Source organism: Grus americana, chromosome 5 (genome assembly GCF_028858705.1).
Source record: "Grus americana isolate bGruAme1 chromosome 5, bGruAme1.mat, whole genome shotgun sequence".
Classification (NCBI taxonomy): domain Eukaryota; kingdom Metazoa; phylum Chordata; class Aves; order Gruiformes; family Gruidae; genus Grus; species Grus americana.
In genome coordinates, this window is record NC_072856.1 from 52848823 (window position 1) to 53321669 (window position 472847).

General features: G+C 40.9%; 8 protein-coding genes and 1 long non-coding RNA gene across 16 annotated transcripts; 4 read left to right on the forward strand and 5 right to left on the reverse strand.

The window, feature by feature from the left end:
* Window positions 1-15326: 15326 nt before the first annotated feature.
* Window positions 15327-64590, reverse strand: FBLN5 (fibulin 5). Of its 3 annotated transcripts, none has more exons than XM_054827270.1 (11): window positions 64102-64590; window positions 61910-61964; window positions 59441-59492; window positions 58030-58272; window positions 29432-29554; window positions 25957-26073; window positions 24874-24993; window positions 21927-22049; window positions 21259-21385; window positions 18233-18428; window positions 15327-16177 (listed from the first exon to the last, which is right to left on the reverse strand). In XM_054827270.1, the coding sequence occupies exons 1-11, from the start codon at window positions 64116-64118 to the stop codon at window positions 16016-16018; spliced, it is 1335 nt and encodes a 444-aa protein (XP_054683245.1). In that variant the 5' UTR covers window positions 64119-64590; the 3' UTR covers window positions 15327-16015. The 3 variants fall into 3 exon arrangements, with proteins under 3 accessions (XP_054683245.1, XP_054683247.1, XP_054683246.1); XM_054827272.1 differs by having other exon boundaries at window positions 64095-64589; XM_054827271.1 differs by lacking the exon at window positions 24874-24993.
* A 12744-nt stretch (window positions 64591-77334) lies between these two features.
* On the reverse strand, window positions 77335-110037 carry TRIP11 (thyroid hormone receptor interactor 11). Of its 3 annotated transcripts, XM_054827204.1 has the most exons (20): window positions 109607-110037; window positions 106889-106965; window positions 105674-105784; window positions 104307-104582; window positions 103389-103457; window positions 102528-102693; window positions 100515-100880; window positions 99812-99852; window positions 98589-98795; window positions 94817-97840; window positions 91806-91946; window positions 91396-91589; window positions 90637-90800; window positions 90198-90301; window positions 89943-90042; window positions 84439-84520; window positions 83497-83611; window positions 82814-82936; window positions 81417-81564; window positions 77335-79270 (listed from the first exon to the last, which is right to left on the reverse strand). In XM_054827204.1, exons 1-20 carry the CDS (start codon window positions 109743-109745, stop codon window positions 79062-79064), a joined length of 5856 nt encoding a protein of 1951 aa, XP_054683179.1. In that variant the 5' UTR covers window positions 109746-110037; the 3' UTR covers window positions 77335-79061. The 3 variants fall into 3 exon arrangements, 1 of the variants encoding a protein (XP_054683179.1); XR_008577335.1 differs by lacking the exons at window positions 77335-79270; window positions 81417-81564; window positions 82814-82936 and adding an exon at window positions 88697-88742 and having other exon boundaries at window positions 83559-83611; window positions 109607-110027; XR_008577336.1 differs by lacking the exons at window positions 77335-79270; window positions 81417-81564; window positions 82814-82936; ... (2 more) ...; window positions 89943-90042; window positions 90198-90301 and adding an exon at window positions 90886-91008 and having other exon boundaries at window positions 109607-110027.
* Window positions 110038-112217: 2180 nt separating this feature from the next.
* ATXN3 (ataxin 3) lies at window positions 112218-128398 on the reverse strand. Its single transcript, XM_054827208.1, has 11 exons — window positions 127987-128398; window positions 125788-125952; window positions 125202-125246; window positions 123739-123824; window positions 123246-123312; window positions 120804-120891; window positions 120422-120554; window positions 119178-119353; window positions 118630-118753; window positions 117806-117885; window positions 112218-117147 (listed from the first exon to the last, which is right to left on the reverse strand). Exons 1-11 carry the CDS (start codon window positions 128008-128010, stop codon window positions 117053-117055), a joined length of 1083 nt encoding a protein of 360 aa, XP_054683183.1. The 5' UTR covers window positions 128011-128398; the 3' UTR covers window positions 112218-117052.
* Window positions 116492-118634, forward strand: LOC129206973 (uncharacterized). The gene is made up of 3 exons (XR_008577337.1): window positions 116492-116573; window positions 116906-117166; window positions 118459-118634. It is a non-coding gene; the product is annotated as an uncharacterized LOC129206973 (long non-coding RNA).
* A 285-nt stretch (window positions 128399-128683) lies between the features above and the next one.
* On the reverse strand, window positions 128684-132779 carry NDUFB1 (NADH:ubiquinone oxidoreductase subunit B1). 3 transcript variants are annotated; one of them, XM_054827211.1, is made up of 3 exons: window positions 132622-132779; window positions 131012-131156; window positions 128684-129023 (listed from the first exon to the last, which is right to left on the reverse strand). In XM_054827211.1, exons 2-3 carry the CDS (start codon window positions 131149-131151, stop codon window positions 128987-128989), a joined length of 177 nt encoding a protein of 58 aa, XP_054683186.1. In that variant the 5' UTR covers window positions 131152-131156; window positions 132622-132779; the 3' UTR covers window positions 128684-128986. The 3 variants fall into 3 exon arrangements, with proteins under 3 accessions (XP_054683186.1, XP_054683184.1, XP_054683185.1); XM_054827209.1 differs by lacking the exon at window positions 132622-132779 and adding an exon at window positions 132185-132325; XM_054827210.1 differs by lacking the exon at window positions 132622-132779 and adding an exon at window positions 132185-132321 and having other exon boundaries at window positions 131012-131153.
* CPSF2 (cleavage and polyadenylation specific factor 2) lies at window positions 132344-150688 on the forward strand. Of its 2 annotated transcripts, none has more exons than XM_054827205.1 (15): window positions 132344-132468; window positions 133154-133339; window positions 134802-134961; window positions 135053-135158; window positions 136710-136839; window positions 137170-137285; window positions 137862-138049; window positions 138447-138737; window positions 139852-139952; window positions 140287-140487; window positions 141107-141259; window positions 141855-142080; window positions 143969-144268; window positions 145244-145378; window positions 145479-150688. In XM_054827205.1, exons 2-15 carry the CDS (start codon window positions 133191-133193, stop codon window positions 145569-145571), a joined length of 2349 nt encoding a protein of 782 aa, XP_054683180.1. In that variant the 5' UTR covers window positions 132344-132468; window positions 133154-133190; the 3' UTR covers window positions 145572-150688. The 2 variants fall into 2 exon arrangements, with proteins under 2 accessions (XP_054683180.1, XP_054683182.1); XM_054827207.1 differs by having other exon boundaries at window positions 132357-132464.
* Window positions 150689-217111: 66423 nt separating this feature from the next.
* LOC129206774 (ras and Rab interactor 3-like) lies at window positions 217112-389863 on the forward strand. Its single transcript, XM_054826614.1, has 27 exons — window positions 217112-217842; window positions 220275-220385; window positions 276271-276347; window positions 277560-277634; window positions 279673-279757; window positions 281198-281301; window positions 282019-282093; window positions 283104-283129; window positions 283827-283880; window positions 285661-285803; window positions 290604-290773; window positions 292773-292917; window positions 303073-303239; window positions 305464-305578; window positions 307685-307797; window positions 308428-308493; window positions 310295-310443; window positions 340213-340458; window positions 340911-341097; window positions 344197-344311; window positions 362328-362400; window positions 365435-365526; window positions 370047-371525; window positions 373991-374299; window positions 382982-383113; window positions 386473-386636; window positions 388568-389863. The coding sequence occupies exons 1-27, from the start codon at window positions 217686-217688 to the stop codon at window positions 388874-388876; spliced, it is 4938 nt and encodes a 1645-aa protein (XP_054682589.1). The 5' UTR covers window positions 217112-217685; the 3' UTR covers window positions 388877-389863.
* A 7086-nt stretch (window positions 389864-396949) lies between these two features.
* LGMN (legumain) lies at window positions 396950-425728 on the reverse strand. Its single transcript, XM_054829048.1, has 14 exons — window positions 425588-425728; window positions 419060-419248; window positions 409590-409687; window positions 408673-408754; window positions 408051-408136; window positions 405346-405421; window positions 404799-404861; window positions 403832-403898; window positions 402048-402166; window positions 401281-401370; window positions 400388-400585; window positions 399648-399818; window positions 398540-398607; window positions 396950-397718 (listed from the first exon to the last, which is right to left on the reverse strand). The coding sequence occupies exons 2-14, from the start codon at window positions 419195-419197 to the stop codon at window positions 397679-397681; spliced, it is 1296 nt and encodes a 431-aa protein (XP_054685023.1). The 5' UTR covers window positions 419198-419248; window positions 425588-425728; the 3' UTR covers window positions 396950-397678.
* A 13895-nt stretch (window positions 425729-439623) lies between these two features.
* Window positions 439624-458685, forward strand: GOLGA5 (golgin A5). The gene is made up of 13 exons (XM_054829046.1): window positions 439624-439782; window positions 440543-441158; window positions 443963-444184; window positions 445260-445479; window positions 446051-446174; window positions 446993-447196; window positions 448357-448527; window positions 449175-449303; window positions 451139-451237; window positions 452857-453082; window positions 454276-454381; window positions 455652-455715; window positions 457340-458685. The coding sequence occupies exons 2-13, from the start codon at window positions 440594-440596 to the stop codon at window positions 457418-457420; spliced, it is 2211 nt and encodes a 736-aa protein (XP_054685021.1). The 5' UTR covers window positions 439624-439782; window positions 440543-440593; the 3' UTR covers window positions 457421-458685.
* The last annotated feature ends 14162 nt before the right edge of the window (window positions 458686-472847 follow it).

Sequence of the window (472847 nt, forward strand, 5' to 3'; positions counted from 1 at the left end):
CAAACAAATCTAGTCTGAAGATCAGCAGTGAAACCAATTTACCTTAGTTCTTTGCTCCCTAGACCTCTCTGTCAGCTGCAAATATGATCTTCCTTTTCTGGCAGCATAGAGAGTGCCCCATGCTCTGCCCTAGCACTTGCTAATCCTTCTGTAAGTAAACCTCACTTGAGAAACCTGGTGGTGTTCCCATGCCTCACTGACGCCTGCTCTCGGCCCCTCTCTCCTCCATGTCCATCCCAGACCATCATTGCAATCACTCATCCTCACTAGCTCCTGGTGTTCTGCAGCTGCTCTTGCCCCCACCCAGGGCACCCCTCGGTACTAAGAGCAAGCTAATAAACTGGGCCAGTTTTGGCTGCCTGTGCCAAACCACGGCGCTCTCAGTTCCAGAAATGCAAGGCTGAGACGCTTGAGCAGACCTGTGCAGAGCCAACAGAGGAGAATTTATTAGTCTGGGCTACGCTTCACCTCTCATATCCCCCAGCGAGGCCTGTCTCATCTGTTTTGAACCTCTGCACAGCACTTTTTCACTTGTTGCTGAGGCTGTTTATGCTATTGGATTACAACTTCCCTGTGTTTTTCTCTGTGAAAGAGGAGTAGCGAGAAGAGAAGGCCGTAGAAAGTAGCTACAAGCAGAAGTGCATATTATCTATGGTGTTTGGGCGTCGTACCTTTAGGAAGTAGACCCAAAACAGTAAACCCCCTGTGTATAAATACTGACACAAATGTTCTTGAGTAATTCTTTATACCTGCAAAAGCTTTCTGGCTGAGACCCTTTTCCTTCACTTTGTGCAAATACTCCAGTGAACAAGGTTTTAAGCAGGAATGCTGATGGAGGCTACAGCTTTGCATAAATCAAGCCTAAATTCTCTCTTGATCCTTTGCATCAGAAACCTGATCCCACCACTTGTGCACACTTAGTGAATCATGCCAACTTCCATGTTAAAAATCAAGCAGTTCAGAGGTTGAATCATGTTTACACAGATCACACTGAAATCTTTAAAGCAAAAAAGCAGAAAACATCATTGCTTAGTAGTTCTTGCCTAGTTTGCAAAAGATTAAATGCAATTAAGCAGTTGATGATTGCTTCCCCAGCTCTGCTGAGACTCCTTCAGAGCAAGCGTCTAACACTACTGCTTGTGAAATATTTTAGTTTCAGAAACTACATGAAGTGATGCACTTGTGATCAGAGTTAAAATCCAGTGTATACTGCAATAGCCAAGTGATGAACTCAGCTGTCGGGACCTAAAAGCAGGGCGTTATCAGGATAAGTCCAGCACACAGCATATAACGTCTCACAGCCAAACTCCATGTGTAGCCACTAAATTAAGTTTTCTGACACAGAGGCTTTCTGAGAGAGAAAAAAGGATTTTGTAAGTTAGATTTCAGTGGAATAGCAGAGTCCTTTTCAGCTGAAGTCTCTAAGTGGTTAATACACCTTTGTTATAAACAACTTCTGCAGCCAGAGGCTTTTACTACCACTAAAGTTTTTGCAGCAGTAATCTTTATCCCCTGAGGTTTTGCTGGGAGAAACATGAAACTGTTTCCTCATCCTCCCTGTCCTACTCTCAGCTGGAGCCTGGCTTTTTCCATTCCCATCATAACCTTTGGGTTTAGCAGACACCTTCCCTCCTCTGCCACAGATGCTGGGTGGGGTCCACACTCTTCATTATAGAAAGCTGCTATAATTCAGCCTGTGACTATTATTTTTTTGTTTTCTCCTTTTTTCAAATGCACATTTAACATCATGCTTTCCTGACATAACCCGTTGTAATTCTGTCCACCATCTGAGACTGCAGCCAGTTGCCTCCTCCCACAGCGCTGCAGAAGAACAGCTTTATTGCACAGTGTCCAGCATCTTTTGAAAATGTTGCTAGTATGCCTACAGGAGCAATTGCATGGAGATACTTTGTTGTTCAAATTAGACCCTCTCTTTATCTCATTTAGATTTGATGTACTGTGAATTTGATAAGAGATTTACTGGCTTGTTATGTCTTGCCTTATGCTGTAAGGCAGATTTTCTTTGTATGCACACACATCATTAATACATTCAGATAATAAATCCAAGGAGGACTCATCCTTCAGGCACCAGAACACTTTGGTCTCTCCAAAGCCAGTCCAACATCTGTGCGGGCTGCAGCAGTTGCTTCTGAGCTACAAAGCAGTCTTCAACCTTGTAAATGGTTGCCAGCCCCAAACTAGCCCAAGGCAAGGAGAGGTTCCTGGGTGGAAACCCACTGCGGTGCAGGGGTGCTGTGCTGGGTCTGGGCTGGAGTTTTCAGGCCATTGGTTTCAGCCTGGAGTGACAAACAGCAGTGACTGTTGGTACACATTTATGCAGGAGCAAAAGATTCAGTTTCCTCTTCAGGAGGCATTTCTTGCTGTTGCTACTGTCTAGGAATCCAAGATGATGGATCCAGTAAACTCAGGAGGCATTATAAACCTTCATGCACAGTTGACAAAAGGATGAAGCAGAGCCAAGGCACACTCCTTCCAGTGTTTTCCAATTGCATCCTTTTCTTACCTGGCTTCATTAAGAGCCAGCTGCTCTTAATCCCAGTACAGGTTTGTGAGGACATTGTCACACCTGCTGAAAAAAGATAAGAGGATTGAATGTTATTAGCATATTGACACCTTCAGATATTTTCTAGAGCTCTCATACCTGCAAGCTTGTGGGTAGTCGGTGCTACCTCAGCTTTAAAATGAGCATGCTACATGGAAAAATCATTTGGCGTATCAAATCCGTCGTTTGGATCCAAACAATTCCAGTAGTTTGCTGTTTGATTCGGTGCTTTAAGCCAATATATTTAGTGTTTGTCTGGGTCCATACAGTCTGCTGTTTGAAAACTGCTTTTTCAGGGTAAAGTATAAAAGAGAAAGGAAGAACCTTGTCTACTGATTATTTTAGAAAAGATTTGAAATCTGAGATATCTTTGAGTTCGTGTCTACTTTTCAGTGCAGTAGCTGGACTCAGTTCAATAACAGGGTTTCAAATTGTTCCCAAACTTTTATTGTTAGGGGAAAAAACAAACAAAACAAAAAAAAACCAGGAAAGACCTGTTTCAGGAAGGGCCGTTGTATCACTGAAAAAGGCCCCATGGAGCACCTGACTCTGTAATACCCTTATTTATTATAAATAATTTCCATGGCGTCACATTAACAAACATAAAAGGTCATGAACTCCTGTATTTGAAGCAAATGTGTTTGACATCTGGGGTCTGGCAGAAGTTCCTCCTGTGGGATAGATTGTTTGCGCAGAGCTTTATTGAAGAATAATATTAAGAATGAGTTACGGAATATTAGTGTAACCTAGTAAGAAATCAGTGTGTTTTACAAGCCAGAGACATAACAGATCTCACACAACTATTTTAGTTCATCTGATTCAAAAGCATGTTGAGGAATGATAGCTGTGACCAGCTAGCAGTGAAAATCTGTAGGTTTTAAGCACTGCAGTTAGAAATGGGCTGGAAAAAGAGGTCCAAATGTATGTAATCGCTTAAATGCACGTCTGTATTTTTGTTATGTCCCTGCTTTATGAAGGAAGCAAGGAGGGAATTGGCAGGGAGCCTTGGTAGCTCAGGAAGCTGGGGGCTGAGGGGGCCCAGCCACCCCTACGCACACCCAGCCAGGGAGCAGGGCAGCCGGGCAGCTCCAGCCCCAGGCATCAGGCACCTCCATGCGGCCGAGGCCGGTACGGAGATGGGCAGGACATCAGGGCTGTGGGGAGCTGGACACCGTCACAGTTTTTCTCTCTCCTCTCTTGCCCAGGCCAGTGAAAACCTCATAGGAGCAGCCCTTTCCCAATACCTGGGGGATGCTCCATGTGAAGCCCAGCCACCCCAGGAGGCACTCTCCCACGAGGCTGCGATGGTGCCACCTCCTGGGGTCTCTCTGGGGTGTCTCCCCAAACACTGCTCCAGTCCCACTTGCCTGTGACACTCCCTAGAAATGCCTCTTTCAATATGGAAGAGGTGATGAGAGGCAGCTCTCCAGGTCCTCCCAGTCTCCTGGGGGCCTGGGTACCTGCCTGCCCGAGCAAAGGGCAGAGCAAGCAGCTGACCCAGGGATGGGAGATGTCCAAACATCTGCCCGGCCCCCTTTCTCCCATTTTTTGGGACCTCAGGGCCAGGTGCTGCTGCCCTGCCCTGTGTTTTCACACCATTGTCTCTCTGGGGTCCGCTCAGGGCCTCAGAGCTGGCTTCTCTCCCAAAAAGAGACACAGGCCTGCCCGAGGATGAGCAGATGTTTTTCTCCCCAGGATGCAGGGGCCAGCCAGGTGTCACCCACGCACAGAGCCAGGGCAACACACAAAAGGGCTTTCCTGAAAGGGACTGAGTCAAGAAACAGGCCCCTTGTAAAGCACAAAAATAATTTGTTTACAGTTGTAAAATTCTCTTCCCCCCCCCCTTCTATTTTCAGGTCAAACCAAACTTCATTTACTTTGCTTAAAGGAAGTGAGGGAAAAAAGCTGTCCCAGAAATCACAACACTTTAAAGCCTGCCAGCCCCATGGAAATGAGGGAGCTGGGAAGAACATCCATGGCAGCCAGTGACCGGTTGCCTACAGAAGCTGGAATGCTGTTCCTCCATCTAAAATTGCTCGGTTCAAAATGAGAGCACACGCTGACCTTCTAGCTAAAGTTTTGGGCTCATCCCTCAGCGAAAGGCAAGGAGGCAGACACAGGCCAGTCTGGCTTGGCACTTAAAACCAGTGAAGAAATAGCATAATGAGAAACAGAGGTTACCAGCCCACTCTGCCCTAATTTTAACAGTTTAACCCATTTGCAGGGTGTTTGGCCATGTTCCCAGACAAACAGACCGATATCTAGCCAACCTGCTGCCCACCCTCCTGGCCTTCACTTTGCAGGCTCGCCAGTAGCATTGGCTGCTCCTCACCAGTGCTCTCAGCATCACTGGGAAGCAAACATGCTGCAGCCACAACCCTTGCTGATATAACTAGAGATTTTAGGGCAGAAAAAAGGATGCACTCTCACCCCAAGGCAAGGGATTATGCATATTTAACTCATGTTTGGTTATATGCATGAATATCCAGAGAGGGGAGAACATGCAGCTCTTCAGAGACCTGTGTTTTGACAGAAAGTTTAACAGCTGTGAACTGCAGGATGTTTATTCTCAGTGGTATTTTCTTGACAGATTATTTTCAAGAATCCTGAGTCAGCAGGATAACTGTACAGTAATAACTGTAGGTACATATATTTGTTTGCAAGACACAGTAGCTTAACCATGTTATTTACCTATACTCCCCAAGCCAAAAAGTTCATATGTGTATGACTAAGGCTGGCCTTCCATGGTGAGCAAATAGCCACTCGCCTCAAGTATTATATTCAGCTGTCAGTATTGCTTTAACTTTTAGCTCCATAAGAACTAGATCATATGGTAGCAAGGAATTCAAGGGTGAAGGGTTAATCATTTCACTGCACCTTGGGGATTAACTTCACATTAAAAACACGTGCATTTGTATCCAAGTGACATAATGAAAAATGTGGTGGGAGATGGAAGGTGCACTCATTCAAGCAAGCAAGGATTTATTGAACTAGTTCTTCAAGATCCTAGGAAACCTAACTGAACATTTCTCATCCAAGGCACCGGCTGCTCCCTTGGTTAAACTGATGTGGTAATCCCATGACTGACAAGGGTTTTCATTAGCAGGCAGATGGAGGCTGTATTTTGGTACTGGATTTTAGGGGGCGTTGGCAATCATTCTATAACAGTATGGTGACTAAACTGTGCAAGAGCCCAGGAGAGGAAAAATAACACAGGTGAGAAAGAGAAAAAATGGAAATGCAAACATGACATTAAAGATCAGCAATCAGCTGCCATTTGGGACAGTCCTTACGAACAGTGGCACAAAATATGAGCCCTTGCATCAGTGTGAATGAGCTGAGTTCACACATGCTGTCCTAATGAGTTACTGGTGTGAGAAAATGTTCACCTGTATGAGATGGGGAGCTGCCATCCGGCTTCCTGGAAAAACCATGTAGAGCTCATTTTTTCCATCACCAATGTGGCTCTGTGCAGGCTGACAGAGAGGACAGTTTGACAGCATTCAGCAGCACTTGTGGGCCCAAGGAGTAACCAGTGCCACTAAAAACAGAGAGGGGAGGAGAAGGCAGGACTTCTGGTACACAGAGTACAGCCCGTGGGACCTCTCAAGGAAATACAATTCATAGCTCACCCTTAAGGAAGTGCAGCAGGAGGTTAAATCCCTGCAGGATATCAGTTTTACAGCCCAGCCAAACCCCATCTCTCCAACAACACAGTGTCCTTTACCAGCTGGCTGGACAGCACTGACAGAAGAGAAAGTACAACCTCTTTCTCCTGTCTATGTTTGTGAGTCAGCTCCGGAGATATCGTTGCCTCATCCACAGAGCTCTGGCTGAACAGAGACCCTTGGCTGGGAGAGTACTGTCAGAGCAGATTGGTCTAGCACTGTGAAAAAAGCAGCGGAGGGGATCACACTATTGAATCCCGCGTGAAACCCTGTCTAAAACAAACATGACCGCATGTGTAATAAGAACAACCTGAAAAGCAGGCTGTAAGCAGCTGAAGAAGGATGGCTCAGGTCTGGAAACCTCAGAGTAGGCTATTTGAGCTGTATGACAAGAGCTAAATCTGAGCAACTTTGTTTCCTAAAGTGTCCATCTCCACCAAATTGAGGAGAAAGTCCAGCTGTTCGGTGGCTTCACTAGTCAGGCCACTCTACCAAAGTACGCCGGAGGGGACTGAAGAACCAGAAGTCTTCGATCCTGGGTCACAGACCTACTTTTTCATTTTCTTTGAGCAGTTCTAGAGAGTCATCTGCTTCTCCTGAAATTTTACAGTCCAGCGTTCCAGCACTTGGCCTCTCCTCTTTCACTTCGCATGTGTGCCTCTTTCAGTGTAATTTTTCTTGAGCATGTGATTCAGAATTAATGCATTTGCAGGCTAGTGTAGGGAACTGACGTGTCCTTGTGATACTGTAAATGAGCACCAGCAGTTCCTTTGAGTTCAGAACAGCTATAAAGATCTTTATCAGCTTTCTGAGTGGCTTGCAAATCATCACAAGCCCGGTGAATGGCGTATTACCTACCTCACTTCTGCAATGAGTTATTCGAGAGATGAGAATGTGAGAGAGCAACTGTATGACGTAAGTTCATTCATTTCCCACAAAGCAAACCAGAGCCAGGCTTGGCTGCCCTTGCAATTTACTGAAATAAGAACATTCCACCTGCAAAACACAAATCCAGTCAAGAAACAGCCAAACCCCATCAGGCATGGGTCATTGAGTATGGTGTGGATGGAAAAGCCTTTCTTGTGCTAAAGTCACAAGCTATGCAGTGCAGGTGAGACTGAGAACTAGTTGCTAACTAATATTTATGTATGAGGAAAGCAGTTCAGTCTAAATTATATTAACACTACTTTTTAAGGAGACAAGTTTATTCTGCAGAGCTAAGCCAAATTCTGCCCATAGCCTCATGTACACAAACCCCTGCCTTCACCAGTCCACGCTGTGCCTGCCAGACCCAGGGCAACTGGGAGAGGAGAGTAGCACTGCATCAGGCTGGGAGGAGAGCTCATCTCCTGGCATCCTCCAGGAACACCTCCAAGGCTGCACTATGCAGCCTGTACACCTCCCATACACCCTCCGAACACGTGCTGGGCAAAGCATGGCTGGTGCTTGGGGGAACCGGGCAAGGGACCTATCCCCACCATCAGAAGCAATGACCTGCTGCAACCTTCAGTGGAGTTGCGGGGGAAAGAAATACCTCAGGTACATCATGCTCCTGGTACAGATAAAGTAGTATTACACAAACTGTTAATTTGAGCCTTATCATGCATAAACCCAGTAGGAAATGAAGATAAAATACACACATGTACCTCCAAGTATGGGCAAGTTTACAATGTAAAAGCTGTGAAAGAAAATTAGCCTCTTGAGAATTAATTTGTGTTTCGTATTTGAAGTTTTCTCTGCTACTATATAGATGGTACTGGCATTTATGACCAATAAGTGTACCGGTATGAATGATCCTCATTCAGCTTGCTTTCCAGAGGGATTAAATGATTCTGACATGAATGCTTGCAATGATCTTATATGATCACCACTAATGCAGGCAATGATCAAAATAAACTATAATTCACTTATATTTTTTGTTAGCAATATATTTTTTATTTTAAAAAAGCTTTAAAATAATCCCTACTGGCATATTCAATGTAAATTTCTCACAAGTTGTAAAACAATACAAGAATTAAAAGCTCATTTCTGCTGCAAATGAAGTAATGGTTGTAGGTTAAAGGGGCAGGATGAGGGACATTGAAACCATCCATTTTAAAGTACAGTATTCCTCTTCTGAAAAGAATGAAGACTATAAAATTGAATATGTTTATTAATCTGGACAGCCTGCAAGTAAGAGTTAGGGAAATGACTGTTTAAGCAGAAGCAGAAGTTCTGTGGATCATCCGTTGAGGCCGGGCAGCGAGTCCTTCTCCCTGCACCTGTACTGGTTGCAGGAGAAAATGCTGGTATAAGGTGATTTTTTTGAAAACTGATGCTGCATTCGAACACATGAATGCTGATCTCCTATTCTTATTAAACTGACTGTTAGCACTTTTCTGTCTTTCAAAGGCTCAAGCAAAGCTAAAACGCTTCATACAACAAGAGGCTTGTCTCAGAGATCCTGCAGACTGAGAGCGTTCCTTTTACATTATCTCGGTTTGTCTTTCCCTTGCCTCTGGCCATGCCTGCCTCTTCCTTGGCTCATCCACCAGCCAGCCATTGTGTCTGTATCCTGGTAAGGATCAACTGTGCTTAATCCTGCTGCTGGGAGACAAGCATGCTGGAGGTCAAGGAGTGAATTCTTCCTTTTCCAGATGTTGTGTGGGATGTCTTCATTCCAGAGCTATTTATAGGCTACATGGGCACGTATCTTTCTAAGGAGATAATCTCCTTTTTAATATTTTCAGTTTCTGGTTGATTATTTTTGTCCATTGCAATGACATCATAACCAAAGCACTGAAGGTTAACTAATGAGCAAGCTCTTTTTTATTAACTTTCTGGTTCAGTTGTAATTTTATCCGTCAATAATTCTCTTTTTTCATCTATGGGAATGACTTTACACTGGTGTGAACCAAATGCTATCACTCACACCAGATCAGACTGGGTAACTCTGTGTAAGTGAGCACAGTCCTGGGGAATGGCAGAGAGATATGCTAGAGCTTGCTGCAGGTAGGATGCACGTAGTAGGCAACAGCTTGGTCCTGTCAATTTAAATATTCCATAGATGTATAAACACAGTGAGAAATTTTACACACATGAACTAAATCTCCACTTGACATCATTAAGAAGTCGATGAAGATATCTCTCCTCCAGCTGAGGACATGCCTCTGTGAGTTTTGTGCCTTCCTCACTGACCTGAGGTGCAGACTTGGGCTGATAGGTCTTTCTGATCACTGTAGGACCCCCAGGATCTCTGCAGAGCAGTCACTGTTGTTTTGGAAGGAGCCAGTTTTTCTGTCCCCCTTCCCTACCTGAATGGCATCAGATATCAGAGTCCAAAGGCATATTTTTAAATGATGAACTAGATTCAGGTTTTCTTTGGGATACAGATTTGAATAACAAGTCTGTGTAATCTTGGCAGGCCTTCTGCCTCTTTGTTTGCATTTCACATAATCTACAAAATGAGTGTAGTGACCAAAATATTTCTTAAAAAACTGCAATTTCTGGTGAATACTGGAGAACTCTGATGCTGCACTTTTGAATTATGTTTCCATTGTGTGTAGGCAGGCAGGAAACAGCATATGTTTTGAGGATTTTGTCAAAACTAACCTCTGTAGCTATGATTGCCCATGTTGAGTACAGAATATTTGCAGCAAGTTGCTGATGAACAATCTCCAGACTAAGGTCCCAGTCTTGAAAAACACATGCATGTGCATTACTTTGAACATTGCAGAATCTCAAGCAAGTCAACATAATCCCATATAGGTTACAGAGAGAAATGATTTCTACGAACGATGCATGAGCCATGACTCTGTAAAGGCTTGGGTGTAGCTTGAAGTTTTAAAAATATGTAGAGTCAAGTGCCTGAGTTGGCCTTTGAAGAATAGGGGCGAGGAATTATTCATGGAAACACATCAATGAATGGCTTGAAATACCAGAGGAAATTTTGAAGTGTCAAAGGATATCTCAGGAAATCTTAAAGTACCCAAATATAGTTCCCACAGAGAAAGAGATACTGCAATCATACTACTGTTTATTTACTGGAAACAATCTTTCAACTCTACTTTAAAAATAATACATATCTGTTTACATTTATACCACTGACACTGAGATTCAAGACTTAAAATAAAACTGGGCTAAATCCAGACCTGATGTAAGGTGGTTAGCGATCACTGACTTCAGCATAGTGATGATCACATTGCACTCTCTCTGACTGCGCCAAATACTCTGCAAACTGGGAAAACCTCACCCCAGGTGTGAAAAGCCTAAGGATGTATTGCATAAGCATGTCCTTATCAGGGTTCTTAAAAAGCCTTGAGACTATCAAGCCAGCATGACATAGACACAATTTCAGGAGAAAAGTGATTCATCAGGATCTAAAAGAGCATCTGTCGCCTTCAAAACTGCGCGGTTGTGGCTTTTTTTTAAATCCTCTTCGTGAAGCCAGCCTCTGCTAGCAGGCTGGGCAATCCCTTAGAATCCGAATTGTTTAGGTTGGAAAAGACCTTTAAGATCATCAAGTCCAACCTTCAGCCATTCAGACCTAATACTTTGCTGTAAGGGTGCCTACCGACTTTGCAGGGGGGGCGTTTACAAAAGTAGCAGATGAGCCAATAGCAGTGCCTTCATTTCCAGTGAAACACATGAAGAGCTTGTTGTGCAGGTGATGGGTGCAGAGGAAGCTGGCAGGGAAATAATGGGTCTGCCTTGGCTATGAGAGAAGCAACTGAGGTCAGTCAGAGCCTAGAAGAGACACATAGCCTACAATTGATCTCCAAAAAGCAAAGTGAAAAATGTTAGGTAGTGCCAGAGGAGAAGTGGAGCTCACTCAGCTTGTGCTTGCAGTGCATGACCATAATAAGATCACTTGTCCAGGACAAACTCAAAAGGGAGAATGAGTGAATTCTGGGATACAGGGGGGAATTGAAGGAGAGAATTTCAGGAATTTCAGGTTGTGGAAGTGTTTTCTAAAGATCCCTTTGCCTCCCAGCTACTTTCCTGAATTCTTACATCAAGGTTATTGCATCATTATTCACTTTTTGGTGTAAAAGCACAGGTCACCTTTCTGGGCAAGCTTTCTGCAGAATCCCCCAAAGTCTAGTTATGACCGGCAGCCTCAGTCTTCATGTACGGCACTTGCTTTGGGGTTCAGCTATTCAGAATTGATTCAAAGACTTAACAAAATGTGATGGGTGTAAATCACTTGTCTGCACTCATGTCAGATTAGGAAACACAACTTGCTTGTGCTGTGTTATCTTAGAACTCTTTGACTTCCAAATGCAGAGCCACACTACCACAACTAGTTTTAGTTTCTGTAAATTCTCCTTGCATACAGGTACACGCACAGTGCTTTATACACATACAGGGAGGATCCTAAGGATACCTTTTATCTTTCTGTTAAAGAGCAGCAGAGTCATGCAAATTAACACCAGCTGAGGGTTTTGTCCATCCAGGATAGAGAGTTATTTTAACAATAGTGCCTGTCAGGCTTGAATAATGTTAGGGCATACTTTTATTACTTTTTTTTTTTTTTAAACATCTTTGTGCTATTAAATTTTCATTGGGTTCTAGTACAGCTACATGCTACGGAAGATATTCAGTAGCATAGTCTGTGAATAAACCAGACTGGAGAACTTGAATGACCACAAACTGTACTGATTCTATTGCTCTGCTTGTTCTAGACAGAGAAAAATGAATATGTAAGTTCTGCTGATGCTGATACCATGTTTATGAGACAATAAAGGTCAACTCATCTAAAAACTGAGCCAAAAAAAGGTAAATATGAGTACAGGCCCCCAACTGGAAAAGGAGAAAGCTCTATGTGAATGGCCCTGGACATTACATTCGGTGATGGTGGGTGACCAGGTACTCAAAGAAGCTTAGCTATTCTCAACAAAGTTATTGTTATCAGAGAAGCACAAGTTGAAAAGTGATTCTGTGGGATCCAGCAAACTCAGGTGAAATAACATTTTGTTGTCTGTGTCAAAAAAAGGCAATCTCCTAAAAATATCTCAAAAGTCAAATAAGCCAGATGATAGGACCTGCTCAGCTGTACAGCACTGGACCATTCATCTCTTGCCATTCTTCTCCCTTTGGCACCTAACACAACTAGCATGAATCACTTGGTTCATTTATCAGATTACATTTTCCTTCCCAATCACTGTGATCTGTATCAAAAATTACTGCCATTTCTGCTTTTGTCTACTTTTATTCCAATTATTACACTGGCAATGGGTGCTGTACAAACACATAGTGAGAGGCAATCTTTCTCCAGAGGACCTTCCTTTAAACAGACATGACAGCTAACAGGCGGGAGAGGCAAAGAGCTGTCCCTCCCCAGCTCAGCCAGTGATCGTCTCTTCCACCCCGAGTGAGGACCAGGTCAGAGCAGAGCTGGAGAGAAGCCACCCAGACCCAGACCAGGGTCAGTGCCCTCATCTGGTGCTGGCCAGAATATTGTCTATTAACCATATGGTAAAACTCTTTCTGTTAGAAAATCCTCTGCAATAGGTTAGAATAAAGAATCATTTTCTGAGCAGACCTGGAATTCTGTCTGCTTTTAGGGAGGCCCAGCCTCAAAGGAGAACATGAATATGTATACAGGAGTTGCAAGTTTGCATTTTTAGCTTTCATGCTGTAAAAACCTGAGATGCATAGTCCTTTTTTTATTTGGTGAGAATTGCTGTAATATACGAGCCTGCGATGGTCTATTGGAAACAGACCCCTGACTAGGAAATGGAGAGTTCAGATGTTATAAACTGCTAGTAATTTATTATTTTGAGATTGGCATATATTTTGGCAAAGTTAAAGTTGGCTGGAGTGATAGTGAGTGATGAAAGATGTTATGGCAGTTGAGAAGAGGCTGAATTCCTTTGTTTCCAGACTTTTCACTTTTTTTTTAAGGCGCGGAATGTTTATATAGAAAGTGTAATATTGTTTTATGAGTATTTGCTGGACACTGCTAAAACCAAGTATTCAAGCTTTACTCTTTTAACAAAGTGTTTTGTTATGGAATTCCTCTGGGTTTTGATGTTTCTAAATTAGGGTTAAATCAGGTTGGTATGTGGGGGCCATGGGAGAACAGCCCAGAAGTGAGAAACTGTCTGATGTCTAACGGTGCACTTCCTCTCCAGAAGGTGATGTGATGGCAGGAAGAGAGAGGACTCCTCAACTGGACATGAAGAAGCCATAACACAGGGGCACAAAAGGGGGGAAAAGGGGCTTTTAAGCACTGAGAAAACTTGCAGCATGTGAAGAGTTTAATGTGTTTTATGCAAGACCCTGCCTGTCCCTTATCTGCTCCCTGGGCCACCAGAGCCTGCTTGTTTCCCACATCTCACTTCTATCATCTGGGACGTATAAGCACGTTTAGCCCCATGGTTATAAACCAGCATTCCTCCTTCCTGGTCATCTCTATTTTTCCCTCCAAGACTGTGGTATACAATAAGCCGTGATACACTCAGGAAACACATTCTTGTTTCTGATATTTCTCTGTACATTTCCTCTACAGTTATCTCCTCCAAGTCGGCTACTCAAAAAACTCATTGGCTTCCTGCCCTCAGCTTGGCCCACTAAACCCTGGAGTCAGGCTCCAGCCTTTTTGTTTTTACAATAAAGGACAGCCTGTGTACAGAGCTCTGAGCCACAGGATCCCAGGACATTGTAGCAGCATGAACAAAACTTTAAACCATTAAGAAATGGAAGCTGCTAAAGCACACTCAACTCAGCATTTCGTTGCTGTGAGCCATTGCATCAGAGCTTCCTTTAAGCTGAGTACAAGTAAAAAGAGAAGAGTCTCTACTAAAGCTTAGGAAAAACAACTCCAGACTAACTCACAAAGCTTACTGGGAACAAGAGAGTCAATTTTCTGATTATGTCATGCAGTCTGTGTTGTGATAACTTTCTGAGCCTGTATTCTCCCATTTAATACTCCACTTTAATGAAGACCTCACATAATACTTCTACTCTGCTCCAGCCTGCTCACATTATAAGCTTCATAAACTCCTTTTCCCAAGTAGCATTAAGCACTTCCAGTCCTCAGAAAGATGAAGCAAAGGTTATCTTTCCTGCCCTAGAGATGCTGGAGAGCAAATGAGCCAATAGGGAAAAAGCAGTGGGAAGAAGCAAAAGAGCTTGCTTCGGAGAAATTTAAGAACAAGACATATGAATCCTCATCCCTACTAAAATAAAAGACCAAACTGCCAGTGGCTTCAACAAGGTAAGCATTATACCTCCAAACTATACAATCTTTTTTTTTTTTTCAAACTCCTAAACATATATATATAGATTTAGCCTAGCACTGTGAGGCCTCAGCTGGAATTCTTTTCACAGTTTTGGGCACTGCACTTCAAGAAAGATGTGAACCAACTGGAGAGAATCCAGATGAGAGCAACAAGAATGATCAAAGGTCCAGAAAATGTGATGTATGAGGAAAGACCAAAAGAATTGGGTTTGTTTAGACTAGAGAGGAACAGTCTGAGGGGAGACATGACAACAGTCTTCAGACATGTTAAAGACTGCTGTAAAGGGAAGATAAACTGTTCTCTGTTTCTACTAGAAGTAGGCAAAAAAGCAATGGATTTAAATTACAACAGCGGAGATTCAGATTAGACCTCAGGAGAAACTTTCTATTGGTTACAGCAGTTATACCTGAGAAGACATTGCCTATGGAACCTGTGCAATCCCATTGTTTGAGGTCTGGGTACTGGTATAGTGGGGTCTGCTTTGTGGCAGAGACATGAACAATAAGACTGGTCCAAGTCCTCTTCAGCTTATTTTCTCCAACGTTAGGAATGTAGGAGAGAGACTGGGCGTGAACAGAACAATTCATTTTTTCTGGAGGAATTTGGACGGGTCTCAGCTGAGTGGTCCTTGAACAGGAGATTAGTTGCAGCCTTAACTACAGTTAGTATGACTACCTTACAACCATTACAAACTGTTTGCAACTACCGTACTCAGGGAAACAGGGAAAAGTAAAGTTCTGATTCTCATCTGCTCTAAAGTCTGACACTATTCTGGCAGTGGAGGCCTGTGTCAAAGAGGCTGGGTGTAAATAAACTTAAGACCCTAAACATTGTAAAACATACCAACCAGTCATAGATTTCTATGAACTCTGTTATATAGAAAGATTTAATACAGGAAGGAACCCAAACATGTGACACTTTGTTAGAAAGAAGATTACATAATACAACGTGTATTTTGGAATGAATTTACAATTGATTTTAACTATAAAATAGAATCAAAGAAAAAACAGGTGAAACTAGGACAAATGCAGGGTGAATTGAGACAAAGTGCCTGCCTGATAATTCCAGAGATAATTGGGAATGTAAGTCAGCACTTCTGAGATCCCTTGTTTCAATAGGTCGCTTTTTGTTTCTGTTTCTGCTGGTTTGTCTGCTTTCCATTTGTAATGAAAAAAAAAAAGAAAGGCAAGATTGCAAAAGCCAGCTTTTTCCTCAGTTTCTTTGGTGGTTTTTGCTAAGCAGCCTTGGAGCTACAAAGGTTCACAGTCTTTCATAGACTCATACCCTAGAAGTGTTTACAATGGAAAGGAGAGTCCTTAAAATATATGACCACATAGAGAATCATACGGGATCTGCTGACGATTCATCTTCAGATGTCTGCATCCTGGTAGGGACTGTGCATGAAGAGGCCTCCCTCCTCAGGTAGGCGTAGGTCACCGGGTCTGTGGAAATACTGGTTTGGTTTAGAGCTGCTATACGTACTGGCTTCTGAGGAGAGAGTTCTGCAGAGGAGGAACCGTCTCTTTTGTTTTAGTGTTTCCAGGGCACAAACTCAAGGTTTAGAAGGAGTACTGTGATACGTATATCCTCAGCCGGATGACAGAGCTTCCTCTGAAGTTGATGACAGTGTTAACAGTGATCATTTCCAAGTCCAACTGAATAGTACGGGGCCCCTTCACGGGGCGGGTCATCACCAGAGTAGCACTGATCGGTCCCGTTTGCTGTGCACAAACCAAGAGGAAACAGGTTAGATTTTAAAAAAACAGCTCTTGAAAACTATCATCACAGGTGAGACCACGTTATGGCCATGGTCTCTGAGCAGCCAAAATAACACTATTTTCTCCTTCATTGTTGGAAGCTACTGCAATTCATGGGGGAGAGAGAGCTTCATTTCAGCATTTGGCTCCGTTTCAGTATTTCGTATGAACTACCACCTTCTACAGTTTGTAAAGCCTTTGGGAACCCTGCACATAAAAGGAGTTATTGAACATAGAAATTTGCTATTGTCCAAATGGAAAAAGATGAAAACACGGATTTAGGGCATGCCCAAGCAGTAACACCTTTTTTGTGTGTGTGAGAGAGATTATTTTGTTTAATGTAAAGAGCGCTGTTACTTTGAAGCAGAGAACACCAAGAAGAGGTTATGTTAACAGAGCTTGGAGAACAGATGTTCCTACGTGAACAGGATCAGGGTTTGTTGTATAATTGCATATGTTAACATTGCAAAACCTTACCCTCTGAAGAGAGCTTTAAATATGTGAAGGCACTTTAGAAAAATATGTCTTTTAGTAAGTGGAAGCAGACCTTTGAAATATCTGGCCAGAACAGTGGGTTATGATCACTTGAAAATCAGAGCTTCTGACGTTAAAACCAAGTGCAATTTATTTTCCAGCAGAAACACAAAGCGGGACCAGTTTTACCACGAAATAGAGCGTTATCTCTGATCAGAGAAGCCCGACAAAGCCATGCGGAGGAGCTGGGCTGTGGACCCTGCCGCCCCAGCCCCCGGGGAACAGTGTCCCGGGGCCCGGACCTGCCCTGGCAGCCCTTCCCTGCCCTTCCCTGCTCTTCCCTTCCCTGCCCTTCCCTCCCGTTCCCCACCACCCTCTTCCTCTTCCCAAAGCAACGACTGGGCACCACCTGCTGGCTACCAACCTGAGAATGGGGGAACAGTGCTGCTGCCAGGGAGAGAACAGGACAGCTTGGGCAAACGGAGTGGGTTAGGTGACAAATGGATGGGTTTGTGACAAATAAATCAAGGAGAACTAGCAGACTCGAGCAACAACGCTGGTCGCTGGAGCCTTAGCGTCTAGCGGATGGACCAGGATGAGGGGAAAAGGTCGGTGGGATCAGCAATGACTTTGCAACAGGAAAGATCTTGTGAGATGGAAATGATAATTCTTGGACCGCTTGGCACTTTGGAATTTTGAAACATTTTCTTTTTTAACAGTGAGAATCTGAGGCTCTTGGGAGAAATGTGTATTGGAATCTACCAAAATCCGTCACCAGTTTCTGTGAGGTGTGGGAACCAGCAATAGCCACTGAACATCACTCAGTGTGAATATCAAAGCCAAGTTTTACCTAAGGTTAAAAATCAACCTTCTGAACGCCACCATCCGTGGTGGCTGTGCCTCCTTCTGTGCAGACACTTCCCATCACCCCTGTGTGTCAGAGGTGCAGTGAAGGTGACTGGGGAACAGAGATGTCTTCTGAGGAAAATTCAGATTAAAAACCCCCCAAAAGTAGTTGTGTTTTCTCTAAAAGTGTCTACATAGAATGTGTGTTCTTAGTGAAAAAAATACATAGCAAATAAAAGCAAAGAACCCAGAAAGTCAATTCTTGGGATAAGGGGTGGGGGCGGCTTGCTTACTTTTTTTGTTTTCAGGTTTTTCATTTTCCAGTGAAGAGTTTAATAAAACAAATGAGAAACATTGCCTCTTCCAGTGACAAGTACTGATCGTCCATCAAATAAAATAAGGTTTGGCACGACAATTCCTCCTGAGCATGGGAGATGTGAGCTATTCTTAGACATGGCTACAGCCCTGGACTTTCCTGAAACTAATGTCTTATAAAACAAGCGTGTTTGCTTCAGGTAGGTTACCTTCCTGAAAGAGCCAGCAGCCCCTGCAGATCAGCACATCACTCTGCCTGGCTGCATGTAAAAATGCCTCATACTGAAGGTTTAAATGATATTAAAAACTGAGTTCTGCTACTGGAAGAATATTCAGCTAACAATAATATACTCTGGGTTTTCTCTCAACAAGCACCAGACTTACCCGCATGTAAAATTCCCTGCCCTCGTTCCCTGATTTGATTTGGAAGATATAATAGGCTCCAGGGTAACGAGTTGTTGCTTGCATCTGAAAGATGTCAGAAGGTACAGACCGCCCGGACACCATATCCATCACTCTGTACAAGATGGTGAATGGCTGATCTCTGCAACCGGCGTTTTCAGCTGGACACATGCAGCGGCTAATTGTCAGAGAGAAGATTGTCATCAGGGGTTACAAATTGCTGTAATATTTGTTTCTTTATATGCAAATACAGCTAAATAAATAAACAAATAATGTGGTTGACCAGCTAAAAGAATCAATGAAACTTGTAATGACTTTGCTCACTTTTTAGTATTCTCTGTGCTGCTATTCTGGCCTACCTATATCCTTGCCTTCTTTTTCTTGTCTTCTAGGCCAAAATATCTTGGCATCCTTTGTCTCCTCGAAAATCTGTACTTTCTTTAAAGCAGTTCTGCAGGCGTAGGATACCCTGTACATGTTTGTTCTGGTAGTAATTTAAACTGAACTGTCCCCAAAATAATGTTAATTGTTGGATCATTTCACTGATGCTACATAAATGTTGTATTCTTTGTTTGACACTCTTTTATGTACTACATGAAAACATACAGCGAGACATCCTGGATCAAACCAAAGCTCTAGCATCAAATGCAGAGCCCCAAGGAAGAGCGGGATAGCAAGCCAAGCGTTTGACACTGCCACCAACAGCCTCCAATCATTTGTGACTCAGGAAGTTCTTGAAACAAAGATGTCTTCTGTATATTCATCAGCCCCTAATGCATTCCTTATCCATTAGCTTGTCCAGCTTCCCCTTACACCCACATGTGGAGCCAGGAGCTCCACAGCCCCCTTTACCTCTCCCTGCACTGCCCCTTGCTGACTTGTCTGATGCTCACCACTCTTCTGTTGAAAGAGAGCGACCAGGCAAGCCCTGCTCATCCTCCTCACAGAACGCAGGGTTTCATATTTGACCCTCTTCATGGCTCAAGAGTCCTCACGTAGTTGTCTCTCACAAGGAAGCTATTCCATACTTTTAATCATCCTCACTGCTCTTTATGAACCTTTGTCCAGTTATATTTCTTTTGAGAGGAGGGGAAGGAACCGCACAGTCTTGAAAATATGGGAACACAATGGCACGTGCTGTAAGGATATTCTCTACCTATTAACACCTCAAATTCAGATTGCTTTTCTGACCTCTAGTGAGTACTGAAGAGCATGGAACTATCTATAACAACTCTCACATCTCAGTTTGGGCGGATTATGATCAGATCAGCGCTCTTTATTTAATTTGTGAATTTTGGATTGTCTTTTTACTTTACATTCATCTGCACTGAATTTCACCTGCCATTTTTATTGCACAGTCATCGAGGCTCCTTCTGCAATTCTTTTCTGCTCACCCTTTTCTCTACTGTCCTCAGATACTGTTGTAGACTGTGCCCATCTCATGGTTTATCCTTTTTCCCAGGTTGCTACAAATATGTTGACAAAGTAGGTCCAGCTCAGACCTCTGCAGAACTTCACTGTGAAAGCTGGCAATTTAATACCATACTGTATTTATTTTTTATCTTTCAACCTCCTATTCTTCTGTGCCAGAGACTTCTCTCTTACTTATGGCTGCTTAATTTCCATAATAACCTTATGTGAGGATCCTTCCAGAATCCTTTGGAAACCCAGACTGCATTAGCCCATGTGCCCTAGCCACATGCTGCTGATTTCTTCAGAGAACTCTAATAAAGTTGTGAGGCAGGACGTCCCTTTATAAAAGTCATGTTGGGGAATTTACTGGAAAAGACTTGGGTCTTTTTGCCTGTTTTTTCTATAACCTCCACTACTGACACCAATTTCAGACAGTTCATCTGGCATGTCCCCCATAATAAGGCTCCTGGCATTACAAACATCCAATTCCTTCCACAGAAAACACAGATGTGAGGAATTCACTTGGCTTTTATACTGACCACTTCTAGACATATGCCACAAATTAAATGCAGTCACATCTAGACACAAGCCAAAGCCACCAAATACAAAGCTCAGAGATCAATGGTTCTGGTGCAAGATGATCTGCGAGGACTCTATAGTTGAGCTCTGGGGTATTTAGATACAAAGGCTTCAGATATTTCAGCTTCCAGTTTAAGACCCTACCACCTCTGCAGATAGATAAACCCAGAACTGGAAGAAGAGAACGTGTCCACTCCTCAGCTGCCCTAGTTCAGAAAGCAATGTAAAGACATATAATGGAAAGAAGCTGATTCTTCATCTCTTGCCTTTCTATAAAATACTACCAAGCAATCTCAAGTAATTGGGTTTAGTGCAAACACTATGGGTGAAATACTATGGGCTGCAATATATAGAGATCTGTCTGGAGCTGAAATATTTTGAACCCCAGGCAAGTACCTACATAAAAGAAACAGGCACTTTTTAGAAATGTGGGATTTTTTTTATTTTTTTGCTTGCTCAGATAACTCCAAATTTAGACAGTAACCGTGCTAACAGCCCCATTCAGACATACCCAATTTCCAGACAAGGCAAATCAGTCTGTGGACTTTTCAGCACTTTTAACCTTTAAGCAGTAGAAAACTACTTGTATCCTGCTATAACTATCTAATGTTTTAAAGTACTTCCCAGACATAAGCTAGTTAATATTTACAGGAAATACTCATACTAATAAACAGACTGCATTTGAGCATATATGAAGTCAGTTAGCAATGTAAGTAAATGTCTCTTATTACATTGCAAACCTTGCTGTTTTCTGTACTCCCTGATAAGTGTTTTTCCAGTCTAACTTCCCACACATCTGAGTATCATATCATATCATATCCCACCTGGTGACCTGGTAAGGAATTGCAATTTATTATGTTTATAAAGCTTACCAATGGTAAATGCAGCAACAGCATGTATGTATAGCTCTCTAGACACACTTCATGGCTGTGTTGTAAAAATGCAGCTTATTTGGTTCACTCTAGATACGCTTCACAGATAGAATTTGCTTCTGTGGCTGTGGGTATGTTACTCACTTCTCATTAATCTGGATATAAGGCTCCTCACATCTTACTGGGTCTAAGCATTTATATTCTCCTGGGATATTGAAACACGTTTGCTGTGGATTGCAGGTGAAATTTCTGTTTTCACATTCATTGATATCTAAAACACGAAAAACAAGAGAAAGGCTAAAGCAGGAAAAAATGTGCAAGACACCACTCTTACAAACCAGTTTCCATCTTAAGGAATTGCCCCAAAATTCATAACACTCTTGCATTATGCACAGTGGCCTTTGGATAACTGACCCCTCTTTTAAGATCAGTTTTCATTCCATTCATTTCTGCTTATTGGAGTGCTCCCATATGCTAAGTGCTGCAAAAATAGAAAAGAAATTGGCCGCTCAAGCTGTCTGACTTTAGAGAATGGGAAAACTAGAGAGAGATGTGCAGCAGAGCCGAGAGCATCTGAGGGCTTTCCTGTGTAGCTGTTTCCTAGTCAGTAAAGTCTTACACCAACACACCAGTTGACCTCAGTGGGACTATTGACGTGATGACATTCTTACCAGAATTACATAATTGGCCCCTATGAGTATTTCACTGTGCAATGCCAAGACCAAGCATCTCAGTTCTTGAAAACCTCTTTCCAGACACAGGGCCTATTTTCTGGTCTCTGTGGGCTTTAATCAGTGCAGGAATGTTCTTACCTTGGCAGCTTCTGCTATCGTCAAGCAAGTTGTAGCCCGAAGGACAGATACAGTAGTAAGAACCAGGCGCATTCACACATTCGTGCTGGCAGAGGAACTCTGAGAAGCTGCATTCGTCCATGTCTGCAGTGGTAAAACAAAGTTTAGTGTCTTTGGCTTTACAGTCAAAAGAGCAGTCCCACAGGCAGGTGGCCATACAGACTACGTGCCCATCACTCCAGCTGGAGGCTGGCACCCTCCAGCTCCCTGGAGCTCCACAGCAACCTGGCAAAATGCTATAGAGGTTCTCAGTTAAACATTTTTCTCCTAAGGAAACCAAAGCTGCTGCTGAATACAGTGCATGGCTTTTATTTATTTATTTTTCTTTTTGAATACCTGTCACCAGTTGGCCATGTTTTCAGTTCTGTTTTACGTCAGAGATAGAGCTACTCCAACAACAAAGCTGCAACTGTAATTTGAAAGGAGAGACTTGGCGGTGGTTTTCTTTTCTTTTTTTTTTTTTTATTTTTTCTGGAGAGCAAACTTCCCCTTCCCAGGGCCACATGGGTCCCAGCAGAACTCTTGCAGCCAGCCCCGGCTGTTTTATGTTTTTTAGCCTCTAGCCAGTTAGTTCCAAGGCATTCCAGCAAGACTACAGAGCTCATCCCAGCTTGGGTCAGACCTACTGGAAGGCCCAGCCATCTCCCAGATGTTACCCAGGAAGCTAAGCAGTCTGTCAAATCTCTGACTGAAAGCAGAAATTGTGCTCTTTTCCCCTTGCACTCATGAATTGACCAGGCATTGTATTCTGCAGAACTGTGCTCAAGTGAGAAGGATGAACTTCAGAGCTGCACATGGAGGCATGGCTGACTGAGGGGAAAACACATGCAAAGGCGCTAGACAGAGGGAGCCTGCAGTTAATCATTTCCTCATTTCCCTGGTCAGGGGAAGAGCGAAACAAAGGCCAGAGCCCCAGCCAGGAACTCCCAAGTTCTTATTCCCAGCTCTGACATGTTGACTCTCCCAGGCAAATCACTTTTACTCTTCAGACTGAATTTCCCTTTCTTCTAAATTGGGCTCAGTCCATTTATTCATTTTTGGTGTTTTGTGCAGATGGACTGAAAAGTATTTGAAGTCCAAATATGTTAAAGTGGCTTTATGGCTGCAACCACATTATCAAAAGGGAGATAAAAGGAACTCTACACCTACATAGTGCTGTTACTGGCTGACTTGCCCCAGTGAGTTCATTGAAAAAAAACACCTTCCTGACAAAACATGGACCAAGGGCCAACTCCATAAAGGGACGGAGATATCACCCACCCCCTTGAGGTGTCCTAGCCCAGTGCTCCAGCACATCGGATTCATATAACCTGTGCTCAGCTGCTGTCAAGTGCTGGAGGGACTTAAAGCCCTGAGAGTCCTACATTGCTGCTGAGCCCACACAGGACAGACACATCTTCGCAGTTCCTAAACAGTTCTGTCGTCCTGCTGACTAACCGCAGGGGACAAGACGGTAGGAATTTCAGAGTGCATCTAATGCACATGCAAAACCTTCGTGATTAGAAAATAATGCCAATGTTGGGAAAGCCAGGTTGAAACCTCTGCCTGTATCCTTGAATTGGGGCAAGGATGCCTCCCATCTTCAAGCTAAGCTGGCTGCTAGGCCATGGACTAATCCAGCGGCTGTTGAAGTACATCTGGATCCTGGGCGTCTCATAGGAGTGTCCTCCTTAACCAGGCATTCCCTTTGAGAGCCTCAGCAATGTCTAGTGATTGCTCGTGAAGTGAAAAAAAGCTCATTCAGAGAAATGTGACCTGCTTTGACAAGTATTTTCTTGCACAGAATTATCAAGAATAGATTTTCTGCTCTAAATCTGTGTCATGGAAAGTCCCCTTTGCTGGCTTAACTCTCAGACCTGAATGAGGCTCAAGAACCACCTCTTCTGTTGCCACTTTGTACTGGCAATGTTTATGTGGCATTGCACTGAACTTAACTTGTTCAGGCCCCCAACTAGCTGAGGAGCACGTAAAAAGGTGCGGGAGTCTAACTTAGAAGCAGAAACTTCATTGGAAAGCAGAAAACTTAAGTTAGGTGCTGCAGCTCTAAATGTTAAATGCGTAAGACCCTTTAGAGATTGAAGTCTTTCTTCTTTCCCTTATAATAAGGAGCTTTGCAGGGAAGAGCAGCTTTGGATACACTAATCTATACACATACTGCATATCACATGCCTTCTGTCTCTGAAACAGCATGTTACATCTGTTTACTGTAAATTAAAAACAAGTATTTTCCAGTGTTTTTTTCCTTCCAAGAAATATTGGCTGGATTCTCTAATTTTATCAGGCTGTGGGAACATTAAGCACAGAAATAAGTTTTGTCTTCAATTAAAATAAAACAATAAAATAAAAAAATAACCAAGAGAGGAAAAAGTACAGTGACATAAGCACAGTTTCTTCTGCTATGTGCTGAACAAATTAGCAATAGCTGTACTAAGAAACCATATATTGTTTCTGAAGTGTAGCCAGAGCCATACAGGGGAAACTGGGGAAGGTTTCAGGCAGAAGTGTGGAGTTGTAAGAGCAAGAGGAATACATGCATGCAACAGACAACTGGAAAAGTGCTTTATATATAGTATTTCTTTAATCATGGAAGAATGTTCTAGGACAGTCCTTGTTTTATTTGCTCTAATAAAGCTTCCTGTTCAGCATTTAGAATGTGTTGTCTTATGTTTTGTTGTAATATTTAGCTTATTTCTTTAAAACCATTTGCAGCCCTCCTCCATTGTGCTTTTCTGGATATTTGCTATATGCTTTAACTGGAAAGGAGATCATATGAGTTGCAGCTATCCTGCTGCTAACCATGGACCAAGGCAAAAAACTTTTTAAAAAGCATGTACAAAACAATACATTGGAAGAAGAAAACTTAATATAATTAAAGAAACCAAAACAACAAATGACTAAAGACAGTTACCACTGCAGTTAACTCCATCAGCTTCCAGTTCGTAGCCAGGTTCACAGCGGCAGAGAAAAGAGCCGTAGGTATTGACGCAGGTCTGAGTGCAAGGATTTTCATTTGTGCATTCGTTCACATCTATGGGAAACCAATGCCCAATGCATCAGTGACTTCTCCCCAAACTCTGTTTTCAATTCATTACTGTAAAGCATTTTGAAGAGATTAGCTGTACAGTCAGAATGATTTGTTCTGAAAAAATATAACCAAGTCAGTATTGTTTATTGGGATTCAGGCTGATGCATGGAAATAGCATGTTGGAAATGCAACATGCGTGGAAATGAAGCATTTTGGGAATGTCTTCAATCAAAAAATAACATGGAAGATGGGGATTAAATGTTTATTACAAATTCTTCTGTTTTTATCCTGCAATTTTAAAAACATTGAACTGATTTTGTCATAACAGACCTGAGACAAAATGCAGCAGGATGTACCTGAGGAAGATAATGCAATGAGGAACGGTCCTTATGGAAACCTAGGGCTATGACAAAACCTTTTTTTTCTCCTTTTTAGAACATTAGCAGCTTCTGGAAAGTCCTCACATCATTAGCACACACCATTTCCTGCAGCATGTGGGAAGATGCTCCCTGCTTAGCCAGGGAAAGGCTTCATGAAGAGCTTGTGTTGACTTTGATTCAGGTAGCACATCACAGCAGAAGGTGGTCTAATGCTCAGGACCCGAGTCTGGAGCTTGGGAGACTCAGACATAATTTGCTGATCTGACAGAGTTTTTCTGTTTCAGATGGATCACACAGCCTCAGATTTTAAAAGTAACTTCAGTAACTAAACTGTCTGTAGTTTAAATGAATTGAGTAAATCTCTATTATAGGGGGCTTGGGCCTCTGTGCATATTTCTCCTGATACTCTGGTCATATTGCCCCTGTACCCCTCCAAGGTACTGTGAAGCTACAGAATTATCTCTGGCTGACAAGCTTATGAACACTTTCAAAAGCAATGCTGGGAAAGTTACTTGTGTTCTAAAAACGAAGCAAATTTTAGGGGTTGGGACCAAAGATTTCAGTCATGGTTTACCATACACAGTACCTTGGCATGATCTTCCGTCGTCGTTAAGGGTAAAGCCTGGGTTGCAGGTGCAGGAGTAGGAACCGGGCACATTGGCACACAGCTGCTGGCAGTAGCCGTAGCGACATTCATCTATATCTACAGGTGGGGAAGATGGAACGTAGAGTGGTCTGCATTTTCACGTACAGATACAAAGCAGCAAACACACTGAGTCAACGGTACCACTAACAGCATCCTGGTTACAGAGCTAACAACCACACTTTCAGGTGTTCAGACCCAGAGTTACAGTTAAATTACATCTCTACCCAAAAGAACGCAGTAATGTATTTTTATCCAGCTGACATTTATCAGTATGTCCTATGAACTGATTGTCCTTGCTGTGATGTTAAACTTCATGCGATGCCATGAGGAAGCCCAGAGTCAGTCCCTTTCAGCAGTTACTTCGAAGCATACCTCATAGCTGGCACAGCCCGTCATCACAAGCACAGCCAACATCGTAGCAAAGTTTTGTCAGAATCAAGATAGAAAACTTTGACCTCCACATATACCAAAGCTACTCACTAGAAAAGCGAGAAGTATTTGTTACTAGATGCTTCTTTTTTAGAGAGGATATTCTTTAAGGACTTTTTTCCAAATAGTCACATTCACATTTTATATGAAATTTTGTCTGACAAGTTATAGACTCTAAAATGTAAACAGTAAATTTACTGCCAAAATAGCAGTTTGGGCTGAATTGCAGCATTAGCGATACATGCAACTGACAGTTATAAGCACAAGAAAATGCTGTAAGGTATGCATGCTGCTAAGTGCTAGAAGAATTTTGCCCCTGGACTAAGAACTGGAATGAAACGCCGGGGATAGTTGTCCTTTCCAAGGCTTTACATTTCTTTTGGTATCAACTGGCTTTTGATTTATGAAGACTTTTTTTAATGGCTACTTTTAAAGCTTTGAAGTTAAGTTTCTGCAGTAGAAAACCAAGTGTATTACCTCCAGTCAGTTTGCCAGAACAAGCAAAGCAGTAAGGCACAAGCTTTGGTGAAATGACCCCCACCGTAGGTTCCAACGCATGTGAAAATCAAAATGACAGTATTCTTCCCATGGTTCACATGTCTATATACATATCTGCATGAATTCCAGCAGTTCATTATTTGTTAGCTGAATTGGTTGCTTCCTGTTTTAGTGTTAAATATTAAGAATGTTTTGGGAAACTGAATTCTTGAACAACTTGAACATTTACATGATGTGGTAATACCATAAAAACAACAATGTTGTGAATCTGTTGTATAAGTAGCTACATCCTGCAATTCAAGTTTATGTTCTTGGCCTCACTGGGGTAGTTTTGCCATAGAAAGTCTCAGGAAACCATTCTGAAAATGTCAAAAGTCTTGGAAATACTCTCTCTGTGTAAAAAAGCAAGGACACTGACACTCAGTTTTACACTTACTAGCTTTTATTTCCCACTGCATTCTAAATAGCAAAATAACCCAAAGGCCAGGGTCAGCTATGGTATTTACACCAGTGATAGGCTCGGCCTAAATCGTGCAAAGATTGACGTGAGTTTTAAGTAAATTTGGGCAACCTAGTCGAGCGGAGGGTGTCCCTGCCCATGGCAGGGGGGTTGGAACTAGATGATCTTTAAGGTCCCTTCCAACCCAAACCATTCTGTGATTCTATGATTCTAAATGAATATCCCATTTCACTGACACAATGCATTGCTTTAAATACAGGCTTTGGCTTTTGCAGGACTGTTATCTGAAGAGTGTGTCATGTTGCGGATAAGGAGTTTTACAGAGCTTCTTGTGGGTGGGTCGTGCGGACACTGCTGTACTGGCTCCTCCTCTATAAACTTTACTGAGATAATTACAATAGATAGAAGTGTAGCTTTTTGTAACTGTCATTTACTAACAGTGCACCATAAAAGCCTGTCTCTAAAAACCCAACCCAGCCCTCTGATTACATTAAATAGTCTTCTACTGCTTTACGCCAGCAAAAATCACTTCTCCAAGGCCATGGACTATGGAAAACTGAGACATTTTTGACACTTAGGGAAAAATATAGTGACTCTAAATGCAATTTGCTTTTAGCTCTTTGCATTGCCTTGTAATAATGCACCCCACAATAACTTAAAGTGGGCAACACTGGGATGTTATTGCTTATTTTAAATGGCATAAACAGATACTCAAATCAGTTCAGCAAAGCAGCCACTTCAGTTCTCTGGTATATCCATCATGTAGTAAAGCACTTTAGATCCATGTCCAAAGCCTGAACGCTGCATACAACCCTGAAATTTGGGCTGTAACTGGAAGAAGTAAATGGGTAACACAAAAGGCTGTGTAGAGCAGAATCCCGCTCCCTGCCCTTCCTCAACCCCACCCCACCACGTATGTCTGCACAGTCCCCAGCACAAGCTTTTTTTTTCTCCAAGAGAAGAATTATCAGAGATTAAGGAGCAGGGGGCTTGGAGACTTCATATTGCAGGGGAACTACGAGAGAGTGACTCCCCAAAGCAGCTGTGGCTGTGCAGACCCCACTTGGACGAGGCTCAGCTCTGTCCCTGCCAGGTGAGTTACACAGCAGCTGTTTGCAGTAGTTAGGAAAGCAGCCGTGAGTCAGTCCTTCACTGGAACTGGTACTTGGGAGGAGAAAGTTGGAAAATAACTGGAGAGGCTCCAGGGATGAATGGGCAGGGAAAGCCCGTTCTCCTTCCAGCGGAGGTGTTGTGACAGGACGGTCCAGCTCCACAGAGCTGGCAGGCAAACAGCCTGCACCGAGGGGGGGAAAAAAAAGAGCAAACTTTAAAAAAAATCCAGTTGTATCCTATCTCCTAGGTCCTATCTGTGTACCTAAAATTAATGTCTACTTTGTCATCCCATGGGCATGTCAAGCGAGGGGAATGGCCTGGGGGAGAGGGGAGCTGGAAGGTTTTCCCGTGCTGTTTGTTGAGGGATGTTTTTTCAACAGGGCTGAGCTCAAAGGATGAACAGGACATTGCTGCAAGGAACTCGATAAAATCAAAATAAAACTGCTTGGAAGCTACTGAAATGGCACCTAGTTCAGAGGTAATTTTCTTCTCCACCCCCAAGCAAAAGGGTTGGTTGAACAGGGATTTACTGGCCTGTTTCTCGGTGTCAAATGCTGATCCCTTCAGGTCCAGACTGTCACGGTGTGGAAAGGACAGATCTGTTTGGGAACAGATCTTTTTGTATACATGCCTCTGATTGATCTTATATGAAAGGGAACCCTTCAGATTGGGAATATCAAAATCCCACGTGTAACATGGATGCTGGTCATATGGCATTTACATCTACATTTTTGTTCCATGAGGGAGCCTCTCTGCCAAGCATACTGTTGGCACTTACAAATATGAAAGACATCGGTTTCCACGCAGCCGAAGGTTTAACCGTGTACTTGACAAAGAAGCCCAGTGACATTATTTCAGCTATTCAGGGGTACACATACACAGATACACAAATCTCACATCACACAGGGTTTTTACCTAAACACTGGCCTTCTAACAGCCAGTAGCCTTCAGTGCAGGAACAGGTATAGCCCCCCTCAGTATTTATGCAGATCTGGGTGGGGTTACACTGGTGAGAATCTGACGCGCATTCATCCACATCTGCAACACAGAAATACAGCAAGAAAATATTAGAAATGGCAACAAAAGGTTGTTCACACTGTACAGGGACTTGCACTCGCAAGGTGTACACTGGGTCCGTGCGAGGAACCAAAGTGTGGTGGAGAAGAGAGAATGACCATAACCTGAAGTAAAAGTCATAAGAATAAATCTCTGAGGGCAGTGAGAACTGAGGGTGCTCATCAAATCTCTCCCTTTTGCAGATGACCCAGTGTTTCTCAGCGCTCCTCAAGAGAGGGATTGCATTACCTTGAGTTTTTTATTACTTCCACATTTGCTTTGTCACTGAACTGCAATTTCCATGCCACAGGGCAGTGTTCAGCCCTAGGGAAGGGCTGCTGAAAGGGCTATATATCCCCACAGCAGAGTAAGTGATGAATGGGAGTTCTAGACACGTACAAACACAACTCAGACATATATAAAAAAAATTACTTCCTACCCCCACCAATGCAGATTATCCCACTGTAATTTTTCTGACAGAAGGTTCAACCAAAATCAACCTTTACCTGAGAAAAAAAATGTATACTTCCCTGGAATCAATTTCCTGACAATAAAACTCTTTTCTTTTCTTTCTTTTTTTTTTTACCATCCTTATTGTTTTTAATGTATTTGACTTTTTATTACAACCCCTTAGGGTGTTTTTGCTGTGGGCTACTTTTATTTTTCTTACAAAGGAGGTGAATAGCATTCCTACATTCATATAAGCCAGGACACTGGAACCTAACTGATTAAAAATGCCTTTCAGAGTCATAAGTTCAATTTGAATCCCTCCTTGCTCAATCTCTTCCCTGATGTTTCTGGCATCAGGTTTGCCTCTAGATGTCAGAAATGGAAATATCAAAAGATAAATGGTGTAATTTTTTCAGCCAATTCAGATTTCTATGTTTTATTTATTGATACCTAAACTATTTTTTATTCCAGCATACTGTGCACTGGCCTTTGCTGAAGTACTATGTCATCTGAGCAATGCTGCTCCCTTGATCCCTCCCTGATTCTTATTAACCCAGACTTTGTTGGGTCATGACTGAAAGTATCTCACAAACGCACTGGGCTGGAGCAGGCGGCAGAGGACAGGAATTATGTCTCAGTATCTGCCTCTGAGGCACCCAGCACAGTCACTCGGCTGTAAAATCCCAGTAGTCATGAAATAACTGATCCAATCTACCACAGCAGCATATCTAACGTGTTTGGATATATAAATAAATACATACATATTATATATATGGAGAAAGTCTAGAGTTCTTATCTTGCCAACGTCTGTACCAGAGCAATTTATGGTGAGTCAAAGCTGGTAAGATAACAAGAGTGGCACAATTAGAGGTAATTAGCTCCGTCAGAAATCAGTTCCCACATATTTACGGGCCAGAGGAAAGGTTGGCAGAGTGGTGGGGGAAGTGGGAAAGGGGTAAGATAACAAGTCTAGACTATATAGGTACATAGATGTGTTGTGCAGCTTATCTATTGCTTCTGTGATTGGGCTAAAAATTCTGGATCCTCCCTTTATACAGGGTATCACACATAATTGGCAGTATTGGAACACAGATTTTATCTAACCATAAATTTAATAAGGATGACATTAATATTTTCTAAATGAAAAAGCTTTTTATTTGTCATGTTTGCTTACTGTTTTAGGAGTGGGACCTTCGGGACTTGCCAACCCTGCTGTTTCTAGCCTACTCCAAACTTAAAACGGAGATTTTCATTTTCCATGCTACCTGCTTTCAGTAATATTAATAGGTGAAGACCAGTAGAGACAAAATGAGGGACAGGGTCTTGCCACCACGCATGGTAGCAATGCTCTTTGAAGACTACAGATGCTGTGGTGCATCTTTCTTGCAAGGGTACGACATGCACCCTTCACCGAAAGCAATGGGTGGCTGCAGGATCAGTTTTATCCCTGAGTCATCTTTGTAGCAGTTGCATGAGCAGCAGTGCAATCACTCGGGAAAAGTAAGGCATCACTCCTCTTTCCTTTGCTGTCTACCAAGCAGATTTCTTTGCTTACTCCCAATTTTTGCCTTTTCTGGTGGTATTGGAGACATATTTGCATCTGAACGCAAAATTTTTTAGAATAGAGGCTACCTGTAGATTTTCTGCTGCACCTAGAAAACCTGATCAATCTGAAGTTATCTATGCAGAATACCTTGACTCCCCATGTTTTACACTGAATCATACTCCACTGACTTAATGAATGAAGTTTTATGTAGTATAAACAGCATTACTGATAGCATAAAATCTTTCTGCTTGGGCCTGAGTGCACACACCCAGTTCTACATTACATGTCTCTGGCTTCCTCTAGGATTGCCCCTTACCATGATGCGCCATTAAACTCTGACAGGCCCAGCCAATGCAATCAAATCAATTATTTTTGGCAAGCAACCTTCTCAGTACAAACAGATAGTGTAATCCCAGCCTGTCTGCCAGGGGTTATTTGCGTTTCATGGGCACACTAAGTGAAAGCTGGTATTTGCACACTGAATAAAATGTTGGTGCAACAATTGGCTAACCATTAGGTATCCTCCTGAAGAATATCAGAGGTGGGAGGGCAGAGGGTGCCTCGCCCAGCCCATTTTCATGGTGCAGCATACAGTGAGAATTGGCATGATTGATAAAGTCAAAACTAGACATTTGGCAGGGAAAGAAAAAAAAAACCAACCCTTATTTCCACTGAGGAGCAAACTATCCATAAAACTTTGGGAGATTGCATATAATGGATTCACTAGACTTAAGTGCCGCATAGGAACTATATCAAAACACTCCCAGGGCATTTTTGGTTGAGTGGAAAATTGAAAGTGGAAACAATCTAACAGCTAGTCAATAATGTGTAAATAATTTCTTATTCTGGTTGCACAGATTATTATTTCTGTCCCATTCAAACATAAATTCTAAGTGTGTTCATGCCCTGGGAATATCACTTCAAAGCTCATTTGTATCACTCACTCCAGTAAAACTGTGATGCTAAATGTACGTGATACTAAATTGTCAATAGTTTTGTAGGTTCAAAGCAGATAAGACAAATTCCTAGAATAAAAAATTGTAAGGACTACTCAATACAAGGACAGCACATGTGGCTAAAAAGTCCCTGAGATGCAGTTCTCTGGATCCTGGAAGAGTACTTCTGACCCAGCATAACTTGCATTGCAGTCTTCACCATGGAAAGAAATCCCACAATGACTGTCTGAGCCCCAAAGTAAAGTCTAATCAGCTGGAGAGCAGAAGAGTTACTACAGCGAAGCAAGCTAGCAAGAAACCCTAGAAACCCCACTGCCCCCCATCCAAGGTGTTAACAGATTGTGATATTTGATGATTTGGACATCAGTACCGTGAAATCATCACATGGTGTCACCCATCACGGATATCCAAGGACGGTTTTCGTAATACTGAACCTACTTTTCATACCTTTCTTTGTCAAGATCCTTACAAAACATGACCTGCATCCCAAGAGCAAGTCTAGGCTTTACTAATAGCTACTTTTATTGGAGACCTCTTCTGTGATTTTGGCTAAATTACTCAGTATATGGCTACAAGAGGAATTGCCATGAGGTGATCTGGGAAGCAAATATAAATTAGATCTGTCCTCAGTGAAAACAGATTAAGGTACCTGGTGGTTACTGTGCATGACAAGGAACTGGCACAGTGGCAGTGACCACACTGTAGCTCATGAGCTGAGGATTTACCCTCACTCATCCTTGCTCTTCATCCTCAATGCCCTGCTTCCTATCTGAAAAATGGGGATAACAAAATCTCTGTCATAGTCCAGCTTCCCTCACTGTTTAGCATCTAAAACTATTCAGGGCAGGGCCTGTCCTCTCATACATAGAGTCAGTTCACAATTAGCCCATTTTTATTTGAAGTGTTCCAATCCTAATTCAAATAAAACTATACAATGAAACCCTGTAATGTCCCACTTGGTGATAAATACCAGTGGCCCTGAATTTTAACTGGGAAATTCAGGACTAAGAAATTGAAGGACTAGCCTGTGACCACGCACAAGGTAGAAGCAAGAACAGGTCACAGACATTTCCAACTTGTAGTCCTTCATGTAGCTCAATACAACCTGCCCCTATTATATGAACACTTAAAGATGTGACTTTTTCAGAAATTTCGTGCAGTCTCTATATTGGCTAATGAGATCTAAAGTAAAAGAATTCTGAAAGCCTTATGTTCTACTTGGAGACCTGAGAGGCATTAAAGGCTCTTTCAGCTAACCTTGTTTCTTCTATGCTACTCACAATGTTACTGTCCTACCCTAATGATGCATTGAACCTCAAAGCTTCCAGTAGTTACTGAAACAGGGAGAGAACCATTGACAGTCAGTGGCAAATTGAAAGAGTTATCTAGCTATCTGTCCTGGTTTCAGCTTTCTAGTAGCTGGTGTAGTGCTGTATTTTAGATTTAGTATGCAAATAATGTTGATAACACACTGATGTTTTTAGTTGTTGCTAGGTAGTTGTAGTGTCTACACTAAGTCAAAGACTTTTCAGCTTCCCACGCCCTGCCAGGTGCACAAGAAGCTGGGAGAGCACAGCCAGGACAGCTGGCCCAGACTGGCCAAAGGGATATTCCCTGCCATATAACGTCATACTCCGGATATAACTGGGGAAGCGAGCCGGGAGGCAGGATCGCTGCTCGGAAACAGACTGGGCATTGGGTTGATTTTTTTTTTCCTCCAGTATGTGCTGAGCAATTGCATTTGTGCATTTCTTGGTTTTTTTATTATTACTGTCGCTATTGCTATTACTATTATTATTCTCTTCCTTTGTTATCCTATTAAACTGTCTTTACCTCAACCCACGAGGGTTTTTTTTTTCATTCTCCTCCCCATCCCCTTGGGGAAGGGAGGGGTGAGTGAGCAGCTGCGTGGTGCTTAGTTACTGGCTGGGGTTAAATCATGACAGTACCACAGCTTTTCTTACCCTTACAGACAAGACTAGAACTGTTGCTGTGAAGCTACATTTCTAAACAAGACAACATTAAAGATCGTTAGAAGACCTAATCATTTTGAATAAGCCTGAATTTTCCCAAGTAACTAGTGACTCTGGGTGACTCCTTAAAGGTTCCCGATTTTGAGACAGCAACTGTTCAGCACTTAAAACCACACTAAGGAACCTAGGCAGGGCAGGATGGATCCCTGGTCAAAACTTCTCTTGCCTAGCAGTGCTTGGCCGACACCGGCTCCGGATGTCTTGGCTCTTGATTATACTGCTGTTTGCTGTCAAATTAGCAGTCATCTATATTCTCCCATCCATCCTTCCAGTTGTTGTGTTCACATTACTGCTCCCACAGCTAGTTCCAAGGGCATAAGTTCAGGCAGAAGTCCAGACTGAAATTAAAATTTGTCCTGAAGTGGGAATGATTCACTTTGTTACTTCCCAACTGAATACTGAGAGCACGGCCCATCCAGACCACTGCTCTCCGCCTCCTAACAAATACCACCTAGAATGAACACAGAGCCTCATGGCTCAAAGCCGTGAGTTTTAAAGATCTTTGGTTTACTGACTGAATGATAGAATAGGTAGGAGGCATCTCCATATACATTTGTCAGGAAGCCCTTGCTGCACGACCGTGAGCCCGAATACTCCAAAATTAACCACAACCCTCCCTCTCAGCTCGGTGTGTCTGCATTAAAAATTTCTGGCTGTGGTGGTTTGGTCTAGCAACCCTGGGGTGTGATGTTCTGTTTACTTGACATTTTGACAGAGGTGAGGTGGCTGGGGCAATGGGGTTTCATTTGGGGACTGGAAGGGTGGAGAAAGTGTTTTTTTTATATTTCTGGCTGACTGACTGCGTTTTGTGGGATATGATGTGCTGATGCTTTGTTTTTATTGGTACAGATTGTATTTTTAATGGATGGCAGGATGCCTGGTGACTGGATAGATATCATTTACAATGTTAAAATAAATAAATGAACTAATTGTGTTTAGCATGCAAATTACTGACTTTGTGTATTATTATCTGTAAAAGCTAGCAGTAATCTTCATGGATTCTTTAGAATTTAGCCACATCATAGAACGATGAATGATTTTTTTTTTTAAATTCATTGTCCATAAATTAAAAAAATAAAAATTCAAAAGCCATACGTAAAAAAAAAAAGTTGGGGCAGCATATTAATATAGTCAGAAAGAGAACCTAGATGTCAAACTGCAGCACAACACCACATCTCACCAGGGAGGCTAATTCTTATCAGAAGATATAGCGATCTTTTATACTGACTCATGTCCACAAAGAATGCAAGACTGAGGCCATTCATTTGTATCAATAATATCGCAAGAAATCACAGCATAAAAAGAAAAGAAATACTCTAATCTATTGAATTAAGACCAGACATATTCAATACTTCGCAAATGAAAGAGGCTAAAAGTAGGAGACCAGAAATCTCAAGAGAGAGTCTTAAATGTGGAATCACACTGTGAGTGTCTACAGGATCCTGAGGATCTGGTTTTGTTCCACTGTTATCCACATTTGGGATAAAATGCAGAGGATCATAAGCTGGTGGAGTTAAGAACTAAAAAGCGAAAAAAACTCATATAAAGGTGATTTGCTAGGCATAGTGGGCACATTTGAAAGTGCATTTCAAGACAGACAAATGCAAGGTCATATATCAAGAGTAAAAAATGTTGGTCATGAAAATAACCCTGGGGACATTAAAGATAATCACTTGAACATGAACTTTTCTTGACACAGCGTTGCTGAAAGAGCAAGCATAAACATGAGAACACTGAGTAGACACAGGAAATTGTTCTTACCACTGTATATTGCATTAGTAAAATAATGACTGAAATACATTTCTGGTGTCAGCACTTCAAAAAGCGATATTGCAAAGAGATCAGGAAATCTCCAAAGAGTAATTTCAATTCACGAAAACTTGTCTCAGAGCAAGATAATTCCACATTTATTGATCTATTTGAGAAAAGGTTCAAGGCATATTTGCCTGGGATCTATAAACATCTTCAAGGAAACAAAGTTTTTAGCTGGAGATGGTCACTAAACCTAGCAAAAGACAATGGGATGAAATTTAGTGTTTAGAAGATAAAGTCAAAATAAAAATAAGGCACAAATTTTAGCAGTACGACTGATTAACCATCTGAAAAACATAATAAAGCATGTGGTAGATGTTCCATTACATTAGGGCCTTCTACCTGAACAGTATTTCTTTGAAATATGCTGTAGCAAAAATTGTCTGCTTGAAACACCAACTGGTGGATAAGGTTCTATGGCCTGAGTCACAAAAAAAAGACAGATTATGTGGTCAAAGTGGTGTCTTATGGTCTTCATAGAATGATTTAACATTGTTTAGTTATTTTTATCTGTATTCATAACCATCACACCTGAGACTTTCTGCTTGCCTTACATCTTTTTTATTTCCTAGGCCATTAGGAGATCTATCTTGGCACTGAAACTCTGAAAATGGGGATAGGAGTTTGTAAAGTTCTTCCAAGTGATTTCTCCTTTGCAAAGCTTTAAATGTATGTATGTGCAATTTTTCAGTTTTTGTTTGTACTTTTATCAATAAATTTGATTTTTAGTAGGATATGTTTATAATAACTGCATAAAAAGTATGTAAAACTTAGAGAATGTTGACAGCATTCTTATTCTAGAAGATGTTGAGTCGTCAGCCTAAAGATGTTGGGCATGCCAACCACCTTCCTCTCAGGACATGTAGAATGATTGCATCTTTATGAAGCATGAAGCAAGATAAACAGGAAGAATCCAAGTTATTACCACAGACAATCTGTTGAATCAAAGAGCCCAGAGAGGACTAAACTGCAGTTCAGGGGAAGTGGACATGCTGGAAGTAGGAGATTGTTTGGCAAGTTAAGTGACTTTAGGAGGTGAAAAGCCAGGGGAGAAAGCCAGCAGACAAGAGGAGAACAAGAAGAGGTGCTTAGGAACTCAAACACCTGCCTACTGGAAGGTGGCATTCAAACCCTGTAAGCAAAGACATTGTTTGCCTTTCTTCTGCTCAGAAAAGCAGGACTTTGTGCATAAACAGGACTTTATGCATTAAAGAATACAGAAGAAAACGAAGTCCTTGAGATCAGCTTATCAGTTTAGGGGCAATCTCAGAGTCCTTCAGGAAAAGACTTTCTTGACAAAAAGCTACATTTAAAAGAAAAAAAAAATTAAATAAATATATTGATGAGTTTCATTTCGGTATTTATGAGTGTGTGCTCACATACCACACCACAGAGAAAATGCATGCGGAGAGCTTACCCAAAAAGTTCCATCCCAAGGAGATGATTTGCACCTGCCACTACAGGAACAAGGGAGACTACTACCTTGTTAAGTCCATCCACCGGTGTTGAAAGTGGTGGGATCCGTGACTACACTTATCCCTCCACAAGCGAGGTCCATGCTCAGCGTGCTGTGACCATTCCACTCCCTCCATGACAACCCCTTTCCCTGCTGGGTGGCAAGGTGATAACGCCCCTAGCAGAGCGCTATCATGGAAGAACGTGGACTTACAATCTCTGAGCTAGAACCACATTCTTGGAGACTTTGGTGATTAGAAGAGAAACTTTGCTTGGACTCTGTATTCAAGAGGGAAGCCAATGTGGACAGCAGATTTCCAAGACGATATGCTTTTGGCAATGTGCGCTGTTTCGCAGATGGACTGTTACATTTTGTTCTATTTGGAACATATTTAGCATGCATGACTTCCTTTCTTAAGTAATGAATTCTTATAATCATGCCACAAATTTCTGTGGGTCACAGTAGTAGCTACGGCTGTGTTTCATTCTTTTGACCAACCATTGACAAAAGTGGATATGTTTTTGCCATCATGATTATTTGAGAACCATTAGCACCATGGGGTTCAACACAGTAGGGCTGAAGATTAATTTGACAGTTATGAGAGCACAGGTCTTGCAGAGCAAAAAAAGTTTGCCATGAAAAGTCTTCTTCCCCCTTCTACTAGGAGGTATGGGTTATTTGGGGGTCCAACTTCTTTATTTTATTCTGTCTGTATTTCAGTCCCACTGTTACACCAACACAACCCCAGGAGATCACCCTGCTCTTGAGATGAAAAGTTCTTGCAGAGAGGCTCTGCAAGTTGTGAGCTTGTTCCAGAATCTCTGTCTGCTCAAACACTGAAGCTCATTCAGTCATTTATAACCCTCAGGGCTCCATTTTAAAATAATACAAAGATTGGATGTCTATTTTTTTATAGGAATAATTGCAGGCCAGGACTAAACATTCGAGCTCAGTAACATGGGTATCAGTTCCAAGATTACTTGGAACAGAGCACTTTCCCCAAACTTCTCCCCCACTCCTTATTTGGACACTGAGAAATAATTTCCTCAGTAGTAGATTTTTACTTAGTGAAATCACATGTTTTCTCAAAACTTTTTTTTCTCAAGATAATTACATTTGATAAGAAAAGGGGAGAAATAACAGTGCCACATTCCTAAAGTGCAGACTGAAGCCAAATTCAAACTGCTGCTGTGTGGGGTCAGTGTTTTTTTCCAAGGACGACTGACCCTGCTGAGCTTGGACACAACCCAAGATCAACTCCCTAAACACCTGTTTAATTGCATATTTCAGTGTCTGAGGACTTGCCATTGATTGCCGAATTCATTTTCTATCTGCACATATGCGTTATGTTATTGGTTGATTGCTAAACAAGGATTAAAGTGTTTTTTCACATAGATGGTCAGCCTGGAAGTGGATACTAAGTAGTGTGAGGCATGAATCTGTAATGCTGCTCCTTTTGCCTGGTATGAAAATTGCTCAACATGTGTCACAGGTTCTAGATCTCCTGCCAGCTATCTGAGCCCTTCCTTAGCTAGCACACTTTTAACTTTACTCAGAGATGATAAACAACAGCTAAACTGTGAAAGGACTTTGGTTTCTGAGCATAGTTCTGGTCTTGCTTTTGTGACTGAGGTTTATAGGACAGCCATGCAGATAAGTGCCTAGCAAGGGGACAACAGGGGCACCAGCCACACACTTGGCACCACCTGCATGACTCCCACCAGTTCCCAGGGCTCCCTGTTGGTACAAGATCACACCCGGTTCCGTGGAGTATTACCAGCGTCCCATGAGAGCCTTTGCACAAATGCACAGCCTGCATGTTAATTCCAGGATTAGAAATGAGACAAACTACTGATTTCAGTTAAGGACTTTGTAGAAACTCCATGGACTGGAGCATAACTGTACTCTCTGGATTCATGATCTCCTGATGCAGATTCTGCACAACTTACAAAATCCATTGTCAGTGCATGGGATTTGGAAATTTCAGCTATTTCCTTGCTGCACTTAATGCTTATTCCAAGTAGCTGTGGTACAGCAGAACAAGAGGGAGACGAATACCCTACAGGAGCAGAGTAAAGATGTGTTTATCATCCCACTGATTACATTGAACCTGCTGAATCAGAAGGTACCAAGCAGTTGCTGCTCTACATCAATGGTTTCGTCTTCATCAGCAGGAAACATATTTTTCAGTTGAGTAAATGGAGCGCTACTGTTGTACTACCCGTTTCTCAAAATGACCTACTTCATATGATCATATACTCCACTGAGATCTACTGGTAGGGTGGTGAGAGGATCCCATGAGCACTTACCGAGAATACTCCCAGTTGCTGAGAGGTTATGTAAGTGACACTTTCTATTGCAATGGAAGCAAAAAAGATGTGCAATCAGAACCAGGAAATGCACACTAAGAAATTAAAACACTTCTAGCAAAAGGTCCTTACATTCCTCCTTTTGCTGCATGATATGAAATAGTCTCATGCAACAACCTCTAGAGAAGGCTTATAAAATTTCACAGAAGTGGAACCATTAACACTGAAGAAGTGAATTTTCTATGGCTGAACTGTATATTTTCTCTGCAATTCTATGGGATAGTTTCAAAAGACCCTGTAAGAAGGAATATATTAAAAATATAGGAGTTTAAAGCACTATTTATAAAGCTTTTAAACATGTCTGTGAAATCCTATTGGCTTCTCCTCCAATGAATTCTTTCAAAGACTTTTCTGTTAGGGTACAGAGCATGAGAGAACTAAAAGAAGAGAACTGCTATTCCCACTTTCATTCCCCAGGGAGCTTTAAGAAATCACTAGCACAAATAGTCCAGCCAGCTGGTTTAGCCAATTGGTGGTCAGTTTACATTTCCTCTAATAAGTGAACTTCTTGACCGTACATTTTAACTGAGTCATTAAGAGCTCCTTTTCCAAGTGTTTTGGCAGGCTGAAGAGGTCTGAGACTGTGAATAGACCACAATAACTAGTAAAGAGGAGAACAGCCCTACATTTAATACAGCAAAAGAAATTGATCTAAATGCATCCAGAACTTAAAGCCACAATGAAAACAAAGGGATGCAAATATCCACCTGCAGGGTATAACATTCAGTCGTGCGGCCACTTCTGATGTGCGACACGACAAAAGCTTTAACCATTGCTCAAGCATGTCATGCAAACAACTGTGGGAGTGAAGTATTGGATACCTGAAAATACAAGACAGATCCTAGATGTGCAGTATGTACATACCCCTAGAGAGAATTCCAGTATGGATGCTCTAGTCACTCTCACAGGATGTCTTGAAATCTTTAATATATATGAAAAAAGAGGACCCCATGCATGTATATAAACAAGGGATCTCTGTTATGGGGAACTGGAATAGTAATAGAAGATTCATCCCTAACTGATCTCTCACAAAGCTTCAGCAATCATCACCAGCGTCTCATTCAGGAATGGACTGGATTCAAAGCTGCTTGGCTTGAGCATACAAGGAGACTGTAGATGGAGGTAGCATGCCTGTAGATTATCTCATATCACTCAAACTGCGTTAGTCAAGCACACATGCAATGCAGACTACAGTGCTTTGTCTTCCTCTAGGAATCTAAGACCTTATTCCCTGAACCTACCTGATAAAATCAGGGAAAAGAGCCTGGCCACACCAATGGTGCTTGCAGAACTTGTGTGTGGACAGTGAGGCAGTTTTAAATTTGCTATAGAGTCTCTGTAGAGCTGACGAGCTATACATGACTCACTCACATCAGTTGTCTGCCCCAGCACAGCCACAAGCTTTGCAGGCAGTGGGAGTTAGAAGACCTTATTGGGAAGGCAGACCTTCAGATCTCTGCCCATGGAAGCAACCCTTGCCAGCTGCTCTAGGAGCTGTCATGATTGACTACAAAGAGAGTGTTATGCTTGGCACTAAGGGCATTGAGGAGCTTATCAGGGGAGAAAATTGTTTTTCATATTTCATCTGAATTTCAAATCTGTCCATGTGTCAGCATGCTTTATAATAATCTCAAAAGTGCCACAAAGCCAAGGTAATTCTTGTATAAATGTTAGGGCCTTTGGGGCTCTTTTGTAAGCAAAGAATGGGTAGTGGACAAAAGCCAGTGGAGAAGAAAAATCCTTGAGAATTATCCTCTGTAAATACTGGCTTCCAGGCTCAGACAGCTGTGTCCTCATTACTGTTAATAGCAAAGAGCTATGCATGTTGGGCAACATTCCCCTTTGAGTGTATACATAGCAAGCCATCTATTTATTTATTTCTGTGGTGGTGATCATTGGAAAATGCCTATAATCCCTGCTCAAATAACTGGCTTTAACTCAGATTTGGCATTCACTGTTTTGTAATGATTGAGCCACATTTGCTTGCAATGTTCCAAAAATTGCTGCCAGCCAACTGGGTTGCAAACCTTCTTGGATAAATGAAAACTGTGGATATGGGAGGTTTACTTTGTGCCAATTAGTGTGTGATGTGTATGTCTACTGGCAATTCTCCTCCTTTCCTTACTCTCAGTTCATGGCTCCCTCGCAGAAGAGGTGTTTCATCTCAAAGGGCTTTTTCCCTTTCTCTCTCTCTCTTTTAAAACTCATTCAGTTACCTTTAATGCATAAAATAAGATGGAAATTTTCAAGATTTGTGAAATCCTGAGATAACAAGCCCTCAAAGCAGATGTGCTGAGCCTTTAGAGGCAGAGTTGAGTTTTGTTCAGCGCCAAGAACTGCCAGTTTTGAGCAGGACCACAACAGGTTCTGGCTGGTTGTGAAACTCCCAGGCAGGACAAGATGTGAGGCTGAAACTGCAGCAAAAAAAAAAAAAAAAAAAGTCTAATAAAAGTTACCTAACACTTGCAGGAGTCCTGGCCCCTGCCTTTCAATCAATAAATAATCGAGATAAGGACAGATCTTCTTCCCCTGTCCTGATTCTGCCATAAAACAGATGTGTTGATCTGGATGTGCTGATTTGGAGAATCTTGAAACTGAAGATTCACTTTACAGAGAAGCTAAGAACAAAATCCTTCACTTCTGATTATTGCTTCTACTTTGCTATATTGGCTTCCATCCAAAGATCTTACAGCACTTTAAAAATCCATGCTAAAACACAAAGTCTAAGTGACAAAGACAATATCACTTTCATTTTATGAAGTCTTACATAAATTAAAGGCTAGAACCAGTACCAGGCACAAGCTCCTGAACTTCAGGTACTGCAGTCTCAGAACTGTTGCACAAGGCACGTTGGAGGTGACCTCCAGAAGCCATCTGGTCCAAGCCTCCACTCAAAGTAGGGGCAATTCAGTCAGGTTGCTCAGGGCCTTCTCCAGCTGAGTTTTGAATTTCTCCAAGGATACAACTTTTAGCCACAAACTTTACGTGCCTCTGTTCCAGTGTTTGACCACCTTCACAGGGATAACGCTTCTCCTTATATCTAATAAGAATCTCCCATGTTGCAACTTTTGCCCATTCCTGTCCATGTGCACCTCTGAGATGAATCTGGCTTCATCTTCTCTACACACTCACATTAGGTAGCTGAAGACAGCAAGGAATATGATCACCTCACCAGCCTCATCTTCCCAAGGCAGAGCAAACCCACTTCTCTCAACCTCTCCTTGTATGTTATGCACTCCCACCCCCTAACCACCACAGTGGTCCTTTGCTGGATACCCTTCAGTATGCCCATGTCTGTCTTATACCAGGGAGCCAGTATGATTGGGAGAACATGGTGCCTGTGAAGGCAACAGGAATCCACCGCACACTGAACTCTCTCCTGGAGGTAGCTAAGAGAAAATACTTAGAATGCTTGCTTACACTGTCCCGCATGACATTCTTGTCTCTAAATTGGAGAGACATGGATTCAATGGATGGACCACTCAGTAGTTAAGGAATTGGCTGGATGGTCACACTCAAAGAGTTGTGGTCAACGGCTCAATGTCCAAGTGGAGAATGGTGATGAGTGGTGTTCCTCAGGGGTTGGTACTGGGACTGGCACTGTTCAACATCTTTGTAGGTGACATGGGCAGTGGGATTGAGTGCACCCTCAGCAAGTTTGCTGACGACACCAAGCTGTGTGGCGTGGTCGACACGCTGGAGGGAAGGGATGCCATCCAGAGGGACCTTGACAGGCTGGAGAGGTGGGCCCGTGCGAACTCCATGAAGTTCAACAAGGCCAAGTGCAAGGTCCTGCACGTGGTTTGGCGCAATCCCAAGCACAACTATAGGCTGGGCGAGGAATGGATTGAAAGCAGCCCTGAGGAGAAGGACTTGGGGGTATTGATTGATAAGAAGCTCAACATGAGCTGGCAGTGTGCGCTTGCAGCCCAGAAAGCCAACCGTGTCCCAGGCTGCATCAAAAGAGGCGTGACCAGCAGGTCGAGGGAGGTGATCCTGCCCCTCTACTCCGCTCTTGTGAGACCCCACCTGGAATACTGCGTCCAGCTCTGGGGGCCCCAGTACAGGAGAGACATGGAGCTGTTGGAGCGAGTCCAGAGGAGGGCCACAAAGCTGATCAGAGGGATGGAGCACCTCTCCTATGAGGACAGGCTGAGAGAGTTGAGGTTGTTCAGCCTGGAGAAGAGAAGGCTCCGGGGAGATCTAATTGCAGCTTACCAGTACCTGAAGGGGCCTACAGGAAAGATGGAGAGGGACTGTTTATCAGGGAGTGTAGTGACAGGACAAGGGGTAATGGGTTTAAGCTGAAGGAGGGTCGATTTAGATTAGATGTTAGAAAGAAATTCTTTACTGTTAGAGTGGTGAGGCACTGGAAGAGGTTGCCCAGAGAGGTTGTGGAGGCCCCATCCCTGGAAGTGTTTAAGACCAGGTCGGATGAGGCTTTGGGCAACGTGGTCTAGTGGAGGGTGTCCCTGCCTGCAGCAGGGGGGTTGGAACTAGATGATCTTTAAGGTCCCTTCCAACCCTAACCATTCTATGATTCTATGATTCATATACAGGTTAGTTGTGAACCTTGTCATCAGTATGGTTCATCACAGTGGCAATATTTTGTGAATCTTTGCTTAATTTACTAGAAACTGTCTAGGTGGGAGAACTATTTCATTGGATGGTGTACAAACACAGCTAGAACCAGGACTGTCCTGTTCACGCATACAGATCTGCACATTTTTCTCCCCAAAGCATCAAGGTCAGTCTACCTTCTTTGCACCAGAATTCAGAAATTGCTGACTAGCGCTAAAGGCTGAACACGTGGCCAGTCATTGTACCAATGATGTCACGGGCAATCCCACCAGCTCTCACAGAACCCATGAAAGCTCAGAAAGACACGTTCACATTGAGCATTCCCAAGCCAAATGGTTCAATTCCAAGTAGCCTGTCCTGAAAAAATATGTTCTGTTTAGGTAATTAAAAAAACCACAACCAAAACCCAAGTAAATAAATAAACAAAAAAGGCAATTTTCCCAATCAGTGGGAACATTTAATGTCTGTGGTTATTCCTGGAGCAAACTCCTGCTCTTACTCTCCACAAGGCACATACCAGTGAATTTGCCATTATGTGGGCCTGCTCTGGTGAAAAGCTAAATTACATTTTTTCCTTTATCATACTACTTTCCTTTATTAGCCTGTTATTACCACAAGGTCTCTGGTCATACTCAGTCATGCAAGAAAGCAGGCACATTTTAGAAGGCACAGTCTCTACAATCTCCAGCATAGAAGCATGCCTAGCAAATCCTTAGCATGATTAGTATTTTACCATTTGTAGTCTTTCTAATCATCTCCAATCACATACTGTAGACAGTGTTTAATTTGGTGTTTCCTGTCCCTCCCCAGGTCAGAAGGAAAGGAATGAACCAGGGATGGATCATGTATTTCTGAAATGGTTTCATGTCCCAAGCTTCTAGATGTCAGCTTGAGGTTTTGGTGGAGCAGAGCATGATGGTATTTTGTATCTGGTGACGATATACATCCCTTATCAGCTTCAGAATGCACATGACCTGCTGAGCCATTAATGACTATACTGCAAATTGTCAGCTGCTAATTACATTTAGAGGTATACTTCAGTCTGTGCAGGACATGTCAATGCCATAGCTCACTGGGCTCAAACCTACAGTCACGTTTTCAAAATTGCCTGGTAATATGGAGATAAAATTTTCACTTTTTTCAATTAAATTATAATCATAGGCAGAGTTGGGTGTCTTATGTGTAACCCTGTAAAAGTTTATCATTCTCTTATGCCACTTTTCATCTATGTCTAGTTAAACTTCTTGAAAATGTCAATAAGCCAAATTGTCATGTTGCAAGCTGGAAAAAAAAGTGTAAAAAATCACTGATTTCACTGAGAATTTTGCCCCAAAATGCAATGTACTAGCTGCATAACATAATACAAGTTTTACAAAACCACATCTTCAAATAGCACTGATTTAGTGGGGAAGAACACCTCCTTCCTAAAGCTGGCATGCTACAGTCTTTTGGGACGACTGTGTGAAAGCAACCTATAGCTGTCAATACACAGTCCTGGGCTATTCCATCACAAAGTCAGTCCTGCTTTTAATTAAAATAATTTCAATCTGCTTCTGAATTAAACTCCAGATGCAATGCTTAGTGATTTGCTGGCAACAAGTGTTGTATATATCACTGCAGCCTGCCTTTGAATTAAATGAGCGTGATCCAAGGCTGCTCCAGCCTATGCCTGGTTTGGGATTCCCCACAGGAGTTGCGATAGCAGGAAATCAGCAGCTCGCCATAGCTTTTGGACCACACCTCCTCTCCCTGGCCTGGTGCCTGCTCTGGGAGTGAGGAGTGGCAGTCTGGCAAACTGACTCTGCACTGCTCCAAGATTCCTCCTTCGGAAAGGGGATGTCAGGCTACCCATTTAAGCTATCTCGGCTTTGCGTTGCTCCACCATAGTGACAATAACTGTTATTTAATGGGTGGAGGCTCTTACCCATGATATGAAATTTTCTCTGCAGCATTAGATAAAGCAAACAGTTTTGTGCCTCTGAGCACACTGGAAGCTGGAAATACATCAAAGGACTCAAAAGTACAGCAATTTAAAGATACCTGATAACATCTATCCCACCCTCAACTTGTGCAAGACTCTTTCTTGCTAACAATTGTTCCAGGCAGTTTTTAAATGCTTCTGCTGATACATTTTGTACTATTCCTCCACTACAACACACCTAGTGTATTCTTGTATAACCTGGTACACCACGCTGTCATAAAGGGCTTTACTATGTTCAGTCTAAAAGTAATTTTCCTTCAGTTCAGCAAAGTATATCCTATTCAGGAATAATCATTCTTTTGTACCACCCACCATACACAACTTCTGCTTCTCTGACATTTACAGTTCCAATTGCTGTCATCTTACCCTAAGTTTTACAATATACTTAACTTTTTTAGTCAAAGTCAGCCTCAGTAATGCCCCCAATTTACTGTTGCGCTATACTGAGATTACCATAAACATATCTGGTAGTAAAGTACTTTTAAACTTAATGTCAGTATGTTGGATCCATTCTCAGCAGATCATATCGAAGGACTATTCCCTCTCTGTTCTGGGATGACAAGTCTCACTACCACTGCCAGAAACTGCCCCATGCTACACTGCTCTTGACATCACTGCCTTCTACTGTTCATCTTCCATCAGATGGCCATGTGTTAGCTTATCTTTTCATTTACTGCTGGGTTTCCAGTCCCTTAATTTCCTGACCACAACTGTAGCGTTTCTAGACTTCTGTGCATTACTATTTGTACAATCTTCCCATTCAGTGTCACCTACAGATATGTTGGGGTTGTACCACAAAACCAGTTAATGCCTTTGATCCAACCACCAATTTACTGGCTCATCAGCTAATGTTTCATTTACTCAGGGGGCTGGCTGGAAAGCAAGAATTTTACTTCAAAAAAAAAAAATATTAGAAAATGGAAACAAGCTTAAAATATCAGAACAAAGCAGACATTAAAACTATTTCTTTTTGTGGAAAAACAAGGCAAAAAACCAACCCCAAACCAAACAACACAGTTAGTGTCAGACCAAGCAGTAGATCATGGATTTATTCAGACCCTGCAAGTTTGTGATGCACTCCTCTCCCCCTCCTCCTAGGCTCTCCCTGTTTAGCTGAAGCACTTCTTGTGTTTTAGTATCTGAATGCCTCATGAACGCAGATTTATTCTCACTGTAGTGGCATCTTATTGATGTAGAGCAGAGCCATAGAAAAGCTAAGGAAATTTTCCAGAAGGACTTTTGAGTTTGTATATACACACTTGCAGGTGCCTCAGTGAAGACACCGTTCACACCCTGACTTTCAGAAAGTGCTGAATGCCTCTGCCTGAAAACCTAGACCTCTCTAGGATTTCCAGCTGGTTGCTCAGATATTGTGATTCCTCGGATAAGTAGTCAATTCTGAAAATGATACTGAGCAAAGAGGTCTGAGGTCGTGCTGGCAGCCTGTGGCAAAGACTGCAGGTCAGATGAAGGGGCACATACATGCTAAGCTTCCACCGAGGATGAGGGTCAGTGACAGCAAGGGACCTAACCAAGCTCTGGGGACCTGGGCCTCTATCTCAGCTGTCGTGTCACCTATACTACTGCCCTATCATCTGGACCATCCTTCTCCTCACACTGCAGCGTAGCCTAATACCACAGGGCGTTTGCAGCTATGAGTTATGGTTGAAAAGAACTAAAAGCAGAGATAGTTTTGCTGGTGTTAAAACTGCAGATGGACTTCAGTGTGTCTTGTCATTCCCCAATGGGCAGCATAACCCAGCCAAGAGGCAGAACAGTGAAACTACTCCCCTGAACTGGGCTGGTGGTGTGTGGTTCCCATTCATCTCCTGGTAGCTTTATTTGCTTTGAAAAATTCTCTCATCTCATTGAAGTACTAAAATGGGAAGCCAGTCAACTGGCAGACAAAGGGGTCAGAGCATGTTAAACTCCACACAACATCAGGCAGCTCTTATATTTCTGCACGGCAGCTGTGTCATGGGTCCAGTGTCCTATGGACAAGACAAAGGAGCAATGCCAGCATATTACCTCTGCCTATAGAGTCTGGCAAAATGTATGGTCCATCTGGCTGATTTATATTGGTAAAGGAGCCAGTTCATATTTTCTATATATTTTGGCTTAATATCTTGATTGTGACATATAACCATGGCCAATTTCAGGCTGGAACCAAGCAAAAAGAAACAAATCTGACCCAAAACATATAAGGGAGAGGCCAAGAAAAATGGTGACTTTAAAGTCATTGAGAACACTGCCACCTCTAGGCACTGTGGGTCCTGCAAACACAAGCAAAGTTTAACATAGGCCTGAGTAGAGTGCTGGTGCTATTAAGGGCACTGAAAATAAATAAGCCTTGCAGATAAAAAAAGACGCTCTACCACATACTGAACTCTGCACATTATGCCACAGGGAGGTAAAGAAGGCATCAGTCATGCAACCAAAGTCCCTGAGGGTCCCAGCAAAAAGCGAGGCATCCACAGCCGAAACAGACACCATTAGGAAAATGAGGGAAGAACAAGCCGCAGAGCCAATGGATTGAGGAAGGGTACTTGTGAAGTCTGTCAATCTTCCAGCACTGTTAAGTGACTTCATTTTCTTTTAAGCCCTCTTATTGTTTTGTTGGCGGGACTGCCTTGCATGACAGCTATCCCACAAAGGAAAGCTCATGAAATCTGCTCCAGAGCAGACAGAGCTAATCAGTACATAGTGACTTTAACTGATCTGGCACTGCTGAAATCCCTGGAAGTAAGACATAATAAAGGCAAGGCGGCCACAAACCCCCATGTATCCAACTGCTGTTAGCAGCGAGTCTAAGGAATCATTCAGAGATTAACAGCCAGGGTGAGAGCCCTGCCCAGGCCAGCACATGCCTGAGGATATGGCAGGCTGGCACCATTACTGCTTCTCTCAAGTGAGTCAGATATAACCTCCTGCCAACTAGCTCTTGGTGACAACTGCAGTCTATGTATTATCTGGCTCAGAGCCCAGTGACCAGTAACCCCCGTTTCAGAGACCAAGCTTAACCAAGGCCATTAAACCAACCAAAACCGAGAGTATCAGTTAAACCTCATTCCCTTGCAGACCCTTTCCCTTTGCGGTCTCCAAAGTGCAAGGGAGGCAGGATTCCTGGGTTCTTGCCACCTTGTATACCAAAGTATCATACAACTCCAGGAAAGAGGGAAAACTGAAATGCATCATGAAGTAGAGAGGTCACAGCCTAGAGAGATTTTAACCTTCCTGTGTCTGGACTGTGGCCTGCACATCTAACGAGACATGGACATTGTCCCTTCTGTGCTTATGTCCCTTCTCTGCATACAAACCAGCTATGGTTTGTAACGTGACACATTCTCATTCAGCTGTCCCTCTCTGTATGCCACTGTGCTTCCCTCCTGGCTACCAGCCTCAGGACAGAAGAAACCGGAAAACTTTTAGTCATCTCTAATAAGGAAGTGATGACACTTGCACAGACAGAATCGGTTTAGTTCAAGGTAAAGTTGAAAGCAAATTCAAACACTCTTGGTGGCCACAGTTTTTAGTCACAAGGTACTCTTCTGACCAGCTGTCTGTTCTTCCCCCACAATGTTGAAGAAATTCTTATCATGGTATTAGGAGTCTAGCAGGAGGAAAATATTGTACCAAACTCCCTGACCAGAAGCCACTTATGGTCAGTGACTTAGGCTCAAGACAGATTAATTTAAACCTAATAAATTCACTGCAAAACTTCTGCTCCAAGATCCTAAAATCTTCACCAAAGTCAATGGGGATCATAATCACAGGTCTAAGAGGAGTTTTTGGTCTCATCCAGCTATCTATCCAGTATGACTGTAGTTCAGGGAAGTTTGGTTGTGGCTGTACTGTAGTTGTGTTTATTTTATTTTCCCTTCTCACATCATCACATGTAAATACAGTTGGTCAGTGATGCTTGAAAGGCACTGACATGCAGAATGATGGACTTGCACTTACAGGTACACTTTGCCATACCCAGGAGCTGGCTATTTTTCATTACAGTACACAGAGATGCCAGTTTTCTTAATAACATGCCAGCCTTCTTGGCTTGCATGTTATATTTCTTGGTTCAATTTTACTCATTTTTTGTGAGTAGTAGAAGCTTCACAAATAAATGAAGCACTCGCCTGTGCTTTAACCACCAGACCGTACTCCTCCGACACTGCACTTAGCAAGGAATGAAAGAAGGAATAATCCAAGCCACAGAAGGCTCAGTTTACCCCACTACAGACAGATACGTACAACAACCTTTTCTATCAAGCCAACTCCTCAACCATGAATGGATTCACTTGAGCAAAAAGCAGCATTTCCACCCTCATTCCCCTTGGTAAATTCTGCTGGGGGAGGATACATTTATTGGTGGTCAAATTTCTGTAGGAATGACCCCACTGATGGACCCTACTGTAGGGATTAGCTGAATCTTGTCTTTCCTCAGCCCCGGCCCATCCTCTGTGCTGGTGCAATGGTTTTCTGAGGGAGAAAGAAGCTCTGAGTGTTTTCAGATGTACCTTGTTACCTATGAATGTTTTATGGTCAACTCGTGATTACCTTCAGGAAGATTGTTGAGGTTGTGAATAGATCAGATCATCAGATCAGAAGCACTGAGGGTGGACCCAGAAGAATTATAGTTATGTTTGTATGGAGCTGTACAATGTAGATTTATCTGATGGGACAGGGTTATGTTAAGTATGTCTGTAGTCTATGACGTTAATGATCCTTCTTCCATTAGTCCCCTGGCATATGGTCTTCTGTCTTAATGTATATAGTTTGTATATTTTCCACATCTTTATTTTACCTGGCTTGTCTAGTCTCATTACATTAGATAATCAAGTGTCAACCATCTTGAATTATGCTAAAACAGGACATGAGCACAGCAGAAGTAGATGGTGACTGAAAAATTCCAGGATAAAATAACCATTGAAAGCTTTTGTAGCACAGGTATTCCTGAAGTAAATGGGAGATACTGATAAAGTTCTGGGACTTGCCCCTTCCTCTGATCTATGCAGAAACATAGACAAAAGTGCCCAGTGATTTCCAACCAGTTTAGTGCACTAGGAAAGTAAATCAGTTCCTCACGTCTCACTCTGAGCTTCACTGTTGCAGGATTATTAAACTGGGCCTTTTTTCTCCTGTTTACATAATTTTACATGATACTTGTCAAGGAATTATCTCAGCACCTATCATCTACTTATGCAATTATCCTTGGTACAATCCTGAAAATGAATTATTATTTCAATTTACACAGAATGACCTGAAGCCCCAAAATACCCAGCATGTTTGCAATAGCAAAGTCAGGAACTGAATGCAAAATCCTCCAACCCCAGCCTTAGCCACGACTGCCGCAAGACCTGGGCACCTCATCTCAGTTCCCTGTATCTTCATTTCCCTCCCCTCTCCCCAGACACACACATCTGGTTCCTTTATTTTGCTTGAAAACTCATCTAGGCCTAGGCTGTTCTTAATGAGGTCGCACAGAGGGCAGGTCAGTACGATTGCAGGCTTGGATGTGGGGTTTAGGTATGCTTGCAATATTAATGATAATGATCTAAACCCCATCTGTGCAAAGGTAATGTTATGAAGGAAGGAGTTTCACTCCACAAATGTAGGACCTGTAGGTGGGGAATGTAGGACGTCCTGGAAGTCTTTGAGAAATGAGGAAAGGTGAAGCAATGGCTACTCCACAGATGAGGCCTTGAAGAACAATTTTAGCTTTTGTTTTAGAAAGAAAGATGATGTGGTTTTTTGGGGGAGGTTGGGGGGGCTTTTTGGGTTGGGTTTTTTTTGTTTGTTTGTTTTTATTGTATTGGGTTTGCGTGCCAATGTTTTAGTAGCAGACGGGCTACAGGGGTGGCTTCTGTGAGAAGCTGCTAGAAGCTTCCCCTGTGTCCAACAGAGCCAATGCCAGCTGGCTCCAAGATGGACCTGCTGCTGGCCAAGGCTGAGCCCATCAGACACTGTGGTAGCACCTCTGGGATAACATAGTTAAGAAGGGGGGAAAAAACCTGCCAGAACAGTAACCAGAGAGAGGAGGGAGAACATGTGAGAGGAACAACTCTGCAGACACCCAGGTCAGTGAAGAAGGAGGGGAAGAAGGTGCTCCAGGTGCTGGAGCAGAGATTCCCCTGCAGCCTGTGGAGAAGACCATGGTGAGGCAGGCTGTCCCCCTGCAGCCCATGGAGGTTAACGGTGGAGCAGATATCCACCTGCAGCCTGTGGAGGACCCCATGCCGGAGCAGGTGGAGACACCCAAAGGAGTCTGTGACCCTGTGGGAAGCCCACGCTGGAGCAGGCTTGTGGCAGGACCTGTGGCCCTGTGGAGAGAGGAGCCCACGCTGGAGCAGGTTTGCTGTCAGGACTTGTGACCCCATGGGGGACCCACACTGGAGCAGTCTGTTCCTGAAGGTCTGCACCCTGTGGAAGGGACCCACGCTGGAGCATTCGTGAAGAACTGCAGCCAGTGGGAAGGACTCAAGTTGGAGAAGTTCATGGAGGACTGTCTCCTGTGGGAGGGACCCCACGCTGGAGGAGGGGAAGAGTGTGAGGAGTCCTCCCCATGAGGAGGAAGGAGCGGCAGAGGCAATGTGTGATGCACTGACCACACAAGATTTGGGTTTATTTCTTGTTATCCTACTCTGATTTGATTGGTAATAAATTAAACTAATTTCCCTGAGTTGTGTCTGTTTTACCTGTGATGGTAATTGGCAAGTGATCTCCCCCTGTCCTGATCTCGACCCATGACCCTTTCATTATATTTTCTTTCCCCTGTGCATCTGAGGAGGGGAGTGACAGAGCGGCTTTGGGGGGCACCTGGCCTCCAGCCTGGGTCAACCCATCACGTTTATTAACTCTTCTGGCCTCCTCCCTTCTTTCTGTCTCTAGGTCATACTCATCTTGCCTTACACCTACACCTGTCCTAACATCTACTTCTCCATCTTTGCGGTCTGCTTTCTCTGATCCCTCCATTCAAGCCTCTTAGATGCCTCCCCACCCCCACCATCTCCTCACATTGTGCATGTGCATTAATAAGAGAGAAAGCAAAAATAAGAGCCCACCCATTACAGTTCTTTCCACAATGCCCAGAAGGATCTGTGTTTGAGGCATGCTTTAAAGATCATTGTAAATCAGGAAACAGCAAGGTGGAATGAAGGGAAATTGGAAAGAGCTCTCAGCTTACAAATGTATAATGTAAGAACATGGGCCCTCGCTCCAGTTTAATCTTGCCAACAGTTACTAGACCAAGTTCCTTGAACAAAAAGTCATTATTATGACTAACCATTCTGTATTTATAGAGCAGTAGCGTTAGAAGACAAACAGTTCAAGCAGCAGTCTTGCGTTAGATGTTCTTTGCTTTTTCCTGTATGTGGTGTTTTATTCCAGTGTTAATTGTGGCTATAAATCATTCCTAACCTGCTTTGGAATGAGTTTATACAGTCTTCATGCTGTTGAAAACACATTACATTTATACATAAAAGATATAAAGCATTCAGCAACTCCAAAGTTAAAATACCATATATCAGGAATCAAACCCACAGAAGATATAAAAAGTAATTGTCACTAAAATATTTCTCTGCCTGTTGCCACAAATGGCTACAGCTACTTCTGCACCACGCAGAGGACACTGGAGTGGGAAAAGTGGTCACCAGCGGGTGCCTTTGGGAGGCACTCATGCCAGGAAGGGTTTTGTTTTCGCAAAGGAGGAGATCTGGAGATAAAAGAGTCTTGTTAAGATTGAGTGGTGAACAGGATGAGGAAGGAGCATGGACACCTAACCCCTGTCTATGACCATCTAGGTCAGAACAGATGAGGCCAAAAAAACTCGAAAGGGAGAAGAATGGCTTATATTTCTTTTTTTGCTGTGCTGGAATATATCAGCCCCCATGAGGGGGAATGTTATTTGAACCACCCGGGGTGCACATTCCTCTGAGAGCCAGGGAAAGTGGAGCCTTGGCAGGCACGCCAGATACTGGGCTGGGACAGAGCGACCCTCTTGCAGCCTTCCTACGTTTCTGTCAGCTCTAGCAAAGGGGGGGGATAATCAAAAAAAAAAAAAAAAAAAAAAAGAGCTTGTTAAGTCTCATACAGCTTTCAGATCAAATTTTTATCCTATTTCACTTTTGAAGTCTCTTGAACAAGCTCAGTGCTTCAAAGCTGAGGCTGCAAATCTCCCAGGGAAGGTTCCTGTGTTTAATAAGCTGTTTTGACTGGAATTCAAAGAGAAAGTAAAGATTTCTGTTGGCCTAGCTATAGAAAATGTGGCCCAGACCTGTAACCCCATATGTGACCAGACAAAAATGTGTACTCTGTTAAAAACTGGAGATTTCTCAGAAACATTGGCATTAGAATAGCTCTGGTTCCCCTGAAGTCAATAGCAAAAAGTCTCATCATCTCTAATGGAAATACCTGTGACTAATTTTATTTGGAAGGAAGGCGCTGGAAGGCAGTGCCAGAACACCAACATAACAAACCTGTAAGCTATATAGTGGCTCAGCTACTGGGCAAAATAGCTTCTAGTTTACTCTTTTCACCCATTCCACCACAAAATTAACCCCTGAAGGGCTTTGTATCCTAAGGGCATGCTGAATGCTGACAAGCAGGGAAGCACAGAGCAACTGAAATACTATTAACATGATGCAATGCTTATGATCAACTTATAATAAGACGGAGCCATGACTTATGTGATTCAGACTTTCTTGAATGACCTAAGTGAAATCTTGGTGGTTTCTGAGGACCCTGTCAAGGTTCTCCGGCACCTCATCTCCAAGGCCTTCAAGCACGAGTCTGCACATCACCCCTGTTAACTGTACCAGAAGTCCTGGAAACAGGGGATCAGTCCTTCCTACCACCACTGCAGTGAGACATGTACTCATACCACTTCCCTTGGTGCTCACACTTTCCATCCTAGGGCACACAGATACAAAAATAAATACTGCATCAAGACAGTGAATGTCTCCAGAGGATTTCACTAAATGAAAAATGAAATCTAACCCAAGCAGAGACCCCTTTGCTCTGACAGGTCTTGTTTTCTTTAAGTTTTGCTTTTCTTCCTCTCACACAAATATGATCCATCATCTGCCCAAATTCCAACCTGATGTAGACTTTCAAAAACTGCTTCCAGCTAACTGTGGTACTCAAATGGCAGTCGGTTCTTTCCCATCTATTCTTGTTAATGTCTCTGTTCACCAGATTTTCCCTCACAATTAAATTCCCATATTTGAAAGTTAAAGTGACAGAAGTGAACAGCCCTGACTGAAGAAAGCATCAGTCCTCAAAGCTCTGCCAGCGTGGATAAGAACATATATGCCCTTTGCAGGCTGGAAGACCCACTGTAAAAGTTTCCAAAATCCACCTGTTTTGATTAGTATGGTCTGCATGAAGCAGGCCAGAGAGAGTAAAATATAGGGCTTTCATTTCCCCTTTGATTTCAGCACTTCTGTTCCACTAACTGCCCCATTTCCTGATTCATCTACATCAAAGTTAGCAAAATGAAAACACTCCTGGAAGCCTACAAATCAGTAGATAAAATAACCGAGGCTGATCAATTTGCTAAGATCAGAAGGACTAGTTGCAATTTTCAAAGAACTGGGTAGTACACATGCTTATTTTTACAGCAAATGCATCAGTTATCCCAGGATTTCAAAACTCATTGAAAAACCCAGGTTTTTTAGTTTTCCAGTAGGTGTTACTATGAGCGCTAGTTAGAAAATACGTTTTTCCCACCTTGGAACATAATGATGGCAATGATTCAAATACAGAAAAATGTGCCCCAAAGTAGCCGAATTTAAATCTAAACTCTCACAGCTCCCATGAAGCATCACGGTCTCCTCATTAGGGAAGCAAACAAAGTACATCATCTGAAACCAAGTCCTGCCAGAAATTTCAGACAATAGGGCAGAATCAGCCCAAAAGACAAGTCAGTTTTAGCTCTTGTGTTGTTCTGCAGCAGCATTCAAAAAAGAAATGTTCTGAGTTAAATACAGTTCCTTAGTCTACAGACATGAAAAATTCTCTATTGAAAGCTCATATCTTCTGTAGTTTGGGCTTTTTTTCTTCTCAAAGACCAGTCCTATTTCAAAAAAGATTTTGACAAAAATCTCGAGACTATTAGCTACATGTAATAACTGATAAAAACTTCACTTTACCATTAGGACAACTGAGACACAGAAATAAGTAGTAGTAGTAGTAGTAGTGGTGGTGGTAGTAGTAGTTATAGATTAACTTCGTGGTAGACCTGTGGGCTACATCTCCAGAATTTATCCAAAGCAGCTGCCAATGATCAGTTTGATCCTGGTCTCTTGATTCCAAGTTTGCCATGAAAATAAATGTTTTGGCCAGTGGAATTTACTTCAATGTAGTTCAGAATTTTTCTCTCCATTCCTTCATAACATGACATTATCAAAAGCAAGCAAACCAAAGGGGTATAATCTAAATCTCCCTTAAATTTGAGTAACACAGGAGCAGCTTATATCCAAGTTAAACACAGTATAAAATTCAGTAAGTGGAATCAGAATCTATCAAAAGATGTGAAAGTAGAACAACTACCAACACAAGAAATTTTTCATAGCGTTATTTGGTTTTTGTATTGGAGATTGGGGAATATCAAAGTGCTAAGGCAATGTCAATGCTCTGCTGGGGCAGGAATTCTTTCCCCGTGTGTTTGTGCAGTGCCTTGAATAAGGGAGTTCCAGTCTCAGCTGAAGTCTATAGTCATTAAAGCAAGGGTAATGCTAACAGTTGTGTACCACCCTCTCGATAAGCAATGTATGACTCCAAAGGGCTCACAGTTTAAGTGAAGAACACAAAGCATGGAAGGAAACAACTCTTATTTATACCATTTAAAGGAGGAAGTCTGAGGTCCAGAAATCTGAACAAGGTCGCATACTGCCAAGAACAGTATCAAGGTTTCCTCAGTCCCCATCTAATACTTCAAATGGAGGGCCATCTATCTTCTCTCTCAAGGACAGAATCATAAGCATAGAAGGCATGCCCTGACAAATCCCCTGCCATCAGATGGTTGTTTATCTCAAAAACATTACTTCTCTCATAAAAGTGGGTTTACTGATTAAATAATAGGAATAAATCATATCTTAGCTTGCACTGAATAATGACCATATGAAATGTAGAGCTCACATCCTTTAAAAAAAGTAGCTGAACTTCAAAAGACTGGGCTTGAGTCATACAGTAACAAGGATAATTGCAGGACAATTTTTTCTCCAATGTCGGACAAGCTTTAATATAAATAAAAATGTAGAATAAAGTTTTCTACTACTTACCAGCACACTGATTGTTTTCATCCAACTGATAACCAAATCGACAGATCAGAGGTCTTGTAACAGTAGGGTAGTTAGGAACGGGGCCTGGTGCTGGGGGTGGTGGATAAATATTTGAATAAGGATTCAGATATGGTGACCGATACACTGGGTTTGTTCGGGGTACGCATAAATAGCCACCATTCTGGTTGACACACACCATATCTCCTCTGCAGGCCTCAGGAATAGTCCGACATTCATCAATATCTGGAAGGAAATCGCAAACGTTAAATGAGTGATTGCTTCTTAGTGGGACTTGACTTACTTACCCAAAAAACAGTTAACATGTTTTTCTCAAGACTTTGCTAAAAAATTTGATACTCTCTTTGAACGGAAAAGCTAATCCTTCCTTGTGGAGCCTCACTTTGAAGTTAGATCATACTAAACCAGGAAACATCCCATATATTCAACATATCCTGTGTTCTACTTGTCTTACTTCACTATTAGAGGGTAGAGGGAGAGGGGAAAGCCTGCTTTGTTATTCTATAAATGTTTGGTTTAAACACTGATTTACACATGGCTACAGCATACTACCGCCTGTTCCTGCTAGAGGGTCTGTCCAAACCACAACATGCAGATCAGGATTTCAAACACTGGTGGTTTGGTTTGCCCAGCTGTGAAACTTGGATCCTGATTTGGAACTCCCGATCTCCCTCCCACAGAAAAAGTTAGGGATGTTCAGATGTGGGGACGTGGTTCGGACCTCTTTCTTGCTCTGATTGAGGTAGTTGCTGATTTAAATTTAGAAAGATATAAATGGTTTAGCCAAACCGAGCATTCGCTTGGTTCTCGGAGCACAAAGCAGTAGGCTGCTATGACAGGGCAAGCAATCTGTCGCTGGTTTTTCCCTTACTGTTTGAGTGATTTAACGCACGCAGAAGATGCTGCCCTGGAGACTGAATGCCATTGATAAAAAGATGCTATAGGGCAAAGTGCGTGTTTCCCTATATTACCTCAACAATTTACTTGGAGTTTCAACCCTGAGCAGTGGCAGACTATCTGAGCCTCCAGGTGGAGGCTGCCAACAAAGATAGTAAATAGTCTGGAGGAGAAAGAGGAACGTAAACAACCCTTGTCATTTGGCAACTAGACTGAGCTCCCAAACTCAATGCATCTCAGCTATTTGAGAGGCAATGATGGCCAGTTAGTATCTCAGCAATGTCAAAGATCAGTATATACTTGTGCTATGTAAACACACGCACATATTTATATACACACATATATGTTTTTGTATATACATGTACACAAACACACATATTTGTCATACAGCAAGAACTTTTCAACTGAAACATACTAAGAGCAGCACAATGTTACCTCTATCAAGTCAGGATTTCTGAATCTCAATTTAAATGTATTGATTTAATGAAAGTCCTACCTAAGCATTGCCCAGAGGCACGGTCCAGGTCAAACCCATTAGTGCATTGTTGCTAAAATGAGAAAACAAAGGACACTCAGTGACTGTGAAATGAGAGGGTTGCAGAGTCAAATGCTCATCTGGATTATTACGCTTAGTACAGTTGTTCAGCACGATACAGCACACCAAAATAAAGTCCCTTCCCCAAAGGACAGTCAGCAAGGCATGAACCCAGACCTCAGCTCAGATGCCAGCCCCTTAACTCGGGGGTAGTTCCCTCAGGTGTTGACGGTGTCAGGCTGTTCATCTCCCCAGGGGTAACCAACACACAGTGAGCAATGGGCTCCAGACCAGCTGTTAACACAGGAGTACATTCTTCTATTTTGGGGTCTTGTTTTTGCCAGAAGAGGGGGGTTCAGTTAAAAGGTACTAGCTAACTTCTCTAACGGGCTCTAAAACGTCACATACAGGCACTTCAGTACATGTATCTCGAGATGTTAGCCATCTGACTGAATGGAAGCCATAGTTAAAACATAACAAGATTAACAAAAGTAAAGCTTTTACTTTGCACCAAACCTTTTGATTTTTAGAGGATAACTCTTTACATGACACATGTTTTAGGCTTGAAAGTTTACTTGTTCCTTGCTATTCTCTGGTGCTGGTCTTTATCAGGGCTGCAACCTGGAGTCTTCAGCACCTCATCGGTGACCCTCAGCAGTTCTAAAACATTGGCAGTTCTGGTCATGATTGTGCCAAAGCCCACTAAAACGATTCCCTGCCCTCCCTAGTTTTTGACTGGGCCTCCAGCTGTTTAGCAACAGGCCAAGCAGTTTTCACAAGCACAGGATCCTGCCAGTTAATAGGTTATACTAAGGAATCTAAGCAAGAGAAACCCAGAAAACAGGAACCATTGAAATAATCAGAGGGCAGAATGATGGAGCGTGTTCAAGATTCTTCCTTTTTTGTTGTTATTAAATGATAAAGACACTTATTTTTGGACTTTGTGGAAGAAATCAGTGGAAGATTAAAGTACTTGGTTCATGTTTGGAAAAGTGGTAAGTTGTAGATGGGAGACAAGGGGGGAAGATGGATAAGCCAGTGGAAGCAGGTACTAGGGAGGGGACATGAAGCGAAACACGTGGCACTATTTGGACTGCACCTGCCACACACATGAATACACAAAACCACTACTAGAAGCGTCAAGGAATTCTGCCATCATTTATTTTGGCATTCCGAGATGCTTTGGTATCATGCAGTGGAAAGCCAAGATATTCTGATGGGAGAAAGTATAATCAGCCTCATGTTTTAAAGAATGTATGCACTCTACTTTTTGTTCTCTTTTCTGTGCTGTGGCATATACACTATGCCTAGGTTAGCAGGAAAAGTTAAGATAGGTTTTAATAAAATTATTTTCTTTTGCATAGTAAACTCTGATTCAGAAAGACTGAAACTACAGTAGAACTGGCTTCAACAACTTTCTAGAACTTTGTTCTAGAAAAGATTCCAATATTGTTGAAATGACCGGTTTCAACGTCTTCAGAGAGAATTTGTTGCTATCATCTTGTTTTCAAGTTGCTTTTTGCTTAGACTTCAAAATCAAGTTACGGTACAAGATGTTTTTATAAAAATAGCAATGGAAACAATAGTTTTTAAATTATAAAAACAAACCCTTAAAGACATCTCAAAAATTCTCCAGGGGCATGAAAATCATTTCCCATACAGATCCAATGTTCACAAAAAATATCAATAAGCATGCCATGTGCAGGAAATTTTCAATGTAATAAAAAAAAAACCAACTACAGTTCAGAGCCTTTTGGCAAAGGTATTTAGAAACACAGCTCTGGACACTGAGTATATCTGGATTATCAACTAGGAATTGAAACTTAACATGCCTTTGGGAACTGTTTTTCCTAATTTAAAGTCCACTTGGAGCCCAAGAACACAAAGAACTAATGCTTCTGCTATTTCAAGAACTGGACTGCTTTACTTCCATCCACCCTCAAAAGCTCTGCTTCTTGAACAAAAATGGTTTCGGGCATAAATTAAAATGAAAACTAGGAGGCAGTCATTCAGGATCCCAGTCCAAAATTAAACAGTCTTAAGACAAGATCCTGCTATACACAGAAAATACCAATTTATTTGAATAAGTTTTCCAAATGTGGATGTCCCTGCTCTCGTGGGATGGCTTTTCTTATTTCCTTTTCCAGAAGTGCTCAGTTCAGAGGCAGAATCAGGTTTTCAGCAAGGTCCAGGTTTCTACAGGGATATTTTGCTGAGCTGGCAAGGATGAGTCAATAAGCTCAGTCCATGTTCAACTCCAGAATCCCGCTGGCTCCAAGTTCTCCCCTCTAAACCCTTAGACCACACAGCTTCCTCTTCATGTAAACCCCAGACCACAGAGCTTCCTATTCACCTGCTAGCCAGTTAAGTCTCATGCCAGATAGCGCTTCAGTACAAAACAGTACATAGATCTCTGTGTGCACCTCTCACCTGTGCTTTTCCAGGGCTTGAAAGGCAGACGGCCAGTGTGAAAGCAGTCAGTATCCTGTAACGTGCATAGAAAATAGGCTGAAAACCTTCCGATATCCAGGCTCATTATAATAGAATTAAATACACATGGACAAATTAATTTCTAGTGACACTTCAGTGTATTCCACAGAGATTTGCTCACATGAATTTGGCCTCTGGAGAGGGAGTAATAAAATTGTGGGCCAGATTCAGATCTCAGAGTCATTAATTTTACTATGGTTTTATGATCAGAATCAGACTAAATGTGTCTATTAACTAATCGATTTTTTATGATACGCCATGCATCAGCTGCTTAATGAACAAGTGCGTAATATTCAATGAAGTATTTTTGCCCCTCTCTGACACCTTTCTTTTAAGCATATCGAAGTTTTTCTTGCACATTATGCACATTTTACAGATGGGTAAACCAGAGCACAGGCCCTGCCTAAGCTCATAGTGTGACGCATTGGCAGGGCTGCAGACATGTCATGCAGGAGGTCCTGAATCCAAGCCAGTTGCTCTAACCGCTAAACCGCATTTCATCCCCAGGAGACTATATTTGAGATTAATCCATTTTCTTAGGGCCAGATTCTGTCCCTTTACTCAGTCTTGAGTAATACGTTGTTCTGCAAGTAGACACACTGTGCCAGGTCATCAGCTACTAGAAGCTGCTATCTTCAATGGAGCCTTCCCCAGTTATATCATCTCAGCATCTAGTGGGACATAGTGGGTCTCTTCACTGCAACTGAAAGAGGAGGATCCCTTGCTAACAGAGCTCTATGGCTGTATTTGGAACTCCTTACCTGGAGCATGAAAATTCTGGGCAACTAAACTTCCACCTCCAAGTATTTACTGACAGAAAACCAGGAAAGGGCAGTAGAAAATTATGTTTTTTCTATGTACTATGGATTTCAGTGCTTTGTCGCTGCCTTATATAAAATTTCTTCTCAATACAATTAGACCCACGTCTTGCTTATCTTGGATCCTAGTTCTGAATGGCAATTGTATACAATACATTCCCACAAAAGCAGTACAGGAAGCAAAGGGATATTTTAGGTAGCCTTAGTTCTGCTACCCAAGCGAGCTGCCAACTTTCTCTCTGAGTGCTGTCTCTGATTTCCAGTGCAAACTGAGCTGCTGAACAAGACCTACAGATGCATCAGACAAAACCACACACAGTGACCAACACATTTGAACAAACTTGTTTTAAATGAGGAGGCAGGCACGAGCTCTGAAAAGTAAACATAAACCCTAAAATGGTTGTTCATAGTGCTGTGGAGACAGATCGTGCTTGTTGGCAGCTTTTGAGTGACAAGGAAAGGCAAATTCTGCACAGACTTTTCCTTAGAGTCAGATGCAAAGCACTCAAAATACAACGTTATTCGTTTAGGTTTGCACTTCATTTATTGATTCCTCAAATCTTTTTGAAGAGATTTTAAAGCACACGCTGGTATAAAGACTGCATATAGCATATAGCAAGAACAGCACTGGAAGGAAATACAACAGGTTATAGCTGAACGTTAACATACCTAGCAACTGGGCTACGCTTTACATTATTGCAGCGCAATGCAGGCTAACAAAATCCCCTATAAAACTGGTCAGACAAAACTCATACGTTTCTAGACGGTCTTTCGTTTCCGTTGTTACAAGATGATATATTCTTTCCTCTTGGTGGGGGGGGTGACCTTACTGCCTCGTACGTGTTCTGCCTGCAACCACCATCGCAATTTGCTCGTTACTTTAGATCTCAAATCCCCCCAAGAATTATTAACAGACATGCAGCACAACCTATCAACACTATATTCAGCTGGCCACAGTAGCTTGCCCAGCAGGCAAAATATTTTAAACTAGTAATTAACTTCTGCAATAGTAACTAATTAGCTTCAAATCAATCACTGGAGCCAGTGGGATCGTTCGCTGTCGCAATTCAGCACTCCCGCGGATGCCGGGGTTCCTAAAGCACAGAGCATAAGCACAGATCAAGAAGGAACTCGTCAGAGACAGCACAGCTTTAATAACAGGCAGATCATCTTTCCCCACCACTGACCATTGAGATCCCGTCTCTCTGCAAATGGCTTTAGCAAGTGGATTGGCATATCAAATCCCTGCCGCAGATATTTTTCACACGTAGGTTTCCCTTCAGTAAGTAAAGAAGTTTCGTACATACCACTTACCTTTTTAATCCTTGCATGTCCAAAACCGTTGGGTAAAGGTGGAAAAAAACCGGAGTCTGTGCTGATGAATAACTAGAAAGTTTTTCCAAACATTACCCTCTGCTAGCACTTCAGTTCCTCAGTCATTTATAGTCCAAAGAATGAAATAGCAAGTAATGGAGAAGATCGGGAGCCGTCTGTACCTCCTCAGACACTGGAGAGAATACAGAGAAAGCACCTGGTTTTGCTTAGTTCTCTTCTGTAATTCAGCATTAAACCAATTGGAGGAGGAATGTTAAAAATGAACACTTCATTTTCTAAGTATGTTAAACAATGCAAATGGGGGCCTCAGCCTGGGACAGCTGGTTTAGATTACAAAGCTCACCAACTGGCTAGACTCCTCACAACAACCTCGAGGAGCCTGCCAGGATAAAACACTAACAGCTTGAAGGAAAGCCTCTCCCGCTGCAAACTTCACAGTTAAATGTGCCTCAGAGCAGAGAGCACCGTTATTGGACAGAAACCCTTATCAAGGGACTAGAGAAGGGAAGGGATTGTTTTCCTTGCTCTGAGAACAAAAAAAAAAAAAAAAAAAAAAAAAAGTCAGGCTTTTTGGAGGCCCTCTAGCCGGTGTCTCGGTCGATGAATATGCAACACTCGCTGCTTCGTGCCAATGGCATACTGATGAAAGGTCTGACCCTCTGGGAGGTGAATAACTTGAATTCATGACGATCGCAGCTACAGGAACTATATTGCTTGGGGATTATTTGGAAACAGGAATAAACAAATTAAATGCTCAAAGGAAAACAAATGGCTTGTCTACAAACACTGGCCCTTTTTAAACTGACCCCACGGTTAAGGGAGCGGTTTGTGAAATGAAATATTTTTCAGGAAAGACATATCTTTCGGATCTCCAGTTATGATTGAAGAGGAAGGAAAGAAAGTACTTTTTCAGGTGTTTTGCAACTTTGCCACAGGCAGAGCTTTAGTAGGTCAAGCAGAACATTTACGAGATGTGAGAGGTAAGCAATCAGATGCTGCAAAGATTACGCTAGATCCAAAGATGAACACTGACATTAAATACAGACATAGACATTAAATGAATACTTTGAATTTCTGTTGAGTCTTCCATTTGAGGAAACCCTTTATTCCTAAGGAACATGAAATGTCCAACAAGATAATAATCTATCATACATCTCTCCGTAACAGACTGAGAAACAGAGAAACAGCGTTGTTATCACAGATATTCAGAAAACCGGCCTCTAAGCATGGATACCCAGCTTGAGATACAAAGACTGAGCTGCTTCAGGGTTGCTGAGCACCCACAAGTCACATCGGTGCCAACGGGAAGTGCAAGAGCTCTGTACCTCACTAACTGGCTGGAATTGTCCAAATTATTTCTTCAAAAATGACAGCTCAGTGCCATTTCTGACAGTTTGCCTCTCAGCGACTTGCTTACATCACTTGCATTGCCTTAAACATGCTCCTAGAATTATTCCAACAGCGTCAACTCATTTGCAGATAAACAAGAACCAAATAACTTATTTTAAATAGACATCCCAAAAGCTTAACAAAAACTCACAGAAGGAACTTCTGAAGAAGCTCGCTGGGCATGTTGTGAGAGGAAAGTTTTGTCATGGGTCAGAAAACAGGCAAGAGATAGGAAGCAAAGATTGGGCAAATTTTCATTGTGGCAAAAGGTTAACAGTGAGTATTCTCATCACTCCATAAGACCAGTGTTTCTCAATACACTCAATCATCTGGAGAGCTAGGAAGTCTAAAAGTAGCAGTGCTTACTGTATGTTAGGTGTGTGAAGGTCTACTGAAACTCTGAGAAACAGCTCTACAGCAAAGCAGATGCTCTGAGCATGTGGATGAAGCGCTTGCTTCGTATACTTGTTGACACTTCACTTGCCGATCCACTGAATTTTTCTCACCATCACACGGTAAAATCGTTGTACGTGTGCCAGAATCACCGTCCGAGTGCAGCACCAATCTGCTCCCAAAGAATTGCCTCAGAGTAAAGAGTTCTGATTCATCAGCCAACTGGCAGAGGTGCTCCAGCGCTGGAGGCAGGAGGTGAATCCAGACCTGACCACCTAAGGAGCTCCCTTAAGAAGGAACACTGTACAAATGTTTTGATTTTTCCTGTCTCCATCTGACAGCTGGAGTGGATAAAAACCAAAGGATAAAAAGTGTACCAAACCACAACTTGGGCTAGTTTACAGCATGGTGACTTGTTTCTTCCTAAATAAAAGGATTTGATGTTATGTCTAAGTGGAATTTCTGCAGCACCTTTCTGTAACTACCATCGGCCACAAAACAATGAGATGCAGCCACACCCTTCTCACCACTCTCTTTGATATGAAGAGTTGCATAAAAGAAGATGTTTGTGGTACATAAAAAAATCTTTTGTTCACCCTATGAAAACACGGACAATTCAACATATCTTTCAACGCCATCTGCTGACACCTTCACTATTTATGCTTAGGACGGTGGCTAAACTTCAGGTCCAGCAGCACTCTCACGTCAGTGGTCTCAACTATCCCCCCATGTTATAAAATCCACTAGTTTATTCAGATTACCCTGATGTTTTCTTTGTCTTCATGAGGAGGTGCAGAACAGTCCACAGTACAAAACGGGGGTCTGTTAAGAAGCTATGTTCTTACAAGTTTGCTTTGTGCATAGTTAGGGTTGAAACTATAGCCCTAATTACATTTGAGCCTTGGATTTCGAAAATTGGGTAATATATAATCATAAGGGAACAAGCTATGTCGTGTAACCTTAACTCTACCCTCCTTAGATGAAATGATCGAATGTATTACTGAATTACGACTGAATAACGCCATGCTCCTGCAGATAACGCACAACACTCGGTTAGCAGCAGCCCTCAGCACTGGGGAACATAATCTAACGGCTCCTGAATGCTGAGACAAAAGCTGTGTTTAGGTCAGGGAAGTCAGTAAGAGTTAACTACACTCAGCACTCCTGAACAAAAAGCCTGCTTCACAAAAACAAGTCCTCATCTACTAACTTTTACAACACTTCATCTCCTTTTTTAGTTCTATCTGAAACTATACTTCTGCAGAACTGTATCTGCCAAACACCGTTCTTAGATGTTCTTGTCATGTTTTTAAAGTTCACTCTATGAACATTCTCGAGGACATCGTCAAACTGTGGGAGCAGAGTCAAAGCACACGGATCTGTATGGCGAGAGGTGTGCGAGCCCAGAGTCATAGAAAGAGACACGTCTTAGACATCTTTTACAGCCGTACAGACCTGAGTTCACTAAAGGACTTTGCCAATAGCTGACACTTCAAGGGCCTATGTCCAAGCTTTAGATGCTTAAAACATCCATTTTGCTCCTACCAAACCCTATGGAACCAAATTTTCTACCAGCAAAACTGGTAAAATGCTTAGAACACGACTGCTGGGCATTTGCAGGAACCATTGCATTTTGATAGCATCTAACCTAAGCTCCATGAGATTCACAAGTTGGGCTTTTGCCTGACTATGGAGGTTGATCTAAGTGTTCTTGGAGACTGCCAAATAAGAAAGCTTTTGATATTGTCACACGTTGATATAGCAGACGACAGGCAGCGATTTGAACTACACACATCTCACCCTACTGCCGCGTGAATAGCACTGACCACATGGGAAACTTGGTCTCAAACCCTAATTCTGCCTGAAAAAGAGTAGGGCTTGCTTCGTCCACCTCCCAGGACAGAATCCCAATTGCAAACTCTAGGTATTTGAGGACAGTCCCCTCTCCTTTTTCAAAGGCGGACTACCCTACGCTATCAGCTGAGGTCTGCTTCATTTAGTGTCTGAATTGTAATTGCCATCTCATAACATGAATGATGCAATAACCTGTTCCAGATGGCTCTGGCCAGAAGCTCAAAAGCATAGTCCCACACATATTTTCCTTCTCTAGCCAAACATAACAGTGAAAATTAACATAACATGTAATTTTAAAAACATTGCTAGTGCTAACTAAAATGTACTGCGAACACAGAGAGTCTGAGATGTCTTGTCATGTTGTGTCGATTTGCAGGTCACACTTGTTAGGAAGGAGAAAGTGTCACAGTTCCTGTTGTGCTGCTGTCTCTTGGGGCTCAGCTGTCTCCATATGGTCCAGTTACCACCTGTGTGAGAGATCCGTGGAAAAAAGAGCCAATGCAGCATCCCTTCCTCCCCTCCTGCATGGGGATGTCACCCATCTGTCTGAAGCATGCATTCCTTTGGGATGACAATACCGCTGACAATATCACTGCTTCCCAAGAACAATAAGCACAGTGCCCCTTTAATGTTGTAGCAGATGTTCTCAGAGTACGGACCACATAATTTAAAGTTTTTGTTTTATCTTATCTAAGTCTGTATCTTATAGCTGTAACTATCTTTACAGGTCTGTGGTCGCTCTGGTTTCTAACAGCACATTTTCTTTTAGGAAAAAAGTAATCAGTGGAAAATCCAGGCACCACTGGATCCATTCTGAAATGTAACAACGCTAAACATAGGCTGGTATCTGACTCCACTTTATTGCTTTGAAAGCACATTAATCATCCCAATAAATGAGGAATAATAGGAGCTAGCAGGTACGTACTGAAACCCAAACAGCTTAAACCTATGCCCAGTGAACTGCATCTGCTGTAAGACAAAACTGGTCCAGGTATAATTCCTTTAGTGAGACCAAGTTTGATGTTCGTGATCACCTGTTTGGCTGTAGGGTTTTCTAAAAAGGTCTAGGAAGGCCACCTGAGGCAAAGAAGAGTAATATTTCTGGAAGAATGCTTCAGTATGGTTCAGGTTTGTTTGTTTCTTTTTCCCCAACAAAAGTAAGGTAAGCAAACAAACTGAAAACTTTTTATAACTTTCCCAGGAAAAATACAGGCTTTCACAGCATTTTTGGTGCATGTGACAACTCTCAGCAGGTCCCTTCCTATTACTATTCATTTGCAAGAGTATACAACATTCTTCTTGATTTATCAATCCTTAAATGACCAACATTTATACTTTTAAAACTATTCTCCTGTAAAAAGCATATAGAACATCATCCTGTAACAAGAGAAAAGATCTCCTTGAGAACACACAGCTCCCCCTTGAGTTGTCGCGAGTACCCGAGAACATGATGCCCCAGCCACTGTTAATAGTTTTACTTTTTATTCTGTTGAATCTCAACCTTGAGCATAGCTCTGGTAACTGCAATTCACATTTTGCCTGAAACTAGACAGACACTTTAGTTTGGTTTTGTTTATTTTACAAGATTGACATGTACATAAGCTCGGCTGCAGTCTTTTCTCTTCTGCATTTTTGTCAAATGGTCGAGGCAGTGTGGTTGAAAACAATACTCTTTAATCTTGTGACAAGATGTTTACCAGCCCCCTTTAATAACAAGCGTAAATCCTTTATGGATGGTTTCAGCTAAGAATGACCTTCCATAAATAAAGATCTAAAACTCTAAATACTTCTGGACCAAGACTAAAGTCTGTTTCAGTACTTGAGCAAGCCAACATTCAGTCTCTGCAAGTGCCTGGGATACATAAACCATCGGTCTCCAATTATGACCAGACAGTTAGAAGTATGTACTAAAACCTACCTTAGAAATATTCAGGACCAATTTCTTTTATGCTTAAACGCCTCAAGACCGCAGGGTCTTTTGCAGTTTCTCAAGCTCTTTACTAACTTGTGCTCCATGCTGTGCGCGCTGGGCGCATCTGGCACAACAGCGTCAGGCTGCAGGTTAGAGCAGGTGACCGGAGACCGTAGTTCCTCCTTCCACGTCAGCCTGGCAGGGATCCCTGTCTGCTGGGCCATGTGTGCTAGCAAACATCAGCTTCACCTGTGCTTCCCCCTTTCCCAGGTACTTCATTACCATTTAAATTTTGGGTGGGTTTCCCCCCCCCCCGATTTAGTTAAGCATTTTTTATTCTTCTTTATACTTCTTTCAGTCTGCTTAGGCAATTCACTTTGTTTTTATCCAGAGAAAAAGATTACTCTCCGTAGCACCAAGCACATTCTGCATTTTCCATTAAAATGCTTCAGGTTCTGAACAAACCCAAACAAGTCTGTGGAAATGCCATCTCTCAACGGGGATGGTTGAATGTTCACAAGTATGTGCACTATTTTTGTAAGGGCACCTGCCAGAACCCTGCTGATGAACCCGGAGTAGAAAAATATTTGACGTCAGTCCTCTCTTCCAGAGCTTCTCTTTTTCCAAGTGGTAGAAAATATTCCTTTTTTAAACATGTTTCACTCTTATAGGTGCACATATAAGCAAACACTTCTGGACTTCTGGTTTCTTTTTCCAATAAAACACATTTTTTAGTTTCTTCCTTATCATTTCTAGGGTTACATGTTAGACAAATATAGGAGTGGCAGAAAGTTTTTGTGTGAGGAGAAGGATAATTTTGACTGTTTTGTACTTACTCAACTGCTTTCCTAACCCCAGAGGACGTTTTATAAGCTTTTCTTCCATTTAAAAACTACTACACTTAATTTGCTTATTCCCATAGCAGGGATTACACCATTTCGCAATTTACCTGTTTACTTTTGGGGTTTTGTAAGTTAACCGTGCTGTTTGGAAATAAATTGGCTATGAAACCAGGTGATAAAAATGATGTGCGTTGTCTATTTGTTTTCAGAGTCATTATTCACTGCACTGCAAGTGCAAGGAAGCGATGGGGAATGCTATAGATAGCAACTCCCCTGAGCAGGTATGCACTCCTGTTTCTAGTTCTGCTGTACACTGCAGTGCTTACAAAGTCTTGCCAAAGGATGCAGTTTACAGCACAGACTGTTTCTCTCTTTTTTTTTTAATCTGCCGGCCTTTGCTTTGACCTGCGCTGGCTGTCACGGCCCAAGGAGCAGAGCAGTACCGGGAGCTCCCCTGGAGAAGCAGCCTGGCTGGTCCCAGGGGCTCTGGTCCATTTGGGTGCTGCAGGGGACCAGAACCTCAAGCAGCCACGTGAAAAGTCGATGGCACGGGACCTTTCTCCCAAGAGAGGCACTTGCACTGCTAATGGAGCCCATAGCTGGAGCCTGATAAAGCAATCAGTCCCCCTTTTGCCCACTGTTTCAGAGCAAAATTCAAGAAGCTGAAGTTGTGCCAGATGAAGAGAGTAGAAAGGAACAAAAACTCTGACAGGTTAAATGTAAAAAACAGAAAAGCAGGCCAAGAAAGTTTGAGAAACAAATCATAAGAGGCATAAAAGCTAATAATAATTTCTTTTTCAGACACACCAAGAGTGGGAAAACTGCCAAACAGTCTGCAAAGCCAACAGCTGAACAAAGTATAAAAATAGTGCTCAGAAAAGATAAAATCACAGTAGAAAGTTAAGTGATTCTTCTTCAGCTGCATTTTGCTAGAGAAACTTCAAGAGGTTCTCTTAGTGAAATTAAAAAAAAAGAAGTAGTAAAAAACAAAATAGATCATACTTGGGAAGATTTGCCAGCAGAAGAGGTTGTAGAACAAATCAAGAAAATGAAGAGTAACAATTCATCGGAACTCATTTGACATTTAGAAATTAACTGTTGTAACTGAATTAAATGTGAAGTTATGATAAATAATTCAGCTGTTACATAAGTGGAACCTCTCACAAGATTGCCTTAGTACCAGAAGAACGGAAGGTACCAAATAAGAGACTGTATTTAATAGGTTTCCATATAACACTTAATAAAGTACAGAGCAGTAAGCCCACTATATCAGGCAATTCGGTATCACAGCACAGGAGACTTTGTGTTGAACCTTGGGGATTATCCTTAACAGCTACACGTCTCAGAAAACTAGCTGTGATCCGTGGTACGTAGATTTTGTACATTTACTCTGTCGCTCCATGCAACTGAAGCTGGCACCAGCCAGCTCCTCACTGGCACCCGTAAATCGCAAACAGGAAATTTTCCCAGCAAAAACTTGGGAATTTGGGTATAATGGTTGCCATTTCTAAGTCTAGGATTTCATCTACAGCCTCTGTAGCCACCTTTGGCAGCCCAAGAAAAGGGACCATGGAACGGGCACTGAGGCCAAGTTAGGTGTGGCCAGGACTCCCAAGGCTCTTAGCACTGGAACATGCCATTAGGAGGCCTGCTGAGATACCTTCAGAAGACCAGGGAGAGGGGAAAGAGGGAAGGACCCAAGAAGGTAAAGCCAACTGCTTTTTGAAGTGGAACTTCTCAGCACCATGCACCCCTCCTCCCCTCTGCACTATTTTTAGTAGCAGTCATAGATGCCTTGGTACCACGGGCAACTGTGGGGCTCAGCGCCAAGCACAAAGCCAAGACCACGTCACCATGACAGAGTACACGTAACCTCCTTCCTGTGAGTTACAGCCTCGATTCAGCCTCAGTTGGGCCTCTTACCAGGGTTTTGGTTATGCCCCCAGAACTGGAAGGTTGGCCCTTCAGGTTTTGATCAATTCCCATTTTAGTTTCTAATGGAAATAGTTTCTTTTGTGTAACTAGCTTTGCTAGTTGCAGTGCAGCCTTCAGGTTGCCTGCAAAGCATCTGACTACTAAAAGTGCGAGTACAAGGAAGCTGGAGCCACTGATTGAGTTCAGGAGAACAACATCACAGCCAGGGTGCCGAGGGCTCCCTGAACCCCCAGTCCAAGCAGGCAGGCTCTGGGCAGCACATCACAGTCCTTGGTCTGTCAATACTCCTGTAACGACAGAGGAACCATCTACAAGACCTTTGCCTACAGGTGGCACTTGGTAGGTCCTTGATCCTGAGTACTCTGCAGACAGTGTGCTATTCAGAGTCTGGGTTTGGGTCCAGACAGATCTGGCAAGGCTAGTTATGACTCATTCGTTTTCTTTAGAATCCTGCACTCCTCAAAATTTTTGTAGTTTCATAATAAGCCTCCTCTAAGTAAGCTGAAAACCGTTAAACACATCTGTTCCTGCTCCTATTGTCAAAAATAAGGCAGTATTCTGTTTGCCTTCATTTTTATTGGCACCCACTACTTGAGCAAACAGAGCAAAGTGCAGTCTAAATATTTTCCAATTCTATTTCCAGAAAAAGTTTCAGTTTTGATGACTATTTTTCATTGCTCCAGTCTACCATTCAAGCCACTTTCTTTACCATATTTTTGCTCCTGGTACATTTTAGTCTTGGATCCACGTAAACCAAAACATATGGATGAATCGGAAATCAACTCAGTGATTTGCCTGTAATTCTGAAAACACCCTTTTATTACAAACAAAAGCTTCACTCAAGTACTTTAATACCTTATAAAAATAGACAAAACTGCAGGAGACAGGAAAACATTTTTACAGAAAGGTTAATTTTACATCGAACATGTCGCGTGGTTGGCTCTCCCCATGACTAGCTAAATCCTTTATTTCCCTTCCTATATGCAGTTTCTCAGACAACTGCACCTGAAAATGTTCAGGATCACTCTCATAGTTGTTAGTAATTCTTCTGAGAAATAGTGTTGACAGCTCTCATCTTTTATACGTGTTCACATTTAGGAACAAATATTTTTATCCAACTGGCCTTATTTGTTCAGAACTGCTACTACCTCTTGCTGTTGGCATCCAGTTGCCACTATGTTGCTTAAGCTAAATACACTTTTATTGATAATAATATACTTACTGTTCAGGAACCACATGGATTCAGGGTACCTAAGTTGTATAAATCAGGGTACCTTTATTGAGTCATATAAATCCAGTTGCCTCTGCCATACTTAACATGGGTTTCTGTAGCACTGCTCCTCCAGACTGTCTCTCTGGGCAGCATCTACAGGTCAAATTCTGAAAACCTTAGCTCCCTACTCCCTGATTTACAAAAGTTTAGATGTAAACCATTAGACCTCTTGGCTTCCTGTTCTCAGAGGGTTGTGTTTAGCAGAGCTTCCTATTCTAGGGAGTCAGGAGCTATCACCGGTCTGCTTTTACTAGGTCAAGATCAATCATCCAGCTTTGCTCGCCCAGTGGAATAGCCTTCACAGAAAGCTCCAAATGATAAAATACACACCAGTTTGCATTTGTTATGTGCTTCTTTTCCCTGACACCTTGGACTATGCATTATTCCATCAACAAACATTGGATACAAAAATGGCTGGACAGCTAATAGTTATTATTTTGTAATGACAGAAAAGAAATACTTCCTAGCTGCCTTAAATCTGTAAAACCTCTTTGGTCTGTGCCCCACACCCAGCCATGCTGCAATTCAATCCATCTTGCGTGACCATCCTGAAACTCACTGGGGCCAACGTCTGGTGTTGCAAATGAAAACCTTAGGGTTAACCACAGAGAAGCACTGCCAGATTCCCCTTACCTTGATGATACCGGTTGATATTCACACTGTAACCAGCCAGAGTTAGGTTTCCTTTACACTAAGGGAGACAGAACATTCCAGGTTGTTGGTGCAGCAAGGGTCAGACTTGCTGGCTTTGTTAATCAACACAACATGGCATTGATTAGCTGTCCTGGTTTCAGCTGACAGGGTTAATTTTCTTTCTAGTAGCTAGTATGGGCCTACGTTTTGGATTTATGCTGGAAACAGTGTTGATAATATAGAGATGTTTTTGTTCTATGGACCTATTGTTGAGCAGTGCTTACACAGGGCCAAGGCCTTTTCTGCTTCTCGCACTGCCCTGCCAGCAGAATGGCTGGGAGTGCACAAGAAGTTGGGAGGAGACACAGACAGGTGACCCAAACTGACCAAAGGGATATTCCACACCATATGACAGCGTGCTGACTTTATAAGAGGCTTAGGGAAGAGGACGGTCTGTGGGGGCGGCGGCGCTGGGAGTGATGGTGTTTGTCTTCCCAAGTAACCGTTACACGTGACAGAGCCCTGCTCTTCCTGGGGATGGCTGAACACCTGCCTGCCCATGGGGAGTGGGGAATGAATTCCTTGCTTTGCTTTGCTTGTGCACACAGCTTTTGCTTTACCTATTAAACTGTTTTTATCTCAACCCATGAGTTTTCTCACTTTAACTTTTCCAATTCTCTCCCCCATCCCCATGGCGGGGGAGTGAAAGAGCGGCTGCATGGTGCTCAGCTGCCGGCTGGGGTAAAACCACATTAGCTCAGTAATCTGTAGCCTGTCAGTGCTTCTTGACGTGCACAGGTGACAGGGCTTCTAAATTCTGTTCTGTCAGTCATTGACAAAACCCTCTAATAATAGTTGACTCAAACATTATCATCTTTTTCCACTTAGACTAATACTTTAAAAATGTTTCTCTCATTAAATCAAATGGTTAATTGCAAGCATTGAAAATGAGACTGAGCCATGGGCAAGTATGATTTCTGGTCTATTCCCTGTCAAACACTGCATACAGTTTCTTTCATTGCAATTCCCACCTGGTGTGCGTACAAAACTCTGCTGCTGACAAGTTCACCAGCCACGTCAAGTACCGAGACTAAACTGCAACATTACTTTCTTGGTAACAAGAACGGTCTTCTCGAAGCCTGAGGCATCTTGTCAGGGCTCTTAAAAAAACAAGCGTTCAGTCTCTCGCTGTACTTCTCTAGGGATGAGCAGAAGACCACAGCCTGTCTCACACAGGTGAGCAGGATCAAGTGTACTGACAAAAGTGAAGCTGAGGTTTTGATAAAAAAACATGCAAGAAATCCCCCTTTTGGGGGGGGGGGGGATATTAATTTTTCTCACTGCTGCAGGAAGCTGAAAGAAGCCAACTCTCACATTGCACACACTGGATGGCATTAGTTATTTGTGGTTTTGTCAGGGTACTCACAAATGGCAAGGTATGTCCAGAAAGACATTTTCTAGTCTTGGCGGTGAAAAACACCCTTTTCTTTGGAAAAAATTCACCTTCACATTTTCTGCTGTCAGATGCACATTTTAGTCTTCAGGAAAGGACAGTGGATGCTAGCAAACGCATTTCATCTTCTTGTCCAGTTGCAGGAAGTGCACATAATCTCCCTTTTTTCAGCAGGCTAGGTTAAAGTTTAGCCTACGCAATAAGCATACAGGCTCTAAATAAGTAATTGATCTACACAAATACACACCCCAAATGAACATTATAGTTATATTTCACTATTGTGCATTAACTTGTTTAATACAGAAAAGTTTAATTTAAAAAGGCCATTCTTTTACAGTAACAATTAGAAAGACCAACCAGTTATTTCCTTCTTTTTGCATAGAATGCAGGATGAGCAAAGAACAGCAAAAAATAAGTCTAAAGAGAACAGAAAATCCTAGCCCTTATTCTTCCTCCCTTATGAGGTTTGCAAAATTAATTCCTTACTAGAATTCTGCTACCTTACCCCTAAAGATAACCGACAGCTCGTTAGACCAAAACTAGGAAGACCATATTCTTTTCTCCTTGCAAAAAGCAAGGTGAAAGACAACAATTAAGTTAAATGAAAAACAAAAATTTTCAACTGCTGCACCTACTCATAAATTCCATAGAGAATCCCCCCCACACACACACTGCTGTGTGAAAGACCCACACAATTAAGAGGATAGACAACATGAGTCACATGCTTCCATGTGGGAAACTATTAAGGTAAATATATACCAAACAGTTATTAAGCACAAAGTAAACAGAGAAGAAAAATTAGAGGAAAAAATGTATCTGCTAATCTTTCAATAAAAAACAAATCTTGAAGGTTTATAATAGTCTGTGGAACAGTAAGAAAGAAGAGAGAAACAAGGCAATGAAGTTGCCCTGCACTTTTCATTGGGAAAGTACTGCCAGGAACACAGAGCACTTTTGATTTCTAACAAAGCAACAAATCCCACCAATGGAGTTGTGGAATAAGCCCTAGAACAGAAACCTCTAAGCCACGGGAATTTTCTCCACAGTTCAACAGTCTCCCAGGACTTAAGGACTGAAGCCTCTTATATCTCTCCTACAGAGGACTTTCTTCTCTCCAAAGCAGCTTAATGAGGAACTCTGAAGTTCTTCAATAATTTTGCTTGGGTTTAGATTTCCCTCCTCAAACCCAGAGCTTACTGTATAAACGGAGCTGATTTACAGCACACAGAAACAAATGGTCTTACCATGTTTTACTTATTAGCATTTATAAAGCTTCTTGGAAGAGAAAAATGTACATATTAAGTTCTCCACAATTAAGAGAAAAAATTTGCACAAAAGATTGGCTCAGTATATTCAGGGATAGCGAGCAACATGAGTCCATTTGTAATTTATAATACGTAAGCCACAATTTTAAAAAACTAAACATTTCCTTCTGCTTTGGCTCACCAAAAGGCAATTTTATTCTGAAGCAACTATATAACCTTAAATAGACATGACTACAAGAAGAAGAGAGACTGCACAGAAGCCATCTGATTTCAGTTTTCTTTATATTTGTTATAGAACTATTCCAGTCCAGTTTAAATGAAGACATACATTTGAAGTACCAAACTGAAATGTTCCCAGCAGATGTAATTTCAAATTCTCATTACATTTATTACATAATACAGAATTTACTTTGGTATAATATGTGTGGATGCTATCCTTTCAGAAACCAAACTGCCAAATTAATTACCTTGTCTATAATGGAGTAAAAAGTTTTAAATAAAAATTCAATATGGTCGATCCACTTCCAAATTTGCCTAAGTCTTCCATGAAATATTAACATACTGGAGAAAAGGGACTCGAGCAGTTCTTAAAAAAGCTTTGCTAGATTTCAAGGCAACAAAACAATTTCCCTATTTGACCTACATAAATAAATGCAAAAATTTCTTGCATTATTGTGGTTGATTCTGTACAAGTTTCAGTAATTCATTTTATTTAAATATAACTCTTACAACAATTTAATCCAGTATCTTAATGAAAATGAGAAGTAAAGGTTGACAGTTCTAATATAGAACTTGCACAACAGTTATCATAACACTGACTAAACAAAGAATGGCATATAAAAAGGTTTAGAAATTCCACATTTTAAAGTGAAGATGTTTTATCTCAGATTCACTATGAAGATGACTTTTGCAACATGACTTTTATCCTTCAGTATGCAACTTCGTTCTTTACCTGCCAATCAAAGTGTACAAGTTATCACAGCAAAATTTACAGAATAATTGACTTCGGCTTTGGTCTTACAAAGACTTATTTACACATTTGAGATAAGTAAGCATCTTCTTCCCTTTAAATTCTATACATGTGTTCAAGCTTTAAGCCTATATTTAGAATTACAAAATCCTGCAAGATAAAAAGCCTCTCAAATATACATCTTAGACCATTAGAGTACAATGTCTTATATATGTGAACCTATCTTTTGCTAAATTACCCACTCTTCATCACATGGACACCTCTAGAAAATGAAGCACTCACTTCCACAGTTAACTCCTTGGTGCTGATGTGTTTGACTGCTGAAAGCAGCTGTTAGGCTGAGGAAAAAAAATAAAATCAAATCACTACGCAAAAGGAGATTAACATGCCTCAAACTGCCTCCAAATGCAACCAATCCTGTACATAAAAGATACACATCCTAATGTACATTAAATGTATGTCATAAATTATGCGTGGGAACACTGCAGCTGCTCAATAATCACACTCCCATATGCTCACTGTCTTACTATTTGGAGTTTGTTTATTGAACACCTCAAAGATGATCAATTTTGGCTGGAGAGGAGTTGTGTGGGTTTGTTTTTCAATTCTGGTTCTTGAAGGCCCGCTGCCAATGGTGGATCATTTTAATGGAAAACCAGATCTCAGCACCAAAGAGTTAATGATGTCTATGCATAACTGAAACAACTCCGAGTATAACTAAGGTTTAAAAAATCCTTCAATTTGTCTTGTTACAATCTAGCAAGATAGATTTTTTTTTTTCACCTCAGTTTAAGATTTAACCCACGGCCAAAATGAATGCCTGCTATAAAGGCAGCAGTTATTCATGCCACCATTAGAATTTCCAAAGCACTGGTTAGTTCGTAATTAAAAGAAAAGCAAGGTACAATTGCAAACAAGTACATGACTTTTTACAGAAGGCCTCATTGTGGTAAATTATATACAGTATAGTGTTCTCATTTTCCTTAAAGTGCTACTATCATCATATTGATTCAAGATCATCTATTGTTTTAGGAGGTCTTTTAGTACAGCACCAGCACTAGCATCAGGGGACACCGGCAGTGGTGTAAAAGTAGGCAACGCATCAGAAATAGGTTTCATAAGCAGATGTCCAGAACTACTAGCAGGTGTTATGAGAGGCACTGCTGCAGATCGAGGTGCTAAAAATGGATTTGTAGCTGGTCTTCTGCCCATTCCTGAAGCTGCAGAATCTGAAATGCAAAAACCAAAACAAACCCACAATGAACCAAAAGGAACAACAAAACCACTTTGTTAGAAAGCATTCCTAAGTCTACCCAATTTTAGAGTATTTGTTCACAAACAAGTTCTACAATTGCCTATTACTTTTGCAACATGAAAATCCTATCTTCTTGCCGTGGACTGTAGATGCTCTCAGAGACTTTCATTCTATCTTCTCTCATCTTGGATCTCATCTGCCACTGCTGCTTTTGCTGAACAATTCCTATTTTCACGCTTCAGGCCACCAGTTACAAGACTGACTTAAAGATCAGGGCAGTCCCAGGACCTGCCAAACATATTGTGCTTGTTGACAGCAGAAATTCAGTAACAGCTCAGGCTACCCTCAAAAAAAAAAAAAAATCTATACATTTCTGTGACAGGTAATATGAACACCCTTTGCCAAGGTTCAGTTCACATATGCCACGTCAGACATGAAGTATCTGTCACATTGACTCCAGCACTATGCAAAGGCATAAGGGCCCTTGTGCGTGCACTGCAATGCAGCACACAGGTAGGTTTCCCACCCCACGGTGTATTGGCACAGCTTCCCCAGGGTCGGTCCCAAGAAAACCTCTGTAAATAAACATTACAGGCAGTGAGTCACAATTTAGTCTTGAGACAAAACTTAATATTTGGTCATTAGTCAAATTCTAACAAAATTTCAGTTTTAATAAAGAAAAGAATTAATAAACTATTTTTTTAAAAACTAACAGTCGACCTGCCCCTCCTCACCTTTCCCCACCAAATCTTCACTCAGCTCCAGATGTAACCTGTTCCCAAGGTTCCTACACCAGATGTAGAGCAGAAACTAAACTGACATTCCCATATCATACTAATTGTTTGGCTAGGTGATTTTATTCAGATTTTTGTTTTAAAATAAGTCTTTCATCATATAAACATTCTAATTCTCATAAATGCATTTCTGTGTGGATATTATACTGACATCTGTGTCCAGCACTTAAAAACTGCTACCATATGGTTTATTTCTAGGAACAGAAAACTTAAAGCACCCAAACAATCATAGTTTTACAAGCCAGCAATTTAGCTCCTGAATGGATAAAAGGATCCAAGAATTTAGTTTTTCCACACAAAGAAATTGGTTTTTTGCCATGTAAAATAGATACTTTACCTATTATATTACTGTTGTACTATGAGGAAGATGAGTAAAAAGAAAATAAAACTTAATTCAGGTGTATTAAAAAATAAATAAATACTGCTTTTGGAGATAAATTGGTACTTCACAGTAGACATTTATGCTTTCTGTAACATTCAACATTAGGTGAATTGAAAGAGGGTTTTTTAGCATATATCTCTCTCTAGATCTATACAATACATAAGGTTTTGGGGATGGGGTTTTTTTTGAGCTTACACTTAAAAGTTGCAATCAAAACAAGCTTCTGCAAATCAGCAGGAATGTATTAAGGTGAAGTCTTAAATGCATGTAAAAAAAATTAAGTACAAGCTGGATCAGTTAAACTGAAGATTTGGATCTTACATTACTTAGAAGTGCAGAGCTCCTTACAGAATCAGGAGTAAAAAAAATAAAAATAATTAATTTCAACATGCATAATATAAACATAATTGTTCTCTGCGTTAGAAAAATCAAAGTTAAAACTCATGCAGAGCTTAGAGATTTCAAATCAGGCCATATACTTAACTGATTTTATTTCAGTCCTCTCTGAGCAAGCAAGTTCCACATACCAGAGAGGCACTACAAGGTTGGCATTACTTGCATTCTTCACTCAGTGAGACCCAAGCTGATCAACAGGGATGCTGAAAATCAGAACTGGGTTCACTGATATACCATATGGAGTTGGCTGTACAGCATCTGATTGGCTCTAACAGGTGCTGTTAAAGCCTTTCCACATCAAAGGGAATTTGCTGCCTCTAATCTTCTGTATTGAGATTTCTGGAAGCAGGGTATGGAAGCAGTGGGAAATGGGAGTGGAGGAAAAAAAAAAAAAAGAGAAAATAAAGTAGGAAATTGGGGTATGGGGAAAGAAATCAAATTCATAGTTCACAAGTGAGGAAGCACAGATTCATTGAAATACCCTTGAGAATTCTACCTTTAGTTGTTTATGTTCTGTGTAAAGATTAAAATTTTCTTTCAAATGTTACCTTGCATTTGACTGTTGGATGGAGTACTGCTCGTTTTACCAGTTCCTGCTGCTCCTAAAGGCTTCATATCATGAACAGAGAGCTTGGGTGGAGGAAGGCTTGGGCAAGATTCTGTTTCGAGGAATTTCACAAACAGTTCTGAAAAAGACTACAAGAGGCTACTAGTTATTACATTTTACTGATGCTCTGTTGAAAAGTATGAAAGTTAAAAATACATACACAAACCAAAAAGTTGTCCACAGCCTCCAAAAATTTGTACTGGTACTTAGTACCAAGTACTTAGTGCTTGGTACTAAGTAGTCCTTAGTGAATGACAATGGAATTTATTTTCAAAATATAGGTTTTTGTGTCTCAGTAAGTGGTATTTAAGTGAAATTGATAAACTCTAAAGACAACACATACTTCCATTATTGATTTAAGCCAATTGTTTCAAGAATCCCACGCTGCTGCTGACAACACAGTATTTCCTGTGTCCATGCTCAAGCAAATCACTCCTCCAGAAACACATAAAACTTAAAGAAAGCAAGTTTTAAGAGAAATGTTTATTTGACAAAAAGTCTTGAATAAAGGAAGCATGGAATGATTAAGGCGTTCAGTAGCATCACAAGATAAAATTTTGCTTAGTAAAACCCATACTATCCATGCAAAAGCATTCATTTTCCTCTTTTATGTCCATAGTTAAATCAGATCACAATCCTCGGTGGCCTAAGTGCCTGCATTATTTTAGTGGGCAAAAACCAATCCCCACACTTCAAGATATTCTACAGGAATCAATTCTCAACATGCTTTTCTAGCTCAATAAGCAAATAACCAAAGTTAATCCAAAAAGCCCAATCCCTCAGTGCTCTATCCTTGTGTGCATTATTTACTGGTCTGCAAAATGGGAAGTTCTATAGATTAACTGCTCCCATGGACCATGCTATGAGAACTGCATATATGCTGTACATAAGAGAAACTAGTTGCAGCAGCTGAGAAAGCTTTTCAAATTAAATTTAAAGGACATATGGGAACACAGTCATCAAAACGTCATGGTGTTCTATACTGTTGAGTATTGTGGAATTCCAGACTCCCACATGTATTTAACCTCCAGCACTGTAAGTTTGCAAGATAAAGTCCACACTGTAAGAAGTCAGTAATCCCAGGAAACAGTGGAAATGTAATTGGATTTCCGTATTAGCCCAACAGTTAGTACCGTATAATTTTCATCAATGCCTATATATTTATTTAGTGCAGAAAAACCCTTATGCCAAAGCAGTTGCACAAACCAAATAAATAATGGAAGATACAGTAGCACCAGTAAATGGAGCTCAATATAATGATGAACCAGATATCAGCATTAATATGCAACTACCTCATTTTTTCTACTTAAACATATAGAATGCACGATTAATTCTTACACTATTAAAAATGTTCTGATAAGTTGGCCTCAAAGGGGTATTAGGAACACTTTTTGAACCAGCTCCTCCACCAAGCCAGCCAGTCACCCATCTCGTAACTCCTCTTTGGTCTTCAGATAACAACTAGAAAATATTAAAAAACAAAAAAAAGTTAGGAAACAAAAAATAAAGCAGCAGGTAAAAAACACTGCAACATTGTGCTCATTGTATTTATTCACAATAACTATGTGGGAATCCTACAGATAAATAAAAGCTTTAATTGCTATCAAAACCTTATTTTCTGCCTCCCAAAGACTGTCAAGTCTAAAAACCTGGCTCTTTATTTAAAAATATAAGTCCCACATTCTTCACAATGCCTAGCGGTACATACAAAACTGGCTTAATTTTCTGTAACCAACGTATTACAGCTATTAGACACAACAGCACAAAGTGAAATCCCTCCCTTTCTGCATTATCATTCCTCAGCAAAATGAGATCCATTCCATTAAAACAATGTTATTGAAAGATTCCATTAAGATCAGCATGTACCATATAAAAAGTGAATATAGATGAGAGAACAAACCCCATACTTTCCCCACAAGAAGTGCAGGGACAGTCACATTTAATGTAGCAACAAGTCTTTCTATTTTCACGTAAGCATACCACAATTAAAAAAAGAAGTCTAGTTTTCTGCAAAGTATTACCTGATCGAGTTCTTCCTTTTTTATTCCCAAGATACTTCCCATTAACCTTAACACTTCCGGGCGTTTATTTTTTGGAGTATGAAAATGTCCAACAAAGAGATTTCTCATCAGGAGCCTGCAGAACAAAGGAAGCTTGTTATATAATCTATTACATTAACTGTTGATACTGTAACATTGATGCATTTATTCCTCGTACTCTTGCCTAATTTACAAAATCCAAATAAATCTAATACCATGAACTAAAAAGATACCTCGCTGATTACCTTCCCCTAGAAATTATAACATTTCTTATACAGTAAGTGTCAGTTTGGACAGTATTAGAAATATTGTATGCACTAAGGTGAAACTGAATTGTACATGAACAAGTTTTGATTTAAGTACTACTATCAGGGACTAACTTTATTCCAAGATCTTGACTCAGGAAATTGTTTAAACAGATACTTATGCACAGTCCCAAATCAAGTCATAAGGAAGGGGACAGAGAAGCCCATTTGTCTAGCCCCGTTTTGGTTCTAACAGGTAAACAGACAAAAAAAAAAAAAGAGACCAAGGAAGAGATTTACACAACATCCAGTTGATGCTAGCTACATGAAAGGGCTTGCTGTTCACACCTTAGCCATTTTAACAGATACTCATTAAGAACTTTTATCTCCATTTGCACAGCTCACACTATTGAAGTGCAATTCTACTTAAACACTTCAGTAATCCAAATTTATATACGCATTGGCATCATTAATGAAAATTACTATTTACAACCACCAAGCAAATGAAAAATGTCGAAATAATCAAAGTATAATTAAGTTACAAAAGTATAATTAAGTTACAAGATCACATACAGAAGCCCAGTTCTGCAATACTCTTGCAACTGTGTTAGCAACATATCTGTACAGTGTGAGGAATAACATCCCAAAATGTATACCAAGTCTTTCATTAAAGACTTACTTGTCCACTTTTCCTTCTGTGCTGTTCATAAGATTCATTAGTTTATTTTGTACATCTTCTAACATTTCTCTTCTGATCTCACCTATAAAATATTACATCACAGCAAATAAACAAAAATGGAAACTTTGAAGCTTTGTTGCAAAACTTATCAATAATACACACTTACATTTTAAAATAAAATATGCTAATATTGTCAGTAGTGCTTTTTTTAAACAAAATCAGCTTGATTTTTTTTTATTAGTAAGCTAAAATTTCTACAGTGATACTCAATGCTAAAGTACAGCAATACACAGAAAATAAATCAACTGCAGAAGGTCTGATGAACTGCTCTGTTCCACCTAGAACAGGAAAGAAACTCTTGATCAAGGTCCTGTAGTGGTAATCTTTTCCATACTCTGACCGAACTGCATGTTGGCATCAGGTCTTTTGATCTCAGTATTTAACCTCAAATACTTCCTAAACCCAGCTATTCTGCATACTCTACTGTCAGGTTGCTGAAGACTTGAAGTCTTGAAGTTCTAACTTCAAGAACTAAGGAGTTCTCCAGTCTCCCAGGAGAATTACCAGCAAGCAGAGCAACATCAATAACTTGTTGTGGGTCTGTCTCTTCTTTTAGGACCTTTCCCACCCTTGTTAGCCAATGCAAGCTCTTGAAACAGAACGCTGGGACACGCTAATGCATCCTAGAACCAATGCTGTGCTTCCTCATTCAGTATACTGGCAAGAAAGGCTCTGCAAAGATTTATGCAAGATTCCCCATACTTTTGGGAATAAAAACATTCAGTTAAAAGTGGCAGAGATGAAATGCCACAGCTACCATGAACCAGAGACAAAGCCGAGAGGAAAATGGCAAACACTTTTAGCCCAGCATCATGGCCTGCAAATTAAGTGAATAGGCCAATATTATAAATTAATTAATATAAGCTTGTCTAAGAATGTGCTAGGAGTCAGTACGCATATTTTCTGCCTTTTTTTTGCATGCTGACTCCAAGTTCTGATGCTGCTCTGTAGTCGCCACAATGAAATCGGTTCATCTAGGATATCACAACACTGATCATTACATTCTTGGCCTACACAAAGGACCCTATTTTTCCTCTCCACAAACCCAAAACAGAACCTGTTAGAAGAGAGGAGTTTAGATTCTGCATTAACTAGTGCTGTAACTTTTCAGCTTTATGAAATTCCTGACCTTAATCAATGATTTGTCTACTATCTACACATCAAGCCTCATGACATCAGAGTGTTTAATGAAGGAGATACAAACATAGTAGCCCATTTCATTAAAAGGAGCCATGGCATCATATTGTTATATTTGCTCCTGTCCAATAATTTCACAGCACCAACTTCTCCACAATTCTAAAATTCCACTAACACAAATTACTTGTTAGCTCAAATACAGAATACACCCAATTACCCCAATCATTCTGTGTCAGAAACTCAGGCTTCCTTTGACCTCCCACAAAACTCATAAAAATAAAGCTCATAATAAAGAAAAAAATTCTCCTAGAAGTTTTACTTGCCATAAATATTTTACAACATTCTGATTGTAAGGAAACAAGGCACAAAGTTTTCTCTTTATAAAAACTCAGATATACTAGAAACTGGATAAAAGTATCTGATGCTCAGGTCTACACAAGTTTGTAGAAAAATCAGAGTAAAAAGTGCTAGAAAAACTCGCATAAATGCCCAAACATAGGATTTTAGAACACTGGCAGTAAAACATTCTCAGACAAGAAAACAAATAATTACAAGATACAAAGAATTCTTAGAAGATGATAAACTACAAATGGCTTCACATCAAGAAAGCAGAATCTAATTCTTCACCAAACTGGGGTTCTGCAAGATACTACCTTTAAAGTTACTTTTTTCCTAATAAAAGTGTAAGTCTGTCTTAATCACACACAAAAGTTTTACAAATATAACATGGAGTATCCATGTGAAGACCAACTCTACCCTACAGTTATTTAAGTAGAAATTATGAGTTTTTTCTCCTCTCCCTCTATAAGGTTGAATGCTTATCTTCAAATCCCATGGGAAAACTGCCAATCAACTTCATTTCCCTACTATTTTAACACTTCTTGGGCTTGAGCTAATTAGAAGTGCTTCATTAAAAAAAAAAAAACCAACAAAAAACACAGAAGAAAACCCACAAAAGATACACTTTTCTTGTATCTATCTTGGAGTTAATTTCTAAAAAGCCTCAACATCTTTGTAAGAAAAGTGACTTTTATAAATTTTTATAACCTTCAAATCATCAGGGATGCATGAAAAACATTCCACTCTAGCTTCCATGTGACTTTTAACCTTTAATAAATGCATGCCACAACTACGTTGACACAACATGGTTCTCAATTAACACCAGTAACTCCATGAGAACCCACAGAGTTTTCATATATATACACATCAAAGAGCTAGGCTGTGAAATGGATACAATCTAATATGTCCTGTGCAAATATTCCACATCTTTATATAAACATTTTACTTCACAAATATCAATTTCAGAGAGTACAGAGTACAACAAATTAATTAGTGTCATGCTGGGAAAGTTCTTATTCGAGGAACATAAGGATTAAGCTCCTTATTCAAAACAAGTTAAAAACCAAACAGAATTATACATATTATACAACAATATATCTTGTAAAAACTACATCCACATGCACAGAAATCCATTCCAATAATGTGACTGCTCTTCAGCACTCCTCTCTCAAAACACCAGGCTGAGGCACAGGAGAATTAATCCCTGGCTTCATGGTTTAAAATTAAAGTTATACTATTTTGTAAAGGCGGTTAAATAGGACCCCAATACTTGAAGGAAAACATTTGCAATATAATTATGGAATGATAACAGTTGTAGGAGTGCACATGGAAGCTGAGTTGTTACTGGGGTATCCACAGAGTAAAAGGGAATTAAAAAAGTTAAACTACTAATGCCACAAAAAGATAAACAGCATCTGAAAACAAGTTTCAAGTAAATTTCATTGTGTTGCTATTGCTGTACAAAGCAAGACAATCGTGAGCTTCCTTTTCAATTTTTAGTCACATGATGAATTTTAAAACAAATGTATTAATAATTTAAATTGTTACTGTTGTTTTCTAGTTTTTTGTGGCAAATGATTTTATATCAAAGAGGACCAACTTTTAAGGACAGCTACACAGCTATATTCCATCCACAGTGAACTACGCAACTCCATCATTAAACATATTTTTTAAATGGAATACTTCCTTCTAAAATAATAGAATTTAGCATTGAAAAGGATTTAAACATGTACTTTGTGTGTATGAAACGACTGAATAACAAAAGAGACCTGAGCCAAAATTCAGCATGGACTGCTGTAAACCAGACATTTACAACAGTCTCCAATAATTTGTTAACCATTTATGGCAATCCAGAAAACTGCATCTGGTACATCTTATACTTTTCCATTAAAATCACTTCTTCTGCCAAAAAAAATCCATAAAGAAATCCTTCAAAAGATTTGGCCAACAAAACTGTGTCTGGGAATGTATTTGGCCCATTTTCAGTAAGACATTATATGTTTTCTTGTGTAAATAGAGAAAATGGAGTGGTCTCTTTTTTTCCGCCCCATAAAAATTATGATTTATTCTACAACAACATTAAAGTGCTGTTTCTTTATGCAACAATCCCTTCTCAATTTTTTTAACAAGTAAATCGCTTGCCAGTACAACATAGCTTGATAAAATACTGAGATTCAGTTTTCTCTCAAAGTTCAAACCCTTCCTGCTTTCATACGCAAAGGTTTGCCATCACAATTAACCAGTAACGCAGAGCTCCCCATTTGAGAGTGCTGTATTTGCCTACGCCAAAGTTAATTTCAACCCACGGTGTCTGAAAGTTTTCGCTGTGAATGTCTGTAGTGAGACAGAAATATACAGATAAGGCAATTCAAGACTAAATCAGTATTTAGTTGTACATTCATGTAGCAGCTTGAAATTTAATTTAACTTGTAAAATTCATATGAGAACTCAGGGAGCACTCCTATGATGCCCACTTGGATGCCAAATTGCACTTAGACACAATAAATTTACGTAAGTCCACATTCAATTATGCAGTAAAGTTGTAATTTTTTTGTAGCGTTCTTGCTGAAATTATGAAGACTTTCAAATGAGTTTCCACAGCAACTACCTGATCATAAGCAGGTATGCTTTAAGAAAATATTATTTATTTCAAGAGTAAGACCAATTATAATTTAAAAATGAATAGCAATAATTAGTTGTGTACGTTCAGAGCAAGAGTTACCACTGCATCCAGCAGAGATGATGTTCCAGGTCTTCCCCCAGCAAGCCTTAATTAAAGACATTCACCCAAAAATTATGTTACTCATAGCTATTCTGTCACCCCCAAGCGAGTCTCTTAGCTTATAAATCTTACTGATGTTTGATATTCAGATACATTGTATAGAAATTACCCTTCATTTCTTTTCATATGATTAGGCTAAATAGTCTAAGGCCATAAAACAGAAATACATTGAAGTGATATCAGTATTTAGTAAAAAGTTATTCTGCCTTCTTACATTTTCCTACGGTTTTAATGCTAAATATGTTTATGAAATAGAAGGCTATGCACCTCTTACAGAATTCATGTTTCAGTGATGTCAGAAAGAGGAAAAAACCCCAAAACCACACCCTAACACATTCACAGCATCACAAAATCAAAGAAATATTTATGTTGGAAGGGACCTCCAGATTATCTAGTCCAACCCCTCTGCTCAAGCAGGGTCATCTACAGCAGGCTGTCCTGCACCATGGCCAGTTGGGTTTTGAATATCTCCGTGGATGGACACTCCACATCTCTGGGCAACCTACTCCAATGTTTGACCACCCTCACTGTAAATATTCTTCCTTTTCAAAACTGTTTCTGCTGGCAAATCCCTCTACCATCTGGCCAAGTTTTGTCTTCAAATCCAAAGTAATGACATTCATATAATATTTGAGTACTTAATCTGAGAACAACATGAAAGGCATCTTCCTAAATATGAACAATCAGGAAGCTTATTTGAAATGAGATCTAAAAATACAATCTAAAGATGTGTTCAAGACCTTCCACATAATCTCTTCAGACAGTCTCACATCTGTGCAAGAACTGCTCCCTCTATATCTCTTACCAACAGCACATCCTTTCTCTCTACCTCACTGTATTCCTTTGTCTATGTCAAATATGGTAGTTAGTTATTTTGTAAAATCTGACAACATTTGGTATTTCACAAACTTTTTAAAAAGACACAGAGCTAAATCAAGGCCTTTGGTATTTACAGGGAAAACCCAACCAACTACAGGGCTTTCTTTTGAGAAAGATCCCTAACAGAACGTAAATATACTTTTTCACATTGGCTTTATAAACAAGGAAGTCCTCAAAAGGTGGCACACAATTACTCTTTTCCTCATAGGAAATGAATTTTGGTAAGTTTCTAGGAATACTACATTGTTTCCTCAGCTGCTTGGATGTTTTAAGCACAGAATAATAAAAGAAAGAAAAATGTAGTCACCTTCTTTCTTAAGCTCTTCAATCTGCTCCTCTTTGACGTCAAGCTGCTCAGTAAGCCTTGATGCTGCATCCAGGGCAGCATTTGCCTCTCCTAAACTTTCCTGAATAGATGGCAGGAAAGGGAGAAAAAAAGAGAAGCAAGGGAGTTCACTATCATGTATTCTTAGACAGTAACACTTAACACAGCAGTTAACAAACAATTCAGTCGAGAATTAGCATTCAGTTTCATAGGGTTCAATTTCCTTATTCAGCCCACCTGCAATGATACAACTTTTTCTTCTAAGTTTTCTGCTTTTCTTCTCCATTCTGCAGTCTGCTTTTGTTGTTTTTCCAGCTCTGCTGAATACATAGCTTTTTCTTCTAAAGGGTTAAACATGCAAAATAAAACCAACAAAAAAAACACCTTGATTCACAACACGTAACTTTTTGATACGCAATTGCAAAATCTCAGCTTATCATATCTGGTCTTCATGAGGTAGGGGTGGAATTCAAATTTCATAAATGGGATACTGGGCATCAGTTTTCATGGGGCCAGAATTGTTTTTATAAGTTTTTTAAAAGACAATAGATTCTGAAATTCAAGCTATCAAAAAGGAAACCAGGAAGCTAAATATTTAAAAAGCACAAAAATATGGCAACTATCCAGGTCAAAAAAATGTGTGTTGCAATCTTTGCTGTTTCTTGACAAAACTTACCCTGTTGGAATTGCTCTAGTACCATCTGCAGGTTGGCCAGTGACAATGCATACTGCTTCACTTGGTCCTGTGAGATGGTGAGCTGTAGCACAGTTTCATCTCTCTGCTTGGAAACCAGGTTTAATTGCTCTTGCAAAGATTCAACTTGCAGACTAGCTTGATGACTTAATGAAAATAAAATACATTATTTATGAAAGCAGTAACAGAAGTCATCACAGAGAAAAGTATATCCCAGCAAAAATAGCCTACCTTTAATCTTTCAGCTCGATTTATAAAAGTGAAGGCAATTTTTTTTCCTGATTCCTGGTATCGGGTATAAAGTAAGGAAGTGTACTTGTCTCGAAAGCAATTCACAAAGCATGACAGTCACATCTGTGCATTGAAGTGTATAAAATAAGACTGTTTCAAATTGAATGAAGCCCTGACTGAAAAGTAAGTTAACTCCATTTTTTTTTTATTTGACAGACAACTAAATTGATGGGTTGAGGGATTTTTGCTGTTTCTAGTTCTAAGCACTGTCAAAGATGTGAGATTTCAATAGCTGCTACTAAAAGGACAAATACTTCGCTACTGTTGAGAACTTAAGTATATTTCAAATCACATTCCTGATTTAGAGTAACAAAAGTTCATATCTTTTTGTTTTCTCAAGTGCTTAGCATGTTATAGAACAGTTATTCAGTACAATAAAGCCATCAGTACCAGTCTAGCTAACTGTGCTATTTACAGCCAATGCCACTGCTGTATAAATTAAAAGACTACCTGGCATTCTCCACTGCAGTAGATGAGGACACGAGTTTTTCTTCCAAAACCAAAACTTTCTTTCTTAGCTTGACCTCTCTGTCTTCTGCAGCTAAAGCTTCTCGTGTGTAGGAGTCTTCCATTTCTAAAAGGTGATTACGTAACCTCTCCAGTTCCTGATTTAGGCGTTGTTCTTTTTCACGTAAATGCTGTATCTGTGTAGAACATATCTTAAGTTGCTCGTACTATCACCTTTCATAAAAATAATCTAAGCAAATAAACATGTCCATTAAAGCACATTCCGTGTGCATCAATTTTAAATGCTTTTTACAAGTGATTGCTACCAAAAATAATCCAGGAAATATTACAGATGCAATGTCTTATTCTTTTTTCTTTTATTTCTTGCAACTGTGAATTATTTGGTGGTGTACCTCACTCTGCAGGGCAGTGCTCTCCATTTGCTTCTGTTTCAGTGCTACCATGACTTGGTCTCTCTCTTGCTGAAAAGTAACAGCCTTTTCCTGCATTGATTTTACTTCATTTAATAGTTGATTCAATTCTCCTGTCTTGCCCTGTTGAAGACACAAACAAGCATTGTAAACATGGCAAATAGTTTTACCAAAGGAGACATAGTCTCTGCTCAGAAAAGTGTAAAGACAATACTGATCCTAACAAGGAAAAGGGCAGGACACCCATGGCCCTACGGCACAGAAAAATGTTCAGGGAAAATATTATTTTGAAGTAATTTCACTCACATGTTGCAAGAAAGTAAAAGTTACTGTGAAAAGATACTATAGAGATGCATTGTCTTAACTGACTACTGTGAACAATCAGATACCTACCTATCTTTAGGTAAGTATTATGTACAGAAACATCTTGGACACCTGTACACTTGAAAATTTCACTTTCCCCTCAGTGTTTGGAATCTATTCTCTGTGATACCAGTTTATGAGGCCATGCACATGTAAAGCATCAGCCTAGGTAGGTCAATTTGTCTGAACTTAAGACGACTAAACACATGAAGAAATCTTTAAAAACAAACCATAAGGTGACCTCACCCCCAAAGATTAACACTCAATGAATCACAACAATGTTCACCGCATTTTCAGATGTCAAATTTCAATGAATAATGTTCCTACTCACATACAATTTACTACAACTTTACATTAGCATATAAAGAAGTGCATGTCAGTTACACAGAATTCACCTGTACACCTGAATGCATTTTTAGTTATTTGAAACTTTTCAGCATGCTCTTTACCTTTTGTCTCATACATTGACAGGAGTTACTTTTATTGAATAAGTTGGATAAAAGTAAACCAATCTTTTGTTTTATCACTAATACTTATGAGCTTCAATTATTTGTTTTTATTAATCAAACTGAATACAGTAAAATACTTTTCGCAGTAGAACCACAAGCCTGCAGGCAAACCTTCTCTTTATATGTTGTGATATATTCTGACACACGCAAAATACAAAACTGTCTGAATACTATTTTTCCCTAGTTCTCCATGGCAAACACAAAGTGTGTAACAGGAACTTCTCCAATTTGTGCAAGAAAAATGTCCAGACAAGCATTCCATGCTTGTGAAACTGAAAGCCTAAGCCACCAGTGAGTGAAAGTCTGCAGGCCAAAGACATAAAACAGAGAGAACCCAGCCAGACAATGCAGATTCCCACAAGTTAGAATAAAACAAACCCAAAATAGTAAGAGTGTGAATTTGTAAAGTATTAGTGTATTTTATATGGGCAAGACTGATGAACATAAAAAGTCCCAATGGCAATTCAAACCTATTTTTCACAATGTAATTGTACCTTGAGACAATAAAACTTCTTATTGTAATTCTACAGTACTTCTTTAGAACAGGATAGGGAAACATCTACTATGAGCAAACAGAGCTAAACATCTGTCTTAAGTCAAACTCCTCCAAAAAAAATAATCCTAGTTTTTCACATATATTATGTCCAAGTTGAGACTTCCAAATGATAAATTTAAACAGACACATTGTATAAATTGCACAACTGTAATTCATATTATGCTTTTCCAAATATGTTACATTGCAGATTTAGTTGGTAGTTTGAAAAAGCTTCAGAGATATGAGGGTGGTGAGGCACTGGAACAGGTTGCCCAGAGAAGCTGTGGATGCCCCCTCTCTGGAAGTGTTCAAGGCCAGGCTGGATGGGGCTTTGGGCAATGTGGTCTAGTGGAGGGTGTCCCTGCCCATGGCAAGGGGTTGGAACTGGATGATCTTTGAGGTCTCTTCCAACCTAAACCATTCTATGATTCTATGGAAATTTTTATTATACTTATAGCAAGGGGCAAAAAAATAACGCCAAGTTACTTCGCAATGGTTTCCATAAATACCACTCTCTGATAATGGGCAATGCTCCTAACTTTGAAAAATGGAAAGGGATGCTAAAGGCAACAGGGAAGATAAAAGAGTATGCATGGAGTGGGACAACTGTAAGAGAAAATTGAAGAATGGCAACCAGAACCACCAAGACGAAGAGAATGGGGACCTGAACAGTACAGAGAAAAGAAAGAAAATCATCTGTTTGGAATTAATTACCAGAAAAGACTGCCCACTAGGACATATTAACCTTCAGAGCCTACAAAGCAAACCAAAAATATCTACATCCTGGAGTTCTGCTGTCAAATGTTGTCAAAACTATAGGAAGACTTTTGCACTGTACTTAACACCTATTTCTCAAAGAAAAAAGGCAATTCACACATTACTTCCTTAACTCCAGCAGCAACAGTTCATACAACATGCTGTTGACTTGTGTATCAGTGATGTCACATAATTCTTTGCTCTTTTAAAAAAAGATTCTTCCTCAAATTAGATATGTAATAGTTAATAAGCCACTGCAACTTTTCTCTGAAAAAAATATCAATTTTTCCATATGTCAAACTGTAGAGAAGAAAACGTTAATTTAGCTTGTCCAATGTTTTTTTGTGGGTTTTTTTTTTGCAGTGGAGTTTCTCCAGCTATAAAAGCAAGATACATAAACTCATTAATCTCACAGGGATGCTGTGAAGCAATGACATTGGAATGACAAGTGCAAAAGGAAAGCACATTGGAAAATTAGTCCTGCTAGCCAGCTCTGCAGAAGCTTGAGCACTATACAGTAAAAATAATATAAGGCACTTAATGAACAACAGGGACAAAGCAAAATATTAAGCAGCTGTTCAGTAAGTGAGTAATTTCCAAATAAATAAAAAGTGTAGTTTATGGCTGCACAATTAAGAAGTAACATTGTAAATGACTCACCTGCTGAATTTTAATTTCTTAACTTTGCGGGGGAGGATTTTTGTTGGAGTATAATGCAGTAAAGGAGTCACAAACGGATTTCAGGCAAACACTTGATGGCTACATATACACAAAAATGCATTACCATGTGACTAATTTTAAAAGATATTCCTAAATACAAACGTACATACCTGTTCTTTTTCTTTCAACAGCTTCTCAAAAGCAAGAGCTTTTTCCTTCATTGAGTTAGACTCAAACTCCTTCTCTTTCAGCATCATTGAAAATTGCATATTAGTCTCCTGAAGTGCTCGGAATTCTGTTTCTTTTTCCCTACAACTTGCAACAATTTTTTCATTTTCTTCTTTCAGTTTTCGAATATCCATTTCTAAAATTAAATTTCTTTCTTTAAGATTAGTCACAGCTTGCTTCAAAAGCTCATTTTCATTTTCTTTGTTACTAAGATTTTCACTCACAGAAAGTAACTGATCACTTTTAGATTTAATTAATATGTCTTTTTCCCTAAGTGATTTCTGTAAGGCATCATGTTTTTCTTTGATCTGCCTTACTTCTGACTCAGTCCCTTCTTGACTCTTTCTTTCAATCTCTGATGCTGTAGCCACAGAATCAGATAATTGTTGATTGTTTTCCTGAAGAGTCCTAATAGTTGAATCTTTTTCCTCCAACTTCTTTTCCAGTTGTTCCAACTCCTTTTGAAGGAGTTTAGACTCATCACTGAGTACTTCAGGAGCACTGTACTGAATGCCTGAAAGCTGTGAAATGAAGGAAGCTGTTGCCACAGATGGTGTAACCAAATCAAGTTTACTCAGAAGAAGATCCTTGGTGTTATGAAGCTGTCCTATGCTGTGTTGAACTTGTGCTAATTCCTGACTAAAACTTTTCAGCTTTTTCTCATTCTGTTCGTAACTCTGAATCAAGCCATTATAATCTACCTGCAACTTTGAATTACTATCACTTTCAACTGAAATTTGTGCTTGAAGCTTGTGTAACTCTTCTTGGAGGTGAGCTGACTCGTGCTGCATGTTCTGAACCGTGGTTATTACTTGTTGCTTCCACTCTTCCATCTTCTTTACTTGCTGTTTCAGTTTATCACGCTCCTGTAGAAGCTCCTCAAACTGGTTACTGTTAACACCTCCTGACGTGTTCTCAGTACCTGTACTGGATGTCTGCAAGACAGTCAATAAGGTTTGGCATTTTTGACTTAGGGCATCTATTTCAATATCTTTTTCTCGAATGATACGGGATAAATTCTGTATAGTTTCTCTAGACATATCTTGACTGCTGTTTTCTGATCTATTAGATAACTTTTGATTCTCCTCTTGCAGCCTTACCAAAGCCGCTTCTTTAGCGGCGACCATATCCATGATATTACGATACTCTGTTTTTAACTGACTGTTTTCTCTTGTCTTTTCACTTAGAACTGCTAGTACTTGTTCTCTTTCCATAACATAAGCTTGCAGCTGCTGCTGAAGACAAAGAACATCCTGCCTATAGGAAGCTGAGGAAACTCTAGCATTAAGAGCTTGTATTTCTAAATCCTTCTCTTGAATGATCCGAGTAAGTTTGCCAACTTCATCCTTAGACAACTGATCAATTTGCTGACTTAGAGAAACATTCTTTTCATTTAGAAGCTTGATCTCCATCTCCCTTTCTTTGATACCTTTTACCAGTCTCTCAATTTCAGCTTTAGATAAGTCATGTTTTTCATTTCCATTTTCTCCATTAAGAGTCTGAACTTTGGTTTCCTGAAAAAGATCAGAAGAATCAGTCTGAATAATCTGTCTCTCTTTGTGCAACTGAGTTTTAATCTGTTCAATTGTTTTCTGCAAATTTTTAATTTCCTCATCTTTCTCTAAAGAAAGTCTTTCATGTGTGACATTCATCTGCTCACACTGAAATTTAGACTCATCTATTTCCTTTCTTTGCTCCTGTAAAGACTGCTGAAGTTGCACTGTTGTTAGATTCAGATCTTCTATTGTTTTTTTGTGGACTTCTATTTCTTCTTCAAGATTATTCTTTATCACTTTTAACTGTGTTACCTCACTTTCAAGTTCAATAATAATATCTAGAGTTTTAGGCTCAACCACAGGCGTAGATCTATTTTGCTGATCCTTAAGGCGTTCAATTTCTTCTTTCAAATGATTATTTTCTTCCTTCATGACTGCAAGACTTCTGTCTTTTTCCTCCAAGTTCTGTTTTAAGACATCCTGCTTTTTTGAAACTTTCATATATTCTTCAAGTTCCTGCTTCACCTGTAAGGCTTGATTTTTAAATTTTTCAATAAATACCTCTTTTTCTTTTATGAGTTCTGTCAACTGCTTTTGTCCTCCTAAACTAGTAGTCAACATCTCTTTTGTTTCTTGATGGTCATTTTCCATCTGCTCAATGTTCCTTTTAAGTTCATCAATCTTGAAGTCTTTCTCTTGATTGAGTTTAACTAGGCGCTCATGTTCAAGCTGCAACGCAGTTGTGTCCATACTACGTGCATTTGATAATTCCTCAATAGTTTGCTTATACTTATGTGCTTGTTCCATAAGCCTCTCTTCTGTCTGGTTTAATTCGCTCTCTAACTGTCTTTTTTCCATTTTCAAAGCCTCTACAACAGTGTCTTTTTCCAAGCAAACCTTATTTTTCTCAGAAATGGCATCACTTAACTCCTGTTTTAGTTCTTCAATGGCTGCTATTAGCTTTCCATTTTCTGTTCTGAGATCAGACAGGGATTTCTCTAAGTCTTCCTTTAGTTGTTTATTTTCTGAAATGTCATTCTGTAGTTTGGCAATTTCTACTTCTCTTTCTTTCAGATCTTGACAAGTATAGTTAGGTTCCTGATTACTTTTTTCTGTTAACTTGCCCAAGGATACAGAAAGTTCCTCCTCTCTTTCTTTTAGTTTCTGTTGCAATTCTCCCATTTCTTTTTTATTATGCAAATTACAATCCTGGGCTTTCCTTAATTGTTCCTGAAGATCTTTAATATTATCTTGAAGCTGCCGCTTACTTATATGCAAATCATTAAGTGCATATGAACATTGGCTTAGTTTTTCTTTCTGACTATCTAACTCCTTAATAGCTTCCATCTTCTCATTTTCTAATTCTGATACTTTCTTTCTTTCAAAATCTATGTCAAATTTCAGCTGCTTAATGACACTATCAGTTTCTGTGTGTTGTTTTGACAGCTGCTGTTTCAGTGTAATCATATGCTGAAACGAACACAAACAAGAATTCATTAGAAGAGAACCAGCCAAACTATGCATTTCATTCATTTTTATCCTCTGAACAAAAAAGACCAAAAAAAATTGAGTGGAAACAAAAATGTTTCCCAGTTGCCAATGTATTTTTAAACACAATGGCTGGGATTAATTTCATAGGAAAACACTTTAAATGTTCAATTCCATAAAGTAAACCAATATTGAAAACACATGTCTTGCAATTATATGGTTACAGGTCAAATACATCAGAGCAGTGACCAAAAGGTATCACTCCAGTTTGATTACATATAAATGTTGACCTTTTTTGCTCCACAAATGCTCATATTATGAAGAACTTGTAATAAAGTAACTTAATTATTCATCATAATTAAAAATAACAGAAGGAAAAGAAAAAAGTTTTAAAAAATCATTCATGTTATGCATACTGTCATAAGACAGAGGTCAAAGGAAAAATCAAGTAGTATTTAACTGGATGTGGGAAATTAACATCCCTTATGAATAGCTGACATGCCATATTATTTCTTTGTCCATAAGAAGTGGGTTTCTTGCACTTCAGAATTTCACACTGAGATAGATGATATGGAGAAACACTGGTCCCAATATTCTTTTTAAGTTCCTGAGGATAACTTTTATTTCCCTGCTATCTATGTTCAAAGATCAGCTTAAAAGATAAAAGTTCAGATTTGTGTGCATGTGTGTTTATTTCAACAGTTCAATAATTAGTTGCAACATTTATTACCTGAGTAGCTTCTTGATTCTGCTTGTCTAGTTCTTCCAACTCTGCTATTAATGTTTCTCTTTCAGCAATACTTTCATTTAATTCACGTTCTTTCCTTTCCAAATCTTGTCTTAACTGACTTAATTCTGAATTCTGATCCTCAGTATACGCAGAAAGAACATTCTCATTTTCATGTTGTGCACTGGTCAATTCCTTCTCGAGTCTCTCCTTAAGTTAAAAAAAGAATTCTAAATATTAGATTTTATCTTGCTTAAATTTATAAACTGTTTAGATTTGAAATGGTTTCTTTCCTCCCCCTCAATTAAAAGCAAAGCATGCATTTTTATGTTAGAACCTCTAAGCCTACATGAATATTATCTCAGTTAAAAATTCTTCACTGTGAAGTATTTGTCTCTGCCATTCATACACAGACATTTATTTTCTTATCACTAAGTTCAGGAGTGCAATTTACAAACTTCTGCACAAAAAGCCATAGTCTGACAAGCAGTTATACCCACCTCTGACATATTGATCCACAGCTAGAATAAACTATTGTATCTCCAAAGGATACCCTAAACATGCAGTATGCTACATGGTGAGACAGCAGGTTTTATTCAAGGATACCTGAATAACGTCCTTATGAAAAGTGACATGGGAACCCTTGAATGTGCACAACACAGAAGACCGAAGTTGGAAAATAATACTGGATACAAAGTAAAGTAAGCCAAATCTCTCAAGCTTGAGTTTATAAAGGACTAAGTCAACCTTGCCAAAAACTAAAGGTGCATTCCAGAGCAAGTGTATGTTCCATGGCTTAACTTCATCAATAAGATAGAATGTAGTATTATTAGAGTACTATATGGAAGGGAGATATTTTACAACTGCTAACAGTGTCAAAGCTGAAACATACCAAAGTAGAAGAGGTGAAAAATGACAAATTTTATAGAATGTTCTATTAATACTTTAAAAATTTAAGTTACAGCAGCCTAAGTAGCAATGGGATAGGTGGAACTCTAGTAGTTTTCTTCAACAGAGTATACTGCGGAGTTTCACAAGTTAAAATGTATCTTTTCTATCAATTCCACATGTAATTATAGAATTAATCTACAATTATTTCCTTGATTACAAGGTTATTTATGTAGAAGTGTGAAAGCTCAAAAAAATATGTACAGCACCACAACGTGTTTTCCATCAGTTACTATTTTATGCACTTCCTTGTTGGCTTAATTTTAAAATTGCTTTACCTGATTTAAACTTGAAAGTCTTGCTATTTCATTTTCTGCTTCTATAAGGAAAACAAAATAATAATTTTACTACTTTCCAAACAACAACAATAAAAACAAATCATTCCCCCACCTTGCCCCAACAGAACTCTGCTACTCAGAAGAGAATAGTTTCACGCTATTTTGTGATAAGCATCAGCTGTGAAAGATTCAAATGCACCATCAATCACCACAACAAAATACAGCACTATTTTTACAACTGAGCCCACATTAGGACTTCGGTACTACAGTGTATCAGTTATGCAATATTAAAAGATTTTCTACATACAGATGTACTTCTTAAACAGATGTTTCAGTGTTTCTTTAAGGAGAAGACATTAGCCACAGACTGCTTTTAGACACAAAAAAGTGTACTTTTAGAATTTAAAACAAACAGCTTCTATTGAGGCTTACCTCTGAAGAAAGAAAAACCGTCAAACAGTTGGCAGACATCATTACTTACCTAATCAGAAACCCCTATAGTAATCACGCTAGTCCTAATTATGTCTCTTATTCTGCTTAGCCTTACCTCAACGGACAGCCCTTTTCTAAAGCAGCAACTTTTAAAAGATACATATGCTTATATTCAGTTCCAAATTCTTAAAATAAGTTATCAGCATTAGAAGTGAAAACCTGTGAAGATACACTAAAAAGAAAAAAAACAATAAAATCATCATCTTTGTACCTAACAGTGCTTGCTGTAGTCTGACAACATCTTCTAGTAGCGGTGTCTTTGACTGGAGCTTCTTCTCCTGTTCTTTCAGGAGAGCATCTTGCTCTGCAACAGAACTTTGAAGCATACTTAAGTCAGATTTAAGATTTTCATATTCTTGCGTTATTTGGATTTTTTCTACCTTTGCCAACTCTTGCTCTTTCAGAAGAATTTTGTTTTCTTCTTTGGCAGAAGACAATTTGTGATTTAATTTTCTTATTTCATCCTCTAGGTCCTTTACAACCTGCAGTTCTTCTACTTTTCCTCCTTCTAGACTCGGAGCTTTTTTTCTCTGTTCACTAGATTTAGAGTCATTCATGGCATCAGCACCAACACCATCTAAAAAGCAAAGATGATTGTTTGCAATATTAACCAAAAAGTCAGCACTGCAGACCTTTTACTTAGAAGTCCTTTCTTCCACGCTTTCTCCTGACAGAGGGAGATAGTCTAAACCAAAGACATGATTGTCATCAACAGAAAGCTCACTTAAATAGAATTAACATTTGAAGCAGTGCTATACATAATACTGGTTTGATAAGCAGCATTTCCAATACTTACACATCCCTGGCTTTAAATAATTTTAAAAGGTAAGTGTTGCAAGACATACGTTGTTCACAATTTAATTAAAATATACTTGACCCTCATCTCCCGTGGTGGGAAGATGACAGAATCTAATTTATCAGGATTTGGAATCCCTCAATTTTCTAAGAATAATTTATCAAACCCCATCTAATTCAGCCTGATGCAGAATCCCTGTTTATAATTTAATTAGTTACACTTCAAAGGTTTGCTGAATGGTTGTAGCAAATTGTTCTCTATAACAAATTGGTACATCATTTGCTAAATGATGCACAAAGTTTTTCACCTAAAGATCTCATTCTGCAGAACTGATGTTTTTAGAGATCCACCATACTATTATGACATTCATAGTTCTGTACAATCCTCACAATGTAATTTCCAGGTAAGTTACAGAGTATAAAAAGGTGTAATCAAAAATGTACAGGAAAAAAGTTAAATGAATGCACACTGAAATGCATTCACAAGCAGTGTAAGCTCAAACACTTCCCCCTGCCCCACTCTGTATTATGTTGTCAAACAGAACCAACAAAATAAAAATATAAAATACTCTAATTCTTCCGAAGCTGTGAGCAGTATTTATTTTACAGATAACTTGTAATGCAAAAGATATGGAATTCCTGCCTTCAACTTCATTAAATTAGTCCTGCTGGCATACGTAGGTGCAGTTTATATAAGTACAGTAAAAGACATATTACATTTTAACAGGCATCTGATTTTAAGAACTAATTCCCTATCACTACTACCTTAGAAATTAAGAGGCTGTGAAAATATTTCCCTTCTTTCTAAGAAGAAAATGGATCTCTCTTTCCAAAAGGAGAGTATGTACTCTTTAAAAGTCCAGGTTTTAACAGATAATAAAATAGAGGCAAATCTGAGGTATTTGTACATAGAAGCCCCTATAGAAAACCTAACTGACTTGACTGCTTTTATGGAATGTGAAACAACAAAAAGCTCCTTGTGAGAGCTACTGAGCTTCTCCTACAATCTAGTTACGCCACAGACTAAGGTGTGGGCCTTACGGCAATCTTTGGGCTTTTGTCAAGTAACCCAACTGGCACATAGTACTTCTCACCAAAATTATTTTTGTGCTGAGATTTTCTTATCTTCAACTTAGTATGGCTCATCCACACCTATGTTCAGTTGAAGTTAAAAACACAGGAGGCGGAGAATTTAAAGCACAACATTTGATATGTGTAGACTGATATACATCAGAAGATGAAATGCTGTCATTCTGGTGTTCAAGCCAACCACATACTAGGACACGCATGTGTTAAACATAAAGCTGAACTAAAGTTGAAATTCAAATTCCTAAACATCATGTATTTAGTACCCATTACACTGTTACATAGATATGTGATGCCTTAGCCAAAATTCACTGTACATTTAATAAAAAAGAAACCATAAGACCTTGCTGTAACTGATTCTCAAGTTCTTCAATTCGCTCTTCGTATTCACTCAGCTCTTCTCGGTGTCGACGACTTATCTCTACTAGTTTTTGTCTGTGTGCATCCTGCAATACTGAAAGTTCATGTTGATGTTCATCTATTCCTTGACTTAAATTCTGTTTGAGCTCCTAAAAGTATGATTAGAGAAACAGAATGTTAAAATACAATATAGAAGCTTAAGAAAGAAAAAAACAAAAAAAAGTTTTCCCTAGTAAAACTAAAGAATTTCTCACAGGAGAGGTCAAGTTTCTCAGCTTTTGTTGGTTTAGGGTTTTTTTTTTTAAAAAAAACATGTTAAAAGACATTCCTTTTAAAAGTATGTTTACATAAATAGTATGCTCTACACAACAGCAAACATTAAACCAATGCAGAAAGATTACAACTCTCACAGGAAGTTCATACAGTAGGACATATTTCTGGTAACTTTCAAGGATGACATGCATATCCATATTTTGCACCTTCAACGAAAAAATGGCAAGATGTTTCTGAGAAGGGAGAAGTTATTTTGTGTATCTAAAATTCAGTCTCATAAGTCATCAACAGCTTCTGAAAGTGATTTGCCCTCATAAATACTGTCATTCTTTTAAGCTTACGTATCACAGCATACAAATACCTTTCTCAGAATAACTGATTGTTTTTAAATATAGCACAGCAACATTTCAGTCAGCAGTACAATTACATGCCCACATGCATTTTTAATAGAGAAAAATGTAAGTGCTAGTGTTGTAAGTATTTAACTACATTCACAAGTCATATGACCATATGCAAAACCATCAAGAATAAAGCATAAGAGAAGACTAGCTTGTCAAAGTTGTCGTCTTACCTTAACAATATTTTGCAGTTTGCATATTTCACTTTGTTCAGCATCGTTTGTCCCTTGCACTTTGGAAGACTGAGAAAAGAAAAAATCACACATCCATGTGAAAATTGTGATAAATATGTGTATTTCTCATGTAAGTGCTTCCTCTACTGACACTCAAAAGTAGAAAACAACAAAGTTAACATGAAGCAAAATTCACATCAACAGTGATTTTGATTTAAAAGGCATTTTAATGGAAACATTTTAATTTTTTATTTTTATTTTTTTATTATAACATGCAAACGTGTAGAAGCTTGGGGTGGTGGGTGGTGTTGCACCTAATAAGACAACAAAGTTACTTAATTTTACTTGAGTATTTCCACATGAGAAAAGGATACCTCTGAAATAAGGCTATAGCTTGAAAAATTATGACTCACATCAACAACAGCTTGAAATACTATATTTTTTCTTGTCTCAACAGAAAATGAATTACAACTGACATATCAAGGACTGAGAGAAGAGTAAGTAAAAACAGCATGCCAAGTATCCAGCTATCACTTTGAACAGTATTGTGCTGCCAATAAATAATTAGTATCACAGCCAGGAAGATGAAAAGTATTTTTTCAAAGGCTGCATAAAAATGAAACCCTGACATAGTATTCTAGGCAAATGTTTATGAAATCCTTTTCCTAACTTGACAAATCATGCATAGAAGTATCACGAAAAAGCATTTGGAAGTTAGTCACTGAGTGTGTCTTTAGTCACGTGACGGCAAGAAAATGACTGAAATATCACTAGGTTTCAGCTTTTCCATCAAATCACGTCGCTTCTAGAAACTGCACAGCATGAACTTTCAAAAGACCCACTCCATAAACACCAAATGCAATGAAAACACAAGTTTGGAGGGGAGACGGGAGGGTAAGATAGAGAGGAACCACTCACCAGTGCAATCTGCTTCCAGTGGTCTACCTCAGATTCAAGCCTAGAAACTTCATTGGACAACCTGTTTATTTCTTGTTGTGACCAGATTATATCTCCAAAATCCATGTCATCTCCTTCAAAACCTGAGGAATGTCTGACAACCGGAACATAGGAGGCTGATGTAGCGGCTGGTGGCACACCACCAGCTCCTAACTGTGCTGACTGAGCAGCTGTCTGTACTTTCTGCAGTTGTTCCTGTAGTGCATTCTGTCTAGCTTTTAGATGGCTTATTTCCACCTGAATATACAGAATAAAATGCATTTTTGAGTAAGAATATCAAAATACACTCTACTTTACCCCTTATGGCCTTATGAAATGTGAACCAACCACCCAACTCCCTCCCAGCACAAATTACTGATCACTTTCACTAAAAAAAAAAGAAAAAGAAAAACCCCCAAACACTCTTCTAATAGGGGAAAGTAGTCTTAGCTGATGTTTTACAAAGTATCTCACAGAAGGACACATATTAAAAGTTTTAATAGTTTTCAGTTAAGTAAAACTTCAGTAAAAGCATTTGCTGACTTTTTTCAGCAGCTAACGTACCTAATTACTGTGGTGATATTACAATATATGATGCTCCTCCAGTTATATTACATTTGATTTCTTTTATGCTTAACAATTCAATGTATTGAAAATGTACTTACTTATAATAAAGTGAAATTAGCTGCATGCAATTGTCTCATAATTCTGTTACTGTATTTATTAAGTGGAATTCTATAAATTTCAAAATTTTGCTTCCTCTAGTTCCCACATGCATATACAAATAAAGCAAAAATAAAACTCCTTTTGTGTAATTCTAGGCATACTGGCAACTTTCTTCATTTAAAAGGCCATGAAATCACGTTACACAATACGTTATATAAAGCTGATGTTTCCATCGCAGAGGGACGCTTCTCAAATTATGAAAGCTAGTTCTGTTCCCTTTAATTGCATATGTTAAGATAAATAATTACAATATCTACATATAATATAACTGCTTCAAGTGAGAATTTGCTCCTGTTGCTTTCTTTAAAGATAAACTGCTTTGTATTTCTGAAGCGTCCTTTCTCAAAGTGATTCCAGAAACAACAGAAATTCCGATATATGCATGGCATTCCTCCCAGAGTTTTCTCTTGCCTCAGTTATCTCCTGGCAGCTCTGCTTATATGACATGATTCAATGAAATATACGTCTTAGTCTCTTAGTGTCTACATTAACAAACCAAGAAACCATAACTGCAACTGATACTTCCACTGAAAGAGCACAGATACTATAACAAAGAGATTAAACAGCACAATACGTAGGTTTATTGGACATACGTACTCAAATATTTTTATTCTGTATCCTACCTCTTTCTGCTGAAGTTGATTTCGGTACTCTATAGATAACTGCTTTATCTGAAGCTCTGCTGCTTCATGCTTTTCTTCTAAATCACCACAAACTTTTTTCAGTCTCTCATTCTAGCAAAAAAGAGAAATTAATGTTTGTAACTTTGGAACAGTTCTTATAGAATTAGAAAAGCATAAGTCTGCTGAACAGTAATCAAAGCAATTGTACAGATTTCTCATGCTATTTCACTCAAAACACACAGTAACTTCCAAGTGTGGGCCCAAAAATCACGTTCACATCCAAGCTGTCCATTTTTATATGGCATGGACTCTAGTTCACTTTCAGAAAAAGGTCTGTGGTGACCAGAGGTAAATGCCAAGAAATAAAATTCAGGGCTAAATTATATCTTAGCATGATCCACAGGTAGAATTTAAGAACAGCTACAGAGCATAAATTGGAGCTAATATCTATACAGTCCAGTACTCCCGCTCTGATGCCAAGAGTCTAAAAAAAAGGACAAGCAGGAACAGTTACTTCCCCAAAACACTATCTTAACTTCTCAATGCTCTTGAGGGCTGAAGACATACATGACAGTTGGTTTACAGCCATATGTAAAGTCACAAGACCAACAAGCCCTTTGTAAAAGTACAGTCACTTTCCATAAGGGCACATCAGATTTGTAAGCAGTTTTGGAAGAGCATGAGCATCTATATCTATGTCAAAATGACCATACAGTGGGGCAACACAGACAGAGAACTGCATCAGGGAACGCGCGTACTCTATACTTTGAAGCTTGCTGCAAAGGACATGCTGTCCTGCATAACTGGGTATTCTAGATCTGCTTTTATTTGTGGTCATACACAGAACACTATAAAACAACTTTAAATCTTTGCCAGCTAAAAATTATGAAAACTTGAAAGATTTTTGCATTTGCCAGCTTTTCAGAGCCAAGTCTATTGCTGCAGTCCAAGTCCACATGATAGGTAGAAAGTTGCAGGATGCAGCAGTTAGCAGAAGATGAAAACCTGCACCACAAGCATACTCCAATAAACAAATGTGTCCCCCTAACTGTGATGGCAGTTTGTCACCAAAAGAGAGAGCCCCGTTCTAACACCACTGTCACCCTTGTTTCTAGATTTCCCAGGGACAAGTGACTTCAGTACAATATTTCACCTTTATGAGAAACAAATGTTATTTGTTGCTTTTAATTACAGTAATGTTGCAAAATTTCTTACTTCAAACTTTTGTGCTGCATTAATACTTTCTATTTCTCTCAGTCTAGAATTGGACACATGGAGTTCTGTTGCTGCATCTGAAAGAAAGTGAGAATTTTCATTTTTATTAAACTACTTTTAATCTGTTCAGTAAACATCGGTTAAGACCACAGTTATGAATAAGTATCTTTCTTTAGACTGCTTCAATGTTCATTCCTAGGTAAACATCAAAAGCTGCTTTTATAAGAACACTGTCAGAATTATTTTTCAGACCCGAGTGTCTTTCTGAACCTAATTTAGCGCTCTCTTATCTAGGCTTTAAGTCAGACCACAAAACTAACAGAAAAGTATTGATTCAAGGTTTAAAATAAAGGAAATGAAAAGTTTTTACTTGACTATTTCATGTCACTGAATGTTTTTCATTTAAGACTTTGCCCCTGACATGACAGTTGTGTGTTTCTCAGCAATCTCATGTGAAGTTTCGAAACAAGAATTAGTTCCATAAAATACACACAACAGTGACTATATTTTCAAGGGAGAAAAAAAAAACCAAACAAACCACCAAAACCCAAACAAAAAACCCCACAACAACAACAAAACCCACAAAATAACCCACACGACATAACACCAACCATGCCTCCCACATAAAGGTGCAAAAACCTTGTAAAACTCATTTTCATTTACAAAGGTGACACAATCTACCATACCAGTTTACCTAATACAAACCCCACATTATTCTGTCCCTCGATACTCTTCCTTTAATGATCAACCTTCCTCGAACAGGCTGTGTTTACTTCTCCCATGTCCCACTTTTAATCGGTAGAAATACCACATTTCCCTTCATTCATGAGAAATCATCCTAAATTGACTATAAAGCAACCTCGACAATTTTTCAAAATTTGAAATAAATGTAATTTTCAAGTAAATACTGTATTTCATCATTTCCTACGTGCTGTTTAAAACTGATGCAGCTCAAGTACTTCAGAGGCAACATTCTACCCGTGAAAACTGTTAAACTGGAGATGTTAAAGTCTATAACCCACAAACACCATCTTCAGTTCAGATGGCAGTCAAAGCAGTGAATGTAAGGGATAATATTAAAAATTAGGAAACATTAGAAAATTAAAAAAAGGAATGTAAGGAACTCCTTGAAAAGTGTTCTTTAGGCCTTATAGTAATTAAAAGTCTGTACAGAAGAGTACTTAGATACCACTAGATTTTGACATCCCCAAGGCTAGTAACCCATAAAAGTGTACTAGTCTGAAATTTTTAGGGAACAGTAGTTCACAGTAGTATCTAGCAGTCAAGTATACCTGAAAGTAACTATTGAACATCAGTACATCTCTCTTGCACAAACTAAAGCACAAATGTGTGAACCAGAACCTCAATTTATCTTTTAAAAAGGCCAAACAAATGTATGAGATGACTACACAGTTTAGCAGCATAAAATAAGTTTCCAAACTAAACTAACATGGATTTTGGAATTTAAAACAATTCTAAGCAAGTCTTTCAGAAAAGTGAAGAAAAGATAACTTTGCAGTTATCAGAAAAAATTTCTCTCTTCCAAGCATTTTGCCTGTATACCAAAAACCCACCCATCCATATGGGATTAGTAGTATCAGCTTACCAACAAGATTTACACGATACTTTCCCAATGCTTCATAGTTGTGAAGTTGCAAACGAAGTAGACTTATTTAATTTCACATTTAAGATGAGTATTTAGAAGTCTTAGCTGTTCTTTGTGGTTGCTATTCTTAACAGGGTTTTGAGAATGTTCATTTTTTTTCAAGAACTTATAGTTTCAAGATGGTAAACAATACTAGTGGTATTAACCTACTGATATTTATTACTATATTATACAATTGCTTTACTAGAAAAAAGTTGGGTTTTTTTCCAAAAACTCATAACAAAAAGGCATTATTAAAAAGATAAAGACTACAGTACAGAATAAGTTTACTATTACTGTACTGAACACCTTACTCTGAGGTCTCAGCTTTTTTGTTTCAACAATATATATTTTGTTTTAAATATAAGTCATCCTGGCTTCTAATCCCTATAAAACAAGGGCCATGTTCTCCTATTTGGCTGTAAGGGAATGGTAGAACTCGACAGGTTTCTCTGGGCCCAAGACAAATATAAACAACAAAACTATCAGAAACACTGGCCCTTTGCCTGTGTGACACGTCAGACTTAGATCACACCAACAAAAAACCCCCGGCAATACTACTACTCCTCAGTTTTATGAAATCACTCTAAAAGCAGCTCATCACACGGGCTTTTAGATAAAGTAAGCAAACAGAATGGAAGAAGAGCGTTGTTTGTGTGCTTCCATTACTGACCAATGCAATGCTTCACGCAATTCAGAAACTTCCCAACAATAAACCTACAACAAGTTTACCTCTGCTATTATAGCCTGGGAGTATGTTTGTTTATTCTCCGGATCCTGAGGTCACAGGGCCGGAATAAAACCGAAAACACCACCAGCAAAGCCAGCAGCTCTCCCGAAAGGCACCAAGCCGCGGTTCAGTGGGGCCGCCCAACTCCGTCGCGGCCAGCCAGCCCAGGCCCCCACCGCTGCCGATCCCTGAGGAAACCGGGGGCCGGAGGAAGAGCTCCCTCACAAACCAGGCCTATTGCTAGCAGCTACGCACTGACCGGCAGCAGCCCCGACAAGCATTCCCCCGCACCCCGCCCCACATGCCGCTCGCCCGCCCGGCCCGGCGCCTCAGCCCCTCTTACCGCCCACTTCCTCCGCGCCCTCCAGCAGTATGTCCTTGGTGAAGCTGGAGATCTGGCCGGTGAGCGAAGACAGGCTGCCCCCCACCTGCCCCAGGGACTGACCCAGCCCCGAGCCCAGACCGCCCAACCACGACGCCATCGCCGCCGCTCAGAGGGCTCCGAGCCTCACTCAGCCCCGCGCCGGGCGGCCCCCGCAGCTGGCAGCCGGCTCCCGCGGCCGAAGGGACAGCTGCTGCCTCCCTTCTCCTCGCTGAGGAGAGTCAAGGCTCGTGCTACGGACTCAGCAGACCGGTCTCAGCGACCCCTCCGACAGCGGCATCCCCCTGACACAACCCGGCTCAGCGGCTCCTCCCGGCGGCTCCAGCCTCTGCCACCTCAACGGTCGCCATACCACCCCCTCCCAAAACACCATCGTCAGCGGCCGGTATGACGTGTACGGGGCAGCGGAGGATGCCGGGATAGTGTCGGAGGGCCGGGCCGGGCGGTTGATGGCGGCTGGCGGCTGCTGGTTGCGGTGAGGTGGCGCACGGAGGCCGAGGCAGCGTCCCTGGGAGCTGACAGGCTTTACCCCCCGGCAGCCAGGGCCGCGGGGACGTGTGGTTTTGCAGTGCGCTTTCTCTCAGAGGAACAAACCCAAAACCCCGTGGTTGAGTTTGAGCTTCCGCCGCTGGGCCCACGTTGTCAGCGGGCACGGCCGGTGCGTCTCCTCGTGCGCGGAATGAATCTTAGTCTGTATAAAAGCGAAGCTGCGGCAGGAAGCGGTGCCGGTACCGAGCGTGGAGCTGGGCAGTAATGCTCTGTGATCAACACGGACCCCAGCCTTGTTACATACACACACTTGTGCCGTGCATCGGTACAAACCAGCGTCCAACTGCTACAAGAACAGAGGCATTTTGTAGCCGAGTGTTTTTACAAAATAGTCAAGTTCCTGAAGCGTTAGGCCCCTTGTGCTTTGGATGTAGAAGCGATGGGCGCGTGGTTGGATTTCCAGCCACAGCCCTGGCACCCGTCTGGTTCAAAGTTCTTTCTGGTTTTGATAAAATGAGGCATTTAAAATTATTAGGGACTATAAGGAGTTACAGAAAATGCAGTATTGAAACAGTAAGAACAATCAATACTGATAGAAAAAAATGCCAATACTGGAAATAAAATACAGGGCAGCTAGCCCATTCCTAGTTTCAAACTAACACCTACATAAAAATGGATAATTAAAGCACCACATCAATAGGAAAATGAAGCTGAGAAGAAAGAGCATTGTACAGGTGAAATCTTAACATTTTTAGAGAGGAGCTGAGAAGGCAGCAGGCACAAACACGTGCTCTGCAGTTACAAGCTTTACCAGGTGGCCATGGAAAAACCTGCTTGTTGCTTCCCAAAGCGTATCTCTCAGAGCCTTGCTGAAGGGTTCGTAGCTGGCCTGCAATACTGGGTTGCCTTTTTGTTTTACTGTCTGCTGTCACTCATAGCCAACTTTGAGATTCCGCATAGTATGTGGTTGAGGAGTTTATAATTTAGAAGTAACAGAAATAGCTGTCAGGTTCAACAGTTTTCTAATGAAGAGTGCTTCCCTTCCTCTTCATGAACAATTTTTCCATCAGATTTATCTATTACCAAATTTTAAATTTAATAGCACATTTACCACTCTTACAATTATCCATAATAAAAATAATCATACACCACTTCAAATCTATTTCTAGTTTAAAAAAAAAAACTACCAAGAAAACAGGCACCACAATTGTAGGAAGTACTAGTGCTGTGATATAGCATGAAACATAAACATGTATCTTAATTGGTTTTGTTAATTTTAAACACTGGGTTTAATGGAGATTAAATGTTTACAATGCTCAAAACACATCATACCATAGTTTAACCAAAAACATATGGGTCCACAGGCGATAAAAGATGTCATCTTTTCCAATGGTGTTTGGTTAATTCATTTTTATGGGAAACTGTCTTAATGTTTTTCAAATAAGATCAGGGATGTCCTCCAGAATTTAAAAAATATTTAGAGATTATTAAAAATGTCTCCTATTGTGGTTCATTTTATAATGCCAAGGCAGGCAAGAAGTCAATAAAGTGGCACAGAGGGCTTTTTTCCCCACGTTTTAAAATTATTACTCTTGAAAAACTAGAAACTGACTATTTAGCATCGCAATTCATTTTCTAGCTGAGTGGCTTCGTCTACTGTTGCTAAATGTATGCAGAAATAATCCAGTATACTCTGTGGATTTACTAAGCTACAAAAACAGTGCAACGTGCCACAAAAAGAATGTGTATTCTGGTAGCAAAACAGCAAACATTAGCTTATTTTAAAATCAGAAAGCATACAATTTTTAAAGATGTGGCCTAACTATAACCAGCACCAACTTTATTCCTAAAAGGATTGTCTTTACATACGTTTTGGAGTATCAACAGATGAAAAGGCATCAGAGATGATGCAATGTCAATTATGAGCAACAGAAAATTAACCCACTGCTAATGTATACATACAACATCTGGTGCAAAGCCCATTTGTATCAAAGAGAAGATTTTAATGTTGGATAATGCTGTGCCCAATCCAATGCATGTGAGAGAAAGCATATATGCAAATACTCAGGTCAAGAGAGAAGCATTAGAAGCTATAATCATATTTATTTAAAAAAGTGATATCAAATACAACCATGTATATTCGTGCCTATTAGGAGAGCATTTTCAAAGTATCAAACAGCACTGCCATTTTCCAGTGAAAACAATGACAAAGCATTTCAGCTTTCCTTTTCTTAATCTTTTCAGTATTATATGCTTTATGGACACAAAAGAGACAAAAATTGTATAGGAATCCAGAGCCAAAGACATGATACTGAAAGCCAGAATCTCAACACGAAAAATCTGTTACTGAAAATGTTTTCTAAAATACACAACTATTAGGCAAGGGATGAAAAAAAAATATTGCCTTACAAAATGTTAACTCTACACTGTTTTGTACGCATGGGGTTTCATGTAGGAAAAAATAAAATTTTATCAGTGCTTGCATGCTTTAAAGACAACATCAAGGTTTTTCCTCCTTTTTTTTTGTGCAGTGCCATTTAAATATTGCATCCCTTTCCATTCAAACCCTTTTATAAGTTTTCCTTCCTGAATTCACACAGTGGCTATACTGGGGTAGGTGGGTGCGTTAAAAAAAAATAAATCTAAATGTAGTAACAATAATTTGCTTTCTTAACAGAGAAAATAAAAACATTTTGATTTGGTAAAAGCAGTTGAAGAGTCCCATGTACTTTAACACTCTGAAGAACTGTAATCAGGGAAGGAGGGGACTATGGCAGGTTAAATACTAAAGCATTCCCTCCATGTCTGAAATGCAAATAAGACAAAAATGTGTATACAGATTAAAAAAAAAGTTTATTGCAAAACAGCTCATGCTTTGAAGATGCAAACTGTGATACAAAACACAAACAAGCTACTAATTTGAAACTAAAGAATTGAATATTTGGACTAGGCCAGTTCAAATGTATAAAGTATTGCTCTTACTTGAAAAACTGATGATGTGTATGCAGGGAAGGGGTATATACGTATCACCTGTTAGATCTTTCTCCCTTTTAAATAATTAGTAACTATGAAGATTTCCCAGGGGTTGTTTGTAATGGCTTACCAAGTGAGCAATGTAATTTTATATTTGAGCCCTTAAAAAGTTTCCACTTCACTTTTTCTTTTTCTCAGATTCTTTTTTCAATTCCTTTACAAGTATGTGCTTGTAACATGAATTGTACAATAATACTTCTTTGTAAGTCTGAGTTCTAGAGTTTTCCAATCCCATTCCTCGTAATATTTCTCAGTAAAAAGGAGACCATTCGTACATTCTCATCATGTTTGAAACAATAACTGAATTCTAGAAAATTCCACAGACTTTTCAGAACTCTAATACTTTTTAAAAGCCTAAGTGTCAGTTTTGTAATAAAACAGCTTGCAAATCACAGTATTTGGCTAAGATACAGAAATTGAATTGTTTACTAGACATGTGCAGAAGCTATTTAAACTCCCCAGCATTTCATAGATTTGTAATAGAAGCAATAGTCCAACATTAAAACACATTGGAGATTTTACTTTGTATTGGTTAAGTAGTGTGCAAAGTAATTTAGTATGAAAAATAAGAGTACATTAGCTGAAAATTACATTTAAACTTGCTCAAGTTGTCTGAAGGGCACAAGGAGCCCAAATGTTGGTAAGCCAGTACTGTATCAGATTAGTTTCAAGCTCAGAGAAATGTGAGCATTTAAATAGCTCATATTTATACCTCCTGTGCCTAACCAGAATTGCATTCAAGCATGACTGCATTACAACACTTTTTCCTCCTGCCCTCATTACAAGACCATGAAAGCAGTTTACAGAATTATACTTACAGAACTAACTTTGGAAGATACTTGAGTATCACTCATTCCCCCTACCCCTTTGATTTCTGTAGGCAGAAAAACACCAATTACATCACATGGACTGTTCACTGTAAAAATCTGTTGGATGAATGAAGTCTGAAATTCCCTCCAACATCATACTGCAATAAAAAACCCCCAATAAATCAATTTCTGCTCCTTTACAATGGACTTTGGCCTAAAGCTGTAACATGTGAAAAACCCCTTCAGCTTGACAGAACAGGTAACACTAGGAATAGGCTCTCCATTAGCAAACGCCTTATGAGCATAGTTCAGCCACGTTGAGAACTGTTTATCACAAAGAATGCACACCAAAAAATGAGATCAGCTTTTTATTGACAGCTTCTTGGCAGGTGCACACATTTTGAACTTTAGGTCTGGGTTATAAAATGTGCTGTCAGCAATTAGTATTAGTCTCTTCCTTTGGTGCAATTAACATACATAGTTTAAATTGCTACCTCTTAACTGCTTGACTAGGCAGATACACCTACTTCATTAACCTTGACATTCCTCTGAAAAACAAATTCACAGATGTAGAGTGATGATGTTTCTACAAAGAAAGGAATATGGTTAGCCCTGTAATGACTGACACATTTGTGCTTTTCAGGCACTGATACTTTATATTCCTTACATATTAAAACACTAGAGTGATGTACTGACTTAAAAAGTGACATGAAAGTTCAAATGCAAACCTCCATGCTTTAGTGATTATGAAAACATGTAGTTGTCATGGGTTACAGTTAATGCAATTCAAGGGGCTTAGATTTTCTTTTTTTTTTAATATAGGGCTGCTACGCTATACAGCTAGAGAAATAATACATTTTTATTATATTCTTATAGAATAAAAGGTCCAAGTTCCAAGTACTGGTATCAAATTGCCAGTCTATACCTATTTATGAAAAGGAAAGTCTTATTTCACAATCATTTTATGGCACAACCAAAGAAGGGAAATTAAAGCTGTGGATAATTTAGAGACAAGTAAAGAAAGAAATAATTCAGTGCTTTACAGATTCCTGTTTTCAGTTTCATATAAATTTTAAACTGAAAGCAGAAATTTGCATCCTGAAAAAGTAACAGCATTTCAAAATGGCATATGCACATATGGACTTTTAAAGCCATTGATTAGCTGTATTAGAGACATTACAGATATTCATTATACTGTGCATGACAGTATTATTTAAAAAAGACAAAATTTAAAATCAGTTTTTAAAAAGTAGCACTGTCTCGTGAAAATCCATACTGTCTTACACAAACCAGTGGTTCTGGTGACGTTGGCGGAAATTCAGCACACAGGTAAGGAAAACAGAATTTAGCCCAATTATGTATAATATAATAATATCCTAAGCTATCAAGAAACCATTGCTGTAAACAAATCTTTACTGAGAGGTAAAAGCCCTTTCATATACAGTACTACTTGATGCTGAATGTTTATTTCCACCTAGCTACCATTCATTCATACTAGTTTTAATTGTTACCTTTGTGCAATGATAAAACTTTAGAATATTTTGATAAAGAAATTTGGGGTTATCTTCAAAAGATTTTTAGAATGCCTGTGCTAACTGTTAATGCATTAAGTGGACTACAATTTATATACTCTATCTACAACATATTTCCATATAATTAATATGTAAACAGAATTTATTTCAAGCACCATTTAGGAAAATGAAACATATCTCAATTGTTGCACTGAAGTTGAGAGTCAGGTTTGGTCACCCTGTTACACATTCATCCTGGATATCAAATCAAATGTCTTACAACCAATAGAATAAGCTACCTCACATACTTTGCTCCCCAATTTTTCTCAGGATCAGAAACAGCATGATAAAAAATTGTAAGGTGCATGAATAAAGGCCATTCCTGAAAAAGCTGCAACATTCTGACAGACACTCATAAAAAGCATTTCAGAAAGAACATACACACACACACATAAATATTCATTCTTAAAAAAGCTATTTGCACAGGGGTCATTTCAAACTGCAGGAATGCACCTTATGTGTGTGGCACTGACTTTATGGCACCAAAATCCCCTCCTCCTTCCTCCCAGACTCAGTTACAGCTCTTTTCATATTGAAGGGCCAGAATGAAGGGTTGAGCTTGAAGAGGAAAAAAAGACTTCAGAAGAGGGGTTAAAACAGATTTTCTTTTCTACAACTGATTATATGCTACTTTTATAGTAAAGACAGTGGCATAATTAGAAAGAGATAAGAAAACAAAAACAAATTGAAAGAAAAACAAACCAAAACCCAACAAACCAAAGGCAGCAAGTTATCTGCCAGAAGACAATAGGGCAAGGCAAAAATCCTACTTTAAACATAGATCTGAACATTTTAATTCAAACTGAAAGTAAAATCAGGAAGTATTAGAAGGTCAGAAGTCACTGAAAAATTCAGGAGTAACATCATAATCAACAATCACTGAAGATTTTATCTTTAATTGCAAAGTATGAAATTTATGGATTCATGTTTCTCCTGCAGAATGGGTCATTTCAAAAGTGGACAGCAGGATCGAAAAGTTGACATGAACTCATGCAGAATAAATGATCACAAAATAAATTATCTAAGGTAAACAAAGTTTAATCCTTTTTCCCATTTTAAGTGATTTCTTATAAATAACTTGGTCATTTATGAGCACAACTTACTACTTGTATCTATTTTTCCAGTAGTACTGAAGGAAATCAGTTGATGCTGGTTTTCAGCACTGTTTGTATTTTCTATAGAATTCTTCAAAACAATTTAAACTTGCTTTTTAAATGCAAGTTACAGCCACTACACATGTCTAACTTTGTTCATGTAATGTTTAAGTAATTTTAATAGAGCTATTCTTGTGAACAGATGTTGTGTGGTAGGAGTGCTACAGTTTTCTAAATTAGTGCAATCTTTTTTTGTATTTGCAGATTCCCTCTAAACCCTGACCTCCAGCCCCCCTTTCATTCCTGCTTCCAGACCTCTGAAGTGAACCCTGCTTGTGCAACATCCACACAGTAAAATTATAATGGAGACTTAGTGTTTTGACAGTAAGAGGGGAAAAAAAAAAAGTTATGTCATTTGTCCTCTTCTGTATTCAAGTGGTTTCTAACAGATTCCAGAGACATATTCATGGCTGCCTGAAGCATGTCTTCTTCACTCATATCACCTCCTACAGAAAAGAAATGCATGTAAGTTGTAATAAATGCACAAAGCTAGTTCTCAACTGTAGTTAAATGCTTTCTTTGTTCCTTTTGTCCACACCCACCTGTTTCCACCCCACTCCCAAAACTGGGTTTTTGTTTCTTAAAATCATTCAACATTTTGTACTTAGCTTTCCATCCACAATGTTTGTAACAAGTAGTACACATTCATTTTTGATCACTAATACTTCATACTGGTAAGGCCTACATACTTATGTTCTACTGAAAACTGGTTCCAGTAGTTTTGTCAGATACTACTCCAAGTTTATTACATTGACATACAACTTTAAAAGTCATTTAGAAAACAAGTTGTTGGCACAAATCCCAAAGATTAAAATTTGTAATGGTGAAGCCAAACAAAACAACAAAAAGCAAAGCCAGAACTCAAATGATCCAATAGTAACGCTCTTCACTTTGAAACAGAATATTGACATTCTTGAAAAACCTGTTCTGCTTTGAAAGTGATCCTTTGCTTCACTGCCAAAAACAGTAATGGCTGTGAGATAGTCTGTATGGCTGCTGGAGTGAGGAAGCAGGCAGACAACGGAAGTTAGGAGACAGAGCACAATACAAAGATGAAAAAGACATAAATATCTCAGTGTTGGAAACAAGTTTAAAAAACAATACCTGGGTCAGCCTCCGGAGTACTTGAGCTTAGACTTGGCTTATCATGTAGGTTCAGGGTCCGATCTTGCTGCTGTTGCTGCCTGGAAGTGTTACAAATTTATAAGACAATAAGATTAACATGAGACCTTTATTCAAGTCTATTTTATTGTAAGGAAGGCCAAGAGTGGGAAGTAGAACCTGTTTGGTATAATAAGACCCCTGCACCTAAAAATCTCTTTGATCGTTTCACCCTTCTAACTTTCAGACCCCTATCTTCCCAACATGTCATTTGAAGCCACATTACTGTTTTCCCAGAATCCGGGTGTTCTGCATTCTCATCCTCTCATGCAAAGTCCAACTCCTCCAATCATTTCTCCCCAGTTTTTCTCTCCTCCAACACCAGGAGACAGAGATAAGGAAAAGCTACCACAATACCCCAACTATGGATTAAGGTACTCCAAAACAGCAACATAAAAGATCACCTAGAACAGTTTCATGTGATGCAAATTAGAGGCATCGTTACCAGAAGCAAAGTCTTAGAGAAAGAGTACTTTTCTTCAGAAAGAAAATTACAGAAATTTACAGGATTTCATTTAAAATACTTCTATAACATGTATGTTTCTTTCTTCACAAGACTGATGTTGCATTACTAACAGATCCCCTCTTATTTACAGGTTTCTTTTCTTCATAGGAACCACCTGGGAATAACAAAATTCAGGTACTGTTAGGAAAACATGTTAAGAGATTAAAGTTAAGCTGGACCTCAGTCAGAAACCCATCCACACCCCCAAAAGCACTGAAAAATACATGTACTTCCACATACAGTTTTCTATCAACTACTTTACTTTTCAAAATATGCTTGTCTTCTCCTTCGCAGTTCTTCTGAAGAAAGGGAGTCTGTCTGACTGGTGTGAGGTGACTGAGGAACATTCTGTGGTAATGAGTCCAAGAACTCACTTCGACGACTACCTAAAACCAGAACATGCCACATCCTACTAATTACAGTAAAATGAAGTTAGCAAATGAAAGACAGATTAAGAAAGTGTCCTCAAACTTGAGAGGAAGAAAGACTTGGAGAAATAAGCACCTAGGCTAACTTCACTCGATACTATCTCTCCTCCTCATCTTGGGACTGCTTCCCTTCCCTCCTGCCACCCTTTGCCAATTTGTTCTGGCTTCCTCATGATCAATGCTAATACGAAAGTTGCAACTTTTGAAAAAGCAGAAAGGAGATAGCTACAGGAAATTCTGGATTGTTCTTCCATGCCTCAAAGACAGTCTTTTCAGACAGCTTGATGCATGTTGGAAAAAGTAGCTGACAAACTGATTTCAGTAGCTGCCTAATGCATAGGCAACATGAACACTGTAAGAGAAATTTAGATGAGCACTGCACCTTGCATGCTGAGTTGAATGGCTCTGCGAAGATCAGCTTCTTCATCTTCCATATCAATTTCCTGCCTACTTAGTGCCAGGGCTCTCTGAAAATTCTCTTCATCTTCATCTAACATGCCTGTTCCATCAAAAGGATGGTTAACTTCTATTGCTTGGTCCACATCACTTCTGGGTAGCCTGTGAAATTGATACATTTATGGCAGAATTCAGACAGAAATTACATTAACTTTTAAAAAAAATAAAATAGTTACATTAAATCTCACAGTAACTTTGGAAAAAAACTTTTCTGTTGTGAAAATCTGTTATATAAACAAATGTTTTCATTTCTACATAAAGCACAAAAGAGCTGCAAGCAGAGCTTGCAGGTGTAAAAATGAAAATACTACGACTCTAAATCCATGTACATGTTGACAACGATAGGAAATTGGGAAAACTTCAAAAATGAGAATGCTACAAAACTCAATAATACGTATTATTCAAACCTATTGCTACTTAAAACAGTTACACCAGCAGAAAATAGTGCATGTGGTCTCCTTCTTAGGAAGCTTTGATGACCACGCTAGAGCAACAGATCTTCTGTAAACAATACATGCTTTCCAAGTTACTGCTAAGTAGTTTGGTTTTATTCCATCAATTTACAACACCAGTTTACTTTTCCAAAGTGGAAGAAATAATAAGTTAGTTCCTCTGAATTGCCTTTTTATCAGTATGCAATTTATTCACTATGGAAATTATTGCAGAAGTAGTACTTCACATGCTTTCAAAGATGTTTTATATTAGCAGTTTGCATCACCACAACCTTTACAGTGAAATTATTCCAAAAGGGAACGCTGTATGATTTATATGGTGTAGAATTCAAGTATGGGTTTCTTGTTCTTTTCTACTTATGACAGAATGCACAAGTCAGGCTGAATTATAGATTGATTACTATTAACCATAGTTTGCTAAGAATTGCTAACCAATTTTACTATAATTGGAAAAGTATCATAATCATGAAGTTAAAAATCCACACTATACAACACTTATGCACATGGAAAGATTGAATCCTTATTAAGGTAGTTTTTGCGCACTGAGAAATACACCATTTGTATTCTACAACTTGCTTTTACTGTGTGCAACAGTAGTAAGTATATTGTACCAAGGTTACTTCTAATTATGTCTTAAGAGGGTTGTCTCCATGTAGGCATTAATCATGGAAGTCAATCACACTCAACATTATTAAAATGAAATCTGTATTTACCTTACCTCTGATCTCTTGACTGTGCTGTCTCTTCTCCAATTAGTTTCGGTCGCTGCATCTGCTGCACCCGAATCATTTGCAATAGCTGATCAGCCTCACAGTCTGGCAAGTCACCTTTTACTACAAATATGGAATAACCTGAGAAAAAAAACTCATAAGTCTACAGCATTAAGGTGCATGCATAAACACTCTAAAATGCACACTATATGGAACACGATGTGCAATTTATTACAATGTAAGGCTCTACCTTTCATTATAACGACTTGGGTTATTTCACTATTTCAATCATAAAACTAAGGGTAGTTAATTGAATACGTAAGTTCTAATAAATAATGATTATTACCTACTTTTAATTAATGAGATTTAATATCTGCAAGTTACTATTACCTTCCTGTTGTAATTGAGCCAAGAAAAGTGCAAGATATGTATCTGATATTAGTTCTGGACCCATCAAGAGAGAGTTCAAGTTAAACCACTGTAATTAAGAAAAAAAGGTTTGAGAGAACAAATTAGCATAAAGACTACTTGGTAATCCATTTCTGTACATTGTGGTCATTTTCTATGATGGAATATCCAAATAAATCTAGTAAAATAAATTATTAAATTAAAAGTCTTTTGAAGCACAATACCTAAACTGCTAAAGGTTACCCTTCAAATACTCTTCAGCTAACAGGAGATCTGAAGCAGTACAATTACTGCATGCTCTCTCCCATTTCTGAACACTGGTACCAGGCAAACAGATTAAAACAGATAAATCAAAATAGAATGGTAGAATTATTTCAGACATCATTCTAAAATTGTTCTTAATCCTAGTTTTAAATCTGTTCAGAAACTAATGAAGGAAGAAACCATTCATAAGTTAATGCTGTATCTTAAGAAATTAATAGATACACTAAACAGAAGTTGAACTCTTTCCATGAAATACTTTAATTAAACATGCTGCCTTTAATAGCTGGTGTTACTGAAAGCTATTGTTTAAGATAATTTTAAAATTTAAACATTAAGAAAAATGAACACAAATTTAATATGCTGATAGTACAGCGTAATATTACAATAGGGGACACTTGAGATACATATACACAGATCATTTCTAGTTCCCTGAAGAAGACAACTAGTCATTTATAACAATTCTTCCAGAGGGAAAATATATTCAACATGGACAACGAAGTATTCTACCTTTAAAACCCCATATATATATTGCAATCAATCTGAAAAACCTTTTTTATACCATACTTGTTCAATATTATCAAATTTTAACCAGGAAGCACCATTTCAGATAGTAGAATGAGAATTCTATCTCCATTCCCACAAAAATGCATTTATCTCCCCAAGCTTCCATATATGCAGTCATACACTTGCAGTCAGGCCCATACTATAATTCACCTGGAATACAGGTAAGGGACTATCTACCATTCTCTCTTTCAGTCACTTAATTTGTCAAAAACACCCTTTGCCACTAGGAAAGGGTAAGACAACCAACAGTGTAGGAGTGGGTAATAAAACATTATGTAAACAAATACAATGGACAGATTACAGACAAACTTTTAAATGAGAATATGGAGGAGGAAGGTTTGGTAAACTAATTTTGCTTTAACTGTAACAGAAGAGAAGCAACTCAAATCTACATCAACCTATTTTGTCTATCTTTTCTCATATCTCTCTAGATAACAGACATTGTTTTCACGTGGCTACAAGCCACATGTACAAGCAAAAGACATCCCCCCTTGAACTCGAAACATTTTGGGCTAGAACACTTTCTCACAAAATTCCATGCAACATGGTTATACATATCATATAGAACATTCCCATACTTTTAAGAGACCATTCAGCCTTTTTGATATGGCTCGTAAACATTAGCCATACTTTTAAACTAAAGCAGAACAGCAGAGTTTAGTTTGTTTACTCACAGGTGATATTTTTTAATTATTATTTTGTTTTGGTTTTTTTTTTTAACCTGGATGACAACATAGGTAGTCACCACTTGCACAATGAACCAAATGGGTAGAGACTCCTGTCCACTACTGTAGAATCTAAAAGCTTATTTCATCAACATTTTCTATGACAAAAAAAACAAACACCAAACCAGCTTATGTTGTATAAAAGTTTATGCAGTATGATCCAAAACAATGATTGGCTACTGAAATAAAACACTGCATTGCTGTTACAAGGGACATGGATGTGCCTTGAGTTATTATATATGTACCATATACTTATATGGCCATCCCTTACCTTTAATAACTATTTCCTGCTTATAAATACAACTGTTTCAATAAGTTTTCTAAAATAGTACAAAGTTGTGATTCTACTTTCCCCAACCTTATCCTGATGGATACTCTTAAATATGAGCAATCAAATATTAATACATTTGAAATTTGAACTTTTTGTTTTACCTGCTGTCCATTTAAACAAGCAAAATTATTTTTACAATGTCAATAATTTAGTACATTAAAACAAGTCTGCATTCTATAGGGATCCTAATCCTTGTCTAGGGCTCCCTCCTCCACTGCCCATAAAATTTTTCTGCTATTTTTCATGCAGAAAAGAAAGAAAACAGCTGAAGTCACACAGACTCTACCAGAGCTGCAGCTCCCTAGAAGACAGGTTCACTGGGGAATTGATCCTGTGGTCTTTCCCCAGGCTAACATTCATAAAAAGTTGCCCAGCATTTTTGTGATATAACAAACACTTACTATTCTTTTTTTTTAATATGGGATAGCATTAAAGCAAATTGCAGCAAAAGCTTGCAAAAGGCCAACACATGGTCTACTCGCAACCACTTTTCCACCCCCATTTTGAAGTCAATTTTTAAATAAAAAAAGACAATGTCACCTGTTTTCCTAACTTTCGAACTGTAAACCAGTGTTCCTTATAATTACAAATAAATGATTTTTCATTTCTGTAAAAAGAAAAACAAAAGGTATAGATAAAATTAAATACTCTAATATTGGATTGTGTATTAATGTCTAAGTTCTGTTTTGCCACTAATTTAAACTTATATAATAAAATTTCAGTAATAAAATTGTTGATGTTACAGAGTAATCATATGGCTATTATAACATTTAGGAAGTTGTCAACGTTACTGAAATCTCCATACACCTGTGATGCCACAGATACTGAGAGAGCATGAAGGCACAGAGGACAGATGCTCATATACACCCCCAAAAGAAAAAAAAAAAAAGAGACAGGCTAATAAAAATATCAGAAATCAACAGAGCTTCTTGAAATAGTCATTTTAAAGAAAGATTTAAGTCATAGATTAAGAGTATTATTTTTCTGTAAAATCAAGGCAGGGTGCTAAGAAAAAAAAAAAAAAACATCTTACATAGGATCGATCCCAAGCCTCTGATACTCTGGGCTGTTGAAGAGGATTAGTTCTAAACCCCAAACTTTCAAGGCATTGCTTATAACCTGTCAAAAAAATAGCACTTTTCATGAGTCAAACAAGTCAAATAGAAATTTAAGCAATGCAACCATCTTAACTGCTACATATTTTATATATATATATATATATATAAAAAAATCTATATATATTATACCTTCTCCATAAAACCTAGATTTCAAAACATTGCTAGGACACATTATTCAAAACACAACTGTCACAAATCTACATGCAAACATAACATGCATACCATATCCAAGGGGCAGGAACAAAACTAGGATTTAACTGAGGTGTGTTAATAAGCTGGCTCCCCCAGACAAAGCCGTAACTTCACCTCCCACAGACACTTCTTAAGTTGTCATCTCTGCTCTCCTCCCCCGAAATACAGTGTCATCCCTCCCCACAGTAACTATTGAAAATTTTGCACCACTGGATTGTGACAGGATCAGTCAGGTACATTAGTACAAACTCTTTTACAATAATGCTTTAAAGCTATCTGAAATAATGCTGTAAGAAATTTGAAATTAACAACTCGTCTTCCTTTCAGCAAGCAAACTATGTAGCAAGTGAGCAAAGCAATGACAGGACAAAAAAAGTAGAATATGAAGAAGCATTTTTTTTCAGCTTCAATATTGAAGCAGCACAATCAAGAATACAAAAAATGCCAAACTGTTAATGGTTTTTCACTGAATAGAAAAACAGCCCTGTCCTGCCATAAGAAAGAGAGGCTCTGGAGGGATTCTGGAACATTGACAAGCACCTCTGAAAGCTCAGGAGGCAGCCAAAGGTACAAAGCATTGCCTACAGCTCTAGTCTAGACACAAGCCTCAATTTGGTGTTCAATACCTTTTTTTTTTTGTTGTTGTTCTGGTTTAAGTATTTCTTATTAATTACTTTTCCATTACGGTCCTTAAAAAAAGAAAAAAAGAAAAAACCCAGCTCTAAAGCATCTGGAGCATGTTATAAAAACTGGAATGTAGATATTGCAGCAGCTTTTTCCATTCTGCAGATCACTGTGATAACCCTGTAACCATTGCCAAGGGCTTTGCTTTCTCAAATTATAGACTGTAATCTCAAGTCTGCTTTTTCACCTGTAGTCTATGGGAGCTAAGGTCTACACGTGAAGTGCCCAGAAGAAGCAACTTAGAAATCAAGCTTATTGCCAGCAGGTGTCATTTCACAGTTCAGGAGTCCATGCTTCTACTATGTGTTTAAGGGCCCATGAACTGAAGAACTGCAAGTCACTGCTCTTAATGGAAAACATTCTGAAGATTTAGAAGTCCAGCGCTTAATCCGATTAAGCCTATAAACTGGAAACTAGATGAAAAAGCTCAATGCCGTTTAAATTATATGAGAGAACATATTGCATAAACAAAAAATTCTTGTCAGTATAGAGCTGTGCTTACTTGAATTGAGAAGAATCCACTATCATCCATGTTTACTGAAGGCTGCTGCTCAGTGTGAGGTTGGGAGGGAAAAAGGGGAAAAATGGTGTAAGCATAAAAGGTCAGAAACAATCCACTTTTGAAAATAAATATAACTTTACATACATAAAGCAACAATCAAATATGTCCTAGTCTGTAAGGCTGATTACAATGCCTAAATAAGCTTATTAATTAAAAACTCAAACCTTTAAATTAAAAATGCTCAGTGCTTATAGGACAGACAGGCATGGGAACTTCTGTTCCTATCTCTGCCACTGACTTACAAAAACAAAAGGCAAATCGCTGATGCTCCTCCTCACCATGCCTGACCTTCCTACCTGTAAGATGAAGATAATGTAGCTTTTTGTAGAATTACTGTAAAGCCATACCAGTAACATTTGAAAAATGCCAGATTTAAGATGCACGAATGAAAAGGCCTATAAATTTAGGGCTTTTTTTTAGCACTAGGAAATTAATCTTCTCTAACTATAAAGAATAGCAGGCCTGTGGTACACAACATTAGATTTCACACAAATATCAAGCGACCTCAAATTAAGGAGATTTTTACCTGTAAAAAAGTCCTATATTCTTCACTAGACACTCCTCCCTCTGCCATTCTCATTCTTTCTTCCTCATCCAACTGCTGTGCAATAGAGGATAACTCAACAGGACTAAAATATTCCCCTTGTAGCAAATTATTCAGACAGTGCTGAGCACACAATGAGCCTTCTTGCTAACATTGGAAGAGAAAAAAATACCAAAGAAAACAACAACAAAAAAATCACATTCATGTTTTACTCTGTAAAATGACTCAAGCATTTCATTCTGGCAGACTTCCCACCCTCCCCACTCACCCAGAATGCCATATGTTCTTCTGATGTATTACACTGCAAGCTATAACATACAACCCTCCCATCAATTTGATGGGGGAAAAACCCCAACACACATACTACTTTATTTCCTGAAAGGAAATAAATTTCATGTAAAAATGTTATTTTTTAAAACACTGTAAAAAATTGCCAATGGCCTGACCAAATCACACCATCAGGACAACGGATCCATCCTCTTCCAAATCACGACCACATGAGAACAAAACAGTTTAGATCTCTACTTCCCAGTAACAAATGTTTTCTGCAACAGATGCTCTCATTCTTTTTTAACTTTTCTTCCCTGCCAGGTGTGGCTATCAGCAATCTGCTTTCCACATGTGGCTAAAAAAACCACAGACCTTTAGGACTTTGGAGAGATTTTAAACTATACATCTACAGAATTAATTTCCTTTGTTTCAGGTTACAACCAATTTGTTTATTGCCAAGAAAGTGATTAGGAGCTGGAGGAACAGTAAAGCTCATTTCCCACATGAAATTTATGTATAGGAACTAGGTAAAAGAAGCTAATACTACTGGTTCTAAAATCTTGATGACAATGAGGTGACAAGAAAAAAAAATTAAATCCAGCATATTAAACAGTGAAAATATTTTTGTTGATAAACCATTTAAATGGAAAACACTTCAGATACTTTGTTACACATCTAGCACACTGGAAATAATAGAAATGTAGTATAACTTTGAACATATTATGCTCTGTCACTTCAATTTCAACAAAGTTTTGTTATTAAACTACACAGCAACTTAGTCATTAAAAAGTTACAACTTCATTATGTGATAGGCTAGGCCAGGTAAGAGAAAGGTACACTTGTTTTGAAGTAATTTTCGAATCTAGACTAGAAGTCAGGGCCACTGTAGCAGAGGCTGTAATAGCTGAAATCCAACACTCATCTTCTGAACAGCAGCTGTTTAACAACACAGTGCTTGCCAAGCACTGATACTCAAACCTAGTTTGAGGGAACATTCCTCAGGTTCTACGCATTTCAGAACTGTATTTTTTTTAGTAAGTTATACAGCTATCTTGCTTTATTTGCAGAGTAAACCAACCATTATGCACAAGAACAGCATATAAAATCTAGTGTTAACCTTAACATAATAAAGGTGCAGAGACATTGGCAACGTATTATAGTTGAATAACATTAAAGCATAATTAGCTCATTTTTGGGAACCTGGATAAATCAGGTTCAGCAGTTCACAGAAACATTTGTACTCCAAACCAGGAAACACTGCTCAGCACACAGAAGCACAGCACATGAATTAGGATTTCCTCAACAGCTCTCCCTTCCCCTGCCTGTTACACAACCCCAGCCAAACCAGACTGGGTGAAGAGATGTATGAGAGCACAGAAACAGCCCTGCCTGCCGCTGCTCATCTTCATACTTATTTCTCGGTCACGCTCTCTCTCAAGAAACAGAAGCGGCTGCAGCCTGTAACTCCCCATACTCAAGGCCTATTTCTAAAGGCCCATGAAGAGCAGTCACCGTGCGAGAGGAAACGCTCAGACTCGGCCCTGACCCCCTTTGATCTCCAGTACATTTCCTTTCCCCGCAGAGCCGAGCTAGGCCGGCCCACAGGCACCGGCATCGCCTCGCGGGAGGGCCCCAGTTCTCCCCGGAGACAGAGGAAACCGAGCCGCTGCCTCATCCGGCCACCGGAAAGATGCCGGGGAGGGGCAGCATGGCCCGGCCGGGCACAAGCCAAGCGTACCCCGTGGGGACCGGGGGCTACCCCAAAGCCAGCACAGGGACGGCAGACCCTGACACCGCCCCGCAGACCTCCTCAGAGAAAGCTCTCCTGGCCCAGACGGCCAACCGACAGCACAACCTCATGTACAGCAGCCACAGACCCGACACCCCACCCTCCCCCAACCCCTCACTCACCCGCTCATGGAAGATTGACTCCATGTTTATTGTCAACGGCCAGCAGCCTCCGCCTCACGTGACCTCCCCAGCCAATCAAACCTTCCCTTGCTCGCCGACCGACTGCAGCCAATCCCCGCAGACCTCCTGCTGGGCTAGGGCTTCCGGCTGAGGCCGGCGCGAGGGCTGACGTTCGGGGCGGCGCCCCCTGTCGAGAAGGAGGCCGCCGGGCTGCTCGGCCGCCAGCTCCCGCCCGCCGGGAGCGCCCCCGCGCTGCGGCCTCACTGCGGGGCAGCGGGAGGCCGGGCCCTCCCTCGGGTTACCCAGCACGAAGTACCTGCTCTTCACCGGGTATTAGCACGGATTCCAGAACACCCTGAATTTCCTGTTCCCTCGGAAAGGTCGGGTTTCCCTGTGTCACCGAATTCAGCCAACGCCCCGCAGGGCCAGTTCCCTTCTTGTTCCCGCCAGCTGCCCGGCCCTTCCGCCCTCCCGGTCTCACCCACGCTCAGTCACCAAGCCCTAGTCCCCTGCCTGCGGCTCTTCCAAACCAGTCTACCGAGGAAATCGGAAGAGAAACTTGTTCAGATACAATTAAAAAACCCAAACAACTACCGACCCCATTCTGGGTCTATGTTAAGTATTCCTCTGAAGGCTAGTTCATAAATTAGCTATAAATACATGAATTCCACAACGTGCATATCAGTAACAACATAAATTATTTTTGCATAGTTTTTCTTTATTACATAATTCTTCCTCCCCGCTCCCGAGTATCACCTCTGGGGACAAAAGTTTCTCAACTCTTATGGACTAATGGGATTTCTGGACACATATTAGTCATGTAATTAAATCATCTTCCAAAAAGTAAGATTGGAAATTAAACTCGCACTGATGAATCGCAGGTGTCCATGACATATGTAGCTTTACATATTCTCTCAAGATAAAAACCACAATCCTATTCTTTCAACGTGAGACAAGATGATAAATCAAATGAAAATATTTTCCATTTTATCAGCAGCCTTTATTTCCATGTAGTTTCTTCACCAGGCTTCAAGTCTCTGTGTGGAAAGAAAGAGAGGAAAGAGACTAAAATTAGGATAATTTTTGTAGAATAATTACTAATAAATGTAATTAATTATTCTACAATAACTTAATTGTGACAGTTAAGTGTAAATTTAACTTTTCTTGCAATCCTTATCAGTTAAAAATCTTTCAGTACCGATAAGCTTCCTCTTTTCTTCCCAAAGCTGCAACGGAATGGAGCACAAACCGCTGACCTCTAATGAGTTAACAGACTTTTTACATAATGGGATCCAAAAGGAAAAATTCTATTTCTTTTCAATACAAAAATTCATTACTTTAGTGGGAAGAGAACTAAGTGTGAAAGCAGAGGGGATTTTTGCAATATGATGAAATACTCGCCCAACTTCATCAGCAATTGCAGTAAAAATAGTGCAAATGTCATAGTGGGGTAGATTATGCCATAAACTTACTTTCTTACTCAGAACTAATTTAGGTGAGACCAGATTAAAAAAGAAATCCACCTGCGAAGTGATAATAACATTCCTCCTATTAGTGCATGCTATGCAGCATGATTTTTTTCCTGTTGTTTCATTAACCCTATGGTCCAATACAGAATTAGGAGAACTGATAGAGAAGAGGCAATGCGTTATCTAAATTCTCCCTCAGACATCAGCCACCAGTAAGCCCGAACTGATCAGTGTATGTAATCACATCCTTCAGTGAAGGTACAGCAGTTGCAAACATAAACATTTAAAGATGTTAATTTTTCAAAACTTGGTTATTATTTTAAAATGATACAAATTTAGAAAAGTATTTAGTTAAAAAGTGCTGCAATAATTTTAAATTTAAGATAGAGGCTTCCTATAATCCACTGAAAAGTTGAAAATTAAAATTCAAGCACCGTGTTTCCCGCTGAAGTTTTAGAGAAAGACAAAATAACGGTTGCCACATTTCATGACTAAGAACTTGGCAGCAGTTAATGATTAATAAGCTTTGGAGCGCCAAAGCCTTCTCTACTACTGTGAAAATACCGTCTTTTTCCAAATGATTTGATTTCAAATCACTGCTTAATTAAAAATTAATTAGGAGCCAAAAAAGCCAATTTTCCATTTTCAATTCACTAACAACAATAAAACGCAAGACACTGCATTCTCCCACCTGTAGAATCTTCAAGGACATGGAGAATAAGAAAATACATACCTACAGAAAACACTTCCCTAACTTGTTATTTATTTTTTACATTAAAATATATTTTATAGCTCTGCTCCCCCAGTTAACATACATTATTTTGTTAGATACACACTTTTACACATTTTTCCTTGGCCTAATTTATAAACTTCCCAAAACCATATTAGAAGTTTTCCTCGAAAGTACATTTCCTAGTAAAGTTTGAAGTCATATTTTTTACTTCAATCCTTCAAGATTCCATTTCATTAGTAGCACTGCAAATTTACTTTTGTTTTAAATACAACAGTGCTAGGCACTAACAATTCCTATATAGCGAACACTAAGTTAACGTATGGTGTGAATTATGTCATAAGCCTACTTTCTTACTCAGTTCATTACTCTGTAAAGGGCAAAGTATAATGAAAGCAAATGGTTAAGTTTTATTTGTTTAAGAGGACTTTTTCCTAGCAACATTAATTTCTCATTCATTTGCATTTTAAATATTTACTTTATATTTTTGGACTCATGTAGTGCACCCTTCTAGTAAGTTTATTTAGATACAAATCAGTGTCTTAATGTTCACTAATGTCTGCACTTGTTTGTCTTGCTTCCACAGATAAAATGTATTAACATCAAGACTTTTGATTCACTGCTGTAATTATTTTAAATTAAATATGTTGACTAAAATGTCAACTAATAGAACGCTTGCTGAAATTTTTGGAGCTTTCTTCCATTTAATATTTTGATAGCATCACTGATTTTGTTTTTCATACTTAAGACTCTCAAAAAGAATAGAGAAGCCCTCTGCAATATAAATTAAAATATAAATATATTTAAGAGGCATCATAAAGCAGACCTTCTATATAATAAGCTCTTGTTTCTGAAGGCTGACAGTTTTTCATCATTCCTTCTGTCCAAATAGCAGCCAATAACAAATCCTAAGGGAACAAGGATGTGAACCCAGTGATCACGCACAGCTTGGGCAAAATTCACCATGACTGCTAGAAAGAAAAGCATAACAAATGAGAGTTACTAATAAATCTGTACATGGAAGCTGTTGCATACCTGGTACCTTTAATCTCATTTACTAGGAACCTACAACAGCATAATAAACGCAGTAGCCATCAACCACATTCTACAAGACACGTGCTGTTCTCAAATCCATACACAGGGTTTTTTTTAATCAATAATTTAATTAACAATCCTAACTAACTCTTGGCCCTGGGAAGTAGGATTTTATCCTAAAATAGGCAAGAAATTGAACATCTCTTTTAAGATATCCCTGGTGAAATACTTCTAGAATAATTTACCCATTAAAGTAACTCTAACGATACAGAAGTTTGCTGTTCTGTATAACGTTACAAATGCATTCATAACCTACACTCCGATAGATTAATGCTTTATTATCTATACCAAGACTGCAAAATAAGCTACGCGCTCAGTAAGGAATTCACAGATAAGGAAGAAAGGTAATTTCTAAAATCCAGCAAGCCTTTTCCAACCTCACTAACCAAAGTCTTGCAGATTAGCGTCTTGCTGGAAGCTATACGAGACACTAAGGAAGTCACAGAGCTGCGAGCTCAAAACTGCACACTAATTACAGCGGACGGATACAAACGGCGCCGTCCCTCGCATCCGTCGCACCAAGCACCTGAGGCGGTGTCGGGGAGCACGGCGGGAGGCGCTGCCCTCTCCAGCCCGCTCCCTCAGTCGGCCACGATGGCGGCTCGGGGCGACGCTCACGGTACTGATCTAAGAAAGGGCCCTGCCAGCCTCCCGCCTCCGCCGGGCACGGAAAAACGCTGTCCCCAGCCTGCCTGGGAACCCCGCCGTCCTCCGCACGCCCATGTCCGCAGAGGCAAGAGCGCCATAAAGGCCCGGGGCTGAGAGGCGCTCCCGACCGGCCCCCCGACCCCATGTCCCGGCCGAAGGGGTAGAGGACAGGGCGAGGCGCCCCCGGGGAATGCTGACGCCGGTACCAAACACCCTCTCGGCTGTTCCCGCCCCCCACGCAGACCCCAGCCGTTACCGCTCCTCGCTGCCGCCGGGCCCCGCGCAGCGGCCACACCAAGGGCAACGGGCGGCGCGAGCAGGCCGGGAGAGCCCACCGGCCGCGCAGGGAGCGGGGGAGGAGGGCCCTCACCCCCGTCGGCCTCGCGGTGGTGCCGTCCGTTACCCTTTCACCTTCCCTCCTCCTTCTCCCCGCCTCCCACAAGATGGCGGAGGGCGCTGCACGGGGTGGAGGTGGCGGGCGCGCGCCCCGGTGGGCTTGAGGGAGGCCGGCGCGCGGGCAGTCCGCGAGGCAGGAGGCAGGTAGCGGCGGCGGTTCGGGGGCAGCAAATTGCTCCCCGCCGAAGGAATGCCCCTCTCCTCCCCGCTGAACGCCCCTCTGTGCCCCCCTCTGCTCCCCGCGGGGAGCCGGTCTCGGCCCGGCGCTGAGGCGTGAAGCGCTCGCCTTGTCCTCACCGAGCTCGCCCTTTTCTTCCTCCTCTTCCTCCTACTCTTCCTTTCGCGGCTGGAGTGGGCGCAGGGCTCGCTCCCTTAACGTCGGGCTCGGCCGGCGAGGCTCACGCCATCACGACCGGGCCTCTGTCTCGGTGGCGGGCCCGGGCGGCAGGGCCCGGCGGGGCGCTGGAGCCGTCGTGCGGGGTCACTGCTTCCCCCCTCCGGCAGTCGCTGGGCTTGAGGGGCCACAGCCCTGCGCGCGCCATGGCCGGATGTCCCCATCCGGCCTTCGGGGGGAGAGCTGCTGTTAACTGCACTGCTCCTACTAATCCTTTATTTTTTATTATTATTGCAAAAAACTTGTCTTTATAATAACAAAAGACCTACAGCAATCAAAAGTTAATATCTGAGATTTAATTGGTATTCACTAGCTGTATTGAGCAGTATTCACAACTGTTATCCTGTATATTCTCAGAAATCTATGAAGTTAAATCTAAATAAATAGGCTTTTCCTTTGGCTTAGTCAATGAAATATTTTTTCCCCCCCATTCAGATTAGTTCTTTTGGAGGGTAAAGACTTAGAGAGGAAAATGACGTCAATTATCAAGTTGACTACGCTGTCAGGGGTGCAGGAGGAATCTGCCCTTTGCTATCTGTTGCAAGTAGATGAATTTCGTTTTCTTTTGGACTGTGGCTGGGATGAAAACTTTTCTATGGATATTATTGATTCTCTGAGGAAGTAAGTAGTTCGACTCATACGCTTTTTTTTTTTAAATAGATTTGTCATTTTCTGAAAGTTTTCAAAATACTGTGCAATGGTATGGTGATGTTAAATCCAAAATTTTATTTTCTTTTTTGTTTTAAGTATGTTTTATATGAAGGGAATTGTACTGCTGAAACATTTCCAGTAGAAAATTGATTTTTTTTTTATTGTGAGTCTGAGTTACATCTATTAATTATAATTCTCAGACTGTTCAATGTTTGTTTTGGCTTGGATGTTTTGATTTTTTGTCATAAACATGACATAGAACAGAGTTTATGGGAGACTGACCTTGGCTGTAAACTAATTTAGAATAGTTAACTAAGATTTAAATGAAAGAATCCTTAGTGTATGTAGGCTGAATACAAAGTGGTTAAGCTCTCGCCTTTTGTTTCAAGTTGAATAGACTGTCAGTCAGGAAAACAGCTTCTGTTATCCCAGCCCTGCAAAGAAATAAACCTGTCTAGAATTTAATACTGAACTTCTGCAGGTTTACAGCAAGGAGCCTTGCTGATGCAAGCATTGATTACAAGGTTATGACTGAAACATGGAAATTCCTGAAAGCAACTAAACTTTGTGATGCTATTTTTATAGATTCACTTTTCTAGCGTGGACACACTTGTATTGTTTAAAGTCTTTTAACTGAGGATTATTATGTACTAAGGATAATATATAAAATTTTTCAAGTGTTTTATCTGAAAGCAATTAAATAAAATCCCTCTTTTAATAGCAGCCATCAAGAAGAATGTACGTGCCCCAGTTACTGTGTCAGGGAACAAAAAGCTTTCAGCCCAACTTGTATTTTCACTTGTTGCATATGTTTTACACCCTCAAGTTCTTCAGTCATGATAGGTAGTAAGTTCTTAGTCTCAGTTCTTACTTTGTGCAACACTTTGTTTTTAAAATGAATAAAACCACAAAAAATTATGTGCCGCTTTTCGTAAATGATATATTCACCCTTTTCTGTTTTTAAGGAAATATATTTTGATTTGATCCTTATCAGTTTAAGAATTGTTGTGTCTTTGGTCCTGTTACTTGGTATTTCTCATCAGAAGAGAAATTGTAGTCTGTCTTAGGTTTTTAGATGTATAAACAGTTTTTACCATATCTGCAGTGATAATATTTTTGGCCCCTCAGTTAATGTACTTTCTGGTGTACAAATATATATCGAGGTTTTTCTAATCAAGAATTTAGTGTGAAACTTAAGTGTTTCAGATATTAAAATTATATTTTAAGAAGTCACTTGCATTTTTAAGTACTTGAATGTTTGGAAATATCTTTTAATTATAATTTGAAAAAAGTTTGTTCTGAACTTGGAAGGATTTAAGTTTTCTTGTTTGGCATTCAGACTGTGTATGTATTCTCAAAACAGCCATAACAGGAAGTATATAACACCATACAGAACTCTTTTCACCAACTTCTATTGTCCCTCTGTTTGTAGACATGTACACCAGGTTGATGCTGTTCTGCTTTCTCATCCTGACCCTCTACACCTTGGTGCTCTTCCATATGCAGTTGGAAAAATGGGGTTGAATTGTGCCATTTATGCAACTATTCCTGTATATAAAATGGGACAGATGTTTATGTACGATCTCTACCAGGTATATTTAAGTTGATAATTTCATACACAACATCTTTGATACGATAGAGTGCTCAGGTTCTTGAATGCTCTATACTTATTATATGTTTTAGTCTCGCCATAATACTGAAGATTTCACCCTCTTTACATTGGATGATGTAGACGCAGCCTTTGATAAGATACAACAGCTGAAGTTTTCTCAGATTGTGAACTTGAAAGGTAAAGTTGTCACAAGGGTTTCAATAAATGGTTTTTAGTGAAAGGCAACAGAGTCATTCAGAGTTAAAGTAACTTTTTCTTAAAGGGAGTAAGTTTTGGGATGTTGTACATTTTGCAGGGCTGAATTCACTAGCACTGTCAGTCTGTATCAGCTGAATGTTTGCCTCAGTAATTGTATGTGGTAGAATATGGGTAGAATTTCCACTTAATGAGGAGGAAGTCATGCCAGAGCATGTTTAGACATTTGTTTCTCTTTTGTATTTTTATAACTTTTCTTGGAATTTGCTCATGTCTCTCAAAAGCTTTTACTCATGCCTAGTGGTAGATACCTTAGAACTCTTCGGTAACCAGTAACACAAAGGAAAGCTTTCTAGAGAATGAATAGGTTGCAGACATTACGTTACAGCATTTGGATGATTTAACGAGGAGGTCTTCACTGATTCTGAATGATACTCTGTGTAGCTTATTGCTAGGAACTGTGGCATCCGGACAATCAGCAGCTTTTCGCTCTTGTTGAATTTAAAGATCAGAATGAAGTGGAAACCCTGTTCTTGAACAAAGACACATACAAGCTGACCACCAGCAGCTTGTCTCCGAGATGCAATATCTCCCAGTTCCTGAGTGCTGCTTGCCAAAATACTTTCCCTGTAATTTGCAAAATAGAAATGGGATGCCAATCTTGAAAGGCTGCTGACCCTTATTCAAGGTATTTGTAGCAAGGCTATGTCTGTGCTGCCAGCTTTTACATCTTAAAAGTAATTTTAGTGAGCAACTTTTTAAAAACACCCTACTTTTTTCATATTTAATGGAAGTGACTCAGAAAGACTCAATGGATGCATTTAAGAAGATAATGTATATTTTAATTATTATTAAAGCTGTGCACTTCTGTTCAAGTTGGTGGAATGCAGCAAAGTCAGTGAGTAATGGTCATAGGTGGTCTAGTTGTAATCTGACAAAGGTCTAGGCTAGCACCGATGACAAGAAGCAACAGTGCATTAATAAAAAAAAAAAGCATCAGGTGGTGAAAAAAATCTGTCATCCTGACTGCAGTACATGGACACCTTTCCTGGTATTGTTTGACTTGTGTGTTTGTCATTCCGGGAAGCTTCCAGTTTGTGTAATTTATATGTGTTTTTGTAAGTACCTAGACAGTGAATGATAGAGTAAACATTTTGTGTTACCCCAGAGAGGGATCTGCCTTTCACCAGTGTGCTTGTTTTCATGTCATATGTTTGTTATATAATTTACTGTCGTTTAGGCCTGTAGTTACAGGAGCTCTGCAGCGCCTCTGAGTACTGGTGGGAGGTGGAGGGAAGAAGTGATCTTTACTTCAATTTCTTTTTCTGGAGGCATAATAGAAGTGAATTGCAAAAAATTTTGAAGTTACTGGTTCGATGGCAAGGACAGATATGTTACTGCTTTTTCATACTTGATTTAACCTTTTTCCCCAGTAATAATTTTGGCGTTCAGTTGTTTGAAATTACTATCTCTTATTCAGAGTAATGGATTTTAATACATCTCATGTACCTCAAATATTGAAAACTTTTGTAGGCAAAGGACATGGTTTGTCAATCACACCATTGCCAGCTGGCCACATGATAGGAGGCACAATTTGGAAGATTGTCAAGGATGGAGAGGAAGAAATTGTTTATGCAGTTGATTTCAACCACAAGAGGGAGATGTAAGTTCAACACAGCAATATGTATTTCTTAGACATTGTGTTACGTGTGCATCGTTTAGTGTGTGATAAACAGGTATGGAAGTAGCAGTGCCTTTCCAGCTCTAATAAGACTACTAATTTCACTTGTGTTTGGATTAATCAGTTTGAAACAAGCATTAGCTCTGGGTTTCTTTATTCCGTTCAGTTTTAGTTATGTGTAAGTTTGAAGCAGAAAACATTCAGCTACTGAGGAGTTTAATTTCTGTACATGCAAACATCTGGAAACTAGTTCTCATTTTTTTCTCATAAAATAGAAATGCAAAAAGTGAGATTTTTGCCTTTTTTCCACAGCCATCTGAATGGATGTTCCTTGGAAATGTTGAGCAGGCCTTCATTGCTTATTACAGATTCATTTAATGCTACTTATGTACAACCCAGGAGGAAGCAAAGGGATGAACAGCTGCTGAGTATGTATTCTGTTTGCACTTGAAAATAGCAGTAATGTGATTTATTAGCTACTGTAAATTGTTTTTCTGTAAGAAATTCATCAGCATCCAAACTCAGAACCTTTACTACAATTTAATAAATTTTGAATTACACTTTTCTGATAGCACTGATCCTGTGGGTAAAACATTTTCCTGAAAACAATTAAGCGTATTTGAAAACTGTGTTTTACCCAGTATCAATTCATCTCCTCTTAAGGGATTTTTTTGACCTTCCTCAGCACATTCTTTTTTAAACTCCATTTTACTGTTGGGATTTTATGTGGGGTTTGGGTTTTTTTTAAATAAAGAAAAAAGAAAGAAAAAGTAGTATCAAAGCAGTGAGATCTTCAGAGCTACCAAGAAAACTCTAGCTCCTTTTGATTTTGGTGGAAATGTGGTTTTGGATATCTTTTGAAGTTTAATTTATTTCTGTGTTCAATTTGCTTTTGATTATGATTACTAGTGTGATATAACAAACAAAAAATCCCCAAGCCACAAACATTCTAATTTTGGTTCAAAGTACAAGTAGATTTTTGTTTTGTTTTTAATTCTTCTTAGCTAATGTTTTGGAAACATTACGAGGTGATGGAAACGTATTAATAGCTGTGGATACAGCAGGCAGAGTTCTGGAACTTGCTCAACTTCTTGATCAGATCTGGAGAACAAAAGATGCAGGATTAGGAGTCTACTCTCTAGCACTTCTGAATAACGTCAGCTACAATGTAGTGGAGTTCTCTAAATCACAGGTTTGTTCTGATTTTAAAATGCAATTATGAAGAGGGTAATGGAACTTGTATGCAAAAGCATTTTGTTTTTCTTTTTAACAGTAAAATGCTGGGTGGTGGTCTTATCTGTCTTGTGTGTTTGTCTCATCTTTCAATCAAGTAAGACAATCTAGTCATGGTTATGGGCATGTTTCTTGATACTCATTTCTGATTTTATCACAAAGCTTGTGAGCGTAGTTTATAGCTGTTAAAAAAGAGGACTTGCTTTTGTGTTGTTTATGCTCAGCGTTGTTTCTACACTTGCTGAGAAACATTGATGTAATCACATGTATACCACATCCTGTACTTTATATGAGGTTTATACATTATTGTAATACTTGCATTCGTATAGGTAACTCTTTCTTAATACATGTTTTAGGTTGAATGGATGAGTGACAAATTGATGAGGTGCTTTGAAGACAAGAGAAACAACCCTTTTCAGTTCCGCCATCTCTCCTTATGTCATAGTCTGTCTGATCTGGCTCGAGTGCCTAGTCCAAAAGTTGTTCTTGCCAGTCAGCCTGACTTAGAGTGTGGATTTTCTAGAGATCTTTTCATTCAATGGTGCCAGGATTCCAAAAACTCTATAATTTTAACTTACCGCACTACACCTGGAACATTAGCACGATTCCTGATTGATAATCCTTCTGAAAAAGTTATAGATATTGAGGTAAGAGTTGTCTACATATCTCAAAGGGGTTTTTTATTGTGGGCCGTCTGGGGGAATATGAGCAAAACTGAATTTAGTTTCCTCTTTGATGTACTGAAAAACTTCTAGTGGTGGAGGGAAATCTGAAATCAGTATGTTGCATATTTAACCAGTTGTGGATAAACTTAGATAAAAATAGGTCTTACGTTAGGAACTGCAAAATGCTGTTTGGTGTGGCAAAATTAATACTCTATAGAGATGAGGATGAAATTACTTTTAAATATTTATCTTTAGACAACACTTTCCTCTATGTTTTTGTTATAATAGAAAAAATTCTGCTTGTATTTGACATACAGATCACAATATACAATGGATTATTCTTGCTGGAAAATAGGATGGTTTTGGATGAGGAAAGAATCAAGTCAAACTAGTATAATATGTCCCACCAGAATTAAAAAAGATAAGCGAAAGCTAGGAATTAGAACAACACAGTTAATTGTTAGTTACACTTTCAAATTATTTTCAATAATTTATATACCTGTGTCTACTTCTGTGGTAAACATTGTTAATTTATGGGAGTCCCTTGCGATCGCAGTGATAATTTTAAACCTGATGATGCAGCTTTATTTTAGTTTAAGATTGGATGCATTGAATTACAGTATTTGAATAATGCTGAATTCTAGTAATAGTCTAAGTGACCTATACTCTAATTTGATTTTCAGAAAACAAGAAACAAAACTTAACATTGTTTTGCCTGCTATTACGAGTTTGTCAGGTTCTTCTGGTTTTATGTTAGTGACACAGAAATTAAAAAAAACAACACTGCTCATCTCAGAGTATTTGCATCCACTTATTGGAGAGATGTTTCCTGAAGATGTTTCAAGAAATTTTTGTAAAGCTAATTGATTTTAATACTTTTAGAAATGCTTCTCTGTTAGTGTACTAATTGATAATGTTGTTATGATGTTGCCATGCCAAAGTGCCACATGTTTGCATAATCTTGTCTTGTATGTGACATACAAGTTGTACTTGCCCTTGGTAATTAAATACAAATATTCTTGTCGGAGGTGTGTAGGAAAAGTATTAAAATCATGTCAGCTACTCACAATAATATTAATGTTAATTCTATCTGCAGTTGAGAAAACGTGTTAAATTGGAAGGAAAAGAACTTGAAGAATACCTGGAAAAGGAGAAACTAAAGAAAGAAGCAGCTAAGAAGTTAGAACAGTCTAAAGAGTAAGTATATTGGCTGCTGTTGCATTCTGCTGTTATGGTCAGAGTTGAGACTTCTGTGTGATCATTCTGCTGCATTTACAGGGATAAATGAAAATCATAGTTTTGATAAATTTGTCTGAGGGCACTGAGGAATCAGGAATGGTTGTCTTTATTCTGATGTTATGATAGACCTGTTTCATCTGCCGTTTGACTGTGAGCTCTTTCTCAGATACGTAAACTGCCCTTGTCCTTGGTCAGTGTTCTGTCAACTGTTGTTTTCCAGTCAGTGTGTTTTATGTAATATTAAACCTGAAGAAAAAAAAGTGTTAGGGGTTTTTTTGGAATGTCATTTCAGGGCAGATATCGATTCCAGTGATGAGAGTGATGCCGAAGAGGATATTGATCAGCCAACTGTACATAAGACCAAACATGATTTGATGATGAAAGGTGAAGGTAGCCGGAAAGGAAGCTTCTTCAAACAGGCAAAGAAATCTTATCCAATGTTTCCAGCCCCTGAAGAAAGAATTAAATGGGATGAATATGGCGAGATTATCAAGTATGTGGTGGTAATGCATACTAGCATGTACTAGATATGAAATAATTAAAAAATAGAAGTAATAAAACTCTCATTTTGTCTCTTGCAGCACTGTTATATACTCTTCCTGTCCAACTTTTGAACAGTTAGGACAGTTTGCACTAAGTCTCACAGGAAGTTTGTGATAGTATTGAAGCTGCAGTGCTGATCCTTGGCCTGTGTTAACACCTCTTAGAATGTGTTTCCACTCCAGGCACGCTTTTTTTTTAATCTTGTAACATGGAAGATTTTTTTTAACCTGGCTTTTTTTATGCTTTAAATTACACATGATTTTGATAAATTTATAATGAAGGGAAAGAACATTGTTCATCTTAGTGATACTTGTCCTATACTTGATAGAAAACCTCAATTTGTGAGTATTTCCCAAGATATCAAAGTTCTTTTTTAAGATAGGAAGGTAATATTTTCCAAATGAGTTCTATTGAAATATGGACACATTGAAGGCAAGCGTAATAAAATTGTTGACAGTAACAATTATAAAACATCTCAGTATTAATAGTAAGCTTGTGGATTTTTATATTATGTAGTGCTTTGGTTTTACTGTAAGATTATTAAAAGCAAAATGCCTTTCATTCTTTAGACCCGAGGATTTTCTAGTTCCAGAACTGCAAGCAACAGAGGAAGAAAAAAGCAAATTAGAATCTGGTTTGACAAATGGAGAAGAGCCTATGGACCAGGATCTATCAGATGTTCCTACCAAATGTATTTCTGCAACAGAATCCATGGAAATTAAGTGAGTGACTTTGTTGTTCTTGTCAGTTCTGTTGGAATGGTGGCATGGCCACAGTATAAATTGAGTGGAAGGCTAGCTTGGAATTAAGGAAGTGGGAAAGGGCCTGCTCTTTCTTCCCCCCCCCCCCCCCCCCCCCCGCCCCCGCCCCCGCCCCCACCCCAAGCTGTCCAAGTTGTTTTTTTACTAGTCTTTGTGGGAGCATGGTACAGAGTCTTATGGTTCCTCACTCTTAAGAAATTAACAGTTTGTTCCCTGTCTGATGGAGACAAGTGAAAGAGGAAGAACAAATGATACAATAGTATGTTAGCATAGATACTCAAATGTGTATATATTTTGTTAATATTCAAATATGCTCATCTCCTGTTTTGGATAACTGTGTAAGTGAGTTTTAGGAATTTATAGTGTTAAAAACACATACGTACTGATATTTGACAATTCTGTATTTTACTGATCCGTAATATACCTTCTGCTGACAGCTTTTGCTGATGTAGAATAACTGCAAGATATCTTCTATTTTTAAATGAAATATTTTGGAGCACTCGAAGGTTTAATCTTTTAAACTAAAAAATGTTATTCTTGGCTTAATTCAAACTAGGGCCAGAGTTACATACATTGACTATGAAGGACGCTCAGATGGGGACTCAATTAAAAAAATTATTAACCAAATGAAACCAAGACAACTAATTATTGTCCATGGACCACCTGAGGCCAGTCAGGACCTTGCAGAATGTTGCAGAGCTTTTGGTGGAAAAGATATTAAAGTTTACATGCCGAAACTGCATGAAACTGTAGATGCAACCAGCGAAACTCACATTTACCAGGTAAGGTGCTGGAATTTTAGTTGTGTAACCACTGTGAACTGTAGTAGAGCAGTACTGGCAGACTCTAATTTAGCCCTCCCCTCTCTGGGAGAAGAGGGGCGATACAACCTATGTGTACACTTGGTTTTGTGTGATCGAGACATTAGTAGTGTTTTTCTGTCTTCTAGGTAAACATTCTGCCTATGCTTATTACTCATAAGAAGTGTTTAAAAGCTTAAACATAAGATCAGTGTGTTCTTACCTGTAGTGCAAAAGGCAAGATTTGTGCCCATGGGAATATCATTTTGCTTTACTCAAGTCTTAATAGATTTATAATGCCTACATTTAGAGTCTCACGGTACACTACTTGCAATTCAGGATTCTTTTTGGAATCTGAAGAGGAGCCTTGGAAAGCAAAGAGGGAAAAAAAGTCCTTCATGCCTAAATAGTACCTAAAAATGAACATGTCCAGTTAGGAGTGAATTAATGTTAAAGACGACACATGTCGTGTGGTGTGTCCGTGTCGTCCATGTCCTGTACCCCCCTGTCCTGTTCCCTCCCCAAAAGTTAATGTGTTGGTTCTTGGAAAGTGAGGTTATGATAATGTGTTGCACTGTGTTAATATATTGGATTTAATTTTCATGGTTAAGCTCTAAATAAGAGAACTTGGATAATTTGTGTGAAGTATGTGAAAGTTGTGTGTGGTCCCATTTCAACTTTTGAAGTTGTTTAGAGGAAAGTGTCTCACATGTGCTTTAGGCGTTAGTCCTTTATTCCTTCTGCGCTTTTAAAGTTAATAGGAAAAACATCAGTAGAATTGTTGAAAGAGGTACTTCTGCTTCTTTCCAGGGAAAATTTTGTTACCCTGTAGGAAGTGGAAAGTTCCAGTTTCTCAAAACTATCCAGTTCTGATCGTCTTAAAACAGCAGTGTTTTCTGTGTTTGGTTTGTTGGTGGTTGTTATTGTTGGTTTGGGTTTGTTTTTTTTTTTAAAGCTGTGAGGGTTGCTAGTGTGTAAGAAATTACACGATTGTGATTTTTTTCACAAAATATTTAACTGAATAAATTTGTAATTGTTTTGTATTTAATTTCTTTTTTTTTTCCACGTGAAGGGGAAATTCAGTCTTCTGCATAGCTTTAGTTTGTCTTTCTGCTTGAAGCTTTCTGAACAGATGAAGTACACTGGGGATATTGAATTAGAAAATAACAGATGTGAGTGGGGCATCAGAAACCCAGTGTCTTTTGAGTGGGTTGTGCTGCAGGTAGATAGTTAGTTGCAGTATCCCTCATACAGTTGCAACCTTGATTTCTGCTATGGGGATCATGCACGATTTCCTGTGGATAACAGTCTTTCAGAGTAGGGCTTTATTTAATGGGTTAAAGTCCTGAAGTGCACCAGAGCAATAAGGGTAAGGTAATGTTTTTGTCACTTTAAAATGTATTTACAACATCCCTTCTTACAACAAAATATTAATTATAATTTGTTTGGAGGGTTGAAATTTGGAACTGCTGTTCAGTAATGTTCATGTATCTCTAGAAACTTTCCTTAAATTTACTAAGGCCAACTGAGGAACTCCTTGGCCACAAAAACGGTTTCTGATGTTTTAAAATTACAGCAAAAGTGATCAATTCCTTTTAACTCAGGCTTGCAGTTGTGTAGGTTCTTTTTTTATTTTAACCAAGACAAAAAAGGTATTGATTTCCACTGCTTTTTAAGTTGAGTAGTGACAAACTATGTTTTGAAAGCATAGACCATCTTGCCTTGGTGATACCAATTCCATCCTTTTCCTCCCCAAAAGAGTGTGAATCAAACTTATGTGGAGAGACACATAGATTTTTAAAGCTCAAAGTAAGAACTCTTTCTGTGTTTTCCATCAAACTAATAGTACTTTTATTTTTGTGTGACCCAGGTCAGGTTAAAAGATTCTCTTGTCAGCTCCCTTCAGTTCTGTAAAGCCAAGGATGCTGAGTTGGCTTGGATAGATGGTGTTCTGGACATGCGGGTTTCGAAAGTGGATACTGGAGTTATTTTGGAAGAGGGGGAGTTGAGGGAAGAGGAAGACTTAGAGATGCAAGTGGATATGCCTTCTTCGGACTCTAGTGTCATTGCACAACAGAAGGCCATGAAAAGTCTCTTCGGTGATGATGACAAGGAGATGTGTGAGGAGAGCGAGATCATTCCTACTTTGGAACCTCTGCCACCTCATGAGGTACAGAAATTTTGCTGATCTAGACTTCTCTTTTGAAGAGCTCTGTATTCGCTTGTCTTTTTGTAGTGCTTAGAGGTTGATACTGTGATCTTATTCAAATGAAAGCCTAACCGAAACTGGGTTTTCATGTTTAGTTTTCTCTTTGTTAAACCTGGTACTGTTCTTTGTTCAGGTTTTACGCTTTTCAGCAAGGATGATCTCTTGCATTCCCATTAACAGCGGCTAGCATACAGTACCATCTATTTGTGAAGATAAGATTTTAATTAGCATGTTTCGCATTTGTAGTTAGTACTTGCAGATTTGGAAATTAGTTGATGTTTAGTCAGTCTTGGATTTTATTATGTTTTGTTGATGCTATGGAAAATACTTCCTATACTTGAGATACAGATCTTTGAAATTCATGCGTCTCTGCCTCTATAGTAGTGACTTGAGTTCATTAAATTAATCTGTTCTATAAATTTTTCTTCTCTTAAAATACTTTGTATGTGAGTAGATATTATTTTATCTTTCCATTGAATGATTACAATGCCTTCTAATCCTAGAATTGCTTTTTAAGATACTGTTGCACAGTCCTAAATGTAGTTTATTCTAGGAGCTAGATAAATGTGGAGGCAACTAAAGTCTGTTCAGATTTGTGACAACTGTCATAGAAGTATGTACTGATCAGCTGTACAGCTTACTGCAGCTCTGTGCCTGGCATAACATGGCTTGGAAGAGGGTTCTTTAATGACAATTTCCCATTTGTCTTCAATATGTGAGCAAAGAAGGAAACTTTTGATTCACTTGATAGATAACTTCTAAGGGCTCCCTATCCTGGAAATGTCTTGCTGCAGATGAACAGAAATAGACCCAATCTTCTCATTTTCAGTCCTGTAGTCTAGGCCTCACTGCTGCCAACACAATGATGAGGAGATATTTGAAAAAATGGAAGGTATTAAGTAGCAGAAGTATTAAAATTGTGTGTGTTGTTTAAAGGTTCTTGGACATCAGTCTGTGTTTATGAATGAGCCAAGACTCTCTGACTTCAAGCAAGTTCTCTTGCGAGAAGGTATACAAGCTGAATTTGTAGGAGGAGTGCTTGTGTGCAACAATCTGGTGGCTGTTCGCAGGGTAGGTGTCCTGTGTCTTAAACTGTGATAAATAATACTCTAAATGAAAAGTTTCTCATTAGTGTAAAGATAATAAATTGAAACATGTCTTTTTGTTTCAGACTGAAACAGGGCGCATTGGATTGGAAGGCTGTCTCTGTCAGGACTTCTATAGGATAAGAGACCTTTTATACGAGCAATACGCTATTGTCTAAGGAAAGTGCTTGCAAAGATATTTTTACTTGGACTTTTAAAGACAATGGAGATTTCTCCCAGTTTTGACTTTTTGTAGTTTTCTAATTTATACAGGGGAAACCTGATTCATAAAGAACAGTTAACTACCCTGAACATGTAAATAACTGCTACTGTCGTTCTTCATAAATCTGTTGGTACATTCCATGTTGTTGACTTTCAAACTGTTATGACTGCCCTCTCCCACATACCACATTATAAATGAGTTTATGACTATGAACCCTTCTCAGGAAAGGTTCAATTTGTCAGGACATGTTTTGGTTTCATAGATTCCCTGCCAAAGAGTACAAAAGATGCAAAAGTCATTCTTCTGTTCTAAAATGAGATTAGATAGGGAACTCTGGGTTTGCTTGGTTTTGTTCTTTTTGGGGTTTGTGTGGTGGTTTTTGTTGTTTTGTTGTTAGGTTGGATTTTTTTTTATGGAGGTTAGTAAAAGTTTTAATAGTCCACTTAAAGCTACACTACCTAAACTTTCTCCAAGTGTTAATCCGGCTGCATCTTCATGTTATACCTGCTGCATCTTACTAATTTGTTTCAGAACAGCATTTCATATTCTATATAAAGTATTAATCTGCAGGATCAAAAAATTACTTTGGAAAGGTACTCTAAGAAGACTGGATAATATTATCAGGCAGTTTAAAATCCGGTAATTGTGTGCTTCAGAATAACTTCTGTACAAACTTACAGAATTTGTAACTTCTAGCTTTAGCAAAATTATGCCAACTATAAAATGTTTTCTGAGTTCTGATTTTAATACTTTGAAAGTCTAAAGCTTTTATCCATGCACTGCTGTTTGTTTAGAGTGCCGTGAGCCAAGTTCGGAAAGATCCTTTATCTTGACATCTGAGTTCATGTGATGTATTTAATGCTTTTGTGCCATGTTTCATTCTAGTTGACAGTGGGACTTAGTGTAGCTGCTGATGCTAGGAATTCACCTTACTTTTTAGGTGAAAATGAGCACAGTTTTGGGCGCTTCAATTGCTCAGAAGTTAATTTATGCAAACAAATGGCCTCTCGAGAGTTTATTCCTTTTTTTCCCTGTCCACATGTGAACCACCAGCTTTGGCAATAGAGGGTTGCTTGCTTGTTTTTACATACGACAGCAATGTAATATGTGCTCTCTGTATGTATGATTAAATAAAGCCTTTTGAACAAGTGGCAAAAAAATAGCCCTGTGGGCTATCAATGGAAAGATAATTTACTTTGCAATTCATTCTTGACAAATAGTTTTCTATCTGATCTACAGTCTATTTATTCTGTTTAAAATAGTGACTTAAAACTGAAGACCATTTTAAAAAAAACAACCACAACCTCTCCCCCCAAAAAAAACCTGCTAGAATTACATATTAAAATGTAAAAAAAAAGAATCTTGAAAATTTCATGCTTTGTGAGAATGTATTTTGTTACACAAAGAAAATCTTGGCAAGGAATGACTCAAAGCTTTTTAGTTTTTTTAACAGTCTAGAAAAATGTTTATTTTCCATTATATTGATAGCCAGAACTTCAGAGGAATGCTCAGTTTTTGTAGGTGTTTTGTGGCAATGCTATGTAAATCTACATGATACTGGATGCTTGTTGGTGAATACTATCGTATTACTATTGTTGCTGATGCTAACAAACTTTTATAAAGTGAGTTACTTTGTACATAGTCGTATTTGCCTTAGGACTTTTAACTTGAGGGCTTAGGGTGGGCAGAAATCACACGTGTGTGCATGGAATATACCAATAAAGAAAAAAACCCTTAGGAAATGAAACTAAAAGTAGTGCTGTTCTTAAAGAGATAAAGAAAAGACAGTGTGATCATAAACCTTTCTATCAGTTTTGTTTGGGTTTTTTAAGCTGTTTATTCAAATTCATCAAAGTTTAACAAAAGTTTAGTGTTATCAGTCACTAAATTCCTGTGTGTTCTGATAAAGAGGAGAACCCCAAGTTAATGCCGTCATTAAGGAAAAGGCTCAAGTATGAGCAGAGCAGCTAACTGTTCTTTTTTAGTCTATGTAGCATGAGTGTGGCTTGACATCAGACCTAGACAGCTGTTATGCAAGGCACTAGGAGTCATCTGAGTGCTGGGACTGGGGAAAGCTGGATTTGTGGATGATTCTGGTGGTGAGAGGGATGAACTGGAATACAGGACATCTGTAGTAAACATGTCAGAGGCTGCAGCTGCACTGTGGGGCAGGTGTGCCCCTTGGCTATGCATTCATTGCTTGTAAGCAGTGCGGAACTGAAGCAAATTCCCATGAATTTTGCCTAGTCTGCTGTTAGTTCTCTTATTCTTCTTCTTTTCTTTTTCTTTTTTTTTTTTTTTTTTTTGTTCTTAACTCTGATTCTCTTTAAACAATAATTTATTTTCTCTGTGTAACTTTCAGAGTTACCAATCTGGTTCTTGTTTGTATCTGAAATGATGGAGTTGTTTCCCCTTACCTCCACAAAGTGTCAGTGCTGCCATGGACTGTCAGCTGTATTTTCTGACTTCTGCATTTTCTTCATTAGCAGTAAAAATTTCATAAGGAGTACAATTTCTTGTCCTCTGTTGCTCTTGAGGGCAAGAATATTAACTTCAAATCAAACCCAGTTTGGGTACTTACAATTTAAAAATATTTCCTTCCAAGGGTCTTGGATAATTCAGATTCCTCAGCTAGGAAGAGCCAGGGGGGTTTGAAGACACAGAAAAGGCAGAAACTTGCCTTCCCCCATCCCCAAAGTCTGTGGTATTTGTGGGTAAATTTGTGGATAGGTTTTGTATTCTCTTCTTTATGTGCCTATGTAGTAGAATATGAAGACGTATTTCCAAAGATTAAGGGAATGTAGAAGCAGAACTCTTTAATAATAAAAAATAATTCTGTAATTAATTGTTAAACTGTTCCCATTGTCTAAACATAGCTTTACCCTGAATTTAAATAACTTTATGTGGATGACAGTCTCGTTTTTAATCATTTTACTTTGACAGTATGTACTGGACATGAGGTGAAGTTGAAAATCTTTCTTCTCCTTTCCTGAACAATATTTAGACTTAGCCAGATCCACATCTCAAAAATATGCTGTTAATGGAAAGGTGGTATGCCGTGCATTCAGTCAGAGTAACAGTCTCACGAGAGCATTTGAGATCTTACTTGCTGGTAAAACTTGCTTGGAAAGGTAGGAATTCTCCTATGTCTGTACTAGCTTTTAATTGCAGTCAAACAATATTCATTTGGAATAAACAAGCAAAAAGACACCCTATCAACAATCTCCCCCAACCTAAATAATTGTTACAGATGATTGTACCCTAAAATACTTACGTAGTGCAGAATCAAGATTTCTTTGATAAAGCATGACATGTATTAATATTTCAGTTAGGAAAGAAGAGTCTATTGCCTGGGGAAAACACTTAAACCACTAAATTCTTTTGCGATTTTGGGAAAAGAAGTCTTACTGTAAGGATCTGAACACTGCACAATATTCTGTTTCATGGCTTTTACAGATTTTTTTTTCATAGTTTTAAAAAGGTAGTGCTGGGAAAGATGATCTTGCGGTCAAATCTGATAAAGAAATGTATCCAGTAAACAGAATTTTAGGTCCTGATCTGAAAACTGTATACAGAACTGATGATAGTTCAAAATAGGATAATGAAACCGTATCAAAAGAATCTTTAAAATTGCCTGTTGGAATTTACATTTAAAAATACTTTAAACAGTCTTAAGTCTTATGTTCTCTGAGACTTTTTCTGATTGGAAAAGATAATATGACACGAAGATCAAAATTTGCATCACTAGGTTTTATTTTGTAAATGGGAGTCCTTTGTGTGGCTTGTTTCTTGCACATCCAGAACAGAGTAGTTAGCCAAAGTTGATGTGAGCGGTATTCATCTTAATACTTTTATTCCTTCCGGAGAAGTTAAAAGCTAAGCTTCCATTATAACAACACAAGCTTTTGTAGAAAATCACCTTCCATGAACATTTCATTGAATGTTTTGGATGATCTAAAATTGCATGATAAGCAGTATATGTTGTGAACTGTTAGTGTACATCATACTGCTTGACTAGTATAAACCAAGGGATGTAAGAGTGCCTTGTTTCAGATCAATCTAAATTAATTACATTAGTAAAATTCTTAATTCCTTGTCCTAAAAGGTGTCTTAGCGTTTCTGGCAGAGAAATTATGAAGAGTGTTTGCAGTTCAGTGGTAAGTGAACTGATCTCTCCTTTCAGCTCAGTAACGCTTGCTCACAATGGTAGAAGAGGAATATACAAGTACCATTTATAATATCTATTAATTGACAAATATGTTTTCTTATGCCTCGTGAGAGTGTGGAAGCTTGATAAATATGGGAGATACAAAGATATAGGAGAACTAGATTGTTGCATGCAGTGCACTTTAAACTTTAGTCCCCTTTATAGGTTATGTATTACCACTGTGATAGGAAGTAAACAAAGAAAAAAGACTGCATTTTTGAGTAGAACTTCCAATAAGCCATGTAGCTGTTTTCCTGGAAAAGAAGGATGCATAGAAACTCAAAACGTTATGAAGAAGCAAGTTTGGTATATGAGCTTTAAGCTGTAATAACCTGCCTGTTGCACCTCTTAGGTGATGCAAGCTGGATCTGTGGTTCAACAGCTGAATGATAGTGAGCTAAGTATGTGCCAAAAAGTATAGTTTGTAACTGCAATCTGGTATTCACAAATTTTGATAATGAGCAAATACATGATTTCAGTTGTGTAGGCTTTTCTTAAATATTTCTCATTTTCAGTGCAGTTTTTCTGACGTGCTAAAAACATCTCTAAAAGGTATTTTTGACAAATGATTCTAAAGACATTTGCTATGATGGTAAATTCAGTTAAACAAAGAAAAAACCCAAATCACAAACTTTCTGTCTAACTCAGCCCAAGGTTGATACAGTTTTCGTAAAATTGACTTTGGAAAATTACATAGGGAAATTGATGAAAGAGTTCATCATGTGCTAGTGGCTGTTGGTGCCCTTGCTGGTATTTAAGATGTGGGAAATAAAGCAGAATATTTAATGTCAAGTAACAATGTCAGAACTTTTGCAGCTAAGTAACTATTCCATCTCCAATGTATTAAAGGATTTTGGTTTTACATATATCTAAATGTGTTTTTTCCTTTGTGGCTAATCAGTTTATAGGTATATTTATGTGTCAGTTCTGAAGAATGAACTCTTAGCAACAGAACTGTTAAACAACAACACCTGGAGTGATCAGTTTCTCAAGCTGGTGGTTTCCTCCATACCTTCTTAGAGTTGTCACTTAACTCAGTTGCCTTGTCTGCAGGAGTCTGGTTTAGTCGTCTCACCTGTTCTAAACCATAATGTTATGACACAGACAACAGCCATTTTCTAGACTGTTTTACAGCTATGGAAATCAGAACAAGAATTCTAATCTAGCGTGAGCCAGCTTAGATCACTGGGAATGGGTTCCTGTGAAGAAGAAATGACTAATAGCTTAGAAGTTGAAAGCTAGCCTTTTGTTGAGGTTTGCTAAAGTTGTAATTTTATGTAAAACCATTGCATTTAATTTAATCTGGAGAAACTACTGCTTCCTCTCCAGATCTTTGCATTTTTGTAGGAAAAACAATTGGCTTCAGAAGTGACTGGCCAGGTATCAGTGATAATACTTGCCTTAAGGTAGATTTTTACAGTAATTGCGTTGAAGTTAGTTGGTTTTTTTTTTTGTAGTAACACTTAAATTGTTAGAAACATTGTACAAAGGATTTTGAAAGATCCTTGAAAGAAAAAAATGGAACATAGCTAGAACTTAATCGTCACTAAAACTCAGTAGGACTAACTTGTCAGCCATTTAATTTCTGTATCTGCTAGTACGCACTGATAGAAACAGGCTTTTAAGGAATGCTTTCCGATGACATTGTGCAATGAAGTATTCAAGTTAGATTAAAAAAAAAGATTACTCACATGTAGCTAACTAGCCTGTTGTATATGCTTCAAGATTTGAACCTGAAAATGTTTCCATGGTGTAGATTACATATCAAAAAGTGGGAGATAGGACAAATTATAACTTTACCACCTATTTTTCAATTTTACCACATGCCTGGGGCAACAGTTGTAGCTTATTCAAGTAATTATTTATATTAGGACAATATTGTTGTGTCTTATGTTGTTTTCAGGGAACTTGTTTAGCTGCTATGGAGGAAAAAAAGTCCTGAGCATGATGTGATCAATGCTTCATAAATTATTGGCAGGTGCTCTGCAAGCCATAATAATGAACTATCCTTATGAATCATCAGGGAATTTTTTTTTTGTCATTTTGCAGCTCCTGAAGGAGTTGCACAGCTGGCAGAGCATATTGCCCGTCACCATGCCAGACTTGGCATTTGAAAGCCTGCCAGATTGCTTTGTGCTGTCGGGCTAGCCACGGATCAGCAGTGTGCAACAGTATGAAGATAGTAAGTGTTTTATTTTTTGCCCTTTGTAGGATCACAGAAGTTAATACTGCTTTTATAGAGTCCAACTTGTTTTCTGAACCTGTTGGGTACTTGTCTTGCATTACCCGGGCAGGTTAGCCCCCATGCTGCAGGAATCTATAGAGAAATTATGTTGCTGTATTCTGGTAAAATTTCTGTTAGGATCAAAGTTTGGAGTCACTCTATAGCCTGCTTTTCATATTTTATGTAATTTTATTATGCCTCAGTATTTCTTTCTTAATCTCCCTGATTTTACTAATGGACAATATTGCAAATGCAGTATAAAACTAGTCAACAGACTGTAAATCATTTGTGTATCTCTAAACCTCTTATGCTGATTAAAAGTGTTAAGGCTATTAGTATTTTTTATGTAACTGGGTCTAAATTTAGTTTCTGTTGCAGTCAAAAAACACTCTGGTATTGCAAACCATGATCCTAATCTGCTTCCTCTTGGAGTCGACAGCAACAGTTCTTCAATGCAGCTTTTATGTTGCTGTGTATTTATGACATGAATAGTTAACATTGTGTTTATCATAGAAATTCAGTAGCAACTTTTCATAGTTCTGATTTCTTTTTCAGAAGTGTCAGGATACTACTTCTGTTGGTGTATGAAGTAGGATTTTCATTACTTTTGGGCATTGTTTTAATTAATTCTTGACTCTTTAAAATGTGATTTGAGTAGCCCACGGGCTACTGCTCCATTGGTTGGGAGGAGGGGACTGTTATTTTTAACTTAGGTTAAATTCTTCTGGTTCTTCTATGGAGAGGCAAAAAAGACAAAGAAATGTTAAACTGGAAAAAGTAGAAAGCATGTATGCAGTCCATACCTTCCAAACTGAATAGCTGTAAAATAACCTGCATGACAGCCTCATCCTGCAAAACTGCACCTCTTCATTCTGCGTAGCCTGTTCTTACTGTTTTAACAACTTAATAATTATGAAAAAGCTGTGAAGTCATGCCATCATTTATTAATGACTTCATTTCCTGCAATATTGTGCATTGCCTCTGGTCAGTCATGATGCGTGGTCTTAATTTCACATGTGCACAAGTCTTATGTCATAGCTGACAGCTTGCTCTAAAAAGCCAGCTTTTTTTTTTTAAAAAAAAAAAAAAGACTGCATTGGTAATTGAGGTATTAGAATATATAGTGAGGGAAGTCATCAGCTTTGTGTTCAAGGAAACCATTGAAAAGATTGAACATTTGACTGTTAGCCTTGCTGCTATTTATATATAATAATGAGTGCCTTTAGGCTGATGTACAGAAATGGGTAATTTACACATTTTTTTTTAATACAAAATTGAAGCTTATTTTTCTAATGCATGTGTGCATGATCTCAAAAACTGCTAGAGACTGCGTTGTGTGAGTGGTATATACAAGAGTCAATAGTTACATACCTAAAAGTACAGAACTTGAGTGCTTCACACTTCTGGTAATTTTACTCCTACATTTGCAGGACTATTCAGCTGATTGTTTTGTAAGAAGGAAATAGCTTCCAAATTATACAGTTATTTCTTTGATCTGTGAATGGAATTTTCCTTTGCTTGTCAGAACATGTGCTCTAACAATTTTGAAATTGTTCTAAAATAACCCTTCCAGCTATGGGGGGAATACTTTTTCTTTAAAGTTGAGCTGCCTAAAGCAACTAACCATCTCCTGGAGACTGCGGAAGGATATCTGCCTTGATATTCTTGGTTTGGAAATGAGGTATGAATGGAGTGAAGAAAGAGCTTTGGACAATGTGGAAGGTAAGGAGAAATAACCAAAACTATGATAACTTTTCTAGGGAGGTGGTGTTCTGCTTCGCTCATCAGGGTTACAGATGTCTTGTTAACTGTTCCCTGTAGAATTAGGCATGAGTTTTAGATTTGAGAGGGGAAATGAAGAGTTTTACTGGCAGGTCTTTCAGTGTCTGTAAGCCTATCATGTCAGAATGGTATATGTTTTTCTCCAGGATAAGTTTAGATTAGGATTATAAACAGCATCAGAAAGAGTTAGACTTATTCATGGATCACACAGCAGAGTCTGTAGGTCTAGGTTTGATGGCTGCAAGTAGTTTATGAAATGTGCTGTGCTGAATGGTTTGGCTTATTTGATTTATAGTTTAGGTTATGGCTAAGGACAGGGTTAGGGGCACCAGGCTTACAGATCTAGATTTTATGCAGTCTCGTGGTGAGAGAAGCTAGAATGAGGCTTGGTATTGATAATACAAATGGAGTAGAGCAGTGAAGGCAAATAATAGGTATTCTTGGCAACTTATGCCTTATCAACTGATACCTGGTTGACACTAACAACAAGAAGTTACAAGACTTTTATTTCTTGTCGATTTGTAAACTTTTAAGATATGTGGCACTCCATTCACTGCCACTGGTCAAAGCATTGGTCTGTAAGGTTTTGCATACATGGCTTTGTATAACTTACTGGACTAAACAATATTTGCTTCTGCTTTTTGTTTCATTGTATTGATCATAGCATTCTGCCATGTTATAATTCATTAGATAGTTCAATCATATGCAATGTAATTCTGTGAAATCTAGAATTAAAGGGAATTTTTATAGTTGGGCTCCTAAATATTGAAAAATCTTCCTAGTATTCAATGGCTTTTGATGTTGACCTTTTAATTCCTTGAGCTTTCTAAAATTGTGTTTAAACCAATACTTATTTCCTAAATGTATACTTCTGTAAGCATTGATTTCTTACTGCAGGTGCTGTGCCACATCATCTGTGTATTGTGGCTTTAAAAGGGCAGATGCACGGAAGTCTCTGAACAGGGTATTGCACTTTCAAAGTCTGCTGCTTACTAATGTATGTAGAAGTGTAAAATCTCTCTCTTATCAGCATTGCAGCACACTTCTTACTGCATAGAGCTTTGACATCCTTTGTGTAACCAATGAGAACTGCTGAAGTACAGCATTATTTATATTATTTTGAAAACTGTTAAGTCAACTGCTTGGATTTGACTCTAAGGTCTCTTTTTTTTTTCATAGTCTAGCAAATTTGTAGCCCTGGAGTTGGTAGATAGGTTATGACTATATGCAAGCAGCTGGGATTTAGGTGGGAAGGCACCTTTAGTGTCTAGTCTGATTGGACATCTGTCTGTGCTGACAAAAGGGTGTGCTTCAGGGAAGGCAAGGGGGAAAAGATGGAAGTGGTGAAGACGGGAAGATTTCTACTTGGTTGTCTAATCATATTTCTGTGGAATGTGCCTAAGAATTTCTTTCTGAATCATCAGCTTCACGCTATTTGTGATTTATGTTTATAATACTCCACTTTAGCATAACTACCTCCTCAAGCACAGGGCCTTCTTCTCTTTCCTACATTGGATATGCACAAGTGTTTCACTCTTTAATCTGCTACAGTGTGTGGGGAGAAAAGCAGTTACTCTTTTACTAACACCAGGTATGTCATTTAGGTGAATAGGAGCCTTGTGTTCCCATGCTGCCTATGGAAACTGGAGGATGTGATTCAGAACATGAGAACCTGAGATGTTCCCTTGGTATCAGCTGGGTTTCTGCACCAGGTCCCCTGAGATCTTTGTGTGTTTCTTCCCCTTAGGAGTCTATTCACTTGTGGATACAGTGGATGGATGGTTGTCTTAAATGCTTTTCTTTTTTTAGTAGGGGGGGGCTAAGCTCGAGAGAATAGTGCATTAAAGCAGCATACTTGAATTTCATACTCCAGTTTACAGTTCCATGCGTTCTGGCTTTTTCAGACACCTCATTGGTTCCTTTGGGATGTTCAGCAGCTCTGCTTTTTGTATTTTCTGGGAGCTCTTTTACTCAACCAAAAATGCTTTGTTTTTTCCACTTGTGGTGGGTTGACCCAGGCTGGAGGCCAGGTGCCCCCAAAGCCGCTCTGCCCTCCTCAGATGCACAGGGGAGAGAAAATATAACAAAAAACTCATGGGTTGAGATAAGGACAGGGAGAGATCACTTGCCAATTACCATCATGGGTAAACCATACTCAACTCAGGGAAATGAGATTATTACCAATCAAATCAGAGTGGGATAATGAGAAATGAAACCAAACCTTAAAAACACCTTCCCCCCCACCCCTCCCTTCTTCCCAGGCTCAACTTCACTCCCAAATTCTCTCTCTTCCCCACCAGCGGAGTAGGGGGATGGGGAATGGGGGTTGTGGTCAGTTCATCACACATTGTCTCTGCCGCTCCTTCCTCCTAAGGGGAAGGACTCTTCACACTGTTCCCCTGCTCCAGCATGGGGCCCTTCCCACGGGAGACAGTCCGCCACGAATTTCTCCAATTTGAGCCCTTCCCACGGGCTGCAGTTCTTCACGAATGCTCCAGCGTGGGTCCCTTCCACAGGGTGCAGACCTTCAGGAACAGACTGCTCCAGTGTGGGTCCCCCATGGGGTCACAAGTCCTGACAGCAAACCTGCTCCAGTGTGGGCTCCTCTCTCCACAGGGCCACAGGTCCTGCCACAAGCCTGCTCCAGCGTGGGCTTCCCACAGGGTCACAGACTCCTTTGGGTGTCTCCACCTGCTCTGGCATGGGGTCCTCCACAGGCTGCAGGTGGATATCTGCTCCACCGTTAACCTCCATGGGCTGCAGGGGGACAGCCTGCCTCACCATGGTCTTCTCCACAGGCTGCAGGGGAATCGCTGCTCCAGCACCTGGAGCACCTTCTTCCCCTCCTTCTTCACTGACCTGGGTGTCTGCAGAGTTGTTCCTCTCACATGTTCTCCCTCCTCTCTCTGGTTACTGTTCTGGCAGGTTTTTTCCCCCCTTCTTAACTATGTTATCCCAGAGGTGCTACCACAGTGTCTGATGGGCTCAGCCTTGGCCAGCAGCAGGTCCATCTTGGAGCCAGCTGGCATTGGCTCTGCTGGACACAGGGGAAGCTTCTAGCAGCTTCTCACAGAAGCCACCCCTGTAGCCCCTCTGCTACCAAAACCTTGCCACGCAAACCCTGTACACCACTTTTCTGGGCTTTTCAGCTTGAGGAGACGGCAGTTCTGAAATCAAGCCTAACTTAGGATGTAGAGTCTCAGTAGGTTGGGGGTTATCTCGTAACGCTTGTGGCGTATTGACTGTTTATTGAGAGGAGTTGCTGTTCCTCGGGGATGTATGGATGCCTGTATGGGCTGTTCTCAATTTGAATTCTTCAGTCAAGAAATGGGATATTAGGCTAGTGGAAGTTGTCTGCATTGGTGCTTGTTCTTTAACCTTGCTGTCTGATTAAACTAGTGCAGTTCATGGAATAAACATCCCAATAATCTAGTCACAAAGTCTGTAGAAGTTATAAAGGCTCTGTCATGCAATATTTGAACCATGAAGTCTTTTACTCTTAGAAAAACATAACTGAGGAAAAAACATGTCTTGTTTTCCCTGACTTCTGAGGCAATTTCATGCGCACAACTGTTAAAACCAACGCTGTCTTTTGAGAACGTTGCATTCCTAATGATAATGTGGAATCTTCTTTTGCCATCTTGAATGATAAAATATCAAGGAGGTTCTAGACTTTTTTGAGTGCTTTTCATCATATCCAGTAGCTGTAGAAATAACTCATTTCAGAATCATCTTTGCTAGTTACATTGTTAAAGAATATGGCATTGTAGTTCAGAGATGAAACGTACATTCTCTTGCTACAGTCAGATGGAAGTAATTGACGAATCTCAGTCTAAGCACCTCATCTCTGCTTTTCCTGTGTTTGAAAAGAAATTCTAATATAAATGACTGCAAGTGCAAGTAATTTTGATTTAAAAAAAAACAAATCCAAAAAAAGCAAAACTCTACAGTTGGCCAGAAATAAAAACTGTTGTGGCTACTGCTAGTGAAGGCCAATCCTTTGCCATGCAAACCCAACTCATTTGTCCATATGCCATGTCTGGGTGCAATGTCTTGCCTACCACGTTCTCCTCAGTTTGAGGTTCCGCGCTGCAGTATGTACAGCACTCTAACGCAAAGCCTGCGCTCGTGGCTTGAGGCACGCGATATGTCAGCAGTGGTCTGAGGCTGGAGCTTTGAAGGCCAAAGCGGGACATGAATGTGGTCATAAAGAAGCTTCTTTGGAAAAGCAGGATGTATGTGTGTCTCTGTGCCCAAAATAGAGTCTCTTTTCTGGAAAGTACATAATTTGAACCAATAATACTTTTGTGTTTGAAATTGCATTCTGTGTCTGAACAAACTCCTCCGTTAAAATCTTCAAGTAACTTAAAAAGCCTCACTTCTGATACCCCACTTAAAAGGGTAATGATTTTTTTTTTTGACTCCCCTTTGTACAGGTATTTGAAACCTGCAGAAAATGTTAATTTGTTTTCAGTATGTATATTTTTAAAGCATGAGTTCCTTAGCAAGTTATACAAGCCTTTGAAACAAAAGCAATAAAAAGAAATCTGAATGAAACAATTTGAATAGCAATTGCAAACCAGTTTTGGTATATATGCTAAAACAAATGGAAATCTGCGAAGGGGAATATCCCATCTCTAGAACAGATAAACAAATTCAAGTTAAATCACGAGAGGATTTTTCACAATTTAAGGTCAAAGACTGCTGAAGTATTAGTGCTGTTCTACTTTAATATTAATGTCAATATTTTGATTTACCCAGTGGTGTAAGAGCAAGGGGTAGACAGAGATAACTTTTTTTTTAATAGCTTGGCTCTAGCACTTTAAAGCTGCATGATGCAGAGCAGCTTGTCACTGCGTGGCAACGTGCCGTGTTTGGGCTGCCCTGGCTGGGAGGCAGCCATCACCTGCCCTGTGACAGAGCCAGCTGGCTCCGACCGGTGCAGGCAGCCCATGGCCTTCGGCGCTGAGACATTTGAGCAAGAGCAGCAGCTGCGAGGGGCCGGAGACACCATGCTGAGGGGCCGGCTGCTCTTGGAAGAAGGCAACCCATGCCAGAGGAGGTATCCTAGAAAGATGGTGGCCGTGGGCGCCCCACTGGGTCAGAGACACAAAGATGTGGAGTGGCAACAGAAAGCCAGCCAGAAGGAAAGAGCAGCGGGCGAGTGTTACCATGCCACCCCAAACATTGCTGCGATGGGGAGGTGAAACCTGCTGACAGTAACTGGCCATTGACCCAGAAGTTGAGACCAGAAGGGGCGAGGAGAGCTTCTTCAAGTCTGTGTTTATGCTCTCCCCCCCAGTACTCAAATCAGTGATCAGAAGTTGGTGCTAACAGGCAATAAATTACACAGAGAAAACATCCCCGAGTCCCCAGGCTGTTGACAGGCCTGTGACTGCCCACCCGGACAGGGTCCCTGCAGGGCCACGGACCCAGCGGGTGGGAGGGTCGATTACAGGCTTGTGTAAACATTTGAAATGGTGTCAGCCATTAGTGCTTGATTAGCAATGTTACAGACCTCATCGAATATCCCATTTGCTATGGCCACCTTTAAAAGGCTTATGCAGTGTATGGTTTTTCACCAGAGAAGTAAATTACATGGAATGTGGAATTTCTTGGAACCAAACTGCTCTTGGGTTAGTTGTGTTGCCTGTGGTATGGTTAGGCAGGCATGAGCCAGCTAGCATCAAAGCAACAGATAAACTTGTCATTTAGAACAGACGCTAACGAAGTGTGAAATGCAGCCATATGTGGAACAAACATCTTCATGGTGTCAGTTGTGACTTTCTCTTTGCTCTTGTTGAGCTGAGCACTGCGGAGCTCCATGGGCTCTGGAGGAGGCACATGGAGAGGTGCAGGTCCTGGCTGGGCTAAGTGGTTAGAACAAAGCACTGCAAGTTGAGAGTTAGCACTGAAGTTTTAGGAGACGTGGGATTTCTGACAGAGTTGCAAGAGAAAGATTTTTTTTATCAGCCTCAGACATAAGAGGTCCACTTGCATTTCTGTGTGCCTAAATTTGCATTACAGTGTGACTTTCTAGAATTGCATTGCCTACTATGTTGTTAAACATCACAACACATTTAGCTACATCTCTTGCATCTTTCATGATGCTAATGCTTTTTTTTGTATTGTTGTACCCTTTGCAGTTGTGCTGCTATTTATTAAACCTGTTGGACAAAGGCCTAATGGTTCCTGGGGTGGCGGATAGGGGAAAGAGTATGTTTATGTGGGGTGGGAGGTGTTAATCTGGCTGCTAGAACCTGTCCCGGGGGGACTGCAAGGGGAGATGGTGCTGGCTGTGACAGTCCCTCCACCCCGGTCTGGACAAAATTCCTCGTTACCCTTTCTCATAGCAGAGCAGTCACATCGGTTCTAGCAGTTTGCTGAAGAAAGGGAACAATCCCACCTGGTCAGGGAGAGAAAAGGGGAGCAAATCCCACTGTAAGCCTACTGGCTTCTGCCTGTATCAGCATCCTAACTTAGGGGAGGTGGTGTCAGACTTTTTGGGCAAGGTAATACAGAAATTTTTATATTGTGGTACAGTCACAAGCTCATCATTTTGGTATCATGTATGCTTAAGCTTGAGGTATTTTGAGTCTAGCAGAATATTGTCTACTGGCGGTGAGCTACATGCTCTGATGAATTACCTGATGAGAATCTACAGATGTTTTTTCTCTGTTGCTGCAATCGATGTTTTAAACCTTCCAGTCTGGGAGGCCAAATATTATCCAGCTTATTGGATGCATTTTCCAACCTCTGCTGAGTTTTGTGTTCTGCGTTAAAATTCTTACTTGGGTACAAGGTAACTACTTTTAAGACTAGCTGGCTGCAGATATAAAGGTAACAACCAGTCATGGTCCCTGCTGGTGTGACTACTACTGTGGTCAGCTGTCATCACTGAATATGTCCCACCATGGCACTAAAGCTGGGTGTCATCAAGATGTATGAGTGAACGTCAGCTTTAATGCAGGCAAACTGGACAGGAACTGCAGACTTGTGGTGGGTTAGCGATAAAATAAATGGGTTGTATGGACAGAAAGGGCCTGCTTGCGGCTGCATTTTATGTTGGCAGGGCAGGGATGAAGTACATATTAAATGGTTTAATCTAGCTTTCACAGGCTGGAGCTGTTCAGCTTCACTTTTATCTTCAGATATAATCTGGGCTCATGTGGCCTTGGGCTGGTGGAAGTGTAAAGGTGGCTTTAGGTGCCAGATGGGCCAAGAAAACAGGGCCTGGATCTGTTTGTTTTGGTGATTCTTATCTACTTTGATTGTCTTTCATTTTATTAAATGTATATGGACATGTTTGAAGATCCAGAGTTGTTTCTTGCATATGTACTAAATTTGTTTGGATACAAATGGGGGAAATAAGAGTTAGCAGAAGAGTTGCACATACACTTTACCTCTTTGACTGACTTTCACATAAATAAAACGTGAACAAGAGATGCTGTTATACAAGATGTGATTTCTAGCTACTCTTTAAATCTTCCCAGCATGTCAGGAGTTCCAGGAATCTTCTGACACACGCTATCCTAATATTCACCTGACCTGGACTCAAGTGGTGAGTTACAGGCACCCATGCATTAGTGTAGCACATATGGAGAAACTCTGGATTCTGAAAGTGTATTGAATTGTGTAGTCATGGCCTTTGTAAATAGCCTTCATAAATCAGCAATTTGATAGTGCAGCATAAATATAACTGCTTATAATGATCACAGAAAAAATATTAGATGATGAAAATTAGCCTGATCAAAGTGATTATAGTGATGGGATACAAGCATATTTTTTAGCATGTAAATGGACTGTTTTCTCTCTTAATTTCTTTGCTTACTTTTCTTTTCACAAGACTTTAAAATCAGATATTCATACTGATAGAGCAAGTTATTAAACCTTGTTATAGTGACTATGTAGCGAATTGTTCACTGGGGACCCACACGGATGAGTTACATTAAGGTTAGAGTATGACTGTTGTCTCTGATTCCTCCTGTCACAGCAGGGAATTAAAATTAAGTTTGATGAGTAAGTTCAAAGGGATGGCCTCTGACAAAGCAGACTTCTCACTGCAAATCGTGGCCAGAGCCAAACATGTAGATGAGATAAAGAACTGAACTGGGAACATGAGCCCTTCCCCAGTAAATTGTTATGTGATGGCTCATGTGGTATTAGTGATATCACTTCAATTATGTGTTCATGTGTGAAAATATTTTTGCAGATGAACCTGAATTTTCTCTTAAAAATAGTAGGAGATACTTGTAGAGAGCAAAAAAAGTCAGCTGGCCAAATTCTCCTCAGCTTTGCAATCAGAGGCTTTAAAACTAGGATGACCATACAGGGGCATTGATGTCAGAGCATTTCCTCAGCAGAAAGCAAACACTTGTCCATTCACCCCTAAGGGGATAAACAAAGCTGTTAGGAAAAAAGAAATCATGAAAAATTGAAAAACAAAACCACACAGTGTGCAGGGAGTGGACTTAATTGGTTGCATTGGGAAATCATCAAGAAAAGCCCCTTCTTTTGATTTGACTCACTCCAGGCTGTCTTTCTCAAGTTGTCACTTGCGTGTGTATGTGGTAGATTAAATGACATCTGTTTCATTTTGCCGTAGAAGTATGCCTGAACATATGAAGTGAAGCATTTGGTTGATCACATTTATTTTTTTCCTAGTGCAAGGTCTCCAGAGGATCATCCAATAAAAACTGGAAAGTGCCACTGTTAGAAATAAAAGCGGAGCCCTTAAAATCAAATGAAGCTTACATGTAATTATAAAACCCACACAGAGATGGAAAACCAAAGCCAATTAGCAAATGGTATCATTTGCCTCTCTCTGGGATTTTAGCTTACAGTCTCCACTCTTTGTTAATACTAAACGTGAATGTAGATTTGATTGTCAGTAATGCTGTACCATTTTGCCTTAAGAAATAAGGCATGCTTCTGCGTGCCTGTTTCGGAGGCAGAAGTTTTCCAAATCCTGGCATGGTGGGTTGAGCCCAGCCAGCAGTTAAGCACCCACGCAGCTGCTTGCTCTCCACTTTCCCAAGGGGGAGAGAATAGGAAGAACAAAAGCAAGAAAATGTCTGGGTAAAAGTAAAGACGGTTTAAAAGTGACGGAAAGTAGGGGGAAAGTGCTGCGAAGGTGCACTTGCCAGCTCTCATGATCAGACTGATGCCCAGCCAGTCTCCAAGCAATGGCTATGTTAGAATATGTTCCACGTCTGTACCCCAAGTTTTTTTTATCACCGAGCATGACATCATATGGTATGCAATATCCCTTTGGCTGGTTTGGGTCACCTGTGCCAGCTGTGTCCCCTCCCAAATCCTTGCCCACTCCCAGCCTATCTGCTTGAGGAGGAAGAGTGACAAACAAGAAAGCTCTGATGCTGTGCAAGCGCTGTTCAGCAATAGCCAAACCCACCGGTGTGTTACCAACACTGTTTGAGTCACACACTCAAAACACAGCAGGGCATGGTCCTCTATGAAGAAAGTGAACTCCCTTCCAGCCAGAGCTGGTACACCACATTCAGGTACCATCTTTCAAAATGAAGCAGCCCGTCCTTGTTAGATGCATTAGGTGCTGCAGGTCTGATGACTGATGAGGATATTAATGTTTCTGGCTATCTAAAGCAAGGTAAAATAAGGATAATCAGGAATCGGGTGAAGTACCAAAAAAGACTCAAAATCAGGAAAACCTTTACCTAAACTTAGGTGAAAAGTTTCACTGATCTTTTTTTTTTTTTTTCCTCTCAAATGCTTAATAATTTTGTGGAAATAGCTTACAAATGGGCCTTAATCAAATGTCATGATGATTAATAGGAGACTTTCTGATACATTTCCAAGGATAAACTCCAAAGAGATGAGGTAACATATGAGCACTGAGAAGAATAGCACTCTTTCTGTCTTTATTGCTTAAAAATTAAAGTTGAATGGGAGGCAAAAAGAAAAAGGAAGGTGAGAAGGAACAAAGGCTTTTTTGATTAAATCTTACTAAACTTTCTGAAAGTGTGACAAAATATCTGATTAAAAACCAGTGCCTGTAGGGAACAGATCAGATTGACTGAGGTCTAATACTAATTTTCATCCAAAGGTGGCACTAGTCTTTTGCAGTTGGAGTTTTTGTTGAGAGATGGGAAATGCAGATACCAAGAAGCCCTCAACTAATCCAACGCTTACCATTAATCCCAAACAAACCATCATTAGTATCTGGTTTTATCCTGCTTAGTCCTTGCAGGATAGTGAATTATGTAACCTCTGTTTTTTAACGTTTAATGGCAGCTTATTATCAGGTAGGTTACCTCCAAAAAATGGGAGGGGGAAAAAAATGTAAAATTGCAGCTTTCTATACTTTGTTTGTTTGAGGGATTTTTTAAGGATTTCTTAAAGAAGTGAGTGGATACTTCATGATAAAATAAATAAATAATACATAAATAAACAAACTTAAAACTCACTGAGCATGTTACTTGGCAAAAAACAGCTGTTTGAAAAATTACACAGACCTTTTCTACTTAACTAGCAGATAATGTTGATAAACATAACTTAGAAAAGGACTACAAAAACTTATCTTTATAGTACAAAAGAGTTTGATCTGATACTTGGGTGCGAAAATAGATACTTTAAAGCCCTCATACGTTGTTGCAGATTGATTTTAGTAGACGTGGTATGAATAAGATGACAACGTTTCCACAGGTACGAAGTACAGCTTATTATGCTCAAGATCTTGGCCTTTTTTACCAGGAGGAGTTGGTGCTGGAGTCGTAAAAGGAAGTCATGAGGTGAGCATTGCAAGGAGCAGAAAGGATTTTGAAGAAAAAAAAGTGAAGGGAAAAAATGTCCAGTGCTACAGGATGTTAGGATTTTGATATACATATGATGCAGTATTGCAGTGGCTGGTAAGCAAATAATTTGAGAGCAGTTATCAGAGTTGCATTAGAATAAATGGTGATATAAAAGGAGGAAAAAAAGTTCTGTAACCCATGATGGAAACATGTATGCTGAGCAGCAGACCTGCAGCAGATACTCTGCGATTTGAGCCCGTATAATGTGTGATAAGAGAATATGTTTCATTCCATTTGCCAGATGTTTACTTTCAATCTCTCTCTCATTTTTCCCAAATGATAATGGTTCATTATCATATTGTCAACATTTTCTCAGTATTGATAAAGCTCCAGAGACAAGAGAAGTCCCAGCAGGCAGTGTACATAATTATTTCATGCCCACAGTGAAAGAGATGCAATAACACTCTACTATGGCAAGTGTTGGTACAGTGGTCTCTCCAAAACCATAGTCTTGACTTGACGTGAAACCTGTGGAAGCTCGTTGAAGATCTCACTCAAGTGCACCTTCAGCTGTCGAGTCTTGTGTGTCTTTCTGAGCTTACTCACACAGCAGTTCAGCTCCTGCAAAAGGCTGAAGGTTTTAATTGTTGGAACAAAATCCAAAAAAGCCTTTTTGCTGTATATGTGAGGTGTTGCATCAAAGTTGTGCCTCCCGTTGATTGCCACGTCTGAGGTTATCACCTGACATACCTTGATAAAGCTTACATGCTTTTCCAAAAGTGATAGACTAATCACTAATCAAAGGAAATTTATTTTTAAAGCTCTTCTTGGGAGATTCATTGCTTGGGTTTTGGTGTGGGGGTTTTTTTTAAATAAAAAAAGCTAGTCATTCCACTCGCATAGTAAATGGGTGACATCTTGACTATTGATGAAAGAATGCTACAACTGTACATAATCATTCCTAATATTCAGTCAAACTTACAGCCTCTATCTTCTAGGAAACATAACAGATTGAGAGTAGTATAAGGTTAGAGGAACTTCAGTACAATTTTGAAGGCAAAGTTTGATGTGAACGGAGGCAGAAATGTTCTGAGGAATATATTTGCAACTACCTTTCTGTTTTACTACTGCAAAGAAGTTTTGTGATATTTGAATGACCTACAACTGACTCAAAACATTTTGAAAATTTGGTAGAAAGAGAGGAGCTCTTTTAATAGATTAAGTGATATCTTTTGAAAATACAAACCTTTAAAAAAAAAATACATTGAGTTTTTTCTAATAAAAGATCTGCTTTTACCAACAAATTTTACCTCTGATGTTGTTAGACTATATCAGAGCTACTGCAGTGGTATATAGCCATGAGAAAAACTTTGAATCATATAGAATGTTAATGAAGTTGTTTTGATGGTATCTTCAGAAAATATGAGTTTAATCTGTCTATTGCAAAAAGTATACTAAGAAAATCAAATCACTGAATTATTGGGAAAAATGCCAGCAATTTAGTGAACTAAGTAACACAGCATTACATGAGCTTTCCTGAGCCTGGTTTTATCTGAGAGCATTGAGTGTTCATTTAGTTTATTTTGAAAAGTTCAGGACAAAAATTAAAATTAGTATTTTCCAGATACTTCCAATGATTGAATGTATTTGATTTCAGCAAGTACGTTGTAGGACACCTAGAAAATCATGGATTCAGCCCACTGAATTAAACCCTGATGTTACTGCTGATTCTCAGATTAGATGAATCAAATAATTGTTTCTGCAAATAATTAATTTTGATTTGACCATAATATGCAGTAAAACTCATAATGACCATTTCTTATCCTTTGAATCACAAGATACCTTTGTATTAGTTCATCTGAGTGAACAGTTTCCTAGCTGTTTAAAATATAATGCTTTTATAATGCATGTATTCTTTTACCACCTTGCAGTCTATGCTCAGAATTTCCAACACGCACTAGCTTGTTGTGCTGCTGTTAAATAGTGTTGAGAGAGAAGCAGAAATGTGGGTTTGTTTTTAGAAGAAAGTAGTGTCAGGGACAGAGGTTTGAGTATCAAGATCCTGCAAGGCGTGCTTTGCTCTGCTACTGCCGTGTTTAGATTTCCACCATATCCCTTTTCCCTTTCAGTCAAGTGCAAAACAGGAATGCAAGAGCGATAAAAATACGGCTAGCTTAAAGGAGAGGTTAAGTGATAATTTATTCAGCTGATAAACATCCACATTGTGACACTTCTACTAATAGAGTGTGCTTTGCTTGGCATCCGAAGGGATGATAATAGCCCATCATCTCTTGGAAATGAAATTACACTGGAGGTAAGATGCACAACCTTAACAGTGAAAGTAATTAACAATTGAGCGCAATAGCAGTTGACAGGGTACTTCCCCACTGGGTAGAATTTCAAATTGAAGCTGAATATCTCGTGAAGGCTTGCTTCAACGCAAAGTTCTGAGCCTTATAAATAGTGGATTCAGAACTGGAATGGCCATGTGAAATCCTCAGTGCTGAGCACTTGCATGTAAGATGTTGGTAATGTGGGTCTCTGATCATCCCTTAGTAGGGAATTGTGAACACAAATTATTATGCCTAATGCTTGTAATGTGTTCCAGGAGCCTTGTCTGAGAGATACAAATAATATTTTGTTGCGATTATTTCATCTACTTTATATCAAACTAGATAAACTAAATCAATTTGAATTGATTCTGTCTTTAAAATTATCTAAAAACTGAGAGCGTAGGATAAACTTTCTATTTTTGAGATTTTTTATTTTTCTAATATACATGGATAAAGGGGTGAATAACAAAGAACATGGACAGAGTTAAACCATTGCATTAGAACAAGGATTGACTTCTGATCAGTTAATGCAGAAAGATGAAACCGTAAAGCACCAGAAACCATTGGATTCTGCAGAGGGGTGCGTAATACTGAGAAATCGCCAAGGATGTTAGCAGAGTCATGTTCTCCAATACAGAATTGCATTCAGAAAGCTTACATTCAGCTGGGGCATTAGGTTATTTCCAGCAGGTGGGGTTGGTGCCAGCAGCACGTTGAGATGGCAGCATGCTTGGAGTGGCTGGCACTACGCAGTACTCTTTGGGTGCGGGTGAAAACAGCGTCGTCTTATGCCAAATCGTACAAAGGTCTGTGTGTGCCAATGTTCTGATGATGTCCCAAAAAATGTGGGGATTCCTTTGGTTTTAAACAGTTCAACAAGATGCCAGCAGAAGTGGTGCTAACATATGGGTTTTATTCCTGCTCCCCCTGCCTCCCTTCTTTACTATAGGAATTACAGGAATGGAGAGAGACATCCTGTAGAATTCAGAATCCTCCTCCAGTGGTTTTGATCCCCTAGTGAAATACAGGAGACACTTTGTCACTGGTATGGACTTCCAGACAGATGTTCAGCAAAATAAACCTACTCTCTTGTAAATTGTGTAGATAATCATGTAACTTTCTACAGATATTGTTAAGTTTCCATAAGTGTCATCTCTCTATTATTTTTAGGGAGTTGTGCCACACTATTACTTTTTCCTAAACATCAGGTTTTCTCTGCCCTAGATTTGACAGCATGTTGGAATAATGCTGCAACTGGAGAGAATCCTAAAGTAAAATATTCAGACAGGGTGGAGAGCAATGGCTTCTTCACTAGCACCAGTTAGGTGCATAGACCATGCTAGGTAGTGGGGAAAACGTAGGTGTGCAGCCCTCTGCAGCTGCTATCAACAGGACGGGTGCCTCTATTAAGAGATCTGTACTGAGCAACAAATGCACGTGAAGTAGCAGGTGGTTGTCTGAACCAAGTTAAGAAAGATGTGCCTAGGCACATTAAATCCAGCTCGAATTATCTTCATCAGTGAGGACAGCAGATTTATGTTCCTATGAACAGGCTCTGTCTGAAATAGCGGACACGGCTCCCAGAAGGGATTTTCACAGGCTTTGGCAAGCAGCCTCCAGAGGGATTTTCACTGGGTGGGTGTTCCCAGAACAGATCGTGCGCATTATTTTAAGGGAAAGTTAAGAAATGAAAGCATTTCTCCTCTACTCAGCCACTTGGCCAAGTTTGAAACCCTTCCTTGTCGGGTTCCCACTCTGGCCTGGCTGCAAGATGCCTGGCAAGCGTAGATGGGGCTGGGAAAAGCTCTCCCAGTCTAATGCTGGCTGTCGTCATGTTAGGTGTCCAGGGACTGTTCTATGTCTATCTGCCTGTGTATAGGTCCAGTAAAGCTGAATTGAGGGAACTGGATGATGCTGGAGGAACAGGAGCCTGCTTTGCTCCCCCAACCACAATCCATGTGTGCTACCCTAAGTGTGCACACCCAGCTGTCTCAAGAGTGTCTGTGAGATAGCTTTGAACAGTGACTCTTTTCCAAGCCCACCAGCAGAACCAGCCCGGTGGCTGAGCAGAGGGGAAGCAATCCAGCAACAGCACCGAGCACAGAAGCAGCAGAAAGGGAGGGCATCTGTCCAAAGGCCACAGCCTCCCTCCTCTGCCCTAAACACATGGGGAAACTTTCTCTACCAGTAGCTGCTTCCCATGGCTCTGTCCCTAGTTGCAAACCATTTACTATGCTGACTACTGAGAAAGCAGCTCCTAGCCAGTTTCACTCACCGTCCTCCTTGCCAGACCCCATGATCCCATTGTATCTGTATGCCTTTGGGCCGGCCTGGGCTCTGCATCTTTAGTGAGCAAAATTGGATCTTGCCCTGGCAAGTTAATGGGATTGATCTGGCAGGTGATTTTTGGGATCAGTTCTGATAATGCCAGGCAGGTGAGGCAGCACAGACTGTGGGAAGCCAGGAGCGTTTGGGAATTCTAGTGGGTTATTTTGTCCAAGAAATTTCCTGGGGAAATTTGTGAAAAATTCCTTCAGCCTAATCCTGGCTGCTTCTTAATCCACTCTTTCTTGTCTATATAGTAAATACAAACAGCCCCTAGAAAAAGTGGTGCCCAGATACACTGCTGTCCTGCAAGTGCAATGGCTGGTGCGTGGCCCCTGTGTCTGTAGCTCCCAGCAGTGCAGGGGACTCCCGCTGCAGCGCTGCCAAGGCACAGCGTCCGGGAAAGATGCGTCAGCTCGGAGTGGTATGATGCTTCATGTTGTTATAGTTTCAGGAAACCTTATTAGTTTCAGGAAAAAGTGAGAAAAGGGTTTTTGTTTTGTTTCTATAATGACTGTCACTGTGCCATCTGCTCCTTTTTATTCTTGAACCTGGCGAGTGCCGTGCAGCTGATCGACAGCTCGGGTGCTCACTCTCTCAGTAGCAGTGAGGACCTGCAGCTACACGCCGGTGGTCCGGTGGCCTGTGCCCTGGAGTAGCACTAGCAGGACGCCCTTGCTTCCTGGGAAAGGTGGCCAGGTTTTTCTATGCTTCACGATCCATACCTGTGTCATTTTACTCACTTGTACTTTGAGGGTTTGGCACGTACGCTCTCGCTTAAATATAGTGGGCCTCAGCACCCTGCTGATATAAACCGGCTCGAGTCCCTTGGCATTCGAGAAAGCTGGTTTACACTGACTGGCAAAAAGGTCTGTAGCATTTAAGGCGTTGATAGCCACAGGCACAGATATTTTACATTCTCAGTGATCAACGGAAGGAGGATGAGAGGGCTTGTCCCACTCTTGCGCTCATTTTACTTAAATTCAGTGCCACTGGTTGTGGTGGGACTACTCCGGATCTATGTGTGTGGGTGGACATCAAGGCTTCTCTTCTGCCCCATGTCACTCAGTGGCATTTGTACCTTACTTCCACCCATTTAAATCCTCATCAGAAACTGGAAAAGCAATGGCAGACCATTGCACCGTACTGCCCACTGGTGTGGTTTCTCACACAGTTTTATGCCCTGTTTTGTTTCAGGACATAGTTAACTGCTATTTAAGTTTTGAATGCACTGCTGCTTGGAGAACATCTCTGGATAATCGTGTGAAAAAAAATATCTGTCAGTCTTCTAAGAACTGACTGAAAGTCTCTCATAACAGTGGCTTTCCAGTTTAGCTAACTGGAAATATTAGAAAGCCTCTGCACTACTACAAAAACGATACTCGAGTTTTTAATTAGTTTTTAACAGTTGCCTTCATATGTAGCATTCTTTTTGGCTATTTTGATCTGATATTTATTGACTTGAGTCTCCTAATAACTGTGTGGCCTAAGGAAAGCCCATAGACAGTGTTAACACAGAAAATTTGCCTTATGGTCTATTATCTGTACTAGAAAACTCTTCTTGAAGGTATCCATGCCAGGTGTTTTGTGTTTAAAAATCATAAATCAGGCTTGGCAAATACATGGTTTGGGTTCTTTTATATCTGCATTTTGGCTTCTGAACACGCTGCCTAGGGAGTTTTGTGCAATCTCCAAATTTGGAGGCTTTCAAGCCCCAGCTAGATAAAGCCATGGCTGACCTGTTCCAGTGTTGGAAATGATTCGCCTTCAAGTGAGAGATTAGACACAGGCTGTTCAGGGGTCTTTTCCAACGGGCATTTCTGTTATTTTAAATCTGAATTACATTTATCAGCTTTTTCCATGGCCATGAAAACTTAAAATTAACTTTTACAATTACATGAACTCATGAAAGCATAAAGGAAACCTTCTAATGTGGAGACTTGAAATAACAAGCTAAAGTGGTGCTAAAGGACAGCGGTGCCTGAGATTCGCATCATAACAAACTTGAACACAGTCTCTGCAAGTTTTCAATTTTGCCTTGAGAGCTAGTCCAAAAAAGACACTTTGGGACCTTATTTTAGGACCATTGTTCTTGACAAAGTGTCTGTCTTTCTTGAACATATCTGGTACAATAAAAAAATCTGTCCCAGCGGCGTAACCTTAGGACTTTGTCCAGTGGGGATTCAGCAAGAATAATTCCCTGAGTAATATGGAGCTCCTATGAATACAAACACCTTCCTCTTTATAGAAGTAGGTGGGAAAGTAAGGCTCTTCACTATATAATGTGCTGCGGAATCACCGGTATAACAATTCTGATTAAAGCTGACACCTCCCATCTGTTTCTATATGCAGTCTGTTCAGCATAAATCATAAACAGATGGTGTCATGGTGTCAGTGTCTCACAAGTCATGCTGCAGTCAGTGGGTGTTAGCTAGGGCTCAGTCGATGCCTAACTTTGCCACTTTACCCTTAATTGTTGAGTGTGTTTCATCCATAGAAATAACCTTTTATCCATCTGAAGCCAACTACTTGCTGGTTTCCACGGTGTGGGTGGCCAGAGAACAGGTTTTTCCACCACCAAGCTGTTCATCTTCCAAAGCTGCCTGGCTGTAGTACCATTGTCAACAAGTTTTGCAGAGGATCAGGGGCTGGTAATGCATGCTGGTTCCCTCCAACCCATTTCCCATCTCTTTGCCACCCACACAGTTAGCCTGATTCTCAGAGCAACACATGCTTTCACTCTCTCATCCTACTAATTTGTTAGCTGGGGTAGCTAGTCATCTTGCTTTACTCCACTTGATCTTGCAAGCTAGAGTGTTGGATAGCCTACCTTCACATAAAAAGCCTCCCATCAGTCAGGGATTTTGAAGGATCAGATAATGGTGATGTAGGGCTTAACCTTTATTATTTGTGACTACTGTTGAATGTCTGGCACTTTAATAGGAGTTGTTTCTGGCTCAAAATCCAATCAGCTAAATTCTTGCTCTCTGATTTTTCCCTGACATTGCAGCTGAGCATATTCAACCGCATTTAAATGACTGAAATTTATTTTTCTCCTTTGTGGTTTCCTCTTTGGCCATATCAAGGATGGAGTTTGAAATCCATCTCTCTATTGCTCTGATTTTAGAGCCCAATCAGCAAAACTGGAGCAAACTCCAAAGTTTCTTAATTCTTCTTGATATTGTGGAGAGCCAGAGTCTTGGCTATGTCCTGTCCAGAGAGAGGTTGCTGCTTCAAAGTTTGGATTTAAGTCCAGACCTGATGAGCTCAGATGCCTGGGAATCATCTGTGGCTCAGTTTAACTGATACCTCTATCAGACTACTGGGCAACCACTTCTAGCAATGGAGCTGCAACTCTGTGATGTGACATTCGTCATTGATGGCTCTTTCCCAGAGCCCATGGCATGGGATGGACTTTGTCCAAAGTGGAATGAGTCTTAGTTTACAGAGACCAGGCTCCAGGAAATTAATTACTCATCTCAGCAGCAGCTTCACCTCTTCTTGGATTTCTCCAAAGCCCATGAGAAAACCACCCTGTGAGCGTCAACAACACCCAAATGTCTTGCAAATCAGAACAGCCAAAGTTCAGCTGCTGTCCTCTCGCTTTGACATGTGAGTCTGTGTTCAGAAGTGAGGCACCACACCAGTGATTTATTTCAAATAAAGCAGCAGCAGACAAAACTCCAAAGCAATTTTCAGCCTGAGTAATCACTGCAAATTTGCTCCAAATGTTGAACAGATGGAATCCGTATATGACTTCTCTGAGTATAAACACAAGCACCCTGTCATATTTCAATTGCTGATGTAACAACACAATGTGGCTCTTTCTAAAGGGAAAGTACACGAATTTGGGGGTCTGATTATTTGTTTTCTCAGTGCAGTCAAAGATCTGGTGTATTCACTTGCAAATAACACATGACAATTGCCAATTGGTTCCACTCCATTCAAATATTTGCTCAGCAAAGCAGTAGTATGAGTTGTCTGCAAAAGGTGTATCCTTGATATCAAAACCAATTTTTGCTTAATTTGGCTCTGCTATTGCCACATTTGGTCACTTCTGATGTGCAAACCGGCATGAGAACAGAATTGGAAGAGAGGAGGTCTTTTCTTGAGATGTGGCCTCCTCCCTGGTTGAAGAGGAAGGAGGCCTGGCAGTCCCCAAACAGGGCTCTCCTATTGTCTCCTCACTTGCTCTCTGGCTTTAGGAAAGTCTCTCACCAGTTCATGCCTGTATCTGTCCACTGGGAAGGGGTGGTTATTTTCCTTCCATAAAATGTTTTGAGACCTGTTGATGAAAAATACACAAGTTATTATTCTTACTGTTATGGCTTAAGATGAGGATTTCAAATGGGGAGAGTGAGGCTCTGTTCTACCTCTGCTGCTGGTGTTTCTGACCCTGCATAAACACTGTTGTAGCAAAGGAGGAATAGGGGTAAGAGCCCCTGCTACTTCTCAGAGGAATGACTGGCAACCCCACAGGCTTCTGGCAGGTCGTCTGGGGCAGATTGTCTGGACCCTTCATGGGTGCTCCCCAGAAGGGACCTGGCCCTCCTCCCCAGTGCCTCTATATGCGATTGGGATCACAGTTTCCATATGAATGTGTGGAAACTCCGTTGCTGTTCCCTCCCTTGATGGCTGGCTTTAACCTCTTTGTATGTTCCTTCTACTCCAAAGAATGAGCTGGGATATTCTTCCTACCTCTTTCCCCTCCAATGGGTCTCCCAGTGCACTTTTCACCTCTTGAGCATCTGGGGTCACTACCCCTTTGCCTCTTCCCCCTCTGCCAGCTCCAGACCTGTAAGCGATGGGAGGCGTCCCAATACCACCCCCTTGCTGTATCACCAGTGCAGCAGGACTCTTCCTTCAGAAAACTTACACTGCTGCAGACAAGTCCCCTGAGCTTTTCCTGCCACTTTTTTCCCAGTCGTGTAAATTCATTACATCCGAAACAGGTCCTGAATGGAAGACGGGCCAAGCAGCCAGACGATGGCTGTAGCTGATTGCAGTGTCTGCTAGAGCCTCATTAGTATTTTAGCTTTCGGATGTAGTTGCGGGATAGATTTGCTAGCTTCATTTGCTTCCAGCAAAAGCCGCTTTAGGCTTACACACATGAGGCCAAGTACCCTGAGGGAGGATTTAACATGGCAGGCCTATGTGTTAATGTTTTACATAATGTTTATTAAGAAAACCAGCTGTCATTTGCTTTTAGTCAGTTGACTGGATCTTCAGCAGTTTCCAGTACTTACGGCAAACTTCTTTCCTGCTGGAGATGCTGAAGGTGTCAAAACCTCACATATAGTATAATGTTTGGGAATGTGCAATATTCTGAATTGTGTGCAGGAATTTCCAGCTTCTACTCTTTCTTTTTAGATCCTGCTAATATCATCTATATAAATACACAGACATGCAAATTTTCACACCTCAAACTTCCTTTTACTTCTCTGTTAGCCTCCTCCTCTTCTTTTTAATAGATGCCTTAAAACTCTCTGCTGTCGGCAGGTTCTCATCACCAGCCTCCACTCTGGATCCAGTTATATCTGCCTGACTTTTTTTTTTTTACTCTTTTCCACCCTTTTCCCTGTACTAGAAAAAGAGAGAAGAGGAGGGAAGGTTAGAGCAGTGTTCCCAGTACAGATCTCCCAAGGGACCTCTCCTCTTGTGCCCGTGGAAATCAGTTGCTGGATTCTGTCAGCTCTGCCATTGCTGTCACAAAGTGCGGAAGTTGCTCCGTGAGCTTCCTATAGTATCGCTTGCTGACTCTCCTGCCTTGTTTGTGAGCTCTGGCTGATCTGATATTTATGGCAGGGGCTTGCTGTCTCCCCTTTGAAATGTATCATGCTGAAGAGCTGTCAAAATATTTATCAATAATATTGGTAACCGGGAAGTGTGTAGTCTAGGGGCTAAACAGCAATTTGCAATTTTGTTTTTTCACCTCTGCTGTTCCAAGCCTGTCCTCTGTATGTGTGTTCCCTCTGACATGTGAGCAATTGCTTTCAAACATACAGATTCAGTCAGATTTTTGTTGCTCTGAATTATTTTTTGCTGTTTTTCAGTGATGGGCGGTGTGTCATGGTTCAAAAGTCACAGGAGGATCTCCTGATTCTCACATGATCAAGTAAAGGAAATTTATTTTAGTGCCCCAAAGCCCCTGCTAGTCCCTGCTTACTATGTTCCTTTTCCAGTTATGTTCTGAGTGGCTGCATAAACCTTTTCAGGCCATGTCATCACTGAGCCTCAACATCCTTTCATCTCCCCAGGGAAGTGGCAGGTTCCCCAACATTGGACACTTTCAAGAGTCAGCTGGACAGGGTCCTGGGCCATCTTGTCCAGATGGTGCTTCTTTCTAGGTGGAGCTTTGCCAAGAAAGTTTGGACCAGATGATCCTTGAGGTCCCTTCCAACCTGGCGTTATGATTCTATGATGCTTTAACTGGAACCTTATCACCCTAAATGCACTTTGATCTTTGCTGGCTTGTTTCCATTTGACATTCCGTCGCTGTGAACTGGGAACTGCTGAGTTTCATCCCACTGTTGCTATTGGGTGGGTTTAATAACACTTTGCAATCTGATACAGCACTTTCCCAATACTAAGCCAGGTAATTCTTCTAGTAGTGCTATGTTTGAGAATTAAATAAAAGCACATTTAAAGATATAGTTATCTTCTAAGTGACAGAAAAAGATAGTCTTGTTGTTCGCTCTACTCCTTGATAGACAAAGCCACAATTGAAAAAAATGCAGGGTGATAAAAGCCTGTTGAACAGATGATCATTAATATGCTCAGGGCTAAGCGTTGTCTCGGACCTTGTGTAATGAATTCTGTGGGGAAGGTAGTACCAAATGTTACTGCTGTGATGTTACTGTGATGTTACTGCTTCAGAGCTTTATCCCTCCTCAATATCACTATCCTGGGGTAGTCTCCAATAGCATGGATCTAACTCGTACTGCTTGCAACAGGAACAGGCTTTAACCCTGCATGTCTTTTACCCTGCTCCTGAGGGAGGGGGCTTTTCTTGTAGGATTGATCTAGTTTAATTTTTCAAGAGCCAGGTCATGAGCAAATATTTCTCCTCTTCACTAGTGCCACTGAGAAAATGTTCACTTTTTCTTTTACAGTTTAGTATCAGATGGAAGATGCTTTACTGAAGAAAGAGCAAGGAAGGGCATGCCCCTGGGGACCTAACCTCAGTCAGGATGTGATACTGCCGATGCTGCTGAAAGAGAGACTGACCACTTGAAGGATCATGAGATTTGTGTGATGTTTCATAAGCTTGTTCATCCACGTGAAACATATGTAAAAAGGTCATGTTGTATTTTATTATATTGCTCTTCCAAAATCAGAGTAGTTTTCCAAACTATGTAAGTTGTGTTTTGTCATCTGAACAATATTTAGCCCCATCGGCACTTTTTAACTTTCTGTATATTTTAAACTGCTGCAGATTTTTAAATCCTTCCTATTCCGTATAGCTTTCACTGTTTGAATCCTTAAAAAAAACTTGCAGTTCCCTGTACTTACACTTTTGAGAGATGAAGCTTTGCCAGAATGCTTTCACAGATCCTCAAAATGGTAATTACAGAAATGGAAGTTACATGCATGCACCAGGAACCTGGGGAGCTGCAATGTTCAAGCTGCAAATAGATACATGGCCTAGGAAAGTTTAGCACGGTGACTGTTGATAACAGAGAGGCATGTAAAAAATACAGCCAAAGCAAATACTTTTCTTTCTTTTCCCATTATTATTGCTATTTTCAGTATTACTTTTGGTCACACATGGCTTCTCAGAGGAAAACCCTCACTTAAGTCTCTTACCGGTCTCTACTCTCTACAAGTTTCTGTGACAATCTTCGCTGTGGAAGAGAAAGAGGGGCTATAGTAGGGAGAACAGGACCAGAAGGCTGGTGGGTAAATGAATGCCGACTTAGACATGGTGAGAATTTCTTTTCCCTCCATGGAAAATGCTAATTAAAAATAAAATTCATAAAAATCAGTGGGTTTTTTTTTTTCCCTCATTCTCAGCAACTGAACTCCAGGAAACTGTCAGTTTTTCACCTTAGCCAAGTTTATTGATATTTTGGCTTTCCAAAGAAAAATACATTTTTTTTAAAAAAGAGCTTTACTCAGAAAAGTATTTGGCTGAAATACGCTCTAGTTTCTCTTCAGATCATATAAGTCTTTCATATAATTTGTACACTGTCTGTTGAAAAAAGTTTTGATATAAAATTTGTGGCCAGCCTCAGTCTTTGTACTCAACACTACAGCTGGTCTGAGTCCTCAAATCAGACTGAACATAGATTGCAGTCACGCTGCAAATGACCTTTTCCTCCAGCATTTCTGAAGGTTGCTGGTTTTTCACTGAATATTTTTGTCTTGGTGGTTCCTGGCATGTGGCAGCTTTGCATGTTACCAAAGCATCTCTCCTGTGCAGGCTGCCTAGGAGGATGAAAACCTAAGGACCAGGCATCAGGCTGAGTTGTATTCGATAGAGGAATCTAACATGCATAAAGAGGGCCCAGCACAGCTTTTGTGATTCCCAGGGTGTTGATGTTCTCCTAGCAAGTGGTAAAGCAGCCTCAGCGCTGCGCTGACTTGGCCTGGCTCACGATCACTCACAGCAGCATGCTTACGCTGGTTAGATCTCCCCACGGCCCTTCTGCAAGCACTTTCTCCCTACAGGGCATGTGCCCTGGGCATTAACAGCACACAGAGTTTATCTTGTCTTCTCAACACTACCTGAAGATTTCTCCGTGCAGAGACAATGTGTAACTGCTTCTTGGAACAGGTTTACAGCTTCTTTGTGTTCCTGGAGCTGTGCACAGGCATTGTTTTGACAGCCAGGATCCAGTCTGGAGGAACTCAGTAAGAGAGCCATGAGGTCAGCTTCTCTCTTTAGTGAGGGATTTATATTAATGTTTGTATTTTCATCAAATATGTGACTTAGAGTGAAAGGACACATTTAGCTTAGGGTGTCTAGAAACACAATCCTGTCTTTGTTGAGTTGTGACGTCACTGGTGATGAAGGTCTTGCATCGCTGATCTCAAACAAGGACATTTTCTGCAGCTAATCTTTGAATAGATGAGCAGATCCTCTAACAGATACCCTGAAGACATTTCTGTATATTCTGAAACAAATTTAGTAGCTTGATATTTTTCCTAACAAATGATGAATTATTTATGATAATTAAAGTAATTGTTTTATTCTTCTTCCCCCATCATCCTGTTGTAAATCTTTTCTTTAATCCATCACAAATCTGTTGAGAGCATTTGGAGAAAAAGAAAAACCTAAAAAGCCATCGCACCAAAAACACTGCTCTGCCTCACTGATCGTTCTCACAGCCATCAGCTGCTCAGCGCCCCAGTTCAGTGGAGATGGCCTCTGAAAAGATCTCTGTTGTTTTCTACAAACCTTTTTGTAAGAACAGTATCAAAAAGATGACAGGGAACATCCACATACATTATTCACTGTTAATACCGATACCCTCTTTTGGTCTTTTTATAAGTGACACCAGGTGAAGAAATCTGTGACGACCTTCAACAGAGCAACCTATTTAGCTCTGCTTTGAGGTGGGCCTGTTCTTAAGTAAAGAACAGCTCAAAACTTTTTGCAAATGCTATTCAGTACCTCTTTTTTTATCACAGACCTAGCGTTGGGTTTTGTAAATGCCTTCCCTGCCTGCAATTGCTAATAGTTTTTCAGATTATGGAAAATGGGATTGTGTAAGAAACTTTCACTTGCTTTTCTCTGATCGCCTTTTACATTGTCTGGAAAAAATCTAATAAATTTCTTTAATTTTTTTAAATAGCTTCTCTGCTGCCTGTTTCCTTTGTAGGGCCATATACACTGGCACATTCATGTACAGTGTGCTGCTGGCTCTGCATCATTCAGCTATGACCCTTCTCAGAAAAACAACCTGAAAAGATAATTTCAATTGCCAAATCAACCCTTCACATCTAGATTCATCCTTCTCCAATGTAGATAACTAACCTAATTGAGGTTTTAGGTGGATCTTACAAAGTTGTGCCTCATTTCTCTCCATTAGGAGTAGAAGCCAGGGGTGACTGAGCTTCTGACTTGTTTGACTCGAGGTACACGTCTGAAGTATGGTGGGATGAATCCAGGTTGCTGCCTCCAGGTTGCTGCCTCATGCCCTTTGTGCATCTGTAGTGAAGTTAAAAACAGCATCACAGAGCACAGGACCCAGTCTCGTGTGTTGGAGGCTGCTCTTGTTATTCACAGTAGGGTTTGCAGCAGTATTTCCTGTGTGGTCTTTGAGTCCCCTCCGAAAGCAGAACTAGTGTTTTCTGGGCAGGCTTTTTTCTGGTGCTTATTGCCCTCTCCGTGCTCTGTGGACTGCAGTGAGTTGATTGCCCCATCCCTGGTTTGCTGTTATCCACTTTGTGCTGATAGGAAATTGAGGGAGGGAGAAAGTAAGGGCAAAAATATCCATGAGATTTGGGCTCTTGGGGTAGCAAGGTTTGCACTTTTAGGGCTAGTCCCTCTTGTGCTGAGATACAGCCCTTTTCCGGGAAAGTGTCTGGTATAAGACTCTGTGTCCATACAGCTAAATAAAACAACATCCAGCAGTGAGCTTAAGCACCGGACAGTAACTATCCATATCACTTAGCTGGCAGGTTACTCCTGCCGTGGCTGGGCTATGCCAGTTGGCGGTCTGTGTGGGTAAGGGAAGATGATGCTCTAGAGACCATCCCTCACAGTCAGATGGAAGACACTGTGCAGCATCTGACTGCCTCCTCAGTCCCCTGACACACTCCAGCGAGTCTTGCTTCCTCAAACACTCCTGTATGCCCTTACGCCATGCTGCATGGCATGTATCTTTCACATGCACTTGCTATAAAATGATCACTCTCCTGAAATCACATGATGTGTTTAAGTCCCATGATTTCAGGCGTTTTGAATTAAACACCATCCCCTGTCCCAATAATGTCTTGAGACCACACAGCATTAATTACATGGGCCCCAGAGGACATGCAGGGCCAAGTCTGTGGGGTGTGGATGTGACCCACTGTGGGTCACTTGGCCTCAGTCTTGGTCCTGTCGTTGCTTAGCAGTACAGATACAGGCAGAGAGCTGGAGGTCTGGAGCCAGGTACCTCTGTGGGGAAAGGGCAGGTGATGGGGGTGCCGACTGTAAGACCTGGAGCTGAGGAAGCTCCTGGTGTTTAGGATAAATGGGGAAGAGCCATCTGCAGCACAGAGGCACTGGCTCTTCTTTGGGCCAACGGTAATTAATTCGGGGATTTATGCAAGCTAACGGTGAAGCCAAAAAGTGATGCCCTGAAGGGAAGGTTGAAACAGCCATTGCCTGTTGGGATTTATCTCTGCTAGTTGTCCAGGTGTCCAGACCATAGTCTAGGACAAAAGTCACATGATTCATATGTCTTATTTTAGGTATCTAAAATATCTTTAGATCTTAGTGAAGCAAAGCACACCCTGAAATCGGGTAGACAACTACAGTTGGATGAATGGCTCTCCCCTTTGTGCCGGGACTTCTGGGGAAAGTTGACAGCCTGAGCCTGTTTTGGCAGGTTTTTTGTTTGGATGGGTTTTGTTTCTGGGTTTTTTTTTTCTTTCCCCAATGCTATTTGGTACCAGAGTTAAATGCAGCAGAAGTTGTGCCCAGTGGGAACTTCTGCACATTTGACACTTCTCCAAGCTCTGGCACTGACTGCTAGAACAAAGCTAAGATGAATGAACTTAATCACAGATGTGAATATCTGCCTCTATCAGAACACTAAAAAAAAGGCAGTTATTTCTGATAATTTTCCTTCATGCAAGTCTGTAAGACTTTTTCTCCACAGCAATAGAAAATGGGAAGTACTTTCTGATCAGACATGTCCTCTGTAAATTCTGTGGTTTGTGCTCCTTACGACTATAGTTACTGACCAGCAGCAAGTGGTTACTGTTTTCTATTATTTTTAGAACCTAGGTATGAATGGTGCAATAAAAGTAGAGGAGAAAAAATAATGTAGTGCTTCAGACTTGCAATGTTTTGAAACATTCAGCTACCGAAGTCCGAGGCTCATGCACTAAGCTCTGTTATACCTGGTAATACTGACAGGAGTTGGGTACGTACGTCTGCAGTGTGGGGAGTTAACAGCAAATCTCGGGTGACAGGTCTTGCAAATAAACCAGACGTGAAATCTGTAGATTACAACCTGTACCAAAACCCAGTGGCTGCATTTCATAAGGCTTGCTGGGAGGCATAAGTCTGAAATTTTCAGTAGTAAGCCACTAGCCTTAGATTCTAACAGCTGGAAATTATGGAGGCTGTTACCAACTAATGAATGCAGAGTTAGGCCCTGTCAACAGATCACTGAATGCTAATACTTTACTCCTGGCTTTGCACTTGCAATGCTGGGCAGTGGTGAAAGTCCTTCTGTAACTAATTCAACCTTTGTAACTCCATTTCCTTGTCTGCAAAATAGAACAGTGGGTGATCACGTTCACTGGTGGGAAGAACTAGATTACAATTTGGGTGCATGGTTGTTTGCCCACATGCCGAGCAAGCCTTTTCTTCATTCGTGTTTTGCAATGGCCCCCTTGTCCTTCCCTTCACCTTGCATGTGGTGTTCCTCTAAAGAGAACCAAGTGGGAAGGGCCATACAGACGGCCTCGGTGGCACCTGTATTCCTGTGCTATTATCTGTTAGCTGACTCAGGCCAGTGAAAGGCCCAGCAAATCACTCTTTGGATGTGCCTTGCTGTCTTCATTGTCTAGATACAACAGCAGTTCATTCTCTCTGAATGCAGTCCATAATGTCAAAGCAAAAGCCAATGCCCTTATTTCGCTTGTTCCGTGAAAGCTCAGTGAGAGTAACGTTTACGTGACTTTCATTTGGAATCTGAATTCCACTAGGTTCACTCAAATGTTTAATCAGCATTGCTCAAATGTTTTAGCAACTTCCTACCAAACCTCAAGACTATAATAAAACCTGAAATTGGGCAATTTATTTGCAAGCCTTTAAGACAATTCAGACAATTATCTTCTTTTCAGAAATGCATCCTCCAGGAGCACAGAAAGTAATAGCTTTCCATTTCACACGCAAAGAAGAATTAAATTTCATTTTTACTTAGGCTTTTGCACATTCACATCCTTCCTCTCTAGAGAACTTGTTTTACTAACAGCTACAAAGCTTTCCAGGCTTCCAGGAAGCCAGAAAGGACTGTAACAAGCAGATGTTTCCATAGGACAACACGGTTACGCGTGTAATGCAAACACACTCCATCTGTAACTCAAACATTGTACCAAAGCCTCCTGCTCCAGCAGTGCAGCCTGCCAGTGCAGAGGCCCTGGGGAGGCCCAGGGGGTTTAGGCGGGTGCTCTGCTTCCCTTCCACCAGTGCAGCATGCACCAGATGAGGCTGAGCAAAACTCACCTACTTTCCTCCATCAGTTCTGCCACCATTTTTGAGCCTTGCTTGCAAGAACCTCTGCCCTAACCTTTGCTGGGCTAGCGGATGCCACTGTCTGGTGGTTTATTGCATTTATACAAACATCCACTGATGACTAAGCACTCCATCTACAGAGTGATATAGGGCCAAGACCCAGGAAGGACTGAGGCCAAATTTTGGTGCCCAGTTCCCAATCTGCAGGAGTGGGTTTCAGCTGTGTTGCCTCTCCCTGCCAATTCCTTCCTAGCCTTGGAGGTTTCTAACCTCCATAGGTAAACTGCTTCTGTTACTAAGATGTTCTGCACATACCTTCACAAGTGACTTTTGGTAGGGCCAAGCAGGAAAACTGCTTTGCTTATGTGACAGGCTGTACTGGATCTGGGTGGGATGGAGTTAATTTTCTTCATAGCACCCTGTATGGTGCTGCTATGAAAACCAGATTGCTCAGAGGCTTGTTCTGGTGATGTATTGGGTGTAGATGACGATGTTTAATACTAGGGAGTAGGGATGCAGGAGTGGCCTCTCTGAGCAGAAGCTGCGGTTGCCCCCGTGCTGGACACAGCTGGTTCCAGCCAGCTCCACAATGGACCCACCGCAGGACCCAGCTGAGCCCCTCATCCAAGCCAATGACATCTCTGTGAAAGTGTATTTAAGAAAGGGCAAAAAATGCCACAGAGAGGAGGAGGGAACAAAAAGAGTGAGAAACAGCCAAGGGAACACCAAGGTCAGAGAAGGAGAGGGAGGAGGTGCTCCACGGTGCCAGAGCAGATATCCACCACTGCAGCCTGGGGAGGCCCCAGGCTGGAGAAGAGGAAAAGTGTGACAAGGAAGAAGCAGCAGAGAGAAACTCATCCGTGCCACTCAGGGTGAGGGGAGGAGTCTGGAGTGGAGGAGTAAAGTTAGGCCTGGGAAAGGGGGCAAGAAAGGTGTTGGTTTAATGTCTGTCTCCTTGTTTTTCACTACCTAAATCAGTAATTAAATATCTATTTTAACTGGCAACAAATTAAGTTAATTTAGAATCATAGAATGGTTTGGGTTGGAAGGGACTTCAAAGATCATCTAGTTCCAATCCCCCTGCCATGGGCAGGGACACCCTCCACTAGACCAGGTTGCCCAAAGCCCCATCCAACCTGCCCTTGAACGCTTCCAGGGAGGGGGCATCCACAGCTTCTCTGGGCAACCTGTTCCAGTGCCTCACCACCCTCATCATAAAAAATCTCTTCCTTATATCCAATTTCAATCTACCCTCTTAGTTTAAAACAGTTGCCCCTTGTCTTGTCACTACAGGCCCTGGTAAAAAGCCTTTCTCCATCTTTCTTATAAGCCTGCTTTATATATTGAAAGGCTGTAATAAAGTCTCCCTGGAGCCTTCTCTTCTCCAGGCTGAACAACCCCAACTCTCTCAGCCTTTATTGATTGGAAAGGTGTTCCAGCCCTCTGGCCATTTTTGTGCCTGTTTTCCCTTTCTTACCTCAAGTTGAATCTGTTTTACCCATGACAGTAATTGCTAAGTGATCTACCTGTCTTTATCTCAACACATGAGCTTTCATCTTGTCCAACTGCCTGACCAAGTCAGGGCTGACCCAGTTAAAGCATGTTATTAAGTGCATTGTCCAAATGCCTCTTAAACACTGACAGGCTTGGGGCATCAACCACCACTCTAAGAAGTCTGTTCCAGGGTTTGACCACCCTCTCAGTAAAGAAATGCTTCCTAATGTCCAGTCTAAATCTCCACTGGAGACAAGGTATGTTAATAAGCTACTTTTGCCATGGCTATACTAGGAAATATCTTTACTTAATTAGCTCAATGGATTATAACATTTACTCACAATCACACATATTGGTGCATTGGGTTTGGGAAAAGGCTGTATTGTATATGGAAGGGTTAAACCGAATCAGTTCCTCCTGCAGAGTAGCCAGATGTGGTTGTTTTCTTCTCCAGGCAGACAAGCCCAGCAGTAGCCCTGTGAGGATACAAATCACTGTGAAGACTTTCTGTGAAACTCAGCAGTGTGGGCTGATACGATCCCAATTTCATCTTTCTTTGATCAGCTGTGAAGCCAAGTCTGGAGAGGATATGATCTTGTGCTACCTGCAAGCTTGTTTGGGTTTTTCAGGTGATTTTTTTAACTTCTTCATGACTTAGTTCCAAGTTCCTAAATCTAGTTTAGTTGTTAACTACTAGTTATAGTAAGTGTCTGTTTTCTGTGAGTTTCCTTTGAGTCATGAAGAGTTGAACAGTAAAGCAGCTAGCACTGGAAGAAATAACCATAGTCCCAGGTGCTACTTACAGGCTCTTCAGATTAATTTTTGAAGCTGTCTTTTTAGAAACTGTCAATTATTCAGATACTATCAAGAGCCATAAAATATATTTTAAATTATTGAGTTTTCTGTTCTTTAAGCAGCAATGGCTCTCTACATAAAAACCCAGACAGATTGGGTAAAAGCCAATGCAAATAACAACATTACTTTTCATCCATTGGTGACTGATCAGATGAGCACGAGCAGTTGGTCCATCTCTGCTGTCACTCTTTCTCAGCAGTAGTGTATCTGACTAAAAACTGTTCTCAGGTTTTGTGTATGGCTTGAGTCCCTCTCTCTGGGAATGTGCAGTGCTGAGCAATGCGGCTAATTTTTTCCAATCAATCCAGCCATATTTCCTACACCCTAAACTGTCCTGATGGCACATGTACCTGTTCTGGGGTCATCATGCCCTTTTGCTTGACTCTGATCAGGCACATATGCTGCTAAATGAGGATCAGCAAACACACCTCTTCTGGACCATTAGCTCAAACATGTGTTCTGTTCTCTTCTAATTTGGGAATTTGGGAGAAAAGTGAAACCTCTGCGACATTAACTTGGTGAATGCTTATGTTTAAACTGTATTCTCTTGAAAGGCAGAAATAGGCTGGAACTGAAACTTCACAGCTGAAATACTTCGATTATATCTGTTTTGTTGGGTTGTACCTTGCTTGAAGGTAACTTAGACCCACTGCATCTTTAGCTGATACTCAGAGAGTTAGCTACCTTGTGGAAACACAGATTTGATTCATGGGCTAGTAATATTTCTCTTCCATCATCTCCATCTCTTGCTTGGTTGAAAACTTCTGTTACTGGTCTGCATGTGTCAGTTGACAGAAAGTTTCTTTGGCACATCCACATGGTATTTACTGCTCCTCAGGCTGTAACAGTAATTATGCATCAAATGGCAGAGTGAAGCCTCTAGAGATTGGAATTTCCACTAAAACATGTAGCCTGTGACAATGCTGTCCGCCCTGTAACCATGTACTAATTACATATGTATACATAAACTTCTCCCTAATTTTATTTATATGTTAAAAAGATCATTTGTTTTAAATCTGTTTCTGATTTAAGCACTAGTTCTTAGATGCTAGTTTTGGATGTCAGCAATTTAATTCTCACCACACAAAAAAACGCTTTTACCCCAAAGTACAGATGGGAAACCTGCAGCAGAGAACTCCTGTGTGGCTGCCAACAGGGAGGACTTGGTGAACAAGAGGCAGAGGAAGGCCATGTGGGTGTACGGCTCTGCTGGAGTCCTGTCTACCCAAGCAGAGCTAACGGGTTTTGACTTGAGGTGTGGGGGAATCGTTGGTCCTCATACCGCCTGCAGCAGAGGAAACCAGGGGCCCTCACTCTCTGCTCTTCAGTGCCACCTTGTAAACACAGCTTGAGGACCTGGATAGCGCAGAGCCAGGATGATTTAAATTCATTATTTAAATAGATACAGTGACTATCTTACTGAATCTCAATGAACTGTTTATGTGTGACCCTCCATTTGAAACACCAGGAGAAAAGAAGCCTTCAAATTTTCATTGAGCTCCAATGTTTCATTTTATCTCATGATAACAGTTCCTCTACTGTATTTCCTTTGTATTGAGCCTAAGATCAAAGCAATAACTTTGTTAAACAGCAATCAATTTAAATAAGCAGCGAAGGAATTGCTTTGACTAAATGAAAAGCTGCTAGCCAAGTCTCTGTGGCTATCAGACTGTGCTTGCTGGCACTGCCCTGTGCTGCATGTCTCAGCTTCCCTTGGGCCCTGCCCCACTCAGTCCCCGGGCAGTACAGGGCCTGCCTCGAAGCGCTGCAGGTAACTGCCTGCTTTTCCCACTCTGGGAGTGTGAGTAGCTTTAGTCTGTTCGGCTCACATGAGAAAGACCTGCATAATTACACCTTGGAGACTCTCCTGGAGCTGAGGGTAAACAGCAGACAAACAGAATTTTATTCACTTCTAATCTAAGCAGAATTTACCCAGCTCTTGGTATCCAGCGTGGAACATTTCAGTTTATCACTTTTTTCATTTACAACTGCCCCATCCAAAACCAAGCAGTAAGTTGGCATGTGTGCTCAGGTCATTTACTTCCTGGGCTTTCACATACCAGGGCCACATTTCTGGAATTCCTCCTACTCTTTAAAACATAAAGCTCCAGTTAGCTCCAAGCTTCTGGTGTTAACTATGTTCCAGGCACCAAACTTTAACTTTTTGCAGACCATTTAGGACAAGATATTGCTCCTCCAGAGGAGGCTGCTGTGAGCAAGGTAGACCACAGTTCAAACAACTTAATTTACTGTTGAAATTGGGCAGCTGATCTGGAATGCCAGGCAAGAAGGCAATGGCTGGCACTTGCATTAGCATTAGCTTCAAGATGGGAAGCAGCCTTTGCTGACTGGTTCTGCCTATTCTCTCCCAAAGGCTATTTCTGATAAGCACAAGCCTGCAAAGAGAAGCAGGGTAGAAAAAGAGGGAAGAGGAAAATAAATACGTAGCAAAAGGCTGAAGCATCAGGAGATCATAATCTGCTGTAGCCACAATTCTGATTAGTCAGTCATGCAGGACCACAGGGAGATGCACTCTTTGCCATAGCCAATGCAAATATTGCACCAATGTCTTTTTTAAAATTAGAACAGTATTTATCAGGCCTCAGATATCTTTGGTACAAAGGCACTATTTTAGTAGTTTGAAAATGATAAAATCTGACAAAAACCTGGTAGAAAATGTCCTTATTATGTATTCTCACATGGTCTTGGGAGGACACTTGAGAATGATTATAATGATCTATGAAGCTTGTACTCAAACTTAAAGGCAATAAATGATTTTTGGTTCTTGAGCAGTGAGCAGCCAGCATTGCATACTCCAAGGAGGCCAGAGAAGTGTTTTAAACGCTGTCAGTGGGAGTTTTAAATCCACCCGGGACTTTGTTAGTGTTTGCATATTTTGTAAGAAGACATTCAGATACTACATTAAAGTGATGAGCAGCAAGATAAAACCACAAAGCAGAGTGGTAGTAATAGCTACTAATGTAATACCTGTAGTTGGGTCAAGGACAGGCTAAGTCCATTTGTTGGAAGTAAATTGTTAAGAGTTTGCACTCACCTGGAGTTATTTGATCTCATAGACTTCTGTGGTGAGCTGCCATTAAGGTTAGCTCTCAGAAAGTGGATGTTAAAGCAGGGTCTGTGGATTGCTTTGCCAGTGAGGTAGAAGTCCCATCTGCTTTGTGTTACCAGTAGGGATTTCAGAAAAGCTTATCATGACCTGTATATGTTTCCATTACACAGACGGATCTCAGCCCCACACAAGAAGCAAGTGCCTTGTAAAATGAGATTTTTGTTCATTACACAGAGATCATATTTCAAAAAAGTATATAAATAACCCACAGAATTCAATCCCATTGAAGGTATAGGTTGTAAAGATCCTATTCCTACCTCTTGGTCTTAATGCTGCAGACTTCAAAATGCTTCTTATTTAAGAACTACCCCCTACCCCCAAGGTGAATTGGGGGTAACCGTGCTTTAAGAGTTGTCTAATTACACATTTAACTGTGAGGCTGAAAGCCTTCCATCTCTTGGGTGATAAACCTGCCTAAAATACATACTGACCCAAGACCTTAAGTAAATGAAAGACAGCTTAGAAATTTTCTCATTGGATATTTGCCATTGAGACTAGAATAGCTCACAGGGGTCTTGTGGAGAACATAGCAATGGCATGGAAGATTTGACAACAGAACTGAATGCAAGAAAAGGAAATGTCTTTAATAAAGGGCCTGATCCAGTTACACTTAATGAAGGAAGGTGTCTTACCAGTGCTTTTGAAAGAAAATTGAATTGAGCTTGGATAAGATTTGAGAAGTTGCTGATGGATTATGATACTGCTGTTATAGCTTTTAATCCTATAGGTAGACTGTTCTGACAAGAAGGTGATCAGGAGCAGTCAGCATGCCTTCACCAAGGGAAGTCACGTTTTAGCAACCTGATAACCTTCTACGATGAAATGACTGTCTTGGTAGATGATTGTCAAGAGCAATTGATATTGTATACCTTGACTTCAGCTGTTGACAGTGTTTCCCAGAAGATCCACACAGAAAAGCTAATGAAGTATTGGCTGAATAAGTAGACAGTGATGTGGACTAAAAATTGGTTGAATGGCCAGGCACAGAGTGTGGTGATCAGTGGAACAAAGTTGGAGACCAGTAACTAGTGGTTTACCCAAGGGGTCAGTATTGGGTCCAATCCTGTTTAACATCTTCATTAATGATCTGACTGATGTGGCAGAGTACAGCTTCAGCAAAACTGGGCTGATATACCAGAGGGTTGTGCTGTCATCCAGAGGGACCTTGACAGGCTGGAGAAAGGAACCACATCAAGTTCAACAAAAAGTGCAAAGTCCTGTGCCTGGGGAGGAACAAACCCATGCACCTAATATATGCTGGGGGCCACCCAGCTGGAAAGCAGCTTGGGAGAAAAGGACCTAGTGGTCCTGGTGGACACTGAGTTGAACAGGAGCCAGCACTGTGCCCTTGCAGCAAAAAAGGGCTAATGGTATCCTGGGCTGCACTGGGCAAAGCATTGCCAGCAGGTCCAGGGAGGTGATCCTTTCTCTGTGTTCAGCATTGGTGAGGCCGTACTTGGAGTACTGTGTCCAGTTCTGTGCTCCCCAGTACAAGAGAGACATGGACACACTGGAGAGAGTCCAGCAATGGGCCATTAAGTTGGTTAAGGGGTTGGAGCATATGTCCTACAAGGAAGGGCTGAGAGAGCTGGGACTGCTCAGCCTGGAGAAGAGAAGGCTCTGTGTGTGTGTGTATGTGTCTTATAAACGTCTGTAAATACCTAAAGAGAATGGAGCCAGGCTCTTTTCAGTGGTGCCCGTGACAGGACCAGAAGCAATGGGCACAAACTGAAACACAGGAGATTTCCTCTGAACATCAGGAAACTCTTTTTTGCTATCAGGGTGACCGAGCACTAGCACAGATTGCCCAGAGAGGTTGTGGAGTCTCCATCCTTGGAGATATTCAAAAGCCATCTGGACATGCACTGGGGCAACCTGCTCAAGGGGGTTAGACCAGATGACCTCCAGAGGTCCTTCCAACCTCAATCATTCTGTTATTCTCTGATCCTGCAACATTTCCCTGTAATGGACTGTGAAGGCAGAGGATGAACTTATCATTTGATTCAAATTTAATATTGAGCATCTTTGCTTTAGCTGACAATATATGAGAACAATTTCTTGGTGGAATTATTTTCCCAGATCAAATAGTTTGCAACATATTAAAGGAATCGTTTACCTGAGACCTTTGGGACTGAAGGAAGCACCCACAGGAAGAAGAATGCCTAAAAATAGATATGGCAGACGAACACGAGCATTTCTGGGTGCCAGATTACATGTTATATAATCATGCTCATCCTTTGCCACCCACGACTTCCTCTGGATGCACACCTTGGCTTGGGCAACATGAGAACAGCACTGGGGCTCTTGCATCCTTCTTCAAAAGTAAAAGGTGTGAAGCGATTCAGGAAAAGGTGAATCTCAGGTAGCTGATGACTGCGCAGGCCCAGGCACAACTGTGAGGCAGTCTTACAGAGGGCAGAGCTGTACACAGACACTAAGTAGTTCTTTACACTGTTAAAGGTCTCATGACATGGCACTTGGACTGTGCTTTTCAACATACACTCTGCATAATTACATTTTTCATTGCAAAGCTGTATAGGGCTTTAGGACTATAATCAGTCACTACTGTGCTTTCTAATGTTTGCTACTGATCAGCTGTGACATGCTATTTAATATGAAAGCAGCAAATGTCTGCATCTTTTCCACTATAGATTGACACTGAATAACCCAGCAAATATATTAACCTGTTCATTTGACTTTAGTTTGCCTAAATGCTTCAATCTAGGCTGTGAATTCTGTTACTTAGAGAGCATTCATCCTTTTTAAAATAGAGCACCCTACTTGCCTTCTCTTTTAAATACCTCTACTATAAAACAGATGCAAACACTAAAGCCAAACCAGCAAAACATTGTGGGAATCATCAGGTGAATACTATTATTTTAAATTTACTTTCAGGTACTGTTCCTAACAATATCAGGGATATATTTCTTGTATTTGATAATGCACATCTTGCTGATAAGCCAGGTACTAATTAATATACCGTGCATTTAAGATTCCCTAGTGACAATCAAAGAACAAAGGTCTTGGGAATGATTAACAATCAAAGCTAAAGATAACAGTTGACTTCAGATCAGTCTGATCTTTACCAGACAGAATGCATTTGGCTACAAAGACATGAAGTAACCCCTGTAATCCTTTAAGTGAGGTTACTCCAATCATAAAGAGGCCATAAAAATAGCACTTGAAATTTAAGAGGTTTACAATGGTCAGCGCCCTAGACTAGTTGTTCTGAAGAAACATCAAAGGCAAATATTCATTACACATAAAGCCTGCTTAGGCTTGTGAGGCCATTTAACACCTATAGCACAGCTTTCAAGCTGGGGAAGATGCACTTCTGTTTTCCTGCCTTCTACACAACTGGTTAATCTCAGTCCTGTCTCTCCTTCTGCCCCTTCATCTTCAATAAATACAAGATATCTTCTCTTATACAACATATAGGTGACTGACTTACTTTCTTTGGAGTGTGCTGCTACGCTCCACTGTAAATACAATCAACTCTTTGCTTTTTCACTTTAATGTTCTGCTTTAACGATGCCGAATCCTAAAGCATATTCTATTTTGGGAGCATCCTAGCTTTTGGCGTGCTTACATATCAAGTCCTCAGCAACCTGAATGTAGAGTGATGGTTAGTGTCCAAGGCTGCAAATCAGCTTAGCTTGGTTGCTGATAGATATGACAGAAACACATGTCTGCAACTAGTAATTTTCTCTTGCTAAGACATTTTTAGGGGCAAAAAGGAAGATTTTAAGACATCCAATTGAAAATATCTCTCCGACATGTTATCTACTTCTTCTTATCGTACTATTCTGGGGCTGTTAGCGTAGAAAGAGCAAGAAGAACAATTTAAACCTTACTGAAATCGAGCAAATTGGATTGTGGCGGCTAAGTTCAAGTGAAAGCTTCTTGTATATGAAGAGCTTACAACTCTTTGGCTGGCAGAAAGCCATGTGATCTTATAATTAGAAGGAGACTTCTAGATGATGACAATTCCTGCTGCTCCACTGGCTGCACGTGTGTGCAGATGCAGAATCACAGAGGTACTGAAATGAATAGTGAGGGATGAACAGCAAGAAGGGAAGGCAGGATGCTGCTGCTCTGTTGTCAGCACTGTCACTTGCTCTCCCTGTGACAATGCTGTTACTGTAATTTCCACTCCTGTTTATCACCTTAATGCCAAAGACTCAGGAATGATAGACTCGGCTCCCCGTGTGGTAGGTACTCTGCAAACACAGAACAAAGAGGCAATTTCTGCCTCTAACACCAAGCTTGCCATCTAAGAATAAGATACGATCCAGCAGGATGCAGACAGCTAAATGGGAATACGTGGGATCCAGTGAAAACATTATGCTTAGTATCAGAGGCAGGAGGCTCCAGCTACCAGCAGCCTAGGTAGCTGGTAGAATTTTGGTGACATCATGGCAAAAGAGAATTTAAAAAATATTTGAGGGTGCACATAAGCATGTTTGTGAAACTTCACAGAGCACCCATCTTGTGTGAGGGACAAGATAAAGAGAGATGATGCGTGTTAGGGCTCCAAATAAGTGGGTCCTGTCACTCAGTCTGATTAGAAGCATGTTTTGATCCCTCTGAGAATGACTACAAGATAAGAGCTAGGATGGGGTGGAGGGTTGAAGAGCTGGGAGTGAAAAGACATTCATGCAATGCAAGAGGAGGAGTAAGTGAAGGATCCAAGCAACAGTACAGGAAAATTACTTTCTAGAAAGATTTTGAATAAGACGAGTAGATAGCAAGGATACTGGTAAAAACAACCTGTCAGGCTGAGATGTTGCTTGGACACGGGGACAGAAGATGAGACAGAGTGGCGGGGTGAGACCATGGCAGTGTTATCCCAACTGAGCTAGAGAAGACGAAGGAAACATGGTGGGACAGACTGTAGCCCTGTTGACTTTGTGTTAGAGATCACATATGTGTAAGGAGGTACCAGAGAGACAGACAGATTTCCACGCAAGTGAAAGGCAGGCCCAGAGCAATAGATCTGTCAAATACCTCCACAGGCAGCAAGTGTATCAGTTTGGCTACTAACTGGTGAGATTACCAGGGAAGAAGTATTGATGGATAGTAGACGATCATCCTAGACCGTGCAGCTCTGGGAAGGGTGCTCAGGTGAGTGCTGCTGCAGAGGATGCGAAGGAGGAGCAGCAGAATCAGAAATCACTGTGGCAAAGCTATGAAGAAAAGTGTGGTCAGCAGGAGCTGGCAGGTTGCAGTAGAAGAGGCTGGTTCAGAGCTACTCCTTGAGCTGTGCTTTGAACCAGGTTGTTAGACATCCCAGTAAGGACAGTGCTGCCATATTTTTTCCTCTGTCACCCTCTCTTTCCTGCCAATTCACCAATTTCTGCTGTGCATGTTTTAGCAGGAACAGGCATCTGGTGAGGCCTTTTTTCATGCAGAGAAGAGGTGCTGTCCTAAGGGCATGAGCTCAGCCAGCCACAGTAGACAGCAGATGTTTTGTGGGAGTTGTCACAGTGAAGCTCTTGCACTTTCCTGCCACCACCAGCACCTATTATCCCTTTCTTTTCTTCTCCAGCTGACTGCTGGAACAAGCCAGTGGAAGAAGAGAGCAATCAGAGACAGAATTTACCCAAAACAGAGCTGCTTCCTGGCAAGTTTGCCCACAGAAAGCGGCTGTGTTGAGTAGGACCAAGGTGGGAGAGGGCTGAGTGGGCAGAAGTGTTTGTGGAGAAGTGCTACTGAAGTGCTACAGGAGGGCAGCATTTTTATGGACAGGGAACCAGAAGGAGAGGTTGGGGACTTTTGGTTTTAGCCCAATTCCACTTCATGGTGTGAGTTTGAGTGAATGCCCTACCCTTCTCTACCCTCCCTGTTATTCAGCTACCTGTATAAGGTAAGAGTAGTGTTAATTGGATGGTATGAGGTTGAACTGATACATGTGCAGTGCTTAGAAACCTCTGCATGATCCTGTTCTCAAAGTGGAAAATATTACCTACCCCAATCTTGCAAAGACATTCTTCCCACTTTTCACAAGTTATTTTGGTAACTAGAGATTCTTCCACTTCCAGACACCTGTTATTGTTTCATTGCAGGTAGAAAAAAAAAAAAACCTAGCTCCATGAATTTCAAAAAACTTTGCTAGTCTAAAGGAACAGTCTGAAGACCATGAGGTTGTTGGGGATGAAGATCTCTTCAGTTTCCTTTCTAAAAGACACATTGATCTAGCCAAACTTCTCACATGCATTAAGCCAACAGACTTTCAGTGGTTTCCCAGGTTACAGTTCATTAGTTTCCGTATCACAGAGAACCAGGAAACACATTAAAATAAGGACACTGCAGATTTCATTGTTGCATGGTGCTAACAGAGAACTTGCTTCTCATACAGACAATTAGACAGGTCATGGTACTCCAAGTATTTTTAACTTGTGATCTGCTGAGAGTTTTAGAAATAGGAGAGCTGGCATAAAAGATCACATGTAAATCCGCAGTTCAGAGCATATAGTGGTGCTCTTCCAAGCTTATGGCATCTAACAGCCACCGTAATATAAATGATACCTGCGGGTGGGGAGGATTAGTTTGCTGAACACCCTGCTGGACTCCTCTTTCTAGAACCTGCATGCTGGCAGGTTTTCTGACTACAGGAGGGATGGCTTGAGGCCTGGGGGACTGCTGGAAAACTGGCACTGTGGGCTAAGACACCTACTTAAGCATGTGGTCACAGAAAATAAACACCCTGCAATGTGCCAGTTAAAGGTCATGGGGAGATTGGGGAGATTTTCTGCATTTTTGCGCATTGAAAGGACCCAATCTTGAAAGATGCTCCCTGTGGGAAGACCACAGCATCTGCACAGGGGCTCCAGCAGCCTCAGTGGCCACCTTGTAGATGCAGTGATCCAGGCACACAGAGCATCTTCCAAGGACCAGGGCCATCAGTAGTCAGTCCAGGAGCTGGGACTGCTCATCTGCTAGAATCAGTGCTTGTCATACTGACTAGTGCTCCTCCCTTGGTCCCTGTACTCTGCTCCCTGCGTGTATCTCACCAGTTGTCTTGTTCTAGCTCCTAGGGGCATGCAGCTTGGATGGTCAGTGTTTAATAGTGTCCAACACCATGGGCTCCAGCACAGTATTACCATAGAGTAACAGCAGCAACAGAAACAGGCAGGAGGGGACAGTGCACCTTTTGTGCTTGATGCTGTTTCAAAAGAACTGCACAGCAATATACATTAAATAGCTGGAGTCTGACTTCAGAGACATTAATAACTAAGCTTCACAGTGATTAAAAGCTACTGAAGGAAAAGATGAGCCTGGAAAATGAAAACAGGCTTCCTCAATCCCTTTTCCAACTGTCTTGTGAAGGAGGAAAAGGGATCTTGGTAGAAACTCTCTAAGAGTATATTCCTTCCCCAGTTACTTTCCTGGATTTTCTGATGGATGGCACAGCTCACTGCAGAGGTTATTGGTACATTCAGACATCAGTTTCATAAGCCTATTATTACTAGAATCTGTGGGCTAATTAATGCTTGCATGAGAAGTTAATGAAGGACAAAGATTCTTTACTGCTGATGGTCTCAGTGAAACCACTGTCTGGAACATATGAAAAAGCTATTGTCAGTAGCAAATTACCATTACAGAGAACCACATGAATATAAATATCTCAGAAAAGGTGACATGCTCTTTATTTTGTGGCTCTTATTCTAATAGTGGCCATGTGGTCCAAGTGCAGTATCTCCCTGATGCACCCATTTGACTTCTTGGTGGGTGTCTACAGTTCAATGTCTCATCGTTCTGCAGTTCTGCAAAGCCCTGTTTACCTGCCACTGGAGACCTGTTCTTGTCTAAAAACTCCTCGTCTCTTCTCAGTCTGATTTAACCGTGTCATGACTCTTACGATCCTTGAGCCAAACACCCAGATGTAACGCCAGCATTTTAAGCAACATTAATGCCATTGAGTGTCACTAAGCAAACAACTGTTAAGCACCCTTCACCTGTGCAAGGTACTTCTGTACTGTGTTGCTAACTTGAGCTTTTTTCTGGGTGGTAGCTTTTTGTCTCTAATGGATGAGGGCCAGCAAATCCTTGGACATGGACTTGGAGGTACTTTAACTCCTATGTGGTATATCAGACTGGATAGGAATGTGCATTAGAGCATAAATCCTGCTTGAATTCAGGCAAACTAAAAGTAACAGGATAGAGAAATGTAGGTCTGGTTAACAGTGTTAACATCGTCTTCAGATGGGATCGTGTTTGCTACTCAGTTCAGAGGAAATGTGACATACAAGCTAGATGTCACCAAAAACTACTACATTTTCAGTTCCTTTTGTCCTCTCTTGCACATTTAAAAAAATATTATATAAGCCAGATTTGTTTTTCCTTCCAAGAAAAAAATCATAATTTCTGCTGAGTTCTACTTGGCTGATTGATGAAATGACTTTTCATGTGGGTCATGATTATCTGGCTGGCTGGGTATGAGCTGTTCCTCATCCCATCAGGCTGTGATTCTTCTGAGATTGCTACAAATCCCTTGAAAGTCCCTAAACTCTGAGTTTTACCATTAAATTTAAGTTAAACATTTGTAAACTGCCAGAGGAAAGGGAGCTCCTTGTTCATTTGGTTGCTTGGGAAGTTCTTGTATGTTGTTTATCTCTGCTGATACTTGAAATGACTTGCAAAGACAAATTGGTGCAGGGTTTTACTCAAGCTGACTATGGATTGCTCAGGGTTAAACCCTGAAAATGCACACCAGCTAGGGAAAATACCTTGAATGTGGCCAATGAAAAGCTCCTTCACATAAAACTAAGCCTACAATAGAGAAAACTGGCTCATCCCACAAAAACTGTCTGGTACTTCAGGCTATAGGTGACCCTACGAGCATCCTCCTCATTCTGTTTAGGGAGGGCAGTTTGTGTGCAGACCTACATTCTGGATCAAATCTTTACAGTGTCACTTCTCTTGGTCATTCTTCATTGATCTTGCGAAGACAGGAGCCCATACCTTGTTCACAGAGAGGTTGTTTTCATGTAATTACTTCACAGTGGTTACTGTTAAAACATCTGTATCACTATGGAGCAGTCCTTTTTGGCATAAATACCACCATTAAATATGTAGTCATCTTGGTACAGACAGGATGAGTGACTCATCAAAGGTCATGCAGGAAGTATAGAGCTGAGCAGGGCACTGACCTCTGGTTTTCAGTAGGCACTATTCCATATAGGAGAAGCTGTTGAATGAGTATACCTTAGAGTTCAGGGAATTCTACTTTCAGGAAGTGCTAGGTGAGTGGACAGAGTAATTAGAGAAAGGACTAGCCCGTTGCATGGCCTGGGACATCCGTCTGTCTTAATACTGAATAGCACAAAGGAAAAGAAGAAAAAAAAAAGAAAGAAAAAGAAACCTGATTATAGCAACACCATAGATTTTCTACCCTTGCAGGGCTGGACTTAAGAGAGGATAAGATTAGTAGCACTAGTATGTAGCTATAATGCACATCAGAGTAAGCTCAGCCACACCATCAGCTGCAACTGGTAAAAAAGTGCTACAGGTGTTAGCAGGAGCATTGAACCAAGACAAACTGTGTAAAATCCTGGTAATGCTTTAAAAACCATTTCATCTTTTGAAAGATGTCATAAATAAAAGGTTTCTTTGTGAGAAAAGATCTGGAAAAACAATAGACTAGCATATCACAAAATAGTCAGCTCCTGGATTGTCACTTCCAAAAAGGTGAATGTGTCAGAAATGATAGGGACAAGACGAACGTGCTTGACTTACGACTGTTCAGGGAGCTCACATTAATTTTACTGAGAGCCATAGACATGTACACGTGAATGCATTCATCTGCAAGTGCAGAGCATACGCAGTGAAGAGACTGATGTAATTAGTTTGCTCATGAAAAACAAGGAAAATACACCAACATTTGTGCAAATGCAAAAGGCAGAGAAAAGAAACTGAATGTAAAGGAAAAATTAAGATATGATGGAGAGTGGAAAATATTAGTGGAAAATGTCCTACATATTAGGTCATGTGCAGTACTTGTTGCAGAGTTTACAAATTAGTAAAATGAAAAATAAAAAAGCACCATACGAAGACAAGAAGCAGCAACTCCAAACGTGAGGTTTGATGTGCGTATGATGTGATGGAAGGTAAATAAGTTTCAAACATCTGACTGGACTTAACTGCAGAGGTCAGGCAGTGATACACAAGCAAAAGTAGCGCAGCATCAAAAGAGAGTAAACAGTTTCTTTAAGATCAAGAGGAGAAACTGGAATTGTCACCCAGTAAAAATGAGTCGTAATGGAGAGAACAGAGAGAGAGAGATTTTGGACCACAGAGAGGACGGGTAGCTTCCACATCAAAGTCAAATAAAAGCTCTCTATTAGGAATGCTTAGAAAACTGATGTGAACTCAGCAAAGAGGTGTAGACATCAGGTTCTGTATTGCCAACAGAGTAAAACTACCCTTGACACGCTGGAGGGTATCCTGCTATAGTGTATTTCCATGTTAGGACTTAGACTCAAAAATCTAGGGACAGGGAGCAACTCAAAGCAGTTCAGTGTTGCCACGAGGAACCCAAAATGGTTTTGATGAATGCTATTAGAACTGCAACTCTGCTCTACATTACAAGAAAGGGAATGACAGGGGGACAGACAGACAACTGTTGTCTTGTCTAGAGCAGCCTTCTAGTACGAAAAGACAGCAACAGAAAATAAACTATGCAAACCATAGACACCACTTTCTTGTGAAACGTCAGTGAACCAGTGAGATGAACACAATATCTGTACAAACCCAACTGACTTTTCATACCCAGGTCATTCTTTCAAGTATACCCCCGAATCACTCAAACATTGATACTTGGAAAATGAGCTATCAATTTCAGTATTAAAATTTGATTTTTTTATTTGGAGAAACCCCCGCAAAACCAACATTGGTACCTGGAAAATGAGAAAAGTTCTTTACTGAAGCAAGATGAGCAAAGACAGCAGAGATCTAACAAGCTAGGGTATGGATATCTGGCAAAATATGAAGGCATTTTTAATTGTAAAAGGTTAAGCAGCAAAAATACCCCACATTTCCAAAGCAGTGATGTTGACGCAAGAATGGGCAAAGCTGAAGAGTCAGACAAAATTGCTAAGATTTTTAAAGAGTGCTGCAAAAAGCGAAGAAAATGGGCAATAAACTGTTCCCAGATAGAGGAATATTTTGAATAGTTCTCAGTAAAAGTAACCCGGCACAATGACTGATACTGTAGCTGGGACTACAATACCAGCACTACTCCAGCTTGCAAAGACAGAAGAGAGACACTTGCTGATCAGTAAACTAAGGAACTCTGAGAACTGTGAGGTCATGTAAGGATCTAACTGTTCTGAGGAAAAAGGATAGACTTACATTTCATGGGTACATGAGTATGTATAGTCACTACGAATAGGAGGCTAAAACATGATGATGGAAGATGGTGAAATATTGTCTTGAGATTTGAGCATCAGCTCTAAGAAGAGACATAGGCCAAACGACAGCTATTGGAGGGAGTGCTCAAACCAGAACTCCAGAGGCAGGACCAAGTGATTTCCTGAAGTTCCCGGAGACGCACACTCTTGCCACAAGTAACTTCTTTGGAAAACTATATAGTAATAAAGCATGAGAGACCTACCATTCTAAACTGAGAGGAAAATATCCTCTGTTGCTAAGGGAAGTCAGGGCTTAGTCAACTCATCACTTTTTTCATAGCAGATACACATATATATGGATACAGAATATGCCTAATGATATACACTCATGGAATGATCACTATACGAATTTATTAACTCCTTTCATATATAATTCCTTTCATAGACGTGATCTTCATGTTTAGTTTTGCTATTTACATTCTAGTAACTGCCATTCTTGACTACAGCGCGTGGAGATGTTCCTTCGCTAGCTTTGGGCACTGGATGCTCTTAGCAACCCAGCATATGGTTTGGTGCCATCTGAGCTGGGTATTTCCCTGGCTTCTCATGCATGTGACATTTAGCCTCTGGGCTGTTCTTCTTACTGATGTCCCTTCTTTAACTCAGTCTTCACAGAGACAGACAAGAATTCTTCTGCATTTTGCATTTTGCAAATATGCCAGTTTTAGGTAACAATTTAGCTCTTTCTGGATAAGAAAGCATCATCTGGTGTAGTGAAAAGTCCAAAGCACTGGCGCTGTGATAACTCTCTGAATAATTTTGGCTACTAGCCGCAGATTTTCACTCCCAGGCAAAACGTACGCACATCACAAATATAACTACAAGGTAACGGCAACACTTGTCTTCTGCCTCCTTGGTACCAAGGAGTTTGTGGCTTAAAATAGTGAATGTGCTTGCTGCATGGATAGTATTAGATAGACAGATGGTACACTGTTCTCACTTTGTAATCGTACTACCCATATTTCCATGGACCTGCACAGACAAACACACATCACCTACTGCCTGGTAGTCAGCATGTGAATACAAAAGGTTAACTTGCTGGGTGTGCCCTGGTAATTAGAGAATTGTCAAGTGTTTTCTGCACTGCTGAGCACGTTGGTGCACGCTGATGATTTTATAGGCTTTATAGATATATATCTTTCTGTTCTTTTAATAGCTCCTGCTGGAATGGAGAAATGTAGCAGAAACTGATGTGTGCTTCTTTACTGTTTATATATATGCAACTTGGAAAGTTGTGTTCCCCTCACGCGTTTTAGCTGCTGACTTAATTAGCGGCATATCCTATGAACGAGGTCCAGTTTTCAGGGGAATTGTTACATTTCCTTTGAGGCTCCTTCTAACACACAGACTTGTGTTGTAAGAGTCCTAGTTTGTTCTTTATTACTCTTTTTTTGCATTAAAAAATCCAATTCATTTTTTAAGTCATTCGCAATAGCGGCTGCAGCGATATCACTGTTTGGTTTAAGCACTTTCTTCCATTTAACTCTGCCAGGATTATACGACTTTCTATCCCAACTGTGTAAGCTCTGTAGTGGTTGTTTTGGTCCCTTTATTTGTAGCCAAGCTTATCTCAATGTGACTTCTATTTCTTTATTTCTGAAATGTTACCTTTATTAAACTTTTACTTTCTTAGATAAAATATGAAGCAAGCATTGCAGAGGTGCATAGGAAAATCTATTGTATAAACAAGCAGCGTCTTTTTCTGCAGATATGGAAAACCTCTTTGTTTAAGGAATTCCTCAGATATATGAAGGGAATGAAACTCTGCAGTTTGTCTCCAGACACACACTCTATTGGTTTTGCCAGGGTTTCTCCAAATAAAAAAAAATCAGATTTTAATACTGGGTTATTACCCAGAAATGTGTTGCCCGGGGCTCTACAGAAAAGTTTTTCTTAATTCCCACTTCTCTGAAATAGTCTTGTTATACAAGCCTCAAAAAATGCTCAAACAGAGCACTGGGAAGACTCGGTGAGGCATATTATCTTTGGTTCTTTATCATAGAATAAATAATATGTTGTCCTGTGTACAAGTTTACCTAATCAGATAGTGATTTCAGAAGCCTGGATCCATCACAGTTGTGAACATCAACTGAGGTTTGCTGAGTCTTTCCTTTCATCTGTCTCATCTTGTCCGCAGAGAGCAGTTTCCAAATTGATCCAAAGAAGCTATTCTTCCTGGAATGACTGTAAGGAATAGTTGGATAATGATGATTGCGCAGAATTAATTTATTACTCTTATTCTTTTCTGCATTGTCATCTCTTTTCTAGGCTTGCTATGGTGTAAGGAAAAGATTAAATTCCTATTAAGAAAAAAAAAAAATCCCATTGATTCCCCTAGGTGCTGATTCAGGTTCTGTGCCCCATTTTAGTCATAACCTGGTCAGGATCCTGATCACAACAATTGGTGCACTGAATAATACAAATACTGTTCAAATGCTGAGACCTGGAACAGTAGCTGAGCTGACAAATGAATCCTCAGGTTTTATGTTCTTCAAAAATTTTGTAATATAGGGCTGGGACCCATTCAAAGTTCCAATGTTTTACCAGCTAATGAGAGCTTTTCGTGGCTATATGGCTGTGTGCATGTGATGGGACGGACCAAGGAAAAGCGTCAGCCTTGTTAGGAACTCGGAGTCCCATCTGTATTCTGCAGCACACAGCTCTTGTTCTCTATGTGTCTTTTGTAGGAAAGTATTTTAATTCCTACTGGAATTCCTACTGTGAAATCACTTTTGGAGAAGCAGAGAAACTGATACTGATGCAGAGATTAATGCATCTGCCTTGAGGCTATGCTTTGTTTTTCTTTTTTTTTCACCATAGCTGGAATAGCCCAGCAAAGGGAAATAAGATATTAGAAGAGCTAAATGGTTTCTTCATACCTTTGCTTTCATAAACATAGAGGTTTCCCTCTTATGTGCATTACTGAATAATGCCTTTTCCTGTGACTAGTTTAAAGATACCTCTTAATACCACTGATCTGTGATGAGCGAACCTATGGGAAAGAGTGAAAGAAAATTATTTACGTGGTGCTTCTTGAAACTGAAGGGCACTCACTGGGTTCATCTGTGGTTGCTTCCATCAGCCTCTATGTAATTAATCCGCATTAATATCTGTATGAGATCAAAATCAACCCCTCACAGTGTTGTTATAGTAAAGGGCATTCCATATACTCTTAATTTGGGAGAAATGTAGGAAGCAATTACGTTTCTTAGTGGAATACTGTAGCAGGAACTATGTTTAGGAGACATTGCATGAACACAGATGTGCTTGACCAGTCAAAAATGAATGTGTACCTGAGGACTGATGGTGAATATAGATGCTCTCTGTGTGAGCAGCAGGAAGAAGGAGTAAAATCATGTGGAAAGCATGAGAAAAATGAAGAAACAGCTTGCCAGAGGGCACGAAGAGTGACACTGAGAAAGACTTTGGAGGTGGAAGGCTCGCCAGACAGGTGAGTCTCAGTTGCAGAAGGAACCGGCCGCCTGTGGCTTGGGGTTCTGATATGATCAGCAGGACAGAATTTCGCATAGCTTTGTAAGTAAATCTAGAAAACCTCAAATGTGGATGAATGGCTGCAGACAGAGTATGGAAGGGAAAAAAAGACAATATGTACAACAGGAATAGATACTGTTTTTTAATAAAAATGCAGCATTTTGTGAAATATTCTCAATAGCTTTTCCAGTAGATAAATAAACTACAATATTTGAAGAATCTGAAGTTAGCAGCAGACCCGGGTCCAGAATGAACTTCTGAAATATTTGTGAATATGTGCATTTGGCTCATTACTGGTCAAAATATATTAGGCTAAATTCTCAAAGTCCAGTGACATCAGCAGAGCAGACAGCAACGTTTGGTAAGATCAGGATTCTAGAGACAAATGCATTTGAATGTAGTTTGTGTACTGAAATGGTATATGACAGAATTAAAATGTGTAATTGCAAGGGTAATAAGATGAAAGAGGAGACTTCCAAAAATAGAAAGATTTTAAATTTTTTTTTTTTTAATTTTCCAACTTTCTCTCCCTTAGTGGTATTGACAAACACATCCTTGAACAACCCATGGTTTTTCCTCTTGCTCACAGACCCAAAATAAATGTCTCTGCGCTCCAACCCCCACCCATTGTCTCCAAACCACAAAGGAAGGTGTGTGCTCAGTGATGATTTCTCAGTGCTTACTTCTCTTTTTCAGTTATAGTGAAAATGGTGTGACTGATCATGGCAATGCAAAATACAAGAATTACTTGGTTGCTAGTATCAATGCTAGTACCAATACATTTCACCACCCACTGGATCAAAAATACTAACCCAGTCTCTGATACATCAACCCCTGCTACTACAGTACAGTCTGAGACTCAGGGGTGATACGCTCAACAGAAGTGCATATTCTGCCATCTTTGCCAGTCTCTTAAACTAATACTTCAATTCCCTTCTGAGAAGACATGTGGTGGGGAGGAAGATGTCCAGCAGATCATGCAGGAAATCAGCCTTTCCAGATTTCTCTGAGGAGATGCCATCCCGGAGAAGATGGTTGGAGCTTCCTAGAAACAAGCAATGGACAAACCTTGGGTTTCCGAACATCCAGTGTTTTCTCTGACTTTGCTTTTGACTCCCTCTACTTCCCCATCTTCTTCACCCCCCACTCAGGCTGTCCTCTATTCTGCCTCATTACATGCATAGAAAGCTCCACTCTAAGGCATGTGCAAATTCAGAGAAAACATGAATGCTGCTCTGACAGCATGGGATGCGTGCTGGTGGGGCAGGACGGAGTGTGCTAGGCAGGGTGTTACTGCCAGACTCTGCTCCCAAGCTCTCATGGAATCACAAGGCTGCAAAGTTCATTCAGGTGGGTTTCCAGTGTCTTCTGGAATAGCATATAGTGGAAAGAGCACTTCTCTAGTTCCCAGTTTGGATTTCATTCTGCCCTGCACTGTTCTTTTGCATGCTCCCCTGTGAAAGAGTGCATCTCTTCCTGCATATAGATTTTAAAAATAAAGGGTATGAAATAAACATATGTCTTCAGCAGCCCTGTAGCCCTACGATGCATCATCAATCTTAAAACCCCAAAGCATAATTATACATCTGGAGAAAACTCTAGCCACGTTCTCAAAAAGAAAATACTTTTGCCCACATGGATTTTTTAATGTAAATCACATCAATTATCATTTCATAAGCAAATATGCACAGCCCTTTATAAGTCCTCAGCACAAAGGAAAAAATGTATGAAGCCAGGTTAGAAGAAACATCCTGTTAACTGTTTGTACAGATTAAGAAATTCGCAAGATTCATGGAGAGGCCGTGTGTTTATAACAGGTAACCTGACTAGCTAGTGTAAACTGAAAAAAACAACCCACAAACCCAAAAAACTACTGAAGGATCAAACTCCTCCAGGTTTCAGGATTTAAACTACTCTCAAGCCACCTGGCATTAAAACCAAGCCTTCTTGTTGAGATTCAATTTCTTCACCCTTCTATTGCAACCTCCAGTACTAATTGGTGCTCAAGATCCATGCTGGACTAGCTGGATTCTGTATTTGTTTCCACGTGCAAAGCCTCCCCCTATCTTAAATAAATTACATTCTTCAGTCCTGTGCATGGATGGATGATCAGCAATACTGATTCTTACTAAGCCTCTACGTACACACACACGCATATACGTTTACAATGTGCAAATTACTTTCATTTTACTTGATGGAGTTATAGAGTGATCTATTGAGACATGACAGTGCGTGCATGTTGTAAATCATTCAAGAGTGAAAGAAGCTGCATGAGCTTTCAGAATAAATATTGCACATCACCTAAAATCAGATAGACATTTGATTTCACTTCCTTAAAATTCCTCAGGTAGCAAAACAGATATGACTGAGAAGTTTAAAAGTACAGCTGAGCTAGAGCTAAAACATTTTATCTCCCTCCCCTCTAAGCCCGCTTCTCAGTAAAGTCTGAGACTGTAAGATGTTTTACTTGCTAAATATACTAGATTTTTTAAAGTGTGATGATGCCTTAGTACCTTTGAGTTCACCAGAGAAATCATGAGCATTCATACTAGCCAGATATTTTATCAAGACAAAGATTTTCAGTGTTTTGGATTCCATGTCAATGATTTTCTTGTTACGGCTTTTTTAACAGCCTGTAAGTAAGAAAAATAGCAGCTAGGATTCTTATCTGTCGTACGTTAGCATTTGAAATCGTTTGAAACTCACGCCAATGCTCAGTGTCTGTTGGTCACAAGTAACTCAGTGTAATCCCCTCCACAAAGCTCTGAGCCAGGGGCACTGTGTCAGTGACAGCAAAACCCAGGCTGGGTTTCATCTAACTCTGCTCACATTAATTGCTTCATCTGCCTGTTGAAACACGGGGGAAAAGTATCAGACCCTGGGCATGATTATTATTCTGTGAGTGACTTTAAGTGGTTTTTTTCTGGATGACTGGCTTGCTCAGAGACTTGACGATGAGCTGAAAGATTTTTCTTCTCTTAGGACTTGGTCCAGGGTCCCTCAGAGTGAGCAGCAACTCAGAAACACTGAGAAAAGCAGAAGGGTAAAGAGATTTTTCAGACAAGAGATGAAATGAGTCTTCGTTCAGGAAAGGTACTTGATGTAAACATTGGAGAAAGTGTAGCCATGTATGTGCTTATTGGCTTCCCGACTGCCACAAACTGCGCAGCAGTGCAAATCCCGAAGGCTGGGGGTTGCCGCACTCCTACCTCAAGCAAGTGGGCCTGACAGGACGTCTGCCATGGCAGCTAATGCAGCCGCGGCACATGGCGGGGTAGGCTGTGCCAGGCACGGAGCAGAAGGAAAGCGGGAGGCAGCCTGGCTCTGGAAGCTTCTGATCTGTTCTGGGGGGACAAAACCAACAAAAACAAAGCTGTGCCCTTTCGCTCGGTTTTCATGGCAAAGTCACAGCTAAGCCTCTGGAGATTTTCTGGGTTTGCTTTGCATATAATTAAAAATTCATTAATTAGGATTAATTTAAAAACTGAAAATAAAATTTTAAGGCTAGTTAAATCTTCAAAAATATTTGCCTTTTTTTTTAATTCATTTTTTAGAGTTTGGAAGGCTAAGATAGGAAATACAGTTCAGTTACACAATAGCTTGCTATATAACATTCACCTCAATGACTGGATTTATTTTCAGCTTATCAACCACCTTGATAATTTGGGCAGAAAAAGTATGATAGATTTCCAACAGTGAGAAAAACAAACTGTATAAAACACAGCCCATCTTTTCCTTTGTGCAGTCAATGCCAACAGCATAACTAATTCTGTGAGACTCCATCAGTCACAGGGCTAAATGCAACTCCGTACTTTTTTAAAATGATTGTGAAATGGGCAGCAGATCAGTTTTCTCCAGATAAACATTTAGCTGTACTGTTACGCTAGTTCAAAGAGATTTGATATCTTTTTTTGGTGTGTGTAGAGAATTGTATAAATCATCTTTTATCAAAAGCTGTGGAGTGAATATATTTTATGACGACCATTACAACCTGTCCGATGTTCTGATGCTCTGCCAGCCTGTTATGAATTGGCCTGGCTGTGTGCTTCCACGTGCTCCCAAGCCAGCTGCGTACAGGTAGGAACTGCTCCTCGGGGTTTGCTGGTAGCAAGTCTCACCAGTGTCCCAAGCCTCAGCAGACCAGTCTCCACATGCTCCCTCAAAGTTTACTTAAGTTGTGGGCTATGTGGATATCTCGTTTACCATCTGACCCTCTGCCCAGTCCTCCAGGAGGATGGCACTGTCAGCAGTGCATGGCTAAATCAGTGTTTCAGGCTCATAGGATCTCACCCGCCATCTCTCTCCTCAAAGTGCTCCTAACGTGCAGTGGCAGCTGTTTACCTGCACAGAGTAGACTGCCAAGTTTCTGAACAAGAAGCTCCAGCAGTAATGCTTCCATGCCCTTGTGGATTCATGTGAAGAAGAAAACCATTGCCCCAAGGAGAAAGATTCTTGAGAAACTGAAAGTCAGTAAAAAGCTCAGTTGGTCCCAAGGGCGACCCTTTGAGCAGGCGCTGGACACCCTTCCTGAGGCGGGCAGCTGTGGAGTGGATACTACAGGCCACCCTGGGCACAAAAAGCCAGGTGCTCAGTGTACAAGTCAAACAAGAGCTGCTGGTTTGCTAGAGATGTATCCCACTCTGCCAGTCTACAATGATAGAATTTTTCTAGTGGCCACTCGTGGTAGGAACGATTCTGCTTTTAATCATCAAGACAATTTCCAGCCCTAGGGGGAGGTTTTAGACATCTCCCAGGATGCCTCCTTTGCCCACAAGTCAAAGTATGATGGTGTTAAGTATGATCTAAAGGGTTATGAAGAGTAACTAAAGCTCAAGTCTCTAATGTTCTGTTTCTGAATCTGTTCTGAACAGAACATTTTGTGTGGCGCATTTAAATATATTAAGTGTTTTTGTGGTCAATTTTCCAATGCATGAAGTGAATATGAACTTCATTACAGGGGTTTTTTGAGCTTTTCTTGCCTAACACATAGTTGAAACACTGGATTTTCCTTTGTTACCTTCACTACAGACAACATGTAGTTCAATAAAGCAAAGGCTGTGTAAAGTTGCAGGAAATCGTTTTATGATGTGAGCACAGGCAATAGCCAAGAGTTGTTCCTTCCCATGCCTGAGAGAGGTAATTATGGTATTTCAGGATATATGGTGACAGATTGTCAAAGGTATGCTTTTATATTTATCCACAAGGATAATTTAATACCCACTTTGAGCAGAATGGTTCTGTGTATTCATTTGCATAATTGGAAGGGGCTTGCCATATCTAGCTGCATTTTCACTTCCACTAATGCTAATCTGCTTTTTCCTGTAGTCTGATTAAACTTTGCAAATATCTTGGATCACAACTCTCCAATGCTCACAGCCCACTGCTATCAGTAGGGATTGATTTGTTTGAGGAAGCTGGAGTTGCTGACCCTTAACAATACCATTTCAGTTGCCTGGTCTTGCTGATAACGAGCTCTGGTGGTCATCTCCAAAGAGTCGTGTTCTCTCTTGCATCAGAAAAGACTTTATGTACTGAAAATTCTGCACAAGGAAATTTCATTTTCTTGTCACAGGCAAAAAGGTGGCCTCTTGTCACTTATAAGAAAGCAGTAAGTACAAACACGTGCTCAGCAGCAGCCCACTTAATTATAAATTTTTTAATTTCAAGTTACCCCAAAGCATGTCTCTGGACTTACTGTCGGACGACTCTCTTTCTTTCATGTTTAGCTGCCTCCTCACTCCATTGTTTCCATGGTAACACCTCTGAAACATTGCTTCTTTCTGAGGAGGTGAAATGTAAAGTGGCTGAAATATTTGAGTGTTTAAATATTTAAATGAAAACAACAAAAAGATGGTGGGGTGAGTCAGACATGTCAGGCAGGTGACACCCACAATAGCTGCTATTAAATTGGGCTATGGGGTAGCGCTACCTTTGCAGTTCTCCTACTACAAGCAGAAAAGAGCAGCCAGCTCAGAGGAGCTGTGCTGAACGTGGGCTACCCTGGTGCTGAGAGGCAGCTGAGCACACTTATGACCAAGGCTAGCTGAAATAGCCTGCTGCTAACCTCTGCAAGGAGTTAGGAATAGCAAAGAAGTTAATGTGCAGGAGTGCTGTGTTTATTATTTGCCAGTGATAAACATTTCTTGTTAAAATTGACAATGACTACTAATTGCCTTAGTTAGGAAGTTAACATGGAAATACTGTAAAAAGTGTTTCTGACAATGCTTGAAAATATGCCAGTGTTTGCTTTGACCATGACTTTTCATTAACAGTAACATCAGTTATCTGGGTTTGGAGGAGTTTGTGCTGCAGATGTGGCAGTTTTTGTAAACTTAAAGGGAGCTTTTATGGAGGACCTTCTTCTTAAAGTACTGCAGCTACAGCCATCTTGCTCTCTCCTGCTACACTGACCTTTTCCAAATTCACAGTACAAGACTTGGTCTTCAAAGTGGATGTAGTGGTGCTCATTTCCCCATTTTAGCTGGTTTCACTCACCCTTCCGATCCACTTTGATTAAGGTTCCCTTTGCTCCCACAGACGGCTGTGCCTAGCCCACTTGTTTAGAACCATCTCCCTGTTCTTGTGTACTAAAGCTCTCCCTTCCTTCCCTTAAATGCCGCCTTAGACAAACACCTTTCCCCTTGCTGTTCTGAACGTGGACTCTGAACCAGCCTTCTCCTCTCTCCTGTCCGATCATAATGGGGAGCAAATTAACCCTCCTTTCTTATCCCTTCCACAGGAGACAACATGAAACAGCAATGAAATAAATGACCTGAATTCCTCATACAAAACACTCCATTGAGCACTGTTCCCGCTCACTTGATTTCTCTGATTGCCATTCCCTCTAGACTATCATTTTACATTATTTTATACACTGAATTTATCTTCCCAGGGCAAGGTTGTTTTCTTCCTGCTGTCTATAAAGGAACATGATTTCTACTAGCTTTACAGAAATAAATGATAAGAATATTCTTCCCCTTCTCTGATTGACAGCTACAATTCCTCTTAGCTTTAACATGATAGGTTTTCAATAGAATAAATTTTCTTCTTTGAAAATCTGTGGTCAGATGAGGGGGAAAATTCCCAGAACTCTCCAAGCTCTGCTCACTAACAGTGTTAAAAAAAAAAGCCAGCCGAAGTAGGAGGTGTAAATTTTCTTAATGTTATTCACCATCATTTTATTTTAAAAGCTTTGATAGGCAGTCAAACAGCAATGTCAGTATCAAGACGGATATTAAGTTTCAGAGCAAGCCCACTCAACATTAGGGAGAGTTGATACTACCTTAGAAAAAGGGAATGAACAGGATGACTTCTCTGGATTCCTTCAAGCATATGTTCTACAAGTCTCTGAATAAAGACAGTTGTCACCTTTTCCATATTGTTGTTTCAAGGACATCAGTTGCCAGGACTGGCTTATATAGCGTTTGGAGCCTGCAGTTTGTTTTTTCCACAGTGACTAAGGATGAATGCTTGTTCTTTTCTTAATGATTTTGATGGACTAATCTAATGAGGGAAAGGAGCTGCCCTGTTGAATCTCTCTCAGCTACCCCAACAGGACTTTCACTGAACCTCTTCAGCCTCCAGGCTTTCAAGCACTGACATCATCTGAGGCTTTTTGTGTGTGAGAATTCTCCACAGCTTCCTCCTGTGTATTGATAAGATCACAGCAGTCTGTGGTTTGGGCTAACAACATGTAGCTGTTGAAAATTTTTCTCACTCTAATGAATCAATTTTTGCTTAGTTAATGATCCTTCTTATTCTGAGGGACTAGCAAAGGGTTTTGGAAACACATTCCCAGTAGGCATGAAAGCTCAACAAAAGTGTGGTTGATTGAGGTGTGTAAAGATGTCTCCTCAGTAGCTGTTTTGAATTTCACTTATTTCACGGAGATACAAAAATTTTCCAGAAAGAAAACAAATGGAGAGCATTTTGCAGAACTGATTTTAGTTTCTTTATCTGGGGGAGGAATGAAATTATGGAAAGCAAACAAAGGTGGTGTATAGTGATGGAATAGAGTGCTGCAGTTAATCTGCAGAGCTTTGACCAGCCAGAATCCCTCATGTTTAGCATGATGTCAGCTAACGTCACTCCTCACAGTCAAATTTCTCCCAGCCTCTGGGTATAGGGCTAAGAGTCAATACTAAGCTCAAACCCATGTGTAGATTTAAGGGGAGATTTGAAGAGGAGGAAGGAATTCTGTTTACAGACAGTGGAACAAATGAAAAATTTACACTGGGCCTAGAAGATGAAGAGGTGGGGAAAAAAGTCATGTGGAGCAAACAGGGAAATAATAGGGGAAGCAGAGAAGTAGGCAGAAGAGAAAATGACTGTGATGGCAGAGAGGAGTAGAAAATCAGTAGCAAAATGTAAAACTGGTAAAATCAATTGAGGCTGGGATTCAGTGGAAGTAGCAAGCTTGAGAAATTGAGACAGAAACAGTATGTGTGTAGGGGAGGATATGCTGTGTAACAGACTCCCTATAATTTAACCCCCATTTCAGTACAGCTTTATGCATGTGTTCTTCAAATCTGGCAAGGGTTTAAGCAGATGCCTATATCCCTGAGAAATCTAGTGGGCGTTAAACATAGATGCTGTGATGAATTTGGAGGAGTTAGACAATACTGATTTAAGGAGACAAATAGTGAGGTTTTCTAATGAACTCCCCTTTTTAGGTAGATATTGATTGAAACCTTATGGGTGGAAGAAGACGACATTAAATCCTACTGATATGCATAACGTCTCTCATTCTGTCCTGGAAGAAGACGTTTTGGTGGGCTTACAGAAATTAATAGAGCCAGTGCACCTAAACTAAAATGCTTTAACAGCACATGTGGGACATCAGGAGTCAATTGATCTTATTTTCTTCTGGCTTAAAGTAGATCACATCAAAAGCATAGATCTAGTTGGTACCTTTTATTCTTATTGTATAGCAAGGAGATTATATGTAGCAGCCTGCCTTCCTCCTGGGCTTATGTGAGGTTGTTTATGGCATGTAGGATATGAGGAAATCTTGCTTGTAGCATTCCTGCATACGGTGGGAGAATCCCATTGTTGTTAAGTGTTGTTAAACTCCCAAGTAGGGTCTGGGTGTGTGGCTGCTAGCTAAGTGTCGAATGTGGGGCGTAACCACAGATGCTCATCAGAAACAGAAAGTAGCATTCCCCAACATTATTAAAGAGAAATCAGCAGTAGGAAAACTGCAAGATATAAAACAGAAGGGAGGAGTTGGGTAAGTTAAAGGAAGGTGTGGTTGCATATTACAGTGTGAGACTGATTTCTTCTTCATAGCATTTAAATTCCGGTTCAGAGTTGAGTTATTTATAGCCTTGGAAACAAAACAAAGGTCTGAGTTTAACTACAAAAATAACTGTAAGACGGAAAACTTCTGCATTTGAAGCATGCAAAAGTACAATATAACACAGCTGGCAACTGCCTACTAGAACTGGAAAATGGATGGGAGAGAAAAATCTGAGAATGAGTAGAAAGATGTTGAGGATCTTAGCATAAGGATGAGTTCTTTGATGGGTCCTACATTTGGAGTTTCTCTGTAAATCCAGTGGTCCCAGTTCAGAGTTTACCCATCACAGAGACTCTGGTGAAATCCACAGTGCTGATGCCAACAATGGATCTGCTTTCTAAATTTCAAGTATGGTTCAGCAAAGCACCTTTCACCAATGCTTAAAGAGCCACCTGGGTATATACCTAAGGATGCACGGTGGCCTAAGGTACAGTTCAACACTGAAATATCAATGTGCTAATATTTGCTTTCTGCAAGCTTGTATTGTCAAGTCATATCAGTGTGTGCTCCTTTTCCAGGGACCATGTCTTAAATAAGTACAGGATTGCCCTCTTCTTGACAGGCAGGTGATTATGGACAGCACTGAGCTAAGGTTCTCTCCATGGCTCCCTCATATGAACCACCCTGACCAAACAGCAAAAGCACGATCCCAGTCTCCTCCCTCACCAATACCTTTCCTCTCAGTTGAGTTTTTACGACTTATGAGAGATTTTCTGGTCTCTTTTGAGGGAACATTGTTGGCTTTTCTTTGATACTATCTCTTGACCTTGCAAACGTGGGGATTGGTACTGGGATGCTGGTTGTATCAGCTGGAAAAGCTGAACAAGCTCCTAGGGCTGGTTGGGTGCCTGTCACAAACGATCACCTTCTAATCCTCCAGGCTTCTCAGTTGAAGCACTCTCAGCTCTTCTGTGCTGGAATAGTCTTTGTGGCCAGCTAATAGAGTCTCAGTTTCCAGTTACCCCACTGTGCTGCTGCTACTTTTCCTGCTCCTTTTAGGGGGTGCCACAGAGAATTAATCCAAACATTGTACTTCTCCTTTAACTCTCAGCAGCGTCAATATTTTTTTCTCAGATGAGCTGCTTTCATGGATCTCCTGTGAGACGCTTCCCTAATTCAAAGCCTTTTGGCTGTTACTCAGTTCAAGATACTAATTGTGCTTGAGATGAAAAACAAGCAAATTTGGCAGTGCTAGACGAAGCTAGCATTAGTCTGTGCTTCTAGTGAGACATTTCAGCGTGGGACATACTCAAAAGTTAAATGATCACAATGATAAGCACAGTAATAAGAAAGAAAGATTGTTTCTTGCATCTGGCTTAGTTTAAGACAAGAAGTACTATTTAATATTTTCTTCCTTTACACTTTGTTTTGATGATATTTCCCAAATACTTCTAATTTCCAAAAATTTAATTCTTTCAGGAGTATTCCTAGATCTAGTCCAGAAAAATTTTGTTCTGATTATAATGGAAACACAGAACATCCAGAGTATCACCAAACCACTCACTGTGAGGGCATCACTCAGAAAACCAGGTATGTCTTTTTCTTTTTTTTTTTTTTTTGAGACTATTAATGGAAAGACCCCATTGAATTTATATACATTTGTTCTGGTTGCAGTAAGAGATAGCAATAATTTAAGATTTAAAAAAGGAATGTAAATTCTGTAATGCCAGCTTATGCAGAAAGCATTTGCTTTTTTTTGCCTCTGACATTGCATCACTACTCTCTCATACACAGCATGGATGTCTCAAATCAGAAGAAAGCGTTGGGACATACACCATTCCAGTAACGACCTTTGTGTGAATGGCTTGAATGTAAACAGGCCCTCCAGGTGTGGGGAGAGGTAACTGGAGCTGAATTCTGCAGCGCACCACTACCCTTTGAGACATCCTACACAAACAGTTACGTGACACATTTTCACAGGAAACACAAAAATAAAAGCGATTTGGAATTCTGTTCTGAAAATTTAGCATTCAAGAACAATTTTGAGGCTGCCTTGTGATCACCAGACTGATTAAAAATGCTAATCAGAAGCTTGTATGATTAGGAGATTAGTACTGTCTGAACTTTGATATGCCTCATTTGTGTACACAGAGAGGGAGAGACACACACAATCACACTGAGAACTGCTTTCATGGGTAGCAGATTTCTTTTGTGCAAAGGATTCACAAAAGATCTCTTCACTTTTTTGGTTTTTGTTCCTTGCTTTCAGTTCCTCACAGGGATGGCCCCAGGGTTTCTATAGTCATTAACTGTTGCAACTAAACCAGAAACTTTTTAGCAGCCAGAAAAATGAAAAAAACCCTATGTCAAAAAAGGCAATATTATACTTGCATTCCTGTAACTAACCATGTGCTTTGGTCTGATCCATGTGATGTTCATAGGACCCAACAGAATTAATGAAAATCCCTCACATGTGAAACTCAGGACCTCTAACAATGCTTCAATTCCATGTTTTTTGTGTAAACAATCTATAGACACAAATATGGAATATCTGTGAATCGCAGCCTCATCTCCAGATGCAAATTTACCTCAATTCCAGACAAACTTGTCATTGAATGTCTTAATATCAGTAACTCTTCAGATCAGGAGTGCCCTGGTTTGAAAATGTCTTCAGTGTAAAAAGCAAGTAAGAGAATAAACCTGGTAAATACAAAAATCACAAGCAACCTCTGTTAGCTGTGGGGAAAGACCCAACTATCAGGACAGCTTCTCTGAAGCCATAGCCCTGGTCTGCCTTATATGTGAAGATTATAAACTTATGGCAAGCGGATACTGTAAAAAACAACAAATCTCTGCAATCCCTTCCAGAGTCACCATCCTTCTATTACTAGATAAAATCTTCATACAGAAAACCACAGTCTTGTCAGCACCGCAACTCTTATTAGACAGAGAACAAGGGGATGGCAGGCTGATGTTCACATTGCCACTTTGAGTGGAAGGGGAGGCTTTAGTCCCAGAAAAGAGGTGATAAAAAGCCACATGAAGAATTAGCTCTCAGGCATTATGACAGCTGACAAGGTATGCAGTGGCATCTCTACTGACATGGCAACCAACAACTTCACTGAGCTTAAAGGTCTTCAATGAACAAAACAGTCCACTATAAAGAACGGTCCTGATCTAAAGAGCTTCAGTTGCCTTTACCCAGCTTCCCATGCCTCTGCATCTAATTAGCCTGTTAAGTTCTTTCAGTCCAGGGTGGGTTTCATCATTCTGGGTTCCACTGAGAGATTTCCTACCTGGCCATGGAAAGAAATAAAGGGACATAAGCTGACTTGTAATCTACTGCCTTTTTTGTAGTAAGCAAGAGCTTTCAGAGTGACTTTTCCTCTCTCAGCAGCTACAAAAGGAATGAAGAGAGGAGACTATGGCATGTCTCATTGCTGTTCTTCTAACATGCAGTTGTTTTCCTGCTTTAATGTAAATCAGAAAGTCAAAGGCCTATCAGAGCCTAGGTGCCCCTGGAGCTTTAACAGTTAAAGCACACAACTTTCTGTAGCTATGTGTATGCAAGCAAGCACCAAGGTTAACACAACTGCTTCTCTTTGGTTCTCCAGCTTGAGTAATCCCTTTTGTGCTTGAGACAACTGGTCAGCCTTCAGCATGAATCTAGAGCTATTTCACATGTCGTGTGTTCAGAGAACCCTGAGCACTGTGCTGCCACATCTCACTATAGCAGACATAATTCATAAACATAAGGAAAAAACCCCACATTTGCATGAAGATGAGAAAACACAGAAGATAAGCAATATTTTATTTGTGAAGATTTGCTTTTGCAGGCTAGGATATTTGTATTATAATTATGACACCATTAGAAACAATGCCAGATATGAAGCATTATATGTTCTTAAGTACAAGGAAAGCGATCCAGAGGGAATCACCTGAAAGGCCTTCCATTGTAAACCAAATGCTGTATCGAAAAGAAGATCAGATGAGTTAATCTTGTTTTGTCCACAGGCACTCCCTGACACACACAGCATTTCTGGATACCTGGAAGGGATACGGAACCGATGCCTGTGCTGTTGTAGGTAGTTCCCACAACTGTTCTTGTTGGCTAGCAGTAACCACTTAAACACCAAATTTTAGTTCAAAAAAACCCCAAACAACTGCTCTGGGATAGTCTGGAACTAACTGCTGTTTCACAAAACGGGTCATCTGCTTTGTTGTCCTACACACCATCCATTCGTTGCAGTGCAAGCTACGTACAGCGGGGATCAGAGAAGTGCCATATCCCCCCATGGAAATCCATCTTGAAACGCCTCTCCTAGAGACATGTGGAAGAACCCAGATACCACCAATACCGGGCCGCCTCTCACCGCGGTACCCCGGCACCCTTTCCCTCACCCCCCCCCCCCCCCCGCCGGGCACCCCGCAACCGCCGGACCCTGCCTGTTCCAACGGCCGCCCTCGCCCCCCGCACCTCAGGCAGCGCGAGCCGGGCCCTCTGCACCCACCCCCCCAACGGCTCCCGCACCTCAGGCAGCGCGAGCCGGGCCCTCTGCCCCCACCTCCCCAACGGCTCCCGCACCTCAGGCGGCGCCAGCCCGCAGCACTTGCCGCTGCCTGTTCCCCTCCTCACACGGATGACTCCGCCAAGCACGGCACCGAGAGCAGGTAATTCCTGCGCCGTTTAGGGGAATGGATTAATTTAGCGGCTTAATTCCGCGCCCCCCCCCCCCGAGGTGGGGGAGGGCAGGGTACATGCGCGTTGCCATGGGTGCCGGCGGAGCACCCAGAAAGTTGCAGGAGAGGGGCGGGGAGAAGGGGGCCGGGCCGGGTGCTCGGAGGAGCGGCTGTCCGCCCGGCTGAGTGGCCGCTCGGCGCCGCGCTCAGAGCCCAGTGGCCAGCTACTCCCGCGGCGGCGGCTGTTAAGCACACCTGCCGCCAACGGTACTAGCTACTCCTGGCGGCGGCAGCGGGAGGCAGGGAGGAAAGGGATAAACTTTAAACTTGGCCGGGGCGGGTAGGGAGCTGCATGGATGCCGCCGTCCCTCGGTGCTGACTCGCAGCCCACGGCACGCTGTAGGGCGGCCGCTGCCAGAGGAGCGCGGGGTGCCCCCGCGCCGCTTCCTCCGCCGCCGGCCATGGCGCGTGTGGGGCGCGGGGCTCAGCTCGGCCCCTGAGAGCGACGTCTCGCCCTCTCCGCCCTCCGGTCTGCTGCCGCCGTCTTCCCCGCGCCCCCGCCCGCCTCCACCTGCTTCTGCTTCGCTGCTACCGACCTAAGGCGTTGGGCATCGGCTTCTCTCCGCGCTGCAGCCTGCCCGACATGGAGCCGTCAGCGGGAAGCTGCCGAGAGTGATCCCCGCTTTCCGACCGACCTGCTGGCCGCCCCCTCGGCGCCCGCGCTTGCTCCGATGGAGCTGGACGAGACACCGCTCGCCCCCCCGAAGACCATGCTGCTTATGCTGAGGAAAGTTCGCAAGAGGCGGGAGATGTTGCTGCAGCAGCTGGGCTTCATCTGCGCCATCCTCTTCTTCGTCTGGTGCATGTCCAGCCTGCTGTCCAGACTGGGTGAGTGGCTGTGGCGGCGGCACTGGCGGACCCCGCCAGGGCCAGGAGGGCGGCTGGAGCGGCTCGGGGGCTGCCGCCCCGGGAGCAGCCGGGGGTTGGCGGGCTCAAGCGTCCGCGGCTGTTCCTGGTTTGAGTTTCTCAGTGGAAATACGCCAGCGGGCGGGCGAGCAGCGCGGGTTCCTCAGGAGAAACCTCTGCGCCGGGCAGGTGCGTGGCCGCAGCCCCGGGGAGAGGAGGCGTCGCTGGCGCCTGGTGGCCAAGAGCTTTCCAGCACCGGGTCTCCCGTGCCTCTCGGAGGGCTTCGGGTCGAGAATCGAAGGGGAATCGGAATCACGGGGCAACTGCGTGCCTGGAAGCAGCCCTGAAGTAGTCTCCCCCCTGCCGCTGCATCAGAGCTGAAGCCTCTCCAGCCGCTTGTGGTCCCCTCTGCAACTTCGGGCCACCTTTCATTTTTATCCTTAGGTTGCAAACCTCCATCAGCTGCAACTGCTTCTTTTCTGCATCTTTTCCCTCCACCCTCCCCAAATTACAGTTGGATTTGACACGAAATTCTGTATTTTAGGCAAGGAACAGTGCTAGTTTATAGAGACAGTCTGTTGCATCCTTTGTGCAAGTGCTATGTTGGTAAACTGATGCATTTATAGTTAATTACATCATTCCCATTCATTTTGTTTTTTCCCACCTGCTGGCACAGTTTGGGCTGTAAATGGGCAGCTTCGGGCCCTCTTCCTGCATTATTAATTTCTATTGATATGCTTTGCATCACTCAAATATGAAGGCTAAGGTTGCTGGGACAGACATGGGTCTTTAGGTAGGACTGCCAAAAGTCCTTGAGGATTTAAGAACAAAATCAAACTAAGCCCAGATCCTATGACCACGTTTAATATAAGAAAATCAGATTTCAGCAGAAATAGGATGGGTCATCTGCTTAAAGCTGAAGTTAAAATACGTGCTTTAGGGAAGAAGAATCTGGTGGAACTTGTCTGCTTTTTAATGCTATTGTGCTCAGATTATTGCCTGGGATATTGTTGGACATATATCTAGGATGGCAACAAGCCATCCATATACAAATTCAGTGTCTTAGACCTGATTAGCATATTGCTCATCTTAAAACTTTCAACTTTTTTTTTTTAACTGTGGTTTTAGAGTATACTGTTGCTTGTTTTATTTAGAACTATTTGTCATGCCTATGCTTTTTTTGTGTGTTTTTTTTCTTTGCACCAGCTATTTATTTTCATAAACTTACTGGTTTGTGAAAGCAAGTAATTGGGGCATGATTATGTTTACATAGTTTGAGGGGGGTTTTGTTGTAGATAACAGTTTTCCAGAACTTTTTTAGGTTTACATGAAAAATGTCATGACTAATGAAAGTTTTTAATCTCCTGGGTTATCAACTAAATCCCTCATAACCTAATTTTTGATGGTATGCTGCATCAGGTAGGTTTTTTTTTTTCAGCTGGCTAATTTACAGTATATTGCATCCATAAACACTGACCATCTGTTCTGTATGTTTCTTATAAATGTGGCGTCAGAATATTTTAGCAAATACTCTAGCCAAGCTAACTTCCAAGCTAGATTTTTTTGCAAGAGTCTCTGTAACAAAGCACAAGCATTACCTGATGACTGAATATAAACCCTAAGATCAACCATGGAAGAATTTTTGTTATTATAATACGTTCATTTGAAATGGATATGGTTGAGATGGAAGTGATTTAATTAAGAGGTTCTATTCTTTCTTTGATTATTATAATTACATACCCTGCATTATCACAAGTGCTCCTTCTGTACTCTGTTCAGCAAGTTCCATTGAGAATGCTTCTGGAATACGAGTTCAAGCAAAAGCTCCATTGACTTCTAAAGAAGTTTGTTTTCCTTAAGACTTATGGGGATTCACAGTGCAGGGATTGATATTATCAAGTATACTCAACAGTGAAAAGATCAGCCCCTAGACTCAGAATAAACCAAAATGTAACTGGAACACGTCCATATGCATTTTGATTTTTTTGAGAAATCAGTAATGTAATATGTGCAAGTGCAGATGACTAAATGGAAGTGTGATTGTTGCTCATGTCAGCATAGCTGGGCTGGTTTCATCTATAGGAACTGCTAAGTGTTGAGTTTCACAGGTGCAGGCTTCAGCATTTGCTTTCTGCAGAATTATTTTCCTGTTGTGGGTCACAGCCAGGTGTTCTGATAGCCAGAACATGCTAACAGCTCTGATACCGCGCTGCACCTTCGTAGCTAGTTTCACCCTTTGTAGCTAGGAGCACCCAGCATACGTGTGTTGGCACGTGCTCCAGTCACACCTTGGTTTTGCTGCATTCACATACTGGTCTGTCCGTGCTCCAGGCTAGTGGGGCCTTATAGTCCAGTTAAGATGATGCAGGAAAAAATTAGTGACAGTGGGCATAACCTCTTTCTATTTAATATAGGCCGAGAATCAACTATTGCAGACAAACGTGTTTTGTCAGAAATATGGAGGAATAGAAGGTTGATGGCATCACCTAATGGGACACATGAAGAAAAGAACTGTACAGAGCCAGGTAAGATGGGAAAACTTTGGGATGTCTTATAAGCTCTTGAGATGTATTGCATAGTGCTGTCATGACCAAGCTGCAGTGATATGTTAGGGTAAACATAAAAGTGTGAAACTTAAAAAAAACGCAGGACTGTTCTGTGTAGAAATAAGGTTTATTGTGCTATATAACACCATGACTATCTATTAAAGGTAAAAATGTTCAGATGTAAGAATGTTTTGGGGTCATTATGAGACTTGTGCTGACAACTTAATTTCTTTAATTTGGGTTTTTTTGGTGATTATTCCTATCTGTGTGATGCTGTGTATATTGCACTGGTAATGAGAGGTGTACTGTTCTTGAAACTATGGGTAGCTAAACATGCAGTGTTTGAGATACCATCTGAGCACAGTAATTTGTGTTCATTACCATTATACACTTAATCATGTTTTGCTAGTTTAATGATAAACTATGTATTCAGAGTAGGAATTTATATTGTGTGGAGGGGGATGATGAGGTAAGTCATACAGAAACCCTGGAATCCATTTTACTTCAGGATATCTATCCCGGCCAGGCAGTAAAAATTGATTGAGAGCAGGGATAGATGACGCATTTTAACATCAGTGTTAGTCCACAATGCTTTCATCTTCCCATCTGTCTTTCCACTGTGTATTTCCTTTCTTTCTCTCCGTGCCTCTCTGTGGTTTACAGTGTGTGGGAGACGAGACATTTTGCCAATGGCACTAGCCAAATTAATTTAAAGTTCAGATTTTTATTTTTTTTTAAATATGACTCTCTGATCAACTCTTTGATGACAGCAGAGTCTGTGCCTTCTTGCAAACAGTGACAGTATGAGTTCTGGGATACTGTCAGCCCCAGGCACTAGAGGAGTTTGGAGTAGTACTACCCTCCCTCCCCCTCCGCCAGTTACATGTTTGTTGTAATGCTGAGTCACCTGTTGTATAGATTGAGAATCACTACTGCGCTTATGCACTTCTGAGAGGAGTGGAAGGAAATTGTGCAAAGTATCTGGGTTCAAAAGCTTTAAATGTATCATGTTGATGTCCAAGAGCTTCTCTGTAAAGAACTTTGTGGGTTAGTTTGCTGTTGTCTTCATCTGTAACCTTATGATGCTGTTGTCTGTGAACAACTCTGACAGACAAAACAAGGAAGAAGACAAAAATGACCTTTTGGAAACATGTAATTATTCTTGATGAATAGTCAGAAAATACTATTCTTTCCCACTCCTCTTTTGTTTTTCTCCACATATGTGGATGCATCAGTGTGATCATGTCTGAACAAATACTTGGCAGCACACTTGGAGCCAAGCCAGCAAAGGCCACAAAATCATAGAAGCTGGATCAGAAAGATGCCCGGCAAAGTTCTTGATGGGGATTTCCATTTAGTATGAATGAGAACTTTTTTACAATGATATGATAAAACTGCCAAGGGACAGCATACGCTTATGTGTAAATTGGAATACCAGGAGCAGTGCTGACTCCTCCAGATGTGTAGAACAAATAGCTCAGCTCCATCCATTCTTCTAAAATTGTAAGATTAGTTTCAGAACAGTTGAAATAAATAGAGTCAGGTCATTTTGATGTGCTTTCTGAAATTCAGGTTGTTGAGGTGCACTTTTCTCTGTAACCACAAAGACTGCACACACGAGAGGTCCAAATATGCCTCAGGACGCTGAGGTTTTAAGAAAAATATCATGAGACTTGGATTCAATTCAGGATTTCTTGTCACAGTGCTGGAATTAGCCTTTCTTTTTAAAGGTGTTTCTTCTGTTAGAACACAGATTTACAGATCAAATATGTCACAGGATTGCAATTGTAGCATTTTCTAGTCACTTCCTGTTATTCTGCAGTTATGTACAGCTTATCTCTGTGTATCTTCTGCAGCCAAAGGGGGGATTTAGATGCTGCAAGAGTGGCCAGATGTAAGATAGCTGCAAATAAGGGGAGCATCTGAAAATACCTGAAATTGATGTTTGTTGGACAGGAATGGGTCTGTAAGAACCCATGATTGTTACTGCTCGGTAACAACTTCTGTAGGCTTAGGGGTTTTTGTTCTGTTTGTTTGTTTGGGGTTTCATTTGGGGGGGGTCTGTGGTTTGTGGTTTGTGGTTTTTGTTTTTGTTTTTTTTTTCTTCCCTCATTCTTGTCTGGTAGCCAGAGATTGAGATTTGCCCTGTAATGAGAAGAAAAGTACAATGACCTAACAGCTATCAAAAAGGAGCAAGTAGCATAGCTCATCTCTATGGGAATGTAGCTTGTGTAACCCCATGACTACATCTGGAGAAAGTAGTTCCAGGAAAGGTCAAGAGATTTGATCAAAAATTGCATAGAAAATTGGTGGGAGAGTATGGATTTTCAGTTGGGCTATGCAAGCTTTCAGTCATGCACTTATCCCAATGTACTGAAAATCTCAAGAATGTGCTGTCAAACACTTTAAATGGCTGGACTTTTTCTGGTCTTTTTTTTTAATCTTGAGAACAGATAGTTAATATGTATATATGTTGTGTGAATACAGTGCTCTCTGTAGGCTCCTTTATCAGAATTACTTATTCTTACCCATGTCATTTCTTTATCTGCCTTAAGCACTAAGGGCCCTACAAATGCATAGGTGTGTGTATGGTATATAGCATTTTTCTTATGTTATATGGATGTTTTTCTATGTGTGTTTAGGATGCAAGAACTTCATAATACTTTGGGAAATGCAAGTTTTTGCTGAGAACCTGTTAATCCTTTGTGTCATTGCAGTGCTATTGCTGTGCTTCCTCTTTATTAGCTTCCTACACAAGTCTGCAGCTTTGCTTCCCTTTCCACAAAGGCTTTCAACAAAGTTAATTTATTTACTGCTTCACCCCCTTTTCTTACTTACATGCAAATAAAAAAATCCCCAGTTGTCAGAAATTGCAGCTGTAGAAGTTTGTAAGACCATGAGATCCTTGCAGTTTGTGATAGTGGTAAGGAAGGCTCACCCTTGGTAATATATCTTGGCAGAAAAACTCCATAAGCTTCTGGAAGTAACGTTAGAAGCTTGTGGAAGCTGCGATCTGCTAGGAGCTCACATAGCCTACACTGTCTGAGATTGTCTCATTTACTGAAGTTGATAATTTTGTATTGTGTTCTTCTGGAAACACTATTAATGCTTCTGGGGCCATTGTATCAGAACAGAAAAAACTTTGAAGTCTTGGCAATGCTGCTTTAAAAAAGAACCCTGAGGCTCTGACGAAGGAAAGGAAAATACATCTGTGTGTATGTATATATGTGTGTGTGTGTATATATATAACTAGAGGAGAAGGGTTTTTCTAACATTCGGAGGTTAGGGGGACTGATATTCATTAATATCTTAACAGGTGCCACGCATTTTTTCTGATAGTAACTATTCTGTAGTCATAAGGAGTTGTAGATACTATCTATCCCATAACAGCAGCAAAGGAACTGTAGGTCAGCTGCAGGAAGGAGGTGGAGCTTTTGTAAGCACTAAGCCAACCTCAGTTCTAGTCTGGGCTAAGACCAAATCATCACTAAAGTTAACATGTTGTGTAGCATTTTTCCATTAAAGATCCTTCCTGGCTTGAACCTTCCCTTTGTTGGAAGCTCCTCTGCCATGAAAAGACACAAGTCTTTATATGTCCTGGAGCCAGGCTGGAGGGCTTATAGATTCTATATAGAAGGCTGTGGACTTCAAAAATTTAATGAGAACCTGCGATTTTTTAATTATGAATCTTATGCTTATTTTGTATTGAGTAACTCTCTGGATGGCTGCTGTGGGTATCCCTCTTTGGGGGATACTGTTCTTTATGGGTCTGAAAACTTTTCCTGGGTAAATTTCTGTGAGAGGAGGGGTTGATATGACCCTCACTTAAAGCAGAGTGATCAGAAAGGGAGAGTAGTTGTCTCTAGCATCTTAACCGATCTCATTAGTTCACAACCAATTTTTTTGCCTTATCCAAGCTCTCACTTCCATCTGCCATCAGCTTGCTAGCTTGCAGTGCCATCTGCCCAGCAACTCTGATTTATAGCTTCTCTGCTCCAATGGCTCGCCTCTTGTTTCAGAACGTTCCCATGACTCCATGTCCTCCAGAACTCTGAGTAACGCTTCCAGAGCAATTACAAGCTGGGGTGACTGGGTGGTGTGATGTTTCTGACCGCGTGACTCCACTGGGTGATGTTAGGCTGTTAAAGCAATTGATCTGGACTTCTTTCTGTTGCAAATACTTTCAAGTAATCCCTGTGTACAGTAGAGAGAATATTTAAACTACTTGCTGTGAATTAGAAATGTATCAGAATACATTTCCATTAGTCTTCTGACACTAGTTAGTGAGCTACCTTGAAACTGAAAAGAGCTGGTGGGATTTTCTGTCCAGTGGTTTGTGAACTGTGGACAGTTCATGAGCTACATTGATTTTAAATAGCTGGGGATTTGGCTCAAGTGTGCTCCTCGCATTGTTATGAGTGGGTAACGACGAATTGTGGATTGGCAGAAAGGCAGGGGTTAGCATTTCTTTGAGCCATGCTGCCTTCTTACTTCAGAATTAAAAGGCACATTGTAGCAATACTTTCTGTTCTTGCAGCAAGAGAGAAAGAATCAGTCCTCTACAGTGAAATAAAGTGTGTTTCCCAGTAGTATGTATATAACTGAGTTCTGAGTCAGGATCAGAAGTCATTAAGTCTGTGTATATTTTACACTGTTACTTACAACCTTGGGGACTCATGTAGGATGTGATGCATTGTAGAGAAACTACAGAAGTCTTAGAGAGTTTCGTTAACATACCAAATAGAGTACAAGAGCCTGTTACTTTTTCTACAAAAATTGATGATGGTTTTCTTGCTGACTAGAGAAGACAGGACTAACTCTTCAAAGTAATATTCCAAAAGAATAGAAAAAGCTATTTCTTGTACATTTGTAGTAAAGACACTACAGGAAGCATTGATTTCCATCAATTTTATTTAACAAACGTAGTGCTTAGTCAAATGCATCATTCTCAATATGCTGGATTGATGTATCCTTTTTTTTTCTTAATCCTTATAGACACCTTAATATATAAGATCATAAACTTTGTGTAGTAAATGTAAACATACTTTTGTTGCTGGTGGAATATGTAATTTTTGTGCTGATGTAAATTATCTTTAAACAATGTGATAATATATACGCCTTTTAAACAATGGGCTCATGATCTTCCCTAGATCAAACTTCAGTTTTGTAGTGGGGATAAATTCCTTAGACCCTCCCCACTTTTAAGGAGGTGGTATTAATAATTTCACTGTAACCCTTTTTTTCATGAACAGTCTAAATTGTTAAGCTCAGCATGACCTGCAGGTTCTCTGACTATGCATTCATACGGTACCTACAACAGAAAGACCATGGTCTCATTGAGGTAATACAGATGATAACTGTGTTATGTTATTTGCAAATATTCCCCACTAGCCTCTTAGTCAGACTTACTCTCAGCCTTGATGTATAGAAAATGTGCCACTGTTGTAGTATGATAGATTTATTGATAGTGCATACATTTTGAATTAAATTGTTTCTTTACTCCAATGTCTTATGCCCTTAAAGACCAGGAAATTTACCAGCCTTAAATATCCTATTCTTGTGTTGGTCTAAAAGGAAATGAAAAATGAGGAAAGGTTTAAGAAAAAAATTTCTTAGTTGCTTTCTGCATATGGCATTCACATAACATATAGGTGCAGTGTCTAGTGAATGTGTGCATATATGCACAGATGCACATGTTTATGTAGTGGAAAGACTTACTAACCAGATAGCATGTGGCTTATTTCTGTAGCCACTGTCATATGCTTGTGGGATTTTATTTGTTTTGGGTTGGTTTTGGGTTGTTTTCCCCTGGTGTCTTTGGACTCATTCTTGTCCCTCCAGATGCTGAGTGGTAAACTTTATTGATTGTGATCTCACTTGGATGGTTTCTGTTTCTAGGGAGAGATAGATGTGTGACAATTTAAAACCACTTTTAGTAGACTAGTTGAGGGCAAATGACAAATGTTTAATGGCAAGATTTTCTTGCGTGGCTCCCAAGGTCTCCTAATCAGAATTCACACCTAGATTTAGGTTTAACTTCTGACATTCTGCCTGGTTTATTGATGTGGGTATTAAAAGGGTTGGCAGGTAGATGTCATTGAAGTTAATTGGGAAAAGTGTTCTGTTTATTTTTTTGTGAACCAGTTTAGGAAATGTGCTTTGTTTGAAGCTAGAATTTAAAAAATAACTGATTTTCTCTCTGAGCTGTTCATTTTCTAGCAGTGTATTAACACTGGCATCCAAAATAGTAGAAAGAAATGAGACAAACATCTCTCTGTGCTTTGGCTCAACTTGCCAGTGGCATCCCCTGGAGAGCTGAGCACAGAAAACAAGCTCTAGGGTAATTTATCCATTTCCCCAGGTCTAAGTGGCGAGTTTGCAGGAAGCAGTTTAACACACAGCGAATAAATATATGTTTAAAATGCCATTTAGAGATATAATAAACAAGGGCAAATGAAACAGAAATACTGCTTAATATATTACTATAATATTTATTTCATATGACTCAGATTTATTTACAGTTGGTTTTGGTCCAGTTGAAGCACACTGTGGATAAGGACTTTTACAAGCTAAGTTTTTGCTCTGAAACCAAGAAGCAGGCTTGAAACAAAGATCAGAGTTTCTAAAATGTAGCCACTGCAGAACCAAATTTAACATATGTGGACACAGGCCCTTACTTTCGTTTAATGGAACAAAACAGGTTGAATGCTCTGGAGTGCTAGACTAAGACCTGAAGGTTTCTGTATTATCCCAGCTCTAATACTGAGATGTCTGATTGCCTCTATTTCAAACCACATTACCTAAACATTTCTCAAATGTTAATGTAGTAATAGTGCAACATCTCTTTTTCTGTGACTGCAGACAACTCAGGCAGACAGCAGCTGTGTAAATTAGTGACCTGACATCAAAGGAAATATGTGGTGGAACAAAGAATCAAATCCAGATACCTAGGTCCTGATCTAGGCTCCTGCAAAGATGATGTTTGGACTATTATGACCTCCTGAGGGTCCATCCAACCCAAGTTTTCCTGTGATCTGGTATGGAAACCAAATGAATTACGTTTCACTCAGGACATACTTGAAGTCCTGAATCGGGGATTTCAAAATCAAAGTTAATGAGACTTGGGCATGCAGATCTCCATGGTATTGCTCACTGTGTCACCCTTAATGTGGGATAATGTGTGTGTATTTAGATCTGTTCCTTACTAGTATGACCATGCAGATAGACCTTTCTGTGTGGAAATCTGCTCAAGTTTCCACTCAGAAAATTGTGCTGTTGATATAAAAGCTGTGCTTAAATTTATCCGTCCTTGTCCATGGCAATTTCATTTTTACTCCTTGCTTTTTACCTTATTGTCTGTGACATGTCACTATGTACTGCAGTTGAGACAGAAAATGCTGCCGTTTTGCTTTATATCATGCACAATTTTTACCACACCTCACTTTACTGTTGTAGGAAGTGGCTTGAAAAGGCATTGTAAATAAGTCTGTGAGCATTATTCCGTACTCTTGGGGTCGGCCTAGGACAGAGTCTTTATGAGGTACTGAATGGTTTGATAGATGTTAAAACTCTGCATTCATTACTTCATCTCTGTGGTCTCATTGTCTCATCAGTCCATAACTTGGACCACTGACGTGGAAGATTCGGGCAAAACTGGACAAGCACAGAACTGGGCTTTGCACCTGGAGGTACAAAGCGGTCACCAGAAGCTGCAAGAGGGATAGAGAAACTTGGGGTTTGGAATTGGGTGGTAGAAAGGCTAAGATTATCCAGTTATGGAGCCTGGAGTTGGAGGATGGGTGAAAGGAACAGAAAGACATGAGAGAGGTTTGGTTTTGTTGGGCAAGGAATCTAGAATGAAAAGCAAAGGGAGTCTCTAAAAAGGGCTTAAGTTACTGAAGGACTACCTTTTAGCCTTGTGTTTGGCACATAAAACTGGAAGCATTCACAATTTATATCCTTTTTTTGTTTTTTTTTTTTTTTAGCCTGGAGTATCAATGAAGAACACTTTCAGAGCTTACACTAATGACACCATCTAGATATAAAGCAATTTAGAAAGCTTCACCAAAAGCAAACCCTCGTGACCCTCAACTCTGTCTCTGAATCTCAGTGTTTGTTTTGAGGGTCAAAATGACTGATGTAAAAATACACTTAGGCACAATGTGCAATTTCATTACAGTAAATTAATTTTAAACTTTGTTCTGCTAATATTTCTGGTAAGAACCCTCAATTATTTTTTCAGAAGTTACAAAATTTTATTATGCATACCTCTTACTGTATTCATTAATCCCCATGACTTTTTACAGAATAGATGTGGCTATCTACCTAGCAGGCTAAAAATACTCCATGAACCTGCTGACAATTAAACTGGCATCATTCCTGTTCTACAGGAAGGCAAGACCTTCAGGCAATAACAAGTGATGGTTTCCTGTATTCTTTAAAGTTGACAGACATTGAAGACATTAGAGTAGAAAATGTAATAGCCTTAGAAACTGAGTCAAATTCATTCCTGCTGGGACTCTACTGATAAGTTGAAGTACAGCAGAGCAGACACTTCAAGTAGAATGCAGGCTATATGTATATATGCTTGTTCAATTGTTTCCTTTTCTGCAATGTTAAATTAATGGTTTAATGTTAATGACAGGTGCTGCATTAACGATCTTGAGAGAGTGACATTCTCTACCCATAGTGGGGAACAGTGCCAAATGTGCCTTCCTGTGAGCAAGAAGATAATTTAGACTCTGTGTGTTCAGTTCCGGTACATACTTGCTTGTTGGACTATTCTCAGAGATTGCCAAAACCTGATGAATTATTTTTCCCCTGCATATGATGCATTCACTTGTTCAGTGGGTTGAGGGTAATATGACGGGATCTATTGCACAGAGGTATCTAAATCTTTGAATAGCAAGATGTAAATATTCGCAGATGGTGGGAAACATTTAAACTTCAGGAATGGTAAAATGGATGAAATGTATGTTTAGCAGCTCAAAGAGACTGAAATGGGGAAAACAGATTATTTCCCCCCTGCCCCATTTACTGTGAATCAGCATGTGCTTTGAATTTTGTGAGTTCCTAGCCCAAAACATAGACTCTTGGAGAGAGGCATTTGTTCTTTAGTGTTTCTGGGAGCATATCTGTGCTGATGTACACTGCCTTAACTCCACTATGTCATTACAGCTGTGACAGTTTACAGCAGCTGAGGTTCCTCCCTACAGATTTGTTGCTGGATGGTGAGATGCTGTTTCTGGTTTAGTTCTTTGGTGAGAATCTTCTCTCTCTAAATACTTTTCATGCCCTTGTAAAGGTTGCATTCTTTGCCTGATTATCTTAGAATCATAGAATGGTTTGGGTTGGAAGGGACCTTAAAGATCATCTAGTTCCAACCCCCCTGCTGCGGGCAGGGACACCCTCCACTAGACCACGTTGCCCAAAGCCTCATCCAACCTGGCCTTGAACACTTCCAGGGATGGGGCCTCCACAACCTCTCTGGGCAACCTGTTCCAGTGCCTCATCACTCTCACAGTAAAGAATTTCTTCCTAATATCTAATCTAAATCGACCCTCCTTCAGCTTAAACCCATTACCCCTTGTCCTGTCACTACACTCCCTGATAAACAGTCCCTCACCATCTTTCTTACAGGCCCCCTTTAGGTACTGGAAGGCTGCTATAAGGTCTCCCCAGAGCCTTCTCTTCTCCAGGCTGAACAACCCCAACTCTCTCAGCCTGTCCTCATAGGAGAGGTGCTCCAGCCCTCTGATCATCTTCATGGCCCTCCTCTGGACTCACTCCAACAGCTCCATGTCCTTCTTATGTTGGGAGCCCCAGAGCTGAACGCATATCGTGCTTCTTTAAATCCCTCACAGGATATTTGGCTACTGTTGCCTAAAATTGTAAGGCTTTTTCTTACCTTCTTAAGCCTTTCACAAGCCTTCCCCTTCCCTGTTGCTGATAGCCTTGTCTGCTTCCTTTACCTGCACTGAAACTTTAACATGAGTTTCCAATGTCCATTTGCCTTTTCTTGTTATTTTTATGTAGCCCCTTGCAGATTATTATGTGAAAGAAACTATCTGGAATATTATAATTCTCTCCTTTTTTGAATCTCACTTCATGAGCCATGAGTATCACGGTGTTCTCAAGAGATAGGTCAGCCAGGATTGGCTAGACAGGAAAGAAGTCAAAGCTAGCATATTAATTAGTCCTGTTTCAGTTTTGCACAGAGGCTTTGCTAGTTGAGGGTGAAGGGAGAAGAGGAGAGCCCCTGTAGAGCTGTAGTGTTGTCTGTCCTTGTTGTGAGATGCAGTGGCAGTCCCTAAGAGCACCTAATGGAAATGGACAAGGAAAAGGAGAAAGAAGACTGAAAAAGGCAAAGTGACTTGCCCAAAGTCTGCAGAGAGCATCAGTAGTTAAGCTGCACTTTTTCCCCCCTTAATCAAAAAATTGTAGCCATACTAAGTTCATTGAGCCTGGAGCTGTTGCTGCTACCACCATCACCTCTCTGCTCTCCTTCCTGATCAGATCATAAGGACTTGACTCTTTTATTGTGCCTTTTTCATGAGAAACGTAACTTATCACAATAGAGATGTTTTTCCTCCCCCATATTTTTTTACAATGCCTAACATGGGGCACCGAAACTAGTTACTAGTATAAATGGGGCAAGGATATGCCCAGAACTGCTTCAGTATGCTGCATGTTTTTGATTTATGGTGATACCTAAAGGTTGTCAAATGAAGTATTCAGCTTGCCTCTAGGAAGCAAAGTGGTTACCACTTCCCAGCCAGTTATACCAGGTAGCTGAATGCTACAGTACAGAGCAATTGTCATTTCTTCTTCTCCTCCATTTAGAAGGAGAAGGAACCTTGGAATGTATACATCTTTTTAGTTGCTCCCACAAGTGGGTGAGGAGATGCCTGGCTGGCTCATCTGTGGGCCAGCTGTTATCCACAGAGAATGAAGATGAAAAATTGTGACTAGGGAAATTGCAGGGGTCTGCTGTGGTGATGGTTCTACCACTGGGGAATGTGGTTTTGTTTTTTTGGGGGGACGACTGTGTGAGGGGGACTGGTATAAAATACCAACACTCCTTTGCCATATCAGGGATAAAATGAGCACCTCTTGTTGCTTGCAGGCTGGAAAAGGAAAGAAAGAAAGAAAGAGTTCAGCAATATTTTCTCATGTGTGAGCAAACCTGTGTTTGTGCCTGACTCAAAGGTTTTTGAATATTTGGAGGGTTTTTTATTTGATTGGAGGGCGGGGATGTGAGAGGATGCTTTGTCTTGGCTGTAACTGACTTTTGAGTGCAGAACAAGTACTTCTGATTTGAAGTTAATCCATTATGTTTTTTAATTCTGTATGGGTTTACTATAGGTATTTGGTTGACCAGGATTGGTTAGTAACAGCACCTGATGGGAGAGTTCTTACTTGGAAAGACTATCTGGGATCATCTCCAGAACTGCTCTAATCTGTGGATATTCAGGGCAACTAAGTTTAGTAAGTGCTACTTAGGTAATTAAAGGTTGGAGCTGGGCTGCTTTCTCTGCAAGACAACAGACTGGTAAAGGGAAATTAGTCAACTTGGTTCAATGTTATCTTCTGTATGGCATGGAGTCCAGTCCCACGCAACTCAGAGTTTGATTTTCTAATGCGTTATGGGGATTTGACAGTAGAAATAATATTACTCTTCATGTAGTCTTGGAGGCAGCAAAACTAGCACAAATTGCTTACATCGAAAGGAGTTTTTATAACTGTTTATGAAACAATCACAATATCCATTTTGCACTCTGGACTCAAATTTGCTTTAAAGAAAAAATACAGACTGGCTAAAGAATAATTAAGTCTCTGCTAAATAACTGCTTGTGAAATTCTCTTTACTTCATAACTGTTGTACCAGTTTGTACCCATAGATGTAGGTACAAGACCAATTTGCACGTGTAAGAGAGATGTTACATTGAAAAAAGGACAATTGCCATGATCATACAAACACTTCAGAGTCTTTAAAAGTATTATGGTTCTATAAGCTCAGTGGCTTTTGAAATTGGTCAGATTTGGTGGAATGCATGAAATTATTTGCAGAATCTTTTGGTTTTGTTGGACACTTTCAAAATTCAATGTTTTCTTCCCCATTCCAGGCCCTGCAGGGTTGAATGCTATTCAAATGCCACTAGCATTACTATTCTTCTGGGATGACATTGCAGATAGGATGGGAAGAGCTACATATATGCTCTGTTTCTTAATGAAGAAAATTATAATATTCACAACTAAAATTCTTCCCTTCTGTCCAGTAACTGATTCAAAATATTTTGGTCCTACCACATTGCTGACTCCAGACTTTACTCTTAAGGGTTTAGCACTGTTGTGCAGCTCTGAGGAGGAGAGCGAGCACTGCTGCCAGATACTTTTTGACAGGGACCCAACTGTTGTCTGGGTCAGTTCTGTCCTTCTCCAAAGGGTTTTCAGCTGTGACAGGCAGCGCATCTGATAACTCATGGAAGAGATGAGGACCTCCTGTATCCAAAGTGCAGGGTGGAAGATGGCTATGTTGTACAACATTGTGTGCCTGTCTGTGCTAAGGCGCTTAGCCCCGTGGCATCTCACTATGCTCAGGCTGTAGTAGGGGGTGATATCTCATGATTCTGGAGTGCCTACAGATGTAACCCCAAACTGACATCTTAATCATTATTACAAAAAACAGATTATCATCTGTTTTGTATAGAAAACTAAGTTCAGTCACTCTACTAAGTTGAGAGAGTTTTTTTTGTTCATCTTGTTTGGAGTTTTTACAACAAAATCTTGCTTCTCTTTTTGTAAAGTACAAATATGTTTGTCTTTTGTTTTAATGACTATTTTAATGTAGTATCAGAAGTTTATGTTCAGTAGTTCTGTGCCTTGACATGAAATGTACAGGGCTGCATAAGAATCTTATACACCAATCTTTACTGCAAGAGACCCGGATCCAGTGTTCCAGCATGGCACAGGGACTAGGAAATCCTCAATTCTAGCTGTGGCTGCAGCAGTGACTGCCCTTTGTGATTTTTTCCCCTATATTCCTTCACTCCACAATTATTTTTTTTTTCCTAGGGAGCAGAAAATTAATTGAACACTAATGGGGAACCTAGATCCCTTTATCTCTTCTACAAATGTTACCCAGTTAGATTGGGCTCTGAACAGGAAAAACCGTCTTTATAATAGTAAGCCTTGTTCTCCATAGAGAATCAAGGTGATCATAGCTTTCCATTGGTAGGTGCCACAGTATAAATTCTGATTGAGAGTGAGCGTAAATGTGGTGTAGCTTGTCAGTGAGGCACTTGTTTCTTATCCTCAGATTATTCAGTTCATTGCTCTGATTATTTCTTTTTTTCCTCTGCAAAAATACCTTTCCTCTTCTTCTGCCTGTAAACTTTAATATGGGAAAAACAAATGGATTGCTTGTTTTAAAATAGTGTATCAGATTAGACATTTACAGAAGTAAAAATTCAAAGTTTTACAGTCATTATGTCCCCAGTGAATGCATTTATATTGTGCTAGTAAATATATTTGTGTGTTAAAGAAACAACAGTAATTACAAGGGTAATTACTAAAAATTATCTTTCTTTTCTTTATGTAAATGGTGTAGCATACCCTTCAGTGACTTGCTATTTTAGGTGCACTGTGACTTTATACACTTAACCTTGGAGAGGCAATTTGGATCGTATTATTTAACAGCCACAGATAAAAGCCTCTTGCAATTATGAGATTAACCAGAGTTATACTATGTTTTGATTCTTCGTGAAGTCTGATATGTGAATACATGTGTGCTTTGACTGGAGATGTGTTTTACTTCTTTATTTTCTCTCTATTTTTTTTCCTTTTCTTTTTGCTTTAGAGAAAAATTCTGTTGGCTGAAAGATTTTTCAAAGAATTTAAAAGGTTTAAATTCCATGGGTGTTCCTTCAGATGCTGCTATGAGTGCCAGGCAGCTTTACCACTGCAAAATAACAAAAACCAAGAATAGAAATTTGGCTTCTCTGGCTTTTGAGCTGTATGGTCTATGTTATATGAGAAAATAATTCAGACTATTTGATTTTCTTTGAAACAAACTCTGGAAAGAAGTGTGCTTTTCCCTTCTGGGAAAACAGTCACTCTCCAATATATGAAGATAGAAACATCTAATTTAAGTTGTGAGAAAAATCATACTGTTGGAAGGTATTAATTGATGATAAAAATATCTAAAATCTTTTTTTCTTTTTTTTTTTTGGTTTTTTGGTTCTTCCCTTCCCCCCCAATAGCTTACCAAAAGTTAATGCTAACTGTAAAATAGCTCTGGCTTTTTAGAGCATGTTGCATCATTGTCTTTATTTGTTCCTAACTAAAACATTTAACTTAATAATGTAAAATAATTTTATAGGGAAAGATATCTGTGAATTCAGATGCAGGTTGGCTTTCATAAATCAGCTCGTATTTGTTGATGTTGTGTAACAGCTATTGATGTGATGCTAGATTTTAAACTTCAGAAAAAGCTGATTAGTGTAAACCTCCCACATAGTGTTGAGGACAGGCTGGAGTGACATCTCAGCTAAAGGGAAATGACCCACATAAACATGGTTGCACTTCAGTATTACAGAAATAGTCCTATGTCTCAAAGTTAGTCTAAATGTATGGCTAGATTTAGAGGTTTGTGTTTATCTACTTTTGGTGTTTGGATTAATTTTTCATTTAATTGAAATCTCTTTTTGTCTACTTTTTGGAAACGGAGACTATGGAATGGAGTTGCGTAGTTGAGGTACTAGCAGGCAAACAGCAGTCCCTGCAGGGGGCCATTTTTGCCTCAGGACAAAGCTGTCTAGAACCAGAAGTTTGTTGCAATACCCCATACTACACTGCATTCACTTCAGTTTGAAGGGCAGATTTTTAAGTGCACTCACAATGGATCTGATTCATGATTTCACTTGGCTCACTTGAGCAAACATTCTGATTTAGTACAGCAGTTATGCGCAACTTTAATTTTAAACATGTAATTAACCTGAAGTTGAAGTTTTTGATCCTTTCTCGAACTGAGACATTTCCAATACCTTGAGTATCCAGCAGAAAATATCATTGATGTTTCAGCATGTGTTCAGGCAAAATGGGGACTTAGACTCATGCAGACATCGAGGGTTTTGAGGTAGTTTTTAGTATTGTGGTCCCACTGGCCCCTCCTAAGCCACTGTTTACATCAGTGGGACTTCTCCATACACAGCAAATGCAGCATTGGACTGCTTCATCTAGTGGAAGCTAGGATCTTGTGATTATTACCTGCAGATACTACCTGCACAGAGGTTCTCTGATTTACATCACTCTTAAGAAGCACTGCTACTTGAAATGGGGAATGGAGATTTTATATGTCTCTATCTACTATATTTACATGATCTGTAAAGCTAGCGTGTGAGCTGACCATCTAATGACCTTTAAAAATGCAGCCTTTGGAAAGATGAAGAGGGATTTGTTAGTTGACAGATTTGTGCTAGCAAGCTCCAGGTTATTTAGGGAAGTCTGGAATTTTGTGCTCTTGGATTTAAAGAATACTGTGTAATTCAGATCAAAGGCAAAGTATTAAAATCTTAATTCCACTGAGAGAAATATCCTTTATTTTGGCATTCTCAGAGACCTTATTCTAAATTTGTGTTACTAATGCACCTTATGAAAAAGAAGAAATTTAAAGTTTTATCTTAATTTATTGTGAAAACTTTTTTCTTTCACAGCAGGACTGCGTAGCAGTCTGTGAAGCTTATTTGTCATTTTAAACAGTGAAACTCTGTTCTAACATTAAATCATACAAAATCACAGAGTTTGCTGTCAGGTGTTTGTATTTCCTCCACTAATTACATAGCAAAAACACTGACATGCTCAATTTTATTGTTAAAGTACTGAAATATCCCTGTGTCATCAAAATGATTAGAGAATGTATAGATAAGTACGAGGAAGGAGGGAAGCCAAGGGAAAGGACATTTCAAAACTATTATTGTTGGTGTTCAAGAAGAGTGTTTAAATCAGTACAGACGGAAGATGCTAAACTGGATTTCTGTGGACTTTAACAACCAACTTAAAATTCATGGGTTTTACATTTGAAAAAGATCACAATGAAACTAATTTGTCTAGTGGAAAGCAAAGTAGGCATTGCTTGAAGTGCTTTCCTCTTGGAGAGGGAGATGATGAAAATGAATTACTTTTAAGGCAATCTTCTTGTGCTATCTTGCATAGAAGTACCTTGAATCATGGTAGATGACTTTAGGTGGTAAAACAAACTGTAAATCTCTATGCTTGAGGCTGTTTTTTGTTCTTGCTTGGCCTGTGAAAAAGTGTCAGATGACGTTAACAAGTGTTGTGTATGGTCTGAAAGCGCTGTGTGTCCTTTAGAAATTAATTTCATTACCTATTTCTGTGCATCCAAAGCTAAGGAACGGATACTGGCAGCTTAATAAAGCAAAATATTATTGTAGTGTGAGTTGTACCCCTGTCCGTAGAAATTGTTTCTCTGACAGTGAAATAACTGGATATATTACTAAAAACTAATTGATCCCATTCTCATTAAAATCAGTAAGGAAAATTCCCTTGAACAGGAGAGGGAAATGGGGTGTAGAGTGGCATTTTAAGGGCCTCAATATTTAGATATAGACATTCTCTGTGAAATCTTTGGAGTAAAGATTCTCAATTCTCTGGATCTCAGTTGGAGTTAGATGTGTTTGGAAATCTCACTAAGTGCATCCTTGGGTACCTGGGTGTCTTGGTACTTTAACAGTAGAGGAAAACTGTATTTTCTTTCTGGAGTGCTGTAGGTCTCTAATCCCAAATCATACCTGTAGCGCTCCAAGTGAAGTTGGTGAGGACTCCTGAACACAAAATGGGTTTTTGACAAGTACCTCAGGTAGGGTTGGATGAGTTGCCCTCACTACAGAATCTTTCACACTAAACACAAGGAGCTGTTGAGGCGGGGGGCAGTGAAGCAGCAGAGATCACAAGTCTGACTGTAAGGAAAAAACTTGGGTTCAAAAGTTAGCAGTTCTTGTGGAGCCAGTTAGGAACTGTGGAGCTGTTTTGCCTTGCTAGCAACACTTTCTCACTCATTTTGGACTGATTTATTAGTAAATGTGCAAAGATGCAAACCCGTTATACTGTATGAACCACCTTTAAGTCTGCAGTTGAGGTAGTTATAATCTGTATTCTTTTTTTAGGGAGAGGTGGTACTCTCTTGAATTACTGACCAGTGAGATGTGAGCACAATAGTTGGCAATTGAAGGATTTCGGTTTAACTTTTTAAATGAAAATGGCCATAGTAACTGTGGCTTGTGCTGAATTCAGTCTTGCATTGTAGCATACCTAATTGATCTAGCCTCTCTAGGGGCTTTGACAGACTTTAATACTGTTTTACCCTGTTACTGGAGAGTAGCGTTGCTCAGGTAGAAGCGAGTTGCCTCTTTCCCCAGATGAAGGTAGCTCTGTGCAGGTGAAATTGCCTAGGGAACCCGCAAGATAAACAGGGAGGTGCTGAATTCCTGCTTCCTCTAGGGACAGGTAATTGCTAGTGCAGACTTTCTGGATCGTTTCTTTAGATTTATTTACTCAGGTTCTGTATTAGTCCTGTTTTAGCTCTAAACTTGGTGGTTCTGATTTAATCCTCTGTGTTGCAGGCCTCATTTATGGAGTTTGATTAAAAATACTTTTCTGTCTCTTAAAAATACAGTGAAGTTGCATGCATTGGACTGAGATGCTATGCTACAGTAATGGAAGCTGCAGAATACTACAAACAGAAAGGCAGTTATAAGCACAGAATACTCAACATTAGGCAGTTATGTATTCCCAAGATAGACTTAAATTGTTTCTCAAATGGAACATTGCACTTGAAATAACTCCTCCCTGAAAATATTTAACAAGAAAATTACAGACCTTTCAAGTGACATACCAAATCTTATGCTATAGCTATTGTATCTGCAAATTTAAAATAATATTCGCCCATTCAAAAATAGTGATGATAGTGTTGGTTTGTTGGTTGTGGGTTTGTTTTTTTTTAAATTGACTGTTTGGCTCTTTAGACAGTGGTGAGCACTTACCATTAAAAGTTTGGTTCCCTGTAATGCATATCATGTTCGTTGCTTATGATCAGAGTTAACTTCCATATGACACTAGCCATTTAAAATTGGGACTGTTTGTCATGTAGACCATGTTTATCCTTAGTGGAGACAGGCATTCCAAATACCTTGCACACTGGGGGTCAGATGAATATGGTGTGTCACACTCTTCTGTTCTAAAAGAAGCATCCTTCATAGTCAGCGTTATATGAGAGAAATTCAGTCTCCAGAGACACAATTTTAAGTACATTTTTATAAAGGCCCAGTTAAGATGGTCGAAACATGACCAACTTCTTTCTTAGCTATTACATTGTATTTCTTTACATTTTGCCCATGACTTTTCCTTTTGCTTTGCTTTGTCTTAGGCTGTTCTGAATTATTTTCATTAAGAGGCCCTTTCATTACAAATACGATTTTGGAAGAACTTGTCTATGTGTGACTTTGAAGGACGTTTAGTTGTCTCATTTGTGTTGCCGCAGGCATTACTGCTCTGTCTCATAGAATGAGTGACAAGAGATGTATAGTGTAACTGAACCTTTCCATTATTTGTTTCTTATTGATTACATGTAGTAGAAGAAAGAAGTTTAGAAAGTAAAAATTAGAATACTGTGCTTATTGTCACCATCTGCATATGGAGAATGTGATTTCAAAATGCCAGCTGATTCTTTCTCCCAGGGTCTGACTCTCATATTGGATGTTAGGAGTATTTTAGGACTCTTGTCCTCTCCTTGCTCTTGCAGGACTGGCGATGTACCATTTAAGTGTTGTTAATATAGAGTGCTCCAAATCTACTTTTCCCACCAAGCAGGCATTGCTGACTCACTCAAACACTGTTCATTGCCAAATTTGTCATGCAGGTTCCTTCAGTCAGGCAGCTCAGCCACCACTGCTGCTGTCGCTTACTGCCACAGGCAGCAGCTCAGTGCTCTGCACTTGTGACTGAAACCTGCGCTGGAGGATTCAATTCTTCAGAAGCCCAAGTCTACAGAAGCTGTTCCTTTAGACACTGTATCATACATCATTTTACTGGCTGTTATCTTCTACAGTGTATCTTTCAGTGCTTTTCTGAGTGATTTCTTTATTCATCTACTGAGCATGCACATGTGATCTGTCAGTAGCAGCATTGTGTATATATTTTTAAATTCTGTATTTAAACAATTCTCAGTCTTTATATCCTCACTGTACTTTATCACTAGCTCCTGTGTGGAATGTCACTAAAATGTGGATGGACTGCAGGCTTTCTGCATGTCTCACTGCTTATTGGTCTCACTTGCAAAGTATGTTACAGCTGAGTAGCTGAGGTAGAAATTAGACTTCATATTTTTTGGGCATGCATAGCAATGCTTCTTCCATCCAGAAACATAAGCTATAATAAACTCAGGGCACTTATTGTAGTGTGGATCTCTTTTTAACTAGAGGAGTTGAACTGAGAGAGTGTATTTCATGGAAATCGTGAGGAAATTGGGCCATGATGAGAGATTGATGTGGTGCCGTTTGTGCCTCTCTCCCTCTGCACTTACAGCTCCCCCTCGTGTTCACTTGTTTATCTTATCCTTTTTTGGGAATGTCCATAACCTCCCAGTCCCGTGTATGAATACTGATATGGTTCTGTCCATTCAGTAATATGTATGTTCTGATTGAATATATTTGACCAGAAAACAAAGATTCTGGTTTTTTTTCTGTAAGTATGCATGTTTGCTGAAGCATCAAAGCTGTTCCCTTTCTTTATAGTCCTACCATGTTCTGTGTTTTCCCCTCTTTGTGAAAAGCAAGTCCACCTCATATCAGTCAGATGGGTGCAGTGTAGCACAGGAAATAGAAACTTGGCTGACCAGCCAAACTTATAAAAATAAATTGAAACATACAGTATCTGAGTAGACACACTCAAGAACAGTGCTCATAGCCATGTTCCTCTGCTATAGCAGAGCGTTTCCATTATGTCCTGTTACCTTTGGAACAGCAACCAGGCCTGTCCTTTTCAGGCAGTCAGTGGCCAGCATTATTTTATGATTCCGGACACTTGTATGTAAATTGTACACCCTGGAACACTTGTTAAATACAGATTTCTTCAGGAAGGAACTCAGAATTTTGAACTCTGAGAGATGAGATTGCAAGAGCAAGTCATGTTACTCGGGCATAGTTATCTAAAAAACCCTAGAGCTAAGATGCCCAGTTGAGACATCTTGTGATATATGTTACGTGCCTACTGTCACTGTGGTAAACGACTGAAGCAGGAGCACAATACACAGTTGTGTTTTGTCATGTGAACATTTTGTTAGTGTTTCCAATGTTTGAATATGCTAGCGAGTAATAGAGGTTATCCCAAGTGAATACTAATAAAACCTGTGTAGTACACAGTATCCTACTCTGTTTTTGTTTACTCTAGATATTAAAGCAAAATTGCTTTTAAGTAAAATATTTAGAAGGTGGGTTTTTTTTTTCCACAAGTTGTTTTTTCCTGTCCCCCCTACTCTACTAAGGCAGGCTGCCTTAGTAACCATAAGTCCAACTGCACAAGCTTCCAAATAACAAATTACTATTAGTATATTTTTGCAACCTCATTAAATGATCTAAAATAGCTTAATTATATAATTCTACATCTGTGGATGTTTTAAGGAAATATTTTAAAATCAACTGCCGGCTCGATCTCATGCAATATGTAATCAAAATATGGCCCTAATTCAGGAGACCATTAAGCACATTGTTAACAGGCTCTGCTGAAAGTAGAAATTTTGAGTGCTCTTAAACAGAGATGTAGAATCATAGAATGGTTTGGGTTGGAAGGGACCTTAAAGGTTATCTAGTTCCAGCCCCCCTGCCATGGGCAGGGACACCCTCCACTAGACCAGGTTGCCCAAAGCCCCATCCAACCTGGCCTTGAACACTTCCAGGGATGGGGCATCCACAGCTTCTCTGGGCAACTAAGAGACCTCAAAGAAAATTGAATTTTTGATTGATATTGTTGTGGGAGAGAGATACCCTTTCACAAACTGTGAAACAATACTATCAAAAAGAAAGTTCTTTTATCTTCTAATTATTACCTGTTCCATGCATACACTGGATTAAGCTCAAGATTAACATAGAGCAGTGCTTTGAATCTTAAGGAGCGAATATCATGTCACACCACTTCATTGCTTTTGTTCTGAGTTTACAACCAAAGCTGAAGGTTTCTTCTTGCATGAACTACTGATCTCATTCCAAGTGTTCCCCCCCTGCCCTCCCAAGTCCCTTTACAGATCATGTAGCATCTGCAGAACTGGTCAGCAGACATAGCTTCAGACCGAGAGCTCTGTGAAATATATGCTGTATTAAAGTACGTTTTCTACATAGATGGCCTACAACGTTCTCATATGTGAGTGCCTCAATAGATCTAACGAGTGAGTAATATTAAAGTAATTTATTCTTACAATCTCTCCTCTCCCTAGAGGTAGAGAATGATTATTGGACCCATTTTACAGGGAGAGCTCAGGAGCAAATTTAAGCACATAAAGGACTGAGGCTATGCACAAGTTGAAACCAGAAAGGTTCAGACAGGATATAAGGCAGATGTTTTTCACCATGAGGGAAGCCGGGCATTGGACCAGGTTGCCCAGAGAGGTTATGCAGTGTCCATCTGTGGAGATTTCTAAAGATGTGATTGTATAAGCACTGAGCAATCTGGTCTGATATCACAGCTCACCCTGCTTTGAGCAGGAGGTTGGACTGAAGATCCCCTGAGATCCCTTCCAGCCTGAATTCTTCCATGATCTTGTGGTCCACAAAGTGCAATGAGAGGAAGAAGCACCAAAACTTACATCAGAGTTCTGATGTGCACTGCTGATATCGCCCATGTTCGGTATCCAGATGCCAACACTATTTGCAAACCTGAGCTTCCCTTGCAGGAGTCGTATAATTGTATGCTTGGAGCATATCGTTTCACTGGGTGTGAAACATGAAAATGGGGAAGCTATGGGCATTTTCTCTCAAAGCTGTGGCAGAGAAACAGCTGCCTGCATTTCGTGTAGCAGTCTAGGAGGTGAGAGGCTTGCTTGGGGAATTCGTAGTGAGTTGCATTGTTTCCATCACAGCCTACGTGGATTCAAAGCCACCTTTCCCAGGAGCATGCCTTAATGACAAGACTGTCAAGTAGTCTGGCTGAGAGTATGGTTCATCCTTCTGGCTGAAATTGGATGATTGTGCAGCCAGGAAAGTGCCACTAGTGGGCCTAAGGGTAAATATAGGTGAAAGGTGTTTATTATTCTTTACTTTGCGTCATGCAGAGTTTACCACTTCTTGTCTTTCCTGGAACTGACAGATTAATCTTTGATCAAGAAAGAGGGGCGCCTTACTCTGTAGCTTCTTGATTCAGCCAGCAAGTTGGATGGGTATAAAGGGAATTATTTGCATGTATCCTAGGTGCTGTCATTGCCAGCTATTTTTCAACATCTGCATCTAGAACAGACTATAAAACTTAAGAAAGGGATTATTATTTTACTGATTCCCTTTGGCATACCATTACTTCATTATTCCTGCTCCTAGGGCTGGTACCTGACAGATTAGTAGGCTGAGGTGTGGTGTCATACAACCTAAGAATCTTTCCAGCTGTTGGTTTAAGTAACTGAATCTTCTTCATCTAGGTCATAAGCTCTTAGCCTAGATCTATTTTTTGGCCAAAATTAAAGCTTATAATGTATTTTTCTTATATTTTAAGCGATGTGAAATAATTTCATGTGCTTTTTGGGTGGTTCAAATACAGGAGGAGGAACTGCTAACGTTTTCCCCTGACTTTTTGAAATGTCTTCAAAACATTCTACTTGGCAAAATCAGAAGCAATTTTTGCCAAGACATTATTTTTGTAGGTGTGTAACCCTTTTTAATACATCTCTTAAATTCTTAGTGTATTAAAAATAGATAGGAATTACACCTACCTATCCATGATACAAAATGGGCGGTTTTGTAATTGTAATCAAACATTTGGAGCTAGCAGAAAGCGAAGAAAAGAGTTGAAAGAATATGCACCTTAGTTGTCTTACTGGTCTCTCATCAGTATTTTTCTGTTTTTCTCACTGATTTTTCTAGTAAGTAAAAGTATTAAATAAGTAATTGTCAGAAAATTGAGTCATCTGCGAACACATGCTAAAAGAGAAGAAATTGCGGAGTACGTTTTGATCTAAAAAGCATGGTAATTGTGAACCATCAAAAGCTATTCCAAATGTCTCTTGAAACAGTGTACCTACTGTACTGTAAGCAAGATAATGCCTGCTGTTTGTTACTACTACAGATTACTAGATGTGTTATCTTACAGTGTTAAAACATCTAGGTGAAATTTTGTTCCCAACATAACATTTTTCAGCTTATAAAGGGGGTATTTTGATTCCGCTCATATTGTACTGTCTGGTCATACATGCATGAGAACTGCTGATAGCATAAGAAAATGGAGTTCAAGATGCTCATAACACAATTACTGAAATATGCATTTATGGCATACACAGGCATTGATGTCACACATCCATTACACAATTGTGCCCCACATGTATGACATATGACACAATTAGAGAAGAAAATCCAGCTAACCTCATAAAGGAAGATAGGGAGATCTGTAGCAGACCCTACTTTTATTTTTTGTAGTATTTGTGTCTGTGTGGGTAAGGAAAGGGATGTGTACAGCTTCTATATGCCAGTACAGGCAATCTCTCAGAACCTGACCTTCGGCAAGAGTAGTAGTGCTAGGCTGCTACTTCTGGTGCTGTGCAGTTGGGTAGGGATTGTCTGGAAGTATGTGAAATCTTAAAGCTCCTTCTGTGAGATGCTTGCTATGGTGATAAAACTGACTTAGGAAGACCTAACCTTTGACCTCTTGTTTCTGACTCATTAGTCCCATTTATTGCTACCTTTGTTGTGCTGTAAGGCAGCTCTAGGTAAAGAACTGCCCTTATTTGAAGGCATCTCAGAATAGATGACATGCACAGCTTGAATGGTGGGAAGAACAAAAGCAGGAAATATTGTGTGGCAGGGCAGATACAAGACAGGAACTTCTTACTCCAGCTTCATCACCACCTAAGGTTTGAGATAATCTTAATTACATGTAGAGTTACTGTCTTGGTGCACTACCACCTAAGAAGCCTAATCTGCTTCCCAGGCCTGCACAGCCCCGTATTGTGCAATACTGAAATGCCCATAGCCTGTCCACAAAAGTGCTTTGCTGACTCTGGGACTTCCAAAAAAAATCTGAGCCTATATGTGATTCTTCCTCTAGCAAGAAAATACCTCCTCCCTCTGCCCCAGATAAACCAAGGACTGAGGAACGCTTTCTGCTCTGAGATGTAAATCCAGAAACATTTCAAAAAATAGAATGACTGCAGCTTTCTAGAAGGAGACTAGATACTGAGCGTGGATCTCATAAATACTATATTTTGAAATCTGAACATACATGTGCAGGCCAGGATGGTGGTCATGAGCCTCTGATTCTTACCTTAATCCTGGGCAATGCAAATATGAACTGTTCCTTACTCAGGATGTATTTTTTAAGGTTAAACATTCTTTCAACAGCTGTGATAAACAAAATAGTGCAGGTGTGTCAAGGTTGGTCATAGAACAGAGCTGTTTCTGTGTCCCTCATTACTATGATATTTTCTTCTTTTTTACTTCTACTTAGTGAATAGAGTCTACTCTTCTGCAGTATCCAGAGCTTTGAAAGATTGTTCTTGACTTGCAGAAATTAGCAATTTTTAAAGGCATAAATAATACCAACTGATTACTTTCTGTGCCACATTAAAAAAATTAGTAGTCTCACAGATAATTTCTTTCTTATGACATGGGCATGAAAATTTTTCCATTTGAAATAGCTCCATGACAATATGAGTAAGCTCTGAATATTAAACAGCAAAAAAATTGTCCATGTGTAACAGGCAGGTGAGTGATTTAGTTGAGGCCATTTTGAAATCTGCTATTTTGAAAATGAACTTAAGAATTACGTTGGTCTGGGAAGCAGTCTACTATGTAATTGTCTTTTGATTCTAGATATAGGACCTTCTCTACTCATTGGGACTGCCTTAGGGCCCAATACAAAAAAGCTTCTAGATATTTAAGCTACTGGCATGTGCAAATTTAAGTGTTTTGTTAAAATGGTGTAATAAAGAAACGCAAGCATAAAAGTTATACACAGGTGTTTATACTCAACTTTTTATCACTGAAAATTACCGTTAGATTATTAGTTCCTTTTGCCAATTCAGCTCAAAATACTATATAGGTTGTAACAAAGTCAGTTAAATGCAACTCTTCATTTTATATACAGGTTGGTACACTGAGTAGAACATGTTTGTCTTCTGGGAAATGATAATGCATTTCAGAGACTCTTTTAGAAAATACTGAAATTTCTTTACTATATCTGAGGACCACTTATTTTCCTTCTTTTATTGACCAGATTATGTGTAAAGTGTTGCCTCTTGCATCACAGTGGTCAAGGGTTTCTCCATCTAAGCAGAATTTTAAAAATCTACTCAGCTTCATCAATCAAACTCCTTGGCATCCAGTATACCAAAGCCACTGGAAGCAAAGAAAGCTGAGACAGAACTCTTCTTGGCTGCTCTCCACATGTCTAGGGGTTACAATTACATACAGTACCTTCAGCATTAGATGGTGTCTGTCTGCAGTTGTTTCTCTCATGCCTATTAGAAAGATCTTGGAGTTCATTGTCTATGAAATTTGGTCAAAGCTCCATTTGGCTAACAGTCAGCCAGGGTTTAGTGTGGATTTTTATTTCATGACCTAAAAGTTTAGGACAAAGGTGGTGACGCTGTTTAGGTTTTAAGATGAAACTCACTTTGTAACTAAGGAACATTACAGATTTATTTGGTTGTCTTATTACTAGCTTTACCACTGTTTGCCACACTGTAGCTCTCATTTATTTTGTCGTATGTAATAATTGAGGTATAGAAGGATTTTGTGCAAGGAAACAGCTTGATTTTTACTGTTAGTAGAATGCCGGTGCTCTAATAATGATAAGGAGTAATGCTGGTCTGTTTGTTACGTGTTCTCTTTGCAATTAGAAGTATTTTTAATCTCTAGAATAACCTGGACTTCAGTGATGTAGGTATGCTCAACTCTTACTGAAAAGGTTAAGTCTTGTTTAAATCCATGAGTATCTAGTTTAGGCATTCTAGTTGCTGCTCAAGCTTACGTATTTCTCTCTCTAGGCCATAAGTACTTCTCAGTGTGGTCTCTTCACAGTAGTGCCTAGTTCTCACTGAACACTCAGGAAATAATGAAAGAGAATTCCTGTACATCCAGCTGAAGAGACTCGAAAGAGTGTCAGTGCATGGGGAGTGAAGAGCAGGATCTCTGCACCTATTGTGCTTTTTAAATGCACTCATTTAAAGGACCTTCTCACAACATGTAAATAACATGGGTTGGTTTTTTTTTTTTTCATTTTGAAGTACTGGTAATTCCAGATTTTTTCAAAGGTCATTTGTCATTGCTGTCATCCTTTGGGATCCCTCAGGTGTCTGATTCTTTTTCCTCTTCACTCTTTCACTGCCATCTTTGTGGCAGTGACTCATATCTTTCTTTTTGAGCTGTCCTCTGTCACCAAAACCAAGCTGCTCCTAAGCTGTCTCTTCTTCAAATGCATTGGAAACTTTTCTTTTGTTAACTCAGGCTGTCAGCTTTGGTGAGATCTCGGAAGAGAGGCAGCTTACGACTTTGTCTCCTATGGCTTGTAGCCAAACACTTTTTTTTTTTTTTAAACATTATTATTAGGTAACAATAAGGAATATATGTGTGGGTACACATGCTATGAAATGTGTTTGGAAAGGTCTGTTTGGAAAGCCCTGTTCCTCAGAAAATCTGTGGTTCTTTTTTTCCCACTCTCCCAGTCTTTTCTTCACTCTCTTCTCCCCCCCCCAATGTAGATACTAGTGCCAGGTTGCTGAATCTGACCATTTCCCCATTATCTCTAAATTTTATCCTTCCTTTCATTCCCAATATACGTTCCTCCTGTACTCCTCCTGGCTTTGGTACCATTCATGCATGCAACTTCAGTACTGTTATTTTCAGATGTGGAAAACAGCTGAAATGTGTAAACACAAGAGTCACCTGTTATATGTGCATCTTTTTGATTCATGTGCACATTAGTAATGAGTAAATGCTAGTTCAGATACAGGTTTTTTTCTCTTAATATTGAAATACTTTTAAAATGTTCTTCTCGATACAGAGTTTACCAGCGATGTCTAATGGAGCCTATGGCTTCATTTTCCTTATGAAAATTATTCATGTGTACGTGTTTGATGGCAGAATTTGACCTTTTATTAAAAAAAAGGTCTTTTAAAATGTGCCATTATCAAAGCCTGAGATGACTTTGGATCAGCTGGGGTTTTTTTCATTTTTTCACAATATGGATTCACAACAGTATAAACTGTTTTGCAATTCTGATACTTGAGTGGTGCAGCTGGGGTTCAACACCTCGCCAGCAGCCTGGCAGAGATGACCTGGGAGGCATCAGCCCTTCATTTCAAGGGAAGCTGCAAGCCATGGACTCTTTCCAGCCTTGGACATTGTGGTTAGCCTCCATATCTGAACGGCAAATCAAAGAGAGTTATCCAGCTGAGGGAGGGTTTTCAGGGTGTTCTGAAAAGATGTGGTGTGGGGTGTTGCTTTCACTAAACAGGTTGCAGCAGCTGTTTACCTCTGGGTAGAATACCAAGGAATACCATCAGTCCTGCTGATGATCACTTTGTGCTTTAATAGTACTGGTGTGGGCACATAAGCCTAACAATTTCCCTTGTGAAATGATGAAGAAAAATGCAGATAAAGTTACCTGCTTCATGTATATAAGACATGTATATAATTGTTATTTTGCTTAAATAAGAAGTGAATTAATTTGCTGCATTTGGTAATTCCTTTATGTTTGTACAATGATGTCTAAGTATGGATGTGCAACTAAGATATCTTTGTGTAATAGGATTTTACAGCACTAAAATATAATACTGTTTGTGTCTATAATATGTAGGTACACTACATTAGCCACCAAGAACCACTGTCAGGAATAGAACCTGCTTTTTACAAACAATTGTGGAGATAAGCTTGTGTCTGCCTTTGTGTCTCAGGGACACAGGAACACCCGTCCCTGACCAAATGAGCCCATCCTCTCTTTTCTTGTTACAGAACTGAATGCCTCAATGCCCATATGCTTATCAGCAATTTGAAATAATTTATTAGATAAGTTTTTGAAAATCTTGCAGTTTTGTATCTCATCATGTCTTAAGCAGTAACGATGCAGAACTGTACCCTGGGATATGAGATCCTTACCTCATAGAAATGAGTATAACTGTCCTGAAGTCTTTGAAAAACTGGCACTTTCATCCAGCAGGAAATGGAAATCACAAGCAAGTCTATGATAATTTCACAGTAAAAAGCAAATGAATGTTTTAACAATGACTGTAATCCAGCTTCAAAAAAGATTACTTAGTGACATAATGTATTGTCTTTAAATCCAGAGTGAATTAATAAACAAATGACTATGTGGGGTTTCTTGACATAACCTATCCTGCAGTAGGTTAAATAGAAGATTAAGATATCTGATCAGAAAGGTCCATTCTAGCTTCAAAATGTGCAAACCTATGAAAACTGATTAGAAAACAGGAAAAAGCATTTGCTGTGATAGAAACTTATGCTAGGATATCATCTCATTGATTTTTGTATGTGTTTGAGAACTTTATATGAAATATTCAGAGGACAAACAATATTGCATTTCTGATTTGAAGATTGGGAGAGCACTGAAAAAATGATCCGCTATCAAGGGGACCATTTCAAAGAAACCACACCAGTCGCTCTTCGGAAGAATAGTAGTTAGCATTTAGGAACTGGATGTTAAAATATCTTACCCAATGTGTGAAAGATGATCACTTTTTGATATTTGTCTTTTTCTTTTTTTTTTTTTGACTTGGTTCTTAGGAAATGGTGAAAAACACTGAAATTAAATTTAAGAGAAACTGAGAAAATGGGCACCCTGCTTCTTCATTTTTGGGGACTGCAGATGTTCAGATTCTTGGACCAGTCCTAGTTGACTCTTTTTGTTTAAAGATTTCAGCCTTCCTGAAGCAGGGCAGCTCACAAATGAAGAATGTAATTCTAATAATAGACTAAATGGTTTGCTTTCTCCCTTCTAACATCAAAAGTAGTGGTGGGTAAGCTGGAAGGCATTTTTTCCTGTGTGCTAAGAGTCACCAAAGTGTTTCATGTAGACCAACTTAAATAAGTAGGCAAAACATTATACCACAGCAAGCTGGACACCTTCTAGGTTCAGCAGTTCCAAAGGACCACGAGACTTCTCTAAACCTATTTTTGCACATGTTTGGTGTTATTAGGTAAATGTTTTCATTCTGGTGATAGCTATGTAGAATAGAGGTCATCATTTAAGCCACTTTTCTGGCAGTTTGTACTATTTTTGGTAAAAAAGCATCCTGGAGTTATTTTTATGGTAACTTTGAAGGTATGTTTGATAAACTGTTAGGCATGAAAGTTTAGATTTAGAAGATTTATACTATGGTTGGAATAATGATATCCATTATTCATTAGTACAAGTCCAAAAGCACTTGATCTTTCCTTTTCTCTCTTTTTTTTTTCTTTTTTGCTTTGTATTTGGATGAATCACATGTGACACACCAGAAGAGAAATTAGAAATTTCCAAGGCAAATTGGATCTTACAGAAGAGGTGAAAGGTTCTTGTCAGCTTACTTTATCAAAAGCATACACCTAATTAGTTTTTCAGGATACTGACAATGGGTTACAGATATTTTGCTCACTTAATTTTCTTGCAGAGGGAGTAGTTTCTTTGAAAGTGATTTTCAAAATTGCCTGATGTTGTTTTACCTAATTTAATTGCTGGCAGTTGATGATGTTCTGGCAATGCATACTTTCAACCTCAAAGAAAAGAAGCTGAAAAAATAAGTGTAGACTGGTCCTAAGGGAAACTTTAATGACTTATGTACACATAAAATGAGAAATGAAGGGGATAAGCAAACAGCAAAATGAATTTTCAATTACCACTTGAACTTTGTGTGTATTTGTGACTAACATTCATGCTTTTTCTTCCATTGAAACATACCCCTCTGTATTTCAGAAGAACTTGGCAGGTGGTGTCTTTTGGGTAACAGATCTTCAAAATTAAAAATGTAATAAAGGAAATGTACTGGTTCCTTTAGGCTGTTTCAGCTTGAGTGACAGTGTTAATACTCAGTCTGCTTTTAGGGGGTTATCTTATGGGACAATGGGTGATGTGTATGCACAAGCTTTTTTGCATACAGACTCAGAACTTATGGAAGTGATTTAGCTTATCAGATTCCTTTTTGTAAGGCATTGCAATTACAAAAAACTATTTAAAAATTGCCAAGTGTCTGGCAGAATTTGAGAAGTAATTAGAAACTTAGCAAGCTTTTGATTGTAAAGAAAGGCCTGCCTGCAAGTTGCTTGGCCTTTATCCAAACTCATGACAATGACATAGCAAGAATGCAGATAATGTTACTATTGAGTGTTTTAGAGAGCAGCTGCATCCATCCTTCAATGTTAGTTTCACCTTTTCTTTCGTAAACATTTATAGTGAGATATGCCAGGTTATAGTGAGATATGCCAGCTTATTCATGAAAGTTGTATTGTGATTTGTCGTCAAAATGCTCTTCGCTTTGCAGGATGGAGGACAGTGGATTACCGTATACACAAAAATCAGTTTTACAGAATATTTAGACACCAGAATTTGGCAGGATTAAATTTCAGCACTTTTGTGTGACTAGACAGATGCTAGCTGTTCTGTACCTAGCCAGAGATGCGCCTCCCTACCAGTAGCCTGAGACAAAAAATAAACCCAAGTACTCTGGTATCTGTGTGTTAAAGAGAATCAGTGTAGCTTCGCACAGAACTCATTTCTTGTCTCTGGCAAGAGAAAGGTCTGGCTGATGGAGTAGAGGCTTTTGGGACAGATTTTCTGCTAATCTATACCAATTCACATTCTATTGGATTTCATGCAATTATTCTTCATTTATGACAGCACAAGAGGTAAATAAGGCCTTTCGCTTTTTGTATTATATATGTCATACAATAACTTTTATTTTTTAGCAGAGAAAGGTAAGGGGAAATGGAATGCTTTATAAAGCAATGCATAGGGTGCCTGTGACCCAGATACCTAGAAATTTTACAGTGTTCCAAGTATGCTTTGCTAAGGCTGTCTATCCTAATATTGATAGAATAATGAAAGAATTAATTTCTCTTTTATAATTTGCCAAGCAGCTAAGTATGTAAACAGCTAAGCACAGTGCAATTAAGTGTGCTGTGTAGTCCTCTATGTAATCTCAGCAGAATGCCCCTTCATCACCTGATAGAAAGACCTTCTCTCATAGGATTTGAGGGGTCATGCTGCTTTGTATCTTGATCTTTGCGAATCCATCTCATGTCTTCGTATTGAGAGTCCCCATTTTTCTGCTTGAACCACTTACTAAAGTTAAATTTCTAAGAAAATAATGGCATGTTTTCTTGCTTGCTTGACAGTCACCGTGATGTGGGAAGTCATAGGATTCACCAACAGCGTATTTGTTAATTAAAACTGAACCATCAGTCTTGTAACTGGAATTTTATGAGCCACTTATGCATCAAATGTTGTTCAGAAATCTGATTAGATATGAATTATATTTTCCGGAACAAATAATTTAAAATGGAAAAGAAAATGAAAAGCACCAAAGTTATGCTATAGTGATGAATTCTGCACTGGTTGACAGGTAAATTAGATGACCTGGTAGGTTTTGTCCACTTATAATTTGTATCCATGGCAAGCCACACCAGGTGGTGCTGTAATACATAAGCTTTGCAATTCTTATTCCTAGCAAGTTAATGCTTTCTTAGGAAGGTACACTGTGCATTGGCACTTTAATTTTTATTCCAGATTCTCTCAAAAGGGAGTAGTACAAGCAGTAAGGGACTCATCTTGAGCCTTGATCTTATATTAGAGATTATTCTTGAAGCATAGTTATTGGGCTGAAATTTCTGAAAGAATAGATTTCTTAATATTCAGTTTGACTACCTCATTTCGCAAGCGGTATATTTGGTTTGAATAACATATTTTAAATTTCATATATATTAGCTATTAATAGAAATTATTTCTTCTAAGCACCTAGAAAGTGCTGGAAGGTCTGCCTTTGGCCTTGTATTAGATAGCCATAGAAACCTCAGTAAAGAGTGCATCATATACAGCCAGGTAGTACCAATCACACCCTTTATGACTGGAAAAGTTTTCTAGGATTCTGTTTATTGTACCATCATTTCCTTCCTTCCTTCCATCCATCCATCTATCCATCACTTTATTCTCATATTTTATAGACTTTATTTTTCCTTTGTTCCTTTTTTGAGGAAGAAATGGATCAACCTGCAAAAATTTTGGAAGTCTCTTTGATTCTTTACATACCGTGCTAGAAGCTGAACTCTTAGACTGTCAATATGGCAATTTTTCAGCTGGAGATAATTATTCTGGTTTACATAACATTTGCAATTGGATTCTAAGGTAACTGGCACATTAGAAATGGTTAAGTTGTTTATTTTACTTTTCTACATTCAAAGTAGAGTCTTAATGGAATTTCTTGTTAGATCTACTGAGTGTAGTATCTCTTACATTACCATGCTCATGGAAAACAGAAGTTTAGACATTTTTCCTCTAGTACCATGGAATCTGAGCTTCCTAGCTTCTTCATTCTTTTGCTGCTAAGTATTCCTCTTTTGTGCTGTGGTTTTATAAGACCGAGAATGATGCTTCTGGCTTCTTAATTGCTTCCTTTCATTGCAGGGGATAAAAGCTGTTTATCTCAGTCCTTCTGTATCCTGTTGTGACCAGAGTTACCTTAAAATAACTGCTTCTGAGAACTTCTAAAAGATGGGAATAGAAGGAGAAGAGGGAATTATTAGTTATTTAGGGCTATATTATAATACAGAAGAGGGCTGTATACTGAAAAGACTAGACTCTTGCCAACAGTCTCTTAACATAAAAAGCCCCAAACCAAAACCCAATACAGTTTTTATTGTTTTCTTACAGCTGCGTTTTATAACCAGTTTTGAATACATTCTAATTCAGTAAATTAAAAGGAACCTGAAACCCTCCTTTTCCTTATTTCTAGTGGTCTGTAAGTTTACAAGATGCCAGACAGGATACCTAGAAAGATATTTATCACAACTGAGAAAAAAACCCCTAGCTTTCAACAGGAAGCGCAGCCCCAAACCTAGGCTTAGTATAGCATGTGTTAATGCCCGTCCTTATTCGAGAAAGCATGTTTACCCACACTTTAAGGTGCTTCCCCAGATTAGGGCCTAAAATAAAACATAGGAAAGTGACTGAGATGCAGGAACGTCCTGTGAGTGCTAGACCTGAGACAGGAAGGCTCTGGATTAGAACTGCAATTTAAATAGGGCTGAGAGCAAGTTTGGTGCAAAGAGTGGGAGGCTGAGGTAAGCATGGGTGGCAAGATGGATATGTGAAATGGAGAGCTGGAGAAGTGACAGCAAATGGTCAGGTTGGATAATTACTTAGAAATATGCATCTATGATCATGATGCTCAGACTTCATTTGGGGCACCTGCACTTGAATAAATCATCACAATGGAGCTTCCGCACCTTCAGTCAGAGAAACATAGGGCTGGAAGAAAAATTTTGGGTCATCTAGATTCATTCTCCTTTGGGACAGAACTGGAACAAACACTCATATAGCAGATTCAGGTCTTAAAGCTACCACTCTAAATAACCCCCACCCCCTGAAGTTTTATTTGAATCAGTGTTATAATGGAATTTAGAGGCTGTTTCTTTGTAAACATCATTGCAAAATTTCTAATACTTAGAACTTTGAAAGTGATATTTGATGATCCTTAAAAATTTACACCTTACCCCTAATCTGGGTTCTTCCTTTCTTATTTTGATATGGAGTTGCTTTCAAGTATGGCTGTTCAGCACAGCACTGTCTTTTAATATGTCTCCGGTAACCCATTATATTGCTTGCTTTATGTTTTAATAAAAGTTAGAGTGCAAGTTATTTTACATTCAACTCAATTTGATCTCAGCTGATGAAATTCTTTTTCTATTTTCCCTTCAGGAGGGTTACATAATTTATATGGTTGAATGGGAGAGGGAAAATGCATTAGTGAATTAAGTGGGGGTTTACTTGTACATGGTAGCAGAGGTGTTTCAAACCTGAGCTAACATGCTGTTTCACCTGGTTATGCAATTCAGGTAAGTCCAAGTGCAAGAGGATGCTTCCAGTTCATTCAACTATTTTTTGCTCAGTGTGGTCAGAGTCTGCTTCAACTCACCTGATAAAAAGCAGTGTTGTTTTTGCTGCTGCAATTCAGTGATTCTTTTTGCTAGTGGAAAGGCAGATGCTAACAGGATCAGATAGTCTCAGAGTTTGTAGAATTTGACACTTCAAAGCATGAAATGTAGCATTGTCTAAAATTGTTTTTTCTGAGACCACAATGGCTATTTTGTGCCTCTGCACAGCCAGTACTCATATTAGAGTGTATTTTTTCCCTTTGCTGAATTTCTATTTAAGACACAAAATCTTGAGACCATTATCTTTGGTTTCACTAAAGCCTGAAATATTTCCAGCAAAATCACCGAAATAATGTACACATATAGACACATATATCAAAAGCAGAAAAACAGAGCTAACCCAGAAAGCCAACCGTGTCCTGGGCTGCATCAAAAGAGGCGTGACCAGCAGGTCGAGGGAGGTGATCCTGCCCCTCTACTCCACTCTTGTGAGACCCCACCTGGAGTACTGTGTCCAGCTCTGGGGGCCCCAGTACAGGAGAGACATTGAGCTGTTGGAGCGAGTCCAGAGGAGGGCCACAAAGCTGATCGGAGGGCTGGAGCACCTCTCCTATGAGGACAGGCTGAGAGAGTTGGGGTTGTTCAGCCTGGAGAAAAGGCAGCTCCAGGGAGATCTAATTGCAGCTTACCAGTACCTAAAGGGGGCCTACAGGAAAGCTGGTGAGGGACTGTTTATCAGGGAGTGTAGTGACAGGACAAGGGGTAATGGGTTTAAGCTGAAGGAAGGTCCATTTAGATTAGATGTTAGAAAGAAATTCTTTACTGTTAGAGTGGTGAGGCACTGGAACAGGTTGCCCAGAGAAGCTGTGGAGGCCCCATCCCTGGAAGTGTTCAAGGCCAGGTTGGATGAGGCTTTGGGCAACGTGGTCTAGTGGAGGGTGTCCCTGCCTGCAGCAGGGGGGTTGGAACTAGATGATCTTTTGAGGTCCCTTCCAACCCAAACCATTCTATGATTCTATGTTTCTATGTCTGTTTGATATTGCTGACTAAGCTTTTAAAGATGCAAAGATTGAAGTAATAGCAAGTCCAGCTAGCAAATATCTAAATGATCCAGGTCTCCTACATCCCAGTGGATGTCTTGTAATTGTAGTCTTTGTTCTTACTGGTATGTTTATGTCTGATAACAAGGAAAGTAATTTTTTAGCTTGCCATTTAATGTAGATACTGTTATTTACCAAATCTTCAGTTGTAAAACCTCTTTGTATCCCAATCAGAAGAGACAAAATGGTGAGAAGGGAAACAGATTCTCTGAATCCAAGTGGTTTATTCAAGGTTATGTATCAGGGTATTGCCTGAGTTGAGAATAGAATAGTAGCCCGACTGTTATAGTTTATTAATTAATACTGTTTAAATGTCAGCCAAACAGTAATTTAGATTTTGGCAGAGAAAAGATTCTTAAATCTAAAGAAAAATGATGTTGAGTTGGGCCAAAATGTACAGCCATTTTTCAGCGGAAAGCTATGATGAAAATAATTGGGCTTAAGTAAATACTACTGAGTTTATTTTACTGTGTTTTAGAATTCAGTATTGCAAATTATTGAAGTCTTGCAGATTACCTGCCCTGAACTGCAAGTTGTACTTGGCTGAAGATGTTCGATCAGGCTTTTTATGTATTATTTTTGTGGGTTCTTTGATGGGAATTACAGTTTGACTGGTTTGGTTAAAATGATCTGAACATCTATGGTTCCCACAGTTTCACTCCTAATGAAATATGTGGGGCAATTGCCATTTGTATGCTTCCTCTCATACTACTGTCACTACCTCTGTTTCTTCCCTGCTCTTGTCGTCTTTGGTATTGTGCTGTATTGGATATCTTCTGCTTTGCTTATAGTTTCCTTGGCCTCCTTTTAATTTTTCTTTTGGCAAAATTCCTGTTTAAGACCAGGTTGGATGAGGCTTTGGGCAACGTGGTCTAGTGGAGGGTGGCCCTGCCCGCAGCAGGGGGGTTGAAACTAGATGATCTTTGAGGTCCCTTCCAACCCTAACCATTCTATGAGTCTATGTTTCTTCTTTCTATTGCCTTCTCTTCTTCATAACATCTTCAGCCTTGCTCTGATGGGTTCAGTTGTATCTTTTCTATTGGTAATTTCCAAGTATGTGTATCTGTGCCTGCTTCTCACACATTTTTCTGTTCTCAGATCTTGAACCTTCAGGCATTTCTTCCTGGATGGCCTCATATCTCATTAGCACATCCCTGAATATTTAGTCAAAAATGGTACATCGTTTTGCCTCTCAGTAGTTATTCCTTACTGTGCATGCTTTGTGTAATTTCACACTCATTTTATTTTCTCTACTTCACTCTGTATGCTCTGCACTTGTTTCAGTCCTCTCTTTCTTAGCTCTTTGTGTCTTTGTAAAAAGCTTTTGATTTCTTCCCCATTACATGCTATTTTTTCCCTAAAACCTTTTACTCCCATAGCAATTTCTTTATCAGTAATCTCTTCATCCTGTGTAGTGTTGTCTATGATTTCTTTTTTTTTAAATGATAACTATTGTGCTTAGTTGTATTATTATGTACATACCTTTTACAAAGAGTGTATATATCATAATGAATTTTAAGAATGCTGTGAAGATAATCCAGTACTTCAGCTTCTCCTAACAAGGAGAACATGCAATAATGATGGCATGACTTTTGTGTGAACTGATTTGCAGCTCTACTTTGTTGCATTTGAATTGTAGGAAATTGCTTGCAAAATTAGGCTATTACTTTAATTATTTTTAACATGTACAGGCATGTGATCTCACTTTCATGTCTCTAGGATGTCAGTATGGTAGTATTTAAAGGCTTACTAGAAGTGCAGCTGACATTTAAGCCAAATGCATGTAAATTGGCTTTGTGGAATGTCCTCCAAACACTTCCCTCCTGCAGTCTGTATCCCTTAACCCAGAGCTATGCCAAGTGGGTGGGGGTTTTTTTGAGGGAAAATAAAATATTTGATCGCATATCAAATGTGTGCGGAAATGTGACTTTATAAAGTCTGTGTATGTATTTTTTTTTCTCTAGGCATTGACATTATTCTGTATGCTATATCTAGTTTTCCTACAGTGCTCTTACTGTCACTACTTTTAACAGTCCCTTTATTCACTGAAGGTCGGTCAATGTTCTGATGCCTTTATGTGGCTGCACTTAGTAGTAGGAAAAGATTCAACTCATCTTGTGATTGTTCATGTCAGTTATTCATGGACACACTGTTCCTTCTTTAAATGTTAATTTTAGAGAATTACCACCCCTTCCTCAGCTTCTTCCAGCTGCCACTGCCGCCACCTCAGCCTGCTGGCACAACTGTGCCATCCTCCTTTTCTCGGAAGCTGCGCCTGCTTTTGGTTTTCAAATTTCTTCCCACTTGATGTGGTGGCAGAGAAGCCCTGTGGACAGTAGCCCACCACTCCTCCTTGGCTGCAGCCTTCTCTGTCATTACTGTATATTGCTGGTATTTGTTAAGGTCTACAGTTATTACTGTATGTGTCAAAATCTGTCACTTCCTTACATTTATACCATTCACAGCCCAATCTTAAGTGTTGAGCGCCTCATCTGAAAACCAGGGCAGGCCACTTGCAGTGTGAAACATCACTTATGTCTTTGAGTCCTCTGATGTTCTCCCACGTTCCAAGTATTTCCACAAATAATTGAGTTTATTTCAGTCTGCAATCACATTTGTAACTGCCACAGTATCCCTTGAGAAAAAGGAGTAAGGTTTAGCCTGGAATGTTATCAGTGTATATTACTGTATATGACGAGAATTCTCTAATACTCAGACATTATCCTTGCTTCCTTAAGGAGTTATATTCCGATTCCTTTCTACAAAGAATTTGTCTTAGGTGTGGCAGCTCTTTTGCCCTCACATTTTAAGAGAGTGCCTAAGTACACGAAGATGATTAGGGGACTGGAGCATCTCCCTTATGAGGAAAGGCTGAGAGAGCTGGGTCTGTTTAGCCTGGAGAAGAGAAGACTGAGAGGGCATCTTATCAATGCTTATAAATATCTAAAGGGTGGATGTCTAGAGGAACAGGCCAGACTCTTCTCAGTGGTGCCCAGTGATAGGACAAGGGGCAATGGGCACAAACTGGAACACAGGAAGTTCCATCTGAATATGAGGAAAAACTTCATCACTTTGAGGGTGACAGAGCACTAGAACAGATTGCCCAGAGAGGTTGTGGAGTCTCCTTCTCTGGAGATATTCAAAACCTGTCTGGATGTGATCCTGTGCAACCTGCTCTATATGATCCTGCTTTAACAGGGGGATTGGACTAGGTGATCTCTAGAGGTCCTTTCCAACCCCTACCAATCTGTGAATCTGTAATTCAGATCATGTCTATCCAGGGCTACCACTGGTTCACCATGGAGTTTGGGGAGCATAGTGCCCACAATGCCTAGATTAAAACCAGAATAAGGAGCCCAGTCTGACATAGATGTCTCAGTACTTTTCCCCATCAGTTGTGTAGAAAGCAGTACCTGCTGGTTCTGAACATTTAGCAGAGCCTGTGTGGTAGCTCGGCTTTATTTTGTCTGTGCTGTTTTTATAGTAGCTACATAAACTGGACTTCTGTTAACCTTACTTGGGTGAATCCATTAGAAAAGTGCTATTGATTGTAATTAATGGCTAAAATGTCAACATATGTTTCTCAATATCTAGGATTTTGTTTTGCCTACCGGTGATAATTCCTTATAATTACTCCTTAGTGTAAATAGTACTGTAGTCTAGTAGAATGTCGTTTTGCTGTTTAGTTACAGCTTCTGTAACTGTCTTCAGTGAAATAAACTGCAAAGGCAAATATGTCTTTCCATGGTGACTTTTTTTTAGATGCGATCATCACAGGAACTTTATCAGAGTACTTAAATAGGTGACTGATTCAAAAACCAAGAAGTCTAATTGAAATGGGACCAATATTAATAGTAACTTCTGTAACTGGTGGGCTGGATTAGTGCTGATGACCTTACAGGACACAGCACTTATAGCCTGTTACGGAATATAGGTCCTTGATTTGTGCCTTGTAGTTGTTATGAAATGCCATGAAAAATTTGTTTCTGTCTTTGTTGAAATGCACCATCCACACATTTTTTCTACTTCAAAATTCTTTTGTCTAGTTCTAAACTCATACTTCAGAACATCGTGCACTTCCAGTGTTTACACTGTTTATGGCTCCTAACCTAATTAAAGAAAAATATGTGGGCTGGAATCTTAAGCTGATGTAAATCAGCAAAGCTCCATTAACTTTGTAGAGCTATGCTTCTTAATTTCAATATTGGCCTTTCAGCAGAAATATGGTTAAGAAATGAGAGTTAAAGAGAACAGAAATTGAACTGAAATGAGAAATGAGTTTTACTCGAATTTGTTGTGTCTGCCAAGTGCAAATATGTTAAAATCCCCATGTTGGGGGAAAAAAAATCCATACAATTATTTTGCTCACTGAACCATTTAAGCTGTTGATTCATCTGCAGACACATTTCAAAATCTCCCAACTGTTAAATTTAGAAAAAAAAAAAAAACCTGAACTGAAAAAAACAAGCTGTTACTTGGTCAACTGCCCAGTCTTGTATTAAACCACAATATATACGCTTTCACAGTAAGAATGGGAAGAGGTTTGTCTAGTGGATGGAACAACTGCTGGAAACCAAACTGGTATGTATCATTCCCAACTGTGGCATTAAGTATGCTGTGCAGTTGGGAAAATCATGTTCTCTCATTCAGCCTGTGTCTTTACTGCAAAATTAACTTGAACGATCTGTCTCGGATTAGTTTAACATAGATGAGGGCAACTGCACTGGAAAATAACTCCAGAGCTTCACACAGTGATTGAATGACTGCAGAGTGATTGTGTTAGTGGCTGATGAGATGTGCTAATGTAAGCTGTAACTAGTGCTTTCTGACAAGCTAGCCAACTTGAATCGAAGTACTGCCATGCTCAAGTTAAGGATTTTAATAGGTATAATCCATTATGAAGCAAGAAAAGTTTACAAGGCCCAGTATTTGATGATTGCAAGGTAACAGAAGAAGCATTTTCACAGAACAAAAGACTAGAAAAATGGTACTTATCTGGTAATGTCCCTTGGCATTTTTAACTGATTTGCAAATTCTTCAATCCAAGTAAATGGAAGTATACAGACAGGTCAGTCAGCTTGCTGCATTCATCAGCTACATTCAGCCAGGCCATTGAAGGGAGGTACAAACAGTATGAGGCATTTTCCTACACTTAGTCTTCCCTCTGGCTGTAAAAGAGATTGGTATTACACGACACAGTGGCACTATAATTTAAGTTAATAGATTTAGTAATCCAAAATGGGCATATAAATAACTTTTGAAATGTTAGGTCTGGTGCTCTGAGAAGGTGAGATATAGATCAGATCAGCGGTTTAAAGCCATGACTCTTGCTCTGCTCTCCTTATATCAGCTGCAAGCAGATGAAGTTTGTGGTGAGGCTCTGCTGTGTTTGAGTACTTGCTGTCCTAGTCCACATTTCTTGGTTTTGTGACCACGCTGGTCTTTCAGCACTTTTCTGCTCCTGCAGCCATATTCTGTCAGATTTCTTACGATGATTCTGGCTCTGTTTTCTGGTGCACAGCAGGAATACAAGCAACCACCTTATTTCTGCATGGCAGGTTTTTTTCAACTAGCAGTTTGAGGCAAACCTAAATAGATATATGTAGAGAGAATATAAACAGAATATATATATATATATATATATATACACATACACATATTTTTTCCCCTCTGTATTTCTAATATATATTAGGAAGGTGGATTTTCCTTTTCAGTTCATCTAAACAAGGGGTAGGAAAGCAAAAACAGTTTCAGAAAGACCTGATGCAGTGAGATGAAGATGATACAAGCTTATTTTAAGTAAGAAGAGTAATGCAATATTATTCCTATATGGGCAGGTGTGAAAGCATTCTGTATGTTTTGCAGCTGGTTGTATCTTGTGTGGTCCTACTGCATTGAGTGGCACTGTAAAATATGATGTGGGTAACACTGGAGACTAGCTTCCTTCAGAACAGACTAAAAAAGATCCCTCGCATCAGCTATTTCTAACTACGTGTGTTTTGCTGTGCACCATCTTGGTGTGATACTTCTTGAGAATATTTTAGATGGTGCTCCTAGGGATTTTTTTAATTTGCTGTATGTGGTCTCAGAAAGTGCTTTATAATCTATATATCTTAATTACCTGCTACCTGCTACTGATTAGATGAATATGTAATTTTCTTACTTCTCCTCTTGTTAAGAATTTAGTGCATTTAGTTAACTAAGTTTTTTCCTTCCTTAGCTTTCAGACATTGATTCTTTTCCTACCATGTTCTGAGACTCTCCATAATTCCCTGTCTTCATTTATCTAGTTACCTCAGTGATATTTACAGACAGTGATTGTTTCCCATGGGTGTCTTTCTGAGACTCCAGATAAATGTACCTTTCTTGCCTCTCAAGGCCAGACAATGTAGTTTGGTGCCTGCTGAGCCAAGTGCAAATACATTTCTGACGTGCTGATTTTGGATTTTCTCCTGAGGGTTACCCCATAGTCTATATGCAATGCTATGTTGTAAAACAGTGCAGAGTAAGCTGAAGAGGACTCTAGGTACCACTTTCATCAATTTGCTGGGCAGCCAATGAAGTTTGGAAGTAAATTAAAATAAAATCTGCTAGCACTCTTTTAAATTGTTTGCACTTCTGATGGCTGCTTTGGCATGAGAAGTGCTGATCTCTGACTTGGTTTCAGACAGTATACATGCATGTAGGATTGTGACAGTGCGATGCTTGTTTTTAGAAAGCAACACTTCAAAGTTACAGCTGGAGGATTTTTGCAGTAATGGAGAAATAGCTGCGTTTAAGTGAACTAGCTGTGGTACCTGCAGCAGTGAAGCAGAAGCTCCAGCTATGACCTATATAGCCAGGCTTCCAGCTGGCCTTGTACTGTATGTGCTGAAGCTTGTGTGACAGCAGTTCCCCTATTACTGGTAGCCGACCTGGTTAGATGCAAGAGATGTGTGTTATACTAAACTATACATTCTTCTGTACTTAACTTCTGAAGTCTAAAAAAACCCTGTACTAATGTTTCATGATTGGGCTGAGACATCACTAAACGTACCTTTTCCCCTCTCTTTCCTTTTGCTAATTTCACTTCTGTGGCCTTTGACCTTGTACTCAGCCTCATGTATGCACTGCTCAAAGTGAAGATTATGTCTCTCCTTCCTTATGTGAATTGGTATGAGCTTCACTGCAACATTTATTTACAGATACTAAATAATCATGGAATAGACTTCTTCATGGACGAAGACAGTGTAAGAAGGACTGTAAATTTAGATTGTGGAATTATTGTAATGTTTCTCTTTTAACCTTCCAGCAGTGAACTCTCCTGCTGTATGCCCCTATTTTGGATTAAGATTACTTTTATTCTGGAATAATTACTATGCAATTAGGAAAAAAAATCACTTTCCTTCCCTCAAATCCTAAGTACCACTTAAGATGCTGCTAAATATGTGGAAGTTTCTGAATCTTTTAAGCAGCTGGTTTTTACTTACCAGATTTCATATCAAATGTGAGGCTGCTGAAGTACGTGGTAGAGGCTAGGACTGAAAAGAGATCATTCTTGAAGTACTCCATTAGCGTTTACAGCTCCTTATTGAATTTCTAGAGTAAGGTGAAAATTCCCCAAGGGATATTGTCTGGGGGCAAATAGCACAGAAGTGTGCAAATCTGCCATTTGAAAAAATATTTATCTAGTAAATGAATCATGACGTGGGAGCTGGAGGGTTAAATCTTGGTTGCCTTAGATGAGATTACTTGTGTGGAAAAGGTGAAGTAGGCTTTAGCCTATGGTGTACCAAACATGTTGGCAACATTTTATATCATCGCTAAAGCCTATGAACTAAGGAGTAATGCTGTGTGCTCAGAAAGTGTAAACCTGGCCCTGCAAAGGTTTGTGAAGTTTGTTTAAAAGATAAACAAGAAGTCTGGGTCTCTCTTTTCTAGTCTTCTGGGTTTTGTAAGTCTTTTAGATTTTTGGGCTTCGGCCCTCTTCCACAAACACAAAGGCTAGAAGCAGATTTTTTGTTTTAAATGAAAGCTGATGTTCTTACATAATTACATGATTCCAGGACCTTGGCTTCCAGAAAAGTAAAAAACAAATATCACATGGTTTGCAACAAAGTAATGAGAGTTGGCTACACCACATGAGCGTGGCTCACAGGGAGAAAGTGTTGTACGTCTGTTTGTCCATATGAAAACGAGTTTTTCAAAGCACCAGGGGGTACATGGAACAAAAAATTATCCTAAATACTTGACTCCAAAGCCTGACTTTATTATAGATCCAGTGTTTTTTAACACTGTTGTGGTTTTTTTGCAAGAACTTAATATGGGCAACTTGAAACAATTTTTCAAAATTCAATTCCTTCAAAAATAAAAATAAAATTCAGACAGTTAATCAGCTGATCTCAGCTTGTGGCATCAACAGCCTGATTTTTGTAAGGGCTGGGCATGGTGTCCATGGTGAGCTGAGTTCCTTGAAAATCTTGGCTTGCCTGTGCTGAACCCTCTTGGGAATTATGGCCCCTGAAAGGTCACCTAGTGAACAGCCTTGAGGAGCTTCCTCTGCCTTATTATTATGTCTTTTGTATTTTACCTGTTCCCTCTTGATCGATGGAACTTTTTGGACAAAGCACAAGAAAACTCACTGTTGGAAATAATCCTGAATTGGCAGGGGGTGGAATAGGTCTTTTTACTGCTGCCTTCCAGCATTTTCCTCCTATATCCAGAAAGAAAAACTTCTTAGTAAAGAAAGTTCAAAAAATACCCATGCCTGACTTTCTTTTATGCCTTCCTCTGTTTGGTCTCTGTAGGCCTGACTTAAAGTCTGCTGTTGCTCTGCTACCTCATGCCCATTTGTTTCTAGAAAACCAGATTGTTTAACTTAATCTTTGCCTGGTAGAAGATACCATCTACAGCTTTTCTGCTGTTTCAACTTGGAGAGTAACACAATTTTCCTGGATGGTTAAAATCCCTACTTGGATTGGGTATCAGAAAACAGTAAAAATATGTATTTTTTTAAATATTGAATTTATCTTCCTTTTCCATGCATTTGGGGAAAAAGAATGGTGTGTGCCAATACAGCTGGTTTTAAATGAGCCATACTGCAGCTTTTGCTGAAGTAGAAAGGATTCAAAAGCCTATTATTATGCATTAACTGTGCTGAAGGCACAATAGCACAGTTTCATTGGAAATGCATTTCTATTCTGCAAGGTAGCTGCTCTGGCAGCTCTTGCATTTGCTTGTTTCTTCCTTGTCAGTGTGTTCTACATGTAATCTGTTCAGTTTTCAAGTAACCTGGTAGCTTTTCTAGCTACCAGCAGTTCAGACTTAATCTGTAGTCTGCTTTTGATCAAGTCAAATTTTGCCAGTCATTTTGCAGTTTGAATGTGGTTGTCACTTCTACTGAGGCTGTACCAGGCAGGAAATAGCCTCGTATTCTGTATTATTTGAGGTCTATCTCCAGCAGGTATAAGGAGATAGTAACACCCTATTTTATTCACCACCCTATTTTATTCATTGAAGAACACTAGGAGGAAGGAACTTGGCTGTATAGAAAAATACTTTTATAGTCAGTTCGCAAGCAGAGATGTTCATTAAACAGTATCAGTAATATTTTCTAAGGAAAACTGTTATTTCCTGCCACTCCATCTATATCCATTCATAAATGCGATCGTATTTCACGTTAGCTCTGTCACTGGCAGCCAGCTTTTCTTTCTTTGAAGGGCAGTTTTGATCCCATTGTTATGTGGCATCAATGGAATAATAATGCATCCCAGTTGCAGGGTGGCACCTGCCAAATGAGCTCTTCAGATATTCATAGAGGAAGGAGACTTCAGCCTTGGGCCATATTCACTTAACTGATCCATCTTGCTTGCATATTCAAGCAGCACAGAAAAGAGATTCTTCCAGCGATGAAATTCTGTAGTGTAGGGAAAGCTGTCAAGGACAACTTCTGTGGTGCTTATTCCTTGTACACCTGCTGAAAGAGTTGTTCTGGGAACAAATTGGGAGGTAGTGGTCTACTCTGATTGTCGAGCTGTTCATTAGACATAATACAATAACAGTATGTATAAAAGCAGCTCCAATGTATATTCAGTAACAAAATTGAGGAGTTGTAACCCACCTTCTGTAAAAATGTCCTTCTTTTGTGCCAAATGGAGTGTGTTATTTCAAAGAGGGTTACTAGTCCACAGTGTCTTAAAATTACATATCACTTTTCATAATTTTTTCAGTGATGTGCTACAGCTTGCCTGGTTTATTTTCAAAGCCCTTTGGTCTTGAAACCAGACTCTCATTTTCCCTGGCTATACAGCTTACTGATAGATTTATAGTGAAATCCCCTTGCAGACGTCATTTACGTTGCAGACATCGCAGCCTCTCCTTGGCAGCAGACTTCTGGCCTTATTGTGTAGAGGTGAGCAAACTGAGTTTATGAATGAATAGGCTGAACAAGTAACATAAATACTTTCCATCCTTCAGTTCTGGAAGAGATTTTGAAGTCTTACTGGGAGCAAAAAAAAAACCCCAAACAAGACCTCATTGAGCTTGAGGTGGTAATACCGACAACTCATAGAAAGCAAGTGATGTTTGATTCTCCAGCCTGTTTCCAGCTGGAAGGCTTGCCTGTGAAAAACATAAGGAATCATTCTTTTTCTGTTGGGATGAAAAATTGCCTGACCTTTTAATAACTGTCCTTTCTTACGTGAGTCACAGAATTGATAGTTAATCCAGTCATCAACCCTTTTCCAAAACTTTTTTTCCTATCAGCTAGTGATCTTGCCAGCGATATCGCTTTCTAACTGTATTTAAAAAGGACACAGCCAAGTTTTTACTGGTGACTGATGTCTGTGGTTAATTCACAGAACAGTCATGAGGTAGTACAATTTAAACCTGTTCACATTATTCCACAATGATTATTCAGTCCTGAGTGAAGGATGAACCATATTATTTCCCCTAAGCTGGGAAATGACATGTCTGAATAAACTGCACCAGTGCTAGACCCTGCTAGTGTTTGAACTACTTTGGCAGCCTTGGCTGAGAGTAGTGTAAAGATAGCTGAGGCAGTATGAGACAGTGAGTAAAAAAGGAGAGAAGGTGAAAAATGTTTTAGTATCCTGGTTTAGGAATCTGAGTTGTAAAATAAAAGGGTTGGTGTCCTTGGGTGGGGTTTTGAAGAATACACATGTGCTTTGTGGAAAACCAGTGCCATAGTCATGGAAGATGTTATCAGAGTTCAGAAATTCTGTGACTGGGTACAGACCAACAGCTTATTTCACATAAGCACTGGAGAGACGTCAGAGCCAGATTTAGGGCACTGCACTGAATTAAAATCTTTTAATGTAAGTTGTTCTTAGACTGTAATAAAATTAGGTGTTGGGAATTTCACCTCCATTCAGCACTCATTAAGAAATGTTGATGTTCTCATTCTTAGTTAATTTGAGTGGACTTCATAGTTTGATAGCTGAACTGAAATCCTGGGTAGTGGTGGAGGTGTTGCAGGCAGGTTCCAGCTGTCTTCTGTGGAATTGCTACTTTATAGTAATAAGGTTGAGATACAGCTGTATGAAGGCATCAGGCAAAAGCTATCCATATGAGAAAATAATGTGAAATAACTAACTTGTTAGAAAGAAAAGAAAATTCATCATGAGGTTCTTGATCTTTAGCTCTTTAAAGGCAGTTTGTAGAAAGTATACCAGCTGGAGGCCAGGGAGAAAAAAAAAAATCCATAATCCCAAAACTTGGGGTCCTTTTAGAGTTTTCTTGAGGACATTAAAACCATTAATACAAAGCCCAGTACACTTGAAATGCTGCACTCTGATATGCCATTGTATCCTCATTTTGTAGTACTTGTGCATCCATGTGTCATCACTGACTCCATAGATCAGGAGATGAAATTTTAGCATGCCTTTCAATTTTCTTTTTGTTGGCAGATAATTTTAATGTATTTTATTTGATTGTTTGACATTGCCAATACTGTTCTTTTTTATAAAAGAGAAAAGAAACTAAATCTAAGTCCAGGGTTTAATAAGGTATTAATGTTACTTTTTATTGTAGCTAATCCAGTCTTGTATAGATATTTTCATAATAATTGTATAGATATTTTCATAATTTCATACTGATGGAAGGAGAGTTTTGAAGGCTCTTTCATTAATACACCATCCTTTACAATACATATATTAAATGGATTTAATAGTTTAGAGTTGAGTCAGTTACTTGCTTCATAAGCTGCCACTTACTATTGCACGGATAATCGCATTTGGCAGTCCTCTTTTGGTTGAGCAATGCAAATTGAATTAATATAGCACAGAGAGAAAGTTTGCTCATAACTCTGCTGTTTGTGAGATGAGGGCTATGGAGGAGGATGCTTAATGTGCCTCCTGCCATATGGTTCTTTGCCTGCAAATAGAAAGCTTGATCTTTGGCATCACGCAGCGTTACACTGATGCACACATGCCTCTCAAAGAAGTGGGGTGGTATTTCATATCATTTCATTGTACTTCATTTGGATGCTCTGTTGCTGTCCAGGTGGTATAATCCATGAAACCAGTTTACTAGAGAGTTATCTCTAAAGGAATTTCCTTGCAGAATTTTTCAAGTAAATGTGTGCGTTTCTTTGGGTTGCTCATTCCTGATTTGCTTGAACAGTGGTGCCTGGATTAGTATCCAGCATAAGCTCAACTGAGAATTTGAGGGAAAATCCACATGTCATCCTGCTACAGAAAACTGGAAACAGCTGTCTAATGGGAATTGGAGGTTAAAGCCTGATAATTCTCATTTTTTCTGGATGGCACCCGGGATTATCAGTGAATTGTGCTTTTTTTCTTCTTTGGTCCTTGTAATATTTTTAAGTTACCAGCTTTCATGTGTGAAAGCACTTGTTAAGTATACCACTTTTCTCTACTGACAATTCAGAGTTAGCTTGTGATGCCAGAAAGGGTTATTTTAAAATTTGAGATTTATGTGATTTTTTTCCTCCAAGAATTTAGGCTTTCTGTAATTGTGTTAAAAATATAGCTTTAGTGTACTATTGCACATTTATGATTTTCTAATGACTGTTAAAATTTATTATATCTAATTTGGGAAGTAGTATTAAAAAGGAGGACTTTCATATGATATATTTTATATATGAGTAAACTAGTTTCACTGTGATAATACGATCTTTGGGTTGACTTTGTTTCCACTGTTAACGCTGGAATACATAACTAAAACAAGTCAATACTTTTCTATGAACAAAAACGATCCTTCTCTGTTCTAAAGTACACAATTGCCATCACAGTGCAAGTGATGACAGTGCAAGAAGATCAGATGAGTGTATTATGCCATTCCCCAAGACTACCTACATGTCTGGTTGTCTGTACTGAGCTCACCACAGTCTTTCAGAGACTGTTACCACTTCAGCACCTGAGCCAATATGTGAAATGTGACAGGGGACGGACCCTCTCAGCATCAGTCGTGGAGACAATACAGGAGGAATTTCTCCCATTGCCATCAGGATGCTTTCAAAGTGGCTAACCTTCTTTCTGTAAAAATCTTCCCAGTGCACTGATTTTGAAAAACAGTATGGGCCAAAGCCACAACTGTTTTGAAAGCAAAGGTGATTCTAAGACGTACTGAACCCGTTCATTGCAACTCAGCTCACAGAGGACCCCTGCATTCAGGGAGATGTGGTTGGTAGAAATGATTTTCTGGTTTTCACTCAAATCTTCTAACAGATTATATTAGTACAGAATTATAAACTAGTGCAAGCTGCAGTACTGTGAAGGCTGTTGCAGTTCAACTCTTAGGTAACGATGCATGCATTTGCTTGACTGGTATAAAGAAGCTCATTTCCGCACATAGTGAGGAGTTTGCTGTCACTGAGGCCCAAATACGTGTTCATGAACACAACACCAGGCCTTAGGAAGATGAGGCTATGCAGTGTGAAAAGGGAATTGCACACAAGCAGAAATACACTTAGTGTAGAGGTGCCTAAAGCTGCTTGCAGTGCTTAAACAAATGACACAAATCTGAAATATTCAAGCTGGCTTGTGAATATGATTATAGAGGAGGTAAAAGTGGAAGTAAGTAATTCTTTCTTCTGTCTGTCCTTCTTCCCCTTATACCTCTGCCCTGGCTGAGTCTGATGATCAACAACCCCTGAATATCAGGACAAAGGGGTAGGTATCGCAATGTGTAGATGTAACGTGTCCTGAAGGGACAGAGGAACAAGGGCAGAGGAACAACATGCAGGCATTAAAAGGAGAAGTGGGTTTCTGTTTACATCATTTGCCTAACCCCCTTCCTGCAAAGGCAGAGTGGAGCCAATTGTGTGTGCTACAGCTCTGTTCTCCCTATGAGGAGAAATTAAAGAGTTCTAACAGGCTTGAATGCTTAGCAGGTATTAAGACTTGGCATGTTTGTTGCCTGTGTGAGTAAATCAACTGCTGATAAGGCGAAGAAATCACATGTCGAGGCAGGTTATAAAACCACAGATCCACGTGGTTGTTGAGATGTTCTGTCAGGCTTAGGAGATTTTGAAACTTAACTTCATTGGCAGACTGCCTGTCACAGTATGGATAGGGCATATGGGAGCAATGCTCTGGTGGTACCCAGAAGTAATCCGGTAACAACCTAAGTCCAGGCAGGTGTCACTGGCATGCCTGGGTTACCCTGGCTGCTGCATACCAGATCTTCACTCTGGAGCCATGCAGACAGCTCAAGCTGTGCAGCTGCTATTATATTCTGTCCTGAGGCATGCTATTTGCTTGCCTACTGTAGCTCTTTAGCCACAGACAGCTCAGCCAGAGCTTTTTATCAAAGGTGAATCATTCTTTCTGTCATGGCATAATCAAGGGCTTTTTGTTTCCATCAATCAGAGAAGAGGTGGTGGTGTCCCCTCCAAGTCATGGCTGGATAAGCTGCTTTTGTTTCCCCACTCATTTCATGACTGGGGAGAGGGAATGAGCTGCAGAAGGATGACATATCCACTATAGACTTGGCTTTCTTGGTGACCTCCCTTCCCCCTCAATAAATCTCTGCTTGATGAGATGAGCTGCAGGAGCCACGGGTTTGCAACAGTACCAGGAGGATAAATATTTCTGTATTTCTAGCTGATTTTAAGATGATTGGTGTATGCTCCCCTCCTTTTTTTGGCAAAGGTTAGCCCCATTAGATGTACTGCTCTTCATTTCATCTCTTTCTCCCATCTGTTCTGTCTCTTTTCAGTAGAAACTGAGGAGACGCAGCTCCCACTCGGGCTGCCAGATAGCTCTGTCTCCTATACATGGAAAATACCTCTGCGCGAAGTAGACCAGTGCCCTGCTGCGCACGCACATCAGATCGTGTCATGAGGGCAGACTGTGCTCTCTCAAACTCCATGATAATGTCATATCCCCTCTGACAGCTCATACAGATGAGGGAATACCACTGCCACCCTTAGTTAACTGATATTGATTCTCAGGCCTAGGCTAGGAGCCAAGGAAACCCAAACAGCCTTTTCCTGAGCAACCAGCTTATCATAGCAGTAGCTAAGAAAAACAAATCTTTAAGATACTAAAACCATGATACAGTGAGTAAACAGAGTGCATGTATATTAGGTATACAGAATTTATAGATGACAATTATACAAGACCTATGATTATCTGGCTAATAAAGCCATAAAGACAGCAAATGCTTATACTGAAAAACTCCAAACTTTACTTTGGAACTCACTGGCAGTTGGCCATTTCATTAACAAAGAGATCTTACTTGTCAAGCTCCAGAGCCTTGCTTCATTTCCCTGACTTTTAAAGAAGATTTTGTAGTGTCTCTATGTGAGAACAATTGCATACCATGAGTTCTGCGTAGAGAGGAGCATTATCTTTGAGAAAAGCTATCTTCATGTTAATTAATGTAAAATTATCTCTGTGAGGCAAGGAGGTATTTATTACAAGTAGTTAGTTATTATGAATACTAAATCACCAGACTATGTATGAAGCAAGATGGTTTGCAGTGAAGCTGGTTTGCTTTTGCTTGGTGATCAGTCACCTGAGCTCATTTCTATCTCCTGGCTCTTATCTTTCACATCTTCTGGTCTTCAGATTTCCTATTTAGTGTTAATTTTTAATAAGTAAAGTCACATTAGAAAGGTAGTGATTTTTATTCATGCTTCTTGAAACTTCAGTTTATATTGATTTAACCATTTTTAATGTTATACTGTGAAATATTTTACAGTCAACTGAATGAGATTATCAAGTAGGTAATAGCTTCCCAGATGACACATTCATTTTGCCAAGTTATGGGACAAGGACATATTCCCTGTGCTATATGGTGGCAGTAAGGGGGATGGTGCTCCTGGCACAAGCACCTGTGATGGGAGCTGCAAACCTTTGCATCAGAGTATGTGAAAGGATGTACCCCTTGTGCAGGGTCATGTTATCATTGTTGGAGACTCAGGCCAGGGCTCTGCTCTCTGCTGTCCTACTGCATTGCTGGAGTATCTGTATTCTCACAGCCACAGCTTGAATGGAGGAGACAGAGGACAAATGGGGGATGCAATAAGAAAAATAGTATACATGTCCTGAATGCCTCCATGTGGGCATGGTATTTTAGCCAGTGATGCAAGAACAACTATATTGTGTAAGATGCCCGCAGCTGTAGCTCTGGGTCTTTTGTCCCAAAGGAGAAGTCTTCTTAATGCTTTTTTAGTTATTAATTATTTTAGTTAATATTACTTGTTAATAGGCAGAATTTATTTAAAAACATGCTTTGGGTGCTGATTAATTTTTTACCATACTTTATTTCATATGGTAGGGAATAACTCTTCTAAGAAATTTTGCTTTTGGCAGCTAGTGTAGCTGACGAGAAGTTCTTTACATTTGATGGTATTCCAATATTATTCCAGAAGGATATTCGTCCCTGATTGCTACATGGGGGGAATGATATTACTGTAATATTTTGCTATATTACTATATTACTATATATACCAGTATATTACTACAGGGAACCTGCTTGGCTGTTACATGCATATAAGGTTTTGTTGGCATCTTAAAAGCTTTATTTGTACATAAAAGCATTGCAGCTTGCTGCATCTTGACCAATAGTTTGTGGATTATCCTGCACTGTCTTCCAGTAAAATAGTGTCAACTCTAAATACACAGTGTCTCAAAAGTACAATGCAGCCAGTTTTCTCCCAGTTTGTATATTTCCACTATCCTTTTCCTTGTTTGAGGGTAACAGTGATGAAAACCAAACAGAAAGGAAGATGTTTCATTCATATATTTTGATTTTAGAAGTACTTGAATTTGTTTGGCTCCATAGGCAAATATCTTCTATTTATGGTGTGGTTCGTGTTTCTGTAGCAATGCTATTTACTCAGACTGTTTCGTAAGGTCACAAATCTCTTTACAGTGCAAATAAGGGCCCTTGAAGACTGTTGAGTTCTGTAGCAGCCCAGACCCACTTTCTTTAAGCTAGATCTGCTTAACACTGCTGTGCTGATGGTCTTTAGGCACAGAAGTATTCTACATATCCTTGAATGGTATTCCATAATTCAATGAGTGATTGGGTGTTACTGTGCTAGTGTCCTGATGCATTTGTGTGTTTATATCCACTATTACTTTCATTTTTCATGGTTTTCTGTAAGAAGGAGGACCAAGAATAGAACATTTAGCTAGGAGTAGGAAATCACATTCAGGAGTACCTAAGCAAAATTTAGTATAGATTTACATAGTTTTAGTTATCTGAGGTTTAAAAGAAGAGATGCACCTATATCTTGGGAAAACTATATTCAACATATCAAGTGCTGATATTGGTTTCAGTCAGAATACAACAGGAAGAACAAGTCTTACTGAAAAGCCTAACGAAACTCAGTAAAGGAATTGCAGTCAGTCATTGTTGAAGAACTCTTATTTTATGCTAAATATTTTATAGACAGTAGTTTTAAACAGAATTATAGTGGCTTTCAAATATTAGGTTGGAGGAGTTAGAGAGATTTCATAAAACGGTAACTTTGACTTTTGGAAGGAAGGTATGATTTATGTATATAAGGTTTTACATACTGCCTGCTGCAAATATATTAATTAAAAATAATACATTTATGGTAGTAGGCACTGAGGAAAAAACAGAGCTGTGGGATCTTCAACTTTGCATGGAGATACTGTTCAAGTCTGTGTCAAGCTACACATATGCAACATCATTGCATACGTTGCATATACAAACTTAGGTGTGTGTAGTACAGATGAGAAGAGGCATTTTTGTATTTATATAAAACTTAAAGATTCAGGAGATGAGAAGTCATTCAGGTCTTTGAAACCAGATTATCCTCTCACTGCAGCTAAGATTTCCAAGTGTGTTTGCTGATTACGCAAATTTAAGATACTCTAAAAAGTGTAATCTTCAAAAACTTACAGTGCAACTTTTCCTGAAAACTAGGCTTGTTTAGAGTGTTTGAAGTTTAGTAGCTAAAGAGATCAACCATACATCAAATGTTTTCTATGTTCATGCTTATTGTTTGCAGAATTATATTGAGAAATTGAGAAAATATGCCATTGAAATTGAAAATGGAACAGCATAAATATCATATATTGTGGTCTTAAATATTTTTAAACTGGCAGACTTGAATATGAGAAAGATGATCATATATTCTTTTTGTTTCCTGCCCCAAGTTTCAGTATATTATGGTAAGTTCATAAGAACCTTCTGGAGCTTATGTTGTTGTCAACCTACATCTACAACTCCTTGCAGAAAGGAACATCTGTTTCTGAATAATAATTGAATCATAGAATCATAGAATGGTTAGGTTGGAAGAGACCTCAAAGATCATCTAGTTCCAACCCCCCTGCTACAGGCAGGGACACCCTCCACTAGACCAGGTTGCCCAAAGCCCCATCCAACCTGGCCTTAAACACTTCCAGGGATGGGGCCTCCACAACCTCTCTGGGCAACCTGGTCCAGTGCCTCACCATCCTCACAGTAAAGAATTTCTTCCTAATATCTAATCTAAATCGACCCTCCTTCAGCTTAAACCCATTACCCCTTGTCCTGTCACTACACTCCCTGATAAACAGCTTTCCTGTAGGCCCACTTCAGATACTGGAAAGCCGCGATTAGATCTCCCTGGAGCTGCCTTTTCTCCAGGCTGAACAACCCCAACTCTCTCAGCCTGTCCTCATAGGAGAGGTGCTCCATCCCTCCGATCAGCTTCATGGCCCTCCTCTGGACTCGCTCCAACAGCTCAATGTCTCTCCTGTACTGGGGCCCCCAGAGCTGGACACAGTACTGCAGGTGGGGTCTCACAAGAGCAGAGTAGAGGGGCAGGATCACCTCCCTCGACCTGCTGGTCACACTTGTTTTGATGCAGCCCAGGACACGGTTGGCTTTCTGGGCTGCAAGCACACACTGCCAGCTCATGTTGAGCTTCTCATCAATCAATATCCCCAAGTCCTTCTCCTCAGGGCTGCTTTCAATCCATTCCTTGCCCAGCCTATAGTCGTGCTTGGGATTGCGCTGACCCACGTGCAGGACCTTGCACTTGGCCTTGTTGAACTTCATGCGGTTCACATGGGCCCACCTCTCCAGCCTGTCAAGGTCCCTCTGGATGGCATCCCTTCCCTCCAGCGTGTCGACCACACCACTTCAATGCATTTGAACTCCAGTGGCTGAAATAATTTTCACCCTTAAACTTCCCAGATTGCTGTCTGAGGCGCTGTAGGTCTCTATCCCTGCCTGTCTTGTCAATCTGGATAGTTTTTATCTCATATATTTCTTCAGACCTTTGATTTAGTTGTTGTCTTTGTCTCCAGCATCTGAGATCTTTCTTTTTCCTCCACTCTGTTGTCTTTGTGTGGAACATAGAGCCTTTAAGTGAGCTCCACACAACTTCATTGTCACCCTGAAATAATCCCAAAACTCATGTCTTTGCACATTCCTATCATCTACCTACCATTTCTGTTTATTCCTTCCTTCACCAGATGTAGATAGTAGACTTTCTGGAGAAAGTACTTGGAATCACTTTAATCTTTGTGAAACAATTTGCAAGACTGTGGAACCCTATAAAAGTTTGTAGTTAAGAACGTGACAGAAGGTTACAACCATTGCGTAATTTTTTAAGGAAGGCACACTTAAAGCCAGGAATGTTATTTCAGGATGAATTTTTGTGCCTGTCACTTTGGAAGTATATTTAGAGGAGACGCAGACGAGACGGTAGTAGAAATGAGGCATTAAGAATGTGAAACTTAGTACAGTGGAGGTTAGTTTAAGTCACTGGAATAATGGTAATTAATAACATGTAAGTATCAGTTCTCTGTTTTTTCTACAGAGCAGAAAAGAGATTCTGAGATGGCAAGCTATAATGTAGTAAATTAGAAGATACACTTACGTTTGGTCATATATTTCTACAGATGCATCCTTATTTTCCGGTCTTCCATTTACAGATGCTGTAAAATTAAAAAATAATTAAATAAAAAATATATTTTTCTCTTTCAGCCATTAATGAATTTCCTGAAGATGTATTTACAAATAAAGAACGGCAGCAAGGAGGAGTTCTGCTTCATATCATTGCTGTAAGTTTTCCTCTACTGTGCTTCATTTTTGTGTTCCTTTTATTTGTCTTGTAAGATGTTCATCATCTTAAAGGCCTTCATAAATAGATCTCTCTATATATCAGCATGTTTCTAATACTTTGATTTCAGTATTTCTAATATGACTATATGGGTGCAAATCCTCAAAAGGTAACATCTTAGGGACATGGTTTAGTGGCGGACTTGGTAGTGTTAGGTTAACAGTTCAACTTGATGATCTTAAGGGTCTTTTCCAACCTAAGTGATTCTATGATTCTGTGATTTATTTAAGAAAATTATGCAAGTCTGAATTTGCATTGCCTGTGCATTCATCCTCTGGAGATATAATCCTGGGTGCACGGATCACAGAGGGATTTCTTCCACTGACTTGTATTTGTTTGTATTTAATCTTGTATGAATAGTGTTTGGAATTCCTTTGTTGATGATATCAAGCATGATGTGGAAGATGCTTGATTTTCTTTCCTATTATGCCTCTATGCAAAAGATGCAATTGTAATTAAAAAAACCCCAAACAAACCCTGAAGAAATATAGAAAATGTCATGTGGAGTTTTATGTTTTATTGTAGAAAAAACAAAAAAAGTAAGGCCTGCAGGCTCCAGTTTTCCATTCCCAGCTCAGGGAAAGTAAAGTAAAAAGAAATTGTGTTTGATGGATAATAGCAGGATTAGGCCCACTGCATAGGCACAGCACATAAAGCCACATAAGATAGTGGGAGAATCACATGTATGCAAGGAACCAGGGTCGTTTCTGAGAGTTTTGGTACAGTGAGCCATGGTGAGGGTCCCTTTATTTCCAGGTGTGATTATTTCTTGAGTATTAATCAACATGGTGTTACTTTCTGTTTAATTACTTGGTCCAATAATTAACTGAAAATACAGATGATGACTATGTAACTTTGTAAGCCTTGCCTGTTACTTTCCTTTATATGAATCTGTTGTAGCACCCTATTCTGTCAAACACTGGTACCTTTCCTGTTCTAGGGTCCGGCAAACATTCTTGCCCTAAACTTAATCTTACATTCAGGAATCTGTTTTTATGCCATAAATTGATCAGCAGACAGATTTCTATTTGGAATGGAATAAAAAATGAAGCTATGTATTTCCACTAGTCTGAATAAATATAGCGTTGCTGCCTTTCCTCTTTTCATGTACAGGAAAAATCTGAAGTATTTCCTGAATTTATTTTCTTTACAGGCTCTTTATATGTTCTATGCTTTGGCTATAGTATGCGATGACTTCTTTGTTCCATCTTTAGAGAAAATTTGTGAGGTATGTTTATGAGCTTTATTCTCCTTTTGGAAATTTACTTAGAGACTATTATAGAATCAAACATTTTGTGCCATCATTGTTTGGAGTTTGTTCCTGTCAACTTTTTGGCCTCAGTCCTTTTCAAATGATTTGAGCTTTCCGTCAAAAAATGAACCTGTGGTCTTGGCACATTGATCCCCCTGGCCACACTCAGGGAGATAAAATGAAAGATATAATGACATCAGATGGCAAAACCCATTCTTAAATACCTGAAGCATGTAGCTAGGATCTATATAACATATGGATGAGTTGGGTTTATTATTATACTCGTAGTTTTAAAAGTCATTTGTGAAAAGAAATCATACGTAGACAAATTAATGTGTTGGCTATGCAAATTTTATTGTGCATCTGCTACTGTATCAGTAAGGAGAAAGCATGCGCGTGTGATCCTAGCATAAAGTGGAGAAAAAGGAGAATGCATGAGAAAAGTATGTACCTTGATTTGATACGGAATGAGAATACATATTTTATATGCAAAAATTAGTAAATAAATGTAATTCCTTAGCATAATTGTTGACAAGACTTTGCAAAATTACATGTAGGATTCCAATTAAGTGAGTTGATCAGGATAGGATAGAATTTATACTTGGCACGTAAATGTTGTTAGGTTAGGGTTTGGTGAACTACTACAAAATGAATACAAAATACAAACCCAGATTTTAATTCCGTTTTGAGGGCAAAGTGAAAATCTCATCTCCTTTGCTTTTTAACAAAAATGTGGGTGACGGTTTTCTGAGAAACTCCTGTAGCTAGTTAAAAAGTCTGTTTTCCTATGGATACATGTACTAAATTGCTATTAGTGTTACTCAGAGCTACGTACTTATAAATAGAAGAATAAAGGAGGCAGCCAAAAATAGTAAAATTCTCAGTAGGGATCTTTTCTTTCCCTTTTCAGATGTTTTGTCTTTAGCATGCACCTTATACACCATATTTAATTTGTACCAGTTGGGTTGTGCCAATTAAGTTGTCACTGATCTTTCATAAAATCTTTGCCTCTTTTCTAACGTTCTGCTGAACATTAAAACGGCTAAGAAGAACTAAGATAGCACACCTAGGTTTGAGCTCCTGCAACAGTATAGATCAAATGGTGCAGTAAGGGCTTGTGTTTATGTTTTGTCAAGTTCTGTAGGATGCCATTTTCATCAGCTCAAAATGTTGTATAGTGCCTGAAAAACACAGGATTTCTGTACTGGTCCTTTTGACACTAATCACTTTTCTATCCTTGGAAGAGAAATAAGGTGCTAAAGATGAGTCTAGAGACTCTCAAAAGGGAAAAAGCTCCTACATAAAACCTTATTTATTGCTCAAGGGAAAGATCTTCAGATAGTATTATATTGATGCAGCCCACTTGTGGAGCTACATATATTTCTGCTGGTCTGAGAACTCTAAGTTATCTAAATCCTATTAGAGCTTGTGAGACACTGTCATAAAAATAGATCTGTCTACAGTACACAGGCCTCTGTGTCTAATTGGACTAATTTTGTCTGTGTCAGCGGACTCACTTTTGATTAACACAGTTGTAAAGTGTAGCCAGAATCAGGCCTGCTGTTTGTAAGATTTATTCACAGAGGCTATATTTTTCTCTTACGGGCTTTTATTTTCAAATTTTAGAAGCCCTAAGAATTGCCCTTAATTCTTGAATGATTGTATTTAGAATTTCAAAAGTAAATTAATGAAAACAATTTGAGATGTTTACAGTCTTTTTGAATCTGCAGAGATTCTTTTCTTTAATCAGCTATATGTAAGCCATAATTGGCAATTCAGCTATATCTAAGTAGGTAATTTTATCTGACACTTCGCTGAATTAGGGTATAAACATTTTACCTACCCAAAGTATATTTGCCTTCTCAAAAGGCAGTGTCTATTTTTGTATCATAGTGACTGTTCATCCTTTAACAGCACTGTGGCCAGAAAATGAAGAGCTTCTGTCTTTGCAGCTGTAGAACTGTGCAATGTAAATACAGTAGCTGTGCTGAAATTACCAATGCTTTTCTTCCAGAAATTACATTTGAGTGAAGATGTTGCTGGAGCCACATTCATGGCAGCAGGGAGCTCCACTCCAGAACTGTTTGCATCTGTTATAGGTATGGAGCCCACACACTAGCTTTTGAGATCTGCTGTTAAAAAGTCAGCAGCAGATCAAGCAGAGGTATCCAAAAGTGCTACCATTCTACTGTCAATTTATAATCAGCAATTGCAGCTGTCAGCTAGTCTGTGGTTCATGGTATAATTAACTACTCAAAATATCTCATGAAACTGTGAATCTCCTCTCAAAACACAGAGAGGAGTGGCTGATTCTGAACATAGGAAGTAAAAGAAGAGATTTATTGCAGTCCCCTGAGAGAGAATTTGAGATATTTGATGCCTCTCTGGCTTCTTTCTTCACCAATAAAGGGAATTAATTTTAGCAAGGAAGTAGAAGAACAGGGAACATGAGAAAAGAACAAATTAATGTGTAGATAAGTCAGATCTTTTAAAGGCAGAAGGACATGGTGTATATTACTTACAGAATTATTTGAAATAATCTCTGAAATATTAAAAATTACTGGTGTAGAGAGGTCTAAATGGCAAAAGCAGTACCTATTAAGAGAAGGAAGGACAAAGGATTACACTGACAGAGAAGAGGCAAAGCAGCAGATTTGATAAATCTGTCTTTAGTAAAGCCTTAGTAGGCTTTCTGCTACTACCCTGACTTACATTTTTACAAACTTTAGGGAAGTACAGTCTAAAGGAATGCACTATAACATCACAGCAAGCGTAAGCCTTTAAGGCTCCCTTTAGTGAAAGATTTAAAGTACAAATAGACGCTGCTCTGTAGTGCATTCACATTATCTTTTTGGTTCTGTCGCAGTGCTGAAGATTACATTAGCTAATCCCTGGAGGTCCACTCCAGCCCTTAATTTTTGTCATTCTGATACAATTATATTACAGATAGGTATCTCAGGCATAGATGGGTTCAGTACTAAGGGAAATCTGACAGTTGGTACTAGAACAGGTTAAGTCTGAATCTTGGTTGTCTGTTCAAGTCAGAAGGCACACATTAATGCACCCAAGGTGGCTACCAGTTTTTTGAGAGAATCTCTTATTCTCATGAGACATTGCAAGGAAGAACACACTAAATATTAAATACCTGGGAGAAGGGTTTCTGTGCTTTATTATACTGTTTGAAATAAATTCCATGCTCCTGATGTGACTGGAGATGTTTTATGCTCATTTGAATGGATTACTGCACCACTAACAACCAAACTGTAAAACACAGGACTTACTGTTGAACTAACTATCTAAGAAATCATTTACTTTTAATAAAATATATATATGTAGAGATGTTAAGGCAGAAATGGGGACCTGCTAGCTAGACGAAAAGCACAAAATATTCCACAGAGAAGTGAGCGGTTATTATGAAACAAGTTTTGGTTAAACTTTGAAATAATCTCTTGTTTTCAGGTAGCATATGTTCTAAGTAATTGCCTGTGACCTAAAAAGAAATGACAGTGGTAATAATGCATGTTTTGCTCCCTTTGCAGGTGTATTTATCACTCATGGAGATGTAGGAGTAGGGACCATTGTTGGTTCAGCAGTTTTCAACATCCTGTGCATTGTTGGTGTCTGTGGAATGTTTGCAGGACAGGTTAGTAAGATACTTATATTTATGGAGTTCAGTTGCTTACGATTCAGGGGTTTCTATGAGCAAATGTAAACAGCAACAACAAAAAGTACTATTAGTCAAAACCAAACATGAGCTGGCATTGTGAAAAATTTCAACTGTTGGAAAGAATTTACAAATAGCAAATGTTTCCAAAAAGTTCAGCAATAGTTTCCACATTCTGAACACGTAGCATACAGAGGAAGCTGGTTCCTCTTCATACAATACTGTGTTCACAGTCAACTGATCAATGGCATCTGCAGTCCCTCCTGGGGCTGATGGTGATCAAAGAATCTAGGACACAAGCATGAGATTTGCTCCATCTACTACTGAGCAGATGGCTAGACTGCGTGTCATATTTTTTCAGGTATTAAGGCAAGTATATCCACAAATATAATGAAGTGGGAACCATTGATTTGCTGTAGTACAATGAATTGTACTTTACAATTGAAATTATGACCAATTAAAATATCATTAGTAAGAAATTTATTTCATTAATGGAAGTTTCTATTTGATTTTTATGACTGGTAGTTATTATAGATCCATTGTGTAACAGACTGATATGTCTTCCTGTTAGCATAAAACTGCAATTGGTTCCAAAATAATTGCTAACAATAATTCTGCTCACACACCTAAGCGATTGCCTTTGTTTTGTCTTTAAAATCACATATTTTTGTTGGCTAAAGTTGTGATATTTTTCAGGTGGTTTGTCTCACCCAGTGGGCTGTGTTCCGGGACTCTGTGTACTACACGATATCTGTGATCATACTTATTGTTGTAAGTAGTTCTCTTATCAATTAACGTGTTTCATTGCTTGAATTTTTGGAGGACCAGTCTGCTAGCCATTGATATACACTGGTAAATAGTTATTTTCCTAGCTAGTTATACTGACATCTGGAAGTGAGGGCTTAGCTCCACAGCATGGTCCAAATATGAAAACTTTATACAGCCCCACAGAATATGTGTCCATCGTGTCCAACAATGTCCATTCATTTTGTACCTGCAGTCTGTACAGTTTAGCTTTACAGACTACTGTAGCAGGCTACTGTTACACAGTGCAGTTGCACGCTATTCTGCCCTAGGGGACTGCTTGTTGTAGAGATGAATAATTTTGAGCTACACCTCTATTTTAAATTGGGAAGGTGGCTGTTTATTGCTTCTACACAGTAATTTTATTTCACAGATTCTGTGTAAATTTTTCTAAATTGAGCACAGGCAAGATACCGCTTTGTTCATCTAGAGCAATGTAGTAGCTCCTGAATGTTACTGTGTCTGGTGACAGGGAGGGGCAGAATCCGCTTAGTTTTGTAATAAATATGGATCATTAGCAGCTGCCCTTTCAGTTACAGGAGTTACATAGGGTGGAGTAAAATGTGTGTAACCACTTGGCCTAAGAGCAGAAGTAAACGACTGCCTTTTCTACTAAACCTAACGTAGCTGTTAAAAGGACTCAGAGCTAGATCTCTTCAGTATGCATGACTTCGCTGTCATTTACACAGTACAGCGGGGGGGTACATGTGTACATATCTGTCTGTCTTTCACATGCTCACACTGTTTTACTAGATAGTATTTATAACAATGACTGAGAGGGATCCAAGCCTTGTTCACAAGGTTTGTGCTTTATGAGGGACACAATCTATACAGTGAAAGTTCTGGTTAGAAAGGGTCAAAACTTGAGTGGTTTCTGGCTAGATATGACTGATATTCATTAGATAAATTTGACAGTTTTTCAACATAGATCAGGGAAATGGTCAATTTATGTGTTTCTTATTTTTTTTTCCTTCTAGTTCATATATGATGAGAAAATAGAATGGTAAGTTGTGTAAATTATTCCCTACAGTCCTGTATTTGCTTTAAGACTGATCAGTAAATAGAGTTGCAGTGTAATTAGCTTTCATTCATACATGCTGGGAGTGTGAGCTGGATTTGACACTTAGGAAATCCTATGTATTTTCTTTGGTTATATTTTTTATGATGATCAGGGAAAACTAAAAGGAAATTTAAGACCCTGGAAACATTAACTAAGTAAATAGGCTATATATAAGGCCTGAAGACTCACATGTGCAGAGAGGGTGACCAAAGTGCTGCTGCTCTGATTCTGGCCGTTAACATTTATGGGGGTGCTAGGTGTCCCAAAGAACAGTCCAAGGTGGGATCCTAGTGGAAGATCATAAGCATCTTCTAAAAGAGTCCTCTCAGAGTGCCTAGCCTGTGCTTCAGCACTGAAATGACAAAATGCCTTGGCATTACAATCCTCAGAGGGTAGCTATGGTTTCAGTCTGCATAGCACATTTCTGAAATATATGCATTACATTTTATTTGCATGTTTATTGGAACCTGAGAGTCTGCTTCCTCCCCATTCTGCTGAGACACCGTCTAATCTTAATGATGTGAATCCTGTGTACACAAATGTGACTTGTGCTAGATGTTTAATGCACACTCCTACATAAAACTTGTAAAGCATACAGCTGTTTGAATGGCCTTTTAACACTTTTTTTTGTCTCTTTGAGGTGGGAAAGCCTTGTACTCATTATTATGTATTCATTCTACATACTTATCATGAAGTAAGTGCTTTTCTCCTCCTTATGGCCTTTAGGTGTTAATTGACCATCATTCTTTTGGTGTGGTTTTGTCCTTGGCCTTCCTGCTGAGGACAATACAGCCAGTCATGTTTCTGTGCAAGATCCCTTGCTTTTTCATGCTTAGTCAGTTTCACTCTAGATTTGTGCTCAGTCAACAGCAAGTATTTTCATGCATCCTTTTCACAGTGCACTGAGGTAAAGTAGCTTTCAGAAATAGTTGAGAGAAAATGTCATTTATACAACTTTATATGAAAAAGTCTGCCTGGTACTCTGGATTGTAAGCACACAGCATGTCAGCTATTGCACATATTTTGTAACCTCTGGTAAACAAGTTCAAGGAACATTAGACAGACTGCTAAGCATGAGGTTCAACAAGGCTGAATGCCAGGTCCTGCACTTGGGTCACAACAACCCCATACAGGCTTGGGGAAGAGTGGCTGGAAAGCTGCCCAACAGAAAAGGACCTGGGGGTATTGGTCAACAGCTGGCTGAATATGACATGGTGTGGCCAGCAGGACTAGGGAAGCGATTGTCCCCCTGTACTCAGCACTGGTGAGGCCGCGCCTCAAGTACCGTGTTCAGTTTTGGGCCCCTCGCTACAAGAAAGACGTTGAGGTGCTGGAGCGTGTCCACAGAAGGGCAACGAAGCTGATGAAGGGTCTAAAGCACAAGTCTTATGAGGAGTGGCTGAGGGAACTGGAGTTGTTTAGCCTGGAGAAAAGGAGGCTGAGGGGAGACCTTATCGCTCTCTGCAGCTACCTGAAGGGAGGTTGTAGGTGGGTGTCGGTCTCTTCTCCCAGGTAACCAGTGACAGGATGAGAAGAAATGGCCTCAAGTTGCACCAGGGGAGGTTTAGACTGGATAATAGGAAAAAGTTCTTCACTGAAAGGGTTATCAAGCATTGGAACAGGCTGCCCAGGGAAGTGGTTGAATCACCATCCCTGGAGGTATTTAAAACATGCGTAGATGTGGTGCTTAGGGACATGGTTTGGTGGTGGACTTGACAGTGCTGTGTTAACAGTTGGACTTGATGATCTTACAGGTCTTTTCCAACCTAAATGATTCTATGATTCTGTTGATCTTCAGACTGTCTCATACCAGATTGTACACTGACATCCTTCTGTAATGTCGCTGCCTCTGACAGGAGAATCAGAGGTCTGACTGCTACTGCAAGGGTCTGTGAGCCCACCCTTCTACTGCAAGTTGCTTAGACTTATCCATTGGTGCCCTCACTTCACAGATCAACCTTTTTTTCAGCCTCTCTTTTCTCCTACATCATATCTTAGGAGAGTTCATTGACAGCCCTCTTAGATCCTGTCCTAGCGCCAAAGTAGATGTATTCTTTATTTAGAAGGGTATGGTCAACAGTCCCAGAAATGCTGGAGCACCTACCATGGGGAACGCAGTACTTCTCTAAGAGAAACTGTGAGGTGAATTGAGAGCTGATGCCAGAGGGAAGAAACTGTTGCATAGTGAACGTCCTGGCTCCAAAAGCTGCAGCTCCCGTGTTTTGCCTTCACTAAATCTACTCTAGCGTCTTTTTTGCAGTTTGCTGTATCTCATGAGAGATAGGTGCAGCCTTTGCTTTCCTATCAGCTTGCCACTGAATTGGATAGCCCTTATGCTTATCTTCCTATTAGTTGTCAGAGAACATGCATCTAGGCTTTACTACTTGCCTGCATAAGTTGTTCTCAGACACTTAAAAGTTTGCCAAGGAAATGCAATGATCCAACCTTTTCAGACCTTTCTTTTGCACTTTCAGGTACAATGTGAGGATGCAAAATTTCTTCACCCTTAAAAGCAAGAATGTTGGAAATGGTGACAGAGTCAACAATGAGCTGGAAGATGGTAATAAATGTTATGCCTCTAGTTGTGATGACCCATCCATTCCATTACTATGGAAAGGTAAGGCTGAGCAGACAGGACTTGGAAAAAAGAGTAGTTCACAGGATATCCTTTTTATTTCTTTAATACGGATCAAAACAGTGTTACTATTCAATCATAAGCAGGAATTTTTATTGGGTTAACTGGACAATTCAGCAGTCAGACTGCCAGATGAAAAAAACCCAATCAAAAATTTTTTTTATATTCTGAAAACAAAGCTGCTTTGCACATTGGCAATTTTACCCCCTTTTTATCTCCTGTTCAGTGATGAGTTACAACACTGTGAAAGAAATATTTTTTTTGCCAGGAAGAAGGTAATTTTCCCTTCAAAAATTAGTTTGGAACTAGAAGCTGAGACTTGGGTGTTGAAGGAAAGGACATGGGAGATCAGTGGGCAAGAGGGATTACATGTTGAGTTCAGATCCTCAGAAGACTGGCTTTCACATGCCTAAATAGCTCTGCATACATTGCCAAGCACGTATGTAAAATTGAGAAATGCAGGTTCTTTGCTATCTGTATCTTTGTCATAAAGGGGAAGAAGATGATACCCAGCTTTCCATACTGAAGGTAAGCAAACATACCTAGGTATTTTTGGCTTTTTTGTAAGCCTGTTTTTATCATTGTCTTATCCCTCTTCTCTTCCATTCCCTCTTTTCTCTGTAGAGCAAAATCATTCCTACCTTCAAAGCACAAACCATATAATTTAGTGAGTCCTTGGGCTACACATAATGAGTGAGGTCTCCTTGCTTTGTTCTTGGCAAGCATCTCCCATTCTAGGAGACTGAGTTCAGCAGCTGTGTAGGTAGCAGCTGGAAAGGTCCTCATGTAACAACAAATAGTGGCAAACAGGAATTCAGAGCAGACTCAGAGAATCCCACTGTTTTCTGCTTTTAGTGTTTAGGCTGGGATCTCTTCAGGGTAGGTACCATCACTTACTACAGGTTTATGCAATGACAGCACCCTGATACTCTCAGATATGGTGTTTAGGCAATAGTTTAATATAGATTTAAAATTACTTCCCATAGGACATTGTAACATAATTAAATGAAGACGTCTTTGAAACACTTTGATCTCATTTTACAATGATTTTTTGAGAACATTGACTATGATATAGTGAAGCCTGTTGCTTGGACATGGAGGTATGTACATACAAGGTTCAAAGGATACCTCAAAAGGGCAGTTGTTACTGATGTATTCAAGTGGGGACACAGGAAAAGGGTGATCCAGTGTAAGAGCACAGACATCAGTGGGTTTTACTTCTGAGCCATTTGTTGGGTTCTGATGTCATCTCCCTGCATGCTCTCCTCTCTGGCCACTGGGTAGTAAAGGGATGATAGCACAGAGTACTTGCCTGTCCACCTATTTCCTTTTCAGGAAATGTGAAGCTTACTTAATGCTTGTGAAGAACATGCAGAACTTTTTGGAAAAGGGGCAAGAAAGCTAATAAAAACCTGAACTCATGAGAATGGTGTCTCCACTAGCAACTGTCCACAGCAGATTTATTTTCTAATTTCCTTCAAAGATGCCCTGAGACTGCAGTTTCAGCCAGATTCCCTTTGCCTTCTCCAGCACCCATTACACAAATACATGCTGCATTGTTCAAAGGGTGAGGGTGTAGATATTATCACAGGCAAACCTACTTGGGACAAGAGAGGACTCCAAGAAGAGATTAAGGAGGTGATGGTTTGGAGTGAGCAGTGGGACAGGAGGATGGCATTGTTAGCCTAGGTGCTTTGTAGATGGGTGCTTTGTGTGTCAAGTAGCTGTCCTAGAAAACCATCACATGGCTGCCTGTTGCATCTCCCTCTGGCTGACTTCACAAGCTGAGCTGCACCTTCCCCAGCAGCAGCTTTCAGAAACAGGAGCACTGCTACTATCGGGGAGAGCGCTAGAGCTGGCCTCTGCCTTACCTCCATCCAGCGGTTAGCAAGTTTTAGGATTCACCAAGGTGTAGGTCTAACCTCAATCTGGTTTTCCACAGGAGGAAAGTCTGATTACTTCCCAAAAAAGAACAGTTGCTTTGGGTGGGGAACTTTCTTCTTGTCAAGGATGGTTAGTCTGTTGCTTACGGTGCAGATGAGAGGGGGGTTCACATGCTGCACAGCTCTCTTTCATGCTTGTAAGTTTTATTACTTTCAAGAGCTTCCAGTGGTACAACATTAAAGCTTCTATTACTCAAGTTTCAGATAGAGAAAGGAGAGCCTTTCACCATAAGATAAATTCAATTTCAAGGGCAAGTTTTACACAGACAGGTAAAGGTGAAATATTTGTACTTTGTGAAGAATGCCCCTATTTTAAAAGTACAAACACATGGCTCACTGCCCTTGGCTTTTATTATGTTGACCCAAATTTCCACCAGGTGGCATGGTTTGATTCCTGCCTAAAACCAGAAGCTTGAAAAAAGTGGGTTTCTGAACAGTGTGATGTAGATACCTGAGGGCCTGATCAGGAGTCAACTGAAGTCAGCAAGAACCTTCTTTGATTTTGACAGGGTTGTTGGTGATGACTGTTTGTGGTGAGCAGGAAGTTTACACAGTTTGTTGAAAGGAAAAGTCATTCTCAGAAAAGATTTTTGTAAGGAATATCTCAAAGGAGAAGTGAAAAAGGCTTTTCTCTGTCTCACATTTGTGAAAACTACTTTTGTAATTTTTAGGTGAAGCCTGTTTGTACCATATGGGGCCAAGATATTTACGTTTATGGGCATAGGGAGTGAGACTGAAGAGCTGTTGTGAAAATATAAAAGCAATGTGCTGTAGTAAGTCAACAGCTGCAGTTAGTTATATGTATATATTTATAGTGATACATTCTACATAAGTGCTGAGTTTTTGATCATGGTATTTCATCAAAGCTGAATACATTTGGTCACTGCCTCCTTAGTGCTCTAAGAAACAGTTCCAGAGTAACTGCAGTGTTTCCATGTTTTTCATGACACTATAAGATCAAGAAGCACTTTGGAGACTTCACTGGATAAACTTGAGAGTAGTTAATCTGATGAGACTGTTGAAAAGATATCTGGCCTTTTTGCCTTGCCAGGATTGCTGTCAAACATTTCTTTTTCTTTGTCTAGCTAAAGCAAATGTTAAGCTACTGTGGTTGAGTACTCCTCTGTGAGGACTGGTTTCTAGGTAGCCTCTTCTATAAGGACTGGTTCCTAGGAAGTGTGTCTGGCTATATATTCCTTCACAGAAAAGCTGCTATATTCTCACTGTAAGAGTCATTGGAATGGATGTGCTCCTTATTTGCATCATCAGCTGCAGTACTCAGCAAGGTTAATTTATTTTAGATGTCAGGGCGGGGAGAGGATAATTGCTCCTTTATGTTTACCAAATGCAAAATTACTACTAGTTCTATTCTCCATTAGAGAGATTAAGCTGCAAGACAAGACTACAGAGTGGATTCTTTGAGTAGGGCATATTTCTTTGTGAAACAAAGATCTCTTTATGACACTTCAGGTGACTCCAGTGTACTCATTGAAAACTCATTTTAGTGAAACAAAGCAAGACACTCAAATGCTAAAGGGTAAAAGATATAGCTGTTTACTGGTGATTTACAGGCTTGCTAGGTTATTCTTGTTGAATGATGATGGAAGGATATTTTTCTTCAACTTCAAATATGTTAGAAGATGCTTGAGACAGCAAAGCCTTTATTGCATGATGTGATATACATGCATGCATGGATCCAGTCTTCCTCCTGAAAAACAAAAATATTTTGACACTGTAACAATGCAAAAAACCCCCACAGTATAGATTTCTGTGTGTTTCGAACAGGTCCATTTTAATTCCTTTGTTTGAGTTGAATGTTTTCTTAGATTTCCTTTGCTTCCTGACTGGAACCATGCACTAATAATTATCTTTCACTTCTACCTCCTAAATTCTCTTCCTCTTCTTAAGTAACTTAATGCAAAAGGGGAGTGGGAGGGTGAAGCCAAGCTAAGCAAAGCAGAAAAAAAGCAGCAAAGAATTTTGTTGGGTTTTTTTTCCCCTACATATTATTACATGTAATAATTAATATTTATTACAGTCATATGCATATTTCCTGCCCTGCTTTCTAACACCATACGGGTATGTCTCCTGTCTGCTGAGCCTTGCTCTGCTTGCTCTGTGTAGTGTGTAGCATTTGTGAGAATATAGGTTTGTTGTTGAGCTCTGAATGTCCTTGCCTGTACTTGTGTTGATTCCCAATATAATTTTGTCTCTCTGTTTGTGTTCTTAACACAGTAGAACAAAACTCTTAACCTTGTTACAAGTTCCTTTATATGAACAAAGGTTTACTTATAATATACGCTTGTTCTTGACAATTGTTGGTTTTCATCATTTGAAATTTTGTCATGTAAGAGATATCAATAATATTATGTGAAGGTAAAGTGAAGGAGTGAAGAGAATTTCCAAAAAGAGTGAGCACAACATTAGGACGTGCAGCACCTTGATCCAATAGGATAGCTTGAGAGGTTTCAAGAGTGCTGTCTACACTGCCACAGTGCAAGTGCTTTTAGAGAAGGCTTACAAAACCGGAGTGGGACATAAGCGATGAAAACTGGTACTACAACATGAATGGCTGGGTAAAAACTGTTCTCACTCATCTGAGAGTGGGGTGGCGGCTACCTTTGCAGAGTGAAATTCCTTTTCAGCATGTGATCTAAAAAAAGTGCACACCTGATGAGCAGATTCACGAGGCTGCAGAAATATTACGGGGAAGTCAGTCGTAAATTCAAGCATTCAGATGAATATTACCCTCCACCTGAGCCTGAAAAGAATGACTCTGGGTGATGGGAAGCATGGTGAGATCAATTCCACAACTAACTCTGTCCATTGTGATCATTAGTGAAGGGGATGCAGCAGTATGGCAAAAACAATGTTGTGATGGTGGATGAGATCATCTGCTCCAGTCCCCCCAAGTACCGGTTCCCTGAAGCTGGATTACGGATTATGATTACAAATAAGTTCGGACCACGTACCAGAATGCGGATGGCAAGCCGACTCATCATTAATGAGGTAGGTTCATTAAGAGAACAATAAATGACTGTGAGGCAGAGGCGTTGCCAAAGAGCCGTGCTTATAGTGATTCTGGAATTCAGATTTGCCCATGTTCCTAGGGATGAGCTAGAGCTGTGTCTTTCTCTAGCAGCTATGTCACAGCAGATTTGAGGATGGATTCCCAATTGCTGATGCTGCCTGTCTTGATGGGAGGGCAGTCACCAAGGGACTCCCTTATCTCCCTGCCAGAAGATGTTTGTTTCAGTATGTGTGTGTATGCATGTGTGCACATGTGGATTTTATCTGCAGCCAAGAATTGGTTTTGATCATAACAAAAGTGGTCGGGCTAAGAAAGGATAATGGACAGGGCAACCAGAAATTTGTAAGAACTGCTCTTATATTAGCAGCACATCAGGATCAAATCAGATATTTGCCTCCTCTTTAGTCTTCAGTGTAGTCCTCAGCTCAAAACAAAGATGGAACAAAATATTTTCATGAAGGGAATTTGCCCAGGATAGTTTCAGTTAACTCTGACATGATATGTTGTCACCACCATATATTGCTTGTTTCATACCCTGCAGCTGAAGTGACAGGACTGGCCAAGTGACACTTTTCTGAGCTTGTATGAAGTACTTGGGGTAAAATCTTTGGCCTGTCAAACTTGGCTTCTACGAAGGCAGGATTTTATTTCATTTGCTCCCTACAATGTCAAATATGAGAGATTTTTACTCTGGCAAATAAAATTTTGGTAGTTTAGGAAATATAAGCTTCAACAAGTTCCTAGAATTTGAACATCATAACACAGTTCATGTGGCTACCCAGCATTGTGTATACCCCAATGAAGGAAAGCAGCACTAATATATTTGTAACAAAAGTCCAATTTAACAGTATAACAGTTAAATGGTTATTAGGAAGTCAGCTTGGTGGCATACAGGCAAGAGCAGAAGATCAGATAGGGCACACAGCAGCAGTTGACTTTGTAAAAGTTCTGCTTTGAAGGCAATTCACTGATCAGAAGAAAATTCTTTATTGATGGATATGTGCAGAGAGAGTTGATACTTGCTCATCTGCAAAAAACATTCTCTAAACCAGAGCATTTTGGATCTATGTTCTTATGTATTCTCACTGCCAAAATTTTGCAAAGTATTCAGATACGAGTTTTCTCTATTTGTAATTACAGTGCGTTAATACTAGTTGCAGAATTTTTTTTGCATGTTGTGCAGTTACTTTATTTTTCAAAGGCATTTCAGAGCACTTTTTAGGAAGATGCAACAATTTGTCATGAAAGAGACAACCCTTATCAACCCTGCATTATCTCATCTAACAAAAATATTTCTTTTTTATAAAAGTAGGAAATTTCTGTTACGTATCACATTCTTCAGTGTATTAATGGTTATATATACTGACGTTCAAAACCTGTCCCTGGAATTGTACTATGTTTTGGAACTGTAGCAGTCTTCTACATGTCTGCAGGGGCAATTTTGAGCTTCATGAACATATGGATATACTTGGACAAGGGCAACGAGGGTTGGTCTTGCTAGTGAGTAGGACTTTACATTTACCTCAGAGAATGGGGATGAGAAGAAGGGAGAAGAGTTGGACCCAAGTAGGAGAGATCCTGGGTAATGAGTCATTCATAAGTCAACTCTAATACTGCAGAAAAGTCTTGAGTGTTATCACTAGATTATGGTGCTATCGCTGGTTTGAGTGGGAACTGTTGAGTGAGAAGTGCTTCAGAATAACCACACTCATTAAAACATGATGTGGAAGAACAGATATGACAGCTTTCTCCGTCATGGCTTGAAAGACTCCTGCTAGTAATCTTGAGGTGGATGGTCAGTGCTGGCCTGATGAAGACAGGTAGGCACAGACAGATTTGTTTGTTGCTGACTGGAAGGAGGGATTTGTGGAGAAGCATCACGGCTCATGTGACTGGGGCTGGACAGACAGCAAAACCCAGATTTACCAAAGTCACTGTCTTCCAAACTATGGCAGTTTTGTCTTTGACACTGTGCAGCGTCAGCGGTTAATCCAATCTGCCAATGGCTCAAGCAAACCACTTCAGAATGGGAGACATGGGAATATTGAAAATGGGAACATTCCTGTGGTGAACCAAGAGGAAGAAAATGAACAGGACAATCTATCTCCCTTTTCATTGCCAGGTAAGGCTTCCTTTCCAGGTATTTATACTAAGGAAACAGAAGATAATTAAAATGCCAAACACTGGGTTGTAGGAAAAGACAACATATGTGGGGAGAGAGGAGGAAGGGGATTGATTCAACTGTCTGAAAGCTGGATTTGATGACAGTAAAACTGGGCTGGAGGCTACATAGCTAAAAGCAGATCTTAGGAAAGTGTTTTCCAGCCATCATGCACAATAACGGTAGAAGTGCTGGTTTGCCAGAGGTGAAGGGAATGCAGGTAAGGCAGATTTATATTAAAAATATGTCAGACTAACACGATGAGCACTGCACTGCTAGTAATTTTTAAGTCAACAGTTAATAATGGTCTGCTGGAGATTGTTAGGCCAGAGGCAGCTAGGTGTATAAATATACAATAACTTGATTTAGTCACTGTAGGGGAGGCTTCTTGGATGAAGAGGAAAAAAGCTTTAGGGGCAGAAAGTGTGTTTAATATCTTTGACAGTGTTTAAAATTCTTAGAATAGCAGTATGTAATAATATCTTGTGAAATTTTTTGGAAACTCTTCAGTGTGAAGGGCTATATATAACCAACCTTATTATGTTGGTGCCCTCAGCACATTGCAGGTTGACTCTCCCCCAAGTGCTTTGGAGATTAGACAACAGAGATTAGATCACCCCTCACAGACATGTAGTCAGTAGTCATCTGTCACACACTATTCAACAAAAATATTTCTTGGCATAAATGAATATCACATGCAGTGAAAAAGAAGGAAGATTTTTCCGTGTTGTATATGCTTCTAATTTCTTAGATATCCCAGTTACTCTTATTTTAGAAGAGGTGTTTGTGACTGAACAAACATTGAAGCATACTGTGTGAAGACCAGATAAAACCCTATGTTTTCATGTGTTACTGTACTGTGTGCCCTTACAGGAACTTCATGCAGTCAGCAGTTACAGACTTTCATCAGGGGTGAAGAATGGAAACAAACTGATTCACTAAAGATAGGCCCATTAGACGGGCTCCTGATAATCAGTGAGATAATGAAAAAACTTTTTATTGTATGGTGAAATAAGTGGATCCAAGTCAGCAATATGCTTGTACACATGAACATGTTGTTAATGATAATAATAACAACAATAAAATAATAAAAATAACAGTAATAAACAACTTCTAAAGAACAAAAATGTCTCCCCAAACCATCTTAAAAATGCAGGATCAATGTATGTGTTGGCAAAGAAGATTTTTTAACTGAGTTGTTTTTAACAAGGTTTTTGATTCAAGTTTTAATTAGAGCACTGCAATCATGCATTTCTTCTTACATTCCAGGACAATGCAGAAATCTTAACATGTGGCAAACATTACCTGGAGACCAAATTGTCATATTTGAATTGGTTCAAGACTCAAGAAAATTTCTTTATAAATAAAAAATAGATTTCGGAGTAGAGCTTCCTAAATGTGTGACAGTCACAATAGACAAAATGCTTTGAACTAAGGAAGGAGTTATTAGTTATGCCATTGGATTTTTTAAATGCAGTTTTTCTGCATTTTTGAGAAAGTCTTTAAAGATAATTGAGGTGTAATAGGCCAAAGAGGAACCACTGATGATACAGTTCATACTAGAATGGAGCAGAAGTTTGACCAAGAGTTTGCGTAAAAAGTGATAAAGTGATTGTTTAAAATCCTCACCATTATCTTCGGGTTTTGCTACTCCTCTGTTGTCTGGAGATGATTATCTGTTGGTTGGATTGTCATTGCTCAACTCATATATTCTGAGGGAGAAATCTTTTATTTTTGCTTTCAGAAGTACCACTTTAATATCTTTGGAGAAAATGTAAAGAACCAGCATCATGCTTTGTTGTTAAGTACTGTGGCACAATTGGTAGCCTAAAAAAATCCTGACATTTAAAACTGGCTTTAGGGAAAAGGTGGTTTGCAGACAGTTTCCCAGAATCCCATCTGTTTTTCTTTTGAATGTATTTTCGGGCCAGGAATAAGGCACATACATTTTCTAAAGATCATAAGTTCATGTATTCTTTCAGTGCTATAAAGAGCTCTGTGAAGAATAGGCTTTCACTTTCCAATAGGACTTTCCAAGTGAACTGCTTGCAGTGCGCTAAGTAGAAAATTTACTCCATTATTTTAAGAGCTGCAACAGAAATGGCTATGAATTGGCCCAAATCCTTTTCTCTGCTGTTGTGTAGTCACCTTTTTTAGCCTAGTTTGGGGTTTGATTTTCCTCCTTCAAATTGTGTATTCTAGATCCTTTTGCAAGAACAAGTTTTTTCTGAAAGAGAAATAAATGTAAGTGAATTTTAAAGCGCTACATCATCTCTGAGTGATTCCCAGTAATCATTTGCCATCTGTAAGTTTCGCTTATTGTTCTCTTTTATCCTCTATCAACAGCAGTGCTCAGCAATAAATGTAGGGCTTTAGCATACAGAAATAGAGAAAAAAAAATTGTTCCATAAAAAGTCTCAAACTACAGCATCCAAACATCCAGAGAGATTCAACCCCAGGGTGTGGTTCAGGCCCATCTTGAAACAGGAGACAACACATAGTTCTTATGGAAACTACGTACAGTATCATACAAACCAGCCTTTACCTTTGGTTTCTGTGTGGGAAGAAACATTCTCTTTAAAAGAGGAATTTCTTTCTTGACCTAACCTTTAGGCCAGGATGATTATCTTCCGAAAGAGGCTTATTTGATGCTTTATAATTCAATTACTCTATGGTTGTTACTCTACGGTTGTCTTAAAATTTTTAAAAAACCCAACAAAACAGATCAGAATAAAGCAGGATGAAACTGAGCAGGCCTATGCTGACAACAAAATGGTATGTAAAAGCCCTTGCATAGCTCAGTAGTCTTTTAGAGCCCAGACTCAGAAAAGCACTTCTGTGCAGCTCTTAATGGATGCTTAAATCCCATTCACTGTCACATGTTGAAGTTCCTTTAAAATACTCAGTGTTCTCAGCTCCTGCTGGTTTCATAGAAATGAAGAACTCTGTCTCTTTCAGAATTGGACCACGGATGCTTTCTAAAAGTCATGACGGTGTTAGCTAAAATAGGAATAATAATTCCCAGAGCTAAAAGGAGATGGCTATAAAGGAGACTAACAGTCCTGCCTATTTTTGTATGGATCCAAAATACAAAGACAACATATAGGATAGAAGCAAAAAGGAATTAATAGTACCTACTAAAAATGTAAAAAATGTTTTTACTTAGTGAAACCAAGTGCTTGTCTAGCCCAATATTCTGACTCCAAACATGACTTTATGAAGAAGCCTGGGGAAGAATGAGGCAGGACAAGCTGATCTTCAGCTATTTTAAGCTCAAGGAACTTCCTGGACTGGGTGTAATGTCTGAGTACTTAAAAATCCTTAATGCAGTTCTTCTTCATTAACCTGTCTAATTCTTATTGAATCTTTGCAAACATTTAACACCCACAACATCCTTTGGGAAGGAGTTTCATGGTTGTGTGAAGAACTGTCTCCTTTTACTTGCTTTGAGCCTGACTTCTACTATCTTCATTTGATGTCTTCTTTTATTGGAAAAACAGTGAACAAAGCAAACTCCATGTACCTCACTTGGACACTCAGAATGCTGTAGCTCTTTGTTATATCCCCTATGGAGTTGTATGTCCTCAAGGTTGAGCTAGAGACAGAAGAGAATTCCATGTGGAATTCTCTGTAGTTTTTGTCTCTCCAAACACTGATGCGGGGAGGTCTTTTAGCTTCTTCACAATGCCCCTATCTTCTCTCAGTGCTCCTTTATACTTTGATCACCAGTGGACCCAGCAGACTGCCTGCTGCTAATGCATTTGAAGTAAGATTTATTGTGAGTTTTGATTCCTCTTTGTAGTTGTTCCTCAGACTCTCTTTTTGGCCTGCTTTATGGTGCTTTTGCTAAAGTTTGGAAATACAACTTAGGTGGCTGAGTTAGGACAATAGCTAGTTTCCATAGCTCCTTTGAGGTTGTAAGAAAGAGAGAAGTTCTTCCAAGAAGGTAGTTCAGAGCAGGAACTAAATGTAGTATTCTGAAATGCTTTTTTGGAAGAGCTTCCTCTTGCCTGTGTAATGGTGCACCTACCACAGAATTTTATTTCAGAACATAAGCGTGCTTCTGAGGCTTTTACTGCTGTCCTCATGTACTGAACTCTGATTTACGTCATGTTCTTGGAGCTCATGAACGAGCTTTTGTAGAAGACTAAACTGGAAAATGTGCTCTAGAAGAGCACTGAGTGTGCTCTACCTTGGAGGAGGATACACAGGATAAATTGGAAGAGAAGTGGGTACGGATTTAATTTAGTAACTCAACAGTTCACTCTGAAAGGCCAAAGAGGGACTTGAGGAAGTCTATAAATCCCAGTTCTCCTTTAAAAAAAAATTGATAAAATCGACAGCAAGGTTAAAATATACAAAATAAACCATGCCAAAATCCAACCAAGTCAAACAAGGTATGGGGAGTACCTCTGCTCAGTTACATTATTTTTTGTGTGCAGTATTCTCCTATGTAAACCTATAGTAACTCTGACAGTAAAGCTTGTTTCTGCATACTGGAGCAAATTCTTTCTTCCAAACCAGTTCCCACTGCACCAAAAATGTGTCTTTAAGAGAAAATGATTGGTATCAATCTGAATATGGAAAGTGTGGTAAAGGCACAGACTGAAAATAGAAACCTGGGTTATTTTGGACAGATCTCATGGTCTGGAATTTGGAACTTGTATTCTGGAAAATGGAACTTCCGAGAAAAGTGTCAGTAGTTTGGAAAATAGTCTGTTTTGGATGAGGATGAGAAGTAAAACCTCGGTATTTTCCACAGAAAAAAAGGATTCTTTCCAAAGCTCTGTTGCAGGAGAATTGCAATAAGAATGTTTTAATATGTCAGCTGCCCACTTGGAAGGCTGACAAAGGTTGGGCCTTTTTGGATACCCTTTTTCACACTACATAGCCTGTCTCTAGTGTGGTAACACAGACAGTATCTTGCCTCCACAGTTCCTAGGGAAAGTTGAAGACCTGAAATCAATAAGGATTTTCCAAGAAGGTGGAGAGGCAACTACTGTGTTAATTTTCCTAACAGCAAATTGAAAACCATTTTCTCAGAAATTTTTTATTTTGCAAGAAAGGCGTTTTTCAGTGGAAAATAATTGTGATGGAAAATTCACAATGGATCTAGTTTGTTATATCTATTTCAGTTGTTTCTATGTTGAGTCCCATACTTGAGACAAAAATTTATATTCTTTGGTTGTGTTATGGATATAGCACATGCTCAGAAATGAATTAGGCTTTCAGATTGGCTAATTTACATATATTAAAGTTTTCCAATCGGTCTCAACTCTGATGAACTACAGCACTTTCTAGCAGAAATTTACTTGCTGTCTGGATTATTACAAAGCTCCCAGTGTGGAGGTGCGTATGTTGCTGTTACATATTTTCAGGTTGAGATTTGAATTAATATTGCTAATGATATGTGGGTGTAAATATAAACATAGCATATAAACAAAGCATAATTAGGACCACGGGCACAGGTGATTTACAAATCATTTTTCATTGGGGGAAAAAAACAGTTGGTGGGTTTTGTTCAGGTTGGTTTTTTTTTTTTTTTTTTTTTCCAAATGAAAAATGGTAGAGAGATTTAGAAAGATAAAAAAGGAATTTAAAAATTATAAAGTGGAGCACCAAAATATCTGCAGCAATAATCTTCCTAGCCAGCCTGGCCATGCTTTATTTTTCTTCTATGTTACCACTGTCAAAAGCAAAAAAAAAAAAAAACCAAACAAACAAACACCAAAACCAAAACAACAACAACAAAAAAAATAAACCACAGAGAAATAGAAATTAATAGTACAGTCAGGAAGCCTTTCTCATTTTGCAGATAGACTTTTCCATTTTTCAAGTTACTTTAAATTAGAGATTTATATGAATTCATAATAATACTGTTATGAAAATCCTGTGTGCCAATTAGATTCATGCTTTTCAGGGATATAATATTTTTAGATCAGTCAGCTACTAATTGCTTTGTGTAAGAAGATGCTTTTTTCACATGTGAAGGTTTAGGCATATTCTGAAGTAGCTAATGTGTGGAGCGGTAGTCTGTGCTTCACTGCCACACTTTTAAAGGGAAGACTAAGTGGAAAAGCTGTCAAATTTAACTAACTACAGTAACTTAGATCTGACTCCTGACAGTGTAGTTGTAGACTCTAGTCTGTCTAAACACAACAAAAGTCTTTTCTATGGAGCTTATTGACTAGGACATATACGCTGTCTGCATTATATGTGTTTGGAAGTTCTGTTTCAGACAGAACACCCATTATTATTTGGAGCACTTTTAAGTTTGTGCCTCTGGTTCAGCTTTATGCCAAGGGAATCTTGGTGTGATGCAAGGCTGCTCCGTGTTGCAAACTAAAATACAGTGAATTGCAAACCAAAATACAGTAAATGGGTACAATCAGATTTACTTCAAGAGTACACTCCTGATCTGAATGAAAACGCAAATATAGTTTCACACTTTTGTACTGAGCCCCTCTCAACTCTGTGTGAATGTTGTGAATAGGACAGTATTTTTTTCTGTAAATAGGCACTTTAATACCTTAAAGAAATATTCCTTTCTTCTCAGTGCTGTGATGCATGTTGTTGACTTTGTTCACCAGGACACTATGCGTATGTGAAAGTAACTATTGTAAGCATAACATCTGGAAATATGATAAGCCCAGAAATGTAATGAATATTAGTAGAGGGCTTTGTTGTAGGGCTGCTGCTTCGTTTTCAGAAATATTGTAATCAGGCTCTTCTGTAATGATACTTCTCAGAAATACTTGGCATGCTTGGCTTCCAAATATCTGGAGAAACAGAAAAATGGATGTATAAAGTAGGAAAAACAACTTCATGCAAAAAACCTTACCTTTCTCTTTTACAGCAGGGTGAAGTGAACAGAATATACACCAGTGTTGCTTTCTGTAATAAAGCAATATTCCTGCCAGGGAGGGGTGCAACAAACAAAATACACTTTTCCTCAGTTACATGGGTTGCCACAGGAGCCTTCAGACCCAGAGCTCACAGGAGTGGCCAGTACTGCTATTAAAACAACTGAGCAAAGGTCATGTAATGGGACTGTTTGGCTGTTTTTGCAGAACAGCTATGTATTGAATAATAGCCTTAATGAGGACAATAATTTTCTTCCTTGCAGATGTACTATGGAGCTAAGCAACAATCATAAAACCGTTTGTCGTTAACTAAAAGCATACCTCAATTGAACAAATTTATCACTAAATCATTTTAATTATTATTTTAGAGTGGGTGGTCAAAACCACAACAGAGCAGCAAAAGAAGTACTTTGAAAAGAATTAAAAAAAAAAATTTCAAGCTATATATCATTTGTTTGTTCATCTAAGCCAGGTGAAATGAATGAAGTCATCTGTTTCCTGAGGAAATGGTCTCACTTTATTGAGGTTGCTGCTGAGCTTACTTACTAAATTCTTACAAAACTACCAAGTTACAGCGTAAGAGTAGAGTTCTTTAACACTGGGTGCCACACAGGTTCCATGACCTAGCATAGTAGGAGCTGAAGAAAATGGTCTGAGGCAGAACTGAGGCCAGATATACTTAAGGCTTTATGTAAAAGTTTATAAAAACTGGTAAACCCAGACACAAGAGAAGCCAATGTAATGTAAAGTGTGTCAAGTAGGCTGCTTTGGCCATGGTGGTTCAGAACGATTCCAGAATAACTGCAAATGGCCAGTCAGCTGCTCTGTTAACCCAGCCAAACCCAGAATTACGTGCAGTTGTTTTTCCTCAAAGTCTCAAGCCTGGTTGCCGTGTAATGAATGCAAAAGTCACTTCCACAAACCATCTAGCTGTAAAAAACCAGTTCTGACTCACGAAGTTGTGTGGATAAAGCATCACCACTAATATAGCCAGGAATTTTAATGTGACACACACCCATTCAAACTGAGCGAAGATAAGGGAAAGGCAAGTCCTCCTTCACTAATATTTTGGTTTTCCTAGAACTAAGCAAGCATAGCAATGCCAGTGGTAAGACACTGTGAATTCTCACAGTTAAGCATTTGTTTAAGTAATTCAGGGCACTAGACAGGATCCCTGACAAGATACATATTCCCCAGCAGAGGCTGAGTGCATCTATTTATTCTCTACTTGTTCTCCAGGCAATTTTGTTTCTTTTATTCACGTTATTGAAAAGAGAAATGGAACTGTATCTCCCATGTGTCGCAGCACTGAAGTCAGTCAGATTACACCCACATCAGATCAGAATTGGATCCATAACTTTTTCGTGTCAAACAGTCTCCCTCTCACACCGCATTTGGAATTACGCACTAAGGAAATTACTGACCTAGGCCATGCTGAATTGTTTGACTAAGAACCAAGCTTAGCAACTTGGGTAGAAAAAGAGTACAAATTAACTAGCAGGAGTCTTTTAATGATCCAAACTGGAACAAATTAAACAGGAGGAGGTATAAATTACCATAGGATATTTACAGCCTTGTTAACAAAATTAAGTGAGATCTGAGGTAAGAAGTGTCATTTTCTGGACAGAATAGATAAAAGATAACTGTTTTAAAAATGTGTATAGCAGTATATGTAACCAGAGGGAAAAAGGACTTTCCTATAAAATCTGTAATAGATCCCCAGTGACATGTAAAATTTTAGAATTAGAATTGACCCCAGAAGACTTCAGTAGTTTTATGTGTTAGAAGTTCCACAGCTACAAGCTAAATGGGAATAAAGAGTCAAGCTTAGTCTAAGATTTCCTGGTGGGCTGATGGCATCTCAGAATTCACAAGGAAATCTCAAGATTCATAGCTTAGGCAATACAAGTTAGGAGTAGAATACATACTGAAGTAAATGAATACAGACTTGTATTTGGACTCACTGAGTTAGATTAGACTAGTAAGTAACCTCATAAATTGCAAAAGTATGATTAATTTTTAAATGTTTAATATTTCATTTAATTGCATCTGGTGCACATTTCAATCTAATTACATTCACTGACAAAAACTCCCATTAAACAAATCCTAAATCCCAATGTCTTTGCTGAAAGAAAATTCCTGGTGAAATTGATAGGATCTTTTATCCTTTATAATTTAGCTCAATAACTTCACTGGAAGATGTATTTGATAATTTTCTTCAATGTGATCAACCATTTTATTTAAAATGGCATCTTTTATTAGAACTCATGCATATAGTTATCAGTTAATGATGGGAATCCTTACTAACATAATTCTAAAACAATGTAAAGAAAAACCAAACAAAACCCACCATGCCATTGACTGTGATACTCTGGTTTAACCTGTTAAACAAATTTGTTATCCTATTTGCAGGATACCTCATGAAAAATATAAGAAGTGCCTCATTTATTTGTGGCCCAATTACAAAACTGAGATTTATGTGCACATTTACAATACTTTACATTTTTAAAAAATGAGAAGGTGTGTACTTGTCTTCAGTAATGACAGTTCTCTGGTATTTTTCACCAGTTCATTTTGGAGAGCTGTACAAGGGAAAGCAGTATCTTCAGTTTCCTTACATACAGGATAAGACACCATCTCAAGGTGGTGCTATATGCAGTTAGTGAGAGTTAACAAGCCTAGATCTCCTAAATATCAGTTTGAGGTTGTGCCCAAGTGACTGCAGTGAGGCATATGAAACAAGTTTGTCATGTTCATAGGTTTGGTCTGTGCTTCTGTTTTCTTTGACAGTATTTTCTGTTGCTGCACAGAAACCTAGTATACAGGTTATTTTCACTACAAGGATTTCCATCTTCCTTTTTAAAAGGTGGGGGGGGGAGGTTTTTTGGTTGTTTGGTTTGGGGTTTTTTTATTTTGGATTAATAGTAATACAGGTATTTGAAAGAGCAACAAACCTGACCATTAATTTTGGTTTTAAAAGCAGTCGTGCTTTTAAATCATTGGAATTCTTTCATGGATTTACATAGACCTTGGCAGGCTTAACTATAAGATTCTGAATGTGCATGCTGAACTTGGCTGAGAGTGACAAGAGCAAGTATAGATGAAAGGTACACTGGAAAATGAGCTGCCATGCACAGTTGTAAACATCCTTCTGGGATCTTCTGGGATCATCTGCTGTGTTCACAGAGGTGTCATCAGGCCTGGGAGAGTGATGGGAAAGCTAAACTGGTTCTTTCCTTTCTTTGTCCTGCAGATGGAAGAATGAACAAAATTAAATGGGTTTTGACATGGCCGTTGATATTTGTGCTCTTTTGCACCATTCCAAACTGCAGCAAACCACGCTGGGAACGGTGTTTTATGGTGACATTCATCTTATCCACTCTCTGGATTGCCTTGTTCTCCTACTTTATGGTGTGGATGGTAAGTGCATGTAGCAGGACTTCCCATACTGACCGAAGTGTGCATCTCAAAATAGGTAATAGACTTTTGTGTATTTGCTAAAGAAAGGCATGTAATTGTAGTGCAGTCTTTTCAGCTCATACTCTTAATTATTGTAATTCAAGCATTCTGCTGCTCTTTTCTGCACAAATAATTGGGCCTTTACTGTATAGGGCCCAATACCGTACAGGAAGGTGCCAGCTTGATTTTCAAGAGAATGTGGACATCCACATCCTACTAGTAAAAAGGAGTTTAAATGAAAACGTTTAACTCTCAGCAGCTGAGACACCTTTAGGTGTCTACAGGGTCTGAGACTGACACATGCATAAAAGGCAGATGGATGGCAAAATTTGAAGACTCAGAAGTGGTGTAAAACACCTCAAGTAGACTGGAATAATGCAAGAATCTCCTTCCTTGTGAAGAGTGTTATGATTGCTGGTATGTTTCCATTTGCCCTAGATCTGTGAGAAGCAGTGTATCAGGTGTAGATCTGTAAATTATTGAAAATTCAGGAGCATGCTTACTTGAAGATTTGAATAAGTTGCTATTTTTTTCTGTCTTACCCTCTTGTAGTTTCTCAAGTTTAAGTTTTCAGTCAAAGAAGAGGCATGAATAGGAAAGCTCCTCAAATTAGTTTGTGTGATGGAAAAAATAGCCATACTTTTATAGTATAGAAACTTAGCTTTTTCTACACTAAAAGTTGGAATACCAAAAGGTGTATATACCTATAACTGGAAGATGGGTAGGATGTGCTGCTGAAGAATTTATATGCCCCTTTTCCTTTTAAGGGAAAATATAGTGAAGAAACCTCCAGCTGGTTTCATACTGGAATATATATAGTCTCACATATATATGCTCATAGTCATATATACATATATGTACTCTTGTAGTCATGCATATGGAAGAATTTTTGTTCATGAGCTGCTTACCTGCAAAATCCTTTTTGGATGGAGAACATCTCTACCTTCCTCAAATGTGTCAGGCATTTGTGAACTGCTTTATATTTACATTTCCTCTCATGGAAGATTGTTTTCTATATACTTTTCGCAAGTTTTGCATTGTAAAGTAATCCTCTTTTCTCTTAATGTAGACTGTGTTGGAGAAATTCATATGGCAGGCGCTCATTCTGCCTGGCGTAATGGTGCCAAAGCCACACTCTCATTTCATACCATAAGTCCTTTGCAAGGCCACGCTCTGTACCTTGGCTCCATTTGTAGATATCCCCTTCACAAATGAGAGACACGCTCTTGAAGGCTGCAACACAGCTTATTTTAAGAGGCAGACAGACCTTAATACCCCGTTGCCACTTGCAGCAGGAGAATCATGCCCACTCCTATTTCTGAGTCATAGCTTGCCCCTGAGAAGTAAGGTTTGTGAGCAGGTTCCTAAAATACACCTTTTTTTGGTGAAGGGTTCAGTTTTCCTCATGCAAGAGACTGGCAAACTATTTCAAGAAAGCAGCACAGAGCTTTAAAGACTTCCACCCTTAGCAGTCTCAGGAGGGAAGCAGCTGCCTGTCCCTGATTCAGTCTTCTCACTCTCACAAGGCTATTTCCTTTTCAGCTGCCTCTTCAGCCTTTTTTCTTGATGCTTTTTCAGTCTTCTTTGGATGTTCCAGCAAAATACAGTTCCCTGTCCTTTCCAAGAGTTATGCTACAAGCTTCAGTCATTCCCTAAGCTCTTTTAAAGCTGCATCTGGACTCTCAGAGGACAATATAACCAGACTCGATCACTTTGGGATTATACTGGGAGTCGGGCAAGAAACTGGTTTCTTCTTCATGTGTTGGGATAAAATAAGTTATTTATATGTCTGCTTCTATATCACAATATAAATTGGTTGCAGTCCTTTTGAGAATAGAACCAGTGAGAATTTTGTCATTCTTGGGAATAAAAAAAACCCCACAGTTGGATTATGTCTATGTTCCTCCTTAAAAGATCAGTATGTCCTGTTAGAAGTACAGAAAATGGAGCTTTTCTTTGTTCATAAAATGTTGAATAATACAACCCAAAGTACTTTTCCTTTTCACAGAGTTGATTTTCGGCTGGTTATTCCACAGTTATTTAATTTGCAGAAATGGATAAGTATCCCGAGTCTAATCCTGTTAGGGTCCACACCAGAAATCAAAGTTAAGTGTATGCCACAACTGTATTGGAATGAGGAGACTTTCCAAATATGATAGGTTAATCTATTTTCCTCATTGTTCAGGTGACTGTGATTGGATACACCCTTGGGATACCAGATGTGATCATGGGCATTACTTTCCTAGCTGCAGGAACAAGCGTCCCAGACTGCATGGCCAGCTTAATAGTAGCAAGACAAGGTACTGTGTCTGCTGAAGCGTAACTGCAATCTTACATACACGGTCTGTGATTTCTTTCCTCCATACACACAAATTCTCAATGCAATTTTATTTTTTTTCTTTTACTGTTTCAGGGCCTCATTAAAAGCCAAAACACTTTGCTAATTATTGTGAACCAAAAAAATAATCCCTGTCCTGTTATCTTTTGCTTATTGGGACTGGGCACACCCTAGCATTCTAGAAGGTCATTCAACACTCAGATTATGTATCAGTCAGGGTCAAAAGATAAAAGTAGTAGGCAAAACTGGAATATCAGCTATTAAAAACTAATGAAGAATATATGCTGACCAGCACTTGTCCATGTAAAACTTGTACTGATTTCTAGAAGACCTCTCAAACCCAGGGAAGTGAAGTGGTTTAAGAGGATCTGGCAGAACTGATGTTGCTCCAGGCGTGCTTCTCATCCAAATGCAGGCTTCTTTCCCATTGGGACATATGAGTAGCTGCACTGGAAAAGGTTTTAGATAAATGTCAGCTATGTCCTCATCAGCTTTCTAATTGAAATTGTCAAAGGTTTTCTCATGTATCTTTAAATTTTGATTAAGGCTCTTTACATTTCCTTTTTCACTTGAGAAACACCTGTAGCCACATCTCTTCCTGTTGTTGAAAAACATTAAATCTGACAGCGTGATCTCCTGTACTGCAGTTGAATAAGAAAAGGTCCTAATTGTATTCTTTTCCACTATTCCAGTTCCCATAATCTGTTTTTTCCAGATAATGACATCTCCAGCACACATCACTGGGCAAACAACAAGGGTTCTGAAGTGATCAATTAAGTACTCAAAAGCCCCACCTTTGTAGTTTGAGATAGGAGTAGTGCTGGTAAATGTTACTTGATTGAAAATAATTATATATTTAAAATATTTCATTTTCCAGGTTGTATTATTTGTTGTGTGCAGGAAAATCTCACAAAAATCAGTACAAAAAAGTATTCAGGATTCTTACAGAACCATCTTCCTACTAAATTAGTTTTCCATATGTAGTATTGAAGTGAACAGATTTTTGCAAGAACAGAAGGAAAACATGTTGCATTTTTAAATGAACAGACTGCTGCTTTAGATTAGTTCTTTACTACTAGGCAAAACTACTGTAGGGATTGTTTCCTCTGAAAGTGAAGGGCTAGCTTGCTAAAAAGCAGCCCTGTTCTCTCAAAGACAATACAGGGACTTTGCACTACTTGGATTCAAGAGAGATGTTTACTGACAGATTGCAGACAAGTATCTAAAAAGTAGAGATGGGCACTACCATAATACGGATCCAAAGCATAACCTTTCTCTCAGCAGCTTCCTGCAAGAAGATATTGTACTTACGGTGTGGCAGTATCTGTCTCCACTCTGTGTATTTGTGGGACATGTCCCATTTATGTAAGAGTTCCTCTTCCTTTCCAGTATTCACTTTGTGGAAGTGATTCAACAGTTAGGCCAGTCCTAAGGGAAATTATCAAGGGCAGAGAAGAATTCTGTCTTCCTCACATCCACTGACACTGGTGCAGTATGAGATGCCAGCCAGTGATGAGCATTAGGAATAGATTTTGAGTAATGCCTAGGGACTTCACTACCATTCACTCTTTTTTTCCTTTCCTGTAGCATTTTATTGTTCCTGAAGTGAAATCATTGCTGATTAAGCGCCACAGAAGTGCTTAATATCTTTGACTACCATCTGGTTGGGTTCTTTTCAGGACCACTTTTCATCATTCACATGAGATAAAGGCCACGTGTCCACATACTAAATCCAGTACGTTATCTCCAGGTTCCCTCTGGCTGCAGACTACCTAAAACAAGACTTGGTTTTTTAATTGGCATTGAACTCAAATGCTGAATGGATACCATACACCCAGTAAAGGCTCTCCAAGACACAAGGAAGATGCAGTTGGAGTGAGCAAGTTTTGCACACTTTTTTCAGAAGTCATGCAAAGATTATGGAAATTGTCTCCCTACCTCAGATACTCTGGCCAATCCAAGAAGGCTCGGACCAGTGCAGATCATTCCACTTTAGTTTCCTCTAGTACACAGAGTAATGGTCCTATACTTTGTTTTTACCCAAGAGTTGGGTTTTTTTCCTCTGCAGGCCTTGGTGACATGGCAGTATCCAACACAATAGGGAGCAATGTCTTTGACATTCTGGTGGGCCTTGGCGTTCCGTGGGGTTTGCAGACCATGGCGATTGATTATGGATCAACCGTATGTATACTTGGCAAATCTTTAATTTGTTCTTTCTGTCTATTTAAAAAAAAAAAATCCTAAAAAGAAAGCATGCAACTAAAATTTAAAAAAACCTCGAACAACCTGCCGAGCATGCTGTTGATTGCTAAATAAGGTGTTATTTCTTTGCCAAGAAACCAGGAGTTAAGGAAGCAATTCTCCTTCCACAAGCTGCAATTAATTCCCAGTTTGTCAACTGGAGTACATTACATAGCAGAAAAATAGCACCATGGATTTCTGTTCATGGCTCTGCCACTTTCTCACCACAGCTTCAAGCACACCTGTCTGTTTCCCTGTACCTTAGTATTTTTGTCTGTAAGATAAGAATAACAGCCTTTCTCTCTCTCCTGAGGATCTTTTAACATAAAATCCTTTATAAATGCTGATTATTTTTTTATGGAGGTGGGATTACTTACAAATTTGGTTTGATTCCTTAATCTTCCTATTCATTATGACAAACCTGTCATGGATTAGCATAGTTTAAAATGTGTAAGTCAGTCACTATTCATAGCAGAAGGTGGACCATAAATCAGTAAATTGATTTCTGATCTCCAAAGCACAGTTGTTACATGCTGAACATTTTAAAGGTCTCTTCTCTAATTCCCACAGGTTAAGATAAACAGCAAAGGACTGGTCTATTCAGTTGCACTTTTGCTAGGATCAGTGGCACTTACTGTAAGTATCTGAGTGTTTCCAGGTATTCCAACTGCAAAATAGTTTAGTATTTACATGTTATAGAAGGATAACATGGAAGTACCTGTTGTCCCCGAAACATTGATTCTTGTAAAGTATTATTCTTCTAGTAATACCATGAGTTGAAGAGCTACCATTGTCCTCAGTGAGGACTGAAATCTGACATGTGGTGCCAGAGACGCTGGATACATGTAGGTCCCATTGATTTCAGTGGCAGTGTTGAAATTGTGGGATCCAATAATATTTCTGCGCTCCTGTGTCCAGCTGCATACCCCAGGCCTGTCTCTACTTTATGCTGGGACAAGACCCAGGTATGCTTCATCACCCTTTGCCCTTGGCCCTGATTTCCAAAACCAGCCTGGACTAATCAAGTGCTGTAGCCAACACCCTTAATGAAGACTAGTCTGTGAGGACTGTGGACCTCAGCACTTTGAATAGACGTGCTAAATGTCACTTAGCATAAGACACCCTTGTAGCACATGGCGTGATAATGTGAAACAATAACTCTGTTTCAAAAGTCAATTTTGCTGGTACTTAAGGTCTGCTCCTGCTGACTCCCAGGAAACCCTCTGTGGGAAGAATCAAATCCCAAAGGTATAAAAATATGCACTTATACTAACATCTTTCACTGATTGCCTGTGGAGGCTCTGTAGAGGCTCTGTGGAGGAGGGGATTATCACTGGAGATTCCTGTTGCATGACTAGGTCTTACATCACCTGTGACTAGGTCTCCACATCACCTGTGCATGACTTAAGTGATGGAATGACTAGGGCTGTTCACTCTGCCACTAACTTCCTAATGCATCGGATATATAAGCTGTGAGGGCCTGTTGTTTTCTTTTCTTATTCCCAGTTCTGCCATACTGCACAGTGCCTGTGAAAACACAAAGATGTTCTGTAGACATTTGTGTCTGATGTTGCTGCATGCACATTGGTAATCAGCACTTTGGAAAAAATTGGGAGGATTATGCAGATGTGTTACTATGCTAGCTGTTCATGCTTTTCTGAAAAGAGTCTTTTCATAGCAGAAGCCATATCACCTGAGTTCAAAGCATCTTTTATTGTCTCATTTGTTCTGCTGGATACCCTGATTCACACAGACTCTCCCAGCAAAACTCAGTGCAGAGTTTTGAGCGAAACAAATAATAACTCAAAGGCACTCAACACCATTGAAAACAGATGCCTTCATGAGGACTTCATTGCTTTTCTACATGTAACTTGTAACTCCCCTTAGTTCTGGAGCTGAGCAAAACATCAAAGCAAGCACCTCTTCTGAAGCTGTTGAAAGAATGAACATTAGGTGCTGGTGTACTACTGGGACATCAAGGATCTGGGGGCAAACACTGAAGGGGGAGGCACTCATGTAGTTCAGTGCATTCCTTTAGTTCATACTGAACCAGTGAATGAATGCTGCCTGACTAGAATGTGCCCCATGTACTGAAAATGCACCACAGACTGAAACTGGGCAGGCACGTAGGGGCCTGTATCTCAATTACATAAAGAACTTGTGAATGGGCCTTAAAGTGGGGTCATTTAATCTTTTGTAAAAGGATCTTAGGACAACTGAGAGTCAGGCCAGTATTCAGGTTCTTAGTTTGGGCTTTTACATTCCTTTTCTTGATCAGAAAACCATATTTTGCCTTTTTGATCTATAAAATACTGAGAATATATTTTTATCTTTGTTGAGGATCTCTAATTCAAAAGACACTCATTTTTAGCGTATAATGGTTGTTTCCAAAAGTCTCCTTTGGGGCTTAATTAACTAATGCTTTGTTTGCTTGCAGGTGTTTGGAATCCATGTAAATAAGTGGAAACTTGACAGGAAATTAGGCATCTACGTGTTGTTTCTTTATGCTGTTTTCCTGTGTTTCTCTATATTGATAGAGTTTAATGTCTTCACCTTTGTCAACTTCCCTATGTGCCGAGAAGAACTTTAAACCACAACAAGGAGTGAGACTGAAATTCTTCTCATTACATGTGCTGTAAATGACAGAAGGCATTTCACATTTCTACCTTCTTTCCATCAGTAATTTGAGCGTTGTTCCTGCTTCATCAGCTAACAAGCACTTTCACCTGTGTGGAAGGAAAGGATACCTTTCTTTTAACATGCTAGCTCAAGGCAACCAAAGCATTTTCCTCCACTTCAGATATTGCTGCTCAGTCATAAAGCTGTGTGGATCTTATGCAGAACTCTAAAATGACCCACTTCTGGGACATTCTGTTGTGGCTTTCATTCTCCTTTTGCAGACAATCAACCACCACCACCAAGGTTAGCAAGAGGACTGGAGAAAAATCTTTATAGTTCTTTTGGTTTTGACATTTACTTTCCATGGAAGAATAAGAGGCAAGTTCAGAACTTTTCTTGGCTCAGTCAAAATATCTCAACTACAGGACCAGAAAGTCCAAGGCACATATCATGGCATGCACTGTTGAGGACATCATTTCCCCCTTCAAGTGCTCTGCTTATAGAGGAACTGCACTGACAGTTTTTGATGACAGTGTTGAATATTTATCACCCTTTTCAATAAACATGAACAATGTGGCAGAGAAAGAAGAGGAAATGGTTGTATGTTGTATCACTTGTGATGATGCAGACTAAAAGAGTATCTGCATGTTGAAGAAGAGAATTACATGCAGAAATTCATACTTGAAAAAGATGTTTTACCACTAATAAGGAATGCTGTATACATAAATATAAACTAACATTTGTGGAATATTACACCACAAGAAAAACTTTGCATTGGCCCTTGTAAGCCCATGGTGTAAATTTAGAAGAAACTAAACAAATAAAATATAACTGGGTGCTCAGTAACTATCAGTTACTGTTATCAGCTGAGCATAGTATCTGAACATCATCCAGACTTTCTGACAACAAAACCCACCCTGATTATGATTTGATTTGATTGGTGGGGGAAGAAGCTTATTTCATCAGTGAGGAAGCTGGTGTATTCTTCTCGATTTTTTATTTATTCCCAGAAGCTTAATGAAGATGAGTGTCTGACACTGAGCAGTGCAGATAAGAAACACCTAGACAAAAGCAAGTCTGTCAAGAGAATATGGTCCTTGATTTGATTGCAAGTTTTGAAGCATGATATACTTCTTTTTAACCCCCAGTAGAAGCCAAGTTTTGATACCCTTTCACCAGCATAAATCTGATATAAAGAATTACTCTGGATGTAATTGACAGCATGATCTGACCCAGAGTTAAAAATAATGGGTAACATTCCACATTGTAGCAGTCATCTGATTGCAAATCATTGAGACAGTGTATTTTGAATTGCTACTAATCTTTAAAAATATTTTAAAGCTGTATGTGAATGATCACATAAAGTTTCTAAAGAAGCACAGCTAACTTTATACATAGATTTTTTTAATTTTTTAATGTTTATAAACCAAAACAAATCTATCAACTAACAGTTGATGCATTTTTAAATATATTAATATTTTGCACTTAAGACTATACATAAAAATCCCATTATTGTGTCAGTAAGAACATAACTATAAAACCTTAGCAAATAAGCACTTATTCAGAAAGTTCCTTGTTTTGACATATATGACAAATAATTATGTTTAGTCAGCTCACATGCAGAATACTGTTTACACCAGGCAATGTGTTTACAAGTAAGGCTATTTTAAAAATTATTTTGGTACAAATTAAGGAGCGTATTCTGCTGTTGAATTTTTTTAGGAATTGGATCCTTTCAATGTAATCCTAAGGAAAAAAGAGCAACATATTTGTTTGCTTTACACTTTGTTACAAATGTCAGTATTAGCATCCATTTAGGGTTTTTCACCTTAATTAAGTAGTTTTGTAGTTAAGCTAGCCAGTCCTAAAGATGGCAACAAATACAGCATTATTAAAATACTTTACTGAATAGGCAAGCATGACAGTAAACACATTTGATCTCAAGTATGCCGGTGACCCCATTTCCAGGCATTCAAGATGTTTTTGCTGCAGTGTAAAGCTGAGATGGAATTCATGTTCATCTTTATGAGTCTTCTGTTGCAGAAAGGTTGTGAAGATGCAGCATACTGCTGCGCCACTGTAGAAGCATCCCTCTCTAGTTTTACTCTCTTCCGTGCTATCTTTCAGGAGGACAGTTCGCTGCTGAAAATCTTGCGATGGCTCAGATACAAGGCTGAAAGGAGCAGAGAGAAAGGCTCAGTAAATGTTTTCTTCCTATGTTCTGCTGTTGGGTGGGCTTGGAGAACTAGCTGTCTCCAAGCAAACACTTGCTCTTCTGTGCACAGTTCAGGTTCAGATGTCTTTACGCTACAGAAGAGTAGTTCCGAAATCGAGTTTTGAATGCCTAGTGATCAGCTGAGTTGACAGTGATGAGGGCATCAATGTTTACAGTGCCAGACCTAGCAAATTGTACTGTACCTTCATATTTCTGAGCCAGGCAACTTTAGAAGACTAGGGGCACCAATTTGTTCTGTAGCAGCTGATCCCCAGCCCAAATATGCATGAAATTGTTTGCTAATGCCATGAATCCTTTAGACATCATTTAGAATTATTCTGCCTAAATTGAATATCGCCTGCTCCAGAAAACCAGAGTGTTCTGTTGTAGCAAGAGACAGTCTCAGAAGGTAATACCAACCTTAAATCACATGGCCAGTCATCTATAACCCTCCCCAAAATGTAAACCCACTTCAAGACAATTTATATTGAATTCTAATGCTGCATTTCATGAGGTGGTCTCATATGCTTCTTCTGGTATGAGACAGGTATCGTGCCATGCTTATCATTATAAATAACATCAGCAGGATTCTCCTCTGACACCACCACCTGACCAGAGATGTATTGTTTGCCAAAGAATTATTAGATGCTGTATCAGGGCCTTGATGACACATAATCATATGAAGTAGTTTAAAGAGTCCCTATGTCGTCATTATCCATATGCTAAAATAAATAAAGATGGCAGTTATAGACCAAGCCATGCAGATAAACTGAATGGCCCGAGAAAGATCTGATTGACAAAATGTTGTATGTCAGATAAACCCACATCAGAATGTATCCATAATTCAGGAGGCTATTGCTGAGTAATAGCGGACTAGTGCCTTTCACGTGTATCCAAAAAAAAAAAAAAATTTTGCCCACATGGTCAGGAAACCACTACAAATTTTGCCATTTTCCAGTCAAGAAGAGGAGAGGTTTGTGCTTGGCTCTCTGCGATTAGTACAGTTCTATATTGCATCTGTTCAGATTGTGTCTGTAAAATTTTGTAGCCATTTTGTTGTACTAACCATTGCAAAAGTTAGCTGGCTGAGTTTAGAATGTATGTCACAATGTTGTGGAAGTTAATGTTCAGCTCAGGAGTGAAAAGAAAGCTGGTGGATGTGAGAAGGAAAACTGTTACTGTGATCTGAAAATTGCCAGCATAGTAACACTGAAGAGTAATACAGCTCAGAAAAAGATACCCTATATCCAGCAAAGCTTAACTTCAGTAGGATTGATTCCACTTTTAAAGCTAAGCATATATCCAAGTGCCTTGCTGGATTGTGTCCTAAGATGACAGCAGAGCACGGTCACTGGGTTTTCTATCATATTCAGATCTTTTAATATTTTATTGGTTTTGTAGTCTATAAAGATTTTATTTCTTCCTCAAATTAAAAGGTTTGGCCAGAATCTGTGGACTTCTGCTCTGCTGATGCTACTTTGGATTTCCACTCTTGTAAATAAGAGAACTGGTTCCTTGTCTCAGACTTCAAAACTGTGCATCTGCCCTGGTGTACAAGCAGGATCAAAACTGAATTACAGCTGGCCAAGGAGACCTTTTTTTGCCATTCTGCTGGAGTAGCACAGTCCCACATAGACCCGCAATGTGCAATCCTGTCTGTAGCGAGCAAATGAGAGTGTTTCCATTGAGTTCAGCAGTGTCTGATTCCATTTATATACCATAACAATTGTACTGCATTGTGGAGTTGTGTGATGGAAGTCCAGCTCGTGGTACTCTGAATCCTACTGATTCATGGAAAGTATTGCCTGAGTAAAGATTTCAGGCTCGGGATCTACATGTCTCTATCTAAAAAGCTACAGTTACAGTTATCTTAATGACTATTTGATGATCTAAGGGCTGCTCTCTGGGCTGAAGTCTAGCCTAGAAGAACACCTTAAGTCTTCCCAACAGGTACAGCATGGTCAACCATCTTTCTCCTGGCTCAGTCATTGGCGTGCCAATTTAATTTTATTTTTATGTGCTTGCTGCAGCTGTAACAAGCACATAATTAGTTTCTGGTTTTAGATTATATTTGTAAACATTCTGTCAACATGTAAACAAATGGAAAAGGTCTTTACTACTCTAATACTTAGCAATTATAGAGAAGATTCTATTCTGTCTTTGATTTCCTTTGTGACTGTGCTTTAATTACACACACTTGTTTCTTTTCTGTGTTTGCTTTAGTTGCACAGATCCCTCGTGAGTTTTGTTGTCTTCCTTTCTTGGATTTCTTGCAATTGTAATGCGATTTATTTGCATCCTACAGTTAGATGTTTTTGTAGAGTGCTTTAAGCTGTGTAAACACTGCCTGATTATTCAGGCCAAGGAAAGATGAGAGCTAACGTAGTGTGAAACAGACACTAAAAGAAAACTGATAGCCAGGTGAAACCAAAGAATCTTCCTAATTGAAATGCATCACCTTTAGGCATAATGTTCTGTCATTGCAAGCCTCAGATCCCTCAGTTATTTGTGTTTAAGCACTCAGAAGAAAATCTCTGCAGCTCATGCATTTACTACCCAATTTCCTTTCTATTTCTTTGAGCCTGAACTCCAGATTTTTCATTTTGTTGGGTGGTGAGATTTATATGATGGTTATACAGGTAAATAACAGCACTTAGTTCCAGCAATTCTGTACCAAACCCTTTATTATTCCCTTGAGCTATTTTGAAAACTCTGTATGCAAGTGATCAATGTTCTGCTGAAGAGAAGAACGTTGTTCAACTGACATGTGCATTGCAGTTTCTGACCTACTGTGTACAAATTTAAAAACCTCCTTTGAATAACTTGAGCATACACTTTTCTCACATTTTCCCCTGTTTTGGGGCCCTTATACTTTCTCCCCAGAGAAAGCTGTGAAATCCTATACATCCCTGTCCTGAAATGTGAGATACATGTAGCTCCTTCTCCACAGGCTGAGATGTGTAGTACTTGTGGCAATTTGTACATCACATTGTTCTGCTTGCTACCATACTTCTGACATACAGTGCACTGTCTAAAAGAAATTAATGATTATGGGAAACTAATGCCATTTAGATATTTTCTTATAAGAATTACCAGTTTGAATTGAATTCCATTTATTTTTCTTTTTTACTTGCACAAAGAATGTAAGCGATCATTGCCATCTTATCACTGAGATGATCTTGGTGAACTTGAAAGACAAATATAAAGGTTGTTTTATAGCAATAGGGAATTGTGACAAAATCTAAAGGTATCATAATATATCAAAAACAGGTATAATTTCTAGAAAGACTAATACCAACTGAGATGCTTCCTTTCAGAGGGTTTTTACAGCAAGATTATGGCCATCATTCATATACCAGTCACGTATGCAAAGAACACTTGTAAATCTGCTTCCCCAAATGGCTAAAACTCTGCAGCAGAGTTATGACCAAATTCTTGCCTTCACGTTCTTGGGACTGGTGCCAGTGCTCATTAATGTCCTGGTAGCTGGCACAAATTTGTATCAGTGGAACTGAGAGTAGAATTTGGCTCCCACTATCTCCTCCGTTGCAAGAAAGTATTTGAAGTAGTTTATGATCACTGAAATAACTTCTGAACCTTTTAAAATTCCCTGTCTTTCATACTTGCAGGCATTTGCAGTGCACCCTTAGGAGGTGCAATACCTCTTTAAATATTATTAAAACTTTCTAGAACTGCTTACTTTGAAAACAGAAAGGGATGGGTTTGTAAACTGTAAATAACAGAAATCTATTTATCATGTTATTTATTTTTTCAAGGACTGTGACCTTATGCACTGTGAATGCTCTGTGATATGGGGTCCTTTGTACAGATAAATATGTTATGAAATCCAAATGGATTTAATGTGATAATTTGTTACAAAATGTTGGCATGATATTTGATTATTTTTGTTGTGAAAATTTTAAAATATAGCTAATTCAGCATTTCTAAAAGATTATAGCAGTCAGTATTGTAATGCACTATATAAAAATATGTACACTATCAATAAATTATATAAACAACTAAAGTGTTTTCTGTTTTCTTCTCAGATGGTGATAACATGTGAAACATTTTCATATTTATTGTTGAAAATATAAAATTTCAGGACCCAACTAGGATACATGCCTGCACTTTCTTGGTGAAATCTGGGCCCTGCTGAACTGAATGACAGAAGACCCACATTTTCATCTGTTCCAGGTGCATTAACAATTTTATTAGACAACAGTCTTCTCATGAATACTCCTAGCCAGTTTGCTAGCAGGAGATGCAAGCTAAAAGAAAGCTTGACCTTATTTTTTCTCAACCACAGCGCAAGCTTGTGTAATCCCTGTTGCTGTGTGAACCTGTCATTAGCCACCGTGGGTTTTGTGCATCTAGTGCAGTGGAGCAAAGGGATATCCTGCGTTTTTTGACTTTTGCATTCATTCTTTGGTGTATGCTAGGCTAACGTCTAAGCTGGGGGAAGGAAAAGATTCCTTCTTACACACAGAATTAACTTTTAAAAATCAAAATCTGAATGTGGAAAGTACCTCTTCTTTTAATCCCCCATAGGTTTGACATGATGACCCATCATGATCTGTTATGTAATAGGCTCTATAAAAGGCACATAATCTACAGATTAGTGACACAATAGGCATGACAATTCCTACGGGCTCTTATCATATGCCATATTATTGATGCAGCCGCTTACTACTGTATGAAAAGCAGAACTGTCATATAATCTGTGCATATGCTGAAAGCAGTTTATTATCGCCAAAGTGCTCATTGTGCTTAAGGGCTTCCCCCATAAGCCATTTTTAAACCTTTCCAGCTCTCCTGCATAAAAATACAGAAAAGGGCTGCAACATGCTGTGGCTTGAGATGGAAAGGGTGAGTCAGTCCTAGAAAAGACAAGAATTCCCCACTTCGTCTTGGATCTATCACAGAGAAGCGGCATTTTTCAGTAACTGGATATTATTTTGTCATTTAACTTTTGTATAATTGTTTACTTTCAAAGCCTGATACTAGCACACAGTGTCACATTCCAAACCTCTCAAATCTCTGGCTTAAACGCTCAGCAAAAGCTTGGACAAAATTTCTTATGCTAAAATTTGTCTTCATGTTCATATTTTAAATACTTTACAGAAATATTTAACTATGTTGCAAAAATACTAAACATTTTTCAGAAAAATATGAGAATTTTTCCATGAAGTTTGGTCAATATCTTTAACAAAACTAATTTCAAAACTTCAAATTCCTGAAAGTCTACATTCTTTAAATTGTAAATAGTGTGAAAGATTTCACACAAAAAAAAGAAAAAAAGTTTCTCTCAAATCATGTGAAACTGAAGTAGCACCACAATACTGGATTTTTGTATTCTGTAATTTTACCATTTTTTTCCTGGGTCTTTTTAATAGTTCTAGTCTTTTTGTTTCTTCATCCCTAACAACATGTTTGGAAATGCCTAACACTCTCTGAAAACTGACGTTTGCATTTGCAACATCGTAGGTCTTTGCCTAGGATGGCTGCATGTTTGTGTGAACACAGATTTCCCCATCTGGGCAGGCCCATGCAGAGCAGCACACCTTGACGATTTTTTTTGTCTCAGAGAACTTAATTTTCCAGCAAAGCAAGAGTAAACTCTAGGGGGCCTGGTCCCTGTTGAATTTCAGTGGAGGGAAATGAAACCCTGGGGTAGAGTTCCATTTGTGTGATACATCCAGGAGACCGTTCTTATGCCAAGACCCAGGGGGCATTTCAAAGGTGCCCAGCTGCTCAACAAATCCAGAGCGTGTTTTTTCCTTGGACCTCTGTGCCCAGAATCAACAGAAGGATTCAGAGCTGAGATCTGACATGCCTGCAGCAAGGTTTGAGAGAATCTCAGCCAACCAGTTTGTCTAAGAGGGCCAAATTCTTCATTGAGTGAGTTCATCATTGTCTGAAAATGACTACATGAGTTGGAGCAAAGAGGTCCTTAATTTAGCAGAAAAGAGCATTAGGAGATACAGTAGCTGAAAATTTAAAACTGGACAAGTCAAGGCAAAAAATCAAGTGTGAATTTAAATAATGTCAACAATGAAGGACTAAGACACCTTATGTAGAAGGGTGGTGAATTTTCTATCATGCAGCCTTTCAGTCAGACTTTTTGACTTTCTAAGAGAAATCCTTCTGAAAGCTAAAAGACAAATTTTCTTATGTCAATAGAAGTTACAGCCTTGATCAAAAAACCCCTGAGAAAAGTTTGTCTTGCATGACACAGGTGGGACTTGATCGTAAAGTGCCAGCAGAATTGGCTCTCTGTTCTACACTGAGGTCTAGTTTCCCTCGTGCGGATACACTGGCAGCTGCCTGGCATTCGCATTTCTGCTGTGGGCTGTATGGCACAGTCTACTTACTTTTGGGAAGCTGGAACATTCCTTCTAAAGATGAAAGGGGCAAAAAGTTACCTTTGTCTCCCTCTCCGTTCCCTACAATTGCTTTTCTCTGCCTCTGCTTCATACCTCTGCCTTATTTTTTCCATCATGTATTCTCCTAACAACAAATATTTCCGGAACGATAGGGCTGCCAAATAGGAGTGCCACCAGCCCTGTCTAACAGCACATCTGTCAGTCCCCAGACTCCACAGCTGGTCTATATTCAGTCGGGTTTCCAGTACAGCAAACACTACTCAACCGCTTAAGTAACTCCAGGTCAAATGTGCTCTGAGACTGACTGGAGCTTCACAGCATGGAGAGCTGTTCATTTACTAGCAGTCTTACAACCTTATCATTAGCTTTTGCTTTAACTAGGAATTTTTTTGCAAAGCTGTCCTCTGCCAGTGTTAGACATTTCGTTTTCTCAGGTCCTGTGTAAATAGAAAGGTTTCCAAGCTCCATCTGGTTCCAGTTACTCAAGCAATAGAAATACACATGCTTCAGGAATTTGCAGACGGAGACTTACTGCCTTGCTGCCTTATAAAATCCTTTATAAAGTTCACCATGCTCTGTTGCCTCCTGATATACCTGTAGTCTGTAAAACAATTTCCCCCAAAACTTACTTAAGTTAGAGAAACAAATAAGCTGACAGTCTCAGGCCCTTCTTTCTAATAAGGTTAACCTGTCTTCGCTACTAAATATGGCTTTATAACACACACGCACACACACACCCTTGACCACCAAAGACTGCCTCTTCCTGAAATCCCCCGTTCATATAAATACAGGAAGTAGAAGTAAGAGCGGCTAAAATCAGACCTTCTTGGTAGTTTGCTTTCATTTCAGTGCTTGTTTAGTCCTCTGCCCTCCAATACTACTGAGCCTGAAGCCGGTTATAAACATCCTCCCCCTGCCGTCCCATGAAATATCATCTTCAGTACAAAACCTAAGGATGTGGAGGTTCTGCTCAGCGATGGAAAGGAATTGCTTTCTTTTCCCAGGAACTCTAAAGCCACTGTGAAGCAGAAAGTGTCTTAAAAGTTTGCTGTAATGATGAAAACATCAGCAGGAGACAAGGGAGCCAGGGATGACTCAGGGTAAGTCCTGAATCTTTAGTGACTGCTCATTTTTCGTAACTGTCGCTTTCCTTTTCCTAGTTAACAAAGAGCTCTCTCAGCTGCATTTGCGAGCTGGCTGCCGAGTTATCAGCTACACAATCACAATGGTGTGGCACGATTGCACTGTAATTTCCAATATTTCCTTTAGCTAACATGTTCCAGCTGAAAACAAACTGCAATACCTTTATTTAGCTTGAATCTTAGCTATTTAGGGAAGAAGGAGGATGAATTCCAAGCTGCAGTTTAGGGCAGAGGACAGAATAAGGGAGTTCTGTGCTTTTGGAAACATGACAAATCTTCTCTGGGAGGCTTGCTTTGTTTCACTGAAATGCTGAGAAGTGGATAAGGGCTCGTCCCCAGGAGCTGATGGTCACTCCAGCTCCAGCATGCTGAGGTATGCACAAACCCTGTCCACAGACTCCCAGGAGACTTCAGATGTGCTTTCGGTTCAGAAAACACTCCAGGCTTTCCTCGCTCCTGGCCAACAGACACTGCACCTTGCAGAATCAAGCCCCAAGATAACATAGTGGGAGAGAAAATGGGTTTTGATTGGGAGGACAGTCAGCTGCTGGGATTCCAGGATCAGGCTGGAATCCACCCAAGGCTCGCTTGTATCATAAAGCCCATGCTGAAGCTGATCGTTTCTGTTTCCTGTTGAAAACAATCAGGGGAAAATGACATAGCTGCTGAAACCTTCGGTCACCCCCCTTGGAAAATACATAATACCAGATATTAAGAGTGTTTCTTATCTGTCTGACACACTTAGTGTGTTTCCCACAAATAAAAGTTCCCAGATGTGTCTGTGATGGGTGCAGTAGGAGCAGCTGTATAGGTGGATAGATAGGGGATACTTGCATTTTCAGTCACTGAGTGTGCTGCAAGTCAGTCCCCTTTGACTTGGAGCATGCTCAAAGAGGGGACAAAATTGCTCCTGACAGGCACAATAACTATTGTTTCACCATAGCACTGTTCCCAAAGACGTGCGTGGAGTGCAGGGGATGGAGGGAGAACCCTGCAATACAACTCTCACTGCTTTTGCCTTGTTCAGTTGTTTACATTAAGTGCAACAATGACACTCCTGTTTCAAGGTACAATTCCTCAGTTCTCCTTAAACACGGAGGGACAAAGATCACACAGCCGTAAGAAAAAAATGAAAGAATCAAATCCCTTGTAGAATGGCAAGAGGAACTTAGTAGATGGTAATCCAAAGAATTTGCACTTTGCACATATTCCCTGCATTTGTGATAGTTAAGATGCCAAGTACTGCGAAACTGAAAAAATTATACTGTTTATCTCTTTCTCAGCTTGTCTGAAAGGACCCACATGCTTGCAAAGGTTTGCTTTCAGTTTAGAGTTGCAGGAGAAAGTAAACAAGCCATAGACCCCAGATCTGGATTGTAAATCAAGTGGTTGCAGGAATATTGAAGCATGAATGGGCATGATACATGTGTTCTTCATAAGTTTATGAGCATCCAAACAATTTAATAGAATCGCCTTTTATTTCATTAACTGATTGTCTTTATTTTCAATCTCACACTCATAAAAAGACCTTAAGTATTTAAAAAATCTGTTTTAACTCTCTCTGTTTACATGCCACAATATTGCTGTAGATCCTCAAAATTACACTTCAGCATGGACAAAGTGGCCCCTAAAGCATTACTGAATTAGAAACATGTCTAAGCGATGTTTAGTTAATTTCCTGTTATGGTCACATTGAATTAGGTGCCAATTTCACAAAGTATGTGTAAATAAAATTGATAGCTTTCAAAAGAGATGGTAACATAAGGCAAGCTGCTGATGGAGAATTTGGACCTGATTTTAAGATTCTGTGCACAAAAATTGCATGAGCAATTGCTGAGGTTGCACCTTCATTCACCACAGTCTTCAGGTTATTAATTAAATGGGAAAGCTTACTCACATGCACAGAAACTATGACAATGTAAATTATCGTAAAAGTACCCTACCAACTTGGAAAGTATCTGCGTATCCTTTCCTAGTAATGACTGAAGGGTCTATTCTGCATGTAGCAAATCAATAAGGAGGTTTTGCTGACTTACACTTCTGAAATGGCAGAAGGATACCGGGGAGAAATCTATGTCCAGAATTAGTAGCTTCTCAGAGAGGAATGTGGGAAGAAGTGAGGCTAGGGGCTGGATAGAAATTGATCTAATCACAGAATCATAGAATCACTTAGGTTGGAAAAGACCTGTAAGATCATCAAGTCCAACTGTTAACACAGCACTGCCAAGTCCACCACTAACCCATGTCACTAAGCATCACATCTACGCATGTTTTAAATACCTCCAGGGATGGTGATTCAACCACTTCCCTGGGCAGCCTGTTCCAATGCTTGATAACCCTTTCAGTGAAGAACTTTTTCCTATTATCCAGTCTAAACCTCCCCTGGTGCAACTTGAGGCCATTTCTTCTCATCCTGTCACTGGTTACTGGGAGAAGAGACCGACACCCACCTACAACCTCCCTTCAGGTAGCTGCAGAGAGCGATAAGGTCTCCCCTCAGCCTCCTTTTCTCCAGGCTAAACAACTCCAGTTCCCTCAGCCACTCCTCATAAGACTTGTGCTTTAGACCCTTCATCAGCTTCGTTGCCCTTCTGTGGACACGCTCCAGCACCTTAACGTCTTTCTTGTAGCGAGGGGCCCAAAACTGAACACGGTACTCGAGGCGCGGCCTCACCAGTGCTGAGTACAGGGGGACGATCACTGCCCTACTCCTGCTGGCCACACTATTCCTGATACAAGTCAGGATGCTGTTGGCCTTCTTGGCCACCTGGGCACACTGCTGGCTCATATTCAGCTGGCTGTCAACCAACACCCCCAGGTCCTTTTCTGCCAGGCAGCTTTCCAGCCACTCTTCCCCAAGCCTGTAGCATTGCATGGGGTTGTTGTGACCCAAGTGCAGGACTCAGCACTTCCAAAATGTGTTGGGAGAAAAACAGGGAAATTTAACCAGTAATTCTGACCTGGAGTCAGGCTGATTCCTAGGAATGTTAATAAGTGGTGAGATCACAAGACATCTGGAGAAATGTGAGCTGATTGAGCCTGGTGACCTTTCATGAAAAGATAGATACTTTCATTCCAACATCTGGCAAATGTATGGAGGAGATGATGAGGAGAGCAGACAGGAGCTGAGACAGAGACATAATATGCAAATATTAAATAGTCCTTTGGGATAATGGCTGGTTCAGGTAGCTGGGATGGGTTACAGTGGTTCTCATTTCTGGGGCACCAGGCTGCCTAATGAAGTAATGATCCTGCATCTTTTCAGTGATATGTCTTTTTGGCACAAAATCCACCACCGCAGTTGACAGATTTCAAGCGATGAATGTAGATGTAAAGAGGTGAAGCACTGGAGGAATCTGGAAACTGAACAACTCTCGTCAGTTCACAGATTTTAGCTTCAAAAGGGACTGTTTTGATTGTCTAGTCTGATCTCCTGTGTAGAGCAGACCAGAGAAGTGCTTTGGTAAGCACCCAATCAAACCCGTGACTTCTGCTGGAATGGGAGCTTTTAGATACTTGTTGGCCAGAAAAGCTTTCTTATCAAATAACTCTTCCGCCTAGGCTACTTATCTGTCACTGCAGTGAAGTAAATAAACTTAATACAAACTTTTATAGGTTTGAACCAAGAAAACAATTTTTAAAAACTCAAGAGCCGTCCTTTGTAAAGGACTTAATCTAAGCTTATTTGAATCAGTGGAACAAGACCTGTCGGCCTCAAGAGGTCTTGGACCCAACGCAAAGTGTTTCTCAAAGAAAACCTCAACCTAGTACATGTGAGATGTGGTGTTTAAGTGGGGAAGGGACAGTTCAGACAACTAGAAACAAATCAGTGTCATCGAATCTCTCTGCTGTCTGTCAAGCTGTGATTAAGGGTACACTTTCTAGTCCTGGGGGATGGTGCTTCTCAGGAAGGAAATGTCTGTGCTCAAGATGCGTTGCACCAAGATCGGGATATTACTGTAAAGATACAAAGAAGGAGGTGCTCTCCAAAGACACCTGAATTTGGTGCACCCAGAGAGGACACATAAAATCTCTTGAAATTGGTTTCACAGAAAAGCATGTTTATAACCATACTGACTTGTCATGTGATCTTTCCAGCGCTTCTCAGTAAGTGAGTACTCACCAAAATTAGTGGATGCTCTGAGCACGTTGTACGGTGATACTGGTGGCAGCACAGAAGGCAACTGCCCCTTGTTTGCTAGAGGGTAGACCACACTGGGAATATTGGCCCTGAGTAGGGAACTCCTCATCATTGCAGACAGTCTCACACCAATGTTCACAGGAATGGGGGCACAAACATAAGCAATATTCTGCTCATCTCCTGCCTACTACAGTTTCAGATGAATATAGTTTTTCACTTCCTGTCCTAAAAGTCTACATGCTGGTTCGTACTGTTGACTTTCCAAGCTAGAGGCATCATAGGCTGAAAAATGTACGCATATGTGTGCATGCATCTCTCTTGCTCTGCGTGTACAGGTACACAAGTAGAACAGCGTGTCCTGGAGAGTAGCTATGAGGGTTGCTTGGCACAAATTTGGGCTCGCTCCATCCCTTAATGTGTACATAGTCCAGATATCTCAGAGATTATCTATTTTATAGCATTTTCCAAATGATAGTAGGACTATATTTTAACTCATCCATCAGTAAATATCTCTGAGATCAACAATATAGGCTTGTGAGATTCAGAAGGATCTCCAAAACAACCTGAAACACGGAAGCCAATACCTAAACCCACTCCATTAGAAAAAGAAGCTGCAGCAATATTCCTTCCCAGAATATTAAATGCTTGCCTGCTTTGATTGCCAAAGAGCATAGAAACTGAAGTGTCTTAGTGAAACTAGGTCAAAATATTGTCCATCACGGGCCTTTAGCCATTGTAATTTTGGAAGGGAGGAGGGCGTTTGCATTTGGGAATAGAAAGAAATAGTTCTTTGGAAGGGTAATTAGAATGAAAAGGCAGCTGTTTGGAATGACTGACCAAATTCTAGTGCAGATGGATATGTGAGTAGAGGGTAGGTATGGTCATCAAAAACTCTGTGATGTCCTGGAAGAATATTGCACTTTCCTAACTGCATCACAAAGGCATTTCCCCTGTGTAGGGAAGGGTGTATGTATGTTTGTGATTGTTTAGGTTGCCCTTTGTGAGGAATTACAAATGAATGACAATGAATGTAGATATTTAAGAAGTCACTGTGAGATTTATAGCCAGAAAGAAACAGGGGAAAGCACCTGTAGCATGTGCTGTTGAGAAGACCAAGGAGAGGTTATAATCCCTCTTGCCATAGTATCATCAGTACAGAGTGGTCCTGCAGTCAAAGGAGGTGGGAGGTGTTGGGATGGACCCCGTCTTGGCAGCCCTGGTGTTCAGAGCAGCAACTAGATCATAGATCACTGTGCTGATCTGGGGCCTTACATGGAAAGGACTACTGAGGAATTAAAGCAGGAGTAGTTACAAACCTGATAGGCTTGGTCATTAAAAAGAAAAGACAAAAAAAAGCATAATATTCTGTAGGTTTGAAGTGTTCATACTACCAAAGAACAGTTCAGATTTATCTTTCTGAATAGTTATGGATCAAAACTGAGAAAACAAGAATGAAAGAAGACCATGTTTCACTGCAAAAGAGTAGCTTTAAGAAGGCCTTCAAGAACCAGTGGAAGCAGTTAATGCAAAGTCATCCTAAAAAGGCAATTAAGTAGCAATTAGACTGGTCTAAGCAGTGGTCTGCAGTTCAGCCTGTGTCTTAGATTACTTCCTAATCTTAATTCTGAGATTAATTTCTGCTGTGGTGTTAGGCAGGTATTCCACCATGAGTAACTAAAGTGGAATCTCCAGAGTAAATCCTGATCTAGAGCCAGGCAGGAGCTAAACTAAATCACTCAGTTGTCTTTAATTCAACTTATGTCCACCCACCCCCACACATGCACCCTCCAAGGAGCTCCTGTGACCTCTCACAGCTGGCTCTGGTCCCTGCAGAGTCACTTTTCTGGTAATCAAGTACAAAATCCACCTGTCTCCTCCAACTTCTTCATCCATGGGTTTCTGACTGGCTGGCAGTTCACACTGGAGCTAGCCCCAAAGGCAGTGGGATTGCAGATGAATTTCTCCTCAAAGACACTGCAGCCACATCTGTTTTCCACAGCTGCACATGGGATTACTCAACCAGTTTGAGGTAAGGGCCCTCTCCAGCAATGAATATGTCCTTATCCTTAGGGAGGATTGGGGATGCTATTGCAATGCAGATAAGTAAATAAGTAGACCCCCTAAGTAAATGGTGCTTATTTTAAAAAAATCATCCAAAAAGTCAACACCTTGTGCTTGCTGATCTTACCCTCCCTGTACCACAGTTGTCACAGATATGAATAATAACTGAGTAGCAGTGCTACAATCACCAGAGCAACATAAGAATTGATTAACTGAAAATTGTTAGGAGTTTTTAAGGAGGTGGCAAAGGCAAGATGATCCTGATGTTTAGAGGAGGAGGGTTTGAAAAACCACTGTTCTGTTCAGAGGAGGTATGTACATCAGTTTCTCAGGGTTGCAAGATCTATAGCAGAAATTCTTCTGGTCAATTAATTATGTCTATTTTAGGAGAAATAATTTGCTCCCATGGGTTGTTTAATATGAGGATGAAAAGATTGAAATTCAGTCAATCTTTTGTTTCCCTAGTTACATTTATGCAAACTTTTAGAGGAGTTGTATGTGGACAGACAAATGATTTTTTTGCCACTGTGAATATTTGTTGATCATTGTGTCTGACTTGGAGGGGTCTGGAGTGCTTGTTAGGTATTTTATAACGCTAAAAACATTCAAACATTAATATTCTAATATCATTCCAGCCTGTCTGAGAATGATATTAGAATTTCCTGTATGAGAAAATGTCTTTCTTAAAATTTGGGCACAGGTAGTACATAAGAGATTTAATGAAGGTGCTTTCTCCTCCAGAATTTGCTGAATGAGAGACAGCAATGCCCGTACAGCCCTGATGGGCATGGCCTGGGTTCCTGACTGTGTTAGCAGAGCTGTAGGACTTGTGCCGACAGCTGGGTCAGTTTACTAGAATTACTTGCCATGGGCCGCAGGGGACATAGTATGGCACTTGTGGGGTGAAATCAACAGGGGCTGCCTGTGAACTGGAAGAGCAAAGTACGTGAGGAGATCTGTATTGCTGAGTCCTGTCCTGCATGCACACCACTTGAATGAGGGTGCACAGCTCTTCTAGGAGAGCCAGCCAGCAGTGGAGTACTCTGAAATTCATGGTGACGGGGCAGAACACATCTGTACTGCAAAGTGGGAGATGAAAGGGTGCTGGGCACACCCAGACTCTGGCATTGACGTAGCTGCACAAAGAGAAACAGCAGTGAGAAGACAGCTGACCAGGCAGGCAGGCATCCATAGGAACGGTGCCAAAAAGGGTGCACAGTGTCTGCAGGGATTAAAACCTGGCTGTCAAACCGTTTCCATACTTCCCTGCCAGAGAGGGCTGCCTGTGGTATGCAGGGTGGAGAAGTGGTGTCCTTCTGTGATGGCTGCACCCCATCTGGTGTGGAGGAGTGCGGGGCTGTTACACAAGGTTGCTTGTGTATATGCTGTATCTTCTGCAAAGACCCTCGGCACCCCACTCTCCCTCCACCACTCGGTTTGGCATCCATGATCTGCTCTTACGATGTAGGCACACATGTGCCAACCCCATCCTCGCCCCTGACGGAGGGAATCCCTAGAACAGGAACATGCACATGGCTGAGTTGGAGCCACATGCTGGTATCAGTCCAGAGTAACTCTCAGAGCTGGAGAGGGGCCGAGTTCAGAATCCACCCCAGGCTGTCAGGTGCTTGCTTCTCAGAGAGGCAAGGCAAGTTTTCAGCTGGTGCTTTTTAACCGTGAAGTTTGGTGTCTGCGTGTATGTGTGTGAAAGTACATTATAAAACAGCACTGAAAAGCAGCTGTGGTCAAGCAAGCAGTGCTGTTTAAGCTGTGCAAATATAATAAAGCTGTAACAATCACCCAATATGGTAAATATTGTAGCCACAAGCCTTTCCTCTGCCTAATTTGTACCTCCCTGAGCTACCTAAAGTAATTCTACCTACCTCCAGAAATGAGATCCCGGCATCAATATGCCCTCCTGGAGTGGGAATGTTAAGGCAATGCTTCCCTCAAGATATCAGCTGTGAGAGATTTGGAGCACTTAGCTCCTCTTTGCCTGAACCAAAATAGTATAAATCTTTCTGCAAGTGAAGATGATTACTTGAGCAGCAAAGGATTAGCAGATGTGAGCATTGCATAGCTGGTTATGCTAGTCACATTTTCCTAAATAGATATTCTATTAGATGCACGCGAGCCAGGGAGTGCTATGGAATGCATTTCAAATAGATGAATATATACATGCATATCTGTGCGCCTTTCCCAGACTTTCCATCACCTTTCTGCTAAACAGGGAATATATTTATGTCTGAGTAAAGGATTTCTGCTTTCTGCATTACTGGTACCTTTAAAAGGGACAAGGTGTTTTCACTAATTGTAATGACATTGATGACTAATATAAAGCCCTGTATCTAAGAGGATCTCTGGGTGTTTCATGAATATTAAGCCTCCCAACAAACATTTGAAGCCAGGTATTTGCTACTGCAGGAAGGGAAACTGAGGCACGAGCTCATGGAGCTGACTTGATTATACTCACTTACTTTGTAGCTCAGTCCCCTGGATCCTTGTTAAGCACTTACACCCCGGCCTTGTCCAGATCATCCTTTAGGTTTGGGGTGATGCCAGGAACAGAATCCAGTTCTCAAAAAGCCTTTTCTTTTTGGTGGATGAGTTCCCTGCTGGATTATGGACCTGAACCATCCTCCTCAGTGTTTACACAGCCTCTACAGCTGAAGCAAGAGAAGCAGCAAAAGTGAGACGTTGTGAGTGTGCGCAAGTGGGGTGAGGGGACTGCCCTTCCGCAGTATCCTGCCGTTGCCCTGGATTAGGAGGATGAAACCACACGCTGAGAGTTGTGCTCTGAGGCAGGGCTGCAATTCCGGCTCAGATAATGGACCCGTGGGGGCTGGGGCTGCTGGTATTTGCTCTAGGTGAATTGTTGGGGTCTGTGGATCAACACTGTTTCTGGTAGGGTTGAAAGACCTGTCTTACTGCTTGAAATTATCTCCTGACCATGGTAATCAGTACTTTCTATTTGCTTTTGCAAGGCTAATGAATTGTTGGAGAATTTCAAGTGCTTTGCTGAAACCAACTGAATACATACAACATTTTGGATGCTGAGAAAACCTTGCAAAATATAGGAAATCCATGCAGCTCAGGTACAGCCCTCCTGTGGCCCTCTGAAGAAAGCCTGTCTTTTGAAGGCTCTGTCTTGTAAAAGCAGCTGTTGGGCAGAACTGGAAGCAGCTGCAGCCCCTTGTGAACTGGATTAAATTTTGTTCTGCTTGGGAAAATTCACCAAGAAAACAGAGACCAAAAAATAGCGGAGTCTGGAGACTGACAACTCTGCTGGCTACCTGCAACACTGTTCTGCAAATTGCTAGCAGACTTCTAGGCAAAAGAAGATTGTCCAACATATTTGGCTAAATGACAGCCTGGGTCCTGGCCCAACCTTTCATTTTGCCTGCCAAGTATTTTCCTCTCTCTTCTCTCCTTTTTTTCCCCCCTTGAGTTCTCTCCAAGGAACTTGTCACTCCTGATACCCCACACAAAAACAGAAACCAGGCAAACTCAGAGATTGTCCTGCTGAATCAGCAGACAGGAAAGAGCTTGGCTTGGGCAACTTTCCTTTCTGACCAGAGGACAAATATGTAACACAGGACATTTTGGTGTAATTCTGTACTGAACTCCCATTCTAAGGAATAGAAGTTAGTTAGTTTTAGACTGAATCTCATTGGTAACCTTTCCAGCCAAAAGGGAAAATGACTGTGTTACCCTGCCAGCAGGGATGGGTCCTCTGGGCTGGGAAACCATGGCAGAGATTGCCTGAGGGCACTGTGAAGAGATAGGGATGGATGGTAGGGGTTAGTCCCTTGGCCTGGCATTCTGGTATCTCCCTTTGCTATTAGACCTAGCTGTCTAGGTCTAGCCTGGATTCACCTTGCCTAACTTTAGGTGTTTAATTTTTGTGTCCCATTTAGGAACCTGTGCACCCTTGAGGATCTCTGGTCTTACTGGAGAAGCAGCAGTTCCAGGGAATAATTCAGGGTGACTGGTGCCAGTGGGCTGAATCCAAGTCAAGTATTTGTTCATGCCTCACCAAGCCGAGCAGGCAGCCAGGCCAGAGAGCTATGTCCAGCACAAACCTCCTTCCATCCTCCTGCCTCCTGAGTCAGATTGCCTCAGGGTCAGACAAGCAAGGGGTGGGTGCAGCACTCATGTTTTGGGGAGGACATGACCAAGGCAGCCGTGTTACGGATTGCCTTAAACTGCTATGACCCCACAGCCTTTGGCTCGTGATTTATTTACATCGTAGCCCTTGTGACCAAGTGACCATAAACACCGTTAAATGAACAAGCTTGAGGATCCAGCAATGGTTGAGCTGGGTCTGCAGGTGCTGACAGACCTGCCTTGCTTCTTGGCGGGTTTTGTATCACGTGCTGCGCTCCCAGCCACCGCAGGGACGTTTCAGCAGTTTCTGACACTGCTCCACTAACCGGTCCTTTGGCGCCAGGCTGTCCCACCAGCACAGGATGATGAGGTCATGAACACCCAGGGGGCAGGTCACGCAACTTAGCCCAGCAAACTAGAACATCTCTCTTATCCTTGTGGTGGGGGACCATGCCCTTTCACCACCTTTCCATATCCCTGAAATACCCCAGCAAGCCTTTTTCTTCTTCCTCTCTTCCTTGCCTCAGTGTGAATGCAGGCAGGGATCCTATCATATCATAAAGCAAGAAATAAACACATTTCTCCAATGCCTAACCAAAATTAAATATGAGGAATATGAAGTTGCTGGAGTAAGGCTTAAGGGTGACAGACAAAGAGTAGGTTCACAGATTTAGATTTTTGTATTTTTTATACTAACAGCACCATGTCTTGAAATGCATTCACACTGACATTAGAAAGAAATCTTACCCAAAATATGAATATTCGTGTATAAGTCTGCAGATCAGTGACTGAATGACTAGTTTGAAGACCTTTTGTTTGGTGCCTTAGCAAGAGATGGGACCTCTGAAGGCCTGTGCTCTGCTCCATAAGATACCGCGGGATCCATGTTCAATGGATTTATTTCCCTTGGCAAAATGTCCAGTTCTCGCTGCAAATCATGACTGAGATAAACGTTTGCAGGTATTTCTTAGAAGAGGGGAAGACTGTTCAGCTTTATGCAAGTCTGTGTGGTTAGCGACTTGTATCTTGTGTGTTTCGTGCCTACACTAAATTCACTCACAGGGTAAGGAAAGCCATTGCTTTTTATAACTAGTTGGATGTTTCTCTTAATGTTTTGCCAAGGGTTTTGGCTCTGACACATCATGCATCTTCAAATGATTTTTAACATAGAGGGTTTGAAACAGAATGGCTTTATTTAAGCAAAACTACAGTATATTCTTAATGAAGTTTGAATTTGGGAATTTCTCCCACCCCTTTATTTTCCGTTTCCCTTTCCCCTCTTTGTTAAATGAGTACAATATAGAAAAACAACATTCCCCGGGTTTTCATTCCTGTCTTCCTTCCTGGCCAGATGAGCTGGGAAAAGGCAAAACCTCTGTCAATAGCCCTGGCCCTGCAGTCAAAACGGGGTGCTCGGGGCTTCGAATACCTCCGGTGCTCTGGAAAAGCACAGAACCAACCCGTCTGTCTTCTCTCCAGCTGGTGGCTCTGCTGGTCCCTCCTAGGGCACCGACACCAGAGGGTGAGGAAGGTCCGTGCCTTCCTTACGTTCTTACACCTTAGGAAATTGTTTCTCTTCTTCCAAACATTTGCTTATAGTTCCTGCACCTCACAAATCTTTCCAGAAAAGTTATAGTCGAATTATTCAGCAAACAGTTTCACAGCTTTTTGTTAAGGAATATGTGCTTTCTTCGGCTCCTCTGACCTCGCAGAAATGACTCCTGGCTAGGCCCGTGCTTCAGAGGGTCTTTTCTCTGCGGTGCAAGGGCCTTGCAGAAGTGTAAATTATCCTCCATTGCTTGCACACAAACAAAAATCTTTAGTTTTGCTGATATGCTGAAATTCTTAAGATAATAATTTGGGTTTGAAATAGGCAAAGGACAAATGACCTGAAAAGCTCTGATTATGAATACGAGGGAGAAGGGCTTATCTTTAACACAGCAACTGTCTGCCGTTACTAAGGGAGTAGACTAACAAAACTTGCAAAATGGTTTTGACTTGCAAAAGTATGTTTTGACTGGGTAAAAAAAGACGGTCGATAAGATATTTTGAGACAAATTGTTGAATGCAAAATATATATGTGCAAAGTTACATAAAGATAGCAGTATAATGGTGAGGTGAATACAAGCCAAGTCATGTTACACTAACAGGGTACAGTAGCCCAAGTCCACTGTGGGGCCACAGGTAGCATATACCATCTGCATTAACTTCTGCATTAAAGAATGCAGAAAACAGCTAGACTGAAGGAAAAAAAAAGGGGGGGGGGGCTTTGAAAGAAGGCTTCTTCCTTCAGGGAACTTTTGATGTTCGTGTTTTATCTTGTTTCCGCCCATGTCATGGCTGTGAGTGTGAGAAGACTTTTTTTTTAGTAGAGCTGACCTGGGTTCTAGCAGTAATGTGAATTAGCTTGTATTCTGTTTGGGTTTTTTTATGCATGTGCAATTCATTATAATATACATACCTTTGTGTATGAAAATGGAGGGACAGACCAAATGAACCTAGGAAACATGTTGAAGTTAGCAACTTAATAAACACGTAGTGGCACCTCCCTGCTCCTTGAAAGCACTCCTGCACTGGAAGATCATTGACAGGGTCAAACAAGAGGCTTTGACAGAGGTATTGCCGCTGTGTCACTGTAGGCACTTGCAACTAAGCTTGACTAATTTAGGAGGAAGAGCAGCTCTCCTGGAGGAGCTGAGAGCTGGCCCCTAACACCTGAGATGGGTGCCCAGCAATGGGAGCTCTCTCTGAGGGACTAGAGCAGAAACCCAAGCAGGTAACGCAGCTGCTGCAGTTGGGTGGTTTACGGGAAGCACCGCAAGCACCTCCTCCGTCTCCATTCCTGAGTGACTTGGCCCCGCTGCTCATGCTGTTAGACAAAGGTCATTAGTCTTAATTAGTGGGTTTGCACTCTGAGTGACAGTGGTTACATGTCCCTCCCAACACCCAACAAGTCTTCTTCAGAGCTGGCCTGACTCCTGATCTTTGAACGAGGCAAGGTTCTGTTCAGTTTAAAATCCAGATAAGCTGAGGTGCCTTGACTGCATGATGGCTGTAATGAGGAAAAATACAGTAGTTTGTTAGCTTTAAACCTGGTAACGGCAACAGTCAGGGCACCAGAGCTTAGCACAAGCTAAATTGTTCTACCAGTGAGCTCCATGTTTTTGCATAGAGCCTACTCCTGTGCCTCAGCTAACATGCTTAAAGGTTGCTCATCTATCCTTGCTGTGCTCTGCAGGCAGCAGTAAAGCCCACACAGTTACTTCAGCGTGATGCTGTTCTATCAGACCTTCATACTGAGCCCTGTACTGTATGAGACTGCAATCTGGTGTCATACGTGAGCAGAAAACTCTCTGTAGCCACTTACTACTTAATAGATGGACACATGAATTAGTGTCCTTCCACCTGCACAAGCGGCCATCACACCCTTACCCCCAAGGAATATAATAGCACTTGCTCAGTTTTGTGATTTCCTCTGTTGGTTTCTGTGACCAGTGAGGCGAGGGCTTGGTGAGCTGGTGAGTGACTGAAGGGCAGATGAGCTGTCTCTCACCTGGTCCCTCTGTGCCCATTCATGGAGCTCCTAGGCAGGGGATGACTTGCTCCACTTTTGCAAAGACGTGTGAACACGCGCAGGCAGGGTCCAGCTGGGGAGAGGTGTTTGCCTGCAGTCTGTGTGTGCAAACCCCTGCTAGCCTTCACAGAGGCGGGCAGTTTGGAAATCCCTGGGAGGTATGGAAAAGCCCACAGAAGTAAGCCTCCAATTGCAGGGTGCAAAACTTCATTGCTGAAATGGAGGGTACCTGTAACAGAAAGCGGAGTAGGTGGGGAACAGAGACGTTTGCTGAGCTATGAAGTGTCAGGGTATTTAGGAGACCCTTGGTTTGCCTTACCTTTTGGCAGCTGGAACAGCTGCTGCTGTAGCTTTTAAGCATGGTGCTTTCCAGGCTGAGTGGAGAGGCCTGGACATGCAGAGCATCAACTGCAGATCAAAGACCAAACAGATGAAGGGTGGACATAAAAACTAGAGTGAAAACAAGGAGAGCAGTAAGCAAGAGGAAGTGCTCTGCCAACCACAGGTTGTCCACAGACCACAGTTTGAGAAGCTCAACTTCCTGAGCTGTTTGTAACCAAGGTGGACTAGTAACACAAGCGTTCTGCAAGGTAGGAAGGACTACTGCACAGGCAAGCCTGCCTCATGGGAGGCACTGAGCCTGTCATGTCACTTCCATTATCCAGTTTTTCTGTACATCTGAGAACCTTACAATGCAAGAAGCTCCCATGGCTTCGTGGCTTGCTTAAATACCTGCATCTTTTCCCTTTCTTTATGTGTATCAGACAACAAGAAACTTGTTTTTTATTTCTAAGTAAAGGGTGGAAATCGGCTGGGTGTGATGTCTGAAGACCTCAAGAACTTTCTTCTCTTTCTGCTTTTTGGGTTTTTCATTGTGTTTTTTTCCTGTTTGTTGGTTTGATTTTTGTCAGATCTCTTGGCTCTGTTACGAAAAAGCATTTATTAAAGCCTGAATTATCTGTGTGGCAGCGTTAACATTTGGTGCACAATGTTAACTATTGTGCTATGAGTTTTGCCATGTGTCACTTTACTGCCTTCCCATTTTCCCAGTACTTGTGTTTATGATGAAATGACTCAAGAAGTTTACAGATGATGGAGCTCTCCCTGTAGCTAGGTTGCGTGAAGTGCCTCAGTTCCACCACCTGTTGGAAAAAAGAAATGAGGATCCAAGCCAAGTCCAGAAAGTAAATGAATTCTTCTCCTCTGTCTTGGATTAGTTTGATCTGATCAAGTGAGCAAAGATGGGCTGGCTTATCAGAATAATGAGGAGGCATTGAGAAATGACCACATCTAAGGCAGAAGCAAAATAAAGCTTGATGTCTTCTAGCTGGGACACTACATAACTCCCCTCCGCCAGTGAACTGAAAGTAACAGCACATGAATTCACATGTTTCTGAACAAACATTTTTAATGAGTCTAATCAGAAGTTATATCAAACCAAGGAAAGCATAGGTGGCTATGTATGTAGCAAGGGTCTAACGAAACCTAGTTGCACTTCTTTTGTTGTTTCTCATGGAACTGATTATTCCTTCAAAGAGCATGAAAAAAGGGATACAGAGATCTGCCTCTTACCATCAGTGGCACAGAGCCCTGCCACTGAGTCCAGCTGCATTAGTTGTGACATGTGATGTAAACCAGTTTTCTGTCAGTCTTTTAATCTCAGCACCATCATCTGACCCATCTCCATGAAGCCCCTTGCTCCCACCTCTCTCTTAACCACGGGAATTACCAGCATTGTCCATCTACTTCCACCAGGACTGGTGTGTCAGCTTCAGAAACTTCTAGGTTTTCCTCCTGCTTCATGTGCTCCTTGTAAACCATGTTGCTGTGCTTGAAGGGTTTCGACATGTGAGCTTCTGGCACAAGTTGGCTTGTCCTGAAGAGTATCCCTTCAGGTACCAGCTGAAGGTGTGAAAAGTTGCTCTTCACCTGGTGCATGGAGTTTATGGCCACTTGTCCTTCTTTCTCCCTCAAGCCAGCTGGCACACGTTTTAAGACCTGTGGTGCCTGCTCTGATATAAGTATAAATATACCAAAGTATCTCTTTCCTCAAGGACAGCACAGAAATCCCTTGCTCTTTCTCTTTCTTGATGTCTTCTAATATTCAAAGGGAGAAATAAAAGCAGTAAAATATAATAATAAAAAACTGGCTCCTCATTCTTACACCTGGTCTATTTAAACAACACTAAGGCACTTATCAGTGCGCTACAGAGCATTTGGGTTCTGATTTAAAAGTCAGATTTAATAACACCTGATGCGTCTTCCCAGATCTGCTCTGGTGACAGACAGAAGCTGCAAATGTGTGGGAGTAACCAGGACGGCGGGGGCTGACATGGTTGGAAACTCTGTCCCAGCTCATCTGATGGTCCCTGCTGCTGACGCACACAACTTCTGTCTCTCAGCTGCCTCAGGGAAGCTCAGAGTGAGCAGGTCTACAGCGTACAGCCAGGATGCCCTTAGAGCTAGCACGTTTGTGGCAATATTTCTAAAGTCCCTTGCAAAGGTATGCCCAGGCCTGCACCTGCATGAAATTCAGTGGATTATATCCCCTCGCAGTTCTGATGATTTCTGGGAATATTCAGCAGGCAAGCGTGGCGCTTCGTTTCTAAAGCAATGAGTCATGGTGGTGTCATTACTTCAGTGTACAGTCACTGTGCATTAATTCAAATCACCATTGTCATTTTTATTACTTCAAACCAAGCAACCTGGTACCTTCTGCCAAACTGGGGCAGGTGTGTAAATATAATCACTGCAATTAATTAATCTGTTTTGCCAATCAGTATGCAACGCACAGCTCCCTGCATCCCAACTGAGTTCAATGTAGCGGAGTGGCTGCAGGATTTAAAAGTACTTTGCAGTAGGAACTCAATAAAAAAAATGAAAAGCAGGCAGCTCTAGGCCCAGCTTTTCAGCTTCACATCACACGAAACAAAAATGAGCACCTGCCTGGATCAGTCAAAGGGTTTAGCAGGACTGTGGGAGAAGGAGGAGAGTTAGCCAAACAGCATCTTATTTCTGAAAAGTCTGAGCTTAGAAATCATCTGATGCATGAATTCTGAGCAAGCAAAATAGCAAAGACCGGCTGCTCACCGCGGCGGCCCCAGAAATCCCTTCAGTTGGCAGCACAGCAAGAACCTGGGAGCTGCCTGGGCTCCCTCCTCTCTCTGCAGCTACAGAGCTACCACAGAGGCAGATTAAATTGCTGGATTAAGCACTCCTGCAGTCCAGCGTCTGGATCTTTGTGACAGCTGTGCCCAGGAAAGAAGTCAAGCACCGATGCCATAACTGCATCAACTGGCGTGTCATGGGTCACAGCATTACAGCTGGAAAAGGTCTGTTAGGTCACCCACTCCCATTTCTTAGCCAGCACAGGATTTGACTCAATAAAGTGTTTGCTGCTGCTCTAAACATGGCATTTTAAGAGATTTGGGCAATGCAATCCTCTCCCCCTTCTCCTGGGAATTTATCCATCATCTGTTATAACTCGCTGTCAGGAAGCATCTAGCCTACCATTCCCTTGTTTTAATATGATCCCATTAATGACTCTTCTTGCCTTTCCTTTGTACCAGTGTCTCCTTTTTCGCTGAGCTGTACTTTCCTCTCTCTGTACAGGTACAATAGCTGCGTAGTTCCTTCTGGGCTGAGCTTGCTTTTGAGGGGAGGATACCCCACACCAGGGCTCTCATCCCTGAGAGCCCCCAAAAGGCTGGGCTCCTGTTCTTCCAAAAAGCCACTGCCCTTAATTATCTGCACTGAAAACCCCACCTGCTCAAATCATTAGATGTTTCCATTAAGACAATATTTTCAGACTCTTCATTTTTTATCTTGTATGTCTAAGTCTGCAATGATTTTCTGCTTTTCATCATTCTCCAAGACTTAGATGACAGGCCCTACATGCAGCCACATGCTTTGGAAGGTCAGTTCTGTTATTTTTCTTCACCAGTCGGTTGTTCTTGTTGCTGCTGTGAGCAGGGCTCTGTCCAGACCACATGCCTGTCGTGGGAGGGAGCAGAGGGCTGGGTTCCCCCCGTGGGGAACACCATGCGGTGTCACTACGTGCCTGATGCTCACGAGGTCCAAACTGCTTTGTGTTAAGTCCTTTCCTTTGTTGATATCCCTTATTTCCCTCCAGGCAATGGGATTCCTGAGCATCAGTGCTTTGCTGGCCCTTTTCTTTTTTGCCTTGCATAATTAATGGATAACTAAGCTCAGCATCGCTGGAGCTATTGCAATGCATGTCACCTTCTGGTGCTGCAGCAAGACATTGTACTTTTGGTCTAGATTTCACACATCATTGGCAAGATCAGATTCATGGTTGTGTAACTAATTTGGGGAGCAGCTTTTGCTAACAGTCTTACAGAATATTCCATTATAACTTACCTTTCTATTCCTTCAGGTCATTACTTCTTTCCCATGAGTGAGTATGAATGTTGCCATCCAACACATGCTTTTCTTTCACATGGTTAGTAGGCATTTCTTTTGGTTTCTACTGTAAAGAGAGAAACTGAGAGATGAATCAGGTTAACTTCTAAAAGCTGTCCTTCACAGTTTTACTCTATATGTTCAGATGATACTGACAAAAATCGTATGCTCTTGCATCTAAAAGAAGTCTCCTCACCTGTGTGACAAGCTGGGCTTTTATCACAAGTGAAGAGAAAGTGTTTCACTTATTTCTATTTGCTTTTTTTAAGCATAGTTCTCCCATTCTTACTGTCTTGGCTATGATCTCAAAAAATGGATTGATTAAAATCAAGATGCTGTGGACTAATACCCTGAATCAGCAACCGGGATTGCAGAGGAACATGTATTTTGTAAGGAAGCTGCCTCGATAGGATTGAAAAAGAAAAAAACCTAAAAATAAAATCTCACCATCGGTTTTGGGATTTGAAAGGGTATTTTTATAAAAGCATGCTGTGTTAGGTTAGGCCTTTGAAAGGACTCTCTTTTAGTAGTTTAAGTCTGACCTTATTTGACATTTATTACTTTAAGATCTGTATCTTTAAAAACAAAAGGAAAAGACTTGAAATAATGCCAAATCAAAAGGGAAAGTCTTGCTCTTTTCAGCTCTGACATCTAAGCAGCAAAACTGGTGCAGAAAACCATATTATTTTGTGTATGTTCTCCTACATTTTATCTGTTTTTAAAATCAATTAATCGAATGACAAGCCCAGATATGTATGAGTCTGTGGCCTTATCCAGTAGAGCTCTTACGACCAGACCTTCCAGCCCAAGTATTTCCACTGACTGCGGTGCTAAGCACATGTATAAATACTTTGTTGAATCAGCGCCATAGCTAGAAACCAGCATTTAATACCAGTCTGCCATTAGACTGCAGGGACTAAAAATAAATAGAATTAGTTCTTTGTGTCTCTGATCAGAATGGGAATGTAAAGGAGAACATGTCTCAGATCTTTAATATTCTCAACAGCATAATTTCAATATTCTTATGTCTTATACCACTGAGAATAAGCTCTGAGACATAAGATGTGACTGGGCATTGCTAACATATGATGCCGCAGGATGGCCCCTCTCTTGTCACTCAGTATCTCCCGTGCGTCTTTTTGGAGCTTCCAATTCTGTCTTTAGTACTGGCCAAAATGTCAAATGTCACAGGAAAAAAAGGAGGGAAACCAAGTCTTCATTTCCTCCCTCCTGAAGGTCCCTCTGATGTTTCTCCACGTTTCCTGTGCTCCCTCCCACTCCTCTCCCTTGGTGCAGGGAAAGGGTTCAATATGTCTGGGTCCTTTCAGTCTCATCCTGCAAGACTTGCTGTGTCATGCTGAGCAACCTAGGGCTGATTGCAGGGCTGCACCCTGAATTATTCTCCTGCTGCAGATCAGCCTTTGGGAAACAGCTAAGAGATCTCTTCTGTAGTGGATAACGTGCTGCTGAACGCATCCTAACACATCCTCCTTCTCCTGTACTCTGTGAGTGACAACGGAGGTGGAGGATTTCCCCCGCCCCATGAGCAGCCACTGCCAGCTCCCTGGGTGCAGGAGTGGAGGAGCATCCACCTCTGCAACCACCAGCACCAGCACAGACTCATCAGTGGAGATGGAGAGCGCTCGATTTTATTTTTAAACAGTGAGATGTCTTAGTTTGCCTTTTTGCAGACTGCCTAAGCTGGGCGCAGATGGTGGCTGCCAAAACACAAGAGCAGCTGATGGTGCCTCTGGCTACTGCTGTCAGGCTTCCTCCGAGAGTGAGGTGAGATACCACAGTGGTGCCCATCACAGCTCCCGCACGATCAAAGTGCTGACAGTGGCACAGCCGCAGGGTGAGCTGCAGGCTGCCTGGCCCCTGCACACCTCAGATGGACACTGTGGCTCGGTGTGTGTGTATTCCTGTCTGCTGGCGAGGTCTGCGGTCCCACTCCTCTTCCACATCATTCCCTTTGAAGCCACAAACCATTGCTCTGACCCTTCAGTGGGAGGACAAGGGCCTGGGGACAGGCATGCTCTACCCCCTGCAGTACTGGCTGCCTCTGTGCATGCCTTACCTGTGCTTAGGCAGCGTAGACAGATGAGCTGAAACGAACAGACCTCAGCACAAAGCACCCTGCAAGCCTGTGGTCTGAAACCCAGGTGTGCATCACTCGCATGAGGCCATAGTCCTTAGGACGGAGTGTTGAGGCCCGTGTGCCCAGTTTGCCTCTATCATAGCAAGGCGTCTGTGGTCCGATGCCCCTCGAGGAGCTCTCCTGGTGTGTAAGTGCTTCTGTGTGTGCCTGTGTTTGCATTTACCATCCTTACTCCCCCCAAGTTTTCCATTTGCAGTTCTGCTTACAAGGGACTCCCTTGCTGTGTTTCAGCCCGATCAGAGATACCAGCGAAGAGGAAAAAGAGACACATCTCTGTCAGGCCACTGCCCTGCGAAACTGCCTCCCGCTTCCAGGGATCAGCATCCTTGATAAACTCATCAAGACCTGTCCTGTCTGGCTTCAGCTGAACATGAACCAGGAAAGGGCTGGGGCGATACTTGGCAAAGAAACGGCAGGGGTAAGTCCAAAGTGGTTGTGGTTCAGGCAACCACATTTCCTGTCCTTGGTGGAGCTGGTTAGGAGAGCAGCGCTTTTTTTCATGTGGAAGCAAAAATATTTAGCAGACTATGCTCTCTGTTTCCATTACCTTTAGATGCTTTAGCCACTCACAACGGTGCAAGAAAGATATAATGGCTTTGGGGAAGCAAGAAATCTTGTCTCTGGTTTTATTTACTTTGTATATAGATTCATGGAGATGCCTTCCCATTCACCACCATACCCATAGCTATGTTGACTATCCTGATTTGGAGCAATAAAAAAAAAAATCCCTAGACAAAAGGCCCTTAAATTCCAGGAGCTGCTGGGAATAATTTTTATAGCAGTAATTGGTATCTGGTCCCCATAAGCTGAGTGTTGTAAAATGGCAGACTCATGCAAAGCTCAGAGCTTGCTAAAGCAAAACGGCTCTGTAGGAAAGGGAGCTCCCCATTCCTGGGGTCTCAGAGGGGAGGCACGGCAGGGAATAGGTGTCCTTGTCGGGTCTGGGGAGGGCAGGTGCAAATGACCTGAGCTGATGCCAGAGCACAAGGGGAATTCACTCACTCCTGCTCTGAGGAGGTTTGGACCTGTCCCTTGGCTGAGACAGTCTATCCCAGGGCTAAAACTGGCACAGCCAAGTGACGACCCCCAGTGGGATTCACCTGACCAACCCGGACTGTGCAGCATGCCTCACCCGGAACCAGACATTGGGCAAATTATTCTCTTTGTTTTTCTGCACTGACTGTAAAGGGAGACCTGAGTGATTGTCTCTGACAAAGCCTTGCATGGCCCCAAGCCTCCTCGGTCATCAGCCACCCCCTGCAGGCAGGGCTGTTCCCCACCTTGGAGCAGCTTTGGGGATAAATCTTGCCTCTGTTCCTCCTGCTCACACTGTCCTCAGGCACCATCTTCAGCTGTGTATGGAAGCAGGCAGGAGGAGAGCTGACACATCAGAGGTGTCCCATGGTGAGGGCAGGCTCTCCTGCCCATGCTGAGCCCGTCTGAAGCCAAATTAGCACTGCACCTTTCCCACCAGCGGTGAAAATGTGACTGGTTTGTGTACCGGTCCTGACCTGGGCAGTAGGGTTAGGTACAGCTCAGAAAACACCTCCCTCATCTGAACAGCCGTGGTCCAATTTTAGCCTTTGGAGCCATGGCAACCAGTCGTGCCGATCAGGAAAACAGAAGTGATTCATTTCCATGTTTCACTTCTCTCGTTCCTTAAATTTAATTTCAGATTAAGCACTTAACTGATGCAATGTGAGATAGTGCCATCTGAGATCCAAGGTCGCAGTAGTCTCTTGAAGTGGGTTAGAGGGACCATGCTGTTGTGCGTGGTAGGACCAGGGGAGGGGAGAGCCTCTATGGCTTTTTCCTACCTGCAGATAGTTTCTGTGATGTAGAAGGTGGGGGCTGCCCTGCATTAGAAATAGGCCTGTTTCAGGTGTACCTGTTTGCCATGCGTTTATTTGGATTTTCTCTGTGGTGCTGGTGGACCTAAGCCCGCACGGCTCGATTTCTTACGAATGGCAGAGGCGAAGACAACGCACTGTGTGAGGTTGCAAAGCTGCCCCAAAGCAGCGTGTTTAGCGTGGGTGCTTCAAAGTGACAGGAGATGCCCTTCTGACTGGGACTCATGCAGACAAAGCTCCTGGCTTTAGGCAAGCTTTTTTTTTAATTCCTCTGCCCAAGAAATTAATGTTTTCTGGATAGATTTCCACTGCGTTATAATTGATTAATCATTTTATCAACTCACACTTCTTCTTTCTAATAATATCCAGATTCCAGAATTAGCCCATGTTTTTATTCAGATTTTATACAAATACCTTGACTCTCTCCTGCCAAAACCTGCTATCAAAGAACAGATAAAGGTGAAGATTACTTTGTATTTGCAGCTTCAAGGCACAAGCTAAAAATATCATTGAAAATGAGCTTTAATTAGAAACACATTTAGGAGCTCACACAATACAAAGAATGAGATTTTTTTTTAATTTTTTTTACTTCTCTTTTCTGTTTTCTTTTTTCTTTTGTCTTCTATCTTTTCTTCTTTCTTTCTATTTTATATTTTCTTTCCTCTTTCTTCTTTCTCCTTCCCTCTTTCTTCTTTTTTTTTTTTTTTTTAATTTGACTGGTCCCATTGGTGTGAACCAATGGCTACAGTGGTTCCACTGCTTCCCCTTAAAGCCTCAGGGGCCTCTTATCAATGTTTATGAATACCTGACAGGAGAGAGTACAGGAGATTTTGCCAGATCATCAGTGGTATCCAGAGAAAGGATAAGGTGCAGTGGGCATAAAGTGAAACACAGGAAATTCTGTTTAAACATTAAGAAAAGCTTTTTTACTGTCAGGATGATTGAACATTGGAACAGGCTGCCCAAGAGACTGGGTACAGGGAAACACTTTCTCCCTCTAGGGACAGTAAGTGGTGGGACAGGTTGTCCGGAGAGGTTGTGCAGCCTCCATCCTTGGAGGTTCTTCAGACCGATCTGGACAAAGACCTGAGCAGCTTGGTCTGGCCTCATGGTTTTGCCCAGGGGGTTGGACCACAGCCCTCCTGGGGTCCCTACCAGCCTGAATGATCTTCTAGTCCCATGAAAAAACTCTGCCATGAGACACTGTGGCCATGAGAGCCTTTGGCCTTATGTTCCACTCATGGACACTTGAATCCTTTCCCTCTCAATGTACAAGTGATTCCCTTGCTTTAGACCCGGACTGGGACATTCTAGGGTGAACTGTCCATGATTTAGGGCACTTTTATGTGAGGAGCATCACTTGACAAATTGTGAGTGCAGCTTTATACTCTTCAGTTAGTGAAAAAGTTTGCCTTAGGCTTAAGTGGAACATCAGTGATGGACAGAAATTTTGCTGTTTCCTTCACAGGTCTGAATTTCACCCAGATGACATGTCCCTTTATTCATTATTTTTGTCATGTAAAGTTCAACCAAGTGGAACGAAGCTAAAATAAGATCATGTAAAGGTGGATTGTACTGATAAAAGAACTTCATTGCCAATGACCTAAAATAAAATTCAGAAGCTCGCATAATGTAGCTAAGCTCTTGATTCCTTTTTCCTTTTTCAGATATTTTTGGTTAGGAAAGAGGGTAATGTGAACAACATGGTCCTTGCAGTCCGCCTGCCAGTGCAGAACGAGGCTCCTGGTGTGCTGGAGTACAACATTAAAGAAGAAAAATCAAGTAAGTTCTTTTTGGTTTTTGGTCTTCCTCTGGTTACTGTACTGAATCCTCTTGTGATCGCTAATATTTATGTAATCTCACTTGCAATGAGCAGGTTACTCTCGTGATTGGCAGCAGATCGTGCTTTTACGGTGTAGTTCAGTTAATATTTCCTGTAGCTGCTTTACCTCAGCTCCCCTGTGGTTCTGCACCTTGTGCTATCACTTACAGACTCGCAACAGGAAAATAAAGCACCTCCAGATGAGGTGCACTTTGATCAAGTGAAAAGAGCTGCCTTTGACCAGGTGGAAGTCCTGAGCAAAGCGCAAGGCACTGACAGACTAAGCTCTGTTAATTTACTGACTCTGTCTCTTTCTGCCACTGAATTTGGGGCCCACCAGGCGTCTGACATCTGCTACGTTCCCTTCACATGCTCCTCATACAGTCATACTGAACAACCTAAACTGTTTTCAACGCCTCACCGTTTCTGGGACGCAGCTGAACCTTGGGGCTGGTGGTGTTGCTGCTGTTCCTGATCGGACAGCCAGGTCTGCCATGAGCAAGCAAAAATGAATCCAGTTCACAGTCAGCCACGCCTGATGCAGCCATTGGTGTAAATGGATGTGTAATGCATATGATTTCCACTTTCCAATAAATACTTGTAACCAGGGGAATTTTAGGATAGTCACAGAAACAAGCACTTGAAAGAGTTCATCAAAATAACTTTACACTATTTATTTATATGAACACATTGAAATCCGCTGTCACTGAGCTCTGCCCTAAAGCCGGCTCCCTGGGGTATATGTTTTACTCTCTGCTAAAACATTTGTGTTTCCGCTGATCAGTGTTGTGGCTTATTTCTTCCCCCTTGGCAGTTGCTCAAAATTAATTTTTTCCTCCTCATATGTTTCTTTACATACCTCTGCATCATAAACAGACTTTAAAGCCAGAGGTACTAGTGAATCTCTTCATCTGCCCTAATCTCAAGCACAGACCACAGGCTGTCGCAGCGTTGCTCCTGCACAGAGCTCAGCTGCCTGCCTGGCTGCCACGTACCCCCCAGGAAAGCTTTGCCTCTTATCTGCACGCACCTTGGAGCACGCAGTTGTGGAGAGGCCGCACGTGTTTAGTGCTTCTGCATGAGGGCAGGAATAGCAAACCTTTTGCCACATCTTCAGGTGTCCAGATTAAGAATATAAGGGCAAGGGTTAGCTGCAGGGTGCGGAAACGTTTTTCTTTATTTAGTTGTTTCAAGTTGACCTAGGGCTTACGTTTTGCATGGTGGAAAATTGGTTTTTGATGATTCAAGTTTTCCTTTGGATAAAAGTTTAAAAAATTGAATTCAGCCAGCCTAAAAATGTCATTTATAGAAATGTTACTTGACTTGTGTCCTGTGCCATAAAATCTGATTTCTTCGAGGACAGGTAAAGTAAAATGTAGTACAAAAATTTCACGGTGAGCTAGCGTAGCTAGAAAGACTTTTGTGGCATGTTTTTCAAACTTACTTGCTTGCTATTTTTAATTTATCACTAACTTAACACAAAGGATATGTTCAGAGACCCAGCTTTTTGGTAGGAATAAGAATTAAATCAGTTTCCACCCTTTTCATACAAATTGCAAAGTGGAAGAGGGTAATTAAAAATTAGCTTTCATTCAAAAAGCAGGAGAACTGCCATCACATGTGCAGCGATCCCAGTGGCCATGAGGCTGGTGCATTACTATGGTGGATAGTCACATTTTTAGCTTGAGTTCTGTCAGTGCTGAGCTGTAGAAAACCTCTCAGTTCTCCTTCCCACACGGCTTTGACAGGAGCACACTGGGCACGGAAACAGTCATGCTTTTGCTTCCTTTCTCATTTAGGGCACGTAGCCTGGCTTTTGAGTTTAGAAGAAATCTAATTAATTACTGTTAGTAAAGCCAAAGGACTGTATCTGGCACAAGGGGAGAAGGTAAATCTTCTGTGTCTCAAAGTAACCTGATACACTAGCTTTGTCTGCATTACTCTAACCACTTCCTCAGCTTTTTCAGGAAAATAAATTACCTGTTGTCCGAATGCTTTAAAAGAATTAAAACTAGAATCTGAGCTTCCTTGCTAAGTACCCTGGTATGTCTGGATTGCCTTAGCTTAATGAAGTGCCCTTCAGTCTTCCCTGGTATTCTGTAAGTGTCAGGGTAGGAGACCTCTGAGTGCCCGCGGTGACTAACTGCAGACCAGAGATGTTTTCTTGCTGTGGAACGCAGGTCTGTTGAAAGTTCGGTGTTACACTTCCTGAGAGTGTGTGAAGCATGCCAGCCGCATAGCCTGAGAACCACTGTAGACTGGCAGGATTTTCCCAGGCATCTAGTCTTTAACTTCAGAAAGTTCCTCTTTAGTTCTTCTGTGCTTGCTAAAAGGACGCTTCGGCTTCCCACTGAACATTGCGAACAGGGAGGTGAATCCTCCTGATAGCTTCCCGCTCTTCAGGTCTGCATGGAGTGGAGCAGAGCTGGTGCCCTTCCAGTGCCCTTCAAAAGGAGCAGCTGTAATTCTGCAATTCAAGAATCCCCCTTCCCAGCTGTACCGAGGACAAGGGAGCTTTGGTTTTGCTGGCCTGCTCCTAGTATTTCCTTTCTGAGTTGACACATAAGCAACGATCTGTGTAATCTGCCCCGCTCTTCTGAGAGCAGACTCCTCCTAAAGGGTTTGAAGAAGCAGGAACGAGTTCTTCTCCATTTTACCTTGGTTCAGCTCATTAGACTCCACAGGCTTGATGCATTCAGATGTAAACTGAAAGCTGAATTTGCCTTGATATATAGTTCAGGTTTTACGGGGATCCTCCCTTCCAGTTAAAATTCAAGTTGCAACCCATCCCAGCTTACTATTTTGGAGCACCTTGTCAGCTGCTTCTTATCCTTCTCATGAGGACTCAGTGCAATCTCAGCTTCATATGTTACACAAAGAAGGATACGCTGTCCTTAGAGGTGACATGATTGCTCTGTGCCACCTCTACAGTGATGTCCATCTCTTACCATATGCAGCTTTGAGCAGCAAATTTTACTGCTCAGCTATTTGTAAAAAGCAGTTCTTATCCCATCCTACTTTTCAGATAGTATCTGAAGAGGTTTTCCTCAGTATCATAATGACAGTATGGAGATTGCTGCCCAGCCCCTGAGATCCACATATAGGTGGCCATTCAATGAAGTAAAAAAAAAATATGGAAGCTTCCTAGCATTGCACTTCCAAATAATGGTGGTTCATTGTTTTTCTCTTTCTTCTCCCCATGTCAGATCTGCTTTGTTGATGTTTGATGAAATATTTAGGGAAGTACAGTTTTCTGAGAGGAAGACCAGATTTAATTGTGATTTTATTTTTTTAAAAAAGGAAATCCCCAAAGAACCCACTACATAAGAGGGTCAAGAAATGAAACCTCTTTCCATTTTTTCATGGGGAATTTTCACCTGTTCTGTGAAGTAGCCCTTCTTAGAATCATAAAATAGGAGAATGAAGAGACTGGATTTGAAAAATTTTCTTCTGGTTCTTCATCTTTGGTTGTAATTCCTCCAGAGACAGGAAGGCTAAAGCCTGGCTACAGCAGCAGGTATGGTAGAAACCCAACAGCAGATACCACATGGTTCATCAGAAAGTTGAGAAACCCGGCAACTTTCAAAGGCTTGGATCTCTGTGGCTTTGCTTCTCAGCCTGAAGGATTAGAACAGTGAAAATCTCCCAGATAGAAGGCTTGTTACAAGATTTCCATTTAGGGACACAGTGTTGGGAGATACCTCTCAAGCTCTGCTAAAATCTCAACCACTTTGTGTGCTTTCAGTTCTGAGTGTGTCCCTTCTTTTGCTTCATCCCAAAATGGACCCATAGCATCACATAGCTCAAGAACTGAGCACCATTTCCTCCCTTGGCTTTTCTCAGCAAATCTGATGTAACCTCAGGTCCCGATTCTCCTTTCCCTTTATGTGTATACAGTCAGAAATATTTCCACTGACATCAGTGACGTTGCAGCCGTATTAAAAAGAAAAGAATCAGCTGTTTAAAGTAACATACACTGAGAGCTTGAAAGAAGAATCTGAGTATGACAGACCATTTGGTGCAAGTGGTGACAGCAGCTTTTCCTTCACAAAGAGTTATGAAGACACATGCCACAGGGGTAAAGTCCTCTAACAGATGAATGCTCTAGCACCATATACTGAGTGTAATGCTTACTTTTTTTCCTGGGAAATCTTGTGAATTATAGCTGAAAATAATTTGATTTCATGAAACACATGGGTTGACCATATACTTCTCAGGAGTCTTGCACATGTGTTTTGGTGTACAATGTGTAGTAATTGTTTTCCAAACTCTTCTGGCATGAAAAAAGAGGATGTGATTCCTTTCCAAACATGCAAAATTCTGCTAAACAGGAGAAGTATCTGCAATTGCACAGAATAAAGAAGAATTCATATTATTAGAATTTTTTATAGAAAGAACTATGGAATTGAATTGTCAGTCAGTCAGTACTGAACTCCTCAGGCTGTGTCCTCAAGGGTTTGAGGCTGGCCTGATCCTGCCACAGGTGCCTGCTCTTGTAATCATGCTCCTGCCTCCCCTGTAGCTGCGGCTGGCTTTGCTTACGTGGAGGCTGTTCACATGAGCCCATGTTGTGGAGTTGCTGTCCTTGTTCCTTATTTAAACCGTACACGTGTGGGACAATCTGCTACCAGACGCAGCTGTTCAGAAGCATCTCTTCCAATGCACTGGGCCAAGGTTGAGTTGAAGCCCCCAAATCAATGAGTGCACAGTTGAAGGAGGGGTTTGTAGTGAAGCCTTGTCTGTAGTGTGGTTATTTCATTTATTACAGGAAAATTCTGAGATGTAAAATAAAACTCTGCTGGCTCTGATCCTCTTAGCTTCTCTGGAGACAAACATTGAACAAGCTGGAGCTAACAGAGGTCTTGAAATAAATAACCTTAATGCAATCAAATAGGAAAGCCAAAATAAATTATCTCAAAGTAATACAAAAATGTCCAGGTCACGATTAATACCACCTTTGAAAGATGAGACACAGTGCCATTGGACACGGTAGATTATACTCAATTTCTGGCTTATGGATAGCAGCTATACTTGAGGTTATATGGTATGGGTTTGTGGTAAGGACCCACAATATACCTTGACAGAAAAGATACAGGTAATTACTGGACTCAAAAGCAGTTTAAGAGCAATAACTGAGTGTTGCTGCAAAGTTATAAGCCTGGTAGCAAAAAAGATGTTGGTAAAGAAATCCAATGTCTTGCCCTGGTCACCTTATTTGGCCTTTCTTAAAGTTAGACTGAGCTCAGGAAGTGCAGGCTGAGGCCTGAAAGGAACATGCTTCAGACAGTCAGTACGGATTTAGGAGAAGACCACAACTCCAGTAAAACACAGGGCAGCAGTTTACCTGCCTGGTTAATTCTCTAACTGCTTTTACCAAAGGAAATCTGTTTGCCGTGAAAGTTCATGAGGACCTGACCAGTTTGTACACCTACCACCCACTGAGCTCTGTCCATCAGGACAGAAGGAAGAGTTACACCAGGTCTAGACGCAGCAGGAAGGAAGACCTTGCTGGGAGTCAAAACAGCATTTTGGACAAGCAAAGGCGTTCCCTTGCACACTGGATTTTAGGAAGGGTGAAATCAATTGGAAAAGGGAAGAGATTGTTTAAGGGCTAAGATTTCACAATCTACTTTCTTGCCTTAATAATCCCAAATAGGTGCAGTCTAACACTGTGAAAGCAAGCTTAACTCTCAAAACCAACTTTGCCCACTATTACCAAGTTACTTCAGCCACTTCTACACTTCTATTCCTCCTTTCAAAGCACATATAAGGGGGGAAAAAAAAAAAGCTTTTATTATTGGCTAATGCCATTTGCACAGGACCAAAATGGCTTGTGCAGTCATTCTGACTGTCCTCTAGCAGTAACAGATGGTAATTAAACAACAGTCATCAGGCAGCAGCATGTTTACAGAGGCGCATTAGAGTAACATGGGGATGGACTTTGTTCATCTTTGCAGGCTTAGCTCTAAACAAAGCTGCTGCAAGCCCTGGTCTTTGCAGCCCAGCCAGCCTGAGGCTGGGAGCACGCCTGGCATGATGGCAGAGCTCAGATGCAAAGGATACAAATTCCTGCCTGTGTCCCTTCATGGGTCAGCAGGTCCGACTGCTGTGTGAGGGCACTCACTGAGTGAGCACCAGGCAGGGAAGAAGAGGCAGATCAACTAGGAACAGCTCAGTAGATGCTCTTTGTTGGCTCAAACACCTTCAGATGCTGATAATGGACTCTGCTGGCACCCTGGCCACCACGGCCAGATATGGCCCGTTATGGCAGATTTCCTTGTTTTATTTTGTTAACATTTCTTTTAATATATGTCGCTGAGGCTGGATTAACAAATTCAGAGACCAAAGTCCTCGCTGCTAAAATGGCACAGCATATTCAGATGGTATTTTCCCACATGAACTGCACTGAAGTATTGCATGAATGAGGTCATGAGAAAAAAATGGGAGGATAGCTCAGTCACTGCAGCCTACTCACAATTTAGCTCCTTTAATGAGAGTTGCCAGTTGTGCAAATGATCTTTGTGATATGAATATTTTTGTGGAAGTGTTGGCAGTTCTTGCAATAGCTTCCTTAGTTTTGCAAGTCTTTTTGCTAACACCCTGCCTGCTGGAATCAGGAAGTAGAGTGAAGATAGACAGAATTTTTTTTTTTTCCAGAAAGAGAAATAACTATCACAATTGCAGAGAAAAACCTAAAGATGTAACCTTAAAATTTCTTAAAGATTCAGAAAACAGAAGATACAGGAAAACAACCTATAGGAAGACAATCTCCCATTTTTGAAATTAATTTTAATTGCTTTTATTTTGGATCCCTTCTGAACTGGAATGGAGTTGGAAAAGGTGGAAATCTGTGGTACTGACTGAGGTCAGAAATACGGGATCTTTCACTTCATAGCTAAAGTGAATGAACTGAAGCATGTGCTGGTATTCATGACACCGACTTCTGAGATGAAGCCATTTATTTGGGTAGCACTTGCAGATTTTTATGGAGGTTTTCAAGACAGGGCTGGGTAAAGCATTGGGCAACTTGGCTTGACCTCATGGCTGACCCTGCTTTGAGCAGAGGTTTGGGCTAGAAGCCTCCTGGGGTCCCTGCCAGTGATCCCATGAGAGGGGACCAGCCAGTGAGCCTGAGTCAGTCTGTGGGCAAGCTCAGGGCAGACGGCAGTTCTCAGAAGGGATGTCTCAGAAGAGCAGAAAAGCAGTTCCCATTCTCTAAGACCCAAGTTCTGGGAGAAATACTGCTAAGATTTATAAAAGGATGGTGGTGAAAAAGGATAAATAAACCATAAATATTTCCTAGGTAGTGTCTCACCTGTAATCTCCCCCAAAACTTCCTTTCTTTGGTAGATAACTTGTGTACAGAGGACAGAATGTACTCAGTCTACTTAGTGCACATTTCCAGTTGAATTAACTCATATGAGGCATCTCAGTGTGCTTGAAAAGGCCCGGTAATGCCCTTTAGATGCAATTGTATGCCCTTCTGCATATTGCAGAGCTAAGCTTGCTGCAGGCTGAGATAGACTTCATCATGTGGAGTTAATAGCACTGCAAGGCTCCTGGACAGTTTTTGCACAAATGCTAAAGGAACTTTTCAGTTGGAGTAGGCCAATCCAAGGAGTAAATGTACATCCTGTCTTTCCCAAGTTGAACCTCTGGAGACAACCTCTGGCTCATCAGAGGGTAGGCAGAAGGGCCCATCAGAAAGTATATTTGGTTACTTCTGTTATCACTGTGATGGTACCATAGTTCTTTTTTAAATGGTCACTTTAACTGAAACGGTTGGCCTCCTTGAGTGGAAACCCTGAAGCTTTCAACACCGGAAAGAAGAATACTTCATACTGTAAACTAAGGCATGAAAAGCAGGGTAGGACTATTTATAGCTCTGATTTCCTCTGAATAGATGAGAGGCTAAACCTGACATTACAGAGTGAAAAGATCAAGTTATTTTTTATTTTTTTTTGATATCCCATGCTGCTATTCAGCAATAAAGCAGACAAAGAGAGGACTGCCATGGCAACCACCTCATGAACTGCCCTGGAGACTTGTCTACCAGCTATAAAGGTCATTAAGCATCTTCAACTTCAGGTTTACTATAGAATATGATTTTACTGAATACATATATATATATATATATATGGCAAAATCAACACTAGTCCCAGTAACTAGTAGTTAGGGTACTGCAGCCTCACGAACACAAGTAAAGTAGATGAAAAAGGGTGTGGGCACTGTCCCTAGGAGAGAGGCCAGGTTTTAGGTGAGTTCAGGCTGTAACTTTGTGCTGACACTGCTGTCACACGCTGTCATGAGAAGCACTCTTGCCATCCCTTATCCACTGGCCATGTGTGTCCATGCTCTCATGCCCCTCTGGTCCCCATCTTCCTCTCCCTCATGCAGGTTATGGCTGGGAAGGAATGAGCAGTGCAGACATGGGGATGGGAAAGTAGGACTGTATGGTGGGGCAATGCTTCTTTAGAGGTGCTGCCATGTGCTGGGTTACGTGAAATAAAGTCTGGAAAAGAGAAGAAAGTGATATCGGGGTGAAGGGGCAGCTGGTGACTGCGGGGAAGGTGGGTGGCAGGCTGGAGGCAGAGGTCTGGGAACAGGGTGGAGAGGGGCAGTAGGTGGCCGAGGACGCGGCCACATCCTGTAGTGCTGGATGACTGCATGAGCCTCCAAGATGCTCTGGGCAAAGCCGGAAAGAGGATGCCTGTGGAGGCAGGAGCCCAGCAGAGCTGCCCCGCGGTGCAAGGAGAGGAGGCTGCAGGCAGGGTCAAGCACTGTTGGGAAGGGTGGGAGATCTGTGCAAAACCACAGCCAAATTGCCCCGTGGCATCCAAGCTCCTCGAGGCAGAGCATTGCTGGCACCATGCTGAGGAGCTGCTCCTTCCACTCCTTGCCGAGCTGAATTCAGCTGAATTTTCCCATTGAAGTCGGTGTTACTGCACCCATTTTATAGACTGAGAGCTGAGCACAGGTTGCTGAAGGGGCTCGGGCAGCCACGCACCACTGGCCCTGAACAAGCCCAGCTCCTGGCCAGTGCTGTATTTACCAGGCTGCAGAGGGGACCTTTGCTGCCAAGCACTTGACTTTGTTCAGCACTGAGGTACTAACGCTCCTATTCTGACATTTTTTGTATGCTTTTTATATACCCAGACAGGCAACTCCGCTGCTGTACTGTGAGGCAAGCCAATTTTTCTAGTTTACTTCAGAGGAATGTTTTCCTCTATTGTTGCATGATGGAGTGTGTGATTGAGGCGAAGTAAGAAGCTGTTGTCAGCTCTGGGCCTGACTAGCCTGAAAAAAAGCAGAAATGTGCTGGAAAAAATACCAACAGAGTTATCAAAGCCCTTGGGAGAGAAGATCTCTCTTCTCTTCTCTTGCCAAAAATGGCTGATTTCCCTAATTCCATCTCAATTAAGCAAATCATACATTTCAGCAACAGAACTTGGCCAAGACTACTTTTTTCCAAGGATTAGCTAGTCGATGAATAAAAGTTTGTGTATTTTTAGCAGGGAAGGCTGGAAAAGCTGAATATGTAGCTAACCTTAAGCTTCAAATTTTCAGCAGTTCGACTGCGTATAAGGAGGCCTCTGGGCATGCAGGCTAGTATTCTATCTTCCCATAGCAAATGACTCCTGTTCAGTACGGCAGACACCTTGCTGTTAAGAAGAGTAGACTGACAAATGTTATCTTTTAAAGTGGTTCCTGTTGCTGCCGATGGTATGTCTGTGTGACAGCTCTGAAGATGTACAGCTACCCTAGTTATCTTCCGATTAGCCTCGCTCAGACACAGATAACAATCTGCCTGCATCACTCAGGGCTCAGCATGGGCTAATTTCCCCTGTTTATGCATGTTTCTCACTAGTGAGAAAAATCTACCATCACCTATGCAGCTTCTTGGCATGAAAAACCTACCATTAAGCAAGTCCACCCCACGGTGTGGGAGAACTGGGCAGCTCTGCCTCAGCCCTGGCCTCCAGCTCAAGGGATGCGATTTTGCTGTTGCTTTCTGCTGGATCTCATCTGCCTCCACAGGCAATGCAAAGCCAAAGGCCACCTCTGTGTGGGCCATTATAAGGACACAGGAGACATTATCCCTGCCTGGTCTGCCGTCTGTGGTTTGACTGGAGATCCAGACTGAATGATTTCTAGTCCCCTAAGGATGTCTAACCTAGATGTCTTCCCAAGGTTAGTCTGCCTGGCAAAGATGAATTCTCCATTATCCCCATTGTTATTAACCCTGAAAATTGAGTTAGTGTCAAGGAGTTCCCACTCAGGAGACTACTCTGAAGTAGGAGCCCAGAGTCTTGGTTTCACAAGAACAGCCACTGAGGGCTTGGGGGATGTTGTAAAACATGGTATGAGGACACAGTTTATAACCTGTTGCGCAAGTTCATAATTTCTCTTCTAAATGCAGGCATGCACAAGGAAAGCAGAAAGTGTCACCAAGTCCCACTTGTCTGAGCTGAGTTCCACGTCGCTTTGACACACTGCTTATTTTAAAACATAAACCACTTTTAAAACCTAAGACACTTGTGCAGCTGCTTTTCCAAGATGTTACAGTGCCAGGTTTCTGTGTGGTTTACAAGTTGTTTTGGAAACATTCTGGTTGCTTATAGCGGGTGTTTTGGTTTTCTTTTTTTTTCTAAACTCTCACTCTGAAGTTACCTCCCCTCTCTCCATGCAAACATTTTCATTTTTACCGTAGGCTTTAAACCAATAGGATTGTAGGGAAAGTCTGTTGGAAAGAAGCCCTCAGGGTCTTGTTAGCTTTGTTAATCCTCAGTTTGGCTTTTTTTTGCCTTATTTTTCACTCCCAAGAGGCATCATGCAAAATCTGTGTGTAATCAGAGCTAGAGACTATGTGTGCTGTTCTAGGATAATATTGTCTTACCCTACTCTGCTTAGTACCTTGAGCATAACCCAAAAAGCTTACTGGTTTTAAAACAGCTACTCTAAATCAGTACCCATAATACCAGTGCCCTTGTCTCAGTGGCTAAACTGGAACAAATTATAATTTTTGCCCTTGGACAGTGTTTGCTATCTGTAGATATTAAAGAGCGTAATAAACAAGAGTTTAGACTTGTCAATGAAGTAAATAAGATACGGCTTGAAATAAAGTGCGGGCAGTAAGGACCTCGTACTTTCACCTTTGAGTAGGACCTTCAAAGTCAGTGAGAGTGCAATCTATCCCACGCAGAAGAGTGGGAATCAGAAGACCTTCTTCCACCAGGTTGGCAATTAGGTGGGATCGCAGTTCTCAAAAGCAGAAATAGCATTGATTCCTTTTATTGTCCACCCTATTACCTCTGCCATTTCAGAGTGGGTTAGTCCCTTTCATCACTCACCTTTGGAAAATGTAGTCTTTCTTCCTGGAAGTCTCTCACGCAGAATGTGGTTCTGGGTACTGGATGGCTTCCCTTAAAATGCTCAGAAAACTTCCTTTTTCTATGTGATTAACCTCAACTCTATGGTATTTCATGATGTATCTCAGAGCCAGAGAAATAAACTTTTCTCTAAAGTAAATGGAAAAAAATGATTCTTAATAAAATACTTCTGTATGATAACATATATTTTTCACATAAGGATTGATTCTCATGATTATCTATACAACCTGGAAATTGTTGCTAAGAACTAAACCCCCAGAATTTCAAATCATAGCATCCTTTCCTGTTACATGGGGCACAGAGGAGACTTTATATATCTGAAAGCCTCGTTCACTTCACAAAGTTTTACCAAAGAATTTTGCCTTTTAAGAACAACTTGCAAGTATCTACATTCAGTTTGTCTTGTCAGCCTTAGCCCTGAGCCCTGACAGTTTGAATCACTGTGCTGGGCAGCATAAATCTTGTACTGCTGTTGGAATCGTACGGGTGGATGCTGAATTAGCCTGTGAAAATGTGACTTCTTCAGCAATGACCCCACAGTGCTCAAATGCTTACAGCAGCGACCACACCAATCGAACGTGTCACCTACTCCTCTCGGTGTCCTGGGGAGCTCTCTCAGTCCTCAACATTTCAGAAAGGCCACATTTTTCCCCTCCTCCCTGCTGTGTGAGAGCAAGATGTGTAGCCCTGCGTGGCTACATCTAAAACTCCAGCCAAACCTCACGTTGCCATCTGGTCCTGGGAAGAAGTCCTGAGTCTCCCCAGCCTCTGGCTGAAGAAACAGTGCAAACCAGGTATGGAATTTCCACAGACTTTAAGGTGTTTATTTGAGCACCGAAAAGGAACTGCAGGGTGAGGATCTGAGAAGGAAGGGAAGTGCTTTGAAACCGAACAGCCATTTGCCAGACTGTGCTCTGCTCTTAACCCCTGAAATGGCTGGCAGTGCCCGTGGGCCTGCCGGGACTGTTCACATGGATATGGGTAAGGCAAGCACTGAACAGCCGTGACACTTTTCTCTTAGCTGGGTCAGCTGTGCTTGAAGTACCCTTGAGAGCCACCCTCTCAACCCCTGCTGAAACACTAATCGCAGTAAGGAGGGAACAGCCGCGAAATGACTGTAACACGTTTCTGCTCAAGCGTTCTGCAGCAGAGGCAACGAGACCAGGCAGCAGCAGGAGTTTATGCTGAACTAAAGACATAAAATCTGAGTGGACACCAAGGTGATGCTCTTCTTCTTGGCTGAATGTGGATGAGCCAAAATATAGTGGAGCGGCCAAGAGCGCTGTGGCTGTTGTTAGATGTGAGGATGGTCTTTTTTCTTAGCACCAGGATGTGGACACGGTGCACAGAGAAACAGAGCACTCTGCCGAGTGTCCCCCCACTCAACCCTAACCTGAGAAGTGTGCAAAAGCCTGTGTTTGGCATCTTCTTTAATGGCATTAATTTCATTCTGCACAGTGCAATTATATTTTGTGAAAAACATAGTTTAAAAATAGATCTCTCTTACACTCAAGACCCAAGCTCATTACCACTTTATCACTTTCATAATTCATTAGTTTCAATATTGCAGGAACTGCCACCAGCAGTGATTTTTTTTCATCATGGACAGAAAGATTAAACTCTGTAGGAAACCATAAAATTGAAATCCTGTGAGAAAGCATGAGCTGGATGCACAACAGTAGACTCTGGCAGAAGTCCAAAACAGGGAAGTTTCTGGCTTTCCTTGACGAGGGGAAAAATAGAAACAACTGACAGTTTCATGAAAGAATCACTAGGAAAGATAAGAAAGACAAAACAGACCTGGGTTGCCCCAGACAGGCTAGAACTGTGCAACCAAAAAGCAAACTGCAATTTGGGCATCGGATGGAAGAAGCAGAGGCATCACATTACAGGAGAAATAAAAAGGCCTTGAGAAAAGCAAACAGACAAACAGTGACAGTGTTTTACAAGAACACTGCACTTGAAGGCCATACAGTACCGTCCAGAAGGTCATCAAAAAGTAATACAAGAAACAATGTCAGGGACAGATACTAAGAACTTTTAAACAAACAGAGCTGTTGCAGCATAAACACCCTAAGGACTTCTACCACTGTAATCCAAATTTCTTCTATCCCGCTAAAGCTCTTGCTCTTAATACCACCACCAGCCTAGTGCATGAATAAGGGCCAGAAGAAGATTTGCACGTGCTCAGAGAACTGAGCAATAACCTGAAGAAATTACATCACGGTCTTAAACATCTCTGTAAAGCACGGCCGGTACGACAAGCACAGTGTATTGTGACACACGCAACATCAGGCCTACGGTAGTCACTGCAGTCCTCTATTACAATACCCAGGGTTCATTCCCCAGGGGCAGGAAACTGCTAACCTGGCCTGTGCAACAGCTAGGAACGTCAGCATCTAGCAGTAGGAAAGTCGGTAACCTCTGTTGTGGAGTGATCCCATCTTCAGAGCGGGCAGAGGACTGAGGGTAGCAAAACAGCAATGAAGCTGGCCAGTGCTGCTTACTGCAAAGGTCAGTGCAAGCAAGGTCATGCCAATTGGTGTCAAGCCAGAGACTTATATCAAAGCAGGGAAACTCCAGTGAGAGGTGTGGTGAGGAGACTCTGGAGTTATAATCTTGCATTTTTAAAATAGAAATAGAAAAGTGGAATCACTCCCATGATGACAAATCTCAGAGTTTGCCAGAATCTGGAAAGATAAGACCATCTCAAGTACATCCAAGCAGGATTTCTGAGGATGGTTGTGTTCTCAGTAGTCCTCTGTCAACACAACTGCCGCAGAATAAGGAATTCATATCTTTGAATTCATATGTCTCTGAAGGATTACACAGGTATCAAAAACAGTGAATAGGACTAACAGTGCCATTAGAGAAGAAGAAGCTGAAGTAATTGGGTCCCGTGAGCCTATGTAAGCAGTAAGAAGATGGAAATTAGGGTGGTTTGTCCATGTGACCAGAACAACAGAACTAGCAAACATGATTCTGCAGGGAAAAATGAAAGAGGAAAGGAAGGCAGAATGCCCAGGGACAGTGTGACTCAAAAACATCAGCATCTGGATGGAGAAATGATGGGGACGTCTGAAGAGTAAGGGAAACATGAAGACAGATTGCAGTCAGTGCCTAAAGATGACACTTTTCAGAGCATGTTGGTGTAGTAAAGGGAAAGATGAGACAATTATAACTTGGCCATGTCCTGTTCACTTATTGAGTTGCACAAAGGACACAAAACAGAGTATGGTCATCAGTGAACCACTAATTCGTGTTACTAATGCTTCCATCACCCATAAAATATTTTTCAATTAATTCTGATATCTCTGTTTCAGACTGCTCAAAATTGCCCATTAATCTACACATTTCCCCTTTTATTTCCTGAAGGTGGGTATTTTACGTGGGCTTCTAAATACCAGGTAAAACTCAATATGCTGTGGCAATATGTTTGGCTCACAGAACCCAGCCTATTTTTGCTGTTGCTTTTGATCATATTCTTGACATCGTGCCACTGTTCTGGGGAGATATAGAGATTTCCTTGCTTTTCAGGTGCCCTGGGTGTAGTTTTATGAGTCCAAGAATGGTGAATTTTGTCTCTGCAGTTTTCAGCAGGATTACAGCAGTCTGGCAGAAAAGAGTCTGCTTGTAGCTTTTGCAAGAGTCATGAGTTCCTATAAATGGCAGCATCATGATCCCTCCCTGAGCAGCGGTGCTCATGTCAGTGCAATGTCCCCAGTTACCCGCAACACATCCGCAGCCGGAGAAAAGCACCTCTTCCTGACTGTCTTCTTGGAGCAGGGTGCCTTGAGGGCACTGCGGGAGAGAGACGTTGTCCCCAGTGGTCCACAGAGCCCTTTTAGCTGTACAAACTTGCTATTTTTCTGCATCTTTTCAAGAATCAGAAACATGCAGCAGGACCCACTTAGCGGTCTCCACGAGCAAATGGCAACCATTCCTACAAGAGATGTTCCTATACTGATGCCATCACCTGCCACCCGACAGCAAAGCGGTCAGGAAGCACTGCCTATCAGTGATGCCTGCTGGTGGTCAGCAGGTGTCTAGATAAAAACAGGTTAAGTAAAAAGTGTTACAGTTTCTACTGAGCAAGACCTTCCCCCCAGGAGATTGCAAGGCTTTCCGCATGGGAGCTGTGCTTGGAGTGGGTCCAAGTGGCTGCCGTAGTCCTGCACAGGCTGCTTGATATGGTCACTGTTCAGAATAAATTTTGGGCAGAGTTTTGGTCCTGATGGTGCCAGTACTTTGAGTGATGATCCATCTAAAGCAGTGTTTTTCTATTCTTACTTGTTTGCAGGCCACCCAAAAATGTCCCAGCAGAGCTGTGGGTCTCTGTACGATGAATTCCAGCCTGCTGACAACTATGCTTGATTTTGTTACCTTCTCTTACCTCTCAGAGCAAACCAGGCACAGTCCAGTTTCTATATACCACCTGCTGAAAACTCCTGTCCTTAAGCTCCAGCAGCTTCTGTACCTAGACTGCTTTAGCTATATAATTCCTGGTGATTTGTGGTGGCTTATGCTACTTAACTATATATGGGAGGAGGAGGAGGAGCTGTGCGGTGACAAGGCACTTCTATGTGGATACTCCTGACACTGAGGGGTCAGACTAATATTCTTTTGTCTAAAATTCAGGCTCCCAAGTGGCAGAGCTTCCTGGCCATGAAATAGTCTTTAGTCTCAATCCAAGCAATCTGCTTATGTCTGTAAACATGTACAGGTGCAGCCTGCTCTCTTACGTACACCTGCAACTCGGGATGCCAAAGTGAACATGTGGCTCCTAACAGGAAAGAAGTCCTCAAAAGCATCGTCCACACAAAGGGCTTTATTTAATTGCTGGAGATGCGAGTGAGTTCAGACTCTTGGGTTTTGGTTCATTCTCTGGAACAGCACTTGTCTTTATTTTTGTTTCCTGTGTCAGAGCTGCAAAGCAGATGGATTTCAAGCTATAGGAATTGTTAATGGTAGATGTTTAATGAAAATCCCGGACTGAAACATGATTCTTACTAAGGAAAAAGAAAAAAACTTGCTGAACACTTATTTTTCTAGTTGTGGGAGAAAAGTGAGGGAAGGGGACTGTTTTGCTCAAAGTACATTTTAAATTCCACATTGCAGTCTGGTATCAGTGTGCGCACTGAGGTTGATCAGTTCGTGCTGATCCAACACAAATTGATGTTAGGAATGACTTCTGAGAATTACACAGCCTTTGCCTCTTTAAAAAAATGCCTATTTTAGTGTATTCAACCCAAAATAGCAATGTGCAGAGCCTGGGCTAGGACAAGGGGAGAAGTAAAAGGAGGAAATGCCTTGTTTGGGGAATGAACTGTGAAGCTGAACAAGAGGCAAGCTTGAGCATTTCCTTCCAGTGGGATTCTCTGCTGGCTGGAGAACAAGAGCCAGTGCACGGAGCTGGGGGAGAGGAAAGCCAGGCAGATGTCTCCCTCCCACAGGTGCTGGAGGCCCTGCTTTGTAGAGGAGCTTATAACCAGGCAGGCAGGGCAAGGATCTGAAGATGTTTCACAGGGCTGTGAATCATGGCAGGCCGAGGAAGCTGAGATTCATGTCCACAGCTCTGAAGGGTGGCCTAGAAAACAGAGTGAAGGAAGATGCAGAGTGGCTGTGGGCACTGCTGTGGGGGTATGGGCTGGTCCTGCTCCCCAAGGACTCCTGGCGTGCTCCTGTAGCAGGAGCAGTGCAGCTCTGGGGCTCCAGTTCTCCAGCACCAGTAAGGAAGCATTTTTGAGAATCCACTGCAGATTTCCTTAAACCTGTCACTCTCTGTTTGTGATATGAGACTATAAAGCTGAAGCAAAGATGGACACTTCTCTCCTTCAGATCCATCTCTTTCTCTCTGCCTTGGATTATCGGTCAATGTGAAATTTTCTCCATCGGCCAGTGAATTTTTTCTAGTTTAGCAGCCAAAAGCTCTATAATAACATGTGAGATTCGGGCTACACAATGCCATAGCATGCTGTTATAAAGGAGGTCGTCTTGAAGAACTCTGCAATGTGGTGTAGATTGTATTTTGCCACTTAAAGGAAAGTGCTGTCGCTGTGTAACACAATAGGAGGGAGAAGACAGGAGAGATACAAATAGGCTATGCTCACACTGCCTGCATGACCTGGGTCAGAGCCCACACACATAGTAATGAAACAGTAATTTCTATTTTTTTTTGCTTCAAAGCACTTTGTCCATCCAGACCAAACCAGATTCCAGCATGGAGAGTCACAAGGTCACAATGTATTGCGGATATGCATCCTTAGAGATAGATGGGCTTGTAACGAACCCTTTGGCTGTGACGTGAGGTCTTTTTCTTCCCATTGTTTTTATTGCTGTCACAACACACTGATATCTTGAGCTAACGATTCAGAAAGCCAGGCTGAGACATTTCTTCTCTAGTGTTTCCCTGAAGAATTTCATTGTGTTTGGCCATCTGAAGCCAGTTTTTTATGCTTCTTCATATTAGTCCGTGCAAATACTGGACATTGACAGAATACAAGATGTGTGAGCCAAACCCACCAGCTTTTTTTACCATACAGTTCAGAGAAAATAGTTGCTGACTGTCTTTTTTGTTTTTCATTAGTCCTGTACCTGGAAGGATCTGTCCTTGTATTTGAGGATGTCTTCAAACTGGTTGCCTTCTACTGTGTCAGTAGGTGAGTTGGATTCATTGCTTCCACGGAGGGGTCGCTTCGCGCTTCCCTCTGGACTGCCTTTCCCCAGTATCCAGTCACAGCACAGCCCCCGCTGTTTCCTCCAGTTTCATCCAACCTGCCAGACCAGGAGCTATTTCAGATGCTAGTATCTACAATGGGGCCAGATCATCCAGTTTCTACCCAGGCACACCTTAACCACAGCTGTCCCTGAAGCTGGAAGTTTTGTCTGAGGAAGGTCCATAGGGCTGCACCCAGAAAGGACCGAGGCACAGGACTGGGGCTAGCAGGGCACAGAGGAAAAAGGGTCCTGGATTAACCATCTCTTATTAAAAGCAGCTTTAAGCATCCACACACACCTGGCAGCAGCTTAGGAAACCTGCTAGTAGACTGTTGCCTGTGGGAGACTCAGAGCAATTAGTCACCTATGGGGATCTGTCAAGGAGAGTAGTCCTGAAACAATTTCTGTTCTTTAGCCAGAATTTAAAAATAAAATAAAGCAATGAAGAATAGACCTTCATGGTTTGCTTAGCGCAGAAATACCAAACATAGTGGGCACAGAGATGGGAAAGACCTGTAAGGTCATTTTCCTTACAGCAAGGTTTGATCAGCAGCTGATGAGTCCCTCTGTGTAATTAAACCTGTGTGTCTGCAGTCTTCTCTAATCTGTGCGTATGTGCTAAGCACACTGCAGCGATACCTCCACAACCTCCTTACCCCATTCCTGCTGCATCAGGCCTGGTTTTGCATTGGATGCAAACTTTGACCTCCCCTGTATAAACTTAGAAGACTCTTAAAGTGCTTATCCAGAATCTGCTTTCCGCTCTTAAATGGAAATATGTTTACATGGCAGTCACATCAGTGACGTGGTTAGGTCACGTAGTAGGAACGGTCTATCTATGGTATGATACGGCGTGCTGCAGCTTACCCAGCCTGTAGCAGTCACACTCTTTTGGGGGCTGCTCCTGCAGCCAGCCAAGTTGAACACTGCTGGGCCAGGACTCCTGTCTGCGTGCCAGGGACCACGCTCTGTCTCAGCCCCATCAGTGAAAAGACATTTAGCCATCTAGATGTGTATAGACCCTATAGACTGGGCATAAATTAACCCCTGGCTACATATAAAGATTTCTGTCTTACCAAAGGAGCAAAGAAAAGTCCAAATGCAAACAAGAATTAGGCATTTCTAGCCAAATTGTTGATGGGAGGGAAAATCTGCTCGCCTCTGGTTTCCTGCAGAAAGGATCATGGCTTAAGAAAGATTCCCAGAAAGAAAAGCTTTTCTGTTAGTTCCTGTTATAGATGTTAATTCTGAGTGTCAGATACACATTCAGATGGTTCATGTGATTTCTCTGGTCGCTGTCAAAACACAAGGAAATAGAGAATAATTTTTTGAGAGAAGCAGGTAATAAAAATGCTGCTTAGGCACTGACCTGCCATTTGCTGGCAGCTTGTCGGAGCTCTCCATGATGGTGAGTGGAGAGGCCTGTTCTCAGGTCTGTAGTAAATAGTCATCTATAAATAGCTGGAAACAGCTTATCAGGGCTGATAGACTCTTCTCAAAAGAAAGTTTGGCCTGGCTAGATTACCTTAGATCACAAAAATAACACCTGCAGGTGACAGGTGACTTGGTGGCTGGTCTGCAAGCTGCTGCCCCATGAATAAAACCAGAGTTTTTTCTATTAGGATAATGTCTTAATGTTTCCTGATTTTTAGATGTATTTTTCTACCAAAAAAAACCCCCGCAAACCAAAAAAACACAAAAGAAAGGAACTACTTATGCATATAACAAAGAAAGCAGAAGGTCCATGACCCTCTTCCTCTTTTAAACCTGATATCTGCCATGAAAAAAAGAATAAATCCTGGGATCACATCAGTTTATGTCAATCAATGTGACAACAGAGTGCTCAGTGGTGCACAGAGAACCCATGGAGTACACAGTACATCAGTAAGAAATGTATCTGTTAATAAGGGCAAAAATAGCCCCCCTGCATTCATCTGTCAACAGATCGGTCCTCCCCAGGTCTGCAGTCACGCGCATTTTTGGAGTGTGCGTTTGTGTAGCAGAGACCACCTACTCAGAAAGGCAGCTTTTTCTAAAATAATTTCCGGCAGCTTGCAGAACATTTTCTTAAACTTTTTAATGTGTAAAATGAACCTGTGCCATTCCTTGCTACCTTTTAGGGACTAATATTACTGGCTTTTCTAGTCCTTGCTAGAATGGGAATTGAGGTAGGAACAGGTTTAGCAAATTGTCATTGGGCAAGAGGCAAACCTGAACAGTTCACCGCCAGCCCAAGAGCTCTGGTAAATTATTTGAGACTTAGGGTGTGTTTCAGTGAAACCCAACTAATGTCCTCTGAGAAACTGCATCTTTTTTTTCAGTAAAAATACAGCATCTTTCCAGGCAGTCAGAAGTCTGAGAGCGGAGACTAGAGGGATATATGTTTTCTCAGTGTCATGCAGCACTTCATCGTTGTCTGTCACTTCACCCAGGGACTACCCTTCCCCAGGAGGTGTCTTCCTTCCCTAACCCCACTGCATCTGGCCATGTCCCTGTGCCTTAAGCTGACTTTTAAAAGAGGAAGCAGGGTGGGGAGAGAGAGGTAAACAAAAAAGACTGCAAATCATCCCCTCCACACCAAAAAGAATGGCTTTTCTAATTACAATAATTAGCATTTGCAACACCTTACTTTTCATGGGAAGGTATTTCAACCTTTTGGCCTCCCCTGAGGTGAGAGGTGTTCCTGCTGTTTTCAGAGGAAGAAGCCAAGACACAGTGATTAAGCCATCAGCACAGCCTGAAGCAGTGCCACAGGAGCTGGTGATCTCTTGCGAAATCAGAGCAAGCCAGGCTGGCACAATGTCCATGGTGCCTTACTGGCCGAGAGATCTTCCTTTGACAGCACCCAGGACTTTGCAGAACAGGGCTGAAATTGTGAGCCAATTCAATTACTAAAACCAACAATAAAGTCTGGAGTTCCTAACAATTGCGGGGTTTATTCTTCTGTTGGTTTTTCACTGTTTTTCTGTTTTACAGGGATTTGCTGCCTTTCACTCTGAAGCTGCCACAAGCAATATTAGAAGCCAATAGCTTTCAAGACCTTGAAATTATCTCTAGTCTGGGGATAGGTAAGTCCCTCAAAGCAGCCAGAGTTTCAGTCAGACTTGTGAGAATCATGGTGCCTCGCACAGACATAATGCAACTGGAGGATAGATCAACTATTGTCTTCAGAATAGCTGAGAAGGCCTGAATGCAAGAGAGAGATTTATGATCTTTATGTTTATAGAAGCACACTGAAAAAAGGGCCACTTGCCCCTTTGGACATAAACCTTCACTTGGACTTCAGTGCAGGGTGTGGAACCTACAGATTCACTGTATAAGCTGGGGCTTTCAACAACTGAAGCACTGCACAGCCTCTCAGGAGAGCAGACATACGTTGGCAGTAGTTGGCATCTGAGATGTACGAATAGAGGAAAATAGAGGAATAGAGGAAAACACCTTTGCAATTTCCCCTTCTGATGTGTGGGGGCAGTGCTGATGGGAGTGTGATATTTTTGAATTTTGATATTTCAGCTTCTTCTTGCAGCACCTCTAGTTGGTAGAGAAATGTATAGTGTCCCAGCATGTTCTCTCGCCTCACACTGATCAGACACAAAAAGGAATGTTATTTTTAGTGACAGCACCAAACGAGCAAATTTTAGATATGTATAAAGTTACAGAGCTGAGAAATGCAGTTCTGTTAACTAAAGGAGGTCTCCTTCCTATTCCTTCCCATTTAACACACTCCGCTTGAGACAGCTATTACGGTTAGCTACTCTCATGCTACTTTGCTTTTCAGTTTTCCCTCAACTGTTGAAAACAGCCAAACAATGGTGAAAGCTGAAGACTTAGCTCACTTAGAGGTACTCACTAGAGCACCCTGGGGCTTTGGGGATCTATTTTTGGATCTTCTGCATTATACCTCCCAGAAGGTATGGGCAAACACCACTGGTTTGAGTTCACGCAGCTTCGTTGAATTTGACCATCGAATTTGCCTCTAACACTTTCAGCATCCCCTATTTTGAATATGTTCCAATTTGTCAAAGCAACTTTGAGTTTGGGTGTCCAGCCAGCACATATTGCTTAAAGAAAACTCCTTTGTAACTGGAGATAGCAAGTTGTGAACTTATTATTAATTTTATAACAAGTGTAGACATTTGGATTAAAATGTAAGAAGTGTATCATGATTCTCCAACCTTCTGTCTAATTTGAGCCAGCAGAGGAGATCCTGCCTCAGGCAACAGTCTCCAGCAGCTTCTGAAAGGAGGGATTAACTAAAGCACAAGCCCCAAAGCAATGTTGGTTGTAGTCTTCTTCCTTCTCTCCTGTACACTGGTGGTCATAAAAGTGGTGATGTTGGAGGTGACGCTTGGAGCTTTGTTTGTCACAGTACCTTGCATGCCAGGAAAGTCTCTGACAACAGAAGAAAACCTGCTGTTGTGTAAAGATTTCCTGGGAAATGATGCTATCTTTTTGGAATGCCGTGCTGTCTCGGTAAAGTCAAACAGACTGAAGTAATGAGCGATGCTGTTTACTGCTTCCTGGAACAAAACTTTGAGGGTACAAATGGGTACACAAACAATAAGTGGTGCCCGAAGTGGCACTCCCAAAGGAAAGCTAGCATTGTTTGAAATTCTCGTATGTTGCTTTTTATTTATTTCAAAGTGATATGTTTTTTGAGGGGGTAGAAGATGTCTACCTGCAAGCTGGATTGTTCCACAAAGAATCTGGCTGTTACGTGTATTGTCAAAGAGGATGTACTGCAGGGCCTCTAGTCCTGACCTCGCTGATGCAGAAGACATTTTAGCAGAATTAGCGTGATTGCACTGCACAAAGAGCACATACCATCACAGACATGCCAAAGTCTCAAAGAGCTGCTTAATGATCCCTCCCAGAGTGTATGCTAAGGGAAGAGCCAGGACAGCAATGGGAGATGATCAAGCTGCTTTTCGTGCTGTATGAGACAGTGTGGCTGGGCTGGGAAAAACCCTCTCTGAAGCAGCCGTGTAACCCTCAGTAAGACCACCTCATCTGGTTCTTCACAGTCTGCGTGGAGCACTGCATTTTCATCACAGTGTCTTGTCCTGACCACTACTGAGAAAAATAACCAACTTCCCTTTTGTAGATAGGTTTACTCACCATTTCCTCAGCCCATGAGACTCCACAGCATTAAATTCTGACTTAAACAAGCAACTTCCACTCTCTTGCATTTGCTGATACCCAGTAGAAATGGGGAGTTTAAAGGAAATCATACCCCAGACAGTCTCAGATGTGAGGAGCTTGGCAGTGTGCGGTTGCATCTGCACGTCTATTCCTGAATTCTGTTGATGAGTGTGCTGCTGTTCCTGGCAACACTTTAATTTTAAGCTTCTTTGTTCTCCTCCCTCTCATGGTAGGAAATCAGAGAATAAAGCTGTTCTAACCTCAGCCTCCCTGAGAAACCATGGTGACATGGCTTATGAAGTCAAATTAGCCACGGACACTAGCCTAGGTGGCGAGAGGCTAAATCGGCAATTTTATTCTGATGGGAATGGAAAGTCTTTTAGTTCACCCGAGCATGGTTTACTCTGTGCCTACGTTACAGAAATGCTTGGCGAGAGGGAGCAGAGGGGCAGGGAGGAGTCGGCCTGCCCGTCCTGCCCTGCCTGCAGCACTTGCACCTGCCGGAGGGAAGGGGACAGTCCCTGTCCCTGGGGCAGGCTGTCCCCATCGCTGGCAGAGGGAGGCGAGGCCAGCAGCAGGCGCAGGGTGCCGAGGGGGAAAGGCAGAGCCCTGCAGAGCGCAGGTCATGGCAGCGGCAGAAAGAAGATAGCTTTGCCAGCAACACTGCGGAGCTGGCTGCAAGCAGGAAGCCATCAAAGTCACGGCTGCACCAGGGAGCAAAACGGGAAGAAGTGGTCTGTCTTTGGGGACGCAGTGGGCAAGGGAGAGATTTTATCTGAATGTGTTTCACCCCAGTCCTGTGTTGGCTTTAGTTGAAGAGTTTCTTTGCTCTGTTTTGAGTTCCCTTTGAGCTTTTCTGGGGTGCTGTTTTTTAGGAAGAGGCACAGGCAGACCCTGCCCAGGGCTCTGGCCAGCTCAGCCCTGCACCCCTTTCTCCATGATGGGCTGGGGGCTACGCTGGCACAGCCGGCAGGAGAATGGGGCACTGGCAAGGCAGAGCTGAAGGCACCGTCCTGAGAGCTGTACCACATGCTCAGCACTGAGGGTCATCCCACGCGTGTGCAGCCCCATCCATCCCTCTTGGGCCCGCCATGTGATGTTTTTGCCGTGAGACAGGCTTGACACCAAGCACAGGGCACTGTGTGGCAGCCCTGTTCGTGTGACCTGTCAGTCCACCCAAAGAGTGTGCTGTCAGTGTCAGCTCTGTGTCCAGGGACCAAGCATGCAGAGCAGTTATTTATTTGTCTGCATCCTTATGTTTCCGGGATTTCCCATCTTCCCCTTTTCCCTAAATCTGTGGGCATCTATACAGTCCTCACACAGTAAATACCCTCAGAGGTTTATACCCTTTTCCTTGGTCAGAACACATGGGGTTTGCAGGACCCTGTTTCCTGATGCTTCCAGTAGTGGACGCTGGCTAGCAGCTCTGAGAATGATTAAAAGCAATCAGACTGCTAAGGCAAGCAGGTTTGAAAACTCACCTCTGGGGGAAGGGAAAAATGTTGAATGTGATACTGAAGCTATTTAAAAGACGAACAAATGCTTTGTAATTTTTTTAAAACAAGTTATTCAAAGAAAAATTCTAATAAGGGTTTTGTGACATACAGAAATGACTACTTGCATCTGAAACACCATCTTCCTTTTCCAGTCACAGTTGATGGCACTGAAGTACTTAACTTTTCTTTAGTCCTTCAGCATACAACCTTCCTGTGTACAGTCTTTTGCACCATCTTTCCTCTCTCACACCTGCAGGCAGGCAGTCTCAAAGCAAGGTGCAAAACAGAGAATGGGCATGGCTATGGATAATCATCATCCTGAGCTATAGACGTTAATGGCAATTTTAATCTGTGGAAGGTATTTAAAATCATATGTTTCCAGACTGGTTGTACTGCAAAGCAGGATCAGACCTCTGTGTGGAACAGACTCTTCATCTGATATCTCTTGTGCTCCCGGTGCACGTTGGATCCAGGCTGTATAACTCAGCCCAGCACCTTCCCACAGTCAGCAAGAGGGAAACAGAACTCTCCTGGGGTCTTCACACCCTCGCCTCAGGTATCCACAGCTATTTGCATTTGGAGGGCAGTGATCACTGAACAAGCCATAGACCCCTTTTCGCAATCATTCATATTTGTTACTTGTACTTTCCTGCTCACACTGCATAGGCTGCACAGCATTACCAATTTTCACTAGATGATTGTCCTAAAATTGGCAAGAGGTTTCTGTTGAAGCTTCTGAGCTTGTCCCATGGTTTGAAGCATCTCACACACATAGAACAGGCAACCCTTTCTTCACACTGTTTTGTGTAGAGGTGTGAAAGCTTGTGTACCTTTTTTTTTAACAAGTAAGACATGTACATACCATTAACAGCTAAAATTCTCTCAGAGCATTTTTTCATTCTTCTTTTCTTTCTTTCTTTCTTTCCTTTTTTTTTTTTTTTTTTTGACAGATTTCTGGGATTCCTCCTTAAACCACAGAAGAGGAGAGGAGTTATCCCACCCTGCAAAAGACTCTGCTTTCAGCACTGCCCAGGCAGACAGTTTAAGATCTACCCAGTGTTTTGCAAGTAGCACAAACCACTGCTCATGTGAAATTGAGCTGTCAATAGGAAATGACAGGCTGTGGTTCGTGAATCCTATTTTTATAGAAGAGTGCAGTAATCCTTTTTCTCCAGATCTATCTCCTCCTAAAAGCCATGCTGTGAGCGCTGATCTCCCTCCTGCCACCACGCTCGCTGAAAGGAAGTCTCCCCACCGCCCCCCTCCACCTCCACCTTCTCATGCTCTTGTTCATAAATCTTCTCTGAAGCTTCTGCAGGATCCCATGACTGCCTGTGAAGAAAACGAGCTGCTTCTTCAACCACTAGGAAAGAGCATCAAGGAAATGAAAATTGAGGGCGGTGACAATAAAGAAGAAGAAGAGAAGCAGAGCTGCTCCGTCAACGAGCCCTCGGCAGTGAGCCCCAAGAAGGGCTCCCAGCCCTCTGTCCCCCCACGGAGGCGGCTGTGTGAGAGGACCTCGGAGGAGAGCTGTGTGGGTAAGCCTGGAAGTTGTGAAACGCTGAAAGGGGAACGGACAGAAGAAAAACAAGAGACAAGTACGGAGAGCAGAGATAAAAGGTTGCTGTGCAAAAAGGCTGTAGAAATGCCTGGGGAGGTTCCCGAAAGGGCTGTATCACAGTTTCAGGAGACAAAGCCCGAACCTGCAGAGAAGAAGGAGGACATGCCTGAGATTCAAAGTAATGCCATTGAGAAAGGAAAATCACCTCCTATCCCACCACCAAGAAGGAAGAGGCTTTCCCAGGTACCAAGGATCCCCAGCTCCTGCCAGTTGAAGCAAAGAACAGTGGCAGAGACGGCCACAGCGCAGTCTTTGTGCAAGAACAGCTCAGCTACAGTGGCAGGTGGTGCCACTTGCACACACAGCAAGACTGAACTGGGACATGGCCGCAAATCCGTCAGCTCAGCTGAACTGAAAGGTTCGCACTCATCCCTGGAGGGCCCAGGAGGCAGCACCATTGCTCAGGCATCAGCATCTGAGCCAGACTCCTACTCCACCAGCAGCACAGAGGATGACCTGGAGATGCTGAGTAGTTCGTCCAGTAAAAAGACACACTCCGTGATCTTGGGCAAAGCCAAGAACAGGCTGTCCTTTGTGAGCCTGTCCAATGTCTTCACAGTCTTTTTGTCTAGTGACAGGAAGTTGCAGAAGAAGATAGTGGAGCTGGCACAGGACAAGGATTCGTACTTTGGCAACCTGGTGCAGGACTACAGAGTGTACAGTTTAGAGATGATGGCAAAGCAGAGCTCCAGCACTGAGATGCTGCAAGAAATCCGGATGATGATGACACAGCTGAAGAGTTACTTAGTGCAGAGCACCGAGTTGAAATCTCTGATAGACCCAGCCTCCTACAGCGAGGAACAGTTAGGTAGGTAACTGTGCTTTACTTATCTAGAATTTGGGAAGGTGAGGGGGAAGACAGGATTATGCAGACATGGGTTCTGCTTTACAGAATTATAAACCATCTCCTAAAAACTGAGGGGTGCAAATTGAAGTCTACTCTGTGGTTGCCAGCACTTGGAGGAGCAGCTCTAAAAACTGGGAGACAAATCAGGGGGAAAATCCCATTATGAATGTTTTAAAGGGAAGAGCTTAAGCAGAAGATGTGTGTGTTTGTGTGTGTGAGTGACACATACATGTACGTATGTAGGCATATACACATACGAATAGGAGAGTGTGTGTGTGTGTGTATATATATATGTGTACACACAGGCACACACACACACAGAGCTGTACTCAATGGAAAGGCCAATTTCCCCCTGCACAGCTGTGTTCCCCCTGGCCTTCCACGTCCACTGCCCCATGCTCTGCAGTGAGGATGAACTGCCTGCATGTGGCAGCCAGATCAAGGGTCAGTCACTGTCTCAGAAGGAGGGACAAGACTACAATGATTTTGAGTGGCAGGTTGGAGGAATCACTTGATCCCACTCTGTGCTCCTCAGAGCTCAGAGGCGTGGAAGGGCTGCCTGCTGCAAGACCACTGCTGGCTCCAAAATGCAGCATTCACCACTCTTTGCCACAGACATAGTTTGCCTTTGGGGAGGAAAAATAATAGTTTGGGCTGTTTAGGGGCATTTTATTGTTTCTCATCCACTATTCTGTGAGGGAGTAATGTGCTACTTCCCTCCTTGCTAAGAAATGGACTGGCCTGTTTAATGTACATTAATGAAGGAATATACAAAGAGCTGTAGAATTTTTTATGCCAGTCAAAGCTGTACAGCCAGAAGAAAGTGTGCATGTGTGCACTAACGTGCTCTTTTGACTTAGAACTGTTTCTTGAGGACCTGAGAACCAACACAGATCTATATATGAGATCCCTAAGTTGGCTTAAAGCAAGCTGGGAGCTGAAAGACCCCCAAGACAGAACATGGCCAACCACAGAAACGATCAGGGATTCCAGGGGTTCCTGCAGCTCTGGTATTAGGTGGGACACAGCTAAGTGGTAAGCCAGGGCCCAGAGGCACTCAGCTGTCAGTCTCAGCAGGCCCTGCTGACTTCTGTCTCACCCAGCAAAAGCTTCACATGATCCTGCAGTTTTCCCAGCAGAACAGACCTGCTGCCGCCCCTTGCCATAGCTAGGAGAGGGGAGCTGCAGTTTCACTCCTCATGCACCTCATGTAACACTTGCAATTTTTGTCCCAATAACCCTTTTCTTCAAGGCAGAGGGGGTGTCAGCACAGAGAAGTTTGTCTTGAATCTTGATTAGGGAAGGTGGAAAGGAGGCAGAAAGAAGAAGTGTCCTTGTTCTGCTTGGTAGAGCTGCGTGTGTGCAAGGATCCCCCCACCTTCACACGCCTGGTTAGATCTAGCCCTGCTCACTGGCAGTTCCTTAACAGGACGATATGGCCCAGTCAGCCTAGGCAGGGCTGTCTTCTCCTGCAGAGGATGGGGATTCCCACTATGGAAGTTTTACCATTTGAATTCGTCCTGCTTTAGGCTGACCAGTTCTCTGGATTCTTTAAAATAGTTGCATTTTGTATACACAAATGTTACTGCCCTCTGTTTCATTCCTCACTGACTGAGCAGATGAACTCTTTTGCTAGTGACCTTTTTGCCTCAGTGCAGGGGTGACAAGAGGATTCTTGCAGTCCCTCTAGCTCTGCCTCTGGTTTCTAGAAGTCAGACAACAAACTTTCTCACAGTCTCTCACGCTTCCTTTTGTCTCTTGCTAAATATTAAGCAAACGCTCAAGCCACACAGACTATTTCCTCATCCACAGGTGGCATAAGAGGTGACTTAAGTATCAGTAAGTTAGAGTCACTTGAGCAGTAAGAGAGAGACTTTTGACCAGATGTTAGTGTCTGCCTCTGAGGTGGTGGCTACAGCCCCTTTTCAGTCACTAAGGAGAAAGGGGTGCTTTGAGGATCCAACTGATTTCATCCCAAAGTGAATATCTGAAACAGGTCAGAGGGACATGTCAGAAGGGGTGTGAGATGAATCCCACCTGGGCATCTGTAAGGGCAGGGCTGTGAAAAGAAGCACAGTTAGGTGAGGTTCCTCATCTCTTCCCAGAGCTGGCTTTCCTGCTGGCTGACAGTGCTGTGCTGGTCAGCCAGGAGTCAGGCAAAGACAGCAGGGGCTGCTGGTAGCAGGAGCTCTCCTACGGCTCCAGTAGCAGAGACTGCCCACTGATGTTCATATCAAGCCTATTCAGGACTTCTGGAGGGTGTTGGTAATGAAACATTGACTTTCTGGGATATAATTTCTGTTCCCTGCTCACAGCTATGCAGTAGTGCATGAATAACCAAGAACATGCTTGGTTAGGAGTTTTACTTGCACCTATACTACTGTGTTATTTATCATGGACTTTTGTGTTCTCCCTTCTCTATGCAGAAGTGATTGCTGAGACGGCTTTGTACAAATGTGTCCTGAAACCTTTAAAAGAAGCCATTGATTCTTACTTAAAAGAAATCCACAACAAAGATGGATCTTTACAGCAGCTAAAAGAGAACCAGCTTGTGATACAAAACACAACTACCACTGACCTGGGTGTCACAACCAGTGTGCCTGAAACCGTTGTGCTGGAAAAGATCCTTCACAAGTTCACAACCATGCACAAGGCCTACTCCCCAGAAAAGAAGATTGCCATCTTGCTGAAGTCCTGCAAACTCATCTATGACTCCATGGCTCAGGGAAACCCAGGTACAGCACTCCTACTGAAATAGTATCCCTCACTGGTCCTTCTCCATGTATCAAAGGAACAGAGTTTAAGATACGGTTGATGTGATAATATTCAGATCAGAGGTAACAGTGATCGTCAGTGTGTTCGGTATCAGCTGTCCACAGGTTGTGTTCAGAATGGGCTGGTTAGTGACTGTGAAGTTCTCTGCAATAATAACAGGTATAAGATGTTACTTGGTTAACTTTAAGCTCCACAACTCCAAAAAACAGATACCTATGTGTATTTTATAGGTAATGTCCTTTTTGCACAGGTCTTCACACAGTTCTCCATAAATCCTTAGAGCCCTGTCCCAGCTTGTGGCAGGTTAATGGTAAATTCTAGGGATGGGTCTTTGGGAAAAGTCTTTTGATTTGGCCTTTACAAAGTTTTGCCTACATTGAGGAGGAGACGCATGAACGCTAGTACTATATTCCTGATGCTCCAGTGAACTCCAAAAGCCACTACTATGCTTCTTTGGTATGGGGAAGTATGTACTCTGAGTATAAATATTACTTGAGCCTCAGGCCAGCCACTACATACACACATTAAGCCCTTGGCCTGCAGACAGGATGTATATTTTCAGATAGACCAGGAAGCCCCTTCCTCCAGGAATCTGCCTTGCCAATTTAAGAGCTTTCTTTTTATACTGGTGAGCTGATGACCAGCCATGCAGAAATTTGGAGAGAAGCCAGATATTACTTTGCAACAACCTGTGGTTGTTCAAGAACTCACAATCTCCAAAGGTGCTTTTAGCTGTTCTGCTTTATTTTGTACTGACAACAGCCTTGGAGCACTCATATAGGAATTGTTGTGTCTCTTCCGAGCCGAGCCTCAGGGTCATCCCTTGGACAGTATGCAGCAAGGTTCCATGACCAATCTAGACACATTAAGAGCAGAGCAAAAAGCCACCCCAGGGCTCAGCCTCAGCTGCAGGGCAGATAGGACCTCTGACTGTCTACAAGTATTATGAGAAGATTGGGAAACACGTAGGGGAATTTGCTGTGACTTTGTTAAAATAGTTGTGTTAAGTTTGAGAGTAAATTTGGTATAGATCAAAGACTCGCACGCCTCATTAAAACCACATAGGAGACATGGTCTCCTTCCGATGCTGGTGGTACTTTATGTATCTGTCACACCTCAGTTAGCTCAGGGCTGGAATTTCTCTGTTGAAGGAAATGCCGTTGTGTCATTTTATGTAGCAGAAATTAGGGGTTGGGGAAATAATTCAAAAAACCCTACATGTTTTAAAAGATTGGCATTCATGAAATCAGAGAATTTCATTGTGGTTTGCTACGCTAACCAAAGCGCTTCATTTCAGCCAGCTCAGCTGTTTCCTCATGTTGAGTACTACTGCAAGTGGGGTGTAGGTCTGAAGCTGACTTCACCCCTGTGCATCCAGATCCCTCTCCAGTCTATATGATCAGTGATGCATATCAGGGCCTGGTCAGAAGGAAACTGGTCTGTAATTAAGGAAATGTACCCCAGTGAATTCAGACCAGAAAAAGAGGTTAAGGGGAGGAGAATGCTATAGTCTAACTCCCAGAAGACAGTGGACTCAGAGAGAAATTGAGTGAAACGTCTTGTAGACCCACTTAGAAGTGAAATGTGTGAAACTTCTTCAACAAACTGAACTGACCCCAGATCACTTTGATTTTCCACCTGGCAAAGACAAGCATTCAGCAAACGGAAATATTTTTCTGACAGGGAATTCCCACTGGTAGTGTGCAGAACAGTGTGCTGCGGGCTGCTCAGAACAGATTTCAACGGGTAGGAATTCTCCTCCTGCTCTCTGCCCATCATGAGAGCAGTGGCCCAGGGTCCCTTTTGCTTTCGGCCAGCCCTGAGGCAGCACAGCGCTCTTCGCACAGGAAGAGCAGAGGCCATGCTCAGCTTCCTGTGCAATAGTCTGTTCTTCTTTTAGCTCCTGTTACTCACTGCTGAATTAGAGTTCCCTTACTTCCAAGATCAGAGCAGGTGGAACACAAAATTAATCATTCCCTCCACCACTTCTGTCAGAAAAATTATCTGTTTGGTAACTACTTATGTTGCCTAGTTTAATTTGCAGTTTGGCAACTCAGGCCAGGCCTTTATTCACTTTAATCTGACACGCTGACACGCTAACCTAAGAATATGGTTTCATATCTCAAAGCAAAGTGCAAATACCACCAAATCAAACACCCTTTTTTTCCAGACCTGTATGAAAGCACAAGTTTTTTAACATTTCGAGACCCCTGTACAGCAGTCCACATTTGGCCAGAGTGTCCCAACAGATACCAAGTTTTCTTTAAAACTAGGGATAAGCTTATTCAGGAACATCTGTGCCTGTGGCAGTGCCCGTCTTTGCACTGCTGAAAGAGTCATGAAACTTTGAAGTCAGCCTTGACTGACTCCATGTATATTGGACCATTTTAAGAAAGGAGGAGTTCTTTGGTTTGATTGCAATTCATACTACATGACAAAACCTGCCTGAAAAATTGGCTGTGGTTGAACCCCCTGATACTTAGACTATGAACTGAATGGGTCAGATCCTCAGCTGGTTTAAACTAATATTTGTCCCTCAAACTGAAGGCAATCAACCTGTGGATCTGATTCATCACAAGGAATCAGGAGGCAAATTCAAATTCACAGTCTTTGTCAATACACCTTTCTCCCAGCAGACCTCTAAGTACAACTACAAGATATAGATCTATGATGAAGTAGGACTCATCTATAGCTACATCTAGCTGTAGGTGGCCACAGATGGGTATCACGTCTAGCTTCTCATTATATAAAATGGGGACTTATTAGTGGAGTTCAGTTGATTCATCTGGCTAGATGTAGGTGTCTGCTTTAGGGTGAGATGACTCATGACAAACTCCACTGATGATATTGATTAGTTCGTCACTGGCTATAAAAGTTTAGGGGTACTGGTTCATATGTTCACATATACAGTGTAGGCAGCGGTATTAGTAAGTAAATCCTCCCCAAAGGGACAATTATGATAGCATTGTAGTGTCTCATTGAGCTCTTCCAAGTTCTGTGCAAACTGAAATAACAGCAACATATGCCTCCAAGAATGTAACCTACAATCTGAAAGTATGTAACCTGCCTGCTAAAAATACTAGGAGTAGTTAGTAAGAATACGATGCATTAAAAGAATAGAGAAAGAAGAGTTTGGAAACCCACCCCCCCACCAACTGGCTGCCATTTTTTGGTGGCTTTTTTTATCTGTGCACTAGAAAAAGTAAGAGGCAGGACTCATGGGGAGCTGTAAGCTCCCAACTCTCTGACTGCTCCTACATTTGGAAGGCATGCCCCAACACCCACAGGGAGAGTTGGGCACATAGATGATTTATATAGAAGCACTGTAATCTTATGTAGAAAAAAACCTGCTTATTATTTATCTTTCAGAAATACCTTTACTCAGACAAAATGTCAAAGGCATTTTGTGTGGTAGGAGTAGAATGAGAATCTCTGCTTTTCTCTCTATAAAAAATACAAGTGACACTTGATAAACAAGTGATAAATCTGCAATATGTGTGGTGTGTACTGGCAATGGTGAGACTGGAGCTCCCAGCCCTGTGCCACCTGGGTGCTACCACTCTGTGGAAGAGAAATCACGGAAAAGCAAAAATAGAGGAGCAGTAGGCATTGGTTTATGAAGAAATACTGTGTGAAACAAACAGGCTATACTTGGTCAGTCCATGAGCAGGGATGATCAGGCATGGAAAGGCTCTAAGCTTAAGCTGGAAGTTTGAAAGATGGGGAGATTGCTTTCTAAGGGGATTCAAAAAGAATGAACACAGGAACATTTTTCTGTCTGCAACATTTTTAACTTGTGGACTACCTAAGTTTATGAAGCTTCATTTTTGGAGTACCTTTGAACAGCACAGGGAGCTGGAGCATATAGTTCAAAACCAATTCTGTACTAGTGATGGAGTTGGCTAGGTGACTGGCCCTAAAACATCTGATTTAATAATTTCTATTGCATAGTTTTGCATTACTAATACGTAGTGTGCTTTTGGAAAAAGAGGATACATAGGACATATATTCCATTGGAATATTTCTCTTCCCTAGCTTTTAGGATTAAGTTTGTCATCCCCTATAGAATTGAGCAGACAGATATTAGTTGCCCTGATGCACTCCTATATGGCTCTGCAGTTGACAAAGTCATGGACGTGAAGCAGTGTGTTTTCAGTGGGACAGATGAGCATGTGAAAAGGAAACTGGCCTCAAATACTTCAGCAGCCAGTGTAGAACCTATGATTGAAGCTCCTACAACTAAGCCAGAGCAATCCCACCACACTGCTTATTATCACATCTCACTTCTGAGAAGGAAAATAAAGCTGTATGTAATACTTTTACTTTGTTATCTTTAGGAAGAGGATATTTTGTATTTAAGTTACTATTAATGAAGGCTGATGGACTAGAGATTATATCTTTTTTCTGCCTAGTGCAATTTCTACATTTGAATTAAAGAGCCAGTTCAAATTTTTCAAGGGGATCAAATTCCTCTGATCCATAAAACATATGCTTTTGAAATGGATTCATGCTGCCTGCATGTATTAACTCTCTTAATTCAACTATACCATAAATCATATCTTGCTGAAGTATGGGATAGACAAGAGACAGCAAAATGTTAATGAGTGGAAGGATGGTCACAATCTTTTCTTATGATCTTGGACAAATCTCAGTTAATCTTTCTGTACCTCAGGTTTCCCAGCTATAAAATGAGGCTAAAATTCCTATGTCCTAGAGAACTACTGCTAGACATCATGCCATAATGTGTGAGTAAAATATCAGAGCAAGGTGCAGAGCATCATCACTGTCTGCTAGTTGTCAGAATATACCTGGAGGGAAAAGAAATGCATGAATGTGTTAAAATAGGCTGTAATTTCTTTATGGAGGCTTGGGCAGAATTCCAATTGCTTTAAATCATGTATTTAATTAATACCCATTCTATTCAAGTGCTGCATCCTAGCCAGGAGCTGACATTGTATTTGCTTTGCTATAAACATAACAGGATAAGTTTGTGGCACAAGAGAAGGCTTATTTTAAGCTTCTTATAGATATTTATGAAATAAATGTTTCCTGATCCTGCAGGGAAGAGAGGGAAATAAAGCAAGCATGTCATATCTGGAGTAGGACAACACCACCGTGAACAAGCAAGCTCAGTCCCAGTGTCACTGAGACTGCTGGCAGGGTCAGAGCTAGATTTAACTCTGTCATCTGCAAACATACCCCTCTGTGAGAGACCACAGATGGAGCTAGACATACAGGTCTGGGAGCTTGGCTCTGGCCCAGACTGAAAGTGGAGCTGAGAAGGCAGCAGCCTGGGGATAACATCGCTGCGGCAGCCCCCAGATGGACACTGGGTAGTGCCCTGGTGCCTCTCATGGTGCAGGGAGCATGTAGGTTGCAGTACAATGAGCAGCACCAACCTCTCAGTTGTCTTGGTTCACAGGCATTGTTTCATATAACTTTGTGCCTCCTGCTTCTGGTCATATTTGAGTTGCTGACAGCACCTATTATCCCCACGGATGGACTGAGATCAAGGGCATCTCACGGCCATACTTAGTCTGCCATACATGTCTAAGCTAGTCCCTGTGCCTGCTGTGACATCCAAGGCCAGGAGAACAAGGGGAGGTTGAGAGTCCTGCCCCCTCGAGCACCCAGCCTTGGCTCCATGTGCAGTCAGTGGAGAGAAGCTGTTGCAATGCCTACAAGAAGTAGGCACAATACATCATGCCTGACCTGCCCTGGGAAACACTGGAAGTTTGTGGCAACATATGAAGTCAGAGCTAGATCCTTGATAAATGGCTCTGCTTTTCTTTTGTTAACACCTACAGCTCCTGCTGACTTCAGCTTTAGCCTCAGACATTGGTATGTAAGAATCAGGCTTCATATTTCCACAAGTGGATTAAAATGATGTCTAGTAATTTATGATGGTTATGAGCATACAGCATATGGAGAATGAGTACGCTTTCTATTACTGCAGTCAGACATCCCTACTCTGAGTTTATTAATCAAACTGTATATCAGATTTAAGCCACACAAACAGCTGGGAATCCAATAATATTGCTATGAAATCTTAAAGTTGAGAAAGCTTTATAACAAGGGCTGGTGGGCAGAGCAGCTAAATCAGCTTTTAGAAATGAGATAGATAGACAGCAATGAAAAATAATTGACTTGGTGCCTGCTTGTAAATACAATCACTTCTCGGCCAATAAAAAAGAAATAGAGAGATTCTGTAGGAAATCTTGAAAAGTGTCCTCTAACTTTCATTTCAGTTGATGAAAGAAGTTGATGGCTGACGACACAAAATTGTTTAGTTCCAAGTTGCTGTTTCCACTCTGCATTAGTTGGTCAGTCTGTTGGCTGGTTGGTGATCTCTTTTGGTGATATTTTATTAAAAAAACCCAAAACAAAACAGCATTTTTTTTCCAGTGGATAGGAATTCATGTTGTGAAGTAGCAATTTTCTTGGATGCCCTAGCATCCACAACATGGATTGGCCATGAAAAAGAAGTGGTAGGGAAGAGAAAATTCTGCTATTGGTGTTGTGCTGGAAATCCCCTGGGCTTCAGGAAATCAGAAGCACCCAGTCCATGCCAGTCAGTAACTACTACAGTAAAAGGCAAAAGTTCTTAAAGAAGGTAAAAAATGAGCCTGGCAAACTCTTTGGTACTTCATCTTCCTTTACACTAGTTTTATACAGAACTAACTCTTTTGGCATCTGATTTACTCAGGTCAAAAGGAGAATAGGGCTTTTATCTGTCCAGTTTTTCTAGTACATTTTCATGTCTCGGTTCTGTCATCTTTTTTTTGCTAGACAATATTAAATAGCTGCAGTATGAAGCTGCTTTCATTAAAGTAATATATATGACAGTAATGAATTGGATCCTTCACAGAGCTGAAGCTTTCACAGAGACATAAGCCAAGGCAACAACAGACAAACAAAATGTTCATCCAGATGTTAATGAAACAATACAGTCCTTTTACAGTTTGGTTGAAGACCTAAGGCTGTGTCATTTAGCTAAAGGCAGCCATAATAAAGCAAACAGAATTGAATGCATTAATCCAGCTTTCATTAAATAAATTGTCTATGTTGTGGCATGTGCAGACTCTGTTAGACTGAACTACAGCCCTGACAGTCTCTCATCCTCCAACACTCTTGTTTTAACTGGATCAGCTCTCTGTTCACTAGACATATTACTGGGTTTATTTTAAAGCCACACTTTTTTTTTTTTTTTTAATCAGGGGCTAAGCTCATGTTTATTTAAGGCTTCAGAAGAGTATCTTTCTTTGCCAGTGGAGAATCTGTGTCAGCTATGAATGACAAAAAAAGAAAGGCTGACTCATGGCAAAGATTTGAAATAACTCAGTGGGAACATTTGATAAATAGGAATTTATGCCCTACCATGGAAGGGCATGTGGACTATGGGCCAAAAATGGCTAGGGCATAATTTCACCAAAGCTGCATCAAGGGTAGGGGTAGCTTTGATTCTTTGAGGTGGGGCAAATGGTTCTCAAGTGAGACACACATGGCCCGTGAAACCAACACATCCAAGCGCTCAGAAAAGGAAAACTGCCCACCGTCTCAGGGAGGGCATTCAGAATGAAAGCAGTCTGGGCTTAGGTTAAGAGGAATGGTCAGCCCTGAATGTTGGGAAGATAGGCCTGTTAAGCAAGTTGTTATTACAGGTTGTCCATGATGAATTTATGACATGTGGGTAGAAAGTAAAAGCATCTTTCAAATAAGAAAAGTTATCCTTTCCATTCTTTCCTGTTTATGTGATGAAGCTGCAGTTTGGATTCTATTCTAAGTAGTAATTATTTATAATGATGACTGTTAACATGTACACTTTTTTGCCCTCAGAGATCCCAAAGAGCTTTTACAGATTGCATATAAGATCACTTTGTTGCCTTTGTTGATTTGAATCTTTTCAGCACAGGAAATCTTGAGCGCATGAGGATCTGTTCCTGTAGCACCTGCTGCACATCAAGTCCAAACACCAGTCTAAGTCCCATGTGAAAGGCTTTTTGTTCTCTTAGCTAGACACCATGGCTGGAAAGATGCTTCCTCTCAGATCCTAGCTCTTGGGAGATTGTTTCAATCAGGAACATGTAGTGTGATGATTTGCCTTCTGAAGGAATATAAACACAGAAGTCCTCAGTCCTAAAAACCACTGTCTCAAATTCCATTTTCTGCTCTTTGATCCCAAACATAGAGTGAACTTAAGAGAATAAATACCCCTAATGCATATAGACAACTTTGCTGCTAATATAGAAAACGTGAATTGCAGTCTTGATGGCAGTGTTAAATCAGAGGGCTGAGCTGGCAGCCTTTGCACTCTTCAAGGATTGTCCCTTGTCTGTGATCCATAAAGTTTAAGTTTCTCCAGTTAATAAAGAATAGCAGAAATGGAGCTCACTAATAATTTTCAAGCTCATATTTTGGGCTTGAAGCAAGTTTACTTACTTTTTAAGTGAACTAACTTTCCCTTTTTCAGCCTTTTTTTTTTTTGGTGGTAGTGCTTTCAAGCTTTAACTCTTCAGATAATGTAAGTTAAAGTCTGCAAAGGACATGCTGGGTGAGAAGCTGTCACTGTTGTGTGGGAATGTGTTTTTGTGGTGACCACTCTGTGTTTTTATTGGGACCACTCTGTGTTTCTCTTTGTTCAGGGAAGCCGTACGGTGCAGATGATTTCCTCCCTGTGCTCATGTATGTGTTGGCCCGCAGCAACTTGACTGAAGTCCTTCTGAATGTGGAGTATATGATGGAGCTCATGGACCCTGCTCTGCAGCTAGGGGAAGGTAAAGTACAGTGTTTTCTCCTGGGAAGAGATTCACTTTGGAAATCATTATTTACCTCGCTGAAGTGTTTGTGAAAGTGGGGCAGCAAGGCTCTGGCTAGGCTTTGTGGATAAGCTTTGGACAAGCTTTTCAGATCTGAGGCTCTAAAATCATTGTCAAACACTTTAACTGTTTTTAGCAGTGCCCTTAGACACCAGCTAGAAAGGCAGGGACCCAGCATAAATGAGAACTGAGTTGCTGGATTAGTAACCTGAACAGAGACCTCTAGTGTTCCTTGGCCCAAAGGCTGAAAAGTTAAAAGGTCTTTGCCTAAAATTAAACTGCTGCTGCAATCCATTGTACTGACACTTTTATTTATTCCAATGAGAAAAGAGCACATTTCTTAAACTGCATTGTATGCCTGGGGGCACACGTCATTCTCATGGTCACTCTTAAATTTGAGTGACCCCTTTGACAATGTTCTCTGGCTGAGCATCATAGCGAGGCAGAGAAAGGAAATTTGGGTTAGAGAGGAGTATTTGGTTTGGATGCGAATACAGACCTCTGCTATTAGAGGGATAAATACCCCAGGGTACTGTGGGCCTTTAGTCTCTTCAATATAGCTTGGGAAGCAAATGCTACTAACAGTGACAGGGTTATGCACTCTGAATTAGGGATACAGATAATTTTTCACCAAGTAGTCACTAAACCAATTAAATGGGGTTTATTAGACTTTGTTTGGGTGAATACTGAAATTCTAGAAAGGAGTCCTGGATGAACAACAGCAGACTAATTTTATTTCTATTTAATGGAGGTATAAGTCTGTAACTAAGAGCATGTCATCCCAGCGTAGTGCAGAGGTGGGCAAAAATAAGTACTAACAGAATGAGCAGTAGCAATGCAATCGTCTGAGTGAGGGGTTTCTGCCCAAGCTAATTTTCCTGCTGAAAAAAATTGTTAGCAGAAAAAATATTAGCCTAAGCACAGCATTTTGCTGACATATAAAGCTATTTTTGGTAACTAGGCGGCCCACAGGTTCTTCATTTTAAAAAGACACACTACCAGGCTGGTTACTGAAGTCAGCCGAGTTGGGGAGCTCAGGCTATCGAAGACAAAGCTGGCTGGAAGTTCTCTTAAGTCAAAGATGCAAAGACTGTGTGAAATGTGTACTCCAGTCAAAGGGGAAAAAACTGTGAGGGAGTCCCAGATCAAACTGGCTGAATAACTGCATCAGAAAGGAGACTAGGAGTAAGTAACTGCAGATACAGGGAATGGAAAAAAAAAAAAAAAAGAACATCTCAATGTAGACAGCTCTGAGATTGCAAAGCGCAGGGCTAAAGTGGGAACTGGCAAAAGTCAACTGGAGTCAGGCTTTCAAAGTTAAATGGCAAAAGGTGATTCAGGCACAGAAATGAAAGGGCAAAAAAGGAAAGCAGAAGTGAGAAAACTGTGGAATTACATCAGGTCAATACAAAAAAGCATTTGAATCTGGCCTCCAAATTAAAAATTTACTTTGAATGAATGTTATAAGAACAGTGATGTTGACTACTGGGGCAAAGGCAAGGACAGATGATGTGGAATGACTGTGTGGAAAGTGGAAGAAAAAATAATTCTTAAAGGAAATGTAATGAATTCTTGTCGTGGGGCACTGGGAGATCTTCCTCCCTGGATTCTGAGGGAAGGGATACACCCATCACGGGCACCCCTGCCTCTGCGAGAGCAGGCGAAACACTGAATGACAAACGAGGGAGGGTAGTAACTTTATTTAAGAGGGGGAAAGTGGCACTTGCAGGCTTGTTAGCCTCTTCTCAGCAGCACTTTGTGGGAGTCAGTACAGAAAAAGAGAGTCTTTTTGATGTATGCCGACCTACATCTTGGCCTCTCCTTTGCTACACCAAACTTTAATGGTGCTCTAAAAATACTGCTCTTAAATAAAATGCTGTCTTAGCCACCACTTACGCAACCAGCTGCAATGACGGCGGAGCTCATCACAGCCTGAGGAAGGGCTATGAACCGCCAGGCGGGCTGCCGCGAGGTTTGGGTGGTGTGGAAGTGCCATCTAGAGGCCACTGCAGTTATTATCAAACTTATTACAAACGGGGAGCTCCGCCCAGCTGACGGGCAGATTTATTTCTCCCCCTTTTCCTGGCACCCGGGGTGAGGGAGCAGCAGCAGGGGTTCGCGCAGAGGCCGGGGCGGCGGGCCCGGCCCAACGAGGGGACTCGCAGACGACGCGGCACCGCCGGCCCTGCCGAGGCCGGGCCCCCCGCCCCGCCTCAGGCCAGGCGTGCTCTCACCTGGAGGCCCGAGGGACATGTCCCCGTCGCGCTGCTGCTGGAGCAGCTCTGCAGGCTGACTCCTTCCCTCTGTTCAGAGGAGACCCCGGCCCGGGCCTCTCGCTCATCAGCGGAGCTGAGCCCGGGAAGCAGCTGAGAAAATGAGCACTTTTAATTAACCCGGCGCTGGGGACCTGCCCTGACACTGGGCTGCCCCGCAACCAAAGCAGTGGCTTCCTCATATTCAACTCTGTCCCCTTATCAGGGCTTATAGTCATCTCTGTTGATGAAGCCTGTTCTTATCATTGTCCAGCTGCTTCCCTGGCTGCTGCAGTTGGTTATTTATTACCTGCTGCAGCCAACACTATGGCAGTCAGGGAGTTTCTGAGGGAAAAGGACTGGCTGCGGGTTTTTACTGCTTTATCCTGTTTGCCTGCTTTACCAAGATTTATCCCAGAACTCTGACCGGTCCAGGAATCACTCTCAGCCAAACATCTGGGCTCCCTATCTAGTCGATAGAGATGGAGGGAGCAGAGGTTAACTTGTCCTTGCAGGTCTGACACATCCTTCAATGGTGCTGAGCCCAGAGGGGACCCAGGATCTAAACAGTTCAGCAATGTAGCTAGAGCTGGAGGCGCTGAATCTAGGCCTTGTGCTTTTCCTGCGGAAAACACTATGATTATTACTATTTCCTTGCATTTTGGGGACTGCTCAGGAGCCCAAATTACAGATATGTTAAACACAACAAAAAGACGTCCATGCCCCAAAGAATAAACCATCTGTGGTCAAAGGCGTTAGTTTGGATTTATTTATGAAAGCAGCTTTTGTAGTGGTTTACTTTCAGTCTGTGTTCCCTTCTAGGGCATCTACAGCCTCAGCAGTGTGGGCAGTGACATTGCTGTGCATCAGAAGGGGGTGGAGGACACTGGGCATTAGGTCTTCTTTCTCTTAGGTTAACATCAGGCACCCCTGCACTCCCTGCAGCGAGGCACGGACAGTGCAAGTGTTAGCTCCCACTGCACAGGCACAAGCAGGCAGGATGGAAGAGAAAAGTGAATGGCCTATGCTGGTGTGATGTTCATACAAGACCTTCTCCTTTCGCAGGCTCCTATTATTTAACCACTACCTATGGGGCCCTGGAGCACATCAAGAACTACGACAAAATCACTGTCACACGGCAGCTGAGCATGGAGGTGCAGGACTCCATTCACCGCTGGGAGCGGCGGAGGACATTGAACAAGGCCCGGGCTTCCCGCTCATCAGTGCAGGTAGCTGGCATTACTTTCTAGGGAAAAAGCCTGGAAGATGCTCTCTCCATACTTTCTAATTTTTAATATGATAATAATTTTAAAACAAAATTAACCCATATCACTATTAAAAAACAAGAGCACATACTGTGCAAGATTCCCAAATCTTGAAAGAACACCTCATTTGAAATATATATTACTTACAAAATGTGTTTTGAAGTCTTGAAGTACTTAAATACGACTGCAGAGTGATTTTGTTGTGCATTCTCGAAGGTGGTGTGTTAGGAACCTTCACATGTGGAGAGCTGTGGTGGGGAGGCAGGGAGCCCGTCTTCTCCATCGCCCTTAGGCCCAGGAGAAATCAAGGGCTAAGTTGAGGAGATGTGAGCAGGTGATGCAGGGGTGGTTCCTAGATGGCATAAAGCTGTAGGAGGACTTGAGACATCCCAAGGTCTGGTGAGACAAGCATCTTCCAGAGCCTCACTTCTGTTCAGCAGCGGGACAGACTCAACAATGGCTGGCTAGCTTTGAAGCCCATGCTGTGTATGGATTTGAAGTCCATGGTGTGTATGGCCTGGCAAAGACCTCCCCATGCACCAGTGGGAGAGAGTTCCAGGAGGGATGGGTGCTCTGGGCCTCTAGCCATGGTGAGGCTGGGTGCAGGACCGGGCAGTCAGGATGCCCTGACAGCCCCATGTGCTGTGATCAAACTGTCACCCACAGGGAGGCAGCAAAGGCCATATCTCAGGTTCTGTAAAGCCTTCACTGTGCAAAACTGAAAACTGTGAATGCCAAGGGCAAAGCCAGGGGAAAGTCTCCTGGACTTGGAGTTGAATATGTTTCCCCTGTTGCAGTCAAACAGGCCCTGATGATCTCAGAACTTGTGAATGGTGGATGGGATACACCAAATATCCATCCAGCTCCTAGCACTGCTCTGGCAGTAGCTCGTAGCAAGAACCCAGCATGGAGCATAATAGCTGAGTGAGCAAATGCCACGTTTCCCCAGAAGATTCCCACCACCTCCAGCAGTGTAAGGGCTGTTTTCCATTCCTTAGTGAGGGATAACATCAGAGACATGTGAGCCCATCCTGGCAGAGGTAAACAGTTTGCTGATGTGTTCAGCATGCCCCTGCACAGCCCTCTGGCAGCCTTAATCATCTGCAGTGATACTCCATAAATGCAGTTTGGAAATCCATAGTCCACATATTTGGTAAATCTCACTTCTGCTGGGGAACCTGAGTATTTTCTGACCAAAATGGTGGGGATTTTTTTTGAACTTCACAGATACAAATTAAACACGTAGGTTCCACTGTGGCCAAAAGCTCTCTAGATTCTGTTCCTCATGAATTTGGCAAAAGGACAGCCATCTCAACAGTCGTTACTGCCTGAAACAGGATACAAGTAAATCAGCCTCCTCAGCATAACTTCTTCTTCTGTTTCCTTACTGATGGAAGGAAGTTTGGAGGACACGCTCTCAAGGTGCTGTTTGGGTGACGGTGGAGTTACAAGGGTCACCGCACTGCCAGCCCTTTCTTGTTTCTATGAGACAGGGGGTTTTCAGGCCAGATCTTTGAGGGTTTTGGCTTGTTATTCTGGTCTGTTACTTTTTTGCATCCTGTTTCTTCAGGAGCTGCAGAAAGGTGGGAGAAGGAACTGTTGCAGACTGCTCACTAGGGATATTCACCAAAATCAGGAAAAAGCTTTCACTTATGTGTCTTTACAGGGCTAATTATTTGTTTAAGAGTTTGTTAGTTTAAGAATTTGCTGATTCAGAGCTTATTTGTCAGGGTGAGAAAGGAGAGAATAATTAAGGCATTGAAGAATGATTGAAGGACATTTGGGAACGTTTAGGAGCTCTAGGCAGCTAGAGCTTTGGGGCTGAATTCTATATACCTCCTTCAGTCCTAAGTCAGTGTGTTAACTGCAAGATCCATTTTCATGTTTCTCTCCAGGATTTCATCTCTATCTCCTTTCTGGAAATCGGTGCTCAGTCAAGGACACTTGCTTCCCGTAACGACACCACGACTGAGCAGCTGAGCCAGCAGTGTGCTGAAAAATTTGAAGTCTCCCATCCCAAGGACTATGGACTTTTTGTTCATGTTGATGACCAGTGGCTGCAGCTAGACAAAGATGCTCTTCCTCACCATATCAAAGCCTCCCTGCTGAAGAGTGAAACCAAGAAAGATTTCCATTTTATTTATAAACCAATAGACCATAAATCCCCACCAGTTCCAATTGTCAAAGGGTCAGACTTTCCCTAAGGGCCGTGATGCTCTTTTATTGTGTTTGCTGTCATCCTGGAAGGGCTGGATAGTTTATCCCATGAGCTACTCTGGTATCTGCAGGCCTCAGAAGGTCTCTGGAGCGTGGTCTTTGACACAGGGCAGATGTGCTAATTGTAGATGCTGTCTGAATACAGGGCATTTCTCAGCAGAGTTCATTTGCAGAAATAAAAGAAGCATTCAGGAGAATATTCATCCTCTGGAAAACTTGAAGTATCAAACATTAGAACCTCCCACTGGCAACCAGCCGATGTCCGAGAATGTAAATGAACAGTGGAGAAAATCCAGAGATCTTGCAGAAAAGTGGACATTTACTCCATAATAAATTATGGCAGGTGTGAATCACCTCTGTGCACAAGGCCTGTGAAAGGTCTACACACACCTCAATCTGTTTGGAGGTAAGACTGCGTTTACACCTTACAGTATCTGTTCACCTTGTTTGAATAAAATGAGTCTTGTCTGATGTGTTCAGTGGAATAGGGTTGCCACCTGTAGCAGAACTCCATCTCTGTCTTGCTGTCTACAACATGTCATTGCCTTTGAAATCCACGTAACTACAGACCATGCAAGATAATCCTGTATGTTCACTAAGAATACATTTTCTGCCACCTATTTGTCACTGAAATCAGGTAGCATAGGCATTTTCATCAATGTATTTTTCTTAAAGATTGAAAGTCTTCACCATCAGTTTTACATGTACAGCAGTTTTAATCACATTGGTTGTATGATAGTGTCTGGTTAATTGTATATTTATTTCCATGTGTCATATGGTGCAATTATTTTAAAATAAGTGTTTGTAAAGAACTTAATAATTTGCCCAGTGTAGCAAACTAGATTAAAATTTGAAAGTCAAAAAGAGCTAGAATTAAGTACCTGTCCCTTTTTACCCAGATGTCATTTTCTCTACTATTTTCATATCTACAAGTCCCACCAGGTTATTACTTTAATAAATTCAGGCTGCTGAAGACAGAACTCACTAATTGTCCTTTCTACCTGTGCTTTCAGTAATTCAGTCATTGTAGACTTAAATTTTCCTGCAAACCTAAATTCCCACAGAATAAATTGAACCAATGCAAAAATGCATTTCATGAAATTTGCAAACAGTTTTTCAGGACTGGATAATGGAAGAGGGAGCCTTTATTGCAAGACCAATCTATGTCTTCTGGGTGCCTTCATTCGGGCGAGATTCCCACTAGGAACACAAGAGACCAGATTGTCTGCATGCAGGAAGCAAGCAACCTGCGCTGCAGCAACACAAATTTGGGATCAGGCCTAGTAAAGCTCTGATTAGAAAGAAAAGGTGGTTTACTGTGGGTTTTGCTCAAAGTTGCTGTTGTTTCCTCCCACTAACATTCATAAAAGAATTGGGACATGTTGGGCCAAGTTGCCCAAGGTCCCTGCCTTCCTCCTGCACCTCCAAAGGTAAAATGGTACCACATGTAGCTGGTCACTGTCAGTCTCTGAAGCTTGAAATATCTGCATCTACGTGCCCCAGCTGTAGTGTACACTGGCCAAATCTGCACACAGATCGCAAACCAGTGCTGTGCATCTGTCAGCTTGGTCTGCGTGCGTGGTGTTGGGAACGGGCAACAACCAAGAATGAGGAACAGTGAATAACAGCAATCTTGGTTTCCAGGACATCATGTGCTTGCAGTGTGTGACACCAGCACTGAGCTAACTCCAAATTCATGGTTATTTCTGCTCATGTGCATCTGTCAGCACCTCTGCCTTGCCTCTGGGCAGCACGCCCACAGGATGCCAGAGCTGAACTCCTCCCTCGCACTGCCATTAACCTCTTGCAGGGCAGCGTGCTCCTGCTGGGAGCCTGTGCTGCTCTCAGGGTGGCACCGGGGATGCCGGGACCAAACCTGAGCTACAGGTTTCCAGTACCGATCTGACAGAGGAGATGCTGCTCTCAGGGCCCTGAGGGCACTCACAGGTGTTGCTGCCTCCAGTGCCTCCCCAGGGCCACCCCACCTGGCCCAGGACCCCATTTCAGCCCCCCAGGGCTGTCAGCCCCTGCCCCAGTGATGCTGCAGCAGGGCTGGTCTCCAGCTCCCCACAGCCTCCCCACCCCTCCTGCCTGGCCTCAGCCTGTCCCCATCCCCAGGGAGGTACCTGATGCCCAGGACCGGGGCTGCCCCTGGTGCTCCCCACTGTCCCAGTCCTGGCTGTAGCAGTGGGCTGGGCCCCCAGGGAACCCCCATTGTGCTGGCCTCGCTGCCCCAACAGCACCTTTCCCATGTCCATCCTGCAGGCTGCGGCAAGTACGTCGGCTCTCACCCTTCCTCCGTGCTGCCATGGATGTGGTGTGCAATGGCTTGGTGGCAGGCCCTCACTGGGGGCTGCATCCCCTGGGCATTCTGCTGTGAGGCAGCACGTCCACACCCTGCCTGGCTCCTCGGCGCACCACCATCCCTGCGTGTTGGGTGGCCTCATGGCAGTTTCCCCCTCTGGTGGAAGCACTGCCAGTAAATCCCTGACACACAGTGCAGAGAGGCTGGTTGTCCTGTTTCCATTGTAGGTATCAACACTGATGTCCACATGTCCTGAGGGCTGACCTGCTCCATGTTGGCCATACCAAGGATGATGTTGGCTTTCACCCTGGGGGCAGTGGCAGCAGGAGGATCCAACCTCTGGGCAGCATCACTTACAAACCTTCCTTTTTTCTCAAACCTACTCCCTACACACACACTCTCCAAATCCTCCATTTTGTACCCACTCTCCCAAAGGAGACACCCCTCACCTGCTTCTCACCTCCCTTCCCCACCCAAACCAGACCCCAGACTAGCTCTCTGGCCCACCTCCCACTGCCCTCCTCACTCCCTCCCCCCCCCCCCCCCTTGGTAGGACTCCAAGCCACAGACCCACCTTGCATCCCACCACCTGTGCACAGGTGTCACGCCACACGGGGTCCATGTACAGCAGGGCTGGAGGTCCCCAGCACCAGACCCACAGATGTGTGTGTGGGGGGGTCTGACCAGCAGCTTAGTTCTGCCGTGGCTGCTGCAAGTTATTTTTAAGCCTGGGGAGCAAAGATGTCTATGTCTGCCAGAGTCCTTGGCCTGATCAGGTTATCTTTATACTCTAACGTTCATAGTTAATGAGCCTAAAGTAATCTGATGAGGCTGAGGCCAAAGTAGAAACATGCAAGGGAGTAAGTTAGGATGGATCTTCTGCTGGCTATTTCTGAAAAGCAACTGGACTTTGCACTGGCCAGGAACAAGCAACAGATTGATGAAGTGAAGCACTCCGGTGCCTCGCAGCATCCTGGGATGTCTGAGTCAGCAGCTGGACCTCGGGGCAAGGGGAACCACGGATGTACAGCTGGTCAGTGGAGCACATGGAACCCGTGACAGTGGTAAATCACTGCAATCCAAATAGGCTGAGGCTGGATTTTACCAACGCCTAGTCCCAGTTTTCAAAATGTGTGGCGTGCCAGCTGAATTTCCATGGACTTTGACTAAGGGTCTCAAATTGTGCATGCAGCATTTTCCTCTGGCATAACAACTGCAAAGCTCCTCACGAGGGGGAGCAAAGGGGCAGGCACTGATCTCCTCCCTCTGGTGACCAGTGATAGAACCTGAGGGAACAGCATGAAGCTGCTACAGGGGAGGTTTAGGTTGGATATCAGGAAAAGGTTCTTCACTCAGAGCGTGGTCAGGCACTGGAACAGGCTCCTCAGGGAAGTGGTCACAGCACTGAGCTTGACTGAGTTCAAGAAGTGTCTGGATAACCCTCTCAGTCATATGCTCTGATTCAGCTGGTCCTGTGTGGAGCCAGGAGTTGGACTCAATGATCCTCTGGGTCCCTTCCAGCTCAGGATATTCTGTGATTGTAAAGCTCTGATTTGATTTGCAAAGGTTGCCATGGCTCTCCCAAACTCAGGGAGATTATTGACAGTAATGTGAGTTACTGTGTCTAGTGGTGAGCTACCTGGAAGGAAATCCCTGTGCGGGGGCTTGGTGCAGAGCAGGGCTTGCTCAGGGGCCCTGGGGCACTCGGCCTCTGTGGTCACATTGTATAAACCACCAGCAACAACTTTGCTAAACGCACATCTCTGGGGTACTGGGTGACCCAGCTCCTTCAGGGCTTGACCACAGCTGTCTCTTGTCAGGGGACACAAGCTGGGAGATGACCCAAATGACAGGATCCTGGAGGACCCAGGACAGAGGTGGCTGCCACCTCTCTGGGCTCACAGCTCTGTGGTGGCACTCAGGCTCTGCCTGTGGCGGGGTCATGCAGAAACAGCCTGTCTGGAACAAACGTGCCACTGTTTTGGCGACCCTGGCAAAGCTCTGAGTCACCAGTGTGGAGACTGCTGGAGAGGTTCAGCATGTCCCTCTGTCTGAAGCCTGGTGTCCAGGGTCCTGCGCTGCTTTGGGCTGGTCTCTGACATTTCGGATGGTGAGGAGAAAAAAAAAAAAGTCAAATGTTGGAATGAAATGGGTGTTTTTAAATGCTCCGTGGGATTTTATGCATTTGCTTTGCCATGGGGTGCAAACCAGGCAGAAGCAGTCCAGTCTGGTGATCTGTGGCAGCCCTTTGTTAGGCAAGATAGCTGTGCGTTGTCTCATGCTCTGGCTCTCACGTGAGCCATCAGCAGGCAAGAGTGTTTCAGGAGACTTTGACCAAGTAGGATTGTGTAATCTAGCCAAGGCCTCCTCAAACACTCGTTTGCAGAGAAACATTGTGCAACCATCACTCATTTACTCAGAAGGAAAGGATCCCAGTGTGAGAGAGGAACAGGGAGACCTGCTGAACCTGGCAACTTCTGCAAAGAAAAAAACAAAAAGCCTGAGTGGCCACTTCATGCACAGAGCTGGTTTAACGCGACTTTGCACCCAGTGATAGAATCTGTCAATAATTCACTGAAATAACTACACTGGCAGGTCACATATAACCTAAAATAAAAGCCACTGAAATCAAAGGCAGTTTTCGTGTTGAATTCAAGAGCTTTTGGGCCTCATCATGCATCACTCACCAACTGTACTTTGAAACCCGGCACAAGACTGGCTTTTTTCCACAGGCTTGTGGAGTGATTCAGGCTGGCAGAGACCTGTGGAGGTCACCAGCCCAAGCCCTGCTCAAAGCAGGGCTGCGCCTGAGGATGCTCAGGGCTTTGTCCATTCAGCGCTGCAGGTCTCTGGGGCTGGACACCGCACAGCCTCGCTGGAGCCCTGGTCCAGCATTTCAACCTCTTGCACTGTCAGAAATGGTTTCCTCTTATTCAGCTGGTGCAAAGAAGGCCTGTCCCACCAGAGTCCATCCTCGGACAGGTGTTGCTGCTGCAGGACATTGGCTGATCTTGCCTGCAGCGCACGGGATTACAGACTTGTAATATTGCTGTTGTCTCCTGCCTCTGTCGGGCTATTGTGTCCCTGGGAAGGAAGCGGCCTCTGATTCAGAATTGCCTGAGCTCTTGCCATGAAATGCTGCTTAGTCAGGACTGCAGCTTAAGGTTCCTTTCCCTCTGCTGTTCCTCCATCGCTGTTCTCACAGGGCAGGGGCTGAGCACAGGAACAAGAGGCCTTCAGCCTCCTGCGCCTCCTGCCCCGAGATGGGCACAGCTGCTCGGTGCTTACCTTAAGCTATCCTGGTGAGAGAGGATGCAACTTGGACAGAGCTAAAATAATACCACTTACTGAAATCTCTAAAAAAGTGCATTATCTTCAACTCCTGGTGAACTGCCTTCTGCTGTACTGCTAATAGAGAAAGGAGGGTGGCTGTATGTGTTCTGAACAAAACTATGTCCATGTAAACTTGCATTACATAGAAATAGTCAGCATACAGTATACTGTGGCTGATCATGCCTTCTGCCCTCCAGGTTCTCTCAAAGGAAAAGTGGTGAACTGCTGTGTGCAGCAGGATGCTGGGTAGAAACACATGGCGCATTAGGCACAGAACAGCTGGGAAAAAGGCCTTGAACTCTGTTCCTAGCAATTAGGAAGAAGACAGGAAGACCTGGCCAGGGCGGATGACACTTTTTCCAGGGGTTACCAATATACACAACTGTTCAGCTCAGGAAAGGATTTTGTAAATAACACAGCCTCAACTTTGCCCTGTTCTGCCTGGTGCTGACAATTTGCCGGGAGCCTGACAGTTTCCATGTTTTGCAGAAGTCATTCCTGCACCCCAGCATTCTAGGAATGGCAGCCTGAGCAGCTGTGTGCCTGCAGCAAGAGCGAGGATGACTGCACTTGCCCAACACACTGCAAGATACTCTGGCATAAGACTGACCTTGCACAATCCTAAAATGATTTTCTCATCAGGTTCTATTACCATCCCAAAATAAACAGCCTGCCATGCAGGCCTCATGCCTGTGTGGTGCTATTTGGAGGCCTTAAAATAAATGTATTGATCAGTGCAGGTGAAGGTGGTTGGATTTTCTTCTGCAGGGCTGTTCCCTAAGTGCAAATGAAATGGGTCTCTGGATACAAACTGGAAATTCAATAGCACATTAATGCTTTCTGCAGGGCACAGACAAGAACCTGCTGCATCTCAGGCGATACTGTGGGCGCAAGTGGTATCTTCAGCAGGCTGCCTCTTTCATTTCGGCACCTCCCTAAGGGAAGGGGTAACATTCCCGTGGGTAGCATTTCGGATGGTGAAGATCTGGAAATCGCTCTTGCAGGAGGAAAATGGACAGAAAAAAATCCCACTCTTCCACGTTTCAGCTTTGCATCCTCAGAGCTACAAGGGTCTGCAAGAGGGACATGGCACTTCATGTTAGTGAGGTACAAGTGCCACCCGGGTGTCAGTAATGTGTGAAAATAAAAACATGTCCTGGCAGCTGATTTTCATCCGATAATCACTTTTTGAGGCCTACTTAGTATGACTGGAGACTCTTGGCTGTGAAGTGATGCTATCTGTGAAGAACCTGGAGGGCTTCCCCCCCCCCCGCCTCTGCATTCCAGATATGAAAATCCAAAAGCCTCTTCTGAATACTCCAGAAGAAAATGAGGTGAAGAAAATTGTTAAAACTATGAACTGATGATGCTAAGTGCTTGAGAAGCAGGCTGGATTTCTAGGGCAGAGAACAAGTCTAAAAACAGAGATGTGTAAAACTTAGCAAATTTAATATATATATTCAAACAGGGCTTTGAAGGAGTCATTTTTCCTGTTATTTCAAAGTGATTGGTGGCTTTTGGTGCACTCTTTCATGATAACAGCCAGATGCTTAAAAGCTGTCCTGTGTGGCTAACCCTTCCTCCTGCCATCGGAGAACACCTGCAACATTCAGGCACTCAAGAATTTCATACTCTCTTATTTTTAGACATCTGCTAAGCCCCCCCCCCCCCCAAACCAGCTTTACAGCTGAAAAGAAACAAGAAGCAACTCAAAAGCAGCACATATTGAACTTTCAACAACTCCCAAGGTTCAAACTTTCGTTTCTTAATTCAGTAAAGCCTAGTTCTGCATACTTTTACCTTTATCCCATCCATCTTGGCACTAGCTGCTCTCTGGGATTTCTCTCACTCTCTCAGCAGACAGCTGAAAGTGCCAATGCTCCTGGCTTTATCTGGCTCTTCTTTATAAAAACTAGTTTGTTACACCCCCTGCAACCCCTCTCCTCTGAGTGGAGCTACCCAGAGTTCTCTCCATCCTGGAGATGCTGGTTTAGTTTTACAAAGGTTTGTTCTTTTCCCATGGAGATGAGGTAATTTTGCCTATTTTAATGCTCTTTGGAAAGAACCCTGAAATACTTCTGTATCCTGTCTCCACGTGTAAGAAGGTATGGACAACCTGAAACTATTTTGACTCACCTCATAACCTCTAATTTTCCCCCTGCTTGTCATTTACTGAGTCACCTCTAAGGAGTGGTGCCTTCAAATGTGATTTTAGGCTTTGGATATTTTTTGTGGTTGTTGCTTTTTGGCTGAGATTTTGGGGTTGATTTTGGTTTTTGTTGGGTTGGTTTTTGTTGGGTTGGTTTTGACCTGTCTTATAAAAGGCTTACAGTGGATAGATAACCTTTTAATGCAATATCATAAAATGAATTATCTCTCATTCGTTTTCAAGACGCAAGATGTCTAACACTGTATTGCCCTGTAGGTTGAGGAAACTGTCAACTTTATTTTTATTCACAGGCAATTCCTGTACTCTGTGACTTCCCACAGATTTGTGTGTATATACATTTTATTATAGCATACTGGTGCTAAATTTACAGCATTGGATATTTGGGGTTTTCTTTGGGAAACAGTACTTCCTACCCACAAAGACTTTTACTGTTCACAGTTTAACTGTGCTGTTCACATCCAATAGTTCTTGAATGCAACCCATTTCTTTAAACTGTTAAGGAGCTAAAGCTTAAAGAACAAGCTTTGGTTTCTTCACTCTTTAACCAACCTGCAAATTAGTCACTGTAATGGAATTCATTAACTTTTTTAAAAAAAGCTAATAGTTAGCAATAGTATTAAAAAAATTTTCCAGAGTTAATGACTCAGTATTTAAATTTAGCATAGATTTAGCAATCACTGATAGATGGCTTGTAGTGTTCATCCAGAGATTCTTAAGAGCATTGCACTTTGAAACAAATCACCCATCTTGAAAGCTCCAGGTGGTCTGCCAAAATGCCTCTGCCGAAGCAGCAGGCTGTCAGCAGGTGAGGATGCAGAGGAGAGTGCTGGCAAGTGCTCATGGTCAGGTGCCTCAGCTCCCAGCACAGTCCCAGTACAGTGGTTGACTGTCTTCATGTTGCATGCATGTAAAGTCTGGATTATTACAGTTATGAAAAGTTATCACTTATAGTAAGGGTTATATTAGGGGCTGTCGTTTCCATCAATACCCGAGGCACACTTGATCCATGGCCTGGCATATTCTGCAACAGAGAACAGCAACGATGAGAAACTTTTCAGGCACTGTGCTCTCAAACTGTTTCCCAAAATGACTGTGGTAGGAAGCCACCAGGAGTAAGGGCAGCAGTTCTTCATCTTCTGGGCTGCATGTGCACTCTATGCCTAAACTAACAGTCCACCCTCCCACCCCCTACCCCTCTGCTTTGCTCCTTCCCTTTTCTTCCTCTCGCATGACTCACAAGCTAGGATCTCATCCTCTACCACAAACTACAACTTCCCAACACAAAATTTCAACACCATGTTTCCCTTGCCCCTACCGCACCACTATAAGGGTCAGCCTGGACCATTATCTCCCTGCTTTCCTACCACTCGCTTGCAGATGAAGGCCCTAGCACCGTATTCCCTTTCCTCACCAGAACCCAGCAGTGCTGTGGTGTTCTGAGCCAGCAGCTGAGGGGGCAGCAGAGAAAATGCAGCAGTTCCCAACCTTGCTTCAGCGTAAGATCATACAGGAGTTACAGGGCAACACCCTTGCATCAGTCATGCTATTTTATGTTACGTGGTGCAGTGGGATCCTCCAACTGCCTATCATTTCCCCTGAGGGTCTTCAACAAGGAAATTAAAGGGTTACTGGGGAACTGGATCATTATGAATGGGAGGGGACTAATAATGATATGTTTTCCAAAATAAGCATTTGTAACTTTAGAGTCAGAACTTTACTGACAAAATGGTCAACAGAGCAGAACAAGTGAGCAGCTCTGTAGTGTTAGGCTTCATCTGCCTATTAGCTTCTGCTTTTTTTGCCACAGACGAAACTGCACAGTGTATCTGGGAACATCATTACCTGTCAATGGGGTATCCTCCTTCACAAATGTTGACCAAGGCATACAGCTGTCTCAGTGCATACTCATACTGAAATAAACAAACATTGTTAATAACTTCAATGCTGAAGAGCAGGTATTGTTTATCCAAACTAAATTGTGGAAGTAATTTAGAGACACTATTAACATTCAAGGTCTTGACAATCTAGGCTAAATTTTATTCTGTGTATTTTGCTCTTTAAACTTTGTTAAGTACATTCAGCATATTGCCCCCTTAGGGGCAAGGCTCACCCATCTAACCAATTTCATTCAAAAACACCACAAAAAAACAAACAAAAAACCACTAAAGAGGAACTAAAAGTTTAACAGAGCAATGTGGCCTCCCAATAGCCTGGTTGATTAGAAGCTCCAGCTGAAGGAGTGCATCTGCTTTTGCTTTGTATATAGTACTTAAATCTTGGCCAACTGCCACATAATCGCATTGCTTTCTGCTAAAATCAATTAAGTTGCTGTTGACTCATCCTATCACATGCCACTACCTGCTTAGGTTATCAGGACTGGGTTTTCTGGAATAGTAACTGACCTCTTATTCTTGTCTGAACAGTGCTTAGCACAACAGGATTTGGTCCTCAACTGGGGTCCCACGAAGAGTAGACAGTGCTAAAACCCCCAAATTAAATAGTGGCTCTCAGGAATTCAACAAGACTATGGAAGTAGCAGCTTGGCTATTGCCAGGAACTATGCAAGGTGCAATCATAATATAGAAATCTGAATATATTAGGATTATGAATTCACAGTGGTGGTGCTGTGTTTCTGTTTTGCCAGTAGAGATGCTTCAGGTAGAAATACAACATAACTTCTTTAATACTGGGATTTTTGGGGGGAGGAAGTTGATAAAGGGACAGAACTAACTAGTAAAAATTAGGGAATACTTTTGGTTTTTAGAAATCTTCTTGCTTATCTACAGGTGTAGTGGCAGTGGTTACGTGCTTCCAAAAACATTACTCACCCTTTATCCAAAACTAAGCTGCAAGACTGCCCCCAAGCTAGCTTTTTAATAAAAGACGATTTTGCAGACCTGCTTATGATTTACCAGTAGGTGTATCAGGTTATATCTAATGCTTGACTTACCAAGGGTAAATGCCAGTTGAAGCAACGAGCTTTGAAGTGGTTCACCGCTGACTGGTAGCAGTCATAATTGCTGATGGTCAATCTGTCTGACAGAATTTGGTTGGTCTGCTCTTTTGACCCTGTTACTAAGGTGATGATCTTTCGCATGGATTCTTGGATAAATTCTTTCACCTGCGTTTAAAACAAGAATTTAAAACATGCCTCTTTTTTTCTTTTTTTGAGACATTAAATGAAATTTCTCTTTCTTTAAACCTCAACTCCTGGGCTCTTTAAGGAACCCAGTTTTGCCATTTATTTCTAGCACAGTCTTTTGGACCTGCCTCTGAACACACAAATGAAAATTTGGGAGACAGAAAGTCAGACTCCTGGCACCCAAAATCACTCACTGTCCTTCTAGTGTTCTGCCAAAAGAAAGACAACACCAATACCGGCTGCCATTCTGCAGAAGCTATTTGATTTGGGAGACTTCAATTCTATTGAGACAAGAGTAACTCCTCCCAGCAAGAATCCTGATGAATGCAGATAAGGAATTTCCTAGCAACAAAAGCTGTGAGATTGACTTTTGCATTTGCTTACATTCACCTAGGTAATCACTACTGAATGTGCCTTGTGGAACAGGTCCCTGAATTTTAAAGGAAGAATAAACCACCAGCTAGAGGTTAGCAGTCTGAATTTTCAAAAACTGGCAGCAATCTCTCAGTCTGACCTGATGTACCGTTCAACTTTATTTTTTTTCTTACCTCCAGGTGTATTTTCATCTCTGCAGCAATCTTCTTAGCCTCATAAATGTCATTGGTAGCCATCAGCTTTCGTTTCATGATTGCAAGAGGCACATCAGGACTAGGAGTCAGGTCGTAATGTTCTACAGGTGGCAGAGAAATGGGGACAGCTTTCTTCCCCATGCCCTGAAACTGCATCACTTTCATGGAGGAGATGCTCTGAAGGTTAGAAAGCACAAATGACATTGACAAATGGAAACTGTCAATCACCTCCAGTAGGTAGTCATTTTGCTATGCAAACGTAACTCTCTAAACTTGCTTTATTAGAGAAAATAAAGGAGATCATAGGGTTGTAAGTGTGTGTGTGCATGTGGGTTTTTTTTAATACAAGGTCAAGGCTGCAAAAAATCAGGGAACTTTTATTTCCAAAACTCACTGTGGGGGAAAAACACTGTCAGGTTAAGTAAGTTGACTTCTTTTTAAACAAATATTTAATTTGGGCTTCTATTAACACAGTGAATAAAGGGACTATTATAAATAATATATCACCTCTCAGCTCTTCCCATTCAAGGGATCAATGTATTTAACACTTCATTAATATTCATAATATGTCTAGAGGTGGTAAATACCATTCTTATACATGATTCACGTGTCAAATCACTGGCAGGGCTCGGAGGACAACTCGTATCCTGACTCTGGATTAAAGCATAATACAAGGCTGTATTTCCTTTAGCATCAGGACCATTGTCTCTTAAATGCTAAGTGGTCTTCTGAGATGAACAGTTTCATTTTCTAAATCAACCTTGCCAGTTTACAGTGATTTTTTTTTTTTTGTAAAGGGATGAAAGTATAGGGCATAAAAGTATAAGGTATTTTAAGATATATCTGGCCAGGAAGCCCACTCAAATACTTACTCTGTTTCCATACTGCATCACATGGCTGGTGTTGGTGCGTTTCTTCACAAGCTGAAACTGCTTGTGGAGTGTTTCTTTTCTTAGATCCTCCTGCATGAAGAAATTTTCATGTGGTCACAGATACTTAAATTCAGCTATTCTAAAAAAAGCAAGGAAACCTGAAAAGGGTCTTAGCTGCCAGTATGTAGAAGGAAGTATAGAACAAGAGCTATATAACCTTTGAAAGATACAAAAGTAAAAACTGAAATGAAGATTTGACAGCATATTCCCAAATTGTTTTTAGTGATCTCCTAATCTCCCAGCAAAGGGGCAAGAAGGAAGCGGGCTAGCATGTAAATCCCAGATTTGTTTCATCAATACTGTTTTCCATTATGCTAACAAATGAGTTAGCCACAGCTCAGTATTTAAGGATCCCTGAAGCAGAGGTACAACTTACTGAACTGCCCGATTTGTTTAACAAATTTGGAGATGTGGTCTCAGATTAGAAAATCAAGATTATGTGAATTTGAAACTAGAAGCTAGACAGTGTCTAATCTTATAAATAGTAAAAGAAGAGTACATTTCTGGAAGTTAGTTTCATAAATAAATTTAGTTGCCCAAACAAATAAAGATTATATATGGTTCTGAATAGCACATAAATACTTTTACCAACCTAATTTGTTGATTTCAATCTCATATAAAAACAAAGACTTTCATAAATTCTGTAAAAGAGCTATTTTTAAAAAGCCTAGTGTTTTTCATTCCAAAACCTCATCTAAGTAACTTACCATATCTGAATCTTCCATCCAATTCACACTGTACCAGTCCCCAAGATAAGTCTGCCTTTCATCATCATAGTAACATGCGTAAGATGACTCTCTGGGATTGGCAGCAGTTGTTGCATAAACTGTAGATAAATGGAAAGTAATTTTTTTTTTAACCCTCCTACATGATTTAGTACTTCATTGCATGTGATATATTTGCCTAAGTACTTTGGGTTTCAATCATTTACTTTTAAATAGCAGGAAGGAAAGAAGCCTGTTAATCACTCTGTTCAGCCAGCCTCAGTGATGTTACAAAACCTCCTTCCTTGCTGCAAATGTGTGGTCTGGGGTGTTTAAAGAAGAATATACTCTTACAGGGGAAAATCTCCTATTCAGAGAACTGCCTGACAACACTGTGCACTGACAACCATCTGTATGTTCATTTTCTTTTCATTTCTTCTTCATTTCATTACAATACTGAGGACATTTTATTTCAAATTTGGAGTAAATACCATTAATCATCTTTTCTTCCAGAAAATTACCTTCTAAGTAATATCCTTTCTGGGATAACACTCTACACAAAGAGAAAAGGAAACCAAACCTCTACAACATCTGCCCCAGCACAGTGTTCCCAGTAAGCCATCTCTAACACAGTAGAAATACTGTAAACATGTCTTCACATGTATTAAGACAAAAGCTATTCTGACTTTTTGCCAAAGTCAACTCATAGCATACTTGCGTAACTGAAGGAAAGTCCAAGTTTCACAATGAAAAAGTGTTAGGCATGCTTTTATGTAGCTATAGTGTTGTTTCTACTCAGAATGTATCTGAAGCTCAAAAGCCCAAAAAGTCTTAAATGTTGTCTGTGTAGTAAAGTGCTGCTCTTAGCACCCTGTGAAATGCTTACTAAGTAACCAGTTAAGCTTTGTAGTTCACCACTGAAGGCTGCCAAGGACAGCTTCGTAATTTAATACATAAATTGTCAATTTTCTGCCTTTCTAAGTCTTTGGCAGAGCTGGTGGTAAACCCAGAGAGTCCCCAGACCAGACATTTCTAATAGAACAAACTTTGAAAAATGCTGATTTACCAAGCATTCTTCAATATGAAACATTCTGTGTGAACTGTATAAATCTTTGATAGGGCTGTAAGAAGCCTAGGTGGCTGCCAGGCAGCGTACTCCAGAGCCAAAGACCCAGGAAGCCATGGATAGGCACATGGCTGGTCTTCCCTGGAATCACAGCTTCAAAACTACAAGAAAGCCAGAGGACTCAGGCTCCCTGTCACGGGACAGGAGTTTGAAAAGACTGTGATTCCTCATCCTAATCAAGGCTGAGCTCCCAGCTCTGCAGTAGAGAGCTTAGAAACCCTGAAAAATCCAAACTCCCACTTCCTGGGTTATTGTGTAAATGAGCGTAGCAAAATCGCTTAGCAATGGTGTCTCACAAGTGCCTTTGCTACTTGGTAAACTGGCAGCAGGAACGTCACATCTGCTGTTAGCAGGGCTGAGGGTGAGAAATGGCAGTATAACTTAACTGCTACCAGTTAAGGGCAACCACATAGTTCCTGAAAAGAAATACTTTTTCAACTTCTCATTTGCAAGAAACTGAAAGCCCTGTTAGTCTTTATAAGACTTCATTAAGTCTTTAAAAGGAACTTCCCATAAATGTAAAATATTACTTTCTCTAATTCTCGTGCTCCCCTACTAAAACTGTAAATAAAAGTGCCTTAAACCCTCCCTTGACACACTATCTGTTTAGGTCTGTGACAAGTTCTGACATGTAAGTCCAGTAAGTTAACTGATTGCTCACCATTGATATTATCAGCCAAATGATTCATCATAGATCCAGACTCGCATGCTTCAATGTAAAACACCATCTATAAAATAAATCAGAGACCTTAAGAAATTCCATAAGGAAATGGAGAAAAGTCCTTCAGTGTTTTTCTGCTGTAGCTAGTTGGCCTGTACTACTATCCCTGAAACAAAAACTAGCCATAATGCTACAAAATAAAACATAAAAGCAAATAGATCCAATTTTTCATTTTTGGGAACTAAACTATATGGAAAGGGAAAACATAATCATAATGAAAAGACGCTATTAATCTCTATAGAATCCATGGGGATCTACTGATTAATGTACAAAGCACAAATCAAATACACAGCCACTTTTTAGGGACAGCAACGTACCACTATTGAAAATAGTATTTCTAGAACCAATGGCCACTTAGGTGTTCCTAAATACAGCCAGCCATAGTAGACAGATTACCACAGAAAGTTGCTTAGAAAAAGCAAGCTACTAAAATGTTCCAAATATTAATTTTTCTGCTTAAAACTACTTGTGATGAAATAAATGCACAGAATTTTCTGACAAAAGGTACAGTCTCTTAAACTATATTAGTAACTGTAAGAGAAACATGAGGTATATACAAACTTCCTGTACTAACAGTGCAGTCAGAAGTGAACAAAGTACAGGAAGAACAAGTCAGGTACATATTATGAGGGTGCAGTAGTGACAGATGTTGTTTCTCCACAGTTGGTCAGAATATACACCATTATCAAAAGGCAGTACACTACATTTCAACATGGACTGCAAATATACAGTAAACTAAAAATGGAAAGAGAAAATTTGGAAAGGATCAATCCTTGTAAGTGCAAAATCCTAATCCAAATTTCTTTGTATCACAACAGCTACCTCCTGCTTTAAACAACTCTCAAAATTAAGTCTCTTTCATGCCAGTTGCTCTTCTGATCTCACAACTTCTGATATACTTGTTTACCTTCTGGTACTTTTTGTGACGATACATGTACCAAATAGTCTTATTTAGGTCCTTCACGTGAAGCTGTAAAATAAGAAGGCTTGTATTAAAACCACTTACGTTCAACAGACACACAATTCACTTACTAGGAATAAATACTAACTGTTGTGAATATGTTTATTGTTTCCCCTTAAATATATCCAGTGCTTTGCCCTTCTGAAATACAATGTTCTAGCATTTTACCACTCCAGGAAAGACAAGTAATGGTCCCAGATGATATGTGTAATGCACCAGAAAGCCAAGTCATACCTGTGTGAAACAGTCTGCTTGGACCACCAAAGTGCAGTGAAATATGAAATGACATAACTTAATTTCAACATGAATGCTTTAGATTCAAACTGGAAAAAAATCCAAACTGGGGTGATGAGGAGAATATTGCTCCTTTTCTGCCTCCCCCCTCAATATGGCAGCACATCAAGTATTTTTGTGGTTTACATTTATTACTTATTATTTTAGTACATCACTAAAAGGATGTTTTTTACAACAGAGTAATCCCCGAAATGCTTACATCGTCATCAGGAAAAGCCAGAAGTCCTGGAGCTCCATGGTCAGTGAAATAAACAAACACATGATCCTTGGGACCACTGTAATGAAAAAATTGCAAACAAATTCTTTCTAACAACTCCAACCTAATTTTCACTACAACAAACATCATCTACTTCTCGATGCCAAGACATCTCAGTATTTGAAAACGATACAGCTGAAGCACCTTCTCCTCTTGGTCGTAATTTTTTCCTCCCAAAAGCACTTTGGGTGCTTATGAGAGGAGATGAGCGTCTGCAAGAGGAATGAAAACATGTATATAGGCTAGTCCCTCAAGCATGGAGAATTCGGCAATTACACTTCACGTTTCAAACTGTAAACTGATTGCTGGTTAGGCAGGGTCTGGTATGTTGAGTATGGCGGGAGCACAATTATTTTTTAATGCCTATCTGAAGAATCCCTTATACTGTGGGCATTTGTAACAGTCTGGTAAAAAAAGGAATGCTTTTATAACTAAGTTATACTGAGGCACCACTAACACAGGGATAAACCATAAAAACTTCTTTGATAAGATCCTTAGGTATGTTTATCACTACCTTGTTGTGATGTGTATGGCCATACTTAGCCAAATCAGCGTCAGCCTACATCTCCATGAAGAACCGATCCGTATACAAACTCCCCCATTAGGCTAGATCGGCGTTTGTACTAAGTGGCTATGCACTTGGTTGAGTGCTGCATGCTCACAGGCTTTGATTCCCTAACATCTGTGTAGTACACTGTTTGCCAGAGATCTTTCTTGCACTCTAAACCAAACTGATCATGTCTGGGTGATATTGAGGTCTTGACCCAACAGCCAGATCTGCAAAGAGATTTTGCTTTTAAACTGTATTCAGGGACAATTAAATATAATATAATGTTAACAGATTGGAAGGAGTCCCCAAGCCCTCCTCTCTTCCTCTGTATCAGTGGCCCAGAAATCCATATTTGCTCTTGCTCTTTCCTGACTGCAAAGAGGTACAACTGCAGCAGCTCAGGGGGACACTGACCAGTCTTCTGCCTGACCGATAACCTGCTGGTTAGGGAGCAATCTGGAAGACGAAAACTAGAAGCCTTTAGGGCAGATGATAACTGAGTTCTTGTCCCACCCAACAGCAGAGTCAGGCCACTTGGAAATTCACATAACAGAGTCTAACAAAGAAAGCTTGTGTGTTATTTTTCTGGCTCCCACTCTTGACCCTAAGCACAAAAAATTCGATAAAGGTGAAATGTAAATAACTAAGACTTTTATATGTGGGTTCAAGTTGTCTTCCTGAGTAGCTAAGAGTCTTTGGCCCTCTGCATAACCACTCCCTTATTTGACTTGTAACATCAAGCTTTCACAGGTGAGGTGTGCTCTGAAGTACTTTTGGTTTTAAATGAAAAATGCTTTATAGTCACCTCTTGACTCATTCCAGCTAATAGAAAAAAGCAATCTAGTAACTGTGCAGCAGTTTATTAACTTTTTGCCTACATGCCTTGGATATATCATTTTCTATCTCAGCTTTTGAGGATTAACTTTAAACAATTGAGAACAATAGCTTATTCAACTACTGCCCTGCTCCTTCATTTTTTTTAGTGTTCCCAATGCCAGGGCAGGATTCATCTTTTCTGTTTCATTGCTTTGTCTCTAAAATTAAACTGTCAGATGAAGACAGACACTTACACAATTTTTCTTCAGCTAGGTTAGTTCTTCCAAATGGTCAAACTTAAATAAAGGTTTTACAGGAAATATTGTACATGGAAAAATACAACATGCTGTAACTCTTCACCAGCAGTAATGAGTTAGAAATACAACACACTTTAGTAAACAGGCATCATACTTTCTTATCTCGAACTCTGTAGAAGCAAGATGAGTAACTGACACCAGGTATCTTTCCAAGAGGTCTTCTAATTAGGGCCTCAAATATATTGCTTTTATTCTTGAATCATCTAAATTACAAGCCTTTATAAACTACACCCATTAATACTAGATCTTACATTCTACATAGCCAGTCTACAATCTATTATAGTTCATATATTAGAATATTGCCAAACTCACAATTGCAACTTAGTTTACAAATACCTTAAGCATAATACATCAATTACAAGGTCAATTGCTTATACTACTTTTTCCAATCGCAAAGATTTTTTTTGCATTAAATATAAAACATAATTCCATTTCATTACATTCAAAGCCTCAATAACCTTACGTATGCCACAAAGACAACGGCTGGGATTAGACGTGCAATTGTTTCAGCTGATGAGCTGTTTAAGCTATCTCTGTCCCTCTGCCACTCACTGCTAAGTCTCACCACTTCAGGTGACTAACACAACTGTTCATGTACATTAAGCCAAGTCTTAGCAAGCCCTTTCTAGAGGTCTCCAAACCTTAATAAAACTCTCTTTGAATAGCCATTCTTGCAAAATACAATAGTCTAAATAACAAATACCTTAATACAGTTGACACTATCCTCTAGAGTTTTTATATCTTACTCCATATTGGACTCCATACCAGTCAAATATCAGCAGTTGCTTCTTGGTGCTGGATAGTTTAAGAAACCAGAACCATTCTATTTGTAATGTGAATGACCTGGAATTGCCATCGATATTCTTGCTGGGTTCTCAAGCTGCTCTAATTTACCCTCTTTTGCTGAAATCGCTGCCAATGTACAACTACACATGCAATTATTTTCTAAATTAAACTTCTCTTACCTTTTCAATACTTTTCCTGATCCCACCCCCTTCACTGCTTCTGCATCTCCTCTGAGAACAGCAAGGAAATTCTTTGGAGTAACATCCTAAGGATTTAAGAGCATTAAAGTTAAATCTGATCATAAAACCAACAAAATAATCTTAATTTAAAAGATGGCTTCAGAAAGTCAGAATCCATACATGGATGGCAAGTTGAGCTGGCCATCCTTTTCAATCTATCATCATAAAATGTGTTAGCCACTGATGACTCACTCAGATACTGAATCGTGAAATCACCATGTGATTGGATCACTGTTGTGATTTAATGAAGCAATTAGTCTTACACAGTTGTTCTTCAGATTGAGTTACAACATTTATGAATGCAACACTTTCCCTTCTTTTATTTCATGTGCCAGCACAGAAACAGTGTAAAGGTTTACTTTTATGACCACTGCTTCACTTCAAAGCATTTATTGTTTCCGTTCATCTTGTGTACACCAAACTTCATGTCAAACCATGCAGGTGAATAAGCTGGAGGCTTTATACTACGTGCATTTTGGAGTGTAAGCTACAGGCTGAAAGGATTTATTTGGAATATTGGCTAATGCTGAACCTTCCCTGGGCCATGGTGTTTCATACCTACCTCCTTAGTATAGTCCTTGGGCACTCCAGCATACACATCTGTGCCATTAGGTCTATTGATGACAATGCCTTTTGTTGGATTTCTGAAAGTTAAAGAGAACACAAATATGAAGAATTTTCCGTGTGCCACACAATGACCACAGAACAACTAGGAAACCACTTAAACTGTCCTGACTGGCCAGCTTGCCTGAGGTAAAGTGATCTCAGAATATAAAGGCCTTTTCACTTCAGTTACACATTCTTGCCTCAGGTGTCCTCATCCTCAGAGTACCTTCAAGTATCCTGCCTCAGATCATGTCAATTAACCTGAAGATGCAGGTGGGTGGTCCCTCATACTATCACCTCTCTACTTTTAGTCCTGCCTTTAGCCCCCTTTCAACTTTGCTTCCAGTGCTGCTGTGCATGTGAAGTCCACTGATTTCTGGTGCAGTTGTCTCAGAATTAGAGGCTGTGTGACTGAACTGTTTCATATAGAAAGCAATGATACGCTCTAGATAGCCACCAAGAATGGGACGTGTACACTTCTTTGTTGAATGTACATTCTGGGAATTACTTGGATAATGTCCTTTCAAAAAAGCCCTGCAGCTCATACACAGAGCTTCCCTATGTTTGTAGTTTTAGGCTATTTATCTGCTGTAAACTGTTACGGCTGGGAGTTAAGATCACTTACTCCCATAACAACGAAGCTCTGCAGTCCTCAGTGCCACAACTGATGCTGAGTTGTGGAGTAAGGCTTAGAAAGCTCATGAGCACATTTCAAAGGAGAATTATTGTGCTGATGGATAAAATGTCTCTATGCATATCACAGCTGGTTTTAAAGGCTTTTCTTACAAAAATTCTACAAAGTCAAAACACATTGGTTGACTTCATGTTCATAGTAACCATACGGTTTGTGACTGGTGCACATTTATCACTTACTCTTCATTATCAGCAATGTCATCATACATCATGACAATGATCTGTTCATCTGGAATTCCATTTCGGTGTACAATCTGGTATGCGTGGCACACATCTGCCTGAAATTAAGCAGATTTTCATTACTAGCTTTAACAGACATTTTACCTTCGAGATCAGAAGAAAAATAGCTTTGCAGGCCTAAGACCAGGATATTGTCCGAAAGAAACTGCATTCAAATATAAGAGATTGAGGGTTGCTAGAGGGCTGAAATGCACAGGTAGTTGCATTAATAATAGAGACTATGATTAAAATCTCTCTCTCATTTACCTACTTTGATTTCTTATTCAAACAGAAACCAAAGGTTACTTTAGACCTGGAACAGATAACAAAATTTAACAAAAGGTTCTCAGCAATGTTCTGCATTGTGAAAAAATGTAAATGAAAACCTTGTGCACTGACAGACAAATCCAAAGTGTGCCAAGCAGAAGAAGAAAAGAGTTGGATTTCCACCAATTTCAATTAGTTCTCTACCAAGCCTGCATGACTAAGCATCCAAGACTGTCCTTCGCTTAAGCAAGTATGGTTTACCAATCTCATCTCTGCAAAGATTTTATTAAATTTTGTTTTACTAGGTGAGAATTTTGGTTAAGGAAAATTTCCTTTTTAATTATGTATTTCTTGTAGAGTAACACTGAAGCAACTTCAGGGCAAGAAAATAGATTTCAGTGGAAAACAGAATTGCAGAATTTCTATTCAGGCTCTTTTCCTGACTTGTACAGGATATGAATAAGCAGATTTACTTTACAGAACCATCTTCCCATGACGCAGAAATAACAATACTCATCAAAGTGATATTACAGTAAATGCAAACCCCTATCAGAATGCTAAATTCTGAGTAACCCCAGCCCAAATAATTCTCTTCTTTTAGACTTGCAGTCTGTGAATGACCTAATGGGATATCACCGATCATTCCTAAACTCTAGAACTACAACCTACCACATGCTAGGAAAGCTGTGCAGATTTAATGGAAGAAATCTCATCTAACAAATGCACACTCCAAATGTAGACAAGAAGCAAACTTTAAAATTTACTTCTCTTGAACTAATCTAATTTGCTAGTTTGTAAACCAAACTGAAGTGGTTTCAGTGGACCTATGTAAGTTGAGATGACTTAGGAGTATTAGTGATTTTGACTAGTTTAACTGAAAGGACACTGTAAAATCCTGTCACTTTATAAACCTTGGTCTTCTAAGTGTAGCTGAAGCTGAAAAGAAAGGCTAGTTGTGCAAGATTCTGGGAAGGGTGAGGCACATTCAATGCTAATGAACTCTCCCACAGCAAAATCTCTTCATGTGACTAACCCTGAATGTTAAATTGTCCTTATTAAAGCAGTTCCATTTCCTACTATGCGGGTCAGCCTACGGTCTCTTCCACCTGGCCCAGTCTCCACTGTTTACAGTTTCATTTCCTTATATGTCATTATACCAGCTGCTGCCTCAACAAGTCAAAAGGTAGAGGTTAAACTGTTACAAAGGCATCCCATATAATATGAAACAGCAGAGTGCAGGTTTGACTAAACATGTATTTGATTTTCCGAAGCAACCCAAGCAGAAGTAGAAAAAACCCCACTAGTCAGGGCTTCTCTACACTGATTGATGAGTAGGTCATATTTCCCCTATCTCAAGACATAATGCACTTCTGTTATACTGACAGAAATTGTTATAGGCTGGCGACACATGGAAATGCTTAGGCATGACATAGTGATATATCAATATATTCAACCAGCAAGTGTCTGTGCTCCCACAGACACGTGGCTGACCAGTAGGGACTTCAGAGATGTTTTTAATTAATACCAAAGTACCCCAAATTAGTTAAGCTTTGTAAATGCACATTATCAGCTTTTTTTTGTCTCCTCTCTCATTCCTTCCGATTCACTGACTCTTTGCTCACTCTGTCCTGTCACAGTAAACAGTAAAGTAGACATTGGTGGTAAATTTAAATGGGTTAAATTCCCTAGTGTGGAGGCAAACAGATCAACGTAATCAATTCCCCTCAACCTTAACTTAAGCCTGTTTGGGGACTGTCCCAGCCTTTTAAAGCTTTTGCTAAGAGAATTGTACCTCCTGGTAGCATAATGATATCACCAATAAAGGCTAGAGCAGCAAAAACATGGTTTGCTGCTAAAACTCCATTGGCTAAAGTAGGACAGTTCTCAGTAAAGAGTTGGGGTTTTTTTTGCATAGAATTAGCTGAACCGACTAGCCACCTTTGATGTTGGTCTTATGCTCCTCCTGTTCCCTCTGTATATGTAAAAAAAAAATAAATCTCTATTGTGTTGGGTTTGCGTGGCAGGGTTTTGGTAGCGGGGGGGCTACAGGGGTGGCTTCTGTGAGAAGCTGCTAGAAGCTCCCCCTGTGTCTGATAGAGCCAATGCCAGCCGGCTCCAAGACGGGCCCGCCGCTGGCCAAGGCCAAGCCAATCAGCGCCTCTGTGATAACATATTTAAGAAGTAGAAAAACACTTAGAGAGGGAGAGCTTTTGCAGCCAGAGAGAGGAGTGAGAAGATGTAAGAAACTCTGCAGACACCAAGGTCAGTGCAGATGGAGGGGGAGGAGGAGCTCCAGGCGCCGGAGCAGAGATCCCCCTGCAGCCCGTGGTGAAGGCCATGGTGAAGCAGGCTGTCCCCCTGCAGCCCATGGAGGAAGGATGAGGGGGTGTAGCGATTCCACCTGCAGCCCGTGGAGGACCCCACGCCGGAGCAGGTGGAGGCACCTGAAGGAGGCTGCGGCCCGTGGGAAGCCCACGCTGGAGCAAGTTCCAGGCCGGACCGGTGGACCCGTGAAGAGGGGAGCCCACGCCAGGGCAGGTTTGCTGGCAGGACTTGTGACCCCGTGGGGGACCCCACGCTGGAGCAGTTTGCTCCTGAAGGTCTGCACCCCGTGAGAGGGACTCCATGCTGGAGCAGGGGAACGATGAGAGGAGTCCTCCCCCTGAGGATGAAGAAGCGGCAGAAACACCCTGAGATGAACTGACCATAACCCCCATTCCCCGTCCCCCTGTGCCGCTGAGGGGGGGAAGGTTGAAGCCGGGAGTGAAGTTGAGCCCGGGAAGATGGGAGGGGTGGGGGGAAGTGTTTTAAGAGTTGATTTTATTTTCTCATTCCTCTACTCTGTTTTGCCTAGTAATAAATTAGATGAATTCCCTCTCTAAGTTTGGTCTGTTTTGCTCGTGACAACAATTAGAGAGTGATCTCTCCCTGTCCTTATCTCGACCTACAAGCATTTCATTATGCCTTTTCTCCCCTGTTTAGTGAATAAGGGGAGTGAGAGAGCGGCTCTGGTGGGCACCTGGCCCCCAGCCAGGGTCAACCCACCACATCTATAAAACCAGAATAGAAACAATCTGCTGCTAGAGTAGGGAGGTGTATGTAAATCTATAGTATTTCCTGTTGATGCACAACTGCTTCTCAAATACTGCTAGTTGAGCCTTCTTTCTTCCATATCTGTACCTGTAAACCACCCTAAAAGAGACAGCTAATACTGACCCAGATCGCTTTTTGGTATTATTCTTGTTGGTGTAGTATGTGAAATGAATGCTATGAACATGTACTGGATAAGTCCTCACTAAATGCAAATGACACTTTTGTGGCCATGATTTGGGGTGGGTAGCAGCTGCCCTGCACAGGAGAAGGTGTAGCTGTACCGCTGCTACTGCACAACTGACCTCACATGCCAGCTCCAAAACGGACACTCTTAATGGTGGCATGGTTCATCCCTTTCATCCCCAGCTTAGTCTAAACCTGTTGCTACATCAGCAAATTTCTATAGAAGATCTATACTTAAATCTGCTTAAATAATTAACTCCTAGATTTTGAAAGCATGGGAATCAGAGGTGGAATTCCCCTATTTTCCTAGGATGGGCATTTAGTTTCCCAAAATGTACATTTGGGGGAAACTCTAAAAGGAAAAAAAAACCACCCCAACTTTCCTCTGCCATAGAGCTGTTCGTGCATTTGAGTGACACAGCTTTCAAGCAGACTGCTTGGGGGTTGGATTTTTGGAAAAATCAAGTTGGTTTATGACACATGCATGCATAAGTAGTTCCTAAAGGGAAAAGCTTGAGCTTCTGTGAAATTGGTTACTTCTGGTCTTATGACTGCTAGGTTCATGGCTAAAAAGCATGTGTAATGAACTAGCAGCTAAATTGCAAAGTGGCACTGTTCCTGTTACAGGTACGCTGAAATGCAACAGCCTAAAAAAGAAAGAACTCTAATATATAAGCACGGTAGAAGAATACGTCCAAAATGCCAGCCATGTTTCATTCCTCTGTGTACATCAGTGAATCAGCCAAAACAGTAACTGTATTAAGAACTTAGGAAAGGTTTTCCCATAGCTTCAGTTACAATTTTGTAAGCACAGTGAGGAAATGTTAATTGAAGCCAAGTAGCCAAGGCATCCTTAATGTCTGTTACCTGCAAGAGCAGAGAATTTAGGACTGTCCTGGACTAAGATGCTGCTCTGGTTGGTAGTGTCCAAAACCCTGAATAAACAGAGTCCCTGGCCCATAAAGCTCAGTAAGACTGAAGACAACAACTGGAAACAGACCCATGTATGCAAATCCAAATGTTTTTATTTTCAGCATTTTAATTTTGCCAGACTCTCGGCTATTTTTCTCCTCAAAAATGTACTCCACTTTTAGTAAGACTGTGTTTCACATCAGGCTTTTCCATTGACTATGTCTTTTGGAGCGTCCAGAAAGTATTGGTCTGTCTCTCTTTCTAATCTGTTTGTGAAACCAGGTTTAGGTTTGAGTTAGCTGGTACAATCATCTCCCAGGAGAAGCAGAAGTATAAACAAAATTCTGTTTCTCTTAAGAACTAGTCTGTTGGCTCATTCTCTAAATCTATCAGCAGCATTTAGTGCTGTATTTGCTCACATATGTCACTAAGCTTTCCAGAGATACATCATCTAGCTCGTTGCATAGTAGAGAGCTGAGCCACTTTCCCAGGGAATGGGGGTAGTACTCTTTCTGGAATATATTATGAGTGCTTAGTTGTATTTAGGGAATTGCAGCCAGTCTAGTAATAAAAAAGCTGCTATAGAGAAGTCAGAATAACTGCTGAGGAGCAGAGAGGAGCATGTCAATGGTCCTTCCACAGCTCAAGCAACTCTAACCAAAAACCCTTAAGATATGGGTAAAAACGCAAAAAAACTGAGAAGCCGCAAGTGTAAGGCAATATACAAGCTAGTTTTGCAATGACAGTAAGACTATCACATTGGGCTGTATATGATTCAAAACACTTAAAATTTATTTTAGGAACTTGAGGAGATAAGACAAGTTTAGATCATCCTGATTAGGGAACAGTCCCAGTTCAGCCATCACAGAGGAAACAAGTGCCTGTAAAGTGTGAATCTCACTCTCAGATAAACGCAAACAGTGGTTTTTTTCCGTATCTTGTCTACACTTGAGGTTTGCACCACGGACAGCAGATCCTGACCACTGACAACCAAATTTCAAGTCTTAGAATAAATTTCAGATTCCTTGAGGTTACAGTACACAGGCTGTACAGTCTTTACAAAACTGCTGTTCATGGCATCTGTACAGCATGCAATGAGGGACTATTTTCCCCATAACTTTTCATGTATGAAATTAGAGACATTTTTGAAGGTGTAATCTTCTCCTCCTTTTATGGTTGTTTAGTCAGATGAACACACACTGCCACCAGGTAACTACTGCGGAAGGCAACAGAGCATGTTTTGACTGTGTTACACGCAGACAGCATGCAAAACAACTGGCGCTCACAAAATATAAATGTAATCCAAACATGCAACATCATTTATTAACTGTACCCTGAACAGCTGAACTGAGCAATTGATACCCAGAGATGTGTCGGCTGAGATCTCAAATTAGAAAGGGACATTACAGTGCTTAGTTGCATGTAGGCAATAGCAACCAGTCCGGTAATAAAAAAGTCACATTGAGCAACTACTTACAGTAAACTTCCCATCTACAAATTCACTTGTACACAGGCTACATCAGAGAAGTTCTGAAGAAGAAAGGTGATGGCAGGAGGAAAGTGAATTAGAGTACAATATATTTATTCTATAGTTTCTCCCTTGGAAAGCAGAGAATTACACAAATCTGCAACCCTAGAGCACTGCTTTGCTTTCTGACAGTACAAGTATTATTCTACTGAAAGATAACACACATTTCTTGTGTGTTCACTATGGAGTGACTTTCATGATGGATGAAGCACAGAACTAGAAGTCGAAGTCCTACTCCTGGTTGCACTGCAAGTGACTTGAGCAAATAATTTAAATACAGTGCTTTTGCTTCCACCGCTGGAAGGTAGGGAGTACAAACACATGCAAAGACATGGTTATCAGTCTGCATAATGTTTCCAAAAATCTGTTATAATTCTTGAGATTTCTGTAGTACCTTTCCTCTGCTGTATAACTCTCCTTAAAGTCTATGGTTTAGCTAGTTTTGCTGGTGTTCTGGTTTCAGCTGGTAGAGAGTTAATTTTCTTCCTAGCAGCTGGCATAGTGCTGTGTTTTGGATTTAGTATGAGAATAATGTTGACAACACACTGATGTTTTAGTTGTTGCTAAGTAGTGTTTACACCAAGTCAAGGACTTTTCAGCTTCTCACACCCTGCCAGCAAGAAGCTGGGAGGGACATGGCCAGGGCAGCTGACCCAAACTGGCCAAAGGGATATTCCATACTATACGACGTCATACTCAGTATGTAACTGGGGGCAGTTGGCCAGGTGGGGGATTGCTGCTCAAGGACTGGCCGGGCATCGGTCAGTGGGTAGTGAGCAATTGCATTATGCATCACCTGTTTTGTATATTCTATTATTATGTTATCTTCCTTTGCTTTCTATTAAACTGCCTTTGTCTCAACCTACAAGTTTTACTTTATTTTCCTCGATTCTCTCCCCCATCCTCTTGGCGGGGAGGGGGGGGGGAGAGCAAACAACTGTGTGGTGATTAACTGCCTTTGGCACCCCAAATTTCTGATACCCAAGGCGCCCTTCTCTGGATTACATTTCATGACGCACACAGAGTGGATTTTCCATGACTAACTGCTGGGTCTGCTCACAGTATGCCCTCCCACCACAGGTGCTCACTCCTTAATGCTGGCTACAAAAGGCACAGGCTGATGTGCTGCATCTTGTGGGAATTGATTCTTTTCGTAACAAGTCAGAAGCACAGTATCTTACCCAGGACAGGTAAGTAGGAGCTCAGCCCCATTCTGAAGGATCCTTCACATAGGCTCTCTGACACTGATTTCATAACTTTGTTAATATTGTACTTGAAGCACGCAGCAGAGATTAAAATACAGAAATGTCTAGGATTGAAATTGAGAACAATCTGACATTGCAGACATTCTGCATTGTTAGCTGACGTTATCTTCAAAATGAAGGTGTTTAAAGAAATCCCATTCTCAATTTTTGAACCCTCCAAAGCAATTACTTAATAACTGTCTGCAAAGCATGACCACACTCAAAAGTTAATTTGTTCTGTGAAACTAGCATGCTCAAAATACTTATTGTTGGACACAAATATGTAAGTGTGCATCTTGTGTTCTTCATAACTCCATTATACTTGGCAGATATACTCACCATTGAAGGGTCACTGACAGAAGGGTTACAGACTCTCTGCTTGGGCAACCGTAGAAAAGTAATTCTCATGAGCCATAGCTTCAAAAATGTAATTTTATTTAGAGAATTAATGTTGGGGTATTAACTCCCAGAGTGGAGGGGAGCCAGTGAGACTGGTTATACAGCAATAGCAACAACCAGAGCACACCTCTGTAATTATATTTAGACACCTCAGGGCGGGCAGTGATTGAGTACACCACCCGTATTTCTAGAATTATTTTCTGATTTCAACTTTTAAAATCTCTTTTTTCAGATTCAATTTGAAATGGAATGGTTTATATTAAGGCTGTAATATCCCAATTATGGTTATCAGGTGACAGCTACAATGCAAGGAGCAGGTAAAATCCCTAAAACCAGTTTTTTAAAGCATTGAGCTAGCATTTGCCACTAACAGGTTGTTCTTCAGATGCAACAACGTTGTCAGTCTGGTTCATTTAGTTTTAAGCTCATCACTGCACTGAAAGTTACACACTGATTGTGAGCTGAGGGGGAGGAGAAACACAAACATAAAACCCAGCATGCTGAACACACAGAAGGCTCCTTTCTTCCTCAATCAATGCAAATAGAGAGGATGAAGCCTCTCTAGATTTTTTTTTCTGTACAATTACATTAAAAATAACTACTTTAAAAGTTTCAGTGTTCAGCAAATCAGACTGTGATATGTACCCAGTACCTTTAATACAGTTTAACTTTTAAAATGCTGGTTTTGTACACTAGTATTTCAATCTCTGCGCGAGTTCACCTTAAGCAGCAATAGTCCAGTAAACTATTTTTCTAACATTTAGAAATATACAAATGTATACATAAATCAAAATTAAACAGACCATGTTGTCCAGGAAAGCAAGAGGTAGTTCCAAGTTTAGAGCAAAGACTGCATTTAAGAGTAGATGAATTTGTTTAAGGGATTGCCCAAGAATTCCCCAAAGGGAAAAAGTGCCATAGTCTCCTGACTGCTGATTGTAAGTCTTGAACTTATTCAGAGTTAAGTCACTTGGATTTAATCCTGTCCATCCTGACACTCACACTCAGACCACAATTCCAAAACACACTGGCTTTGACAGCAGTGTCAAGCTCAGGAGTTCCTGTTCCCTTTTTTCCTCTTTCTGCCATTCACTCTGATCCCTGCACCCTGATGCACCGTATCCTTGTTGTGCCAACACAACTCTGAGGCCATGCTGTCAAAAGTGGTGAGCAAACTGATTCAGGTTAAAAATGACCCCCTTCTTCACGTCCTCCACCCCACAAAAACATACTATGTGTTTGCAGCCTTGGCAGATTTTTTAACTGGAGAGAAGAAAGGGAGCTTTTTCATAATGTAAGGAAAAGAGGAAAACAAATGGAACGAAACATGCATGTGTCTCAAAATGAGGTTTAATTCTAGACATGATTTGTTCACCTGCAAGTTGGGGTCAGATCCTCTAGCCTAGTAACAGAATATTTAGCCTAAATGACAGTGGTCTCCCAGGATGCAGAAGTGTGATTAGAGGAAAAATACTGCTCCTCCTGCTAACAGCAGCTTTTCAAAAGATGAAAGACTGGACAAAATTGTAAGCAAAAAGAAAATTCAAATAGTAAGAGAGGCAGTTGAGGGCAATTCTTGGGGTGACAATAACAAGAATTAAGACCAGGCTCTGAGTGAATCTTGTTGCTGTTTGTTTTGAAAACTTCGCATGCTCTGCAAGTCTAGAAGTAGAAGCACTTGCCTCAATGACAGAAGGACTGAACTAGCTGATGATAGCTAAGCAGCTATCATCTCCCTGCGAGTATCAGAGCAGACATTTTCTGGTGTGTGGCCAGCATCAGTATGTGGAACCAGTGGTCCTTACCTGGTGTCGATAGTTGTACCAGCCATTCGAACCTGCAACAATCACCACCCAGTGCTTGCCTCCATCTTCAGGTTCTTCCATGGGGAATGTGCTGATGCCCAGAGCACAGCCTAGCAGCACAAGTGCCTTCAGTATCATCTCTCTTCTTTGTTTACTCCACAAATGGGAGGGAAAAAAAAAAAGAAATCCCTAATGACGAAGTACGAGAGAATTAGATCAGAGAACGTCAGTCAAAAATAAAACAAACGCAAACCAAACATCAGTAGTATCACAACTAGAAGCTTTTCTTGCTCGTGGGGGGGGGGTTTGTGTTTTACAGACCATTCAACCCCCAGTACAATTTCTGGTCATATCTTCCTTTAGCACCAAGCTGCTACTAGTTACAAGAGTTTTCTGTCAGCTTTCAAATCTGATTGAAAGCAATTCTGAACGGGACAACCAAGTCTTTCAGCTCCCTCTGGTTGTTTTGTTCTATAATAGCTGGTAATGAATAAGCCTCAAATACAGAGCAAACCTCACTATTTTACAGATAAAACCTTTTCAGATTAATACTGTCTCTTGGACTCTGCTTATGTAGCTCACTGTTTTCCACTCACTGGCAATTAGTCCATTATTATTGGGTCAAATCCCAGGTGATGTAGGCACAAGGACGCACAGACATGGAGAATTGGTTGGGAGTTGGAAGGTCAGTGTCACAAAAGCTCTCTGTGCCCACAAAGCCAGGAAGGGTGGAGAGTGGCCGTGCCCCTGTTCCGCCCGAGATACAGCCCTTACTGCTGGGGCTGGGGGGAAGTGCAGGCTGTGAGAGCCTCATGCTATTTGTGCAACCTCTTACGCTAGTGGAGAGCAAATGTGAACCTGTACCACATGAAAGAGTAGCATTTTTGTCTCTTTTACACAACGGCTAAGTGTTTGCACAATGTGCACAGTGAGAGAATCCGGTCTGAGCCTGTGGATGTCAAATTCAGAAAAACAGCCAGGAGAGGAGGTTTGAGCCCAGGCAGAAATGGCTCTTGCTGCTTTCTTGAGAGGACTAGAAGTAGTGTCCCCACTAGTGAACTTCCTGAGAACCTTGATTGCCTCATAAAGTGTCTGCTACAAAAGCAAACAATCTGGCCACACATATCTAATCAAAGGTTTGCTTTTGGGTTGTTGGTTTGTTTTGGGGGTTTTTTTGGGCGGTAGGGGGGAAGAAGGGTTATGTCTATTGGGCACAGTCTCAGGTCTGCTGCATCCTGTGTGTCCTCATACAGCAAACTCCCTTGAAGAATTGCATGCTCTTGGCACATGCACTAAAATTACGTATTTCCTCATGCACTGAGAGATGGGATTTTACACTGGCCTACTTACAAAAAAGAGATTCTGGAGGTGGGTCATTGCTGCTATGTATGTAAGAGGTGTTGTAGTAAGAGGTGGAATAGTCTACTTTAGCATGGTTTTCTCCGGAATACAAGCTAGAAACACCCAAGTCATATGACACGGTCACAGGGCACAGTGTCAAAGCAACCACTACATCAAATAACCAAACAGTATCTAAGTCAGCCTCAGCTCCCCACAGCCAAAACCATCCATCCACAGCCACTCGAACGAGGCTGAAACAGAGGTGCCAGCTCACCTCCAAAGCAGCTGTGTACAGTGAAGACTACTAATGTAACATGTAGTATGGGTCTTTCCAGGACGGGATCTACCGGTCACTAAGTTTAAGTCTTGCACGCAGTAGTATGAAAAATATATTTTTTTTCAAAGGTTTTTTTTCTTTTTAATGGAGCTAGCACAAAGTAGAAGAAGTCATGTTAGTCAGCTCCTATAGGAAGAGCTGTTACCACATAGAAAAACTCCAGAAAAGAAAGGAAAAGACAGAACCAAATGTTAAGCACTATGACATCACTTCTTACAAAAAGTCATTTCAATCTAGGAAACTTATCTTTCAGGAATAAGCCACTCCTGTCACTGCCTGCAAGTGTCAGATTTGGGACAGAGAACAATACATCATAATTTAACAACTTAGGGTTTGTTGAATTATTAGCTACTTCAGCAGTTAAGCGGATATGAAGGAATAAGAAGAATTTTTCTCAAGTTTGATAGTTATAATCTCTTACGTTGAGCTGGAATTGTAATTTCTTGTCATTGTTGTCGCCACTGACAAGTGGCTTTGTATGGCAACTCTGCATTGTCTATCTTGTCACTTCTCAGATGATTAAGGCAAATAACATACCAACCACTGTGTTGAAGATATACTATGTTTACAATATCCACAAAACCTGCCTATTCTGTTGCCTACAGCACAGCCAAGATTCAGACCAAGTTGTTTAAAACTTTTGTAAAGTGCCACAATACACCATGGGCCAACATATATCTAACTCCTGAAATATTAGAAAAGAAAATGAGTATATTTTAGATGATCTTCTTAGAAATCTTAATTGAGTTTGACTTACTGGAATATGGAGACGAATTTCATGCAAACAGATCCCTCAGAGCTCAGTATGTGTTTCATGAGAAGAAACTTTCTTCCATGTTCATTAAAGCATAACTTTTTGTTTCTCCAACTAAACAGATTACTTATATTTACATAAAAAATACAAAGAGAAAACTAGTGGTTCAAATGATTGCTAAAGGGCTGGAGATCCTTTCACATGATGTGTAGCTCTTAGAGATGTAAATTATTAATTCAAATCAGGACATATCGATAGAAGCTGTGTTGCTGCCAGCTGTTCACTGGGCTGTATAACATGATGTCCAATTTCAAGGTAGATCCTTGTAGACAGGAATCCATCACATGGAAACAGTCACTGCCACCGGCTGTCAGTTACTGATACACAGTAACGGAGACTGAAGTAGCTTCAGAAAAAATACAAAGTGCTAAGTCCTGAATTGGAAACAGTTTGATGGGACTGTCTTTCCTAACAAGTTCATACTCCAGGTTCATATACAAACAGGGATCTATGGCTCTCAGGACCCCAGCTGTACCTCTGCATGGGGCTGTGCCATGCAGGACACAGGTGTACCAGGGACCTGCCCTGCATTCTGCCTGCAAACAGGCCCACAACAGAAAAGCCCAGGGCCAGATCAGGAATGAAGACTTAAGCTATCAAGCCCCTCAGACAGTCCCTCCATAGGGATTCAGTCTCCCATGTGGTACATGGATATCCAGATCCACAGATTTCTCACCTCTGCTGAGACAAAGTTGTGAATGATGCAGAAAGCTCAGGGAGGGGAAAAACAACAAACACCAAGAAATGTTTGCATTGTATTAGAAAGCCACATATATTTTGTCATGGGTTATTTAGAATAGAAAAAAATCCTCTTTTATACTAATTAATGACATATAATCTCACTTACCTGTCTTCTCCTATACCGTAATTAAATCAAATTAAAACCAGAAAGGGCGGGGGGGGGGGGAACCCTAGACATACCACAATGCACTAATAAGCCTTGATTAATAAATGCTCAGCTCCCCAAGGTTCTCTAAGCAGCATTTATAATGGTTAAACCTATTTAACACATGTGCGGTGGGAATAGGTCTTTCATTGCTTGTTTCCAACTACAAAAAAATCCAAACAAACAAAATACCCCAACCCCCATATTTCTGCTTGTTTCAAATAAAGCCTTTGAGTGCTCAGGCAGGCAATCTAAAAGATTTTGTTCTGGGTTGTGTTGAATGAGTTCTTGACATACAGTTGAGAAAAGTTCCCGTCACATGCTATGTCTTCAGGTCATATTAGAAGAGAAGCCAGCTCAGCTGACCAGCTTACCACAGGTACATAAAAAGCCTTTTTCTGAAAGCAAGGAATCAAAGACCTGTTACATGCGATCCTAAATGTATGCAGGGTGAGACTACATGGAAGACCTAAACATTCACTACAAGATCATGTTAGCGCTTTGGCTGACCTCCAAAAAATATGAGATGATTTATCAGCTCTGCCTAGTCTTTCTGGTAGAAGAGTTAATTAACTCTGGTTTGGAGACCATGCCAGGAAAAAGGCACATCTCACAGGCTTAGCGGGTTCAGCATCAGACCTACACACGCAGAACCATGGTGTGCGCACACACAGGTAGGATGCTGTGCAGTTTGCACAGTCCCTGGAAGAAGCATGGCCAGAACTGGGTGGCTCTAGCCAGAACAATTCACTCAGTTCTTAAAACCTGTTTTTCCTGACAGAGGTACCTTGACCACTTCCCATTACATACCTAGCACACACCTCTGCCTTGATAAGAGAGGGATGCTTAAGAAAGACCACATCTGGAAGTGGCTGGCTGCTGCTAGAACAATTCTGGTCAACAAACAGCCAGTTCCCTGAGTTCCCAACTTTCCTTTGGGAAAAGAGTCCACTAAGATCAAAAATCTTAGAACAGGATACCACCCTAAAGAAGGGGGTTTGAGTTCATCAAAGTATTTTCCACTAGTGTTTAGAGTGATGTTGACACTTCAGTAGCTTAAACTTCAAATACCTCAAGCACAGCCTCTAAGAGCTACATGAACAGAAATCATACATCCATTTTCTCTTCATGTGAAATACGGGAGCTAACAGTAATCTTGGGTGAAAATAACAGCCTTAAGCTAACCAGCTAATCATTCCAGTTTTTCTTGGAAATCTCTATTTCTTTTCAGCTGCTCTTGTTATGACCACTAGCCTTTTAGTTTTCAAGTTACAATTCCTTTTCCCACACAGTGCTTGCATATTGCCGGTCACTGTAATGTTTAAATGCTTATTTCCACAAAATACGTGACTCTTGATAGCCCTCCTCACATGAACCTGATGTCTGAGCTCTCTGTCAGCAATGTTCTGCCTACATGTTGTGCCAGCTGCTACGCAAACTGAAGCGCCTAAACCTACGATTAAGCCTCTGCAGAATTAGTCTGATTTTCTTTATGCACTTGTATGGTAGAAAGAAAAAGTCTTTATCGCTGTAAACTCTGATAAGCTACAGTTTGAAGGAGATTGTTTCCCAACCAAGACCATAATTCTTTACAAAGTCTATTAGTAACCATTTTAGGAATCAGCTTAATTTGACTGGAGCTTGTATTAAGATAGTTCAGTGTAGCTACTGAAGATGTAAAAACAAGAATTTGTAATTATGTTAACTCAGAATGGTTTTAAACATTTCTGTAAATGTTAAACAAAGGTATTTGAAAGTAATTTTAAATAAAGTTCATTCCACTGTTTGCAGATATGTCTCCCTCAGCAGCAAAGAGATGGCACCATTTACAGGGTGGGTGAAAATCACTCACTATGCTTCCTAGGATGGTGACAATCTAAACCACCTGGTTTACAGGATTTTTATTTTTTTTCCTACACACTTCAAAAAGCCTAAATTCAAATTTGGCAGATCTTAAGGCTTCAGTAAAACTGCTTCTACTATTTACTTTCATATCTGTCTACAAATATACAAAGCCTCTGCAATCACACTCTGATGGTAGAAAAAAACCCAGCTACTGCAACACTGCATGAATAGCTTTAATTTATTACATTGCATGATTCAGGGCAGGGGGGGTGTTGAGAGTAGAGGAATAAGTTGGATGAGAGTAAGCATTTCTGATCAATAAACATGGAAATGTTGGGGGCGTGGACAGAATGAAATTCTGGAGAAGCGATCACGCAGAAAGTCTGAGATTCCTGCACTCCATGTGTTTTTTACTATGTTTTATCTTAGCGTTTCAGATCTTCACTGCAATCTTTGTTTTAACCCCCAGATATGGACACCCAACACAGTGTTGTTCCATCCTAATTAGGAACTAGTGGTGCTGCTAAATCCGAGCAGACCCTCGTGTTATGGCAAGGTTGTCTACCAGCTATAAATAACGAGCCACAGTGCAGTACCTTTCGGGCATCACCAGCCCTTTGCAAAAAAACCCCGTAAATTCCTACTCCATCATTTTCCCCCATGAAAAATGTATTACTGGGGTCTAAATCTGTGCTGCTACTGCTTCCCCCCAGATCTCCCTGTTCTCTCCAGCGCCAGCCCTGAGCAATGCCCCTCTGAACAAGGCGCTTTGACTTCTCCCCGCGGCGAAGCCCACCCGGAGGACAGAGCTCAAACACAGCTCCCGAGCCAGAAGGGCCCCGAGACAGGGGGGACAACGGTGCCCAAACCCCTTTTATTAAAGGCATCACCGACGACACAGCTCGGCGCTCTGCAGGTGAGGGGGGGCTCTGCAAATCCACCGAACCGTCGCACCGCGTCCGCCCCAGTGCTGACTAACGGTCGGGCCACGAACAGCCCCCGCCCGCCGGGAGACGACAGGGCGGCGGGACGAGCGGCGGGGAGCTCGGCAGCGCTCGGAGCCGGTGAGAGAAACCAGCGCCCTATGGTCGCTCCCCTGGAGCCGGCGGGGCCCCTCGTCCCCATCCCAGGCAGCTCCGCCGCCGGGGAGCAGAGCGGGCAGGCACCCCCTCACAGCTCCCCTCACTCAGGAGCACCCCTGCCTCCTCCCCGCCGCCAACCAGCAGCCGGCTGCGACAGAACCCTCCACGGACAACGCAGCCCGCGGCTCCCCCAGAGCCCAGCGCAGCCCCCGCCGGCCCTTACCGCACTGCCTGCGGAGGTGTCCCCGCCGCGGCCGCTGTGATTGCGGTAGGCGCCGCGCGGAGCGAAGGGACCACGGGCCGCGGCAGGCGGAGACCTACCGTCGGCCAATCGAGGGCAGGCGGAGGCGCGGCCGGGCGGGTGTCCAGCCGCACTACGTGCCCCAGCAAGCCTGGCGCGCCCCCGTTCTCAAAAGGCTGCGGGCCTTGCGCGCAAAGCACCGTGGGAGTTGTAGTCCGCCGGGTGCAACGAGGGAGCGTGTCTCGCGTGGTCGGGGAGCCCGGCTGGGGCGGGGGCGGGTTGGAGGCCGCGGGGGGCTCTCCGCGCCGTGCCCGCCTGTGGCGCTTGTGGATGTCGTGCCTTGGGCAGGAACGGGTCGCCGCCGGCTGTGCTTTCCTGTTGGAACTGTCCTGGGATTGAGGGGCAGGATGGAGGCAGAAGGCCCAGAATGGGAAGGTGGAGGAATGTGCCAAAGGGAAGTTCATTAAATGACGGAAGAAAACTAATGCCCCAACGTCGTCCTTGTGTATTTCAGCCAAGTTGGCCAGCAGGGTCCTGGCTTCTTGCTGCAGACTGTGCCTGGCCTTGGCTCATGACCTGCTCCCGTCTGCGCACGAGTGGCTTGGGTACGGTGCAGAAATCTGTACGTACCAGTAGAGAGAGGTGTTGCGGTGTTTTGGTTATGTACTACAAAAAAGCCTGAAAAACACTTCTGTAAAGTCTCCATTTTTAATGAGAGAGAAGCAAAGATCAGTTTTGAAAAGTAGAGGCACATGCTCTTTGCCTAATAAACCACACAGAAGGGACCACACCAGCTTCCCCCTTTGCGTGCTATCAGATTAAAAACCCAAACAAGTTTGCATTTCTTTAGCAACCAGCTATGTTTTCGAACATCTGCAGAAAGTCATAGTTTTGCTCTGAGTTTGCTGCTTGCGTTATTTGCACTGTCTCAGCTTTGCTTATGATCAGAATTGTTAAAGGTCATTACGGGTTAATCATCAGTACTTTTCTAGACGTTGGAGTCCCCAGTAACCTAGCACGCCTCCTGACACAGTCAAGCTGATAAAATTCAGGTTGGTTCGGAAATAACCTTTTTGAACTGACAAAGACCATCATGCTGCTTACCCAACAGGAAAAAACAAGGCCTAAACCTTCCTTTCCCCTCAATTTGATTTGAGCTTAGTAGCCACATGGGTTATGCTTATGTTTTGAGTGTTATCCTCCAGCCCTCAACATTATGTAATATCAGTTAAGAGCACTGCTGACCAATCATCCAAGTCCAAAGGTGTTTTTCATATTGTTTGTTATAGCTGGGCTATGTGAGGTAAGTATACCTTATGTCAGCTGTCACTTCTAAAAAGTCCAATAAAATAATTGCCAAATAACCTGTCTAGAAATTCTACATTCATTAAACATCAGCAGGATGTTCCTCATTGTGAAAAATAATAGATGTGAACACCCCTCCAGGAATCCTGCATCTCAGTTAAATGTATCAGACAGGGACTAAAAACACTCAAGTAAAACTCAGATTTTTACTACTGAACACGGTTACTTCTTTGATGGTGTGAGAAAGTTAGCAAGCCTTCCTGAACGAGGTGGGAAGTTTGTGTAAAGGAAAGATATGAATGGTGTTGCCGGGTATGTGGGCTGAGGTAAGCTGAGAGATTGCTAAGATACAGCTGCGGGGAGTCTCAAACAGAAGCGGCTAGATCTCCTGCAGCAGGAATCCAGTACGATCCCTGCAGCCACTGCTACCATGGAAAAGAAGAAATGAAAGAAATAACGCTCTGTCAATCACACAAACACATTTCATGGCTATGTAAACAAGCATATATATAATCTTTTCAAAAACAGAAAATTACATAACTATGTAAAACCATGGTGTTATGAAATGTTTTGCCTCTTGCTCTGACAGCACTAAAAAGCAAAAGTAGCCATCACCCACAGGTTTCATAACAAAACTTCGACTCTCTGGAATGCAGTTCTACCAACCCACCAAAGCCACACGGTACAAATGAGAACTAAGACGCTAGCAAACTCTGAAAGTGTTAGCAAATGAGAACAAACCCCACACACACACAAATGTGAAACTTAAAAACTGCAGATAAGGTGAGTTCATTCTTAATGGTGAGATTTTACCAACCAAAGATGGGAAGTCCTACAGACCGCAAGGCTGCCGTACGGAAAGGATGGGTAGTTTAGCTCTGATTCTCTTTTGCTAAGAGTGCTCTGAGGGGATTCTCACTCCTACCTCCAGCGTTGCTGACACCGGGCTGGCCGAAAGTGCTGGCATGGTAGTAGTAGTTCTGGTAAAGCACAGACTTCCCCAGATGAGATTTTACAGATTTCTGGCAGAACTGTAAATGTTCTGAAGATGTTTTAACAACACAGTTATTTATAGTACCATGCCACTAACCTCACAGCTGATGAAATTGGACTGAAAAGTCATTAGTTTTGCTTTTAATCTGCCAGGAAAGATATAAAAATGTACGGGAAGCCATTCTGGACTGCATGTACATTTCTCCTTTAACGGCATCTGAATAGATCAAGACTTTTTTTTAACAAGTGAAGGACACTTTTAGCTGGGAGAAAATGGACTGGAATCGTGAATCGAGCTCACTCAGAGCATGTACCAGGGAGCAAGATGCATAAGTTATACACTGGTATAGTAAGTGAATGCGAATCAGATGACTATTAGATTAAAACCCAGCTAATACACCACAACACTCCCATAAGACTTTGTAAATTCTGTAGGGAATTTTTTTAAAGAAAGTTTTCTACTTCTTGGAAAAATTGTCACCAAACATTATTGAACATTTTCAAAGGGAAAGATAGAATGAATCCATAAATATGTCCTATGTGGGTGAATCTGGAAAATAAAAGAGAGAAAATTATTTTATTCATTAAAAGCGGATTTTTAAATTATTTGATTCAGTAACAATGTTTAAGAATGCAGAGGCCAAGACCACACTAGTTGTGTTGGATCCAGAGCTGATTAACATACTGTTATCGTGATACCCAGATGCTTATTTGGCCACTCAACTACAGGTTTACTCATACAGTCACTTGTTTCAGGACATTTTAGGTTTAAAGTGATTTGCCATATAAATATCTTTGTATGTTTGCATAATATTTACCAATATGATACTTGACTATGTGAGATAAAAGGCAATTTCTTCTCTTCCATCTCCTCTTTAGGACTTAAAAGGATTTTCCTGAGCCACTCTGTACCCAGGCAGCACCGTCAGCTGCCCCCCAGCCCCAACACAGCAATGAACTGCTTCTACAAGATCAATAAGTACTATTAAATGCTGGATTCTTAATCCCAATTTAAGTGATTGCTTAACAGTAGTCCTAGATTGCAGATATTCATGTAATTTTAAGCTTCCTTGACTTTTTTGTAATTTTAAACTTCCTATTTTAAACATTTTAACAAATGCTAATTCTTTGTACTAACTTGATAGCTATTAGCAAAACAAAATAAGAAATTCTGAAAAAAAGCGCTAATATGTAAGGTAAAGAGTGGGAGAGATTTATGGTAAACGAAACAATGTGCTGAGCCTGGTCTTTCAACATCTTCACCAGCAAGGAGATTAGATTTGTTAGACTAGTAGTGATGCATGACTAGCTGCCTTGTGAAGGCAAACATCAGACATAGTTATCCCACATGTTTGAAAAGAGGGAAGATTTAGTTCTCCCTTTAGCAAAACTAATAGATTAACAAGGGGGTGATCTTAGCTATGAAATGATTAAAGGAAAAAACAATGTTCATCTTTATTTTGGGAGGAAAATCAGAAGAGACTTACATGAAGTAACCTTAATTCTGAAAGACAGTTAATGGCAGACATATCAGCATGGAGATAAACTGAGACTAAGCAAGTCTGGGAGGCAGAGGGATTCAGAGGTTTAGTTCACTTACATCACTAGGGGAATATATACCCATACATTTTGAGAGGGAGTGAAGGAAATCTTTATCCCTATAGCTTTGTACATGCTTTCTTCAACTGTTCTGACAGATTTAACTACCTTTGGCAGTGTTCAAGATAGTGGATTTCTATATTTTTCTTGGAAATAGGTGGGCAAGTAAAGGGAAAAGACTTGAGACAGCACCAGAGAAAAACAGTGAACGCGACAACGCTTTTTAGAGGAAGGGAGAGAAAGGTGAGAAGAGTTAGAGCAAAGGATCAATTTCTTCCTTTATATATATATTTTAGAGAGAAAAATCTATATGTATATATCTTGATATAGAATATCTATATACTTTTATATACATTAATTTTCTTCATCAGCACACACACTCCAGTTTGGGAGAAAGATTTGCAGATCAGAGCCTCTTTACATGCAGAGGTCCTCAGCACTTAGTGGTTCCCAGTTAAGTTTTGTGTATATCACATCAATAAATAACTGAATGAATTGTAGTGTAGAAAAGAATAATTAGAGGCTGCAGAAAGGTCACTTATTGAAAGACCTGGGGCAATTTAGTGTAGACAAGCAAAGATCCAGGAGAGACACTCTAATATGACACATAACAGTTGCTGCAAGAGAAAGGTAAAAATATTTTCATGTCTCTGGAAAACAGAACAAGAAATAACAGTCTTAAAATGCAAAAGGTACCTGTAGATTAGAGTGGAAAACATTTTTTAATGATAAGGTACTAAAGCACTGGCCTAGGAATGGTCCTTAGCATTGAAGCCTACAAACACGACCATACAAACACAGTTTCTTCCAAGACTAAAAGAAGTTAGATATTTTTTGTTGTTCCTTTCTCCTGCAGGCTTTTTGGGGAAAGGCAACGATCTCCCAGGAAATGTAATATTTCTATCAGGTCAATTCTCCAGGCAGAGCTCTGCCGGGGAAGGAGGAGCTGAGGTTTACACTATGAGACTTTGTGTCTGTTCCAAAAAATAAATAAATAAGCAAGAGTATGAAAGCATGCCAGGAGAAGACAGACACTGATTTCTGCATAATTGCAAAAGGAGCATGGGCAGCACCAACACTCAACGGAAGAGTAAAGATGTAGCTGAAATGCACCTGGGAATTTTCTTTATGGTGGAAGTATAAATTTGGTGCAAAGAATTTGGGGCATATACTTCTACCGTGATCTGTGTCAAAAGCAGGGGAATAGGAAAACATATAGACACATATGTAGAAGAAGACAGAGCTTAGAGGCATCCTGATCTAGGATCTGTCTGCACATAACAGTTTTATATTTGTATCTGGGAAATTCTGAGTAAGCATGCCAGAAAGTTTAAGTGCAAGACAGTCTGGTGATTACATACACATACAGAACAGCATCAATTTCAAACTGAGAAATACTTCCTTGAATGTATGCTCGCACGGAGAGCTGAGAAAAGGCTCATCAGAAAAGCTAAATGCACTCAGTTTAGGGTTCAGTTTTTATCCTACAGAAAACATGGAAGTGACTCCTATCCCCTTGTGCATCTTTTCTACAGATGACACCTTTCTCCCTTTGTAGCAAAGTGTTAAGTAAGTTGTATGGAAAAAACAAGGATTTGGAGTAGAATGAAGTAGGTGTGAGGTGATAGCCTCAAATATCCGTATGATCAGGAAATTCAAGGGAAGGACAAAAAACAAGCAGGGAGGAGGGAAAAGGTGAAGAAGTCTAAAGGTTAAAAGACTACAAACACGTCCTTGCAGACAGTGGCTTCCAAATAACCTGGCTACGCAACGGGGAACTTATTTAAAAAAAAAAGTGGAATAAGGTAATGGCCAGCAGTAGGCTTAATGGTGTTATTTATTGCAAATCTAGTTCATCAGCATTTTCATACCTATAAAACATTCACTGAAAACTGTGAAAACAAATGCCAATTATGAAGTGTATACACCCAGAATAGGATTCTCTGAACTTGACATCCGTTGTCTTTTTTCATCATCTCAGGCAATCGTGGGAATCCTCATATCTGACTGACAAACTTCCTAAACCTCACTGCATGCATCCCCTTGATAATGATGTTTTTCCTGCACACAATTAATGTCTAAATATGTGGTACATTTGCAGTATCATTGTGGATATTTGCACTCAGATTGCAAACAGTCGAATTACCCATTCCCAGTATCAGGAAGAATGCTCTTTTCTTGTTGGTTACAATAATACTTCCCTCCATATTAGATTCAGGTTTGCCCAGTCAACGTACACATTTACAGCTCCAGGATTAATCCATGTAATTCCCAGTTAAGCCTGGAAATTGCCAAACTGGCCCAGTGAAGACCTTCCACCCAGCACTCACGTCACCAGCAGTGCTTGCCTTTTGTGCTGGCAGCCTGTTGAATTTTCTGTCAGGCTCAGATCTGTTACTCTCCTTTTCAAAACTTCCCCTAGCCTATAGGGGCCATTTCAGCCGAGAGTGGTTAGGAAGACCTCGGCAGTTGTATTGCACTGGAGTTGCTGAGTTTTCACCTGCAGGAGTGAGTGCGTGCCTGCAGAAGATAACAGTTTCTTAGTAAAAAACTCCTCTTAGAGACATGCTGCATGGAAACTTAGGTGCCTTCAGGATAGATAAGACCTGTTAAATTTGTCTTCCACAGTTCTACTGCCAAAAAGGGAAAATATATATCTTTACTGAAAGAAAAAGGAGAAACATCTTCAATAGCAAATTGGTAGTATGAGAGGAGCCAGGTATAACAGAGGTGAACAGCAAAAGGGTTCAATTATTTTAAATCTTTTTATTGAAAAATGCCTGTTTGCAAAGATTTTCATGCAAATGTTTTGCCTTATCAAGCTTCAATAAGTATAAAAAAAAGCAGGAGAAACATCATTGGTCTTTCATTCTTTACATCAAATTGCATCCTCTTGGTAGAGGTTAGACCTCAACCCTTTTAGAGAATTATTCTGAGTATCTTGAATTCTTTTCAACAAATAATGCATGAAAATGCATGAAGAAAGGCATATGGCTGAATGCAAATAAACTCCCAAATCCTCAAATGGCATTTTACTCTCCAGACTTTGTATTCTCAAAGTTGCTGGTTTTTAAATGTCACTAGGCACTTTTGGTCTCCTAACTTTGATAATTCTGGTAGCATCTAGGAGGGCTGGCTTTGTTTCGCATTAGAGGAATATTATGCTAGCTCTGTCATTTGTGTATGGAGAAAGGAAGTAAGATAGTGAGGACACTGCAGGAAAAGTTTCATTGTGATTTATTACAGGAAAAGAAAGAAATAGGAGTAATGAAAGAAAAGACATGCAATAACAACAGGAAGACTGAAAGACTCTGTGTGTGTGCATAATACTGTTGATTTATACTGCAAGAGAAGGAATACAAGCACAGCCTAATTTTGTGTTTCATTTTGATGCAAAAGTGAGGATGCAACAGTGGAGACAGAACAACCTTTCCAGGGTGTAAATGAGCAGTGGTCTAACTTCAAATATCCCAGCCGTGAGTTAGCTGTGTATTCTTGCCTGGGTCCGTTGCATTGCACCCCTGCACCTTGTGTATACTCACGTACCCACAGTTAGAGCCACTAGCTAGAGTTAAGAACTTCCATCATTTCATGTTAAAACAGAGCTCTCTTAAATGCCCTCCTCCTCCTCCTAAACTCCTGTCACTTTACCCTAATGTTTTCCATGCTAGATGGTTATGGAATATTTGCTTTCTAATGATTTTCAGTTTATAAATCATTCAGCCATATTGAGGAAAAGGTGTGTGTTCAGGTAAAAGGAAACAGAATTGTGCCTCTGTTTACAAATTCTCTAGTTGAGATGCTCTTGTACCTGTATGCTGTGAAAAAACCCCTATTAATTATTAAAGAAATTAGAAGAAAAAAATCTTTGAATGCCTTTTAAATGCAAAGACATCACCTCTGGCTCTGGAAGTCCCTGAGTCAAAATCCCAGGGAGAACGTAGCTGAGAAGTATCACCTGTCCTGTTCTTAAACCTTCCCTCATCACCTGCCGTTGGCCACTTTCAGAGAGATTTGTGCTTTGACTGGCATAGCTGCGCTAATATAACTGAGAGGAACTATGTTCAAATCAGGGCCATGACTTTCTGCTGTATTTTTGAGAGGTTAGTCACATCTGGACAAGTTACATACCTTCAAATCCCAGAAATGTTTTGAGAGTTGGTGATTAAAATTCTCCGAAAAGTTCGTAAGCACTGAACATGATCTGCCCCCAACATTTGTATATTTTGACCAGACCAAACCTGCTTTGCTCTTTAGTTCCTCCTTGATGTACCTCAGTTCCCCATCTGGAATGTGAAGATACGTGTAACACCACTTGTCTCAGAGGCTGTGGGTGTGTGAACTGCATATCATGAGATAATGTGGCAGCTGGAGTGAGCGTAGCCTTACTTAGTGTAGGTGAGGTCATGCAAGGTAGCCAAAGGAAGAGGTTTTTTACCTCTTTTTATCTTAATTTACCATGGAGTACCTGTGGGGACATGGGCAGATAGCATCGAGGTGTAACTTTTCACCTTAGCTTTTCTGCAGTAACTGATTTCCCTGCCCATACTCAGTCATGCAAAGTCATAGACAACAGTCATACAAACTTACGGGGCAAGATCATACCATTTTATTCAGTGATGCTTTTAAGTAACGAATGGCATGAAGCCACATTCTGAATATTGAGAATGAAATAAAAGTTTAAATGACAACTCATCCAGTGATCATCACATTAGTTTCCAATCCTGGATAGTTGGTATATTTTCAATATACTGCATGAAGCAAAGACTTTAGTCCAAATATGTAGTTGTGTCATAATATATCATGACACGTATGCAAAAGAAGGCTGAATTAAGATGACATGACCAACCTTTATTTTTTGTTGCTATATTTTGCAATTTTTGTGTTTTTCAGCACATTTTAGTATAGAAAATAACTGCCAAAGCCTTATTTCAATATACTTAGAAAAGAGAATCATTAACTAAGTACAAGCCATGTGACTATGTATCTGTTTTGCCTCTGCTACCTAACAATTTCCTTCATGAACAATGAAAAACCTAGGAATATGCTCAAAGTGGAAAATGGTAATTCTAAAAAAGAAATAATATTGTCAACTGCAAAAACTGCTTCTTTTATTCATTCAAAAAATCAGAACTAAAGCCCCAATTGTTTTCTTGCTCTGAATTTTGAGGAAGTGATTTGTGGTAGATATTTTCTAGCTTTGTTATTTAAATCTACTTACAATGAGAGCTATAATAGGAAAAAATAACGTGTGCAAAGTATTGGTAAAAATTACTTCTACTTTGAATATGAATAGGGATGTAAAGGCTTTGCACAGAGACCCTAATTTTTCATCTGTGACTGGATATGAATCTCTTACTTTTCATGCTTGCAGACAGAGAAGTGCAGCCAGAACCTTTCAAACTATGCAGCAGCCTATGTAGCATTTCAGATCAGGGCCTGGACTCTTGGGAGGGCACCTGTAAACTGAGAAGGCACCTGTAAAATTTTCAACAGTAGTTAATGAAGCCGTATGCCTCTTGTGACAGAATTAAATATTCTCAGCACTCAGCCTAGCAGTCACAGGATGCTTGGAAGCAGCTGTTGATACAGCAGACGTACGGGACATTATAAATAGGTCAGTGAAACAGGCAGCAAGTTCTCTTTCCTTCCTTGTTGTTCCCTGCCACCCTGCAAATCCTTGCAACCCAAGAACATCAGTTATTGGAATAAAAATACAGACCTCAAAGAAGCACCAAGGAAAGAGATATCACTGCGCTGGATTTCTCTATATTATTCAGGGTCTAAAACATTAAACTTTCTGCTTAATTTTTTTTCTAATGTTGTAAATGGAAACATTATCTTTTGAGACTATCAGGAATTGTGAAAATGTAAATGGAACAAACTTTGATAGTGTTGATGTAAACTTTATGTCTTCTTGAAGATCAGGCAATTGCAAGGATTACGCGCCATACTAGGAGACATTAAATGTGGGTAAAAATTGTAGTGGAGTTGCTACATTTTATCAGAGCACTCGGAGGGAATAAACGTGTTTTCCAGGTTATGCATAAAGCATGATTGCTTTTATGGAATGAATCTATAACCCAACAATTCAATGTAAAATCTATACAGGACTTACAGGATTGGGTTACCTCCCCTCTCATCCCATCCCTTTATGAATATCAGATCCCATTTTTTAAGATTTTGTATGAACAGGGAAAGAGGGTTGCCATGGAATGTACTTCAAGGTAAATAACTATGTCACCTGCAAGAACCAGTAATTCTCAGGCTGTGGGCAGTTCAGATGTGGTCCTAGGAGTTTGCCTATGTAATATTGAATAAAAGACACTTCTTTCCAACCATTTATTCATCTAAACTAGGTTATATCTGTAAGATGATCCAGTCAAATAAGCACCATGCAATGGCTGTAGAGTGGAATAGGACATGCTAAAATGTGTGTTGAATTCCACTTGCTGCTTATATAACTCTACTGTGGGTATATTTCCTAAAAAGGTTTTCAGACTCTAACTAATGCAGAGAAAAGCTTGCTAGATGCAGTGATACAATTAGACACTTTCTAGATTGCAATATGCTTTGTTTTTATCCTCTCTGTATAAACCAGAGATAATCTAGGGCATTGGCTTTGGCCCTTCTTGTTTCTTTCCAACATTGAGAATAGATCTGTTCATGTCACTTTGGTCTTCGATGATCTAATACTTCAAACATTCACAATCACATGTGAATTTTCCACTCAGGGGATTTGTAATGTGTTTTGAAGACCAAACAAGTGGAATAAAACTAGAATTAATTTGTAATTAACACAATCTCTTAAAAACCTCTCCTCTTTCTTATTGGCTTACATGAAAATTAATTGTGCCGTTGCCTGTTGAAATATGAACAGATGGTACTATAACGCTCAAGACAATCCTGCCACATACCACAAATGCCTTCTGCTCTAGGATATTATGATTAACTTGAGTCATCTAGATGAGCTTCCCATCCCGCATCATTGGCATTGGTTGGTAGGCTTTTAAATATTAAAGAGAAGATACCCTACATTTTTTTTTACTTCTGTAGGGTGCTGAATTCTGTTTTTCTTAGTGTCTGAGAAGGTGATACATTCACATTAATTGTAATGATGGTTATGTGCAGCTGAGTCACATGATGTAGAAGCTGAAGGCTGTGAATTCATTTGGTTTATTATTTCCAATGTGTTGCTTAAACTGTCATGAGACAGGATGGGTTTTCTATTAACTCAGGCCAGTACTAGCACCGTTGAGTATGTTCTGAATAGGATCCTTGGATTTAGGTCCTAATGAGGCCCTATGATAATTGATAATTCATATCTGTAGACAAACATTTTGGAGCCTTTGTCCTACACAGGAGCTCTCCACGATCTTCCCAAACCTTGTGGGTTCCCCACAGGAAGAGGATTACTATGATAAGATGTAAGGAAACTTCTGTAAACCAGCGGCTACTTGGTAACAACATTCAGTGTACCTGTGAATTTAACTGGAGAGTACTTGTAAGGTGTGATCTGACAAGAAGACACCTAGAGCTCTGGGGAAATACGGATGTAAGCCACCAACCATGCATTCAGCATTATAATCAGAAACTCAGGAGGAGAACAGATCCTCAACAGAAGAGGATCTGAAGTGGCAGGAGCTGTAAGTGTTGTCTTCATTCACATTCTTGCTGGTACCTCAAGCATGAGTAGAAGTTCTCCATGGAGGAAGTATAATGGTTAGTTGCAATATGTTGGCATAGAAGATTGTTTGAGAAAACAAATAAAGAGGGAGAGTAGGAGAAAGAACAACAACAACAAAATCTAACCTTACCTAATATTATGTACACTTTGTCAGCTAACCTTACTAAGAATAAGCATTTACAGAAAGAGAGAACAGCCATAAAGCTTGAAAGAGTTCAAGTACTGCAGGTTTGGTACACTGTGTCACAGATGATGAGAGTGAAAGAAGTTACAGTCACAAGTATGGGGACATGCACAGTGCGGGAGTCTCTCTAAACAATGCTCACCCATTGTCTTCACTCACACACTTCATTTGAGAGAGCGTCTGAATAGTAAAGTGTATATGGACAAGAATGTGAGAGAGATTTTGAGCTCTCATATAAACCTGACATCAACCAAAAGGTTTTGACTTGAAACAGTGACTGAAAATTACTGAAAATACTGTCTCTAAGTCAGAGTAGACTTACTTATTAAGAGTAAGTAAATGTGAACTTCATTTTGTCAAAGGAATTTGCTGCATTATACATTTGGTTTTAGGATTGAAGCAATCATGAAAGAAGATCCATTCTTACTCTTTTGCATGTGACATGAGCTGTATTCCTGAAACTATCTCCTCCAACCTTTGCCTTAGCTGACGTGTCAGATAACTGAAGTTGCGAGATAGCTTTCCACAAAAAGTTTTGTTTTTCTTCTTCTTTGCTCACCATCATGTGCTTAATATGCAAAATAGATGTCCGGGGCTCCACTTCCCCTTTCAGCTAAAGAGTACAGTAACTTCGAGACAGATGAAACAACATCACAGGAGAGGGGTTCTTTTCTTCTTATCCTACTATAAAAACTGTTCTGAAATTAGCTAAAAGTTACTTGCTGTTCACCTCAACCCCATACACACAAAGCCATATTAAAAGTCTCCTGTTTATCTGTCAGAAAAGTCAGAATCCTTCTTTCCTCCTGAATGTTCCTTTTATATAATTAATGATAATAAATATTCATTAAGTATCACTCGCTGTTGGAGCAGTATTTTATTCCTTGCAGGATGTCAGGAGTTTTCACTTAACAAAAGTAATTTTCAAAGTAATTTTTTCTTCTTTAGGTGGAAGCAAAGCTTGCCCAGTAGTGCAAATCTATCCAAAAAGAGTGCTGAGCACATTCTTTATGCCAAGTCCCTTGGTTTCAGTGTGAGCAAGTGCCCTTTTTTTGGTCATGCAAACCTCTAATCATGGGGCTTTGAAAAAGGAAATGGGCCACTTCAATTGTCACTAGAAAATGGCCTCAGAAAATCCTGAGAGTTTTCATGGAAGAGAAACCGAAGACTGAAAAAATCGAGACTTTAGAGCTTACATTATTTTTCTAGTCCCAGAGTATTCTCTTATAAAGGAGTCCCTAAGGATGTGGGAAGCCTTTGTGTTAACCTCAACTAATGTCTCTTCTAAGATTAATCATGATACCTTATATGAACTCAATCTAAAAAAAAAAAGTTAAGACAATCTCAGTATATTTATTTACCTGTTACCTGAGTAAGTGCACAGCACCTTTCAAGTATTTTCAGCAGAAACAAGGTGATATTAGTGTTATCATACAGGACACATGTATGGGAAGGATTGTTGCAACAGGGTAAGGGTGAGCCTGGACATTAAATCTTCTGCTGAAAGTTTTGTGACTCCAGGAGGTTAAAAGGACACCTTTAGTTATTTGTATTTGTTGTGGGGGGTGCGTGCATGTGTGTGTGTTTGTATCTGGGGTCCCCACGTTCCTTGGTATCTTACAGTTGCCCTTGAGGATCAGGTCATTCCCTTCACATCTTTCCCAAGTTTTGGAGAACAGAACATAAATGCCCCACGTAGTTTCTTCTGGTCGAAATTCCTATAATTTATTGGCAATATCAAGGCCAAGGTGTTTTATTCCAGTGGGCCCATATGATGGTCTGACATCCTGACTTGGGGAGCAGAGACAAGGAGAAGGGCTTCCCAGGCCTGGAGCAGGCCAGGGGCACCCCGAACTGGCCACCAGCCGTTTCTGGGCAGAGGCAGAGAGACAGTTTCTGTCAGCTCAAGCAGCCATTTATAAATAACCATCCTTAAACCCCGTGTCAGGAAAGGCAAGATCACGCTTGGCTGTGTTTAACAGCCACTGCGAAGACCTTCCTTGACCCCTCGCACTGCGGGGCTGGAGCTCCTCCTGCCATCACAAGGCAGGAGTGCAGAGAACCTGAGCACTGGGGCCCGCTCCCCTCAGGGCGGCCGGGGACGGCTTCCCTCCGGGCGGGCCGTTACCGGGAGGGAGGGGCAGGGCGCTCGCCTCGGCTCCTCCCCCTTCCAGGCTCTGCCCCGCCCCCACTGGGCGGGGCTTGACACGCCGTGCTACCTCACGCAGCTCCTGGCGCTTCTTGCGCCTGCGCGCAGCGTCCCGGAAGGCGGCCACGTCTGCCGGAAGATGGGGTTGCGTCGCCGAGCCCGGCTCGGGGCCTTGCAGTGACCGTTGCCGCCTGGCGCCCCGTTCCCCCCTACCTCCCTCACGATCCCCTCGGGCCGGGGGTCTCCCGCGCTGGGAGGAGGTGAGGCCGGGCTGTGCTGAGGCCTCCGCCGCTCTTGAGGGCCGCCGGGTGGAGGGGACGGGGGGGCCCGGGCTGGGGACAGGCAGCCGTGCTACGGGTGGGCGGGGAGGGGGGGCAGCGGCCATCCTGAGTATCCCCCTCCCGCCCGGCCTCGCCTGCCTCTGCGCTTCCCCCTTCCCGCTCTGGGTGTGCTCGGCCAAGGGGCCCTCCACAAGCCTGCCTTGGGGTGACGGGGCCCTTCCCGGGAGCGGGGATAGAGGCACACGTCGCCTGTTGTAGTCTCACAGGCTGTTGGTGCAAGTGAAGGTGTGCGCCTGTCTCCCGTGTTGGTGTCACAGAAGGGGCAGCAGGCTGCAAAGTTTGTCGGGTGGAAGTTCCTCTGTCTGTCCCAGATTATGAATCTGCAGGTTAAACATCTAAGGCTTTGTTGTTGTCTGTCCCTGTAATAAGCATCTGGCTGCTTTTCCTCCTCCAACTGAGTTTGCTTTTGTCAGGTGCAAGTAAGCTTTATTTTCTGTTATTGTTGCAGATTGGCTAGCAGATTAGACACTGACACTTAGTAGGTGCCAGAAACAGATACGGTGGTCTAAGAGCTAAGCCTTGTTTTTGTCTGTTTTCCTTAGAAACTGATTTGGTTGTAGGAGAAAAGTATTAAAATACTCATAGCATTAATAGATTAACACAAGAGTTCTTCAGGTAGCCCATACATCTTGTCTTATCAACACCAGTCTGATTTGTAATCATTCTATGTCTTTTGCAGCATATGTTCCTGAAATAGTAATTTTGTAGAGTTTGTCAACAGACATCCATCATGTCTTGGCTTGCTGATCTCGCTGGAAAGGCAGAGGATCTACTCAACAGGGTTGATCAAGGAGCTGCATCTGCTCTGAGCAAAAAAGACGCAGCAAGCAGTGCAGTTTATGATAATAAGAATTTGGACTCTGCCAATGAATACTCTGAATTGCGCCAGCATACTGGAGAATTGAAATACCAGACGTCATCCAAAACAGCCTACATCTCCTCAGCAGCTGATAATATTAAACATCAAAAGGCCACAATCCTAGCAGGAACAGCAAATGTTAAATCAGCACGTAGGACATCTTCAGAGGTTGCTTCTCCAGTAGAAAGTGTTTCCACGCCCAGAGCTTCCTCACATTTTGTGAGAAGAAAAAAGTCGGAACCGGATGATGAGTTGCTGTTTGATTTTCTCAACAGTTCGGAGAAAGAGCCTAATGGAAGGATGGACTCTAAAAAAGAGAAGAGCAAGGCACCTGTTCTTCAAAATCACTCTCGGACTTCAAGCATTAGTTCCGTGTCTACCAGTACACAGAGTGCAAAAACTACTGAAGACAATTCCATGAGGAGCCAAGGCAATGGTAGTTAAATAGTATTGAACCTAGAGATATTTAAAACCCAAGTATGTCTAGGGTAAAGCTAGGTAATGGATTTACTGTCATTTCATGAAAAATTTAGTGGTAGTAGTATGTCAAATGTGTGGAGTGTAGCAGGGTTCTTAACATTTTTCTATCACAGGGATAATCTTAGATACCATGTTAATTTGACAAGCTGCATAATTAATACCTACATCTTTTGTGTTCCCAAACTACCTCATTGCTACTGCTCACCTTGACCTCTCTGAGCCATGACCTAAATCAGCCCCCATACATCCCCACTTAGAAACGCAGGCACTGCTGCATTTGTTTGATCCCTCAGGGGCTGTTGTTGCCACCTGGGAGACTGAGTGACTTTCAGTAGCTGGTAGATGGTGTTGGCCCAATGCACCACATGAGGTGATATGAGTTTTTCTTTGTTCCATGGTGGAAGAGGGGTAAGCTGTCAAACTTACTTGTCCTGCAGAGTAGGAAGCTGGATGTGGATAGGCTGTTGTAGAGCTACAAGCATGAGAGAGCTAGATAGATAAAGCCTTCAGGTTTGCCAGTGGTTCGTTACTGCAGTCTAAATAGAGATGCCTGAAAGAGCCTCTAGGCCAGATGGTCAAAAGTTGAGGCTATTCTCAAGTTAATGCTGAGGAGAATGTGGCTGGGAAGTGTCAGGAACTTGTGTTCTCTATCAGACTGTCCAATCTATACTCAGTCCTTGCTGTTGCTGTGCTACTTTGCTGTTGTTTATGAAATTGAAGCAAATGGTTATATTATTTCTTAATAATGTAGTTAGAATACCTTATTATTTGTTCAATACTTTGAGCATGTAAAGAATTGTAAATGCCAGGTTTTTAATTACTACATTAAATATGCTGAAAAGTTTTAGATGTAAAAAGGGATCGTTTCCAAAGATGTAAATATTTTTGTATTTCTGGGTCTGTAATTTTTTAATAAGGTTTAATAATAATTCAAATATGTTAGACCTGGCTATATTGGCCTTGCTGATCGGTGCTTAAGGAGCATATTTGTTTTGCTCAGTGTGGCCTGTTGAGTTTTCTTTTGAGGATTTTTGAGTAGAGTTTGCATCGTGGAGCTGCCGAATGAGGAAGCACACAATTATAACACAGAGCATGCTGGTTTCAAAGTTGATTGTATAGCTGTATCTGTGTTATTTAAATGTTCTGCATAGCATCTGTTGAAGTGGCTTATGATACATTAGCTATAGACAAAACCAATTAATGCTATACTTTGTATATTGCTATGGGTATAATCTAATATGTGCTATAAATGGCTAATTTCTTGCTTCATTAGTCTGTTGAGTTTTCCAGACAAAAGAATAAGGATAAATTGTGTGATAATTTGGAAATTGTGCAAATGAATCAAAAGGAAGGAAATGACACTTAGAGCTGTTCAAACAGGAAAGGGGTTTGAGAAAATGTGGAAAACGTTGCTGTCACTGCCGCACCTTGTTGGTGTAGTATTGTTCAGAATTGATAGTCTGCCCCAGCTCCCTGGGCTCTGGGCGATAGGGGCTGTTGCAGTGGTAACAAGGAAGGTGGAGCAAGTTGGTTGGTGATCACAAGGTGAAGTAAATAACATTGTGACAGCTAACCTGCAGTCTTGCTTGGAATTAGTTGCAGTCTGTCCCCCTGGATTTTCAGCAGTTACTCATCTGGCACATACTAAATTCAGAAGTAATATTTATTGATCACCTGCTTGTTTACTCATCACATGCTATGTTGTTTTTGTTTTTAACACTGCTGCAAAGCTTCCAGCTATCTGCACGTTGGAATCAAGACTGTTGCAGTGGATGTATCAATTTCACAGTGTTAATCCAGGATGCTCTGTGTGTGTGTGTGCGCGCCCATGATGGGGAAGGCTGTTGGTTCCTTCTTCCCTGCGAGGGACTGTTGTTCAGACTACTGCCAGGAGTTCCCTTACTGTTGTCACTGAGGTTCAAAGATTAAAAAAAAAAAAAGAAAAGAAAAAGAAAAATCTGTATTTTGGTTTCCATAATCTAGAGAATTGCAGTTTGTATTGGCAGAAAGTTTTTAAGAGTTTGTTGGAGTACATCTACCTTATATTTTTTCATTAGAGAAAGGAAAGATCACACTTCTGCTTCAAATCACTACAGCTTGATTTCTCATAGTAAAAGTGCTTTTGAAAAAAAAATATTGAGAGAATTATCATTGATGCAGAATCAGTAAGGTGATGTTTTGACTGAAATGTTTCTTAAAATTTTTTTACGGAAAGATAACTAAAATATGTAGCTATGTGGCTGAGTTACATAATTAGATTTGATATCAAAATGACTAAGCATAGTCACCTGAACAGATTTTTTTAAAATAAAGTTTACATCTTTGAATCAAAGTCTTAATGGAACACCAGAATGAACTTGAAATAAAAATTCCCCTAGTTAGTTGTTTTGTATATTTAATCTCTTCTGTTATTCTCTCAGCTTCTGAAGACATCTCTGGGCAGCATAGTCATAAAAAACTATCAATGTTTTGAAATCCTAAATTTGACATTGATGTAATAAGAAATTTTATAACTTCTGTGTCTTGTCTTGCAGCACTAACAAAAACACTGCATGATGAGTGTATACTGTGTAATAGTCCTGTTTTGTGCAACTCCCTTGGGAGAAGCAGCTCCATATTCCATTTCAATATAAGCTTTTTTTTTTTTAATTTAGTTTTGTATTATGCATTTAACCACTGATGCAGAACATGGAATTGCTGTTTATATCAAGGCAACTTATAAATACATATATTAGTTCTAACTTGCATCTCCCTGTACAGAAACTCCAGACAGTTCAGATTCTGGGCTGGGAGCACAAGCGGATGGCACGAAGGATTCATCACTAAGTGCAGTAACTAATCCTAGCCTTTCAGCTAATGATGATTTCAAGTCACATGAGCTATCCAATCTTCGCCTGGAGAATCAGCTGTTGCGGAATGAAGTTCAATCTTTAAATCAGGAAATGGCTTCATTAATTCAGAGGTCCAAAGAAACACAAGAAGGTACTGTGGTTTGGAAACTAAACTGTCACATGTTACTAAAATGCTAGTGAACTAGAAAACAATGCTATTTCTATGTTAGTGTTTCATATTTATAATAAAATCTTTCTAGTTAAATTTGCATGTATGACTTACCAAGCAAAATGATTCTTGGTTTCAGAGTAATGAGCTGGGACAAACTAAAAGGCTCGTTCAACTACAAAGATAACACAAATATTGATTAAAATGATGCGATCAAGTTAGTTCCAAAACTTACACCTTATTAAAATGGTTTTATCAAATGTTAACAGTGTTAAAATATTTTTCCTGCTTTTTAAAGGCCATTGCAAAATTTGTAATTTTTGAGTAAATTCCTTTAAATATTTCAAAATCTGTCTGCTTTCTGTCTGTAGGTTATAATTTCTGATGCCTAGAAACTGACAGTAAAAATATAAAATTCATTATTTTTGTATGAGTTTGCTAGCTTTTTCAAAGCCAAATGAAATGACAAATATAAAAAAAATGTGAATTAAAAACACTTAAATGGTAAGATATAGAGCAGACTGCCACTGTTAGGCATACAGCTGAGGGACCACAGTTTTTTTCAAAGTAACCATATAAGCCAGAGAATTTTAATTTCCATTGAAGCTTAATATGTGATTTTTTGATTAAAACCAGAAGCTTCAGCAAGTATTCAGACATTGTTTTAACACTGGTCTGTTTTTCTGCTGTTTTTTATGTTGAGCTCATTGTCACTTTGAGCTGAACTGAATGCTTTATGCAGAGATTTCCAAAGGCTTGCTTGCACAGGGCTGTTTGACCATAGGCCATTGCAAGGGGTGGGGCAGGTGAAATTTGTCAGCCACAGTGTGACACAGAATGAAATGCCTGTTTTGAGATTACCTGCAAAATTGTACGGGTCGTGCTCCGACAGCCAGTCTGGCATTTGTTACTTCTAGGTAGTTCATAAAGTTTCAGTGTTACTTCAACTTGGTTGTATTTAATTTCTTTCTTTAAGAAATATGATGTGTGCATCCTGACTATTTACAAGACCTTGCAATACCTACTTTTATAAACTTCAAATAAACTTGTTTTGTAGAACTGAACAAATCCCGGGAACGGGTCGAGAAGTGGAATGTTGACCATTCAAAGAGTGACAGAATGGTTAGAGAACTTCGAGCTCGAGTTGATGATCTGACAGAAGCTGTTGGTGCCAAGGATTCACAGCTAGCTGTGCTGAAAGTACGGTTGCAAGAAGCTGATCAACTCTTAAGTGCTCGGACAGATGCTTTGGAAGCATTGCAGAGTGAAAAATCACGGTACTTCATAATTTCATACTTCGCAATTTGCAAATAGTAATAGCTTTGAAAATTCAGGGGAGGTAACAATCTCTTTAACAATAAAAATGAAGAAACTAATGGGGAAGAGGATTGTATCAAGATTTGAAATACAAAGATTAAAGTTTGCTCTGAACCTGTTATAGCTGGCAGTGGAAACAGGGCAAATGAATATTAAGTAGGGACAATTGCCACCTGATTATTGAAATGCATTTTGTATAAAGTATTTATGTTTGTGTCAGAGGCGTGAAGCTGAAGATCTCGAGAAAAATGTTTTTGTCTTGAAAAATACATTTGTTTATCCACGAATATAAAAACTTTTCTGACTTATCTCAGCACTGGGATATGAATCTGTAATCGAATATTCCAGAATACAGGTCAGGGAGGGGCTGCATGAGTCACTGACTCCAAGCCTCACACCTGTAGCCAGCTGTATTCAGTAATTTACTGGGTAGGTTTTCAAGGCTGGTCTGAAAAACAGGTAGTCATATTTCCACCTGAAAATCACACAAGATTTCTTCTTGTTCAATTAATACATATGTCACTCTTTCAGGATAATACAAGACCACAGTGAAGGGAGCAGTTTGCAAAATCAAGCCCTTCAAACTCTTCAAGAGAGGCTGCGTGATGCAGACTCCGCACTCAAGCGAGAGCAAGAAAGTTACAAACAAATGCAGGTTAGATGTGAAGAGTAAGGAAGAGTTTCCAACTCTGCTTTTGAGATCGCATCTGCGAGGTCCCAGCTGCTCTCTCTTCCCTTTGACTTCAGTTGTTGTTCAGAGTACTAAGTGCTTGGAGGGATGTGCTGTCTGCTGCACTAAGTATCCTTGTGATGCTAGTTTACTACTTAGATGTTATTTTGAAAGCTTCACGATCAAAAGTTTTTGAGGATTAATGCTTATAATTTTTACTGCGGTTTTTCATGCTAACTTTAATGTTAAAACATGTTTTAAAACGACATCAGTAATCAATTTAATTTTCCATGCTATGTTGTTACGGAACAAATTGTTACACAATTGTAATATATAATCTTAAGAATATTAAGCTGGAGGATCACTTCTATGGTAAAGATGTGAGTACATCATTGCTAGAGACTGCTTTCCACACTTAGCTTGGCCTTCGTTATGTATAATAGCATCTTTGAAAACTTTAATCAGCATCTACTTTTTTTTTCTTTAAATTACATCAAAATATGGCAGACTACATTTGATAATATCTTTTGAGGGGAAAGCTTGTTTTTTGTTTACCAAATGTAAATAATAGGAAGAGCGATTTCTGATGAGGAAGAGAAACGCATATTTTTACTGATATTATTTAGGACTTGATTAAGCAAGCAGGATTTCTTTCCACATAGCACTAATGCATCATTAAGTTGAAGGTGGTAGATAGGAGGTGTTGTTTCATGTACAGTTGCTTTTAAGTTTTCTTCTTTCCTTTCTAGGTTAAAGTTGAGACTGTGTTTAAACACAAAGTATTGTTTCTTTATTGCTAATAGAATGAGTTTGCAGCTCGTCTAAGTAAAATGGAAGCAGAACGTCAGAACTTGGCAGAAGGGATAACTGTAGCAGAAAGAAAGTATTTAGATGAAAAGAGGCGAGCTGACGAACTTCAGCAGCAAGTCAAAGTAACCAAAAACCACCTAGAATCTGCAAAACAGGAACTGACAGACTATAAACAGAAAGCTACTCGCATACTACAAGTAAGCATTTGTGTAAAGAAATCCAGTTTGATCTGTATGCTTAACTTTTTTAAGGTGTTATGCTTCAAATAATCTGTGAGTTTTTCGTGTGAGCTGTAATATATTTTGGGGCATATTTGTGATGATACTTATACAGAACAGCTACCAGCCTGCATTTCGTACCTCTCAAATTTAAGTTTACCGATTGAGTTAAGTAATTGAAATGAAAGTTCAGGTCCTGAGCTTAAATAAAAATCCAACTGAACTGTTGCGCTTATTGTGCAATGTCTGTCACTGTGTTCCGCATCCAAGAGTCCAATCTTAGGCAGATAGATAAATAGATGTAACCTACAATTTGTTCCACACCTGCTATTCTTGAGGCAAGAATATTGCTCTATTCTACTTGAGGCTGAAGCATAGCATATAATAGATATTTATGTGTAAACCAAAGAAAATATTTTTATATATTCTGAAAGGTTGCATGTGATGAGTGTTATATAAACAATGGCAAAATTAGGTATTTTGAGCAGAGTTCTACTTAATTTGTCAAAGATACCAAATCCAAACGGTCAGTTTGAGTCTTTTTTATAAAAGTTAGCAAAATGTTGAAGATAAAGGTGTCTGTTTAGAATAATTAATTTAGTCTCAAGGACAGGTTTTAAATCATCTTGATAAATACGAGAAGCATGAGATCAGAAGTCAATGTTGAGCTAACATTAGGTTGACTCTGAATAAAATGGTTCATCCTCTTTCCCAGAAGACTTCCTGCTGTATTTGACTCTTATTTGGCTTTGTTAGCAGGAGAAATGATGGACTGAAAGGGGGTCAGTTTTGTCTTTAGCCTCTGTTAGTGTCTGTCTTCTCTCTTATGGTAGCTGGAAAGCCAGAATTATTATCCGTGACATGTTTAACATTCCAGGCGCTTCTAAAGAGAAAAGCTGTACTCTTCCTCAGATAACACAGGCTTTCAGTAAATCTAGTCTCATAGCATACAGAAAGTCAGAAAAATTATCAGTAGGGAAGCATTTTCATTTTAAAATGTGTAGAGGCATTACTAACTTGGCTAAAAGAACAGATACAGCAGTTCTTTTACTGTATATCTACACTTGAATTTTAGAGCAAAGTCATTTTGGCGTATTGTTAAATACTGCAATAAATAATATATTAATTTATTATTTCAGTCTAAAGAAAAGTTGATAAACAGCTTAAAAGAAGGCTCTGGTATTGAAGGCCTGGATAGCAATACTGCAAGCACAATGGAACTAGAAGAACTGAGACATGAGCGAGACACTCAGAGAGAAGAAATACAAAAACTAATGGGGCAAATACAACAGATGAGAACAGAGCTGCAGGTAGCTATGTTTATGTACGCATGTATTTGTAGTTAACCATGCACAAAGGACTGTTTTCTTGTATACCTTAGGGCTGTTGCTTCTTGTGTTTATTTGACCTAGTATTAAAATAAACCAACTTTTGTTCAAGGTGAGACAAGTGCTTATTGATACCCAGTTTATTTCCATGTCGGGTCATGTGGGAAGAATGCTATAGATACCACTTCTCTCTTCCCTCACTACTGTGTGCTCCTTTTGAAGGAAGCATTTCTTTCCAAACAAGGGTGGGGATTTCTCTAAACATCACCTATATCCTTTTCTGCCAGGGCTACTAATCCTTAAAGCAACTGTAATCCGAGTCGTCTGCTGGCATAATTGGCTCAACCCAGCAGTTACACGCAAGCCTACTTTACACAGCTTTAGCCTGTGGACAGTAGAAGGAAAAAAGTGGAGGCTTTTCATGTTCCCAAAATGCATTTATTTTATTACTATATTAGTAAAAATATTCTGTATAAAATGACAAAATGTCATTTATTCAGTACACCGTCATCTTCGTTTTCCTTTGAAGCAATATTTCTTTATTGCTAACTCTTTTTTTGCTGTTACCTATTACAGATTGCAGTATTGTTTGAATGTTAGTGAAACTGTAACATTTCTGTTCATTTCAGGATATGGAGACTCAGCAGGTAAGTGAAGCTGAGTCAGTTAGAGAGCAGCTTCAAGACCTCCAAGAGCAAATAACAGCACATAAAATGGCCAAGCAAGAGGCAGAAGCTGAAGTAGAACGGCAAAAACAGGTAAGGTGTTCTTGAAACCTGGTTGGTCCTTTTTAGGCCTCATATGGTGTGATCAGTAAAGCATTTGGCTTAGTAAGAGAGTAGCTTATACAGTATTAGGGTTTTTTTTTTTGTCTAGTATTCCAAAGAAATTCCCAAAAGCATAACGATTGTCATTAGGCCAAAGCACAACCAGTACTAAGCAATGGACGGGCCTTCTGGCTACTCCTGAGAAACAGAGAACTTGCTGATGTATTAAAGAATAGACCTGACCCTAGGGAGTGCACAAAATTGATCAGGATCTTAAATTTTATTCAGCAGGGCAACAGTAGGGATATAGTTACGTTTGTAACCATTATTTGTATCAAGAAACTCAAATACTATAAATCATTGCAGTGGAACTTCCTGTGGTCAGTTACTACATAAGACTTGGCTCGTAAAACAACGTTATTGTAGTACCAATTCATAGATTATTTTTTTAAATTCATAGATTATTTTTTTAATCCACTTGTTACTTAGTTCAGAATCTAAATGTTGTTACTTCCAAACTGCTCTCTGACACAAATTGCTGATAAAATTATATTAATGAATTTTGTCAAATTGTGTCATCTTTTTAAGCAAACTCCCCCTTGATTTAAGCAGTTTTGTGCTAAAAAGAGGGAGAGGGGAAAGACAAACTCATATTTTACGTGAACAAACTTATTATTCAGTAGAAATCAGACAAATGTTTTGTACCCTATTAAAAAATTCCTCTGTAAGAAAAAGTTCATGTAAAGAGAATTAATAATGAGGAAAGCAGGAGAGTACACTCTATCTGCTAGGAACAGTTTATCTTACAGGATTATCTGTCCTTCCAGAAATTACATTTTAATGAGATGCTAGCAGCTTGAACTAATTAAAAGGCAGGACTTGAGGTCTGTTCTTGATGGATAGCTGATGTTTATTATATCAAAGCAGATGGTAGATTGTATTTTGTTACTCCTGCCCTTCTGAGGGGTATATTTTAAGTCAATACTACATATAGAAAAGGTGAGGTGAATTAAAAAATAAAAAAAGGCATTAGCAGTTATTACAGAAACGGGAGTATTTCTTTTGATGACACACATTTACTTGTGCTTTTAAAGTAATTGTGTGCATTGATAATACAATTGTGGTCTATTCTATCTGGGAATTCCTTTAACTATTGCCATAATGTGTCTGAGACTGAAGATGGAAAATAAGTAGAGGTGTTATTTCTTGTACATCTGATGGTTTGATGGGAGAACAGGATTATCTGTTTTCTGTAGCAGCTGAAGTGATACAGTGATTTGAAGACTGTCTTAATTTAAAAGATAAGCATGACAGGTTTTTAAGTCGGAGTTAAAATAGCCACTAAATCATGGGAGTAACAAAAGTTAGTTAGATTTGCTGTTCAGTAAGTTGTCCCTTACTAATATTCCTTCCCCTTTCACATTTGTTAATTTATCTTAAACTTTAAAGGAAGACCTTTGTCATATGGAATTATAGATAGATATGCCAAGTGTTTTTAAACACTATTTAAAAATGGTATCTTGGATTGATGGGTTTATTTTAGGAATACAGATTTCTCCCACAAAGTGTTTCCTAATTGTTTAAGTTACATTATTGACATAATTTCAAGATAGCAGTATAATAAATGTTGAGAGTGTAAGGAAGATAAATCACAGTCCCAGTGAAATTGTGTGACTCTTAGTAAACTAGTCTGGATTCGAAAGCTGGAGAGAGACTCTTTATGAGGGCATGTAGTGAAAATACTGTGAAACTCTAGATATAAGAATATGTCTCAAAATACATACATGTATAAAATCTTTTATTTGTGATTGTGATACATTTTATAGGAACTCCATTATACAGAAGAAGAATTGTATCGAACAAAGAATACTTTGCAAAGCAGAATAAAAGACAGAGAGGAGGAAATTCAGAAGCTCAGAAATCAGGTGCTGTGTGGGTATAGAAAATAGCTTTATCACCTTCAATTATGAAAACAGCGATGAAAACTATTAATTTGATTGAACTGTACAACAGAAACATAAAGGCTCTACTAATGAGTTAGAATGGAGTTTTGAGTGGAGGGAGTACCAGAAGGGAACCATGAATTAGTGACTAGCCTAATTTATAATTGCATGTGCTTTTGTCTTCTGGGAGAAAAAAAATCAGCCTGTTTCCCAGCTAGACCTGATGGGGTGGTGCTGGATCAACATTCTTTTTGAAAACTAAAAAAAGTCATTGGTGCTTGATTACATCATTGTGATTTCTGTAAAGATCCTTTTAACTGGGCATAATAACATAAGTAACGTCCTACAGACTCAGTGATCCATCTAGCTCACTGTTCTATCTTGGACAGTGGAAATGGGGCCAGCATATGAACCCGGCTGCTTTCTTCACTCCCTTGTACTTGCTCAGCATCAGCAGTTGGATTAGGGACGTTAGTGTTTAAGTACCTACTAAGTCCCACCGGTACATTTATGGACCTATTTTCCTTGATTCAATCTAATCCTTTTTGCAACCTTCTGATGCTTGTCAGCCTCCGCAGCCTCCTTGGGTAGCATGAAGGCATAGGCTTCATTTTGTGTAAATTAACTTAGCATAATGAAAACTAGTCTATATGTAGAGAAATTGATAGTATAGAGTCAACTATGGTCAGCTGTACAGTTACAGTGTCAGAAGATTTGGAAGTTGCTGTGTTGTGATATAAACTTCTTGAGCCTGTTGGCGGATGATTCTTCTGGTAATACTGGCTTCAGGACTACCTGCACCTCCCCTGGTGCATTGCATCTAATTTGTATTTTTGATATCTCACTGCTTCTGGTTCCTGCTGATTCTGTTTTTTTTTCCATCACTGAAGCTACATCTTTGTGATATATGATGCTAGAAGTGGCTGAGGTCCAAGACTGTAGTGAATAGACAAGCTATTGCACATATGGCTAATCTGGAGGTTCCCATTTGCTTTAAATGTTTTCTGCAAATTGAATGACGTGATTCATGTCTTCATTTGCTGTCCTTGCAGTTTTTATTTGCTAGTACAATCACGTTTTCTGCCTCAGTGCTCCTCAATTCTTCTGCAACGTATCCTGCATTTTCACCATTTTCATTCAAGCTTTCCTGTAGAATGGCATCACATTCTCCCTGTTTATACTGAGTTTTTCCTTCCTCACTTGAAAATGTTTTATGTACTCACTTGTTTTGTGAAGTTGCAAGTATGATGGCCAGACTGGTTTGTCTTGCTATTGTCATGCCTACCATTTAAACTCAGCTCTGAGGCATAGCATTGATTTTTGTGATCAAACTTACGGTTATACAGAAATGTTCATATGATTAGGAATATGTTTTTACATAGAGTTTCTTGTGTCATGTAAAATCTTGTTTTAGCAACTGTCGAAATGAAGTTTCTTATTTATTGTGCTCATTGGTGATCATTTTGATAGCAGAATTTTTATGGGATAATACTATGTGGTAACTTGGTTCTTGGAGGGCTTAGATTTTTAGAGTTTTGTAATATGTCAGTCGGTCAGACTTTGAACTTACTCTGATTTTTTTTCTTTGCTTTGTTTTTTAGCTCACAAACAAGGCTCTAAGTAGTAGTAGTCAGACAGAATTAGAAAATCGGCTTCATCAGCTGACGGAGACACTAATTCAGAAACAAACCATGTTAGAGAGCCTGAGCACAGAGAAAAACTCACTTGTCTATCAACTGGAACGACTTGAGCAACAGCTGAAGGCTATCCAAGGCACTAGTACTAATGGACCTTCCATTAATATGGCAGGCATTGACGGTGCTGAAGGTAAATAAGGAAATATAATACTTAAAGCTCTGTCCTTTCTGCAGTTCAGGCTATTATATTTCCTAATGCCTTTCCCTGAAAGTCTGAGTTTATAAGGGAAAAAATGCTGAAAATATGCAGCTTATGCTGGAGACCTTGTCAACAGCAGCAATTAGCATAAAAAAAACCCCCAGAAGCTCCTTTTTATGTTTAAATGACTTTAAGTAAACTTAATAAAGCCAATTTCATCTTTAATTCTCAATACTATGGTACTATTGGAACAATCATTTACAAATCCTGTTGCAGGTGTAAATAAATCTGTCTTCTGGGGTTTAAACTGAATGTCAGAAGCAGGACTTAAGTGGGTTTGGGAGGTGAGCAAGAATGAGATACTTCCTTTTGAGAATTGATCGGAATTCTGATTGAAATCAATTTGCTCCTTGCTTTCTCTTTTTCTTGAAAAGCAGCTTAAAATACTGTGGTTCTGCTGAGGTTGGTTTGTCTGTACTGTGTGGCAATTATCCTGTATCTCTAGGAGAACTTCAGCAGTAGATCCATGGTTTTGAAATGTTATTTTTCAAAGTCAAAGTTTGTAATTTTGTATATATGGTAAGTAACTTTAAAAAGCAATGGACAATTGCTAAGAGGTGTAAAATGGCAATCCAGACTTTCCTTTCTCTGCTTATGAAAAACATTTAAAGAAATAAGGCAACAAATTTGAAATATGTTTCATTTTGGCTTGTTTTTAAGTAACTTCAGTAAGCTTAAGTTTAGTTGCACAAAGATGACATTATCTGAGAAATTTTTTTTTAATAAATTTTTGGAATATACAAGTTAGTATCAGAAAAGCTATCAGAGTTTTACTGTATGAGAAATAAAAGCAAATGGAGAAACTGTGACAGTATCAAACCCATAATTTTATACACCTTATAACAGAATTATTATTACATGATAGAATTGAATATCAAGATGTCCATCTAGAGAACTAAAATGAATTTAAAAAAATATATGAAATTGAAGAAACATTTGACTTGATTGTAAGTTTATCAAGAATGCTGCCTTCAAAACACATTCCCTCTAGCAACACAGCACTAACAAATCATATTTTTATATTATTTTTTGTCTTTGTTATACGCTATTGATTTCTTCTACTTTAAAACCAGCTAAGTTGTTGTTTGACTAATGAGGTTTTTTGCTTTTTTCCCTTCAAATAGGTGCCCGTATGCGTAATGTTCCTGTTCTGTTTAGTGACATGGATACTAACATGGCAGGAATGTATGGGAGAGTTCGCAAAGCTGCCAGTAGTATAGATCAATTTAGGTAAGAGTGTCCTAAGGAAATAAGTTTTGTAATTGCTGGAATCCTTTTGCAGTTTTCAAGTGGCAGACCTTCTGTTTTGAATTGCTTCTCTGAAGGTAAAAGTAAAAAATAATGAAGCTAAAGTACGGTATAAACTACTATCTATTGATGTAGTTCACTTGTGCTTTCCTATGGTATTAATATCCTTGGGCTTTTGCAAATTCTAATCAATTATTTAAACAACACACTTGTAGATTTTGATACAAGGGAATAGCTAAACTATGTACAAAACCTGTAACCTTTTTCATTACCATCTTCTACCTTTTCACTTTCAGAGGTTTTGACTGTGTCTATGATAAACTGTGCATTAGTGGGGGAGTATCATATGTATTCTTTTACTCCTGTTTAGGCATCCTGATGAAGACAAGATTCTGGGTTCTGACCCAGTGCAGGTGTTTACCTTGAAAGATAATCTGTTTGAGGAGTTAGTAAACAAAAATAATTCTGGATCCAGCAAAAGACTTGCTTTGATTCCTTTTCTGAGCAGTTAGGTTAATTGTCAATACTGACAACAAAGGTCTGCTCCAAAACTTGAATCAAATGCCAATAGAAAACAGAATTAGGTAGTATTTCTTGAAGCTTTGAAAGCAAGATACCTTGATAGAAAGTCCTTTATGCTTCCATGGTACTTTAATTTCATTGTGAAGAATATCAGGATTTCCGTGATTGGGACCTATTACATGTGATGTGTTAGTGCCACACAAAGTTTAGTATTATCATACTCACTTCAGTACACGCATGGGTTTTTTAACTGATGTTACTGAGCACGTATCTAATGCAGTATGCTTTGTAGCACTGTAGCAGCAAACTTGCAAAACCCGTGTCCTTTTCATCTAGTGAAATATAAGGCATGTAGTGATCTATTAGTTTTTTCAAAGGAATCTAAGGTTTTAGTTGCTTAAATCTTTTTGAAAGATTCATGACAGTACCTCAAGTAACAAAATTTGACAAATACATAGCATACTTGTGAGTTTTAAAATATCTGTACGACTCTTAAGTCTTAGCTCTTTTCACAAACCGTGATCTTAGCATGTAACAGAAAAACTTAGGAGAATATGGTTTATTGTCTGAATTCTGAATTTTCTCATTCCATTTAATGTCTTGAATACATGAAGTAAAATTCAAGTCGGAAACGAAGACATGTTTGAGTTTGTGGTGGTTGGAGCGAGAGGAGCAGGAATTTATTGTTCAGTGCTAACTTGTGCATTTTGTTTTTCTTGTATTTGTGTAGCATTCGGCTGGGAATCTTTCTAAGACGGTATCCCATAGCAAGAGTCTTTGTAATAATTTACATGGTGAGTAAGCTTTCTTTGAAGAAAGAAATTTAATGCAACATTTCTATAGCCAGTTTACATAATACTTACTAAATTGCAAGATGTTTGATGTTCAAAAGGCTGTATAATTAATTTTAACAACTCAATGTATTTTTTTGTAAAGCAGACTGAATAGTACTTACATAACAGCATTTTGGAGTCATGTTGCTTGGCAGTTTTCAGGTTTCCCCAGGAATTCTTAGTATAGCAATCTTAAAGACATTTATGTAACTACCATTTAAAAGATTGTAAAAGTAGAGTTTTAGTACTAAAATACAGAATGATAGTGACCTGTTGCCAAGGTTAACCCACCACACCTGTGTGTACTGCATTTATGAAAATGACATCTGTTATAGCTTTTTTAATATTTGGCACTTCACGTTTTGTTCAGTGACTAATAATCACACTTCTCTAGTAGCTGGAAAAGTAGCAAGAAAAGTTTTTCCTGCTAAACTTAAACAAGTAGTAGAAAGTTGCTCATCCATACCAGGTGAGATTGTCAGACTTGCAATTGATAAAAATTAAATTCCTCCGTTTTCCACTGGAGGGCAGATGTCTGTCAGTTTAAGTGGCCTGTGGTAAGGAAGATGTGCAGTCTGTGCTGCTTGAAAATATTCCGCTAGTTGAGCCTTTGAGTCTTTGAAATGAAGAAATAAAAAAAAAGTTGTTTGAGAAGGCATAATGATTCTTCTGAACAGAGTTTCTGAGAACACCTGTCGCTATTACAGACAGACACACATGAATAAAGAAAATGACAGTTTTCCCCTGCAATTGCTTCTTCCAGCCTACCTTGTACTGGAAGGAACAGTGCTGTTTAATTCCTAACCTCTCTCTTTCTTCCTGTTCATGACCTAGACTTATCAATATATGAATAAAATGCTTTGTACCAAAACACCGAAGACTTCTGCCACCTAAGCTACCCTCTGAAGTGAAACTCAATGATGGTTACATAGGAGCTGTGTATTGGGCAGTCAGTGGCAGTCACCCTTTTGCAGCTTGAACCTTGTAACTTGAATTATTTTTTTTTTAAAGGAAATGTAGCTTATGTATTCTATCAGTTATCTCCCTTGTAGCATCCCCAGCAACTTCTATTCTAATTTGATGGTTTCAGCCAAATTTGAGTGACAATTAACATTCCTAAAAAGTTCATAAAATTGCCTCAAATCAGTGCCTGTGATAAGGAAAGCAGAACTCACCTGTTTTACACAGCCTGGTATCAGCCGGTTGGCACAGGAGTAGTGGCTTACCGGTCACTCGAGGCACATCGCATCATGTACTGGCTGGGGGCTGGATATCACAGAGAACAGCTGGAGTTACTGGGGCATGGAGGGAGAGAGAAGCCAGAGGGCATAAATCTGTAGGAAGCCAGGCTGCTTCAGTTTTGCTATTTGTGTAAAATCTTCAGTTTTCTGCAAATGGCTTCTTCAGAATCTGACTCAGCATTTCATTGTGCAAATAAGAATTCTTTTTTTAGGAGTATCTGAATAATATGAAAAATATTTAATCAAAATATTTCTACAAAAAAGGTTTTATTAGCTCTCATGTTTACTGCTGCTGTGAACGATTGTCAGTGCTGATAAGTTAATTCTTTCCTTTCTTTTCCCAGGCATTGCTTCATCTCTGGGTCATGATTGTTCTACTTACCTACACCCCAGAAATGCATCATGACAGTCCCAGTGGCAGATAGACTGAGACAGGACCATATGCTGTGCTAATGGAATTCGGACTGGCAGTGTCTTTAGAATAATCAGTCCTGAAATATCAGCAAACTTTTCCTCATGTTTTTTAGGAAGAATGAAAACCATCATGCCTGATTTATCACTACTTTTCAAATACATGTATAATACTATGTAGCTTTTTCAGTATACCTAAAGGAGCGTCACTTTCCTGGAGAAATAAAGCTATTAAGTTAAGCTATGGTTAGCCTTTCCATTTTATGTAGGCCTTCTGGTGGTTAGTGTAAAAGATAAGGGTTGCACCTACAGAGAAATGCAAGGATTTCTGAAGTTACAGATATATATGATACAGACTAGTTTAGATCATACTGGATGTGGGCTATGGTCAGGTAATAAACTGTACTTAGCAATTTAAATAAACTTTATTCTTTCCGGTTTCTTTCAGTCTGCTTTTGCACTTCTGATTTTAACTTTGTAAATAATAGGCTTTTCCTTAACATGTTAAACCGAAAAAAGGAGAATGGATTGGTGCAATATCTTTTTGTAAATAAGTTTAAAAATAAAATATTATGCATTCTTAGCTTTGTACTTCTAGTGCAATAGATGTATCTTCCCTACCAGCCAAATAGTGGCACTGCCTATTTAAAGGCTGGTATTTTAGCTTTATTAGAGAAAGAGAGAGATGATTCAAACTCTTTAGAAATAATGGTGTTTCTTTTTATATATTTTAACTGCATTTTCTTATACCTCTCATTACTGCGTGTCTTAATCAGATCTTATATTCATTGAAATATTTATTTTCTAAAGCTTTGGGTACTTAATTAAAGCTATTTCTATACAAAAATCTATCAAAACATCAAAAATTTCTCATGTCTAAACACCAAATATACTAATAAACCATCAAATATTTATCATAAACCCCATAATACCAAACCTACTGTAATAGTTCTATCGTTAGACCGTGGCACTCTGTAATTACAAATTTTCAATACATAATTATACAAGGTCACTTTCTTTCCCTAAGAAATTTCTTGGTTTCGTGCGTGGTGCCCAAAGCTGAGTAATGAAAAGATGACTACAGGCAATTTGTCACAGTTCAGTTTTCATGTGACTTGAACACACTAAGCGTTAATCCTGTGCACGAAGTCTGTCATGTGAACTCCTATGGAAATGTTACAGTAGACAAATGACTGTATTGCTGCTCTGATTCAGATCTTGCAGAGAAAACTTGAAGTGTTTTGATGAACTAAGTAATAAAGGAGAGCATTTACTGCAAGCTGTGTCCCTGCCCTCTGTCACATTTTCTGTTGCCTGTTTTGTTTTCAATTCTGATACTAAAGCTGCTTTTGAACCCTGGGGGGAGCTGATTGCTATAGAGGAGATCAGGTAAGGTCCTTTCTACAGTCTCTCTATACATGTGCACTTTTTTCATTTTAAACCTCCGAACCACCTAATTTTGGATGCTCCAGTATATTGTGACAATTTTGGGGGGGGGGAACATTCTTAGTGGTATAAATCCCTTACAGCTTTGCTGACATCACACTAGCAGCACATCTATTTTTGCTTCCTTTCTCCCTATGTTCTTCTCATTTTCCTTCCTTTTTGATATTTCTTTTTTTTAAGAGATCACCTCTTGGAATCCACAGATTAAAAAAAGCAAACCACACCAACAAACCCCCCCTCCCCCCAAACCAAAACCCCAAACCTCTAACTTACTAAAGCCACTACAGTGCTTCTAGAACCCTTTATCATAGATTAGTGTTCTTCAGTTCTTCCAGATTTTATGCTAGAAACTTTACAGACGTAAGTACTGAAAGATTCCTGCTGACTTTTGCCTTTGAACTAGACTCTCGTATTCCAGCATCAGTTTGGGCCTAGCTAGCGTTGATCCCTGTGATGGCTTATTGAGAATAATGTCTTTAGGGCAGGGCACCAGAGTAGCATCAGCCTTGTGTTCCTGACCTCTGTGGGTGTTGCTCTCTCTGTTTTTATTCCTTGTCCATAAAATGATGTATAACAAACTTTTCTTCTTGGAACTTCAGTTCCCATCTTTTTTTTTTTCTTTTTACCATCTTTTTGGTTTTTTTTAAACACTTGTAAAAGAAAGGCACAGCTGTTTGAGCACCTGGTTATATTTTGATTTTAAAAAGGTGTGATGTTAACAACCAAACTGTGAATCGGTTTGTTTTCACCTAGTAAAAAACCTGGAGGCAGGCAGCTTATAGTTGCAATTCCTTGCCAGACAAAGGGCTGTTCAGTGTGGAGAGTAACATGGGATCAGAAAACGAATGCTGCTGTGCCACTAAAGACTATACTACACTTCATGTAAACACCTTCAAAGCTCCCTTTAAAGCATAGAAGGATATGAAAAGCCTTGATGATGGTGTTCAACTGTTTTAGAGCTATACAAGAAATACTTGAAGCTTTTGTTTAAACACAGTGGGGTTTTGCCCCCATAATTCATTTTAATAAGCTGCACATGAGGCAGTGCAAGAGCACACAAGACTGTGTGATGGAGTCTATCTGAATATAAATGTCAAATTTTGAGTTGAATGCTAAGATATACTTCCTGCCTCCAACTAGCAATGTTGGGCTCCGATGTCATCTGTATAGATTTGTGAAGTGTGCCACAGCTATGGGTCAAAGGTGACATAAGGACACCATTTCAACAAGCAGCTCCTAATGGTGTCAGGAGGTTGCTTTACTGAACAGATGGCTTTGGAGTGAACAAGAAGCTTCTGTTAGCCTGTATCTTAAGTGGTGGGAGGATATTCCAAGCGCCAAGTCTGTTCTTGAGGTACTATCGTTCTACTGGGCAGTTAAACTACCCTGACTTTCGAGACCAGCATAGCAAATTCGGGTTTTAAAAAAATATTTTACAAATGCTGAACCTATCTTTCCATGCTCTGTAGCCTAGCACCAGAAATAAATGGCCATAATAAGAACTCTCAGAAAATAGGAATATCTGTCTCCCGGCTGCAGTATCTCACTGTCTTGAGAGCACAATACACTGTTGTGTGGATGAAGAAAGGACCTTTTTCATTTCCTTCCTGCTAGGACTGAAACTGCTCCAGATACCAAGCATACACCTTGAAAGAATAAAAAAGATGAAAAATGAGGAAGAGAGGGTTGATAGGGAGCATAAGATTATTGATTGATACTTATTTTCCCCCTCCCCATTCATGCTCAGTTTACGTGCTATGGTCAGAAGGACACAGTGCATTATGCTGCCTTTCCGGAAGGGAGCGAGAGGATATGGCCCCTCCGCGATGGCCGGCTGTGGGCTCGGGGGGAGCAGCTGGCAGACCGCCGGCGAGGGTGGGAGCTGCTCAGACGGAGGAGGCTGCAGAAGGAGGTGCGATGAGTAGCAAGAGCGAGACTGGTCTTTATCTGATATTCTGCAGCCTAGAAAAGGCTTATTTCTTTCAGATGCTGGTCATCTTGGTACATGTTCAATTAGGTAGATGTACTCGGTGCCAGATTTGGGTTTCTGCGAAGGAGGGCTTTGTGTAAATAGTCACAAGCCCCTCTGTGGCAACAAACTTTTATTTACTGTCTTGGTTTGCTGATACCTGATCTCTGCTTTATTTACTGTGCTAGGTCAGTTCGTATGTATACCAAGACCCTGTAAGAAGGAAGTGACTTTATTCCTTCATTGCAGATAACATTAACAGGGGGGAAATCAGACTTGCACGGTAATTTACTCACTAATTTCTCATCAGTATAGATGAGACAGATGTTGTTTACCACAGAGAATGGATTTCTTTGCTTCCCTCCTTTGCTGGCCGATTGTGGCCTGGTTGTAAGATTTGCTGTGAATGTGTGGCTAGGTATTTAGCCATGAAACTGTAAGGCAATTTTTATGAATAATACAGAGAATTCATTAGAATTTCAATTGCTTTCCTCTGTATGTTCCTGTCTTGCCCTATGGCTTGAGTTTAGAAAGCCTTGACTTGGAAACTGGTGGACAGATGTCAGCAAACCAGAAATTATGAGTTGAATAGTAGCTCCCAAAACTATCTGCATTATTCTAATAGGCATCCATGTGCATGCACTCATATAAATAATTTCTTTAGACATATAGTTTCCTTTCAGATATGCACTCATGAATTTAATTTGTATCTTACGGTGCATGTTGGGCTGCTGGCAGAACTGGCCCCCACAAACAGTGGAATAATCTTCCAAGCTCTCCCTGCCTAATGTTGCTTCCTGCCAACATTGCTTGAAGTAAACTCTTGTGTATCAAGGAGTCAGTGCAAGCTGTTTGGAGAGAGTATCCAATGCCACAGGCAACTCAAGGAGCTGGGAGAATCGTGGACTGTTGAACAGATCCGGGGTGTAAGTGAATGAAGGTGAGGAAAAAGCTTGGGCTGGGAGCACAAAGACACTTTTTCAAGTTGGAGGAAAAAACCCAAACCTGCTGATTTATGATTAATAAACTCTGCTAATGACACAGTTAAAAGTCTGACAGGTTAAATCTCATGTAAGAGAATTCTTGTGAGAAAAGAAAAGATAATAGGAGAGAGGGAATGACCTCTTTGTGCCATGACTTGGGCTTCTCTAATCAAGGAATCAGAAGCATGGGTGGGTGTTTTGTCTGAATTGACCTTTCCTGTGCTAGAATTTAACTCTTTTCAGACAGATGTTCCATGTACAACTTTACATGTTTTTGTGTTCACTTCAAATCAGGCAAATTGTATTTTGAGTCCACATTTGTGGAGTTGAGAAACTGGAGGAGAACACAAATAATTAGGAGCCTGAACTCAGTGGCAGCAAGTGGATGGGCTCCATTTGTTCTGCAAAATCAAGCAGGTGTGTTTGATAAAGGTCTTTGATAAGAAAATGATGTTCTCATTTCCTATAGCTACCAAAGCTGTAATTAATCAATTGCAGCAAAATACCTGATGCAATATAGGAAAGATCTGGGTTTGGAGGAATGGGATAGAGTGAATGTTGCTTTATTCACACAGAAAAGGAGTCTGTCTTGGCATTCATAGTGAAGAGGAGCATTATCAAAGACAGCACTTTGTCCAGTCTTGTGCTAATGTACTTGGTATGTTTTCTCAAAAGCTTATAAAGAAAATATCACCTTAACAGTAGTGTCTCACAGCAACCTGGAACAGAGATAAGTATTTATATGCAAATTCAAGCAATAATTAAGTCATAAATAACTATTTAAAAAATTAAGCTTGTTGAAAGTACTTGCATTGATATCTTTAGTGGCAAAAAACCATAATAATTCACAACTAATGTTTAATTTGTAATTCGAAAATATATTCTACTGGATGAGAGATGGGGAATGCCAGGTTTTGACCCAAACAGGTAGGTGGTCGAGGAGATCCCTGCCTGTGAGCATTCCATCTCCATTGCAGCATCCCTGGCAAGCTGGGAGAGAGCCTTCCAGTTTCACTCACGCTGTGAGAGCTCAGGAGGTTGCACAGATGCAGCAGATGAAACAAAGAGCAGAAATTTGTATTTCCCCAGCTGTTCATGCTGATGTTCAAAGCCTCCCCGTACAATAAAGTCAGCTCAGCTTGAATTGCCTACCAGTTCCTGCCAATTGGATATGTGGATTGAGACTTTCCCAAGTGGGATCTCCTATAGATGTATTTATGCACCTGAAGAAAGGAGTCTGAGTTTTGTTTTGGAAAGCCTTAATTCTTCTGGGCCCTGCTAACTTAGTGGGACATGACTTTAACCTTTATGGGACACTCAGCTGGCCACAAGCTGTTCAGATATGAACTTTCGCAGCCTTTGCTTCAGAAAAGCAACGAAGACTTTGCTTTTGCAGAGCCGCATCCGCGCCCTCTTCTTCGGAGACCCATGCAGATGGTGGAAGGTGCCTCAGTCTGCAAACAGAGGCTGGTTTCTCCAGGCTGCTGCCAGACACCGGGCAGCCAGCCCGGCATTGTGAACGCAAGTCACCCTGTCCTGTGGTGATGGGAGTGGAAATGGCTGCCTCATGCCAGGCAGTAGGAGATCAAGGACCAAGACACGCCTGATTCATCTATGACATGTGTGGCCATAAAGCCTTACCTTGACAGGAAGGGGTCTAATTGCACATGGTGTTTTTGCAGGATAGCAGCAGGGGAAATTGTCCAAACTTCTGCGTCCAAGCTGGAAACCGAAGCAGTGCTGCCTGTGTGGAGATGGGGTTGATGCCACCTCTGCTGCTGGACGCAGGGGCTGAACACACACCAGGGCTGGGCACAGCTGCAGCCTGTTTACAGGCCAAAAATCCTGCTCTGCCTGCGGAGGTCAGGGAGGGAAATAAAGGTTGTCTGAGGACTAGGGGTCTGGCTTTGCAGCCAGAACAGACATTTCCATAAGCATAAAGCAGAGCTGTGTGATCACCTGTATCAGTTATACATGACTATTTATCATTAATCCAAGGTTATTGAAAGCATCAGTTTGAACTTCCTGCATCTGCTGCTTCCCAAGGGTTCACACAAAGATCAATTATGCAACGAAAGACTTTAATAAAAGCAAGTGGTGCAGCTGCCGCTTTGGTAGGGTCTGTGCACTTGCAGCCTGGTTGGGCTGTAAGCAGAGCCAGTGATGAGGCCCATCACTGCTGTGTCTGGGCAAGCCTTGCCTTGCCCTGGCTTCGCCCACCTCCAGCACCATGGGTTGGTGGGGTGGGAGGGTGCACCCGCCTGCTCGTGGTGCTGCCGGAGCAGTGCGTGGTGGGCTCATGCCTTGGCAGCTCCGTGACAGGTGGGTGCCTCTTCAGCAGGGTGACTCCTCAAAAGTTTGCACTCACACATTTTTTCAGAAACATTCACCTCATCAAATCTTATAGCTGTTACTGTACTTATTTATTATTTTTTAAATAACATGCCTGGAACATCTTGTGTTGTGGGGTGGGGAGAAGAGATTGAGTCAAATACACACTCAGCTTATTCCCAGAATGGCTTGGTGTGAGACATTGCACTACAGCTTTATGAATGCTTTTCCTAGCATAAATGTTATGCCCAAAGCCGAGTACTTGACCATGAGTGGGGCGGAGGCTGAGAGGAGCTCAGCTGTGACATGGGGGAAGTTTCTGGGGAGGTCGGGACCAGCTCACAACAGTGTTGTTTCCCAGCAGTTATTAGTTTCTTTGCCTCGGTTTCCACTTTGATGATCCACACAGTTTCAGGCATCTGGTGCTCCTCTGGAGTTATAGATAAAATACGTCCCTTTAACTCTTACCAGTTTCCTCCCATCTTATTCACAAAAATTACCTTACCTTTACTTGCAAGGCCATACAATACTCCAGCCTCCTGCTTTACGACAGGAAGGCACAACACTTCATTTTTCATTGAAAACAGCTTTAGGTCAGCAGCAGTATGGAGGTATCCATTTCCATGTACTTTTTTCCCCTTGGACTCTTTCAAGCAGAGCATTGAGAAGATGCTTGCAGCATCCTTGTTGATTCGTGGAAGCTGGGTTTCCACCCTTCTTGGCACCAGAGTGAGGAAACCCATCAGCCATCACACCTGCCAAACCAACCACGGGGACCTGGCGCCAATCCCAAGACGTATGGAGCTGTTGAAACCCAAGGTGCTTCTGAGCAACATCCTCCTCCACACATCATCTGGTGATCCCTCAGGAAGGCTGCACTTTGCCTTGCACTTCAGATATCTCAAGACATCTTCTGAATGCCTAAGTAGGATTTCTTTTTGATATTTTGGCATTATCGTGTTAAGTCCAAGTTGATCTATTCCCTGCTGTAAGGGCTTATATTTATGAAAAATTATTTCTCAATGCTTGACTATGAAAAAGTTATGGCAGTGTTGCCCTGATTTCAGTAACTAATGCCACGGTATTAAAAAAGAAATCTGGTGTCATGTAATTTCGCCTGAGCTGAGGTTAGGGTTGGGTATTGTGGGTTTCTCCCCACTGAGTTGGTATAATATTAGTTCAATGATTTCTTAGGGCCTGGAAACTGCAGTTTCTCACAGAATAAAGACAAATCTAGTTTGATTTAAACTGTGACACACTTCTGACAAAGTAAGACCCAAGTTTGTGTTTAGGACAAGGTGTCCTGAGGGGCAGCCAAGGGAGCAGTGGGCAGGATGCTGACGGTGGGCTCCAGGCTGCCTACTCCAGCTGTGACCTCCGCTGCAGCTAAAGTTTCATGGGTTACAGTGAAACCACAGTGATAAAACATCCCTGGTGGTGGACTTTCTTAAATATGGGTGTGCTGAGTCCTAGGGAAACAGATTTATGGGGGGTAAAATGGATCCACTGTCTCCTGAAGTCGTTCCTGTCTAGAGCTGAAGGAGGAGCGGGCACAAGCCTCGCCATGGTGGGCTGCTGCTGCAGAGAGGAGGAGCAGCCTGTCCTTCACCGGGCTGTGGGCCTCATCTTTTCCACCTAGTTAGGATCAACCGGGTCTGGATTTGAACAGTAGCGTGCCTGCCTAAACTGCTGGTCGGTAAATGATATTTTTCTGTCTAGAATGAGGTAAATGCATATTTTATCTAGCTAATAAATCTGAGGGATAGAGCTAACGCAATTATTGTGTTCTCCTTTCCCTTGCTCCTGTCAATATGGCCATGTGGTATTTGTATCTCAGAGCCTTTATTAAACTGTTTTATTTGTAAGCAATCAAACGAGGAATATTATAAGGACACAGATGATTTTGTTCAGCCTGTCACCTTTATCCAGCACTAACAAGCTAGGAAATGGCACTGCCTTTTATTGTCTTCCTATCTCTGTAAACTTGCTTTTATTAAAAAAAAAATAAAGCTCTTAAATAAGCAAAGAGGAACGGGCTTGGAAAATTCTGTGGACTCCAAGGTGCTTCTCTGTTTTTCTTCTGCAGGAACAAACACCAGCCGTTCCCACGCACCGAACCTTTTTATTAATATGTCAGGAAACATGACTCAATCTGCAGCTTTGTCAAGACATGGACAGGAAATTTAGGTGCTTGCATTACCAACTGCTACTGTTTGTTAAATTTTTCCCCTTAGATCTTGATAGTTTAGCGCCTTAGCACAGGCTGTTTCTTTGAATATAGTGAGTAATAAGATAGTCAAAGTTGCCTTGGCATTAAAGCTTCTTTGGGAGGGCAATGAGTTATTGATGAAGAAAATGTTTTATGTTATTGGAGGCTAAGAGAAAAGAGGTAGGAGAGTGTCTCACCTGTAGCTCTAGCGAAAGTCATGCATAGGTACCCATCCATAGGTACCCATTTGTTCTGTATCCCATGTCTGCAGTGACCATACAACAAAATCCTCCCATGTCCTCTTCAGTCAGAGCAGAAGCCAGGATGTAACCTGGAAAGGGCCACTCTTCGGTCCTGTCCATGGACCAAGGCTGGGGTCAGGCCCCAGGAGGGCGTAGGGCCACCTTGCCTGGACATTACCTGCACCCTGCTTTTTCGGTTGCAAACTGCCTGACTTCAGGCACAACTGCAGTACCGTGGGCCTGGCCACTCTCATATGCCACAGCCTCATCGGGTTTTTTTCTAGCGGTTGTCTCCTTGAAATTTTATGGGTTTCGGTATGTGTTTTCCGAAGGGTGAAGCCCAGGCACAGACCCCAGGTGCCCTGTAGTCATAAGCTGTCTGTGCCACCACGGCAAGCACTGCAAACTAGCAATGGTCTACCAGCCAGGAGACTGGAAAAAGTGTTTTCTTTCAAGTTTCAAAGGTTTTAGGACTTGCTCAGCACATTTTTTTTATTTTCTATACAGGTTTAAATAACAACTGAAATTACTGTTTAGTGTGGGACCTGAGATCTTTTTAGAAAATTACCATTCTGGCTGCTCAGAGGTTTTAAATGTTCATAATGAGGTAAATTAATTCTATATTTTAATATCAGAAGGAGAGAAATAATATAATGGTATTAGAGCTGGATGCTTGCCCAGGGTGAGCAAAGTGACCTGGCCCAGCATGGGCTGGAGAGCTGAACAGTCATCTCTGGTTCTCATGAGGGCTGCAGCTTGTAAAACAAATAAGAGAAAATATGATAAGATAGATAAGATAAGATAAGATAAGATAAGATAAAATAATCCCCTATACCACAGCCTTTACAGAGCCTCCTTATGATCACCTCTTTCACAAATTAACATCTTAGTTTTCCATATATATGCTGATGTGAACAAGAACAATCCCAACAGAGACAGTTTTAATCTCCTGCACCATCCCAAAGACAGTTCTATGTAACAGTAATTCTATAAAACTAATAAAACCAGCATGCTTTTATTTACCAGTGCTGCATTAAAACAAGTCAGGATAACATAGCTGTTCAGATTTGATTCTTACACTGCATAGCACAGATAACCTGCATGAATGTCTAGTGTGTCTTAGCATGTTTTAATTGGAAAGAATAGTCCAGCTAAAATAATTCTTTCTAATCTTCTGAGACCACAACGGTTATTTTCCCAACATGAGCTATGGCCCCCCCGACCTCTGCTTTCCGGTGCAACGCCTGCATGTAAAGCACACATGAGCTAATTAGCACGCTATGCAAGAGGACATCTCCGTGATCAGTGCTCTGCTGTGCTCATCGCCGAGTGTGGGTGTGAAGAGGAGATGGTCCAGCAATTCCCAGACTCGGGTGGATGGGTGGTGAGAGCAGAGCCCCGCAGGAACCGGGCTGGGAGGTGAGCGGCAGGACAGTCCTGCAGCCACCCACCATCCCAAGCACTGCAAAGGGACAGAGTCCTGGTGTCTACTACAACACTTGATCTCACTGGATGCCTCGGATTATAAACCCAGGGGTTTAAAGGAAGGATGGCTCCAGGGCTGCATACACTCTGTCCTGGCTCTGTTTGAGCACCATCCACTGACTGTCTTGGTGAGCGGACAGCTGGGTCTCCTCAGCCCCATAACAGAAGCGTGGCACCAGACCCTGGAAGAACACTTACCCTTCACTTCTTCAACTCCAGCTGCTGGCTGTATGGTCTCTTAAAAGGAAATTATGTCTACATGTCAAATGCAAAGAAACAACTTCTTTCTGAAATGTCAATGCCTTTTCATTAAAACTCTTCCCCTGAAGGGCTGGAAACCCCAGTACAGTAAAATAGCACATTACAGGAGAAAGTGGGACTGACTCTGTCAGAAATTAATTCCTCCATTCATCCAGCCTCTGGTCATTGTCCACACTGGAAGAAAAGTTTGATCTTCTTCAAAAAAACAACACCAATAAACATTTAAATAACTGAACGAATTACTTAAGGCACAGGAGAGGATGGTGAAGTGATGAGTGCTGAAGGTCCTTCGGATGCTGTATTTTTCAGTCTGGATCAGTGGTCAAGGAGGAAGTTTAGAAGACTCAGTAGTGTGTATCTGTCTGGTCTACTCTATACAAGAAAGTGTGGTGTGCCAGGCTGCAATACTAGTACTACACACTCCTTTGCTTGAAGAAGCAGCAGGTCAGCAGTGTTGAGGAACCAACGAGGCCTGAGCAATAGGCTTTGAAGAGGGAGAATGATCTGGAGGCCAAAGCTGAGCCACATGCTCTGGATGTAGGAAAGCTAAGTTCACCCCCGGCTAATAGCATCACCTGTCTCTCACCTTTGCCTCAGCACACTGTAGACATTTGAGGACATGGACCGTCTCTTAAATCTGTTTAACAGACTTTATTTCAACTTTATTCCTTCATGATGCTGAAAGAAATCAGTGAACATCTCCTACCTGCCATAATTTTAATCATGTTCCTTACCTGGAAAATTAACTGTCTTCTTTATTGCAGAATCTAAGAACAGTACAAATGAGGCAGAGAATGGACATGACTTTCTATGCTTTTAATAGGCACCTTGATGCAGAATTTCCTAGTAAAAGATATTTTTCCCTGAATACTTGATTAGCATGAGATTATTATACACTTCCAAAGCGATCAGACTTTCTCTTGTGCTCTCTCTGAAGGGTGAGACAGTGGCAGCTGGTATTCTGGAGCACTGCTTTCCCAAGAAGCTGAGTTCTAATATCCTTTTGAAGGACTGTCAAGCACATGTTATTGCTGATTGCTACTATCTATTCTGGTTTCAAATTAACTCTAAAGCACTCCATTTAATGCTGACAGATGGTTTGTCCTGAATAGGCATGGTTTGACCAAGCCAGTTTGGGGGACATATATAATTTTTTTAAAAGCTACTGCTCTAAGGCACATTTAATAGTCCCATCTAATCCTGAATCTTGAATCCTTTAGCCCCAACCATCATACTGCTTAGCCTGAATCCTGCCTCTCCAAACCAGCACCCCAGTCCCAGGTCCCTGCCTCCCTGTCATGTTCTCAGCCAGAAGTACAATGATCCCGGCCATGGGAGGCTCAAGGCTAACACAGGGATATCCTTTGCACAATACAGAGGTAAATTGTGGAACTCCTTTCCTCAGGATGTTAGGGATGCTGAAAGGTTACGTAGCTTCAAAATTTGATTAAACTCATTCTTGGAAGAAAAACCCACCAAGGGCTCTTAAACCAAAAAAATGCCTTCTCTGATGCAGGAAGCCCCTGCACTGCTGATCACTGGAGGCAGCATCACCATGTGGCTATCCAAACTTAGCTATTTCTCTGAGCACTTGGTTTGGGCTGTTGGCTGGAGCTTTGGTTTTGCTTAGGGGGAGCTTGCGCTGCCCCAGGATCTGCAGCCCAGTGCCCCCACAAATGCAGAGGGCATCCTCCTGCCTGCCCGTGGTGTCTCCTGCCTGGATGGTATTGGAGACAGGATGATGAGCTACACAGACCTCTGGGTTGACTTAATAATGCTGCTCTTATACAACAAGGATGCTAGCACAGGCCCCGGCACTGTGTGAAGTTCTGCCAAACAGGCAGCTGCCTGGTTGCAAGGCAGAGCAGGGAGTGCAGACCTCCAGGGTCTTGAACAGCCACCAGCCCCACGTGTGTCTGTGACAGCGCTGCTGACAGGATGTCCACCACTACTGCAGAGACGCTGGTGGTGGCAAAAGCAGCTAGATGCTCATATTTTCACCTGAATAAATGAAACAGAAAGGAGTTAGTCAATACCAACCACTCGCCCTCATTGAAAGCTGATCTTATGACCGTCGACTGCAGTGACAGGTAAAGAGAGGGGCACGTCTACGAGAGGAGGTTTGCACGGGCTTCCTTTTGATGCTCAGCTCCAGCAGTGGCTCTGACTGAACAGCAGTCACATATATGTCGCCACATGCCTTAATCCTCTAGCCATGATCTGCTGCAAAATTTGCTGCCTACGTGCTTGTACTGACTGGATGACTCACGGCCTCCCCGCTCCTGGCTCACCAGACAGCCCTGAAAACACAGGAAAGCAGGGAGCCAAACTCCCACCCCTGCTCAGCAGCAGGGGAGTGCCCCTGCCTTCTGTGGGGCTCCAAGCGCCCACAGCTCCCCGTGGCTGCTGATTTTGGCATCTCAGTGTGTACAGCAAACTGCATTCAGACCCTTGTAATGGAGTAAAAATAGAGAGGGTAGGACTTGGGTTACTTGGGGAAGCAAATAGTGTGAGGAGAAGGGGTGTTTCCAGACGCACACCATCGTGGAGTAGTGTGAAGGGTGCAGATCAGCAGGGAACTGCAAGTCTGAACGTGAGCGTTATATGGCTCAAGCCATGTGTGTAGAGAAAGCATCTTACACCTTACAAATCTGTGAGAGCAAGAGGAGACCTGTGACTCAGAGAGGCATTGCAGCCTTTCCTGGCCATGTGATGATCACGCTGTGCTACCACAAGTTGGTGGGTAAAGAAGCTGGTGGCAGCAAATCTCTGTTGGATGCAGTTCATGGTGCTAAAACTACTGGCAGGTTGTATCTGGAGGTGCCCATGCAAGCCCCCGGAGCAGGCAGTGAAGCAGCCCTGCCTCAGGATGGAGCTGCAGCAGGGCGTCCGGCACCCAGGTCTTGCAGGAAGAGGCCCATGTTTCTCAGGCACCTTCTGGTTTTGCAGAGGCATGAGGGAGCACCACTGTAGGGCTGATGTGGGTATATGGAAAAATCAAAGGGACGCTCTCTTTCACAAATCTACCAGTGCCTGGATTGAAAGTCTACATAACATGGATGCTTGCCCGTCTGGGAACATTTTGGAACCAATGGTGGGGGCAGCTTCCCTCTGTGAGCTACTCCTCTCTCTTTTATGTCTGGCCTAAAGTTGAGAAAAGCCCAAGTCCTTGAGTTCAAGCTCAACCTAGAGCGAGTCCTGCCTTCATTGCTGTGACATCTAACCTAATGACTTGGCAAAAAGGTGGAGCAGTTGGTGTGAGCAGTGGGTGTAATGGCTTAAGTCACACAGTCACCTGTCCACATGGCAGCTCATAGCTGTGGCCTGGGAATAGCCGTCTGCCACTTTACCACTGCACCAGCTCTAGAAGTCTTCGGCTCCAGGGCCAAGGCATCCGATCAGGCTGGAAGGGCTCTTTTTCCTCCACCCCAAAGCCAACAGACAGAAAGACCAAAGAAACAACCCCCAAACTCAGAGCAGGGTTCTGTCCCCTCTCAGTGCATTCCTGTGCTTGCACCATCGTCTCTTTGCAAGTCAGACCAAGAGGATAATCTGCCCAGCTGCAGGTGGAACAGGTCATGTAGATGTGCAAAGCTGAAGATCCCCAGGCTCCCTGCCACTCACTGCTCCCTGCCAGGCTCCTGCCTCCCTGCCATGGTTTATCCCCAGCTGGCAACTAAGTACCACATGGCTGCTTGCTCACTCCAAAGGCAAAACTTGTGGGTTGGGATAAGGACAGCTTACTAGGACAGCAAAGGAAGAGGAAAATAACAACAATAGTACTAATAAAAGAATATACAAAGAGAGTGATACATAATGCAATTTGCTCACTGCCCGGAACCTGATGCCCAGCCAGTCCACGAGCAGTGACTCCTCCTCAGCCAGTCCCCCCCTTTATATACTGAGTATGACATCATATGGTATGGAATACCCCTTTGGCTAGTTTGAGGCAGCTATCCTGGCTGTGTCTCCTCCCAGCTTCTTGTGAAAATTAACTCTATCCCAGTCAAAAACCAGGACACTCCCACTCTGCCTACAAGGCGGATGCAGCTGTGGAGCCATTTGGCCGGCCAGCAGTAGCAGGCTGCCGACTTCCAGCGTGGCTGGTTGAACTAGCTGCCTTGTGGCCTCCTAGCACAAAAGGGTTCAGCACATCACCACTAGCAGAAGTGGTAAATGTTTGCCATGCCCCAGTGTCAGGTATTGCCATGCTGTTCTGTCCCCCACCACACATATCCCATTATGTACTTGCTTCCAGTAGACCTTAGGAAGCTGTTGCACAGCAGCGGAGTGGAGGACATAGGAAGGTGTGGGTGAAGGGTACAGCTATCAATCTGTGCTCGCAGGGGGCCATAAAACTAATGCATTGCTTTATATGCCTGGGGATCCACTTTTGACCTTAAGAAGTAAGACCTGGAATGCTAAAGCAAAGAAAACTCACCGCCACAAGCATGAGCTCATTAGTAACTTACTGATAATAGCTCAGCCACATTCAGGGCAGAGGCCAGTGACCCT

Bases quoted from the DNA above. Each gene is read 5' to 3' on its own strand.
- FBLN5 (XM_054827270.1), bottom strand. The intron at 59,493-61,909 runs GTGAGAGGTGCA...TTCTCATTTTAG, and splicing joins CAAGCCCTGGAAAAGCACAG to CAACAATGCACTAATGGGTT. The intron at 18,429-21,258 runs GTGAGTAACATA...TCTGACAATTAG, and splicing joins TATATCCAGATTAATGAGAA to CCGCTGCATGTGTCCAGCTG.
- TRIP11 (XM_054827204.1), bottom strand. From the start codon at position 109,745: ATGGCGTCGTGGTTGGGCGGTCTGGGCTCGGGGCTGGGTCAGTCCCTG. The intron at 106,966-109,606 runs GTAAGAGGGGCT...ACTTTCTTTCAG, and splicing joins GGGCGCGGAGGAAGTGGGCG to ATGCAGCAACAGAACTCCAT. The intron at 102,694-103,388 runs GTAAGACGACAA...TCATACTTTTAG, and splicing joins AACTGCAAAATATTGTTAAG to GAGCTCAAACAGAATTTAAG.
- ATXN3 (XM_054827208.1), bottom strand. From the start codon at position 128,010: ATGGAGTCAATCTTCCATGAGCGG. The intron at 125,953-127,986 runs GTGAGTGAGGGG...TTCCAATGTTAG, and splicing joins AGTCAATCTTCCATGAGCGG to CAAGAAGGCTCATTGTGTGC. The intron at 117,148-117,805 runs GTATTGTTTTTT...TCTTTTCTGTAG, and splicing joins TACTCCGGAGGCTGACCCAG to GAGGTGATATGAGTGAAGAA.
- NDUFB1 (XM_054827211.1), bottom strand. From the start codon at position 131,151: ATGGTGAATTTTGCCCAAGCTGTGCGTGATCACTGGGTTCACATCCTT. The intron at 129,024-131,011 runs GTCTGCTTTATG...CTTTCCACACAG, and splicing joins AAGAGCTTATTATATAGAAG to AGACTTGAAGCCTGGTGAAG.
- CPSF2 (XM_054827205.1), top strand. From the start codon at position 133,191: ATGACGTCAATTATCAAGTTGACTACGCTGTCAGGGGTGCAGGAGGAA. The intron at 136,840-137,169 runs GTAAGTTCAACA...TTTTTTCCACAG, and splicing joins TTCAACCACAAGAGGGAGAT to CCATCTGAATGGATGTTCCT. The intron at 140,488-141,106 runs GTATGTGGTGGT...TTCATTCTTTAG, and splicing joins GAATATGGCGAGATTATCAA to ACCCGAGGATTTTCTAGTTC.
- LOC129206774 (XM_054826614.1), top strand. From the start codon at position 217,686: ATGGAGCTGGACGAGACACCGCTCGCCCCCCCGAAGACCATGCTGCTT. The intron at 276,348-277,559 runs GTAAGTTTTCCT...TTTTCTTTACAG, and splicing joins TTCTGCTTCATATCATTGCT to GCTCTTTATATGTTCTATGC. The intron at 282,094-283,103 runs GTAAGTAGTTCT...TTTTCCTTCTAG, and splicing joins CTGTGATCATACTTATTGTT to TTCATATATGATGAGAAAAT.
- LGMN (XM_054829048.1), bottom strand. From the start codon at position 419,197: ATGATACTGAAGGCACTTGTGCTGCTAGGCTGTGCTCTGGGCATCAGC. The intron at 408,755-409,589 runs GTAAGTGATAAA...TTTAACTTTCAG, and splicing joins GACATTGCTGATAATGAAGA to AAATCCAACAAAAGGCATTG. The intron at 402,167-403,831 runs GTGAGCAATCAG...ATTTATCTACAG, and splicing joins TTTGGCTGATAATATCAATG to TTTATGCAACAACTGCTGCC.
- GOLGA5 (XM_054829046.1), top strand. From the start codon at position 440,594: ATGTCTTGGCTTGCTGATCTCGCTGGAAAGGCAGAGGATCTACTCAAC. The intron at 441,159-443,962 runs GTAGTTAAATAG...CTCCCTGTACAG, and splicing joins CATGAGGAGCCAAGGCAATG to AAACTCCAGACAGTTCAGAT. The intron at 447,197-448,356 runs GTAAGCATTTGT...TTATTATTTCAG, and splicing joins AAGCTACTCGCATACTACAA to TCTAAAGAAAAGTTGATAAA.